The sequence below is a fragment of the Falco rusticolus genome, chromosome 10 (assembly GCF_015220075.1).
Source record: "Falco rusticolus isolate bFalRus1 chromosome 10, bFalRus1.pri, whole genome shotgun sequence".
Classification (NCBI taxonomy): domain Eukaryota; kingdom Metazoa; phylum Chordata; class Aves; order Falconiformes; family Falconidae; genus Falco; species Falco rusticolus.
In genome coordinates this window covers 3,134,446-3,700,546 of record NC_051196.1, presented here as the reverse complement: position 1 = coordinate 3,700,546, position 566,101 = coordinate 3,134,446, and the positions used below count along the sequence as shown (strand labels likewise).

Genomic DNA, 566,101 nt, shown 5'->3' with positions numbered 1-566,101 from the left:
TGTGCGGCTGTCGGCGCCCGGGTGGCCCGGGCAGGACCCCCGCAGGGCCCGAGCCGGGCGGGAGAGGTGCTGGGGGCGGCCGCCCCAGCGAGGGGCCCTGGCGGCACCTGCACCGCCCCCGCCAGCCTCCCGGCCCTCGGCCCTCACCTGTGGCCTCCCTGCCCTGCATGTCACCCTCCCCGTCCCTCGCCTCATCGTCCTGCCCCGTCCTTCCTCCCGGTCTCGGTCTCCCCTTCCCTCGCCTCAGTCTCCTTGTCCCGCGCCACCTCGGCCTCCCCGGCAGCAGTGGAGCGAGGGGCGCGGGGTGCTGCGGGGGTCCTTGCCGGTCCAGAGCGACACACCCGCCCTGTCCCCGGCTGTGGGTGGGCCCTTGCCGAGGAAGGACAGGCGTGGAGGATCCACGTTCCTGTGCAAAGCCACCTGCCCTGCCAAGCTCCGGCGGCGCAGCTGTGGCCATGGGACGGGGGGCACTGCCCTGGTGGGGTCCGGGCTGGGGGCTGCCGGCTGTTCCACCTTCTCCCCTCTCCTGTTGCTCTGAAGCCTGCAGGCTCCTTTGCGATGCTGTCCGGGGGCTTTGGTCTTGTGTGCTGGACCTGAATGGAGTTCTCTTATTTTCTCTTTTTTTTTTTTTTTTTTGCCATGACCCAGGTGCAGATGACACTGCACAGAAAAGTAGTGCAGGTCCCTACAGCAGCTGCGTTAGTGCTGCTTCTCCTTCTCTTCTGAAGGAAAAAACACCAGAGCTTTCCCTCTCCTAAGACTGCAGCGTTTTTCTCTTTGACATCCCGTGCACATGGGATGCACTTCAGTGAACTCGTGTGTCGAGCCTCAAGTCCTTCCTGTAGGACTTCCTGGAAGCAGCCAAGGGGAAAAGAGGCCGGCGATGGCCAGCCTCGGACACAGGGCGATGGCTGTGCTCGGGGAAGTCCTGAGGAGGCAGGATAATCCAAACACCGCTTGCTTGTTTAGACATGACCCACTGAGTCCTTGCTCGTTCCCGTGGCAATGAAGGCTGTTGTGCATCAAGGGGCTCTCAGAAAACCGGTAACTTCCAGCCTTGCCTTAACCAGGTTCAGGAGCAATTGCATCTTATTTTTCATGCTCTTGAGCTATTCCCTACCTATTTCAGAGGACAGCATAAGCAGGTATATACAGATGAATGTATATATACATCTCCTGAGGGCTGTGGAAATTGCTTTTCTAGATCAAAGAGATAATCAGTCTACTCTGTCCTTTCACTGTCCAGTTTGGGGGTTCCAGAGGAGGTTCTGAGGATGCAACGGGCTGGAGTGGAGTAATGCTGTCTTTGCCAGGGCATCCTGTTGCACAGAGACAGATGTGAGGCCCAAGGCATAAAATTTTAGGATCCTTCATAAGGTGGTATAAAATCTCTCCAAAGCGATCTTGCTGGGCAAACAAAATTGTTCTGATTCTCCAGAGCATCGCTCTTCTCTTGGTCTGCCTGCTGTGGCAAGCTAAGCTGGGTAGTATAACCAGTCCAGTTGGAAGGTCTGCTTGGCTGTTTTGTCACCATCAAATAGGAAGATTTGGTGCATGTAACGAATCAAGAGCCTACCATCTACTCACCCGAGAACTGTGTTGCAAAGGAGGACTCCATTTGGGGCTGTCTTTAGAGCATGCAGACAGTGCTGGGGGATGCTGTTACTCATGACTTTGCCAGGCAGCCTCAGAGAATAAAGTAATGGGATGAGGACAGTTGGCAATAACAAAAATCATATGGGCACAGCTCCATGCACAATGTTCTTCATGGTCAGAGAGCTTTGCAGATATTGATCCTTATGTACAATAAACTAGGTTTGGCTTCCATAATATAGCCCACATGTCACTGACTGAATCTTTTGGATTTGACAAGGCTGCTCTGGGGACCAGATCTTCCCACCTCTCCTCACCTGCTCGCAGGAGCTCATCTGGGATTTAAAGACAGTGACTAGAAACTTCAGCTGTAGCACATGTGTCGTCTTCCACCGAGCGGAGCAGCATCTTCCCTGTTCCTGCCAGATGCCTTTGCTTGCTGTCCGTATAAAGTCTGAGGTTGGTTTTCTTTGAATGTCTGAATCTTGAATGATCCATTTTGTTGTCGCATCAAAAGAGCAGAATTGTAACAATTAGTAAGGCTTTCTGTCCTTTGTCAACGTGTATCCTTTGAGGTATGGATAGCCCGGCAGCTTGGAATGGAGATGCTGCTGATGTTCTGATTACCCCTCTTAATATTTTTCTAGCAGTGTTCTCTTTTCCCTGTCCTGCATCGTAAAGCTTTATTTTCTTGGCTGATGCCGAGAAGGATTGCCCTATGCGTGGACCTAATTGCACATTTTACTAAGCAAACCTGACCTCTGCAGCTATGCAAGGAGCACTGGGGTGGATCCACTAAGTATTCGTTGCATGCTTCTGCAGCGGCAAGGAGCGCAACTCCTGATGCTGTGTGTTCAAAAGATTTGCCAGCTCTAAGCTTTTAAAAAATATCAGCCAGCCATTAAAAAAATAATTAAAAAGGTGCCATGGGATGACTAAGTGGGGTTTTTTTTGAAAATTATTTCTTGATTTGCTTTCTCATGCTGATTTCTGATTGTCTTGGAGATTTCTGCATGTCTGTATAAGCTGCCAGCAATGCTTGAATCTCGGTATTTTACTTGACTGTAGGACCTACGGGCTTCAAGTGCAATAACAAATATTGTGAGCTGTGGGATAAAATGATGCCAAACCTCAGGTTAATAGCTGTCGTGAGTTGTGTGTAGATTGTTGTACCGTGAACTTTCAAATCAAGTCTGGAGCCACGGTGGGCTTTCCTGTGCTTCGTTCGGGTTGGGGTAAAGTGACTGGGAAGCCCTGTGGACTTCTTAACCGAGTGTTTTTCTCTTAACCATGTATCACAGAGCACTAAAGCAGGAGCAAATACTGCCTTGTGCTCTTAGAGGCTGTGGCTTTAATCATAGGTTTGCTTTGGAGGAAATGGGGTGTGGTATGACACTCTGGAAGGGTCCAGTGCTCTCATCCAGTTGGCATAATTGGAGGAAAATCTGTCAAGTAATGAGATGGAGAGCGGAGAGGCTTGTGAGATCCCTGCTTTCTATCTGGTGAAGTGTGTGATTGCAGTTAATTCAGCAGAGGTGTCATCTGAAGGAGGAGCTGTTGTTCCTGCTTCTGTAGTTTTAATATCTGTGCTGGTACAAGACCTTGCATTGCTTTTCTGCACCAGTTAATGGCCCCATCTATGCGGAAGGGACTGCCTGGTTCAGAAAGACATTTGAGGATTACATACACCTGAAAGCCTTGCAGGAAAGGTTTGTGTTGTTCTGACGATGGCAGGAGACCTCTAAAAATGTGACTGGGAGCTGTGAACCTCCTGACATCTGCTGCGGTGGTCCAGCGCTGTCTGGGCATGGGGCTGGCCTGAGCTTGTGATGCTGATAAGATCCTGGCAGATGCAAAGATGTCGCTGTTTGCAGCAGATGGTGTATCATGGGCTGAGGCAACCTACATTTCTGAAGATGAGATGAGAGTATGAGTAGGGGGAGAGCTCTTAAGACCTCTTCTACGGTTTTTTGAAAGAATTAGCCTTTAGCACGTGTGCTGGATGAAGGCTAAAGCAATACAGTCAGGGCCTGAAAAATGCCAAGTCCAGTTGTTGTAGCCGTGCAATCAAGGTAATGAGTATCTAGCTGCTTATTGCTTCCAATTTCAAGCTGTTCAGAAGAATAACAAGCAGGATATCTGCAGACCTTCAGACAAGTAGAACTGGTAGCAGTGTGGTGTTAAAAATAAAATTGTGGAATGCCTAAACATGTCATTTAGGCTATGGAAAGCAAATCTTTTGGGAAGAATCCAGCTATGTCTGGGCATAGCTAAGTGAGTCCAGCCTCTGGAAAAGGAGGGTTAGAAGCAGACTGTAAGCCCTTGGCTGGGTGTGGAGGGAGAGGTGCAGGTGCGGGGAGGCAGATCTAATACGTGAAACAGGAAAACGTGGTGGCCCTCACTGTTACAGTAGCTGAACGCCTCTTCATCTCATTCAGCAAAACATGTCTGAGTAAGAGTGGTGCTTTTATCTGCCTCAGTTTTCCCTCTGCAAAATGAAGCGCAGGAAACCGGGCTCATCTCCAGCTGGGAATTTAAGCTGTAGGTGACCTGTTGGTTGACAGCATGAAGGATGTTGGAGTCTTCTCTCTGGACAAATGGTCTGACTCCCTGTAAAATAAAAAGTCCTTGCCCATTGATAAGCCAGTACAAGCGTGGCTGTATTGTGTCTAGGGAAGGTGAGCTGCGTGCCCGTGCTAGCAGCTCAGGTGAAGGTCCGATGAGATATGTTGAGCCGAGTGTTATTTTCCTCAGAAAAGTATTGCTGAGCCTTATTTCCCCCGTAAGTTTGCTTGTGGACTAAATGCCTGCCTGTTTGTGGGGTGGGACAGGCTGGCCAGCAGAGCTGTCCTGCTCTGGTGTGAACTGCTGCAGGCTGAAGCTCCTGGCCTCTGCCCAGCTCCCCTCCTCGGCAGGTGCAGAGCTGCTGAGCTTTGCGCAAGGAGGAAGACGAGCGTCATCATCACTTAGATAAGATAAAGCATGACCAAATCCTTGTTACCTTTGGCAGGTGTGGCTAGATGCTGGCTGGGATTTGTGTAGCTCCAAGGAACAGCCAGGCATTGCAGCTGTGGGGAGGGTTGCAAAGCCTCTTTAAAGTGCGGAGACTCGATGCTGGAGCCCAGAAGGGAAGACAGGTGCACCCCATGGGACAGTGACAGCAAGGGCCTGAGGTATGTGAGTGAAGGAACAGCCGCCCAGCAACCCTGAGGGCAGAAGGACTTCTGCTGTGTGTTCCTGTGCCTGTGACCTGCTGCGGACTCCGGGGTTGGTGTCGCTGCATGAGCCACTCCATCAGCTTGATGTCCTCTGAGCAGGGCTGTGCGGGTGCCCTGGTATCTAGCAGGGCTGAGGACTACTTCAGCAGCAGCACTGCTAGAGCCTCTCTCTTCACCTATTAGGTTTTTGAAGTCCAGAGATGTCTGTTGTCCTGAACTGCGCCCATCTGTCTGAGATCACGGGAAATAGGAAAAAAAATCAGATTTATTGAAGGAAAGAAGGACACATGTGGTCGCCCCCACAAATGTTCATGTTTAATCCCATTGCACCCATTTCTCCTGTGCTTGAAAGCTGCCTTCTCTCTTCCTCTTTGACCTCTAAAGGAGTTTGCAACATCTCTGCTTTAGCTTTCTTTCCTCCCAGAAACATAACCAGAGCAATAATCCTCAGCTCCGGTACAGATGCACAAACCCCTTTGATTTAATGCATTTCCTATGACACAAAAAGAGACTTTTGCTTCCTATGCAAATCTGGTCGCTCAGTCAAAGCTGCTAAATGCAAATGAACCACTTGTAGCTGTTCCTTCTGGGAAGAGTGGTGTGGGTTTTATGTAAAGCATGATGATAAGACCTCAGGAGCTCAGAGAGCAGAGCAAGACACAGATTTGTGCTGAGAGACGTCAGCATGGCTGTAGTTCATTCACAACCTGTTTCCAGGCTCTTGAGGTGGGATACTAGGCAGGGGGCTATTTCAAGCCATCGGTATCAAATAAATGAGCATTTACAGAAATGGATTAACATTTACTAGGTGGGGGGCGGGGGTTGGGGCAGGGAGTTGGTCAGTTATTCTCTCCCCTCTTTCTTACCACCTCCCTGCTGCATCCAAGTGCAGAATCAACAGCGACCGTGATTTGGTGACTCAACCCCTTCTGACGCCTGGATCCCTCTCCTCTGTTCAGGTTGGGCAAACAACATTCAGCCTGTAATCATGCTTGAGAGCTCTTGCCATTGCCCTAGGTGTGGGGAGCTGTAACGATGCTTAGATTGGCTTAATCCATTTCGATCTGAAAATTCACTTCTCTACACAATAAATATTGCACGTAGGGGGTGGTATTCAAGTGTCTTTACTAAATCAAAAACCTTTTTGGCATTGGTGGATGAAGCCTTTTTCTTTTCAACATGTACCACTAAATACACAGGATGTGCAGTATGGTTGAATTAGCATTACTATGGGAACAGTAACTTTTTGTATTTCCTGACCTTTATCCATGTAATGCTAAGGATTCATTAATGTGGCTCCAAAATGCTATTTATTTTTTGGTGTTTGATAAGCTTTTTTGTTCTGGTCAGTACCAAGAGAAGCTTTATAAAGGACCCCGGGAGGAGGTTAGAGACAGAACAGGCTGTGAGGTGGAGAAGAGCGGTTTGCTCCCTTTTTTTGTGCTGTTCTAGCAACATCCCAGCTGAGACCATGGTTCAACGTTAAGCATCTCTGCAGCAACAGTAGACAAAATGGTGAGTAAAGACAGGTACCTCATTTGACGGAGATTTGTTGGGGGTTTTTTTGTCTCAGCTACACTGCTAGAGCCTGCCACAAAGGATGTGTGGTCCTGGGGCTGAGGCAAGGCAGAGCTCTTCTCAGACCAGGACGATCAGCTCTACGCTCCTCACGGGCAGCGCTGAGCCTTCCCAGCTGGTTAGGGGGGAGCTCGCTGGCCCTCTTAAACCTGTATTAAAGACAAATGTGATGATTTGTAGTTGTATTTCCATGCATTTTTTTAGTCGGGGTTTTTGAAATAACAGTCTTATAAGTGGGAGGAACCCACCTTTCCCTTTGCTTTCTGCTGGTCCCACTGTCCCTTGCTACTGGGAGGATGGAGCTGTACGGAGCTCCTCTGTTTGCAGGGTGATGAGATACCAGCTGGAGCGTTCTCAACGGGAATTGGTAGATGAGCGGGTTTTGCTCTCTATGGAGGCTGGGCTTGCCCTGCTCATGACTTGGATGACAAAGCTTGTTTGCTGGGCAAATATTATCCTTGAGGGCTGACACAAAGAGGCATTTGGGGCAGGGTGAGCAAAGGGGAGAAAAACCATACCAGGTGATGCAGAACCAGCCTGCCAGGGGCTCAACATGCTCTTTTTTCCTTTTCTTTGTCACCTTCCAAGAAATCCTCCAGCTTAACTAGTGGGAGCTAACACAGCTGAGGGCAACTTCATGCTGCCTGGAGGCTCTGGAGCTGCGAGTGACAAATCCCCATCAGCATGTCCAGCTGTCAGTGGGTTGGGGGAGCTTTGCTTCCTTTTGGCGATGCTGTGGGATAAAGGGGTGCTTTGGTCAGCGGCAGGATAGAGGGTGGCATCCCAGGCTGCTTTAGGGAGAACATGCTGGGGTGCACACCCCACCCCTGGGGTGTGTTTTATGGTGCTTTGGAAAAACGTTCCTTGCGCTATCATCTTGTGCTTTGCTTTCTTTATTCCTAAGATCTCTGTGCTTCTTTTTGTGAAACAGGTTGCCAGCTATATAAAAATGGAATTAAACTTGAGGCAGGATTCATAGGGATAGTGTCCAGCCCTGCTTATGTTGAAATGGTATGGGAGGTCGGCAGCGAGCTACCTACAGGCACAGGTAGTGTTTCTCAGGGAAGCTAAGGTCGACGTGAGACGAGGGATCATCTGCTCTCTTACCTCTTCTTCCTTTCTTGCCTAAGGCAGCTCAGAGACAAGCCCTTCTCCTTCACAGCTGTGCGTGGGGCAGGATTACAAGGAATTTACCTTGGGAGCAGGTTTTCTTCTGCTGCTTTCTGAACTGATGGCTGCTAGCCTGTGTTGGAAAGGGGATGAGATGCGTAGGGAGCGTTGCAAACCACACCTCCTGGCTTGGACCGGCTCTGATACTCTATTTACAGTGGTGGTGTTCGTTCTCTGCTAGCTTTCTGCTGTGGGATACGCTGCTGGCTGCAGGGAAGGGGAGCATTACTGTCCTGCCTCTCGAGGTATTTGGGGATACCTGCAGAGAGAGAAAACGAGGTTGTGTGATGGGGTGGAGGGGAAGGGAGAAAGTCTCTCTCATTTGGGCAAGGAATTATTTGAGAAGGAAGTCTGAACGAGTTTGCAAGTTGCCGTGTCTCCGCAGAGTTTCTTCCTAGGAACTTTCTGTTCTGACTTCCTGCTTTTGCTTTAAAGCAGCGGAGTAGAACTCGCTGAGTGCCGTGGCGTTGTATATCGCTGCAGAAAATGGTCGTTACTCCCCTGCTGGAGCAAGGCAAATTTATTGATTGGTTTTCAAGAGCTGGAGGTGCTTAATTAACACATGGTTAATGCTTCAGTCTGGATCACCCAAGGTCTTTGCAAATGTTGAGCTGAAGAAGCTTGCTCTCGGTTCTGATGTGGTTCTGCAGGTTGCCTAACTAATGCTAGTGACTCATTGATTTGGGAAACTGCTGATTTGGGAAGCGGTTACATTTTTAAAAGTAAAGGGGGAAAAGTACATGCTTAGAATATGTGGGATTGTGATGTTTTCTGATGAAGTGGATATCTTGAGCTGGTTAGATTAAAACCTAAGGATCTTCTGCTGCATACTTTGAGAAAACTTAGAAATTTTTATTTAAAATTATTTGTCAGGAAATTTTCCACTGAGCATACCTACACCCCCTCCCCCCCCCCCTCCCCTTTTCTATAATCCTACCTCAGTGTTGCTGCTGTGGGCTTGTTTCTCAGTGACAGCTTTTGCCAGAGGGGAGTATTTCCCCTCCCTCCCCAGTCATTTCACCTTAGAATAACTTTGTACAAGTTGAACAAAACCGCCTCTGAGATATCATCTGCTTATGAGTTTGCTTCAAATGCTGTTCCTTGCTGGCACACAGGGGACACGTGCCCTTCCGTTGCATGTTTTATCCCACTATGCAGAGGGGCAGTTCAGGGCTTGTGGGCTTTAGTTTTCTGCCTGTAGAAATCTGAAGCTTTTAGTGTTTTGCTGTGATTGTCCCCCCCCCGAATGAGAAAGGGAGGGGATATTTCTGATATCTTGTATAAGGTCCTGGAGTTATTGGATATTCAGAGTGTTCCTCTCTTCTTTTGGGAGGTGTGGGGGTGTCAACTCCCTGGATCCAAGACTTCACCTGTGCCCCCCTCAATGGTCTGACAGCCAAGAGGTGTCTCTACTCGGGGCATGGATCGCATCCCTCTGCAGTGCACAGGTTGCACTGGCATTTCAGGAAAGGTGTTTTGCATAGCACAGCCAACACCTCCTCAGCTCGCAGGAAGGGGTGAACCTTTACCTTTATACCCACTGTTATCGGGGTAAATCCTTAGCTGATAGGTAACCAAGTGTCATGCACCTGTGCATATGGCCATTTTCATCTCTGCGAAGCTATGAATGGGTTAACTGTCATCTTGGAAATTGGCTTCACCCAGCTGCCTCTGCTCTGTTTGTTGTTTTAATAGCATCTGCAGAAAGGTCAAACTGTCCATGAGTCCCATACATCGCTCCTGGGCAAAACCAATACAGCACCAGCCACAGAGAGGCTTCTCCAGCAGGGAGTTGTGGTGCCTGGAAATCCTCTCTATACTCATTCCTGCTCGTTAATCTTTGCAAACCATGTTTGTCCTCTAAGTGCATCTTGCAGATTCAGAGTAGTGAGGTGAAGCTTCTCCCCCTGGTCCCATTGCTAACATGCAGCCCAGCAAAGATCATGGGAGTGAGATCACTGTGTCCGCTTCTCAAGATATGGGAGATGAATTTCTTGGGATGAGGAAAAGATGCTTGAACTTCATGCATCCCCTCTGCAGTTGCAGCCCTCTGGATAAGGAGCTTTCAAGTGCTGTGGAGAACTTGCCGGCACAGCCGCAGAAGGAGTCACTGTCTGCCACATGTATTCAGTAAGCAGTGTGGGTGGATGCTTTACCGAACAGAAGTTTCTTCTTCGAAAGGGGATTGGGTGGTCTGCTGTTCTGGTTTGATGTTTTATGTGTGTGTGGTGGGGGAACTATTTGAGGACAACATAAGGCTACGTATTTTTGTTTGTATAAGGCTGATTTCAAGCTTAAGGATCTTGATCGACAAAGGTAAGGCTCATGATCTCTTCTTTATATGAGTTTACACCCGTGGTACTCCAGGTGAGATTGGATTGTCCCAGGATTTTTAGCCTTTATGTGAAGAAGGCACTGAAACAGCTGAGGGGAAACTTGCAGCTGGCCAGGAGGGCTTGAGCTCAGGACAGCGGGTGGCTGTTGGGAAATTTAATGAAGAAATGACAGAATAAGATTGGAAGCCAGAGAGATTCAGCTTCTTGTTGGAAAGGAAAATCTTTGTTCTGCTATTACACAGACAGCTAGAATCTGAGGACTCACAGGGAGGTCTGGGGTGAGCTCAGCAGCCAGGTGATGGGTCTGATGGCAGTGATGGTTACGGGGAGAAGCCTGACTTTTGGCTATTGGAGTACCAAGCCCAGTTTATAGGACTGCCCTTGGTGAAAATGAAGCAAATGCTGTCGGCCTTTTGGTAGAAGACTCCATGTGCTTCGAGGGTTGTTCCTGCTGATGGGAAAGCAGCCTCTGTTCATGCTGAGGAGCAGCCAGGCTGAGTCTCCAACAGCAGCTAACGGTAGATACCCTTGTCTTCCCAGCATAAATGTGTAACAGTACTTTCCTAGTACACTCTTCTGTTGTTTGTGGCTCAGAAAGTTTTCATCAGAAACAGAATTTTTGTGTAATAGTCCTTTATGGACAAACTCAGGCAAGAAAAAAACAGCCACTTCTGCAGCCCGTGATTGCCTGTGATATCCTCAGCATCCCATGTCAGCAAGTCCCACACTTTAATGATTTGCAGAGAAGTTCTTCCTCCTGTTTGATGTGCAGCTGCCACCACCCAGTTTTATCTGAGGCTCATGGATTCTTTTTTTAAAGACGACGGTGACTGGGGACAATTCTTCACCATCTCTGCCATTCAGGAATTGGTTACACAGGCAGCTGCACAAACCCCAAAATTTTGCGTTTGAAGCTTTGTTCCATTAGAACCTTTTATCCAGTTATTCAACAAAAGGCTGTTTCTGCATAATAGAATTTTGCCCCTGAGGTACTTCAGGGACACTGAAGGAGTGTGTGTAGCTCTCCACCAGCAACCAGCATAGGACTGCATGTGCCTCCTTTCAGCCTGAATTTTCTCTGCAAGACACCAAGTGTGGGTGCATTCCTGAGGGCTGGGGAAAAACCTCGTTTAGCGGTGCCTCTGCTGCTCGCAGGGTGTGAGAGAAATCTCCCCAGCAGCATTTCTGCTGATGTGTCCTTGCTGAGCTGCGGCAGCCAAGGTGGTGCTCATCATGTGTCGAGTTTTCCTGGATAACATCTTAGCTGTTCCGTAACCAGTGGCACGAGCCCAGCAGAAGTGCACTGCCTTCTGGTTGTCGTCTCTGGTACAACCTGCTCTGCATGCAAGTCCTCCCTTTGCTAAAGGGGCAGGTAAGGCAGGAAGAAATTGCCAGTGATGTTCAATTAAACAAGCTGAGGAGTTGCCCTGCATTTATGCAATTTCCTGTAAAGGCTCTTTGTAGAGCTTTAAATACCAGCTTAGATCTGGAGCTTGTCTGCCGTATGGGGTGTCCTTGCATGCCACACCAACCCTTGGAAAAAAGTAGAAGACAGCAGGGATCTCCTTTGCCTGGGCTCCCAGTGCTCATTTTTTACTTGGAATCAAAAATGATCCAGCGTGTCTGATATCAAGCGCCAAGTCCTCTTTCTTCTCTCCTCTTTTTCCACATCCGGGCCGGCAAAGAAGGTTTGTTTGCCTCCTGCCTACCTACCTGGCCCATAGGTATCACCAGCAGAGCAGAACGCTTACTCTGTGGTCAACATGCTTGGTGTTAAGCAGGTGTAATCTCCCTACCGGTTGCTGAACTCAAAGCAGCATCTAGCTCCGACTCCACAACATTGTTAGCAGTGTTCAGCTAACACAAATAAGGGCTGTAGGATCTCTTCACAGCTAAAATACCCTGTCTCTCTCAATTATGTTCTTGAGTTGATTGTCTCTGTCCTCTCACAACCACATATCTGTGGTAGAACATTAACAGCAGTGGCATCAGGGGGAAGCTTAATGTTGCTTTTCTACTTGACTAAGTGAACAATGTTTACTTACTGCTGGCTAACGATGTCCTTTGTGGATGTGCAGCATGATCTCCAGCCTATGAAAATACAGTGAATTCTTCTTCCTGAAGCCAAAAGGTACAATACTGCTGGGTTTTGCATTCCTCTGCCAGTGTGGTATATAAGATGAATCTTTATGTTGCGTTGTATGAGATGTTGCAGTGTTCTGTTCTGTCTCTTTTAAGGAAAAAAGAAAAAAAGGTTTCAGGAAAGCTGTAAACCTTTACAAAGAGAAGGAATTTGTAAAAATTAGTTGTTTTGAAACTAGCTGTTGCTATTTATCATATCTTATGGCAGGCATGTTCTTTGTTTTCTGAAAAATCAGCTGTGTGCTAGTTATATTGACAGATCCAAGGCCATTAGCTGTTTATGGAAAAAATGTGGATTGGATTTTGGTTTTAATTGCTGAGAATTAACTCTTGGCCCAAATATTATTAGAGGAAAAACTGATGCTTTCTCTCCTCGCTCCCCAAGCAAAACAACCCATCAAAGCCAAAACCCCAATTAGTAGGAGTGGTTCCAGTGCAAACACACACACTCGGTGTTTGCCGTGCCAATGCTGTGACACTGTGCCAGTGTCCGAGAGCTGCGGAGTGTCACTGCCTTGCGATGGGCACAGCTGGGGAGCGGCGTGGGGCTGTGCCAGAGGATTTGTGGCAATTTCTGGGGGAAAGAATATCAGTGTGGTATGTTGCGGATACCCATCTGTGTTGAAGTTATTGTATTGATGGTTCTTGGCACACGTCGGTGCTTTCTGTTGTGCTGTTGAATTGGGAAGTATCGGTGAGTGCCGTTGTTCACCTCTTGAAATAAAAAAAAAGAGAACTGTTAGCAGTCTCCGATTGCTTGCAGATAAGAGCGTAGTAGAGTCTGCATCGAACAAGTTTCTGGGTGGCAAGTTTTTTTAACAAAGATCAAGAAGCTGGTGTGATAAGTCATAAAGAAGCATTCCCCTTTGATGAACTCGGGCGAGGGAAACGGTGAATTGTTTTTAAAGATGCTCTTCAGAGTGATGGAGCCTTGAAGCTGTCTGTGGCTCAGGGCTATACCTCCGTGTTGTCCTGGCATATCCCAGGATGAAGTCATCCATCCATAGTGCAGCAGGGGTTAGCTCAGGGCTATCAAGCCGGGCTAATCTCCTGCTGAGTAAACACCACAAAAGTTCCTGGATTCGTTCCTGTTTCCTTAAAGGGATACAATCAAGTGCAAGCAATTAAAAGAGAGAGAGAGAGTGAATGAAGTGTAGCTCTAAAATATTACACCTGATTTCAGGCTTTCTGCCCAGGGTGTGTATGGGTTTCTTTGGGTTTTTTAAAGAACCCCCCCTTACAAAACAATTGATGTTTTCCTAATTTTTCAGTGTATTTCTTTTCCTGCTGTTCCCTTTGGGAAGGGAGAACCCAACAACCACCCAAACAAATTCCAAACAATGGAAACATTTCCTTGAGAAGGGAAAGAGCAAAATTAATTTTGCACAAAGTATATCAAGAAATAATTCTTTTCTTTCTGCTCTTCTCCCAGCCTTTTCAGGCACCATGGCAGAGCCTTTTAAAACCATTTCTACCAAATGGGTGCCCAGGTCCTTTGAGCAGCTTTTGGAAATTCAGCCTGTGTGGAAGCCAGTTTGACACGGGGGTCAGTGTCGTTCCTCTGCTCTACCTTCACCTGGTCAGATTTGTATGGCTATAATTTTGTCCTTGCATTTAGAGTATATGCTTTTTGCATGCAACTAGGATAATAATTGTAAATGTGTATTTGATCACTGAATCTCACAGTACTATAAAATCTGGGATGTGTAGATGTGACTGTGTCCTACAATGAACGCTTGTTATAGTCATTATTTGCTTTCAAAACATTGGGGAGGGAAAGGAAGGTAGAACAAACAGAGCAAGTGGCATATGTTTGATATAAAATGGTAGAAGGAGCTGTGAAGCTTTTATTGTCCTTTTTTTCTTAAGTGTACCAGTTCCTCAGCTGTTCCCCTGTGACGCTCCCATTCCATGAGCAAGTAACAAATGCTTTGTACTACTGCGCCTTGGCGTGCTTTTGCTGTGCATTTGTAATTTGCTGAAGCGACAGGCTTCTGCTGCAGGACTCCCTTGCCCCTTCATCTCTTTGTGTAGTATCTTCTCACGCATGAGATCAAACCCATCTCATCCAACGTATGCACTGAGAATGTGGTCACTGCATACCTGAACGCCTTGTGAATTCCTTCATTTAAAGTTGTAGGACACTTTTTCTGCACTGGGACTAGAAAGGGTGGGTGTTTTTCTGATGTGTTTAAATAAACGGCTTAAATACTTAGTTTTAGTAGGAGGGTGGTTTTGTTGCTTCTTATAATATTGTCTTAGGCAGAGGTACAGGAGGATGTCTTTTGGGAAAATGCCCAGCAAGTATCTGTGCACCACAGTTTGTGGTACACCTTGGACACCCGCTATGTACCTATAACGATTCTTCTTTAATATTCCCTTCAACCACCACCTCACCAAGAATTCAGCAGTCCAGGAAAGCAAAAACCTGCTTTCCCCTGTAGTTCCACAGGACCAAGCGCTGGACTTGCTTTGAGATCCTGGGTAAGCCACTTAGCCAGTTGTGCTTAGTTTTTTCCTTTTTCATTAACTGTTGATTCCTGTCTTGCACTGGGGCTGGACCCCTCGAATCCTGTGTTCAGTTTTGGGTCCCTCACTTCGATGTAGATGCAGAGGTGCTGGTGGGTGTCCAGATAAGGGCAGTGGAGCTGGGGAAGGGGCTGGAGCACAAGAGCACAAGTCTTATGAGGAGCAGCTGAGGAAACCGGGCGTGTTTAGGGGGCTGAGGGGAGACATTCTCGCTCTCTGTAACTACCTGACAGGAGGTTGTAGGCAGGTGTGGGTTGGTCTCTTCTCCCATGTAACAAGCAACAGGACAAGAGGAAGCAGCAGCCTCTTGCACCAGGGCAGGTTTAGGTTGGATATTAGGAAAAATTTCGTCACTGAGAGGGTGGTCAAGCCCTGGAACAGGCTGCCCAGGGAGGTGGTAAAGTCACTGTCCCTGGAGGTATTTAACAACATGCAGACATAGCAGGTAGGGACATGGTTTAGTGGTGGGCTTGGTAGTGTTGGACTCTATGACCTTAAAGGTCTTTTCCAACCAAAACGGTTTTATGATTCTGTGACTGCTAGGCATGCTCTGTATTCAGTGCGTGTGCAATGCCCTGTGGTGACTGGGGTCATCTGAGGACCAGCTGTGGAAAATTTGGCTGCACTCCTCACTTTCCTCCATGTCATTGGGCTGTGGAAAAAGAAAAACAACCAAAGCTGTCATGTGCACATGCTGGTCACGGTCACATATAGATAAGGGCTTGGCTGTTGATAGCATTTCAGCCATGACTTTTCTTTACCTCTTTAATACTGCTTACTGCTACAACAAGAAGTTTCTGAGACAATAAATTGGAAATCATGACCTTGCGACGCTGCCTTGAAAGTAGTATCTCCCCTCTCCAGGGAAAGTGTGTCGGATCTGTTCTTTTGTTTGTTGAAACTTGCAGTTTCTTCAAGTTCTGTGTCCAACTTTTTCATTCTTCAGCTTCGAGGCTTTGTAACTGTTTTGATGCTTGAGTTTCACATGTAATTATCAGTCTCCAGGAACTGAGTCTTAAAATAAAATGCCAGCTGTCACAAGCATCAGAACCAAATTGGAGGAGCTGACAATCTATAAGCATAGGCAGGTGACGTGACTTACCCAGGGCCATATGGCAAGCAGAGTCAGGATTAAAAATCAGGTCTTATGATTTCCCCAAAGAATGCCATGCCCATGGGATCCAGCTGACTTTCTGGCACAGCTTTGCACAGGACAAACGAGAGTTTATGCCTCAGGTGGATAAACTGCACTTGTAAGACTGGTCTGAGTTACCTCTGTGTAGAAACACAAGACCTGGTGTTAGCTGTCTTTACTGGCCGTTGAATTTCCCATTCTGTGCTGTGTCTGAGAAGATCTGTGTTTGCTTTCCAGGCTCGGGGAAAGTTGTCTTGCAGGAGCAGGTGAATTTTTGCTTGCTGGGCCCCAGCATGCTCTGTGACAGGAGATACCTGGTATAATCCGTGGGTCCTGAAGACTGGCTTTCTCTCAAGCTCTATATTGGGTTGTTCAGACGCTGGACACTGCCCAAATCTGGACTGTGTGATATCGGAGCTGACCTCGAGCACCGGCAGCCAAACCCCTGGGGCTGGGGAAGAGGGGGCTGCAGAAGAACATTACACACTGAAGCTGTCCAGGGCAATTGGAGCCCGTTGGTGCCTCCGTGTCCCTGGCACTTCCATCTTCCTTGTAGATCTCCTGGGCCCTGGGAGAAGAATTTTTGGTCTCTGCCATGGTTCTCAGATGTGAAGTTGGCAGGAAAAACTTGTTTGAACTGAAGCTGAGACTCCATGGAGCGGGTGCTGGTCAAACCATGTACCCAGAAAACTGGAATAGTGCTGTGAGGCTTTGTCAGCACCCAGTGATTGCAGCAGGCACCCCGTTTCTATCAACATGATCGTGTGAACAGTGAATGTTTTCATACGGATTCAAAGGGAGACTGGACGAGTGTCTTGGAAGACAAGGGAGGAATCAAGTGTCTCAGGAATTGCCCCAGGCTGACAGTGGCTAGAAGCTGGCAAACCTTTTCAGGGAAGCCTTGGCTGTGCTTGCCCTGCTGTTACTCTTCCCTCACCAGCCATTCATGGCCACTGTTGAGGGCAAGATGCTGGGCTAGATGAACCCTGCAGTGACCCGTTGCGGATGTTCTTATGATCATATGAAATCAGCAGCCCAAGATACAGAGATTGTCCTGACTCTAGGCTAGGTCTGGAAATTAATTCTTAATTGATACTGACTCAAATGACTACCTTGTCCTGCCAGAAGAGATCTGGAAAATTTAATCCTGTTAGGAAGTTTTGGTAGCAACCCCAGGCTTTGTCACTGGAGGTGGCCTGGCTGTGTCTCCTTGGGGGAGCCTGGCAGGTTTGCCTGACCAAAAGCATTAGCTGCTCTTACCTGTCTTCTCTGCCTTCTCCACTTGCATCAGGCAAGCATGGCTTTTCCCAGGCTGATCTTTCTGTCGCTGAGAGTGATCTGGCTCTGCCGGCCTCACTGTTGGGTACCAGTTGCAGTACTCTAGTGACCTCAGCCTCTTTCAAAGTTGTCCTTCAGTGATGTACCATGTCTTGCTGATAAAGCTGCTTCCCCAGAAGTTTGCAGTCATGATCTGTGAGCAGGGAAGGTATGACAGCACTTGTTAGACTGAGATCTATTTTGTGTTTCATCTGCGTTTATACTATGCAATGCCCTTACCAACAGGGATGGAGATGAAGAGCTTCTCAGTCAGAGAAGCTTCTAGGAGAGAAGTCCATCAGAGCTGCAGTGTATTTTGCTTTCTGGGGCTCTCTCTTATTTGCCACTCTGGTCCTCTACGAGTCTGCATTGCCACTGAAAGAGCCACACCTGGCTTGAAGCCACTTGAAGCAGCTCGAACAAGAGACTCTGCGCTCCAAGCATTGAATAAATGGGCTTGGTCTTTTACATGTGACTGAAATCCTTTCAGAATCTTGTCTGTGTCAGGCTCCCAGCTCTTCTAATTCAGAGACTTTTAGCTTAGCCAGTGTTCGGGAGCTACAGTACAGCTGGGCTTTTGGTAAAATGAGGAGATGCTAGAGGTAGGGATGTAATGGGTCTGACTTCAGCTTGCAAATATCTTGGAGAACAGAACATCCTCCTTGTACAACCTTGTTTGCTGCAGCAGAGCTGGGGAGACGGCGTCTGCGTGGATTGCTCTGGCTTTTGAAATAGAAATGATGAATCTGATAATAAGAAAGTAAGATCATCTTCTGGGGACCTCAGTGTCTCTTAGGCAGCTAGAGGGATGTTGCAGAGAACGTGTTTCTTATTTGTGCTTTTTCTCATTCTGGCTGTTCTCTGCAATCCTGTTGTGGCTCTTGCTTTGAACTCCCATTTCGTTTCCTCCCCTGCTGCCGCCTGCGCTCACCATCTGGTACAGGGTGCTGCTTGTGCTGGGGACTGTCTTTGCAGAAGGAATGGGTCTGGCAAAAAGCTTCAGCCAACAGCTATCATTCTTCAGTGTGGCTATGTGATTCCTTACCGTAATCACCTGTAAAATCTATGCAGCGTAAGATATTTGGGTAATTTTATTCTTTTTTTTTCTTTCAAGACCAGCTGTGCAACTTTTACTTGAATGTGAAAAGTAAGCTGGGGTCTTTCCAGCTTCTTTACTACTAATTCATACAGAGTTGCCATCAGAAGCAATCTGACTGTCCAGCTAATGGATAGAATCAATCTTTAGTATCCAAATTTTGCTGTGTTGGCTCCATAAGAAAAAAAAAAAAAAAAAAAGCTTGGTAGGAGAGTTTGTTTCAAAAAGAGAGAGAAAGACATTCCCTGCCTTCCTGCTTGTCATGCTTTCTTACCTTTTTTTCCTCTGCAATATTCCCCAAATCTTGGGTGCAGTTATGTGTCCATTGGTTGGCAGGGATGTCTATTTGATAAAAACATAGAATAGTACCCATTTATAGGTAGTTTTCTGCAGAGTTTCAAATAAGTATCTTCAAGTGACATGAAACAGAGGTGCCTTGAAAAAACATGGATTTGAAAGGGGGAGTGAGGCGTTCTGCTTGTTCTTTGAAGCAGAACCACCCTCTGGCTCACGAACCAGCAGTAATAAATGGAGTCAAATAGCGTGGTACACAATAGCCTTCTCCTTTTGTGTCAGCTTCATATAGTTCTCGCACGTGACATTCTTCCTGGCCATCATGCTCTTTATCCTCCCATTGTACTAAGAGTGCAAACAGAATTAACTTGTTTGTTATCACAGCATCTATACGTGGCTTTAATTTCTTGGAGATTAAAAAAAACCCCAGCAAACCAACCCTCAAGCCTCTTGTCTTAGCACTGTTTAAATCTGCTCTCAGCCTGCTTGCACAGCTCAGTTCTGCTTGGCAATGCAGAACAGATCTGTAGAAGCGAGAGTCTAAAGCAATCAGTGCAACAAGGCTTAAAAAATGTGGTGGTGTTGCTGAAGAAAAAGCTCTCTGGAGGGTGTTGCGTGGCCTCAGTAAGTCGGAAGATGGGTTGGGGTAGGGAGGTGTTGTGTGCATCTTTACAGTGCTTAAAGGGGTGCTTTCATTCCTAGCCTTTTTGGTTTAGGTACTTGCAAGTAACATGAATTATTTTCTTTGGCCTCCGAAATGTCTCCATAGTCATGTGGTTTCCTTCCTATAAAGGTGAACATTTCAGATTAAAATTCTGTTTGGCAGCTTATGAGGTCTCAAAACAGAGGCTGAGCAGAAAGAAGGCAGAACGGAAGGCAAGGGGGGCAGGAGTGCCCAGCTTAATACGTTTTTCCCAGTGTAGGAATTGTCTGACCTTTCTTTGTGCCATAATAATGTGAAAGGAGATGGAGTTACTATTTGGGAAGCGTTAACAAGAAAAAGAGGTGGAGGTCCAGCTGGGGAACCTGCGCGGGAGAGGGCTGGGAGGGACACGTTCCTTCTTCTCTTTGTCCCTTGCACAGATCTTCCTCCTATCTGCCTTCATCCTGCTCTGGGCTCTTGCAGTTGTGATGCTGGTTTGGTGTTCGAGGATGGCAAAGAAAAGCAACAGGAGAAGGAAAAGCACATGTTATTAGTGAAGGAGCCAAGACCAGAGAGAAGCATCCTGGTCAGGACACGCAGGGAGCTGCACGAGAGCTGGGAGCTGGTCCTGCTCTCCTGGTCAAGCCCCCTGTCTCAGCTAACGTGGGGCTATCGCCGCGCTCCCATGCAGATTTAATTGCGTGCTTTAATATTCCCTTCCCATCCTCTTGTCTGCTGAAAGCTCCCTTTGTCACCTGGCTTTCACCAACGGAGAGTTCTGACTGCCCCACAGGTCTTCTCCTCTGGCTCAGAGGTGGCAAAAGAGCATCTTTGGTGGGTGCAGGGACTGGAGCCCATCACAGTGTGGAGAGTTACGGCTGTGTGGTAGGCTTGGTTACACCCATGTTGTGTACACTGTGTACCTCTGACAGAAACTCCCTCCCTTCCCCCCTCAGTAAGAGATCATGGAATATTTTGGGTTAGGAGGGATCTTTAAGGGTCATGTAGTCCAGATACGGATGCTGAATATTTTTCTTTCAAACTAACAAGGCATGTAACTAGGTGATGTGTGGGGTGGAAATGTAGGGCCGTGTTTGACTGGGGTTTCTCTGTTTCCTGCCCCACAGCTCTTCCATTTGCTCCTGCCCTGGGGGAAAAGACTTTGAGAAGATGGAGAACCAGAGGGGAGCACTCTTGGGATCCGTCCGCTGGGAAGGAGAAGAGGAAGGGGATGAAGAGGATGGGGTAGCTTCTGGTGTTTCTCCTTCCAGCCAAATGAGCAAACTGAAAGATGTGCAAGTGGAGATGCTCGAGAAGGCAAGGGAACTCTTCCAGCTGTGTGACAAGGATGAGAAGGGTTTTATCACCAAGGTGGATATGCAGGTGAGGGAAAAAAATCCTCCCCTATCCTGGGAGGAGTTGTAAAGGCATGCGTGGCAGAAGGGGGGAGAATGTGTTACGCCTTTACTTTTGACAGGGGTGTGTGTGTGTGTGAGCATTATCTCATTCAGATTTCTGGGACTCAAACACTGACACAGCCGGTTGCTAGGAACTGAAAATCCCAGGAGGGCCTTGGACCTCCAGAGAATTCCAGGGACAAGTGGGACTGCAATTCAAAATTTTTAAGGAATGCATAAGATGAAATAAATTTGCAACAGTTCCTACAAACATTAAGCGTGCAGTGGATGGGAAATCTGGGGAAAAAAAAAATCTTTGGTCTAATTTAAAAAAAACAACTAACGAACACCCCCCTCCCAATCAACAACAACCAAAAAATCCACCAACCTCTTAACAAAAAAAAGCTGTATAATCTTTTTGTCTCAGTCATAGCTAAAGCCTGATCTCAAAAACTCCTATTAGGCCTGAACTAAAACTTTGCTCTAGAATAATGTGTTGTGTTGCTTTCTGTTAAAAACAGTATTTGTTAAGAGAATCTCTATAGTTTTTTGTGAGTGTTGTTTTAATGGTTTATCAGAGATGGTTACATGTGGATTGTTTTTTTCCTGTCCCATCTCTCCCTCCATCTGTAATTAGCACTTGGCAAGTCCATGCTGGTCTAATTATTGACTCACTTTGTTTTGGGTTGTATGATGTCTAATTTTGTGTAGTTACATTAGTAAGTCTTTATTAAACTTTTATGTAAAGCTGCAGGTTTAATGGAAAGTAATGAGATTTTAACCTACGCGTTTTGTTATTTGGAAGCTCCTTTGGGTGCCTCTCCGCACTAAGTGCTCTGTACGTGTATTATGAAGGGAAATCTCTGCTCCTTGTCTCTGTTGTGGGAACAATGATATGGTCCTCTTGTGGTTTAACCCCAACCAGCAACTAAGCACCACGCAGCCGCTCACTCGCTTTCCCCTGGTGGGATGGAGGAGGGAATTGAAAGAGTAAAAGTGAGAAAACTCATGGGCTGAGATAAAGACAGTTCAACAGGTAAAGCCAAAGCCACGTGCGCAAGCAAAGCTAAACAAGGGGTTCATTCATCGCTTCCCATCGGCAGGCAGCAGCCACCCCCAGGAAAGCAGGGCTCTGTCACGCCTAACAGTTACTTGGGAAGACAAACACCATCACTCCGAATGTCCCCCTCTTTCTTCTTCCTCCCCCAGCTTTAGATGCTGAGCACAGTGCCATACGGTATGGAATATCCCTTGGGTCAGCTGGGGCCAGCCGTTCCCGCTGTGTCCCCTCTTGACTCCTTGTGCCCCCCAGCCTGCTCGCTGGTGGGGTGGGGTGAGGAGCAGAAAAGGCTTTGGCTCTGAGCAAGCGCTGCTCAGCAATAACGAAAACATCCCTGTATTATCAACACTGTTTTCGGCACAAATCCAAAACACAGCCCCATACTAGCTGCTAGGTAGAAAATTAACTCTATACCAGCCAAAACCAGAAGGCAGAAGATGACAGAAGAAAGCTAACTCTCTGTGAAGGACCGAACATTTTGTTTCTGATCTGCAAGATTTTCTGCAAGGGCTGGGAACTGAATCCAGACACCTACAAGTCTGTCCTCCCTCTCTGGCCAGAGAGATGGAGCTGGTGCCTGATGTGCCTGTGGAGAGCTCTTGGGAGCAGCAGTGGTCACAGGAGGCTGGCAGTGCCCCAGCCACCTTTGGGCAGGGCTGGAGGCAGGCAGGCAGTGGTTCTGAAGTGGGGAAGGAAAAGGGTTCTGAGCTCCCTCCAAACAAAATAACCCAAAGTTCCCTCTCTGCAGTCCTGGTTAAATCATCCAGTAATGGAGAGTGTCGCTGTATCAGCGGGTCCAAACAGGTATTTGTGTCATCACTCGGAGGCACAGGCAGACTGTTGCATCCTGGCCAGGATGCAGTGCTGGAAGGGCACATCGCTGTGGGCTGAGGGTGGCAGGGACAGTAGCTAGTCACAGGGAAGACTTGAGTCCTGCCTTAATTTTGTTTGTTCTTTTCTCTTTGCAGCGGCTCCAGAGTGAACTGCCCCTAACCCTGGAACAGCTGGAGACTGTTTTCAACAGCTTGGAGCAGAACAATAAGGGATACCTGACGCCTGTGGAGTTCAGTTTGGGACTAGGTAAGGACTGCACAGAGGCAGAGGAAGGAAAAAGCCCGCCTGAGACATGATGTTTTATGTTGGTAAGAAAGAAAGCGCAGTGGTTCTGCTGGAGCTGTGCCAGCTGCGCAGAGCAATGCCCCACACTTATGGTAAATGTCGTTGGGAAAAAGGTGTGTGCAATACTGCTGTCCCCCGTCCTGAGGCTTTGTTTTGCCACCTTCTACAACTGTTACCTGCCGACCTGGTAGAGCCAGCTTCTGAACATCTACTGGAGGTGGTACGTACTGCAGCCTGTATTTGGCTATGTGATCCATTCATCTGGATAAGGACCCTCGTTGGATGAGGGGACAGAAATATGCCTCTTGGCAACTGTCTCCAGCTGGTGCTGTTCAAGGTTACTAGTAGGAGCCCTGTTAGTAGGTTAGCACATTGGCAAATGAGCTTGTGTTTTCCTCTTACCGCTGTCTTTTCCAAACACGAGGAGAATGCTAATCCTATACCAGAGTCGTCATCCAGCAGCAGAAGCAGTGCAGGAGATGTTAAGGCAGAGGAAGGACTATAGCGCTAATAACCTTTGCAATAGGTCCTTAGTTGCCTTAGCTGGTCGTAAGGTCTCAGAAAATCTGCACCTTCCTTGGACGTGTAGAGCTGTTAACTGGATCAGGTCAAAGCAAGTGGATACAAGTGGTCTACGGTTTTCCGAAGCGATTGAGGAGGCTCCTGAATTGCAGTGTCCTGATATCTCAGCTTGTGGCTGCTTATGGCTTTCTCACAGCTTGGAGAAGGGTGGCCTTTTTGGTGCTCCAATTTGGACTGGCCAGAAACAGCCACCCCTGGAAGGTGAAGCTGTAGAGATTTCCTTGGAATAAACATGGAAAGCTGTGTCTTGGGCCAGCCTGTTCAGGGAATGTGTTAACCCACTGAGTGCCTGCTGACGATGCCTGTTTTTTCCTTACTTCCTTGCCTGCGGGGTGAAGCCTTGGTGACTGGTTCTGCTGCCTTTGCCAGAAACAAGAGACTTCCCAGGAGTGTAGGCTTTCCTGCCTGGCACTCTGTAGAAGGTGAACAGGCACCATTTGGGCACCTTGGCATCCACAGTGCCCTCCGTGTTATTTGGTTATTCCTAAATCTCGCTGTTCGAGGCATTTGTCCCAGCCATAGGCGTAGATGGACATCATGAGGGTACCTGTCTCAGTGCTGTTTGCATCAGCCTGGCTCAGTGGGATTTGCTCTAGTCCAGGCAAAACACTTAATTTCTGCATTTCTTTTCTTTATGCCCATTCTTTGTGTCTGGCTTCACTGAAATCCTTTTCAGACTTTGCCCCAAACTCAAGTTTGGCCCAGCATGTTGCTGTCTTCCCTCTGGAGTGTGCAGGGGGAAAATCAAGGGCAGTGGTTCAAACTGCAATCAGGTCTGCTTCTTGAGAGGGCTCCTTGCGTGGCCTCTGAGAGGCTACAGGGTGCATCTGCACAACTGACAAAAGAGCACACATTTAAATTGTTCAATGTAAAGCAATCGGAGATCCTTCTAGGATGTCAAAACAATCTTCAGACCATCCTCTACTTCAATTTTCCCAACTGTAAAAAAGAGATAATGAGACATAATGACTCTTTCTTTAAAGCAGACATCCAAAGTGCCTAATCTAAGCCCATCTCCTTAATTAACTGTCTGAGCCTCAGGCTTTAAGCTGAGTAGGGCCTGTATCTCCACACCGCTAGTTTTTTTACAGCACGTTTTAAGAGTGGGAGAGAAGCGGCTAGATTCTGGACATGCAAAACTAAGAAGTGGTGGAGTTAAGTCACTCGAGGCACACAAATAGTGGATCTGTTTCCCCTTAGAGCAGCTTCGTGTTCTTATCTGTGCTCTGAACATGTAGCTGAGATGTCATTTCTGCCTTTTGAACCAAGCAGGTATATTTTGGAAAGGAAGAGCAAGCTGCTGATGGAGGTCTGACCTCTGTGTACAGGATGAGGGCTTGTGTTTTTGGGTAGGATTGTTTGATTTGTTTCTTTGAGAAGAATTTGTTCCCAGCACCAGTATTTGTCACATTCTTTGCATAGCATGAAATTCTCATGGCGTTAGTATCTCAGTGTGAAACAGGATCCAGATAGCTGGAAGCCGTCCGTATGTGGGATGGGGCAGAAGGCGGTTCATTTTGTTCAGACGCTCTACACAATCCTAGCGAGAGGCAGTCCTTGTCCTGCAGCCCTTGAACTGGATCAGTTGTAGCACATGAGAAGGGAGGGGTAATGATCTCCTCTTTGCTCTTTTTAAGCTGGGGAGCTGAGGCACAGTACTATTCAGTGCCGGGCTTGGGGTCCCAGGAGGAGCTTGTGGGATCATGGGCAGCTGAACCCACAGCCGCTGCTCCGTGGGAGTGAGGTGACCTAATGCTGCGCGCTTTATACGCCGAGAATCCAAGGCCGTGGGTGGTAGATCATCTTCACGCAGATGTGAGCAGAGCCCTAACAGCCTGTTGTTGGGCTGGGAGCCAGCATCGGTCCCAGCATCGCAAACTGGACACTGACATCACTCAGGATGTCAGGACGGAGGCTCTTTACTGACCAGGAGCTGTATTCTACACCAACAGTGTGCAGGCAGCTTCTCGTGGAGCTCTGTTGGGCTCCCATTTATATAGCAGCTTACTAAATGATATCCAATTTTACTTTATTCTCCTTCTTCCCTTCTCGTTCCACCAGGAAAATTACTAGGGATTGAATTGTGTCAGGGGGCTGGGAGAATGGATCACTCCAGGCACGAGGAGACCTTTGAGTCAGGCTGGTCAGATGAGTTAGACGCTGCAGACGATGAAGAGAGACGATTCTGTTCCATGATGGAGCAGCTTGGAGCAGCTCAGATGTTTGAAGAGTAAGTAGGGGAGTTGCATGGCATTACTTCTACCCTGTTTTGATCTTGCAATATACCAAAACTTCAAAGGACCAGCAAAGACCAAAGAGGTGAACGGAGCTGCTTGCTTTCTGAAGCGCTGCTTGGGCTTTCTGGTACTGCTGTCTGGGGGTTTCATATGCTTGGTAACCAATGCAGTGAATTCTGGATTGTTTCATCAGTTATCTATTACTTTTAGCGCAGTGCTTTTTGTAGAGAGTTTCCCAAACTAGAATTCATACCGCAGCTGTAAAATGTAACAGTTGGTGGCGTGGAAGCCCATTTACGCACACCAAATGAAGTGTGGAGGGTTAGACTGGGTGAGGAGGATGAGTGTGCTGTCTGTTCCAGAACGGTGTGTGACTGTTCAAGTACATTCAGATAATCTTAGTTCTAAGAGTCTCTGAAAGACCTGCGCTCAACAGGCTGCTTGGGACTGGGCTGATCTTGAAGAGAGCAAAAGGCTAAACTGGGCAAGGGATGCTCACCTGAGCCTTGAAATTTGGTGTTAACGCCCTTGCATGTGGCCCCAGTAGAGTCTGCTGGCACCAGTGTCGTCCAGCCTTTTTTTAGGGTCTTCCCAAGTGAAGCATGATGCATAACTGGTTCTTACTGATGCACGTCTGCTGCGGCTGGGGTGCCCAACTGCATCTGCGGCAGCGGTTTTTTTCTGGCATCGTAGTCCAACAGTGTTGCTGCTTTCCAGGGAGCAGCCCAGATAGGGGCAGGAGGCAGACAGGATTGAAGACAGAAGCTGAGAGTGAAGGAGCTTGCTGCTTTCAGAGCTGCATCTGTCATGAAACAGATTTTTTTTTTTTTTTTTGTCTCATTTGCATTGTAATGCAAAGCACCTGCATGCTTCTTTTAATGCTAAACAACTTCTCCTGTCCTGAAAAATTCTGGAAAGCTGTTATGCCTCAACTAATGGGATGATGCTGTGACAGGCCATATTGCTGTTCTGGAAAAACAGTCTCGGGTGTTTAAAACTCTGCTTTCAGAAGCATCAGGTCTTAAAGTGGAACTATCCTGTTTTTATTTTGACCGCTTACTCGCAGTTTTAGGCAATGAGTTTAGTAGCTACTTCATGTCATGCCTTTGTGCCAAGCCAGCTGTTGTAAAGAAGTAATACAAAACAGAAGCTAATTGGGGTTGGAGCAGGAATCTGAACTATCTTCACTGTTTTTGCTAGAAATAAATGGTTTTGTTTGTTAAGGGGACTCAATATGTTCTTTTATCTAAAACACAAAGTTTTAATGAAGTGCTAGTAACTTTTTCAACTTGAGACAGAAAAAGGAGGCTATCATGCAACAGTGTCAGGGGGAATCAAGAGCTTTTTGGTTGTCTTTTTGTTTGTTTTTTCACAAAGAATATTAAGGGAGACAAATACATAGACAAAGAAAAACAGACATTTGGTAATGTCTGTATGTATAATTATTCTGTATATTCCTCCAAAGTACATCATGGATTTAAAAAAAAAAATTATTAATAATAAGTTCTTCCCTAAGAAGAAGCGTGAAGTAATGTCTGCATGCTTATAAGACTTTTTGGGAAAGAGTAAGTTTATAGGTGCTGTGTTCAAGCTGCGATAAATTAAATGCCAAAACAGTGTAATCGTTAGTGCAGGTTTAGAAAAAGATTTTGGGGTTTTTGGGCTTCCTCCGTTATTATCCTGATATGACACCTGGGCAAATTTGCTTCCTTTTTTTGTGTGCCTCAGTTTCCAAACCTGTAAAATAAATAAGTAAGGAGGGCTGTAGCAGCTACCACTACAGTCCCGGTGTGTGAAAAACACCTGTGTGATGTGTGCTAAAATCCCTGGGCTATAACAGTTTGCTGCTTGACCATAGCGACAGCAAATTTGCTGAATGTTCATCTCTTCAGGTCTTGGTTTAGACACCAAATGTGTTACTGCTGAATACTTGGAATAGTGATCATTCCAGGTTTGCTTCCTAGATGGCTTTCCTTTCCCTCTTTCGGATGGCTTCCTTTATTTTAACCTCACAGTAGATCTCACCCCACATGCACGCTCCGTCACTGTCCAACTTCGCCCTTTGCTATGCTGGTATAATGGAGGTTGTCACAGGAGAAGGGCGGTTCGTCTGTCCCGAGTGCATGTTGGAATTGGAATAACAGTCCATAAGATGACACAGAAGCTCATTTGCTTTCCCTCTCTTTTGTATGCTTGCTCCAGTCCACGTGAGATTCGGGAGCTCTGGGCTCGGCTACGAAAGGAGCGTCCTGAGCTCTTATCCAATTTTGAAGAGTTTCTGCTGCGTGTTTCATCATACATAAGGGAGGTGAATCACGAGAAGGAGTCCATGGAACAAGCATTGAAGCGGTAAGGAGAGCATCACGGCCATTTGCGGTCAGGAACCAGCTGATGCTTGGATGCTGCCTCAAATGCAAGGAAAGGCTGGGTTACAGGATGCAGAGATTTTTCTTGCTGTAATAAAGTGATTCTCTATCTTGATCTGATCCCCATGGGTTTGTTTTGGATCAGTGCCCACCATAACATTTGGTCTGGTTAGAATTCCACTCAGTCTTACACTGGTATTAGTAGGGATCTGTTTCCATCCTCCTCTCCTGTTTTCTATCTATTTTCTTTCTCTGTCCCGACCTGTGTGCACCCTGCTTTTTGTAGGAAGGAGACAGACCATGACCGGGAAGTCAGGTGCCTTTACGAAGAAATGGAACAACAGATCAAAGCAGAAAGGGAGAGGCTGATCTGCCAGGTACCTCATCTCTCTTGGCCGAAATCAAACTTCCTCTGGCCTGAAGCAGAGGTGGTGGCTCATCTGTCCAAGGAACAGCTCTTACTGTGCTGGGTGTTGTATGCACAGCGTATGTACTCTGCGATACAATATGTATATCTTTACCTCTCTAGGAAGCACTGAGACATGACAGGAGTAACCTGCTCCAGAAGGAACTGCGCAGCAAAGAGCAGGAGCTGGAGAAAATCCTTTACCACCAGAAGAAGGTAACAGGACCTAAATCCTTTCTAAAGAAGTACATCCCTTTCTACCGTCTTTCTGCTAAGGCCTTTTCTGGCTGAGAATGGGTTTTGTGTGCGGAGGGTTGGTACTAATCTGGTATTACCTAGTCTAGTTCCCTCCTACCTCTGAAGGTGTTAAAGTGATTGGTTTGTCTCCTGTGAATGTTCTGTCCAAGCATTTTCTTATCAGGTTTGTTTTCTCGTCACAGTCTATCGGTTGTACAACAACTATTTGGCAAGAAAGAGGGTAAAAATCTGGAAGTTGTGAGTTTGGAGCCTTTTGAGGTGTGTAAGAAAGCTGTGTGCGGATACACAAGAGCCAGATTTCTCTAGTTTGTTTTCTGGCTGCTCCAAAATAACCCAGAGTGAACAGTTCCATGACACTTAGAACTGTACGTACTGTATATTTGCATTTTAGCACCTAATGACGTACTGATTAATCAGTCACAGAAAAGATGAAGGCAGAAACTTTCCTTTAGCCTGTGGTCCCTGGTACAGACATTTGTATGGGATAGTCCATTCTGGATGTCTTTTTCCTTTCTGTCTGAAGAACTGAGACATGACCCCCACAGAAACAAGTCATGGGAGGTACCTGTAAGAGGCTGGTGACTGGGAGTATCCAGGTTGGATACCTAGCTGTGATGTGGATGAAACAGCTGAAATCACCAGCTCATTGTGCAGCAGCTGGAAAAGTTAGCAAAACGTAGGTGCCATCAGGAAGGGTATTGAGAATAAGATAGAGGATGTAATTTTCCTGCTGCCCACACCCTTGATGTGCCTCAGTTGGCATGTGCAGTTCTTGGTTTCTCTAACTCCACCGTGTCCTTCTGAGTATGAAGGTGCAGAAAACGAATGCGATTCAGGAAGTGGAGCATCTGCCTTAGGAAGAGAAACCAGGAAAGTTTAGACTTGATTTTGGAGAGGAGGAGACTGAGGCAAGATCTAGGTGAGCTTCATATGGACTCAGGAAGGCGGTGGATAAAGGCCCACATACAACTGTTACTCCCTAAATCCTGCAACAGCAGAGGTGAGGGACTCGCTGGAATGGTGGTTTCTGGCTGTACTAAGCTACGTGGATAATCGGGTCCCTCTTGTGGCGTAAAACCAGTATTCTAGGGTATTGCTTCCCAGCGCAGGCAATGTAAACGGGAGAGCTGTGTGTGACGGAGGGGTCTTCGGGAGAGGCAGATTTGCTTTACTTAAAGCCTGTCCTCTGGCTCATTGAAAGGTCTGCGGAAGACCTTTCTGATCACCTGAAAGAACAGGCTGTGCGCAGGGGTTGCTGGCTCTTGGTCTCAACTCCACTGCTCAGCATATGTGGTCATGCTCAAATTTGCCCTGATGTCCAAAGGACTGGAAGTCTCCCGACAAAGCCGGGTGTGACTTGTGCTTGTAGCCTCAGAGGTGGGAGATGTAGGGCTTGTGTTTCAAGGAACCTAGGAGCGGTCCGCTCTGTTCACTCCTGCTCATGACTCTTGTACGTGTGTGCTGGTAGAGAGCAGGGTAGCAAGAAAAGAGTGCCACGGTGTGCTGCTTTACTTTGCCTTTGAGAGAGTCAGGAGGTAGACTGAGAGAGATGACAAGCTGAAGGTGTAAATGCAGAGGCTGACTGCTACCTACTACGCTGGTCAGAACTGGTTCCTGGTGCTCCTTTCTGCTTGCAAGCACAGATTGTATAATTCTATTTTGGGGCTGTAAGTTGTCAGGTGGATACTGCAGTTTCTGCAATAGCACCAGCTTCAGCAGAGGGCCCTGGTTAGCTGGTATCGCTGGCTAGATACTGAAGTGTCAGTATGATCCTTCTTGCAATGCCCCGCTTGTCATCTGAGATGGGTGGGTTTGACGGCTGCATCTGTCTTTTGACTCTTCCCCATCTACGCCAGCCGTTTGTGAGGAATCGCATCACTGGTTGAGTACGTGCCTGATTTTGGGAAGTTCAAAGCCTGCTGTCTTGTTAGTTGTGTGGGGGTCTCGTGCTACCTCGAGTTCAGCTGTGCCCCAGTGGCATTTAAACAGCATCTCTAGCCTGAGGTCCTGTCTCCAACAGTTGTAAAGGCCACCTAATCGCTGGACTTCCCAGGTGTAGCGTGAGACACCCCTAGCACCTCGATATATCCCCCTTTCAGCTGCCGTGGGCTCAGGAAGCTCCCAGACTGGAGCATGCATTTCAACAACTGTGCTTGATAAGTCCCGACAGACACACCCTTGCTTCTGCCCAAATTTTTCCAGTCCTCCTTTGACCCTCACTTGCACTCTGATTTCTACTATGCCTGCCTGACAGCAGCAGGTTCCTCACGCTGCCCGAAGCGCTTCCTCAGCTATGCCTCACTAATTGCATCACTTGCTCCCCGGTGCTGGCACGGATGGTGAGAAATAATTGCTTCCAATTCACCTTCTCGATGCCACTGGTGGTCAAGTGGTGTTTATCTCCCTTCTGCTTCGTTGCTTACGTCTGCTTTTCCAGCCTGTTTTTACAGGCATGTTTGTAGCACAAACCCTTCCTCTCTGTGTTTTAACCTCTCCTTTTCCTTGCCCATTGCAGCTGGAACATCAGCTGCAGTCGCTGAACTCGGAGCAGCTGGAGACCCGTGTGCAGAATGAAAGGCTCCGGCACCTGAATGAAAACCTGCTGGAAGAGGTGGAGAAAAGCAAATGGGAGCTGGAGGCGGTGAAGGGGCAGTTACAGAAGCTCCAGAAAGAGGCTCAGCTTGAGCAAGAGCAGAAGGACAGGTGGGAATGGGCAGGGAAGGGGGTGTCAAGGCAGGAACCTAGGCAGAGAAGGCAGAGTGGGCAAGTAATTAAAGGATAAGGATAATTAGAAGCCTTGGTTTCATCAGAGGATCGCCTGTCCCTTCTTGAGGAAAAGTATTAACATCCCAGTGATCTTACAGGCCTAAACAGGGAGTGATAATGCTGCCTCCAGCCTGCCTTTAGCGGGAAATGAATGTGTTAATGGATATCTGTTTAGAAAAGCAGTGTAAAACTACCAATGTTCCTCAGTCTAAAGGAGGCTTCTCCATTTATTTTCCAGTTCACCATCACCTCTATAAGGTTCCTACAGAGCCTCTTCTAATCACTTGTTTTCCTGTTTCTGGGCTTCATCTAATAATATGTAGCTAAAACACTGGGATGTTTCAGACCCAGATGGCGGTGAGCATCCTTCCCATCTCTAGCAGCTGAGGAAAGTGGAGTGTGAAAGGAGAAAATGGGTTGCCTGTCTTCATACTGGAGGAGAGCAGGAGAGCTGGGGTACAACCCAGCCATCCCAGCTCCTGCGGCAGTGCTGCTTCCCCTGAATCCTCCCAGCTTAGGGCAGGCCCTTATCTTGGAGAAGACTCTGGGTGTCCCTGAGAAAGGGATCCTTGTATTTCCTCTCCTGTTAACTTATTTCCCCTTTTAAAATCGCCTTTGCCCAGGGATGTGTTTAGAGTCTCCAAGAACATGCAGAAAGAGAAACAAAGCCTTCTTCGGCAGCTGGAACTCCTCAGGTAAGAACTGGCTGTGGGGAGATGCTGAGCAGGGCTGGGGGAAATGCCGAGCTCTTGTGCACATAAAGGGCTGAGGTTGCAGCACTCCCACAGAAAGCTACGGGACTGTATTCGAGCAGTGCTCAGACACTGCTTGTTTCTCCAGGTCCAGAGAGAGCTGTGCCACCTGGCCAGCTCTGCCAGAGAACAGGCTGCGGTGTTTCACCGAGTATTCCCACCACTGGAGGAATTTAGTCTTCCCTGCTGGTTAAGGGGACCATGCGGACCCCATTACGTGAGCTGGGATACTTGGAAATCCCAACATGTCCAGCAATAACTAACATCTTTATCTGTGTCCCAAGCTCCCTTTCTGTTCTAGCTTTCAAATGTTGGGCTTTACTCCATTTTTGATGAGTGCTTTATTGTGTCTCTCCTGTGTCTTCCTTTGGAGCAGAGAGATGAACAAGAAACTTCGAGATGAGCGAGATGCTTTTGAAGCCAAGAAGCTGGTTAGTCTCAGAAAGAAAATCCTAACTCCCAAACACCCTCCTTTCATCTGCTGCTGTTGCTGTCACCACTTGGGGGCCTGTCACTTCCACGGGGGACAATGACCTGAGCTCACCAGGCCTGGTGTGGTGCTTAATACAGACTTCACAGCACCTCTCTGCCCGTGCTGGAGACAAGCTCTGCTGGTTGCAGTTGCCAGTCCCTGGGTTTAAGCCTTGTGACTGTTGCGCAGCCCCGTGCAGGGCTGCGGTGGGTGCTGCCTGCTGCACGTGTGGGGTCTGCGCGGTGTGACAGGCACTGGGCACACGCCAGGAAGGGAGTGAAGCTGGATACATCCCTGGAGCTGGGTGGGGAGGAAGACGATGGATTCCCAGATGTGCTGCCAGCTGACTGGGGGTGGAGAGGCACAGGAAGGTTTTGGAGTTTCTCTGACCCCTTGAGTTTGTAGCAGATGTTTTCAGATGTTCCTCTGGGGCAGCTCCCCATTCCTGTGAACTCTGCTGGGGTGGAGGTGCAGCAGTGAGCCTTGTGTCAGAGGGCTAGGAGGAGGCAAGGGGAACCCTCTGGAGCAATCAACTCCATCTCTGACCTTTCCCAGTCTCCAAGATAAGTATGAATATGTGATCTATTTTTAATTCTTATTATTTATTAATGAAAAAGTCTTTGTATTCCCAAATGTCATTGTCAAGGCTGCTCTGTGCTCTTCTTGGACCCATCCCTGCCATCATGTGTCTGTCTTTGCCTGCTCTGCCACCATGCCCCATTTGAAGATCTGGAAGTGGCTGCCTTGCAGTGAAGACAGGCAGTGGTAGGCTGCAAGAGACTGTCTGGCTGGTGTGTAAGGGAACGTGGAATGAAGCACAGGGCTCATGCCCAGATAGGGGACAAGATCTCCTGCTGCGGGAGAGGCTGCAGTTCTTCTCCAAGTGGAGCAGCAGCTGTATAAAATAACTTCAGTAACTTTTGGATGGAGGCAAGGTGTGTTTGTGTGTGCCTTTTTGTGTGTGTGTGTGTGTTTCTGAAATCTGAAAGATCTTGCTTTTATTCCCCCCTTCACTCCATTTTCAAAGCTGCAAGGTATGTGTATGTGCACCAGAGCGTCCTGCTCCCTCTTGGAGAAGTAATCAGCACTGTCACTCTGTAGCAGAGTCCAGTGCAAGCAGGCAAAGAAAATGGTTCATTTTCCTCTTTCCATGCGTAGTGCTTCATCAGCTTCTGGGTTCCTGTGGGTGGGGTGGGTGGCCCATGGAGACCGCGGTTCAGGTATGTACCTCTGCGTGTGTAAAGCTTGTCTGCTTCTGTTCTCCTCTCCTTTTCCCTTGCTAGGACCTGCTCAGGGCTTCTCTGAAACATGACAGTTGCAGGTGGATGTAAGAGAGAGCCTAGCAGAGACGGTCCCTAGTACAGAGGAGCCGCTTTCTCCTTTCTCCCAGTGCTGGCAGTAGGGATGGGGCAGCAGGGTGAACTCCTACCACCATTGCTCATCTGGTAGGGCTGTGTCATGCCAGGCAGATGAAGCCTGTGCTGAAGTAAGGGTTTTTTGCTTTGTCAGCCAGGACATCTTGTTGGCCACTCTTGTTTCAGTCCTCAGGAAAGCAGGGCTCCAACGGATTGCAGGGATGCTGCTGTCATCACACACCTGCAGATCTGCTGTCCAGCCTGTCCCACTGTAAGGGGCAGAGAAAACAGCTATACTTCCCTGCAGCAGCAAAAAGGAGAATCCAGCCTTCTGATGAGGATCCCTAATCACTCTTACCAGAGACTACCAATGTTTTTACAGCCTAAAAAGAAACCCAAGGCCTTAATACCATCTGTTAGTGCTGGGGAGAGCTGTGTTATTTCTGTGAAATGAAGGTGTGGTGAACAGCGGTTCTCTGTTAGCAAAGATCTTGAAGTGGTTGGGAGGAGGAGCTGGGCTGTACGTGGCTGACAGCAGCCCAGTGCTGTTCCTTTGCACTTCTCAGTGCTCAGCTTAATACCTTGCTCTTCATAAGAGTTTCTGGCCTTGCCAGGGTGCACCGACCCTGGCCCCACGGTGCTGTGGGGCACTGTTTTGCCCCGGTGGTTAGATCACAGTCACAGATAGCCACCGCTGCTGGGTGCTTTAAAGACCTATGGGCTGTGGGTTCAGTATCACAGCCATGACTTACCTGGCTATAGAGTTATGCTTGCATGCTGCGTATTGACAGCAAATTTCATGTCTGCTGATCATGAAGAGCGTTCTGGGACTTTGACTACATTGGACATGTGTTTGTATTTCACCGATAAATCAGAATCTTTTTTCTGTCCCTCTGATGAACCAGAATCTTTTCCATCCAAAATGCTTGTACGTGTGCTGTTGTTGCTGTGGAATCCTTGCCATCGTGTGTTGTATAGCTGTGATGTCACATCTGTCCCTTTACCATCCTGGTGAAAAGCCAAATGTCACACAAACCTGGCAGGCCAATAAAGCACGACAGAACCGATGGCAAAGCATCCCGTTGTTTCTCCTTTCTTACCCAGGTAGGTGCTCTGCAGGCTGTTTCCTCTCCAGGTAGGGGATGCCATAGCAGATTGCCTGGGAGGCCCTTTGCTTCACAGGTGACGTGAAGGTTGTGGTTCGGCTCCGGTGGGCTGTAACATGATTTCCTTGTTTCTGTGTGTCTAGAAGAGTGCCCTTGAGCGAACCTGCTCAAACCCTGAAAACATCCTCCTGCATCCCTGCTGGAGAACCACTGGCTGGCTGAACCACAGCCCAATATCGGTGTTGACTGAAGGGTCACTATGTGCCTGGGGGTCCTTTGCCTTGGAAGATATGTGCTCCACAGTTGTGAGCCTCTCCCTGCTGGGTTGTTTCTGTGCCTGGAGCTTCTCTTGAACACCAGGTTTATATGTAAAAAAAGTTCTTGGGGTGTTTTTTTCCCCTTCGAAGTTCCTAGTTGGGTGAGGCCCCTGCAGAGCCCAGAGTGTCTCCGTTAGTCGGACTGCACGGCGGCAAAGGTGTTCTGGGAATTCTGGCCAACAGAGCAGTTTCTTATTTTTTGCCTTTTAAAATAAGCCAGGGGTTACTGAGGAAATTGTCTTTGTAGCCCTCCCCTGGGCTGCGGGCAGCATGAAGGCAGGCCTGTCCAGAGCTGCCTGCAGGTGTGTGGTCAGGTCACAACTGCTGCCGGAGGTGGATCTGGCAAGCTGGGAATTCTTCTTTCCCCACCTTCACCCCCAGAAGTAACTTGTGAGGGCGCGTCGGAAATCTCCGGCCTTAGAGAGCAAGTACCTCTCCCTTTCCCCCGGCGCTGGGGCGGTGGGCACCTTGCCACGCCGTCTCTCCCTCTGTCTGTTTTGTGCCTGTAGCCAGAGCAGCCAGCCGGTCCGTTTGGGGGTGCGGGGGGGGGGGGGCTAGGCTGTAGCATGGCCCTTGGAGGAGCTGGCAGGGCAATCCTCTCTGCCGCAGGCTCTCCTGTGCGATCTCAGGCACGTTGTTCATCTTCGACTCTGTGGGGAATGACAAAGCTGCCGTACGGGGGAAAGAGGGTTGCGAGAGGAGTTGTCCTGCTTCCTCCTTCTCTTCCTACCGGCTGTAGGAAGGGTGTAGTGTGAGGTAAGTAGGAGGAAAGCATGGAGAGGGACGTTTGTGTAAGGCAGAGCACACACACTACCCTTTGCAGAGCGGTCTCCTGCCTTTCTTGTGGTGCGTGTGCAGCCGTGGGTGAGTACTGGTGGAGGGGTGCTAGCGCCTTCTGAGGAAGGGGCAATGGGTCTGTCCCACAGAACATCAGCCTAATAAAAAGGCAGGTGGGGAAAGAGAGATTCAGCTGTGAGACCATGTGAAGAACAAGCCACAGAAATAAAAGCTCTGGCTGGCTAGAGGAAGAGTTCAGTTTGGGGCACCACCATTACTGATGGATTTTGTTGCAAAGGGGAAAGCAGCAGCAGCGATGCCTTCTTGCCTGAGTTAAATGAACGGTGAGAAGCTGACCCCTGTGAGCCTGTGCTCACCTCCATCCAAGCCTGCCGGCAGGGTGCTACGCTGCAAGGTGCAGGGGTGCAAGGGGACCAGCCTTGCCTCCCTGAAGCGGTCTGCAGGGGTGGCGAGTGGTTGAACTGGGGCTGGTCAGGTTCCTGGGTGCTAATGACATTCTTCACCCCTTTTCTTTTCAACTTCCAGGCACCTGAGAACAAAAAACCCCTGTTGAAGAAAGGGTCAGTGCTAGGCAGTTACCTGCTGGATGACAAGCCGGTCAAACGGTTAGATGGGCGTCTGTGTTGTGTTTGTGGTGTCGGTCCGTGCCCGCTGGAGTACCCTGTCAGTCCAGCTGCGTCCCGTGTCTAGTTCTCCCACCTTGGTGCTGGCTGGTTTGGGGAGCGTGGCAGGGGGGTGACCGTGGCTCTAGCTGCCTCTCGGCGTCAGGTGGTGCTGGCTCAGCATGAAGCTGAGGATGCTGTTAGCTGATTCCCACAGGCTGTGCCCCCCTCTGGGCTGCTCCTACGTGCGGGGAGCAAACCTAAACGCCATCAGAAGCTGTGAGAGTGTTCGTGGGACAGGAGTCACGAAGGCTGCCTCTGACCGAGTCAGGCAGCTCCGTTAGAATGACTGGATCATATCCCAAGTGTGCCAGCTCCTCCTCAGGCAGAAACCCTGTCCGCTGGCAACTCATGCCAGAGCTCATATCCCTGGGACATGGGAGAGGGCAGGAGTTGCACAAGGCTGGTGTTCTCTCTGGCAGCTGAAAGCCCCAAGGAGAGGGCCCAGCTCCAGGTGGGTTCGGGGTTTATCCTGCCCATCTCTCCGCAGCTATGCAGATGCTCACCTGGCACACCGGCCTCCCCTTCAGCCAGGGCAGGTGAAAACATCTGTAAATGTCTGTGTGGTTAAGACCTTATGTTTTTTTCTGCTCCCCCCACCCCTGACATGCAGACTGTACAGTGGCTTCCATACCCACAGGTGCCTGCTTGCCTGACCAGTGCTGGCATGAAGCACCAACCCTTGTGAACTGGTTGTGTGACCAGCACACCAGTTCTGGCCAAAAGCCTGGTTCCTCTGGGAGGCATGGGAGGCCAGCCTAGAGCTGGATCTCTCTTGCAGCTGCTGGCCCCAAACAACTTTTAAAGGTGGCGTGCTTCCCTGTTTCCTACCAGGTCTCTGCAGAAGGTTCCACTGTTTCCCAGTTACTCCTGGTGCCAACCAGAGACATGTGTCTAGGCTCAGAGTTTCTTCCAGCTTAGACTCACCAGTAATGCTTGCAATTCTGGTAGTGGCATTTAAGAATTGAGCTTCAGACTCCTGGGCTCATGGACTGATGGAAAATGGGGTGAACTGTGGAGCAGGGCTGATTCTTCAGCCCAGGCTGAGGTTGCTTGAATAGGTCTGAGGCAGGGGCGTTTTGTGGCTGTGTGACTGGTAGATGTACCATGGGATCAGACAACCGAGTTCTCCCATCCTCCTCCCCAGCTATTTCTTGCAAAGATCCTGCTGGCTGCTGCTGGCGTAAACCCACCAGAACACAGGTGGAGAAGTCTGGCAGCGAGGGTGATGTGAGAAGGGGAGAAGTATTTGTTGGTCCTGTCTCTGTCCCAGTGCTGTGTCACACCTCAGTGCTTGAGAAACATGAATAAAATCCATTACATCTGGAGTCACTGTCAGAAAGTTTTGTGTTTGTCCCTTTTTTCCCCCCACTGAAGAGGCCTTTGAGACTCAGCCCCTCGTTGCTGTGACTGCTGGCTGTGGCAGATGGGGGCTGAGCCTGGAAGGATGTGTCTGGTTCCAATGGGGAGAGGTTCCAGCTGGCCTGACTCTGGGCTGGCGTTTGGGGCAGATGCAGGGAGGCCAGCCAGAAATGTGAGGTCCCTTCTACGGAAAAAGTGTAGGCATGGCAGCAGGTGAATTTTGCAGCCCTGACAAAGTGTACTTGCAGATGTGAGAGGGGAGAGTTGTTGCTTTGATTCCCACACTAGTAGCAAGAGAAGAACATTGCAGAGAGAATTGTGAAGTGCTGCCTCTGAAGAGAGTGAAGCAAGCCTCTGGTCGCTCTAATTTGCTTCCAAAAGCGATCTGTTGGAGGGCAGTGGAGATACCTGAGGTGGATAAAGCCCTTCAGCTGAGTTCTAATCCTTCTCACTCCATTTGTCTAGTTCTTTAACCACAGAAAGCCAAGGCAGAGCTATGACGCTGCCTTGCTCCTCAGCAAGGGTTCCAGTACTTTACATCGGTTATTCTAGCTGTTCTTTTGGAGATTGTTCCTCCACTTGCCGTACCAGTCTACTCCCAGTGAACAAAGTGCATCGGCCTGTTCTTGTACAGGTGCCGTCAGTGCAACGCCCGTTCCCCACTGCCACGGCTTGGGCAGAGGTCCTGGGGATTTTTTTGCTGTTGAGAGCGCAGCGTGGCTGGTTGGAGGCTTTAAAAAATAAACCCCTTACAGGTCCTGGCTCCCTTACCTTGGGCCAGGCATGATGCACACCAGAGCAGAGCCAACACCAGCCAAAGCAACCCTGGTGTGAGCATTTTCTTGGCAGTTTGCCCACCTGTGGCAGGTTGCTGCTGCCTGAGCTCAGTAAGACTCTGCTCCAGCAGCGGTTGGAAGTGAGGGGGACGGGTTTCCTGGACCGCAGCTTGTGCCCTCAACAGAGCACAGCGAGACATGTGTGTACTGCATGCAGCCCTTTGTGTGCTTTGCCTCGTTTTTCAGCGCTGGGGGAAGTGGGTGGCAAAGAATCCTTGAAAAATCTGGAAGGTGGGATTTTTAATTAAAATTAGTGAAATATATGTCAGCACATGTGAGTACAGCATAGCTCAGGTGAGCTGTCTGTTTCCCTAGGGATGCTACTGATGCCTTAGTCACAGGGCGTATGGGGAGTGAATGTATAGAGTGCCTGCAAGTGCTGCATATGCACTAATTGGATCGCATTGGTTGTTTTGGGAATCTGCAACCTTCTCCTTTTCCCCTCACCCCCTACCCTCCCACCCTATTTGTGGTGCCTGTGGGCTTTAATACAGACAGCTGGCCTCTGCGGACCTTCCCTTCACCTTCCCGGAGGATGTGGCAGTGGAAGAACCCAACAAAAAGAACTGTAGATACATCCCAGGCAACAGGACGTGCCTGAAGACAGGAGAAGGAGGCAGCACAAACTTCAGAGAGAATAGTGGAGACACGGAGAGGTGGTCATTGGTAGCAGATGCTGAGTGGTTGAAGATGACTTTGAAGGGTGATGCTGACTGTAGAAAAAATGCAGATGGATTAGATGATGCTCCGTTGCCTCCTAGAGGACAGCCTGTTGGCACCGAAACCAGGGTGAGTCTAATTACTTGGGGGTTCTTCCTCAAACAGCTGCTACCAGGGACTTGAAGGTTTCTGATTCTGTTCCCATCTAACTCCAGCTGCCTAGGTTTATAGTGCAGGGGTCCAATGCCTAAATCAAAGCACGGTCTGCAGCTGGGCTGTTCAAAACTGCGTCCCTTTTTTCCGTTGTAGCTCCAGGCACTGGAACCAGCTGGCTGTTCCCCAGACCGCATCTTTAAAGTGGTGTTTGTAGGAAACTCTGGTGTTGGGAAGAGTTCCTTCATCCACCGCTTCTGCTATGACAGGTTCTTGGCTGAGCTCAATGCAACCATTGGTAAGTAGTAGGGTTCCTGACTTATCTGGCTATGAAGGGTGGGAGCTTTTTGCCCATATTTTAGCCCAACTAAAGGTAAAGATGGTCCCTTTTGCAATTTTGAATCGATCTTGCAATTTCCCTGAATTAAATAGTGTTGATCTTGGCCATTGCAATGGCAAGCTGCACTCTCTCCATTCTATCTTATGATCATTGTTACCTTCCTGACAGGTATCGATTACCAAGTGAAGAGTCTGATGGTGGATAACACCCAGGTTGCCTTACAGCTGTGGGATACAGCTGGACAAGAAAGGTAAGCAATGTATGTCAGGATGTCCTACTGCCAGGCTCAGTTTAGGAAGCAGGAGGAAAGTGCGCACGCCTGGTTTCTGGCTTTGGACCAAAGAGGTTGCAGCAGCTATCCCAGAGTTGCATCTGCAGCAGAGGTCTGTGTCAGAATTTCTAGAAGCTGTGGCTGTGAAGCAGAGCCCAGGGAGATAACTCTGAGGACTGGGGAAAAGTAGTTATCCGTATGTCTGACCTGCATGCTTGTGGCTTCAGGTAGTCTACCCATAAATCACTGTATGGTGCGGCACGCCAGGCTCCTCTAGCCCTCAAGGCTCTCCTGCATCAACCTGCTGCTGGGAAAAGCTGCAGGGCAGGGCTGCAGGGCAGGACAGAGATGAAGGCTCTGGGTAGACATCCTGTTCTCAGACTCGGTTGCATGACTGCTGTCCCCAGCTGCTCACCGCCACTTGCTATTCAGAGGGTAGAAGGAAGTGTGGGAACTTTTCCAGGTCTGACTTAGACAAAGCCAGGTGAATTGGCTCAACCTGTGGGGAAGGGGCTTTGAATACCCTGCTGGGCTCTGTTGGTAAGGTTACTGGTCCCCTCCACTGTCCCTTCTGCTCGTAGACTCGTGGAGGTGATAATCCATGGTAGAGGGATGGTGTGGCTTTTTGTGACAGTGAGTACAGGTTCCCCATTTGAATGGCTCCAGTTTCAAAAGCACAGGCTTTATCACTAAATATGACCAGCACTGTTGGTGAGGATCAAGGTAGTAAAGGACATACTTGACACTCATCTGCTACTAGAGAAGAAGGCCCACCACCACCGTCATGTAAATTACATTTTATTTAGGATACACTTTGAAGCTAAAGATGGAAAGCTATTTCAAGGGGGCCGTTAACCTCAAGAGCTTGGCAAAAATAAGTACTGGGTGTTTGGGGCTAAATATGTTATGGGGGCAGGCCTTCAGAAAGCAGCCGAGGTCGTGGGAATGTTATAATCCTAAACTGTGCCAGCAGAGCCGTGATGCTTTCTACCTCAGTCAGCTAGACCACGCAGACTTGGTGGAAATATACTAAGTAGGAGTATCTATGGAAAAGCAAAGTATTTCTTCCAAAATCAAGCCTCATGCTGAAGAAATAATGATTTTTGAGGGGACTCCTGTGGTTATTTTGGTGCTGAAGCTGAGCAGTAAGGGGAATTGTTATGACATGCTATGTGACATTTTGCTGAGGCCAGGTTCAAGATCTAGTCTCTTCTAGTCCTTCTGCAAAGGACCTTTAGGGTAGCCCCCTGCGGCATAAGCAGGTCTTAGGTGTGTACTTGCAAGAGGGAACTTGGCTTAATGCTGATGCTGAAGAGACACCTGGGAAGAAACAAAAGCTTTCCTTACTTCTAGAGAAATATTAATTATTTCTAACTGGAGGTGTCCAACTGTGAGCATCCAATGGAAGAGACAGAGGAACCCCTTGGAGCATGCAAGGAGAACTCCTTGGTGACCTCCCTGAGACCAGTGCATGCTACATTTGATGGTCCATCTAGAGCACTTAGCCAGTCCCGTTGTTCCAGAGGTGTATTGTGACCACCAAAGATACAGTCTGCGCTTTCTCCGTTGGGTAGTTGCCAGAATGTCACGCCCTTGTCGTAGTGAGAAAGACCAGGCTTCAGGCAATCATCTGAAGGGTTCAGGAGGGTCACTACTTGCTGTAGGGTTTTTTGGCCCTTAATAGAATAGGAGAGCTTGTTATCCTGCGCAGGGCTGCAATGCGGAGCTCTCCAGTGAGATCTCAGGACTTGTGTTGCATTTAATTCCATCAGTTTGCAATTGGTGTGGTTATATCGTGGCCCTGACACAAACTGCTTACAGATTTTAAGGTTTTGATTTGGCCTTGGTTTTTTGGTGTTGTAATTTACTCCCAAAATACAAGTCTGTTGTTCTAACTGATACCCAGAGGACAAAGTAGATGTCTGGTGGGAGTTTCTCCTGGAAATTGTGTCTAACTGCTGATTTTATAGATGATGGCATTGCTTTATAGATTCAAAACTGGGAACAGGCTGTAGTGATGCAGAGGTCTTAACTGCTGCTTTGGCAGCACTGGGGCAGACATTATGCATGCTTAGTTTATACTGTGGCACAGCTTAGTCTGCAGATTCTTCCAGACTCTAGAGAAAGGTTGTGGGTTTTTCCATCCAGTTCCCTTTTTAGAGGCAATTACCTTTTCCTGTCCCACCTAAACAGATTCCTCTGTTCCTTCCCTCCTGACCTGCAGAGGTTTTCCTTCCTGCTTTCTCAGCACCATGGGTTTGCAAAGACCCCTGCTCGCCCACGGCTGGATTCAGAGGAGCAGGGATCTGATGTGTCCTTACACAGCAGCCCCAGGGGACACATCCCAGCCCAGGGGACACGTCCCACACCCGTAGGACGATCCTATTCTGTTTCTTGGCGTTACGCACCTGCGGTTCTGAGAGTGCTTTTGGTTTCGTTTGGGCTCAGGTTCCGCAGCATTACCAAGCAGTATTTCCGGAAGGCGGACGGGATTCTGGTGATGTACGACATCACGGCCGAGTGCTCCTTCAGGGCGGTGCGGAACTGGATGAGCAGTGTCCAGGTGAGAGCTGGGGTCAGTGGTGGTACCGCTGCCGTGCTGCAGACCAGCTCCAGCGGTCCGGGGGTGATGTTATCCGACGGCCCAGGAGGTCCCGTTGAGCTTAGGAAGATGCATTATCAAGGCAGATGCTACAGGTACTGCCTGTGGCAGTCACTCAGGGACCAGGGGCTTCTTGTTGAAGGTAGCCCATGGAGGGAGGGAGGGCTGTTTCTGTGGCAGGTGCTGGGACCTGCCCAAACGGTCGCGTGTGCCTGTGAGTAGCCTGTGTGCACTGGCAGCATCTCCTAAACACGGTCACATCACACCTCTGCTCAGGCAAGATCTCCTGGTGTCCAGCCCACGCACAGGGAAGGGAGGTGGTGCGGGTGTGCTTAGGCTCAGCTTTGCAGCGTGCATGCCCAGCACTGCGCGCAATCACATCCTGACTCTGCTTTGAGATTTCTAGAGGAGACTGAAATCCTAGTAATAGCTTTTTTCCCCCGCATCCTTTGCTTCAACTTTAACTGTTGGTTTGTTTTTTCTTTTCCATTACATTTGGTGACGGTGCATTAATAGTGTAGTCTGGCCCCCTGCTTTTTATTTCCAAACTCTCACTAGAAGCACTCATCTGTGGCTTGTATCTGCTTGGGGAGACAGAAATACCTGTCTGTATAATTTAACTAAGTTGTGTGTAGGTGACTCAGAGCCAAAAGGAAATTATCAAGGGTGGTTTTGTTTTGATTGTGCTGAGTCTCAACAACCAAGATCTAAGCGAAATGAATAAGCACAGTTTGGAGGCTTCTAATATTATTAACTTCCACACGCCTGTTGCGGGCAAAAAGACCCAAAACACGTGGCTGTTTCTTTGGACTCAAAAAGATCAAAGGTTAAGATTTTCAAAATTAATCAGCCTCTGAAAATCAGGCTTCTTTCAGGAAGGTTAAACTGAACACACAGAAAATCAAAGCACCCGAAATCTGTAACTTTTAATAATCTGTCGTCTTTTCCTTTTTGCTGTCATAGTATTTATTTTGCTTTGAAGCTGTTCAGGTACTGTAAGTCATCCAGGGCAGTCAAGTTTGGAAATAACTTTGAACACAGTTCTGCAATCCTTACTCTGGTGATGTCCTAGTAAGCCAGCGGATCTAGCGGGAGTTTTACCATAGGTGATGGGCTCTGGGAATTGTCTGGGAATAATGGCTCCTACAGAGACCTTACGCAAGAGTTGAAAGTTGCTTGGCTTGCTTGGCCAGTGGATTTTCAGCAAGGGATCGTTGAGTTTAGGACAGCACATCAGACAAACAGTACGGCACATACACACAATGACTGAACTTAACAAGAAGCCCTGCCTGAACTTAAATTCCCAACAGCCTATGGAGCAAACCGGTTTTCTTTAGGCTTCTTGTTTCCCAGAGAGGAACTTATGTTCTGTCTCCCGCCTCTCAGCATCCCAGCTGTACATACCAAACATTTGAAATGCACTCCCATAGTCTGAGCTTCCTTCCACAAATCCCTGGGGCTATTTGAGGAATGGCCCTTTAATGAGCTAAAGGGCCTGATCCTGCTGCCACTGAAGGTCTTGTTTGCATGAGCTGGAACAGGATCTGCTCCAAGGTATTTCCCTCCCTCAACTGAGTCTCTAGGGTGCTTTAATCTGTTTCTTTTGCAGGAAGGTATCGAGGATGGGGCTGTGGTCTTTCTGCTTGGAAATAAAATGGATGCTGCGCAGAGGGAGACCCGGAATGTGCCCAAGGTGGAAGGAGAAAGGCTGGCAAAGGTGTGACTCTGTGCTCTGTTGCTCAGCTTGCCCTGCAGCCTCCCTCCAGCTGTGAGCAGGGCAGCCTGGCTGGCAGGAAGCCCTTCTTGGAGCCATTTCCCAGTATGGTACCTTCCCTCTCCCCTCCCACCCCCTGTTTCTCCAATGTAAACATGTACCAAGGCCCTTCTGGTACAGAGAGGATGAGGTGGCGATGGGCATGGCCCTTGAGGCACGCTCATGTATTTCTCTGGAGGCTTGATGCCTCCTTACAGTGGTGCTCAGTCTTTCTGAGGGGAGCATGCATGGCTGTCTTCCCATTTGAGGACTCCTCCAATGCATGCTCTGCAAAATCGTCCTGCCTCCTTCCTCACTCCCTCCCTCTGCGTGCCCACCGGTACTTTGGCCCCTGGGTCGGGGGAGGCAGGGCTTCTGAGGTGTTCCCCATCTTCCGGACTCCGCAAGACAAAGGTAAGGGAATCCAAGCACCCTGGGCAGATACCCTCTCTTCCCAGATAACAACCCGGGTGTTCCCTTGTGGACACTGGCTGGGCCCCCGGTGCTGAACAAGCATCTCCCTTCACGGGGTTGGTGAGCAGGGTGTGCGCCCCAGCGGGGTGGCAACAGCCACCCTTCTGGCCCCAGCTGCTTATGGCAAAGTTCCCGGTGGTGAGGGTGGGCCAGCTCCCAGGGTGTGGGTGAATGGTGAGGGAGAGCTGGCAGCCAACGTGGGTGCTTGCTGTGCTCTCTGGCAGGAGTACAAGGCTGTCTTCTACGAGTGCAGCGCGATGACTGGCTATAACATCATGGAGCCCATGCTGCACATGGCCAGGTCAGTGGACAAGAGCCGTTGCTCCGGGGTATTTCCCCAGCTGTGGGTAGCTGGTGTGGGCTCTTCTGGGGAATGGGCAGGAAGAGGGGGTTGTCAGAGGCTGACTTTCTGCCATGTCACGAAAAAGACCTGGAGCAATACGCTCTTCCCCCGAGTCTAGGTCCTTGTCTTCTGTGCCTGGAGAGCACCAAGTGTAGACTGGGTGTTATTGCGTGCAAAGCTTCACCTGGCAGAGCTGCCTGTTGCAAGATTAGGAGTTTAATTCAAATATTTCATCACAAACACCTTGTGCACTATCCCTGATTTTAAGTTGGAATTTTCACTTTGAAGTCTGCGTGCATCTCTACGGTTTTTTTTTTTTTCTTCCTTATCTTATTAAGCATTATAGAGAATGTGATATTTTGGTGGTAGTATTTTTAAAGGGCGATAAGACACTTTGTAAGGATTAAGGACATTTGCTCTAAGATTTTTAGTTTTTAAAAAAGCAAGTGGTTTTAAAAAATGTCTTTGAAATCTTGCAAGAAAAAGTATCCTTTTGTTTTCTTCTATCCCTTCACTTCCTGCTGCAACATCTCTGTTAAATTCACAGCAGGACCTAGCTGTTCATTAACTGAGATGATTTACTTACAGCTAGGTAAATCACAACTTCCATAGCATATGCCTTCAGCGTGCTTTATCACCATGCTGCTGCCTGAGATGGCCGAGACAGGTGAAGCAAACAGCCCGGGATTCTGCCATCGGTGTGGGACTTTGAGAATAAGGCACAGACCACTCGCACCCCGGTCTGGTGCTCTGACTACCAAGCCATGCTGTCCCCGCTTGTATCTGTCCAGTCTCGTTCCCTGTTCCCTGGAAATTCATGCTCGTTTTCTGTGTGTGGTTTATCTAGTTACAGACCTGTCTCTTCCAGAGAAGCCTGGTCTTTGGGCTGGATGTTTTTTACAATTCTAAATGTCCCCGGCTGATGGGGAGCAAAGGGCAGAGCCAAATGCCTCAGCAGGAAGATCTCAGTAACAGGATTGTGTTCTTGTTCTGTGCTGCTTGTTCCAGGTTGCTGACAGCACAAGAAGACAGGCAGAGGGAGAATGCCCTGCAGCTGGAAGATATCAGCAGGAGGAAAGGGTGCTGCACCTAAGGCACATCAACGTGTCAACAAGAGACGTGTACCAACACTATTCCGTGAAGCTGGGGTTCCTTTCAAGCAAGCCAAACCTGATGGTGTCAGCTCGGCAGAGACTTGGGGAAGCTGAAGCTTTTCCCCATCTGGGAATTTCAAGCCACTAAATCAGGCCAAATTGTGCATATGATCTGCCCTGTTCCATTTCCAGCTTGGCACACAGCCCTGGTCTCTGAAGGCCTCTGCTTCCTGGGGGAAATTTGGCTGGTCTTGGCTAATTGCACGAACCGAGCCTTCCGTCCGGAGAGTTTGCTGCCCTGTGAAAGGATGAAGTCTTGTTCCTTCTTTTTCTGGCAAAGAAGTGGCCAAGCAGCAGAGAGCAGAGGATGCAGTGGGTGCTGTGTTAAATATAATTGTAGTGTAACAGGTAAAGAAATTATTTTAAATTGGGGCTAGCTCTAGGTAGCGATCCATCCATCTCAAAGTGCAGCATCTCTTGGTTCCGTAAGAGCAGAGCCCCGCGGAAAGCCTGCTCTTGTGGTAAGCAGGAAAACCTCCAGCGGTTCCTGTAAGATCTGGATCAGGCCCTGTATTTACTGTGAAATTAAGATCTGGATCAGGCCCTGTATTTACTGTGAAATTTGTTTTGACTTACCAAAATTGTAGTTTACTCATTCCCTATGTGGATAATAATTTGTATGGATAAAATGAGTCATCCTGACGGTTTTTTCCCTTTGTTACCCTAATGGACCTTGTCACTGTCCCTCTCTTACTGTTTACAGAACACAGAGCAGTTGCCCAGGGACTCGCGGGCGCTGGCATGTGCTGCTGATTCATGACCCCTTGCAGGAGCTGTGCTGTACGTACTAGGGGGTTGTATTATAGCCTGTTTTAAGGCTGAACACTGCCTGTTTCCTCCCATTCTCTTCTTTCCTGAAAAATCTCCAGCAACTAGGAGGAAGCACCTGCAGTACTGGAAGATCCCACCCCGCTAGCCCGACCACAGTGCTTTCCAGTGGGCTGGAAGCACAGGGCAGCTGCGGGTGCGAAAGGTGTGGAGCAAGGTGTTCTCTCTTGCGGTGACCTTGTGCAGTAACCTCGCTGTGCCAAGGAAGGGCCTGAGGAAGAGCAGGACTGAACCTGTTCCCATCGGGAAGGGGCCTCCTTGGCACTGAGTGGGGGGGCATGGCAGGGCAAGGAGAGGCGTGGGCTGCGGTGGAACTGATGCCTGAAGCTGCCTCTCAGCACAGCTGCTGCCGTGCCTGCGCACCATGCACTCTCTGCGCTGGCATGCTTGCTGTGTTGTAGCTCGGTTGCTCTTAAAGCCTTGTGGGACTAAGTGAGCTTTTTTTGTGATGCCCTGTTCCCTTTTGTCGTTGAGCCTGTTTCTGTATGTGACTTTGACGTTCTAGGCGCGTGACGTGATGCTGCAGCCGTGTCGCAGCCCCCCTCAGCAGGAGAGGGAAGGTCTGTGTTTATCCACTGTCTTTCCTCTCTTGGGATAAGGCGGTTACTCTCAATAGCTGCTTACTCCACCAACGTCTCTGGGAATCTCGCATGCAGGAAAACTGCTCTGAGTCACCTACAGCCCATCAGTGTTACACAAAATTTCCATGGTTCCTCCCAGTGCCTGTAACTTCCTCTTTCCTATCAGGAGTATTCCTCTGGAAGAGCAGGATTCCTGACTAAAAGGAATAGCTAAAAGCGGCAAGCCCTGCTCGGTCCTTACTGCTGGCTGGCTGTGGTTCACGCTGTGTTTAACTGCAGTAACGCCTTCCAGAGACTGGGAATCAGAAAGTTAAAGAGGTCCAGAAGGAAGCGGGGCAGCTGGTGTGGAGCCAGCAGTAACCCCAGCAGCGCTGCCAGTGGAACTGCCTGTGCTCGCAAGAGTGATGTTTGGCAAGGGAAATCCTCTCTCTTTTCAGAAAACACCTGTAACCTGAACACAGATGTGGCTTTCTGCCTTTCTAGCCAGGGTGGGTGTGAAGGAGCACAGGCGCTGACCCCTGCTGCACAGGGCAAGCCCACCACCTGAGCTGGGGGAGCTGCTGTCAGTGGTTCCTCTGCATCATGCTCCAGCGGCACGTTAATACGGAGTGGTGCTGACCAAGAACTGGCATCTTTGGTTGGGGCACATCAGAAATGCTCATGGTTACGTACCTGCAGCAGCAGGACTTGGGAAGTTGCTGCAGAAGGAAGAGAGCAGTAGCCACTCTGCTGTGGTGGTCTGAACGTGCACCTCCCATGACGTGTACAGAGACAAAGGTGTAAAATACAGCTGACACAAATTTGGGCCGGTCTATGTATTGCCTTTATCAGCGCTGTCATATTGCAACAGCAAGAACTACCACGTGTTGTTTTTTTTATGTACAGCCTTAAGCATGTTTTCTTAGTGTGCAAGCAGAGTACAGGCAATAAAGAAACACTGTCTTACAAATGGCTGCGTTGAGAGATTTTGTTTTTTTTTCAGGCACTGCAGAAGATTCAGCCTTCTTTTTTCAGTCGCCGATTGTAGCACAACCTCCCCTTCTCGCTGCTCAGGAGGTGCCGAGAAGCCTGTCTCTCATGGTGGTACACATGGGAGGTTTGTAAGCTGGGAGAGAGTTGTTTGGGAACCCATGTCTTAGAGGCAGCACAGGAGCAAAATTCCTCTCCAGTCTTATTTTTTTTACCTCTTTCAAGCAGCCAGAATCCAGGTGATCAGGGAAGGAAGAGCAGGGAGGCGAAAAAGGGGAGATGCTTCTCCAGTCTGGGGGGAGTGCAGTGCTTTCAGAGAGGGCAAGTTCTCACCTTGTACCTGTATTTGTAGAACCAAACATTTGTTTTAATAATTTGCCATGCATATTTTTCACTAGAGTTAAGAGTTTGGTCGCTTTTAATCCTTGTGCCCTGGCATGGCTCCAGCTGCATGTTTGTGCATTACTGAACTAATCTCTCTGCAGCTTTGACAAAAGGAATTATTACTCATTTCCCCTGCTATAAGTTGATACCGCACAAGTAGCTCATTGTAACGTCTTTTTTTAGCAGGAACAGGGTGGACTTTTGTTTCAGCCATGACAAAGCGGCATGGCGTTTGAGCAGGTTGCGCTTGGACAACAGTCAGCACCAGGGCAGGTTTTATTACTGGATGTTCTTTTGTTGTCTCTCTGCACAATATTTAAATGTCCTGTTGGAAGACGCAGACACATACAGTCTAGAGGGGCACGTTGTTAGTTTTTAAACGTGTCTGATACCAGATCCAAGTTAGACCAAAAATCCTAATTGTACTACATCCCCCCCGTTTTTGTCAGAATCTCTCCTGCCTCTAAATGAATGGAAGCCCTGGGAGCAGCCACTCTTCACAAGTGACTGCTGGAAACCACGGTGTAAATAAACAAGCAAACAACGGGGATGTCCTGAGGTGGCATGAGATGAGGGAGGAGGCAAAATAGACTCTGCCTGGGGGCTTATTCCTGCCCTGTATTGGCTGCAGTCTCTGAGGGGACAGGTGACTTTTTGTACATTACCTGTGTAAGAGATTTTGGAATTGTTATCACAAGAAGGCACTTTTCTTATAGCTTGAGAAGCCTTATCCTGGCACATGCAGGGGTGCAGCTGTGTATAAAATCAGATCTAGAGGCAAAGGTGAAAAAAACAGCTGCTGTGATAAGCAGCCATGGTCCCACCAAGCTCTGCAGGCAGGCAAAGGGACTCTGCACTGCCTTGCCTTGCCTTCGACTTGGTCTCTTTCATGTTGATATGCCAGGGATAAGCACAACAGGATTACCCTGACAGCCTCTCATTGAAAAGCCAAAACAGAGCTAAAGAGAGCACATTAAGCCACAGTGTTAAGTTCAAAGCTTTCCCACAGAACAAATGCAGGGATCGCAATGGTTTGGAATGCTGTTTTCCTCTACCTTTTTGACCCCAGCAGCCTGAATTCCAAGGGACGGTTTCGGTTTATACACATTTAATCAGTTCCTGTTATGGTGATTATGGAGTCTCACACACATTATTTTCTGCCCTGACACCTTCTGTTTGTGTCTCTTTATGTTCGTTTCACTTGTTCATTGCTTAGTCCGTATATATTGGCCAAATACTTAAGCTCCAAGTATAACAGTATCTCATAGCTCATGCTATATACCTTTAAATGCTCATGGTGGAAATCTCCTGCCCCGTGCCAACAGATGCACAGCCCTGCAGCTCAGAGCTTCGTTAGCTCCTTGAGCCGCCGTCAGTCATCAGTCTGCTGTTACCTAGCTGGCTGTTTATGAGTCACACAGCAATTTCAGTTGGCGCAGCTACAACAATCCAGCTCCGAACCCTTCAGGCCTGCGAGGCATGTTTCACACGCCTATCAAACCATGCGGTGTAATAAGGGCCCGATCCCACAAACACAAGCAGAGCTGTGCGCTGCTGCCCAAATGACTAGTCTGCAGGAGACCTGACCAGGGGAAAATTAGGGTTTTTTTCAAGGTAAACATGTATCTCCAGTAAACATACGTTACTCCAGTAACAAGCTGAGGGGTGGGATGCTGGGTGTCCTGTGTGTCTCTCCTTTACCTGCAGGCCTTGCCAAGCACAGGCAGTACTTGTGCCTAATTGTGCCCGTTTGCTGGCCTCGCTGTTCTCTGAACTCCTGAATTACCAAGCTGATTATAGTGCTTAGCTATACGTTAAATAAATATACGTTAAACAAATCTGTGCACAAGGCGTAGGGCAAACTGACTCTTGTAAAGTGACGAATGAAGCCCCAGGAGGATGGGGAACAAAGAACGGATGGGGAAAAGAACGCCATTATCTAAATTGTGCAGAAGGAAGTCTCCAAGTGAGGAAGCTCTGGCTGCAAGAGATGAGCTGGCAAAATGCTGCGACTTGCAGAGAATTCGTTGAAAGAAGGACAAAGGTAATTGTGGCAGTGGGACATCGCGGCCTCCGACTCAGATAGCCCCTGAGAGCGGGCAAACCCCGCTGGGGAGTGTGCGGAGTTAGTAGAAGCTTCAGTGGTGCTGTCTGAGGGTGCGTGCTGGCTTGCATTGGAAGCGAGCGACGTGCAACCAGTCCTGTGCGCGACTGAAAACGAGTGTAACGTGCTACGATGTGCAAGTAACGCGCACCCCGAGCAGCTCGGCGCCATGCCCGCACCCAGCGCTGCTGCTCGACGCTCTGCTGCTGCGGCGCGGCCTGTGAGGCGCTTCCCCAGCCGTGCCGGGACCCCGCTGCGTCCTGCTCTGCCACCCGCTCTGCGAGCGGTGCGACGGCTGTAACGGCGCCGTGCGGCCCCGCTGAGCGCTGGGCCCTGCGGGGCTCGGCTCGGGCTGGCCCCACGGGCTGCCGTGCCCGCTGCAGGCCGGCGCGGGGGCGGAGGGGGCGGCTGGGCCGAGCGCTGAGGCGGAGGAAACGCGGGTCCCGCCGCGGCCTGGTCCCTGCGCGCCCCGCGGCCGGGCTGAGGTAACGGCAGGCCGGGCCCTGCGCCCGTCGGGGGTCCTACCGTACCGGGCGGAAAGCTCCGGCGCCTCCATTACGGAGAGCAGCACCCCCAGCTCGGGCCCGCTGCGGCACTGGGGAGGCCGGCGCGGTGCCCGCAGCCCCGTGGCGGCCCGTGGCGAGCGGCGGCCCCAGGTGCCGTGCCGTGCCGTGCCGTGCCTCAGGGCCCGGGGAACGCGGGGAGGCCCCGCCCCGCCCCGCCCCGCCGCGGCCCGGCCCGGCCCGGCCCTGCCCTGCCCCCCACAGCGTGAGGCGCGCCGCGCGCTCCGGTCCGCCGCGGCTCTGCGGAGGGTGAGGCGGGAGCGGCGCAGCCCGGCATGGCGGCGGCCGGGGGGGAAGGGGCCGCGGGCGGCCGGGCGGGGAGGGCGGGGGGCGGCGGGGGCTGCGGGCGGCAGCCCCGGGGGAGAACAGGCGCTGCCGCGGGGCCGGGCTCCGGGCTCAGCCGCCGGACTCTCAGGCGGCGGGAGCGGCCGCCCCCTCGGCGTTGCGGCTCCTCAGCGGCCCCGGGCGGCGTCACCGCGCTTGGCTTCGGCGGTTTGTTTTGTTAAATCAGTGTTTTAACCTGTTGCGGGTGCGTGTGTGTGCATATGTGTGTGTGTGTGTCTATGTGTGCGTGTGTGTGTGTGTCAGCAGCCCTGCCCGGCCCGCGCCGTGGGACGCTGCTCCCCGCGCTGCCCTGATCTCCTGTCACGGTGTTTATCTCCCTCTGCCTTTGGTCCTGGCCCGTCTCCCCGGTGTAGGAGGAAGGCCTGGCCTCCCAGGTGGGCTTGTAGGGCCCGCGGAGGCGGGGGAGGGGAAGGGCCAGCCCTCCTTCGCCACAGAATCCCACCAGACCCAGGCGGTGTGCCGCTTCCTTCATTTTCTGGAAGCCGGATCAGGTGGGAAGGTGATGGCCATGGGTTATTGTGCGGCAGCGCTGCTTGCCATCATGAGCCTGTCCCGCTGGCCTTTGCTCTGTGTCATCCTGTGAAGGACATAAATGCTGTAAATTTAAAAAGCCCCAACTCTTCCGGAGGGCTTTTGTAACCAACCTGGTGCAGTATCCTGTTGAATTTTAGCAATGACGCACCTTTATTTCAGGCTGCTCTGTAGCATCCCTTAAACTAGGTGCTTTGTTTCCTTTGTCCCCCTGCAGTGCTTGCTGGCTTGCTCTGAGATTTCACGTAGTGTCCGCTCAAACAAGCTTTTATTAAAATGGCATCACCCATCAGAGGTCATGCCCAGCGGTGGCCTTTTGTTGGAACAGTTTTGAAACAAGTCCCTGTTGCCAAAACGCGTTTCCTTCACCATCTGCGAGGCCACTGCCTGGGTTCTTAGGGAAGCTTTTGGTGTGAGGGGATATCTACCTCCTGGTGGTGCTGAGGCTGAAGAGCCCTGGGCATGTCACCAGTCAGGCAATGGTCCATCGCAGTCCTCCTGTGCAAGTTGCTGCTACCAAAGGTGACAGCCTGTGGTGGAGGGAGCAGAGCACCTGCCTCTTCTGAGCTGTTGTTGAGCTCAGCAGAAATTAGAAAAGCTGATGCAGAAGTATCTGGCGTATTCAGATTCTCTGAAGGGCTTTGTGTGCCTGGGACAGGCAGTTCCCAATCTGCAAATTGTTGGAAGCTGGGTAATGTCTGGGGCAGCGTCACTTACGCTTTACTTGAGGCATCTGGTGACAGGTCCCCACCAAAATCGTGGTGCTGGTTTGCAAAGGTGGGTCTAGGCTCTGGTTTGCTACGGTTGCTCTTAGGTGCCGGTACTTGGGAGTTGGATGTCCTGGCTGAAAGCTTCGGTCATGCGTCAGAGGAGTCGGCCGCTTTTGAGCTCCTCCATGTAACTATCCTGAAGTCATGTCGTTGTTCTGTAGTTTCCTGATGATGTCCTTGGGTTCCTGACCTGCATGCCTTTCTGTCCATATGCTGTGTTTCTGCAAAAAGCATGGTTTATTCCACACTGGTGCATATATTGATTGGCCTGTGGCTCTCTCTCAGTAATGGCTTGCCTTCTTGGTGGAGTTCTTCTGCAGTGGAGGAGAAAGACTTCCCCAGTTGCCTGGTAAAAGTCTGGGCAGTCCCTGCTGTATGTTGACTCCAGTAAACAATAAGAGCACACCTTTTCTATGTGCTTGAGATAATGTCACTCTTGCGACATCTCATTTTACTCTGGAGTCCAAGGTGGTTAGTCTGTCCTGCAGTATGTTTTGTGGGAGCTTAACAGTCACGTTTTCTTTGTCCTGTCTCAAGGCAGGCGTGTTAAAGGGGGTTTGTTCTTAGTGCAGAGAGCAGAGCACCAAGTACGAGGAACTTTGACAGCCCAGCTGGGGCTGTGGCTCTCCTCTTGGATCTAAGACAAAAACTGTCTTCTGAGTAAGCAGGGAATACCCACCCAAGAAGATTTTTCCCCAGTGCTTTAGCTTCCCAGCCTGCTTGTGCAGAAGGGAAGTCTTATGCCAGTTTGGAAGTGGGCAGGACTCTGAGGCTTCTCTTCAAGTACTGTGAGGCACATACAGCCAAAATCTTGGCTCTGTGAAGGGTATTTTTGGTGCAGCTTCCTAAAGTTTATGTTGATGGGTGTGAGATTCTTCGGCAAGGGGTTGGAAGCAAGCTGCTTGTATTCCCTTATCAAGCAAAAATGCTAGGTGGGAGTGGCTGATGGAGTGCTATCTATCCCTGTTCGGAAGTTTCCAGCAGGCGTATTAGATTATTCCCAGCTAATAAAAGTTGTAGCACAGCTCTAGCTGTTCCCATTGCACATACACAGACCAGGCAACAACTCTCTTGCTCGTGAGACAGCCCTGCAGCAGCTGACTGATGAGCTATGTCTCCTCTAGTTGAGTCATCGCACAGGTAAATTTACTCATTGCTTCTACAGAGTTTGGCTTCTGCTCTAAGGAGTGTGTTGGGCTACTTGTTATGCATAGGAGGAGAATATGTGTTTACATGTATTTTACATGTAACATCTCTGTCGCTGTAAATGCTTGTATGTGGCAGACCGTCCTGCCTGATGTTTCCAGCTGGTTTGGTCACCTATAAAGCAATCATGCTGTCACTTTCCTTGTGCCTTGTTTTTCTTGTTTTCTTGTTTTTCTTGTGCCTCCTGTTTAAGACAGAAGCTTAGAAAAATAAAGGTAAGTACACTGACTCTGAAAAACAAAAAGGGGGAGCTTTGCTTTTTGATGTCCCAGTCTACTGCTGCTATCCCCAGTGGCCTCATCAGTCTTGCTCTTGAAACCTCCTGAGAAGATGCTCTCCTGCTCCCCACCTCTCCTCTCTCCAGGGCTCGGCACTGGGCTATCTCCAGCTCTCCCTGTGGGTGCGCACCGACTGCTGAGGTCATGGAAAGCCTGAGGGAGGGTGACTCCTGGAAGTCACAGCTCATCTCAGCTTCCCTGGCTGTGAGGAACAGAAACCTTAAGTCTCTGTGGTTGTTTGAAAACCTTCAAGGTACTGAAGGTGAAGACCAGGTCTCAGTCCATCTCGCTTGCTCATCCTGCCTTTCAGACCCTGAACATGATTTTCCTTTGGCCACAGCAAAGCCAAAATGGGATGAACAGTGGCACTGTTTGTAAAATCGTCCCATTTTCCCCTTCATTTTTGCACATGCATTTTGGCAGAGCTTTCCTCCAGGGTGGTGACCATCTTCCCAACCTGTGAGAAACGTGCTTTTCCCTGCTACCTCATGCCTGCAGCCAGGGTGTGGAGGGAGAAATGAGGAACTGAGGAACGGCAGGGCTGGGGCATGGGGAGGAGGTGTTTTGTCAGTTCTGCGGAGAGCACCTCATACCATCCTTCCCCATGGCACAGGTCCTGTTCGCTGCTAGCCCCTCCTGGCAAGGATTAGCACTGTAAGAGCAGCGTTGCTGCTGAGCATCTCTCTCACCCTGCCTGCCGTGTGATCTCAGCAGCCTGGCATCCCAGGGAATGAATTCAGTCAGTCCTGTTGGTCCTGCATCCTGGCTGCTGCACAGTAATAAGACTCTTGGCAGAATGAGCAGGAGGATAGTTACCATTTTGCACTCCTGGCATTGCATGGCAAAGAAAGAGGTGTGTTCGGCAGCCTGGGCTGCGTTTGTGTGTAATCAGCTTGGTCCGTGTTTCTAACCCGAGTTCCCTTTGCTGGTCGGGGGGTTACGGCTCTCCAGTCCGAGCTGGGAAATGCTGTGCAGCTCGGCAAGTCCATTTCTGGCAGAAGTGCAGTAGGCTCAGCGCGGGACTGAAAGCGTAGTCAGCTCCTCTGTGGAGGGGTACAATCATGAGTAGCTGCTAGTGGTGGCAGGATACTGGTCTAGTGGGAGAAGCAGGGGCAGTCAGGAATTGTGCTCTGTGGGGGTCAGTGGAGGCATCCTTGGCAGCTCTGTAATACAAGTGTATGACTTACCAGCGTAGCTGGAGTATGATCAGTGGATTCTTTGACTTCTTCACTAATGAGATCCAGTTAAAAAGGGGACCAAATGTGGTCTGAGGTAGGAATTTCTGGGGAAGAGGTTTTTGTTTTGTGTGAAGTGGATCATGTTCTGAGCCTTGCTAACCTGTTATCTGCCAGAGCAACAGCCACGATGCCTGTGTGGTTGTTTTCAGGGAGTGCTCTGATCCTCAGTGACCACCACACTGCAACAAATACAATAAAGAAAATAAGGGGGAAGGACTGTTTTGGTCAAATTTATAGAGTGAGCCAGTTGGCAGATGCCATTTCTGGCACGTCAGCCAGTGAGTGGGACTTCTGGTGTGCTGGACAGGGCAGGAGTGAGTCATGGCTTGTGAATGTCAGTTTTTCTTCCTAGCTTTAGTGGAATCCAGAAGGGAGGAATTCATATCCCACATTTCCCCCACGCAGTGCCCTGGAAACAGAGGTGACTTGTTGTTTTTCTTCATGGTCGCTGTGAGCTGCCTGCAGAGCTCCCAGGGAGGCGGTGGGCAGCTGCGTGTGCAGTCACGGCAGTGTACAGCGAGCGGGCAAGCCGGGCACGGGGACACGTGTGTGGCAAGCACTGCCTTGGAGCGGCCAGCGCTGGAGCAAGGAGGGGTCTCAGCTGTGTGTGGCGAGTGCTGGGATCAAGGGCCGTGCCCATGGGAAAGTGTTGGGCTTCGTGCTTGGGGGTTCGGCTGTTGTAGCATAGAAGGGATGGGTCCAGTCCCGTGTGGAACTACAGCTGGCTGACTAGTTGAGCTGCCTGCGAGCTCCTGTTGGCAGCGGCAGGTCCCCCCGGCTGTAAGGGGTGGCCCTCTTCCATCGTCACTGCGAGTCTGGGCTTAGGTGGGGTCTGCCAGAGGTGAGGTGGGGGGTTTGATGTGGGCTCCGATTTACCTTGCCCAGTCAGAGTGGTTTTGGAGGGATAAATTTCCCATTATTGGGAGGACCTGTGTCTATATTTGGGGAGTGGGAAGTGGCGGGCTGGTTTCTGTGCCTCTGAGTCCCAGTTTGCTGGTTTTTTCCTCATCTTGAGTGGGGAAATAGTACAGGCTTTGCGCCGAGCTCCTGTGCTGTACATGGGGAATGAGGCTGTGCTCAGCCTCGCAGATGGGCTCTGCAGACTAACAAAAGCTGCTCTGTCCATTGTGCGCTGCCCAGGGCTTACCTCCAGTGTGTGCAGTGTGGCCCCAGACTGGAGGGAAGGGAACTGAAACCATTGTGCTTACAGCAGGAGAAAAATCCCGGTGGCTGACTTCACCAGACCATTTATTTACCCTCAGAGCTGGTCAGGCACTGGGGAAGCGTGGATCCTGGCTCCCCGGTGTGCTGCCAGAAAGCTGGGAGCAGGAAAAGCAGACACAGTTGCAGGGGAAAAAACTCGGCTTTCACTGATTTAACGAGCTTTGCTTTGGCTGCATCTGTCTCTATGTGGAAGAAAACCCCTTGCAGAAAAAAGGGAGTTTATTGTTTGCTACTTCATCCAGAATTTTAACAAGTTCTCAGAAAAAAAAGAAGGGAGGAGCAAGCCAATTTAGAGAGCAGTGAAATATCCAAATTAAATCAGTGCAGCTGTATCAATGTAATTCTTATCAGTGGTATATTTACAGCGTGTAAGTGGGAACCTGGTTTGCCTGTGTATGAAGGGCATAACTGCTGCACATCAGCAGTATCCTCCCAGTTTTTGACATTGATAATCATGTCGGGCCAGTTCAGGTGCCCTCTCCCTCTGTCACCCTGACCAAATAGTCTTTTTTTGTTCTCCTGTGTCTGTACACGTGGTTAGTGGTTATCAAGTCAGGTGCTGCTGCCTGCACATGCACCACTGCAGTGAGGAACTTCTGAGAGGCAGGAGGGTGGTCAGTGCTGAAACACCCTTTCACCTGAGGTCAGTAATAGGAGGATTATTTTCTGTCTCAGAATTGCCCTGATTATTTCCAGAATGGATTTTAGAGTTTTATCTAAATTCTTCAGAAGCAAGAAGCGGGTTTTGGTTTCCAGGTTCCCTTGATATCCTAGAGGGCCCTCATTTTCACAGCGGGTATTTAAGTACTGACTGAAACTTGGGCCAAAATGAAGGTAGTTCCTCGATTTCTTCAGAAACTTTTGGCTGTGGTGTTCCTGGATTCTCTCTGAATATTTTTTTGCTTTTAATGTTTAAGGACTTACTGAGTGTCTTAACCTACAAGGGAACAGTGCTGTGGACTGCTTTTCTCCTGCTGCTCACTAATGGCATGGGGCACACAGAGAGACAGATGATAAGCCTGCCCAACGCTGGATGTTTGCTGTGTTCCTGTCTCTTAATGTGCAGGGGCAAATGTGCTGCTGCTTTCTGCTGAGCTCAGCGAAGTGGTCTGAATTCTGAGTATGTGCTAGTAGCATTTGGAGAGGCTCCCAAGGGACAAAGTATGTGGTTTCTCCCATCTCTTAAAGTCTTCCTGAGGCTTCCTGGTATTTGAGGGTTAATCTAGGGTATCCCAGAGTTGCAGAGACTCCTTTTAGCCTTTAAAATTTTAACCTTTAAAATAACAGGAGATCAGATGAGATTATATACTCCCTCTTGACTTGAAAATTGACCTACAAGGTGGGGGGATGGGGAGGATTAAGTTTCAAACTCCTTTTAGGCTTTCATTTCATGAAGTTTGTTCATACAGGGCAGGGGTAACCTGGGGGTGGGGTGGTGGAGAAATCCCAGGTAGGATTTCCCAGCTTCGTTTGAAGTCCAGCTGTTTTGTGCTGGCAGCTGTTAGAGGAACCCTTTCCCAGTTACTTATTCCTGCCAGCTCTAAATGAAACGGATGATACGCTGAGACAGACTGGCCCGAGTTTTGCAGTGGTGATAGCTCTGTACCCTTGGTGGAGAGCTGCCCTTTGCCTGTGCCTGTATTTGAAGTGGCGGAGAGGTCCTGAGCAAGCCCAACTCCTGGTGCCTCTGCCTGCAGGTCTGCGTACGGGCTGGTGGAGCGAGGTGTTTCAGGGAAGTGGTTGATCAGGGCTTGCGGCTGGGAGGTTTCTTTAGAACTGGTTGGCATGTGCTCTGGGGTCAGGGACTTCTTTTTATCTTTTTCCCCTGCCCCTAGCCTTGGCGAAGGGCCAGCAAGTAATTTCCTGGAGGACAGCCCTTGCCTCCCAGTTATTTATTCTCCTGCTGGTGCCTCCCTGTCAAGTTTGCAGGCTGGTCTAAAAACAGCTGCGTAAATGGGTTTGGTGGAGTCATTAAAACCTGCTACACAAGAGCAAGGCGGAAGGGGGAGGAATGTTTTATTTTTGGCTGGGGGTTGTTTAATTTACTGGAAGAATGGTCCTTTTCAAGGCAGCCTTAAGCAGCGTGGATTGAGCATTGTTTCCTGCATCGCTCCTATAGCAACAGGAGAGAGGCAGCTCCTATGGACTTGGACTTACAGCTCTGGGAAATGAAATGTCATTTAATTTGCCCTTGACTGTGCTTGATATTTGATCTGACTCTAGTAAAATGTTTTTAGCTCTGGAGAGGAATGTAAGTCCTCAAAGCATTCAATGATCGCTCCAAAACAGCCTTGGCGACGCAGACATCATGGATATATAAGGACCTATGGGCAGAAGAGACTTCTTGGCCATTCCTGGTGCTGCTGCTAGCAAAGTGGGTAATTAGAGGTGCGAGCGTGTTCCCGCATGAGGTGGCTGCCCTAGGTAGGGAGGGAGGCTCCTAAAGATGTCACAGGTATCTCTCCAGCTGCCATGCTGAGGTGAGAGCTGCTGTCGCCCCGTTCTGTGGCTGCATGATGCTCCCTTTTCTGTTGATGCGCTGGGACGCTGCAGGAGTGGGTTGCCCTGTTCCTAGGACCGCAGGTACCTGCTCCGTCGCTGACATGTTGAGAGGTTTTCTCTGGCATGCCTGGCACCGGTCCTGAGCTAATCAGCAACATGGGTGAAGCAGTAAGACCGTTAACTGTAGTTTCCACTGTCAGATCCCTTCTCAGTTACTACGATCTTTGTGGAGTTGAAACAGATGAGCTGCCTGGGAGATATCCATGAGCTGACTCCAGAGGTTTTTGTTTTGTTTGTTTACACTGCTGAAACTTCGAACAGGAAGAGCCTACTCAAAGCAAAACAGGTTTTGTGCAAAAGCTAAAGCTGCTGCCAGCTTTTTATGTGCTTCTTGCTTTGTGCTGTCTGCAGTCATGTGTCTCAGGCACAGGCAGGGCAGTGCTAACAAGTAGCTTGAAAACTTTGCGTTTTACAGCTTCATGTTCTGCAGTGCTTTTCCAGAGGATGGAATAGCTCAGCAGATGGAGGATGGATGCTGAGATGCAAGGAGAGCGAATCCACCCCTTCTCTCTGCTGGGAGAGTCGCTTGATCTGTCTGTGCTTCTATTACAACGTGTTACATCTTTTTTTCTTTGTTGGGGTGCTTTGAGGAGGGAAAGGGTCTTCCAGGCAGTAAGATTATAAAACATTGTGTCATTGAGAAGCTGGAAATGTACCCTATGGTGGCAAACTGGCTGCCTGCCCTCTCTTCCAAAAACTGCTTCATGTATTTTTGACAGTGGGATTTAAAGTCCCACAATTCGTTCATGAGCTCGGTGAGGTGAAGATGATGACCTGCCATGGGATACGTACCTGCTGCTGTGGGTAGGTGGAAAATCTACTGGCTTTTAGCTAGTCACCTTCTCACTGCAGAGTTGGTGGGGAATTAAAACTGAAAGTACCTCTGCAGTGAGACCGCAGCCAAATTTTGAGTGACTCTGTGCTAGCTACAACGTAGCACGTGTTCTTAGGTTAGTCTTTGCCCTAAGCTCAAACCACAGTGTAAAATCCCAGCGATTTGTAGGGAGTGAACAAATAGTTGTCATCGCTGCATTGTTTGGAGAGCACTTTGAATTCATGTACAGAATTGCCTGAATAGACTTTGTGGGGGCTGGGAGGATTTTTATCCTCCCAGGATTTTTAGTGCTTGTTGGCTTGGTCCTAGTGCTGGCATGGCTACAGGGCAGGGAGGTTTTGTGAGTGCTCCCTGAAAACGCTGAGGACCCAGTGGCTTTGCCTCTGAAAGCTGAGCAGAAAATGAATGTAATGAATAGGAAGGTAATGAATGGGAAGGGATCAGGCGGAAAGCTGATTCTGCACAAATTGTTTTGTTGAGAAATGTGGTTTAATGCTACTGGTAAGTTCTCCAGTGCAGACAAAGCCCTGCTTTAAAAAACACCCCCCCCACCCACCCCCACCCCCCAAAAAAAAAAACCCCACCACAACTCTATTCACGGGCACTGTGGGGTTTTTTTTGTTTGGGGTGGGTTGAGTTGGGAAAATAGAATTTAAAATACTGATAGGCTGCAGTGAAGAGTTTGTCGTGTCTGTTGGCTAAGCCTGACCGATCTGAACTGTTGTTCCTGGTTGTGGCAAACCCTCGCTGCTATGAGCTCTCTGCAAACACATGCCAGGCACTGATTTCTGCGCTTTGAGTGAGAGAAAAGAGGCGGTTATTGTTCCTCTCCTCAGTTCAACGACTAGTGAAGTGGTTCCTGTGTATAAATAGCGTAAAGTGCTTCAGGATCCTTTGGGATAAAGGAGGCCTTATGAGATACAAGAGGATGCTGTTTGACGCAGAAGGAGTTCCTGCTGGTCGTGCAGTGCGTGCCGGTCTCTGGCCGGCCCTCCAGCTCGCGGTGGGGACAGGGTGCTTGGAGGGGCAGTTTGTTTCCCTGGTTATCCACTTCTGGGAGCAGCAGACAGGGGCTTTCTGCTCGCAGGAGGTGGTTGTGTATGTTTTGTTAGGACCAGAGCACCCTGTGAAGGATTTTTTGTTTGCTTTGTCCTAAAAGAGTGCTAGAGCACAGACGCACAGAGTCCCAAACATGCTCAATCACTCTTTCATTCTCTCTCACGCTTTATTTTTCTTAATGGTTGTGAAATTGATTTCACGCTGAGTTTCCTTTTATCTTCAAGGATCCCAAAGCCAGCCGCCACCTTGCCCAGGTTTGATTAACCCGCTCATAAACCCCTTAATTCACAAGTATGTGTGTGGTGCTGAACGTGTAAATCCTTGCTGAGTTTGAAATTTATGCTTGCTGTTATTTAGGCTTCAGTGAGTCCCTCACCTGGGGAGTAAACAGTCTTGAAAAAATGGGTGGAAGGGCTAAGTGCTCTTCTCCTGAGAGACAGCTCTTGTCTCAAAGAGCAGACAGCTCCTCAGGTGTATTAGGCACACAATTCCTTGCTGGATACCTGACTGTCATCAAAATTAGCAGGAGTTAAGGGTCTACATCTCTCTTGTGGGATCTATTCAAATGCAGCAGCTCGAGCCAGGGTAGAAGAAAGGAGGCATTTGGCAAGCATCCCAAGGGATGACCGCAGGACCATGATGTGCCCGTGGAGATGATGTCTGGACCCAGAAGGCGCTGAGGTGAGATCCTCCCAAACTCCCAGGATGGGATCTTGCTTATTTCTTCAGAAAGGTGCTCTCCCAGTGAAGAGGTAGGGCCAAGAGGGGTCTGCCAGGTGATCTTCTTGTGGAATGTAGGTGGCTTTCCAAGTTGTCTCCACCTCTCCCAGAACCACTGTGCCCATTCCTGGTAGGAGCCCGTGATGTGCTGGGAAACATTGCTCTGTATTCCTCACCTCTCAGCAGCGCCTAAAAGGCTCGGGGCGCAATCCTTTTGTGCTGGGTGCTGTACAGTTGAGGAAGATGACTGTGCCCTCAGGAGCACGTCATCAGTTTAGACAACAGGCAGAAGAAGATGAAGGCAGTTTCCAGGCTGTGGTCTGGGGAATGTCATTCAGCAGGGCCAGATGAGTTCAGCTTCCATGGGAAGGGTCAGGGAGGAGGGGTTTGGACCAAAATCTGTTCTGTGTGCCTGCCCCGCCCCCCCCCCCAAGTATAAATGACAATTCCTGAGAAGGAGCCTCTTTGCCTCACTGGATGTCTGGCTCGTGTTTTGCGTTCTCCCTAGCCCTAGAACCACAAGTACATTGACTTCCCAGCACGTTCCAACATGCTGAGATGGAAAGCAAAGCATTCCGCTTTGCATCCTGGGTCAGCGCTCAGCTTTGCCTCTTGGCTCCGCTTCCTCTTCCGAAGGGGCAGGAGGGTGGGAGCAGTGTGCAGCAGATGGATAAATGGCAGGGCACAAGGGCTGCTCAGCCTCGGGACTGAGGGTGCTTCAGAACTATTGCTTGCTTTGCAGGTGACTGTGCTGCTGTGCCTTCCCTCCTCTCCCCAGTTCCTCAGAAGGCTCCCTTGTCTGGTCTTTGATGTTTCCAGGGGGTTTTTTGGCCTGCTTCTCGGTGGCTCAGGTGCTGGGTTTTCCACTGTTTCAAGAGATGTTTCTGTGGTCTAGAGGCTACATAGTAATGTGAATCAACAAGTTTCTAGCTCTTACCAGAGCATTCCTTTTCATAGGGAATGGAAGCAAGGGTAAGCAAGCTAATTACAAATGAAGGTGTGTCACCCATACTATGCTAGGTAAAGGGCTGCAGGAACCTCTCCTTGAAGATAATAGTAACTTAAAATGGTCATGAATTGTGTTAAATTCGATCTGCTAATAAAAACTAACTTCTTTCCCTTGCTGGGTGGTTTGCAAACACCCCATTATCCCACCCAGGCAAGTCAGGAAATATTACTGCTTCCATATCCCGGTACGGGCAGTAAATACGAGTTTAAGCCTTAGGCTGTGAAGTCAGTTAGTGTCAGGGTGTAGATCAAAGGATCGTTAATTCAGTACCCAAACAGACAGGTTAGGGAGAAAGAATTGCTATTCTCCATCCTGCTGCCTGCCATGCCGATGGAAACGGATTGCAGGGAGAATTGAACCTGCTCGCTGTGGGCTGAGGGTGAGGTGGCTGGGCATGTGGCAGTACAAACGACTGCAAAAGGTTTGGGACCCTTTATATTAGAAAAGCAGGGGACAGAAGGGGTGCTGGACACCATTTTCCGTTACAGCAGCCTTATTCAGCCTAGCTACCTTCACAGACATGACAAGCCATGGGATGACATGCCAAGGTTAGAGGGACAGGCTGCTAGGAAGGGCCCTTAGCCTGCTGCTCTGCAGTGTTCTGGGTACACTGGAGCATGCCTCAGATCTTACGGAGAGGAGCCAGGGGCTTCTGAGGTAATAGGAGCCAAGAGGGAAATACCAGTGAAGTACCTCAAAGGAATTAAGGTGTGTTCCTCTAAAAAGGTGACGTAGCCAACAGCCCAGCTGAAGTGCTTCTGCACCAGTGCACACGGCATGAGCAACAAGCTGCTAGGATAATAAGGAGGGCTTCTGTAGGTATGTCAGCCAGAAAAGCAAGGCCAAAGAACATGTACCTCACCAGTGAACATGACTGGCAACTGGTCACAATGAGTGAGGAGAAGGTTGAGGTACTCAACAGCACACGTCTCGAGTGGATGGACCTCAAGGCAGGGACAGGGGGAGTAAAGTCCCTCCAACTGTAAGAGAAGATCAGGTTTGAGACCACCTGAGGAGCTTGAACATACAGAATGGGACATGATGAGACGCAGGATCTTGAGGGAACTGGTTGATGTATCTCCACGATATTCAAAAAGTCATGGCAGTCAGGTGAAGGCCCTGGTGACTGGGGAAAGGGAAACATCGCACCCATTTTTTAAAAGGGCAGAAAGGGACCGCTGGAACTCTGACCTGTCAGCCTCTGGGCCTGGGAAGATCACGGAACAAGATCCTGAAGCTGTGTTAAAGCATACGGAGGACAGAGAGGTGATTCAAGACAACCGGCACAGCTTCATCAAGGGCAAGTCTTGCCTGACCAGCCTAGTGGCCTCTCTGTGGCGGAGTGACTACATCAGTGGACAAGGGAGGAGCTGCAGATGTCACCTCTCTGGATTCTGTAAGGCCTTGGGCACAGTCCCCCACACAACCTTCTCTCTAAACTGGAGAGATACAGCTTTGATGGGCGGACTGCTTGGTGGGTAAGGAATTGGCTGGATGATCACATCTAGAAGGTAGTGGTCAACAGCTCAAAATCCAGATGGAGATCAGTGACCAGTGGTGTCCCTCAGGGGTCCATACTGGGACCAGTACTGTTAGATATCTTCACCAGTGACACGGACAGTGGGACCGAGCGCGCCCCCAGCAAGTCTGCAGGTGACACCAAGCTGAGTGGCGCAGTGACGACCCTGAGGGAAGGGATGCCGTTCAGAGGGACCTGGACAAGCCCCAGCAGTGGGCCCACCTGCACCTCCTGAGGCTCAGCCAGGCCAAGTGCCAGGTCCTGCACCGGGGTCGGGGCAGCCCCCAGTATGGATACGGGGTGAAGGATGGAGAGCAGCCCTGCGGAGAGGGACTTGGGGGTGCTGGTGGGTGGAAACTGGGCGTGAGCCAGCAACGTGCGCTCGCAGCCCAGAAAGCCACCCGCGCCCTGGGCTGCGTCACCAGCAGCGTGGGCAGCAGGGCAAGGGGGGGATGCTGCCCCTCCTCTCCGCTCTGGTGAGACCCCCCTGCAGCGCTGCGTCCAGCTCTGGGGTCCTCAGCACAGGAGAGACACGGGCCTGTTGGAGCGGGGCCAGAGGGGCCACAGAGATGGGCAGAGGCTGGAGCCCCGCTCGGTGAGGGCAGCTGGGAGAGCTGGGGCTGTTCAGCCTGGAGCAGAGAAGGCTCCGGGGAGACCTGACAGCCGCCTTCCATACTTGAAGGGGGCTCACGGGAAAGGTGGGGACAGACTTTTTAGTAGGGCCAGTAGTGATAGGACAAGGGATAATGGTTTTAAACTTAAAGAGGGCAGACTGAGACTAGATAGAAGAAATTTTTTATGATGAGGGTGGTGAAACACTGGCAGAGGTTGCCCAGAGGGATGGTAGATGTCCCATCCCTGGCAGTGTTCAAGGCCAGGCTGGATGGGGCTCAGCAACCTGGTGTGGTTGAAGATGTCCCTGCTCAATGCAGGGGGGTTGGACTACGTGACCTTTAAAGGTCCCTCCCAACCCAAACCGTGCTATGATTTTATGATAAATGTAGTAAGGTTGTGGAGAAACAACCTCTTGACAGCACCTTCCTGTGGCTCTGTGCCGGTCTGAGGGACACCCTGCAGTGGCAGGGGAGTTCAGGGCAGCAGTTTTCCAGCAGAACCTGGTGGTGCTTAGGACCCGTGTCTTGATTATGCTTCAGCAGTGGTAGAGGCTGAAGAAAATGGTGACTTCCTAGTGTGTGTGTTCTCTGCATGTGCCCTGCTCTGGTTTGTGCTCTGTATCCTGGGGCTTGTAAGCCCTGGGAGCAGAGGATGGATGTACACAATGAGTTCTGCCCACCACTTCCCTCTTCCCAGGCAGTTCCTGTGGGAGGGTTAGGAGAAATGATCATTTTGAGGCACTAACACCACCTGGGGCTTCACCCTGCTCAGAAGGGTCTTCTTCCTGAGCTTCTCATGGGGTTACTTTCAGGCCTTTTGCACTAGAATGAGTTGTCGTGGTGTCTGCACAGCCTTGATGGAAACAATAGCAGCATTTACAAAAGGATGCAGCAGGGAATATAAACCTGCTCTGACAGCTTCCTACCGTCCGAAGGTCTTCACGCTGTCACAGTTAGGCTCTCTCCCATTATCCAGTGCACCTTTTGCAGTTTAATCAAATGTGTGTGTAAGCTGTATTCTGAAATCAGGCACTCTTTATTAAAAGGAAGACGTGATGCCGAAGAATGTTATCAAATACCGATTCCCGGAATAATCTTTGACATGGTTTGTGATTCTCTGTATCTCTCTTCTTTTTCAGCTTTCTGCTTTCCTGAATCCAGTGGAGGACCAGAGCCAGCAAGGAGAGAGGGGTTGGAAGAGAGCACTTGAAGAGGACTGCACATTTGCGCTGGTGCTGTGAGCTGCTTTGGTGGTGAAAGGTCAGCGTCAAGGCTGTTGACTGTTGGTTTGGGGTGGATAATGGTACTCGGTAGTTGTGTAAATCAGGGCTCTTCACCTGCAAGCTTTAGAGTTCCCCTCCTGGGAAGGCTTTACTTCATGACTTCTGGCTGCTTTCTGGGCTGTGCGAGATGGGCTGGCAAGTTGATAAGCGGCTGGAGGCTTTTTCTGAGGATGTTCAGTGGGGTAGGTAAAGTGGCGGTGGTAATATTTTCATCTTACAGAGAGGGAGCTTGGAGAGGTCATGCTTTCAAAGGCTGGAGTTTAGCCTTGCTGGAGAACGAGGTCTTCAGTCAGTTTGCTGAAGGTAATAGGTTATTGGCCCACACCTGCACTGTGCATACCAGGGAGGGGACGGTCGTCTTTGTTTGCCCAGAGCTGCCTCCAGGCCAGGGTTACCGGCCCAGCTCACACAGATAAACTGCAGCATGGTGGCAGCGTGCCCGCTGCGTGTGCGAGGTGGCTGTATTGGCAGAGGGCTGACAGCGTTGGACTTGCAGCCCTTTGCGGGCTCCATTTTCATAGCAGGATAGGTGCGGAGGGGTGTCCTGCAGCGAGTCTTTCTTGTGCATGTTGGCAAAGGTGTTAGAAGTTACCTAACTGCTGGCATACAAGTTATTATGAAATAGACATTACGGATGTGTTGGATATCAATTTTCTTGCTATCATTCAAAAATCAATACTTAAAAATAATGACGCTTTTAATGGCCTGGGAGCTATTTCATTTGCTTTGGCATGGCTTCTTCCCCATCTGTCAGACACTGCTTTAGGGCAGGTTGTGCAGAAAAAGCCTGCGGGCCTGGCTTTCTTTGCTGTTTAATTAAGTCCTGTTACTGTGCAAGTTGAGGCAAATGTACCAAGTGATGTCGGTGATGACTAAATGAAAGTCTCGCCAGCAGGAGTGTGTGTGTGTGCGTGCATGCCACGTGCTTTCTGAGCTGGCATGTGGGTGCACGCCTGTGTGGGCCTTTGGGCCTGCAAATAAAAATACAGTGGTCTGGCGTGGGATAAGCAGAGCAAGTCCTGCCATTGAGGTTTTAGGTGGCTTGATGCCACAAAACAGCGGTTTGGCTCCAGTTCCAGGTGCTGAGCACCTGGGAACACAAGCACTGCACAAACTGCTCAACTTCTGGTGGATTCCTGTTACCCGGTTTGTCCTAAGGTTCAGTCTCAGTAGGATGAGAGCCCAAGAAAATCAGACCATGGAATGGCTTCACTTTTGAGGTGACCACTGCTTTGCCTGGCAGTCATGCACTGTGTATGCTTACCCAGCTGGTGGGTTGTGGCTTGCAGTCAGGCAGGGCAAGATGAGCTCACTCTCTTTTTCTTTTTACTTTTTTTGAGGTATTTGTATATGTGGGTCATCCTTTTCCTTCTTGCTTTTTGTGTAGGTGCTTCATTATTACTCCATTCTCTCATACTTCATTACTAGCATCTTGCAATCTTTGATGTATTTGAGCCAGCACGTCTTGTAAACGGTTGGCAAAATCACTTTACCAGACGTTTTCTCTCATTATAAGTATGGATTTTACTAACCCCCAAAGAGGTGGTTCCAGTTCACTGGCCAAAGTAGCCCATACTGGCAAAACCACTTTTGAGGCAGTGAAATGGTGTTGCTGTAGGGCTTTTGCCAAAACACCTGTCACCTGGAGCCTGTCCTGCCTGCATTCCTCTGTCAGCAGGGGTTCTCAGTGTAGATCCTTACAACATCACTGGGCTTAGGGGAGGATGAGGATCCTGCACTGGAGAGGAGGAGCAGAGGCAGGGGACAGACTAAGGGACTTGCCCAAGGCCATGCACAAAGTCTGTGTCAGAGTGGAGAACTGGGTTCGAGCTGTTCAACTCCCAGTTTCTTGAATTAATCTTCAAACTGTTAACCCTCCCTTTCAGGCGCAGTTCTGTTGCACTGAGTTTGTCCTTGTTTTTTCCTCCCGTCTTCATGTATTTTGTTTTAGTTAGAGCATTTTTTCTCCTGGTCACTTACATCACAGTGTGTGTGGGCATAGTAGGAACCTGTTCTTGATTTCTGGTGAATTAGATAAAAATACCTGTATTCATTGTATTAAACATCACAGCCTGTATCCCATGATTGCTTGCTTAAATTTAACTTGCTGATGAAGCTCCTGTCTATGGAACTGGACCAAGTGAACTTCATTATGGGAGTGCTTTTGGTCTTCTAACCACTTTTTCAATTAGCAAAGTGCTTCCCATTATGAAGCTCATGTCTAATTAATATGTTTTAATGCATTGGTAAATACACCACTGTGGCATAGCTTGCCATTTTCTGTCCACTGGAGAGCTCATTCGCAATTACCGATGTGATTCAGAATAGACCTTTGCCTCAGCATTTTAAAATAGGATGCAACTGTGTGTGTTAGCTGATGTTGCTGCTGCTTGTCTGGTTTCAAGAGTGATTTGTGTTCACTTCTGAGGGTCTGTTATAAAGATGACTGAAGCCAAGAGACCCTGGTCACGTCAGGGAATTCAGGATGGGGCCCCCCATGTTCATCCCAGCGCTGTGGTGCAGCACCGGAGGCTCAGAGCCCTAGGTCACACTTAGCCTGCGAGACGGATTGTGGCTCTCCTTCCTGCTGCCTGGGCTCTTTGGGAAAGGCGTTTCTCTGGCGTCTCCTGCCCTTACTTGCTCTGAAGACCAGCACAGCTCCGTACAGCCTAACCCTGTCTTTGCAGGCGACAGGAGGTGCCAGGTCACCCTGTGTGAGGCAAGGAGCACAAACACTTCCAAAAAGAGGGTCTGGAGAGAGCTGCCTTTCCCTGAATAGCTCGCTGGGTGAGTCATTAAGCATGCAGAGACAGCCAGTGCCATAAGCTCTGCTCCTGGCTAGGAGGGATAGATCAAACAGGAGACAGCCCTGATTGCTTTCTGATTCATGACCTGCCATCCCTGCGTGAATCACCCTGCTTTATAAACCTGCAGCTGTTCCCTGCCAGCTTTCTGGAAACAGGCAGATCCTCTCCTCCCAGCAGCGAAGTCGAGCCGCCTGAAAGACTTGTACGTGGTGCTTGGTGGAGCAGGACCTGCTCTCGGGGGGAGTTTCAGACTGTCATCTGAGTGCAAGTACAGTCTCAGTGGTGTGTCTGCCCAGTCCTCAACCAGAACAAGATGCCGCTTGGTCTGGGGTTTCTGAGCTCTCAGATTGGAAGGAGGGACAAGTTAGCATCCCTTGCTAGGGCCCAGCACCTGCTGTATGGTCATACATGGAAATACCTGCAGTGGCCTATTTTTGATGGGGGACATACCTTGAGGGGAAGGGGAAAAGGTTCCTGAAATCCTCTGGAGCAAGCGGGGAACTAGGCCAAGGAGCCAGCCCAAGGACAGGAAGCATCATTACCTTCCCCAGGCTATCAGTGATAGGAACCAGGGTCAGTTTCAGCAAACTTGGGGTGCATTTTCCTCTACAGACAGCGCTGATGTTAGAAGGGGATGGCAAAAAGCCAAGCACAGCCCTTAGATCTGTTACTGGAGGGCATCTCTCTGGTCTGGGCTGAGGTACCTGTTTTGGGTTGTGCCAGGGTGTGTGGCTGTGGGAACCTGCCTCGCTGCTGCCGTCTGTTCTGTGGCTAAATGAAGCCTCTGGGAACCGTAAATCTGTCACCTTCCTGAACGTTGCATTCACAGGGCGTTTTCTCATTGAGAATTTACAAGTCTGTTCAGTGCCTACGGTACCAGCAGCAGCCATTTCTCCTTGATGCCCCAGGCCTGTTTCTGCTGCAACAGGGTAATTAATCTGAGCATCGCTGGAGGTTCTGATCGCTTCTGAAGATAGCTCTGAAGAGTTATTCTCCTTGATATACGCCACCATCTCGGAGCTGTTCCCTTTGCCTGTGAAACAGCCTTCTGCTGCCAACTGTTGTTGCCAGATGTTATTCTAGAGAGAGATGTTTTCTTGTGAGATGGTGAGGGGAAACGGGCACGGGTGGGACTGCTGGCATCTTCTCACCCTCGCCTTCCCTGTTAGCTTAATTTATTAGTTTCTAAAGCACAGGCCTGGCTGGGGTTTTCAAGTGGGCTGGCGTGACGTGAAAGGAAACAGTTCCCTGCAAATAAAATAAAATTACGCCGCAGAATGGGCAGCTGCTGTTCCCAGCCTTGGTACATCTGCCTGTAAAGCCAGGTATTAGCAGTGTAGTGGCAAAGATGCTACTGACTGACCCAGCCTGAGAGGCGATCGATGTGCAGCCTGGCCGTGTGTACCCTTTGCTCACTTTCTTTTACTGTCAGGTGTTTGGCAGTGGGCTTGCCAAGGTAGATGAGCGTCTGTATGGGTTGCGTGGCTGGGTTGCAGCTGCAGTGGGTCCCCGGAGGAAGCTCACATCACTTGTGGGAAGAAGCTTTGTCATCTAAGCGAACATGAAGCCTATATCTCTGGAAAAAGGGAGAGACTGCTCGCCTGCCTGCTTCCAGGGAAACTGCTGCTTTAATAAAGCATTTTGCTCTGGTATGGGTGCAAGATGTTTGCATCGTTCGCTGCTGGCTGGTAGGGGAGGAAAGGGGAGATTTTTTAACTGAATGCAGGAGAGATGGTGTGGATTTGGTTGCACTTTTGCAAACTACCTCACACAGATGATACTGGCAGTGATGCTCTGGGCAATGCTTTTGTCCGGTCTGCCTGGCCAGGCAGTGGTGAGAGTATTTTTTTTGTTTTTGAGAGGTTCAGGTCTTCTGGCATCAACAGGCGACAGTGAAGTGACATGGAGCTGCACTTGCTGCAGAGCTACTTCAGGGAAACCTGCTCAGGAGTGTTGCAGATCTGTAACACTGCACTGGGGCTGACCCACAGCGGACTCCCATTTGTTACGTATCTGCAGCGGCGTTTTATGCTGTCAGATCATCTGAAGCCGATGGTTATGTTTCTGCCTCTTAATAGCTGGGACAGCTGCCCTAGGAGACAGTTGGCCCCTGGGAAGGGCCATGAGAAATAAGCAGAGTGAAGAAGAAAATTCATTATTCCAGTGTATTGCTGGGGTTCAAAAAGGATAGGGCATTTGAGTGGATAACAAGCATGTTCCCAGTTACAGTTGCAAAGATTAAAAATAGCTCAAACTTAAGAGAGGGATCTATTTAAGGCAGTTGTAACTAATGCCAGTGAGGAAAGAATATTCTTTGGAGACAGATTATTCCGTAAATGTCAAAGACAGAGGTTTCTGTCACTGCCTTCCGAAGCAGCAGTTACAGGCTGCAGGCAGGAGCCAGATAAACGAAGCCCCAGACTGGTTATCCAGAAAAATCTTGGTTATTTCAGCTGAAATAGGAAGAAGTGAGCATGAACTGTGCTGAAGTTTCCTCACCGTAATGTTGATCACAATTCATGGTTTTGGCTTGACCTTTTGCACAACGGTGGGTCTGATCCCTCCACTGCAAGTAGTGATCTGAAGGAAAACGAGTCTCCCGAAGTGACAGCAGGATGGAGAGAGAGGAGGAGGATGAAGGCAGTACAGGAAGGCCACTGGCTGGTACCATCTGCCTCCCTTTTGCACTGCGCAAGGTCTTGTGCCGTGTAGGTCACCCAGATGGATACAGGAGCTCTTTATTTATCAAGCAGTGTCTGATGCACTTCAGCATCCCTGAAGTCAGTTGAACGGCTTGCTCACTGCCTTACCTCAGCAACAGGTTGGAAGTGTGAGCTCTTGCAGGAGGAGAGCAGTAATGCTGGCCTTTTGGGAGAGGGGGTGTGATGACTGACTGACTCAAGCTTTTCTGATTATTTTTTTTTTCCCCAGGAACTCACTGAGCCAGAAAGATGCGTGAGTATACCGAAAAGAAGGAAACATGTGGGACCATCTGTCTCAAGTACCTGCTCTTCATCTTCAACTTCTTTTTCTGGGTAAGAAACTTCAGTCTGTTTCAGAGGAACTGACAGGGCACTGCAGTTTTGGTGTCAGGAGTACAGAGATCTTGGGCTTGATGAAGTCTTTGGCAGAAAGCACTGACATCAGCGGTACACAGATTTCATGCTGTGGGCTGCAGTCCCATCCCTTGGGCTCGCCTGCCCAGGCTGCAGAAGTTACGGTTTGATGCTGTAGTCTCTGGCTGTTTCTAGGTCATGTTACCAAGTATAGAAAATAACAGGGAGCCGGAAAACAGGCTTTGTTTTTCACCTGGCGTGCTTTTTCAGAGAGCCTGAGGACTCCATTGTCTTGCCATTTCTCTCCTCAAAATGGCAGAGGGAGTCCTGGCAGTGGAGTGAGACAGCTAGAGCAAGGATAACAAAACACCTTCTTGCAGCTGGGTCCGCACTAGAGCTTCCCAAAGTCATGCTTTCCACCAGAAAGTTAGTGATGCCAAAGCATTGTCTTTTCCTTTGCTGCCTGGGACAGCATTGGAGTGTCCGTGTCAGACCTTTAAGGAAAACTGTCTGAGCTTACTAGAAGCTGCAAAGAACCCTCCAGAGACACAAGGCTTGCAAAGAGAGAAGGGACTGCTAGGAGTCTGGTTGGCTTCTCCGTGCTCATTTGCTGCAAGGGTTAGAGTTTAACCAGCCAGGCTGTTTAGCTCCTTGACTGCTTTCTCCCCAGATGTATTGTCTAGGAAGGAGATACTGGGCATGGTTGTCATTTATGGGTAGTATTGCTCCCTGACAAACAGTGGAAAGCTTGCTGATGTAAAGCTGTTTTCTTCCCCTCTGCTGCTGGGTAGCACCCCGGTAGACATTGTTTCCTATTTGCCCGGTGTGGCTACATTTGGGAAGGCTCAGGCCCGAGTATGAATTGCTGTACACAGGTAGATGCTTCAGATAGCATCCCAGGCAGCCCAAGATGCAAGCTAAATGGGCTGCCTTGAAGCTCGGCTCCTCCAGCGGACTGGGGCCTGCTCCTGGTCCCAGTGAGACCTCTGGGAGTCCTTCCTTTAGTGTAGATCATGAGCTTAGCTTCCAGAGCTGAGGCACATCCTGGTATCCCAGCACAGTTGCTCTGGGAGATGAGGAAATTCATACATCAGATGCCCTTCACCTGCTTGCTTCTCCCCTCCCCAGCTGGCTGGCGGGGCCGTGATGGCGGTGGGCACCTGGACCCTAGCTGAGAAGAGTGACTACATCAGCCTGCTCTCCTCCAGCACGTATTCGGCAACTGCTTATATTCTGGTGGTGGCTGGGGTGGTCGTCATGGTTACTGGCATCCTTGGTTGCTGTGCCACTTTCAAAGAGCGTCGGAATTTGCTAAGAGTGGTAAGTTTTGCTCGGTGGTTTTGTTTGGGGGAGCATTCACCCCGTTGCCTCTTGAACCATGCTGGGAGGGAGGGAAACATCTTGGCTATGTTCGGCATCAACATTGTTTGTTTGTCCTAGAGCAAATGCCCCCCAGGCCTCCTGCTCCTAACAGCACACTGTCCTTGTCCTAGGGGGCAGGTTCTGCTGCAAAGCATTTCCTTTCATCCACCCAAAGAATGTGCTTATCACTGCATGGTGCAAAAGTACCAAGTACAGTCGTAATACTTTGTGTAAGGATGTCTGCTTGAAACCATTCAAGGCAAAATCTCCTGGCTTTTGTCTCTTCTTTCTTCCCTGCCCATGCTATATTCTCTTTTGGAAAATGGGAAGAGAGAGGAAAATATAAGACACCTGCAACAAATCTGGCTTTTAATAACAGTAGGTTCATGCCAAGTGAACACCTTTTTTCAGTTGGTTGTCAAAAATCAAAACATTTCCAATGAATATTTTCCTTAATTGCAAAGAAACAATTTCAGTTTTGCTTCCACAAAAAAAAAGCCAGGCCAATCTGATAATCTGTTCCTTCTTTTACGCTGTTCCCTGTGTTACTTCCTGAGCTCCCTGCTCAGCCACCTACGCGGAAGTTTTTGACCAGCCCTAGGGTTTCTAGTCTGCTTCCTCCCTCTCAGATCTCCGTTTCGGTCTGGAGCGTGGCGCCAGTCCTTTTTAGTATCTGGGCTACAGCGGTGAGTGCAGTGACTGAAATAACAATCAGTGGTTCTTTGCTTTCACAGTTACAGAAAAGGATACTTCAGCAACTCTTCACCAGCTCCCTCCTTTGCAAATCCTCGTTCACCTGACTGTCCCATTTCCCCCTCTTTCATTTGGCTAGAGGAGCAGAAAATGGGAGTTGTGAGCAAGCCTGATGCTTGTACCACTGCTTTGAAGGCTTCGTAATCCCCATGAGAGGCAGAGTAGGGTCGGGAAGGGAGGATAAAACACAGAGGAGTGCATTGCTGGTGCTTGTTCATTAGGCTCCTGGTCTGTAGCAGTCTGGTTTGGCCTTGCTTCACTTAGTCTCCACGCCAAAGAGATCCCCCTTTGTCTTTTTTTGCCTCAGCCAGAAGCCACAGATCCAAATCCGGTGGGTTTTTCTTTGTTATTCTGCTACAGAAAACTAATAATTGTCTCTTGGGAACAAAAGGTCACTCTGTCTCCTTACACCACGCGTCCTTTTGGAGTGGCTGGTTGTGACAGGCCTATTGTCTCTTCTCGCTTGTGCTCTGCTTTGGTTGCCGGTGAGTAATCTGCACAAGAGAGAGGGCTGTGCTTGCCAGGGCTGGGTGAGCCTGGCGGGGGGCCTTTGCCAGCTCTGAGCTCAGACAGTAATTCTTACAGCTTTGCAGTCAGTGCCCTGGGGTCTGTGCCAGCCCGTCCCAATTTCTCTCTGTACCAGACGCCCGCATAAGTATGGGAGGGAGTGCTGTAAGCAGCAATCTCCGCTCTCCCCAGGGCTTCCTTGGTGGTTTTAGAAGTCAGTTAGGGCCAGCTTTGTTTGTTGTTTGTAAAAGGTATATCAGGGTTTTTTAGGTTTTTTTTCTGCTGAAGGCTCAGGAAGCTGTGAATTTTTTTGCTGCTTTTCTGGGCCCACTTCAAGGCTTTTCATGGTATTTCATTGCTTATCGGTCTCAGCCGTGGTACTTTTTTAATGTCATTGCTTATTTGCCTTCCTCATGTCCCTCCTTCAGACCACATCCGGTGATGTCCTGAGGTTTGAGCAGTAGATGTGGAGTTTCTCTGGCTCCATGAGGAGGCACGGCAGTGGGTCCGCAGCCTGGCTGGCCGTGATGCTGCAGTCCAGCTCTTCGCAAGCACACAGACCACTACTATCTTATACTTCAGTCAAGATGCATGTACACAAAAATACGCAAGCAGGAGTCACAGAAAAGGACCCATCAAATACAAGACTTGCATGTGAAGAAAGAGGGTGGCTTTCTTCAGGCTTGGCTCCTCACGCTGCCACTTCTAGTTAGCTACCTTGGATAGGGAGAAGGGAACACACGTTGGTTATGATTTCTGTTCTTGCCACACTTCAGCCTGGAGCACTCCCTCTGAAGTGAGATTGCTGATTTAGGAGTACGGTTGCTGTATATTTCTTCTTCAGGTAGTAGAAAGTTCTTGAGTGATTTGGATTGTAGGCGGGTTGAACCATTCTTCGGGTTGTTCAGAGATAACGCACTAAATCTTGGTGCTTCACTCTAACCCTTGAGGCTGGATGGAAGAAATCTGGACCCTGTAGATCTTGAGGAGACACCAGATAGCCCTGACTCTGGCTTGGAGCCAGAGTAAGAGTAAACTTTGCCTAGAGCCCACCCAGGTCCAGGCACGTGTCTACCACAGGCTTTTGGGTGATCCCACATTTCTGTCTTGTTCTTCAGCCCCTCAGGAAGTGAGTAGGGCATGTCCCTGCAGCTCGGTGCCAGAGCTGGCGTACTCTTCCCAGGGCAGAGCTCTGTAAGAAAGCCCTGCAACTCCTGGTGAAGAGCAAGGAGAGCAGCCCTGTACGCTGTGTGTGTCCAGAGTGTGAGCTGCTGCTCCACCATGTCAGCCCGATACTTGGAAGCAGCCCTGAGGCAACGATGAGACTGAGATAAAGATAATGATGCAGCGTATCAGTAGAGACAGGTTGGATTCGTGGGTGGCAGATGCACTAACTTCCCTTAACGAGGTTTTACAGGGCCCTTGTGACTCAAATTTTTTAAGGTCTGCTGGGTGTCTCTTTCTGCCCACCGTGAGCCAGCACGATGAGCTGAGCTGTGATGACACATCTCAACTCTACCTGAATGCCTCTAACATGACAACACAGAGCAGGGAAAAATAAAGATTTCCAGTTCATTGGTTGTTCTCAGCATCCTGACCCCTCCTTGTCAGAGAGATGATGTCAGGGCAGTTAGGGCATAACTAGATCCCAACAAAAGAAAGCCAGCCTTTGTGTCAAGGCATGCCAATCCTTTCTTGCCCCCTTTCAAACTCCTCTGAGTGTTGGGACCAGCCTTCAGCTCTCCCGCACTCCACTGGGTGACTCATGCTCCTGGTATGAATGGGTACCTTGTACAGGGTCTGCAGAGACCGGCAGCGTGGGGCTGGGGGGGGACCTCTGAGATAGGGTGCTCACATTAAAGCCTGGTCTGCAGATAAAACACAGCTGTCCGTCCTTCGTCCTTCGCAGCTGCTGAATCCCAGCAGGGGCAAAAGAGGAGGCCTGAGCCTTTGTGTCTGTCTTGCTTTACTCCTGCAAGGGGCTTGGCAATACCTAGCGGAGGAGGGTGCGCAGTGGGAGTGCCACAAAAGGCAGGGCGTGCTGCGTAGCTCAGCTTGCTGCCTCCAGGTCTTCACTGTCCTGCTTTGTGCCAGGAAGAGATGGTTTGATGTCCGGTTACGTTTGTAGGGAGCAGTTTGCTCCGTCCCTTGGGAACAGCCGTTTCTTAAGGTTGGGATAAAACAGAAAATGGGAGCTACTTTGTTTGTTCTGCCCTGGGGAGGCCAGCTCTTACAAGGACTTGTTACGGCTGGAACTGGTGTCCCCTCAGATTTATCTACAGAAAGATAAATTTAATAACGAGGGTAGAACAGCCTGGATCTGTAAGGAAACTGTTCGTTGCTGCCCAGGAGCAAGGCAGGGGCTGTGTGTCAGAGCAGGGGTTCTCCCTGGAAAGCTCTCTTTGGCCCTATGGAGAAAGTGGCCACGTCACCCTCTGTCTTCAGGCCTGCCCAGGCCTTTTAACCTAGTACCCACGTTCCTCCTTGTAGACTTGGCTTCCCTTCCTGTTTGTGGGTAGGAACGGTGCTCCCAAACAGTCTTCTGTACTGTCCGTTGGATTCTCCTTGTAGTAAGCAGGGCACATCCTTCTCCATTTCACTGCCATTAAGCCCTTGTAAGAAACAGTCATGTTCTCTTCTTGGTCTTCTGAGAGCTCTTCTCACTTTGAGTTTGAGATACTGACCTTTTTCCTCTAGATCCTAATTCAGAAGAACATAATAGCCACAGTCCTGAGTGTGAATCAGTTGCTTTGTTGAATCATCATTATAACATACTCCTTCGTAACTTGGTGAAGTGCCCTGAACAATATCAAAACAAGCAAAAGTTTCAGATTTTTTTCGTATTGATGACAGAATCAGATGTTTTCTGTGATAACGAGTGGTCATCGGGTTATCCAGCAACCGCTTTCCTTTTATCCTGTGATCTCATCTCAGTTGCCTGCACTTCTCCATTCTCAGCATCCCTCTGGCTTTGTAAGTTAAACTCACACTTGCTGCTGCTTGTCTTCAGTTATCCTCTGACTTGGTTTGTTTTTTTGTTTTGTTTATTTTTTTTAATCAGTGGGGTTGTTCCTTTCCTACCCTGCTGAGGTCTTAATCCCAGCCCCTGCCTTTGGACACTGCTGCAGAAAGAGCATCAATGAAGAGTGTGTTGTGCATTTTACCAGCGAATGAAAAGCTGGTTCCCAGCATCTCCTTACGTTCTGTTCTAATGTCTTGCTTTCCGCATTATTTTACAGTACTTCATATTGTTGCTGTGCATCTTTCTCCTGGAGATCATTGCTGGAATCCTGGCCTATATCTACTACCAGCAGGTGAGTGGACATTAGTCCTTAGAGACTCAAACCAGGGAGGGAAAACAGCTGGTTGTCATCCTGTTCCTCCAGCCAGAATTGGGCTTGGAGGCTTGGGACATGGGGTCTGGTTGTGGCTCGCCTTTCCACATGTCTGTACTCACTCCCCTCCCTGTACAGAAGACCTTGAATTATTTACTGGTTTTGACAAAGCGCTGGTGGTTACTCTAGGAAGGCTGCTCAGCCTTGCTACTCAGCTCCTCCATGTTGTTCACCCCTGTGTGCTGGTTTTCTGCAGAGCCTTGTAGAAGACCATTTTTGAGGCTGCATAGATATAGGAGCTTTCTTAATGCCCTCCAAGGCGTAGTGCAAGCAGCTCAAATCATGTTAGCGCCACTTACTGTGTTCAGGACATAGGAACGGTTCCTGCTGCGTCCAACAAGCTAGCACCATACTTCTGACCTGGCAAAGATAACGAATGGTCGAGCTGAGAGGTTCTTTCAGGTCAAGAAGTTTTTGAGAGCTTTACTGAACTGGCCCAGCTGAGGGGCTGGAGAAGAGCGTAGCCTCCCCACAGCTGCAGTTCTAGCCTGGCACTTTTTGCAGTTGCAGAGAGAAGAAGCTGAAGTCATCGCTTTGGTTTCAAAGGGAGTTTAACCACCAAGGCACAGACAGCCTGCAAAGTTGCTCTCATGTCTGGAAATCGATTGGAAATGGCAAATTAGGGTTGTTGTCAACTGGCTGTCTGAAAAGCAGCTGGACGTCCCATCGTGTTGGCTTCGCTGCCAGGATTCTTTGCCGTTCCTTTTTCTCTTGGGCCTTCTGTGTTTTGCCTGGCTAAGATGGGCGCTGGCGGTTTGCAAGGAGCCAAAGAGCCGTGCTGGCTCCTGCCAGGAGGGGCAGTGGTGCCAGTGTGCGTTTGTACCAGGGGAAGATCCACCTGGCAGGCATGGCAGGGAGCCAGGGTCCGTCCGTCCGTCCATCCGTCCATAGGCACGAGGTTCATACATGATAACGGATGAAGAGCTGATCCTTGGGTTGAAATAAGGGACAGCATATTCAGAGCTGGACCTCCAGTGCCTGAGATTGCTTGTGGGCATCTCTGGTCAACAGCTGCCCTTCCCTTGCCCTCTGGCTGACAAAGACCCCTCTTTCCTGGTTGCAGGCTGCTTGCTCTGTTTGCCGCTGGTTTTATTTCAGCCCTTGCTTTGGTATCCAAGGCTTGTGTGTGTGTGCGCTAAACTGTTTCTTCTGTTATCTCTGTTCCATGCTGCAGTTCTTCCCCGTGAGCCCGCAGGTAACTGCTTTTCTCCCAAGTAATAATTCTGCTAATGGACTCTCCTCTTTATTTGCCTCTGATGCCTTCCAGCTGCTGAACCTTTTCCTTTCTTTGTATTACACTAAGTCCTTTGCACTTCTGTAGAGCTTCCCAGCCCAAGATCTCAAAGCATTTTGCAAATGTTAATGAATGAAGCCTCATATCGTCTCTGTGAGGTAGGTGTTGTCCTCACTTGACGCATGGGGTTGGAAAAAAGTGTTTCAAAGGGAGAATAAACTTCAGACTGTATTTTGCAGTTTGGCATAACCAGATGTTTGACCTCTCATTTACTACTTAATGTGTAGAGTAAAAGGTGTACAGAGAGGCTGCCCACTTGTTTCGTTCATTGACCCAATCTAAAATGCATGTTGACATTGTTTATTGGTATAGGAAACTTAGCATTTCATATTTCATAGGTGTTGACTAAAGCAGTGTTGCTGTATGAACCAGGATGGCAAAAAAAAAAAAAAAGGATGCAGCTCTTTGGCTGTCACCTGGATGTTTGAGAAGAATTCATGTAGATTTAAAAGAGCCTCCACAGGATTAAATGTTTGAATCCAGTCACCTGAACATGCCGGTGGTTTATGATGATGCTTTCAGAAATTCTGTACTTGCGGAATCAGGCTTTGTCTCTCTGTCACTGTTACCAAAAAAGGCCTTGCAGTACTTTTGCAATCGCACGCGTAATTCCCTCCTGTGGCATCCTTTTTGATGCCAGTACAAGAGCTATTCAGACCGTGGCTTCAGGCCAGCATGCCCAGGACTCTTGATTTCTTCCTGCTCCTGGACAGAGTGATTTGTCACAATATTTTGTCACGGGCTTCAGAGGGAGAGGAGCACACATGGTCTTGTAGGCTTACTCATATTTTAGCAGGCACAGTTTTGTATTCTGTTTTGATGCAGGCATGTCTTGGCAATCTTACATATTCAAGGGGAGGACCCATACGGTGACGTGTAACACAGGCTGAAATTTGGTCCAGGAGCACATTCTTCCAGTTACTAAAATGGAGGCATGATCTGTGATCAGTTGGAAATAAGCCTGTCCAGTCCAACCTCGGAGGATGATCCTGAAGGAAGCTGTAAGCTTCCACTAGGTGCTCTGCTTTCCTCTTGGAGCATGCAGGGCTCTGGGTCACTCTGAGGGGTGACTTTGCTTTGTGATTTTATCCCACGTGTCTCTTCCATTCAGCTGAGCATGGAGCTGAAGCAAAATTTGAAGAACACCATGACCCAGAAGTACCGTAAGGAGGGAGAAGAGAGTGTTACCAGTGCAGTGGACAAATTGCAGCAGGAGGTGAGTGTCTGCAGAGGCAGGGAGAATTAATGCAGGGCTTAAAATCATGCACAAAAGGCATTGTGGGCTCCTGACACCCAGGATACAGATGTTTCTTCTGTGTGCGGAGTGTATGTTCTGCTGCTCCTGGTTCAAGGCAACGCTGGGTGAGGTGCAGGGCCAGGGCCATGCAACCGGCAGAACTGCACGGCGGCGCGATCCCTGGCGCCCAGCAGCGCTGGGGAGACTACATGTGAATTGCTCCCAGAGTGAACCGGAACAGCCAAGTCACTCTGACAGCTGTTTCTACTTACCACTTCAAAGCTTTGGAGGAGTTGCTGACATTTTTCATTAAGCTCCTCGGTGCCCTGGAGAGCAAGAGGTAATGAAAGAAGAGCCTTCTGTTGTGGTGGTGGCTGTGCCGGGCTCGGGGGTTGTTCAGGTGAGGGCTGCTGCAGTTCTGACAGGCTGTCCCACAGAAAGGACAGGCACTTCCAAAGCTTGGGGCCTGCTGTATGCATACTGCCATTGTAACCGGTAATTAAACTTACCCTGTTGTCACCACTAACGCTCTCCAGTCCGGCGGTTAATTGCTGAGGCAGCTGCAGGTGTGCTCTGGTTACAGTTCCTCCCAGCAGTAACCAAACGCCGCAGCTGCCGAAAGATGGATGAAGCTGGTATTTAGTGACGGTCTGGGGGGGCGTATAACACGAAAGCGACTAATAATTACAGGAGCCTAAAAAACCCCAAACAAACCTGTGGTATAGCTGGAGTCTCTCTGCAAAGGCTGGTGAAGCGCAGGGGCAGAAGGAGGTTGCGGTGCTTGCAGGCTCAGCCTTTGCTCTGTGTGTTGCAGTTCAAGTGCTGCGGCAGCAACAACTACACAGACTGGGCTGACTGCGGGTGGATCAAGTCCCCGGAGGCCAATGGACGGAAGGTCCCAGACAGCTGCTGTAAGACGATAACCGACCTGTGTGGCCGAAGGGACCATCCTTCCAACATCTACAAGGAGGTAAAGAGCCAAAGAGCTTCAGAGCCGCCTGTCACAAAGTGTGTAAAGGAGGCGGGCAGGGAGCGAGGGTGTTGGGTTATTGCTGCAAGCTGTCGGTAGGCTTCAAGGTCAGTGGGATTCCTTAGAAAGCAGAACTCATTTCTCTAGCTCAGCGTCCAGCCGTCTAGGCTATTATTTTATATGTAAATATTGATAAAAATAATAAATTACATTTCTTACTAGAGTATGCTAGCGATAGGGGGAAGTTGGGGAGAGGTTGTTGGTTCTGGCAAGAGACTTGGATGTGAGCCCTACCGTTGCCGCAGCTTCCTGCCGTTGGAATTACTCGGTGAGGTGCAAATGGGAACACTTCTGGTCCTTGATCGAGATGGTGGGATTGGACCTACAGCACGAAGAAACAGCATGTGGGGAAGAAAGAGGGCCCTGTAGCAGATAAATCAGGCCAGCTCGGGTGGGCTGCAGTTTGGGCTGAGCAGGTGGCTGGAGTTGAGATGGAGGGGCTGGGCTGTTTTCTGGAAGCAAACTGAATCCCAGACTTGAGTAAGCGAACAGGTAGCGCTCACACCATTTATTCATCCAGTTTGCATGAGGCTGGTAGAAGTTCGTGCGTTTATTTTGGCACCTTCCAGTCCTGCCAGCTGGCTTTAACTTGCTGACCGTGATGCTTTCTATGGGGTAGCATAGTCCTTTTTTTCCAATCAGTGGGACCAGCCCCTTGGCTGGCTGTATGAGCCTGGGGAGCAGCAGCCAGAGCTTTTTCCTTGGTCCTGTCCCCCTGACAGTTAGGGAGGGCTGTGGATGAAGAGGTGGCCCCTTGAGAGCAGGTATTTCTTCTCACAGTCTGTGCTTTGAGCAGCACTCGGAAGAGGAGTAGGAATTAACATCCGCATTAAGACAAACAAACAGCTAAAAGAACCAACCATATGTCTTTGTGGAACGAACAGGGAGATGAAGGCCAGTCTTTCTGATCTACCAAAGCCCCTCTCACTTATGGCTGCTTGGCTTGGGCTTGCTCTTCAGGAAGAAGACTCTCCCGTAAGAGTCTCCTTCTCTGGAGACATTCAAAACCAGTGAGTGTGCAGCCTGCGCTAGGTGACCCTGCCTTAGGGGGCTGCGCTAGCTGATCTCCAGAGGTCCCTTCCCACCCTGACCAGTCTGATAAGGTTTTTGCCTTCCAGGCGAGACCCGTTAGTGCAGAATAGAGTCCAAGGGCTAATGAGGTGTTTCTGAGAGCGCAAACCCACAGCCGCTGGAGCTGGAGGGGCAGGGCGGGCAGTTCCCATCCTCTCCGTGCTGTGTGAAGCTGGAGGTATCTGCCCCAGCTGCACTAAGAGAGGCCCTGGTGGGTGCCAGATGCGTTGGGCTAGCTCTAGGGGAGTAAAAGCTGTAAGGGGAGATTTGGATCCACAGTCAGATGCTGCGTATCATGATAGGAGGTCTCAGTCAGTGTTCAGAAGGGATTTTAGTGGCGTTGGGGAAGAAAAACCTAGAAAAGGGTCAGGTCAGGGAACAGGACTAACTGCTTCGTATCAGGGCAGCTGGGGCTGATGCTAAAACCTACTGCTGGCGTGGGAAAAGCGAGGCCTTTGCCATCCCTCCCTGGAGGGCTGTGTGCTCGCTCCTCCCCTCTGCCCGTGTGCATCTCGGTGTCCGTGTTCACCGTAAACTCCTGGGACCCCCAGCACCCTTGGGGCTCTGCTGTAGCCTACGCAATAAATCCCCCTGACGTTACCATGGAAAACCTGCCTCGATAGATTAAACAGTTTATTTAAAGGGAACTCTTCCATAAAAACCCAGAAAGTACTCTTACTGATTTATTTTTGCCTTATGACAACAAAAACTTGGGCTTGAAACAGGGAGGGAAAGGCCACGCTGCCAGCCAAGGCGGCAGTTGCAAGGCAGAGGCAGGGAGAGCCTGGCTTTCCAGGTTCACTCTGAAAGTAATCGCTGTCCTAGAGAGCGGTGGGAGGAATTTGCTCTTAAAAGGCTCCTGTCGTTAGAGTTCTTGGTACTGAATCCACTCAGGAGCATTTCCTTGGCCATTTGGTCTGATGGGGGTAAATAGCCTCTCCAGGCATGTGCTAGGCAGCGAGTGTGGGAACCTTTTTCCACGTATCTCTGAGAAAAATGACACGTTCCCGCCGTATGATGTGGCTGGTTCTGCTGCATTTCTCCCACCCTGCTCGCAGCTGCCTTGGGTTTGTTCGGTGGTTCCTGAGCCAGTAGGTCCAGAGCAATACAAACCAGCAGTTTACATCGTCAGTGTAGTTTTTCCAGTGGTGTCGGAGGAAGAGATTGCTCACAGATGCTGCTTTTTATAGCGTTGCTTTCAAGGGTCACAACCATTGGGTTAACGTGAACATGAGGTTAAAATGAAGCTGATTTTCCATGTCCCTCTCTTCACCCTGCAGAGTGGTTGCATTACCAAGCTGGAAAACTTCATTCAAGAGCATTTGAAAATCATCGGGGCAGTGGGGATCAGCATTGCTTGTGTGCAGGTAAAAGGGCTGAGTGGAGTTTTGGGGCTGCTGGGTAGAAGTTAAAGGAACCCCAGAGCTGAGGGAAGGAAAAAAAAAATCAAATGTTTTAGATTTTTCCCTGCCTGGCAAGGAGAAGTTGCCAGGTACTTCGGGGACCCAAGCATTCACTAGCTCCAAAGCCTTTTCTGGAGGTCTGTAACATTTACTCCTGGTGAAGGAGAGCTGCCAGCCGGGCAAGGGGGAGAGTCTGCTCCTGCTCCGAGCTGTGGGAAGGGCGGTGCAGGCCGCAGCAGGAGCTTTGGCAGCCTGAGAGAGACCTCTGGTGGGGTTGTGCCGTGGCAGCCCGCGCAGCTGAAGAGCCAGGCTGGAGGAGTTTCCTACCCTGCTCATTAGGATTGTTGTAAGTCATGCAGAATTTCTCCCTCGGCTGTGTCATACTGAAGAACGGCGCTGTGGGTCTGCGAAGGATTTGGGAGAAGGTGATGAATAAAGGGGTAGGATGTGGAGGCCCCCCCCTCCCGTTTTAGAGGGGAGGGCAGAGGATATTCTTTTCTTCCAGATGCAGATGTGTCTGGGAATTCCTCATCTTTCCCTTTGTTCTGGAAGGCAGCCAAATTACACCCCAGAGAAGCTGCTGGTGATGAATTACAAGGATTAGCACAGATTATGTTCTCTCTTGCTGCTTACTGTAAGCTGGAGTGTGGTGTCCCCCGGCAGGAGCTAGCTGCTACTTCAGTCTGGGTCCAGGCTGTTACTTTGCAGGCTGCTGCCTCCACTGCATCCGTTCTGTTTTGTCATGCATTTCTCTCTTCTCTTTACCCCCTGTAGATCTTTGGGATGATTTTCACCTGCTGCTTGTATAAGAGTTTAAAACCAGAACCCTATTAATAGCTGTGGGAACTCTCGTCGCTCCCCCTCTGCCACCTCCCGTAGCGCCTGCCACCCTGACCGCTCTCCACCACCACCACAGAAGTGTCTGTAACCTGAGGACTTGGCTCTGTAATTAAATGCCTCTCGAACCACGCGCGCCTTACCTGCCTCCCCTGCGGGGGAAAGTCACCCTCCTTGTTGTGTGCAAGGCAGCCAGGAGTTCAGCGGGGTCCTCGTCATTGTCAAGAAACCAAAGAGCTGTGGATCTTCTGCCAGAAGCTTTAGCGAAACAGTCCCTTGATACAACTCCGAAGCAAGATTTATCCAGGGCCATTTCTCTTGAGGCATTTCCTGAGCTAACAGGAAGGTTTCAGGATGCTATACAAGAGCATGGCTCGCTCCCTGAGAAGTGGCTTAGCAGCACCAGGCACTGACTGTGAGGAGGGGTGATGCTCCTGTGCTGAGCTGGAGCCAGATCCGAGTCTCCCGTACCTTGAAGATTTATCTCCCTCCTCCCAAGTGCGTGCCAGTGTCCTAACACAGCCGTTCTCTGCCCGAGGGGTGCCTGCCCGGTGGCTCGGGGCAGGAGCTACTCTCCCTGCTGATCAGGAGCACAACTCGGTGCAGTTGAAATCTTGCCATGACTCTGACGTTGCCATGATGTGGGTGCCTTAGGATTTCTCGGCAATCCTTCCTCCTCTTCCTCGAAGCTTCCCCCAGCACAGTGCCATTAGTGCCACGAGAGGCCTTTTATCTCCTAGCGATTCTGGAGCAGCGATGACGGACCGCTTTCCAGTTCTTTGGGGTCCAGTCCGTATTTATCAAGAGGCTTCCAGCGTGGGTGAGAGAACTTTGTTTCCTCCTACCTATCCCCTGCTTGAGGTTTCGTGAAGAGCTGGTCTGTTTGTGGAGCTGGCACATCTTGCTACCCTTTGGCCTGTTCGGTTTGTGGAAATGCCTTCCCCCATCTCTTACCTGCTGAAAGGTGCCCTTGGCTTGATTTTTCTAATTAAAATCTCCAGGCTTGTCTCTCTTGGGCAGGAAATTAATACATACAAATGTCTTATCAGCCTCCAAAGAGCTCATTAAGCAGCTGAGGGTTTTCTGGCTTTAATGAGATCTAGAAGGCCACTTTACTGGTTACTGCTGAGAAGGTCCCCCAGTGTACTTGGTAACTTGGTACTGCTGGGTTAGCCGTCTGTTTGCTGCAGAGGAGCAAGTTTTAATTAAATACTCTCTCTGCATTGGGATCCTGGGTACATACAGGATGTAGACGTCGCCACTGCCATGGCCTTAGTGCCACCATGATGCTAACAGGGTCTTAGCCTGAACCGATAGGATCTTGTGTGCCTCTTGGCTTGTTCCCACCTTCCTGGTAGGCCTGTTCCACCCACGAGAGGAAGGGCTGTGGGGTTTTGGTGTTTCAAAGCAGTGGAGACAAGCCCGTCTATAAACACACACGCCTCTTCCCTCTCCTGGCCTTTTAGTGGTGCCAGCTGAGCCCTGTCCCCTCGGCAGCAGAAAGTTAACAGGAGCAAAATCATCCAGGCCCCTAAAGGGTCTTGGCAGCATCGTGGAGTTTTTAGTTCACAGAGCAGAAATCTTGGACTGGTGCTAAAGGGTGACAAGTTAAAATTCAGAGCAGGTCAATCTGAAACTCCCCCATCAACGTCAGCCCCGTGAAATAATCCTTAACTAATGCAGAAAGAGAGGTGGGGAAACTGAGGTGTATCCTTGGTTCCACAGCAGTAGGAGAGAGGGGAAAGAAATCTAAATTATTGTGTAATGATCTAAAGGAGAAACCTCTAAATTACTTCTTGTTTTATAATCAAGTTCCTGACAAGTATTGACTACTAACTAAGAGGAAAATATTGAGCATGTTGCTTGAAGCAATATTTCTAGTTTCTTAAGCATATCTTCATAGCTGCCCTCACCCATTCCCTTCAAGTGTGTTGTACGGGGTTGGGAGGGGCCAGGAGGAGTGAGATATAAACACTGAGTTGGCTTGTGTCCATTGAGTTGTTTTATACTTTTTCTCTGTGTAATAATATTTGTTGCTTTTTTTTTTTTTTTTTTTTTTAACCCAGTTTTAAGTTGCTGGCCAATAGAAAAAATAAAGCTTAAGATTCTGTACTTGCTCTGTGTGGCGAAATGGAAGGGGTACCGTGAGCCGGATGGGTTATGTGGATTCCTCGGATCCTGCTGCCGAGGAGGCAATTCCTCGGGAAGAAGCTGGTCTGAGGGACCAGGCTGAGAAGCAAACTGGGGAAGAATCTGCTTTGCATCACTGATCTTGCCAGCCTGGTTCTGACCTGCTGCTCCGTGTGGCACCCTGAGAGCTGGCGTCCCGGACCTCAGGGTGCCAGCTGCTGCCCAGCGGCCGTGGGCTGTGCGCGGAGGGTCTGTGTGGCACCTCACCGCGCTCGCTGGGACACTTGGTGACCTCTCTTGGCCTTGTCACAGGCTGTGCTTTCTCGTCACGTGCAGCGTGCCGAGGCGGACGGAACGCGCCCTTTGCCATCACGTAACTTACGTTCGTCCTGCGGGCCAGACCGGCTGGGGGTACGGGCTGGCTCAGGGTTCAGCTGTGCTCTCTACACCCTGTTTCCACTTACCCCAAAGACAGTGGAGATCCTTCCCCTTTCCATCTGGACTGGAGGAACGTAGGTGGGCGGCTGCAGCGGGGCTGCCCCTTCCTACGCCGCGCGATAAGCCTGTGTGTGCTGGTGCACGGTACACACTACATGTGTAGAGTAGCTTGTAGCCACCTTGCTTCGCAGGCACGTCAAAAAGAGGGAGCAGGTGTGTGCCCTTTGGAGTTTAAGGCTGAAAATTACACATTCCGAGTTTCCGTACGCCTGTATTTGGCCAGATGGAAGCGCCTGCCTGCAGCTGAGGAGCGCAGCCGCTCGGTGGCTCTGGGGGCTCAGCACAGCACGCTGTGAATTCCGCCTCTGGAGTTCAAGTGCGTCTGATTCAAGCCGCTTGGCTCTGTGGGCAGCGGGGCCGTGGTGTCACCCAGCCCCTGGGAAGCTAGGGCAGGTCACGCTGGTGGTCCCTCGCCTGGAAGGGGAGGTTGCTGCTTCCAGCCCCGACAGCACACCTGGGTTTCCCGTTGCAGCAAGGCACAGTCGTGCAAGGCTGAGGCCGAGGGCTTGACCTCGCCTGCCCTCGGCTCAGAGCAGGTGCTTCTGCTGGAAGAGCCCACGAATGTGTTGGCACATGCTGAGGAGAGAGACCCGGGTGGCTCGGAGCGGCAGGGCGAGCCAGCGCCCCTGCTGCGGCCCCGCCGTGGGAAGGCGGATCACTCCTGAGGTGCCTCGGGTGAGGCGGGCGGGCGGGCCTGGCCCTGTACGAGACACTGTCCAGGGCCTGCGCGGTGCCTTCAGAAATGGCAGATTCCTTGTGGGGAGGGGCACGGTGCTCGGGGTGAGCTATAATCCTGCACAGCGGGGATGCTGGTGCCCACCAAATTCATGTCGGTGACTCGCTAGCACAGCGGATCGCCAGGCACACTGGGGGTTTGAAGTCCTTTTACTCTCTGCAGAGGAGATGGCTGCTGCTGTGTTCTCCGCTGCCTGTGCTAGCAGAGCGGGGCTGCACGCGCTGAGGCCGTCAGGCTCAGCACCTTTCTCTCCTCTGATTACAGCTCCTGCCTGCTGAGCAGGAGCTGCTGAGCATCGGGCATTTCCAGGCTTCGCTTTTTCGAGTAGCAAACTCTTGCTGACAAGGGAAGAGCAGTTTCTGCCTACGCAGAGTGTAGAGAGTGTCCAGCGCCCCAGCTGGGTCTGATCCTGCCAGCGGCTGCTGTGTCCCCCGCTGGGACGGCAAAGCCCAGTGCTCCCACCCTTGGCATCCCAGAAGCAGCTTCGATGGCTGCAGCGTGTGTCTCTGGCAGCTCTGTGGGGAGCGTGAGGGTCACACTGAGCCCTTGCACCCCTTGGTGGGTAGAGGCCAGCCCAGACCAGGCATCGACCCTGGGGTGCCGGCTGTGTGCTTTAGCTATACGTGTGTACCTATAGCTGTATCTGCGTATCTCCTGCCTTGCTGGAGGGTTTGTACTGCCTGCCCAAACTCCTACGTGCTGGAACCCCTTTACCCCAGTAACCTGCCACCGTAGAAACGTGCTCAGTCTTTCCGGAGCCACGGTCCCCCCTTTCCCTTCCCAGGGGAGGGACGTCCTCTCTCCGGTGGGTCAGGGATGCTCCTGACCTGCCAGCAGCCACAGCCTCAGCCTTCCCTCTTCCAAAGGGCTCCCAGCCCCGGGTTAGCGAGGTGGCAAGGTGAACTGTCGTACCGCACAGCGAACGGCGTTCTCATTAACCCGGCGGTGCCCCGTTAATGGTCGGCTGCATGTCTCCCGCCTGCCGCTGGCTGTAAATAAATCGGCATCTGCCTGACAGCACCTTGCGGGTGGCAGGCGGCAGGTGCCTGCATCGGTGCGCAGCCATCGTCCTCAGGGGGAACGCAGGGCCAGAACCAAAAGCTTAAGCCCCTTGCCGTGTTTTACAGGAGCAACGGAGGCGTTTCATCCGTGCTGATCCAGCAGGTACGTGGTGGATGCTCGGGGACACGTGGAGGTGTTGGGCAGAGCTGCCTGTGCTGCTCAGTAGCACGCCGTACTCGTAGCACGTATTTTAAGTATTGTCAAAGCTGCCTTTTTCCTGGGACACTGCCTGTTTAATCGCCTTTTAACCCTCCCGAGCAGTCTTTACTGACTAGTTGTTTTCCCAGGTTGTTCTTCACGCTTTGATTTCTTGCCACCTATTCTGCAATGCAGCGTTAAGCTGTGATGGCCTGAGATGTGAGGCACCAGGCTCAGGTTTTGGGATTGCAACTTCAGCCGCTACCTCCACTCCTGGAGGATGCCAGCTCAGTTCCCCCCAGGCTGAAGTAACAGCCAATATCACTAAAAAACGACATCTGAAGGCACATCCTTCCACGCTCCGCTCTTACAGCTCCCCTCTTGCATGTTACTCCTCTGTTATATGCTGAGCATTGTCAGGTACTATTTTATATTTATCTAAATTAAATCTTGTCCCATTTAAATGTGCCTGTCTCTCTAAGATATCCCAGGCTAATTCAGATTTTGTCCTTCCTTGCGTTTTCCATCCCTCCACCTCCATCGATCCGCAAACGTGATCAATGTTATAATTTATTTCCTTTCCCTCCTTTCTCCCTCTCCCCCTGCTCTCTTCTAGGACTTTAATGAAAGTTTTTAATAGCACTCAAGCTGGAGGCTGACCTGCTCTTTCCTTTGCCGAACACCTCGTGCTCTGCAGATGGGCTCATGAATGATTCAGTTGTTTGGGCTCTAGCTGACAGCTGTGGCAGAATTACTCAAATGAAACATAGCTGAGGTTTGTCCGCACTTCCATGTGGAACAATCCTGAACCCCAGAACAGGGAGCGGAGCCCTAAATCACAGGACAGCAAAGAAAGCTGCATATGTATTAAATATGTTTTTCAACAACAAAAAGAACCCCACCCAAATTTTATTCAAACATATTTTACAGTTTACTTACCATAGTTAAAGGTACTGGCTGGGGCTATTAAAATCACAGTCCCAACAAAAGTGGGTTCTTGGTGCCCTTTTCACCCAAAACCCAGCGCTGCCTTCTGGAAGTGAACTGAATCCAAACAGAAGTGGGTGAGAAGAGGTGGCACTTCACAAGCAGTGGGTCGCTGGGGACGCGGTTAAGGTGCTGAGTGGGAATACAGGAGCTTGGTGGTGCATCCGCGGTTCGCTGGGAAGTTTAAGGACACCTCTTCCATCGGGGTTTTTTGGCAGAGCTCAACAACCCCTTTAGCAAAGTGCCCAGATACTCAGATGTTACTGGTGCTGGATGGGAGCGGATGAGCGCACAGCATCGCAGGAGTCTGTCCTGCACCTGCCTAGGTGGGAGCAGACAAATTAATTCCTATCAGTCTTTTTTTTTTTTTTTTCCTCCCCTCTAATAATATTTCCTTTTCCTTGTCCCCTTAAATTGAAAGCTTCCTTTTAGCATCTGTACAAGCTGTGCCGAGCGCCACGCGGCCCTGGTTGCAGCTGCACGGCTTAAGTTCTGCCTGTAATCTAAATAACAATAAAAATACTGCTCCAAAGGAGTTACGACCCCACGAAACCACTGCATGCTGGTGGCACTCTCCTTCTGAACCCAACAACGGGAACGCGGGGCGGTGGTGAACTGCAGCCTCTGCGTTAGCATCAGCAGTTTTGTCTAGTTTTTTGCATACCCTGGAGCTTCGAATAGACTTGATTCTGCTTTTGCAGGCAGAGGTTTCTGGAACGTGAATGCAAATAACATCTCTCCATGCACTGCTGGAGGGATGCACTTGTTTCACTGCTTTAGGATTCCGAGTCCTTCCCGGAGACGGGGTCCAAGGATGCTTGTCGTCTCCCAGGGGGACCGCATGCTGCCAGCCTGTCAGTTAACTAGGAGCAGGAGCTGGGCTGGAGCAGGGAGGGGGTTTAAGGTTTGGGGAGAGGGGGGCAGTTCCCGCTTCACCTGCTTGGAGTCCGGTCACTTTTCCCCAGGAAAGGGTCCTGGAGGGAGGAGGCAGCGAGCCACAGCCCCTCGGCACTTCCACCTGCCCCCTGCACAGCACAGACCCTCCAGGCAGGGGCAGCCCCTGCTGCCACCACCTCCTGGGCAGGGGGCAGAAACAACAGGCTATAATTAAGGCCATTATGCCTTTAATTAGGCATAATTGAGCTAATGGCTTTTTTCCCAGTCTACATCACCACTCCTGGATAACCTATGAGCTCTGACTTCCCTTTCAGGGCTTGTAGGATGCAAATGCTCACCTCATTTCCTCCAGCTAATTAATGCTGCCCCCAGCCCTGCTAGAGGTGGCAGGAGATGCCCCCAGCTGCTCTTAACGAAGGCAGCTGGTGCATGAGGGTTATGCGAAGGCCTGAAGGGGCTCCCAGGCAGCTCTTTGCAGGGCTGGCTCTTCCCCTCCGTGCCTCCAGCCCCGGAGAGGGGCTCCTCTCTGCAGATGCGTGGGGGCCGAGGCTGGTGGCACTGCCCTGGGTGGCAGAGCTGTGGGCAGGGGAGATGTGCTTCAAGCCAAGAGCAGCCCAGCTGGAGCGTGGGGCGCAGGGCTGCGTGCTGAAGGAGAGGCTGCGGGATGGGAGAAGCGTGGCAGTGGTTTGTTTTTGTTGTAGCCCATCCCACGCTGCAGAAGCTCTAGCAGAAAGCCCACGACGCGTCTCTGGTGCGCCACCACCATCAGCCAGCTCACCCAGCCAAGGGCAGGAGCAACCTCCTCCTCCCTGGTGCCCCGCCCCAGTGAGATGCATGGCCCTGCCTGGCACACCCAAACCATCGCAGCATCCCTGTCCCTGCCTAGGGGGAAAGCAGCAGCTGCCACAGCCCCTTCTGGGGGGGATTTAGGTTTTGGGGGCTGCAACACTGCAGGTGCTCTGAGCTCTCACCTCCTGCAGCGGAGGGTAAGGAGCAGAAATGGGATTGGCCGCACCACCGGCTTTAGCTCCAGCAGCCCTGCAACGAGCTCTTTCCTACGCAGGAGCTGTGGGATGAGGCAGGGATGAGCAATGCATCCTGTGTGCTGGGAGCAAGGGTTAAACAAATGCTGCAGCGAACAAAACAAATGTCACCTCCTCTGAGCTGTGGCTTGCTCCAGTTTTTACTTCCAAGAGCAAACACAGCCCCGCTGTTACAGCCCTGCCGTTACACATGTAATTTGGGCATCCCTGACACCAGAGTGAAGGGAGAAAGAGACGGTCCCACGGCCAGAGTAACCTCTGCCCCCACTGGGCAAGCGATGCAGAAAGCAAAGGGGAGGAAATCTGGAGATGGCTTTTGCTTCAGCCATTTCACGGGGCTGCACCTGTCTGTGGTGGCTTTTTGCAGCCAGGCTGAGCGTCCACTTGAACTTGCTGTTGAGTGTTTTCCTACGTGACTCGCTCTTACCACCACACTTGGAGAGAAAATCTCCGATGTCCCCTTGAAAGGAGATGACATCTCCATGTGTCCTCACACGGTGAGGGATGCTGCTTCAACCAGGTTTGAGGAAAGTGGATTGGAAAAGGACAAATGGAAAAAAGTTGTTGCAAAGGGGGTAGCTGTGCTGGGGCAGGAGTGGGGTCCCCTCCTGAAGGGGAGCACGGGTGCCCCCTCCCTGTGTTTCCCCCCTGGCATTGCTGGGGTACCTTGGGGGCCGCTTGCTCTGCATCCCGGGCTGTAGTGGCCCAAGTGCGGGTAGGAGTAAGCCAGCAGTAATAGGTAGTATCTAGGCAGCAGGAGTGTGAGCGAGGCTTAAGGTGCAAATGGGTCCTGGTAGTGCCCTTCGGCAGAGCGGGGTACGAAGCTGGGTGGCACGCTCCGTATCCCTGACCCCTTCAAGGCCAGGAGACCTCCCCAAGGCCAGGCGTGCAGTTGGGTGCAGACAGACACCTCTGCGTTCCGAGCCAGCCCCCCGAGATCATCTCACCCCTGGCTCTGGAGACATCGCCCAGCCTCCTGACGCCGGGAGGGTGCCTTCTGCCTCGCTGTGCTGCTTTCATCCGTGCATACGCCCCGTAACTCGCACCTGCTGCCAACCGCATCCCCGCGCCGGGCCGGGCATCAGCCCTTGCTGCCGGCTGCCTCGGCACGCGGTGGGAGATGGGCAGCCGCCCCCCTCCCCAGCCGCGGGGGTCCTGCCGATGGCGCCGGGCTGAGGCTGGGGTCCGCGCTGGGTGGGGGCGGGGAGCCCCGCCGGCAGGTTTATTTGGGGCTGCACAGGAACGGCCTGCAGGCGAGGTCAGCCTTCGGCACGGGGCTGCCAACGCGGTGGCGCCGAGCCTGGTGCTGGCTTCTTCCCACGGCAGCCGGCCGTGGCTGCCCTCTCGCACACCCGTTCGCACCAGTTGCGGCGGCAGGGAGGCTCCTGCCCAGATGATATCACCAGATAAACCTGCTGAGCGGCAGAGCCAGGATGAGGCCCGTGGCACCTGGTCCAGCACCCCGTTCCTGTGCTGTCCCTGTTTGTTGCGGAGGAGCACTGTGGCTGCGCTCTCCTGCGCTTGCAGGCAGCTCTCAAAAGCATCTTGGCGCTTTCTAGGCATCCAGCCCCAGTCATGGGGTGGGATTAAATCCAGCCTGTACCACATCTGCCTAGAAGTTTCCTGGGGACCTGGGGCTCAGCTGCTCCCTGAAGTAGCATCTCACATCGCCTCCGTAACTCAGATGCCAACACGACTTTAATACAACTTTTTAGAGTATGCATTTGTATCTAGTAAGCCCTTGAGTACAGCAGAGTCCCTTTTATATTGAAATTCAGGCTCCTCAATAACATTTTATTATGAGGCTTGCTATTTTTGGAATTGCTGTTACTCTGTTATGAGCAAGGCACCTAACATCCTTCGATATGAAATCATTAAGGGCACAGCAGAGTTCATTACAGGGGCATTTCTCTGGATTAAGAACAAATCAATACCACATACTAATATCACAGCCTGGTACCCGGCTTCGGTTGCAAATATCACATCCAGAGGCAGATACTCTTCTTCTGGCCTCTTGTGCTCTTCTTCCAATACCTTATTTACTGTTTTCCCCCAAGCTGTTGTGATGGATTTATGAGCAGACAAAATCCAAAGGTTGTTTTTCCTTGAGCTACCTGAATATTGTAGCTTTTAAAATAATGAAGAAAGAAATAACCAGCTTAAGTTTGTGATATTGCCGTGGCCTCACATGCAATATGACTTCCCCGCTTCTGCCGGCAGAGCCCCCTGAAGTGGGCGAGCAGAAGGGAGCAAAGGTCTGAAGCTCGCTCTGGTTAGTGTAGCCGATCACCTCCAGAGTTTAAATTAAGTTTTGGATGTTCTGAGTTGGGAACACACCTGGGGGAGGTGGGTTGGGAGTGAAAAAGGGTGAGGATAATTTGTAAGAAACCTCCAATAGAAGGAAGAGCTCTGCTGCCCAAGGGACCCCTGGAGGAGTCACCTGGTGTGAAAATCTGCCTTGGGTTGAGATGTGGAAGCAGCTGGCGTTTGTTGGCTGCCCGGGCATGCTGCACTGGCAGGGGGTGGGGGTAAGCACCAGTGCCTTGGGGGGGCAAGGGCAGCATGGCCACAGCCTCCACGACAGACCCTCACTCGGGCAGCGCATGACCACCCTGACCCCGGGTGGAGGCTCCAGCTTCGCTCCGGCCAGCGCAGATCTCTGTTCCGGACCTGGCCCCAGGCAGGATTCTCCATCTGTGGTTTGAGACCAGGATAAAGGCACAAGGCAGTGGGGCGGCCAGGGGACACCGGGCTGTCAGGAGCCACTGGCTTGCTCTGGCTGTTGCTCAACCATCCAAAGCCATGTCTGTCTCCAGACGCCTCCCACTGCAGCCGAAACGGAGCTTCCCCACGCGGCTGCTCCCAGCCGTCACAGGACACAATGTTCCTTTGGTTCGGTGGCAGCTTGGCTAGCTGACGTGAAAGCTGCCGAGGCCAATGGCATTTGTTTCTCTTTATTTATTAGAAGTAATTATTCATCAGTGGACTTTAATTATTATTTTTTTGCCTTTTAAAAACGTTGCTTAATGGAGGGAAGTAGCCATTTGTCTAGGCTGCATTTAATGCTGAGTGGATCCAAAGGGGGTTTTCTTCAAGCTGTTTTGACAATAATAATAATAAAAAAAAATCAGGTTGGTGAAGTGTGGAGCTGTAGGCTGTCTCTGTAATCATCTGAAGCACTCAAGCCCTTATTAACTTAATGCTTTCATTTACTAGCTCATTCCTGGAGGAAGACCTCCTAGTCAAACTACTATTGCTCCTTTACAAAAAATGAAGTTAGTAATTGCTTCAGCTGCACATCTCATTACAAACAAAGGCCTACAGCAGAGAGCAGCACTCATCTTGGTTTTGTTTTTAAATATTTTTTTTGGGGGGTAGAATTTCAGCAAACCCTGTCATTATACCTCCAGCCTAAGTGTTAGCTATTCCATTACTGCGTATAAATTTATAAACTCAATTATAAAAGTTCTGCATTTCCACTTTCTTTGGAAATGGGAGGCTTGGGGGCTTGGCTGTATTGCAAACCATTACCCTATTGATGAAGAGCTGGGCAGAGCCTGTCAGCTGCTGGGTAGCGGCTGATAAACGGTGGTAGGAGCACATCCTATTTCATCAGTGCAGCCTTTAACCGGGAGCAGTGACACTGCTCCGAGTGCCACTTACCCCAGTGTTCCACTAAGTGGACATTTTCTCCCTTCCCTCTTCTAGTGCTGTCTAGGAAGGAGCACGCTTCACACGTGCTACCAGGGGGAAGACTTAGTTGAAAAAAAAAAAAAAAAAAGGGGAGGGGAAGGACTTTAAAGCAGCTTTGAGTAAATAGCTGGAGATAATTGGGCTTTAGCTGTGTTCTTGCACCTGCTGGATTGCCAGGGCCAGTGACGCTGCCAATCTCTGAATTGCTGCACAGGCTCAGGGCAGGAGCTTTCCATCAGCAGTTCCTGCACTGGGCTGTGCTGACAGTCAAAAAGCATTTTTTTAACCTGTTTAAAGGTATTCTATTAGGATTAGTGGACAGTATATGATAGGGGCCCTTGATAAAAGGGAGGCAAGAAGATACCAGTGGTTGGGTGAGATTAGGCTTCTCCTCATTGCCCACCTCTGATGGTTTCTGAAGAGCGGGGTGAGTGCCATCTCAGATACAGGCAGGGAAACTGAGGCACGGCACAAGTTTGCCCAAGGCTTGTGTAATGCCTTTTTTTTCCCTTTTTTTTTTTTTTTTTTTGACATTGAAATTGGTTCTTGTCAAAGCCTGTCCCTAAATATACACCTTCAGGGGAAGTATTTTTCAGACTTTGAAAGACACAAAAAATGATGTTATGTGGACACAGGCTAAGGGAGCCTCCGCTGCTGACATGACCAGCCTGAAGAAAGCAAACAGAGCGTGGAATGGGATGGACCCCAGGTACACCAGTGCTGGAGGAAAGATCCTGTTGAGCTTCATGCACTCGGATCGGATCTCTGCAGAGGTGTTGGTAAGGACGGTGACATTTATGTTAATCCCTGAAGTAGTTCCAAGCTTGTAGATACCACTGTGGTGAACCCCAAGCAAATGTGGAAAGTAGCAGCTCAATAAAGGTCAGCACCTGAAGGTGGATGCTGAGCGCAGCTTTCCTACTGCTGCACTCATTTATTTCATTTTTTTTTTTAAAAAAGCAGTTAATTTCTTAGAGTGCTCCAGGTAGACCTGCTTTTAAAAGAAGGAGGTCTGATTCCCAAAGTGCGGGTATTCAGTATCCATTCTTCCTAGCTCCAAATCCAGCCCACGGGGTGGGGTGTGGGTTAATTCCAAATCCTCAGTGCTACAGAAAGTCCTGACCACAGCCTTTGCAGATCGCTTTGAAGTTTGCTGTTAACTGCCAGTTTCTTGTGCTCCCCAAAGCGTTCAGGCTTTTAGCTTTTTGTCCGCTGTGCTGTGCCTTCCTTTGATCACTATTTATTCAGCTCCTGAAAGCAGGAAATAATGAACCCATTTTATTAAAATACTTGCTTCATATTTGGGAGGGATAAATCAAGGACTTTCCTGCATGAACTTTGTAGCTTGGCTGTTATAAGACACAGTGTTCCATATGGGAGCAGATGCATCCGGAAGGAAATTGTGCGGAGATTTGTGTGGTGCTTTGGAGCTCCACGTCTTCACCCCAGCTGTGTGTGACCTACGAGGACAGGACAAGGTGCAGGTGACCAAAACAGGTGACTGACAAAGTCCGGAACATGTGCATTTGTGGAGAAGGAGAAATAAGATCGGTGGTGAGAGCCTTAATGCTCTCTGCATGTCTTGGCTCTACATCCCCTATAGATTTCTGTAAGGGAGTGTCGAGGAGAAAGAGTTTAAATGAGACCTGCTCCCACGTAAATATTGTGCTGCTGCCAAGCTCTAGCCCGATGTGAAGACGGTTGCCTTGCAGCTCCCCCTGGGTGGCTGGAGACGCTGAAGCTAGAGATAATTTCTTACCTTTTTTTTTTTTTTTTTTTTTTTTTATGGCCTTATGTGCTGGAGACACACATGGCTGAGGTCTGCAGCAAGATCTGAAAGCTCTTTGAGTATCTAAGGCTTGGGCATCTCAAACAGCTTTTCTTAGCAGAACTTAACAAAACGAATTAATCCTGGACACTCGAGTCGCGTAAGGCACCACATGCTACCAGGCCATTTTAAGTCACGTTGAACTTAATGAAAAGGCTCCCACAGACTTCAGTGGGCGACACATCAAACCGGGCAGCACGGCAAAGCCCAAGTCTCGGCCACGTGCCTCCTGTCCTGGGTTTTCAAACACCTCTATTGTGCTGTCCCTATTGAACAATTAAAAATGCTTTCTCACTGGCTGGAGGAATTGAATCAAAATTGGATCTGAAAACAAAGCCACGCTGTATATCATGGTGCAAATGTGCTGAAAGGGAAATCAAAGCTGTGTGCATCATCTGGGTGGTCAGAGGCAGGTGGAAACATTATTTTGGAGATGTCTCAACCAAGAAGTTCCAAGAGTCAGAAAATCTTGCTGGCTAACTAAGCTCAATTGGATGTACATGTGTCTGCTCAGAGAGGCGACGAAGTAGAAATAATGTTTTCTTACTAGGATCAGTACTGAGTTAGAAATCGTTTGGAATTAAACTGCGTTTAGAGGCAAACAGGTTATTTGGATTTGGTTGGAGTTGTTTGGTTTGGTTTGGGGGGGGGGGGGGGCATGCTGGGGGTGTTCGTGGGAATTGTTTTTTCCTGTAGAACTATTTGCGGGGAAAGAGGTAGCTCATGTGCTGGGTCGTCGTAGTTTATTACCAGTGAAATGCAGATTTGTAGCCACAGAGCTAGTTAGGCATCTCTATGGCAACGTGCAGCTATGGAGTTTTTGCACTGGTTGTAATTGGGGTTTTCAGAGTTTGTGTTTTTCTTCACACAGACAAGAAAGTATAGACAAGAAGTCAGACTTCAGTATCCAAATCCAGGCTGCATTTGGGGAAAGGTCATGGGAAGAACAAAACCACAGCACACATCTCAGTACATCACCCTCTGGGTGGTTTTTCAGAGTAAAACTCCTTTTGAAATACAAGGCTGGAGGCTCGTTACCGATAGGCAGGAAAGCACTCCACTTCCTTCCTGCAGATGGACTCAGAATCGTGATCAAGAGGGGGTTTTTTTGCTTAAAACTGTCATTTCAAGAAACGTAATGCTTTCCAACACACACATACCTTGGTGCTGATGCTCCAGGCAGAAGCAGGATGCTGGATTCAAGCTGATTCCTCTGTACTTCCGTGCCCTCCGCTCCCACCCTGTGCTCCTCGGGCACCAGGTCGTTATTTTGATACGAGTGATGTGTGAAGTCCTGGCCGAGGCTGCCCTGCCCCGGGAGGCTGCAGCCTGGGTGACGGGGTGGGGGGGTTACACTTCTAATGGTACTTGCTTGCTTTTCCAATACCAGGTTAGCATGATCCCTGCACCAGTCTTTCAAAACAGGCTTGAAAAATTTCCAAAATACTTTATACATCAAGTGAATAAATGATGGCAGAGGAGTGGTGGAATTTTTGTTTTTTTCAGCAATCTCCCAACTGACAGATTTCTGCATGTAATTAGGGGCTGCATATTCAGTACAATTTCTCTTTTTTGCCACTTCTGCCTATCTGTTGGTTTTATTAAGATTCAGGGAAAAGTGAGGGGGTTTTCCTTTTTTGACCTGTGTATATGCATGTGTCTCTTCTATTTGCTTTAAAAAGTACAGTTGTTGTGAGCATATTTAATGGATCTTCTCAAAGAGATCTGGCAGGTTAGAAAGCAGATCCGATAAGCTGGTGTTATTAACAGCTGCAGCAGCAAGCACAGGAGAAATTACAGCCAAAAGGGAATTACTTTCCTACTTACCGATGAGCAGGGGTGAAAGCTGGGATTTTTGGAAATTCATTGAAAAATTCACTGACTCTTTATGGAACAGGATTTAAGCTCTGTTTCTGCTCCGAACCCTCCCAGGGACAAAACTCCTGAGACAACCTTTCATACGAACATGATAAACAGTTTGCTTCGCCGCATAACAGAAATGGCTTTTCTGGTCAATGCTGTGTTTGCAAACTCCGGACGAAAAGCTGCGATGCAGACAGGTTGTCATGAGCTGCACGAGCTAATATTAATGCCTGCTGTGACTTAGTCTTGCTACTCAGGTTTTTTTGCTGCTCCTTGTGTAATATCTGTCTGACAGAGCGATACCAGCCTGTCACTAGCTTCCACTGCACCCTGTTTTCTGTCTGAGGAACGGTAACAAGAGCAACCAGAGAGGTTTTTATTTTCCTTTGAATTTTTGAATGAGGCCTGCTGTGTTTTTGCAAATTGCATCTTCATTATAAGTATTTAAGAGCCCTAGCTTTTCATATCAGACAACTTGGCATCAGCTGTGAAAAGAAACATGTTATTCTAAAGCAGAAAACTAGATTAGAAAATTGCTTTTGCAGATAGAAACAAAGTCCTGTCGGCTCATGTAATCCAGTTCTTTGGCACTGATGCAGGACAGCTTTCCACACGGCATAATGCACGGCTGCCTCTGCCAGACGTACCAGCCTGGGCTGCTGCACTTTCTCAGTACAGCTCACGGAATGCGCGCTGGGCACGGCGTTTTGATCTGTCTGTGAACAAGCTGGCACGTAGCTTCCGTGTAACGCTCCACTGTAACGTGGAAAAGTGTCCTGCACGACTTCAGCTTGGAAAGGTCATCCTCTATTTCATAACGTCCCTTTGAAAAAATAGCCTCAGAGACAAGTGAAGGTTGCTTTGTGGTTTTTTAAAGATGCATTTAGCTAGCTAATACAGCAGGCGTGCAGAACGTAAGCTATCCAACCAACTATGAAACAAATGCTAGAATTAATTGCTTAATTCTCTTGCATTAGGAGAAAGCGTATAGTTTTAAAATGTCGTCAGTGAAGAACTGCTGAACATGGGAAACATCTCCTGTTGCTGTGTACTAAATTGAAAAGCAAGTTCAAGTGTAAAGATTGGTGGGGTGATAGCCAAACACACTGTCCTGCAACTTACTTTGTGAGACAATCGAGTTTTAAGGTTTGTGCGTACGAGTTTGACCCAGTAAACACGTAAAATAATTACCATCTCTGGAACCCAGGTTTTGTTCAAAGCAACTTCTTTGTAGTTCTTCAACTACGGAAAAGAATCCACAGAGACACCTCTCACCCAGCAGCCCACGCGCGAGTGCCAAAGGCTTAACTGTACTAAGGAGTAAGAAACCACAAACCCAGGGAGTATTGTCTGTTCCAGCGCGTTTTCTACAAGGCTGCTGTAACGATGGTTTGTCCTACATTTACATATGGACCGATGCTGCACTTAAAACAGAATCCTGAGCGTGCACAGATGTAGAAATTTGCCTCTATTTTCAGGTGAGGTGGGTGTGTCTGCCTGGGCATACGCCACCCGGAACGATGCGTTTTCTGGCTGTCAGAGAACAGCCTGAAACACGGTCCAGCTTTCAAGCCAATATACAGCAGGAAGGGGAGATCTTTCGGCAGGATCAGTGCCGCTCCCTCAGTGCAGGTAACCTTCACAAGCCTTGCATGTACAGCTGACCTCTCAGTGTTTCATGCCACCACAAGAGTGCAGAGCATTCCATCTGGCCAGGCAGTACCACACCACACGCGCAGCACAACACGAAGCCAACGAAATGACTAACAAGTGGAAAGCTCGCATGTGTACCAGCTACAGCGCGGTGCAGGTGCTTGGCAAGATCAAGACTTTGATCCTGTTCACACCAGCGTGCGTAAATTCTCACATCCAGTGCTTTCCATGGGAACACTCATACATGTTTTACCTAAATGAAGGGTACTGCACCATCTGATTCACTGTTTTTTATAATACAGCAGCCCCAGTGTTATATAAGAATTGGGGTAGAGACCACAAGTTAACTGCAGTGGAAGTAACTCTGCTAGCTCCAGCAGCTCCAAGGAGTCATGCCTCGTTCCGACCAAACTCACCCACTTCCCTGCCGCTGGAACCCTGAGCTTCTGTCCCATGTTTCTAACCCTCTTCCCTGACTAGCACAAAACAGTGAACTGATTACTTGGTAGTACGCCTAACCTCAAAGTAACCAGCACCAGCAAATGGCAAGATCCAAGCACATACTTAGCACTAACCGGAAACAGCAGGAAGGCTACAGGGAAAGACCTCCTTTATTTCAACATTTTTATGGAATATAATAAATTTTCTACATGAAAAGCATTTATTTTTGCTGGCAGAAGCATCTAAAAGTTCACAAAGCTCCAAACAAATTTAAAAAGAAGCATCCAAACTTTTAATTTAATCTTCAAATCTTGGTTAAGCAGACTTCATCCTTCCTTTGTTTCCTTGAAAGAGGTTAGTGGCTGGGAGCAGTATTTTCTCCAGAAGGCAAACATCTCTCAGCGGTTGCACTACAGGTGGCTTTCATCCTTTACTGCCTGAAGACCAGTTTCAAGTAGAATTAGAGATACGTTCCACATGGCTTGCAGCATGGTACTTTTAAAATCTTATTTCTCCAGGGGTGCATAATTCAAAAGCTTCTCAATCAGATCCACATGGGCTAGAAGCATTCTGCGGCAGCAGTATCTCTTCAAACCAAGGGCATCCAGGGCATCTCTATTAACGAACAAGAACAATAATGAAAAAAAAAAAAAAAAAAAAAAAGGATGAAGTGAGTCAGAACCACTAAGCAACACACTGATTACTTCGAGCTTAATCAGAGACAAAAACTTGCTTGCAGTTCAAACGAAGAAACCAAAATTTAGCATGTGCTGTTAATGTTCTTTTCTGTTTACTGCTGTTGACAGTGTGTTTGCCTGTTCTCTGGCCTGCAGGAGCACAAGATCTTCTGCTGAAGGTGGTGCCCAGCTGACACAACTACCAAACTTTCTGAGGTAAGTCTGCAGAAGTCCCACCCATAGGAACAGAACCATAACAGACTAACTCTTATGAATTTCCTCTTCCAAACTACGTGACTCGTGAGGGTAGTTCCTTTCATTTGGTCATGAAACAGCAAGGTTAAATGAGATGCAAGCCTTTTGGTTTTGGAAATAAATTTTTTGTCTTCCCAGCTGGAGAGACTTGAAATATGGTACATTTCTAACCTCACTTACTTAGTTACAGTAACTGTCTTCCTTTTACAAACACCAGTCTGTAGAAAAGAAAGGAGCTGAGCTGATTTGGTTAAAGATAGATCTGATCAATCAAGAGTAGCAACAGGAACACAGTTCTGAAACATGGGAAGTAATTTCCACTCTTAAAATCCTGGACAGTCCGTAATTACTGGTGCTGGCTACAGTTCCTGTTAGTTGTATGGTAGAAGACAGCACGAAGGCACTAGACAGTCTCTTGACTCAGGAATAAGGAATAACATCTCTAAGCACCATTATAACATGCTTCTGTAAACTGAGGGTGATACCTGCCTACTTCACAAGATAAATGTGTGATCTAACCGATGATAAAAGGGTGAGAGATATACAGAAACTAAAATAACTACCCCACATACGGACGGGATGCTAACTCTGAGGAAGGCTAAAATCCTTTCCAGCTCCAATGTAAGGCAGCATTCAGTTATACAACCTGTTCCCCACAAATACACAAATAAGGATCTGCAGACTGCTCAACAAGAAATTTGTAGTTTACAGTCTTTCCACTTAATTCCTTCTGAGTGACTACTCGAGATTCTTATGGTTGGGTAGAGAACGTATGAGTCACCCTCGCCTAAACCACTGTATCCATCTCCTATGGCTATCACTATCAGAGCTCTCACAGGTAAGTGACACTATCCAAGCTCTTCAGCACCAACCTATTAGCCATAGAGCCAGTCTGACACTCCTTCAAAATTTGACATTCATGAAATACGACTGATCTCAGGTCTCTAGATCTATATGATGCCATACAACAACCCAGCATTTGCTTAAAACACAAGTAATTTCCTGAAACCTGTAATTCTGCTGTAGGAAGAAGCTGACAGATACTTTTCTAAAGTGCAAATGACTGAAAGGAAGCCTCTGCAAAGCTGGACTTGTTTGGTGTCAAGTAGTGCAGTCTGACTGCATGGAGTCAAACTCCAGCAGCTTCTCTGGTGATGTCAGTTAGTCCTTGTACCTATCAACAGTTCTTCAAGGGCTTAAATAGCAGGGCTATTTATTTTAGGGCTAGCACTTGCAAAAGTTAAAAGTATATGAATGTGTATTTTTTAAAAAAGAATGTTTATAAATAATATCACATGGTATCTAAACTTTCCAAAACACTTGAGAACAAAAGCATCTAATGTCTGTGGATAGTATAAGTTTTAAGGGCTATCTGAAAAGTTCTGAACTTTCAAATGCAGTTATCAGAGATGCAAAATACTAACATTAATCACAACTTTAGAATTCATACTATACATTTCTGCTAAAACAACTTCAATTGTATTTCCTTTTTCCTCCAGCTTCCAAGGACTTGTGGAAAGAGAGCAATTTTAAGGGACAAACATAAAGGTGTGGGTCTTTTTAACCACAAATTGTTTAGACGAGTTTCTCCCATTTTGTCCACCCATTTCTTAAGCCACCATTAACAGTGATTCTGACACTAGCCTGTAAGATTTTTAACTGTTCCATATCTGTAAACTCTGCTTTTGATCTTATCTTACAATACCATAACTGCATTACTTTGATCAGGCATCCCAGAATCACAACAGTGACCACAGCAATTGTTTTCAAGTGAGCATTTGTCAATAACAATGTACATCTTCCTGTTACATTCAAAAGCAGGGGAATAATGAAGACAGGAAAAATACTGAAATGTAATACTTGGAAAGTAAGTCAGAAGTGCTACCAGAATACCTCTGATGAAATTTCAGTATTAGTGATAAATGATTAGCAACCCGTATTATTTTAAAGATTTTAACCTCACAAATGAAAGAAAAATTATTTGTTTTTTTGTCGGAACTTTCCAAATACCTTTAGCTTAGCAGCTGCGGTATTCTACTCAACTATGTTTTACAGGTTCTGGCATGTAAATGCACTCTAAAACGGCTACTCACAGAAATAATGAGATTTAGGAGAAGTACTGAATGATTTTCACTGGACAGTTTTTAAAGAAACTGATAACATGGTGGCGGGACAGGGCATCTTTCCCCTGCAAACTCCACACCAACAGTGAGAAGCACAGAGAGTAATCCCAACTGCCTACAAGTTTAGATGAACCTCAAAACCCAAAGCCTTCCTTTTCTGTTTGTTCTGTGCTCCACTGTTCAACATTTGACAAAACAGTATCCTAAACCATAAGAATGTTTTCAGATTTACTCTAGATAAAAAAGCAGTGAAATCTGTGTTGTTAATGTACATTCTTCTGATAGGTTTTTAAATGGACTTATATCTATGAACTATTAGTAACCCTAACCATTTGAATGCAAAGCAAATACTCTTTTCTTTCTACTTAATAGTTTCAGCATCACTTTGGGAAGTCTCAGACTTCTAACATTTCTTCAAGTGGCAAAGATCTGTGGGTTGTTTTTCCCTTCCATACTTAAATTGGATGACAACGTAAATATTTCTCAAAAGTCACCTTCTCAAACCCTTCTGAAGTAGTCCCACCACAGCCAGAACCTCCTTGAACTATTAAAAGACAATTCTGGCTACGCAAAGCATGCATAACCCGCTTAAAATAGACTTGTTAGGACTACCAGTCAGTTATCTAGAGCCATTAAACTTCCCCTTCCCCCCAGCAAAGCAGTGCTTTCAAATAAGGTTAGCAATTCTGGGCAGCGAACATGAAATGCTTTTCGGAAAACCTAAAAGGGGTATACATTGTTAACAACGGCAGTTACTTTTTACACTTGTAACTTTTTCTTTCTCTACCCTTTGAAAAACCCACATTAGCATAAAAGTTGACAGTACTGTTTGTTTCTTTCCTTCCCGTCCCATACAGAGTTAAATATTTGAGACTGTTTTGGGTATAAAGGTTATGACTTGGCAACTTCCATACTCCTACCCAGAAAGATTCAGTAGGGAATCACGCAGTATTTCCTTATCCATTATAATTTCTAATCTCTGGTTACATAGTTCGCCTCAGAATGTACCTGTGGTTTTTAGCCTGGGCACAGCTAGTTCCTAGAGCTGTGATGCTGCACTTAATTATCTTACACGCTGTACAATTCCATCTAAAACCTGAGTGAAAGGACACACAAGTAATACCCACCCTTCTGTGTATTCTGCTTGCAGAAGGCCCAGGTAGGCTTCCCACTTGTTCCCAACTATTTTGCCGCACGTGAAACATCTGACTGGGATGATCATTTCTGCACTGTAACATTAAAAACCAACAGTATCACACAAGGCAAAGTGAACAAACACCGCGCTCACGGAGCGCCACGAGAAGCCCGGCCCCCCCTCGGGCCGCACGGCAGCGAGGGACGGGCCCCCGGCTGGGCCGCGGCCCGGGTGGCGCCTTCCCCCGGGGCCGGGGCAGCGGGGCCCAGCGGAACCACAGGCCGGGCACTGTGCGCCCGGGCGGGCCCGCGGGGGGTCACACTGCCCGCGGCCTGCAAACGGACGGGCCTGGTGGCCGCGGGGCCGGGGAGCCCGCGGCAGGGGCCGGGGCCGAGGCCGAGGCCTCGCTCACGGGCCAGGCCTCCCCGGAGGAAGGCGGCCCCGGCCCTCCTGCCGGCTCCTCGCCGCCGTGCCGGGGCAGCTCCCGCGGGGCCGCGGCCCCTCAGGCGATTCCTACCGTAACGGCTCCTCCGCGCTGCCGTGACGGCCACCGGGTCGCTACCAGTGGGGGAGGCGGGGGGGAAAGGCGCCCCAGTCCCCCCCCCGCTCCTACGCAGGCGGCGGGGTGGTAGCGGCCAGGCGTACGGCGTCCCGCGCGGCTCAAGAGAGCGCGGGCGGGGCGGGCTGGGTTCGCGTTTCGCGTGCGGCGCGCTGAGTGGCAGCTGGGGCGCCGGGAGCGCGGAGCGGCGGCACCGGCGGCGGGAGCGACCGAGCGCGGCGCCCGCCCCTGCTCCTCCTTCTCCTCCCTCGTTCCCCGGCGGGTGGGCACTTGTTGCACTGTGAGAGGGGCTTCTGCAGCGACGAGACTCCTCACCCCACCCTGAGGTACCGCAGCCGTCCGGGGCGGGAAGCGCAACTGGTGGTTGCAGCCCAGCAGCCGCCGAGCGCTGCCCGGCGGGGAGCGCTGCGAGACGGAGCCGGGGCGCCCCGCAGCAGCCCGCCCGCCAGCCCGCTCCCTCAGGGGAGCCGGTGCAGGTGGCGCCCGCGGTCGGGGAGCCGGTGCCCGCGGCGGGCAGAGTCCCGCGCCGCGCCTGAGGGGTGGCTGGGCGGACGTGAGGCGGGGATGGGGACCCCCCCCGGGGCTGGGGGACGCCGGCGGGCGGCTCGCTCCGCGGTTCCCGTCCTCACAGCTCTGAGGGATCGACGCGCCCGCGCCCGGGGCTTCTGTCCGCGCTCGGCGGCGGGAGCGGCTGCCGCCCGCCCTGAGGGGTGGTTATTATCGTTCTTATTAATTATTTATTTATCTATTTATTTTACCCCCTCCCACGTCGTTCCGCACAGCCCGGACAGCGTTTATTCCTTTAGAATGCGAACTCGAATCCCAGCCGAGTTGTGGGCGCTCTCTTGGCTGCCGAGAGTTTTGGGTTTTTTTTTTTTTATTATTTATTAAAAATAAAAACCACAACTCTGGGGTTAGGTTGGATTTGAAGCTGTGCTACTTAATTTCTAACCTTGCTCTTGCCTTGCCGTGACCCCTGCACGGCTGCCGTGACACTGGAGCGGTTGAACGGTCCGTGTCCCGCCCCGGCCGCTCCCCGCTGCCCCCGGGGTGCTGCCCGCCCCAGCAGCATCGATCTCCCCGGTACCTGAGGGACGGGGGATGCTCCCCTGGCTCGGGAGGCGATCAACCGATTATATGGGGTGCCCCTGAGCCAGGGAGGTTTGGGAGCAGAGGATAACACATCTTGAAACTATAGGCTTGTATCCCGTTAACCTGAGGCCGGGGGAAGCGTTAGGCATAGGCTGTGTGCATCCAGCAAAGGGAATCGTGCTGTGATGGCTATGAACTTCAGGGACAGATGCTGCTTTTCTGGAGGCTCTGGGGTGAAGCATTAGTCTGAACACTGTCAGTCCCTACTGTTCTCTTGTTATGACGCTAGGATTATGCTAATTGTCCTTGGGCAGAGCAGAAATTCTCCAAGTGTTTTATTTTCCTGCTAAAGTATCTGTGAGTTGATACAGTGCACAGTGCAGAGCCATTACTGTCAGACATATAAATAATTGTGTCTTAATGCACAGCTTATGTTAATATGTCTTTCGTGACTATTTTTTGAACGACTGGATTATTGACCCTCTGCACAGAAATGCCAGACTTCGCTTGAACTGTAAAAGAGCAAATAGTTTTGTTTCAACAAATAAGGTTTGAGGCTGTTTGAAAGCATTTTTACAATTCTGATCGCTAGTGAAAAGACAGTAATTTTTGCAGTCCCAGGAACAATTATACACAGTTGTGAGGGGAGCAAATTGACTTGGCTTGGAGGGTAGATGAACCTCCTGCGATCTCTAGATTATCATCATTATTGTTATTGTAGGCCAGTGGGAGCCAAACTGTGCATTTTCTTTTTCTCCTTTGATTTCTTTTTTTGGGGGGGGTGGGGTGGGGTTTTGAGAATGTGGAGACTGTGATTTGATGCATTTTCAGCACCAGGGCTCCAAAGTAATTTTCTTACTGAATTGTGCGGTGAAAAGCATTTGTGTTTAGAGATGGAAGTTTGCAATTGGAAGTGAGAAAGAGGGGCTGTCACAGGGGCTTCATGGCAGAGACACATCATTAGATGTAGGTTAGCATCACAGAGCTGTCTTGTGGAAATGTGCTTGCTTATTTCTTGAAAACAAACCTAAATTTTAACTTTCAGACCTAGTCCTCTTATCTGACTTTGCTTAGCATCTTTTTTTCAAAGAAAAGTTTACTTCGCTTGTCCTCACAATATTACTTTAACTTTGTTATGTCTCTTCTGGATAACCTGCTTTGGCTGGGTGATGGGCTTAATGAACTAATAGGTCTTTTATGGCTGTAGCTTCTTTGATCCTAGAAAATGTAAGGATTTTTATGATCTGTGACCTGGAGAGACTGCTACATACTAAGAACATTCCCTGCTCAACTTCATGTATCCCTTGCTTAATCTGTCCCTTTGCCAAGCTACAGAAGTCTGTTTAAAAGAGTTGGGGGCTGTGTGTGTGGGGATATGCGCACATGTGACTGTTAAGAATCAGTGAGTGTTTTATGGGCTGTAGCTTGTGTTGGTTAGGGTGAGCCTGCAGAGTGGGCCACTTGTGGCATGCCACTTTTCAGCTCTTTCAGGTGAGCTGGGTACTGCTGACACTCAGCTGTTGCAGTTTAGTAATTAGTCAGATTTGGTCTCCTCAACTCCTCTTCTGAAGAGGACTGGAAGAATTGGAGAATTAGATCTGTTTCTTGCAATTCCTCTTCAAAGGATGCTTAATCGGTCCTATCTCCTAGAACTGCATGGGTTTTTCTCGCGGTAGGTTCTTGTACCATTTCTGGCCTCTTGCCACTTTCAGCAAGCAGCAGTCCCCAAACTGCTGATCCTTTGGGCCTGTGGGCAGCCTGGTGGTCAGCAAACGCATCAGAGTGCTCCTCAGCTTTGAGCAGAAGAGGGTTCCCTAGAACTAATCACATTTGAAGTAAGTTTGAGAATTGTGGACTGCTTTTCTGGTGTGCTTCTGGAGCAGCTTGTGTCATGTAAGCTTTTGCTGTGGGGCATTGCAGATAATATATCCCACTTCCCGGTTAATGTGGTGCAGGGCTGCTTCCTGTGATCTGAACAACTTTGGAAAGCTGACAGTGTTCTGTCCCACCGTCGCTGTTGGGTTGAGGCTTGTTCTTGGCATTTTTTTGTGTGGATTTAGACCACATGCAGCTAGGTGTGACTGTTCTATGGCATTGTTAGTGATGACTGCTGAAATCCTAGATTAGTGACTAAGGAGTAGATCCAGCTTCCTATTCTCCCATCCACAAAATGTAATGGAAAATATTGCTGCTTGTTTAAAAAAAAAACAACCAACAAAAACCACCAGAAAAAGTCAGTTAACTGACCTGACTGACTGAACTACTCTTAAAATACTTTTATAGCTTGAGTGGCTGTATGACCTCCTGCAGCTCATGTTGGCAGATTGTGTCTTTTGTGACCTTGTCCCTGTAATTAGGGCTGTAGAAAGGAGCCGTGGGATCTCTGCATTTGTACTGGTAGCGTGAGAAACCAGTGGCTGAGGTTGGTTTTTTTTTTTTTTTTTTTTTACTTTGTGGGTTACAGCAGGTCAAGTTTAGGTGTGCACCCTCACGAGTCTGGGGTCTTCACCTTTCACTACTTTTTATCTGCTGTTGTCGTTTGCCTTCTTCGGACTGCAAACATGGAGAATAGCCAGAACTGAAGACTTGGGTATTCTAAAATCTGATTTGCCAGTTGCGTTCAAGGATTGTGAATTGTTATTTAAATTCAGGACTTCTTAGGAGAGCTTTTCAGTGAAGGATTGTTTCAGTACTAGTGATTGTGACTTGCAGCTTTCTACAAACCTGTGGGTAGCCCTGTTGGCTCTGTGTGGAGTTAAAAGTTGTTTCCTATTGCTTCCTGTGGTCGTTTAGAGAAAGAATGTTACCAGTTTTCAAGCCATCTCTGACTAACACCTCACAATCCTGTGCATGATTGGAAAAGTTCATGGTACTGTAGTCAGTGTTGTACTCCTTGGATCTCAACAGAGCTAGAGAGAGAAGAACCCTAAGAGAGAAAGGCTTGCATGAATCTCAAAATGAGTGATTAAACAGGACATTAGCCAGGAACTGAAATGTGACATGGAAACATTAAGAAATAAATATGTAGCAGTAGAGAGCCAGAGTGAGAGGGGAAGATAAAACAACCACCATGCCCCACACTCCATGTGCAAGACAAATCTTGGCTATTGTTTTCTCAGGCACATTTGCCACTCCAGGTTTATTAAATCCTGCAGATTTACTGTTGGGCTTTCTCTAGTCCTGCCTGGTTAACTACTCAGAAGTGTGTCATTATCCCGTTCCACACAAGGGAAAGAAAAGTGGCTTTCTAGTTAGCTAGCATGACTTTGGAAGGACTTCCCTCCTTTCCCTCTAAAGCTTGTAGGAGCAAAGACTAAGCTGGAACCTTGTTTCCTTTCCTCTTGATTTTTTTTTTTTTTTTTTTGTGGGGGTGGCTTTCTGCCCCATTATGTGCCTCCCCCCCCCCCCCCCCCAACTGGATGTAGCTTTACATGTGATGGTAGGGAGGTGGAGAAAGCCAAGAAAGAGAGGCAAGGACAATGGAAGGAGGAAAGACTTGTCTAATTCTGTAGAGCTCTGTGTTGTTTAGTTGCCCTGCATGCTATTTAATAGCTGCTCAGGCCGCTGGATTTAGCGAAACAAATACAGAAGCTGCTAAACCAGTAGAAATGAAGAGAAACCTCTCTAAGCTGGGGATGTGACTGCAGCTTCACTGTAATACCAGACAAGCCTGATGCTGCTGATTTCATTAAAAGCAACATTTGGGGCCTCAAAGCAGGGTTTAATACTTGCTATATATTTTTTTAAATATGCTGACCTTATCTGGTAAGCCTGTAATATTTGTTGCAATGAAGAGCAGCTGCTGCATAAATACATATAATATCAGTTGCCAATTCTGAAAGCTGTGCTGAGACTGTGACTTGTTTGAAGTGGGGTTGCTATTAAAAGGCAGGTGGCAGGATGTTTATTTTACACCTTGTTAATTGCTTGTTTTTCCTGCTGTAATTGGCTTCCTAATGGGGGCAGAATGCACTTGGTTTTGCACACAAAGCTTCATTAGTGACAACCGATGGAAAGGATTCAGAGGGTGGGATTTATATGAAATTATATATATATTGAGTAACAGATGTCTCTGCTAAATAGAGTGTTCGAGGAAGTCCCATAGATGTGTCTAAAAATGCAAGTGTTTTCCCATAAAGCTATTTAAGGTGTCTTTGTGTTAGATGTAAAGATCGCTGCCTATTACTTGAAAAGAGGGCAGAGGCTTTATCTTGCTATTTCTGTGGGGCAGAGACTTTGTTCTGTTTCTCTGGACAGCAGTTAGGATGCTGGGTAGTGTGTATATGTATTTATAAAGATAGTTCTGATCTCTGTGGCATATCTAGCGGTTGCCTGTGCTAACAAACTGGGAGTGGATGGTGAGCTGTGGTGGTGTTTTTTTTTTTTTTTTTTAAAGATTTATGGAGCCTTCCCTGCTGCTTGTGTATGTTAGTGCTATTTCAGGTGTCCTCCCACTTGCACTGGGTAGGACATAGCTACAGAGAAGTATAGCTGGACCATCTGTAGTTTCAGAGTGATCCTAGTTGCGCTTAGAAGTGAGAGGTGAGGTGTTCTGGCTTCGGGGGGTGGGTGCTCCACAAAGGCAGTTCTTATTTTAATAATGACTTTTGGTTTTATGTGGTGTAAGAGACTGGTTGAAGAATTGTCCATTGATGGTCATCACGATGATAATCAGACACCACTGTATCTGATGCAGTGAACAGAGTTTTGCACTGTTCAGTTTGATGTGCTGTTGTTCCTGTAGAGGTAGCTGTAGGTGGCAGGTGAGCGTAGTTTTGTGTGTGTGTGTAAATGTATATGAAATTAACAATGAAAAGATAGCCTTTTGTGGAGATGGCTTGTCATCCTTGCATCTTTTAACTTCCCTACACCTCCTCTCCCCTCTTCTTTTTAGCACTGAGATGGGATTGAAAAAAAACACTGGTCTACTCCCTCACTTCTCTGCTTCTTTACATGTCAGCATTTAACTAGTTTAGGACTGGTTTTATCTGTCATGTTTGTTTTCAGTAAGATCACTTCAAGGCAAAAGTATAATGTTTGCCAGTCTTGGGTTGACATATTTTATAAGAAAAAACCTTTATTGCATGCATATATCATGGCCTAATTGACTGTTTAATTTATTTTTTTTTTTGGGGGGGTGGTGGTGGTGGTGGCAGAAGTGGTATCCTGAGGCAGCATTTTAATTGGAAAGATCACAGGATCTGCCCATCAGTTCTGCTCTTCCATGGAAATGTCCTCAGATGACAGAATAATCCCCTTTCTTGGGATAATACTTCTCATTTCAGCAGAAATTTTCCTTCCAGAGTAAAGGATGGACTGTGAAGCTGAAGTGAGACAAGGACTTGTCAGTTGTTAATGCTTGAATGGAAGAGCCCCAAGTTGTTGTTCTTCCGTGGTGAAACCACTATGTGCATTCCCATTGCGCTCATGGCAGTGCTTTTGTCTCTGGTGTACTTCCTGTCTTTGGCTGAGAATTTTTTTTCTCTGGGTGTATGAGCAGGTCATCTTCTGTCAAGATTTATCTCTATTTAAAGAGACTGCAGCAAGCCAGTCCTCTTGTAGTAGTTTGCCCTGGCATCTATGAGTCTCTGAACTCCAGGGAAAAGGAATGGGGGATTTTCTAACTTAGTTTTGAAATCTTATCTCTGAAGATCTTACAAGTGATGATGGATGCATTAGGAACAAAGAACTAAAGAGCAGGCTCTGCTGAAGGCTATCCTTTGGGCCTTTTGGGGATGTGTATGTCTGTGTTTGAGCTTGGTGCCTGGGCTTTTCCTTCCATCTGTCTTCTGGCTGGTTTTGTGTCTTGCAAGCTTTCATGGGAGTGGGAATAAAAGGTGGTTGTTTTAAGCAGGAGCAAAGATCCATCTTGCTGAGTAGTTAGTCTCTGACAGTGGCCAGGAGTGGCTATTTAAGGAAAGCAGGTAAGCCTGAAGCAAGACTGTGGTAGTAATACAGTGGGATGCCTGCAGTTTCTTTCATGGAAGTCTGTAATTGTAGCCTTGTTCCAGAACTGACCAGGTAGGGAAGAAAATGTAGTTTTTCCTGATAAAACCCATTTATCTAGCTTAGGCATGTCAGCCTGTTGTGTCCATATTCAGGTGCTGTGTGGAAGCTGGATGTCCTAAACCAGCTCTGAAGCTGCCCCTGCTGTGTGCTACATCCTGGTGAAAAACAGCTGTTTCTGGAAAATTCCCAGTGTTTGGGGCCTCCAGCTTGGATGTGGGGAGGAGGAAGAGTCAATGCACAGAATATCATGTTATCGCTCAGATGAGTGGGCTGCAATGCACCTATCGTTGTGCCATCCACAGGGAATGTTCCACTGCTTTGTTTATTGAGCTGCTGTTTTTAAAATTAAAAACAGCCAAATGTTTCATAAAATATTAAGAGGCACTGCTTTAGCGTGTCTCATCAGATTAAGTATGTCACATTGTCTGTCCTTAGGGTGATGAAGCCAATCAGCTTGGCTGTTCTCTCACCTTAAGGATGCATTAAGGTGACATGCTTCATCTCACAAGGGATGCTGAAGCTATCACACTGCAGAACTGGTAACTGTAGGGGTCCTGCACTTTAACTGTGGGTACTCAAATGAAATTCTGCAGAAGCAATAGTTTGCTTTGTTACGAGTGAATTCGTTTTTTGTTAGAGAAGTGCTTTTTGAAAAAAAAAATCGAGGTAATACAGTGGTAGACACATGCACAGTGTCTGCTCTGCAGGAAAGAAAGGAATTATGGCATGTTTTGTATGAAAGACCCAGAACTTTTACATTTCAGTGGGTAAAGGGGAAGAAGCCTCTAAATTCCTCGAACATTCTTTGTGGGTATGGATTTTAAAGCAGTATTGCTTGCAGGTGAATTTTTTTCATTCAAGAGCCAGTTCTGGCTTTTTAAACATGACACAGTGTCACTGGAGTAGCAGAGGGCTGGGAAACTGGGGGTGTGGTAGCCCCAGGACTGGAAAGCTGAGGGAGGCTCTCCAGCTTGCTGCAGAGAAGCCCGAAGGCCTGCACGCTGGTGAAACATTGTATGTTGGAGCTGGGACTGAGCTGTGGAGAGCTAGGTTTCACTGGGATTTCTGCCATCTCTTGCCTCCACCTGGCAGTTCTAGCACTCTTCAGCATGTGTACAGTACTTGGGAATGCTGCAACATACCAGGTTAAATAGTCACAAAGTTTTAATAAACTCAAGATACAAGACTGGATTGGCTTCTGAATGTCCTGGTTGTTCTTGCTTGTGTTGCCTCTTTAAACTCAGTAAGTAATGGCACAGGTGGCATATTACTTACTCTTGTGTTCCCACTGCACACAGCTAAATCACACACACGTGCGCACCAGGGAGCAGTTTTTCAGGAGTCTGTTCTGAAGGGCAGCAGTTCCTTTGTGTGATCTGATATGCTGCTGCTGCTGCTTTGCTTGGTGATGGTGTGAGGGAATAATAAAGTAAAGCCTTCAATCATATGACCTGATCTGGGTGGGTTGTCTGTAGTGATTGATACGTCCACTCAGAACAATAAGCTGCTTGAGCTGTGCCCAGGGACTGGTGAGTTTGGTTGGGGTTTTGCATTTGTTTTTGGCCTAAGTAAAAAGAACAGTGAGATCAAGGTTGCAGTTTTGTTTGCAGCTTGCCTTCAGATCCCTGCCTGATCTAAAATGGTACTTCACTGTATATACCTCTGCTCTCCCCAAAGCTATCTGGAGGGCATTTTTCCCATCTCCTCTAGGATATGCTGAGTATTTTGAGAACCCCCACGTTATTTTGATTCCTTAAATTAGCTCTTCCAAGTGGGCATGAAACAAATACATCTTTCCACCTTTTCATCCTTGCACCCCACTGGCCTGACGAGCAGCATGCTGAGCAAACAGACATGGGTTCTCTTCCCTAGGATGTCCCCCCAGCCAGGGATTTTTCCCACAGGCCTCTTGTATGACCTTGTCAAGCCGCTTCACTTCTTTTCTTGATTTATGACGTTTGCCATACTCAGTAGAGAAGCTAGAAAGCCGAATATTAAGAACACGCTTGTAGTCTGTGAAAGACAGCTTTTTCTGTTTGCGTGAAGAAACCTCTGAAGATGAATGTGTGTGTGTGGCTGCTTCTTAGCTCTGTAAATAACTGAATTGTGCAGTGGTTTATCTGTAACGTGGATGAATGTTAGCCATGAGCCGTGTTACACAAAGGATGCCACCTGTCTGCATCTGGGCCAGAGGTGTATTTGGATGTATCTGCACTTCTGCAAAGGAGATGTGTTTTTCTGCTTCTCTGTGGAGATACGTCCCCAGCGTGGGGTCTCAGTTTAAAGCAGAGATGCTCCATCTTCTCAAAATGCATGGTGAACAAATACACTTTTCCCTTTTGTCCTGCAGAACAAAATGGTATGTGGGTAAAGGAATGGCTTTCCCCCGAGCATATGTGCAGGTGCTTTATGGATTGAGGAAGGGTTTGTGGAGCATGGAAGAGCTATTGCTGCTGTAGAGAAGTGCCAGTTTGATGCTGTTTTTCAAGCATTCCTAGCTTCAGCCACAGTGGTAGTAGGCTAGGGTTGTGCTGCAGTGGCCCTGACGGTACTGCTACTGCCGCTTAGATGTTCTGCCTTTGTTAAAGTGAATCAGAACATCTGGAGGAAAGGGACTGTGGGATGACTAGGACTTTTCTGTCACATACACAAGAAGATTTCTTACTTGGAGAATGGATAATAGAATCCCTTTACATCAGAAAGCAAGAACTGCCCAGGAGATCCTGCTCCCCTGCTAGAGGTGAGGACACAGAGAGCCACACTCGCATGAAGAGGAGATTTCTTCATCTAGATGCAGTAGTAGGCTTGAGAAGCATTTGTTTCTGAAAGTTGTCTGGGATCTCTTACTGTTCTAGTGGGGTTTTTATGTTCCTTTGCTCTCTATCAGTAAATGACCATTCCATTTTGGCAGTGCCCTGCTGTTTAAATTATGGTTAGGACCAGTTTATTGTGGACCTGTTTAGCATCAGTTTTATTGCTTGCCTGCATTCCTGCTCTGCTGCGGGATCGTCATTGCAGTGCCTTTTGGGTATCCTCTTTGCTGTCAACTGGCTCGACTCCTAGGGCTTGAAAAGCTGTTTTGGGGATCCCTCTGGGAGCCGAAGGGAGTTATTGGAAAGAAGTCAAATTCTCATAAGTTCCTGAGAAAGCTGTCACAAGCCTTGTGGCTGCTGGGTTATTGCCAAGTCCTTTATTCATGGGACCCATTATGAGCCATTGCTAGACAATAATGGTTTTGGGTTCCTTTGTACTGTATTATGAAAGGAGAACCAGTTCTGGGCCATTGTTTTCACCAGTGTAAGAACCCACAAGATCCTCTATCAAAGCATTTACAGCTTAATCAGCCTTGTTTTCTGGCACCTTTTTTTAATTTTGTTTTTTACCCTAGGGTTCTTTTTTCCATGCACCTGGTTGCCCTGTTGCAGGTTCAGTCCTAGCAATGATTAATCCAGACTGCTTTTGCATCCTGTGGCCTTTGGCAACTGAAAGTCCCGTTTACCATGCGCAGTACTGATTCTAAGGGCAAGTGCTGCTGCGGATGAGCCAACTGTCCTCTACTGCTGCCTAAGCTACTTGTGGCTGTGAGGAAAATGGTTTTGATGACCCCTCGTTATGGTATTTCCCTAGTGCACCAACTCTATAGGTGCATACGCACGCACAGAGTGTACATGTTAACCCTGCCTTTGCCTGCTGGTGACTAGTTCTGTTGGGCAGGCTCTTGTATAAGTTGCAGAGTTGGTCTGCCCCTGCATATTCAACCCACATCCTCAAGACATTTGGCATTTTCTTTCCCCTTATATGCCTCTGCAGTGAAAAGGGTGAAAGTTGGAACTAGTTTATTTGCCTCATGAGTTTCCTTTATTTGCTGCTGGCTCGAGGCTTTGTCCTGCTTCATGGTGGACATGGTACAACCGAATTTTGAATAGCTATTGACGAAGTTTTAATTTCCCATGGGGAGGTTGGTACTCCACCCAAACAGCTTTCATTCTGTGAATGTCTGTCTTAGTGCAATTTTCTGTTTTTAGTTTAGTCCGATTGCCCTACACTCTAACCACTTAGTAAGAAAATGGGTTGATTAAAAAGTTATCCAGAATAGTATTGAAATGTCAAGAATGCACATTCAAGGTAATTTCAAATACTTAAATTTAAAATGAAATGTGTTGGTGCATTGAAATTGTTTGATACATCTCTCTGTTCAGGACTAAGCTGGGATGGAATCCAAACTAAACCATGCGAGATCCCTGGAGGGAAAAGTGCAATGCAAATTTGGAGGCAGAAAAGTCAGTCTGAGCTTTGGTTTGGCTTTGCCTTTGCAGTCTCTGAATGTGTGCCAGCTATGGATGAACAGCAGTAGGACAAATATTTAGGTGCTGCTGTACAGCCTATGGAAGCTTTTATTCAGTAGTATGCATTATAGGTTTCATACTAGATCTGAAAAATTGTGTTTCTGTCAGAACCCACACCACTTAATTTCAGCACAGTGTTCTGCCAGCCTTGAAACGTGCCTGCATTTGCTTGCAGAGAGCTTGCTTGGATGCAGGGTTTGGTTCCGTCTATTTCTTTTTTTCTTGGCTTGCCCTCTGCAGATACAATAATAATAAAAAGCCCCAGAGAAATCCTCTCCAAAATGTTGCTATTGGAGCTGATATATTGATGATTTCAGCAGTCGTTTAAGTTATTGGTGTTTGGGTTCTTTTGTTGTTGTTTATGTTTTTTAATTTGGCATTTCTCATTTTGATTTGAAGTATTTGAAGATTTACATATGATAGCACTACAATAGAGCTAAGCATTTGGTCAGCTGCACGGATATTGGCAAACAAGTCTGGGGACACGTTTCTGAGCCACAGTTTGGAAGAGCTGGGGTGTAAGGGACTGACTGAAAGCTGGAAGTATTTGGAAAAAAGAAGCTTTGCTGAAATCTGATACGCCAAGCTGCCTTAGTGTTTATAAAGTCTGAAAGGTCAGAGTGGACACAAGAAATTTGAGGGACTAGGGAGGAAGGAAGTCACAGGAGACGCAAAAAGCCGGGCTGGTATTCAGCACCTGTTGAGTGTTAAGTGCACGTGTGTGTGTGTGTGTGTGTGTGCAGATGATGAAAGCAGAGTGCAACTGTTAGTAGTTTCTAGATTTACTGTGGAACGGTTTGCATCACCCCAGACACACAGAGTTGCTGCTTGCTAGTCTGGACGTGAATAGTAATAGCTGCCTATGAGCTGTAATGTCAACAAGGATCACTGGAGTGCAATGAATCTGGTACTGTGCACCCAGCGCTCAGCCTGCAGCTTGTGCTGAGTGGCATGGATTGGACTGGGTGTAACAAGGAGGACATGATGTCAACAGGGTGGGAAGATCTGCTTGTGACTTTGTAAGGCAGACTGCTATGGAAATAGGAGGGAATGGGGAGCTGATAGTCATGAAGCCAAACCGGTTTTATTTTGACATAGCAGTACATGAATGATGGAGAACGAAGGCTGAAAATTCTGACTGTGGATGCTTCAGTTTATCATCAGAAGTCAAAGGTCTCTCTTGAAAGATTTCCTTCTAAGAAAGGACGCGTGTAATATGGATACTGTGTTATGTACATGTGTAAAAACTGCCTTTCACAGTGTCCTGCTGCTGCAGAGTGGATCAGACTGGCTCTCTTTCTCTGCTTATGCCAACGAAAATAAATTGTCCCATCGTAACTTGTGAGGAAAGCAGCGTTCTGTAATCCTGTGTACAAGGCCACCAGCCAACGGTGTCAAAACAAAGCCAGCCCTTCCTGCGGTGTTGGATGCTGCTTCTAGGCAGGGCAGGGAGGCAGCAAAGCTGTCACTTTTGCAACTTTCTTACTCGTGGCTACTGAAAGGGGCTCTTCTCTGAACTGTGAACAATGTGTTTTTCTTGGTGTGGCCCCCCCCCCCCCCCGTTACTTAAGACAGCCCTGTTGCTTCTGTCAGGGAAGGTGCTGTTTTCTTTTGCAGCATTTAGAACAGGAGAAGAGGCATTGCACATATGGTATTTTGTTCCAGACACTTTCTACAGCCCTCCCATTTTATTTCTGATCTGTTTTCTCTTCTTAAGAGCTTCACAGAGCAAAAGATGAGGCTCTAATGACGCAGGAGGAGGGAGAAGGAACCTTCCCTCCTAATTTTTTGCTGCTTATATGTGTCACTGGCAAAGTAGAACATGGGGTAAGCATCAGTGTCTCTGTATGCACAGCGTTGTGGAGCAAGTGCCTCAAATTTGAGTCATATCAGGGATAGATGAAAGGGGATTGCATGGACAGGGCTGAAGGAGGGGCAAATACTGGAAGCTGGAGCTCTGAGCAGCTGAGAGAAGAGGGCTGCAGCTGACCTAGCTCCGTCCCCTACCTGTTTCTTTTCTTGTGATAATTTTTTTGCCAATTCTGATAGCAGAGCACAAGAGCAGATGCAGAGTGTGATGTAAGGGGGCTAGCAGGATCCTGAAAGCTGCCTTCTGCTTGTGAGAAGACCTTGAGCCTTCCAAGCCTGTTTGTGCTCTCTCATTTCACACTTCCCATGTGCTGTTCTCAGTGATCAGCCTTGCCTCCTCTGTTTTCTCAGGTTTATACAGCTGCTGTGTCTGAGTTTTCCTGCAATACTTGGGATGTTTTCCTCACTTCCTCTCAGTATTCAGCGTGTGTATTAGGGTTGGGGGTGTCCTAACGTGAAATCTCCTTGTACTGTTCTCTTTGTCATCAGCCAGAGCGTGTATTCTGAGAACACCTACTGGTTATCAATAACGTTCACCTGTAGGTCAAACTTCTGCTAGAAGAGGGTTTATTTTATGGGATGTGAGAAGTGAGGTGCCCAGCAAGTCAGTGGAAGGAGCTATGGCTCAAATCCAGGTTGTGTTGACATATTGCATCCACTTGGCTAGCCGGTGTCCTGCTTTCATGCCTTTGTTGTTTCTCCACTGCATCTCAGTTGATACTTGGTTGAACACAAGTGAATTACTGTGGTGTTTCAGGGTTACTGGTGCTGCTGCATTTCTGAGCTTTCTGTCAGGAAATGAAACTATTCTGAAGTCTCTTACAGTAGAATGATCACAGTAAGGTCACCCATTCACACACTTGACCTATTACTTTTCCCTGATGTTTTTCCCTTGCTACATTATAGTTGCTCTTTCCAAAAAGTGCTGTTTCCATAGAAAAATGACAATTCAATTCTAAAAAATACGTAGTTGTCTTTGCTGGAACTTGGCTGAAGATGGCATTTGTCTTTGTACATGTGGTATGGGTTGTAAAGAGTTTGCCCTGCTATTTTCCAGAAGGAGCCACAAAGAAGCTTAGAATATGCATTTCTGTGTCTCTCCAGAGATTACTGTGTTTTCACCATTTACTTTTATCTGAATTGAGCATTGCTGCTCAGATTTAACAATAGTGCAGGCCAAGTGAGGGGAGCACAACATTAATTCTGTTTAGTTGGCCCTGTGTACACCAGCTGTCCCTAATACACTTTGTCTTGGATTCATGCCACTTAATTGACGGGTCTAAAACAAGAAGTGGAAAAATGCTTGTGTTTAGATGATGACTTCCACCCTCTGGTGGGAAGAGGTGTCCATCTCTCTCCGTTGACCTTAGAGGAAGCTGCCTATCATAATCCACTTAACTTGGATATTTCTTGAGTGCCTAAAGCTGCGTTGGATGGAGTCAAGCCTAGTGTTGGAGAGCTGATGCAAAATGCATGTGAGACCCATTGTGCATGCCACCTTTTACAGCTTGCTGCTACTTGGGTTAAAGGAAAGTCTACTTAAGCTTTTGTAGAGCTGCTAAAAGCTTGTTTCAAGTTAGATCTATTTTCCTTCGCTCTTTCTAGTATCGAGCCTGGTCCTATGCTACTAGTAACGTGAAGGGTGATGCCTTACTCTTGTTTTGTGCATGTATCTTGACTAGTTGTTGTGGGTCATTAAGTCTCCTTTAAGCCAGGGAGTGTAGGTGCTGCTGGCAAGGGTAGCAGCTCAACAAGGAGCATTTGGCTGCCATTTGACCTTCAGTGTGACATTCCACTTGCCCCTACCTCAGACTGCAGGGAATGGTTACCCCAACCCAGCCAGAGACCTCAAATAAGGCAGAATCTTGCCTGCAGGGACTTCCTCAGGAATTGCAGAGCACAGGAACAGCCAGAAGATGTCTGTAAAATCTACAGACACAGGTAAGGCTTGGTGTGAAAACTTGCAGATTCCTCCTTCTTTGAACTTTCTTGCTGTTTATCACTCATTCAGAATCTGGTCTCTCTCCTAGACCTCCCTATCCATTTCCACTCCAGTCAGAGCTGGAGGTGGGCAAAGTATCGTGTCAATCTGAGACAGTACTAAGTAAATGAACTGGGAGCATGCTGGGCCTCACCTTCCCACTAATTACAGGTGCTTGTGCTGTACAGTTCAAGCACTGGGTGCCTTTGGGCAATGCACAGCTCCAGGTAACCTCTCATCCCTAGAAAGCTGGTGCACTGCTTATGCTTGTTTTGGACTGTAGTTTGTGGCTGCAGTTTTGTTCTTGTTTTGAAGGGCATTGTGTTCCTTTCTAGGTTGGCCACTCGGAATGTGGCTTCCCTGCTCCTGAAAATGGAGTGGGGTAGCACTGTGGGCTGCAAGCAGGACCTGCCTTGTCCTGTTCAAAGGGCAGCAAATTCCCCAGCCTGATTTTGCTTTATTGCTCTTTCTGAACACCATACCTCTTTCATTGCACTGAGCTGTGCAGAAGGACTAAACGAAGAGAACATTAACACAGGAGGTTTGCTACCTTTCCCTAACTGATTGGCTTTTTTCTTTTTTCCTTAGCTTTGACAAGCTTACTCTTGCATGCACGCTCAAGTAGATAATTAATCTGTCTCTCAACAGGGCTCTGTTAGCCACAGTATTTTCTTCAATTCCATGGAAAGAGTTACTTTTTCATTATGATGTTGGAAGGGTAAAAGGCAGCCTATTCTCTATTTTAAAAATATCGTGATAGAAGGTAAAGCTTTCATTAAACATGCCTGGCTGAATTTATACACTGAAGTATTTGAACTGTAGCTAATATCTTTTGAAAGGGAAGGAAAAGAACACAGCTGTAATAGCCAGCATTTTGTGTTTGGATGATTGATCAGTAGTATTTTCAGTAGTATAGAAAAATAATTAATTCCTTCATAGATACAGGCCAGGAAAAAAACCAAAATATGAATGTCTGTCGCTGTAGGGCAGTTCTCCCCTTCTTTCTATATTACAATCATTTAGGAGTGTGGACATCTCAGTGGTTTGCAGGTGATGGTATCCATGTTGCAGCTTTCTTTGCTGTTTTTAACTTACCTGATAGAAGATTTGCAGTGTAATAGCTGGTGAAACAGCTGACTCGTACCAGGAGCTCTTTCCTGCTGACTTGGCTTTGAGTGGGTAACTGGTTAATGCTGAATGGTGTTTTGTCATTAAATAGGTAAAATAGCCAGCAGCTGGACACATTGTTTGGTCCCATCACTTGCTGCTGTGCTGTCTTAGACTTCAGCACACCTTTGTGGTGCATAAATGGTGAGGTAAGATTTTGCTGGACTCGGGCTGGGATTTGAGTCTACCTCAGGTAGCATTGGTAAGTTTTGGGGGCGGTCAGGACATTACTCACTCTGTGCTTTGCTGAGGGACATCTGGTGGAACAAGCCCTGGACCTGGGATTAACTGATTTTTAATAGATTTGTGGCAGTGATTGTAGTAAAATGAGTGAAGGTGGCTCTGCCATACTCAAGACTAAATAATAATTTAACTTTTTTCCTGAATTAGTTTGATGGCAGCGCTCAACTGCTGCAACAGATAGGAAAAACCCCCATACTGTGAATCAGCTGCTAGGTAATAACTTGCTAGAGCAGCATGCTTTACAATTGTATGGGAGCTGTAAGTTGTCTCGCTGTACAGACATAAAATAGTTCAGGTTAGCTGCTTGGTGGCTTGTGTACGGGGCTTAGGCTTGCAGCAACATAAACTGGAGCTCTGTTCATAAATGAAGCACGTAGCTGTGGTGTGTGGACAAGTGTCATGTTCATAGCTGGTCCTGCCAAAGATTCATTACAAAGTGTTACAAGTTGATAGGTAGAGACAGCCATAGTGTTTGGCATGGACAAATACCCCTGTTCTGGATACATGGGAGCGGTGGCTCTCTGCTTCCCTGACCATTTGGATATAGCATGGAGGTTCGCAGTCTGTGGCAGAAGACCAGCATCTGGGAATCATTACAATGCTGTCATTTCCATACTCTAGGATCCAAAAAGCATATCTGACCAAGTAAGATGGGGAACCCTGGACTTTCGGAGCAGTTGGGGTTGAAAACCACGATGTTTTTAAATGTGCCCCTTGTCTTGTCTTGGAGACTTCAACACTTGCCTGATGTTGAAAGGACAGGGTTAGAAGTTAAAGTGAGCAATCATGCAAGTCTGTGGGGTGTACCTAACCTTGAAAAACATCATCATGGAAAGGCTGTAAAATCCTGCTTTGGAGTTACTGACTTGGATACATGTGCGTGAATTTGGAACAGTGCTCAGGGAAGAGTGAACCCTAGCTAACCTTAGGTAATTGTAATATTAAAATACACACCCCTTTGTGAATAATGAGTATGCTAATTAGGGGACCTTCCTAAATGTTTTAAACTCAAAGCTAAATGCATAAATGTGAAAATGTGTAATTATGGGTGGTAAAAGAAATTGTTATTCACCAGCCAGTTGTATCTTGCTACTATAAATATCAAGATGAATCGGAACGAGGGTGTGCTGGCTGCGTTAGATGCCTGGCACCCAAATCTGCAGAACTGAAATAAAACAAATGTTCTGACTCTGTGTTGATTGGCTTATTGCACACTGGGTGAAGAATCTTTATTTTGGGAGAACACAACTGCATGCAGGCACTAATATGAGTTACAAGACCTGACATTGGTTTCTGTTTACTCCTCCTCCATTTTCACCCTACAGAGGTTATTTAACTTCTGTGGAGGTAGAAGCTTACATTTTACTGGCACCAACCCATGTGGCTGTCTGCAGCCGTAATTGGGAAGGTAGGGTTATGCTGCTTAGTGGTCTTGTCACCATTGTCTCAAAGGACTGATTTGGCTGTTGGAAGACGCAATATAAACTTTTTTTGTTTAGGCAGTTGAAAATACCACAACAACAAAACACTCCTTGTATCACCTGTTAAATCCATGGTAACTGTATAGGAGCTGAACTAAACAGGTCCACATGGATGTAACATGGATAAATAGCCACTGCTGAGGGGGTGAAAGACAGGGGAACTGTGAAGGAATTTTCAAGGTATAGAAAATAAAGATACTGTATCTTTTACTCTCCTGTAATCTGGATCCCTGTTTGCCAAAGTACTGGCAGACCCTTCTTCAGCTAAGTATTCAGAGATGTGTTTCCAAAGGGTTTCAAACCTATGAAGGCATATGGAGGGCACTTCAAAGGGCCATCAAAATGTATGTGTTATGGGTGCTCTGTACCTACAAAGTCTGTGGAGAATTTCCTCTTAGGTCATTGCTAGTCTTTTTCCTTGAACACCTAGGCTCTGAGACCTGTCTTGCATTGGTTTGGCTCAGCCAAGGCAGAGCAGCGCGTGTCGAAGTATTTCCCTGAATTGAGGCATTTATGATATAAAAGATCAAAAAAAGAATGATTGGAAACGGTGACCAGAGCAGGGTTGTCAGTAGGCCCAAATGACTGTAAGCAGGCAAATAAATGACGATGCTGTGCCAGTGACCCAAGCCCACTGCTGTCAGATGACAAGATTGCCTGCGTGTTCAGCAGCTCAGGAGTTTGCACCAGGCTGGTGGAGGCAGACCCCTGAGGCTGCTTTACTTTGTGCAGATGTTCTGTGTGAAATACACTGCAGAGATTTGAAGGTGTTACAGTGATTAGCTAAATGGGAACTTGAATGACAAAATGATCCTGTTACGCTGCTTAGGCTTGGCAGAAGGAGAGGGTGTCAGGGTGCTGCTGCAGTGCCTTTCAGAGCTGTGGGAGTTTGTGTCAGAGCAGAGCAGGTGTGAACACTCCAGATCATGACTAAGTGATGTCTCGGCTGATGAAGAGTGCTATTTTATTCATTTCACTTCAATGTTTTCTTCCAAATCTAATTTGCCTCAATCATGTATTTTTCTCTCTTACTTACAGTTACTGATGGCTTGCAGTTTTGTGTCAACCTGTTCTTGTTGTAGGCATGAAGAGGAGGGGAATTAGTTTTTACTTCTCTGGTTATTGGTGACCCTGTAGCATTATGGCACTGCACAAGGAAGGAAAGAGAGCTCCTGTCCTTGGGAACACGTCCTCTGAATAGAGGAATATGGGGAGGGAGTATCTCTGGCATACCTGGAGCTGGGAATGGAGCCTGGGTCTCCTGAGCACTTAGTCCAGCCTCCCAGCTACTGATGGGTACACAGGCTTGTGTGGCACTCTGCTGGCCTGCTGATTTTTTGATCTTTGGTGTGTTACATATTTTAGTTACCACAACAGCTAGTTCCAGAAAGCAGTTATTGAGCTGAAGAATTTTTGAACTTGAGTGTGCAAAGAAATGGAATGAAAATAAGTAAGAACCCAGGTACCTAGTAGAAGCATTCTACTACATAGTGTGGGAGGCATTGTCTTCCTGATGCTTGTGGCTGCCTCTGGATTAACATGAAGTCTGGAGGGGAAAGGTTTACAAATGTCTTGTTTAGGTTTCCAAAATTGCTCTGAACTGCAGATTTGACTGTTCTTCAAAAATGTATTTCAGTACTGAATTCCAATACAGAGGGGCTGTTAATTCAGCTGACATAAATTTTCCTTATGCCATTTAATATTTAGGGAAAACCAGGAGAGAGTTGGGTGAGGAAGACCTCATAAAGGATTCTGCTTGCTGTTTTACTTTACAATCACTTCTTTTGAAAAGTACCAACATATCATTTCTTAATCTATGTAGGTTTACTGACCACTTCTCAAGACATTTGAAACGGCTAGCTCAAGTCATTAAGAATAGATGCTCCTTTGTCATGCTTACAGTTGGGATTTCCCACTGCCTCTCAAAGGTATGTGTGTATGCATAGGCAGGAGATAAGCTTGACTTCTGAATGAACAGGACTATACTTATTAAATGAGGCTTTTCAATCATCCTTATTTTCCTCATCTAAAAATACTTACAGAAAACCCACCACTTGCTTTTTTGAGTGTATTGGGTTTGCGCAGCAAGCAGGGGTGGCTTCTGTGAGAAGCTGCTGGGAGCTTCCCCATGTCCGAGGCAGCCAAGGCCAGGCCCATCAGCGATGGTGGTAACATATAAGAAGGGGGGGGGGGGGGGGGGGGAAAGACAGCGCAACAAATTACAGCTGAAGAGAAGAATGAGACTATGTGAGTGCAACAGCCCTGCAGACACCCGGGTCAGTGCAGGAGGAGCTCCAGGCACCGGAGCGGAGATTCCCGGGAAGCCCGTGGTGAGGCAGGCTGTCCCCCTCGGCCCGTGGAAGTTCGCTGTGGAGCAGAATTTCCTGTAAAGAACCCAAGCGACACAACTGGTTGGAGGACAGGACATTGTATATTAGCATATACCTCTTCATGCTTGCCAAAGTGTTGCCTAATGCTGCAAGTACAGCACTGGACTGCTGGCCAAAGATTTGTCTTTGTTTAGCCTGACTTCCACTTAATGCAGTTGCTTATTTCTAACCTGGTTGTGTCCCTTTATTTAAAAAACCAACTACTTCTGTGTCTTAACAATGGAAATAGTTCAGATGCTGCTGAGGTAGAACATTTAAAATACACTATTTGGAATTTCTTTCAGTTGCTTTTAAACAAGCATTTGGGAAAAGAGATACCAAGCCTTGTGGGTTTTTCCTTGGGTTCAGGTTGGCTCAGGTGGCTTTCTGCAGGGCATCTCACATCTTCCAAGTGTGTAGTACTGGCCCTTTGCAACAAGTACAGTGTAAATTAGACCACAGGCTGCTGTGTGTGTCCACAGACGCCGGACAGTTGATTTGCATTAGGAATGAATTTTTAAGCTAATTTTCCTGGTTGTCCCACCTTACTGCACTTACTTGAATAACAGACTAGCTCCAGAGTGTGTATTTGATTCCTTTTTGGATAAAACTAAACTAGAAGCTGTGTTCCGGGGGCGCATACAATGCTCATAGTCTAATTCAGAGTACCCCATCCCAAAATGCTAATGATATGTATGATGGGGGCCCTTGGGAATAGCTTATTTGCTTTACAGGTTTGTCCCTATTGGGCTGTATTTAGACAGCTTACATCTACTGGTTGGTGGGAGTAACGAGGGTAGTGGTGCTCATCTGGGCTGTGTGTGTGAGGGGAAAGGAAGCGCTGGGAACAAGTAGCACGTAGAGGAAAAGTGGGAGGTATTCTGCTTACGTACATTCGTAAAAACAAGTAAGGTTGGGGATATGAAGGTGGGATACAGCCTTGACCACAGTGACCATGAGATGGAGCTCAGGATCCTGGGTGGAGGAAACAAGACAAAAAGCAGGATCGAAATTCTGAACTGAAAATAAAGTGCCAGGAAACCTTTCTGGAGCTAAGCATGGGTTTTGTTACATATATTTAGTGCCCAGAGAACACTAGACTAAATACTACACTGGCAAAACCTTTAATCTACTGGAATATATTCCTTCTTTTTAATATGCTTGTATTTGTGTGTAGTTCATAATTTTCTTGGAAATGCTGTTCTTTTACTACTTTCTGCCAAAAAAACCTGTTAGGGTTTGGGACAAAAGATGTACTTATCGGGGTCAGATGCATGTGAAAGAGGGTACAGACTCTGGCTGTTGCTAGGTTACACTTATGTGCTCATGTAGAAAAAGAGATCTTTATATGTTGGGAGTGTCATATGATAGGCCAAAATATTTCTCCTGCTGCATTATGTCAGTCACTGCTATTGTGTAATGAATAGACCCTATGGTTAATTTTTCATGTGATTGGCATTAGTTGAACTCACCTCTGAGTCAGTCTAATATATGCAAATTTTCTTGATTCACACACTGGAGGCGAATAATGCATTTTTCTTCTGGGAATTTGCATTTCTTACGAACTACAATAGGAATAGCAGCAATTCTGAATAAAGCAGATCTATTTTTATTGAAAGAAATGTAAATTGGATGTCTTGTTCAAAACTTTTTTGAAATGTGCTATATAGAACATGTGTCATTTCTCTTTCCTAGCCTCAATGATTCAGCATAGGAATCCTGATTTTAAGTGTATGCCTGTATTACTGCTATTTGTGTCTTTATTCAGGAGTTCAGACTAAGGCGAGGACCAGTGTGCATCCTTTACCCCTGGTGAGAAGATGCAACAGTGCACAGAAGGCAAAAAGTCTTACACAGTCTTGTCTCTGAATATTTTTTTCATCATATGCTATTGTCCTTCAAAGTCTGCTCTACATAATCACTGGAAGACTTGCTAGAGGTTAATCTAGCAAGGGATACTGAGGAGTAACTGAGCATCTTGCTTCCCCAATTAAAATGAGCTGCTATTATCTCAGTGCAAGTCTCTTGCTTGCACTATGTGAGGATACCCGAATGTCTTCCAAACATAACTCTTCATTGTCCATGTGTCTGTCCAGGGTGATGGCCTTGGATAAGCCTGTGATTTCTCTGTGCAGTCTTATAGTTTTTTTTGCTTTTGGTTTCAGCTGTGCGATGATGGTTTTGTGCCAGTTATTGCATGTTTAAGCTAAAAGCCATATTAGGAAATATCTATAGGATATGCCACTGATAAGAGTAGGTTTTACCTCCTCTGAGACTGCTGGACTTTTGTTTTGTTTCTGGGCTCGATGTCTGTCTGGGATAGTTTGTGTTGCTGGGAGAACAGTAGTGCAGCGGGCACAAAACCATGAAGTAACAGGGTTTTGTCTTACACAGGGGTGTTTTAACTTTACCATAGGCTGCACATCTTTTAACTTTACTGCTTCTTTTAAATCAGGTGGTGTTTTCTTGCTCTCATAATATCATTTGGCTTTGAAATTCACCTGCTGCAAGGCTGAAGCTGTAAGTGAATCTCTTCAGAAACTATAGTGTCTCTCATTCTTGCTTAATGCACCTAGTGAAATAGGAAATAAAACTCTGTCTAGGGAGCTGTGTGTGCTGGGACTCTTGAGCATCAAACTTCTGCTTTTGCTTGTTGGATTCAGCTGAGCTTTGAGGACACATCTAGAAGGTACTCCTTAAAGCCTTTCAGTCCTGCTGTGTTTGCCAATGAAGGCTCTTAGGGAGGTAAAGAAGGACTGTTACATGCCTTAAGTACTCTGTGGCAAGATAGCAATGCTTCACGTGCTTATAGAACACTTGTAACCTAGAAGATCAAGTCTTAGCTGCCCCTGCATTTTTGAGGACATTGAGCAGGGAACCTCTTAGAAGTTCAACATTGCGATAGAAAAAATGCCAGTCATTTCCCAGTCTCTTTTGAAGGTGACTGTTTTGGGTTTTTGCTTTTAGAAAAAGCTAGCAAGAACACAGTAAGGATGTGATCTCTAAACTGTAGGTATTCTTGGTAAGTAAGAGTTTTATCTTTAATTCAGTTTTGTCTGAGTGCCACCTTTTGGTCTGGATAGAGGGAGAGTAAATTGACAGCTGTAGGAACTTGGATAGAAGTGAAATTTTGAGTAAATTTAGCATGTGAGGACAGCTAACAGCTTTATCCTCATGCATTGCTTGAGAGATAATGGGACTGTCACAACGTTAATATCTAGTGCCATTTGTTTTCATTGTTTAATGTGCATGGTCACTGGAGCTCATAATTAGAAAATAAGTTCCTTTTAGGAATATGCTCTATAAAGCAGAACTCAAAATTAGTATTCATTATGAATGCCACACTGTAGATGATTCAAACAAATATGAGCACCTAGCCATTGTTTGCTTTTTTCCTTTGCAATCTTTGTATTATTCCCCTTGTGGCCCTTAAATGTTGGCCTGATTTTGACTTCTATAGATAATTGTCTAATACAATTCTTCGGGAAGGGAAGCTAACCGCCAAGTTGATTTTGCACTCTGAAGTGTTCTGCTTCTTTGGCAGATCTATCTTTAAAGGCTTGGGTTTGTGCTGTAATGACTAAACCACTGGGGAGTATTGCACGCACAGAAGTGAAAACGGTCGCTCACTCTGATTAACCTCCTGTGTAACGATGGATTTCAGAATGCAGCTTTTTGTGGCTTTCATCCATTCCCCTTTGTTTAGCTTGTTACAGTACTGATTTGTGCTTTGGTTAGCATTTGTGTGGGCCGGACCACTTGGTAGTCTGATCTCTGTGTGTCTATGTCTGTATGTCAGCTTACTGGTTTTGTGTGTGTGGATTTTGACTGCTGGAAATTCTCTTGGTACACACATTCAAATCTACTGTCTTTCTTGCAATTACTATGTTGGCTCTTTTGATGAGAACCAAAGGTGTCCTGTGGGAAAAGTGTTGGCTGAGGAGAACTTTGGATGCCTGCAGCAGGGCTGTTTGTAGCCTGATTCCATTTGATGGCACAGTACCAGGCTTCTTCTAAGACCTTGCTGGTCAATTAATTTGTTCTTTTCTGTTCCTGAATTGGAAACTAATTGAGTACATGTGAAGGGTGCCAGACTAAACTGTTTTTGCTTGGAGTGCCAGTGAAAATGCCTTTCCCTCCTATGTTTCCTTAGGAAACTGCACTTGAAAAAATGAGCTTGTGTGATCACGCTATGTGTGAAGTTGTCAGGCCCATGCAGACAGTTACTCCATGCTGATAATGTTTGATTGTCAGCCAATTTTAATTAAATTTGTCAAAAGGTGGAGGTCCCACCTTCTCACCCAAGTATCCTTCTTGTGTCCTTTAGTTTTGTGAAAGAACTGACTTCAGTGCAGTAGTGCTAGCACAGGAAACATAATAGGTTTGAGCGTCCTTGTCTGTTTGGATGGGAGAGACTCAATGTTTGGCCCATCCTTCAGACAAATCCAACTTGTGTTCTGTGAATGTGTGGTGTGACTTCTTCCTCCTTCCTCTTCTTCCCCTTTTCAAAATGCAGTCCTGGCTCTGAGAAGAAGTCTGAGGCTGCAGTTACTTGAAGCTCTCAAGCAACATTTTTGTCAGCATTTTAACTTTATTTTCTTTCTGCTGTGGTAAATATGAGTAATTTTAGACTCTGGTCTGGCATAAAAGGGGGGAAAAAATTTCTTATTCAAAACTCACACCAGGATCAGATTGTGTGCCTTAATCGATGAAGACTGTAAGCTATTTTGATAAGTGACAATGACTGTCTTGAACTGCCTTGAATAAAGTTCTCCCTCGTTGCTTGAGATAAGAATGTTCTCTGATTTTCATGGATGTTAACCACCAATTTCTTTTCTTCCAGACTACTGGCTGATATGGCCATGGAACAACAGGCAACATGTGTAGTCCAGCACTGAGGCCAGAGCAGCAAGGCCAAACAGTTGAGTAATTGCAGGATCGTAATGTAGATGAGTCTGCTCCCTTGCAAGCTTCATGGGACACACAAGAGCACAGACTCTTAAGATGGGAAGCTCTGTTATTCTTTGCTTTGGCAAAGTGTGGGATTTTGGTTTGATTTTGGTGTTTTGAGATGTGAAAAGCCTAATAAACTGCAAGGAATTTTATTGTGGAGTTGGGATACAGTCCTGCTGGAAAAGGAAATGAAATCTTTCAAGGAGGTGGTAGAACGTCATAATGTCATAGCATGCCCCCACTACACCTCCCCCCCCCCCATGCATCACAGAGGGGAATGGTTAGGAAGGGAGGCAAGGAAGATGGTTAGGCTTTCAGAATCTGATAGGCTTACAAATAAAAATCATGCACTCCATTAAATATGCAATAATTTTTCTTCTTCACGGTATGTGACATCCCATTTCTTGCCCTCCCCCCACCCCACTACTTGCATACTTTAATCTTTTTGCTAGGAAGTCCAAGCTGTTGGGGTTTTTCTGTTGTGGGTTGTTTGTTTTGTTTTTTGGTTTTTGGTTTTTTTTTTCAATTTAATGTAAAACAGTTTCCTTACGTAGGTATTTTATTGCTATTACTTTATGAAATGTTTGAAAAATGTCTGAAGTTCCTGTTTGCCTGGGATTAAATGAACAAGCTGGAATAAAGAGGGTAAGTGCTGTCTTCCTTTGCTGAAGAACACTGTTATATTTTGGTACCTTGTCATTCCATCATGAATAAATGAATTCTGCATCAGTTGTCCAAAGAAACCCTTTGAAATTTGTTTGCACTAATATGTTCCTTCAATTTCTGGACTCCTCTTCCTTTCCCTTGTGAGAAAACAAGAGCCTTTGTACAATTTTGTAATGGGAAAATGTAGGGGAACCTGAGAACTACGGGAAGAGGCAGATGTTTGTTAGCTTTGGGGATATCTGTGCATTGCTGCTGACTTGTGGTCTTGCAGTTAGGCTTTAGAAAGTTCTCCACGGGACAGATGTGTTCCCCCTGCCCTGCTCAGCTTGTCCCATGCTAATGGCTGACTATTTCTTTAACAAGGGCCTTATTTTGTGGAGTTTTGTTCAGAGGAAGAGGCTAATTTTAACAAAACAGAACACACAAACAGCCATGCAAGGGAGTTGTTCTGGGAGCAGAGGTGAGGTGCGGTAAAGGAAGGAAGGGTCTCGGCTTTGGGTAGCAGTGCTGGCTTGCACTGGTACCCGGAACCTGCCACAGCCATGTCCGGGTGGGATGCGTTTCTCATGAGGAGTTGGTAAAAGGGATCCAGGCTGCAGTAGCAGCTGCCTAGTGCTAGCTATGGTCCCTTTCCTGTAGGCTTGACTACGGGGAGCTCCAAGGGAGGGTGCGTCTTGCTTCTCTGGAGCTTTGATATTGTTTATTTCTTTGACACCCACAGGCAAAGGTAATGCTTGCTTTTTTCTTTTTAAAGAAGGAAAGCAAGAAGCAGAAACTACTGTGGAGGTATTGCAATATGACTTTGAGAAAGGAGCCAGGGGAGTTTGTAGTGTATCACTCCCCCTGCCACCCCCTTTTCTGTTTCAGAGGTGATGTTTCTTGGCCTGCCAGCTGGGTAGCTGGTATGGGATGGAGCAAGAGTAGAATAGAGCAGGTTCTGTCGAGTACTGACAGCTGACATCAAACACGGCAAGCGGGCAATGATGTGGGAACAACCTTTCTGTCTTACTATGCATTTCTCTTGCATTCCCAAATGCTGCAATGCTAATACTATTTGTTCCCAATTCATGTGGTCTTCTGTCAGGCAATAAGAGACATGACAAATGGTGCAGTAGGAATTTCCTTGAGCAGTGTTTATTTTACTGACTAACATGCCCTTATAAACTCTTTAAATTCTTGCAGATCTTGCTCTCTAACTGCGCTGGGTAAGCCTGTGGTCATACAAAGCTGTGGGCTATATTAATTTAAATGAGCAACCCTCAGTGAAGTGCGTAGGACTGTCACAGTGTAACTGAGGAGAGCTTGGTCTTGTCTTACCTGACGGTAGGTCTGCGTTTGGGCAGCCATGGCTGTATTGAGGACAGAGAGCAGCAGCACACTGGCTGTTTTTTACCCAAGTGTTGTACTGCTAGTTTTCGGGTTATCCCTGAGGCAGACAGGATGTTGTGTGCGCTCTCTGACCGCTCGTTCTTCAGAGGCAACTGGCCCAGTATCAATTGTTAATAGCTGTGGTAAAAGTTTAGAGGAAGAAGAATCTGATAGTAGCAGGTATGAAAAGTTGCCCTGGGAAGGTAGAACTGAACTCCCAAGTTAAGCATACACGCCCTATGCCTGACTTATCACTAATACAACAGGCATAATAATGAAACTGTAAAAATATTTCAGTGGAGTAGTTAGGATATGAAGTAAGAGTTGATGAACTCTAATAAATAAGGCATTTTGATCCATTAGAGCCTTTGCCTTCATTGGAAATATTCACATTCTTAAGTTCTTTGTTGGATTAGGGTAATATCCTCTAAATAACCTGGCTGATAGAACAAAGGAAAGGAACTTTAGGAAAGTATAAGCAATCAGCAGAAATCAGATTTTTTTTTTTTTTTTTCAGTTTGCTTCTGAGGTTAAAATAACAGGAACCAGATGTAAAATAGCAGATATGTTCACGATTTGAATTCACTTTGAATTACCGTGTCATGGCTCAGAGAGAGAGGGAGGCAGAAAGAGTACTGTGCTCTGCCAAATAGGCAGAAATTTTAAATTCTCTTCTGTTTCTCACTTCTGAGAAACTGAATCAAAAATACCTGTTGCTTGCATAAGTATCTCTGGCTCATCTACTTGAAGATACTTTCCCAAAGGAAGAGTAGTGTTCATAGTAATCTTCATTAGATAGTGTGCATTGTTTTTTATGTACCAGTAAGGGAAATTCTATAAACATCAAGCAGGACAACTTTAGAACATAATAGGCAGAGCTCCCTTATTTTCAACAGAAGCCTTAAATAAAAGCTGTATAAACTTCTAGGCTACTATCATTTTAATGATACTACAATTCATTTGTTATTTCCTGCTTCTTTTGTAGAAGTTGGAAGCTCAGCCAAAATATGTTTGAAACATGAACACAAGGGTTTGATTTGCTGAGAAACATAACCTCTTTTGGGGCAAAGAGTGAACCATCACTCTGGTTTGTTTTTTTTTTTTTCTCCTGAAAAACACTTCATTCTCATTGCTATAGGTATCACCCAAACTACTTTCCTGCCTCTTTCTGTCTTGCTAGAGTCTGAGTTTGAAAATCCTGACCCTAATATATTACAGTGGGGTGGAAAGGAGGAACACTAATGGAATTGTGTCTGTCAGCTGGATGTTGTGAAATTGCCTCTTCTAGGGCTGTTTATCTGAATTTTTAAAGGGTGTTCCATGAAAAGGATGATAAGCATTCCTTACACGGAGACCTTTTTGCATTAAAAATCTGTGATGCCTGTCATAGTGTGTACCCCACAGCAAGCTAGAGGTCCGAAAGGTACTGACAGTGTAAGTATGGTGTTTTGGTTTGGTTTTAGATCGGCTCTCTTTCTTGGGGATCTCTGAGTTCTGATCAAGTCCTGCACAAACTGCAGTTGCTAGCAGGTGGAAATGAGAAAGGCACAGACACGTGTGTGTGTGTGTGTGGCGGTTAATGGCACACTGATATGTGGAACAGTAAGCGCTGCCTCATTGCTTGCAGCCTAGTCATTACCACTCCATCTTCTTAAGCGGATGAAGTAGGAGAGATATCTTTCATTCCCTTGCTCCTGAATCGGTGTGCTGCAGGAGCATGACGTTGTGTCATCCTGCAGCAGCTTAGACTGGCCAATTAAGAAAAATCAGTGAGGGAGCTGAAATTGTGAGATGAGGCATGCCCTTGGAAAGGGGAATTTGATGAGATATATGAGTGAGCAAAGGATGCCTTTGCTTTTGGGAGTGTTGGGTGTCATCTGTATGGCAAAGGAAGGAGGGGAGGGGACTTCCCGTGGGCTGCATCTCTGGGCTGACTACACTGCAGTGTTTCTCTAGAGCAGCTAGCTCTCCAGTTGACTGAAAAACATGCACGGCTTTGTTCTTGTCTTCCTTGGGCTTCCAGCAACCCAACTAGGAAAAAATATGAAGCAGAGTCTTGCTGAGGAACAAAAAGCTGCTAGTGAAATGATGTAAGTACATGTGTTACAGTTAGGCTGCACTGGGGTGTAAGGGAGGAGTGCAGCAAGGGTCAGTTCCGAAAGAGAAGTGTGTGCTCTAGGCTTGGAGATGACATGAGAGCTGAAGCCCCTTCCTAAAGGAAAGAAACGGTGTCTTTCTGAATCCTGTTAGCTGAAAGGATACTGTTTTGGAGAGACTCCCTGCGTTGAGTGAAGTTTGTGCTCTGTCTCTTCAACTGCACAGCTACAGACACATCCCTTCCAATCTCGTGTGTGCGTGTGTGAGATGGCTCTCTGGGGACCTTAATGTTGCAGTTACCATGGGAGCCAATTCAAAGTGGATTTTCATGCCATCAGAACTAGAAGGTATGTGCAAATTCTGTTGTAGCATTTTGCAGAGGTTTGACATTTTGAATATTTCTTGCAAGAAAAGTATTTCTATTATTTACATGGGGATATAACTGTTATGTGTTAAGTGTCTCTGAAATCAAACTGGCTCTGTGATAGAGAGGACAGCATGGCAAAACAAGTCAGCCAGCCTGAAGTGGGTACAGGTACAAGAATTTTAACTTGGGATACAAGTTTCTTTTGAGAATTGTCTGTTGGTTGTCTCATTTTTGAGTTACCTTAATCCCATTCATATAGTGCACTTACCAAAATCCAAGAAGAATCTCTTTTCCTTACATAATTGTATCTCCATCCTTTCCGTTGCCCTGCTTGTGCTGGCTAACTCTTCCACCTGCTGCAATACTAGAGAATCAACTCCTCAGCTGAGACTTAGAGGTACTTTTTCTAGAGAAGACCACTGTGCTAAAAGCAAGATGCTGTGCCCCGTGGACTTGTTTTTTCTTTCATCCATGAAAATCGGACCATTATTTGTGCTGGACCCCTACAGTTTAAAACATCTGCTTGTCACCAGAACTTGTTCAGTGACTTTGGACTTAACAGCTTGGGGGTTCAGTGACTTTGGACTTAACAGCTTGGGGGTTGAGCTCTAGACCTCAGAATCTCTAGGTTCCTGTGATGACAGTGCTTCTAGCACTCACAGCATCTCAGTCCACCAGCACAGCGGAGATGGCAGATGTGCTTCTTTGGAAACTTTTTTGTGTGAAGTTAAATCAAATCTTTAAATTTTAATTGCTAATTTCTCTTAGAAAGAACAGTTTGTCTCTGACCTACATATGGGACTCAAATGTGACTTTCTGGCTTAGAAGACTTTTTATTGTTGGAAATCTGAAATAGTATTAAGACTATAGGGATGCTGTTGTCTCTTTTTCTTGTAACTCCCCTCCCCCCCCCCCCCCCCCCCGCTTTCTGCTGGTAGTGTGGACTCTAATTCTTCATGGAGAAGAAAGCCACATCAACAGGTGGAGAGTTAGGAACTGTTTTATCAGCTGCTTTTTGTAGGCCCACTGGGGAATTATAGCAAAGCTCTTTTTGAGCAGAACTGATTAGTTTTGTCTTTTGCCCTCTCTGTAGGAATCTTTTTTAATTGTTCTTGGTTTTTTGTCTTTTTCTCAATACAGAAAAAATTCTGGTCTGTGAACGAGATTTTTTTTGTATTGAAACCTGTAGATTTTGATGATCCGTCAGAAATAAATAACAAAACCCTCAAACACCTCTGGAAATCATTCTTGTCCTATGCAAAAGTTTTGCATTAGAAAAATCTAATTCTTTGTTTCAGTGTTATTGGAATTGTTTAATCTGTTTTGTTCATTTCTAAGGAGGAAGTGTTTTCTGTCCATCAGGTGCACAAGCTATTAAAAAAACCTTAACTGTATAATTCCCTAGAGACATGGCATTTTCATAATCATAGAATAACAACATTACTATTGGGCAATTTCATTCAGATTTTATCAAATATTGTAGGCAGGCTTGTTTGAGGAACTGGATCTAAAGGATAAAGATGAGGAAGCCAAATTTAGAGTGAGGAGTAGAGTATTGCCAAAGAATTGGAAAAGAGTTGTTCTGGTTCAAGAAGAGCATAGGCATTTGGTGCAAAAATGGGAGTCTGCAAAACAGAGGAGACAAAGGCTGGTATACTGTATCAGCTAATAAACTGATAGACCCTCTAATTCAGGGATTCCAAAATATTTTACAAGCATTGATGAATGTTGTACAGTCATGGTTACTTCAGCACTAGTGGGTGTCATAAAAACTTCCATGGATGTTTTATGGTAGGACAGTGGTTGATGATTTGGATTTTGGTTCAGTAGAACGTTATTCTAAAAGGATAAAGCCATTCTTTGCGGAAGAGGCTATTTTAATGGAAGGGAGAAGAGGATATTTGCCCTAGTCTGTGAAATGAACTTTTATTGCACATGATGTACCTGTGCCCTGAATAAAAGGTGCTCATGCTTTCAGCTTCAAAAAGAAGCTGTTTGTACCTGTTTAAAACCTATCCTCTCTCAAAACAGTTCATACTGCAGTGCATATGATTCTCCCTCTGGGAAGAGAGAATAAACTGAACATCAGATATTAGCTGCAGCACTTAGTGCACTGCTGGGAGGCACTTGGATACGACAGTGATATAAGCAGTGTCAGAAGCCATGCAGCACAGAAGAGAAAGTGTCTGTGCCAGCAGATTGTGTTTGATGTTCACTACAGTATTTCTCTCTAGGACACCTATGTTTAAGCACCTAAGCCAAAAGCATTTGTGTTCCACAGCCCCCAACTACTCTGTAAATACAGCTAGAGCACCTTATGGCTCCAGCCAGTGCAAGAAAGTAGGGAGGTGACACTCTTTATGATTGAAGCAAGCCACCTCTGCCATGAAAACTCACCTCTGCACAGCTGGCAGCTTCCTACCATCCTCCCTGTGCCGTCTGCTGATCAAAGAAAGCATGAATCCATGAACTAATACAATGCAATGTCTTGATTTATTTTTACAGACAGGATTTTTCCAAAACTTTCTTTGGGATTTAGGAATCTGCTTGTCACTGACTTTCCTTGGGGCATAAGCGTTGACTCTCTGAGGCTATCTGGAGAGTGTCTGGGTGCTGTCACAGCATCCTTCTGAAAATGCTGGCCATGCTGTGTAAGCAATAAATGAGGGCTTATAGGCAAGGGAGAGAAATGATTTGCTTATGCATCAACTGTGTATCTATGGGGTGGAACAGGCTGTCTCCACAGAAGCATGTGGATATACAAGAGGTGCTGGTGTCAAGAGTACATGCCTTATATACCAGATTCTTGCTCACTTTTTATGTAAAAGGCACATGCTTGCTTTGAAATCAACTGTAGTTATCTAGGTTTTTGGACAGCAGGAAAGATGTTAAAAGACTATGGCTTTTCTATATCCCCTCCCCGCCCCCACCTCTCAAGCTGCTCCATTCAATCTGGGCTTTTGATTTTTTTTAATTCGTTTCTGAAAGGGTTTCCTGATAGAGAACTTTATATTTCTAGCCATGAAAGACTGAGCTTTAGAAGCACTGTTTTAATTTAAGAAACTTGATCTTTAAAAATGTGATGTCTGCATGGGCACTGTATGTTAGCACTTTGGGCACGTTCCTGTACTGATTTCTTGTCAAAGATAGACTTCTCCCTACATCTTGTTCAAAGAGACTTTTACTTCTTTTTGAGGCCTGAAGCCAGTACTGTCATAAAATATGATAATGTCTTCAAACTGAAAATTACCTGGAGATATTTTTTTTTTTCTTAAATAAATTCCCGTGCTTTTATTTTAAGGTCCTGTGTGCAGAAACAAGGCAGCAGTATAATTCTTACCTGCTTTCTGTTTTGTTTGACCCTGTTTTATGGAAACTGTTCTTCAAGGGTCACAGTCATGCATTTGAATTGGGACACTGTACGATCTTCTCAGCTGTGCTGGAAGGACAACATAAAAATGACAGGAGCAACGAGACAAAGTGCAGTGTGAACAAGCTCCAGTAGCTTAATTTTGAAAAGCTTTGTTCAAGGCATCACATAAATATGACAGAAGATAGTTTTATGGTTTAAAAAATGAAGAGAGAATTATGTAGGTGATATTTGCAACCTAGTAAAAATACCACAGCACACGGAAATTGAAGTGTTACAGCTTCCTATGATCTAAATTGGGATCTAATCTTAGTCAGTAGGTGAATCAACACTCGAGGATGATGTTTATAGTGATTGCTCTTTTTTATCACTTAAGAACAAAGTGGTGTTTTGAAAACCTTCATTATGTGAATCAGGCAAATAAGGCAATTCAGGTAATAAGTAAAATCTCTGAAGATCAAGGAAACTCCATGCTTTACATCACATTTATAATTTGTCCAGACCTTTATTTTAATGTTCTGAACCTAAGTCTGAAAACTTCATCAAGAGGAGAAGTAGTCTGGTTATGAAGAGCAAAATCTCTTTCTGTTTAGAGCCTAAAACTCTGTTTTTCATATTATCTAGGCTTTTTTCAAATCAGTAAGTTGCTTTTTCTGCAAAGGAGATGGTTGGCTGCTACAGGCACTGCTCCAGCTGTGAAGCAATTTTTTTCTGGTCAAGAGGAAAACCTTCAATTTACACTAATTCTGCGTAACCAAAGCTGTCTAAGAATTAAACATCTAATCAATCATTTAAGGCTTCCTTCTGCAGATGACAGGGAAAAAGAGGGAACTTGGAGGGGGAGATTCATTCCAGCTCTAATAGGGCTTTCCTCAAGATGGGCTATATTGGAGTTGCTGTTTCTTTCCTTTGGCTGTAAAGGGAGCCAAGGTGTCCTTCTGAGACTGCATCTGGCAGTTAAATGGCTCACATTGTATATACGTGTTTGTGTGCGCGACTTGAATCCCAAGCATAGTCCTTAGAGCAAAATCTGACTTTTTTACAGGGTGTGTACCTTGAGATCATGCAGCGTTTGCAACCAGCGACACTTTACTTTGGAGGCTGATGCTCAGATTGCAGGGTTTTCATGCCAGCAGCTTACACGTATGTAGTTGAGTGTGATGGTAATTGTGTGAAGGAAACCCAGCTTCAGAACCTGCTTCTCCTGTTGGGCAGGCAGGGTCTATTTGCAAAGATTTCACAATCTGCTTGGAAGAAGCTGTTTGGACAGTTAGTTACTTACTGTAGTAACGATGAAGGAGGATGGATTTTGTCAGCATGGTACTATAAAATTTTCATAAGAAACAGAGGGAACATACCCTAAATGAAAAAAGGGCTTAATGTGAAATCAAAAGTTTTGGAGCTGAGAGTCACCTTCTTGGGTTTGGGAGTGTGTTTTCCTTCCCTGAATTCACTGAGCAATTCCACCATTGTCCAAGTTTTACAGACCTTTTAGGGTCCAACAGGCATTCCTCCTGGTAGCTTGTCATTCATTTTGAGGATCAGTTATGGGAGTGAGTGGTTACCTAGCCATTCTACCATTTTTTTTGTCAATGTGGGGTATATTCTTGCTTGAAGTCTTGTGGCCTGGAGCTCATTAAAGAGTACATGAGTGGCCCTGCTGTAAAGACTCCTTTAAAGTTGGTTTTTTTTTTTTTTTTTAACCTCTGTGTGGGCTTTTTCTGCTTCCATAACAGTGTGGTTTTTCTTTCTTCTCATCCAACTTTTTTTCTTCAAATGAATTTAAAAATGCTAAAGCTGGTAGATAAATAAAAGTAAAACTCTGTCTCATGCAGTTCAGTACTGAGCTGAGCTGCAGACTCGCTGTTTAGCTTTAAGCCAGCTTGTCTGTCAGATCATTTATCTGTCTGTGAAGTGAAGACAGGTACTTCAGAGGGGCTTCTGAACGTGTGTACAGCAGGATTTTGAGTTTGTGTACCGAGTGCCCATAGGAGGATGGAGAAGGGGAAAGTATTGCATGTTCCTGCATAACCAGAATATCTAGTGAAAAGTCGCGTGCAGCCTGTTTCGCTTTCTTTTCTCCTCTCCCACCTCAGTGTTGTAGCTTGAAAGTTCAGAAAACATTTCGCTGACAAATTATAACTTTGACTAGAGATGAGACTTCATTTTGCTTTTTCTGTTGAATTTCAAAGAGCATCACAGCATTGTAGGCTGCTAAGCTGACAAAAGAAAGATCAGTAGGAGAGTGCGTTTCTCCAGGCAAATTTCCTGACGGCAAAGAACTGTCAGGGTAAGTTTTTTGTCACAAGAATAAAGAAGAAAACTGGACACCTATCAATTGATCTTCACAAATGAGTTGCTCTGAAGAAACATAGCTTATACCAGCTGGAACCTGGGGTCCTGTGCTAGGCCTGGAGTAACAGTGGGGAAAGGATTGCTTTCAGGGACTGTCATACCATCCTTGCTGTGCCAGGTGCTGGCAGTGTAAAATGGCTTGATGGCAGGCAGAGAAACATGATCTTCATGCTGAAATGACCCAACAAATGTGATCTCTTTTCTAAGAGAAGAGTGTCTTTCTCTTCTCCTGAGTTTTTGATGGATGAACTGAATTTCTACAGAGCCTTTCCACCCTGGCCTGTGACTGTCCAGGCCAATCATTTGCTCTTTCATGTTGCTACAGAGATAATCCTGGTTCAGTGATGGATAAGGAATTCTGCTGAACCTGTGCTGGATTACCAGCTGTTTACCACAAGGGAGCACTTATTAATTTGCTCTAATTTTTAAGCCTATTATAACTCCTTCACTTTGGTTAATCTCATTGTGGAGCTTTTTACTCTTCTAACCTGTGTAAGATGTGACTGTAGAAGTGCTTCCATTGTTTCCCTCCCAGCTGAGGGAGGAGGCAAAAGGGCCACTGATTTTTAATATAAAAATGAGTTTAATGAGACTTGGAGGTTGAGCTTGATCCAAGGTTTACTGGAGTCAGTGGTGATCAGTCATTAGATTTCAGACTCTGGTATCTGACTTGCTGCCATGGTGTTCAGCTGTCTGTGTAGTTGGATTTTGCAGGTCTCCATCAATTATTCAAAAGCAGCACAAAATGTGGGGATGGGGCAGGGGGAAGCATGCTGGTCAGATACTTAACAGCTGCTGCTTTTAGTCCTGTGATGCTTTTGTCTCATCTTTCCTCGCGTTTTAATCATGAGTGTGTGGTCATGGTGCATGCGATAGTGGTTCATAATGAAGCACGCAACTCTAGATAATACAGCAGAGCTTTAGCAACAAGCTTTCAGAGAAAGAAGATTAATACTTTTAATTCTGAGTTGTATTTGGTAGGTGTTAATACATAGATTTTTCAAAAATGAATATTGTAATGTGAAGCCCAGGGAGTCAGATAGAGATTGGAAAGCTGTAGCAAACATGGGTGTGAACTGGTAATGTTAATTCACAGGTTCAGCTGTGTCAGCAGCTGGGCCAGATCTGGCCTGCTGGCCAGTCCTGTTCTGTTTTTCCTTGTGCACATGTTTATGTCTTGCCTAGGAGCTGCTGCCTGTTCCTTTAAGAAGGAAGGATTTCTGCGACATGGGACAGAGGATGGCCCACTGCACTGCCCCATTTGTGGCAGGCATCCCCAAAACACAGGACCATCTTCTCAGCCATAATGACTGATCTCTCTGCAAATGACTGCTGCAGCTCAAGCTTCATTTCTCACTCTCTCCCTCTGCTTTTTCTTTACTGACTTTTGATTGACTGGTACTCTAGGTCAACCATTTGCCATCAATTTGTCCTGATAGAAGTGTGTGAACAGCGCATCACTCTTACCACCTCAAACCCTAGGAGCTTGTTCAGAAAGCCAGAAGCAGGTTTTTTCTACACTTTGTTCCTGCAGATGTCATTTTTTAGGCTTCTTCACTATACAATGTTAGGTAATGTATTTTCAGCTGGAACAGGTTGGTGTGGCTGTCCATTAAAGTTAAGAATAAATGTATTGTATCACCACAAGATGCCATTCATAGAAATGGGGAGAGGAGAAAGTTATTCATGCATCTGCTTTTGAAGGAATACAGCTATTTCTGAGGTCTTTGTAAAGACAGATTTAATCTGTACAGCTAAAATGTAGTAAAAATAAAGAAAACAGCCAAATGGAATATCGCTTCTTGGAGCTTACTCTTTTCTGTCAAGCACAAGGAAGGAAGACAGGGTTGGTTTTTTTTTGTGTGCGAGAGAGGGATCATGAAGTATTGTTTATCTGCTGTGTTTACTGTTAGCAATGGAACTGTACAAATGAAAGGAACAGTTCATGTACCTTGTGAATGCTAAATGGAAGTAGAATCTATACAAGAGCTATTGTAAAATTGCTGTATTACCTTTGCTTAATAAGTTGCTGGTTGTCCCTCAGATATATGCTCATTATCACTAAACCGAATGATGTATTTAAACTAATAACTTAGGACAGAGCTAGTACTTTGTCCTTGACTCTGTCTTATTTGTTGCTGTAATACCCATTAAGTTCCCTGGGCTCTTCTCCCTGTTGTCATCAGGTGTCACGTGCAGTGCCTCAATGGACAAAGGAGCCGGCAGTTCTCCCTGAGACACTGCCTTTCTGAAGAGGCTGTTGTTACTCTACCTCGGTTTTGTTCAGCCTGAAGTGTTACACGGCTGCCCAGAAATGCACTGGCTGTTGTGCTCATTATGGACCTGTTGAATCTGTTCAGGCAGCCTGATGGCTTGTGCAGGCAGGCTTGTGTTTGGATGAAATGACAACATGAAGAGAACTCCTTTTCTGTTGAGAATAAATTTACTGGGGTGGGAATTTCAAAATCTTGCACCTGAACTTTTCAGTTTTGTCACATAGGACTGCAATGTGGTGCTCTGTGCCTGATAACTTTGTCTCGCTGTGTTTTGTTCCTAGCTTACAGGTCAAACTGGAGGAGAGGAGCCGAGACAGTGATCTGCCAAGGCCTGCATGTGAGATAAACTTCACACACAGCTTGTGAAAGTGAGATGGGCAAGGCAGCTTTAAACTTTTTGCTCAGTCCAGAGGGTGCAGAATTGATTTGCTTGTCATCTTGTGACTTGCTTTCGTGATGCATTTTTGTGTAGAGACTGTATTATACCCTACCCCCTCTCCTCTGAAGGAAAAGAAGGCAAAAAGATTGTAGAACTGAAGAACAGAGAAAGGGGAGGGGGAGAATGTTAACTCCGTGGTGTTGTTTTTTTGGGTTTTTTTTTGGGTTTTTTTTTTTACTTTGAGGAGAAGACCCTGACTGGGAGACATAGAGGGCACCTGTGGGCACAGAGGTTTTGTACGCATGCCTGGGGATGTGCGCAGTGGGTTAACATGCTAAAGGCCAACAGCCAGCATGTGTAGAAATAGTTGTATGCTGGTCATTTGTATGAGGGATGATTCTCCATAGAACTGTGAGTGCTGTTGTTGAGACTCTATATATTATTCCGTGAGCGTAAAGCGCAGCAAACCTGGACATGCACTTGATTTGCTCTGTTTGCTGAGCCTTCATTGGGAGCTCAAGCTGCAGTTGTTCTGTGAGCGAGAGGAGACTGTAAATGCAGTTGTGGTGTTGAATTGGGGAGGGGAGGACAGAGGTCTGGATGGTTCCCAGTCTGCTCTTAGGTTGCACACTCTCTGAGGGTCGGCAGCTGGGTGTGATCTGCAGGAGGACCTGCTTTCCCATGCTGGTGCTGTTGTGGTGCAGTGCTGAAAGCCTTCGAGGAGTGGGACCTGTGGCTCCTGCTCCTGCTCGAACCCGCAGAAAGTTGTTACAAGTAACTGGCTGCTTGGTGGGTGCTGGTGAAGATCACTTCACTTCCAGAGTTTTTATGGGGAAGCTGTCGGACAGTGGGTTCATCTCACTTCTGGAATTTCCCTGCTTCCCTATACCTTACTCCTGACTTGCTCCCCTCCACCCCCCAGCACAAAACCAGTGGTAGAGGTTTGTTTGTGCTCAATTTTGTTTGTGTACAGTGGTGCTCTTTGTCCTGTGGTGGCCTTGAATTGCAGGGACTACGGAAAGTAGGAGGTGCTGTTGGGGAAAAATGACTTGCTGCCTTTTTGGCCTGTAGGAAGGAGGACAGATGGGGGTTTGCCAACTGGCTACTGCATGGCTGAGTTCCTGATGGCTTTCTTCAGGCAGAGGGGTTATGGCAAAGATCTGTGGGGCACGGGGTGTCTTCTGCCCTCCTGAATGAGAGCTTAAACTCAGCTGCCTATACCCACCTCTGTGGTGTTCTAGAAGTGTTTTCTTTTGAAGGTGGTGAGGGTCTTCTGTGCCTGGTCTCAACAGCATGGCTCACCGAGCAGTGCCTGTGAACTCGGAAGTACAAAGTATTATATTTAAAAGGCTCTCTACTATTAAGTTTATGGTTTTTTCCTTTCTTGGAAGGACCAGACTGTTGTAGGGAGGGGGTACAAGGACTAAGTATATACCAGAGTTGTGAATTAATTTATATCTTGATCCAGATGAGTGCTGGTGGTGTTGCAAGGTATTTACAGTGCCAGTGACCTGATCTACTTGCAGAATCACCATGCTGCATAGTAGTGTTTTTTTCTCAGTATGTGCTGGATGTCCTACTGAGAGAGTCCAGCCATACCATCCCAACTGCCACTGCAAAGCTCTTACAGCACCTGCTGGGAGCACTGGTGTCTGTGCTTTACTGTGTATTTGGATCAGAGGTGCTGTGTGGGTGGTGGAAAAATGTCACAAGGAGAGGCTTTTTGAAAGGCAGAGATGCATCTGGGCTTTTCTACAACTCGCACGTTTAATAACTGTGTAATTAATGCTGACCTCCCAATTTTTATCTTTTTATGGATTTATTTATTAAATCCATTTGTGCTTAGGTGGCAAGATGCCTCTGACCCTTCATGCTTTTGATACCTTTTTACACAGTCAATGGAGGTAGAGATAAACTGACATCTGGAGACATGGGAGGTGACAGCACAGAAGAACTGAAACCCTTTCTTAATGGACTTGTGCTCTTTCTACAATCGAAGTTGGCACACATGACAGTACTGCTGCTGTGCTTTCTTTTGGCCTAGTTTTCTAAGTGCCCTTGCCCATACAAATTTCTGAAAACTGATTCTTCCTAGGCTTCTACAAGCTGTGCTGCGAGCTGTCACACAGTGTTTTGCTCATTTGTTTCAGGTGACTTTACCAGGGTCAAGGTGAGTCAATGGCTGAGCCAGGAGTTGAACTGACTATCAGATTCCTGCTTCTTTGACTACAGACACATGTGCGCTGCTTTGATAGATTGCTTTTTTAGGTAGTGGGTCACTATTACTTTGGATACATTGAGAAAACTGCCACCTGTGGCTTGCAGTACTAGCAAGTGGATTTTTATTTTTAGTATGAGAAAGATGGGTGGGAGGAGTACATATGATTGCAGTGGGTGAGATTTTTTTGGAGTTATTTTCGTTTCGTCCCCCCCCGCAAGTATTATTCACCATATGAATAGCCCGCGTTTTTAAGAACAATATTATGCTTTCAAAGACTTATAGTCTAGACATACGTTAAACTATACAATGCTAGAAAATTTCCTTCCTTCCTCTGCAACCATTCACCACATACATCTGTTTCCTTGCCATTGAAGCCTCGGCATGGAATGCTGTGGTGCGTATCAAGACTATGATTATAATCTATTTGAAATGAATGGAATTGAGAAGATGAACTACATAACTGTGTAGTGTATTTTCTAGATTATCCTTAATTTGAACACAAAATGCATGCTTTGTTAGTTTTTTCTCTTGTTCTGTGCTCAGATATTAACCAGATGAGAATATTAATGATGCCATACAAAAGTTGTTCTAGTTTAGATTTTTCAAAAAATTCATTTAAGTAACATTGCTAAATATCAGATGCTGCTTCACAGTTAAGTTTGCAGTGGAAGTTAAAAGCTTGGAAACCATACTATAGCAGGCACAACATCAGGCTATGAGCTTAACAAGATGCTGTCAAAATTAAAGGTGGTGTATTGAGAGGCGGCCCCTAGTGACTTGTATCTTTTGAAGCATTTGAACTAATTAGTGATTAAAGGCTATCTTTGTTATTTGAAAACCTTTTTAGAACTATTCTGTTGTTTACTTCTGTATTCTTCTCTCTTCAGACAATTAAACCATGTTTTGCCCCATAATATTCTGTGCTCCCTCTGTTCCCTGCATGTCCCCCTTTTTTTCCCCCCACATCATTATTTCATAGCTTTCTGCACTTCCCAAAGCTATTTGCTTTTCCAGTAATGGTGTAACTCTTAAAACATTAAAAAAAATCTCCCACTCAAAAGCCTCCCCTGTTAAATACAAGAATTGATTTCATTTGTGTATAGAAAGAAGGGTGATTAAATGTGTGTGGTTAAAGGGAGAACTGAATGTCTTCTACTGATTTGAAGCTTAATTGGAGTACTGTGCTAGCTATTGAGTTTTACTGATGTCTTGAGTATGTGATAAAGGAGAAAAGGTTGCTTTACATATTAAGGATGGATGTATTTGAAGAAAATGAAGGCATTGGATGAAATGGTAGCTCTGTGGAAGTTTGTGTTTCTGGGATTTCTCCGATATTTGTACATTAAAATAATTGCATTATTGTTTGGTATTTATTCCTTGTCAGTAGAGTGTCTGGGCACCCCAGCATGTTAAGTGACATGATTTAACATGCAGCTTGGTGCAGTTTGTTCCCTTTTTCCTCTGTGTGGTTTTAGTTAACAAACAAGCAAATTGATCTTATGCCAAATGCCGGTGGCTGGCAATACTTCTTATATCAAATTGTCTTCTTGCAACTTATTGGGAAGAATTTGCTACTACTGAAGTAGGGTTCTCAGGGGAGTAATAGTAGGATTCCCAATGAGAAGCAGAAATATAGGAATGTATCTTACAAACGTCTTGGGTCATGTAGATAAATAGGACACATCAGAGATAATATTGTTTTCTCTTCTGTGTCTAAGACTAATGTGGCGTTATTCCAGCTGACACATGTAAGAGATTTTTTTGACCCAAGAAGGAAACGGGGGTCAGGTGCTTAGGTGGTGTAAACACCCAGAGCTCCCGAGAAGACAAAGACGCTCTTGTTTTAGCCAAGTAGGTGACTATGAATTCTGTGTTAAGTGTTTATATTGCTCTACTGCCTCAAATGAGTGTGCCTCTTGTTTTTTTTGGGTTTTTTTGGTTGGTTTTTTTTTTTTTTTTTTAGTTTGTGTGAGGATCTGGCACTGCAGAATAAATTTAAATTCTAATGAGAGCATTACTAAAGCTGTGTAAATGACATCTGTCTCCGAATTAGAGTGGTCATCTATGGCTAAGACTGCAACGTGGATTCTTACCTTGCAAATGAATATCCTGATGGCTGGCCATGTGCTCACATTCTTTCTCTCCTGTTTCCTCTGGCCACCAAATATAGAGTTGTTTATGCCAAATAGCACAATTTCTCTGGGAGCGATTGTGAGGCTTGCTCCGGGCTGCCCAGTTGTTAATGTGCTCTCCTAAATTATATGAGACTGGCTCAAATCCTGGCTCTGTGTTGATGTGGGAAGGATTTGACCTAGATGTTAAGACTGTCCTGGCTGTGGGGAAAAGCATCAGCTTAAGCTCAGTCTTTAGGATGCTTGAGAATTGCACTACAAGGCACGACAGGGATGGAGAGGGGGCTCTGTTGCCCAGGACTTGTTTTTTCTAAGCCAACAAAGCCTGGCAAATTTCACCTAAATGCATTAATAGTTTTGGGTTAGTCAGATGTTTTTTAAAACCTTATTTTGGTGGATACATTGCCTAAAACTTCAGAGATTATGCTGTGGATGTACTTTTCTGGAGAGAGTTTCCAAGAAGACGAGCACAAGTGGAATTAGTAGGAATAACAAGGATTCTCAACCTTGTTTTCTGATGAGGATCCTCTGAGATAATTTTCTTTCTTCTGGAGAGAAAAGCCTGAAGTTAACTTTTCCAGGCAAGTAAAGAGATTGATAAATGTGCACAGGGATGTGAAAGGTAATGCAAATGTAAATTTCAGAATCTATATATTGGATTTTATTACTGATACATATGTGTTAGAAATTACTAGGGGAGGATTTCTATTTCTTCACAAGTACTCTTATTTTTAATTATATAATAATAAACCTTCGTAAAGTTATATGACACGCAGCCCTATCTAATGAACTAATCCAATTTATCCAACTAATCCAGCCTTTAGTTAAAGGAGACTATATTTTTTCCTCCTGTAAACTGTGGGAAATATCTGTACTTTCAAGAGTCTGTGGATGATAATGAAGTTAGGTAGTTTGGTCAGCTATCCTGACCCATAGCTGAAGAATTCCGGCTGTACAGAGCACAGACTATGTGCATCCTTTTTCTCTTTCTACCTGATCTGATCCACTAGAATGATGAATCATCTTCCACTCCTTGCAAATCACAAGGTATTCACGAAGATTTATACGTGTACATGTGGTATGTTGGGGGATATGCAGATTATTTCTGATATCCCCTGCTCCCCCATTTGCAAAGAATCTGTCATATGCCAAAAAACTCTCCGATAGATCACACCAGACTGAAAAGAGTATTGCAGCATTTGAGGAAGGGCAGGTCTTGCGGAACAAATTTTGAAATTTGTCTCATGTTGTCTCCTTTGGAACTGTTGTCTCCTGTTGAGAACAGGAGCAGATGTTGGTGTCTTGGCTACATATAGTTCGAGGAATTGCAGTGAATTGCTTCACCATGCTGAGGGTTCTAATTAAATGTGTGGAGCTAGTGGGAGGATGGAAGTGTTTGCAGCAACATGGGAAATGTCCCCCCCTGTCCCATGTCCCCCCTCCCCCCCAATTTATATACTACGGTCTGTCCTACACTGGTGGAATGCATAGAGGGTGGTATGCCTCCAGGAGATCACGTAGTTCCTCTTTGCAGAAAAAGAGTTTTTAATTGCTTTAATTGGTCTGGACAGTAGATATCTGATTCTACTAGTATGTCTGCTGCTAATGAAATCCGTGGTAGGGAATCATTATTTTTAAGTAGTCTATTTTTAACAGTGCTGCTGTAACAATTTAAATGCTCTAAGCCCTGTGTATGGAGCATAGACCTGATGGGCTTTTTGTGTGTGCTTATTAAAGGGGAACAGCTGAGTATCTGAGGAATATGATTTGTTACCAGAGTTTATCTAGGTGGTAAAAGGCTGTGGCAGTTCCCCCTGAATCCTCTGAAGTTTGTTACGAAACCAGACCCTGTTTTGTGTTATTCATAAGAAAATCTGAAGAGGGGAACATTGTTCTCCTGGCTCACTAGCCATGTTGGCCATTGCTTCTCTGCAGGTTGACCTGGCATTGTGAGTTGGAAAGGCTACCCTGAAGCAGATGGCTGCTTGCTGTTCAGTCTCTATTTGTAGGTTATCGGTCAGGTTTGTCCAGAGGAAGGAACTTTAAAACATTGTTTCCTGAAGAATGATGAGTCTCTGCTGTGCTAGTTGTCCTTTGCACAGGGCTGTTACTTCCCTTTCACTCCATTTCTGTGAACAATGTGTTTAAATTGCAAGGCTGAAAAGCAGTGTTTGTAGATTCACTTCTTGTCCTGGTGTCAGTGCAAAGCACTGTCTCCTTGTGTCATTTTGCAGATGTGTTGATAGCAAATGCATCATAATTAGTGCTGTGTAACAAAGCTTGACTAAAAATTATAGCTGTCTTGTGTTAATTTGTAGCATGTGATTTATGGGACATGGGGGAAGTGGCAGTGTCTTCTAACCTTTTCAGCTGGGAACTGTGTAACCAGTCCTTACTACCATGAGAGCTGTTTCTGCTGCTCCCTGTGCCTGGTTGAGGCACACGCCACCACAGGGCTCCTTTCCCAGCCATTCTTTCTTCTCTTATTCCTGTGAACTTGCATGAAGAAGAGCCCCCTGTTCAGAGCGCGTGACAGCCCTGGGGCCTAAATAGGCACGTACAGGGTAGGGTACCCTGATGCAGTTGGGATGCTTGTGTTACCCATTGCCTTGAATTCAAGAGAGCCATAAGCGCTCTCATACTTTGCCCTGTTTGTATTTTGTTGCATGCTTGCAGCAAGCACCCAGAAACATAATGGCTGAAACTACTTTGGCCTTTGACAGGATTGTGGCTGTATTATTACTATAGGATTTCTTTTGCTGGGTTTTGTGCTAACCCACATCAGCATAAAGGTGCTGACTGAAAGGCTATCATTGCTATCCAGAGACCTGTATAGGCTAAATTGCAAATGGTTATTGTTACACACAAGTTTTGGAATGGTAACAGCAGAAGCCCAGAAGCACTAAACTGCTCCCAACATTTTTTTTTTTTTTTAATTAAAAAAACCCCACCACAACAAACATGTCTAAGAGAATTGAGAAAGAAAACGTGCAATGCAGCTGGCTTTCTCCATCTTGCTCCAAGACTTATCTGATCATCGTGTCCTCAGAGTTCTTTTAAAAATGCTTCCTGTTATTTAAGGATGTTTTTAAAGTCCTTGATTTAGAGAATTTGGATAAGTGTAGAATTTAGTTTAATTAACCTTCAGCAGTCTTTCTTTCTGCATGAAAAGGTGACCTTTGTAAAATGCCAGTTACATACCCAAGAGCCTGCTGCTTGCATTCTTCTGTTGTCTATACATACTAAAAAAAAAAAAGTGTATGTATATAAAAAAAGGCCATCAAAACATGTTTAAACATGTTTTAGGTATTAAAGGACCCTTTAATTTGAACAGTGGTGTTATATACAGGCACACATGGAAAAACTGTAGCCAGTGTTAGGCTCAGGCTGTTCTAAGCGTTACGTAGTTAAACAGATTCTCATCAGAAAATGGGTCTATAGCTGGGGAGGTTTTAGGGCCGCTATCTTGAAATCAGGTTGTGTGTATCTGAGTTACAGCAGTGCTTAGAGGCATTGATAGATGTCACGATGGCTATGGACTAGCCCCTATATGGATATATAGTAAGAGAGATTCTCTGACCCAAAAAGCACGTAAACTCACTAGGCTGAAAAACCTTGGGAAGACTGCAGCTCGGAGTGGGAAAATGTCTGTCCAGGTCACATTGCATGACTGCATTTCTTCTGAACCCCTGCTGAGCATGCTGTCCCCTGTATTGACCTGTCTTTTCTTGTTCTTAGATTCATCACTCATTCATGTGCACAGTTTCTCCTGTTTTCTCATGCCAAGCAGTCTAGAAGAAAGACATCTAAAAAGCTTTCCACAACTCGGACAAGTGTGAATAAACACAACTTTTGGAGAATATGAGGTCTAGTATGCTTGTTAAGTTCCCCAGATTGAATTTGCCTTTAATATGCTCTTGGGGTTGGATTTCAAATGTATTTAAGTTTCTAAAGATGCGAACAGATGCTTAGTAAAATTTTCAAAGGCTTTTAACTTGCTTAGGTGCTTTTGAAAATCCCTTTAGGTGTCTGTGTGCCTTTAATCTGCTCAATAAATTTGCAAATCCTTACAGCTTGTTGTTCAGCATTCAGGACTTCAACAAGGTCTGGAGTCTCTGTTTCTGTCCATATTTCTGTAGGTGTATTAATTGCAGCAGGGAGACTTGCATGCTGACTGTAACTGTAAATGCAAATGGGTCCCAGTTTTCAATCTGACCCTCAATAGTGCAGGTGTATGATGATCTCAGAATAATTTTCAGAGACAGAGGGCTTGTAGATTTTGCAGTCTGTATCCATCCTGTTGCAAAGAGGGGATTCTGCTCTCATTCTTTGAGAAAATTCCTTCTTGAAACAAAGTTTGTATAAAAGAGGTTACTTGAATATTAAAATACACTTTACACTGATTTATAGCATCATACAGGTTGCACACAATTACAACCTTGCTTTCTCCTGCCAGTGGAAACATGATTGTAAACAGATGTGTATTTTAGTGGGAGGGATTCACCTTAGCATTTGTATCTCTCTGTTCCTTGCCTGCGAACTGAATAACTTACAGTGGAGATGGATGGCAGAGGTAGTGCAAAAAAACTGCACTGCTTTATCCTCCAAGTCCAGCATGCACACTGAGGTTACTCAGAAATGTTCCTCCATGATTCAGAGCTGAAATAAGTCCTGTTGTGATGATAGCTCAGTAGTAGAGGGAAAGAGCTCTTAAGTTTCAGGCAGAACAAAAAATTGATGGAGTTCTTTCTCACAATGTGTTTGGTTTGAATGACTTGTGTTTGGGTTGCTCCTTTTAGGACTTGACTCCATTTTAGAACCTGATTTTTGAAGACTATAAGCTCCGTTAAGCTTTGGAAGAGATTGCTGGAATAAATATGCAAGAAATACTGCATGCCAAGCAAGCAAGTGTAATGAGGTTTGGTGTGTTAGCTGGGAACTGGTCCGTTGCTTTAAGGAAGCTGCAACTCATGTTAGAAGCTGTCTCCAGTGCTTCTTATTGCCAATTTTTTTTTTTTTTTTGTCTTTTGATAAATGAGTATGAGGATTATGTCACTTAAGATCATGGACGAAATTTTATCAAACTTATGGATTTAGTAAATAGGGCAAAGGATCTCCACTTGTAGTCTGCAGTGTGAATTTTCATTTTGAAGTGGAAATGCTAAGGACTTCAGTGTCAAATGCAAACAGTGTGTGGATAAATCTCCTTAAGAAACGTAAACTGCCAATTAAGTTTTGTTTTAAGAACCAGTTAGGCTGTTGGATTATGCCAATGATTATTCTTTTCTTTTTGCATTTTGCAGGGCTCTGTTTATTAAATAAAAATAGAACATTAACTTAAATCATTCCATGTTTTAAGATTTTATTGCATTAGGTTGGAAAAGACCTTTAAGATCATAAAGTCCAATTGTTAACCCAGGACTGCTAAGCCCACCACTAAACCATGTCCCTAAGCACTGCATCTACATGTTTTTTGAACACCTCCAGGGATGGTGACTCCACTGTCTCCCTGGGCAGCCTGTTTCAATGCTTGACCACCCTTTCAGTGAAAAAATTTTGCTCAATATCTAATCTAAACCTCCCTGCTGTTAACTTGAGGCTGTTTCCTCTTGCCCTGTCACTTGTTACATGTGAGAAGAGACCAACCGCCACCTGCCTACAGCCTCCTATCAGGTAGCTGTAGAGAGCAATAAGGTTCCCCCTGAGCCACCTTTTCTGCAGGCTGAACTACCCCAATTCCCTCAGCTGCCCCTCATAAGTCTTGTGCTCCAGCCCCTTCCCCCCCTTCCCCAGCTCTGTTCCCCTTTTCTGGACACGCTTCAGCACCGCTCCATCCCTCCTGTAGTCAGGGGCCAAAACTGGACACAGGATTTGAGGTGTGGCCTCACCAGTGCCCAGTACAGGGGTACAATCGCTGCCCTGGTCCTGCTGGCCACGCTGTTTCGGAGACAACCAAGATGCTGTTGGCCTCCTTGGCCACCTGGGCACACTGCTGGCTCATGCTCAGCCGGCTCTCAGCCAGCACCCCCAGGTCCTTTTCCTCCAGGCAGCTTCCCAGTCGCTCTGCCCCAAGCCTGTAGTGTTGTGTGGGGTGGTTGTGAGCGGGCCTGGCACTTCTCCTGGTTGAACCCCATACAACTGGCCTCAGCCCATCGGCCCAGCCTGCCCAGACCCCTCTGCAGCGCCTGCCTGCCTCCAGCAGATCAACACCCCCTTCCAACTTGGTGTCACCGGCCAGCATACTGAGGGTGCACTCGATCTCCTTGTCCAGATCATTGATAAAGATATTGAATAGGCCTGGCCCAGTACTGAGCCCTGGGGAACACCACCTGTACCCGGTGCCAGCTGGATGTGACTGCACTCACCACCACTCTCCAGGCTCAGCCATCCAGCCAGCTTTTAACCCAGCATAGAATATACCCGTCCAAGCCATGAGCAGCCAGCCAGCTTCTCCAGGAGAATGCTGTGGGAGACAGTATCTTGCAAATGATGACATGATTGCTGTGAAATAGTCTCTGAAATTTTTATCATGCCATTTTTTTTTTCCTGACGTTTGCCCCATCACATCTTATGGATGCTCCTTACAGAAAATGAAATTACATTCAGACAGCTAGCAGTAAAAAGTGTATGTTCCTTGTCTAGAGTATGCACTAGATCATTGAAAGAGGGACCTTTAGAGGCTGAATGTAGTGAGGCTGTAGCCTATTTTACTTTTGAAGTTCTGGGTCTCTCTCTGAGATAATGTGGTATATTCATTTCATTTCTCCATTTCTCCATTTCCATTATTGCATAATGGTTCTTATCTCTAGTACGTGACACTGGGACTTGTTGAATGTTGGTGACAGTTTATTTTGACAGCTTTAAAAAAGAAAGGTGGAAGTGCCTGAACCAACTAGAAGTTTCCATTGACCCCTGCCTGTGCTGAGCTTTGTATTATGACCTGGAAGGGGCCTCTATGGGACCACCGACTGCACTTGTTCCTAAATCGTTGTGCAAGATGGGATTAAATCCTGGCACTGAAAGGAACTCTGTGCCACCTAGACTCGCTCTGTCTCAGCTGGGTCTTGGGAGCTGTGTTACCCTTATCTCTGAAGGCAAGCGATGATTCTGCAGTGTGGTGAGGAACGAGGCTGGAAAGATGTCTGCTTGCAAGGTGCCGTAAATGTAGGTCGGTGGAGGGAGGGGAAGAGGCTATGGGAATGTTGAGCCAGCTCCGTCAGATCTGGTGATTTTGAGTGGGTGTTTGTACCTTAAGGGTGATCGGGTATTTCAATAAAATCTCCCTTGATTTCTGCATGACGTCACGTTGCTTGTAGTTACTGCTGTTCCTGAGACATAGATAAGCATGTTGCTCTGGCGCATGTGCAAAGCTATTACTTTCTCTGGGAGCTCACTGCTATGTAGAGGAGAGCTGTTCAGATCCTTCTGCCCAGTGGTTCCCACATTTCTGGTAGCCTTTCCTGGAAAGAGGGTGACTTTTAATTTTATTTATTTTTTTTTTTCCTTTCTTCCCCCTCACCTTGGTGGAATTCGCTTCCTTCTACCTTGAACTGTTCTGTGGAGATGCTTTGACTTCAAACCCTGGTGCCAGGAGCACAGCTCTGGGGTGCTGCAGGCTGTCTCTAGTACCTCCCCTGTACTGTAGCAGCACCTTGCTGAAGAGGCTGGTCTTGCTGGTTGGGAGCTGCTGTTGTAGCTCATCTGCCTGCCAGTGCAGTGTCCCTCCATCTAGGGTCTCTTGGCTGCCTGCAGCAGTAGCTTGAGATCTGCCTGCCATCTGGATGACATTTCTCACAATATAACATTGCATTGACTTTTATGTTGGCTTATTGTGTAATGCCGTAAATACATATGGCTGTGTATATCTTTTGCGTAACTGCAGCTGTAGCAGTGAGAATGGTGGTTTGCAGGGCCAAGGAGACTGAGCTCTGCTGCTAAGGTTGTTAGATGTGTAGGATGCTTGCTCTCTTTGAATGTGAGGTTTTTTTTAAGGCCTGACTTAAACTCTTAAATCAGTGTAGTTGTTTGTTGTTTGGTTTTTTTTTTTTAAGTCTCTAAATACATTTTGACAATGGGGTCCTCCGATAGTGTTCTTCTGCTGCATGTCTTCTTGGTGATAAGTCTTTAGATGCAGCTGCATAGTATGTTCAGAGTATGCTCAGAAATCCTGCTTGTCTCCTGCAACACTAGAGAGATTTGTTTATCTTAATCCAGCTGCAGATCAGGCCTCCAGCTGTAAAGATGGGAATGTTTCATCCCAACTGAGGTGATGGATTTACCGTTGGCCATGCTATCAGTCACATTCATGGCAGAGGCTCTCCAAAGCTGGCAGAGAGCATGGGTCACTGCATGTTTTACTGCAAGACACACATAAAAGCTATCATGCTCGTATTGCCATTTATTAAGCTGTCTGTGTAGCGCTCTTGTTTTCCTGTTGTGCTAGGTTACATCCCAGAGCACTTGGGGAACATGTGGTGCTCATTAAGTATTTCTCAATAGATCAACAGAAATCCTGAACGGTGGAGGTCTGTGGTAACAGCCGTTGCCAAGTCACTGCTGCCTGACAAAGCCAAAGTGCTTGCAGGACGAGAGCCAGTTCACCCATCGTAGTCCTCTGTATTGCCAGTCTTGGAGACTTGGGGGTGACGCTTCCATTTGTTTGTTGGATTTGTTTCCTCATCTCTTCGTGTCCAGCTTGGGAATGCTGTCAGATGTGAGCAGCAGCGGGGAAGTCACAGGGCAGCAGAGGTCCCTTTGTGCCTAGTTATGCAACCATGGGACGAGTGTGTGATTTTAAAAAGATACTGTTCTGATCCTTCAAGGACCCTTGCTTGTCCTTTGTTTAACGTGAAACATATGGCTGTAGCGTGGAGCTGAGGATAATGAGTCAAGCCAGGGGCATGGATCCCTGATGGCAACTGTGGTCGGTGCTGGCAAATAGAAAACTTCAGCAACCCCTTAAAGTCCTGTGTTGTATGCTTTTTTCAGTTAACTTTGTCATTGGTTTCTATAGCCAAATTGATTACTGAGATTTGAATACGTTTGAGTAGAGACCACGATGACACCCCTCTACAGTACTTTAATTTTAGTTGAATTTATTCATCCCCATGTCCCTCACCTTTCATATTTTGAATGCAGGTTAAGAAAAGGGGGCTGGAAGGAAGATTAATTTATCATAATATGTCTTGAAATAACATTAACTAAACTTTTTAAACAGAGCCATTACTAGGTGGTTGTTTCTGGTCACTGGGAGCTTGACTTAAGAAAAATATTTTGACACTAAAAGATGCAGCTAGGCACTAATTGAAAGAAAAGACAGGTCCTATGACATTTAGGCTTCTAGAACAAGTAGATTTCTGACTTTTCCACCTTGTTTATAGCTGTAGAGTGTGAAAGAGAAACAAACAGCCCTGATTTTTCAACCCTCTATTTTTCAAGCAAAGTATTGACATTAGGGGAAAATGCAAATAGGAGCATTCACTCTTTGGTGCTTACTGAAAGCAGTACTTGACACTGTGCTACATTTATAAAGCTTGAGTTAACCTCAAAAGTCAAAGCTGTATCATGTGTTCAACTTTACAAAGAACCTTCTAACACTGAAATATGGGGTGGACGTTGTTCTCTGGAGTGCTTGAAAGGTTATTTGAATGTCCTAAGTAGAATATGGAAGAATTAGGCTATACCATAATTGTTTTTAAAAAAATTCTCTTCAATTTAAAACTAGGTTTGCATTCTAAAAATAAGAATGAAGTAAAGATGTTTCATGTTGCTTTAAGGAACCAAACTAACGGCTTTTTACTGGTCTTAAAATGAAAACCTTGTTTGTGTTTCGGTACGGGCTTGGAGGAGAAGGAATAACAAACGCCTCTGTCATGGCTTGACTCCAACGAGATATATGAAATCCACATTAAAAGCCAGTGCATCAGTGCCTGTCACTGGCACGCTGTTCTGCTGTTGTATGGCCATGCAGGGAAGATGAATTAGCTGAGTGGGGAATTGGGTTTCTAGGATATTTTTCTGCAGTCAGCAAAGTTAAGTGAGATGACAGCGCTCAACTTGTTTTGGTGTATTTAGAGTTTTAAGGTACCTAGAGCTTGAAATGCTCAACACCCAAATAAGCTTGGGAGAAGCAGATTTGTATTTTTCAGGCCCTATGAAGGTGTCTAGGGGAAAATCAAAATCACACCAAGTAAAAGGCCCTCAGCAGGGACAAGTATTTCTTCGTAATATGGTTAAAGCACTTCACGCACAGCAGCTGTAGCAGAATGTAATCTGCAAAAATATTTTGTACTGCTCCAGTTCTGTGTGTTTCTTAAAAAATTGTTTGCTTGGATCACAAAATCTTGCCCTTAACATGCCAGTGGTTTGGTTTGGGATTTTCTGTAATTCTGAGCTCTCTGAGGTGTTGGACCTGGTTACAGAAAAACCTCCATTGGAAGGATCTCATTTGCTCCTTTGCATAACTGATGTCTGCTTAGTAAAAATTATTTCTCCTTTTTTTCCCCTGCATATATTAACTGGAGATTCTGAACCTGCCTTTTGGCATTAGCAATGCATAACAATAAAAAGGAGGACTGAGGGAGGCTTTGGAAAAAGAACAGGCCTTTCCTCTGGTACCAGCACAGAAAGAAGGAGAATTTATTTTTAAGACTTACTATCCAGATTTTGTTTGAAAGAAAATTGCATTCACCAGCTGCATAAAATTGTACCAAATGAATTTAATTTGTTGCTTTCAATTATCAGTCTTTGATCCAGTGTGTCAAAAAATCTAGCCTTTTCACGCCTTTTCTCAGAAATGTTCCTTTATTATAGAAGCGGTGATAGGCAGAGCTGCAGAAAGACTGACCTTCTGCCTCAGGCAGACGCAGCTAGCACAGAGTGCAGCAAGATCCAGATCTACCTGCAAGGTGCTGTGTGCCCTCAGCTGCTCTCGTAGTAAGCAGTTTCCCTTGGCATGGAATGATATGTTAAGGTTAACAGTATGCAACCTTCCCTTACTAGTAAGTCACTTACTATTTTCAACCTGAGATATGAGATGCGGGAATCGGCTGGAGTAGCCAACCTGAAGGAGTGTGCTCTTGCCAGAAGGACTGGTTGGGTGCTGAATAGGCCGTGATCCTGCTGTGCTTGTTCTGGAGTTACTGATGTTTTGGATTTAATGGATAAATTACCCCTTCCAGGAGCACTTGTGAGCTCCAGCAACCTACTCCACAGTTTGAGACACTTACAGCTCATAAACTGTGCATTATTTGCCATTCGTTCATTTTCTAATGGCTTTTAAGTTCTTGTCATCTGACTTGCAGGAGCGCTTAGCAGGTCTGAACTGCCATATGTAGGAGAGCCAGTCCCTTCCCCAAGACAATGTACAGTTTAGGTAGAGAAAAGGTGTGGAAAAGGAGGCACAATTTATCCACAGTACATACATGAAATGCAAAGAAGGGAACTAAGGAATTAGTGGTGTGACTTGCAAAGGCCTGGGTTGGTGGGCACGGCTTTGCAGCACCAGAGGGAGTTAGACAGCAGAGAGTATAATTTCCATGTGTACCGATTTCGGTCTTCCTTCTGGCAGCTCGTGTGTGGGAACCTGGTAGGCACACAGTGGTCTTGTGCACTGCATATGATACTTAAATTATTAATGGAAATACAGACCACACGAGTTGAACCCAGGTTGCATATCTTAGAGCTTTCTAAGGGCTTCCTCATTCTCTGGATGATATGCATTTTCTCCCATTTCACTTCAGCTTTCTTTGTTTGTCGTTGTCTAATGTGGCATGGTATTTTAAGGCTTAGGCAAAACAACATTTTCATTCCCTTTTTACCTGCCATAAAGTCCCATTTTCTTACAGTTCAAAGATAAGATTTAGTGTAGGAAAAGTCAGTAATATTTCAAGATTATACTCGTCAATTGGTATATTTAATATTGGGTTGCAAAGATAAATTTTTTAGCTGAATTAATGACCAGTGGCACTATTAATGCTAAATGAGTCCATCAAGATCATGTTGTTATCATAAATGTCAGGAATGATTAGGCCATTATTTTCCAGTTGCTACTGTGTCTAATAGTTATTGATGTTGATTAAAAGGGATGCTGGTAGGGCTGGCAGGTGAAAAGCTTGACTCTCGTCTCAGATTTTTGTTAATCTGTTCAAAAATGTTTGACAAATTCCTGAAGACAGAGTTTGAGTGCACACATGAATTTTTTTTGAAATCTCAAGTAGTGGCAATGACAAAACCAAAATACTTCAAAGCTGGTGCTAGACTAATGCTTTGACTTACAGTTCAGATAATAAGTTTATTGTTGTCCTGGCTTTGGGCTGGGCTGGGTTAGTTTTCTCCCTGGCTGGCGCAGTGCTGTGGATTTGGGGTGAGGGTAATGTTGCTGACACCCTGATGGTTTTTGTTGTCGCTGAGCAGCGCTTACCCTAAGTCAAGGGCTTTTCAGCTTCTCACGCTGCCCCGCCAGTGAGGCGGCTGGGGGCACAAGGAGCTGGGAGGGGACACGGCCAGGACAGCTGACCCCAGCTGGCCCAAGGGATTTTCCGTGCCGTATGCCATCGTGCTGAACAAAAAAACTGGGGTGAGTTGGCTGAGGGGGTGGCTGGGCATCAGTCAGTGGTTGGTGAGCAGTTGCATCGTGCATCACTTCTGTGTATTCTTTTATCATTATTATTATTTTCCTTTCCTTTTCTGTCCTGTTAAACAGTTTTTATCTTAACCTGTGAGTTTTACCTTTTCTTTCCCCCGATTCTCTCCCCCATCCCGCGTGGGGGTGGGGGATGGCGGTGGAGGTGAGTTAACAACTGTGTGGTGTTTAGCTGCCTGCTGGGTTAAACCAGAACAGTTGTCTTGCCATTGTAGAAGTACTTAGTGATGTTTGTGTGCTTGGGTTGTAACATTCATATATTGGGGATTGTGATTATTTTTCTTTATTATATAAGGTGTAGGTGTGTTAACCTAGGCATAGGAGCCTTATTTGAAGTTTCGTGTACGCTCTATCTAGGGCTTATTGTGTGATGCTTGAAAATGAGCTTGGATTGTAGCTCCAGGGACTGCTTTTTGTAATGAACTTGAAATGCTTTTGTAATGTACCTCTAGAGTACTGCAGAAAGGGGTGGTTCTGACTTCCTCTTGCCTGTGGCTGTGTTTTTCTCAGTTTTCCTTATGCCAGATTGGTTTATTTGCAGTTACCAGTTTCACAGCTGATTCTCAATGCTACTGTCAGTATGAGAGAGGAGATGGGTTAGGGGCAGATGGGTGAAGGGGAGTGTGAGCCAGGTTACCTTTCAGCGGCATTCTACACATCAATTAAAGTGACTATGGAACTGCTTCAGGCCTAGGCTCTCCTGGCTGTGTCTGTATGCTCTTAGCTGTACCCAAGTACAGCTGAGCTTGTCGGAGTATGTGGTTGAGACTGGTTAGATGATCGAGTTTGAACCAGCAGGCTAGTTTTGCAAACCAGCATCGGAGGCAATGTAAGCAATTGGTGGGTGGGCTACTCTGAGGCTGAACCTTGAGCCAATGTGAATATATGAATATATTTGTGTTTTCCGGTCTTCACAGGGATGAGAACCCATATCTCGCAGATGAGAAAATGTGCTGTAAAGACCAAAATGTACAAAAATCTATAGCTTGTGGCTGAGACATGTATAAACTAACCCAGGCATATTAAAGGTGCACAGGTATGGTGCCTTGTTTGAAGGATTCATGTTCTTTCCTGATACTGATTTACTATTTAGTACCTGTAATAAAGAGGAGATTGTAACACTGTGTGTATACAGGTATACAGTATACATATGATAGTATGTGCACTGTCAATTCACGCTTCCACACTGTTGTGCCTGATTTCTTCACTGCTACATGAAGTAACTGAAGTATTGTAGGCTGAGGACTGGTCTGTGTTAGAAGCTGGTCTCATTGGAGCATGTTGCACCCCACATACAGAACAGATATATCCTGTTATCCAGTGAGTGTCTTTAATTGCTGGACTTCTAGAACTTTGCTTCTCCTGAGGTGAAAGCTGATGAGTCGAGAACCTCTCTGGTATTCCTAAGCAGGGCTAGCTCTGCTGGGAAGAAGATGCTGATGACTAACAGCTTGGAAAATGTGCTGTGATGTATCTAAAGCGGGGTGCAAAGTGGAACCCGCATGGATATTGTCAGTCAGCCTGGCCACCTTTTGAGCTGATCTGAAGTCGTCTTAGCTTTGATAGGTGTCAGAGGATAGATGTGCTTGTGCTTGGCATGTGCTCCTGTAATCTATGTGTATTCAATAGAAAAATGTCTCTTGGTGGCTATGCTGTATAATGTGTGCCTGATGCTGTCTGCAGGGCTTGCAGATATATTTATAATGCAAGAGGAATCAGAGGAGCCACCCACAGAACCAAAATGTTTTCAGGAGATAAAGGCTATTAAACTGCTTGAAAAGACCAGTTAGGTCTCTAGAGGGCGAAAAGCCAATTTTGACCTTACGGAAACTTTACTTGCTGATCTTACAAAGGAAGCGTTAGCAGAACAGAGAGATAAATCTATAATGGAATTACTTTCTGCCTTACAGAATGTGCCCAACAGCAAGACCCACAAAAGTTGCTTGCTCCTTAAAAAGGAAATGGGAACCAGAGGGTAAAGCATGCTTTCTTCTCTTCCCCAGTGGCCACTCCTTTTGTGGAATCCAGCTCTTCACATCCAAGCTGTTTAGCGTTCCCTTAACTGGCAGTGGGAGTATCCCACAACATGTGATGGTGATTACCTCTGTGATTGAGGACGAATACTTTACTGAATAATTATAATACTTACTATCCCTGTTAGAGTATTATGAATGTGCTACTCTAACTTACTGTTGTAGGAGTACAAACTATACCAGTATCAAGCATTCTTATTCTGGGATAATAACCCTGGTGGCCCTGAACTGGAAAGCTTTTTCAGTAAAATATTATTTTTCAATAGTTGGACCAGTTCCATCAGTGCAAAATGACTACCTTGATTAAATATTGCTTGTTTCTTAGCTGAAGGGAAGTACTGCAGTCTATTTGCTTTTGTTAAGCTAGTGTCCTTATTTTAATATATTGATGCTTTTCTGAAAGGGCTATTTCTCACACCCATTGCAACCCTTTTGTTTCATTCCTGTGACTCTCCTAATTGAAGAGACTCTTTGTAGCACAGTGGTTAGATGGGTGTAACTAATAGGGTGAGGGAAGTGCTCGTTCAGAAAATACCCTTGTTACTTGATAAACTGGCCAAAACAATGCTTGTTTTTGTATCAATTCCCAACAAATGCTGCCAACCAATGTAAATGTAGTTCCTTTTAGCAAGCCAGAGGTGAGAGGAACTTGACGTATTTGTTTTTGATGTTCTCTCTCTGTCTGTGGCTCTGGCTTTTAAACCGGAGCTGTTAACATAAAGGTAGCACTGAGGCATGTGAAGTGTCTCCAGTTGGTGACTTGGGTGTGCATGTGGACTGTTACTCTGACAAAGCCTCTAAAAAAGGGGAAAACTGAAGAAGCACACTAAGTTTTTTTGCATCACGCAGTAGATGCTAACTGGGAGGTTATGGAAATTGTCCTTGTTTGATAATTTGCTAACTTCATTCCCATTCCAAAAGTGCCTGTCGTGTTATCAGTAGAAGTTTATATGCAATCATGGCCAAGCTAGAGTCTGAGAGGCTCCTGAGTAGGGAGATGAAGAATGTGCTATGCTGCCTGGCCAGTTTAGAATGCAAAGTGGGGTGGCTTTTGTGTACTATGGCAAAGGCACGGCCAGTAAATCAGATTCCTTGAACCTGGCAGCTGCAGAAGCGGAGGGATCAGAGCTGTAATCAGAATTACCTCTTCTTCCTTGTAGCACGTTGCCTTGCAACCATAGCTTTATGGCACAGGATTTATGCCTTTAGAGTATCTGTTGCTGCAACGGTGAAGATAAGGGTGTGGAGGCACAAACCATTGCACTAGTCTTGTGTTTTTGTGCTGCGAGAGTACAAGATGGGAAGAGTTGTCTTGAGCTTTCAAGACCAGCCTCCTGCTGCGTTCCATTAACGTTATAACAAAGTGACAGTAGGCTTCAGTCTCCTGTTCTTTTCTTGCTTGTGTGATTCTTCTACTCAAAGCGCTGGGCCCCCTTAAATTGTGTTCCATGAGGGGATAAATGAAGGGCTTTCTCAGCTTGTTTTCTTGTATGCTTTTCCCACTCGCCCATGCCCCCTCCCCAGCTGGTTGTTTTTTTTCTTCTCCCCAGAACCCCTAGACTGGTAGTTTAGTTTATTTTGCAGACAAAACTAAAGGAGCTTCCAAGAGGAATGGGTCTGCAGGAATTACTTTTGCTAGTCCTCTTTCTAATATGTGCCTAAGCTTTCATGTATTGATACACATTCAATCCATTAATTTGCAAAGCAAAGAATCAGGCAATTGAGTCCAGGACTCCACTGGAGTTTCTGTGAGGGAGTTTCTTACCATACTCCAGAGAACTGTTACCATCAGTATGAACAGGACGTAGCTCATTTGTTGCAGATAGAGCTGTAACTGTTTATACATGTGGCATTTACTTGTGCATTCAAGTCGTGAAGTCCAGGAAAACTTGATCACTCCTCCTCAGGTGGGGGAGAATGAGAGAAAAATGTATGTCTGCAGCTGAAGTCCTTCCTGATCTCTCATGGTAAGAGATGACTGGACACACTGCTCTTGGAAGGAAAGATGTTATTGGAGTCATACTAATGAATGGAGATACGTTCAGTTCTTATTTGTCATAAACTTCTTGGTGTGATCATGAGCAAGATCCTTAGTCTTCTGAAAATCTATATGAGGTAAATTGTTTTCCTTTTCTCCCAGCTGTATCAGTTTAAATTGTGATGCTTGTGAGGCAGGGGCAGTACACGTTGCACAGATGTGCAGAAGGTGAAAGGGCCCAAGCTGTCCTGCCCTGTCTGCTCCCTTGTGCCAGCTGCTTTGTGGTAAGTACAGGAGCAAGGGTTGGGAGTGGCTGGAAGAAGCTGGGAGCTGGAGTGACACTCTGAGGACTGTAAAGAAGCATTGATGTAGAGGGGCATAAAAGAGTATCTTTAAATATTTGGAATTTGAGAGATTTCAGGAAGTGTAGGAAAGCTTTTTTTGTCTTGTTTCCTTGTGAATTCACCTGTGTTCATGTGCCTTTTAAAAGTGAGAAAAGTGCAACACGATAAAAGCAGAAAGGAGAACTGGAGTGGTTCATGGAGGAGGGAAGAAGGATGTCAGGCTTTACTTTGGGGGTGATGAGGGGAATAGAGTGTTTTTTAGTTTAATTTTACTGAAAGCAGAACATGTGAATTGATGTTTCGAAAACCTTTACACTGTGTACATTGCTGCTTTGTAAATGCTAGCAAGTAACACTGTTATAGACTGCTGTACTCTGTACAGGGTGCTGCTCTATAGGTGTTTTTTTCCTGGTAAAGGACACCTCTAATGCTAGCTGTATGAGTTGAAAATTTTAAAAAAACTACACGCATCAGCTGTCATAATTTACTGTAATATCCTGTTCTTTAGGATAACTAGTGAGTACATCAGTTCTTTGGGTATGTTGAACCAGATCATTACTCTGTATAAACTGGCCTTCCGTCGTGGAACTGGGGGCAGTTTCATGCATTTCCCCCCACCTGAGAAACCCGTGTGCTAATGAGCATGGCAGGTCTGAAGGGCTGAGGGGCAGCTCGAGGTAGCTTTGTTAATGTGCTGGACTGACGTGTGCTGTCTTTGCTAGGAAGGAGGATCTCTTCCAAGTTCTTCTGAGACTCATCCTCCTCTTTTCCCACACTTTGCCTCCTCACCTTCCGCAGGGGTTGGATTTTGCTCCAGATGGAGAGGTGCAGGGGGGACACAGCTATTATGTATGTTTGTGTGTCAGGATATATTCCCTGTATCAGGAACTGTCATGTAATTGTAGGGGTCTTTAATCATATTTGCAGGGAAGTGGAAGGAAGTGGGAAAGGTAGTAATTGATACAAGTCACCAACACTGAGAGATTAAGGTATAGAAAGGAAACGGAGTAGAACTGCTGTCTGGATTTGCATTGACTGGAGATGAAATCATGCACCTGGCTTAGTGTTGGGAATATTATAGCATTCATATCGTGGAAATCATGGGCCGGGTACAAGAAACAATTTCTAAATTTGGGTGTTGTTTCTTAAGCCTCTCTCCTGCTCTGTAGAACATTAGCAACTTTTGTCAACCTGTACGTCACAGCCTACCCATAATGAGGAATTACTTTCTTCCAGCCTGTTCCAGGCTTTGCTTGACTTGCTGTAGCTGACTTTCGGCTCTTCTTCCCATCCAGCTGTGAGGTACTGTTGCTCTGCCTTATCCTCCCTTGGACTGCCTAATATTAAAGCACACCAGGAGTGAGAAGATGTTATCTTCATAGCAGGAGTTTATTTATAAGCGATGCAAAGTTTTGATACAGCCATGGCATATTTCTTAAGTATAGTCTCACTGTAGGTAGCAACAGCAGCATTTCTTAGTTGAAAATTAAATATGTGTTTTGGTTGGCCATCAGCTCAGGGCAGGGACCAGCTAACTCCTGGGCTTTGGACAGTCCTGGTGCATCAGTGACGATTACAGTGCTGTATGAGCAGACATTTCTGTAAGGGGCTTGCTTGCTTTTGGGTTCTGAATTGAGAGGCGTTTTGTCTTCATTAGAGCAGTGCATGCTAGTTGTCACGTATGGGCATCAGCCACTAGCTGTACAAAGTAAATATTGCAGATGAAGTATAAACTACAGAGCAGTTTTAGACTGTGCCAGGCTGAAGGTGAGACAGAAGAGCAAAGGCAGATGGCAGAAACTGCCGAGGAGAGGTAAAGAAAGACATTACAGTCGTTATTGTCTTGCGGGCCTGGTGTGGTTCTAACAAGAAATACGCTGGTTAGCTATAATGCTGTTAGAATACCAGTGGCCAGTGAACAGCTGTTATCCCTGCAAATTTAATCTCCACCTGTAGCATTTAATCTGCTGGACCAACTCTTGTGTGATTGTAGCAAACCACAAGACAGAAGGACAATCAAAGTGAAATGCTTTAAATTTGGATGTTCCTGGGGATGGATACTTTGTGTCATTATAAATTTCTGAAGCTCCAAGATGGGCTCCCTATCTTGTTACAAACCTGTATGGAGCTTTGATTTTTTTTTTTCCCCATATTTTTATATATATACATACAAAGATATATATGATATATGTATAATTTTACCTGTTTTCCCTCGTTTTTGTTAGGTGTAAGCAGGTAATTATTTGTATGCTGTACTGCCCAGTCTGCCCCAAACAAAAGCAGAAACTTCCTGAACTAGACATAGTGAATAAGTATTGTGATAGATGACTTCTGCTATCAAAGGGCAGATTTTGGTCTCAAGATGGACAAGTTAGTTGGAGTGTTGTCTCTATTGAGTGTGAGAACTGAGGGGCAGAGAAGTGAAGACTCCAGTCCCTTTGATAACAGCTTTGCCTGTATAACAGGGATCTAGAGCGTAGGTAAGGAACTGCATCTGCTGTCAAGCTGCTCTAATTAATACGGTGCGATGTGGCATTACTGTAACTGACTTGGCACAAAACTTTCAGAAACCTCCAAATAACTTAAAGATATTGATTTAAAGCCATTGAGGGTCTCTTGACTTCAGTGTAAAATATTGCAAAATATTTGCAGTGGTTGAAGCCAACCTTTATTTCTACAGCAGGACTTAAACACAGTATGCAGTGTTGGCTCTTCGTGAGCTGCGTTTATTTTTCCCGAGGCTTAGTGGTGCTAACAATCCATCAAATAAAGGAGTTTAAGCCCTTCTCCAGAGGGAAAGGTGTTGGAGGTACCAGCAATTAGTATGGTTGTTTAGGTATCTATACTAAAGATACTAGTACCTAGGTACTGGTTTAGATGCTTTCTCAACTTTGCAAATGAGTATGAGTTGGAAACTGTTACTGATGCTGCCTGAAAGGTGATAACTTGACTCTTGTATAGATCACAAATAAATTTTCGATGTATTCTGTGCAGTTGTCCTGTAACGAGCCTCTCGTCTTGTCACTGGGGCTATGTGTTTGAGAGTGTTACCTAAGGCATCCAAATTTTTGCAGCACGTGAGAAGGGTAGGGCAGCAGGTGGGAAGTCCTGGGGATGCTCTGTGACAAGAGGGGGGGGCGTAGGTGGTGTCTAAAGGGGTTTGGCTGGAAGCAAACTGAATGTGAGTGGTCATCCCTGACATGGGCCTGCCAGTCGGTGGGGAAATCCAGCAGTTAAGACTGTCAGAAATTTGCTTAGAGCAACGCTTGTCAAAGTGAAGTGCTCTTTGGACAATGTGAATGCTGCTGTCCCGGCCCAGCTAGATCCGAGTTGTGCTTTGCTTCACCCACTGACTAGGTCACATCCAGTGGTCCGATGCTGCCAAACACCAGTGCTCTTAAATTACTGCACAGAGGCTTGTCATGTGCCACAAAGTGCCTGCCATAGCTTCAGCGATTCTGGCGCAGGAAGCGAATGTTGTTTTGTGATAGCTGGCTGAGATGCTTAGCAGCTGATACGGGGCTGCTCTGCCAGCATGGGGGCCTGTGGCCAGGTCCAGTTACTCTGTGGCCAGATGGAAGATCAGGGAGGAAGTGGGAGCTGCTACAACCTGGTGGAAAACTTACTTGGTTTGTGGTTTTTGCATGGCTGGTTTGCGAGAGCAAATGATCTAGACGTGCCTCAAAATTGAGAATATGTTGTTTTAATTCTGTGCAGTTACCACAAAGGGCAAAGGTAGGATAGGTGTATCTTCTGCCCGGAAATACCGTGGTAAAAATTGTGTGTTATAGTTTGCTGCCTCAGAGATTTTCTGGGAGCAAAACAGGTGTCTTGGTGTATCCACAGCAACAAAACTAACATAACAGTCATTTTAAGTCACTGGCTTAAAAGGAAAAGCTGAAAAGCTTTCAAAGAAAAAAACCCCCACAAAACAAATAAAAAGATGAGTGCTTTGCAGAAATTACAGCACGTGAAAACTTAGTGCTGTGTCCTTAAGTGCTTCATTTGATTGATCGAGGTAGGAAATTAAATGTCATGTAAACTGTTGTTACCACCAAGATGTCCTTTGCCTACACTGGCTGATTCTCCTGTCTTGCTTCTCCACAGGTGTTTCTGAACACTTGCTCAGGGATGACATTTACCAGGGCAGCTTGGAGTGTTGCTGTGACTCACTGTCATACCACAGTATTAGCCGGGTCTCTGTCACAGTGTGGTGTGACCCTGGATCTAGCTAGTAAACCATCAGCTAGCTCGGGCAGTGCTGCATTAGCCTTGCTCAGGGGGAGCTTGGAGAGTGGGGAGGATCCTGCTGTTGCTGGAGTTGCCTGCCTTAACAGTGTTTCAGGTCCATGCCCGTCGCAGCATGGGAATAATAGTCCTTCTTGCGCTTATAACGATGACACAGGAACAAATGCATGCAATATTGTGATAAGAGATGTATCAGCTCTTTGGGAATTGGAGTCACTCCTTTAGAAAATACCTACAATCTCTACTTAAAGGCTTACAGTGAGGGATAGTTGGCTATGTCCACTGAGGATGTATTTCAGGAGCTAAGTACCTGTTGTATTTTAAAACCTCCCTGTGTTTCCAAAAGCCCTGCAACAGTTTTAAGAATCACTGGGCAAGTATCGTATGTCTATATTTGTGTGTGTGTGTGTGTAATTATATATACGAAATGAAGTGTGTTCTCTGGAAAGAAACCTCTTCAGTGGTGAATTTGAAATAATGATAAAATGGGTTAGGATTTAAACTTTCCCATACCATTTAATACTACTTAAATTAAAAAGTATTTACCAGTGCAGGTTTTGCTAGGGCTTTAAAGGAAAATGAAAGTGTTTGAACCACAGGAAATCGATGGCTTAATTGTCTGGAAAAAGAGTTCTGCAGTGTCAGGATAACCTGTGAGAGCAGTAGCCTGTTCTGCAGGTGTAGGGAGAATATTTGTTATTTAAGTTTTACAGCTCTATCAGTTCCGTGATGGGTATGGGGTAACTTGTGAAGGTGTGAGGCTGGGAGTTGAGAATACCTTATAGCTTGGACCGGGGAGGACTGAGGAAAGACTAAATGAAAGATGGTGAGATACTCTATTCTGGTAGAACCAGTCACGTTTCCTTTCTTTCACTGTAGACAATCCTATTTTAAAAACAATTTCAAATGTAAAGTTTGTTAAACCCACTTCCTTCTATTAGGGAGCTATCAAGTTTGGGGCAGTTTAGATAGTAAATAAATGCTGTTTCTGCAGATTTTAATTGGGTTTTAATTTTCTTCTGAGGACAGCTTGACATTAAAAGTTAAACAAATGAACAAAAAACCACAGCAAAACAAAAGAAGAAACAAACAACCCCCTCCCACACCCCCCACCTTGACTTTAGGAAAAAAGAAATCCATCATTCATCCATTTAAAAATGGTAAAAATTGAAACTTGGGTAAATGTATAATTTATTGCGTCACTGCTTAGTTCGATGAGTGGTGATGTATTTTCCTTAACAAATTTGCATGCTGAACTTCAGTGTATGGGATATTTTAATCTAAACACCTATATGTTTTCATAGTTATTAAGCAGGGGGAATCAGCCCTTTTTCAGGCATAACACCTAAAAATGGAAGCCAAGTTTAAAGCTGCTGACCTTAATCAAAGTTTCATATTTCAGACTTCCACTCGCTTCATCTTAATGCTGAACATTAAAACTATTAAATTATTAGAGCAGGTCATAATAGTGCCTGAATTATGAATGAACAGTCAGCACCAGGCAGCCTCTCCCTTCTGGCAGGTGCAGAGGGGTGTTGCGGGAGCTGCTGCCGTGCTCTCTGGTGAGAGGTAGCATGTCCCACGGAGGAAGAACCTCTCTGCTTGCTGCTGTGGTAGCTGAGATGGGGTGGCTCTGTGCCCCAAGTGACTGTTTGAGTTGGTGCTGTTATTTCTGGTTGTACGTCCAGTGCTGGGTGTTCGCAGAACTCCTCAGCCCGACTCTCACAAGCCGCAGTAAGAGTGGTCATGGCTGGAAACCTAAATAAATTGCCTAGTGCAACACTCTGGATTTCACATCATTATTAAAACTCCTCTATTTCTGGTCTCAAAGTAACCTATTTTATTTAACAAGTTAGCACGGATCTTGGGACCTAGTTACATTAGAGACAGAGGCAGACATTGAGAGTTAGATGACGATGATGGAAAGCAACGGCTGATGCAGAGAGGCTTCTAGGAATCTGCTGTGTTTCAGCTTCCCTTTTAGGTTTACCTGCTTTGAGGAGTAGCTGCCTTCTCAGGCTGCATTGGGACAGTCTCATCCTACCCAGAGGATGGGTTGTTCGTGTTGCTGATTCCATCTAGAATCCCCAGGGTATGTAAGAGCTTAAAGCCTCATCTTTGTGCTCTGGGAATAAAATTGAGAAAAGTCAAAGCTCCTCTACAGGAGAAGAGGGAACCTCCTCACAGGTCAGGCTGAGACTTGGGAGCAGCCAAAGGAGGATCACAGATCTTGCAGCTTTCAGTGCTAAGTGCTGAGTGTAGATGCCTTTTTGAGCAGAAGCACAGGATGCAAATATTTAACAATACCCTGTCAAGCTCACGCAAGGGATGCAGAGTGCAAGTGGATGTTTTGGGCAGAGGCTTTGAGTTGTGATCTGCTGTTGCATGAACTCTGATCGAAGTTACATGTGCTCATCAGTTTAAGAGGTGATACGCATGTGTGCTGTTCTGGACTTTGTAAAGAATAACTCCAAAGAGTAAAATCAGTCCAGTGGTTTTCAGAGACAGGGGTGAAGTACGTGTTGCAGGAATATGGCTGTCAGGTTTAATGCTGATGTAAGGAAGATAAGAATAGCATATAGTTCAGAAAATCATAATAAAATAGGAGTGGGAAGGGAGTAACTATTTATATATTCCTCTATGTTTTTTTTACATATATATAATATATATATTTATATATAATACATTTTTTATATATATAAATAACTTGCATGGGGAATCCAAGAGGGTCATTCAGGTATTGAGTATTGTGCAGGTGTCAGCTGGATAGTTTATCTGGCAGATTTGCTGAGTTTTGCATACATGGTGACGGGTATGGGCATGGCAGGAGAGTTGTAGCCTTTTCTGAGGGTGAGGAGACTTACATCAAGGAACAGGAGTTGAAGGAGGTGACTTAAAATATGATTGCAAGTTGTCAAATGGAGTTCTGTTTGAGGGGAGAGCATGTGGACAATAAATACAATGTTACCTTAATTAAAAATAAATTAAATGAAAAAGTGGGGGTGGGTGGGAAACTGGTGGGTGGTGGTGCAAAGATGAAACTTGCTGACTTTTCTTTTTGGTATTTTTCTCTTAAAAACAAGAGCAAGCAGTGTTCAGATCTGCTTTAAAATGTACTTTCCACAGCCTCTTGTGTTTAGTAGGATTTCACAAAATAGCATTTTGTTGTTGTTGTTACAGGTACTGTCTGCTAATGCAAGAGTACAGGCAGTCAGTAAATTTCCTGTTATAGTTGCATTAGTTGAAAGCTGAGCAGAGATTGAAAAATGTCCCTTGCCACCAGTGGAGGTGGCGATGCCTGATCTGTGTGGCTCCAGGAATTTCTGTGTGTTCCCTTCAAGACAGGGAAGTTGAGTAGTTCTACACATACACATCCTGTGTGCCGTGGCGATAGAAATCAGGGCAATTCCCTGCTACCTGCTATAGGTCCCTTGTCGTATTTAGCCCTGGGTATTTACAAGAGCACTGGCAGAAAGACGTCACCTTGTAACGCCTCGTGGGAAGACACATGCAGCAAAGCCTTTCCTCCTATTTGGCATCCCCATTGAACGCCGCTGATGAGATCTCTGTTGATAATGGTTCTGTTTCTTTGGGATTGCTGCCCAAACAGGTGCAGCTTGGTGTTTGTCACATTATGGATGTTGTCTCAAAAGAAGGAGGGGGAAGGTATTTTCTGGTTGAAGGGGAAAGAAAAAAATATAAAATTGTTGATTTGGCTTAGAAGTGTGAAAACTCAGGCAATATTAGCACAGCATGTTACTAAGTGTCTCCTAACTGCCAAGTTCACTCTTTGCCTTTAACGGTACAGTAAGTCTTCCCTCTGTGCCTGGCAAGATTATGGGGCAGATCCTCCTGAAAACTGTGCTAAGGCGCATGGAAAACAGAGAAGTGATCGGTGACAGCCAACATGGCTTCACTAAAGGCGAATGCAGGAGTGGGGAGAGCAAGTCCAGGTGTTTCAAAGCAAGAAAATCAGAGAATGGGACTCATGCCTTCCAAGTTCCTGTAAAGCTGAGTTGTCTGACAGGTCTTTATTTGGTGTGAATTTAGGCATTAGGACTCAGTTCATCCTCTCTTGCTAAGCTGTAGTTTCCCCCTTAAGAACCTGTGAAGTTAGCCTGAAAACAATCTCCTAAATGGTTGGGAGTTGTCAGAGATTTCTTGTTGAGATGGACTCTAGGTTGTGTGGGGCATGCCAGAGTCAGGAAGCGTTTGACACAAGCCAGGGCAGAAAGAGTAAACACATGCCTCTGGTCTCTGGAGCGAGATGTCTGGTGTAGATGGGTTTGAGGTGAGCCTTGTAGCACTAATTGCAGTTACACTCCAGCTGACATTCCTGTTGATATTAAAGTTGATGCTTAGAGGCCCTGTTGTGCGCAGCAACACATGATAAATAGACATAAACATCTTGTAAAAGATGATCCCTGGTCAAAAGAGCAGACAAAAAAAAAAAAAAAAAAAATCAACCTGAGAACGAAAGTGACACAAGTAGACAAAATGTTTTGCCTGGGTTATACAGCAGGTCGTGTGTGGGGAGGGAAGTGGGGCCCTGGCCTCCTTGCTGGGGTGCCAGCACCTCCTTTGCTGGAAGTGTGGTTGCCTGGGCTCATGTGTTGGGCAGGTCAAAGGAAATTTCTGCCGTGACTAAGATACTCAGAGGAAGATTTTGGATGTCTTCTAGATTCAAAGAGTAGATTTTGATGCAGCCCACCGAGATCCCATCCTCTCATTAGTGTAATGCTGCCTCTTCCGATGGCAGTGACAAGCCCTGCTTCAGGAGGCAGGATTGCAGCCTGAGTAGCTGTACGTGACCTAGGTTTCGTTACCGTTAACAGGCGTGATGAAGGTATGACGGTACTGGGTTATACATGACTACACAGGCTCACTGGAGGTCGTGTGTGCTTCTGTATCTCCTCTGCCTTATCTCTTGAGCTGGTTGTCAACTGTGTTGAAAGCATGTGTGACTGCAGTGTAGATACAGCTTCAAGTACAGACTTCCTCCTGCATTCCTATAGAAAAGATAAGGCAAGAAATGCGTTCCTGTGCATCTGTGCTTGTGTTTACTGTACTCTCTAGGCATGCAAATGGACTGTAGGACTGGGTCAGGCCAGTAGTCTGTCTAGCTTGTTCGCAGTAGCCAAGAGCACCTGCTGAACCAGTTAATACCAGCCCACAAAATTCTTGGGTAAAGGATTAGTTTGCGTTGTTAAAACCAAGGCTTCTAGCTTCTCGCTTCATGGTGGAATTTGTTTTTCTAGGAAGAACCTTTGCTGTTATGAGTCACTCTGGCTTAAAAGAAGGATTTAGCTTTCAGCTGCCTTTTGCCTTAAAAGGTGATGTTGCTTCTGGTATTTGTCAAGTTCAGGGGGAAAAAAAACAAACTAAAAATCATGAGGCAGCTCTCTCTTCTCAAGAAACACTCAATATCTACTTTCTTAGTTCTTTGGTTTAGAAAAACCAAAATAAAGCAATGTTTAGGGAATGCATTGCTGATCCTCCTTTGGGGACTGCTTGATTTATGTGGCAGCGAAATGTCAGACAGAACACTCCTGCACGTAACAGGGATGTAGCCTGCTTTCTGTTGTGCTAGATTTCTAGACCATCTGGAAATTAGTGTCATTAAGCACCTGAAATAGCAAGATTAAAAAACCCACCCAACCAACCACAACAAAAACCAGGAGTCACACTATGGGAAATCAGGCATGGTTGATCTATAGACAAAATGTCTTTCAAATGGGTAAATAAACTGCAGTCTCGGTCTGTGGTCAGTAAGGATGTCATAGTTCTTTTGCAGGCCTTGGCTTTTTAATCCTAAGCAATTTCCAGTGGGCCTAATTACATTGTACTTAACTAAAATATATCTGCAATTCCAAACAATGCTAATGAGATGTATGCACTAGCAAAAAATCTTGTGGCACAAAACAGTGTTGTGATTTCTCATCCACTGTAATGACAAAGCTGCCATGGAAAAGGGAAGGGGTTGTTTTTGGGTTTTTTTTTTTTTTTTTTTTGTTGTTTGGAAAAGTTTGTCTACACGACAGACCTTACCGTTGCTTCTTTAGGTAGAACTAAACTCTTGGTCGATCATATGTTTGAATGTTGCTATGCATTTGAGTACAGCTATAACCTTACTTTTCCCTGTGCAGCATCACTTCGTGTAATTTGACCACTCCCAGCAGAAGGTGCTTTTCATTTGTGGGTATTTGTTGCATAAAATGCTTCCACCAGCTGAGATTGCTTTGTTGGCATTTGTCAGTCTCAGAAACTTGAATGATTAGAAATATTTATCAGTTTTACTCTCCCTGGCCATGGCCTTCTCCCTGCATAGGAAACATAAGTTTGTGCTCTCTTCTGAATGTTTTCTGTGTGTGTTGTTCCCTGGTAGCAATAAAGCTTGTTTCTTGAGGTGCTGATGGACCATAAATTACAGGGTGCTGTCCCATAGGCACTCTTTACCTGGACTTTCCTCTGCAAGCCCAGCATGCCTTAATCTATTGCCATTGCATGTTCACCCTTACTTTGTTAGTTTGTGCGTGGATTCAATGAGAAAAAGTCACCTATTTAAAATGATTTTTAAAAATTCTGTTTTGAAAATATGCCAGAAGGTATTTTCTCCAATAAGTCCATCTTTATTTGGTGACCTGAGTTTTATTTTGGTAACAAACTTCACTGAGGTTGAAGAGTGTGTGGGAATGTACAGAGGGGAGGGGAAGGGGGCTGTGAAATTGAACTGTAATACTGGATTGAAAAGTCTGTTCCTGAAGTGACTCCTGATCACTACCTGCTTGTTTTGCTCATGAATCTGTTGGTTTGTGTCTTGCAGTGGCATCGCTGAAGGGCTAGCTGTTCTTGCTGTGGTAGATCAAAAGCCACTTCCAACGGCATCTTGTGTGTCATCTGCAACACCACCAGTCACAGTGAGTTTTTCCTACATGCCCTCTGTTTTCCCCAGCGAGGGTTTGTTAGCTGTAACCTGTGGTAACAATATTTTTCTTTTTTATACTTTGTCAGTTCACTTTCTGCTGTAAAAATATTTGATTTACCAATCCCAAGCCAAATAGATACATACCTTCCCCCTTGTGCCCCCAAAAGCTCATACTGGGAGCTCAGTATTGCAAACCCTTCTGGCCGCTTGCAGACCTTGTGACGGTGGGATGACAGATGGCTATGTGCTTTGAGTGTGTGTTCTGGTTATTTATCCTATAATAGCCAAGATGAGAATTGGACAAAATATTTTGTTTCTGAGCACAACTTCAGAAGGAAAAACTTATTTAAATAAAAAGAGGAAAGAGAATTACTGCTTGGGTGAGGAAGATTAAACTTCCTTAGTCGTTCAGAGTGCCAGAAGCGAACACATCGTACATGTGTGGCATCTGGTCATAGGCAGTGGCAGGTGAAAGGAGAGGGTGTCTCAGTGCTGGAGTGCTCCCGAGTCTGTTCCTAGGTATAATCTTAAAAAGAGAGGATGGCATTTTCTCAGCAGTGTAAGTCAGCTAGCTAATTCAGTGCTATTTGGATACTAAATGAAAACTCTTGAAAAACCCCATTCCCTCAAACTCTTAATTTCTACCTAAAAGAAACACAGTGAAGAAAATGCTTCCCTACTCCTACCAGCTACCTGTGAATTTCCATGTAACTTGCCTGTGATTCTTTTGTCAATAATTCTCTTTTGCCAATGACTCAGAAAACTGCATTTGGTGGATATTGGTATTTTGCACCCTTTGAAACAAGCAAAATTGTCTCTGGTTTTCAGACAACTATCTACCTGTCTTGTGCTCTGTGGGAGAGCTTAATATGTCAGTCATGTATCTCCTGTGTGGAATCCGTCTGCAAGACTAGGAGGGCAGGAGCAAATCTATGCATGTGCAAGTGTTTGTTTTGAGGAAAACTTGAGGACTTAATGAATAATAATAAAAAAAAAAAAGTTGTGTGCTTAAGGGAGTATAGGACACTTGTTAACATTCAATGCCATTTAACTGTATGTGGTGTCAATTTTGGTTTTTGGGGTTTCCCCTAAGGGAGGTAGTTTTGCTCAGGTAACTAATTCTCCTGAGAACTAATGGCAATAGCAGGAGGAAGCAATACTTCAAAAGGAAAAGGCCCCAAAATCTGTTGAAAGGGTATATAAAAGAAAATTGGACACAATTTATATTTCTAGTCTTTGTTGATATTACGGCTGTATAAATTATATATGACTTGTAAAATAAGAAAGGTTGCTTCTAGTGAGCTGTTGTCGTTTTGCCTGGAAGGAGAGAGCCAGCTTGCAACATATGTAGAGAGAAATACCTGTCAGAAATTGGATATTGAGTGAAAGTAATTGTTTTAATCAAAAGTAGTTAAAGTGAGGCTGGGTTGAAGTTAAAAACAACTGTTCAGCTGGAAGACCGCTTCCAGTGCTGCAGACATGCCCTGAGACGTGTATTTTATATATTAGGAATATTGACCAAGGCCATAATTGTACCTTACATTACCACTGTGGCTCCTGATCGTTGTGACCAAGATTTCTCAACTTTTATTTGCTTCTGCGTGACCAAGTGTAAATCACTTGGTGCTGGTGTGATAGAGAACTAAGCATTGTATTGAGGTGGTTAGCTTGGCCCTTATTTCCTTCTGATTTAGTATTGTGCGGAAATGACCGTTTCAGTTACTAAAAAGCTAAAAAGCCAGGAGCTCGGTCTCTGTACTCTCCTATGAGGTCCTCTAGTAATTCTGCAAGTGAGCTTTGCCTCTGCTGAAGGCAGCACGATTGTGTCTGAAGGTAGCATGATCGTGTCACAGAGGTGTCCTCCCCCCCCCCCCCCCGCCCTGTTATTCACTTAGATCCTTGATCTTGCCTGCTGGCATTTTCCCTGATGGATGGATCTTACTGTGGGTCATGAATTTTGGCTGGGTAAAATGCAGGAAGGAGAAGGGGTTTAAATGAGATGTGTCCTGTGTCAGCTGGCAGGAGAACACTGCTCAAAGGCGAAGCTTCTTGGTGCATGGACAGATATTTGGCTGAATCCACTGGCTGTGGCAAAGAAATGGTTGTTTATATCAATTATCATTCCTGACAAATCATTTGTAGTGATTGTGGGTGTTTTGTTAAGAGAGTCATTGTGAAGGGGTGTCACTGGGAACAGTGACTGCATGCACAATCTGAGCTACACTGACCTGAGTGCTATAAAGGAGCCCGAGACTTTGTGTTTCTCCAAAGAAACAGCTTAGGCTGCCTTTTGAGGTTTTTGGCTTTCGGATCAAATGCAGGATAGCTTCCACAGACTTCAGCCAGTTTTCTATTTCTCTTGAGTCAATGTCCCTTCCCTTCTGATTCTTTACAGCGCCCTGAGAAAGGTGAATCCATGGAAGCCGCTTCCGCTTGCGTCTGTTAAAACTAGCTGGCAGCGAAGGGTGAGGTTGCAGATGAGTGATGGCAAGGGCCTCTTCTGCGCTGTAACATTTGGTTACTGCACCCTTGAGAAGGCAGGAGCCTGCAGTTGTACTGCCTGAGCAAGGCTCCCCGGGGAGCAGGTCAGCCCTGGAGTGATTCTGGATGCGTGGTAGATGCTGGACATGCAGCCGTGCTGGTGCAGTTTAACCTTGACTTTCTGCTCTGACTTCCTTGTTCTTTTGTTTAGCCACCAGACTTTCAGAGTAAGCTGTACAAGCGCATTCTAGCTGCTATGCTTGTTGAAAGGAGAATGATCTGGCGGCTAATTTTAGAGCTCTGCAAGTCCAGTTTCAGCTCCCTGGACTGCTTGCAGATTCCCTTTGAGGATTCAGTAGCATGACTTGGTCTCTGTGCCAGTTTCCTTTTCTGTTAAAAGGACGCTTTCCATATTGGATGGGAACTGAGGGTAAACACACAGCCAGTGAATGCTGCAGTGGCTGAAGCAGTAACATGAGTATTAACCGCAATGTCTTTCTCTAATATTTCTGCACAGCTCAAATAGTATCCTTGAAGTCTTTTCAGCAGCCCAAATGAGACAGAGCATGTGTGTGTGTGTGTGTGTGTGAAATGCAGGGTTATGTGCCATGCCTGTGATACTGCGGTGTGAGCATCCACTGTCCCACACTGAATATGTCTCACCTCTCTGGGTGAAAGTGCTTGCTTGGACCTGGGACACCAGAGGTTGCAAACAGTTTGGGTTTCATGTCCCTCACCTGGGCTTCCAGTAGCAGGTGCTGCTTTGCTCCTCTCGAGGCTTTGCCTTACATAGTCACATCTGCTGGCCTGCCTGTTGCATGCTGGCTTTCAGCGTTTACCTTAGGGTCGCAGGAAAGCCTTTTACCTTGCTTTCCAAATGTCACTGGGTGAAGTTCTTTTCAGAGCCTGGCTATTTCATCGCTGCACAGCCTACCTCCAAATAGTTGTTGTCCCTGGTGTGTCAGTGAATAGGATCTTGATAGGATTGACAGCTATAAAACATTCCCTCTGAACTCGGAGATGAAAGTGAGGCATTTCCTTTCTCCTTCCAGAGGGCTCGTCTGCTGTAAGAGGAGTGAGGTGATTTTCGTTTTTAAAATGTAACTTGTATTAGGCATCATAGCAGTGTCTACAGCACTCCATGGCAGCACGCTGTGATGCCTCATCCTACGGGAGACTGGGAATATGGGAATGGGAGGCAACTCTGCCAAGAGGCTTCTGTCTGTGTTGATGGGGTAGTACTCATGACTTACGGCAGTACCTGAATCTTGCTGGCCATACAGTGGAAAAAGAGTAGGGTAAAATCAAGTTAGGGTTCAAATATTCAGATTGCAAGGATACTCCCTGGGGCTTGATTTGCTTGCTTGCTAATGGTGTAGCATAGGGAACAGAATAAATTAAAGAAGTTTGTTTGGCTCTGCACTGCAAGTACGTAAGCCAACCTTCCTTTGGCTCCCAGCCCAGGGTGAAAAGGATGGCTGATCACCCTGCTCTTTCAGTGTTGACAGCTATTGCTGTCAGGGACAGATGTGACTTGGGTTTAAGATAGGGATAATAGCTTGAGTGCTTTTTAGTGGGAAGGTAGGTTTTAGGAGATAATGCAATTTGTCTGTCTAAAGGGAAACAACAGAAATGTTTCTGTGTTCTCTTGGTGCGTTTTTCTTGACTCTTTTTTTTCATATTGGTTCCTTGGATGCAAGGATATTGCTCAAATATTCTGGTACTTAACAATCTTGGATTATACCTCTGGTTCATCCAGTCTCATAACCTGTTCCTCCCTTTGGCAAAGCCGGTTAACTTACCTGCAAGGAAGCAGGTTCTGGGATACCACTGGCTCTGCAGAAATAAGTCTGTGTGTTTTTATCCTTATGAAAATGTTTTGAAGAACTGAACAAGAAAGCAGTGTAGGAATTTGGTGGGCACATTAATTGCATTCCTATTTCAGGCTGTTTATTCATAGCTTTAACTTTTTTACGGCAAAAAGGAGGGTATTTTTAGCTTGCTTTTTTTTCCTCCCTATTAACCCAAACAAATTTTCCTCTCCGAGGAGAGGGTGGGGTTGGGAGGAAGGAAGGGTGGAATTGAAACTGCTTCATTAAATCAGTTTCAAGATCATCAACACACAATTTTGTTTTCACATTACAGTTTTGAGCACACATGAGAATTTTTACACTTTCCAGAGAGGGGAAGCTTTGTGTACAGAGGAGGGAGAGTGAGGGCCTTTGACACAATCAAGTGGTTATGGAAACTTACTACTTGAGGTTCCTGAATATTTTTTCTGGTTACTTCCATTGGGGTTAGCCTGTTATTTCAAGGAATGGTACAGCTTGGTGATAGTTTACTCTCACAGCTTCCAACTCCCAGCAAATGCCTTGTATTGCAAGATGGAGGGAAGGATTCTGCTATAACCAGGAAGGTTATTCAGATATTGCTAAGCCACTAATGGTAGATGTTCTCCTTGAGATCCCTGTGTGTATCTGGTAAGAGATGGAACCTGACCTAAAGAGGTGGGACTATAAGGGTAGGTGATGAACCATCAGAAAGGTAACCAAGCTCTCCTGAGTCCCAGTATACCCGTTTTGATGGTTTTATGGTAAGCTGCTGCTGAAGGAGAGAGAGCAAGAACTCCAGCAGCTTCCTTACTAGGTTGATGTGACTTTGCCTTTAACTTCCTATGTTTACTGGCTTTGGTTTGCTGCAGACAGGGTTGCTGAATCCGGGGCCTGTGGATATGGTCTGTAGAAAGAAGGATACATGCTCTGATTGATAACCCAGCAGCCGGTGCTGCCTGGCCACTGCAGAGCACTGCTGCTTTTTTTTAATTTCTCTTAATCTCTCTGGCTTTAATGTTGATTCTTCAGTACCTGTTAGCTTCCCTTCCCTGTGTAGATAATGATGTTAAAGGATCTTTACAATGAAACATCTGTCTACCTCTGGTGCAGGAGTAGAGAGTCGCTTATGTTGCCCTGCACAGGCTACTCAAGGTTGGATCCCAAACAGGATCCTTCTTGCCGTGTGTTGCTCCTGCTGTGTGTTCTCCTGTTGGAGAACTGATGAAAAACAGAGGTTATGTTTGTGTCCAAAGAAAAACTTTTCTGTTTTAGAAATAAACAGCAAAAATCCCCAGCAAACAAACTAAGTAAATCCTTCTCTTCCAGTAATCACTGGTTACCAAGTTATTGAGCTCTATGTATGAACTCAGAGCTGGGAAGGACAACTTGATTTTCCAAGCCTCAGTCCCAGGGAAGGCTCCCTGCTGCTGAGGGATCAATGTGGGGCAGGAGCCCTTTGTGTGGACTCTCAGGTTCTCTCTGTATCTGCTTTCTTCTCCTCTTTCACTTTTCCCGCTTGGCGGCTGCTCCATGTCTCCACTGTTCCATACTCGGATTTTTCTGACCTCTAGCCCAGAAGCGTTCATGGCTGGTTTGTCTCATTTCTGCACCGAGACAAATCTATGGTTTAAATGGTTCTTCTCATTTCTTGCTGCTCTCCTCCTTAAGTGTATTTGCAGGCAGCGAACCTCTCCCTTATCAGGCCGTGTTTTGTCAGCTTAAACAAGCCAAGCTTTCCTGAGACAGGCCTCTTATTCTGCGCACTTCTGTGCACCTATTCTCAAGTCTGTTAATAATCTTTGATTTTTGGAGTGACTCACAGCAAGAGTGTCTGGGAAGGGGCTGCTTTCATGAACACTAATTTCAGCATCTAACCATGTGGCTTAACTAACTGTGGCTTAAGCTAGATCATATATTTCAGAAGGATCCTCAGGTCTTGCCTTTGAAGACATGAAGTAAGGGTGACTTTTTCTGCTCTAGGGGAGTTTTGTTAATGGTTGGTTACTTTAAATAGGTACCTTAATTTGAATAGGCTGCCTTTAGCCACTTTGTCTTGAAATGCCTTTCTTAGTTTACAGAGGCTTCTCTTATCAGAAATCTGTTTTTTTAGAAGTGCTTTTATACTTGTAGACTATGTAAAGTGATCAGTAAATTACAAGAGTTTGAATTTTAGAAACCAAGCACGCCTATTACAAGAAAAAGTCCCTTTTAAGGTATCTTTGCATATCCAAAAATGGCTTGCTATCAGCTTCCATCTCTGGATGACACTGGGCAGTGCACCAGCAAGACTATATGCAAAGAATGAAAATAAAGTCCATTATTTATGACCCTGTCTCTGAGCTTCCCTGGCTTGTGTGAGGAAAGTGGAACTACTTGGAAATACTTTGCCTCCCTCTGGATTTCTGGCTTCTTTGAAGGTTGTCTTGATCTTTGTGAATAATCTTTGGTTTATACGTTTGATTTCATGCCAGCAAACTAAATCTTTCTATAATGCGCATTCCTTCAGGCTTAGTTTATCATGAAGATTTGAAGGATTTCTCCCACCGTTTGGTGTAGTGCCGTTTTCGTTCTACTGGCACTGAAGAGTAGCGGGATGTGGTTGGGAGCAAGGCGCAGCCCGCTGTGCGCAAAGTCAGAGTTTGTTCCTTGGCTGTGCTGCAGGTGTTCTGCCTGTCCGTGACTGAACTGCACAATTGCTCCCTGTATCTGCCTTTAAACTGGGGGCAGTTACACTTTGCCTGGCCCAGCTGAGCTCTTGTGCTCTGCTAAACCCTTCTGATGACAATTTTCTGACTGCTTAGCCGTTGGGCTTACAGTGATGGTAGCACGGGGCTGCTAGTGAAGATCAGCTCGTGGTCCCCAACCCCCCCTGGAAGGATGTTCTTGGCTGAGCTTAACACTCTGTTGGGAGTGCTTACATTAGGATGCTGGTGAGGCTGACTGCAGTTTTCTTTTTCATTCCTTGTGCTCTCCCAGTCTCTGGATTTTGTTCCACACTGTCTCTTGTAATATACTCTGATTCAGTGGCTTCTAACCTTTTTGGAACGATGGATTGTTGCCAGACACAAAGTTTCTGGTAGACTGAGTTCCTCATTTATCATACATCACTGTTCTCGCATTTGAGATGCACTTAATTTTGCTTATTGGAGAGGCTACAAACATTTATTGTGGACCTGTGAGCTGCTGCTGGGGAACCATTGTGTTACTCTTAGCATAAGGACTGTTTTTCTTCTGCTTCACAGTGCCTTACACTAAAGTCTTGATTAAAGGTGTAGTAATACAGATACATTTGTCTTAAAATCGATTGAGTAAATGCCCCATACTTATTTGAAAAAAAACCAAATACAAATGGATATAAGCTGCCTTCCGGATTTTAGGTGTAATCCTACCATATGAAAATGAATTGCTCTTTCCTTTCGCTTCACTTGGAGTTCTAGTCTAGAGCTAAATGATTTTGCCAAAATCCTTTCAGGCATTTAACTTCCATGATCATAATTTTATTTATAATAATTAATAAATCCTTTCACAATGACAAGCTTTTACCTTTAGAAAATGCCTGTGAGCCCCTCCTGCTAGATTACACTGCCAGTATATGTATATAACTTATCAGATATTTATGTTACGAAAGCACGTATTTTTTAGTGCATTAATCTCTCTGAGATAGCAGCCATCCTTGTGCTCTGGGTGTCCTTTACATCATTTAAAGTATATCATAAACTCAGTGATTAAAATAACTTGCCATACATCCCATTGTCCTTGAATGATTTTTCACATGTGCAATTATGGTGCCTTCTACCTTATCTTTTCAAGTGCTGGGTTTTTTTTGTTTTTTTTTGTTTTTTTTTTTTTTAAAGTGCTCTTGTGCTTTTAAAAGTTATTCTTTTCCTGCTCTGTCACATGTAGTCTTAGTTCATTGTGCAGATATCTTCTAGTCACTTGTCCTTTAAAAGTACAATTACATAATTTATATAAATTTAGAAAGGGAAAGATCTCTGTGCCAGTTTTTTTTTTTTTTTTTCTTAAATCCTCTGTGAAAGCTAGGAAGAATTCAGGTGAGCATTCTAGAAAGTAATTAGCATTTGAAATGGAGGTTAAGATTGGACAGTTTCTCATGTGTGCTGAAGGAGATGTTTCTGGAGTCTCCTTGCCTTTCATTGGTAGGTGTAATCTCTCAGTTTTAATAAATGACTGTTTCCGAGTCCTGAAGCAGCTTCCCCATAGCTATTTGTCCTTGCCGAAGGAGAAGGTAAGTGTCTGCTTTACTTTGAATTGAGAAGTTAGCCCAGCTCTCTGTATTTAATCTTGAACGTGGGCAACTGAACAATCTCTGCTTTGGAATTTGGTCTGAATAAGGCTGATTTTATTTTTGTATCACAGCAGTGTTCACGAGCCCCAGCTGGCAACTCATGCTACGTAAGTGCTGTACAACTGCAGGACAAGAAAATGGTCCCTAATCAGAGAGGTTTCAGCCCACGTGGAATAAATGATCACTACATTAGTAAATGCTCCTGTCTGAATAGAGACTTCATCCTGTGCCCAACCCTTCCAGATGGAGGGAACACGCAGTTTGTACTGCACTACAGGCTGGTGAAAGCTCTACTTCCTGCATCCACAGCACAGCTGGTTGGTCTATAGTAGTTGTCTAATATTTCCCAGATGTGAACATGCATACAGGATGCTTCTCTTCCCGCGTAGCACGTGGAGAAAGATGGTGGCCAGCAGTGGGCTGCGGGCATCCTGGTGAAGGTGACACAGTCCTGCCTGTGGTTTACCTAGAGAACCCATCGCAAGTGAACAGGGAGAGGAGCTGTGGCTGTGTGGATTGTTCTTGTGACCTGCTCACGGGACAAAACAGCTCTCCTGGCAGGAGAGGAGTAAGGGACCATCTTAGGGTTCCCCTTCTGTCAGGGGCCGGTCAGTTAGGGCTAGATGAGCTCTTCTGCCAGGTCATGGGTTTGGACACTTGCAGTCTATACCGTGAAGTTCTATTTTTAGAACTCATTTGCCTTATTCACTAATTTAAAAAAAAAAAATGTTTTAACAGAAATCTGAGGCTTATTGTCTTCCCCTCTGCTCCTGGAAGCTGCCTTTAAATCCAGGATTAGGAGCTGAGGGACAGTTCTGTTGACATGAATCTAGGGGAGAATGATTTTCGAAAAGCAAAACTGTCAGTCTTGCAGATTTTCCTCTGATGGCTCTGTTCATGCTCTTGAGCTCACTGAAGTCCTCTTTGTATCAACCAGCAGGCTCAGGAATACAGTGTTGTTCCCACGTGCATTCTGCTTGCATTTAAAAGGCTATCTCTGCAACTATAAGGGCTGCATCTTGATTCATTTTAATTGGTAACATAGATTGTATAGAGGCTTGGGAGTTGTATTTGCATTCTCCAAAGTAAGATTTCCAGCTGTAGTGAGAAGAAAGTGGATTCAGTTTTGCAAACCCTGTGTTTCTACTTGAGTCTCGAGTGAGGTGCTGCAATCATTTTGATGCTTGGTGAAATAAGTCCACCATTCGTTTCAGATGCCTACAAACTAGCTGCCTGCATCTGCCTGAGGTATGTGGACTGTACTTCCAGTTAGGAAAGAGAAATAGATATTTTAGGACACAGTTCATCTGACCCTGGTTTAGACAACTGCTTTAGAAACAGATGAATCCTGCCCTGCAGGTGCCTATTTCTCTCCATCAACTGTAGCAGCTATGTGGGTAACTAGCACAGACACTGATGTCAACATTTGCTCAAATGAATCCCATATGAAGTATTTCCAGTTTTAAATTTAACTGATTAGACATTTTCAGTAAAGCATAGTCCCCAACCAACAAACATGTCCTAGTACCCAGGGAGCCAGTTGTACGTTGTAGCTTTTTCTACTTTTATTTTCCAGCTCTTTATCTAGAGAATGAAAATTATTCCATCATGACAGGAACACTGGCCTTTAGAAAGCTCCTTTTATCTACACAAATATGTTCTGCGGTATTTTTCCACTTTTGCTTATCCATCTTAGAGCTGGATTAATTTCAGAAAAGCCTTGTACGGAACTCTGAGGCACATTTATTTCTTTGACCAGTAAATCAGTATTATAGTTTCCTGGGGACTGGGAAAGAGGGTTTTATTATGGAGTTAGACTTCTAAGTCCACTTTCCTGAATGCCTAATTTCCAAGGAAAAGATATAAATCTCCTTTGTGGAGAAGCAGCTATATGAAAGAGACTTTAGGGGCCTTATTCTCTTTGTGTTTATGCTTGCTTGCCTCTATTTTCTACCTTCCTCGCTTTCCTCAGGTGCTATGGGACGTTACTTAATCTCCTTTCAGGTAAGTATAGCTTCTTTGTCACTGTATGGAGCGCATCGGTATTCAGAAGAACTTTTTTCTGTGTCAGACCTAATATTTTGTTTCTTTGTAAGACTGACCTTCTTGGAACTCTCTAGCTAATATTTTTCTTTTCCTCTGTCTTTATTGACTGTGGTACATTAAGTATTTCTTCCCTCCTCAGTAATTTTTTGGATTTTATTCATGACTAATACATCTATTTTATGAAGCAATGAAACCTGTTTACAAAGGAAAATGAAGCTCATTGCAGGGGCTTCCTGGAAGTGACAATAAGGAAGCACACACTTTTGAGTCATGTTTGTTATATTGATGAGGTCTAGCATGCAGCGGAGAGGCACAAATTCTGTGGTTCTCCCAGATCCTTTTGGCTGTGGTCAGAACTTCTTTTCCACAGCCGTCTGGGAAGGGTTGTGCTGAAGCTGGCTGGAAAGGGTTTAGTTGAGCAGAGGTGGCTACAGACTGTGCTCCTGTTCTCCTTGCCGGTGCTAGAGGAGGGGAAATCCCAGCTGTTTTGTCACCTCTGTGTCTCTCTTCCCCCACCATTCTTTGTCTGCTTGCACTGCAAACTATTGCAAGAAGAACCTTTATTCCTGCAATGCCAGTACAGAAGAAAGTGCATGGAAACTCGCATCCTGATTCCCCCTTTCTCCCCACTCCACTCCCTTTTTCCCCTTCCATCTCTGTTTCACAGTCATTTTAGCAGATGTTGACTTTTGAGATCATCAAGTCGAGCCGATGACCCAGGACTGCCAAGGCCATCTCTAAAACATGTCCCTAAGCACCACATCTACGCATTTTTAAAATATCTCCAGAGATGGTGATTCCACCCCCTCCCTGGGCAGCCTGTTCCAATGCTTCACCACCCGTTCAGTGATAATTTTTTTTTCCTGATATCCAGTCTAAACCTCCCTGGTGCAACTTGAGGCTGTTTCCTCTTGTCCTATCACTTGTTACATGGGAGAAGAGACTGACCCCCACCTGCCTATAACCTCCTTTCAGGTAGCTGTAGAAAGCAATAAGATTCCCCCCAGCTCTCCTCCAGGCTAAACAGCCCCAGTTCCCTCAGTGGTTCCTCATAAGACTTGCTCTGCAGACCCTTCACCAGCTTATTGTATGCACGTTTTGGAAGGCTAGGAATCCATGCGGCATGCAGGGGAGGACGGGTGACTTCCCTGCATTCCAAGTATTTATCAGTGTGTTCGCATGTGGAAGCTCTTGTTTAATTTCTGCCAGGATCTTCTTGTTCACGGCAGATTCCTGGACCACAGAACTGGCGTTTATGGGGTGTAATAGGCTGTGCAGGAGGAGCATGTGGGTAGTTTGCTGGGGTGGAGAAGGGGATCTTACCCCTTCCTCTTTGGCTCTGGTCTGTACCCCCTGAAGTGCTGGGGAGGTAATACACTGGGTTGCCTAGGTATTATGGCAGTGAGGGATTAAGAAAAGTAGACAGCTGATAGTGGTTGTCAGAAGGAAACATTAACTTTTGTTTGTCTAGGTATATTATTTCAGAGCCCCCTTGCTGTTGTCATAGATTAAATATGATTGGAACTTCTCTGGGTTTCATCTCGTGCACAGGGCTCGAATGGAATGTTGACCTCTGATTCAGGGTTGACGACCCGTGTTGTAAGTGTGTGTTCTGGCTTCTTGTTAGCCGAGTAGTCTTGTTCACAGCTGGTCTCTTAAAGGGCACAGCTAACTTGTCACATCCAGGCTACCGAGTCACTGGTTCAGGAGCTTGGCTCAGTGCTGTTATTTGCAGTGAAGTGCAAAACACACTTTCAAATAACATTTATTTTTCAGTAATCCACACTTGTATAACTTGCAGCCTTGCTTTTAATTTGTTGATAATCCAGTCTCAGTTTTGCACCTCCCCAGTTGGGCTCTCTCAGCCTTAGAACGCTGTCCAACCAAAACTGGAAACGGTCACTCTTTGTGACCAGCGAGCTGTTCAGAAAGCTTTGATTCTCTGGTTTGAAAGTGCTGGAAACCTAGAACATAGATGGCAAATCTGGCCACCTAAGCCAACAAACAAACCCATTCAATGCACCAGAATTTTTCAAGATGAAGTAAAGCTCTGACAGGAAGAGAGCAGTAGGAGACAGTTGTTGGTGGGGAAATCTGACAAGTTAGTTTATTTTTGATGTTTTAATTGGATAGGTTGAGAGACAGGGAAAGAAAAGATGATTCTGGAGACAAGAGTCCTGGGAAAGAGAGAGGGGAAAGTAGTTGTGAACATGACCAGCAAAATAATCTACTTCATGTGGAAAGTTCATTTAAATGTAAATTACCCAAAGTGATATTTTTTTTAGTGGAATTTTTAGCAGCACGGTGTATAAAGAAGTATTTTTCCTCTTGTTTAAATATGTGATGCAGACAGCTGTAGAGAGCTATAAACATCCCCCATCTCTCTACCTCCTCACACCCACTTCTTTCCTCTAGGCTCCTTGGAGCTGTTCCCTGCAGCAATGCTTCCAGGTAGTGACAGTTAGGATATTCAATTCAGTCACCAGAGCCCTGTCAGGGCCAATTAGTATCCTAATGACTGGCATGTACCATCTTGATAACATTCAGTCTGTGCTAAGTACCAGGGGACCCAGCCTCTTAAGAACCCATCTTGTCTCATCTGGCCCATACCAGTTGTATAAACCTGGTTTAAAAAAAAAAAAAAAAAAAGAAAAAAAGAAAAAAAGAAGAAAATTTCCATTTCATCTTGTCTTCTGGGTCCCAGGGGCTTCAGCACAGAACAAATATACTGTCCTTTCCTTTAGCTAGAAATGATGAATCTTGGCTTAGGGGGAGGGGACTTAAACTGCTGCTCTTGGAGATACTGAGTACTTGGGGACAAAGCTTCAACTCAGGCTAAGCAATGCAGTACTCATTCTTCAGAGCTGTGTTGAATAAGAGCAATCAAAGACCCAGCCACATAGTCTTTAAATATTCAGTATCTGGCTAGCATGAGGACTAGAGTGGTACTTTTTTGTGAAATTACTGCTACCTGTTGTTGTTTGGTGGTCTGCTGCAAGATCCACTTCATGGTAGACTGGCATCTGCAGTCAAAACTGTGCTCTTATCATTCAATCAAACCAGGGCTGAATGCTGTGCAGAGACCTTTTCTGTAGCACAGACCAGGGCATGCAGGTGAGGAGATTTAGGGGAGGGGTTGCAGAGCTGCTCAGCAAGGTCGGAGCATGGTGGAGTGCCCAGGGTGTAAACCTGCCACTCGAGCATCCTTTGTCAGCGTGGAGATCCACGAGGCTTTGTACTGTGCTGTGTCAGGCTGGACGGGGAACGTATCCTCTGGCAGTGGCAGAGTTAAATGCTGCAGTATGAAATCACCCTGTTTCTGTGCTGCATTTTATTGTTTAGTGGCAACATACTTTTGTGAGGAACTTGTGCATCTATGCTGATTTTCAGCCCGAAAAGTCAGTGTTCCTTCTTGTTGCTGTCTAATCTTGCCATGTCCTAGCTCTTCAAATGGCCTTAATGAAGTGCTGTGATGCCAGGGCCAGCTGGTTGGCATGTTGTGTTATAGCTGGCACAGCCACACTGGGTCATCTGGAGGGAGAGGTCAAGAGTTTAATGGTCCTTAGGAGAAGCCAGATCACCCGTGATGCTAAATAAATCAGGCCAAAGAGTGGCTGAAGGGCAGTGTGTTACGGTGGTTGGACTGAAGCTGCAGTAGGGAGGGTTTCGGTTTATGGGGCTGTGGAGGTGGCACCATAGCATAACAACCTTAACATTGTATTATTTGAAATGGCATTACTAAGATTCTGGGGACAAAAAAAGCTTTCTTCCCCATTAGAGACCGCAAATCCCAACTGTGAACTCTGGAGAGCGAGTGAGCAAGAATTATTATTTTTAAGGTCAGAACTATTCTTAAAACACATGGTGAAAAATACACCTGCCATCCCCCAACCCAGCCTGTGAGACTGAAAGGCAGCACATTAACATATCCACATGGTGCAGAAGTTATTTTTAATGTTGCCGTGAGAATTTTGTCTTTTCCTGAATTTTTTGAATGGCATTTGCATTTACTATCAGAATGCTGTCATATTGCTATCATGACTATTTAAATTCTAATCTTAATGTTTTGATGTGATCTTCTGCAATGTCACAAGAACTTGATGGCTAGGAAGGCTGCAGGTACACAGACAGGAGCACTGACATTTGTTCAAGTATTTGTGTGTACCTCTTGTCTCTTCTGGACGTGTCACCAGAAGACCTAAGCCTTTGTCCTGGAGCCCCTTTTCAGAAGCGCTGCTTGGAACGTCATGGTATCTGTTACAGTCTGGTTTGTATGCACCGAGCTGCTCTCATTGTGCACGAGGAGTAGTAAACCAGCAAGGCTGACTTACTGCATGCACACAAAGTGCCCGAGACCAGAAGCCCTCCTAAAGTGGCCCAATGATTTGAACTCTGCCTCTTGTGTTCTCTTATGTGCATGACTTTGTGGGTACCTCTGAGGCTGAATGAAGCCCTATGTCCCACTGTTTCATCCCTGAGCATCCCCAAATCTGACATTATAGGCCTGACAAGATCACAATGTGCTGCTTTCTCCAGGTCATCATGCATTAAATTCTACTCAAGGTTACAGTTTTTCTTTACAAACATAAAGGCCAAAAACTTAACCCTAAAACATAACCTCCAATAAAAGGTTGATTATTGTATAATGATCTCTCTTGAGAAGCTTAAGTGCTTAGTCAAGTGTCAAATATAGATAAAATGGAGAGAGCTGGCAGAGCTGATGTAACAGATGGATGATAACAGGGCAGTTTTTCCCCACATTACTCTGCCTACGTGCCTAATGCTGACCTAGAGCTGTTCTACCTCCCCCATCAGAGAGAGGAGGTAGCTAGGTTTCTGTGGCCTCTTTAAGAAGTGGATAGTGCCCTTCAGCTTTCCAAAATGCGTATGAAAACAGAGCATGCAAGCTCCCAGGCAAGGGTTCAGGGGCTCCGATAAAGATTTTGGCAACTGTGCATGTACATCACCTGAAAGCCAGGGACTGGTTAGTTTGTCCGTGCTGCAGAGAGGGGCAGAGCCATAGCGTGAGCTGGTCCTTCTGTACTGGTGGAGCTTCCTGGTGTAGCTGTACTGATGGCCTTCAGAGCCATCTGGTTTCTTAAGATTGAAGCTGGAGGCTGAGAGTTAGGGGTTTAGGGCTGAGGCATGAGTGCGATCTCTAACTGCCCAGGAAAACATAAATATTGTTGGTGTGACTGCGGATGTATCTTTTATGGCCAAATCAGCAAAAATCATTTAGGTCGCTAACTCCCACTGATCTCAAGAGGATTAGGTGTCTACACGACTTTGTATATCAAAACCCTCCCTGCTTCAGTTCTCTTGTGGTAAAATCAATAAAATACTACCTCCTCTTTTCGCCTCCCAGCCTGGCCATGTGAAGGTGCCAGAGATTTATCCTCAGGATTTGTTTTTAAACCAATGGGGGCATGCTCTCAGCTGGGGCTCTCATCACCAGATAATTATTGCCTTATGTCAGAATACAGAGCTGTCGCTCAAAGTTTTCTGCTCAAGCACATAGTCAAAAATCAGAGACTGCGGCTCAAAATAATATGTGGTCAAATCAATAATCTGAACACACTGTGGTTTTCTGTAGCGTAGGACAATTCCCAGAGATTAATGTAAATGTAAAAGCCTTTCTAGTGGAAGCAAGCCACAGGACTGCGTGATTGCATTAGACACTTCCAGTGGCTGTGTAAAGACTTGGCAACCACTTATTTTTGTAACACATTTATTCTTGGTGCAGCTCAGACCCTAGCTCAGTGATGAATTACCGTAAACTTGAAAATGAACTCCTTGTCCTGGTGTCAGGATGGATTGTAATCTTAAAGGTGATTTGTAAGAGAAAACAAATATTTATTTAGCTCGTGACTTTTCTCATCATATAATGAGTAAAGAGAGCACAAAAAGCAGATACTTCTTGAAAGTGTCAGTGATGGCTGAAGGACTACTAACATCATGACTCCTAGCGTTTCAGAATATCAGATCTGTGCAGTCCTTTGAGACTTGTAAAATTTTCTTCTGAGTCAAGTGCTGTTTCTTTTGTGTCTGCTTCAATTACACATTCTGGAAAAAAAACCCTTTATTTGTTTCAGTGTCCTTTCCACATAAGGTGTAGAAACTTGCAATGTCTATTCCCAGGACACTTGTGGAGGGGACTTGCAGTTGGCTTTGCCAGTTACTAATGCTGGCTGCTGAAGACGTAGGAAACAGAGAGCTCAGGGCTAAATTTAAAATTTCTCCAGTTTCTTGGAACGAGAGAGCTGCCATCACCTCGCTGCTCACAAAACTCATCCTTTTCAATTGCAAAGGCTGGTTTTAATCCCAGTTGTCATCCATATTCTTTGTTCTGTACAGCTTGGTTTTTACCCAGTGACCAATAAGGTCTTGCCCCTGATTCATTACTGTAAATTAAACTTAGAAACCGCATGGTCTGATGCGATGGCTGATTTTTGTCCTGAAGCAAAATATCCATCCTAGCATTTATATTTTTGAGGTTTTGCTTATTTCCCTCTCCACTCCCATGCTTATTGCTTTTCTTCACTCATTCTCTATGTATATTTTGAAATACTTGAGGGATTTTCACAAGTCTTTGTGGAGTTAACTGTGTACCTTGTGCTTATTAGGATAAATGTTTCATCATCAATGATCTTGAATATCAATAGTCAGTTAATAACTTATGCTCATGTCTTGTATTGAATTTGCAGTCCACATCGTTCCTGGTGTGACATCGTTGCATGGTATTTAGAAGAAAAACCTTTTCAGGAGTGAAATGCAGACTGTCTGACTTCGACCTTGGGCACGTTGTGGGCAGAGCTGGTCTGCTCAGCTGTAGGAGACCGTAGCTACATAGCTTCATTCTCCTGTGGCTGCAGCAGCTTGAGAGGACATATGTGTGCAACAGCTGTCAGGTACTGTGGCTCGCCTAGCACACTGTAACCTGATTGATTTGCTGTCATTTGCTGGTGGATCTGACACCCTGACACACATCCCTTGGCCAGTCACATCTGTATTGTGTTGCAGGCTCTGGAACTGGTGTGGGAACTACAATTCTGCAGTGGTTTTGCATGAAGTGGAAAACAGAACTGCATTTGGTTAGGTATGGAGTGAGCAACAAGTTCCAGTGGGTAGAATTGCTTTTCTTATACAATATATTCATACTCTGGTTGGAGTATTTTCAGTTGGCTGCAGATTTGTTGTGAAACAGTACGATGTACTTGTGGCCAGCAAGGAGAGGGTGTCTGAGCTTGGTGTTGCGATCAGTGTGTAAGTTGGAGGTCTCTGTGCCAGGTTCTGGAATAGGATTGATAGCAGGACTGCTATGCAACCTGTGGGCTGCTGATCTCTGGATGAAGAGCTGCCAAAATATGGTAGTCCTGTTGCTAATGAACAGCAGGCAAGACTGTACTTTTTTCTGCTGTTTTTATGCTTCTTGAGCTGTGTCTCATCCTGAACAAGGACGCTGGAGTTTAGTGTCAGATGGATGAGTTCATAAGCCTTGCTGTGTGCAGCCCTGGGTGGCTCAGGGAAGGAGCTGAGGGGGTGTATGGGGGAATAGTGGCCAGGACGTGAGCTTTGAGGACCATACTCTATTGTTGCAAATTAGATGAAAGTAGGTTGGTTTCTTTTCTGTCTTTGGGAAGGACAACGAAGAGTTTAAATGCTGTCACGGGCTGCCTGGAACACAGCTATGCTCTTCTGGTCCATTGTGGCTGGCTGGCTGGCTGCAAGCTCAGACATAACTTAAAATGTTATCCTCCTAGGTTTTCCAAAGTTAAGGCTCCAGGGCACAGTTCTAGAACAGTGATCTGCAAAATTTCTAGCTGTGCAGTTCATTCTAGTCTGTGTGGCTCCCGAGACAGTTCATTGTCTGTGAGAACTTCGTGTTTTTTCCCTGTTCCAAGAATGCGGTTACAAATACTGTATTTCTGGCTTATTGCATTGAACATTTTTTTTTTTTTTCCTGTCACCTCACTGGGCTTCCTTTCCCACCACCCAAATGCAAAACACTCGTCTTCATTGTCAGCTCTTCATATCCCACCCCTGCCCTGCATATCTTGTTCAGTGCAGCACTGAGACATCACCCCCCTTCTGCTGTCAGTCTTGAGTGCTCGTTTGTCATGCTTTTCCACAAAGACTCCTTCATGTTTTCTCCCATGTCACATCTTGGCATCCAAGAGTAGTCCTGGCTAAAGGTCAACAAAGCTGACAACTTTTCTTTCCTTAGTGCTCTCCTGTGCCACCGTCAAGCTAGGAGATGATGAGACAGCTGCTGCACAGCCAGCTCCAGGCATGGCCCGGGAAGCAGTTGCTGGAGGGGGAAGCTGCGGGGGGTGACAGAAGCTGTCCATGTGCCCCTTTCTTTGCCATGGCAGTACCCTGTGGCTGCCCAGGCGGGAGTGGGTGTGGAGGGTGGGAGAGCACTGCCAGCCGGGGCTGGCACAATCCCTGCTCCTTCAGCAGCAGCAAGGCTGCCTCTGCTCAGCTCTCCTCAGGGTTTGGTAAGGGCTGCCTTGCTAAGAACTTTGAGCTGGCAAGTGATAGCATCGTGACAGTCTCCTTCATAAGTCTCCTTCACAGCTGTCTGAATCTGTTCCTCTCTTGGGGACTTGGGTGATGTCCCCATTATTGTGTGCCTGCTGCACTTGGTAAGGTGCTTAGCAAAATACGCAGGAACTGTGAGGTGCTGCTGTGGTTTAAAAGCTCAGCAGTTTCTTCAGGACTTCCACTGCTGATCACTATATGCTTGATTCAGGTCCGTCCTCTTCTCTTGCCTGCAAAAAGCACGGTGAAATTTAAATTTTGCATGACAGGGAAGTGCGTGTTTCCTCATCAATGAGAGAAATAGTGCCAGTTGTGGTTTCAGTATTAACAGCAATCAAAGCCTCCCTAAAACATTTTTTTTTTTCTCCCTTCCTCTCCCTTGGCAGGCAATTTTATGGACTTATTTTTATCTCATTATGTTTTATATGCCTCAGTTGTTTGTATACTTTATAAAGCCTCTAAAGCAGAATTATTGAATAAACACCCTAATGTTGGACCCATGTGTTCTCATGGCTGGCTTCACATGTTTGTGTTTTTTTTTTTAAATATCTGTTTACAGGACACAGTGTATTATATCCCCTCCCAACGCTTGCACTCCCCCAGAAAAGCCACAGTTGTCTTCAAATGCTTTTTTGTTTAGCTGGTTGTAGTTCTGTTCTAACCTGGGAATGATTTCCTTTTCGTGTGGCAAAATGATATATCCAGCTCTGTTATTGATATACGTGATTCATAGCTGAGGGTCTGATTAAGAATCTGCATGAGACTGTGAATCTTTCCATTGATTTTCAATAGATTTTGACTGTACCTCTAATTGCCTGTCGTTCTCTGAGGATAGGTGCTGCTCTGTTTACTTTGCTTGATGAGGTAAGGATCATTCTGTTCCTTGGTGAGATGCATTCCCAGGAGTCTTCTTTTTTTTTCCACATGTACAATGATCACTTTATATTTTAGCAACCTGAAGTTAATAAGTGCTGCAGCGTTAGCTGTGCCTTGGAGACAACGCTGCTGTAGTGCAGAACCTTTGTGCCCATGGGTCTTGCATGTTCCTCTCGGCTGGGGTGCAAGCCGGTGACTGCGGCTGCCCTCAATCTACATCAAAACTCCCACAACATTACTTTTGTGAAGGGATGGCGTGCCACTCTGTCCTTTGCTTATCTTGCCCATCTTTTATGGTCGGTCCTTGTCAATTTATAGTTACTATTGTGGTTTTTTTTTTTTTTTCTGCGCTCCTCTTTACCTTATGTCTCATTGATGTATTTGCAACTTCTTTTTTGTATGTTTGGCTTTTCTGTCCCCATTTTTTTTACCCCAGTGGTTTTTACTCTCAGCTGTGTGGATGTCACTTTCTATATTGCTCCTTGGAGTTTTATGGCTTGTTTTTATCTCCTGTAGCACTGGACAGGCAGCTGGCCCTCCTCTGAGGAGCTGAGTAGGTGCTTTGGGTGAACATCCAGCTAGACAAAGATGGTCAGCTTAGTCTTCCCTGACAGCCAGGAGCAGGATTTGCATCAAGATGGTTCACTGATGTAGTCACAGATCAGGCACGGGTTTAGGTGAGCATTCAGAGGAACCTGGTGAGCTTGAGGACCAGCAGCGAGACCAAAACCAATGACGCAGAACCAAGGTCCAGTGACACGCTTTGTGGCCTTGTTGCAATGTCCTTGCTCCTTTTTCAAACACCCAGCACTCACTCATGTAACCCATTATTTCCAGTTACCAGGCAAGGTTGCAAAATTGTGGAAACAAGTAGTTACGTGCTGGTCTGGGCTGTGTGACTGCTTGCTGGAGCTCTGCAAATTTTCTGTTCTGATCCTGAAACAAATGCCTCTACCTGAACAAACAAACCATCTTCAGACACCCTGGTGTGCTGCTCACGGTGGAAGGGCAGTGGCGGTGGTCATTATATCTTCCAAATCTGCCTTTGTGGTTCTCCTGTGCTGACAAGTCTGCCCATCAACGCCTGAGTGACTGCCCCCATCACAAAGCTTGCCTTAGTGATACCTCATCCTTATTATCTCCACTGAGACTTTGTAGTGACATTGTTAACTTCTGGAAGGGCTGAACACGTGCCTGTTTTCTGTGGGTTTTTGTTTAGGGGAACAACACTGCGTTGTTTGCTGCTTGGAGTCATGTCTGGAAAATATTTATGGGCACCTCGGAGAGCAGCTAGGAAGTCTTTATTTCTTGAGAAAGTTGAGCTTCTGCAGAATCTGAATCTTATCTGTAGCCCACATTAATTTATTGCATTTATGCCTTGAGCAGGCTGCATTTAGTATGTCAATTGAATGGAGAGATGATTTAAAAACATGAAGTGTTCTGGAGAGAGATTAAACTGTTTTCTTGTTCAGTATTTTGTGTATCTCTGCCTGCCCTGAAAATTGAAACTGCAAATATTAATAAATTGACATATTTGCTAGTCTCATTGTAATGATACAGCCAATCCACAAGCAGTCAAATGATGAGTTGTACCTTCAAAAGCAGGAGATATTAAATCATGAAGTTATTTCAGCATTGGGATTTGTTTTTAATTTGTCTTGTGCTTTCTGAACATTTAGGGTTAGTATTGCCAGGCTTTCTTCTGCAATCAGGAGGAGCAGAAACTTGGTACTTTTTTTTTTTAAACCGGGCACCGCTTAGGAGACTTGTAGTAAAAGTTGACAGATCTACAACTTTCTCTCTATCCTTTCAGTTGTGATTTAAAGAAACAGCATCCTGTGACAAGCAATGAATAATGATAATTGAGGATTCTTGAAACAGATCTATACTTGGCACTTTTTCTCCTGTCTGTCTTCTGTTTTCTTTTTTTCCCCCTCTTTTACCAAATTCAGAGGTTGTCTTATTAATACCAGCCACCACTTTCTCAGTGTCTGTGCACCAGGACCACAGTGCTTTGGACAGAAAACCTGGGCAGGGATATTCCAAAAACTTCCTCAAAGGCTGTGTGGCAATTTCTTGTTCTTGTTTGATTCTGGATATTTTGTGGGAGAATTATTTTCCTAATAGTTTGGTGGCGTGTTAGAGCTGTAGTACTGTACTAGAGCCTGATACTGATAAAACATTACTGATACTGATAAAAAAAAAGGTGTTAAAATAATCAGGGTAGCCAGATTTAGAAGCAGTTTGAAGTGTTGCAGAGGGTCTCTCAGTGCTGAGTGACCAGGTGATAACATGACAGGCAAAATGCATCATCAGTGAATGCAAAGTTTTGCATATAAAAATAAAATAACCTTCTTCGCTTCCGTACCAAAACCCCACAAAGTATTTGAGGGTAGCGATGATGAGTCATACCTCAACTAATGCTGCTTGGGGAAAGTTGCTCCTAGTAAGTCTTTGGAAGCATTAGCTCCATGTTCAGAGATGATTAAAGAGGCAAATAAAGTGAAAGATATTTTTCTACTGTGCGTGAATTCATCAATTTCTAGACTTGTCAGCCTGGAAAAGAGGTAAATGAGAGGTTGCGGGTGAAGGCTAATGAAATCATGAAGAAGGCAGAGAAGATAAATTAGGGAATGATTGTTCACCTTCTCATAAATCAGACATTAGAAACCATCCAGTGAAATAAGTAGTAGTTTTAAAGTAAATGAAAATATATTTTCCTGCAATGTGGCATGGAGCTGTGGAACTCATTGCTACATCATGTTGTTGGGGCTAAAAGCGTACACAGACTAGAGAAATTCATGGAGGAGAAATTAATGGAGGAAAGATTCATGGGCTATTAAACAGAACAGTTCAATCCCAGCCTCTAGCTCGGGAGCCATAAGCTTCTAATAGCTGGAAGACTTTAAGGAAAGGGATGCGCCAGGAGGAAGGTCGTGCTACCTTCTGGCTCCTTCCATCTTTACTCCCACCTAATCATTATTTGGGAGTGGATGGTGAGCTGCTTACACAGGATGGCAGCTTCTGTTTCTAGTTACTTGGTTTGTGTATCTGAGCAGCTTTACCGGGTTGATAAGAAAGAGCTTAGAGTCATGTGAGCACATTCCCCATGTCTTCCCATATGCATACACTTTTTTTTTTTTTTTTTTTTTTTCTGGAAAGCTTTCCTGTGTAACTGGATTGCATCGGTTTTATTTCAATGCGATAGGATCTCGATGCAGGTCACATCCTACGAAGCCCATGGAGCTGCACTGAGGAAAACCTCCACTAGTTGTCACCCAATCCCTATTTGAAAGCTGACTTCAACACCCAGTCGAGCTCTTTTTAGCTTCCGTAAAAATGATGTCCTGGGACCCAGATAACAAACACCTGTGACAAATTTGGCCACGGAGTCCTTCTGAAACATTGTGATAGGAATCGGTTTAAATCCAAGAGACGGCAGCCTCTGCAAGCGATGTTCTGTGGGTTTTGGCTTTCTGAGTAATTATTCCGAACAGCAAGTTGTCTGACGTCCAAACTATGCTGGGGCCGGCGTGTCAGCCGCTGTACGCGTGCTGTGTGGTAACTGCTCTCTGGAGGGGTGGTGATCTCAATGGACATGTTCCCTCCTGGAGGAGAAGCTGCAGAAGAAAGGGCTATGGCAGCACCTAGCTCAGCTTGGGTTTAGTTTTTGATGGATGTTTTGTCGGGGGGAAATCTGCGGGACTGAAAATCAGGAGTGTGGTGCAAGGGTGCTAGAGTGATGAGGAGGATGGAGCTCTGCAGAGGTATTGCGCAGCTCATTCCCAGGATGGCTTCCTTTCTCTGATTTCTTTCGGTCAAAAATCCAGATGCTTGGAATGTAAACTGTTTTACAGGCGTGTGTTTTGCCTGCTTTATTTCTTTGGTGCTTGTATTCAAAGCCAGCGTGAATCTGAGAAAAATAATAAATTCCATAAACTTGATAAGCATCTTATTTCTTTTGTCATGTTTAGTTCTGCCGTCACAGGTTCACATGTAGAGCACATGTTTTATTGTGTTAGAGGTAGTGTTGTGTTGAATAAATGTTCTGTACCAGTTGGTGCTTGACTCTGTGAGGTTAGGAAGGGAGAGATGCTGATTGTCCTAAAGAGGTTGCAGTCTGAGTGAATCGCAGGAAAATGCAAACACGTCACAATTCAGGCTTCTAATTTCTCATTAATTTAGCAAAATTATTTTGTCCTTCTTTGTTTTGATGGCTGGCCAGCTTGTCTTGCATTTTTTTCTCTTCTACCAGACTTGTGCTTGGCCTGCCCCAGACCTTCAATAGAGCACAAGGGGTTGCCTGCTTGGCAGGCTCATAAGGAAAAAGCATTCTGTTCTTTACATGCTTTGGTTTCACTGAACGTATATTACTTGGGGTAGTAATCAATGATGGAGTCCATGAGCAAGAGCAGTTACAATGTCCTCTACCCTCCTCTCACCTGCTCACTTGTCTGTAAGTACTGTTATGCCTCTACCTCACAGACTCTGGGAGAGAGGATGGAATACAGAGCAAAGCAGCCTGTGCTGTGTGGCTGGAAAGGTCTGGCGTATACTTGTTCCTACGAATCAATTGCTGTTTTGAGTCACTCAGTGCTTTAGTAGTAAGCGAAAGCATGCTTAAAATGTGTGTGTGTGTGGGGAAAACAAACCCCAAAATTCCCAAACAAAAAGCTCCACCACAAAACCCCAACTGAACCCAAAACAAAACAAAATACAACCAAAACAGACAAGGAAGAATACCCCCAAAACCCATCCACAAAACCAAATCAAACCCCTCTCATTTTTTAGAATTTAAAGAAAAGGATTTTATTTTCATCAAAATGCCCTTTCTAATGTAATGAAACTGAAAGAATTTGTTTGTCAATGACTTGTTCATTTTAACAGTAAAGGTGTTGTGCTGAGTTAGTGCTATAAAATTTAATAGAAAGTATTATTCAATCCTTTTTCTTTTCTCCTTTTGAAAAGGAGCTAAGAAAATCAGCTCAAACATAATTGCTCTCAAGGTGTTTCTTCGAGGTTGGAGAATGTTTCCTGCTCCAGCTACCCATTTCCTTTGAAATAATTATGTTTTGGAAATGCCGTGGGCCCAGGCCATCCAAGTGAGTGTCAAGGGAACGAGGGACTGTTGGAAACCAACGGGCAGGATGTTTCTGCACTTTTATCCCAGGACTTGGTATGTTTCACTTGTATACTGAGATAAGTGAGATGAGAAATGTGCTTTTTAAATCTCTTATTATATCAGTTCCTAACTTGATTGTTTTGTTGAAACTTTTATTACACATCTTTGTCTAGTATTTTCTTCATTAATTTTCTAAAAGCCATTTGAAAACCGTTGAGATTGGGCAATCCCCTCTTCCATATATCTTACATTTTAAATGTTGGAGAAAATGATCAGAAACTTCTTATTGCTCTTGATTGCCTTTTAATTAATTTCTACTTTAATTAAGTCTCACTGTTCCTCCTTAAGGGTATTGTTCGGGAAGTGTTTTAGTAATTCTGCACGAGCAGCATCTGTGGAAGTTTTTGGTTACTTTGGCAAGGAGGATTTTCACTAATGGGAGCAAATAGCACATGATGAGGTTTGCTGCTCTGGTGTCACCTGGGCCAGCTTCGGGGAAGCTGTGGGGCAAAAGTACAACCCCAGAACTATACAATGCCTAGGAAACACGTTACTGAGGCTGGAGCAGCCTTGCCTGGTGGTAATCATTGCACTCATAAAGGGACCATTTCCATGGTTTATGCTGCACTGCTCAGAACATTATTAGCCAATTTGATGGCTTCCTTGATCCAAGCCATTTTGTAATAAAATCAGAGGTGCCAGACAGTGACGACTTAGGTGCTTACATCATGTCTTCTGTGGTGGCAAAAAGTCTGAGGCAGGGATCAACGCGTTATAACGCGTGAGAGAGCTTACTCCAGCCTGCCTGCCTGCATGTGAGAGGGTGCTGCTGCCAAGACCAGAACTTCAGGGGCTGAGTTAGTACTCTGTGACACAGGTAAAATTTGACCAGGAGAGGGTCCTTCAGTTGCTGACTCTGCATTTTAACAGTTGCGCAACAAAATTTGGTTCTACCACAACCAGACCTTGAGCTCACGTGAAAAATTCGTGTGTCATTGTAACATGTAAAGTATGTGCTAAACTGAACAGCTACAGCTGAGAGTAAGTCTGAAGTGAAGCTGATTAACTGAATTTAAATCTTAAGGATCACTTTGAGGAGAAGTTTAAAGAGCAGTTAAGTTTTCCAGACAAATTCCGTGCAGAGACAGTGTCTCGATAACTTGGTAGCAAGGTGAGAGAAGCCTGGGAAGGCTCTGCCAGCGTGTCCGGTACACTGGATGTTTATTCAGTTTGGTCGGGCCCCACTGCAGGATTAGTGAAATGAAAGTGCATCTTCATATACAGTAGTTAAACTCTCAGTAGAGAGAACCTATATCTCCTTGATCGACACACCTAAAGCATTCTGCTTCCGCAAAGGTTAGCATTAGCCAGAAGACCCACATAAATAACTTAGCTCAAGGCATTGCCATGAGCATGATATAATATGGTTGAGTACCTCATGGTGATCAATCTCATATGGGGTCACTCTTGCACAGAGAAGCAGAGATGATCTCCTGTCTTGGTATGCATGTCTGCAAAAAAGACAAGTTTGGGGTTGAAGTTGTGTACAAGGCTGTCTCAACCCTAGCTGGCATTTTGGGTATTCAGCTGTGAACAAATGAGAGTCTGCCGTATCAGTTCATCAGGGAATCTAGCAAATGAAGAACTGCAGTAATTAACATCTTGCTGGTGTAAAATCCTGCTGAAAATACTTAGCATCTGCCATCCAGCAATCTTAAAATACTTAACAAGCTTTCGACTTGCTTATGAGGAGGTAAACATCAGTATCTCCCATTTTACAGAGACTGGTATACAGAACCGCCAAATGATTTTCCCTAGTCATATGCAGTGAACTAAAGCAGAGTTCTTTGATCAGGATTTTAACGTTAATGTTGGAGGTCTTTCCATACATGCAATCACAGTTATTACAACTGATAGAGCAAAGTCTTACCTGCTGTAGGTGGAATATGCTTTGAAGGAACTTGTCAATCAAAGAGACATCAAGTACCTTTCTGTGGAAAAACTGAAGAGTCTTATGCTGCTGTGAAAGAGAAAGAGCTATGGCTGTAAATTAGTTTCTTGCACAGATTTTTTTTTTTTTTTCATCAGTAAAAGAGCAGAACTGATTGAGGAAAATTTTCTTTCCTTAAGAATTAACAATCAAGAGTATAAGGGCACTCTTAAGGGTTAGAGCCTTACTTAGCTCATAAACCATATCAACATGCTGTATGAAATGGGTTATTGCAGAAGCAAGATACTTGACAGCAGTCAGATCAGCAGTGAAGTGTAGTTTGACCAAGATCTGGTTGAAAAGAATTGAATAATTACTGCACATTGTAAAGTATTTCAAGTGCAACATAAAAGACTCCTTCACCTTCATGGAAATGTAATTGCACTTCACATAAACCCCTGGAAACTTGTAGCCAGATCTTGCTTTAAGCTTAGGTGGGATGCTGAGGGAGACATTAGAAAGGTATTTGGGGGTTGTATAGCCCAGGTCTACATATTGATATAAACTCTGAAAAACTATAGGCAAACTTTGATGAGATTGAAGAGAGAAGAAAAAAAGATGAAAGAACTGAAAGGAATTTAAATTTAGTGTTAAAAGAAGTCCCTGCTAGTTCAGTGTATCCTGGTATGCTTTTTTGGCATCTTGCTTACAAAGCTGTACCTGGAAAACCTAATCATGCTTAGAGAAGTAACCTGGAGTTCTGCTGCGATGACTGTATCTCTGAGTCTGCCTAAAATATCTAGTCAAAGCAGGTGACAAATACACGTATGATTTTCCTTATTCTGAGCTCTGGATCTGCAGTACTCCATTGCAACACCATTACAAGATTCATAGCATTACCATAGTTTAAACATAAAGTTGGCTTTTTTTCCCACAAGAAAGTTCCTCATGAAGTCACTGAAATGTAGTTTATTTTTAAGATGGTATGTTTTACGTGCCCAGTCCTGCAGATGAAATCACTGATCACATACTGCAAGTGTTAAACACTGAAACTAAATATAAGCCAATAAAATTTGCTTATCTTCCTGGTGAAATGTAGTTGAGGAGGGGGGCTGTGACAACCGTTTTGGATGATACAAGTTTGAAGGGTGGGAGGAGGAAGTGATAAGACCCTTCTGTGAAACTTCAGGAAGACAGTGAGCGCAATGGTTTTAGTGCCATGTCAAGGAATTTGACCAAGATACTTGCATGAAGGCCCATATAAGATGTTTGTTACTATTTATAGACTTCTATTTAAAGATTTCTAGGTGGCTGAGTTCCAAGACTTCTGTTATCCTCAGTTTGGTCTGGCAGTCAGAAAGCGTGTGGTGATGATTCATCAGGTGTAGTGAGCACAAATACATTTTTGACAGTTGCAATTAAGCTGTGTGTCTTAGCAACATTTTTCTTAGCCACAGGTCAGTGTACTCTCCATTTATTCAGGGCTTTCTTTTAAGTGACAAATGGTGCAAGACAGCTGTTTCAGAAATAGGACTCATTTCAGTGTCAGAGGTGAGAAAACACTTTTCGTTGTGTGTAATGGAAAGGCCAACACCAGGGTCCCCGCAGACAGAGCTTCAGAAAGCACTGCAGCTTTATACTATGTGGGAGGACTTTTTGTCTATGAAAGCAAGGGGTAGGGAGCACTCCTTTCTACTACAGACTCTGGATATTGTATCTGCCTAGTACCCTGCTAGCACTCATGCAAATGCAGCAGTCTGACTGTTCCACATCACCTGTGGACATAGCGCCAATGTCACGTCGCTCCTAACCTCTCTGCTCTGGGACAGTATATACCTTTTATTCTAGCATGTGACCTGCTTTGATACCTGGCAGCTCCTGGCACTGACTTCTCCCCCGTTGTCCTCCTGTTGCCATACCAGCTTTCTGCTTGCTGGGTGAGCCACCACTCTTATGCCGGAGTATATCTCGGGGCTGAAATCCACAGTATAGCCCTAGCCCTGCAAAGCCCCAGTCCCATTTGAAATGTGGAACTGTTTTAATTTTATTTTTTTTAACAGCCTGTTGGATACCAGACTGTTCCTCAGCACTTTTGTTGGTTGCCTTTCTTGATTTTCACCTTGAACAGTGCAAAAAACCCCAGTGGATTAGCCCAAATCAGAGGCTGAGGTCTGCTTGAAACACTGGACTGGAAATGTGTAGAAAGATATATGCTAGTTTCTCTTGGTGATCAACGGTAGGAGTTCCCAGACATATAGGAAACCTTTTCTCGGCAGGGGAACAAATTTAGCCTTCTTCCCTTAGTCCTTGATCTCTGGTAATAGAGAATAAAATAAATCAAGCATTCTTACAGCATGTGATCCCTTTATTAGGAGTTTGTTTCCTGACAAGGAATAGGAATTAGAAGGCTCTTGTTGCTTAGACTGTATGCATGCTGCCCACTGAGAGCTGTATAAAGCAGATGACTTCATATTTCATGAGAGCTTTCCGGCAGTCTTCTGTGCTCTATACAGTCCTGTAGACCAGCGTAAGTGTGCAGGAGATGGTAAGGAACAGAGGAAGGGATGTCCTCTCTGAGCCTCTGTGTCACAATAGACATGGTTAGGGGTTAGCGATTGATGGATTGTCTCTAGTAATTACATTTGCAGCCATCTAAAGGCACAAAACATGATGTACTGTTGACAGTTGGAGTTACTTTAATTAACTGCTTAAAATGCCAAGTCTGTGGAACTGTTAAGAGAGAAAAATGCCAGATGTTTCAGGTATGGTAGATATTGAGAAGGGTTTAATTAATAATTTGTATAAATATGTATTTTCTATGAATAAAGCTCGTATTCTGCAAAAAAATTATTAGTTCCATGTACTAAGGGTTAGTGAGGAGAAGCTGTTGAAAAAGTGATTAATGCGTTTTCACTGCACTTTTTATGAATCGCATAAGCGCAGTGAATTCCAGCTTTCAGGGTCTCATGTTAAGTGATTCCACAATGCATTTCCTGTACTCTTTAGGTATTTATCTATCTATCTGTATGTATTTATATGTGTATATATAAAAAGTACAATAGAACAGCTTCATAGATGTGGATTTCACAGAGCCACAGACGGGTCGGGGTGGGAAGGGACCTCTGGGGATCCTCTAGTCCACCCCCCTCCCAAGGCAGGGTCACCTAGAGCAGGGTGCGCAGCGTCGCGTCCAGGTGGGGTTTGAATGTCTCCAGGGAAGGAGACCCCACAGCCTCTCTGGGCAGCCTGGCCCAGCGCTCTGTCACCCTCAAGGTGAAGAAGTGCTTCCTCACATTCAGAAGGAACCTCCTGTGTTGCAGTCTGTGCCCGTTGCCCCTTGTCCTGTCGCTGGGCACCGCTGCAAAGAGCCTGGCCCGTCCTGTCGGCACTCGCCCTGGAGAGATGTGTGTGCATCGATGAGATCCCCTCTCAGCCTTCCCTTCCCCAGGCTGGGCAGGCCCAGCTCTCCCAGCCTGTCCCCATACGGGAGATGCTCCAGTCCACTAACCATCATCACAGCCCTCCGCTGGCTGCCCTTCAGCTAAAGGGCTCAGCACCCACGTTGGTGTCTGGCTCGGGGATGTTTGCTTTGGGCCGGCTCTGGCTGTGGCTCTGCTGACTGCCAGCACGACGTGCTATCTCATACTGTCTGCTGAGATCACTTGTCCATCTGTGTGGCTATAATCCCTGTCTGAATGGGAGCAGTGACTGTGTAGGTGCGGTGTTTTCAGACAGGCAGCTTGTGGTAACCCTGTTGTGTTTCTCTATGGACGTTTATACAATGTGTATCTGGACAAAACAGCAGCTGCTGAGATGCTCGTTACTAGTTGCAGTCCTAATTACTCAACAGCTGATGCAAACCGTTATCTCTGAGACAGATCAATTGCAACGTAACACAAAACTTTAAATTTAGTTGGTTAACTTTACTCTTCTGTGGTGGTTTTTTTTTTTTTTAATTATTTGAACTTTTCTTCTTGAATATGAAGCATTCTTATTTCACAGTTGCCCGCTTGCTTTATTTTGTTAAATGTGACATTTCCCCATGGAGCTTTCATGGGCTGCTCAACTCAAGGAAACTGCACACTGTCTTCTGAGCCTTGGATGCTGCTCTTTCTAGAAGTTTGAAGTGTCTTTCTAGAGTTGCTGTGTGAAGTCAGTTATACTATTAGTTAAAAAAATAAAATCACCTTTAAAATTTGCATTTCTGGATTTTTTTTTCTTTGTTACCTTCAGAAAATGGCCCACCTTTCTTTCTCTTGAACTTAATTTAAAATCAGTGGATGCAAAGGGATGTGGAAACAGCCATGTGGAGGTTGGAAAGCCAGTTTCTTCTGGCTTTTCAAAATTTGTTAAGAATTCTGCTTCCTACTGACTTAAAAATGTTGGAAGACTTCACAAAGGAAAAGTCCGTAGCCTCACCTGTGTGTATAGGGAGATATTTGACTTAGAGTCTGTATTTTTTTTATTTCAGTTTTCAAAACTGAAATATTTCATTTAGATTCTGACATCAGAAGTGTAAATGTAATATGCAGAGAAAAAGTATGGATACTTGATAAATTAATGGATAAAATAATGAATAAAATAATTGAAAGTAATTTACAAATGAAAAGTGAGCAAACACCTCTTTCTTCTGGAAACATTGTGGGGTGAAATGACTTGTATCCGGTATTTATATTATTTTAATATTGTCAACATTGTTTTGATTTTATGAAACCCTAAGATTTCAGCAGAAACGCTTGTTTTGATGAGTTGTGGGTTTCTGAGATACTGTGCTTTTCTGTTGTTGCTGCAACTGCATTATTGTGATGTGCAGAGGCAGAATTCAGATTAGATTTTCAGAGTATTAACTGGAATCCTTACAATGAAGAGCATCCCAATAAGGTTAGTGCATTTCAACACATAACAAAGCTAATTCTGACCCTGTTGATATAATTGACAAAACCACAGTGAACTTTGCCCGGTTGAGGATTTCATTTGAATGATTCAAGGTTTTGCTTTCTCTGGTAAGCTGAAGCCCTTTATTTTTGAGGCCCTTGGTGAAGTGATTTTATCAGCGTTTGGTTAGGCTTTGCTTTGAAATGCTAGTTTCTCAATTCTGTTACATATCTTCTTTCTCTTCCCTATTCTGCTGGGCTTTGTGCCTTCACTTTGGAGTCCAAATGCAATATGTCATTAAGTTGGGAGGAGGCCGGAATGACATCTGTTTTAGAAATAAATGAAAGTGAACCCCCCACGGAAGTCCACCAGTTTCATTCCCTTCCTCAGCATCGTGGCAGATTTAAGAGCCCGAAGCCCCTACAAAGAGGCTGTCCTCTGCAATGGCAGTTTTCAGGCCCACTAGACTATAGTTAAAAAAATAAATTTCCTTTGAGTATTATTTCTGTGTAGTCAGACACTCTGGAACTTTCTGGGTTCACACAAGGTTAACCATTTCAATGCCTTTAGTGGCCAAATGCGGAGTAATCAATCAATCTATTGTTTCTTATAGTCTGTGTTTTTCTGGACTTAACTCATTTTAGCCTTGTGGTACCAGCTGAAGCTCTCTAGAAGAGAGGAGGCTCTCTTCTGTCCCAGAGTTATTTTTCACATAGATTTTGCCAGTAAAGGGGATCTCTGTTTTATGTTTGAGTTCGTTTTCCTCTTCCAAGGTGTTCATTGTGTTCAAGGAAACGACAGAGCTAATGTGTAACTTCATTAAGGTCAAGCCATGAGTTCTACATCCAAAATTGGCACAAAACTAAGCTGGCGCTGGCTGAAGGTAGTGCAGGGTTTGGAGGTCACATCACAGTATCGTTGTGGCTGTGTCTTCACTGACATGGCTTAATGTGCCCCGCAGCGGTTACGAGATGCCCGATTATAGTGATGCCTTGCACGTTACCCGTGCTTGCTCTCTGCAAATGCCAGTTCCTTCTTGCAAAGCGCCGTAGTATTTCATAGCACTCATATGCGGTCTTAATGGGGGTGCAGGCGAGGCTGTCTTAATGCAGTGCTTATAATTAATCCTCAGACGTTTGGGCAAACACCTGGACTGCACAAATACGCTATAAACTGTAATTATGCACCCGTGTAGTTGTGAGAACTGGGTGATTCTACTGTCACTTTGCTTTTGAAGCCATGATCATCCTTGCCATGACCCAGCTTGATAGCCTCATTCTTGGTGGGGATTTCATTTCACTGTGTTTCGTACAAACATGCTGTAAGTGATGTTGAAGAATTTAGCATCTAGATGGGCAAGAGAGAAAGGAAATATCATTATAAGTCCTTTCAGAAATAGGACTGAAAAAATGGTAGGCTTGGGTCAGGTCGATGGGAGAGTGGCAGCTGGACCCAGGTCGAAGACTTGGGCAAAGGGCTGAGGGTCAAGGCTGCCCAGCCTTTGCACAGCGCTCCTGGCTGTTCCCACATAGGCATTTGCCTGATGTGTGTTTCAGTGGTTATTTGCTTTTTCATCTTGTTACATAGCATCAAAAAGTACTCAGCCAGATGGGCTGTTTGATTTGTTGGATGTTTCACTCTTTTATGTTTAGTTAAGTCAATATATGTCAATTTTTCATCTGTAAAGCAGAGCTAAAACTTTTCTGCTTAATACTGTGCTGTGAGGATAAATTGAGAGGTTCATTTCTTTTTTGCAGTGTCAGGAAGAGACTTAATATGGTTTAAAGATGAAAAATAAATGTTTTGGATCCCATCTCTCCCAATATTACATGTATACTGTGTATCTGAAGTTTTTGCTCACACCTACCCATATACGATTTAAGTAACACACATTTTAAATGTGTTATCCCTTTTGGAAAGCGGAGGGTAACACCTGCTTATTCCAACTTTCATTGACCTTGTTTCATAAGCTTAAGAAGGGATGTTGCTCTTTGGAGGCAGCTCGTTCATACTGCTTCTTAAATGTTGGGAGGATGTGTTAAGCATGATGTTGGGTGACTTGAGATCAGGAGTCAGGCTGTCGATCCCAAAGGGAGAAAACATAATCTCATGGCTAAGATGAAAGGCTGCGGATCTTGCATTAAGTCCTTCTCTTTGCACATCCTTCAGTATCCCAAAGTCATGAAGTGAGGGAGCTTAGATTTCCCTGTCTAGTCTAGGTGTTGTAAGAATAAATTAATTGGTGTAGATGAGTCACTCGAATGCTCTGGGACTATGGGTTATTTAAAAACCTAAATTTATCACTGAGGCCAGACTTTTCTAAAGGGCTCAGCTTGGCTTTTAAGCTCATGCCAGTAGTTGTCTTACCACTGTCATTTAGGATTTGTATCACAGCTGTGCCTAGAAGCCCGCATGGACATCAATAATGTATTACACAAAGGCTTATTATCCAGGAGGCCTTGCCCTAAAGAGCTTGCAGTCAAGTCAGAGGCAATAAATGGATATGAAGAACACAGGAGAATGGGGAGGACATGGCAACGGAGAGAATCATAGGAGTTATTGTGATTGTAGCTTTAAGTTGGGCAGGAATCTCTACAGCAGCATTTTCAACAAATGTAAGTAGCACAAGATTGCATTTATCAAAAAGGAAGGGAAGAGTTTTCAGTAGCAAATTTCCTAGCAAGATTATTGCCAGATTAGTGTGCAGAGGCCAGTCCGTCTGTGCACTGCGAGGTATATTTCCACCCTAAATTGAATTATTTTAGCTGTCAGCAAATGCTTGATAATATAGTGATCTGTGCTTGGGAGATTTGCTCTTTATATTAGTGTTGTATTGCGTTCAGTGTTGAGGCTAGACAGAGCTACTCATCTTTACGTCATGGTCCCACGTGGACTCTCTTAACTTAGTCATGAGTGGGCAATTAAATAAGAAGAGAGACCTTGTCAGCTCCAGGCATTAATATAAATCTTGGTGCTTGTAATACATTTACATGGCTCCCCCAAGTCTATCTGGGCTTATAACTGTCTCTCTCATTCACAAATCTTCTGGGATATTGACTGCTCACTTCTGCTTTGTCATTTTCCAAATCCAAATTTGGCCCAGGAGATAACCAGCAGTAAGTTTTTTCTGACAGGCAGTCCGTAAGCACAGGCATTTACCCGCTTTGGTGTGCGTCGGCGTGGCCTCAAGTAACACCCAACACTCTGCTGGGGAAACAGGGGCTTGTGCTTAGCAGCTTCTGCTCTCAAATTTCTCTTGTTCAGATGCATTTGCCTTTAAATGGCGTAGAGTTTTCAGTTCCCAGTGGCTGATACAAGGCCTTTGTGAACAGATTCGGTGATCTTTTTATTTAGAAAGAACATGTGTCTGCATCGTAGGGCCCTGAATGAATGGTCGCTATGTCTAGTTTTCACAGGGATTTCAGTAAGATGCTCTTCCTAATTTCTTTACCTTAATGACCTGAAAATGTGTTAAGGATATAAGTATAGTAGTACTCTGGTCCTAAAGCAGGCATGATCCAGTAGTTAAGATGACTCGTTATGCATAAGCCTTTATTGATGATCCTGTGGAAGGTCCATGAGCTGAACGGAGCTTGAAGTTTGATTTACCCTGGAGAAACAAACATCTTACAGAAGGAAAGACAAGATGTAGACATGTTGAAACAGAATAGCAAAGAGATGCTGTTTGTGCTCTGTTTTTTGCTCTCCAAGTTAGAAGTCTTCCATTAATGCCTGCTTCAGGACTCCCATAATCCTACAAATAAATGCTGGGGCATAATTTTATAAGTAGTCTGCGCTGGGAGGTGGGGACTTAAGCCTTCATTCTTCCAAGTAGATGCACATTTCACTGGGTTTTGTCAGAAAGATTTTCTGACTGCTTCAGAGCCTTAAAGCAAGTGTTGTTTCTGGGACTTCTTCCCTTCCTCCCATCCCTCCACAGAAAGCAGCATGGTAGCATCCACCAGGACGGCTGATAACGTTGCTAGGTATTTGCATTTCTAGTGTAGATGTGTTGTGAAATCCAAAATAAGCTTAAGAGATAATGTTAGCAGAATCAAATATTGTCTGAGGCTGATGTCTCTGTGGCTATATAAAGGATATTTGGGTTGTCAGTGTGTCTTTTGACATCAAGAGATAGGGATGCTGTGATAAAGCCTTGTTAAGGTGACTGTTATACAAAATGATTGGTGTGCGTTTCTGCGCTGCAGCTGATGAATGTTGCTGCAGAGGCAGAAGCTGCCCGCTCTGTATCTTCATTGATCTTCTGTTTTCAGATGTGTTTTGATAACCATCTCACGGCAAGGTGCAGCCAGTTACAGAACAGCTGATCATGACAGTAGGGGACTGGATGGATGACAGCACCTAGGTCTGGGTGGCCGATGTGTTTTTCAAATGTAGCTTTCAGCACTGTGTAGCTGGGCATTTTCTTCCAGTGACTGGCACAGCCATTCTGTATCACTTTGGACTCAATTTTGTCCTCATGTGCATGTGAACCGTTCACAGTGAAGTTGAGTTGTGCATGTATGACTGTGAAGGCAGAATTTAGTTCAGTCTTGTGCAAAAGTTGGGTGGCAGCAGCTGGTGAGAGAGTCAAATGGTCTGTGAGCTTGCTGTGCCCCTTGCTGTCTTTCCCTCGCCACCTTCCCCTTCTGTCCATCCCAGGTGGGTGCTAATACAAGTGCTGCACAATCTGCTGGAGCTTTGGGGTAGGTCAGAGAGAGAGATGATCTGCAGTGTTAATTCAAGACATGACATTGAAAGCTGGAAACATTCCCAAGTGATGAAAGATTTATGTGTGTGCGTGTTTGTGTGTATATGTATATAGTCTGACTGATTGATGTTTGGTTTTTTTTAAATTCAATTAGGACAATGAACACAAAACATTTTCTGCTACTGCAGAGACAATATTTACAGCTGAAACTTTTATGGTGACAGTCCCTCCGTAGCATACGTTTCAGAGTATTGCTGTGCTGCTGACTACGGCCTTTCAAGTCTTTGTGGTAACAACCACAGTAACATTTTCCCTTTCTTTACTTAGGTCCACTATGCTTGAGGTGTCAGCTACAACCTTGTCAGCAGGTCAGAAATACTTTGCCTTTCTTGTACTGTTAAATGGAAGGGAGGCTCCTGGCATGGTGCGAATAGTCTGCCATCAGTAAATGGATACAAATTAATTAAACCTCTGCACTTTTCTTGCTCACACTTTATTTTGTCATTTCCTAAAGGAACGTTTATTGTCTACATGCTTAATCATCGGGCTCAGAGTTGCTTTTCAAGCCCTGTTTTGTTACTGAGCCATTCTGAATCCCAGCCGAGCAGTTCCGCAGACGTGTGTGCGGTGCAGCCCTGACGCTATAGCAGGGGTCAGCGGAAGGTGCTGACCCACAGCTCCTCGCTCCATTTCGGGACGCGAAGTTGTGGCGGCTGACTGCCCCTGGAGAGGGAAGTTCCAACACTTGCACTGTAGGTGTGAGTCTGTATGAGATTCAAGAGTAAACTTCCGTATTTGTTTTATCTTGCAGTTGCTTGGCCCTGGCTCCCCAGAACTGATCCTTCCCCCCCCCCCCCCCCCCCCCTCAGCTAAGCTTTAATATGGCCCATGCTCGTGGGTCTGGCTTCCTCCCATGAGCAGCCCTGTTAATGGCCATGGAGGGCCTCGGCGTTAAGCAAGCACGTGAATGTGTGGAGGGCAGGGGCTGAAGCCCCAGCGTTAACATGCCACACCTTTTCGTAAGGGGTGATCTCAAGTGAAGCAGCTATCACGCCATTGCTGGGTAAATGGGATTTTTGTGCCTGACCAAGTTGTCCCCTAATTCAACAGAGATGCAAATGAATGACGTTAAGTTATAGCGAAAACGTGCAGGAAATATTTAATGTAATTAATGAATGTGTAATTTAATATGAAGAGTTAAAGATAGTTTGCTGCCTTCATACTCCTTCTGAAGATTTACAGCAAAGGAGGCTGGGTTACCTGCTGTCCTCTGAGTATTGGGCTTTGAATATTCATCCAGCCAATCTTCCTGATTGACTAATGATCCCAGGTGGCTGCGTATGCACTAACACCAATTCCTGCAGCAGGTTTCCTAGAAGCTGATACTGCCTGCCTTTACCTGCAGCTGAGTTAGCCACTTGTCTTCTGGTGGAGATGGAGGCCCATATGAGTGACTTCGCATCCACAGAAGTGTAAGACACAAATTCTGTAACTTGTTCATCATTATATAACTGAGTGCTCTTTTTGGGATGCTTTGCCAGCAGGTTGCACAGGAGTTTGATAGCAGCGAGGCAGTAAGACTCACCCCGCTCAGGAGGTGGATATTTACTGGAGCGCAGGATTTGTGCATATGCCTGTTTTCCCAAGAGCAACGTCTTTTGCCTCTTTTTCTAGGTTGTTCTTGTTCCAAGCCTGCCTTTTTGCAGTGTGGCCCTACAGACAGTGTCAGGCCCCTTTTCCTATAGCTCTGCCTCAGTCCCTGTGCCCTTGATCTCTTAGCAACTTTTGTGTACCTTCAACCTAAAGTTTCTCTCCTGACCCCATCAAACACAGTATTTTCTTATCAGTTTCCCTGCCTTTGCCCAGCCAGTTGCAATTTCCTGCTCCCTCCCTTTATTCTTAAATTTTAGTTTGCTTTTCCCGCAACCCTTTCTGCTCTGTACAAGCTTTTTAAAAATGCTTTTGTCTTCATTCACCTGCCTGTCTCTCTCCGTGGCTGGTGGTTGATTCCTTTCCCTGGTTCACGTGCTGCTTCCTCTGCCTCAGTGACAGCAGGGATTGCTTGGAGCTCTCCCACATGCTTCTCTCACCTTTACAGTGTTGATATCCAGGTGTGGCTCAACCTGGAGCTGCTGTTGCAGGGCATCCTGCCCAGTTCCCCAGCCTGGTGTGAGCAAACTGCAGCTGGAGTCTTTGTAGGCGCGAGATATCCTGAAGCCTAATTAATGTTTGCAGAGCCTGTGCAGACTGCAGCATGCAATTGCAGATGCGAAGCTGCAGTATAGCAGCTGGATTATTCCAGAGTGTGTAAATTAGTCTTATTTGGGTGGTTTCTGGCTGCACACTGTTCCTTTTCAAAAAGGAAAAAAAGCTGAGATGCTACACGTATATAAGATGTGCTGCTGCCTTCTCAGGTAACGCAGGGCTCTGCTGCGTGCGTTAGCCCATTGTCTCGTTAACACTGAAGTTCGTTCTCTCCCCCTGACATTTGAAGACAGAGGGCCTGAGATACAGTAAATTGGTGCTGAAAATCATCTTTTCCTCCTTTGTTAAATGATATGATGACATGATAGCAGTTCTTTGAACAAGAAGGAAGATAATGTAAGGCTGAGTAGTGAAACTGGCTGATATTAGTCCAGTGGACAGAGCTTTGAGAACTATCCTAAAAGGAGGAAAAGTCAGAAACCAAGAAGAGGCTATTCCCAAGGAAAAAATATAGGGAATTGTCCTTATCTGTGGCAACAGAGAGGAGGGTCCTGTGACCCCTTGTTAGCCTGTACAAAGAAAGATGAATGTTTAGAGATTCCAGGTTGAGATTTGCTAATGGTTAATATATGCCTTGGGGATGACAGGTCAGACACTGTCAACAAGTTGCTGTCGGTGTCTGTGAGCATGTCTAAGTTAAGGATCTTGCTAGCACACTTTGTTTTGGAGTGAGATGCAAATGATTGAGGAGAAATTTGTAACTGAAGGGCAGTTGCAACCAGCGTGCACCCTGTCTCAGTGGTTGTGAGCTGCAGTCAGGAGTGCTGTTGCCATGGGAAGTATCCCAGAAGAGCATCAAGCATTGACAGGCACCTTAGGGATTGGAGGGCTTTCTCAGACAGTCAGTTTCTTGTTATTATAATCAAAAGTACTTTCTCCCCCCAGTACTTCCTCATCTGAGTGAATCAACAGTGACCCTTGGTGGTTAGAAAGACTCAGTGCCTGCTGGTCCATCATGCACAGTCTTCCCTTACTCAACCCGTGTATCTGTCTGCTGAGATCGTGAATCATGTGGCCACTGGCTAAGGCGTTGGGCATCTTATTTCACAACTGATCAGACTGATGTTTTAAGACAAAAATCTCCTCTAGCCAGTCCAGTTTGTGCATGGGAATCCTATTTTTTAGATGGAGGGTTTTGGCAGGTCACTTAAATCTCATCTTGAATATTTGGGTCATCACTTTGACACAAATTCCCCCACTGCTGATCTTACCATAGATCCATAGCATTGTCCTGTTAGAAGAAAAGCACAGGCACCGACTCGCCATCCCTCACTCCATACGAAGAGTTTTGGAAAGAGATATCCTTTAAGGCCCATTTGAATTCACAGAGATCAGCTCGGTGAAATTTAGCATCAGGCCACAACCTGTCGTTGTCTGTGACTTTCATTATAGACATCTGTCTGCTGCAACAGACTTCCTCATATCACCGTGTCTCGGTGTAACTATAAGGCGAAGACTCACAGTGAGTTGTTATTCTGATGGGTATAACTGATGCTGATGCTGATGCTATGTTTTTACAGTTCAGCAATCATTTCTATTCATTCTTGAACCTGGGCTATGCTTCAAAACAGAATTTAAGTAGAGTCACCACCTGTTCATTTTTCAGCCAGACAATCTGCTTTTTTTAATCTTTTAATAAAAAACCCACCTCTTCAGCAGAAGTCAATTTGTTTCCCTGACTGGCTTCTGATTCCTGGCTCATTTTCCAGCCAAGTGGCACCTCCTGTTCCTCCTCTTTACATCTTTGCTTCCGACTGCTCAGTGTAACGCTTAACACGTGATGTGGCATCGCTGGAAGCTGTTTAAGCTATTTGAATCCAACCATAGCAGAGTGAGAATGCAGATATGGACTCATGAGAAAACTAGATGCATAGGGTGAAGGCATTTCTATGAAACTTTCAACTTGTTCCTGCTTTTCAAAAGCAAGTTATTGTGAATATATATAAAACATCTGTATGGTGCTAGAGATTATACTAAACTTATACATCAAAGGCACAGATGTAGTGACTGTGTATAATGGTGCTTTCTGGGGACACAATTTCTGCTGCCCAATTTCAGACACTTAGAAGGAGCTACAAAGTGTTCCAGGACAGGCATTTGCTGTTGCTGGTACTAGTTGAGGATACAGTTTGAGTACATGATCTCTTCCATGTACCTGTGTTTATATCGCTGGGGAGCTGGACAGGAAAACTCTTGAGACCTTTTCAGCCCTCACCTTCAGTTGCGCTTTGGGTGTGCACACACACAGTGGTATAAAAACCATGGAGAGGTTTGAATAAAACTCCGTCTCGTCTCCTGACTTGCTTGAAAGCTACTGCTAGCTGATTCGGGATGTAATGCAACTTGGGCAATCATGGAGCTGGCCTGCATGTATCCACTCTTACTAAACTGCATTTAGAGAGGGCTTTGAGGCAGGCCAACAGTTTAAAAAAGAGCAACCCTGCCTTGCAAACCGTCAGCCGTGTGAGTAATTTGGGAAAGCTCCCAAAGAGGCTTGAAGAACAAGAGCCTTACCGCTTCGTACTTTGGTGTGAGTTCCCATTATTTCTTTTGCTACAGTTTTTTGCATTTCAGTCTGAACTCTCTCTGCTGGACCTGGCAAACAGTGGTTGGATAATGTAAGAAAATTAAGAGTTTGGGGGCTTTGCTGTCTGAGATTTGTATTGGAAGCTGCTGTTTGTGTTGCTCCATAAAATATGTGTGTATTTGCTGTGGCTCCAATGCAGGGGTCTACAGAGACCTGTGAGGGTGTCCTGTATTCTGAACTGTGATTTCCAGCTGGGTCATTTGGAATTTACGATTTTGTTGGGTTTATTTTTTCCATGATTTATGCTGTTGTGTGGTAGGGAGCCACTTAACTTTCAAATCTATTACATCTTAGAAATAGCACTTAGATTGCAACTAAAATTAAATAGTGAATGAATATGGGAGGAGTGCTTTCACTGGAAATTAAAGAAGATAAAATTTTAAAACCCTACAGTGATGTAAAAATAATTGTCCAGGTGCACTCTTTAGACTTTTAGTGGTGTGAAGTGCTTTTAAAGGACAGTGCATATGTTAATTATAGAGTGAATCCTTCATATTTATGTAATTCCTCTTGTCCAAGGCTGTAAAAACACTTAACAAAAGGTGATCAAGTCTTTTTTGCTGTACTTTTACAGAGAGATGTCTTGCCCTAGATCATGGAGCATGTCAGCCAGGGTGGCTCTTTCCTTGTGACTCATCCCCACTGCAGTTTATAACCCTAGGTAAAATCTCTCAGGGCATTATCTCCCTGCTGTGCTAAGGACAGATGACATGTGCCGGCACCACTCCTGGCACCCCAACACGCTGGAACAGGAGTCACACACTGCAGCTGCGCAGTAGCTCTCCACGGCGATTTCTAGCAGCTAAAAAGCATGAGAACTGCCTAATCTACAGCAGCACTCTGCACTATGTGGGCATTAGTGAAAAATCTTAAAAGTTTTTTTGGGAGAATAATCTCAACAACTTGTGAAGCATAAAGGTAGTCAGTTTGGGAGCTCATGTGAAATGTGAGTTGATGTGACATCTGTCAAATGTCACTTTCAGCCATTTGAAATGACCCTGTGAATCCTGGTTTTCAAAGAAGCGGGTAAATGATGAGACACACTGTAGCCTTGCAAATCCTCTTACTGGGAGGAGAACTCATCATTTGGCCTCACATGGGCAAACTGACCTGTAGGCTTTCACAAAATCGATAGGCTGTCCTTGTAAGCCTATTGTCCTTGAGGGAGTTCCTGCAGTTTCTCACCATCTTCAAACAGAACTTAACTGGAAGAAATGTCGATTAAACTGAAGCCCCTCCAGGGCAAGCTTTTGTTTATTACAAAGCACTGATGTATGAAATAACAGTGCTATAATCATCTGTAAATGAACCACGAACTAGAACATCCACAAGCATTTTATAATGAGATGTGTTCTCTAAAGTTTCACTTGGCCAAAATAAATCAATAGTCCATGGAGTGCGCTTTTATTTTAGTCCTAAATGTGCAAAAGGCAGTTTTAAGTGGTTCTGCTTTTGAGAGCACAGACTTTAAAACTTCCTGACTCTAGCCATTTTCAATGCCTTAAGTTGTGCACTAAGTAAGTAGTAATAAATTTCCTGAAAATGTAGTAGGTCTTTCATCTTTATCTGCTGTGAGTTATTCAAAGGAGGAAAATAATTATGGCTCCTTGTTCCAAGGAGCATTGTTCAGTCTACCAATGTTTAATGACTTTTCGTTTAAATAGATCTCATCACTTTTGAGCCATTTGTTGTTTGTCCAATGTGCTTAAGAAGGCAAAAAGACAAGAACAAGAGAAAATAGAGGTTGCTCTGAAGTGTATGTTGATGTTTCAACACAATGATTGGACAGTAGAGGAATGACTAGTTTTGTTGCTTTAGACATCTGTAGATCAGTTGTCGTATCATCAAGACTATAGAAGCAAAGAATCACCTTGTGGATAGTATTCACTTACCAGTTTGCTGTCTCTGCAAGGGTGAGTATCTTCTTGCAAGCCTTCACACTTTGCTGCTTATGAGCTTCAACTGCTCCTTTCCCCTAGCCTGTTCCTTCACACCACAAATTCTTCCCGTAGCTGCCTTGGTCTCTGATTCTATCTATCCCTTTCCCTATCTCACTTCTAATACAGTCCTTTCATTTTTCACCTCTTCATTGCAAGCCACCTTTGTCTACGTCTGGTGAGTCCTTTCCTTTTGACTGAAAACGTGTAATAGGCTCAGAATACCCCACCGCGCTCCACCCCAAATTCATTCCTTCTCCCATGCCCTATGATTTCTTTTTGGGTCAGTAGCCTTGCCCGCTGCTAAACACAACTCTCTCTCTTCATGGGTCAGATCCTTTCCCACAGCCTTCTTTTTGGTAAAGAACTTCACCATGGTCTCCCGAGAGTAACAGCAAGAGAGGATGATGTATACAGCACATCTGCATGGTGCTTTCCTAGGACTGGGGTACTGTGGTCCTACATAAGCCTGCAAACCCTTGGTGGCCATAGCTGAATTCACTGCCTACAACTTTTCTACTACAGAGTATCTTGAGAGGGCAGAGAAATGCTCTGCTTCAGATGTCTGGAATGTTCAGTAGCGTTGTATGCATTAGATTTAAATTGGTTAAGGAGGCTGTACCCCTTCCTGTTATTTGAACTAGGTCAGATGGACTTGTCTGCATCCATGTTACATCCTGCCAAGGTCTCCTTTTTTGTGTCATGCAGAGGAAGCTCCTGTTCTTCCTGAGCGGTGCCAGAGGCTGTCCCAACTTGCCCTGTGCTGACAGGGCATCTAGTGCGTGAAAGGCAGTGCTGGAGTGGTGGTGGGTAACTGCACTGCTTTGATGTCTCCGAAGCTTGGAACAGGCTTTGTGCAGGACTGATGCGTGTGCTTAACACTGACAAGGGTGCAGAAATGTACTTTGCACTTAAGCGTAGAAAGCTGACAGGCTGCAGCAGGTTTTAGTTGTAGCCCTGGTATTGCTGCATACCAGGATATTAAATGTTTTCAATTCTAATGAACACTGTTTCATTAAAGTGTTGCTTTGCTGTTTTTAATGAAACTGTACGGAGCTCTTTTCATCTGCCTACCTAGGATCTGCCTGTAACGCGTGGTGGTTCTCTCTTGATCGCTGAGGCCTTCTAGTCGTTTTAAGTTTAAAGGAGTATGGTGTTTGTGGTAGAGGTGGTGGCAAGTTGCTTCTCATCTAAACAAGTGAACTCCCCCTGATTTGTTACTGCTGGATCCTTGCTGGGAGAATGTAAGTCATAGCAAGGTTGCCGATGTCAAATAAATAAATTCATGACAGAGGAATTTATGGTCCATCACAGAAAAAAAAATGGGAGCTGTGATTTATATATTTATTTGCTTTAATAAATATGAAAAATTAGTGTGACTTTATTCATAGGAGCCCTGGCAGTGAGCGATGATGGTGCAGTCTGTACATACCTGCCCAGTAGATGAGTCTTTCCTGGGAAAAAACTTGTGGACAAGGAGCAGCATTTTAAATATACAGGTGTATGTGTGTGGGATGGTGTTTGTATGACAATATACCTTGACAATAAATGTAAGTACCTATGAGTAGGAGACAGATCACCTGTTTCTCTTGGACTTTTTAGGTAGTCCTGCTTTTTTGTTGCTTGGCCTTTGGTGCAAGCCAGTGTGCTGTTCCCAGTCCATGCTGGTTCTGTTCTTCCTGTGACACAATCTCATCATTGGTACAGCATACCTGGAGATTTACACATTGATCAGAAGGCAGAGGAGGGGAATTCTGCTCCCCCCTCCCGCCCCCGCCAACTTGCCATAAGAAAATCAAGTTGCTCCAATGTCTAGAACATCACATGGGAAACATGCCAGCTCATGGACACAGAGCACATCTGGATTGTAGGAAGGCTGGCATCCTTTGGGGGCTGGTGTGTGCACTCTGTGATGTGTTGTCATTGCAAGAGATTCTGGGGCAAAGCACTGCTCTTTGGGGAGAACGGCAGAATTGCTTTCCACATCCTTGGTTCCTGTTCCAGGACATAGGCAGCATACCTGACTTGAAGAGCGAGGGTTTTGGGGTGGAAAGGGGATAGGAAAAGGGGGCTACCTTATGCTAGAGGCCTGTCAACCTCAAACATACAGTCTGCTGCCTAGCTTTGCATTTTTGTGCTGTTGCTGAATTACAAATGGAGAAATATCTGTGATGTTGTACCATATAAAGAATGGAAGATACGGATTCACATCTTCAGCTGCATGCTACACTTGATTTAAGTTCTCATACCTGGGTTTCTTGGTAAAATTACATAGTATATTTAACTTTTCTGAAATCTGAGAGAATTTGGTATTTTTTGGCTCATCTATGTTTACGTCCACATAACCTGGGATGGAAGAGAAGGTTGAGAAAGTTGTAAGGGTATGGAAAGTGGAGATCACAGAAAAATTGTATGCTAGGAGTCACTCTACAAATGTTACACAAAAGCTACGGCTTATTTCCTTTATGCTTAACTGGGATAAAGCGGTTTAGATTCACTGATGCCAGCTGCAGTAGTAGCTGGTAATGATTTGGTCTCTTATTTGGGAGGGGGGGAAGAGGAAAGAGAACAACCACCTTCACTGAAAGCTGTGGTGGGTTTTTTTTGGGTTTTTTTGGTTGGTTTTTTTTTGTTGTTGTTCAAAAGGAATCATCTCAAAGGATAAGGAACATTTCAGGTGATGTCTTCATGGTTTTTTGGGGTGCCTTCACTAGCTGTTTTCAGGTAGTCATCGCAGCAAATTCTCTCTGAGCTGATTCTGCGGTTTCTTGAGCGCTGCCCATCACAGATTTCTTCTTAGAGTGTCTTTAGCAGAGAGGTTAAACAGGGTAACACACGTTGAGACTTTTCAATCCTCTAGATGCTAATGCTCTGCTAGTATGGTTCAGCAGAAGGACTGATGTATTACCTCTCCTCGTCTTTCACTTGAGATGGGTAACTACTGAAATGCCTTTATTAAATAGCAAACAAAAGGCGGGGACTGGTACTTGGAGAGGAAATCGGGCCATGGGACCAATACCTTCCAGCTGTGACAGGCTCTCAGCACTGCCTGCTGCAGCAGCCAGAGCTTTATCGTGCATGTGAGACCAATGCATCTAGATCCTACCCATGTATTTTTCCTGTGATGCCTTTTGGTATTTGGCTTTATACCCAGCACCATTTACTACCCTGCTGTCTCCTGGGTTTAGGGAGAGAAAACGTGTTCTGGCCCTCTGGCATGAAACGGGACGTTTAACAGGGATGGTTTCTAGCGCTGATGCATAGTTTTATCATCAGCAGTGCAGACTGAAGTTACGGAGGGTGAGTGCCGGTTTTAATTCCTGATTTGCAGTCATTTTGAAGGCTTATGGCTTATATGGTATGACAGATGTAACATGGGATTCTTTTTTATAAAAATAGTGAGGATATATCCTCCTAGCGAGGTGCTCCTTCTGTGTCCAGGTTTGGGCTGACTAAATATGCTCTTTCATGGAGCACTTACTTCCTGGGGGGTAATTTCTGTTATTGTCATTGTTAATAAGAAACTGCTAATTAGGGATCAGTCCCGACTCTTTCCAAGAAGTGCCCTGTGTGAACTGCATGTGGAAAATATGGATGTAAGCTTGGAATTTTGAAAGGCCACTTCTGAGGTGCCCCAAAAGATCTGATAATCTCAGTTTTGGGGCATAGCAAATGGCTGAAAGACCTACAAGGTCTCTTAGACACTAAAAATCAACACAAGTCTTATTTATACATTTTGGTTTGTGAAATCTAATCTTATGCACACTAGAGCATACATTACACTTGACTCGTTTGAGATGTCCCTGGACAATGCCAGTAAGGACTGCAATGGGTGAACTGGTGGATAGGCAAGCTGGGGCTCATGTTTTACATACTGTGCTTTATGGAGGGATGCTCCCCTGCTAGCTATGCCACATCTTTAAAACATTGGAGTGGACTCACCTGGCTTCTACCTTCTGTACTAATTGGAAAGAGGCCGTTTCTGAATTGTATTACCTTTTGCGATAGCATTTGTAAAGTACTTAAACGACACATTTACAATCGCTCTCTTTTTTAAATTTAAATCTTCCCTGTTCAGATAGTCACAGCTCAAAAGTCCTGCTCAAGGCAAAAGCACACCATAAAACCCTAATGCAAGATAAATGGGCCTCCTGGCTGCTGAGCAGTGAGGACTGGATCTATTTGAATAGTTCACACAGACTGCATTTTTCATTGCCTTTAGGCATCTCTTATAGATCTTTCATTCTCTTTTTTATGTTGTTCCTTCTCATGGTTATTATAGTCCAAAAAAAGTTAACCAACACTTATCTAAGGTGCAGAAACTACTGTAGATAAGGATTTGTTGAGTTTCCCTACCAGCTTTGACCAGGGTTATTGTACACCTACGGGCATGGTTTAGAAGCCGGTTTTGAGTTGACACCAGTTAGATTAACCTAGCTCCTCAGTGCAGGAGATAACTAGCAATACAAAGATAGGTGTTGCAAGTGTACCTCTCTTTATAGTGAGAGTAACCTTGGAGGTGGTCAATGCCAGTAGGCTGACTGTCCAAGTTCACGTAACTCCTCAAATCTCCTGAGATGGGAAAGTGAAGAAAGTTAGTGTTGGGAGGAGCCGGCTAATCAGTGCTTTTCAGGTAGTGGAGGATTCTGCATTTACGCTTAATCTCTTTCTCACTTTTAAATCTCATTTCATGCCAATACTATGGGGGAAAGATTTTTGGAATTCAACATGAGTTGCTTCTTTGTGCTTCTTTAAAATCTCTGAAGTTTCTAATTGCTCATCACTAGTGAAAAAACATGACTAGTATTTTAAAATCCTAATAGTTGTGCTTTTCCCAGACTCCTGTGTTCACAAAATAATCTGTTACAAAACCTGATGCGGTACCCTTAACAGTTATTTTTCATGCAGTTTTGTTTTATGTATATATATGTGGCCTTTCATACTCCTAGTGGACATGCAGGTGCTTTTGATGAAGTGGGCAGCTGTCTTTGAACTATTTGAAATCACTGAACAGATGCATGACTGCCACACATCAGCTCGGTGCAAGGCATCCCTCCTGTGCAGCATAAATCAGGAGCCTTCAGAAGCAAATATACAGTGCTAGACTTCTCGTTTTCTCATTTATCTTTGCCACATTGTACCCCCCTGGGGGGGATAATATTTTGATGGGTGAATAAAGTACCATTAACTTTAACATTACCATCAATCATTATGACAAAGGAGGACAAGTAGTCTTTGTACCTGGTCTTGCCACTTGTTTAGTCATCAAAACCTTTGCAAAAGGAGTGTTAAACTCTACTTTATTAAGGCATGGGTCTGTGATACAGTTTTTTGGACAGCAATACCTGTTCTAGCTACTGCTGCTGCTACCTTGCACCCTTAAGGCATAGCAGCATCTCCATCCATTGTTCTGTGCAACTGCACATACTGCCACCCTGCTCAGGGCACCAACTTGGCTCACCTTTTTAGAGAAAAAAACAATAGAGAACACATTTTGGGGGGGAGGTGGTGAGAAGCTAGTTTTTCTAAAGCTGCCTCAGTTTCCTGGTCCTCTTCACTGCCTGGCTTTGTGAAGAGCTGACCTGGCAGCCACTGAGAGGAGCGGGCTGGGCAGAGGGCAGGCATACCTGTGGGGTGGGAGAAGAAGGGGAATGGTTTTAAGCCAGCATTTTCAAAAAGCAGTGAATTGTACCAGGAAATTAAACCTAATTTGGTAACCTGTGTAAATGTTGGTAACGCTTCAGTACCAAGGATGTAGAGTAGCCAGGATCCTTTGTTGACAGCTTTCGTAATAGCCCTTTTGTTTTATCCTTGTTGAGATGACTTCTTGAGGGGAGAGCGATCCTCATGAGAAGGGGGGGTGTTGCAGTGCAGCAGGCACGCTGGGCTGTGGGCCAGCACTGTCAGGGAGTCGGGATGTTCACGGGCTTGCTGCAGGTCTGCTGCTCAGCTGAGAACGGGGGCAGCACCAGCTAATTTCTATCAAAGGTCTTTTTCAACAGTAGCCTTTCACGATGACGTAGTACAAAGAATTCTTCAAATACCTTTCCTCTTCCTTTTGCTTTCAGAAAGTCACTGCAGATGTGGCAGATTATGGCTGTGCTTTTCAAAGGGATTACTGTACCTCACAGATGGAGAGATTATTCACTATCTATTGGCTGTGGGTTATAATTTTACTGGTTTTTTTCATTTGAGCTGTCCCTTAAGCATAGCTTTTCCCTCCAAGAAAGTGGGGCAAATGATGAGTGGATTCTACTGCACTGGCATTTACTAAGTTGCTGCTTAGGGGCAATTTTCTTGCTTGCTCCTTGGGTGAATGTGGTACAATAATAGTCTTTAATCTGGTAGAAAAACAAAATATCATGCTTCCCCAGAGTTCTTCCTGGGTAGCATTCTCAATATGCACAAACACTTATGAGCCCATGCACGGAAAAGTTTTCCAAAATAATGCCCCTTTATAGTATGTTAGGAGTTGAGGTCAGGATGTGGCAACCCATTTCCAGGAAGCCCCAGTGAAGAAGCGCTCTTTACCTAGCCATATAATTGGCTTGTGTTGCTCACAAAGCTCACTCTCCTGCTAAAAAGGCACCCATGGAAAGAAATCCTTCTGTGGTAGGTTTGGAAATTTTATGTACTGTTCTAAGAGGACAAATCAGAAGGGGTCTGGACAAAGCAGAAGACAGTAATTAACAGTAGGAAGAAGGTAAATAGGATGAATGTAGGCACCTGATCGCCTGACTCAAGAGGATGGTCAGTAAAAGTAAGAAACTACAAGACAATGTATAGAAATTCAAAGTCCTGCAAAGCAGCTGGCCTCTGAAACTCTTTGCCACCACCAGACAAGGAAACCAAATAGCCAGGACTCAGAAAGGCACTAAACTGTGCTGGAAAACTGTAGAGGAATGAAGCTGGGTTAATTAGCATTGATAATATACAGCTGTGGTCGGCTTCAGGGGCGGCGCGTTGGCCGATGTAGCTAAGGTGCAGCTGTGGCTGGTTCTGTGAAGGGGTCGAGAGCCAATGAAGGGAGAGCAGCCGAGGAAGAAGAGAGAGAGGAAGAAGCAAGAGGAGAGAGAATGCACGCCCGAGATGAGGAGAAGGCAGCCGAGGGACTGGCATGAAGAGTGTGCTGGGATGAGGTGGTAACAGACCTTGTTGCAGCTCGATAGTTTGGAGAGTGCTGCGACAAAAAACAGGCTTGTCAGATACAGTGGGGAATACTATAGCTCACCGAGACTGTAGGAAGGGATACAGTCTCCTAGGTTTCGGAGTCTGGGCTAAAGTCTTGCTGCTGTGGATTCAGAGGACCCTCCCTGGGAGCAGGTTATGCCCTATTCGAAGAGCTGAGATCTGCTTGTGGTAGCTGCTGGTGGGAGGCAGTGTGCTTCCCAGGACAGAGGGCTCCCCGGGATCGCTTGTCAGCAAGCAGCAGGGTAAGGATGAAAAAGCCTGGGACCCTCTACTTCCTTCACCACTGGCTCAGACACAGTCAAGGAAAATGAGTTCTTCCTTAACTGGGGATAAGTCGCGGATGGAGAAGCTTGGTGACAAAACCATTAAGGTGACCTGACTTAGCTGGATCTGCTCTGAGCAAGGGGCTGAAATGCGTAACCTCCAGAGGTCCCTTCCAACCTAAATAATTCCACGTATCTGAGCATGTGAGTTACCACACAACCCTGGAAATGCTATAGCTGCAACTGTTTGCTTGTGACTACGTTTAGGCGATGGTTTTTTGTTTTGTTTCTTTGTTATTCTCTTGAGGCATACCCAGCGTGGGTTTCTTGGCTTAGCCAGGGACGTCAGCCGCCACATCTCCGTCATCTCCCTTTGCTGTTGGGGGGGGAAGGGATCCTCAGTTCAGTGTGAGGTGTTCAGGCTCCTGCAGCTCCTTTCTTTGCATTGATGATTGAGGGTGTCTGAGGAAGGCAGACAGCTAGCTGAGAGGCCTGGACCTTCCTTTCCCCCTTCCTCTCCCTGACTTTCTTTGCTTTTGATGCATGTTTTTCTGAATTTCTTATCTGGAACAGGAGCATTTATTAGCTGATCTGTCAGACTTCCCATACTCTTACTTTCTCCACACTTTTTCTTTCTCTGCCCTTTTTTCTTCTCTGTCCCTTGTAACCATGCTAATCAACTAAGGTAATATTAATTCTTTAATAGTGAGTGTTGAAATCTGTGGAATTGCCTTGTGCCGCTTTGCGTGGCTGGATGGTGCATTACAACAGCTGACCAGGTTTTGAAATCTTGAGCGCTGCGAGTTGAGTAGAGCAACCTGGTTCAAGGGAGCTGTGTTAGTCTGCCGAGGATGAGCACAGGTTGTAACCTGATGACTTTGAACAGCATTTTCCATGTTGGCTGATAAATTTTTCGAGACTTTACCCCAAAGAGAGGAATGGATCCATGCCATGTCTAAAAAAAAATATTAATAATAATCAAGAGAGAATTTGCATGCCCAAATGTAGATGTTTTAAGCACTTGAATTTCCATGTTGAAGCTCATTGTTTCCAATTCAGCCCGCAGAAGACCCCATAGCCAGTTTCTATCTGACCATTGAATCCATCCTTTGAAGCAAATCATGCAGCACAAGATCCATCATGCGCTCTCAGCATATGGCACGACAGAGCATTTTGCTGTTGCAAACCAGCCCTGCCATACCCTGCCTCCTTCCTGCATAGTACAGTTTAATACACAGCAGAGAGGAGTTAGCTTCCCAGTGAAGATCTGGAAGAAAAACATTGGCCTGGCTGGAGGTACATGGGCAGCGATCACGAATGTGCTCGAGCCGGGATATTTCTCTGGTCCTTTCTGCATGTGCACCAGGGGAAGGCTTGGCAAGCGTTTGTCTGCATTGAGATTCTGAACCAGACTCACAGCCATCACAAATAGATGATCCCAGTCTCTGGCTGAGCTGGCAATGATGGATTGAAACCCTTGAGATACAAGACTGAGCAGATGTGAGTGACCTTAACTGACTCAGAAATGAAACCTTATCTGCATCGAAGAGGGGGTTCAGCTCATCACTTGCTATTTTGAACAGCAGGAAAGGAGAAAGGTACAGAAACTAGCCCCAGGTAAAGCTTACCAACAGAAGGCAGCTAGGAAGGAACTTGGCCAACTTTTAATTTTTTCTTTATTTATTTATTTTTAAATCCAACCACCAGAATGCTAACAAATATTTAAAATGTCATGTGGGTTTTTTTGGTTGTTTTATTTATTTATTTATTTGTTATTAAACTATTCTTCCTTCAAGTATGTATTCCCAAGGCTGTGCCTGTTCAGGTTTTGTGTGTTTTCCATTTTCTCTTCTCTTTGCCCTAATGTGTTTAGGGCCGAGTTCTGCACACAGGTGGAGCAGGGGGTTGTTATCCAGGTTAGTGTGTTGTGTTGGTCAGTCAGCACTGGGCACTGCAGGCTATCCTTTATTTACAGGTAAGAAAATCTTTCATGGTTTTCCATCACCAACATGCTTAGACCTTACCTCACAGAAACTAGAGGGATTCTCACAAATTTCCAGGTACCGAAATTGTCTCTTACTGAGTGTGCCTGTATTGTGCCTAGCAGAACAGGATGTTGAACTTGATTGGGGGTGCTGAGTGTAATCAAGGTAGAAAATACTAAGTATCACTTTTCAGGCCAGAAATACATTTGGGTCATGCAAGTGAGCTTCTACATGTTGATGGAAGCTGTTCTGAAGTTTGCAGAGGGTGAGGTATAGAGACCAGCAGGCAAGCCCAGTCTGTGTCTTGTTTTCTCTGCATGCATGTGAAAGAAGCAGCCTTGTAGGTATCCCTGCAACACCAAACCTGGAATGCACATGGCGGTAGCTTTAGATTTCTGGGTAGTCTCATTACTTTACAGAATCTCCCCATGGGCATAAAATTTGGCAGAGACAGGGATTTGCAGGAATGTTCTTCTATTTAACGTGTACAGTGGAAACTGTGGTTTGATTCGTTTGTGTGGCTGTTGGATACTGGCTCCTGGATAGCTGTGGCACAAGCAGTGCTTTCCTGTGTTTCCTTGGACGATTGGATTGCTGGCAAAGGCTGCCTGGGATAGCAGGTCAACGTGAAAGAAGGACTCTCTTTACTCTCATCAGAAAAGGCTGTACCTAGATGCTTGCTTCCAACAGGAGGAGAAGGAAGGCAGGGGATAGAAATGAAACAGGAACAAGACTGTGTTCCAAGTGGAAAATGTTAAAGGACAGGAGTGTCAGGAAAGCACCATTTCACTTGATGATTGATTGCTCTTCAGTATGCGGTCATGCAAGAGCATCTCTCCTGTAACTGTAGCACTTTGTATGTTCTAGCACCCTGAAGAGCTCAAAGAGCACAGTGACCTTAGAGGAGTTAAATCTGCGGCAATTCCGAGACAGAGGTGCAATCACCTCTGTTCTGCAGGTGAAACTGAGGAAGAAAAGTTGAGGTGCTTACCCAGAATCAGTGAGTCATTGACAAAGGTAGGAACGGAATGGGAACTGACTCCCAGTCAAGTATGCAGACAGAAATTAGCCACAATGAAACTACTAGGCTGGGCTCCACCCTTGCTTATGTAGTTGAACAAATAAAACTGGTGGTGGTTTTGTTTGTGTGTGTGGGTTGTTTTTTTTTTTTTAAAGCATTGAGCACCCACTAGCTCCTGTGGAAACCTGCTGGAGTTCTGCAAACCAAACTCTTGAAAAGCAAGAGATGTTGTACAATTGGTTGTATTAGACCTATTGATCCTTCGGAAAATAAATGTTGCATTATGTGGATAAGAAACAGCCTCAAGAGGGTAGAGTATTGGCGAGCTTTCTGGGGCCATTTGGAGTGCATAGAGTAGCACAGGATCAAAATTGAGCAAGAGATAGGAGATAAGGAAATGAGAGAGCACTGAGGAAGCGGGTGGATGGCTCTTGTGATAGGTGAGCCAGCCAAGTCATTTGGTTTTACAGGTGACTTGGGTAACATACCTGGGCCTCATAATGACAAAGAGTGTGCCCATGTCCCTCACCATGGCTTGGATGTTTGCTCTCTTAGCTTCTGCAGTGTTATCAGGAGCTTGGGCAGCCTTTGTGAGGAGGAGATCAGGCAGCTAATGGAGATACTGCAGGAAAGCAGAGCGTCTCACCGCTGCAACATCAAGGCATATATAGAAAATGTGGATTTCCTGTGGCTAGGATCTCTGGCTGTGCTGCAGATCTGTTGTGCCATCTTGGGCAGATCTTTTTATCCCCCTGGATGTTTCTTCTTTCTCTTGTTTGTTCCTGTCTTGCTGCCAGGAGGGGCCTGCATTGTGCCATCTGTACAGCACCAGGTTGTACGAGCAGCTGGGATCTCCCAGCACATCAGTCATGCTAATAGTGATGGGAATGAGGGCACCCATCAGAAATTTCTCCTTACCTTTTAGTTTTTAATACGTTTCCCCATCTCTCTCTCCTTTTTTTCTTCCCCTTTTTTTCCTTGCTTGAAGGAGAAAAATAAGCCAGCTATCTTTTATCCCTTCTAAAAGAAATGAGTCTTGACAGGTCTGGAAACGTGTTTCCTGCAGTTACTCTGTGTATATAGGGGCCGTGCTGGCTCATTTATACACCCACATACCGCAGCTCAGACGTTTCATTAGCTTGGCATATATCTTTTGTTTGCAGCGATAGGCACATGAAAGTACGGCAGGAACAGGGCTGGAGAAGAGGGAAGGGGACACACACTGGTGCCTGAAAATCGCTGTTTCAATATTTTATTCCTTGTCTATGCAGGACAATGTTCTTTTTATTCTTCTTACTGCTTACTAGCAGTGCTTTCTGTGTACAAGAGCTGGCATGGACTCAGATGAATCCACTGTGGCCTGCGTGGCTGCTTGTGCCACTCAAACAAGGTTGATTTGTGATCTTGGCTAGCAGAGGAAGGGAGAAGGGTATGTAGGGGATTCTCCTGTTGGTCAGGAGTCAGAGTGTACCCTGGAGAAAGCATGAGGCAAATACTTGGCCAGTTCTGTCCTCAGCCTCATCTCTGGTCGCTCTTGCTTCTGGGCATCTCCTCCACCAGAAGCTGATGTGTGCTGGCTGTGTGTGGGGACTGATGGCTGCAGGGTGGCGGGCAGGAGGGGACGGTGGGGGCCGTGCTGCTGTCTGATTTCCGTGCCCACAGCAGGGGTTGTCCTTGGCCAAGCGCATCCAGGGTGTTTGTGTGAGAACTGAAATGCAGTCGAGGCTGGTTAGATCACTGTGAGGCTGATTTTAAATCCCAGATATGCTGTCAGTCTTGTGCTGCATAGCTCTGGCCATCCTGCTCCCTTTCATCTTGCTGCAGCTTCGTCTTTCCCTTTCAGAGTTGTCCCCTGTTGCTCAGTGCAATTCCTGGGCGACTGGTTTTTGTGTCTAAGCCCATTTCTGCGCTTGCAACTAGTGTCCTGGAAATGTTTGCCCTTGTCAGATGCGTCCCTCTTATTCAGCCAGCTACAGTGTCTGGCAGATCTAGGCCTTCTGCCAATGCTTCTGTGGTGCTGTGGTCTCTCAAGCAAAAAGCCACTCTTTTCTGTAGGTAGCACAGGCTGACAGATGTTTTGACTTCTGCTTCTCTCCCTGCCTGGCTGTCTTGGAGATGAAAAAAGGCACATTGAATCCAGTGCAGATGGGAGAGATGTCTGCTGGGATCTACCAAAGGTCACACAAAAACTGTGGAAGAAAGACATTAGTGCTATCTTTATTTTATTCCTACTTCCATCCCCAGCTTGAGATGCTGTGGAGGAGGAGCCACCCTTGTTACGTCAGATCTTCATAACATAATCTAGCTTTGTTCCGTCCTGGCTCTTCTTTCTCTTGAAGGCTCTGTCAGCACTCTTGTAGACTGTGTCATGTTCTCCATGCTTACGTTTAAACTGAAATCTTTGGGTTTCAGGGTTAGCAAGTTGCTCTGAGTAGCTGTGGCTGTTTGTGCTTCTCACTGCCTGGGAAATGACTGTCCACTTGTCTGACATGAGCTTGAACTCTAGTGCTTAGTGAGAGCCTCTGGTTTGAGTTAAGAAGGCTGTGTTTTGCGGATAATTTTTGCTGGGGGAAGCAAACCGAACTGCAGACATCCACAAACTGAAAGAGCTGTAATGAGCTTGTGTCTCCTGTGAATGCAAGGGGCCCTAGAACGCGCTCTGAAGAGCAGGGGTTCAGTGGTACTCCAGAATCATTGCCACAGCTCATGCAGGTTAAACAATTTAAAGACAATTTGCTACCCAAACCCTTTGGTTTGCTGATTACAGGTGAGGTGTGGGCACTCTTTCCCTGATGCCATGGATAGGATCTGCCATGGTGAGCTACTCCTATGCTGTTGTTTGACCAAAGAATTACTGACCATAAAGTCAACTTTATGGCGTTGTTTTGGCTTTTTGTTTGGTAGGGTTTTTATTTGTTGTTGTGGGATTTTTTGTGTGGGGTGTGGTTTTGTTTTTTTTTTTTTTTTTAGGCTTGCATCGTAGTAAGAAAATTGATAGTGGCATTCTATGTGCATTGCCACGGATTATTTAAGGTGTTACTGCCTATTCAAAGCTGTTGGTTAACTGAGCATCACAGAGTTACAGGCCTGGTCTGCCAAATGCAAACACGGTAATAGTTTTTGTTTATTTCACAGTTTTAAATTCAGATCTTCGGTCATGTTTTTTGAGAGAATATCTTGTGGCTCAGGGTTTTTGACATTTCACAGTAAATCCTTGGCACTGTGCTGAGAAAGAGAGGGATGGATAAGATTCTTCAAATACTTTTCTGTTGTGTCCTCATCATCCTTCTGCACTGACGGCATTTGCTTGTTCACCAAATTGCTGTCATCCTTGCACAAAAAGTGCGTTTTCAGCAGATGTCAAGGCAGTGCTAAATTGTAGCAGGCCCATTGCTCTTTGGTTACTGTTTCTTCTTTAAAGCCCTAGACAAAGGGTGCTTAAGCCTTTGAATCAGGGAATGGTTTTCAGAAGTGCTTAAATGATTTAAGAGTGTGGTTCCCTTTGGCTTCTAGGTAGACTTTGTGCTCTTTAATCTTTTTAGGTGCTTAAAAGACATGCTTTCTTTCTCTCCCTGAAGGGTTTGCTGAATCTGTCTCTCCTAAGTACTAACATGGCCCCTTAAACTGTAACGTCTGAGTGCTGCCCAGCCTCCAGTATGTTATCGCCACAGCCTAGTCTGGGAGAAGGGATCAGTGTCTCCATCTTACAGGTGGGGAGTTAAGACATGAGGGAGACGGAGTGACTTGCCTGTAGCCAGGCAGGGTTTTTGAAGCACAGGTACCCAAGTCCTACACTAAATCCCTGAGCAGATTGCTCAGCTTCTTTACAGGGAGGTGCCAGGCATTCTCTGCCATGCTTTGCTGAGTCGGGGCCTTGGGCTCTCCCTGACATGGTCTATTTGTCTACACATACAAGTACTTGCCAAAACTGCTGAGGTTCTGCTATAAACTAAAATGTTGTCATCGGAACCTCTCAGGGTTGCACTCTGCTGAATTACTGTGTCTGCTCAGAAAAGGAGGATAAGGAGCAGGCAAAGGCATTTAAATACAATATTCTGCATGTAGCATTTGTTTCACTCATGATGCCTGACCGTGGAAGAGCATACAAAGTACAAACTCAGTGGTGTTGGGCTCTTTCATTAATGACAGCCCTTCCATTAATGGTGGATCTTGTCATAAGAGCATGTTGGGTGAGCTTTGGGCCACCCCTGCAGAACTCACCTGTACAGCTTGGGACCTTGGAACATGGGTAGGGGGTATAGGGAATTTAAGCAAGCAAAGATGGAATGAGCTGGAAAAGAAAATCTTACTTTGAATTTTCTTAAGATGCTGTTTCTTCGGGATGCAGTGATAGCTTGTAGTTTGGAACAGCTGTGGCCTTGCTGTTCAGAGAGAAGTGGGGCTTTGAGGTGGAATGTCCTTTTGGAGGCAGGAGAAGCCGCAGCGCTGGCCTAGGTTTTGTGCCGGGTGTTTTCTCTCTATCAGGGCTGCCTGGAGAGGTGGCTGATATGGCCCCTGCCCTCGACAGGCTTCCCATGGCGAGAAGGACTGGGTGCAGCGTAGGAATATTTTTTCAAATGAGAACTTAATTAAAAATGTTTAGAAAAAAATAATTGAGCGTTAAGTATTTCTTGACAGTTTTAAACAATAAATGACAATGGTTCAGCATTTTGGCTTTTGTATGCTTTTTACCTTTTTTCTCCTTTTAAGCTTTTGGTTGCTGCTGCTGCTGTTTCTTTCTCTTTGTGTTGACGGGTCCTTGGTTAGCCATGGTGTTTTGTGTTGGCTTGACAATGCTGTGTGTCCCAGGGACCATGTGTTTCAGTTATCTGGTCTGGGCCAATTGAACAGCTGTAGTCCTCTGGCAGGATGTGTTCCTGAAATGAAAAATATGGTTCTAATTTATTTTTGTTTATTTTAAATCTTGTTTGGCAGTCAACATCTTATACGTACCACATTCTGATTGCAAACAGTGGCAAAAATAATTTGCTTGAAGTTTAAAAAACCTGATGTATGGCACTTATTTTTTTTTTTTAAGGAAAATAGTCTAACTGTTTTGAATTTTTTTAGAATGCGTTTTTGTTGACTTTTTTATGTCACTTTGAGGTGATCAATTTTACTCCCCAGAGATGTTCAGGATAGCACTTGCACACCAAAACTGAGCCCATCGCTAAGTTGGTGGTTCCTCTGTTAAAACATATTTAAGAAAGGGCAAAAAAATACCACAGAGGCAGGGGAGAAGGGGAAAAAAAAAGAGTGTGAGAAACAACGGAGGGAGCACTAAGGTCAGGGAATTAAGAGGAGGAAGAGGAGGTTCTCAATGGTGGAGCAGGTATTACTTGCAGCCTGTGGAATATTCCTAAAGATTATTATAGTATTATATATGATATAGTATAATATTATATAATAAAGATGGATATTCCTAAAGAAACTGCTGCCTATGGAGAGCCCATGCTGGAGCAGAGGAAAAGTATGAGAAGAAAGGAGCAGCAGAGAGGAACGTGATGTGCTGACCATGTATCTTCACCAGTGACACGGACAGTGGGACCGAGTGGGCCCCCAGCAAGTCTGCAGGTGACACCAAGCTGAGTGGCGCAGTGACGACCCTGAGGGAAGGGATGCCGTTCAGAGGGACCTGGACTAGCCCCAGCAGTGGGCCCACCTGCACCTCCTGAGGCTCAGCCAGGCCAAGTGCCAGGTCCTGCACCGGGGTCGGGGCAGCCCCCAGTATGGATACGGGGTGAAGGATGGAGAGCAGCCCTGCGGAGAGGGACTTGGGGGTGCTGGTGGGTGGAAACTGGGCGTGAGCCAGCAACGTGCGCTCGCAGCCCAGAAAGCCACCCGCGTCCTGGGCTGCGTCACCAGCAGCGTGGGCAGCAGGGCGAGGGGGGGATGCTGCCCCTCCTCTCCGCTCTGGTGAGACCCCCCTGCAGCGCTGCGTCCAGCTCTGGGGTCCTCAGCACAGGCGAGACACGGGCCTGTTGGAGCGGGGCCAGAGGGGCCACAGAGATGGGCAGAGGCTGGAGCCCCGCTCTGTGAGGGCAGCTGGGAGAGCTGGGGCTGTTCAGCCTGGAGCAGAGAAGGCTCCGGGGAGACCTGACAGCCGCCTTCCAGCACCTAAAGGGGCCGACAGGAAAGCCGGAGAGGGGCTTTTTACAAGGGCAGGTAGCGATGGGACAAGGGATAATGGTTTTAAAGTTAAAGAGGGCAGACTGAGACTAGATAGAAGAAATTTTTTATGATGAGGGTGATGAAACACTGGCAGAGGTTGCCCAGAGAGGTTGCAGGTGCCCCATTCCTGGAAACATCCAAGGCCAGGCTGGATGGGGCTCTGAGCAACCTGATGTGGTTGAAGATGTTGCTGCTCAATGCAGGGGGGTTGGAGTAGATGACCTTTAAAGATGCCTCCCAACCCAACCCATGCTATGATTCTGTGACCATACCCTCATCCCCCTGTACTGCTTGAGGTGGGGAGTAGAGTCTGGAGAAAAGGAGCGAAGTCGAGCCTGTGAGAGGGGAGAGGCAAGGTGGTATTTTAATGTTTTCCTTTTTGTTTCTCACTACTTAAATCTGTTTTACTTGGCAGTAAGTTAAGTAACTTTCTTCAAGTCATGTCTGTTTTGCCTGCAGCAGTAATTGATAAGCTGTTTCCCTGTCTTTTCCTTGACCAACAAACTTTCTCATTCCTATTCTTTTGATTTTCTCCATGTCCTGCTGAAAAGGAGAGAGTGAGCGAGCGCCTGGGTGGGCATGTGGCTCTTGGCCAAGGTAACTCACCACAGCTGGCAAGAGGTTTAAAATCAAACTAAGTGGGTCTCGCACTCGTACAGTTCTGCACTGCAGCTGTGAACCACAGCTGTAGCCAAGCTGGCTTATTTAAACCAGCAAATACAGCAAGGTGAGGCTTAGGGCTGGCTTCATGACTTCACTTGGTTGGGCTGTCCAGTATCTTAAGAGGGTTTTTAGTGAAAGCAGCCTGCCCCTTCACCCTTCTTCCCCTCCTCACAGCTAACACAAAATACTGACAACGTCTGTATCTACTGAGCTTTCCTAATGGTATTCTACCATGTATGCGCAAACATTGTATTTCTTGCATAGGTCTTATGCTGGATGGAAATAAGAGACTTGCAGTTTTTGCACTTGCAAATAGGAGAGAGGAGCTTGCCGGATTAGTTGCAGTCAGGAAGGATGCATCTCTCAGCCAGATAGTTTGGATATTTAGGATGCCCTCTTTTAATATAAAGGAAGGTAGAAGGTGTCCTTGACTACTCAGACACGGGAATTTGGCTCCATATGATACTGATGATCTCAAGAGATCAAATCAAACTAAAGCATGAGTTTCTTAAAATAATAATTTCTTAAAAGACCAAGCAAATCTACTGTGATTTTAATTTCTTTTTTGACTTTTACACTGTGTTTGCAGGAGGAGGAGGAGGAGGTCAACAGTGTGGTTGTAAGTGCACATAAAAATGTATTCGCCTTCATAGACTTCCCTGTTGCTGAGACTGTGACTCCTCCTTTGTCTTTCTTCACCACTAAAGTAAGCGCCACCCACCTTCTTTATGATCTTCATTTTTTCCTTTTCTGCCTTTGAACTTTTTCTTCTATATAGCCCTTTGGTATGTGGAATAAAAAGCGATGCTGGAGGAAAACTAAGAGCAGTACAGAAGGTGCAGAACAAGAAATGACAGAGCTTGAATGTGGTGGGCACAGTGTGTCTTAAGGTGGAGGAAAAGATCTTTTAGTTCCTCATGGAGAAAAAAAAATCCTCAAATCGGATAGTTGAGTAGTATGTTGCTTCAGGGCCCTACACAGAACTCTGCTTGAATTAGCAGGCCTAAAAATAATAGAGCTGGAGGAGCTACTTGCTTCACATCAAGGACTCTTGCAATGTCCTGCAAGTGCTAAACGCTGTGCTCTATGATTTATTTGTGAGAGCTGGCAATGCTGTTACGTGATTGTATCAGTCATGGTCTCATACTTCCTACCACGCCTTCCAGCTGTGACCCTGCGGTCAGGAGAAAGTAGCTGTGTACATGATCCCCATTCAAATACAGCGGGGGTTTTTTTTCTGGTGAATTTCATTGATTTTGCAAATATGCACTCAGTTAGCAAACCTGCTATTTCTAAAAATATGTGTGTTTAGCTGTGTCCTTGTTGCTAATGCATATGGTATGACATTGTGCTAGGAGTTGAGTGACCTTTGGTTTTGTAGGGCCATTGTTCCTTATTTTCTGTATGTTGAGGCAGCTCTATTGCCCTGATAATAATGATTTATTTAGCAGGATTTGCTTCTTTTAGCAGACGTAGACTATCTCTGTCATTTAATAAATACAAGCAGGCTAAGAGATCCTCAGGAGGAAGTGTTATGGTGACCTAGGCTTCCTGGTTAACTTGGGCTCAAGACCCTCATTCAGCAGTTCTTGTGTCTAGCCCTTAAATTTTTACTTCTGCTGGAGCATATTGTCAGAAACCATACTGCTTTCTTTGAGGGTTTGAAGTGACAAAGTACTGTGTGGTTTATTAAATTGTGGCAGTGGTTAATTACTTTTTGTAATAAATTATTCAGCTGTACTTCAGTTTGCGTTTTGCCCAGCTATAGTTTGAATGGTTCTCATTGTGCTCTTTCTGCTATTTTAACAGTTCCTTTCCATTCCTGGAAATTATATTCATATATAGGTGATTATACATGGTAAATTAGGCAGATTAAAATTTCCAATATTAAGGTTCTTGTACAGGAGAATGTGTTCTGTAGGCTTCGAGTAGGACTAATGGTCATCAGATTTTTTTTTTTTTACTTTTATTTGAAAGGTATTTTGAAATAGCTTTCACGTTGGAGAACACGTTTTTGAATTTCCTTCTAGCAGTTTTCCATGCCACTCACCCTCTTGGAATGGTCCATGACTACAAGACTTAGGAAGATGTGAATGGCTTAAAACCATCTTGGCAGCCAAACACTACAGATATATTTTATTTTTTGTGAGACAAAAATGAAATTAAATTACATCTATGAAAATAGATGGTACGTGAAGGGAAGAAAGTAAATATCTTTGAGTTCCACATCCTCCTTTGTTCACCTACCTTTGTTCTTCAAGGACATAAGTGTCAGGCAGCTTGTTATATAATGTAGGCTTAATGTGCATATATATAAAAATATAAATTATTGTGCCTTTTAACACTTTATAAGCATTTTCTTTCCTGGAGGCCAAGTGAATGGTGTTTGTTTCCTTGATGTTCTCTGTTAGTGGCCACTGCTTTGTGATCCAGTAGAGTGTTAACGGTCTGTTGCAGAAGCAGTATCAAGGCCTGTCGGTTTAACACCTTTACTTTCCTTTTATAACAAAAATCAAACAAGTGGAAATGTGTGTGTATTTATTTTGTCAAACTACTCCAAAAGAGGCTGATCAAGGATGTAGGTGGCCTTAACGTGTGCCTGGAGCAGAAACTGCTGTGACGAGACTGCTGGCAGGCAGCCACTCCATGCTGTACAGTCAGTACAGCTGGGGGCAGCTGAGGGGACCAGAGGGTCCCTCCACACCCTGCAGATGGACAAGGGAACTTACAAGCAAGAAGACTTTTGATTAGACATCAAGTCTCAGTGTAACACATCAAGCTGTGGTGTAAGGTAGAGCAACTACAGGGCAGCTGGATGTCTATGCTGCTGAGGTCCTTACACACTTGGCAACATTATCTCTTGTTCTTTGCTAAGTCCCTCCTTGCAGGTAGGTACCTGGTGTTCTCTCGTGCAAAGTGTCCAGCTCTTCCCAGACCCGGTTGTTGTGACCTCCCCCTAAACAGCAACTCCATGACAGACTCTTGAATAGCTGCTAAATTTGCACCACAGGCTTGGGTGCCCATGGCTGGCAGCTTTGCGTGTCTGGTTGTTCCATAGCTGTCAGGGGTTTGATAGGTGCTGAACTCTGACCATGGCGCTTGAGGTGCACAGGCAATTGCAAACACCCCAAGTGTTTGAAAAGTCATTTGCCAAGTATTGCAGGTGCTTTTGTAAGCTTTAAGCACCTTGCACATTTATTTGCTTTCTGTGAATACTGAGGATAAAAAAAAAAAAATCTAAGATTTGGAGCTGATTAAAAGAGAGAAGGAACATAACGGTTTGGATAAACAGGTGTACTCTGCAAACTCGTTTACTGGGGTTAATTTTGCCCATAGCCATGTTTGTGCTATTGGCAAAGCGACAGTCCTATTGCAGGAAACGGTTTCTACTGAATTCTCCCCTGGGCACGGGAGCCCAGAGTTCCCAGCTGTACGGGAGCAGAAGGGCAGGAGACAGTCCTCAAACCCAGCATTTACAACGGTTAGGTGTTCCCGTACTCTTCTGGGGTGCCTGCTGTGCTTCGTAATGCTGCAGAAGTGGTACATTATAAAGAACATTGCGGTCATTTGGGTGTTTCTGGTTCTTTGTTTGGAATTGTAAAATTCTTTATACTTTCAAAATATAGACAGCTGTGCAAGTTGTTGAGTTGCAGTGAAATTGATTATCATAATATATTTGGAAACAGTTTGGAGAAGGAAACCTAAAGTCTCTCGGTGGATGTAGATACTTTGCTGCAGCCCCGAGTGCTGAATCCCATCATGGCAAGGCTCAGTTCATCAAAGTGGAATTAGTCTCATCTGTCCCTAGCTGTCTGAACTTAAAGCATCTAGGCCTGACAGTGCTTCAGCCCTGCTATTTCGGGTGCCTGTTTTAGGGTGGGTAGGTCACGCTCAGATGATGTCTGTCTCCACCGGCTGCAGGGTGCACGGAGAGCTGCTTCGGATGCTGTGCCTGCATATTATGACAGCTCAATAGCCCTGGGGCAGCCCCACAGTTCGGAAGAGTTTGCAGTCTCATGGTGTCATTTAAGGCAGCATTTGTGTGCTCTTGGTCGAAACAGTTCCCGCTCAGAACAGCACTTGAGCACCTCCTTCTCCTCCCCCTGGGCAGGCATGTTTTCCTGGAATGAGGCCTCCGGCTCTTACCAGATGTCCCCTTCTGGCTCCAGCTGTGTCAGCCAAGATGTCACTACTTGTCGCTGCTTCTCAGGGCTGGTGACGATCCCAGGGAAGCTGAATCTATCGGTTTATTGTAAACAATTTGCCGTGCTTGGTTTGATCTGTCCTGATGGATTTTACCCAAAGCGGATCCAGCAGCGCTTGCACGAATGCTTCCACCAGCACCAGGCACTACAGTGTGTAAAGGGCATGTATTTCTGCAGTTTGAACGAAGGAGATGGGGGGGTGCGGGGTGTCTCTCAGCCTTCTCTCTGTCCACTGGACTGTGCTTTATCTAGCTCATGTCTCATCTTAAGCCTCCAGCGATGTTAAAACACTTTGACTCTCAGCTGTGGATGCATAACAGTGTTGACCTTTCTTGTTTTACCAAGCCGAGCAAGACAGAACCATCAGGGGATGTGGTGTGCTTTGGGGGCAGGTGTAATAGGTACCAAGGGGGACTTCAGACAGTATAGCACCTCCCTCAAATGAGTGAGCACATATAGATAACAAAAAGTTGGTTGTACCAGGGGAATTTGTGAGAACAAACCACAAGTTTGCTGTGGACGTTAGCAGATGATTTCTGTGCTTGCACATATTCACGCAGAGTCATCTAGTTTTGTCAGGCTTTACAGTCACAGATGTGGTGAGGCTATAATCTCTCTCCTCCTTAATTCAGAATTTGGATTCCTTCCTGCTCCATTGAATCCCACATTTAACTTTATTTTTAAGATTTTTGGCCATAGGAACAGTGTTGGGGACAAAAATGGTACATTTAGTTCTGCTGAATGGATATGGTATTGGATTGACAGTCCCTGTCAGTGTGTAATTGCAGATTAATGGGATGTAGTATGTCATTATGACAGCTCAATAGCACATTTCAGAGCTGTGCACAAGTCCAGGCTTTCATTTCTCGTTAGAAGGGGCTACTCTGACCTGCCTTGCACGATTTTCTCCCTGATCTCTTGTGGCAGAGAATAAGGATGTTTACACTTCAGGTACTTAATGACCCCAGGAATATGATGCAAGACCAACAGTGTAATTTAAAGGACGTGAAGAGATAGGGAAGTACTGATACAACATGGGAATGACAGAACCCAACAATATGCTATAAGGAATGAGCGTATGAAAAGCTTTATGTTGTGAAATGATCAGCCTTCTGCACAACATCTACCAGCGGATGCAAAAGTATTATTTGTGCACAAAATGCATAGAGTTGCTGAGCTTTACTAACGAGACTGTGAATTCAAGGGAGGGACCATATTCATGGACTGGAAAACGAGGGCATTCGAATGGGTTATTGGAGCAACTTTCCCAGATATTGCCAAGTTGAGCCTCTATCAGCCAGTACTTTAATACTTCATGTCTTGGTAGCAGGTGCCAGCTGAGCTGGTTGGTTTGAGGGTGTTCTCACTGAGGACCACCTTGAAACATTTACCTGCCTAAAAAGTACTTTACACAATGAGCAGCTCTCCTTATGTCTGCAGATGAAAATAATGCTGTTTGGGAATTGAACAGATTGTAGTTTAGCCCTAGAGCAGAGCTGAGTAAGGGACCAAACAGATGTTAGAAAGGGCTTCATCACTTTAAGATGTAATAGACCTCCTTCAATTTGTCTTTCCTTGCAAGACAGCCTGTCAGTGTTGCTGTGCATGTTCCAGGTACCTCCTCGAGAGCCACTTGTTCTTGGACTCCACAACTGAAAGTCCTGCTTGTGCAGACAGTGCGGTGTGGATTGCTGTAAGATGGAATAGATTTTCTTTTTAATTTGATGGGGTAGGGAAAATGTTCTTGTGTGGGAGTGGGCAGAGTAGGTATTTATCCTTCCCTGTCTGATAAAGTCTCACGGAAATGGCTTGGAAATCTCTGTGGCAAGCACAGAATTGCTTCCTCCTTGACAGATTTTGAGGCAGCAGTTGTAGTGCTGGTTAAAGGATGATGAGAAGAAGAGACACCCCACCGCTGGGGAGTTTCAGATGTATGTGACAGATCCTCTTGGAATTTTTCCTCATGCTATAAAAAGTATGGCTTCCACCACGTTTGCTTGTGATTTATCATTTGTTTATGCTTCTGACACTAGGATAAGTATTTTATGTGTCCAGTTTGTTCTGTGCTGTTGTAGAAGTGGAAAATGGCAGGGCTTAGCAAGTCTTTACTCAGAGGGTACCAAGTCTGTTGAAACTGCTGACCCAGGGGGGCAGGGATGCTTTTAGGCAGAAGCATATCTCAATAATCTGATGTAGTATGACCTTTACTGTGCTTCTGTGTGAGAGTGTTAGGGACTTGTGAAGAGCTCCATTACTCCTGCACAAAGAACAAATAGACTAGTACCATGCCCAGACCTCCATGTCAGAATAGCAGCCCAGGGAGAGCATCGATGGAGCTGCTATTGCTTCCTATTCCCTACAAGTAGGTGAGGATGGAGCAGCAAAGTGTGGGGAGTGGGGTAACTCCCCCTCCCTCTTGGCCTGTGTGTCTGAGTCACACCTGGGGAAGGGGTTGTAGCAACCCATCAGGGCCAGATGTAACGCCTCCTATCTGAGAGCAGGGGTGCGGACTGTGATTCCTCCAGGGCCCAGGTGTGTTCCTTTGGACCTACCGGTGTTGGGAAGGAGGTGACTGTCCACAGCCCCCTGTCAAAGGTTACTGCCTCCCTGGTATGGGGACAGAGCAGGGTGTGAGAGTACTCCCTGATCCGCTCCAGGCACAGTCGGGTTGTCTAGCTCAGGTCAACAATTTGTACTGTTCTGTACTAGCACTGATATTTTATTTTTCCTAAATATAAGCAAGCAATTCTTACAAAATAGCTTTTCAGGCAGCACTGTGTGTAACAGCATCCAGGAAGGAGTTGCAGTGAGTAGCTGGAAGGTGTGAAACTCTATTCTAAGTGTACACGGGGGTCTAGGAAAGAAGTCTGTGATGGCCTCAGATTCATAACTCTCTGCCCTTTGCTCAGGGCTTGTTTGACAGCAACGGGGGAACTAAATATTTGTGCATTTACAGTTTGCAGAAAAAAAAAAAGTAAATTCTTATTTACTTTTAATATGTGGATAATACCACAGAACCACCAACCTAGTTCAGAAAAGTGGTAAGATCCTAATAATGCCTTTGTTTAAAAGGACCGATGGACTAATTCACCCCTAGAAGTGAGGAAGGTATTTATCACTGGTACTACACTGTCAGATTTAGTAGTAAGAAAATAATGCAAACAGTCATCTGTAATGCAAATGTTGACATCTGATTAATAGAGAAAATAACGTGAGCAATTAATCCACAAGGGAATAGATCATTATAAATGTAAATTAGATCATCAAAGGATAAGCCACACAGAAATAAAACTACCCCAAATCATGATTAATTATTAAAATCCCAGTAAAAAAGGCATCTTTAACAATAGACTCCTTGGAAGACGTGTCATGTGATTCATCAAAATTCTGGACAGGGTTATTTTACAATCACAAAATTGATTAGCTTCATTATAAATATAATAGGGACATTTATTCCACCCAAGATAGTATGCTGTTTCTGGGACAGAGCACAGCCTTAGGACTACACTGTCTCGGTTTGGATTTATGCACACCCAGTTTTTGATATAAATATATATATATATATAGTTTGCTTGGGTAAGTCAGGAGATACCTGCTTGCATTTTTTTCAGGGAGGGATGTAGCTTTTACATTAATATGTATTTCTACCTGCACATGATCTTAATCACCCCAAGATACAGTGTTGGAGGAAAGATTGTCTTCCTGGTCAGGGCATAAAGTTTTGTCAAAAATTAGTTTCTCTTCTTACCTCTCACAAATTTTCAGGTGACCTTGGGCAGATCACTTTGTCTCTCTGTGCTTTGTTCTCTACCTTGAATTTGAATACTTCAGCTTAATGATGTATAACATGAAATTATTTAAAAGATCTTCATTTCAAGTAATGCTAGGAACCTGCCCTTGTAAAATCCTGGTCAGTTTTTAAAAGCTCAATTAAAGATGTTATTCTTTTCTAACAAAGCAGGGTTTACTGCTCTTCAAGTGTTGTTAAATACTCGAGTGGCTTCATACTTTGAAGATACACAGTATTTTAACACTGGTTTTAACATTAAAGGCCACAATTATAATATGCATCTTTCCTGAGGCTTAATTTTATGTCTTGCTATTATTAAAGACCTACTTAGGAACTTGGCAGTTTTCCCCCTTTCAATTAAAACTAGACTCAGTGTGCTTTACTCTAGTAGTTTAGTTGCATTTTGTATGGCATCATGTTGGCGTATGGCTCATGTTGGCGTACTGCAGACTTTGCAGAACTGGCCTTATGCAACACCTTGCTGCGTGTTCAAGGCCAGCTGGGAGTCCGACATCCGTTGCTGAAATGAGTATTTGAAAGTGTCTGAGGGAGAAAAAATAGGAGAAGCGTCTCTGAAGCTGGTACGGGCAAGGCTTGTGGGCAGTCAGGGTAGCAAGGGTCTAGAAAAAACTGACAACAAACTTTTGTGTACAGGACAGGTTGACAAGAATGTGGAAACAGAAAGAATGAAAACATCTGTCTCTTGCTGTTTCGCTTCTTTGAGGAAACAAGATTTTCTAAGTGTTATTTTCTGAATAAATATTACCCAGGAAATGCTGTATCTGTCCTTTCGCTTCTTCATAGAAACAAGTTGCATGACCCCAGTGTAGATTAGCCTCTGGGCTAGAAAGTGTCTCAGAACAAGGTTTACATACTGCTTTACTCTAGATTGATATGCTGCTGCTTCTGCCCACCGATGTACAGGACACCTAGCAGAGAGTCCCAAGCCCTGGTTATGTTAGGAAGTCATGTGGTCACCTCTCTTGAGCTTCAGTTTTCTTTTCGCTTGGCACCTTACTTTTCAAATCCGTTTTGCTACCTTTTTCCCCCTGTTTTGAAGGACAGCAAGGCTGAAATCTCTGTAACAGGTGGGTCTCCTCAGAGCCTCTTGGCTGTTAACAAACACTGAGCAATGACTGGTGCCATACAGGAACCGGCATCTCAACTGTGGCTTGAAGCTGTTCCCCAAAAAGTTTGCCTTCACTGTGAGCCACAGTCAGTAGTTTTTATTGCTCCTGAATATTATTTTCAGCCCTGGCAGGCTTGCCTTTTCCAAATAGCACTAGAGTGCTGCTGCTTGTGGTGCAAATTTCTGCAACTGTGAGAAGGCCACCTGATGGTAAATGTTTCTGCTTCTTCATTCAGTTAAATGGCTTTGAGGCATTTCTTACAGGAATTTAGTTGGAACATTGTATTAGGTACCTTTGTGCTTTTGAGGCTCCAACAGCTAGATTTAAATGCTCTAGAACATATACAAAACCCCTAGGAAATCAGAAACAAATACCTGCCAAGAAAAAACACTTTATATTGTAATTATTTCTTAAAAAGCAACACTTCTGGCCTGATTCTTGTGTAGAGCATTCCTGTATAGGAAAAACTTGGCTTTGACTAACGTTTCATTTTGTGCTCCTGAGCCTTTGGTGATACCAGCAAGTCACTTCTATTACTGTAAGCATCCAAGTTTAAATAGCAGCCTTTTTTAGCCTGTAATGGAGAGTGTCCTACTGGGTCGTCTTCAGCCTGAGAAAGGATGAGTGCCGTGCCTTATCTAAAGGACCTGGGAACATAAGCAGAAATGGTAGAATATGTATTTTCCTGAGTTCCCTTAGGGCTGTAGAGAGAGCCCTGGAGGGAAAAAGGCAGCTGGGAAGAAACGAATGTTGGTAAGTGGTATTAAAAACTAGCAGGCAGGGAGAGAGATATGAATGCAAGATACATAGGGCTGTTAAGTGAGGGAGCAGACTGTGAACCCAATTTATGCCAGTGGCATGAGGAATGAAACAAGAAAGGTGGCACTCAGTAGGTTCCCTTGGCTTTTCATAAATTTCAGTGTCTGCCTTTCCTTTTTTAGTATGCTGAAAAATGCAACCCTGGGACTGTTAGAAGATGTGCTGGCGAAGGTGATAGGAGATGAGAGAAGGAATTTCCCCATTCTGGCCTTCATTTCCCAGATCTTCAATGATTTGTTAATCAATTAACAGGAGGTCAGATATGTCTGTAATTTGTTAGTGTGTTGCAGACCAGTGGAGTATGTTATTCAACTTAACTTGCCTGCATGTTCAGAACCACACTTGCTCTGACAATATTTTGGATTCACAGTGATGAAGAAAAGGATTTTAATTTTTCAGCACCCTCTGTGCAGAATGACACTTATACTTTGTGTATTTCTGTATTTTTAGCAGGAACATAAAAGAAATTGCTGTTTAAAACAAACACTTGTAAGCCAGCTAATTCCTAGAAATCATTTTAGTTAAGGGGAAGAGGAGAAAAGGATGGAGAGGCCTCCTTCTGGTGTTCCTACTGTGGATTAGCTGGTTTAAGTCTGGAGGACCAGTGACTGGAACTTCTGATTTTTCTCATCAGGATCCTTGTCCTCTCCCTTATTTAATGCTTCCTTAGCCTGGGGACTCCACCAGTGTTGTCATATCATCAGGCCACAGAACCTTGGCAGCTGAGATGACTTCTTTTTTTTTTTTTTCAGCTGTGCTCAGCACATGTACAATACAAAATAACCATGTGCTCCCAGAGAGTGAACACTGAGTGCTTGTGAGAACTTACCAGTAAGGTGCGAGGAGTTGCTTTGCAAAGCAAATAGTAGGAAATATTTTTTAAACTTTGGCAGTCCCTATCCACTTTGTCCTCTACTGACATGCAGTCCTTTAAAAAACCTGAAGCTTGGGTTCATTTGTCGTTGATTTCTCAAGTCATGCAGGAGGCCCGTTGCAGCTCCGTGTGTTGCAGGCTGTGTTCCATCCTGTAGCAGGGTGGTAGGAGCACCAGCATCGCGTGCTGGTTTGTTCTGCTTAAACAGGTGAAAATTGTGTCTTGTGATCTGGTTATAAATACTCTGGAGGTCAGCAGAGGAATTTGATAAACCTCTTGGCCTTTCCGTGGAGATCTTCACATGGCCAATAACTCATTTGAAATAGATATTTTTTTTGACCAATTCTACATGATCCCCAAGAGTGGCCGTCCTGTTTCCTGGCAATCTGAATTCCAGCCAGGTAAGGCCTCAGCTTTTCATAGTCCTCTCTGTCCCTCATATGAGGTAGCTATGTTTTAAGAGGGTGTTTTCAAACTGTGTCTGTCTACACAAACCTCCCAGGCATGGTTTTGTACACAGGATAGGAGAAATCTCTTTTTACAAGGCATTAATGAAAGCAACTCCCTAACAAAATTCATTTAATTCAGTGAACTGTCCACAGTGTCGGTATAGATAAGACCTCTTTCCCCTCAGGATTGCTCAGTAAGTGATTCCCAGGCCAACGTTAGCTAGACTTCCCCTTTGAGTGACCTGCTGGAGCGGTTATTTATGGATTACCGATGCCTGTGGCTCTTCCGTGCCTGCTGGAGACCTCCCGTTCCCAGGCGCTCTGTTTCTGGTTGCCCTGAGGCAGTGAACTCCGCCAGCCTTGCTGGAGCCTTTGGTGCTGTACAGGCCGTGTACCCCTGTTCTCCTCCCTGCCCCCTGACACGCAGGGGTGTTGTAGCCCCCTTCATGGGAAGCAGTATGACAGTTGTGTCACTGGTCTCATGTCCGGAGGCTGGAGGCTCTCTGGGCCTCCAGGCCTGGGGCTCAGGCTTCCTCCCTGGCTGGCAGCACGCCATCTCCGCGCTCCATCGTCTTACAGACAGCGGCGCCTCCGGCTGAGCGCTCCCGAAATGGTGCCGCTCCTCCCCAGCGGTGCCTGGTGACTGATCCCTGCCGTCCCAGCGCCCTGGGTCGGTCAGGAGAAGCTCAGTGGGGTGATGTGTGGGTAAGGGATCGCCTGCCATCGGCCAGATGGTTTTGTGAGGAAGGTGGGAGCTGAGGCCCGGAGTCAGGCGGCAGCACACGCCTGAAGGAGTCACTCAGGCCCACACTGGTGCTATGGAGCTTTAGGCAAATATCTGAAGTGCCTGAAGTTCAAAGCTTAGGTTGAGAGAGGCACTTCGGCTAGCCTTTGTCCTCCTGTCTTCTGTGTACTCTGTCTAGTTGTGTACTTGTTAGAGAAAGCGCTCGCTCTGAGTGAGTGTGCGTGAGGACAGCCAGCTCTCAGCCCGTGGGGGTCTCGTCCTGTCCAGTGCTATGCCCCAGATTACTGGTACTGATCGTGTTAATGCTGGTGGGGGAGGTGGGAAATATTTCATTGATTCTGAAAACAGTTAAACTGATTTGAAGTAAGGGCAGCTGTAGGTGTCGGTCCTCTCTGTTTCGTTGCACTGGCACCGCAGCGCTCTGAGAACGCCAGCCTTGTACTGTCTAGGGAGTTTTCTGCAGAACTTTTAATAGCTTTGTTATGGGGTGCTGTGCAGTTCCGCAGGTAATTGGCCTGTGTGTAACCCTAAATGTTTCTACAGGAGTATGTAGGTGAAGAGCAATTTGTGCTAATTAATCATTGTTCCATTAAGCTGAATGTAATTAATGCAAATTAGAGAAAGCTAAGTTGGTTATTTAACTGTTGTGGATTTGGGACAGAATTCTCAGTGATTTACTTTGTGGCAAAGAAGAAAGCATCGGGAAATATTGCTACAGAACAACTCAAATGAAGAGGGATCACCTTGCTGGAGGTATGGCTGCGTATTAGACTGGTGCTGAAAGCTTTTTGTACTTCTGCAAGGCTGTACGGCAGATTATAGTTAGAGCTGAGAGGCAGTATGGGGGTCTTTGTCTCAAGAAGCTTTTAAGGCTTAGAAAACTTGAATGTACTTAACAAGGTAGCTGCCCCAGCAGCCTGCAGCCTCTCCTCTGCTCCCTTGAAGGGTTTTAACTGCCTGGGGTCAAGGCTGGCTCTGATCCGGGGCAGGGTCAGGGCCGGGTTCCATGGTGCTTGGTTCCAAGCTTGAGTGTGGGCTGCTTTGCCAAGGGGAGGGGAGCTGGGAGCTGAGGATGATGGCAAGGCAGTCAGGGCAGTAGCCTCATCACCAGTTTGGCAAGTGGCGCCGCGCCTGAGCAAGAGGAGCAGGCAAGTCCCCTGACAGTAAGCAAGGCCGGCCAAGAGCAAAGTCACTCAGTGTGCAGAGATGAGGCAGGTCCAGGTTCAAGCTAGGGCGTTGCAGTCGGGATCGGGAAGGTAAGAGCGGCAGGCACAAACAAGCTTGTGTGAACTGAGGCAAGGGCTTGAACTGAAGTGCATCTCCAGGGCCAAGGGGTGAGGGCCCTGCGGGAAGTGTCTTACAGAAGGTTCTCACGCTTAGCTGTTTCACAGCAGTCTGGTTTCAGCTTATGGTTATGTTGTTCTAGCGCTGGACTTGAGCGTGGGCAGCCAGACCCTGAGGAGAGAGGTTGCAGAGCCTCTTCTATGCTCAATTCAATTAAAATAAACCCCCCCCAACTTCTAACATTTTCACACACAGAATAAGCTGCAGCCTTTTCACGCAGCGTGGCCGGTGGCAGGCTGGCTAGGGCATCTGTGGGACTGGAGTAACCATATTCAAGACTGCTTGTCCTCCTCACAGATCTCAGCTTAAGCCTATCTTCTACTCCTAGAACGAGTATCTTCCTGTTCCTGAGATGAATATCCCGCTTACCAGGGCTTTCATTCTTGGCAGGGATTGTTTTTTTTTTCCTATTCCTTTTTTCAGATCCAGGCCAAAATTTCAGGTATAAAAAAATCTTGATGAAACCCAGGCAAATGACAAACCCCTCTTAATTTTAATTTACCTCAATGTTTGTGAGTGTTGTGTATCATCATAGGAAAGAATGTGCTCATCTCTGGTGTGGTACTATAATGCCAGTGAAAAAAGTGCATTCAACCATAGGTTGCAATTTTCTGTGTTTTCAATACTCATGTCTAGTCCCAAAGCAAAGACAGCCCCACTGAAGCAGGATGACTGGGGCAGGGTGAAATCTTTATCCCTGATCTTGCTGAGCAGAGGCCACCCAGAAGGCTGTCCCCCAGGCACAGGCAGAAAGCATCACAACTCATTTTCACTATGCCTTGTGTCTGAGAAATTCCCTGAAAATTCCTGTTGCCAGCAGCGGTGCTGGGTATTGTGCGACTGATGCTCAGTGAATTCCTGGTAATTTTGTCTTTGCTGCTGTTGGGGATGAATCGTAATAGTTCAGTTGTCAGTGGAAGCTGCAGAGGAGGGCAGGTGTGGTCCTACACTAATTTCCTCCTTGTTCTCATCTGTGTATCTGTCCCTGCTCTCAGAGGTCTGAAGTCATGTGCAGGAGCGCAGGACTTACCTGCCTTATCTTGTTGTTTTAAATGTCTTCCAAGTATCAGCTAAGATCAAAAACTCTCAAGTGTTCTTAAGATAAATGGCTTGCTGTTTGCAAGTGAAAGCAAAAGATTGAATTGTCTTGACATTTTATAATCTTTCTGTTTTCGCATGTTGGAGCTAAAATGCGTTGTGAAAGGCCCCTGACATTTTCCTGGAGCCTGCTGGGTCTCCGCGGACAGGGGTAATACCCTCACTCCCCTGCAGTCTCCATTCTGCATCTGGTCCTGTGACCTTCAGGAGCCTGATCCAAGGTTTTGTTTTCCTCAGGGCCGTGCTGGCTTCTGGACAGGTTAGGCATACCTGTTACTAAACTAAATCTGATAAGGAAATATGAAAAGATCAAATATGGCTTTATTCTCTGGAATGCCTCAGCTGCGTTGAGTTGCTTGAGGGTGGAGCTGGGTGACTTCTTGTCGCTCAGTACTGTCCTATTCACCGTGGTACTGCATCTCTGTTTGAGCTGCTGGAATTTATTGTTGGTGTAGTGAGTTTTCCAGCCTCAGCTCTGATTTTATTTACTTGTGAATCTGTATTGCTGATTTCTATGCCAAGCTAATACACAGGGCAAGGGAAAACATATTTAGAGAGCTGTGTTGAATTTGGGAACCTGTGAAGCTCGTAATTCCTGCCTTTTCTTATCAAAGAGTAGACTGCAGCATTCTGGTACGATGCAGCCCATCAGGAGTAGATGTATTTCTGTCAAGGGAAAGAAAGAAAATTCAGTCCCTTTTCTCTTTCTGCTCTGGTGCTCCAGGAGATGTGGAGAAGAGAAATGGGATCCCTGAGGATCTCCACAGATAGTGAGAAAAGAATATATAGAGAAGGCAAAAATCAGCTACAGGATGCCATACCTTGAGGAATTCCAGATTCAATTGGCTTTTGATACCTCAGGCTTTAAGCTGTCTTTTGGTAGTAGGCACTGCAGATGATGCTGTCTTCAGACAGCACCATTGCAGGCTCTGCCAGAATGTGGCGGGTGTGTGTGTGTGTGTCTTGTGATGTCAATGAGGAGTCAAGTTCTGATATCAAAATGACTTTTTTGATCGTCACTTATTCCACAGAAATGTCAGAATTGATGACTCTTTATTGACAGTAGAAGAATTTTGTCAATTGTTCCTCCCCTTGAAATGAAAACAATTCAGTTTATAATGTTGAAAGGAAATGTTTCACAAAGGATTGGAAAATGTGTTTTGAATCCTGGTGAAAAACAGTCTCTTCAGTATGCCAGTATTTTTTTTTTTTTTTAATTGTTTTCTGACAAGCCTTCTCATGGTAAGGAGTCTTGCACATCGGGGGAGACGAGGAGGTAATGACTACTTGACCGTTGCGTTAGATGTGTCTGTGTAGGAGACTGGTGGTGGTGCTACGTAATCCATGTTGCTTAAAAAATGTACTGCCAGGTAGGAGCTACCTGCAAAATGCTGCTAGTGAGAGCTGCTCTCCAGCTGCAAGTGCAAGGACTCTGGTTCACGTTGGCGGTGTTTAGATATTTCATAATCCAGATTTGGAGCATTCCTCACTCCTTTCAGTTGCCTGGTTGTCCCCGTCAGCTGGCTCAGACCTGCTCTTAATCCTGGATTTTGGCCAAGGCTGAACCTTGGGTACCAGGGCAGGGAGGCCTTGAGCTAGAGATGTCTTCCCTCCCAGGAGACACAGCGCCCTGTTAGTTGCCTTTAGGGCATGATGGAAATATCATTCATTTAATCTGATCTGTTTAACCTTGGCCATACTGCCACTGCCCTTCACATTTCTGGTTTGCATTTGTGATATTTTTCTTCCCCCTGGGAACAGAGCTTGCTTCATCAGTTGGAGTGGCTGCTGAAGAGCAATGAATTCTGCCTTTGTACCAGGCTTTTAAAGAAATTATTTATGATTCTAAGATGATTGGATATGTTTTAGTGTCGGCACTGGGTATGCATTTTTAAGAATGCTATTGAGACTCATACAAAAAATCAGCTAAGCATATTCCTAGAATTTTTTTATAGTATTAAAGAAAGTATTGAGTGCAGTGGTATTAAATACAATTTTTCAATTAATTTATCAAAACCTTTTCAGTGCTTTCTTCCTTCCAGGATAGGCAGAATTTAAAAAAACACCAAGCAAAAGAAGGGGACAGAAACATTTTTTTGACCCTACATCTTATGTCTCTTTTGCTTTAACTGGGACTGGTTAGGCTGAATACATAAGCATAAGCTCAGAGGCTTAATTTTCGTTGAAGGGAAATTCTGTAGCAGGAGTTTGAAAAGTCACATGTGATTGATGTCAAGTAAGCCTGAAGTTACATAGGCTTTGAGCTTGTTATCTGCAATAATGTGAGTTAACCTCCGTGAACGATCAACAGCCATAGTAATGGGCTAACAGAGCATCCAGATTTAAAAAAACCATGGATGATCACAACAAAGAGATCTTGGGGTTTTTACCCTTTGAAAATTAAATGATAAAGTTTAAAGAACAGCTTTGTGGTTAATATTTTGATGGGACCAGTATGGTTTTAAAAGTTTTCAACAAAATGGATGCTGACATTTCTTATTAGTCTGGTTCTCTGGCAGACATGAAAAAATAAGTTCATAAAACAAAAAGATTAAAAACCGTGAAAAGGGAAGAAGCCATTCTAGTAATGTTGCCTATAGATACATTTCATTAGGTGGGCAGTAGAGCTGCTCCTCTGCATCAGGCAAAAGTCCAGAATTTGTTTCTGGGCTATGTGCCTGGTCAGTTTTATCTTTATATGTAGATCTCTGGGCTAAAATGTGAAAGGATTTACACTGGAGTAGTTGAAGTTGTGGTGATCTCTAGGAATCTAACTCAAGCAAATTTTGTCTCTAAGAATGTAAGTCAAGCTAGATTAAGTGATACATAAGACACAAGCACTTTCTTGGATTGGAAACAAGGCGGAAACTTTGGATGGGTACATTGTAGAAACAAGTCCTCCAAGTTTAATTTTTCCCAAAAATTTTTGTTGGTTTTGCTGCTTTTCCTGTTTCAAACTGGAACAAGCATGGAATTCTGTTTGTTCTAATAAGCTGGAAATGAGAGAGAGAGAGAGAGAGAAAAAAAAAAAGACACATTTGTCCCAGCGAAATCCTTCTTAATATGTGGAGTTCTCCCAAGATGTTTTCCTGTTCATGCCTCACTTTTATAAAATCCTCTCTTGAGAGCTGCTGGAAAATAGTTCAGATGCATTTTTTCAGTTGTGAATAATCTGTTCCTGTACCATGGATGCACTTCGGTGCATCCCCCTACATTACGGGGGAAAGCAGATTTTGTACCTTGCGTGGCACTTTCAACACCAGGCCTGATGCAGTAGTGCTGTTCTAAGCGGCAGAAGAGTTCAAAAGTGGGTAAAGACTCATCAGTGCAATCAGTGGTTCATAGTTTCCATTCTCTTATAGGATTACTTCTTCCTTGAAAGATTTTCTAATGCTGTACTTGAATTGTTTAATTTATGCAATGGATATTTTTTTTTTGCCTTCTCAGTACTTCTCCTGAACTGAGTGTGTACTTAAATGGGAAGGAATAGCCCTAGTTCTCCTGTCTGTCTAATCTAATTAATCTATCTCATTTATTCAGGAATTAGAACATACAGATTTAAATTTTAATTTTTTATTTATTTAACTCAAGAAGTAGAAGATGTGAGTGCTGAACATCTGTGTGTTCTTGCAGAGTCTGTCTGGTTGAATAAAAGACATTCTCTGGTGCCATCCTCTTCGCTTGAAACAGATGTTTGCAAGTTCACCTTTTTGGATGACTTTGATCTGAAGGCATGGAAAGCCTATTGGGAAAACAAGGGTCAGAGGCCTCTCAGGCCTTTTGAAAGAGTTAAATCACTCTCTGATCTCACTGGTTTCAGTTAGGCTATTCGGTCTTTAAGCAGCTTGTCTTTGAGGATTAGTCTGAACTCTTAATTGTCCATTCCAGCTGGTTTCTACCACTTCAAGTGCACTAATCCTACCTGAAACAATAAGTACAGCAGTCATTGCATTGGCTTCAAAACTTCTGTTATTCTGCTTATAGCATGCTCCACTTAAAAGCTTTTCTTTCCAAGCCTTTCAGCTGGTCCATGACTGGGGTGGTGGGGGGTGAGACTGTGGGCAAAGTTGAGCAGAGCCATAGGACTTGATAAATCGCTTGTTTTCAGGGCCCTTGGAAGAAGGGCCCTGTCACCAAGCCATTTTTTTACTAAAATCTGCCGGCAGCAAGTTGGCAGTGTGTTGATTCCCAGGCAGTTTGCATTAGAACAGGATCAAAGACCTGCATCTGCCAAGTGCCCTGTGGGCTTTGGGAAGACTTCTCGTGTAGTTGTGAAGAAGCATGAGTCTTATCATGAGAGTCAAGTTGATGAAGGGACCAGAGTATCTCTCATTGAGGAAAGGCTGAGAGAGCTGGGAATATTCAGCTCTGAAAAGAGAAGGCACAGGGGGGATCTTATCAATGTATATAAATACCTGAAGGGAGGATGCAAAGATTGGAGCCAGGCTCTTTTCAGTGGTGCCCAGTGACAGGACCAGAGGCGACTGGCACAAACAGAAACATGGGAGGTTCTGTCTGAACATCAGGAAACATTTTTTTTTTTTTGCTGTGAGGGTGACTGAGCACTGCCACAGGTTGCCCAGACAGGCTGCGGAGTCTCAATTCTTGAAGATCTTTTAAAAGCTGTCTGGACACGATCCTGGTCAGCTGCTTTAGGTGGCCCTGCTTAAACAGGGTGGTTGGGCCAGATGACCTCCAGAGGTCCCTTTCAACCTCAACTAGTCTGTGATTCTGTGAAGCTAAGTTTTAATTCAGAGCATCATGTGGACAATGACGTGACTTGGGATGGAGGTTTAATTTTCCTGCTGTCTTGTCTCCTCCAGTGCAGTCATCTCATTCTTTTGTACAGTATCATCCCACTGCTGACACTTTCTGCTGTTCGATGGATGATTTTTAAAATATTATTTATTTATTTCATTTTTAGTTTATGAAAAGCCCTCCAATTTCTGAATTTTGAATGCATGAGATTTTGGGTAGATCTCAGCTTTCATTTAAAAAACATAATTAAAAATTAATCTTTGTGGCTATGGAGAAGAAAGATCAAAAGCATAAATATCTAAAGAGTCAAAATATTGGGTAATAAAGAGATTCTAATGCTCAGTGTTTTATGAAAACATTTATTTTGATTTGGGTAGCTGATATTTGATTTTTCTTTAGATTAACTTGGCAGTAATAGTTTCTTCTATTTTCTGTTCTTCAACAAACCATGCCTCTCCCCTGCCCCCCCCAAAAAAAAACCCCAAAAAAACCCCAAAGGCATTTATACATTACATATTCTGGATGTGTAGAATTTATGTGGGCATCTCTTTTGAGTCTGAAGTCCATGAAGTGCTCATCTCTGATCCAGTGTTTAACGTGATTCAGATTATGCAGACAATCTGATAACGCTACCCTTTCTAACAAAATGCTTGAAACTTGGACCTAAGTGGAAACATGCTGTGTGGGATGTTCGGATTTGCCTATGGGAGAGAGGAGCTTAAGTTCCCATTGAGAGTGAAGAGCTTGACCCCACCACGCTGAGAACGTGGTGTCTCCCCCATGCTCTGCTCCCACTGCTGTTGGTGGGTGTTGTCATTCTGATGACAATGTCAGCCAAGCTACAGGTTCCATGCACCACCCCTTTACGGTTACACTAATGAGAACTCCTGTACAATGCCAAGTTTCCCTCTGTTAGTTTTCAACCCAGGGATTTTAGTTCAGTTAATGAGAAGGGTCTCTTTTGTCCTTCCTGAAAGATGTTTAGAGACTGTTCTTTTCCTTGTATTTTGCAAAAGACACGTGGCTTCTGACACACAGGCTCCTGTTTTGCAGGTCTGTGGTTTGCTGGTTGTGGAGAGGCCACCTTGTCAACTGGGATCACGTCAGGTGCTCTGAGCTCCTGTTCCTGCATCAGGTATGTGAATGGCTGTGATCAATTTATCGATCTAGAATAAAGTTCCGCGTGGATGATTGCATTTGAACTTCAGGCCTCAGTGAATGGCTTTTTAAAGGGTAGAAAAGACAGTCTGCAGAAACTGTTATAATTAATATGATGGATCAGGCTGGTGGCAGAGCTGTTGCTTACTGCCGATGTGGATTGTGTTTCTCTGTTTCTCTTGGAGTGGGATGGCCTGGAAAGACATTGTGCTGAACCCTTTGGGTGAAGGGACTGAAGTGGGCATTGAATTATCCCAGGATCGTGGGTTTGTTTTTGTTTTTTTTTTAGTATTACTGGCAAACTAATATAGCTTCAAGTGACGAGACTACTGTTTCCCTGAATGCTGAAAGCAACTCTGTTCTTTCCAAGCCAGATAATTTTTTTCCATTTATGATGAAGGTTGATATATTATGAGGCTTCAATGTTTAAGAAAAATAATAATAATAATAAAAAAATCCTGTCTGCTGAAGTTATGCGTGAAATATATCTTCATTCTTTTCTCCCTGAAACTCCGTCTTTTGTGCACAGCCTGTGTATTTTGAATAGTGAAAATAAAACCAGCCAAGTGCTTCCAATCATGTTATAAAAACAACGGAGGTGTTGAAGAACGTGCTGTGGTAATGGAAGGACAGATAAACAGATCAAAAAAGAGGTGCTGCAGCATCTGGCACAGTTGCTGCAAGTATATCGTTGATCCACCCAGCAACAAATGATTAAGGCACCGAGGTATATTTAGTATAAATTCGCAGAGTGCAGCTCCTGAAGTAGGGCAAAAAGAAGATGGCGATACATTGGAGTTTATGTTCTGTCCCCTCTTGGGAAAAATATTTCTGAATCTTCTGGAAGAATAAAGCTACAAGTAAAGCACTGTAATAACTTCCACGTGAGTGGATGTGAAGCAGTGAAGCATTTAAACGGAGGCTTAGTCTTCCCCCTTTATTTATCTTAAGTACTTCCTATTTTGGTCTCCTTTAAACAGTTATAGTGACCAGCCCCAACCTCCAGCTGAAAGTTGGATTTTGTCAGAAATCTGGAAGGAAATATAATTTCCAGTTTGCAGTTGAACCAAAAATCCACATGACAGCAAATGGTGAGCACTCGCTGCTGGCAAGCTACTGGAGACACTCAGAAAAGCCATCACCCCTGCGTGGTGTGCCTTTTAATGGGGGGCTGCGGGTGATAATTACTAATCCGTGTAGGACTGTGGACTTCTGCAGCACATGCAAACTGGGGGGTTGACCAAGGTCTGTGGGGTGAAGCAGAATTGAAGTTGGGCATCTGATGTTAATCGATATTAACTTTTGACTCTGCTATTCTCAAACTCTCAAAAGCTGGTGTCTATCAGGAATTTTTCTGTTGCCTGACTTTCAGTGACCCTTTTCCTCTAGCTCCTAGCTCTCTGGTTCTTTGTGGGAAAATGTGTTTTCTTTGCTTCTCTTTGTATCGACTTCCATGTTAGTTACAACTGGAATTAAGATCTTTGCTATATCGTTAATGTTACCCTGGGATAATTGAAATGAGTCAATTGAAGATCAGTGATTCATACTAGGAAATAACTCTTTTTGTCACTTTTTCACCATTTCTGCTGTCTGTGAAGACTAAAACATCTGCTGTTATTACAGGCCCTTCAGAAGGGCTGTTCTGTCCATGTAGGTTTTCCAGTTAAACGTAGCAGGTTAATTTGGTAGAGTGGCCATAATTTACCACCTAATAGAGTCTGTAATTGGGCTAGGGGCTTGGTTTGTTTTCTGAATTACTGTGTCAAAATGTAAGCAACTTTGCTTTCAGTTCTCAGACTGAATTACAGGCTTAGGCCAGGGAGATTCAACAAACACAGGCTTTCAGCAGCCAGACTGACCCAATTTTCTGCATTGCCAGTGATGATTTTGTTAGTTTTGTGTGATTGTATATTTAACTCAAGCACAGCTTCCAATAGGCGAGGATCAGAGAAGAGTAGGAGTCGTCTTTATTTGCTTTGTTACTGTAAATATTCACACATCATCGCTATATAGAGGATACAGCTCTTAGGGCCATGTTTAATCCCTCATCCTTATGACATTGTGCAAAACACTGCTGTATAAACTGCAGGAAAAAATCCGAGCAAAATCTGTTTCTCTGCAGAATTTTTTTATATTGAGTCTTTAAGATGTTCTTTACAGGCTAAGGATGACCCCTTTTTTCCCCTTGTGTAAGGGCTAGTGAAACATGGGGAATGAGTGCTGGGAGTGTCTGTTTGGACTGACAGTGAACGTATTTGATTATAGATACAGCGTTTGTACTTTAACTTTATGAAAGAAGTGTGAGTTTCCCAAGTAGTACTTCACCATTGAAATCAAGCAATATGAGTTGTCACCTCAATAGCAGTGTCACTGGGAGGTGAGATTTAGCCAAAATAGTTGCCTCTGCTGTGCAGAGAAGGAAATGGAGTGATGGAAAAATGGCATGTCGTCACCTTCCTTTCCCTGGCAGAAAGGGAGGGGAATGTCTGCCTGTGCAGTACTTACACACAGACAAGGAGTATATTCCAGAAGCTCTCAGGTTGCAGACTCTGAGAGATTTAAAACTATCTTAGTGCCATGAAAAGATTTTCTGCCCACGTGCCTGACGATAGGAGTGGAGTCATTGTGGAGACAAGTAATGCTTTGCTTTCCCCACCAGTTTTTGGTTTTCTTTAGCTCTTCCTGCTTCTTGCCTCACTACTGACAGAGACTGGTTTGACATGCTAAACACCTTGGGGCTGACAGGATGGAGAAAACCTACAGGCTCCTTTAACAGTTGTAATCAATAAAAAGTGAAAAATCTCACTTTGAGAAGCCCTTTCCCTGAGTATAAATGGCAACAAAAATAATGAAGGTGAAACCTCAATTTTAGACCAAACTGTGAAAGCAGAGGGCCAGAAACCTGAGCCCAGGGAAAAGATATGCAAAACAAGAGTTTCTCTCTGCTCCTCTGTGTGCGCCTGAGTCAAAGAAAGAGCCACACTGTGCCAGACAGTCCTCAAAAATTCCTTCCTCAGACAGCTCATAAGCTGGAGCTTTGCTTAGCACATCCCGGTGCTCTTAGGGCAGAAACAGGGCTTTGCTGCAAGAGCTTTCATTATCATATTGCAACCTTCTCTGAAAGCCCTGGTCACCTTCCGAGAGGTGCTGAAATTCTCCAGCTCTTCTGAGAGTCACTGGGAGATGAGGAAACTTCATTAATAACATCTAGGCAGAAGGAGGGATCAGAATTAGCTTTTTAACCTCGCAAGTCTAATTCATTTTTAAAAACAAGTAAATGATTTCTATGGAAGAAAAAAACAAGTTGTTTCCTTCCAAGTAGATTTAATTGCTAGTAAGCCACGTTGAAAATGGGAATAACAACTTTTAATTATGACTAGGGATAGACAGAAATTCCCAGAGCACCTGGCTGATCAAAAATAGAGGCTGAGGAGTGCAGTATTTTTAATGCTGTATTATGATGACAACGACAAGTCATTCGGAAAGCATAATAGGAAAAGTAATGTCTAACTGATATGTTCTTGGTTTGTGATGTTGAGTAACTATTAGTATGGGCTGTTACTGTCATTTTTGTTTTGCAGGAAGCAATGCAAAAGAATAAATATGGCTGTATCCCATATTGTCGGTTTACTCACAACTTAGGTGTTTGGTTAATATGGATTTTTTAATTCCCTTTCTGTTATGGGTGCAGCCAGGGAATTTGGTGGTAATAAAAATACAGAGCTCTTGCAATGAGCTTTGTGCTGATAGATCTCAGTGTTTTGTCAAATATGATTAACCTCACTGTGGATATATGTAACAGAGAAATAAGTTTGCCCCCGTGGTCACTTGGCTGGCAGAAGAACTGGGATGAGGATCCCTGCCCTGGAGCCTCAGCACAGGGCTCCCTCTGTCTGGCTGTGCAGCCTCTGCTTTAGTTTAATAGAACTGTCAGTGGTGTCATTCCTCCTGAGGATGTGGGGAAGGTTTTAGGTTCCCCGGATATTAATCAGGTATCTTTTTGTCAGCACTAGATTAACTTTAAAGAAGAGATGCAAAAATAGCACACATCCTTTTGTATTAGCCATTACACATCCTCTGGAAGCATCTTTGCCAAATGTATAAAAGAATGCAGTTAATGGCTACCCAAGAGATTTATTCTATTATCTTGACTAGCTTATTTCTAAAGTAGTTTGACATTTTATTTGTCTGACTTATCTGTTGTTGTAGGGAGGTTTTGTTTTATTACCCTTGAGAAGGCTGAAATGTTAAATGGGAAATACAGGAGCTCCTTTCATTACTTTTTTCCAATGAAATGTGAACTCGCAGACTGGAGTGTCAGCTCTACAGTAAAGGAGAAATCTAGGCTCAGGTGAAATGGTGCTCAGGAGATTTAGATTTGATTAGAAACAGTATTCCAGACCCTCCGTGGTAAGCTGCTTATACTTCAATCCCACAAAGCAGTTTTAAGCCCTGCACACCCTACCTCTTAACTGTGAAATTCAGGTTGAGCTTTGTCTTCCTCTAGCACTGCCAGCATCTGCAGGAGCGTGGTCGGGCACCGCAGGGAAGGAGCGCACTGGAGCGAACTTGGGTTCCTGCTCCCAGAGCAGACTTAGCTGTGAAGAGTAGGACAGATGTAATTTAAAGTACTCACTGGTGTTGCTGCTGAATGTGTACTGTTGGTAATAAGAACTATCATGGTAATATTAATATATTAATGTTAATACAATAGAACAAAGACTCCATTTACCTGGTGGAATAAGAGCCATTTTTAGAATCATACAATCATGGAATTGTTAGGTTGGAAAAGACCTTTTAGGATTATAATTTAGGTTTATTATTTTATTAGGATTATCATTATTAGGTTTAACTGTTCACCTAGCACTGCCCAGTCCACCATTAAACTGTGTCCTTAAGTGCCACATCTACACAACTTTTAAATACCTCCAGGGGTGGTGACTCCACCACTTCCCTGGGCAGCCTGTTCCAATGCTTGACCAGCCTTTCAGTGAAATTTTTTCCTAATACCCCATTTAAACCTCCTGGGACAATCTGAGGCTGTTTCCTCTTGCCCCATCACTTGTTACATGGGAAGAGACCGACCCCCACCTGCCTACAAACCCCCCTGTCAGGCAGCTGTAGGGAGCGATAAGGTCCCCCCCGAGCCTCCTGTTCTCCAGGCTAAACACCCCCCAGTTCCCTCAGCTGCTGCTCGTAAGTCTTGTGCTCCAGCTGCTTCCCCAGCTCCGTTGCCATTCTCTGGGCATGGTCCACCACCTCTACGTCCCTCTTCTAGTGAGGGGCTCAAAACTGGACACAGGATTTGAGGTGCGGCCTCACCAGTGCCCAGAACAGGGGCACGATCACTGCCCTGGTCCTGCTGGCCACGCTATTACTGTTACAAGCCAGGATACTGTTGCCCACCATGGCCACCTGGGCACACTGCTGGCTCATGTTCAGCTGGCTGTTGACCAATATCCCCAGACCCTTTTTCTCCAAGCAGTTTCCCAACCACACTGCCCCAAGCCTGTAGTGCTGTGTGGGGTTGCTGTGACCCAAGAGCAGGACCCAGCACTTCTCCTGGTTGAACCCCATACTATTGGCCCTCAGCCCTTCGGCCCAGCCTGCCCAGACCCCCCTGCAGAGCCTGCCTGCCTCCAGCAGATCAACACCCCCTAGCTTGGTGTCATCTACAAACATACTGAGGGTGCACTTGATTCCCTTGTCCAGATGGTCAATAAAGACATTAAACAGGGCTGGCCCCGGTACTGAGCCCTGGGGACACTGCTGGTGCCTGGCACCAGTGGGGTGTAACTACATTCCCCACTGCGCTTTGGGCTCAGTATCCAGCAGATTTATTTTTTTATCCAGCGAATAGCAAGCTCACCAAGCCATGAGCAGCCAGTTTCTCCAGAGGAATGCTGTGGGAAACTATCAAAGGCTTTAGTAAAGTCTGGGTAGACAACATCCACGGCGTATTTCGTTGTCTTTTAAACTGAACTTTTTTCTTCTTCAGCCAGTCCAGACATGTTTGACATCAGCTGAAATCTCTTAATGGCTTTGGGATGGTTTTGTAATGGTATTCTGCTGTCCAGTTCTCTCTGCGGTAGTTCATGATGTCCGGATTCCACCTTCACGCATGCACAGACACTCTCCATTTGGGAACACAGATGAAATATTTGATTTGATTGTGGTCTTTGGGAGGCACTATAAGTAGGAATGATTTTTGAGTGGCTAGGAGAAAGCTCAGAGAGTCAAATCAGAAGCAGAGAAAATGGACTGAGGGTGGGTGTGCAGTTTTCTGTGTGTAAGCATGCTATTTTGCTTTGTATTGACATTTTGAGTCAAAGAGGAACAGCATCTGATTAATAGAAGCCTGAATGAAGAGATGTACTATTATAGGGGTTTTGGAGTCCTGTAGATCTTGGGCTTGGCACCCCAAAAACCTGTCCCTTTGAGGGAGTTTTCTTTGTATTGGAGAAAACTGTAAGGTAAATAAAACAAGCAAGTAGAGCAGGCATATATTATTAAGCACGTTTTTGTGTGAGTAAATGAATATCCACAGTTCTAAAAGGGGTCTAAAACAGCTCTGCAGAAATAATTTGCTTTATCTTAATAACGTACAACATCCAACAAAGCCTCTGCTTTTTGAGGAAAAAATATTGGAAACTTTAGACTTTCTTGAAGCAAACGTGATTACACTCTTGCTTATTTTAATTACATTATCTTAAGTAGGTCACTCACAGCCTTAAAACTGTAGAAAATGTAGGGAAGCTTAGGAATGTGGCATAAGCACAGAGCCAGGGGACCTTGGTTCCCATCTTCTTTTAATGATCAGTCCCAGCATTTTAGCATTGTCTACCTGTAGTCAGTGTTCACTTGTATTTGGTTTTTAATCCAGACAGGTGTTAGCACTTTTTTTTTCTGGGTCAACTGATTTAATTACAAGCGTGTTCATTGCAGTCAAGCTGTCTTGTAGCAGCAGTGATAAAAAGATAAAATCAGGCTTCTGAAAGCAAAGGTGACAAGATTGTCTCAGACTGGATAAAAAGAGTGAAAACAGGAGCAATTTTATATGGTCAGAGATGTTACTGAGTATTTGCTTTCTGCTGCTCACATACTTGGTCAGCTTTTGGGAGGCTGGGTGAATTGCACAACCTCTGATCAGTGTTCTTACTGGTATATTTTTTCCCTTCACTGTGAAGCCCAGCCTGCACGACTTCTTAAAAGCAAATGGCAGTTATTGGCAGCTTGAACTTCTCAACGGTGTTCAAAGCAATAGGGTTTTATAAACACAAGGCAGGACGTTTTCCTTCTGTTACGATAGCAGGTTAGCTTCCCCCCGCGCCCCCCCCCCCCCCCCCCCCCCCCACACACACACACACACACTTCGGTCAGGACTTCACCAGGCAGAGAGGAGGGAGCAAGGTGGTAAAGAGGCAGACCCTCTGTTTTTAATTCTTGGCTGCTGGGTTTTTGTTAACTCACAGCGAGGGATAAGAGCCACACTGAAGTCCACAGTCCTTTGCATTCAAAGATTCTCATCTATCCCAAGGGATCTGAAACAAGCTCCAGGCCTTCAATCCAGCTCGTAATAGTGTTGACTGGCCAACTTGGGGGAAAAAGAGATATTAAAATAATAATATCCTGGAGCATGCCCCTTCAGCAATACATACCCTGTCTTCTGTCTGCCTGGCATTTAGCAGCACCAAGTTAAAGCTATGTTCGTTAGCTCCTTGCCTGGTGTAATGAAAGATCTTCCTCTGGTTTCAGCCCACAAACTATTATGACTGCTTACTGGAGGGCGAAATGCTGTATTCTCGTTACAGCCCTGCTTATTCCTATTCCTATCCCTATTTCTCCACAATGCAGCAGATACTTTTCATTCTCTGGTTTCTTCTGTAAGATGGCAGGTTGTAGGGGAGGGGACCTAAGTACACAGTAAGGACTTGAAATGAAGCTGAAACAAAATAAGAAAAGCTGTAGGGAAAGTGTATTTGATTGGAAAGTTTTCTCTGGGTGATGAGCCAAATCCCTAGATCTGCCTACTCCTGGATTTTTCCTGGGAGAAACTTTTTTAGGTTAATGATATAGATATAATCCCCTATGAGGACATTTGTCTGGAGTAAGAGTGTCTATTTAGAAACTCTTGAAACCACTTGAAAGTACTTATTCTGCAGTAGCTACTTCGATTAATTTCTCAGGATACCAGGACCTACAGTGATTACAGTTGGCATTGCTTCTGTACCACACTGCTTACCTAAAGTAGCTCAGAGAGTGTCCCCAGTATTGAGTCACATTCAGAATTGTGCCCTCTCATTTTATTTAAACTAGCAGAAGCAAACAATCTTCTTGACACTTTATCTAAAAATGTGTACCACAGATTGAAACACCGCACTGCCTATCTGTGCCGACTCCATGGAACTCCCACCCTTTGCCTCTATCACTTTCATAACTGCAGGGTTTAAATGTGGAAACATCTCTTAAGTCAGACAAGGCTATTTGGCTCAGAAAATGAGAGGAGGGAGGAGGTCAGTGCGTCACATGAAGCAAGACGTTAGGGGATGAGATGTGTCTAATGGAAAAGACTGGAGAAAGGAAAGGGAAGAGTACTGAGGGAGGGAAGAACAGAACTAAAGGGAGTGGAAACAGAAGAGAGAATGCAAGGAGAAGCTGGAAGATCCTGATGAAGTTGAAACGAGTAGTTGTTAGTACACAGTGACTTTGGAAAGAGCGGGCTGCCTGCTCGAGCTCTGCTGGCTTCCCTGCCACGCTGCCCCAGGTTGCTTCGGGAGAGGACTTGGCCTTCATCCTGCAGCGGCTGCTGTCTGGCCCAGCCACCCGCCGGCCTGTGCATTATTAGTGCTTGTCTAAAGGCACTGACTGCTGAGTGTGTGAGCTTTGCTGTTGCTCCAGGATTGATGCTGTAGCTCAGCTGGGGGCCAAAGTAGGGTCTTAAGCCAAAAAAAGCCCCAGATCAGCTCCCGTAGCTCTCCCCGTGTCCCCAGAGGAATGGGGCAGCGCCCAGCTGTGCTGCGGCCAAGGCCATGGACAGAGTAGCAGTGTTTAAAGCTGAAATAAGTAAGTGCTGTTCGTCTGTGTGGTATCATTCATCTAAGGACCTTACAGTTCTATTATTGTCTGGATGGAGCTTCACAGAAACTTGGTGAGGTGGCTCAGCTCTTTCCAGTAGGAATGGGAAAAGATACCAAAGGCAACTATCTACTGAGTGAACAGAGCTGAGGATAACCCTCAGCTTGCCTGAGCTCGTGGCCCCTGCGCTTTCCCCTGGGCAGCGTGTGCAGTTGTTCCTTCATTATAAAAGTATTTTCTCTGCATGGAGCTCGTGAGCAGCCTTGTGTTCTTTGGTGTGGTGGACCACCACATGCTTTTAGTTTGCTGCCTGCAGTTCTGGTGAACCCGCATCTTTTACTTGGCCGAGAGCTGACCTGGCTTGGCTGCTTGCAGATGCCTGGGGTCAGTTCCCAGAGGATCTGCTTTGACTCCAAGCGAAAAATGGAGCACTTAATCTCTCACTGCAGGTATTGGCTTCAGCTCAGCCACAAAAGCTTGGTACTGCTCCCTTTTCTGGGGTGAGCAACAGTTAGTTAATCCTTATTTGGTCCTGATTGCTTCAAAAGGTCTCCCTTGTCCAGGACTGTTTGGCTGGACAGGAGGTGCTTAAAACTAACTGCCTGCAAACAGATGCGAGTTCACCCTCACCTTTCATTTATACTCGGGAGGAAATATGATACATACGTTAGACTATAGCACTGACCAAAAATAACTCCAGCACTTTGTACCCGGTGAGGAGCTGGCGAACGTGGTGCTTTGTTTAGACGTCGCAGTCTCCCTGCAGTCGCTGTTTAGACCCAAATGACAGAAACACAAAGAAATTCCTGGAATCAAGTAGTTAGAGTTCATGAACAGCACAGGGTCAGATTTTAAACTGGTGGCAGTTACCATAGCTTCATTAAAGTTTCACGTATTGATGTGTGCATGATTTTAGCTGCCTGATTTCCCAGCTCTAATTTAGAGCGTGGCAATGCACGTAACTGAATCAGCTGAAGTAAGGTGGTAGCAGAGTCTTCTGTGAGCAGAGCAGATGTGTTGTGGGGGGAGGGTTAGCCCTGTTCAATCAGGTGTGCTGTCACTAAATATAATTATGTGGAAGCACAGCCTTAATAGAGTGATGCAATTTTATACCAGCTCCTGATGTGACTGGTAAGTTGTAGCTAAACTTTAATTTACCCACCACCCCCTGCTCTTCATGCTGAGTATCGTAATCATGAAAGCTCCTCTCATCTGAGAATGGTCTTAAGAGTTACTGGTATGAGGGCACTAAAGGTAGGCCAAGAGCAAGTCGTGTACTCCATGTCATGAATTCACAAGCTAGTTATCGCCTGTCAGTGGAATTATAAAAGGACGTTAGCATTCTGGAAGTCCTTTCCATAGTGCAAGCGCACATTGTAGTTCTATTAATTTAGTATTTTAAGTCTAACCTTTAAAAATTGAAGCCTAACTTTTTGAAAGCACGGTCATACTGATTGTAATGGTATTGGAGGATACAAGGTTTGTTTACCCGCTCAGTCTTAAAATGTCTTTCTGTTGTTATAGAGCTGTTCCAAATTTAGTTTGAGGTTAAATCTTTGCAATTCCTTCATCTCAACTGAATAATGCTTCCAGTGTCTCTGAGCTATAGAATTTTGGTGGTGGTTTGGTTTTGGTTTTTTTTTTAATTTTGTCAAATTTTATCTATTGCTTTATAGTTAAACAGAAACTTTCTGAAGGAAGGACTGAAAAGAGTTTAAGGTAACTATTTTTTAAAGTTATTATTTGATAACGTGCAAGTGAAAGATACTTTATCTGAGATGAAGGGTTGTCCTGGTTTTTTGTGTTTAGTCAGCCTTTAGTTATGATTTCTGGGCATGTATGTGGCAAAGGTTTAGATCATCTTTGCCATTTTGAATTTCTTTAAGTTTCTTTTGACTTCAGCAGGTACTAAATCTAATAAGGGCAAGCATGTCACTATAAAATTGAGGCAGAGACAGGAAATAGACATTTGTCATATGGATTAATTTCAACAAGCTTGATTTCATACTGCTTTTTGAAAAGCAGCCTGGTATGATAAATGACAGCAAATGAAATTATTTTTAATGGCTTCTGACCTTTTTTTTTTTTATTTTTTTTTTTTATTTCCCCTTGCCCCAGTATTCCTGGAGAAGATGCCAATAGTCAAACATAAATACAGAAAATAGAGTGCACGTTATGAAGCTTTCCATGTGTATAAAGAGTGTTCTCCAAAGCACTTTGAGTAATGAGTCTTGCTAAGTATGCGTAATTTTGCCAATATATAGTTCTGTTACAGGTGTGGGGGGATAGAAAAGCGGGTATTCTCATGACAGATGGTAGCCATGTCCCTTGATGTACATCTGGAAAATTCTTGGACTTAAATTGAAATGTCCTCACAGACATTAACATATGTTGGTTGGTCACTGATTGTCTGCCCCTGGCCGTGCTTTGAGCCCAGCCAGCAACTAAGTACCATGCAGATGCTCGCTCCCTCCTCTCCCCGCTCCCCGGTGGGTTGGGGAGGAAAAAGGTTAAAACCCATGGGTTGAGATAAGGACAGTTTAATAATTGAAATAAAATAAAAATAATAATATTAGTAATACCAACAACAATAATAATTGTAATGAAAAGGAGCACAGTGGTCCTTCATACCCCTTATGGTTTCTGGGTGTATTATTTCTTTTCCCCCCCTCATACTCTTTTGGGCCTCTAAGGAAGACGAGCAAAGGCTAACTTCAGCAGCAGCCACTTTCCTTTTGAGAACTTCTATTCTTTGCTGCGTGTCAGATGGTGTTATGGGATAGTTTCTAAACTAGATTAATTGAGTTCAAAGAAAGTTCCTAAGCTTTGCAAAAGCTGCCAATTTACATTTTTTTCCCTTTTTGACACAATCTAGTGTCAAAAAGAGTTCAAACTCCAATATGACAGCATGATGGGAAGGTGTTGTGCCTTCTTTCCAATTTAGAAGAATTGCTTTCCAAGTGGGAAGATCTCCAGCATCTCCTAGTGCTGTGAAGAACGCAGCAAGTACAAGAAAGCTTTGCAGTAAATGTCTCCAGGAGGCCTGGCAAAGCCTGAATGAGCCAGTTGAGATGCTCCGCGATATGAAATGCCTCTTGTGCTGGGACTACAAAGACCAAGTTATCTGCTGTAATATCTAATTTACTAACAAGAAAATTATGTTTGCTAATAGTTAACAACTTGTTGCATTATGTTTCCTTGCAAATGCTCGTCTCCTGTCCAGTATTTCCTCTTTGGCAAGCTCTGAATATGAAGGGAAATATAGTTCCGTGCAGCACATTCTGGCTGGTTAGTTCTTTCCCTTAGATCCAGCTGCAGAGCTTCTCTCTCTGTGTGTAGTACTTATTCCTACCTCTTACTTGGAGTGGGGTTTAGATCCCTCCCAGGACATATCTCATGTTCATCCCTGTCCACCTACAGTTGTTGGTGCGATGAGGCATTTGGGCATAGTTAGGCTCACTGAAGGAGAAAATAAATCTTCCTACAGGTTTTGTCAGTGTCTCGTGTACTTTCCGCAAGCTAACTGCTCACTTGAGTTACTGTTGCTCAGTCTCTAGACAATTTTGGAATCCCTGTAGACTCAGGTCTGGGTTTCAGGGAAGCTGTACATGCAATTTCTTAACCTTGAACTGTTATTTAAACTTGTACTTCCCGAACAGAGCACAAAACCAGGCGCTTAACTCTGTGAACATGCTTGTTGGCTTAAGTGCCTATCAGATCAGACTGCGTGTTGTGTCAGTGTTAGGAAGAAATGAAGGACAGATTTTTACTTACACACCCCCCGCCCCCATCAGCATCTTGAAAGTATAAGATTATATGGCTTCTTACTAGACTTGAGGAAAAGTCATCTTTTTCTAAGAGTTTGTGTTTCTGAGAGAATAATGGTGGCGTATGGGGGGAAGTTTTGGGGTTGGGGGGTGGTTGCTTTTGCTTTTTAACTTCGATCTTCCACTGCAGGCTTTAGACTGTAATGACAGAATCCATCAGGCATAATGAAGTACCAGCAGGTCCCAGCTCTTCCATTTGCCTCATGTCTTGTTGTGCTCCGTATTCTGGATGATGCAGAAACTGCCATATAAATCCTTGGCTTGGCAATGGAAATGCCATCCAGTTATCTCACTGACCGGTCTCTGTTTTGCTTCATCTAGTTTTCTGATCTCATTTCTGATTTGCTACCACCTGGTCTGCATGTGGTAATGGCAGCCATAGGTATTTATAGACGTATAGCCATATGTGTGTGTTTAAATGTACGTATCTATACATACTAAATGTGTCCACAATTCAATTGCATTATGAGTTCCCATCATCTCTGGGAGTGGGCTACCAGTGTTTTCTTTCATTGTATTGATTTAGGTGCTCTCAATGAGTGAATGAAAATGCATCAACTCAGAAGGTGCACGTTCCAGAGATTGTTCAGAAGTGAACCGGTTGACTTGACAAGTTCAATTTTGAAAGCAATCTTTTCCAGTGCACTGAAAGATAACAAGTGAGAAATCCTGCCCAGGAAACAAGAGAGACTCAATTTACCAACTGTCAGACACGTGGCATTAACTTTGAACAAAATGAACGCCAGATTCTCTGAGGCATGAGGCTTCAGTGGAGCTCAAAAGTCAGGTACACATATTCGAACGATGCAGAGGAGTGGCCTTTGTGTGGCAAGGTTGTTTTTGTCTCCTAAAGTGAAATAATGGCATCTATAAAGGTGACTTTGCAACAGGGAGGACTTATGACCCAGGTTTTGAAATGAGTATAAAATGTGGAGAGTAATGAGTTCTAACCGATCGCGTTCCTCTTTTTTTCCCTGTGAAAACCTCCTACATTTCATAGCACGTTGCAGTTCAAATGCTGATCCTATCCAGGGGTGTTTCCAATTTGGTTTGAGGGGTGGGGGGAAAAGCAGTGAGTGTTGAGAAAGATATAATGTGTTGAGGTATGATATTCTCTCTCATAGTCTTCACATAGTACTTTGAGTAGTAGAATTAAAAACCCACAACTTTGGAACTGTTCATTAACTTGTTTGAGCCAGAACAGGAAGAAGCAGTGGTCAAAGTTTACAAACATGATATCACGTTTGGGTTTTTTTGTTGGTTGAGTTTGTTTTGTTGGTTCTTATTTTGAGGGAGGGTTTTGGGTTTTTTGTTTGTGGTTTGCTGGATTTTGTTGTTTTGTTTTGTAAAACCTCAGCAATCTGGCTGCTGGGTTGGATCTATGTCAAAAGCTTTTTGGGTTAGCCGACACATTTACACCTCCTAGCTTGGAAGCCGGGCCTGTACTGTTTCCATCAGGAGATTTTGAAGAAACTGCCAGGCGGGTACTTTGCAGAGATACAGAAGCTGATGGGGCTGCAGGGGACAGCACACTGCAAGTTAAGAACAGACGTGGAACGGCCCTTACGTCTCTCCTGCCCGCTGTGCCCGGCAGACACGCTGCTCTTGCTTTGCCCCGACAGTGCTGCTCCTGGCGTGTGCCAGGCCTTGGCACGAGCTATGTGTTAAGCCAAAATCTGAGCAGGAGCTGAGTGAACAGTCACCATCAGCCTCAAAAAAATCATGCAAGCCTGCTAATTCTTCACTAAAATAATGCACTTTGCATTATTTGAAGGATTGACTTCTGTGCTGAAACGAGAGGTTTACCTACAAAAAGTCAGACTGGCCACCATATACCTGCACCGAGGGCAACGATTGCATGCCAGCGTGTGCTTCCTGGGGGTCTTGTCCCCACTGATATCCCTGCGTGTAAGGAAGGAGTAATTACTTGCAGTGCAGGTGGTTCCATTTCAAATTCTGATGATGCTTTAAATGACATTTCACAATATTTTAATTAGAAAGCCAAACCAAAACAAATACAAAGAGAGAGAAATGGGAAGGGGAAAAAAACGGTGTTCAGCAGAAGTTTAGATTACACTTTGTTTTTGATACATTCTTCTGTTTTCACCAGGAAAAACACTCCTACTCACTATGGGGGAAGGTGTTTTTCAAACCCTGTCTTGCAAGTTGGAAATGTAAAAGCAGCATCATTGTCAGCACAGGTGACACTGAAAAAGTGAAACGGGACTTAAAATATGGGTATAAAAGATCTGTCATGAAGCAGATTTAGGTAAAAAGTAAAGCTCCGATACTTTATGCTGCTGCTTTGCTGCTCTTTCTGATGGAGATTACACCCCAGCAAATTCAATGTCAGGATGAGATTATAATCCATGGGTTTGAATTTGCTTTGCTGTTCCGGGTGTCATTCAGCTTGTTCCCATTTAGATGTGGATATAGGAGGCTGAAAGCGGGTTTGTTGTTAACAGGCTAACGGTACAGGACGAGAGAAAGAGGGAAAGAGCAATTCATTTGTGAAACCTGGGAGTGTGCTTGAAGGAGGATTACGTGAGGTGGTGGTTTAAAAAGTGGTTGTGCATTCTTCTGCTGGTTTCCTGTGGCGGTTGGTAAATGTTTACAATGAAAGCAGGTGGAGAGATCTGTCAGAATTAGACTGAAATGTGAAAACACCTCCATGCTGTGGAAACCCAAGCTTATTGATATGTGGAAGAGTCTAATAGAGATGATGTCAGGTGGGAGCTGGAGAGTCATTTCACCATTATCATGATTTGCTTGCTCTGGGGAAAAGAAAGATTTCCTTAACAGGTCATCAGTTTTATTTAGTAATTTGTTTTAAAGGAAAAAAAAAAACCCAAAACAAACAAACCCAGAAAAAAGAGACCGAAAATTAGAGGGGAAATAAGGTTTTTCAGGATTATTCAGGTGTTTCTTGGTATGGGTGTGTGTTTGGGGTTTTTTTTTTTTTTGTTTTTGTTTGCTTGGTTTTGTGTGTGTGGTTTTTTTTTTGTTTTGTAGAGGTGAATAAGCATAAAGGAGTGGAGAGATACATGTGGCTCAGGTTCAGCTTTTTGTTTAGGGACCAGAGAATCTTCACTTTTTTTTATTAAATGAATGTGGTTAGTGTGTGACAACTATGGCATTGTTTTGTGAAATATAGCCCTTAGACTTCTTTTTGAAGGGAGTAAAAAAAAAAAAAATCCTGCTTGATTTATGGAGAAAAAAGCCTTAAGCTGTAGGTGACATTAGCAATGAAAATGTCAGGCTCTGTAGTGTGTAATACATGACTGTGCTGTGATTTCACTGTATTTAATGTTACGGGACAATAACCAGGAGTTTCTGCCCTTCTGATTACTCATTTTGAATGCAGCTTTTCTAGAGAGAGTGATAGTTTCATATTCCCAGGGAACAAAGTGCAGCTATCTTAACTACTGTAAACTTTGGCCTTCCTCCACAGAAGTCAGCGGGATTTACTCATCTCCTATGGGAGAACGATAAAACCTTAACAATATGTGTAAAGAGGGAATTTTCAGAGAAAACTTATTTACATCAGCTTAGTTACTGAGCTGTCTGCTGGAAAGCTTTTCTCTGTTCTTGATTACAAGGATGTCTTTCATTTTCATCCAAAATCTGTTTGTCCTGCACAAATATTTTGCCTTTCCACTTCTACTCTTTTAAAATAAATAAATAAATAAAAAATTATATATATGGATTGAAAGCTTTAAACACAAGGGCAACAGCAAGAATACTTTGCACTGAGGAAGGATGTCTGTGGCTCTCATAAGTGCTCTGCATGTGTGACTTTTTTGCATTGCATGTTTTCACTTTTCAGCCCCTTCCTACATTATGGCTGATAGATATGCTGCTGGATATCTTTGTTCTTATTCACCCATACATCAACAAATTATGAGAAAAACAAAATTTGTTTTCCCTGGGAAGAACTACTCCCTGTTCTTCAGCAAGGAGTGAGGCGGCTGGTTTAGATCAAGTCATTACAGGACCTGGCATTAGGTTAACGGAAGATCATGGAAATGGCTTAACACTTCAGTAGTTTTGTTACTGGAATTGCAGAGCTGAATGTTCAACAGCTAGGTGAGGTCATCTCAGTCTTATGTTCTGCCTCAGCATCCGTGCAGAGGTGACAGCATCAGCCAGAATAGGGGACGCTGCAGATGGATGTGCCAGAATTTCATCATAGCCAAGACATGGTTCTTACAAAGGAAGAGGCAAGTAACAAAAATATCTCCAGTAAGCAATACTGGAGTGACTTTTTGGAATCATTTCTGACTCTCACCTGCTGACTTCATGGAGATTAAACCTGTGTAATGGATGGTAAGTTACATTCAGCTGACTCTGCTCTACTGTCTGGCCCTGCTGCTTTAATTTTTGGCTTTCCTCAATGTCTTACATAGCTATATAACTAAAGTAGGAAGTCTGGTCCAGTCGATTTAATACTTTCATATAAGGTAGTGCACAGAGTTACCATTAAATCTGTTTTTATTCCTGTTTTTTATTTTGGTATTAAAATACTGAAATGCTGGCTCAGTTCTGCTTGTTCGTTAAACCTTGTATGATGCAGGAGCTGAGTTCTAATGAGCAGTTTGGCTGATACATTTGCAGGCACATTTATGGGAGGAAAAATGTGAGTTGGAAATAAAATTTCAGTCTCAGGCTGCCATGGGCCAGTCATTTTAAAGACAGATTAAAAATAATGAAAATATTCTTACTGGATAAAAGTTTTGAATTACCTGTGTGAATTATAAGTTTTAATGCTGGGTTTCCAAAGTCACTTTGGATCAGTTTTATGAAGATACTGCAATATCTAAAGTTGCAGGTAGACATTTTGTGGAATTAACAAATTCAAATGTCATTGAGGGCCTCGAAGATACATATATATTTTTTTTTTTTTAATAAAAACCTAGGTATTTTGGTGCTTGGCCTGAATCTTTTTAATGAGACCTGATTTTCTAAGGGGAAAGGAAGTAGCACTTTTGAAAGCTGAACTCTGTAAACTGTTTGAAACTGTATATGAAGAATAGAAGGACATACTACTGCTGTACTAGTTTCTGAAAAGTGTACATTTAAAGTATTTCTGAAAAAGGAGAAGCAAAAATTGTATCCGGTTAGAACAGTAGCAGCAAGTGTAAGACAATGGGAAAACTCCCTTTGATGTAATGAGGAGTAACGATATGATCTGTGAAACTGGGGTGTGGATGAGAATTTCCTTATTACTTTGCCTATAACAAATGTTAGGATTTCTTCTTTTTTCATTGGTTGAGCTGAAAAAATTGAGACTTCTCTTTTTGCATCTCAACTCAAACTATGTAGCACAGACTCTGAATAGAAAGTAGAAGAATATAAATGAAAGCTACAAATAAAATTAATTTCCAGCTAGCTCTATATAAGCTCTAAAAACAGAAATAGAGAAGCTTTCATAGTTTCTCTGTAGCATCCAGCAATGAAAATCAATCAGTTTGAACCAAGTTCATAATATTAAAACAAACCATCAACTCATAGGAGGAAGTAAAACAGGAGGTGCAATATTCACAGTAAGGAAAACAGATGGAACAAGTGAGCAGATTAATGGGAATATTTTTAAAAACATTTGTGTGTTTGTGTCCATGATCTTTTATTACAAGAGAAAATCCAGTCAATTAAATTTTATATTGTTCATTGAAGTCCAATTACAGATACTGCATAGTGGGAGCATGTGGTGGATTGACCCTGGCCAGCAACTAAACACCCACCAGCGATTGCTCACTGCCCGCTGCCCCCCCAGCGGGATGGGGGCGGGAACTGGAAGAGCAAAAATGAGAAAAAGATCTGTTTAATAACTGAAGCAAAGCTCTGTGTGCAAGCAAAGCAGAGTAAAGAATTTATTCGCTACTTGCCATCAGCAGGCAGATGTTTAGCCACGTTCTGCAGGCAGGCAGGCAGGCCTCAGCCAGCGTCATGCTTACGTGGGAAGATGAAACGTGTAAGAGCAAATGACCCTCCTTCATTCTCCTTTCCCTCAGCTTTTATTGCTGAGCATGTCAACATGGGATATCCCATGGGACAGCCCTTTGGTCACTTGGAGTCAGCTGTCCTGGCTGTGTCCCCTCCCAACTTCTTGCCCAACACTCGGTGTCCCACGCTGCCGTTCGAGCCTGCTGTTCCTTGGTTTTACTCCAGAGTGTCTGTTGCTGCTGGAGGAACGGTGCCTGGTGGTGGCCATTCGTGCTGGTCAGAAGAAGGTGCTGCTTGTGACTGCAGCTGCTGGAGGTTTCTGCTAGACCTTGTCATTCTCAAGACATCCAGGGGTTTCACTTGGCCATTTTGCCAGGCTTCAGTTTCACCATTTTCTTGGATCAACTGAATTCCATAATAAATCCATCAAGACATGTGTATCTCTGGTCACGGCTAGAGATACCTTGTCTTTTTTACTGCTGGAGAGGCTTGATTTTTGTTGCTAAGTTATTTTTACCAGCTGAAGTTTTGGAGTTTTGTTAGAAATTAGTTCCCAGTGTGTACGTGGCTAGTATGAGATAGCATGTTCATCCCTTCAGCTATCAACAGAGGCTGTCTGGCTGGACTTGAATCTAACTTGAAGTTAGTTTAACCCATTTTGATTGCAACAAAGGCTCTTTAAGTCCTCAGCATCGTTGTTGCCTTCGTTTGGACATACTGAATTCCACATTCGTCTGAATCTCATGGTTTGGAATAGCTTAATTTTGGGAGTCAAAGATGCCCTGTCTTTCAGATGGTGCTTGCTGGACATTCAGTGCGGCTGGGTACTTTTGTTTCCAATGTGGCTGTGTTCAAAGTGCAGGAGTTAGTGCTTTCGGTCAGTGTTGGAAATGCACAAGAGCTCTGCAAGTTACACATTGACATTGCATTTAAATGAGGCATTTGCTAAGTTTTCCGCTACTGCTGAAAGAGCCCAACTCTAATGGTAGCTTTGGTTTTAAGTGTTTAGATTGTTTTGCCTTGTAATTACACACTTCTGTTAGATATATGTATTTTAACTTGAGTGAGCATCTATGCTTACCTTTCAGTTATTTCTTCCTGGAATTTCTTGTTTTAGAATGATAAAACTGTGTAGCGAACTGAGATTATTCATAACTGGTACAGAACATCTCTCAGAATACCAGAAATATGGAGGCCTTGAGAGTTAAGAACTGTCTTTCTGCCATGACCTTATTAATATCTTACCACTGCCCACTATTTTAATGGAGAAGATCTACTGTTAAAATTTTATAGATGTGTTTGAAGTTGCTATTTCAGTATACGTTTTCATATTTTCCTTTGCCTGAAGCAGCTGATGTCCCCCTGAATCCTGAGCAGGATATTTATCTGTGATATTGAAGAAACCTTATAGCTCTGCCTGTGTGAACACAATTCCAGTTGCTTCTGAATGCCCTAGCAGTGTTTCAGAGTTAGGTAAATAAACTAACTACATTAATTGCTCCTACATCCCTTGAGTGCTTCCACTTTGTGGGTTTTACAGTGATGTTAATGTATTGTAATCCATTATTATCTGCAAAATTAAAATTTTCTTTCTTTGCCTGCATCTGCCACTGTTAATTCAGAAACTCTAATAAATGCATTAAAAGAGGGAAGTAATAAGCAAAAGAAGGTCCCTCTGGGAATGTATAATTTCACCCTTCATACTGGGTTGGAAGAAAATAAACAGTGTAAACATGCAAAGTTAGCATGCTGCTAAAGTGAGACTACAAAGCAAAGTCATAAAAGCCTTCTGTAGCTGATGAACTTGCATTCATTATAGAAATGGGAAGAATGAGACTAAGTGCAGTGATGCACTGAAAACAGGTCTCAGACTTGCATCGAAGGGTTGGGGCTCATGTGGAAGCCATGAGCAGTGTCACACACTGGAATGAGAAACTACCCAGTGGGGCACATTGGGTCAGTCATTTTTGTCAGGGAAAATGATAGGCCATCAGAAATCTGGGATTTGTCAAGGAAAGGAGGGAAATCCCAGAGACACCCATGTGTGGACACAGCATATTGGTATGAAAAAGGGAGACTGATGGGCAGATGAAACTTTATCAGACCTTTTAACACAGTTGGCTCACCACCATTTGGGAGCTGGCCGATTACTAAAGGTGCATTTCTCCTACTATTTTTAAGTGCTGGAGGACATTAGGAGATGCTGGGCAGATACTTAGTTTAGCCATTGTCTGACCTCAAAGGAGTAGGTGAGTATGAGGCCGTCTATGACATGTTGAACAACTGGGATAAGTCAGAGAGAGATCCAGGCAGACTAAAGGAAGAAATCAGGGTGGGAGCAAGGTGGTGAAAAAGAAGGAAAGTAAGTGGAGGGGGAGTGGATGTTTTGGGAAACCTTTATATTTAAAAGGTGAGGATTTTTGCAAAGTTGAGCTCAAGCAGAATTAGGAGAAGCTGAATTGGCTGGAGCAGAAGAAACATTTGCAAGCAGCAAGGCTCCCCAGGAGGTGCCAGGCAGATAGCTACATATAGGGAATGCAGAGGAAGCAAATGTGCCTAATTTCATTTGCCAGTGTTGTACTGTATCCTGCTGGGGCTTCAGTTGGTCTTCTGTGGGGTTTCAGAGGAGACGCTGGTTCCACACCTTACTGTGGATGACATACCTGACAATTGCAACCTACTCAACAGCCTGTCACAGCACCGTGGCCTCACCGGGGTTCTTCTGGTCCTCTGCTGAGGAAGCAGATGCAGGGATGCTTGCAGGCAGCAGTGCCAGGGCACAAGCTTGTGTAGGACAGGTAAACAGCAGCCCAGGGATAGGAAGCAGGCCTTTCCCAGTGGGTAGGATATGACAAATGTCCTGTTGTTTCAATGAGGTAGTCTTCTGCCATTAGTCTAATCGCTGTAATTAGTCATGCTGTGCTCACTGGTGATGTCCCCTGGGATGTGTTTCAAATGTTTCCTCATGTTATGTGCCTGGAGGGTGCTGGATTTGGGAATGAAGAACAACAGCACTCTTACTGTTATCCACCGTAACAGGAGAGATTGAGCAAAGGAGGCAGTTGCAGAGGATGACTTCCAGCAGTCACAATAAAAAGATACGCATGGGAGAGCGAGGGTGAAATTTAGGAAAGGAATAAGATTGCTGTGCTGGCTGGGATGTATATATACAGGGGCAGGTTAGTCCCTCTTGGGTTACTTATCTCAGGGGGTTCCTGCCTTTGGCGTATGTTCAGGAGGAAAAGTGTCAGTCTACAGCTGCTAGGGTACTTACAAAGTCAGGAACAGGCATGTGAAGTTCAGTGTGATGTCGGTTTTATGCAGACATAAAGCAATGGCAGTGAAATAAATGGGGTTCTTTAATTTCGTGAGGCTTAAAAAATGGGTATGGCCCACAAGGCTGTACAAATCCCTCTTGATTTTCTAATGTGCAACAGCATTGGGTTTTTCAGAATAAATGGAGCTAATCATTTCTAGGAGCTTGTCTGATCCATTGCTTGAGAAGCCAAGAGTTAGGCCTTGTTTCTTTGAGTCAGTTGGAACTCCTTTCTTCTGTCTTAAAATGTTAATGTACAGAGCAGTGGAACTTCATGGGTGTTTGTAAAGCTTTGGAATTGCTGCATTGAAAGATTGTCCTCTGTGCAGTATGCAGTGTTATTCCTAGATTCTTGTGGGGTAAAGTACTCGCCTTTTGTGTGTGTCAGACTTGAGGGCTGACTAGTAATTGTTGAAGCCTTGAATATTTACAGTGAATCGTGGAAGAAGAATGGACGGATAGATAAACGTTTCATTAACGTAGATAAAGAAACAGGCATTTAGTGAACACAAACGTGTATTTGCCAGTATTTCAAGAACATAAAAATTGCTATAAAGTAGAACAAAGCAACTTTACATTAAGTAGAGCTTCTGTGTTATGAACGAGATAAATATCAGACAATAATTAACTGCAAAGGCTTTCAGGAAAGCAATGCTGTAGAAACACACACACGCTTTTGCCACATGTGTCCCACATTCATTAAAGCGCATCAAACACTGTGAATGAGCTGTCAGCAACATCTGCTTGCTGAGTTCTCATTAGGAGATGCTGATCTACGTTTAGTTATATTATTGACTCACTTCCAGAAACCTCAGCTTTCTGCTCCTTTGAAGCGCGTGGCAGCAACGTGTTTGGTTTCGGAGCAGTACTTCATTGTTCTGTCGTTCCCCTGCCCCTCACACTGCCTCGGCCGTACAATGCAAAATGTTTCTTGCAAGTTCAACAACTGTGCTGGGTTATGTGCAGGCTGGAGATTTCCGTACGGCGAGGAAGTGCTTGTAAAGAAGAGCTTGGAGTTTTAAAAATAGCTGAAAAAATGACAGCAAGATGGTCTGTATTTATTGTCTTCTAGTGATTTCTTAGTTTAGTCAGGAAAAAAGATATTCTCAACCTTTTAGTATGTTATAAAAGTTTTATCCTAACGTAATTCTAATGAAATTGGTAACAATACAGGGCTGTAAAATAAGCATAATGTAATGGAAACAAGCAATAGTGGTCCTACTCACCAACTCAGAGCTAAACTTTTAGTGTGAGCATTAAGTTTGGTATTTTTGGTCCATCAATGACAACATTTTGTATTTAAAACTTTTCATGTTAAAGTACTATAAACCCACTGTGACTTCTTTTCATACCCTTGGCATTGTAGAGCTCTAATGCTGCTGTCTAGCTGATGAATTAGACGCTTCTACATCATCATTACGTATATACCATCACTGGTGCTGTGTCTGTAGGAGTAATTCTGAAAATAAGCTTTACGTGAGATCATCGTTCTTCCAGGTAGTCTGAGGAGAAGCCAAAGGATGATGTCATGTCTAAGCAGTCCTTGAATCCTAGATGTATCTTTTAATGTCCTGATTTACATGCGTTTCTGCAATAGTGTGAAGTCTACACTGAAGCTATATGGGTTTTTTCCTTGGGCTGTCGATTTTTCAACTTCAGCTATAGAAATAAATACTTATCAAGAAAATCTATTTTTTTAGATTTAGACCTCTACGTATCTGCATATATGTATATAGATCATACACATGTATCTTTGGTTTAGCTTTTATAATTTAGCTGGTGTTTTCATACCCATGTCCCAGTTCTAGAAAAAGCTTTGACAAGATTATGTCAAAAAGATTTTTTTGGATTGAGTGAGTTTTGTTGTGATTTGTTTGTTTGCTTATTTATTAGAACTTTTCTATACTAATAGCAGCCATAACACGGTTGCATTTCTATTGCCAGAAATGCTTTTGCTGAAATAATTGCTTGACTTTTTTTTAAAATTCTACACACTAACATAAATTTAACTGACAAAAGACAGTGTCATTGCTATAGGCTGTGCCTATAGTAGAATCAGCTGCTTCAGTCGTGCCGAGATGGGTTGTACTTGCACAATGATGCCAGCAAACCATTTCTGAAGCAGACCTTGCCTGAGGCACATACCTTAAGTTTACATACCGCAAATAATTTCACTGATTTCAGAAATTATTTTAAAGACAATATCTTGGCCCCCACATTCCACAGACTTCAGTGGAGCTAGAAGCCACCCACAGGGTATAAACCATTTTCAGACTCTGGACTAGAGCTAATAGAATCCCTGAGGCTACAACAGAGGTAGAAATTATCTTTTGATATTGAAGAAGTGGTGAGAGAGACTCGTGGGTAAACTGTGGAAAACTTAGCAACAATACATAACTTATTATTGATGTGAAAGAGAGAAGGGAATGGGCAGAGGCTTCCATAGAAAGTAATAACATTGCCAAAGGGATGGTCTAGGAAAATGGCCTTTAAAGCAGCATTTTGGATAAATAGCTGTGGAACAAGATTGTGTTTGTCAAGAGAGTTTTATCTCTGCAGATGAGAGCATGTTATGGATGGCTTGTTAGAGACGCTATATGGAAACTCTCTGCCAGGCTGAGGTATAGCTTAGATGCAAGACACAAGAATCAAGAGCGAGCTCCAAGATGAAGATGTTATCCAAGTTATGGGCTGGTGCGACATGAAGATGTTACTGTTCACAAGGCATGATGAAAGAAGGTAATAGGCAGAAGAGTCTCAGGAAGAGAAGTAAGGTATCTCCTTTAACCATGATGAGTTTGTGGTAATTGCTAAACACACACGTAAAAATATAAGAAGACAAGCTGAGATTCCCATTTGAACAGGAGGTGTGTCATCTTGTAACTTATCAGGATAGCTGAATTTGTGTTTGCAAATGAGAAGAAATATGGAAGGGAAAGAGAAGGAACAAAAAGGACAGAGGCCACTGGAACTACAGAAGAAAATGGAAAGATGTGGAGCATGAGGAGAGTTCCAGAGAGGACACGCTGACAGAGCACTCAGAGAACTGGGAGAAGGATTCAGGGAACAGTATCTCCAAAGCCATGAAAAGAAAAGCAGGAGCATGGCCAAAGTTACTGATGGGCCTAAGAAGTTGTAAAGGTGTTGTTAGAGGTCATTCCCATTGACACTAAGAGCAAGGACAAGATCTTTCTAGACTGGATTTGTTTGAAAGCAATACAAGGTAATTATTGTAGTGATCTCAGAGTGGCTTATATGTTTCAGCATGGGTTTTTCAGGATGGGAGAGACTAAAGCATGTTTGATGTTTATTTGTATTATGAAGGGAAGAGCTAGAAGGAGAGAAGGTTGATTGCAGGGGAGGTCTGAGGACAAGAAGAGATCACCCTTGTAATCAGAGCTGCTTAGAGGATGAGACCCTTTCCATGCAATCATCAAGGAATTATCCCTTGAATAAGAAAATTAATGACTCGAGCTGTAAACGAGACAGTCGCATTGGGCTAGTCATGTAACCTTATGGCTACAACATACATTTAGTGTGAACTTGGACGTATACGTTTGACTACTTTTTGTGATCTGTTTGAGTGAATGTATGTCTAACTCTGGATGCATTTAAAAGATGTTTATTTTTGCATTTGAAAGGCATGATGGACACGTACATGAGATCCTGAGGGCTAAAGCAGGGTGAGAGCAGTCTTCCTGATGTCATGCATCAAATATTGCATGGGACAGGCTGAGCTGCTGCAAATACCACATCAAGCTTTTAACCACCCAGGAATTATTCCATGCCTTTCTGATATCTTAAGCATGCGTTCATGCCTTAGCTGAGAATGCCTGTCCTGTGCCCCAGGAGACACGTGCTCTTGGTTCTTCTCGGCCAGTTGTGTACTCCCTTGGGCAGTATCACTGGCACAAGTTAGATTACTGATTTTGCTGCTTTTGTCCTTTTCAGAGTATGTTTTGCAGAGATTTAACCAAAATTTTCATCACCTCTTAATATAGTCAGCTTGCTGTGTTCAGATGGGCCACATGAGGCATTAAGTTAATACTGGTACGGATGGGGACTTGTTGAATGATGGTATAATGTGAATGGTTTCAGCTAATTAGCACCTGAGTTTCTGTTCCATTTTATTTTCTCCAAGTGACTGCAGTAACAGACTGTCCCTGAAGCTATTGGAAGACAAGTAGATAGCAAGTGTTTCCTGTCCATAAACACCACTGTGAAAATGCAGTGACTCTGTTCTGCTCTTGTGGAGCGTGCTCAGCGCCTGTTAGCGTGAACAGGGCTTACACATGTGCGCCGCGGGCCAGGTACCCCATAGCCACTGGGTAGCAGAAACCCTTATCTTGCATTTCCATATTGCTGCACGGAACAAAAGCCATTGTAAAAACAAATCCACCCCATCCCTCTGTGGGTATTTTGTCTTGCTTCTGTCTCTTCATGAGAGCTAATTTCCAATGAGACAACTCAAAGCTGACAAAAAGAGAGCTTTGTTACTTTCTGCTAGCTTAAAGAGAGACAAGAGACTTCCTGACACGCTGCCATCACTGTCCAGACCTTTTCCAAGCTTTATCTTCTCCAGCTGCAGAGTTTGGGAGGTGAAAATCACCTCTCCTGAAAATGCCATGCAGTTTCCACGGGATGAAATCACTGTCTGCAGGTCAGATTGTAGCTCCTGGTTTACAAAAGTGTTGCTGTATCCAGGTGGCTTCAGAGAACTCTGAATCCTAAAAGTGCTGATGAATACTGGTATCGTCAAAGAAACCTAAGCACTTTCCCTGCCCTACACAGCTGCCCTACCAGCTGTGTCTGTGCGACTGTAAATGGGGCTGCACCGTGCAACTAGAACATCAAAGTGATGGAGAGTCAGAAACACGGCAGAAAGGGGAAGGGGTCTTTTGGTCTTTAGGTGACCTGGTTCATTGCATTTGTGTGTGCATAGTTAAGGTGCTAAGCTGCAGCATAGGGAAGTTAATGAAGAGCAGGGATTTAGGACAGCCTCATAGTGCCCTTAGACAAACTGCAGAACAATTGAGGGATGAATTCCCTGTAGTGCTACTTAATTCTTTTTGGGAGTTTCTGCCAGCATCCTTAGCCTTGTGAACCACCTAATCCAGGAGTCAGTGCATTGCAGGTACTGAAGCATGCATTTAAATCCCTGCACCTTGCTTGTCGTCTTGCTTGAAACACAAACTATTTTTCTAACTCTGTGAGGTGTAAGTGTCACTAAATGCTATCTGTTACAAAAAACCCTAAACAAACCAAAAAAACACTAAAAAAAATAATCCCAAACCACCCTAAAGAATCCTCTGTGGCAAAAATTCTGTCCTTTGTAGGTGAGGCTGCAGAAGTTGCCAACGTCTGTATAACTCCTTGGAGGGAATTCCTTTGGAGAAAGTTTATTTTCTTTTATATAGGGAAGTCAATCCCCCAGTAATTGTGCACTTGGTGTGGCTGCGATGCCTCCTTTTTATTGTGTGTGCTGATGCGCTCTTGGGACTGAAATGTGCTTGTGCACCCTTTTAGTATCCAGATGTGCATCACTGCTCGTTTTCAGAACGAAGAGAGAGACAAAGGGGCAAAGGAAATGTTTTCCTTGTAGGTGTCCCTGTGGGAAGAGCTGTTATGAATGTCTTTGGTCTTCCCTGGTACTTCCCACAGGTACCTTGGTTACACGGTATTTCTCCAAACATTTCTAGGTCAAATCAATCTTTTTTGTAACAGCTTTGACCTTACTCTTATTTATCTATCTGACCAGCTGTTCTCCAGGTAAGTGATACAAAAGAGGTAAGGAAAGGAGAGAAAGAGCAAAGGGAGGGAGCAAGTACTTTTCTGTCTCATCCACCACTGAGAAAGGAGAGAAAAAAGGGAGAGGAAGAGGAGGAGGACATGGCTGCATTGTTTTCCTCCTCTCCTTACTCCATCGTGCAGCAAATGACCTGAAGGACTGTTTGTACTTCCCCCACTAACTAAGCCACTGCTGGAGCTGATGATAGCTGCCAGGAACAGTCAGTCATGACCGCAGCTAGCAGTATTTCTCCCCTGCCTGTTGCAGGGGGCGGAATGCTCTGTAGCTGTGCAGGGTCCTGCAGATGCTGTTGCGGGGGAAGGAGGGCAGGCAGGTGATAAATACCCTCGCCAGTCATGATATTCTTGCAGCTGTACGGGAATGGGATTATCTAGATGCTTTTCAAATATTCCTCTTATGATAGTCTCATCAGACGTGCGCGTCATGCTTCCCGTTTAAGAAAGGTGCTTGTAGTATGTGGTCTCTAATCCATATTGCAGAACCATGTTCCTCCTCCATCTTGTATCCTTGGAGAATGTACCTTTGAAGAAAGGTCCACGGTTTCATCCTACAGAAGCTTCATACAAGTTTGGTAAGGATAGTAATATATACGCTGATGATTCTTCAGATAAGAGCCATGCATTTGTGACAATCATCTTAGCAGGTGAGGAGCATGGGCATCACTAGGAGTCCATAAAAGCGCAGGCAGCTTCAAAAAATGTCACTTACTCTTTGTGGATCATGAAATTAACCTCCAATGTGCTGCCCAAGATAATTTCTGGTACCCAGGCTATCCTACCCTATTCCCAAAGTGTAAGAAAAAGAAATAGGATTATCTTGGCTTTACTGAGGGGATTGGAAACAGAGTAAGTGTCAGTTGTGTCAGAGCCAGGGTTTGAATAGTAATCATCTGAATGTCAGGCTGGTGCTTTAGCCCCCAAAGCAGGCTGCTGTGCTGGAGAAGAAAAGCCTGCACTCGGTCACGTTTACAGCTCTGGGGAGGTGACTGGCCAGAAAAACGAGCGTTAGCCAAATGTTTTTCATTTTTGTGTTTGTGTGAGAGAAGCTGTGCGTGCTCTAATTTGGTAAAAATTCAACTTCATCTCTTAATTAGAAGTTGTTATCTAAAAACTCTGCAGCACTCCCACATTTCTCCTGACAGCTTGGGCTGTGTGGCACAGACAAGCTAGGATGGCTTTAAATGTCAAAATATGCTTTTCATTCTTGTGTGTATATATATATCAATGCATTATCAAATAAAATAAAACTCTGCAGTGTGACAGATGATGTTTCTTTAATTGTCATCACTCTTTAAATGAATTTATGGCTGTCAAGAGAAATTTGCACTTCTAGAACTCTTGGAAACCTCATATAAGCTGAAAAGGCCAGGCCTTGCACTGCATCCTCTTGCTGCATAATTGTTGGAGGTTGCTGAGCTGATTTGAATACATTTGGTTTTGAATGCTTGCTCTCACTTTGCTGATTACTTACCAGGCTGTATTTCCTGCAGAACTCTGACCGTTTTCTTCAGCGATTTTTATTGTTTGTGGGAATAAGGAAGTGGGAAGCTTGTCTCCTGAGAAAGCTGATTCTTCACGTTTTCCTGCTGAGTGGCCCCTGCTGCTGTGGTGTTGGTGGAGCAAGAAACCTGTGTGCCACGGGGAGTTAGGGAACTTTGTGTTCCCTGTTCAGAGGTGGACATGAGATAGCAGTAGGCTGGTGCTGGGAATCTATTAACCAAATTGTGCTTAACCTGGACCCACTCAGCAGGAAGGTGTGCTGGCTTCTGGAGGCCACCCCCAGGTCCTTTTCCACCAGCTATAGCTGTTCCCAGCTGTAGGACATGGCACAGGACATCACTGTAATCATTCTCAAACGGAGCTGGAAATGCAGTATTTGATATTCACATTCAAACTGGGGACTGGGTCAAAGTGGCTGTAACTTTTAAGTACTTTTCACATCAGTGTAGATATTCAGGTGAACAAAACTTAAACATATATTCAGACCTGTCTGAGTTTTTCTTATGTGGCATATTGTTTATTTTTGGTGTCTTAAAGTTCTTTTTATTTCCCCTGTCCTTTTACAGAGGCTTGCACAGAATGTATTGCAAGGCATAAGTATGCAGCAGGAGCAGAGGTGAATATTTTCGCTTCCCTTTGACAACGTATGCCTTTCCAGCTCTGTCTTGATTTTGATATTTTCTTTTCCTCATTGTTAATTGCTTGGGATAATGCATAGTTACCAGAAACCTCTCTCCTGTGGTAAGCCAGGATGACAGAAAGGCATCTCCTTGAAAACATTTGCAAAGGTGCAGCCCAGCATCTGAAAATCGATGCTTCCCATATAGTGAGAGCTGCAGGTTACGTGAAGTCTTCAGACCAAAGCATGCCTGTGTTAACTAGGTATTTGTAAATATTTCAGATTAATTTCTGGGAAAGGCTTGGATTTCTATGAATTGTAGTTTGAAAACAAAAAAAAAAAAAAAGGAGGAAAAAAGTTGTATGGATCAGCTGTTGCCAATTGCCAATTTTGAGAATGTACTGGGATAACCATGGTCATATGCCTGCTAATGTCTCTGGCTATAGAATGAAGAGCGTATTTTAAGGCTTAATACTGTGTTGTGGAGGTTCTTTGCTAGGTAGGCATCTTAAAACTGGTTGTATTATTAGGCTTTGTGGTATTGCATTACGTGTGTTTTAGGCTAAAGAGATGTATGCACATCAGCTATGGATATATTATTATGAAGTTGCTACTAGGAGCCTCTGAAGAATGTGAGAAGGGGAACAAGGGAATAAACAGAGGCAAATTGAAGCAAAGATGACTCATCTGATGCCTTAAACATGAATGTCACTGATAATTTTTAACTATGCAGAAATCAACAACTGCTGTTGCAATTAGCTTTCCTCCTTCCTTTTAAAATATTTAATTTTGAGTTTTGTTTACTATGCCAAGCATCCTTTTGTGTGCTGCATAGATCTAAAGTCATATGTTGTTATTTAAGGGGTCCCCAGCAGGGATACTGGAGGTGCCAACCTTGACACTAATTTTTTTACTGTGATTAACAAAGCTCAGACTCTACAAACCTTAAAACTATGTGGCTTGCTTGTCAGCTGCATCTCTGGGTTGAGAGATACTGTTCAAATGGCAGCTGGAGGAAGGAAATTACAGTCAGGCAGCAACAGGGGCTCCAGCATCACCTTGAGCTCCACTTAAATGCCTGGGCTTTTTTGCAGCAGATATGTCACATTAGTCAGGGTTTGTTATATTTTCTGCCTTTTGGTTTTCCCAGATTCATTTACCTGGTTAGATACTCTGTTGTCTTGAGAGAAAAATCTGTGAATTAAATGCCACAGCTAGAATTGCCTTTTTCTTGTGCTGCTCTTCTGGATGCAGATGGGTGTCCTCTGCCCGCTCGCAGCAGCAGCGGCCGGCCAAACTGGTAGGTCACAACACTTCTGCCTAAGATGGAGAAGGAGAAGTTCTGATTAAAATGCAGCCAGAGCCTCTAATACAGTATTATTAATAACGATGCTAGCCTTGACAAAAATAGCTGTTAAATGGGGAGTAAAAAGCTTTCCATGTTTGCCAAAGTTGTAATGAAAATGGTGGAGCTGTCACAAATACGATGTTCTTAGCTAAAATGATTATGGCTTAACAATTTTCCAATGCATTGCATTGGGTTATTTCCAGCACATTCAGATCTTAGTATTGTAAAGGTTTAATGGAAAATCTTGACAGTGAGTCTTTATCTGTGCCAGAGGAAAAGGTAGTCCATGTTTATGAAATCCACTCACATTCTTTATTCACCACTTTGATGTTGCTCCCATGCTCATTTGTTGTCATCTTTATATGCGTCTAACTCTCTCAAGAAACACTTGATGCAGTGTAGGGCTGTGGATCGCTGAAGTTTGGTTGCTGGTGTGATGACACCACCTTTAAATAGACAGGCTGACTGCTCAGCAGGGATAAATCCATGGCATTCCGCGGAAGGGGCTGGAGCTGTGCCAGTCTGCGGTGCTTGAAGACGGAGCCCAGTGATGCATCTTGGATGCAAACTACTACTTTGAGGAAAAACTAGTATTTACATGGAATCAGGCATGCATGGGTTAATGCTGAACTGTGAAGCAGGGCCAGAAGTTAGGTTTGACAGATCTTTGTTAGATGCCAAGGAACTCAGGGAAAATTTAAATACCAGCCTCTGTGGTAATGATAGAACAACAGTAGCTGAGAAAATGCGTGAAGTATTTTATTCCAAATGGCAAAATGACTAATGCTGTTCACTTATGATCCACACAGTGGGAAAGTGCGTTCGCCTCTGTGTATGTCTGATTTCAGCCTGTAGCAGAAACTTGGCTCAGTAGCAGAAACTTTAACATTGGATGACTCCAGCTCTCATTAATTGTCGATTTTGTTTTTTATTTCTCCAGAACAGGGGCTGAATGTTCCTTGGCGTATTTTCACTGATCCCTAATGGGTTTTGTAAGTGAGGGAGAAATATGCATGTTTGGAAGTTCTGCTGGCCCGCAGGAATATTACTTTCTTCTCTTTTTTGTGTATTCTGAATTAAAAGGAGAATAATAATTAATTTCCCCTGAGGCCAAGAGCTGCAGAGAACCTAAGGTAGCATTATGGTCTTTGTAACTGTAGAGGGCATGTTGCTGAGTGTGCAGGACAACCCAGAAATAGTGGATGGCTAATACTTGATATAGGTTGCTTGTTTATCTCATACTAAAGAGAGCAATTTGGTCTTGAGGAGCATTCCCATTTGCAGTTAGCGTACGAGGAAATAGCCTGCTTTTTCTCTTTGGGTGTCTCAGTTGAGGGAAAAATGCAGCGCTGCCTTGCTAGCCTCATCAGAAAGCAATAGAGCCCCCCGATTCTCGCCTCTTGTTTCGCAGGGTTGTGTAGGAGATGGGGCTGTTCAGTGGCTCAGTTAAGTATGTGCTGAAGTGCCTTTCTGAATCCATAGCTTTCTGTGTAGATTACTTTTATGAAGAAATAATAACAATAGCCACAATAAAGTATTTTTTGCACTTCTGTGAAAATTAGGTATTTTTTTTCAGAGAAGGTATATGAGTGTACAAGCTAAAGAAATTGGATGTGTGCTTTATTGCCTGTTAGTGGCTTTGCAAAGCTTATAAGTAAGATAGGTACATAATGCCTTTGGAATCCCTATGTTAGTAATAGTGTTTACTACTAACACCTTAGTAATTGTGTTTTGGTAGCTTGGGCGGTCTAAAGACATCTGTGAGGGAAGTTTTACAGGGAGAGGTGTTATGCTTTAGTAAATCAGCTGATATACCTAGAGAGAACAGACAAATTCTGAGAACCAGTAAACTTTAGGGAAAAAAATATTGGTGGACAGTAAGTGTGATATGAGCACTTTCAGCCATTGCCTCCTAAGCACACTTTGATGCAGGTGGTAAACACCTGGAAGACAAGAGCATGTACATACATATATGTCAAAATAAATAGCTTTTAAGCTGTTGTTTTGCTGGTAGCTACAGAGTGTGTCTAGGTAAGGCTGTCATGCCCTGGATGTCAAGCCCTCTCCCGCTAGCTGCCCTTTTCCAGGGACCTGGTGACTTCAGGTAGCAGCTGCCCATCTGATAACCTGAACTGGCTGCTATTGAACCTGTCTTGATCCCACCTCCGGGTGATCAGACCTTTGCAGCGGCCTGCTGAGTGTTGGCTGTGTGTCTGAGATTTCTTTCTCGGGTAGCAAGTGTCACTTCATGTGCTGCTGAGAAACTGGTGGAATCTAACCTGTGCCTATGGGGAGATGCCTTTTCCAGATTTGATCCATCAGATAAAAGATGCCCCGCTGTGATTAATCAAGGCTCAGCTGTCTCCTTTGATCACTGCTTCAGTTATTGATCCCTATGTCTACGCTCTACATAAACGATTTAGCTTTCACAGATAAGAGCATCTTGCCCCAGCTACCGTTCTGGTACCCTTTGGTCAGACCTGAGGGTGTTAGCTGACCTGTTTTAGAAGCATAGCTGATATACCACAAACAAAGGAGCAGCTTTAAGCTAACACAGTAGGAGCTGACCTCAGCCTTCTAGCCTGCTCTGAAAAATACTGGGCTAACAGCATGCTACTGTATTTACTGCACATGCTGGATATGGTTAGGGCTCCCAGATGCGTGGCAGCCCTGAGTAAACATGAAATATTCCACCGGATTTACCTGGGGAACAGTTAAGTATGGAGATGTTACGCTGATTCAATGACTGATTCTCACAAATACAAAAAAAGTATTGCTTTCCTAGTCTTCCTCTCTGGAAAGCCTGGAAGTACTGAAAAACGGGTTAGCAAAGCTACTGCTACTTATAAAAGGAGCCTTGATGGTAAGGAAGGCACCTGCTACAAGTCACAGAAGCTAAATAGCAGTTTTTACATACACTGTTCAAAATTGAATTACCTGAGGAAAGAGTAATTTTTTAATTTGTTTTCTGTTGAATGTTGCATGTGATTCCATTTAGAAAAGTTAAAATGCTGAACATTTGTGTTACGGTCTTGTTCTGGTTATGTTTGGTCCTCCCAGTTTGTGTTCTAAGGAACCAGACTAGGACCAGTTACATGAATTTAGGAACACAGGAGATTATTATTTTTTTCGGTAGCTGCTATGACATTCCTTATTTGTCTACATATTTTTACAGAGTTTGCTGACATTTGAGCTCTTAGTGTAGGAAAGCGAAATAAAGAGAGTGGATAAGGGAAAAAATGAAGAGGGAAAAGCCAAGCTGTGACCTAAGAAAGAATATAGGGAGAGTATCTACAAGATTTTCTGAAAGAAACCTCAGATTTGATGCAGTTTGCATTATCTAACAAGTAACATATAACAATAAAAAAAGCCAAAATTAAAGGTAAACACTTGGGAGGTGGGATTCAGTACTGAGTTTAAAATGTTGGTATTTTCTACTGCTGATGTGATGCTTTATTGTTGCAGGGAATTTGGTGTTTCTGTTGCAAGTAGAATTAAACTTTCCTGCTAACATATGCCAGAGCACCACATGCGTGCCCTTGGATTTCCTTGATGGACAATTCTTTTGTACACAAAAATGAATGCTTGTAATATTACAGGCACATTTTGGTTTCAATGGTTGCATCTCTCTTTGACAAAACAATCAGAGAATGTATATATTAAATAGCTGTGTTGCAAGGTCTGAGTTCATGGCGGCAGGCAGTTCTGAGTCAGAGCAACATTAGCACAGTATCCGTTTTCAACAGTAGCTCAGAGCAAAGGCTTTAGAAAATGGTAAAAAAGACACATAGTGATAATCCGTGACTATCCTGACAGTTTGTAGAAGCCACTGAGCGATGTGTCTGCATCAGTGCGAGCCCTAAGCAGAGGCTGAGAGGTACTGCTTCCAGTTCTCCTCTTTGAAACAGGAGTAAGTGCACACGCCACGGCTTGAGCTTTTCCTTGTTTGCAGTCTGGATTTGCATCAGTGCAGGTGGATACTTGGCCTCTGCCTCCTGAGCGGAGTTAATTCTGTAAATACCTCCCCCCCGTGAGGCGGGTAAGACTTCTTATGGCGCTGAACATGAACCAAATGACACGAACAAAAATGAAGCCTGCAGTTAGCAGCTGTCCCGCTCTGCGATCGCAAACCTGGCTTTTGGTAGCTGCACAGGTGTTTGTGTCTCTCATGTACCTGCATTTTGGATGGATAGTGATAACTACTTACGATCACTAGCACTTGAGGCTGCTGAAGAAGAAAGAAGTGCATGTTTGTGGGCATCCTTCCACGTTTGGTTTCTGTCTGCATGTGGGCATCTTTCCACATTTGGTTTCTGTCTGCATGCAAGTGCAGGAGGTTTATGAGGCAGTTAGCTTGGGGTCTAAGCTCCTTTTTAGGAATCTTTTCCTTTGCCCTCCTTCCTGTGCCATCCCTTCAAAGTGGTGCTGGAAAGCGGCAGCCATTGGATCAGGTGTTGGGTCACTGGCAGGATCCACAGCCTGGCTGTAGCTCCTGAGGAGTAGCGGAAAGACCTGGAGATGCGCCCGAGTTTCTGCATTGTAACAGCTATTGATAATAATTTCATCTTCTCCCTGAGAATTAAAACTACAAAATTGATGAATTGATTTCAGATTTTTTTTTTTCTGTTGGCCTTCAGTTGCATGGACTGTTTAATACCAATGGTCGATAGTTTCATTATAGCTTTTCTCCTGTAAGCATATAAGATCTTTATGGAAAAGTGATTTGGGATTTCTTCATTATGCCTGAAAGTGTCTTTAAAGATGCCTTGCATGGTGCTAATTTGCAAAAGTGAGATGAGTGAGTGTGGATTTTCTGGGAGAACAAAAACTTTAAAACTTGGAATTTGACACCCTAAATTGTTACTTTTTTCCTTTGTTTCCTCTCCTTCCTCTTTTCTTATATATTAAAGCCTTTTTGGTAGTTGTAACAGTGACTGCTACGTTACTTATTGTGATTTCTTCTTTTGATACCTAAAACCTGTTTTTGTGCTTTGTGTAGGGTTTTTTTGTTGTGGTTGTGTTTTTTGACCATTGATCCCAAGCGATTTCCATATGGCATAAAATCCAGGACAGAGGGGAAAAGATTGGCTTTTAAAGCAAGTGTGTCAATAAATATTTTAAACTCCTGATTTAGAAACAAGTCGGTAAATGCTGAGGCCCTCACAGATGGCCTGATATTGCTGCTCCCAGTTTTAGACACTCCTATGACCATCCCTCAATATCGCTATATGAACTGGTGGGTTCAGCTGGGAGAATGGTGAATAATTTCCTACCCGGTGTTGGCAGTCTCCAAGGGAGCCTGGTTAAAAATTCATGGGGGTTATCTTAGCTCTTCACGTTCTGGTTTTCGAAAAGTTTGAAGCTTGCTGAATAAGGTATTAAAAGCAGAAGGTATTATCAGGCAGCCTCAGGTTTGCATTAGTGCAGGGGTTTTTTCCCCCCCTTTGAATTCTTTTTGGTAGCATGCAAGGAGAACATTAAATATTCTGCTGGAAAGGGATGGAGTTTATGCCAGTCTCTTACACTTGCTGATCTGTGAGAGCCAATGATTTGAGGCACTGTGTGTTCTTGAACTGTTAATAATTTAGCAGGTAGGAAATATTCCTAATTTTTAGGCGAAAAGTGATAGAAATTGTGAAACTAGTTGGATAGAGTTTTTGTTAGCTAGACGGCTTCTCTCTTGGCTGTTGGGGTTTCTGGTGTCTCCCTACAAATGAAAGGGACTTCTGGAGAGTCAGCTCATTGCAGAAATAGCAGGAGGCTGTTCATTGAGAATAATCTCTCACAGAGACATGATTTCACAGCAACAGCATTTCTTCTGCTTTATTTCCCACAGCACTAAGCTAAAGTGCTTCAGCCTTCCGGACATTACAAGCTTGTGTTGCTCCTTTATTTGTTTAACACTTTTTCTGAGCTTTAGGTCATGGATGTCATATCTAGCCCACTTAAGGTATGTTTCATGTTCTTCTACACACTCTAATTGTAGCGTTTTTATTCCCTGAGGGGACCCCTTCGTTGCTGTTTTCCTCACGCTCCCCTTACACTTCCTTGGTAAGAACATCTTTTGTACCCACTTATATACACACTTTGTGGGTATGAAACAGCGAAGGACAGATTTCTGGCATAAGGCCTTTCTTAAAAGGGCCAAATCCTTCCGAGCTGAAGAATAGGTCTGCGTGATGCTAGAGGTATTCAGTTGTGAACGATCTGAGAAATATTCCTATAATTATTCCATTCCTTTTTCATAACTGGAGTATCTCCAGAATGCCAATTGCCACAGCTTTGTATATATCTGGTCAAGAATTTCTCTTTAAGTCACACGTAGCATTAAGGACACTCCAGGTATACGTGTGTACGGTAGTTTCTGTTGCAGCTGCTCTTTGAATGGACCTTGTAGGGGTCGCTGCCCTTGAAACTCAGCAGGAAGCTCCCAAGAGCTTGTGACATCTGCTGCTTAACGGCCATCGTGCCTTCCCAAAATCCCAGCCATCTCACCCTTTGCACGCTGTTTCTTTCATCACCCTGAAAACTCTAGATAGCAAGGACCATTTTTAATATCAGATGTGATACTGTTGACCTGTTAATTCTTATCGAGGCCTCCACATGCTTCCCCAGGTTAAGAAGTAATGAGCGATGGTTGTTGGTAGTTCTGTCAGTTGTGTGTCGGGCCTCTGGTGTTTTAATCACATCTTTCTGAGAGATGCCGACAGTTATTTTTTATTGTCTAAAGCAAAGTATGAGCAAGTTAAGTCCGTGGCTCTTGGTTCTTTGCTTTTTGGGCCACTTATGAATGTCCACCTATACGCTTGCTTGTGGACCGTTCTCTGCCAAAGCGCTTGTATATTGTGTTGGTTATAGTTGATTATGCAAAAATTGATTAATTCTTTTTTTATTCTTATTTTTTCCTCTACAATACAGCTAGATGGCTTTTTTTTGTTCTGAAATCCACTTGTAGAATTCTCTAGGTTCAAGACAGCATTAACTATAAGAGTTTCTAGCGGTCAGTGTCCTCTGCATAATCTAGAAAAGTCAGTTCAGGTGTCTAGCTCTGATTTGTTGCTGCTTATTTATATATATTTTTTTTTATATATATATAATATATTACAATTCCATATTTCTGGGTGTTCTCAATAAAAAAAAGCATTGTTGTCTGTTTTGGGGGTTGCTGTGGCCTTGTGGTTTTTCTTAAAACGTGTAGTAATTTTGTTTGACATGTAGTGATTTTTATTTGTGCCTGCAGTCTGTCAGTCAGCTGGAGATGTTACTATATATTTGTTCAATGCAGGCTGGGGTTGGTGTACACAACAAACCATATAGACAGTTACTGCTCTGAGCTAATCTTATCTCCTGGAGCAAAGCATTTCTGAGGAATTTCTAATTTTGACAACTGGGATCAAATGTCTGACTTCTGAGGGCTCACAATAATGCCAGGGGCTGAGCTGCTTTGTCCTGTTGATAGCAACTGCACAGTTTAAAAACCACACTAAATGCCAGGGAACCATGCATCTGAGCTGGTTAGGTGCAGGGGGGCGTGTTTAGGGTAAGGCATTAGCTTTAGAAGTCTTTATGGGGCAGAAACGCTGCGGCTGCTCAGGGGTAAAAATAGTTCTGGGTTTTCAATGGCTGCATTCCGTGGCTGGAGCCTGAAATCATGAATCAGGGCTCAGCTCTCAGTCTGTGCAGGACCAACTGTGAGAGCTCTGCAGGCAGACGTGGGAGGGGAGCAGCTCTCAGAGATGAGCCTGAGCCCAGCACCGCTGATACTCTGGGAGGGACCCGTGTTGCTTGTACACTCTCAGCAAGGTATCGTACCTTAATATTTGGATTTCCAGTAGGAGTGTACTTACTTGAGTGTGAGTAATTAAAAGTCTACTGAACCATGCAAAATTTCCCACTAAAGCAAAGATGGCTTTTAAAAAGTGTCTGTTCTGTGCGAATTCAGCTTCACACAGACTTGTAGCTTCACACCTTACCAGCTTCCAGAGACCTGGGGTGATAATTGTGATCGGAAGGGCACGCTGCTCTTTCCCACCTGAACATTCTGTTGTGCAAGTGTTTGCCCTTGATTTTTGCATGGCAAGTTTTTTCCAGAAATTTTCTAGCCTGGAAATTCCTAGGAATTTAGATACATAAATAGTTAGGAGACTTTTGAAACCTTCCTGCAATAGTGCTTTTAAAAAATATTACCTAAACCATGGATGCTTAAATGAAAGATCTCTCTAAAGCTTCGAACCCTGTCAGTGTTGCGGCATGAGATCGATGCGGGTTTAAACCCCATTTTGACAGAGTTCAGATGGTTATTCTCAGTGGTTTAACACATGGCAGAATTTCATGAAAGGGTGAATTTTGAACTTTGAGTCAGGACTTTTTGTTGAAAGTGTTGCTAGGATGCTGCCAAAGTTTTTGTGACCAACATTACCTTTGAAAGCAGTAAACAGAAACCTTTTTGTTTCTTTTTCGTTGTTTGTTTGGTTGTTTTTTTGTCCTTAAGACATTTTAAATATGTATCTTCCAGGCCATAGCTAGTAGGGAGGACCTTGAGGAACTGATGTTCCTGCAGTTTTTGGCACATCCTGTGAGTTGAATAACGGTATGATTCTCCCTGCAGAGTGAGCTGCTAGATTTCGTGTTGCTGGAAGTACCCATGCCGGCCCCGTGCACGGATTGTCTGTTCCGTCAGTGCCCAGGGCAAAACGATGCCAATGCACACACGGGGGCCTCGCAGCCAGGCACAGCGCTCAAGTGCATTCATCTGCTTGCTTTCTAGGCCCTGGGATGCAGCCCTGCATGCCCATCCGACACTCTCCGCGTAGCTGCTTGTGCTGATGCTCTGCTCTACCCCTGCGTGCCTGGCACAGCTGCGGGCACCTGCCTTTCGTTTTGCTGGCACTTTTACACGTAACTTGGGCACCTACAGCTGTGCTGTCCCCGGGTACTGCTGGATGGGCTCGTGTTAGACTTGGCACGGCACCGTGTACTGGTGATCTTGCTTTAGCAAACCGACTGCCGAAGCTGTTTGTGCCTCATTTTTTTTCTCTTCTAATGTACTGGCACAGCTTCCTTCCCTGAATGTTGCTGATAAGCAGAGTAGAGGATACTGTTGTCTCACGCAGCTCCCACATTGTGAGGCTGATCTGTAACAGATCAACGAAGTGAATTTGGGAAATCTCACGTGGAAAACCAACTTTGTAAAGTGGGAAGCATATTGCTTTAAGACAAGGAGTAAAACTGTAGAATTCAAAGTAGTTGCATGCCGTAAGCTAAGTGAGGTGTTAGGTATAGTTATAGAATGATTAGCAAACATCGGGAAATCTTAAATCTATATTGTTCTATTTTACTTGAGACATCTTAGCATGTAAGGCAGCAGGCTTGGTGCAGGAGCTGGCTTCTCTTTCAGCCTTGCTGGTGTGGAATTGAGTTACCTAATTTTCTTGCTTTTAGGTTCCCAATCTGTATAATGAGGATGAATTTACAACAGACCTGTCATGGGAATAAAATCTATTTATCATGAATGTAAGTGCTTTACTCCTTCAGAGCTGCCAAATTAACTCCCAATGCACCACTCCTGGGGGGCTCATCCAACTTCTGAGACAGGAGTTTTGTGTCCTCACAAATGCCATTTTACAGAGGGTGAATATGAACTGCGGATAGTTTAAAGGATATTCCAAGAGTCGTACAAAGTCCGAGGACAAGAACACGTGCTGTAATCCTGCCTACCAGTGTCCTGTGTGCTGGCCTCGCCGTATGTTCCCCTTTTGGGAGGTTCAGTAAGAGTTAGAAGTATGTTGCAAGGCATTTGGTTAGTCACCAGCACTGCACAAAAATACTTGAAGGGGTATTTTAAAGAAGTGACATTGCAAAAACTGTTGGTGTATTTGTACCAACATCAGAGCTGCCTAAAATAAGACCATGAAAAAGTCCCTTCTAATGTCAGCACTTTATCTAATGCCATTTTCGCCTACTGTGGAGAGAGCAATGAGAAGTATCTCAAATATTCAGTCAGTGGTCCCAGATATTATGCACCCTTTGTGCTAGGAATTATAACACTTCAAACTATCTGCCAGAGTTGTCAGCTAAGGTGGATAACTGAAGATTTGGATGTTTGCCCAAGCTGTCCGGATTTAATTATCCTGTGAAACCTCATTAGAGATGAGCTGCACCTGTGATACTCAGAGGGAACTATTTTGAAGGTAGTTCAGACTCTGATTCATAGCTCAATTTAAAAAATACTCTTCTAGAATCTGAAAGTTTTTGCATCCCTTTTTTGCATCCCCATGTACTCTGTTACAATTAGTGTTCAGTCCTGATCTGATATTCTGAGGCGGTGGAAAATAGAGAAGCCAAAATGATGTTGACAAATTGGAGATACAGTCTCCAAAAAATGGATAAATGCAATATATTTCACTTGAGAAATAATCAATTGCCTAAGTACTGGTAGGCCTATAAGAGAAGATCTGAGGGTTATTGTGGTTCACAAAGTGAATTTAAGTCAGGAATGCTGTGTTTCTTCAAAAGGCAAAGTCATCTTGCAATGCAAAACCAGAACGTATCGCCTGTGAGACTTGGGAAATGATCCATCCCTTGGGCACTTATTCCAGTCTCAGCTGGGATATAGTTCAGGTTTTGGGAGCTGCAGTTGAAAAATGTGGATCAACTGGACAATTTGATATAAGTGCAGTGAGAATGATCAAGGTAAAAAAAAAAAAAAATATCTAAAGGGAATCTTGCATCAGTTGGAGTTGTTTGGTAAAGAAGAGATTGCTAAGGATATTTAACAGCATTTTGCAAACTTGTAAATGGCTGCTGGAAAGAGGAAGGAAAGAGCTCTTCTTTGTAGGCAGAGGGTAAGAAGCAACAGGCTTCAGTCACAGAACAGAAGATTCGGGTTTGTTAACACAAAGTAAATGTCTGTCTGGGGTGATGTGGACATGACCTGTTCTGCTGCCGTCCCTGCGGTCTTTTCAAGTCTCTCCCGATTCTATGATTCTGCAATTCTGCACGATTATATGCTTGGAGTTGGAGACTAACGCCCCTAATCCTCTGCAGCAGCCAACGCCGATGTGCTCAGCGTCTCCCAGAGACCCTGGTCCTGCAGCTGGGGCTGATGCTGCTGTGGAGAACCGGAGCTGGGCCAAGGGAAGGGCTCGGGGGGCTCTGTAACCTTCTGGCCATCGTGACCAAAGGTGGAGCCCTGCGTCGGGAACCATTGGTCATTCTCAGTTTCTTGTGGTACCAGAGCTGTAGGACAATGGAATTGTCAGGTGGTAAATGCAAAACAGGGGAAGGACTTTTTCTCACCATTGGTCGTTAACCTGAGGAATGTACTGCTCTTAGATGTGCTGGGTGCCAAAAGCTATTCGACGATATTATGCTAGCAGATCTGTCAAAAGCATTTAAACATAAATATACCAGTTGCAGCTCAGGAATTTCCCCAGACACACGTTGCTGGAGGCTGGGATGGTGTAGCGGGGAGGCTATTGCTGTGTTTGTGCCCTGTTCTTATACTCTTGGCACTGGCTAGTGGTGTCTGTCAGAGGCTGAAGGGAGAGCTGCATCCAAAATTTATTGAAGGAGAGTTTTCTCTTTCTCCAGTCTGCCGTGCACAGCCTGTGGAGGCATCCACATGCCTCATAATCAGCACATTTAAAATAGCCTTTTGCCTGTCAGGATCTGAGCAGAGCCCTGACAGGGATGACTTCTGTCCGCATCTGAGGAGCATTCTGTCCGCACTCCCGCTTCAGCCCAAGGAGCGCAGTGGAACAGCTGGGGTGGACTGGGAAGAGGCAGCAAATTCAGTCCTAGGCACTGGACACTCTCATGTCTTCGCTGGGAATTTCAGGGCATGTGTTTCCCAGATTATTTCCAGCCAGAACTGTGCTGTGAAGTATCAAGTCTTTGCTGTTAAGGATAACTTAGGAAGCCCCATCATGAGAGACATTTCTGAGCACAAAGCTTGGCATGGCTTATAGGAGGAATTGCAAATAGCCAAGAGGTATGTGAGCCAGGTCAGATAAAAACTGCATAAATGCTATGAGTCAATTCTTTTCTATCAAAAAATTGTCCTGTCTTTGGCAGGATGATATTATGAACGATCCTAAAATAATTTCTGTAGCTGACATGCTGCCATTCTGTTAGGATTATGTGTTGTGAGGCCATGACAATGAGGGATTGATATGCCAGGAGATGGCATGCAAGCAGCAGACTCTGGGTGCCTTTCTGCCTATAAGCTTTCCTCTGCCAACTCTAAAACCACTGTGTTGACAAGAGTAAGCTATGAATTTTACCTGTGGGGCAAACAATTCACAGCGTTGACAGAAGAGGATTGAGTAGAGTGGCAGAGGCTGCCTGGTATAAGAACATAAGGCCAGGAGAAGAGTTAAGCACCTCTGGTCATGTTCATCTTGTTACAGAATAGGGTCTGATGGGTCAGTCTGCCGGAGCATATTACTAGAGGGAATATTCCTTACAGACAGCGTGCAGTTTGATAACAAAATGGAAATCGGGTAGAATAATGTCCGCCTGAGAAGTCCTTACACTAACAATGTACAAGCCATTTTGTACGCAATAGGGCGTACACTGATGTGGAAGAGTGTCTTCTAGTTCTACAGCACAATGCCTTGATCAGTGAGCAAAAAAGACTGGTGTTTAGATTTGGAAAGGTATTGTGGTACCTAGCTCTTTCATTAGGAAGCTAAAAATACCTTTACAAGCCTGGGACAGAGCTATAAGAGGGAAGAGTCCTTTGAGCGTTGGCAGCATTGTGGGGCAGTTGTACTTGGCCTAGGAAAATGGTTGGAATTCATTATTCGAAGCTGAAAAAATAAGTACTTGTGAAATCCTCCTCAGAACTTTGTTAATGCCTTTCTAGGTGTTGTCTCAAGATCCTCAGCTCTGTTTTTCTGACATCAAACCTTTTAAGACAAAGCAAAAGCATCCCATAGTCAACAGATCCTGGAAAAAAGATTCCTCAAATTTAAATTGAAAAAAGGAAGCATCACTTCAACATTTCTTCAGCAGATTTCACTACAGGTGATTTCCAACTCATTTTATAAATCTCTTGAATTAAAAAGCAGCAACACTCTCAAAGGGGGCTGTACTTTGAGGGATGTCCAAAAATTACTGCAGTAAGTCAAAGCGCTGACCCAGCTAGTCTGGATTTTGGCCAGTACTGCATAGCTTAGAAAGCCCCTCATTTAGTGGTTGATTTCTTTCATCTTTTAGAAACAAATGTGAAGTCCTATTTGATGTAAGCTCAAGTGTTCTAACGAGCCATATGGGAGTCCATCCTAGTGCACACCCTGCGGAGCTCTCGGGCAGGGGGGCCGGTGGCTCTGAGCGGGTGGTGTAACCATAGACAGAGCTGGTGCTGCACGGGAGGAATTTTTATCCTTTGCAGAACTTAAAGCAGCCTGCCACCTAATTTAAATTAATGATTTCTGAATTAGTACCTGTAATGGGATCTTATCAAAGACTACTTGACTCGGCACACCTGAACAGCCTACCCTCCTGCAGCTGGCCTGGCTCTCTGTGCCCACCCCTGCCCTTAGCAGCCCCTATATCCATTTTGAACCATCTAAACCAGAATGATGCTGTCTGTGACAGAATGTGCCTGATGCTGGAAAATCCCCCTCTTGTTTTGATAGCAGCTTTGCAGTTGCTTTTTGTGTTCTGAACAGCCAAAGCAGTCAGATGAGGAAGTGAATAACTGACCTTCTATGTTGCTGTCATGTGCCCACCTTAAAAAAAATTTCACCCTAAAGGTTAATAAAATAAAAATACAAAATAAATAACAAAAAAAGCGCATTTTTATGCTCCTTTGACAGTACTTGTGACAAATATGCCCTCTGGGTTTGCAATGTATATTGGGTGTTGCATATACCTTACAATGAATATTCTAGTGGCTATTCTACTGTAGTTATTTCTGCAGTCCCAACTGGAACGGGAGATTTTCCTGCAGGATATTGTACGTGGTGCAGACTAATTCATTCTGAACTTTTGATCTGCTTTGCTGAAATGGAATTTCCCTGCAGAAGAATTTGCCTTCCTGATATTGAACTAATAATATGAATGTGTATGTGTTTCCATTTGAAAGGGTTGATAGCCACAGAGCACAACTCAGTTGTAATAATACTCAAATTATTATTGCAAAATACATGTCAGGTTGTTTGTTTTCTCATTTCCTGGAGCTGTATTTAATGATGTTTTAAATGCAGCAAATTTCCCCTCCAAACGAAGAACAGCTTCTCTCAGTGAAACATAAGGAAATCCTTCCTTATATTCTCTGTTTCGTTATTAGGATTTCTGCAAAGTTTATTTTGAGTTCGTTGGCCCCCCAAGCTATTTTATTGATGCCTATGCCAAAGCAAAAATCATTGGTCAGATGAGAGGGGAAGTACATATTGGTACAGTGACATATCTGCAGTGATATCATCTGCTTTATGGAGAAATGCCTTTTAGTTCATCTTGTACATCTGTATCCTTAGCAGCAGGTGCCACTGCCAGACAATTCATCAAAGTTAATGTGATTGTCGAGAAATGCTAAAGCCTTTCTTTTTTATTGCTGTGGGAGGTGGTGTAAAGAACTGTGTACTCTGTGGGAGGGGGAAAAGGCTGTACTGACAAGCAAGCTCCAGAGGCGGACTTCCCAACTCTACTTGGTTGAGGATTAAACATAAAAAACCAGGAGTGCCCTCCCCAACGTGGGACACCTTGTCTCAGCAGGAGATGGGCACAAGTTCCGTGCGGGGGGGCCATCTGGTAGGTGGGGTGGAATACACTTGCAGGAAGGACAGGGATGAGAAGTGAATAGGAATTTTTTCCAGCTGAAATGCTGCCGACTTAGTCATGCCATCAGCAGAGGCTGGACATTTCACTCTCCCTCTGGCAGGTGGCTTTAAAAGCAGCACATGCTGCTTCACAGATTTTACTGGGCAGGTACCAGCCTGCCCCAGCAAGTTTTTGGCTTTACTACCTGTAGCTGTTGATGCCTACTAACCGGTGAGCGGCAGGATTTGCTGAGATTTTATGTCTTTCTGAACTTTTGCCCCACATTGAGAAGACCAGGCTGGAGATCAGTGGAAATCATGTGAGTTTGCATATGTGCAGCTGGGTAAGAAGTAGCCAGGTTTGGGAGGAGGGAGCCTGTAGCAAATGAACCTCAGGAGCACCTGTGCTAGTGCTAAAGTGACAAATGGCTAAGAAAGGATGCTCTGTGGCACAGGGTGGTGGAAACATTAGCAGAGAGCTAGTTACAGGGGAAGAAAATGGTGCAAAGCAGACTGATAGAATTAACAGCACCACATTGCTAGCAATGGATGTTAGCAGCAGCAGGCAGGGCAACGAGGGTGGAGCGTGCAGGTACGAACGGAGCCGTGCACATACACAGCCAGCCCCTTGGGTTGGAAGTATGCAATGCTCAAAACCAGGAGAGATCCTAATGCTAACGTGGGCACGAGTTCAGTAGCTGGGAGGCTGTGTCCTTCCCTCCCAACACAGAGCCACATACATAAGAAGCATCTGCGTTATGGGAAGGACAGCTAAGGTGCCTTTTCCTTACATCAACACTTCTGCAGAAACAACTGAGAAGTTGAGCATGAGCTAAACATACTTGGTGGCAGAATAGTGATGCTGGGTAGTTCAGAGAATGCCAAGCAGGGAACAACTTGAGCTGAACAGTAGGACACAAGTGACCATGAAATGTTCAGGTCTCAAGTATTTCATTGGACAAAAAGCTCAAGCATGTACACAGTAATACAATCAAGAGCTCAGGACCTGCAGTATGACGATATTAGTAAACCAGGCGATGATTAGATTGGCCTTCACAGAAAACCACCTTGTGATTCTGCCACAGCGTCTGTGCAAGGCTGTAGCTGAATTAGGAATCAACTTAGTCTCAGGACACCAGATTTAAACCCTATAACCCAGTTTAATTGCAGTTCATAGCCAAACTTTTTCTAAATTCTCCAGTGATGCCAGCGCAGTGTTCTTTTCCGTGTCCTTTGTATAACCTTTCCTTGGTCCTATTGTAACTGGGAAGTCTGGGTAATATCTATGGAAATTGTTTGGTTTATTGATTTATTTTTTTTTTCATGCCCTAAAGTGAAAGGGCTATCAGCACAATAACTTGGATTTATGAAACAAAGATTTGAATTCTAATTTGTTCAGTATTTTAGAGAAGTAGTATTTTCATTTTCGTGGCCAAGCTCTGACTATGTTTGAAGCACAGGGTTGATCCCCCATAGAATAAACTTGACTTGCTCATTTCTTTGTGCTTTTAGGTAGTTTGAGGTGGTTTGATGCTTACCTAAGTGATAATAGTCTTTGTTGTTTTTTTCAGGAGGAAGTTTTGTTTCTTGAAATGGCCTGTAGCTGGGATTTTGGACCCAGGAGTCCCATCTTAAAATGTTGCTTTCCGTAAAGGACATGAGTGAGAGAGTGCCGCCTTTTGGCAGAGGAGCAAGAAGTGACTAATCACCATTTGCTGGAAGTGGAGCATTATTTATGAAGGCTGATTAGAGCTTTGAAAATGTTGGTCTTGTGTTGAGTAGCATTTGCTTGTGCTGGTCTATCCCAGTCTTCCCCCAAGTTCTGTTAATAACTAGGTTGAACTTGAAAAGGATCAACATCTTAATGTCTTTTCACTGAGTAGCAAATATTGGGGGTGTCTCATTAAGGCAAGTAACAGCATTCTTAATTGTTCATGCACAAGATAGGAAAGGACAGGTCTTATCCATCCACTGGTGGAGTCCGACCTTTACAGAAGTTCATCTTTTCAAGTGCAGTATGTGTTACGATTTCTTCTTGAGATTCTTGCTGGGTTTCAGTTTTTTCCTACCTTAGATTGCATGTAAATACTGACAGAGTTTGGGGAGCTTTCTTTTCCTTCTAAATAGAGTCTTAGGCCAAATAAAGTAACCTAAACCATTTGAAATGCAGGAAGAAAAGTAGGGTTTGGAGATGTAAATTCAGTTGCCTGGTGTAATTTAAATAACAAGTGAACAAACAAAGTCCCATAATCTAGCCCACATGAGCAGATGTTTGGCAGGCTTCAGTGTGGTGGGTTTGCATCTCTGCTTACCACAGGACCAGGGCTGCATGCATCACTACCACATGCTTCTCTTTTCCCTTCATCTCAGGGAAACTAATCTTGTCAAGAAAAGAATGTGAGAGGAGGAAATGTATCATTCCAGCACAAGCTGGATGCAATTCCTGCGCTCAGTGTTAGCAGAGGCTGGGCAGGAGAGGCCTTACATCTTTCAGACAGCCTATTGCAGATACAAATTCCAATGTCTGCTCTTACTTCTAGTGAAGGGATTTTTTTTCCTTTTTTAACATGTATGAATTATAAAGCTATTTTCTTCAACAGACTCAGATGCTAAAATATTTGGCACCGTAGCATCTCTCCTTTGTGTGGCATATACAAGTGGCTCGTTGACTGTCCAACTGTAATTTCTATTTTATACTAAATGAAGAGCAGGAGAGACATGTTGGCACCAGAATCTCCCTTTAAAATGGAAAATTTAAGATGCCTAAAAGTACCTTTAGATTTGGAAGCATTTCCCTTTTCCCCTAAGTGGAGAAAATATTCCATTAAAGTTTCAACCATGGTAGTAATACGGTGAGTGTTAGTATCAATAGTTTGTCAGTTATACAGTTAACAATCCTGTTAACCTCCTCAGACTAAATGTTCAGTCCTTACTACCTGAGCTGTAAAAAGCAGGAATTCACATGAAGTGCTGCAGTAGCTTTTGATGGAGAAGTTTCCCACTCAGGGTAACCTACCGAGAGTGTGTGGCCTGAGCAGCTCTGAGAATGGTGAGGTGCTGTGAATGCAGGGTGAACCAGCAGAGCAGTTTTAATTTATGAAGGAAACTTAAAGGGGCTCATTTTCTGCTGCCATTAGGAGCCGAGTATCGCAGAAATCGTGGGTGTATAGGGAAATCAGCATAACAGAATTCAGTGGGAGATCTTATGGGAAAGGAAAGTAGTATTTATTTTTAAAATCTTTAAATAAGTTGATTTTCCCTGCTGACACTCATTTTGTCATAGATTTCATTCATCTGCATTCTTGCACCTGCATACCCACAAGCACCAGGAGGTGTACGTCCAGTGCCCTGGCAAGGATCGCTTGTGCGTGCCGTGGAGGCCAGGGGATGCCAGCTGTCAGGTCCCTGCGGTCCTTCCCGAGGTGACAGCCGTGGCTTTGAACACATCTTTTTTCGGTGGCCGCAGGGTGTTGCTTTGCTGCAGAGCCTTGCTTGCTCCATCCTCCATAATCTTAGGCTAGGTTGCCACCCGCTGCCTGTTTTCCCCCTGGGCTAAGGAGGATAGGAGTGGTGGATGTGACACTGCCACAAGCTTGGTTACAACTTAGCGCTACAGACCCTTCTTCTAACCCTCTGTCCTTCTGCTGCTTCTGGTGCTTGCACCTACACGTTTCTGTTCAGCCCGCATTATGCCATGTGATGCTAGATGTCTCTAACAAACCTCTTTGGGTGGGATTTTTAAGCGCACCCGTTGTTGTCCAAACTCTTTTTGCACTGAAGTTAGCAGTAAAGTTCTTGTGGGTGTCAAAGAGAGCGAGTGAGTTGTGTCACTGCTTGGTACTTTGGAAAATTAATTAATTCCTTAGAAATGCAATTGTATACCATCTCTCCCCAAATAGGGGAGACATCTCCAGCTCCAGCGTCAAGTTTGGACTAGACAGAATAATTTATGACCCTGCTGCAGTTCTAGAACCGTAGCGTTGCATGAGTGCAGAGAAGCAGTTAGGTTTTTGCAAGAAACTGAAAATAGGTTTTTGTGTGACAGTGTTTCCACGTGGCATGTTTTCAGGTTTTTGTCATGTGACAGCGACTTTATCTCTTCATGCTTAGCAGAAAGATTCAGACCTACAGAAAAGTGACCTTAGCCCTGCTGGTGTTACTGTGCTGTCAGGGCTCAGCACCAGATTGCTTATCCAACCAAGTTGTTCTGCATGGTTGCTACCACTTGGTCACCTTTAGCTTCTGTACCCCTTGGCGAAGTGCAGGAGATGACCTCAGTCATCTGACGATCCAGAGAATAACTGGAAGACGGAGCACTTTGGTGCAGGACAGCAACACCAAGAAGAGCTGCTCACGTAGCTTGAGAAGAAGGTTGTGGTTCCATGAATCAGTTCAGTGAGTCTCAGCTCATGCATATGGAAGAGAGGTACCGACCTTGGGCTTCTGGGAAGTTTTCTGTACCACCCCCCTCTTCCTCCCCAATTTAGGGTCTCTTTAGGGCATTAGAGTTATTAATACTAAGTTTATCTGCACAGTATAGTTTGTAGTCTTCTGTTGGAGAGTCCCTGGTGATTGTGTTGCATTAGTACTTCAGTTTCTGCACAGCATATGTGAGTTTCATGCGCCGGTGGCTTCTGTCACAAGAGTACTTGGTTACTGAAGCTGCCGAATGAGCCTACCTGCAGTGATTTGAATGCTTGATTAAAACTTGATTTGATTCCTCTGTCTGAACTGAATATTTCAAATAGTCCAAAACACTCCAGTGGACTGAAGCGATGGAAAATGGGAAGGGAGAAGTGGGGAATGAGAGTAGGGGCAGAAAACAGCTGCTAAAACATTCTGCAACAGCTTAGAACGACAGTTTAAATTCAGTAGCATTTCCAAGCTAAAACCAGTCTACTGCAAAATTCTCAACTTCGGCTACGTGTTGTGGGTGGCTATGAAGAATATTGCCTTTTAAAGAGTTGGCAGTAGGGTTTGGCAGAGGGGAGGATATAGAAAGCAAGTTGTTTTTGCATGCAAACCCAGTGTCGATGAGGTCTCTGTAACGCAGCTACTGTGGAGAGGATTAAATAAGTATTTGAGATGCTAACTTGGAGGTGGGGTGGTGCCCTAGGCTACCTGATTTGGGAGAATGTGTTTATGGTTCACTTTTCTGCACAAGCTGAAGAAGAAGCCACAGGCTGTGGAAAAAGAGTGGGAAAGGAACTAAAAATGCTATGAGTGATGGAAACTTTTGGCTCTTTAACACAATATCCTTGAATACATAACCCAGTCCGGAAAGAAATGTAGTTGGTACTCAGGTGTCAGCTGGGAAGCAGCAAGTTGCCGAAGTCCTGAGGAACAGGTTGGCCCTTAGCCTGTGGGAGGATGGGTGTGAGGACTCTGGCAAGCTCTAGCGAGACGTTTAACGCCAGCATGGAAAATCCCAAGGCCCACAGAGAGGATATCGGGGAGCTCCTGTGTGAAATTTCACTCGTGGTTTATGTCGGGCTCGTAGCTGGCTGGCTGTTTCCAACTACTGCGCGCGCTCCGGTTGTTTTCCTGAGACTCACAGTGCAGCACCAAAGAAAAACACCACTAGAAGATCACTCAGCTTCATTTGAATAAACCACTCCTGGGGGGTGGTGGACAGCAACGAACTCTTACGACACGGTTGGTAGCGAGCCTGGATTGTCATGGCCAAGCCACCGCGCTGTAAGCTCTCAGCGTTCCTGGGAGCAATCCTGGTAATTGGTTGTGCTTTGTCAGGTCTTTTCCAGAGTCTGATCTAACTTGGGCTGCCCTTTTTGCATGAGCTGGAAAATCTCAGTCAGCAGTACCAAGGAGCTCCGGTTTCCTTGGGAACTTGGCGCTGAGTCTTATTTACAATGTGGGATGGATGCTTCGAGCAGCAGGGCAGGGAGAGCATGTTATCAGACCGCCCGGCGCCACAGATCTTGAAGTTGCCAGCACATGGGAGTGCATCGCTGAGCGCTGATGGCAGGGACAAGCCAAAAGGCTATTTTCTTAACTCCTGCTGTTCCCCTCCTGCATACCCCTCCACGTCCATCATGTGGGGAAGTTAGCAGATGGGCTGCCCCCAGGTGACACACGCTTACCTGCAGGGAAGAGGAGCTCTGGTACCAGGTCCCCGGTGAAAGTGCTGCTGCTGGCAGGTGGGCAGCTCTGTCGCTTGGCAGCAGGCCTCAGAGAGAAGATTACTTTGTCCTTCTTCTTCGTCCTGTTTGCCAGGTTCCCTTCTGGTTGCCAGGCTGGTAATGCATGGGGGAGATAACCCTGGTTCAGTGAGCAGCAACTCAGTCTGTCATCAAACAGGAAATACTTGAGCAGAATTAACAAAGCCATGTGCTAAGCTAATTTGGTGTCAGGCGCGTGGATATGGTTCTTTGGTACAAGTATTTTTCAGCGTGTCTTTCTGCAGAGAGGACTGAAATCTTCCATCAGAATCTCCCCCTGTCCTGTACAGGCCTCCTCACCCCTTTCACGGTCCCCTCCATGCTCTTTACTTCCAAACTGAGGTGCCGCCTCTCCAGTCTCTCCAACATACTTCCCAGCAGCAGCGGTTTTGTTCCCTTTTCCCCAGCACTCCCATCACCAGCTCTGCAGAACTGTTTGTGCTCTCGTTTTCCGTGGCTTGCTGAGCTTCCCAGATGCTTCAGGTAGTCCTGTCAGTCCAGTCCCGTCCCTTCCCAACCCCTGGCCTCCTCCAAAAGAAAGATTTAAATCATCACTTCAAAGTGATGTTCCTTTGTGAAATTTGGCTGCTTTCTCTTGTAAAAAAACAAGATGCGTCTTTCCTATTTTGCTTTTTGTCATCTCATTTTTACCACCTTCCTAGCTGTTGCTAATGGCTTCGGCTGTGGCTGAGTGTGACTCCCCATCCCAGAGGGCTTAACTGGGTGAGATCCAGGTTGTGAATAACACTTGTGGTCACAGCATCTTGTCTAAATAACCTTCAGTGCAGGTTCCTGCCATGTCGCTTAGGATGAAAGAAAGTGTATTGCTGTGTCCTGTGCAGGCATCTGGGAATCAACTGTGGGCTGGATTCACTCAGTAACACCCCCCCAAAGGATCTCTTCACCCACCCTACCACGCAGGGATTCCCCCACATACTTGCAAGCGTTGCATACCACCATTTTTTTTTATTTTTCTATGACAGAGAAGACCTCGTGTCTCTGTTACTTCTTGAATTACTTTCTTGTCTGTCTTCTCTAGCAAAGGTAACAGGTGATGCACACACATGCGGGAATACCTACGTTTTGCCCTCCATTTGTACTCTCTGGCCAGAGTATCTAGCTATGAAATCACTGGATTCATTATTTGGTGCAAGGGCCATGGGAGAATTTACCATGATACTAATGTGTTTGGGATTTAGTAAGCAGTAAGTGCAGAAGAAAACATACCTTTTTGTTTATTGGCCATCTTCAGCGAGCTTCCAAAAGCCATGTTTTCTCCAGTGTTTCAATTTAAAATATGAGTTAGCTGGTTTGATGTTACAAAGAAGTCACTCTTCCCTCACTTCTGCTGTAGGTGTAAAGCAGCAAATGAAGGGATAAAACTGGACATGGAGGAATGTGAAGTGGTTATGATGGCGTGATAGACAGCAGCAGGGTTCAAGGAGAGAGGTTTATAGCATCACAGCTGCTGGCCGCATCTTTCCAATGCCCAGACCTGGGTGGAAATCTCTCCGTGCCCTCTAAAATCTTGCTGTTGCTGAACTTCAGGAAGGCATCATGTTCACAAACGCTTTATTTATATGCACATGCCAGGCATACAGAGGAGATAAAATTGCTAATTGAGTGTGACTATGTCAAAGCAGATCTTGCTCCTCTGCTTCTTCATGCTTTGGCAGCCTAATAGTGGGGTTTGGTTTGTTGCTGTTGTGTTTTTCTGTAGCCATTTGTTGCTGAGTCGTGATTTCCACGTGTCTGTCACAGCAGAAACCTCGGATGCATGAGGGCCAGGATTTTCCCCCAAAAATGTCCCATAGGAGACAGTAACCCAAGCACAGAGCAAGGGTCCTCTGTCTGCTCTCTCCTTTGCTCTGGCCAATAACTTTCTATTTTGGTGCAAACACAAATGCAGAAAACCAGCCAGATTTTTTTTATAAGGCATTGGCTCAATTTGGCATGTTTTAATACGTAGCAATATTGGTGACCACTCAGAGCTGTGCCGGCTGGCCTCTGCGGTGTGATACTCTATTCCACTGCAGCAGGCACCGAGGTAGTTTTAATGCTGCCCATTTGGTTACTGTCTGCCTAAACCATCCCAGACCATTTGGGTTCTTAGTGTAAAGAAACAGACATTTTCACCTTCGTGAAAAACAGTTTGCTTTCTCCTTTAGTAACTTGCTGCTGTCTGCTCTGCCATGCAGCTACTGCTTGCTTGCTGTCACTGTTCAGCTCATCTAGAGTGACATTGTCCTGTTGTTTTGACAATGACCTAAATCTGTTTGTGCAGTTTAAAGTAAAGGCAGTGTGGCCAGAGATGGAAATGCATGGGCTTAGGCAGCTTATAATGAAATACAGTGTCTTTTCCTTCAGCTGCTTTGAAGCCACTGCAAATCAGTTGTTGGATTTGACATGTCTTCAGTGATGTGAAATGAATTTAGTGGCTTCTAGCTATTGTAGTGAATTGGGTGTTCACCTCGTGAAATGCTCCAATATAATCAGGCTTTGTGGGTGGCAGGCTTAGCAGGTATGCCCGTGCCTATATCAAACTGAATGTAGCTTAGTCTACCGACAGGGATTTTGATAAACCGAGTTGGAGGCGATTTAACAGACAGATCATTGAGCAGGAACTTCCTGATGTGGTTGCCTGTACTTGTGCGGATCGTAGACACAGACAATAGTAGCACTTTAAGTAAATGGCACTGCAGAGCTGAGGTAGGTGGTAGGATCAATAATTTCCTGTTAGCTGGTGTCCCTTAGTGCTGCTGGGGTGGGGGAACTGCCTCGGTACATTAGCACTGGGAAAAATCAAAGTCTGGACTATCAGTCCGGTGCCTTTCAATAGCAATAGATTCAAAGCAGCTGCACAGAAGAGCAGAGAGCAAGTTACCCAAGAGAAAGCAAACTGTTCCTGATTAATTTGAAAACGCTTGATTTGTCCTTGCTAAGAAATGGGAACATGTTGTCTGGTGAAGAGCCTCCCCAGAAAAGTTGATCCCCCTGGGAGCACTGGTGGGGTGGGAGATGGCTACAAACCCTCCCTTCATGCTACATACCGTCCCAAAGGTCTGCTGCAAGGGCGAGAGCAGAGCAAGGCACGTGGCTTACGTTACATGGACTTTTAGATCCGTGGTGGCTCCAAAAGGCAGCCAGTTGCATTGTACTTTGGAACGTGCTTTTGTGGAGATCCTAGCACTCTGTCTGGCTTCTTAAGTGGAAGTAGCTGTGCATCGAGTATTAACACCCACAAACTCTTGCCACAGGCAGCAGTGCATGGTGTTTTGCCCTTGCCTGGCAAAATTGCTTCCTTTATGCTACAAGCTAGAAACAGCAGCACATTCCTTTCTTTTTACCTTTTTGGGCTTGAATTCTCCGGACGCTGTGAAGTCCTACTAACAACCAGTTCAGCATCTATTTCCAGAAGTCACACATTTCCCTTGATTTGCATTGTTTAATCAGTGAGGATGCAGGGGGATGCACATACTATGAACAAGACAATCTTTATTGCAATCACTTTCCTGACTGCAAGCCTCAGCTTTCAAGGCAATTAAAAGATAAGCTCACAGGCATGCAAACCTGCCTGCTGCTCCTTACAGCAGTAGTGTTTACTTAAGTTATTTTCTATTATTTGTTGCCATCAAAGCATTTCCTGCTAGTAATTCTGCTAGTCACCAGAAACATAAATACCTCTCCTTCTCCTTCCGTTGATGGGAGTCTAAGCCAAATCAAGAGGGATGTTCAGGTTCTGTCTGAGGATTAATGAGAGTTGAGCGTTCTGGAGTGGAAGTGGTTCCTGTGTTGCAGAAAAAATACTAAAAAGGAGGAGTTGTTTATCTACTATGGAGCTTTTCAATATCAGTGTAGCAGTAGAGGGAAGAGCCTGGTCATATGGGAGATATCATCAGTGTGATGGATGAAATATAAATGCAACTCTAACAAGCTGGAAAGGTAAGCTGCTGTTGAACTGTCTTCAGTCTGGTTTCTTTGTGGATCTAGACTAATGACGAAGCGATGAACAATAAAATGTGTGTGGACCTAATGAATAAGAAATGCTGCTGAGATACAGGGGATGGACTTCATTCCTGTCTCTCTCACTGCTCTGCTGAGTAATCTTTCCTTGGTTGTGCTTCAGTGCCTTTATCTGTCAGATGGCAATAATGATAAAAATCTCTGGTTTAAAGCTTGTTGGGCTATACCAGTGAAGAGCATACATAGGATCTGGACACAAACATTTTTTTATTTTCTTCACCACAGGCCAGGAGTGAGAGAAGGGAAGACATAGCTGCCACCTGAAAGATGAGTGTCAGGGACTTTGAATGCCTTCTGAGGTATTTTAGAGCTGCCCTGTTCAGGGCATTTTTTCAAGGTCAGACAATATATCAATTTGTGTTGTGCTGCTGTGATATTTCCCCAGATTTCATTGCTTTGTAAGCAACTGTCATTGTGATTTTAGGCTGCCAGTCAGTTGCATCTGATGGCCTTTTCTTGTGTTTTGAATCACTTTATTCTCGTCAAGTGGAAGAGGAGGGTTTGTGAGGAAACGTTCTCTCTCTTCCATTCCTTGTGGTCACCGTGTCTGGTCTTTTACAGACGCTTCAGGAGTGGAAATGACTGAAAAATCCTGTGTTGTTTGTATGTGCTTCTCCTCTACAGCTCTCTCTGATTATGGTGACATTACTTCTCTGCTATTTATAGGTCATACTCTTGCAGAGCTATCAGTGCACAGTACCTCTAACTTTGTCAGTTTGTGCTTTATATACATCTCAAGTCAACCAAAGTACATCCATTTATAATGTGATTAATAGCCCTTTGGGCCTGGCCCCTCATCCTGCGTTCTGGATGTTCAGCTTTTCCACCATATATCTACTTTTTTAACGTAACTGTGTAAGTAGCCTGTGCCTGCGTAGCCATACTTAAACTCTCTATGTCCCTTCTGTGACAAGCCACTTACAATTTGTAACCACATTTCTATTAATTTTGGTAAAAAAACTCTGTATACTTTTCCTGCACTGCTTAGGTCTGCCAAAGTATCTCTTGTTGTCTGTCAGGTGACTTACTCTCAGTAAAAATATATTCCTTGTGGAATATTTGGGATGCACAAGTTTTTGTTATCACTACAGAACAAAAGGAACTAGAGGAGTGAGCTATATTTTGGTATAACTTGTGGTGCATTTCTGTGTTTATTTCCTAAATTCTAATCTGCTATTTCTGTGCAAGTCCCTTGACATCTGTTAGCAAGAAGGAAAGAACCCAGCTGGAGTTGTGGGACTCCCACAGTGAATATACAGGATTTAGGGAGTAAGGTATTCTTTCTTGCAAATTGAGGCTATTTGATTTGAAATTCCCTGAACAGAGCCAGCTTTTGGGTGAAAGGGCTTTAAGCAAACGTTTTCTGAAGGGTTTGGTCTGAACTCTTCTTTTCAAATGACTTTTCAGTGCTCCAGTTCTTGGTTCAGTGTTTTTTCTAGGGGCTCGTCCTGTGTTGTTTGCAGAGATGTAAAGCTTGGAAAGCTCCAGGTACCACCACCACGCTGGGAGGAAGACTTGACAGTGCAGCAGCTTTGCTCTGAGTAGAAGACACTATTTTGCAGGCTTTCTTAGAGGATGTTGTCATTCTGCTTTACCACTGGTGTGTTTACTGAACTGGAATGTATTTTCTAAGCATCAAAACGAAGGCATGCTGCTGTTCTTATGTTGAAGTGCCAGCTCTTCCTCTCCTGCTATTCCTTATATCCTGACATTTTCCGTGTCAAAACCTAAATGTCTTTCTAGTGTCATGCTAATGATTATGGGTCCCACTTGACCAGAATGAGAAGGTCAAGTTGACTTCCCCTCTGGAAGCAAGGTACTCTGCAGGTTTCTAGATCAAACAGCATTATTTCCCTACCCCATCCAAAAAGCACAGAAATGTAAATATGGCAAAGGATGACAAAATTAAAATCTGTCATCCGGACAGATGCCAAAGTAGTGCAAAATCAGAAAGGTAACCCAGTAGTTGCTGTCTCTATTCCACACAAGTAACAAGCGGTGCTAGGCTTAAACAGCCTTTCAAGGTTGGCTTGGGCTTTTTCTATATTTTTTTTTAAACAGCCTTCTCCACCGTACAGATTGCTTGTAAAACAGAAATCACAGTCTGCAAAGATGCGGTTGGTTCCTGGTCCTGAGGCAGTGGCAGGCTGAGGTTTGTCATCAGGGGAGTCAGTCACGTCATGCTGCATTACACGAGCGGGGGTTTTATGGCTGTATCCGTGTCGCTAAACATGCAACCCACCTTTACTGTTAGAACCCTCTTTTCTGGGCTAACTTCAGCTGACTTCTGTGTGCACTAAAACCCCAACCATGTTTAGCAGAACTGCGGTGTTGAGAAATAATGGAAATAAATTTGCCAGCCTTGAGACAGCTGTAAAAAAAAAATAAAAAATAAAAAAAAAAAAGCATATTAACAGCCCTGTTCCACTAAGGGCTGTGTCCGTAACGGATAGCGCCAAACTACTGTATTCCATCACCCACCTCCACAGGTGGAGTTATTAAAAGCCTTGTTTAGTCGTGCAATCATAGTAAGAACAATCTGTTCTAATGAATATGTATTTTGGTTAATCAGATAGGATTTAACAGCTTTGGTCTTCTGATTGATAAGGCATTTTTATAGGTTCATCAAAGATTTCTTAAACGTAATAAATGTTGTCCTAAATAAGCTTGACTTCAGAGGTACAATGCCAAGAGAGGCACCTCTTTTCCTGCCTAAGCACTTAGATGGCAGAAATGTCGTTGTTGAAGTTTGCTGCTGGGTGGGAGAGCACTGGAGGTCTGTCTGCCTGCAGAGCAGAGGAGGTCAGGTGAAGCTAATAGGCAAAGACCAATTAAAACTGATTCCTGCCTGAAGGCAAAAGTGTAGCCCTAGCAAGGCGTCGGCCTGAAGTCCCATGGTGTTTCAGCGAAGGGAGCACAGAGGAGCACACTGCCAACAAGAGGACCCTGAACCACAGGGTGGAGGCACTTACTCTTCATCCACAACCAGACCGGTGCCATGTCCGCCCTCTTCAGCTCGTGGTGCAATGGCCAGCTCTTCGTGGTGCAGATTTTGACATTTTTAGCTAGTGGTGTTCTATTACGTGGTCTCTTTTTGTGCCCACCCCGAGAGGCAGGAGTGTTCCCTCTCTTTTCCCAGCAGCACTTGTTAACAAATGTGCTTGACATGCTTTGATCCCTCAGAATGCTTCATGGAAAATCGGTGCTTCGTCAGGCTGCGTCTTCAACAGCTGTCCCTGTGAGTGAGCCCTGCCGGGCAGGCGCGTGCTCATCTCCTTCCAGGAGTCAGCGATCGCTCCAGGATGGGCATTCCCAATCTGTGTTAGTAATTGTTGGGCTCTTCTAATACAACAGCTTAGTTGTTAACAAGGAATTGAAACATAACTTTAAAATCTCATCAGACACGATGTCCTCATGTAACAGAAAGGTAATAGTAAAGGAACAGTATTTCACAGCCAAAATATCAGGAAACTGTAACCTGGCTTTCTTTTCTACCAGTTACTAAAGACTTTTTCGCATTCCTAGCGAATGGTTGAGGGGGATGTTGGCAATAAGGTGGTCATTCCACCATGCTTGGAAATTCACTAGATCCAGGTTATTTGGGGCAAAATAACTCAAAAAAATGCCTAGCACTTTGTTCACGCTGTTGCGGCTGTAGCCCTGTCCTGCACCCAGTGCTGGGGGGCTGGTGCAGGTGTGGGGGGGCCGCCTCTGCTGCTGTGGCTGTGACTGTGCAGTAGCTGCAGTGCTCACGGTGCTGGGGGTCAAAATCCAGCCAAGCAGCCTGGTCCTGGATCCCGCAGCAGGAGGATGCAGGTCCTGTTGTGGCCCCAGAACTCGGTGGGAAGGGAGAACAGCTTCACCGTAGCTTCCTGAAAAGCAACTGGTCAAAATAACGAGCGTGACGATCCCTAGTAGTTAGTGGTTTTGAAAAATTTTTCGGATACACTTTCCAACTAAAAGACAATCTACCCGTGATGCGTACAAGGAGAACGGCAGCACCCGAGTTTCTGTGTGCTTGGTTGAAAGCAGACAAACTTGGGCATTAAAGCAAAGCTGGAAAAGGGTAAATGTAAATTAAACCCAGGATATCTTCAAATGATAAACCTTCAGAATTAAGTTTTCTGAAAGGGCAGTTGGGAACGGGGTGAAATTCCCAGCAAATACTGGCAAGTGCCAGCAGAGGGCATTTGGAAATTGGCTTTTCTGCTCGTTCTCTTTCTACAGATTCGAGCCCCTGTGCAGTTCCTGTGTCAGGCTGGTGTGCTGGTGGTGAAGGCAAAACTTAGGGTGTGCTATTTGCTGCTGGTGGTGGTTTGGTTTTGTTTGTTTTGTTTTGCTTTGGTGTTTTTTTTGTTTGTTTTGTTTTGGGGTTTTTTGTGGTTGTTTTTTTTTTCTTTTGGTTTTTTTTTTAGTTAACGTACAGAATACCATCAATAAAATATGTATTTCTGAGTCATTTCCAAGTTAGCAGAAGTATTTAGCCAGAAAGCTCCAGCTTCTATCAGGAGAGAGTAACTGGGTGTGAAGCGCACAGAAGGCCAGAAGGAAGGGAGTGAAGAAACAGTGTATTCCCTCTGTTTTTTCCAGTATTATGTGTAAATTAGCAATCTAAAGTGGAACCTGATTGCTTGATACGAATTACCCTATTTAGGTATCAGTTACACCTCCACCACCTGTCGCCGGCACAAGGCTCTTACCAGTGACCAGCTTAGCCCAGTACTCTGTCTTCAGTACCGAGAAAATGGCACATGTAGGCACAGTAAATAAAGATCAAATAGCAACTCTTTGTATTCGTGACCAAAAATCCTGTTGCATTTCTGTTGATTGGGGCTTTGGTAATTTGTAGCGCGGTAGTTACCACAATGCAGTACAGAACAGGTCTCCCACCAGCACTGCCCTTGGAGAGAGCTGTTGTTAAAGCCCAGATCACTGAGTAAATGTGCAAAAGCATCAAAGTGTAACTGCTTTTGTGTGTCTTGGGGCTTTGGGACATGCGATTCCTATCCATCGCCTTGATTCGGGCTCTGGCAGCATCTTTCTTGAAGACACTTTTGATGGATTTCTTAGAAGACAGTCTGAAGGCATCTAGTAATGGAGGACAGGATTGAACCTCGAGACTGCTTTGGCCCTTTCTGTTCCAGTTCTGCAGATTGAGGTCTGAAGAGATGGAAACAGACCTAGCTTAGGTCTTACACCAATACACACGTAGGAAAATTTCACTGCATTTTGCAGAAAGCTTGTAGGAAAGCATGCAGCAGAAGTGGCAGTAGGGCTCAGATCTCCAAACTCTACGTGCTCTGCTTTGTTTCACATTCAGAAATTAGCCTTTGTTAGTTTTCTTTGAAAATCAGAGTAGAGTTCTAAATGTGGGCTGTGCTTGTGAAACCAACTGACGTGCATTTCTCACCTTTGCAATATTGTATTTAGTTCCAGCACTGTGAGGCTGTTAAGACCTTCAGCTTTTCTAGCAATTTGGAAAAAAGTTAATGAAAAATAGGGGAAGATATTTTTTTAAGCTGTGTAAAGATGCATAAAGTGGACCTGTTTGTAGTTTCTTGGTTTGCTATTATGCATGCTAAAATATTACAAATATGAACTTTAATAGAAGGGGTGGCTTTATTGCATATGCTAAGCAACTACATTTGGAGATTAGTTCCTCTAAATCACATTTGTGGTAAGATATGATTTATGCTGCCAAATATGATTTATTAAGTATATCTTGATAACGTGGATGCAACATGGTATTTCTGGGAGCCAAAAAGTTATTGATTTATAATATAAGTGTCAGCAGCAAAGACAGAGTAAAAAAAAAGAGGAGCTGAAGGCTACATTTATTGATATATATTTCATGTATACTTGCTATAACATCTGTTAACAAAATCGGCCTGACACATCCTTATATTTTGTTGCATCCCTGTGGCAGAACTTTCTGTTGGCCTTTGAAAACACTAGCTTGTTAGTGAATGTTAGTTTGTACTGCACAACCTACCTACATTGCATTGTGCTTCCACATGTCCACGTTACAGAAGAATTCATTGGCTTCATCTGAAATAACGTGCAGAGCCCCTAAACTTGATTATTAACATTTGGGTGGTGGATTTCAAAGGTGTTTGCCTGCACATTTGCAGCACAGATACCTGTCAGGTATAAAAAGTGAACTTTTCCTTTGTGGTGACTTGTCATTGTGGTTGAAAAACAACTTGCTCCTTCTTGCAAACCTGCTTGGGTAAGTTTAGAGAGGGGGGAGAGCAGTGGGGTGGGCTCTCTGCTGGGAAAGGAGCACGGAAGACGATAGCAATTTACTCAGGTCTTGGAAAAGTGGGTCCAATGCTGTACTTTTGCAGTGGCATGATGGGACTGCAGTGGTTACTCCTATGGAAAAGCTGTATGTTTAGGAAACTCGGAGCCGTTCAGCACCATATGCCCAAATCCAACATAATTCTTGGCTCCAACTGTGTGGCTAGCAGCTCCTTTTGGTACGAAATACGTGATTTCTTTAAGCAAAGCTAAAATGCTCCCTATGTGATGACAGTGTGTCTCACTCCTTTTCACCATCACCACCTGTCCATACTGTATTTCCTCATTTCTGTGTTGTCCTCCCTCGCAGGGACTGAAGCACGGGGACTGAATGACCTACCCAGCCCTGGAGCTCTGCGTCAGAGGTGGAATGGGAACTTAGTTTCTGGCTTCAGTCTGAAAGCCTACTTAATTTTTAGGGACAAAGGCTTAGTCCTTCTTGTTGTTTCATTGCAAAGTAGACTGACTCCCATCTTTCTATCCCTCCTCCTAGCAAAAGGCCAGACCTGACCCTCTCGTTCAGCACATCGGGAGGCACATCCAGTTTTCAGCTCTGCTGGCTCGGTGAGGAAGGGCAGCTGCCAGTAAAGTAGCTGCAGATGCCTGATATTTAGTATTCCACATGTACAGGGAGACAGCTTTAAATTATTCTCTAAATGACAAAGTTTCTCAAAAGTTTGCCCTGCTCGTCAGGCTCATCGGTAGACCTCCCACTGACTTCAGTGGGTGCTGGATTGGCTCACATGGGGAGAAGGAAAAGAACATTTGAATTTTGGAATAAACATTAGCTGAGCTGATAAATCCCGACAGCTTTCTCATCGCCATGGCTGCGTGGGTCCCTGCCCCATGGAGCCATTCTACCTCCTCGTCTCCTCTCGTCTGCTTTAGGGAAACGTGCAGGCAGCATTGCGCTGTGCCTCTGGCCTGGGCAGCCTTCAGTCAGGCCATGCATCTTCCAAAAACATTTTGAAAAACATAAAACAGGGCTATGATGAACAGCCTGATACAGAATAAACTATGTCACTCAGCAGCAATGGGAGGCTATAACAAAACATACTCGGCAGCAGTGTCCTGCTACCCCTTTGCCTGGAAGGAAAAATAAATCTAAACACCAGAATCTCAAATGAAGCTGGCTTGGGTACATGGATTGGCAGGTAGCAAATAACAGTGTGAAGTGACTTCTGGCCCTTCCTGGCTGCTTGCCTTGAGAGAGAAAGGTGCCAGCCGTGCTCCCAGATGGAGGAGCAAGAGGGAGTCTAACGCTGCGACGTGTGAGGTTCCTCCGTGGATGCTGAGGCCCAGCTGGCAGCTGATCCTCCAGCAAGGCTGGTGACAGCTCGAGGGAAGGGCATCTCACCTGTGCCATGGCAGCATCAGCTATGCCAGTCGGGCCTTGGCACGCGTAGCTCAACCGAATCGGGAAAACTAGAGCCTCTACTCAAAGAAAGGGGGAAACGCAGGCGAATCCCAGAGTGCAGTTCTGAAACGCTGCGGCAGATAGTTTCCACAGCAGCCACAGGAATGAGAAAGGCAGCATATATGTGGGGGAGAAATACTTCAGCGGTGGGGCTTGCCTGAGTGGAAGCCTCTGCAATTTTAAGACGCTTGGCTGGGTTCTCAGTTGGTGTAAACCCATCCAGTGCCTTTGATTTCCTTGCAGTTAACTTGTTTTGCAGCGGATCTCGCTTATACATCCAAAACACAACTGAGGAGCGTGAGTCCCGGAGGGACTTGTATCAAAACCTGATGGCTAATTAGCATATGGTGTTAAAAGCAGATCTAGTTTAAGTGAACAGCACTTCAATGCAACTATCCAGATGAGATTTGATCCTTGATTCTAAAGAGGAAAGATGAGCTGTCCGGTCACAGCTCAACCCTGACGAAGTCCAACCCAAAAATACAAAGTTTTGAAATAAACATAAAAATATGAAATTATCCATTTCTCAGGGGTACCAGTGAAGTTCTTAAGATTCTGATTTTCTGTGAAAGTGTATACACTTGAACACATGCTTATTAATACATATATTCATCATAAGGGTACATACCAGAACCAATGTGAAACCTTTCAATCCAGTCAGGGAAGAGAAACTGCTGACTAATTAGGCAATCGTATCAGAGAAGAATAGCAAATTGCGAAGCAAATCATGGAAACAACATTTTTTGTGACTGAAAGATGTTTGCAACAGACTTGCAGAAAGACAGAAGATTTTCACATGTATAGAAGGGAAACAGGCACCCAGCTTCCACTGAGACCCATCTCCCTTATTTAATACAAGCCCTGATCCTTCTTCCTAAAAAACAATCTACCAGTAGAACCCAGTCGTCTCATGGGTGATCTGTAAATGGTAACACGAGACTTTTAGTCACCGCTGCATACGCAGTAATTGGCTGCATGGAAATTCTGCCTGGTAAATGCGAGGTCATTATTTATTTGTGGTGTAATGAATTGTTTCTTCTCCCGTGATGCCAAAAGCTGTTGCCATGAACACTACAAAGCATGGATTTACTTGCTGTCGGGCCACCCTGGTTATTTACTACCCTGAAATCCTTGCCTCTTCATCCCTTCCCTTTGCATACAAAGGCAGAAAACTGCCCCGGCGAGAGCGTTGCTCTCTCACCTGGAGGTGAGGGCTGTGCGTGGACCACTGGTCCCCAGCCGCTGTGAGGGAGATCTGCCTGAGCGGCAAAAGTCCCCCCGGTGCCGGGCGGGGGGCACCCCAGCCTCCAGGGGTGCCTGCAGTGGGTGTGCGGGGGGGTTTGGAGGCAGTGCCTTTTTGGATCTAGCGGGTGCCCAGGGTGCTGGGCGAGCTGTCCCAGCGTGCGGGGACTGGCTGTATTTGCAGCCTGCCCGCGACCTCTGTCCGACGTGGTGGGACAGAGAGCCCCAGTGGGGGCAGCTGGCCGGCCTGGCTTCCCTTGCTGCTTCGTGGGGGCCAACTTTATTCTGGAGAAGACCCAAGTCCTTCTCTGTTCCAGCCTTCTGGGAAGGGGGAGCATCCTGGTGATGCAGGTGCAGTTAAACAGGTCCTTTTCCCACGGGATCTTCCCTTCCCTTTGCAGTCGTGGTTGTGAAGCCCGCAGGGCTGCCTCGTTGGTGCTACGCTTTCGTGACAGCTCAGACTGTTGTGACAGCAGCACTCTGTTCTAGAGTCTCCCCCTTGAAAGATCCTTATTTTAAATCCTAGCCATCCAGCAGTCTAGTTAGCTAATTGTCAGAGTTTGTCATGCTAGGTAATTAATTTTTGGACAGCGTTCAGATGTCTCTTGAAGAGTGTGTAAGGGTGTGTGGAACTGCATCTCTTCTGTCCCGTTACTGCAAGAATTGACACACGCTCGCTGCCGGCTCAAACAGAGCTGTGGGCATCATCATGGTGGGTTTAGTGGAGGATTTAAGATCAGGAGCTTCTGTAACCTGATCCCAGAGGAAAATCCCAGCTAACCTTGCTGCTAGTGCAGGGATCTGTTCACAACCGGCTGGGGATGACCAAGAGGATTCTTCTAGTCCCATCAACCTTATGCTTATTATAGCCTAGTAACTGGCCTGGAAGCACTGAGGTGAGACAAGCAGCCCTCAAGTTAAGGTCTCTGTCCTGGACAGGGATGATAAAGCTTCTGCATGCTGGATTTGAGAGTGCCATGCTGCTCCCTGCTGCTGATGCACACGCAGTTTGGATAAACAAACTCCTTGTGCCCAGGTGGTCATGCGCTGCAAGGGTCACCTCTCCCTGTTGCTGGCTGAGGGAGGTGGGAACAAGCCCCAGAGCTTCATTGATCTTGCAAAAAATAAAAAAGCGTCTGTGTGTGTACACACACACCTATATATTTATTTTTTTGCCGGGAAAAATGCCAACATGCTGCTTGTAATTTTGAGGTATTGCCATCCTGGGTGCAGTCTATTGAATTCTGGGGTGGTTTTGTTTTTAAAGCCGTGTTACAGAAATTAATGTCAACATGGAAAGTGTTTTTTTGTTTAAAATGTAATAACAAAAAAACATCTTTCAGGTCCCCTAAATGCTCGAACATTATTGCAGCAGAATGTTTTGCTTTAAAACTCTGTGTGCAGCACCTGTGCTGTCCTGATTCATCCCAAGATTTTCAATAGCATCCTTCTGGAGGCAGAATAAAGCATGGCTCTCACTGGAACCTCTCTTCTGTCAAGAGCTCAGCATGGTCAAAAAATAAACTTAAATCACAGCGAAGTTGTTAAAGCCAATTCCTTTGAGTTGCTCTCAAACTGGGAGGAAATAGTCCTATAACACACACAAAAAAACCTTCATCTGCTTTTATGGTGCTTCAAGAAGTGTAGACAAGCAGGGATCCATGACTCGAATGGTTCTGTTAGAGGAATGCAGGCTGTCAACAGAGTCCTTAAGTGGATGAATAAAACAAGGTTAAAACACACCAGAACTAAACTAGTAAAGCCTTGTAGTGGCTTCTGAACCGAGCCCTGTCTGTTTGTCGTGCGTGTCTCCTACGCACTGAATGCTGGCTCTTGTGCCCATAGCTGTGTGCTTTTCTCTGCAGTCCCTTTCAGAGCTCGGGGTGCCCAGGTGAGATGGCTGCAGAGTATCGACTGTGCTCCTTGCTTCTGGTGATGAGAGCTGCTTGTCCTGAAATTTTGTTGTCCTTATCTGCAGGAGACCTCCTTTCTCTTGATTGCTCTCCAGCAACCTCTGACTAACCACATTTCAGACATGCCCGGTCACTGTTGGTTTCCTTTTTCGCTTTTGATTTGTTTGAAGAGAGCACCTAGAGGTGCAGTTTGTCTTCCTAGGTAGTGAGTAAAAAGGGTGATGGAAGCAAGCTGTGCCCGGAGAAGTGCAAAATGTGGCTGTGAAAGGCAGAGGGAAAAAAATAAAATATCGTTTCTCTGTGCTAAGAGCTGAGGCCACAGAGATTTACAGCCCTGCCTGTTGCAGGAGCAGCCTGACGGAGGGCTGGCTGTGCTTTTGCAGTAGCTGCCACTGACAGGAGGCGCCTGGTCCAGCAGCCTGTTCTTGTTCCTGATGGGCAACGTCTTTCCCCTGTGCCCCCCTGCTTTAGTGGCTTTCAGTGGCTCCAGACCCACGTAGGTCACGTCCCAGACAGCTTTCCCTCCTGTTTGTGCTTCTCCACCACTTCTCAGGAGCTTGAGACATTATGGCCTCACACACTAGTTTAGCTGACTGTTTAGAAGGAACCTTAACATTTTGCAAACTTGGGTGCAAATAGCACAGTCTCCGTGTGCTGATCTCGTAGGTGGGGCCGGATGATCTTGACGGAATCTCCTGGAGAAGGTGGGTAAATCCCACCAGCTGTTTGGCAGAAGCAGAGGGAAACCTGCGAGCTGGTATTTCCCTGCTGGGGAAAGCAGCCGAAAGGGAACAGCACCAGGTTGAGCTCAAACCAGTTATCTTATTACTGAGAACCTCTGGGGCTCCGGGAAGCAAAGAGGATGCTTTTGAAGTCAAGTCTGTCTGTTTATAAGCTTCAATAAGCAGCTGAGACCAGACTGTCCCAAGGGCCAGGGAAAAGGGAACCTCTTGTGTGATGCCTCTGATCTGCAGGTTTTGTTAGGTGGATTTTGTGATCTGTAGTTTAGGATTAAAAAGACCAAAGACCTTTTTAAGTATGGATTTCATTCTGCTGATTGTGTCATTGTCCACAGATGTGGAGCCAGCCAGCGTGCATTAGACCCTTCATCAACTAATTAACTCAAGTTGTCAAGCTGCAATCAGTGAGCTGCTCTCATACTAAAATAATAATGATAAATTTCTCTCATCTGAAGCTGTCAGCTTCCAGCTGCACGAGGCAGGAGTTTGCAGGATCCCTAACTTACTCCATGAAGGAAAATAAGATTTGCACCTCTGTCTTGCCAAAGCCAGCTTTGGCTTGGTTCCTTTTCTAGCAGGGGTTGCTGCTGGAGGAGCACAGGGCCAGGGCAGGATGATGCCAGCGCTCCCAGCGGGGCGGATAGCCACCGTTGGACACAGCGTGCTGCAGCGGTGCGGGTCCCATCGCTTCACCGGGAGCACGGGAGCGGAGAGGGTGCCCTCGCTGCGCCGAGCCGGGGCAGCTTCACCCTGCTAGAGCTCGTGGGTTTCTGGTTTCAGTTGCTTGTTTATAGGCTGAAGTTTGTTGGTTTCTTTTGGGTTGCGTTTGTAAAAATTTGCCTGTAAGGGGTACGTGTCTGTAGAAATTCTTCCCCTAGTTATTTTGTGAGGCAGGAAGAGCGCTGCACATCTCACTGTAGGACAGGGTCTGACACCTGGCTGAAGGGACAGACATCCAGGGTGCCTTTGGGACCACTTGTGTGACCCACAGCGCTGGCAGGCCAGCAGCAGCCCTCACAGGCGCTGGTGGGGGTGCCAGCCCTTCTCCCCTCCCAGTTCTTGGAGATTTAATGCTCCGTTACATCTGTCCTGTCACACTTATCATTCCTATCCTGTCTTAAACAGATCGATAAAGAAATCCCTTTCCACAGTGGTGAAGGGAGTCCTGGATTCAACCCTCCTGCTTCTGTGTTTTGCATAAAAGAATTTCATGCCATCTCGTCCAAGTATGACAAATTTATGGCAGTCCCGCTCACTGCAATATCCAGGCATCACCGAGGGCAGAAGCTTGCTCCAAGGTTTGCCTGGACCGAGAGCAGCCAGGCTTTTGAGGTGCTGAGGTTGGAAGAGCACCTCGCAATGATTTCAGTGTTTTGGATCACGCTCCAAACACAGTATGCTGTTTGAGCCAGGCAGTATCATTATCTTCCGGGTATTTTCACTTTCTGCTCTTGCACATACATTCAGCGTCTTCGTTCTTGGCGTGCAGAGAGCACCAGAGGTACAGTTTTGGCTTGGCAGTGTGTGACCCCTATAGGAATTGGTAGAGTTGTGGTACAGTTTGTTTTAGCTTTTCCATTTCCAAGCAAAATGGAAGCACACTAAAATGATTATTTGTTTTATCCGGACAGACTTTGACCAAGGAATTTGTGTAGTCTTCTAAGAAATAATAACTAGCTTTTACTGCGATGAATCTCTTTGCACAGTGTAAACATAACAGATAGAAATTGAAAGTACAGTTTACCCTACAGCATAGGATTGGGTAACACTTATAAAAGGCTATAAAGCATCTTAATTAAAGTTTTATAGGCTCATAATTATGCATTATTTGAGAGAAATATCATTAGCAATACCAGAGCTATGCAGAAACTTAATGTGGTCTTCAGATACCTGGAAATATGTGTGAAACAAAGATGTTTCTAAGGAGGTTCCTTTTCCCCATCAAATAAGAAATCCTGTCTAAAGGCAGAAACGCAGAATACAGAAAGGGGGGGGGGAAAGGCTGGTTCTTCTTTCTGCATTCCCTGCCAGTTCTGAAAATCATCATGGAATAGATATCTTTTTTTTTTTTTTTTTTTTTTTTTTTTTGTGTGGAAATACTCCTAATCACTTTTCAGTTGGCTTCTCAGTGATTGGATGCAGAAATCTTTTTTTAGTGTATAAATCTGCCTGTATAAAACTCCCCATAAATATCATACAGTAAACAAACTGCTTGGAGGTCAGACCACAGAAGAGGTTGACCTTGCATTTTTAGCAGTTTAATGTATGCTAGGGCTTAGATTTAGCAGGATTAAATTTTGCAAATGTTCTGTGCCCAGTGTTTCTCAGAGTAGGAATATCTGAAAGCCTAGTGCAAACCAGTAGGAAACACTGAGCACAAACACTCCAGTGGAATTTAGGTACAGATTTGGTTTTGATTAAATCCAGAATCTCAGGCAGTGTGCAAAACGGGTGATGACTTTAAAGACTAAACAGATAGTTTGAAAGTACCTTTTCTAGGGGAGAATCTAAATTCAGGCGCTGATTATCTTTCATTCTTTATCATTACAGCTTTAAGTTATGTCCCTATTTCTGCCCAAACAAAGTCCCATGATTAAAGTTAAATAGCATGAAGCGCCTTAATATTTAGGGATGAGTTTCTCCTGTATTTTTAAACAACTGGAATTTGCTGAATTAGAGCCTCTGTATTATCTTGGGTAACTGAGTTTAGGTATGTTTTGCACAAAGGGTATCGTAATGTAGCCGTGCTGCCTTAAAATGCAGGTGCCTCTTCCCTCTGTGTGGATGGACCCTCCCGTAGGGAAATGAGCTCGTTTACAGCTTTTCACAGGGAAATGTAAAAAAAAGCCAGATTGTGGTGATCTGTACAAGTAAATAGAGATATATGGTTTCCAGTGCAGGTTATAATTTTTCTTCCCAAAAAGCATTTTCATTTCAAGTATTATCGCTATTATAGTCGCTAATATGTCTTTTAGGAGTGTAAATCCAAGGCTGTTGTTTTAAGTTGTTTACTTGTATGTGTTATCTGTTAAAAAAAATACATTTGAAAGTATGTCTGCTGGTAGCACTCCTGACGTTATTTCTGAAATTATTTTTGACTGTTGACTGTTATGAATGCTTAGAGTGGCAAAGCAGAAAGTCAAAAGCTTGTGCTCATACCCAGATTTTATTTTTTTTTAACAGCAGAAGCTTCTCTCTTTTTGCTTGAATGTTTTTGCTTCAATGGTTTCAGAGATGTCAGGGGTATGAGATCCACTGTTGTTTACTTTTACTATGTGGGATGACGTAAGTCCTGTCATTCCTTACAACAGCAAGAAAAGGAATAATAGCTGAACACGTAATATATGAAAACAGATATGGCCAGTTAAATTTTCTTTGTACAAATCCATTGTATTTTAATATCAATATTTAATCATCACCTAGTTTTTTGTTTATTATTCCCTTTCAAATGCTCTTCTAATTTGCTGCAGGCTCTTTAATACTTCAGTTTTATTTTTAAGCTCTTTCCAGCACAGCTTGCATTGTTAAGAAATACATTGAGTTGGTGTGGCAGAACTTCCATGTTGTAAAAAATAACGTCCATTTGCTTATTCCAAGAAGTTGTTACCTTTCAAGGTGAAAAGGATGTCTGTTGGGTTTTTTTTTTTTCAGTCCTTTTTTAGAAAGTCTATTTATCTTTAAGCTAGGATTTTGGAAGGAGCCTAAGGGAGCTGGGAGCACACGGGGGTCTCGTGGCTCTGAAGACAGGGGCGTGGAGCCAGCGATGCAGCGGCAGTGCTGACCCCCCCCCAGCCTGCCCCAGGCTGTTGGGGTGCTGGCTCATGTCTCTCGGCTGAGCTGCTAGTAGATTTGCTCCTCACCCTGTTTCAAACCACCCGAACTAAGTGGACTTGGTGTGGCTGGAGGCACCTCCTGGTCAGCTCTGCAGGTGGATCTGCCCAGCAGGAGCCCCAGAGATGCACATGGCTGGTGACTCCTTCCACCGCGGATGGTGACTCCTTCCACCGCGGATGGTGACTCCTTCCACCGCGGATGGTGACTCCTTCCACCGCCAGTGGTGACTCCTTCCACCGCGGATGGTGACTCCTTCCACCGCCAGTGGTGACTCCTTCCACCGCGGATGGTGACTCCTTCCACCACCAGTGGTGACTCCTTCCACCGCGGATGGCGACTCCTTCCACCGCGGATGGCGACTCCTTCCACCGCGGATGGTGACTCCTTCCACCGCGGATGGTGACTCCTTCCACGGCGGATGGTGACTCCTTCCACCGCGGATGGTGACTCCTTCCACCGCGGATGGTGACTCCTTCCACCGCGGATGGTGACTCCTTCCACGGCGGATGGTGACTCCTTCCACCGCGGATGGTGACTCCTTCCACCGCGGATGGTGACTCCTTCCACCGCGGATGGTGACTCCTTCCACCGCGGATGGTGACTCCTTCCACCGCGGATGGTGACTCCTTCCACCGCGGATGGTGACTCCTTCCACCGCGGATGGTGACTCCTTCCACCGCCAGTGGTGACTCCTTCCACCGCGGATGGCGACTCCTTCCACCGCGGATGGTGACTCCTTCCACGGCGGATGGTGACTCCTTCCACCGCGGATGGTGACTCCTTCCACCGCGGATGGCGACTCCTTCCACCGCGGATGGTGACTCCTTCCACCGCGGATGGTGACTCCTTCCACCGCGGATGGTGACTCCTTCCACCGCCAGTGGTGACTCCTTCCACCGCCAGTGGTGACTCCTTCCACCGCGGATGGCGACTCCTTCCACCGCGGATGGTGACTCCTTCCACCGCGGATGGTGACTCCTTCCACCGCGGATGGTGACTCCTTCCACCGCGGATGGTGACTCCTTCCACCGCGGATGGTGACTCCTTCCACCGCGGATGGTGACTCCTTCCACCGCGGATGGTGACTCCTTCCACCGCGGATGGTGACTCCTTCCACCGCGGATGGTGACTCCTTCCACCGCGGATGGTGACTCCTTCCACGGCGGATGGTGACTCCTTCCACCGCGGATGGTGACTCCTTCCACCGCGGATGGTGACTCCTTCCACCGCGGATGGTGACTCCTTCCACCGCGGATGGTGACTCCTTCCACCGCGGATGGTGACTCCTTCCACCGCGGATGGTGACTCCTTCCACCGTGGATGGTGACTCCTTCCACCACCAGTGGTGACTCCTTCCACCGCGGATGGTGACTCCTTCCACCGCGGATGGTGACTCCTTCCACCGCGGATGGTGACTCCTTCCACCGCCGCAGCTGCGGACGCGTCCGGCTGCGGCTGCGGCCTTGCAAACGCTGCGTTTCTCATGCTTATGTACAGTCCCGCTCACGAAAGCATTTAAACGTGTGCTTCCTCTTTGAGTACATGACTATCTCTACACAGTGCAAACTGGGGGTGAGTACTTGGCTGAAATGGGCTTTCCGTGACCTGATTCTCAGAAGTGCTGAGCACTGGGATCCCTGCGAGGGCAGTGAACGCGGCAGGGCCTTCATTGCTTTGGAAATGGAGCTGAAATGTGGTTACGTGAACCTTGCTTCATGCTCATGTGCTTGCAGAACCCTAGCCCCGTTTTTAAGGATGCGAGACAAGAAGAGAATCCATTTTGAATCTTCAAGGAAAAAAATCCATGAAGGTGTTAAAAAGACAGACATTAGTTAAGCAACATTAATGAATCTGCGTTTTTCAAAGTAAATTTTTGTTTTGTTTGCTTCTGCTTTAAAACACCTACTTCCACAAAGCACCAGAACTGTGTAGTTTAAAGGTTTTTGTGTCTGATTGCTGTATATTTGACAGGAAGATCCTGAGTACCACGTGTTTCATGTGCTGTTTCTTTGAACATCAGCTGATCTATCAGGTTAGAGAAAGTAACCTGATTTTAAGAAAACTAGCACATAAATTGCATTCGTGCTGCTAAAACCTGCTGACACTGCAAAGATAGGTCTTGACAAAAATTTTCTTTGGGCCACAACTCATCTTGTATGGGGTGTCAGATGGATTTTTTATTTCTTTTCTTTCGTTCTTTGTTACTGAGGGCATTGGCAGAGGAACAGGGCTTCTGCTTCTCCAGGAGATCAGTGACTGGCACTGCTTGTCTTTCATCTGCAGCAATATTCCTCTCTGTCCAGGACTTTAATATGCAGAATTTGCTGGAGGAGCAGGGAATCTCCCTACTTAAAATTTTTATTATTGGACAAAAGAAATCGTTAGTGAAGAACAGGATGACAAAAGCCCAGAGGGCACAAATGGTAAGGGAGGTCTGTGGTGCACAGGGTTTTAGGGCCCAATCCCAAGTCACTTTTTAAAGAGATTTTTTTTTTTTTAGTCTGACTAGGCACCAGCTCTTCTGCATGCATGTGTGCTGTTGTCACTGTGTGACCGTGTAGGTGCTCAAATATGGGCGAATGAAATGCCATCGGTGTGAGCAGTGCGCAGATCAATACCAGCGTGTCAGAATGCACAAGCAGAGGTGATGAAGACAGTTATGCAGATGAGAGCACGTAAAAAGCAGTGAGGTGTCTGCAAAAGTAACTTGTGCACAGGCTTAAATAAAGAACATTGCAAATCATACCCAAAATATTTTCTCTGTGTCTATGATTATGTTATTTCCATAGCAACTAATTATGCCATAAACCAAAGATCATGACTTCAGGTGGCATGTGAGCAGAAGGAGATGAGCTATTAAGTATTGAAGACCTTTTTTTTTTCATGCAAATTTCCTTATTTATAAAGAAAAAAAACCAGAGACAATGAAAAAAACCCCACAAACCCTGAAGTCTGCTATATAAGTGAAATTGCTTCTGACTGGGATATTTTTTTCAAAGTTTTGTTGGAGGCATCAGTAAATCTTTAAAGGAGTTGTGGGTACAATTGTGAATATCAAAAGATCTTTGTATTAGCTGAGGAATTCTCTAGAACATTTGACTTTCTCCTCTTGCTCATGCAATCCAGGGATCAAGCGCTTGCCAGCAAACAGCCTTTTTCAGTTATTGAAATTGCTAATAGACAAGCAAGAACCCTGGAAATAAAAGGGAAGGTGTGGGATCTTCTTACGTATGCAATAAGTTTGAGGTTTCAGTGAAACATACTCTCTTCTGCTTGAGTTGCTAAAAAATATATTTTTCTTTCTACAATAAAAGAAAGGGTCTTGAGAGATCCTCAGCTTACGTGGTAATACCCCTTGAGCTGGAGGACCTGCTGGGTGGTTGATTTACATGTTTCTCCGGGGGCTGCACTGATGTGTCTGCCTTTTGGTTCAGGAACTGGCTTTATGGCTCCAAGTTTGACCCACTCACGTGTCTCTTAAAGCCTTTGGCAACATGAGACAGCACAGACTCTTTGCACCATGAAGATTTTTAGGAGAGAGCAGGATCTAGGATTGCTGCTTCTTTGCTCTGTATGGGCTGTTAGAAAGGGGACTGACACGCAGGGACACTGCCATCATATTCTCCATTGCTTAGCCTGTGGAGGGAGATGCAGAGAGGCAATCGTACAGCACTGGCTCAGTGCCTAGGTCCCCCAGTCATGTTTGTAGAATCGTAGCATGGGTTGGGTTGGAAGGGACCTTTAAAGGTCACTAGTCCATCTGCACTGCGTTGAGCACGGACATCTTCAACCACATCAGGTTGCTCAGAGCCCCAACCAGCCTGGCCTTGGATGTTTCCAGGAATGGGGCACCTACAACCTCTCTGGGCAACCTCTGCCAGTGTTTCACCACCCTCATCATAAAAAATTTCTTCTATCTAGTCTCAGTCTGCCCTCTTTAAGTTTAAAACCATTATCCCTTGTCCTATCACTACTGGCCCTACTAAAAAGTCTGTCCCCACCTTTCCCGTGAGCCCCCTTCAAGTATGGAAGGCGGCTGTCAGGTCTCCCCGGAGCCTTCTCTGCTCCAGGCTGAACAGCCCCAGCTCTCCCAGCTGCCCTCACCGAGCGGGGCTCCAGCCTCTGCCCATCTCTGTGGCCCCTCTGGCCCCGCTCCAACAGGCCCGTGTCTCTCCTGTGCTGAGGACCCCAGAGCTGGACGCAGCGCTGCAGGGGGGTCTCACCAGAGCGGAGAGGAGGGGCAGCATCCCCCCCTCGCCCTGCTGCCCACGCTGCTGGTGACGCAGCCCAGGACGCGGGTGGCTTTCTGGGCTGCGAGCGCACGTTGCTGGCTCACGCCCAGTTTCCACCCACCAGCACCCCCAAGTCCCTCTCCGCAGGGCTGCTCTCCATCCTTCACCCCGTATCCATACTGGGGGCTGCCCCGACCCCGGTGCAGGACCTGGCACTTGGCCTGGCTGAGCCTCAGGAGGTGCAGGTGGGCCCACTGCTGGGGCTTGTCCAGGTCCCTCTGAACGGCATCCCTTCCCTCAGGGTCGTCACTGCGCCACTCAGCTTGGTGTCACCTGCAGACTTGCTGGGGGCGCGCTCGGTCCCACTGTCCGTGTCACTGGTGAAGATATCTAACAGTACCAGGCGGGACTGAGCAGAGGCTGCAGACCTATGCACGAGGTTGTCATGTTAAAAATCTTGCCACTCTCTTTTGCCTTGTGCTTTTAGTCATTCATATTCATGCAAAATGAATATACAAAACCAAACGAATCAAAGACTCCATCACAAGGGTGTTTTTCTACTAGCCAAAACAGCCAGCCTGGCCCTGAAGGTTGGTTTACCCTCCAGGCAGAAGAGGTAATGTTTCTCTTAGTCTTTGGACCAGGTATGTTTCTAACAGAGCCTGCATCACTGAATCCAGCATAACTAAACGGTAGCTGCAAAGAGTGCACTGAGGGGAGGGAAGGGATTGCTTGCTAGCGACGTTGCTGAAGAAGGGGACAGGCAGTGCCAAACAGTTTCAATTAATGCTCTTACGTGGTGATCTCTGTGTATGTGAAAATAAAAAAATAAACATTTGGAGTTTATTTATCAGTTTATCGCCCTTAGCTGATTGTAATGCTGTGGTGTGGAGCAAAGTTAGTAACATACAAAAAGCTCCCACTCTTATATTAATTCTTGATCTTAGACATTTTGTTCACTGAAGCTACTGGCAAAGACTATCATGTCTCATGTGTGCGCCTTTGCACACCCCCCTGCTGCAAAACAGGAGCAGTTGTCACAATCATACCCTGTACTTATATAGCATAGTTCAGTAATAGCTTCCAGCAGGATTTTTTAAAAATTTATTTTATTTCATGGAACACTTAACATTTTTTTATGAGATGCTCACTAACAGGCTAGTGAGGTTAATGCAAAGTGGGTTTTTTTCTTTAGGAGGATGCAGCAGGTATGTAGTTTTCAACACAGTGACGAGAGGCATTAGTAGAAGGAAAGGCAATGTCACTATTAAAGGACTAATGAGACTAAATTAATGAGGAGGTGAGTTAGTGGCTACATTTTGTGTGACCTGAAGGGGCTGATGTTTTGTGATCATGAGAGTTAAATCATGGAGCAAGAAGAGAAAGCAGCATTCAAAATGGATAAAAGGAAGGCTTGATCTAAAGCGGTATCGAAATACCCGTTGGTTTCAGCTGATGGTTCCTTCAGGTCCAGAGGCGTCACACGCAGCAAGGTGTGAGGAGGGGAAGCCCTGGACATGGAACAGGGAAAGGAGCAGCTGGGTCTGGAAAAGCACAGTGCCCCAGAAGAGGAGCCAAGGGCGATCAGGGGGCCGGAGAGGCCCTGGAATCAGCTCTCACCCAGACCACGGGCACAGGCAGGTTCTTTCGGGATCCTCAGTAGGACATTTTGACGCTCTAACCATTGCTTGAGCTCAGAGCATGTGCACAAGGCTCGCTGCAGCCTGGGCAGCGGCGGTGGTGCCCTGGGGAGCAGGGCTCAGCAGCACTGCCCGGCCTCGGCCGCACTGGGGGCTCGCTGCTGCCTGTGCCATAGGCAGCACACTGCGGGCCTCATCCTGCTCGGCCCGGGCACCTGCGACACCTTCAAAGGAGGAGCGGTGCTGTGCCCAGCCTGCCCATGGGTACTGGCCGCCCGCCCCGCAAGGCGGCGTGGGGTGGGCAGGCAGCTGGAGCAGCAGCCACGGCAGCAAGGGCAGGGATCGGGAGCAGGTGTGGCGAAGGTGGTTGGAGCGTGGTGCGGGGCCTGCGGTGGCCGCAAGCACAGGGCAAGGTGGCAGGTGGGAAGTGCGGGCTGAACAAGTAGGTGCACGTCTGCAGGTGACAGCTGAAGCCATGGATGAGGTTGTTCTGAGAAAGGGTGTGATGGGTAACGCAGCTGATGCACTGCTGATGCCCAAAGTGGTTACGGTTTATAGCCTGGAGCTCATCTGACATCGTTAGCGCTGCCTCCCCTCTTCCAGGGCCGGCGTGTTGGCTGCGGACACTGCACGGTTACCAGCCCTTGCTCAGAGCGGCAGGGACAGAGTTGTTACAACGTAAATGGTACCGTGCCACCAGAATCAATACAAATTGAACCTCTGCTGGCGAGCCGGCACGGTGCTTGCTTTCTTGCGTAGGGGAATCGATATGAATTGGCCACAGGATAGGAATATGCAGCTGGGGAGAGAAAAAGTAGATGGAAAGCTGAGGTGAACAGAGGTCGCTAGGTTCAGGCTGTGATTTTAGGCTCAATCGTTAACAAAAAGTTTTGTGAAAGCTGTAATTCATCTGCCCCTTGAGTCATCCTCATGGCGACAACGGCCCAGCGACACAGGGCTTCCGAGGTTTGTTCTTGGTTCACGTAGGTATTACTTTATTATAATGGCTTAAATGTTGATACGGGTCCCAGGCATGTGCCTGCCCCTTTCATCATCCACTTTCCGCCAGGGATGGGCAAAAGCAGAGTACATCAGCTCTTTGCCTTTTATTGCTTTTCACCGGTTCCCGTGCTCACTCCATCATACAAGCACACCATCCCAGCCACGGCTGACCTGCCGGGGCAGTCTTGCTTATCTCAAGGATTCCCCTTTTAGGCGAGCCACTCTGACTGGGTTTCCTAGCGTGGAAGATTTAATGAAAGAATGATTCTGGAGCTGTATAATATCTGTATCCCAAATGACTCTGTTTCTAATTAGCTGTTGATGTTGGTGTGAGAAGGAAGAACAGTGACGACTTGAGAGCTGAATTTTACACTGAAGTGCCTTTGAAATGTGGTGTCAATGAGCGGTGCTGAGGGATGCTGGTGAAAGGAGGCTGGGGTGAAAGTACCCTTTATTGTAAGGGTCCCGTGGGACCGCCACCTTCCTCACGCGTTTTTCTGCAGTCAGTCTGAAATATGCCTACTGGGTGTCGATGTTTAGTATTTGGTATTTAAAAGCAGCATTTAGAAACTCTCCCTGCTACCTCAAATCTTGGTTTTATAATTTATTCCACCCGTATCAAGGACTGAATTCTTTTGGGGACTGATGATTTCTTCCCTTAAGGAAAGGTGAAATCAAGTGATTTCTACCCCCTTTCTTACCCAGATTGCAGTAAGTGAGCTGCTTCTGAGCCTTCAGATGTCTAGTTTACAGTAAATATGCCAAATTGGCTTCTGTAACTGCTTGTAGTACAGTGGGCACCCTTGTTAAATAACGATTATCCGACTTGACAATATTTCAACGTAATCTGTGTACAGAGCTGTACCCAGTTTTTCTTTTTACCGTTTAATACGGAGCTTCGTGCAGAGGAATTTCTGCGTACTGACAGGAGACATAGAAAATAATTGAACCACTTCGGCGTTTCCATTGCCAAACTGGTCTAGTTGCCATACAGACAAGCAGGAAGATTGGAGGCAGAACTGTTTGGTGCCACAGGAAAAATAAACGGCGTATTGGAAACTCAGACCAAGAACAGATCTGCTTGCCTGGGACCGTCTGGATGTCCTAGGAAAGGAGGACTCCTTCCTGGGGACAGTCTGTACCGCGCCGGAAAGGGAGGGAGGGCAAACGGAAGAGCGAGCTGCATTGGGGCTAGGAAGTAGCTCTGTTCTTAGGGGTAGGGAAATTAAAAAGTGGAAGAGTTGTTAAGTCACCCAAAGTTGTTGAAACAGATGGCGCAGGAGTTATTAGCCTTGTGTTTTGTGCTCAAGTTCTTCCTCTCTAAAGCTTGCACCAGGTATGCCCAGTGTATTTATAGTTTGCAGAGGAAATGAAGGGAAATAATTAGACTCTAGCTTTGCAGTTGTAAATTAACAGAATTAGAGGGCGGTTTGCAAGGGTGAACTGCTCAGGCTATGTGCAAACCCAGCCCATTTTACTTTTGCTAATTTGTTTGTTAATTAATTGGCACCTGTGTCTCTTGATTTGTGCCCTGACTGGCAAGATGCTTCGTGCAAGAAACCCATTTTCATCTTGATTAATTCTCTGCTGGGGCAAACCTTTTAAAAAATCCTAGCCAGCCGGCTCCTCGCCTAGCTGCAGGAGCTTGCAGCCAGCATCCTGCGCCGGAGGGATGAGGGAAGGAGCCCCCATCCCGCGGGTGGGACGCGGCGCCTATGGAGGGAAGTGAGTGACTGGCCCGGGAAGCGGAGCGCGAAGGCGGTGAAGGCGCCTGGGCTCTCCCGAGGGTCCCGCCGCGGGTAGCGCGGCCTCGGGCGGCTTTTCCTTGCAGGAAAACTTGCGCGGGGCGGATTTGCTACTCTGCTGCCCGTGGGGGTGGCCCCGCCGTCGGGAAGCGGCCCCCGCCGCGGGGAGCCCGGGGCCAGCGGGGCGATACCTGGGGGGGCGGCCGGCCCGGGGGGGGGGGGGGGGGACAGCCGGGCGGGGGGGGGGGGGGGGGGGGAGCCGGGCCGGGGAGCAGCGGGCGAGCTGGGCCGTACGTTTTGCTGAGCGGTGATTCCGCGGGACCGAGCGCGTCAGGCAAACCCGGGGATGGAGCCGCGGCGGAGCGGGCGAGGCGGCCGGTGCTGACCCCGGGCATCCCACCGCGTACGCGTGAGGAATCCTGACACCGGTTCCCTGCGTGAGGAATCCTGACACCGGTTCCCTGCGTGAGGAATCCTGACACCGGTTCCCTGCGTGAGGAATCCTGACACCGGTTCCCTACGTGAGGAATCCTGACACCGGTTCCTCCCGCCCGTGCCGCCGGCAGCCCGCGCCCCCCGCCGCGCCGCACGAGTTTCGGAGCGGGGAGGGGGCCCCGGGCCGGCCCCCGGCGGCGGTGGGGGGGTCCTGCCGCCGCCTCCCGGGCCGGGGTGGGGGGTCGGATCGCGGGGGCGGCGGGCGGGGAACGCCATTGGCGCGGCGCTCGGAGGAGTGGCGGCGGCGGGGGCAGGGCGGGGGGTGCGGGAGGGGCCGGCGGAGCGGCGGGGGCAGCCGGTGCGCGGGGCGGGGGCAGCCGGTGCGCGGCGATGCGCCGGGCAGGGCCGGGCGGCGGGGGCTGCGCGGCGCGGCGGTAAGCGCTGCCCTCGGCCGCGGGGCTGGTGCGGCGGCGCCCGCCGGGTGCGTGCGGGGCGGGGGGTTACATGGCTTGTGCCGTCCGGGCCAGGTCACGCTGCCGCTCTGTGGAACGCGCTCGGCGGGGGGCAGCGGACCGCGCTCTCCTCCTTCCCTTCGCCGGGAGCGGGGTGGGCCGGGAGGGGCGGCTGTGCCGCCGGCGGGGCCGGGTGCCCGCACAGAAGGCTCTCTCCGGTGGAAGCACGCTGCGCCCCAACTCCCGGCTACGCAGCCTTCAGTTCGCCAACTTCGCCGCCGTGCAGCACGTGTAACTCCTTGGCAGGATGGCAGACAAAAGAACAGCTGGTGCAAAGCGATAGGGGATTCGGAGCGAGGAGGAGGAAAGCCAACCGCAAACCTTTCGCCCGCACCGTCGACACCCGCCGATTGCCGGAGCAGCGGCTGCGCCGGGGCGCGCGGGGCCACCATGCGCAGGTCTAGCACCGATGAGTCGACCTACCACCGGAGCCCTTCCCTGGACAGCAAGGATTACAGTTTCCCAAATGGCGCCTTCCGTCGCTACAGCAGCATGTATGGTGGCCAGTTTGGGGCTGCCAGCAACTCTTTTTTCGGATTCCACACCAACCCAGGCCCTAAGGCCACCAAGGCTAAGTACACGTCCCCGAAGGGAAACAAGTACGTTGTCTTTTACCTGGATCTCTCATTTATTTTTCTCCTAGAACTGAAGAGGTGCAGCATGGCTCATAACTGCCTGCAGTGTATCAAGTACCTAATGTTTGTCTTCAACCTTCTCTTCTGGGTGAGTACGTGTTTGAAACTGCGAGGCGGTTGCATTCATGTCTGTTTGCTGAGGTGGAAGATGAACTTGTTGCTGCTTTTGAACTTAGAAGTTTAAACTTGGAAGTTGAACAAAGTGGTGCCTAGGCGCCCTGTTCTGTGGCCTCGGTCACGTGTGGGGACAGCCTGCTGAGGGCTTCCTTCACCGTCTCCTTTCCTGGCCTTCAGCCGTGTTTCAAAACGCACAAAGCAAAAGAGCGTGTTTATAGAGGCCAGTTGCATGAATGCCTTCATCACTTTGTTCCAGTTCCTTTGGTTGCCCTCATCTTCCATTCTCCCGTGTGCTTGCCTCTAAAGTCATGCATAGTCTTAGAGAAATCACTGAGGGCGTTCATGACTTTAAAGTCGAGCACATGCTCACATCCATTGCAGTATCGTGTATGGCGCGCTTGGTACGTCACGATGTAAAAGCCTGTATCAGGAATCTTCAAGTGATTGTTCTCTGTCCCCGTCAGTGATGGGTCCTGGCATTGCTGTTGCCTCCTGAAGACATGGCTCCGAAGGGTGGAGGGAGACCGGAGCCCTCCTCACTTCTGGGGCTGCTATGCTGTGGTGAGAGCTTATCAAATCACTGCGAGGCAGGCGTGTGTCAGCAGGATGCCGTGATGGGATGTATGGAACCGCATCTCCCCATCACCTTTGTAATAAATGAGGTGGCTGTCAACAGCAGGGTGGTGGGGCATTTCACTGCCACGAAATGGAGCACAGAGACTAAAGAAGCTCTGTGGGGGTTACAAGTGCTGTTTGTCCTGTAAAAAAAAGGGAGTAGCATGATTACTAGGGGTTGGGAGGAGTAATTTCCAGTTTAAAGTCTCCCGTCCAAATTTGTGTGTGGGAGGGTCTATTGCCAGGTCCTCAGGAGGTGCCTTTAAATGCCACGTTCTTCTGGAGCGGTTTGTTAACATGCTGAGGGAAATAAGGGGTATTGTGAAGAGACACCACTTCTGTCCTGGCACTTAAGGAGGGGGTACATGGTTGCAATTGGATGTTACCGTGCCCATATTACGGGTTGTCTGTGCTCTCATGAATTATCAGAGGTACGCGGAGGGCTGTGAGTGAGATGGAAAGAGCCGTTCTCTAGTGTGCACTGCTGTACAGCTATTTAAAACCAGGCATGCTGCAGTGCTGGTGCACTGGTGCATCGGGAAACACAAAGTGCAGACAGATTGTGCTGACCTGAGTCATACCAAGGAGTCCTGATGTGATAAACTAGTGCACATCCCCTGAACCGGCATGGTACTAACCAGAGCTATGAAACACAAGGAGGGTGCTCTCTTTACACCCTAAATAAACTGGTAGAAAGAGTGCTTGTAAGACTGCAGTCTGTCTTTCAACTCTGACTCTGGTTGCTTCTGCATGCCTAAATATTGTCGAATATTTATTGCAGCTTACTTCAGACTTTTCTGAAAAAAACAAACACTACCTTTCTTGCTCTTTTAAGGCTCATGTCTTTACTGGCTGTCCCTGATTGAGGTTGTAGCCCGGACAGCTAGTTGAAGTGTGTGCTGGAGAAATGCAATAGGATGCTGGAATGAATAGCTCTTTTCAGGACTATGCATGGTATTGCCACGAAGGATACTGGCTGCATTCTGATTCCTTTTACAATATTCATCTTTCACTGAAACATATGCACATGATAAGACAAGGTACTGCTGCGAGTAATGCCTGTGTGTTTACAAAGGCAAGATGACACATAATAATCTTTGGCATACTTTCCACCAGGAAAGCCTTAATCCTTTGAGAGAGGTTTTTGCCTTTCCCCTGAAACCATTAAAGCTATTCTCAAATGCTTGGAGGGAGAGAACACACAGGGGTCCCAAAACGAGAGAAAAACTACATGCCAACTGGGTCCTTGTGAACCACAGCATACGAGCAAGGGAGTGGGTGGTGTCAAATACTGCAGCACAATTTCTGTTTTGTTTCCCTTTCACATGCTACCTGCACAGCAGGAGTGATTTATGATGATCATGTCCAAATGAGGTTTGCACAGCATGTAGTTATAATAGATGCAAGCTCTTCACCTTCTCACAGTGAAGAAAGTAACTAAAAAGAGATGATTTTTAAAAGTACTGGCTTAAGCTGACCTGTCTTTACTAAACCCCCCAAAAATATTTCCATTTCTAGCGATCAAAGATCTTGGAATGATTGCAGGCTGATGATGTAACTGTTTCGCTTTTCAAGTTGTTGTCAGTTATCTGTCATGTTTTACTTTGTGAAATTAAAGGAGAGGCACCTCTGCAAGAAGACCGTATTTCTCTTTGCATATGTGCTTGTGGAAGTTTTGCTGTCTCCACCTTTCCCCTCCACCCTTCTCTAGGCAATTTGTTAGTGACCAACAATAGTAAGTTGGAAGAGGAATTGTTTTTTTCGTGTTTTGAACTCCAAATAAAACCTGCAGTTGTTTCCCTGTATAGAGAGTAGTCATTTCATTAAATGAATTAAATGCCTCTTATAGGTTGTTCCTGCTTTTTATTCTGGTTTGAGCAAATGCTTTGATTTCCTTCAGAAATCATATTTTCGTTTCCTTCTTCCTCTGCCTATTCATTAACTCCAGTCCATTTTGTGCATCTCTACAGCCTGTTTCCCAGTACCTTCAGCTGTCCTTCCCAAGTGTGGCAGAAAAATAATCCTCAGCTCTGTGCAACTCTGGTGGGATCGGTGCTGCATTTCTGAGGAAAAGACCCTTTTCCAAAAAGTCTGGTGAACTTATAGGAAACAAAATCTCAGAGACCTTGATTTTAAATGTTCCTGGCAAGCTTTATTGGATTAGGTGCTGTGCTCATGCTGTAAATTTTTTAAAAGCTGTCATATAACTGTGAAAACAACAAATTTCTCCTCCCCTTTCTGATGGTTTGAAGGGAACGCAAAGCTCCTTCATGAATGTGAGAGGTTGAGGTGCCTTGTCACTGTTGGTGCTGAATCAATTAATTAGTCCAGCTGACCCGCAGCTATTAATGTAAAGAAAAAATCTGATAGTCTAGAATAGCTCTTTTCTCCATGAAGGGTCCTGCACAAATTGCTCTCGGTGCATTTGCAGCTGCTCAGGGGTATTAAGATACTGAAACTCAGGCAAAACGTTATTAGACAGCAGCGCTCCCGCTCTAATGGGAATTGCCATTCAGAGGCTGTTCCCTGGAATATGGCCAGATGCAGAGGAGTCGTCATTGTATCACTGCACTGGTTTGTAAGCTCCCGAAATAACTTTTGTCACCTGATACATAATACTTGCCTGGCTTCATTCAGTTTTATGGACTTCGATTTTCTTTTGTTGAATTGCTGAACCTTTGAGACTGAAGATCACCCCAGATGACCGCAAAGCAGAATATTTTTATTTCATAATGAAATATTTGTATTACACTGTGAAATACCCAAGGAAGAACATTTGTTTTCCCCATTCTGTCCTCCAAACATCCAGGGTTTCTTTATGACAGTCAGTAAAATGAACTATTTTCTTTCTGTGCTTGTAATCCAAGGCTCTGCTTGCCTTCTCTTTTTTCATTAAAAAAAAAGTAGGATATATCCTAAAGGCTGAGAGAGTGCTATAGAAAGAAAAACATCATCTCCTTAAGCCCTCTTGGCTTATGCCAGCATTCCCACTTTCTTTGACTTCTAACTCCCAAACCTCCAAGACTCAAAAGAGGGAACGCACAGAACCGTACTTGTGTTTCCAGTGGCTCTTGCTTTCCTTAAGATTCTTTTTTCCTGTGCTAGAGAAAACTAGCTAGGTCATTAGCAATTTGCCCATCAAAGAACTGAATACCTATATCTGACTCTTCAGGTAACACTTTAACCAATAGAGAAGTCCAGTAAAGAACAAAATTTGCAAAATGTCGTTGTTAGTAGACTAGTTAGAGAGGAGACAGCAACAAAAAGGAAGGGGACCAAGCAGGTTGCTGTTAGCAAACTTGCCATTAATCATTTCTATGTTTGTGTCTCCTTTCTATTGTTAAAACATCCTAAGGTTGTATGCACTGTAAGGAAGTCGGAGTCTTCGGAATGGTATGTGAAGACTGATCCAGTGGGTTGGCTCCCAGAGAGCTAGGGGAATATTCTCTTGTAGTTTGAAAACTTGGGAGTTGCTGTCTGCCGGCTGGGATGAGCAGCTGGAGCTCTGGTTTCCACCTTCCTGCCTAGAGAGATGAAGCAAAGCGCTTGGCTTTGATTTGTCATTTGGTCCATATAAAATTCCCAGCCGCAAGGGCTCTGAGGACGGTGCATCTTGGCTTCTGAGACACAACGCGCAAATCTGAGACGTGTGGGAACACGGAGCCAAGGAAGTGGCAGGTAGCACTGGTGGATGCACTAGGATCTCTGTGGAAAAAACCAAGACCTTCTTTTATCTGATTCCAGGGACCAGCTGTGGGTCTCTTCCTTTGGCTTTGATGCTGTTGATGGTTCGTGGACCACGGTTTGGGAAGTACTGCTGGCCTGGTGTGCTAGCAATATTGCCAGCAGACAATCTCTATTAACTTGGTTGTGATTGGAAAGAAGGAGAGGAAGTAATGAAAATGAGAAATCCCTCATTACTGGCATAGTTTTCTATCCTTACACTTCAACTTCAGTGGCACAGGTATGTCTTGTAAGAACTACGCAAATGTTTCTAATATCTGGAAGGCTGAGCGTGCAGGGCAGCTGGAGAAAGGAACAGCTTGATCTGAAAATGCACCATGGGGCGTTGGATGATCTGTGAGTGACCCTGGCCAAATTCGACCAGAGGGTGGAGGCAGAGGGGTGTCTCTTCATTTCTTTGTACCTCATTGGGAAGCCATCTGACATTATTAGTTTTGAGGAGAGCTGTTAGCTGAGCCTGTTCCCAAAGCTGGGGGATTTTGTAAGAGAAGCAGCTGATTTTGCTGCATCAGGTTCCTTGTCCTTCATCTGCATCCTCCATCAGTCAGCTGAATGAGAGTGATGGCTAAAACAGCCAGAAACTCTACAGATTGTTAGTGACTGAGGACAGCAATCATTTTGCAGTTATACTTGGCTGCAGTCTTAAGTTGGTGGAAAAAAAATTACCAGTAGAGCAGTAAGCCATTTTAAGAGCAGGCCCACCATCTCATCATCATTATTTGTGCACGTTCTCCTCCGATGGGCAGCGGCTGCCACTCATCCCATGGAGCTGAGCTCTTCAGCTAGAGCTGCTGTGTGCTGTTCCGCAGGGAAGGCCGTCACGTGCACCAGTTGGGTGGTGCTCTGGGAAGACAGTTTGATTAGAAATAAGACAGGCTGTGTATTTTCACATGTAGAACAGGTGGATAATCTGTGACAAACAAAAACTTGATTAAACAGCAACACAGACTTTGCTTCTGTGTAATTAAAGCATGGGAAGTCTACCCCAGAATGTCATTTTCTCTAACTGCCTCGGAGTCTTTGATTTTTTTTTTGTTACTTATCTCCTCCAGCAACTGCTTGGTCTGATTGACATGTTATCTCTGCCTCTGACTTTGTGAGGGCTCTCTGAGGATGTATTTTTAAGGAGCATTGCTTTTAAAGAAAGGAGAGTCATTTGATATGGGAATTACAGACTTCAAAAAATGGCATTTCTGTGAGCAGAACTATTTAGGGCTGATACGAAGTGTGAGAGAGAGATGATTGTATTACCTGATGTCTGATTTATACGAGCACCAATTAGAGCTTCTCTCATGGCGGTACTGTTCATACAGTCTCCTTGCTGTGCGGGTTCTGATGTCTAATAGCGGTTGGGGGTGATGCTGGAGTCATATCTCCCGGTGAAGGCATTGCTAAGGGCTACATTTGCTACCTAAATGCGTATCTTCTGAAAACTTTCAGGAAGTTAATGACTTTGAAAGGGTGCATATCTGTCTAATCAGGCTAACAGTGACAAATGGACTCAGGAGTTATTCGTGGGACACTCATCCAGCATAGTTCAATTTCATAATCTTCTTTTCCTTAGGAAACCAGGCTCAGAGGACTTCTAATACAGGAGAAAAAAATTGCCTTAAAATTGGCTATATAATAGATACCATCTTCAAATTGCTCGCTGTGGGCCAGTTTCTGCTTCCGTTACTCATGACAAAGAGTCGTATCATTGCTTTAGGTAGATTTGCTAACATACTGATAAGCTTTTTGGCTGTAAGTATTGGCAAGGACTAAGCACCTTGCCTTAGTTTTGCTGTCAAGTATATCCACTGCACCTAATTCACACTTCCTGGTAGCTCAAAGAACTGAGGAAACCCATCAGTGGATAAACCCACAGGACTCTCCTGGGGCGTGTTGCAGTTGTGGAGAAACTGGCCTTTTTAAAGCAATGAGTGAAGTGGCTGTAAATGTTATTCCCTCTTCTGGACAATGACAGATGCTAAATCTATCACAGCCGGTACTTTGAACTGTACAGAGGAAGACAAAAGGCGGGTGAGATCATTTCCATCATTCATTGTTCCTCTTCCTTCTCCATATCTTGGCTTGAAGATTTCTGAAGGCTAGCCAGCGCTGCCTTCTTAGGCGGGATTTCTCATCATGGGGGCTATGATCAAGGCCAGAGTAACTGCCACAGCCTAGGCTGGTACCTCACAGTTCCCTCTGCCTGCGTATTAGATCTTTTTCAACCCCTTTGGGCCTCTATTTTAGAGTATGATCCTTTTGGTCAGGCAATTGTTGCAACTTTGTACCCACAGAGTATCTAGAAGAATAAAATCCCAGTCTGGGTTTGTCTCCAGACACTACTGTGTCAAATGTGATAGCTATTCGGACTGCTGTGTGATTTATTTATTTAGAATATAACTTTTGGCTAGTCCATCACTATATGAATAATACACTGTATCCGTATAAAACATGTAAAGACACTTCTGTCTGGTATTTATAGTGTAAAGTGAGCACTGCTAGGTCAAAAATGAAATGTGGTGTTCGATGGAACGACTTCTGCATACTTATGCAGATCAGAGTCAGTAAATTGTATTTCTTAGTATTGTCCTGTAATTGTTTCTCCAGGAAATGTTAAACCATCACAAGATGCAACAGAAGTAAATAAAATTGAAATTGCAGTCTGTAATTAGACTGTCATACTGTAACGCATCTTAAATCTGTCTTCAACAGAAAAACTAACACCCTCCAAAAAACATGCCCAACCTGCTTCAAGTGTGAATGCATGCAGAGCCTTATAATTTAACATGATGCAGCTGAGGCTTGCTCTAAAGATGCTGTAATTTGAAATAGTAGTTTGGATGAGACAGAAAGTTGATGTGCAAGGACAAAGGACCAAAATGACTCAGTCTTGTAAGTTATTTGTATACAGACTTTCAAGACTTTTGGGTGTCTGTTTTGCTGGGGTTTTTGTTTGTTTGTTTGTTTTCTGTTTGCTCTGCCAGGTTGCTCATATAGCCCTTTTTATTCTTTCCTTGGCCGTGATATCTTTGTTCTCAAGTACTTCCAAAATAGTGGTGCAGCAGCTATTGCTCTATGTCATCTCATTCTTGGAGTCCCTCTGAGCTGTATGCTTTAAGGGTGGCTCTAAATGCAGATCAGCTTGATCCATACTGGCTTACTTTATTATTACTTTGTCTACTCTTCTTTCTGCTCTGCACGTTGTGCCATACCTAATTACCTGCTCTTCTCACAAGCATCTTCATGTTTTCACCTCAGGCCATCCTTTACAGGAAAATCCTGGTTACTAAAGCTTCCCTTTCCCCTCCAGCTGTATTTTGGAAACTCCTTTTTGAGAAATCATCCCCTGTGATGCCTGTAAACACTACATCTGATGACTGTGAAATGATAGTGATTTACTAGTGCTGATTTTGTTTATTGCACATGTTCGTTGCACATACCAATTAATCTGTGGTGCTGGCTCTTACTTAATTCCTTTCCTCCTTCAGCATCCCATGCTTACACATTTCTTTATATGAGGTGTTCAGGGGGGAACTTTTTTCCTCTTCTGGCTTATCAATGGGAACTTTGATAATGTAGAGGCTTCTGGATATAACTTTCAGTGGGAATGTGCTTTCTTGGCTTCTGCTTGCAGTCATTGCTAGATGCTTTGTTGGTAAAAACAACCAAGTGTCGCAGTCCATTCAGACAGACAGCCGTCTTCTCCTGCGCCTAACAGGACTTCATTTGAGACTTGGAGAACATGGAGAGCTGTGTTGTGGGGAAGGGAAACCCAGCTAACCACCTGCCCTTCGTGCCGATGTCAGTTTGCACTTTATTTTTCCATGTGAAGTTCACTTTCTTTTCCCCTACGTGGCTTTCCTTTGTCACAGTGACCAACTTTAATGATCAGCCAGCAACCGGGTGCAATACTTGGAATTAAGCAACATAAGACTCTTATTTAAAACAGCCTTAGCACTTAGGAGCAAAAATCTCATTGACTTAACAAATGACTATAGGGCAGGCCTACGGTGGGATTACAAAGCCTTTGTGTAAACTGCAGTTACGCCAGCAAAATTGTGCTCGAGCCAAGAAAGCTTGTTTTGTTCAGAAGACTGGTGTAGGCTGCAGTGGCAAAAAGTGCTTTTGCTAGTATTAGTTGTTCCTCCAGTAGGGGCTTTGCTGGTATGACATGCTGACAATTTTTTTTTCATTTTTTTTAGCCCACAAGGTTTAAGAACAGCGATGTTCTCTCTGTGCTGCCACCAGACAGCACTGGAACTGGGTAAAGGGAAGGTGAATGTTGGCTGGAGGAAAGGAGATGTTGTTGCTGGTCAGCGGCTGTAGGCTTTAAGCTGTGCAACAGCAAGAGGAGGCCATGCCATCTGAGCTGTGAGCAAGGTGCTTCCCCCAGGAGCAGAAAAGGGGGGTGACAGCTTAGAGAAGGAAAGGTAGCAGCCAGCAGCTGCTGTGGCAACATAGGTAGTGGCTGCATCTTGTTTTCTACCTCCTCCTTCCTTATTTAAATGCCAGTTGTTTTGCGCTTGCTGTCTACACAATGTTTAGAAGGGAGAGCACATAGAAGGAGCTAGATTCTCGGTATGTCCATTTGCTTCTCTGTGAGCACCGGGACCAGGTACCTCTTTGTGCGGCTGTGCTTGGAAAGGCTTGTCTGATGTCATCCTCTATAGGGGACAATCTCGTGGGTTTCAAACGTTCTAAGGCGTTTTTTTTCCTGCGATGCTGTGGTCTCCCAGTAGTGGTACCTACAGTTTCTGGTCTTGTCATGGTTCCTGTGACAACTTGAGAGTCACCTGTAGTAGCAGCAAGGGTGCAAGTCTCCTTGGGAAACACCATACGTGACTGTGTTTTGTTCTGTTGAGCATCTGGATTTTTTTTCCAGGTCATCTTACTGTAGAGCATTTCTGTGGCATTGCTGATGTTCTTTATTCTCTGAGTATTCACCACTGGCTATTATGAAGGTAGATAATGGGTGAGATGGACTTACAGCTCTTTTACAAAACATAAAATAGAGCTCCAGTTTGTTGCGAGCCACTAACCCCACCCCCCCCACCCCCACCCCCCCCACCCCCATCTTGGTTATCTTTCAATAACAATTTTTTAACATCCCCTCCCCCACTGGTAGAAACTATACGTTTAAATGTTATTCATGCTCATTTTATTACATTACCTTTTTCTAAAATCCCTCTACAAATTGACCTTAAGTTACATCCTGTCTACCACATTGCTCCTGTCAAGTTTGTAAACGTTTGTAAATGGTCTGTCTTCATATTGGCCAAGTGAACACTTGTACTCTTGGTTTGTAAGTGACATTTATCCGGGGTTGTAGCATAAACTGTTTACTTATGTCTGAATAAATCTTTTCACTAATCCGTTTGCGGCAGCATGGGAAGGAGCTGAGGTGACACGTGTGAAACCATTTTCATCAACAAAACAACTGGAACTCTGGACGTGAATTGAGTTCCGCTGCCACTTGCAATCTGTTACGAGCTGCCAGCCTTGAAGGCCAGAGTTCTTAACGCATCCACCATCTGTTTTGTACTTACTATATCCATGCAGAATACTTGGTTGTTTTGGATGACTTTTCCAACTAAGATAAAGAACTCTGAAATAGTTGAATGCATCCTATATACACATGCTGCCACTACCAAAGGGTACACTGAAACATCTTCGGGCATGGTACCTTCCTGTAAGATTCCACTTGCTGTACTCAAAAGTTGCAGTGAGTTATTATTTTGAGGCTGAAACTTGGAAATACTTTGTGCTTTGTTGCTGTAGTTGAAAATTCTCTCCAAAATAATATCCAACCCGTTCAATTCCCAGCTTAGTATTTTTAGACAAGCTGCTTGCAGCTATATGTCACCTTCTCTATAACAGCAGCGTGGATTTCCCTGTGCATGTGTTAGCAGTGCTCCCTTTTGCAACCTAATCCATTTTAGTGACTTGGTAATTCTGATGTGAAATTGTGAAAACAGCACAAAGCCCTTCATTTTAACTCTCACACCTGCTAGCTGCAAGAGTGGATACCTATAGCTATATAGTACTTTGTTGTCCCCCATGCTGGGCACTTGTATCCCGTTTTCCATGGACTCCACATGGAACTGGCCAACTAAGAAATGTGAAGTTCTATGGCACGTTCTTCTTCAGACTGGCTGTAGTTTTTCATATCGCTCTATTTCTTTCAAAAAGAACATGGTTTTCCTGTTTATTTCATGAGGTTTTTACAACTTCTGCAAACATTTCGCAGTCCCTATGGGATTTGCCTTTGGCCCAGGGTTCATTTGGATTATGAAATTACTCGGGACACCAAAAGCACAGGCTCGCGTCGTTTTCTCCCTGGCATGCTTTTGTGCAGGAAATATGCGTGTGAGGGTGGGCATATTTCAGTGATGATACTGCAACTGCCTGGCATGTATGTAGGATGAAAGAGAAGGAGAAGAAAGAAAATGAAAGTTGAAAGCAATAAAGGCTGTCATAGCGCATACCATTTGGTGCAGCACATGCACTTGCCCTCCGTCACGTGGCTGAGCAGCTGCACTAATGCTCCATCCTGCTGGTGAGATCTGAGCCAGACCTTGATGCTTTAGAGTCACATTTGATCCCATCAGTACCTGGGTTTGGATTGCTTCCCTTTGCTTACTGCTTGCAAGTTAATCCTCTTTATGCATCATCTCGTTTTGTCCTGTCAGTGCTCTGTTATTTTTTTTTATTCCAGCCATATGTTAGGGTTTGGGGTTTTTTACCCCTTTTTTATCACGTCTGTAAAAGTGAAAATGCTCTATGGCCACACGGTATCTGTGGGCTGGGGACTCTGTAGGATTCGCAGTCTTGGCACACGCTTTGTTGTCTGCTGGTATAATAGGAGCTGTTAGGTTGCGCAGCAAGTTATAGGCTTCAGTCCCCGTTATACTCAGTAAAACAGCGATCTTTTTCTCATCACAGATATCTTTAGCTATTATGTACGGTTTCAGTCGCTCAATAGAGGTGTCAGATCTTCCACTGAATTACCAAACAGGTCCATGTTCCCCAAACATCAGGCCAGTTTAACCCTCTTTCTGACTGCAGGGGAGGTGGCTCATGGATCCAGTGCTGCACACAGCAGGTTTAGTTTGATTTTGGTTTTGCTTCTTTAGCTACACCCTGCTTTGTTCTGTTCCCAAATTAGGTTTTTGCCCCTATTGCCAAACGCTTCGCCCGTTCTTTCTAAACTCATAAAGTGGGGAAGCTGCAGGGGCACAGTTGGTTTCCCGGCAGCTGTGGCGTGTTAATGACATGCAAAGCTTTAAGCATCAGCTACCCATGGACTCTGCTGCAAAGTTTATGTGGCTTCTGCTGCAGAAGACGGGGCAGACAATGCCAGAGGGCTCAGATGGTGCTTAAAAGCCTGTCACTGTGTCACTGTGCTGCACTGGGTTGTCCGGCCTGTAGCTCTTGAGCCATAGGCACCAGGTGCCTTATAGCTTCTACTGCAGGGGTTGTCATGGGGCAGCAGGGATGCCAGCATTGCTGCAGTGCCTCTGGGACCCCTGCGTACCCTCAGTTCAGCCCCAGCCTCTGAGGAAGCAGCGGGACCAGGTGGAACCCCATGCTGCTGCTGTGGGAGGCGGTGTATGTGTTGTGTCTTTCAGGCTGGTGCCGCATCCTTCTGCCGGTCGATCCTGGTACCTCCGCGCAGGCAATGGCAAGAAGGGAAGGAAACAGAACCTCCCTGCGGTGTTGCAAGTACTGTGCCAAGTACAACCTCGCTCATCTTGGCACCGGTGTTGCCGTTGGCGTGTGCACCGAGAGGTTTTAGTAGGCACGTAGTGGTGTGTACTGGTGTAAGCGAGTATCGTGGAATTAAGCTGTTTTCCAGTATACAGGGAAGTACGATCCATAACGTAAAGCTGGGCTTTGTAAAAGGCAAAGTAAGAAGCTTCTACAAGATTATCAAAGTATTGGATGCATGTTCTGAGATCTCCAGAGCCTTCTGAAAGGTTTACAGAAACTTTGTTGTGACAGTTCAGTGCTGCCGCTGACTTTGTCCTGAGCTGAAAAACCAAATGTAAAAAAAAAATAAAAATAAAAATGAAGAGCTATAGGGAACAGTAGCTGGATGTTCACCCCAGACATACTCGTTTTGTGTGGAATGTAGAATCATTTGTTTTATCTGAGTGGTTTCATCACTGCGTGCATATGTGTGTGTGCATGTGTATGAGAGGGTGAGAAAGCCGAGTTTTTGTGAGTGGGTGCTCAATTTTGTCTAACAAGATCCTATTTCACTTGGAATTTGGTATAACAAGTGACAGCTGTGGGACTTACAGATCTATCAGTTTTGGAAGTTTAACGATTACACCAGAACAGTAGGTATGTATATTGAACAGGCATATTTTGTTCTAGGAGGAAAAATATACATCAAGTTCTATGAATATTTAGGGATAATAAGGGAAAATCATACACATTTCTTTGAAATAAATAGTACAAGATAAGAGATGGGGGTTGCAAGAGACACTGTATATATGAGGGATACAGTACAAAGTAATTACCTTGCCAAGATCCATAGATCATGAAATAGAAAGTCTCTGTAGACTTTTTTGGCAAGTTACCTGTTAGGGAAGGAATTTACAAACCAGGCTACTTACTTACTGTGGAACTATATTTTACACTCTTGTTGATAAAATAGATTATCCCTAGCATTACGGGGGAAGTCTCAAAAGTTTTGAAATAAACAATTTTCCTCTACTAGCCCATTAAAAACAATACCGGCATCATGGAAATACATACTTTTGTTCTCAGAAAGCCACCTGAGCAATATCATCAAAGAAAATCCTTGTTTCTATATAGTTGCTTTAAAATCAATACGATGAGCTGAACCTAGGCCTCCGCACAGCCAGCATCACCGCACTTGCTTGTGCTGCAGGACCCGACGCTTGTCTCCCTCACTGGAGAGGCATTTAGTGTGTGTCACAGCTTAACTGCATGTCATTAGGTGTGCAACGGTAGAATTGTGCTGCCTAATACAGGCATGGCTTTTCAAAAAGTTGAAGGAGGATTAGATAAAAATGAAACACAGTGATATTTTAGACTGCCTTTACTCTTAGGATTTTCTTAATTTACTTTCCTGCTTGAAGATGTGATTTTTTAAAAAATGTCCTGTATACAGAATGTGAAAATATTCAGCAGAGCAGGAGGTTTAGTCTTTTGGAGAACAGTATCTCCTTACAAACTCAGTTTTCTAGTAGCAGCTGTTCCAGGCTGTTAGGTGGTTAACAGGTGTGCAGAAGAGAACGAAAACCCTTGTCAGATGTTATAGCTGGAAGGGAAGGGATTCCAGAGGAGTTCTGCTTTGGGTCTATGACATTTAGAGTGCATAGTTACATACATATGGAAGGTGGAAGGAAAAAAGAGGATGCCTGAAGAGCCTGTGTGTCTCTTAACTTCAAGAGGTTTCCACTACTTGGTCATTAATTACTATATAATTTGTATGGTTAGGAGTGACTGAGTCACCCGTACTAGAGGAGATTTTATGATAGTGACCATTTTCAGCCTGGTGTGTTCAGAAGGACTAATGTGGCTTAAATATCCATGTCCTGTTGAATTTCCATTACAGCTGAACATCTTTTAGGTCATTTGAAGTTTTACTCCAAGTCTTTCTCTTCAGACACTTCTGTCAGTTACAACTTCTTCCAGTCTGTGCCCCCTGCTCCCCTACTGTGGAAGACGGGAGGAGCTTTGTCCTTGAAAAAGGCACCTGTCACATGGATCTGAGAAAGTTGCTCCTCACCTCTCACACTCCAGACTCGTGTGATTCTCTTAGAAAATTTCAAGACAGAGAGAAGCATTAACTGTGTCATATGGTGTCGTATAATCCAGGATTTACGTGGAAGGCAGAAGGCTTGCGGTAATTTCAGTAGTCTTAGGTGCTCTGCCTCTAGTTGTCTGATCAAGTCCCTTTTTCCAAGTGAGCAAAGCCTTGAGAATGGCACAGGGAGACAGAATTTTCTTGTAACACTGCCATGACCTTTTAGCAGATTGCATTTAGGTTTCAGGTCTTACCTTTGTGCCTGCTGTTGTGCCTCATTGGGATTATTTTCTTGAAAACTAGAAAATAGGCTTTGTTTAAAAAACGGTTGCAGGGGGTTTGCGTTTCTTGTGTCTTGAATAATTTGAGTAATTTATAATCTGAGAATAGATCTGCAATTTTACACAAGGGCCTACAATGGAGAAATACCACTTTTGCACTGCTGCTGTGGGTGTGACTGGGCTGGCAGGCACCCAGGTACATGTCCCTGCTTTGGGACTTTCCCTTTCTAGCCTCAGTTTTTGCTCTTCTGCCTGTGTTGGCAATTTCCTCTGGTCTCTCAAGTTACCCATGCAGGTACATACTGGTGGGTTCATCTCTGAGATGAATGTTGCGATTGTGTAGATAGTGTTGACTGGGGTTTTGTGGTTTTCTTTTTCCTTTCTTCATTCCTATTGACTGTGCTTTCCTGACGCTTCAGAAGCACCCAGGGCCATTGAACCAGAGAACCTGTGTATCCCAAAGAGGGGTTTATCACCGAGGAAATGTTATTAATGAGCTGTCTCTTAAGTCTTCCACTCTGCCCTGGTTGGTTGTCTGTGTAATTGGTATGTGCACTCCTCTAGGAAGCCCTAAACTTGCTGTCTGCTGCTTTTGAAAATGTTACTAATTAAGCAGGAAGTTGTATTATTGTCTTAACTGCATAGTTGCCCTTGACACTCCAGAGGGTCTGTGTGGTGATGTAGATACTGTTTATACACGGCAGTCTTTTTTAATTACCTTTGACCCTAAGTTTTTAACAGTTCCTTCTAATCTACTACCTGTAAGAGTGACAAGAGGGATCATGTAAGTGGCAGAGTTTAATTTTGGTATCAAGCAGAGCTGAATAATCTATTAAGCATGCTTACGTATGAGTTATTTGATGAATTCATAAAATGTTAAAGCAACTTCACAAAAACAATGTAAAAATGTAACATAAACGTGGAAACCTCTGCCCTTGCTTTCCCCACTCCAAACTGAGTGTCAGAGGAGCGTGTGCCTGTTAGGTAGCATACCAGCTACACCAAATAAATAGCAGCACTGTCATATTTGGTACAAGTCTCTAACAAATGCTCAATTTTGATCTTTTGGCAGCATTTGACGTTAATAGACGGCAAGGTGCTCCCCCCCCCCCCCCCCCCAAGTCAAAGTGGTTGCTGATGTCCTGGGGGCTATTTCTATCCCCCTCTCCTGTGTGATTTGTATAATTTTTAGAAGCTATGGGTCACTCGGTTGTGAAAAGCATCTGTCTTGTCTTCAAAGGGTTAAACATGCCAGTGGCTGTGGGGCATTCTTCCTGCATATTTTCATGATTTCACGTCTGGGTGGAGGGGCCGCAGAGGGAGGACTGTGGTACCAAACCATGCTCTGCTCTTTTGGTTGCACATATGATGCGACTGATTACTGAGAAATTATGTCACTAGGTAGGGCTGTGGGAGCCAGACCTTTACTGTGGGTAGCAGGAAGATCTCATGCATGTACCAGCGTAAGTGTTGAGGCAGTGGGAGAGGACAAGAGTGCTGACCTGTGTGGGAATTTGCATCTGTCATTCACAATCATAAAGTGGAGCTTTCATTTGTATGTCTTACAAAGCACCATTCTTATTTATCTTTTCCAAATCTTTCATCAACAGTACTTGTCACTGCATTTTCCCTGTTGACTTCAGCCTCTCCTGATCTTCTTTAGGGAAAAGATCCTAAGGAAGGTTTGCTACTGACTCTGGCTTTCCCAAAGCCGGTGCCCATCTGAATGTCTCCCTTCTCTTTGTCTGCAGGAGTTGATTTAAAGTTTCCTTTGGATGGTTTTATTGCAACTGATTTTTATTATTGCTGTTATGCTTATTCTGAATCCACATCAGCTGTATCCTCAGCCTTTTTATTTATTTGGCATTTGCTTTTCATCACACAAGTATTATTGCAGTTGATCAGACAAGCATTGTCTAATGTGAAGCCTGCGCCTCAGGAGAAGGCACGGAAAACCTAAAATGAGCAATTATTCCAGATCATTTACAGTTGTCTTATCTGGGGATGTTAAGACCATGTATGTAAAGCCCAGAATGGTGTTTCTGTTGTGTTGAAACCAGTATGTGAAGTTCTGCAGATGCCAGGGTTTTGTTGGCCATCTGTGCCAGCTCTGGAGGTTTAGATAGTGTTCTAGAAGGCACATACTCCAGCTTGGAGACTTTGTAGCTCTATAGTTTTGAAGATACAGTTCCCCCTGTTCAGTGAATAATATTATCTTGTAAGGTTACAGGGATCTTTCAGTAGGATAACCTTCCCAGTTATGATCTAATCTGTCCTTCCTGAAGCATAGGATGCCTGAATGGCATCCCATTGATTCTTGTCACTCTGCCATGCTCAGGAAGTGCCTCCTTCCTCAAAGCTCTCTTTTACTGGCAGGTAATCAGACTCGTCTGTTTTAGCGCTTGAGCTTCTCATTGAAGCTTCTACTTGAGTAGAAGAAAAGGCCCTCATTGCTTCTACTTCTGGGCTTGTGCCTCTTTGCTCACCCACCTCCCCTTAAAAAGAATAAAAATAATAAAAATAATTTTAAAAAAAGTTCAAGACCCTTAATACCCTGAAAGTATCCAAAGTTTACCTCTTTCTTTTGGTCTGTTTTTCCTGTAGTTCACTCGTGGGTGTTCCATCCTTGTCTGCAGTTATCTCTTGATTATTGGCTCAGAATTTTGGAAGTTTTTTCTTTAACCTTGTGCAATAGGGAATGTTTTGGCAAACAGGATGCTCTGCCCATAAACCCATTCCAATATCTTACCAACTTGTCCTTAAAAGTGAGCACTCGCCTTGCTAAGAGGAGTTTTATCAATCCCTTACAAAATGCATGCTTTGCTGGTTTACGCAGGAACTAGTGACGGAGTTATCTGGCAGAAACATCCTTCGGTTGGTGCAATCAGTTGCTGCACTCTTCACCTTCAGACTAATCAGACCTGCTTTGGCATAAGCCCCATGTTCCTGGAGTCTAAATCCAGGATGCACGTGACAGTCGGATCAGGGAGGATTGTCCATCATGGTTAGTGCATGCTCTTGAGCTTAGTCAGCACTCCTGGTTTTGTGACAGGGGTCATGACGGATATATTGTAGTTCCCCACATGTAAGAGAGCTGGTCCATGCAGGCTTTTATTGTCAGACTTTCCCTGCTATCATCAGATACAGTTTCACTAAATGTGCTCAGTTATAGTGAAAGATGCTGAGTATGATAATGCATTTAAGCAATGGTTATGTCTGACCCTGCAAAATCCAGAGACAGTTCCTTAAGTTTGTTTCTTCCTTTCCCACACCTCCACCTTCATTAAGTATCACTGATACACATCTATTCAGGAAATAGCAATTAGGCACAATCATCTGGTAAGGCAACGAGCTCTCGATCAAGTGAAATGCTGCACGTCTGTGAAATTCCAGGTCACGCAAGGACTGCCAGTGCCGCCGCAGCAGCCCCTGTCGTCATGATGCTCCCGTGGTGCTGTTTACTGCCTGGTCGCAGCGGGGGCCACAAGGGCCGCTTTCCTATGGCAGCTGCCAGTCCTCATCACGTCAGTCTGTAATGAAACTGCGTGTCAGAGTGCACAGGAGTGTTGCAATGGGTCTCCAGAATTTCACAGTACAGACAACCCTAGGTGGCAGAGCTGCCTGTAGCCACAACAGGATGAATAGAGGGGAAGCCCCCAAATCCTTCTTTCTTGCTGCTCTTCCACAAAAGTAATTCCAGCTTCTAAGAAACCCTGGTGTTGTCTTCAGCTGTTCCTTATACCTGTGTTCCCATTACAGCCAGGCTCTGTGTCACTCAACAAACTAAAATACTGTAGTCTTACAATTGGATATAGCTGGAGAAAAAATTAACAAGCCTTTTTCTTCATACAGCTCCTTAATGAAGAAATTGCATAGCCAAAAATTAATATGTGGGGCTTTTTTTTTTTTTTTTTGGGCGGGGGGGCAAAAACTTTATTAATGATTCTTTAATAAACGCTGATACTTTTTCTTACATTCTTGCCCCAGTTATGTCCTTAGACTATCACAACTGTGTTACCCATTTTGTTTCTCTGCAGCATATTTTTCCTAAACTGAAGTCCCTGGGGTCTACCCCAGGTTTGCCAGAAACATGTGTGGTAGCATCCTGGAGAACAACTCCTTTCATTTTCCCTAGATTACTGCCTGATGATGATGTAAGAAAAACCTTGCAGATGCTTTTTGCATTAAATAAAGAGCTTTCCCTATGAATTTAAATCTCCTATAGCTTACTTTTTATGATTCAGTGATGAGTTATATTTGGTTTATATTTTGTAATTAGAGGGCAGAACAGATGGCAAGCCCTCTGTTTAAAGTGAAGCGTACTGAGTAACCCACAGTGCCTAGTGCTTTGTATCTGGCTAACCATAACTTGGAGAAAAGTTGCACTCACTTTTCTCAGCCTTGCTCCCAGAACTTTAGGTGGAAACAGTGTTAGCAGAAACATTCACCAAGTCTCACTTAACAGCAGCACTGTTTTTGCTGCTGCTTAGGCCAGCAAACTAAATCTAGTTTAGAGTAGCTGGGGGCGGATGTCAGGAGATATCAAATACTGTGAGCAGAGGCATCCTTATGAGACAGACACTACAAAGCATCCAGTTCAGCGTCTGGGAAACAAATGTGTCATTAAAAGTAAAGGCTTTGGCCAAAACATAAGACCAGCCTAGAACGCTAAAAAGATTCTTAAGTGACGTTCTTTCAGTAAAAGAATGATCTTGATCCTTGATGAATTTCAGTATGCAATACAGCTTGACCACTTCAGTATCCTACCTTTCAGTGACATACAGAATTTTTCATTCCTTTTGTGTTGCTGTGTTGGTTTGTTCCATGGAATTGGTGCAGGCAGGACTCCATTTCAGCTGTAGGTAAGCTTAACCTTTTCCCTGCTTTAGCAAATTGTTAGGAAGCTTCTATTAATGAAACATTTGCTTTTGCTGTAATATTTGCTTTTACTTCAGTGACAGAAAGTGTAACAGAACTGGTAGGGTATCAGATGCTGCAATACTTTGCTTTTTGGAAGAGGTGCCAGAGGGACACTCATTCCAGAGATGTACTTATTCCCTTTCAGAGTAAACAGGAACAAAGAAGTGGGAGAAGGCAGTGGAAAACATGTGACGTAGAGTTCCTTGGTGTTGACTTCCAGAGATTCCTTTCCCTTGTCACCTATTTAGACGAGAGTCTATCTGTTGTAGGCTATAGGTCTAGAGGAGTATAGGCACTAGCTGGCAGGTAGGAACTGTCACCAGAGATGCTTCTGCATTCAGAGTTTACCTATGGGATAAAATAAAGGCTGGTTCAAAGCTCTCCTTTCTTTGCCTCTTTCAATTATTTTTTTTTTTTTAATTCTTTTTTTTTCTGTCCTGACATTACTCTGGCCATTTCCCCATCATCCATCTATTCCCCTGTCTATGCTCTGTATCTTTTTAGTAGCAGTTGTGGTCTGTGAAGTATGCATAGTATCACGATGAGAATTCAGAATGACCCAGCACTATTCCGTACTCTTCCCCACCCCTCCATCCTGCTGCTGTTTCTTCATTAATTTCTTATTCCTTTTCTTCTTTCCTCTGCTAGTCTTTATTTTGCATCCTATTTCCCATTTTGCATCTAATCTGCTCCTGCTTTGAGCAGGGAGTTGGACCTGTTGACAATCTGTATCATTCTGTTCACTGAAAAGCATGCTTTAAATTGCAGAGTCCGCCACCAGCGTTGCTAATCATAATTCTTTTATGTGGAAACGCTCACATTTTCATGGCATTGTATGGTGGTCCTATTAAAACACAAAACCCTCCAAACTTGGAATTTGTCTTGTACCTAGGTCGCATCTTGGATTAACAACAGTGTTAGTTTCATGCTGTGCATCAGTTTTTATATTGCAGCCTTTCTTGTATGTCTGGTAAAAATTTAGGCTTTTGGTGCATGATTGAATTATGTCAGCTGAGTCCTGATGATCATCTACAGATACACTTACAATCCATGATATATTTGAGGTAACTTTGCTTAGCTTCACTCATAATGAAAAAAACTTATTTGTTAAAGTTACTGTTGCCAAAAGCACACAGCCAGTGTCACACCAGGTGAATTGACAAGTAGCAACTATTTAAACCAAGGTAGTTTTATTATGGATTGAGATCTTAGTTCAAAGGTACTGGGTTATGTATTCTGAATCAAGCAGGGTCAGGCTTTCAGTGACAAAATTTCTGTAGTTAGGTATTATTTTTCATACCGGCATTGAGTACTGCTGTGTTCAGTTGGTGGCCCTATTGATTTTTTTGATATTGTTTCTAGTCTGATTTAATCTATGTGAAAAGGCATCAGGATCTGGTCTGATAAACGGAAGACAGCAGTAAAGGCTTCCCTGCTCCCTGCCCTTGAGTTCAAGACAGACAGCACTTTCATAAAATGTTAGCTGTGTTTAAGGTTGCAGTTCTTCCAGAGACGCCTCACTCAAACTACTTAGTCTTGTTGCCTTAAAGCCCTAAGCCACTTACTTAATTCACATTCTTAATGAAAAATCTGCCTCTGAACACATTTAGCCTTGGACAGAAAGCTTCAAGAAACTCATGACGATAAGTAGACATGGCTTAGAAGCTAGGTGACATACTCTGCCATCCCATCCCTTACAGACCTTCAGTAAAACCATCCCAGTTATGTTATTGTGTTCACAAATTGCACTGCTACTGCCAGGCAAATATTTTCCCCAGCAACCTTGTGCTTATTATCCTTCTTTCCCTTTTTTTTTCTTTTCTTTTGTTCCCCCCCCCCCCCCTCTTTTCTTTTTCTTTTGAGGGGGAGGGGCAGCAAGGGGAAAAGGTTGTAGCAGCATTTCAGTCTGACATTCGCGCAGCTGTAAGAACTGTGTTTTGTCAGCTGCTCTCTGAGCTCTTTTTACATAACGGATTCTCAGGTTAAGAGAAGCCGGGGGAACAGAAGAGTGTTTCAATGATTAATACCACTGCTGTGCACCAGGATGTCAGATTGCTGGTGCAGAAGAAATTAAAAAAAAGAGAGAGAGAGATATTGAGGCCAATTTTCTGCTGGATGCCCAAAGGAGAGAAAGCCAGGTTTTTAAAGGTGTTGGGGAACCAAAATATAAAGTAGGTACCTTTATGTGTATCTTTAGGTGTATAATCATTATCAGAGAAGCAACCCTTTTTTGCTCTTGAAAGATGCTTATTATCCTGTAGTGATTACAGAGTTAAGTAATGCTTTTGACTTCAAAGAAATCTGTTCCTTTTTTATGGTGAGGAATCAGCAAGAAAAAATCCTTGTTATTGTAGAAGCAGGCAAAAAATCCTCAGATCTGGACAGAGAGTATGAGGAACAGAAATCCTAGCAATATGCACAGCTGTGGTGGTCTTTAACCCAGTGTTCTGGTCTGAATTACTTGTGAAGGCTCTTGCAGGCAGCGCAAAGGAAACGAAGCGGTCCACTTCAAACGGCATCTTGCAGGGGTGTGCCACCTGCGTGTTCAGTGTTTATCTGTGAGAGTACAGGTGACCAAAAGATGGAAATGGGCTTGCATGCTCAAACCTTCTTCCTATAACAGCACATTTTCTGCAGCACAAAGTGCTTAAAGAAGTTGGAAGTGACTTTTATTGACATCATCTATTTTTAGCAAGTAATCAGAACCAATTTATTCTCCTTGATAGGGCAGTGTATAAGAAAGCAGAGGAGAGGCAGCCTGGGGGGATGTGAAGTATCTTACTAAGGATGTTTCCCCTGATAGCCCAAATGTAATTTATTTAACTGTTTGTTGTGGTGTTTCTGTTTCCCTTCCTTCATTTTGTTAAAGCCATGCTATTAAATTGTTGCTGATGTGGGTGCTGTTAGGATCAAAAGCGTTGTAGGCTACAAGAATGTGATTATGACCGTAGCCCGTAAGAGTTTTCTGTGACACTGTTCTCTACAGACTGCTGTTCCTGGGAAGCTGATCTAACTTCCAGGACAGGAAATCTTCTATAAAGGTGACAGACTCTCAAATGACTCTTCAAGGTGTTTGTGTAGGGGTATGATGCCTTCCAATTACCTAATTAGCCAGTGAACACCTGTAGACACCCTGGTGTTTTCTGCCAGTTGGAAACTATTCATGGATGGGAGAAAGAAAATTGCTTGTACTGCAGTTTTGCATGGACCTGGAAGGTGTGGGGCTGCTCAGCTCTCTAGAGGACAGGCACTGTTCTCTGCTTCGTTACATTCATTAAACTTCATTACAGTCCTTAAGTGTCTGCAGCAGTACTAGGGAATCAATACTACTCTGTGTTTCCTCTGCAAGAGTTGTTTTCTGAGCTCTAGTGCACTCTACGGTACCACTGACCTAATCCAAAAAGGGTAAGAGATACTTAATTCAGCAGCTGCTTTATTTTTGTTGTTCCCCACTAATAATGAAGGCCGAGTTCACTCTCAGGTTAAAGATCAAGCTTAAGGAGAATTTCTCTGGGAATCCAGCCATTGCGAAGAATTGATTTCACCTGCCCTTCCAGAAAGCTGGGCTTCTGGGCGCAGGCATCCTTCAACCCAAGCAGAAGTCCCCCTCCTCCCCAGCCTCACCTCTCATTGCAAAGCTTAGTTTCTATGATAAATAACACTGCCCACATGCTCAGGTTTTCCCTGTCCGTCTAATAAGCGATCACTTAGTGCTGATGACAGGAAACTGCCTACAGAAATCGATAGCCGACGTGCGGCAGCCCTCTTCGGGTGAAGGCAGCAGTGTGAATACAGATGAGGAGAGCAAGTCCCTTGACACGAAGAGGATTTACAAGCTACGTTCATGTGGCTAGAAAAGAAAGGGCTGAGGAAGGGGTGCTAATTGGAGTGAAGAGGTGGGCTTGGGGATTTCAGTGTCGGTAGGTGTAAGGGCTAAACAAATAAGGCAGAAATGAAAGGAATTTAAGAGGCACTTTCTTCCTTAGCACAGCTGGCGTGGCGTCTGGGGATGCGAACCTTGGAGAGTACAACACTCCTGGAGTTACACGTGGGATCAGGATCTGGGCGGTTATAATGACCCATTCTGACCTTTAAAAAGGAGTCTCTGCACGCTCACTGAAATAACTGTTTAAGATACTGGTCAGCCCTAGTGTAGAAGAGGAGGGGAGCTGGAAAGCAGTGTTTCCCCTTTGATAGACTTGTTTCTATCGATACTTTGATACCATCGGATTACTTCCATCTGGGCGAATGCTTGTTATTGTTGTGGAGGAAAAAATAAATCAGACTCCACACAGATGTATTCAAGCCTGCTGCTTATTTAGCTCACACACTAATTCCCTTATTTCTCCAAGTAGACCCCATCATGTTTGACATTGTTGGATTTTCTTTTCCCAGTACTTTTTCTCTCTCCTCTCTAAGCCATTTTCTCTCTACTTATCCTGCTGTAAAACTTTATTGTTCCCTTAGGTTGTGACTGACTCTTTTGCAGCAAGGTGATTTAAAACACTTTGCAATGAGCATGTTATATGAAAATTAATTGTATTCTGTTCTACAGTCTGGGTTTGGGTGGTGTTTGTTTTTTGGTTTACTTCCAACCTTCCATTCTTCCTTCACCTTTGAACCCACTCTATTGTACAAAAATAAATACTAGTATGAGTGTGTATTATCTGCTCCAGATAAGATCTTGTGGACTCTAGCAAACTATTTCTTTGTTCTGTGCAGTGTGGATTGATTTGCCTCCTAGATTTTTTTTTTCCTTGACTTAGGGATCAATCTAATCTTCTCTAACTTTTCTAGTACTGTGTTCAGTTTTTCTCCAGTTCTCTGATTAGATCTGACTGGGACATTGTTCTACAGCGACACACTGTAATTTCATACTCCTCTTTTTTTTACTTTTTCCCCTCTCGAGGTACAGTGTAATTTCCTGTGCGGTCTTCACAAGTGGTTGCCATGCTGTGAGCCAATAATTCAGCTGAAAATAAGAATGCCCCAGGGCTTCTTCAACGCATATTAATACATATTTTAACCAACACAAGGTGTCATGACATATCAAGAACTTCACTAAAATTTCATCTGCTGTATCTTAGATTTTGATTTCTTCTTATTGGTTAGAGAGATTGGCATGTAAATAGTTTCAAGTCTCTTGAAAGCACTTTTCCTCTGTGATGTAACCAAAGAATGTACTTTGTATTACCTTGCAGTAACTGGTAGCAGTTGGGACTGATCTGTCAGGTCACACAGGCTCTTTAAAGACTGTACTGTGTAGTTTAAGTGCACGGGGTCTCATCCTTTATCTGGCTGTGCAATTTCAGGGAATGAGGAAGATCACAATGACTGTATTTTACTTTATGCCCTGAATCATTAATTGCAGAACTTCTTTGAGCAGTTCTTCGATAGCATAAGGCAGCTAGAGCAGAAAATGGTTTCTTCTTCCTTTGGCCACACCTGGCTTTCACGTGGCAAAAGAGCACAGTGCAGACGTCTGTAAATTATCCTCCTATCATTTGCCTTTTTTAATTTTATACAAGACTCTGTCAAGAATGTTTGGGATTTTTTTTGCGTTGTGCTTAAAGTGGGCGGTTCATTCTTGGTTGGTCCTCAAGCACTATTGTAACAATCCTGATTATTAGGAAACCTAAAATCTAAAATCTAAGCCTCATCAAAAGCCAGTTAGAGCAATTGGAAAGAAGCTGACTTAATTAGCTTTACAGCAGGCCCTTCTCCAAGTCTGCCTATCCTACTAAGTAAAAAGTAGGGAAAAGCACTTAAGAGATTATTTTGTTCTTTTAGCTCTTCTTTTTTGTTTTGCCCACCATTTGCAAGTGCCTACTTGTCCCAACTGTGTGTTTTCTCATTCCCACCTCTTTTCAGTAGAATTTACACACCACACACAAACTTGCGAGAGGTATTTTGCTTTTCTTTCCCCCCCATTGAAACCCTGCAAGTAAAGGCAACGTAAACCACTATATTCTCCTTACTTTACATGGCCCTTCCCAAATGCTCAGTATATACTTCAGTGATAGTTGTTTTACTTCATTTAATTGATTTTTTCATATATTCTAGAACTGCTGGAACAAATACATTGAGGTTTTGATCCTTCAAGTCAATACAATTGTGTGCTTGCACACTTCCATAGCACCCAGAACTGTGAGGGGCCGGTGAGACAGCATCTCTGCCAGCAGGAAGGAAGGATTCTATTTCTTGCGCCGAAGTCTCAAGGAAGGTATTTCGGCACCTAGCATTGCACCACTGATTTCAAGGATCTTTTTTCAAATGCTTCAGTGGATGCACAATTACACATAGCCTTTCGATTCCATTTCCCTGCACTTTGGAAATTACTTACACCGTTTAGTGCCTCCCATTATGGCAGTACAGTTCTCTCAAATGGTGAAAAAGGGCATTAGTGCACAATTGGGGATCTTTACCCACTCTTGAAGACCTTATGACCTCATTTAAAATGAGGTAGATTACATTTTAATACCAGGTGCCTTTCTGGAGTAGGATTGTTACAGGAGCAGCCTCATTTGGTGGAGATATTTTGGTGATTCCAGTGGGGTGGCTTTTTTGTCTGCTGTGACAATTTTGCTTACAAAACTTTATTCCTAATGTCCTTGTAGTCAGAATTCAGATAAGGAGTTTTCAGAAATCTGTAAGGCATAAAGTTGCTCTGAGATCCAGTTGCTCTGAGAGTGCTATATTTAGCCGTGCATTAATGCATATAATTAATAAAGAGTTGTTTGCATCTGTGAAGTAAGCAGCTATGCTTTGAAAATGTGCATGGAGCAAGTATATGGAATTGCTTGTCAAGAATTAAGTCCTGTTATTTTCAGTGAGGCTTACACAATAAATCACCTGTCGTGTAAAGCAGACACAAAACCAGAGACTGACAAGTTTCTTTTGTTGATAACAAATTGACTATACTCATCAATATTTTGCCTTTATCAGAGGAAAAAACAGGTTTCCGATATTTCATGTGCTGACCTTGTAGTGGATATATATGCAATCTCTGTGTGTTTTTTGAATTGTCATCACTGACTGGATCCTTAGAAAAAAGGATATGAGAAAGAGCATCAACATCAGTAAGAGTGAGTGTACTTTACACTCCTACAGTGCTGTCTCTTGCTGTGTCTTTGGCTGCATGAAATAGCTATCATGCTATAATACCATGTAAGAAGAGTTTTCTACTTGCAGTGCTCTCTGTTTCCAACACTCGAAATTACTCAGGCTGGGTAAAACACTGTTGCAGATGATTTGGAAAACAGCTGAATGAAACCAGAACTCTCAAGATATCTATTGATATCTATTGATATCTAGGTTACCCAAGATCTCCTTCACTTTAGTGACTGCCGAGAGAGCACCCCCAAAAGAAATGGGAAAATAAGCCTTTTAAGGTTTGGAATAGCGGGTTCAAAAGCATTGACTTGTAGGAGGTGATGGTGATATGCAACCCTGGAAGGCACGAAGCAAGGAGGTTGTGCCAGGGCAGTGTGGACCACTGTCTCGTACTTCAGCAGAAGGAGGTAGGATGGCAAAGGCTGTTTTCACATGAAGAGAGCAAGCCTCATCTAACTGCTCTGAGACAAGAAATTATGTTACTTTCAGTGACTTATTGGTGGAATATAATTGAACTACTGCAGAAAAGGAACTAAAAAATTCCCCTTAAGTCGATTTGTTTGCTGGCAGTTTGATAGGAAATCAGGGGACTAGGAACAGATGATTAGCAGCTTTTTTTTTTTTTTTTTTTTTTTTTTTGTGTGTGTTTAGTTTTAAGAGATTAGGAACTACAAAATGCATGATACAGACTTCTGGCATCATTAGCAATTCCTCCAGCTTTATTTTCCCTGTCACTCTGTAATGAGAAATGAACTAAGCTGGTATTAAGGCAAGCTTAACAAGCTATTGCTTTTTAAATGGCAAGTCTCCCAATATGTCCCTCTCCTTATTATTAATTTTAAATAACTCTCATCTTTGTGGCTGCCTTTCTGTTCCTTATGAATTTTGCATAACGTTTGCATTCGCATACCTTCAGTCCTCCCTGCAAAGATGTGGTGATTAGGTGCACTCTGTTACCAGATTCCAGGACATAAGAACAAAGGGTGTTCCTAGGCAATGAAAGGTCAGGAAAACTATGATCAAAGTCAGAAATCTCCTTTAGAGGCAAGATAGTCTGGGAAATGCCCTACTGCATTGAAGTTGCTGAAATTTCTGAAAGGTGCTCAAGATTTCATGTCTATTAACAGCATGTGTAATTGAGCTGTTGAAAATAGTGGTGAGAGTAAGCCTGAAGTTCCTCTACCTTGAAAACTGTCTCTGGCCTCTTGGCTGAAAGAATTTTGGACTGAATCACTGGTCCGGTTCAACTGGCATTGCCATCCAGCTCAAAAAGGGTTTTATTGGTGAACAATGCAGATTATTGAGGTCAAAAGATGTGTTGGTATATGAAGAACTTAACATAGTTTGATCAAAGAAGGCGTGCTAAGTGTAGGACAGAAGGATGAATGCAATCTCATGTGCTCCTATTTTACATTTCCTGTAAAATAAGAACAGGTGATGTCCAGCGAAGGTGCAAGATCACTGTTTCAGTGATAAAGGAAAATACTTGGAAATTCACTTACTTGAACTTATCTTAATGAAGGTAGAAAAAAACACTTCTAAATGTGATACTTGGGATCCTGTGTTCCTCTTTTTTTTCCAAAGACTTTGGCATTGAGGATACTTGGGTTTCCTGAGTCTCTTCAAATCCTGGGTTTCCTGCACATAACAAAAATTTAAATCTTAATGTGCTAAGAATTAAAACACGTAATGGGGTATGGAAGCTGGTTTCTATATGCAATATATAGAGCACTGTGTGCTCTAGAATTTACTTTGTCTTTGCTAAAGTGTCTGCCCCTGTCAGAGATAAGTCATAAGAACAGGTGAATTGATGGTCTAATTTGAAATTTCCCTATCTAAAGAGACTAATGCTAGCAGTGTGGAAAAAGTTACTTTCCATAAATACAAATGAATTCAAGGCTAAGACTTTAAAAAAAGGGATTTTTGGATGCTTCTCTTGTGCTTAACCTGTGAGCCTCCTTTGAAAGGGCATTGGTGTCTCAAAAATAAGACACTTGCATCTTGAATGTTGTGTAAAGTTCTGTGCCTCTCATCTCAAAAAGCCTAAAACAATGGTAAAACATGCAGAGAAGGGAGATGGGAGGATCAGAGTGAGGGAATGGCTTCTAGATGAGGGGTAGTAAATAGAGTAGATCTCTTCAGTCTAGGAAACCAGTGGCTGAGGATGGGCTTGACAGATTTTGTAAGCATAAAATTAGGGGTTATGTGAAAAAGGTGGTTTTGTGAAGAATATGTGGCTGAGCCTGTGGATGTCATTGCCACAGGACATACGGCGGGTAGCATGAGTTAAAAAATGAGAAAATTGGGAATAAAACCTGTTAAAGGCTGTGAAATATGAAGATGCTCCAGAGTCAGGACGTGCCCAAGAGCTGGAGCCTGAGGCAGGGCCCTGAGAAATCATTCCTGCATGCTGTCTGGGTCCTTGCACTTTTTCTTTCCTTTGGTTGTAGGATGTGGTTAGAGATTCACTGCTGTTCTGGATGGAAGCTTGTTCTGACTTGATGCAACCATTTCTGAGTGAAATATTGGGCTCTCACCTCCTGAGAATGAGGCGGTGTAAAAACATCTCCGTTTAGGCATAAAAAAATAGATGGTTTCAAATCCCTCTTTGCACTTCAGGCCATAAAGTGCCAGATTTCAGAGCATTAATTGTAAAGAATGTAAAAAATATCACCTTGCTCTGTGCCTGACCCCAGGAATATGGGGTAGCTTGTAGATTAAGGTATTATTTGCTGCAGGCACAGGGATTGGAGTTTAGCCATTATTTGAGCAAAAGAGAATACTTTATGCCAAGTGACAGTGTTAGGTGAGTGATGCCATCTTATTCCTTGATACGAGTGTAAGTATAATTCCATCTAAATATGGTTCAATGTGATAGAGCTTAACAATTTCAGAGAGGAGTCATTACAGATGATCAAGTAAATAGAATGTATTTAGAAAGGAAAAAGCCCATGAGCTTGAATAGTTATTTACCCAATGGCTTAGTGCGTGTAGGCAGAGGAGTGGTTATCCTGTCAAGCTTCCTATGTACCTGTCAGAGTGTTTTCTGCTCCACAGTATACATATTTATACAATCAGATTGAAGACTTAAATGTGAAGGAGCTATTGCCAGCTGTGATATGTATGTGCTGTCCAATGACAGGAATATCTTTTGAAATAGAAAAGCAATTCCTTTAAAATATGCATGGCACAAACTTGTTTTGTCTTCACACCTTTAGGCAAACATGAAAAAGGAGAGGTGGGAAGAGGAGAGGGAGGGTTATTCTAGTTCTTCTTGGGAGAGTTCCCAGCTCTGCTCAGCCTGGTTTGCCCTTGGGCTAACAGAGCTTTCCTTGTGTGGCATCCAGCAGCTTAAATGCTCAGGAGACACAGTCTGCCAGCAGTACCTGCTCAGGAGATGGACCCTTGGACTGACGACTTGTTCAAGGTTCTTCCAAATTTCACTTTTCAAGAAGGACAGGGTAGCAGAAAATGTTTCAGATATTCCTGAGCATTTTGTCTTGGGGTTCACTTGTTGGCCTTTCACTCCGCGGGAGGGCTATGCTCATGCAGTGCGGTACCTGCTTGTGTTAGAAGCAGGCTCCGTGCATGGAGCAGATCAGTTTAGAGTTGCTTTTTTTGTGCATTGCAGCATCACTGAGGCATCTCAGCAGAAACTGGGCAGTGTTGTGAAAGGTACAGCACAAACACTTAGGAATGGAATTTCTGCCCAGAAAAATGTGAAAAGGCGAGGAAAGTTAAGAAGAGTGATTCCCTCGCAGGGGACTGAGCCCTGTGAGGTTCAGTAACTTGCCTAAGTATCAAACAGGGAGCATGTTCCAAAGACAGCTTTAATACAAGATTTGAGTGCGATGAAAAGGCAAGTGCTTGTTTCATGTTTGCTGTTGGGTGTAAACACAGTAACCTCACTGCAGCTGAATCGCTTGCAGTAGAGATCTAAGCACCAGCATTAATCCCAGAGGCTCGAAGGAGTGCTTGGCCTGACACCTCTCCTTGCATCATTTTTCTGCACTTTCCGTAGGTCATTTGATGCGTTGATATGACTCACAGTCTTTGCTCAGGAGAACCTGAAGTGGTAGGAAGAGTTGTGAGTCTGCACTGGGGGTTGTCAGCAGGGTTGTATTTAAAGCCCTGCACAAGCACTTCTCTACGTTCTGCCTGGGTACAGCCACTCTGTGTGGCTCAGACTTTGGCAGACCAACTTCAATTCATTCCCATAAAGAAAAATACACGAAGAAGAAGGAAGTAGCTACATATCCATAAATAAAGTCAATGGGGATGATTACATATAACAGTTTAGCTTTGAAGGTGCTGTGACACTGGCAGAGGCAACCTCTGAGCCTCCAGCCTGGCTCAGAGCGGATTCAAAGGCACGGGGCTGTGCTGCGGGGTGGCAGTGACAGCATCTGTTGTGTCGCTGCCTGGGCAGCAGCTCTGGAGAAGCAGCCTTAGAGGCAGACACGCTGGGTCCAAACTGGCTTCTGCTGGTTTTCCCACCTGCCACTGTCTTCTGTTATTGCAGGGTTGTGTTGATATTTGTGTTTATTGAATTTCTGACCAGGTATTTAGATATTGGTACAGTCGCCCTTCGTGCTGCTCTTGCTGATGAGTTTCGTGCTATATTTCAAAGATTTTTAAAGCCAGAGAATTTTATTTTAAAGTGTGGTTTTGATGAGGGAAGTGACTAAGTAAAATAACTGCATCCTTATTCTAGAATGGTTCCCTAGTGTATTTTCAAGACATTTGATTATTTTGACAAATACAAGTCTTTATGCTGCTTTTCCCTGCAGACCTTGTAAAACTATGGAAGAGTGGCCTGCAGTCTTTTCTGCCTGGAGCATTTGCTACTTAACTCACAGGCAGAGTCCTGAATATACAATTCAGAGTCTTTATTATCTGTGCTGCTGTTAGAGACGGGAGAAATGTAGCATGGTTTTTCCAATCTCTGAATGAGAATTGTGAACTGTCAGGGGAGAAAAAGCCCATCACAGAGTTGTAAACTGAGCAATAACAGAATGAATGCAGGCTCTCTGCTGTCACTTTGTTATGAACTGATTGCTCTGGTGGTGGGCCTGTTGCTGCTCACAGCGTTCAGCATAGGCCCACATCAGAAGATAAGGGTAAGACTGCTCTGTCTTATCAGTGTGGAACAGTGCATAAAATATGCATCTGTGGTGAACAATTTGCTTCTTCCTCCATGTGTTATCTCCTCACCTCTGTCACAGAGGCGGGTATTTCTGTGCCTTACAAAGTCTTGTGCTTCTGGAGAATGAGCATCCATGTCTGTGGTTATACTGACAGTAAGCAGAGCAGGAGACTATACTGTGCTCTTTCTTCACTCCTACCGCATACTGCTAAGGCTTAGCTGCTGCATTGCTGATTTGAGATGGAACTGAAATGTAAAATCTCAATTTCAGCCTGGATTTCAGCCCCAGGAATTTGAGACTCCCTTAATGAAGGGTTTTGTTTCAGTTTCTTTCGCAGATGTGATACAGCTGTAATGTCCAAATGCCTTCTGGGTCTGAGTATTGGTGTGACCCTTCTGCCTGTCTGTGAGCAGGGAGGCAGTTCTCTCCTCTGGCAGCAAACTGGGATCCAAAACTTCCTGAAACTAATAACAAGTGCTCATTTAATGTGTTTCTGATAACAGACGGTCGGTTGGGGTTTTTTTGGGTTTTTTCCCTCTCTACTGGTTTAGCAAGCTGCTTCTGAAAATATTGCAGGGGCTGGGGGAAAGGCAGGGCTGTGAATCCTACTGAACACTGTAACTGAAAGTGCAAACTAGGGCAGAATGCTGTGAAGTGGATATGGAGAGGAGTGGTTTGTTTTAATTTTACCTACTGTGTTACCCCTAGACTCTGAACTCTGAAGCTGGTTGGCAGCTTGTTGATCAGCATTTGGAGATAATACAGAGGATCCATGTGTCTTGCACCATCTGAACTCCCTCTTAAGAAGTGTTTGCTAGAGCTGGTCGGAAACAGGCTTTTGTTCTCATGAACAGTTTCAATATAGATCACACAGGTTTTCATTTACATTTTCTTTCCTATGGCTTTCTTTTGGAAAAGGTGTGGGTAAAGGTTATTTTGATAAAAAAAGAAACTTTTGGGGTTTGTTTAGACTGGCTTAGTGCTTTGATGTGTGAAGATACAAAATAGCAATGAAATCTCCTATATAATTTTGCTATCTTTCTCCTATAGATGGACACTACTCTCCTGATACTTTTGCATCTATACGATTGTGAACATCAATGCACTTCAGACAAGTACAGGAACAGAAGTTCCATCAAGCTGAGATGGATGCTCATTATTTAACAGATATTTAGTCCCTAAAGGACTCTTGACTGCATCCTGATGCAGGGATTTGGAAATCTTTTGTGAGAGGAGGTTTCCAGAGATCAGCATTCGGATGACACTTAATCCCCATTAGTCATTAGTGCTACCTCAGAGAAATGACCTTACTAATTTAAGCTGTATTCAAGGAACAAGCTTATGAAAGGAGAAAAACCAAAACAAAAGCCAGTATTTTCTAAAGAAGCCTCTGATTTGTGGTGTTTATTTTTCCATGATCATTAGCATGTATACACCTGCTGCTCACAGGTTCTTTGGTTGTTAGGAAGTGTCGGATCTTCAGAGAAATCAAACAGAAGAGACAGTTTCACTCGTATCACTCAGTAAATATTTAAAAGCAAGGGGAGAGAAAGAGTTAAAGGGAAGTGACATTACAGATTTGATTCTGTCTCCGCTATTACCTGGTACGTTTTTACTGGTAGCTATAGAGAGTCCTTTTCAGTTTAGTAATGTTTGGTTTAAGGTGAAAGTTAATTTAATGACAAAACAAAAATAACCTGAGATATGTTTGATGCCAACTAATTTGTGTTTTGACAGTTTCTGAAAACCCCAGTCAGAGACCAAGACCTCCTCAGACCAGGCTTGCTACAGCTTTAACAGAATATCAGTCCTTAACTCCAAAGAGTTTGCAAAGTGTCAGAGGAGAGACAACCAACAGAAATGACAGACAGATGGGAGGGTGTGCAAAGAAACAGCAAGCCAATTAAGATTAGCATAATAAGCAATGCAGTGAGGTTATTGTAATGCTCAGTAATTACACCCAAGTAAGAAACTGATGGGTGGTGAATTTCTTTTTTTCTGCTTGAAAGTGACTGAGCTGTTTCCCGCTGTTCTCTGCTGTCTGTGTGCAGGAGTGTGTGTATTTTCAAAGCCCCTTCTGACTCTTTGGGTGTGGGAACTTCAATGCTTGGGCATGCCTCCTTGGGCTGCCAGACACCCGTTTGATGGAAGCTGTATGCAGAACCGTGGGTGCTCTCAGCTTGCAGAAAGCACTTCCCAGGATGATTTCAGACATTCTTTTGAGGCTTATGTTTCAATCTCTGCGTATTATGCCTACTTACAAGTCAGTGTTAGTGAACATATGAAGAGTCTGTTACCGTTGGGAGAGGAGTGAAATACCTAGAGTAATCTAGAGATAAGTGCTACCTACTCTGAATGCAGCCCTCGTTTCCTGGTCACAGTTGGTGGTGTGATCTGCCAGAGTGATACTTTGCTCAGAAAGCAGCAGGTCCAAGAAGGGAAGTCTGTCCAGTAAATGAGGCCAGGCATGTAAGCGCCTGCAATCAAAACGTGCTCTTTACTCTACAGACAGCAGGACAGATGGCAGTAGAGTTTATGAAATCAGGTAATAAGCTCTGGTGGAGAGAAGCATGTTAAATGTGTCAATCAACCACAACTTGGAAGGCCCCCATTTGAATAATCAGAGCAGGTTCTCTCAGTGCTGACAAGTTGAAGGTCTGTCATCATTTTCTCCAAGGAGTATAAAATATGTAGTAGTAACAAACTAAGAGAGCATGGTTTTAGGAAGAAGATGAAAGTACGTTGATAGTCTCTTCGGTGTGTATGGCTGTGGGATGAGTTCCCTTATGTCTATATGCTCTGCTGCAGACCCAGCAAAGCCTGACCCCAGAAATCCTGAGTTCCTGTATTCAGATTTGAAGTTGGCCTTAGTTCCTTCGAAGTAAGTGACCAGCACTGGGTTAGAGTTTCTGAAGATCTGCTCCCCGGCTTCCTTGGCTATGCAAAACGTGGAGCTTGTAGCTGTGCGCTGAAAGAGCATTTTTTGAAAGAGGGAAGGCTGCTATCCTCTCTACGTTTAGTTGTGGTTTTGTACAGCTGGCTAATGAGTCCCAGCTTGTGCAGTTATTATAACAGAGACCTGCACAGTTGGAACCTCTGTCAGCTGCTAAGCTACTGCTCTTCACAAAAAGGAATGTTTTCTGAAGTTCAGCAAAGTTTTAGAGACGAGTTCTCTAAGGAAGCTCCATTGTCTCCAAGGCCTGACTAGTTTTTCTTTTCTCCGGCACTAGACTTTCTTGGCTTCAGGTAGCTGACTGCCTCCCTACCAACTCCCTGCAAGCCAGAGAGGAGGGAGCATTACAGGGAAGGAGCATCACAGAGACTTTATAGGAAAAGAGTCATTGGAGAATTTCCTTCTCAAAAATCACATCTGAAGCATACTAGAGGTTTTCTTTCTCACCTTCTGCCATGTGAATGTCTGTTTTATCCAGGTTTTTTTTAGCACGTCTTGGCCTGTTTTGTTCATGTAATAGATAAATTCAGGATATATCATCTCTGACATGAGTGTTGGGGTGCAATTAAAGCCGGCTGTGCTCCTTAAGAGATGAGGGTCTAGCACCTGAGTACAACAACACGGCAGGCAGGGCAGGGGTCTGGCTGGCCAGGGTGCATCTCCACTTCACCCCAGGGAGGCAAGCAGGGCCAGGCTGGGGACGGCGGCCAGGGTCAGCTGGTCCAGGTCAAGACATCCACAGTAATGAGGCTGATCCAAAGTCAAGCTGAAAACACAAGTCAGGGTCAGGACCACATCCAGTGACACCAATCAGGTCCATAGTGGTGAGGCAGGTCTGAGGTCAAGCTGGGAAGTTAGTATGCAGAGCAGGGTCCAGATCAACAAGGTCCATTAGCAGGCATGACAGGGCTGGAGCTGGGCACAGGTACATCCCTACAACAGCTGAGGCAGAGACCAAAGGCTCAGGGAGCTCAGAACGAGCCCCTTGGGCAGAGGAGGTGGGGGGAGGCCCTTGGGGAGTCAGGGTGACTCAGATCTTGGCCTTGAACTTGTGTTGCAGCATTTTGTGTTAGAGAAGCTGAGTTTCATGTTCTCTTTGCATCACGGTCAGGGAAAGAAGAAAGGTTCAAAGCAAATTTTGGGTCCTTTGCAGTTGGTACAAACTCCATAGTGGTGTAGGTGAGAGGCAAATGCTACTCTTAGGTTGGGGAGGGGATCATTCCCTTACATCGACTATGGGCTGGCCACATCAGGGAATGGGAAGTGTTCAGCTGGCTGAGGTGGACCTCACATTATCAACTGGAAATTGATATAAACAAGCTGCTGTTTCTTTCATAGGGCAACCACCAAAACAAACAACAAGCCACCTTCCAGTCTTTTCTCTTGCTATAGTTGGGATAGTGAGACTGACAGAGCCCTTGTCCAGCCGGCTGGGGTTTGAGCGTAGCTTTGGCGTGGCTTCACGTGCTGCCGCAGCAGGAGTTTTAGAGTTGTTCCTCCATTTCCATTCATCCTTCCCTCAATGCAGGAGGAGTTCAGGCTCCGTGCTGGCAGCCAAAGCAGCATTTCTGTGGTTTGCTCCAGGGGAAGTAGGTAAGCTGAATGGAAGCGTGTGTGTGTGCTGCCTGGTTTGGGGTTCTCCAGTAGTTTCATGCTGCTTTAGATGCTGATGACTATTTTGGCTGGCTCTGAAGGCTGATGGCTTTAGCTTGAATTTTTTTTAGAGCCATTTGATATCCTTATCCTGTTCAATCTCTCAAGAAAGGGAAAACATGCACTCCAGATAAGTGGTGTGTGGCAGAGATAAATCAGCTATAAATTGCTTGATTTCCTTTCAAAGAGAAGCTGCCTTTGCATAATTTTTTTAAAGAATCTTGGAGGGGCATGAGGAGGCAGGGACTATACCACACTGTTTCTGTAGTACAGAGACATATTGCCCTTTTTCAAGACTGAAATGCCGACTTGCATTTTGTTGTGCGTTGCTCAGGAGCTGTCTGCTTAGGTTTTACAAGCCTCAAATGAAGGGAAGCACTGACTACAGTCAGATGACCTTGAAAGAGTCAGTCTCCTTCATCTGTGCCTGGACTACATTCACTACTCATAATTCTTAAAAAAGTCACTCTTCCAGGGTTCCCCAACAAATGTCATTTGCCTTCAGTGTTTTTTTGGATGTGATTCAAGGGGCACTGGGCAAATAGAGGAGCTATGGGGAAAGTGGTAGCCCGTTACCTGTGAGCGTCTGCTTATCAGTGCCTTTGCTGAACCTGTCCTCAGGGTTACTAAAGCGAACAATTTGGGGGGTTTTTTGGGTTTTTTGTTTGTTTGGTTGGTTTTGGGTTTGGTTTTTTTTTTTTGTGGATGTAGAGACTTGTCAGCTAGAAATGTGACCTGAACCAATAGTTCATTTCACACAATAGGTACTGCACAGCAGCTGGTATGCTAACTGTGTGAGCTTAGTGGCAGAATCCAAAAACAGAGAATACCCCCCCCCCATCTGCCAAGAATTCAAGAAGGGGGAAGGGAACCCAAAGACAAGCATCTGCTAACATCTGATGCAGAGATGGAGAAGGAAGCTGGGAGGGATCCGTGAGTGGATCTGAAAGATGTTTTCTTGTGTCTTACAGATGTGGTTTTTTTTTTAAAAGTAAGTGTGCAATGTAGTCTACCTTGTGTTAGCTCTAACCTGACAATGAATAATGTTTGGCAGTGCAGTCATGTTACAGGTACAGTCACAGGTCAGGTTGCATTAGCCATACAAATTTCTATTCCAAGTCTAATTTAGCTATTCGTTAGGAATAAAGAGCTAAAAACCCTTCCCTTCCATAGCTACAATTCAAAATAAAATGTCTGTTGAAGAGGGATGATATTGAGTAAGAACTGTACTTGCACCATCCCTTATTCCTGCAGGATCTTGAAATCATTCTGGTTTAACTGAATAATTCTGCTGTGGTCCGGGGCTTTTATCATCGGTTAGTGCTTTTAAATGGTTAACCATTGCATGACTGTTGGGCTTAAATTGCCAAATTCAGGGTGGCAGGCAAGCTCTGTGTCTTTGCATACCACCATGGGAACAGTCCCTCTCTGTGAACCAAAGTAGAATCAGCACTTTTCTTGATTACCTCAAAAGAAAATCCCAAGGGGAGTACCTTTTACTTTACCTAGTCAGTAAGGCAGTAAAAGTCTTTGGGATATGACTGGGTATCCTAAAATGCAAAGGGTTAGACAGTAATGTTCTTTCAGTTTTTAAAACATGAGGTTATGTTAAAATTATTTGCACCAATCATGGCTTGAATGGTTTCAGAAGGAGGTGCTACTTGGTTTTGCAAAGTGCAAGACACCCTGTACTGGTGGAAAGCTGCAGTGGTACAGAATCTAATAGGCAGGTCTCTGGTTTTTTTGGAAGGAAGGCTAGAGCTTATCAGCAGAAATACAGTATCTTTTGGGAGAGGTTCTTTAATGCTTCAGCGGCATCCCAAACCACATTTTAGATACCAGCTGCTCTGTGGCTTCTCCTGCTTTATAGCATGTGTCATTTGAATTGGATGCTGAATCTTTGGCTAGATGTATGGGAATGTTTTTCTGCCTTTTACACAGCAGCACTATTGCTATCCCTTGGGAAGATAACATTCCCTTCAATTATTTGCTCCTGAGAAGGATGCTTGAGGCAGTTAACACCTCATATCTGGGAATCTGCTGCTGGAGCTCTGTTATTTACTTTGGAGTGTTCAACCACTTTATAAAAGTAAATGAAAAAGCTATAGCTGTGACTAATTCTAGTTGCAAAGTCTGAGGGGTAAAAGCTATGTGCTTCTGTTGATGGTATGCCAGAGGGAAGAGCTTCAGTCCAGAGGCATCTTGAGAAGCCTGAAGATGGACCAAGGGAGACTGCTTAACAAGAAGTACAAAATTCTGCTCTTGCAGCGGAACACCCCTGTGTATCTGTACAGGTAAGGAACCAAGTGGCTGAGTAGCAGCAAACCTGCTGCGAGGGCCCTGCAAGTTCTGAGCCGTGTCAAGCTGAATACTGGCCAGCAGCGCACTCTGCACGTGGATAAGGTGAAGTACATGCTGGGCTACATTCAGAGGACTGTGGCTAGCAGATTGAAGGAAATTATGATCCTTCTTTATTTGAGACTGGCAAGGCTTTGCCTCGTATGCTGGATCTAATTTTGGGTCTCCTACTTCACGAAGGATGTCAAGAACCTGAAGCAGGATCCACAAAGACCTGCTGGGATGGCTAGGGGCTGGGCACGGGAATTACAGGCAGAGTTTGAGAGAAATGGGTTTGTGTCATGTGGTGAGAGGAAGCAAAGGGGCCTTCAAATAACAACCTACAACTACCTGAAGAGAGTAACAAAAATAACAGACCCAAACCCTTCCCAGCAGTTGCAGGTGGTATGTCAAGGGCGCTATGGCCAGAAGTTGCAGCTTGAAAGCTTCAAACTAATGAAATATAATTTTTCATTTGTTGGCGCTGTTAATAAGGTACCTGGAGATGATGTGTCTCCATCTTTGGACATTTTCAAGACTAAGACTGAACTATGGCTGAGCTGTTGGCTCAGTAGTGCTTCTTAGAGAATGACACTGGGCTGGAGACCTGTGGAGTGCTCACCAATGCTTCCGCAGGTCTGCATAAACCCTAATTCCTGGCCAGCCCCCTAATCTGAAGAACTATGGTGAAGTGGGGAGCAGCATCACTGGAGTTGTGCTCAACTTGGTCGCGGTGCACTGAACCGTTCAAGGTGGGTTGCTGACTCAGTAACAGGGTGAAAGTGTGTGTTTCTTTCTTGGCATTTCCCCCCAGTTTATTTGACACAAGCCATGGTTGTTGCTGCTTCTGGATGAGACATTATTAAAACCCACCCAACTAAAAATAGATTGTAGTGAACCAAACTCTCTTGGTTCATTTGACAGTGTGCCCTGCTTTCACCTCTTGCCATCAGCTGTCTTTTTATTTTAATTAGATCTGGGGTTTTATGTGTTTGGTTTTTAACATTTTTTTCCCCTCTTCTCCTCCCTTCCCTTCCCATGGATTTCATTTCTGTACCACAGGGCTGAGTTTCTTCTGGGCTTTTAAAAGTATGGAGTTACTAGCTGACACATAGCAATTTCCACTGGTTATGAAAAACTCTGATTTCTATGATTCAGTCTCTAAAGTTTCCTGGGTTTTTAGCACTTCTTGAAACTTCCAAGAGGTGTATAGTTCAAGGATAGAGTTAACGGAATGCCTTGCCTTGCCTTAGTATGGTCTTGCTCATGTATTTAAGGGTGCTTGTGACCAGCAATTTCAGCTGAAGCAAAATGTGTAGTTGTCAGTTGGTTAGACTACTAATGTACTGTAAGAAAAAGTGTATCTTTAACAAAAATAGATAGGACCATATTCTCAGCTTGGTTAAACCGCCGTAGCTTGGTCGATTCAATGAGGTTATGATGGTAAAAATCGTGTCTTTCTTTTAGGTCTTTTTAACTCTCACGGGTTGAGTGGCACTGGGGGGTGGGGAGGGGAACAACCAGATAAATGTATGTTTATTGGACTGGAACAGTTGGTAGAGTACTTCAAACAAGACAGCTTGCTATATGGTTAGTAGTTGGATTAAAAATTGTTGAGAGAAATGTAGGTAAGTGTTAATAAGCAGAAGCTTGGCATGACTTCCATGAAGTGTTCCTATTTTCTTAATAAATAATTTATTTAATATCAGGAAGAGTATTACTTGGAAGTTCCATTAACTCTTTAGAAGAAGTGATAAGGAAGATAGAAGTTGTGAGGTCTCTGGAATAGTAAAGAAGATGAAGAAATGTTTTAAACAAACTTGGAAAGCTGAATAGGGGTAAGACTGAGAATAAAATGGACCATGGTAGAAGTCAACCAAATATGCCTGGTAAAATAATTTGCACTGATTTTTGAAGGAAAAAAGTAATTTCAGAAGTGGTAAACAGAATGTGTCAGGCTGTATATGTCTCCAGCATGGTACAGCAATAGAAAGCACAAGCAGGAGTGCAGGCTGGTTTTGTTGAATAAATTATGTCCCATAACAAAGAGGTGACAACTTCTCCTTTACCTGTCTTTCAAATAAGGTCTATCAAATCTGGTACTGAATCCTCTGACACCATTGAGAGTTCAGATAGTGTATTAAAATTACAGGAGAGGAATAGGTAAGAAAAAGCACGGTGCTAATTGTGAACGGCATGGTCTAAGAGTCTGGCAGAATAGAGTGGACAAAAACAAGTACGATAACGTAGAGAGTAAAAGTAGAGAAGAAGTAAAGGAATTCTTTAACAGTAAATGGATGAGTTTTAGAAGGGACAAGCTACTGGGGAAAACCCTCCTTTTCATTTGTGGAAGTCTTGATGGTGCCACGGTGGTAACACAAAGCTGGATGTCTAGGAGGTGAAGTGTACTTAACAATTCTGCAGTGGCTGAGAATTCATTTATGATGAGTTAAATAGCTTGTGCAGAATGAGTTCAATAGTAAAGTTCAAAATGAAAGCAGTAGTCAAGCCTCAGAGAAGAATAAACAAATCCAAGATGTGTACCTTGCTATCTACACACAAGAATTAGTTCTGAATTGAGTCCATGTTTCTGACTTTGACTTGAGGGCACTGGGTCTTGCCTTTCCATGAAGAGGCAAAAATAATTGCAGATCATTTTCCACCCTGGAAAGCTGTGACCTACCTTCTATAGATCTGGTAACTTAAAATAACTTCCAGCTCATTATGTGCATTTTAGTGCTGTCCTGGTCTGAGAACACTTCTTGGTCTCCACAAACTCCAAAGAGGTACTTCCTGCTATGTTAAAAACATCGCGTTGGCACTTTCATTTATCCTGAGTTCTGATGAATTTTCATGCACTGAAAAATGTCTAGAAGATGTCACTCTACAAAAATTACTAAAACTTTTTATTAAAAAAAACTAAAAGATGTGTTATAGCTTTGCTTCAGATAAACTCTACCTCCACATTCTTTAGTTAGTGTTATTCAGAATAAATGTGAAAGGAGCTAAGAGAATTTACCACCTATTCTTTATGGTTTCTGCATTCACATTTTCAGTTCATAATATTCAGCCTAAGTTTTTCTTCACAGATAGAAGGTTCAGGATCTTACATTTTTTGCTTTGTTAGGCAGAAAGTATGTGTAAGAAGTCTGAAGTTCATGGTTTTAATTCAGGCACTGTATATGAAATTCTTTCATTTTGCATGTTGGGCTTCATTCTCTCTCATACTTACAAGATCTTCAGACTTTTATATTACTGGTTTTGATTTATCCACCCAGTTTTTGACAATGGTTTTGTTATATTCTGTACCAGCAGATTTTGTAGCCTTTCCTGTTCAGGGAACCAGATCTGTATCCAGCTGAATTCTATGTGAGGCGTTGAATGACTCTAGTAAAATCTGACTTAAAGAATGGAGGCAACCTCAGGGTCTCCATCGACACAAATGACAGCTGCATTCCACTGCCAAAGTAGTTGCACTGCTACTCTGAAGCTGATTGCTTGAGGAAGAAGTGCTCTCAGCTGCCTTGGACTGTAGAAGAGCAATGTAAGTAATCCGTTGCAGAATCAGAATAATTTGAGTTCAGAAGGGTTCTATCTCTAGTGATGATATAGTCCAGCTGAAAGCAGGTGTGACTAGATGAGGTTGTTCATGTGCTTGTCCAGTTTTGAGTATCTTCAAGGATGGAGACTCCTCAGTCTCTTTGTGGACCTCTTCCAGTGGTTGACCACTCTCAAACACATTAATTTCTCTTTCTGTTCAGTAAATACGTGACTGCAGAAAGAGTGATGCAATGACAAACCTCAGTCTCAGACATCTGAAAATCTAATGAGAACAGAATGACTTTTCTTGCTCTCATCATTCCCTGTTACAAACAAGTAGTAACAAGCTGGCTACGAGGTAGTGGGAAATGTCACAGTATCTTCACTAATTCCTTGCTGCAAAATGTCCTTTTTCTTCCATCACCATTTAATTGGATGGAAGAGTTGAGAAAAGGCCTTTGATGACTTTTACAGTCAATATATTCTTTTCCCATCCACTCCACAGAATCACGTATGTGGTTAAAACAGGGGGAGAAGGCTCTTGCAGCTTGTACCACTGAGGCAGCATCATCAGCAGAATATTCTCTTTTTCACACAACGAGAACCTTCCCCATGATTATGGGCAAATCACTTAACTTTTGATGTCTTAGCTTTTTCATGGATGTCATGCTTCTTGTAGTTCCTTTGAAGTAATTGTTGATGGCTTCATATCTACTGAAGTAAATAACGAAGAGTGGATCATCTCATCTGATCTCCTGTATGTCCCACGCTGAAGAATTTCAGGTAGTCTGGCTTTGAACTTGTGTTTCTGCAATTTAATCAGCTGTGGAGTGCCTCAGGCACGCGGGGGGAGGCCTTCTAGGTGTCTTGTGTTTTCAGTTCCTCGGTGGCCTACAGGAACACGGGGTGCCTGGTCTAATCTTCTCAGTCACTCTTTTTATATTTTTCTAGTTTAGCCATTTCAACAACTCACTTTCCTCTTCCTTTGGAGAATGTTGGGCAAATCCTGAAGTCTCTGACTTTCCCTTACATCTCTGCTTGACATAAAATGATCTTACTTTTCACAGGACTTAAAATAGATCTGCTTGCAAACCTATTTAATTATGTTACCTGCTAAGCCTGATTAACAGTATCTTTAGCCTGTGGAATTACCAGGTTTTTGGTCTCATGTACAGTGACTTTATGAGCATGCAGCTTTTTGTCTGAGCTGAGAATAAGCCTGCGTTGTAACAGAAGGATCCTATGTTGATTTTAGGTGTGATCCTACACAGAATAGTCAGTGTTCCCAGTAAGATGGACACTAGAAACCCAGAGTCAGAACCGAGAGGTGGAAAAACTGATGATGAACCTTATCACTACTGAAAAATAACATTTAGAGGTCAGGTTTCTTGCTGGCTGATGGGCTAGGGGGAAATGAATTACGTGAAGAGAAAAAAGGAAAAATTTTTAATTAAAGCCAATAGCAAAAACAAACAAGCAAAGATCCTTGAGCTATTATCCCTGATTTCTATATATGCTTTCTCATATGCTTTCTCTTTATTTGGTTTCTAGGATTTCCTTACTATCTTTACTCTTTTGCAAGATTATTTTTTTTTGCTTCTGAGATTTGCATTTACGATTAAATTTTTCTTCCTTCTCCCATGTGCATGCAGGAAAGAAAACATTTTTATTGCTATAGCTGGTAATATCTGCTCCTCAGTAGGATGTGAAAGGCCTTGTGTATTTGGTTTGCTTTTTTTTTTTTCCCCTTGGTGCCTTTTCTCTGCAAATGTCAGACTTCCAGATGCAGCAGGTGGTGGAAGAGAGGCTGCTTGAGGGAGTTGTGACGTGGAGTAGGGTTGAATTCTGCATGCTAAAAACTGACTATCCTGCAACCCTGTGAACTGAAACCCCAGGTGACTTCCAGTTCTGGAGTCCCTTCCCTTCTCTACTGCCAAGAGTAGTACTGGAGGAGGTGGCATAGCTGATAAAATCAAATGTGTTCTTCAACTCATACAGGGTTATGAAATTGTATTTTTGTTCTGAAAAAATAGCTGTGTAAAAGGTGCATGGCTGCACCTCTTGGGCTGTATTGCTTGTTGCATCAGAATTTGAGGTGCTGAATACAGTGAGATGTATGGGACATTCTTCTTTTTCTCTCTCCCCCCCGCCTTGTTATTCTTACAAGACCGATGTAGTGAAATGACAGTGTTGTCCTCATGGAATTTTCTTGTGGTCCTTACTATATTTGCTATTTTTCCTAAAATCCCAACTTTTATATCCATGATAATACTTCAGAATATTAGTATTCATTTTTCTGTGAGCACATTTGTAACTTCATTTTTCTGTGGGAAAAGGTGTCACTCAAATGTCACACTTTCCAGTTATTCAAGTGTTCTGGAAGATTCAGACTCCCAGCATTTAACAAAAGAAATGCATCCTGCATTTTAATCCAGCTTCACAGTTTTAGGAGTTTGATTTCTGATTTCTGTACGCATAAGATTAGCAGTATTGAACTGAGCTGGATTTTATTCCTTTTGTATCCTACAACACACTGTTTTAAGAAATACAGAGCTGACTCAACCTCAGCCAACCATAAATCAGAAGAAACCATGGGAGGTATTGGGGCTGCCCAAAGATCATATTGGGCATAACAGGAAGTTTTCAGGTCTCTGTTTTTATTACTTTGGGTCAGCTACATGACTGAATGTGAAGGATAAGTGGACGGTGCTAACCTTTGAGGAAAAAATGTCCTGTGTTCTGGAATAAATCATAAACTGTTCTCACAGTTAAGACAAGTTGAGACAAATGAGGAGGAGATTGTGTCAGTTTTGCAATGCAGTATTTCACGACACACTAAAAGACAAATAAATCCCTGTAGTCAGAGTTGGGTGATAGGTTCCTTCTTCAGCTATAACCTTTCTCAGACATGGTGGTCGTTGGAGTCAGGAGACAACTTCAAGGAAGCCCTTAATTGACACTGAACTTAGGCATACCTAAGTGTTTTAAGTAGAGGACTGCGTTGCACCTGGGTCTGAAGTCAAGTGTTCAAATGCTTTGCTGGGTGGTACTTCTCACCTGGTTTTATCTTCCTCTAGTCACCTCACATAATGTAGTAGTTCTTGGCCTGCTTCTTCCATCACATGATCCCTAGCTTGGGCTAAACTGTTTCAGTGATGTGTTTGATCTCCACTACAATGGTTAGGATCCCTGAAAGTCATTATGACAAATTAATCTCTTGGATTACCCATGTGCCTTGTTGCTTTTGTCCTGCCTTGACTAACAAGTTTTGACAAGTAAATTATCAGGTCAATAGCCCTTGTCGGATGAGGCTGATTGAGAAAATGGGAAGCAGCTTCAAAGCACAAATGGTTTACTGTAGCAAGAAACATAGTGGATCTTCAGGGATGTTGAACCCAATTATCCATATCCTCCTTGGATAACGCCAAGCTGTTTCGAAGCTAATTATCCAGAGTTTAGACCAATCTGGATATGAATTTCAGCTGGTTCTAATGAACTTTTATTCTTCAGCTTTGCTCATCTCAACTGCAGTGAATTTCACTTTTGAGTTAATGTTGGTTTTGTTTTAATTACATTGCAGCAGACTAATTGGATGGCTCGGGACTAGATGCTTAATAACTTGATACTGCATATTATTAGTGCTGTCATTTAATATTAGGGGATGAAAGAAAGTTATTACTAAGTACAGAGGTTTTGGAGCTTATTCTTCCAGGAGAAGCAGCCTGGATTTTGCTACTTCTTGGTTGTCTCCTTTGACTTAGTGACTGATAGAGCTCTTAGTAAGGTCTATAAAAAGATTCCCATTGATTTGAACGAAGCTTTTATAGATGCTCATTTAGATCTTAATTTAGAAAAGTACTTTAGCAGGTAAATAAATGTTTCCCTATCAACAGAATTTAAGCACATGTTCGAAAAAAATACTGAGGCATGAATCAAGACTTAAAAAGGGTAATTTATTCAGAAATGCTTGCCCTTCCAACTTACCAGAAGAAAATACTAAATCATTTGAAAGGATGGCTAGCCTTCTAGTATTCACCTTTTTCTTTTAATTTTGACCTTATAGTCATGACTGATTTATCTTTCCCATTTTTGCTTTGGCTAATTAGGAAAAAACCTCAAAAGCTCATTTCCAGTTTTCCTGCTACCTCATTCACCAATAACTTGGTTTTTTCACGTCTGCTTCTGTTTCTTCCTTACTTTTTTTGCTTCAGTTGAGTGGCAGTTGATCTATCTAAACAGAATGGGAGTATTACTGCTTTATTCACAGGGGCTGAGATTTGTACCTGCTAACTTAAGGGAGATGGCTTGTGTTACACAGTTTGCTGTGAGATCAGGATCAGGACTTTGGGGTCCTGTGCCTCCATTTGAGCACTCAGTCTTGCATTCAGCAAAGCACTGGCAGTGAAGTGTACCATTAAGTAACACTAAGTCAGTCATAGGGACTGTTCACCTCCATAAAATTTAACATGCAAAACTGTTTTTGAAGATGATACAGTCTTATATAGAATGATACTATATTCAGTGCCTGATTTTTTGCATCTCCCAGATCATTTCATGTCTTCTCATGAGTTTACTGCCTATGGTAAGGCACGTAATTACGTACATAACATTCGACTTGACAGTCTGTGGCAAGTGCAAATGGTCCCAGGGAAGGAAGCAAGTGAGAAAAGTAGCAGCTGCACTTGTTTCTTTTCTTGTCTTTGTTTCTTTAAATTTTAGGTGGAATTTTTATGGAAGTGTGGAACTTTTATATTAAAGCCTATTTATTATAGGTATTATATTAAACCATATTTAGGTTTTAGAATGACTGCATTACTAGCAGTCATTAAGATATAGTTGGAAAACAGAATAAAAAAAAATAATTGCTGCTTTGCTTTCTGCACCTTTCTTAATGTAAGATAATAAAACCTAGTGGGTCAGTTATGGGTTTTGTGTCTCACTAGATAGTCACAGTGCAATTTTTTTTGAGTTCTGGAAATAGAAAGACTGTTTTGAAAGAAACTCTATTCTCATCTAGAGGAAAAAAAATTAATGTTCCTATGTGTATGAACTTTAATAACATTTCTCTTAAGTTCCAATCTGCAGCTTAAATGTGTGTTGAGATCCGAAGATACAGCAAGTGGAACTTTAGGTCTTTTTATACTCCTCTGCTTGATGGAATTTACATTTTGACAAGGCTGGTCACAAGCTTACATTGCAATTTCTTTAACTTAGAGTGATGAGCAAAGGCTCAGTTTGTTTGGGGGTGTGTGTGTCAAATGTTCTAGTCTCTACCTAGAAAATTATGAGACTTTTAAACAGAGATCTGAATGTTTTCATTCCCATCTTACTTTATGTCTTAAAAATCTCTTTATTTTCTAGCTATTGTTTGAAACCATGAGTAATTTTTGTTGTTAGCTGAGACTCTGCTGTTATACAGGGTGCCAGGAACTAGAACTCTAAGGAAAACAGTAAATAGACAGCAGATGTTAATAACGCTGATAAGCTGCAAGTACTTGTTTTATAAGTTACAAGAATTGGAGGGAAATTGTATTATTGCACAGAAAGTGCTATGCCAGCCCTATATCGTCTGTGAAGTCCTTTATGTTGGAGTGACTTGATTATAACTGACTCTGTTGGTGTTACACTGTTTTCTGCTAGCAGTGTCATCTGTACCTAAGAGAGAATCTGAATCTGTTTTTGTAGACCTAATTGAAATTACTGTTATTTGGATGCAGTAACATAATGGGGAAAGTCTGTTCAGACCTCTGCCTTTCCATGTTCAGGTGATGTTAGAAAGATTTGCATGTCATGCCCCAGAGCTGTGACTGAATGGCAGAGATAGCTATGTAACCGCCCTCTTAATAAATAAATAAATAAAAATCTCACAGGCATAAGCAAACTAGTGTAAATGAGATAAAATTCTGCACTGAAGAGTTATTTCAAATGAAAGATCGAAATGTAATAACACATCATCAGAATGTTCTCTCTTAGGGATTCTTGGCAGGTAATGCAGTGAATAGAGCTCAAATAAATCAGTTTTAAATAGTAATAGATTATTGTGTTGGTGTAGAACAACTCCTATTTGGAACACACATGGTGATTCTACACTACGTACCTGTTACTCTTTAGAAAACCTTCTGCAAATGCCTACTTCTGTGGGAAACCACAAGAGTTCTGCATGCAAGTGCACATCACACCCACCATACAGCAAGACATCCAGTCGTTTGGTAAATGAGGGCTTTTATCAGTCTCAGCTGTAGCTAATATTGGAAAATCCTTGCTTTTAGAAATGGTCCCAGTTACTTAACATTTATCCCAATACTTTTATGATAGCGGTGTTGGAGATGTGAGTTCAAAGGGGTTAAAAGCTGTGAACTGCTGTAGAAACTCTTGTGCCAAACAGGTTGCCAGACAGTGCCCACGTACCAGTGGGTTTTCGGGAAGGCTGTGCCCGTGCCGTTGGACCTGAGTGAGCCAGTGCCGAGAACATGCAGTTGGCGGAAATGTGGGCAAATGTGAGCACATTGCCCTACGTTTTGATTTTGTAGGTGAGGTCCTCTGTGGAGATGAGGAAAGAGTGTAATACAAGAGATAGTTTGGTTAGCATTCATATATATATTTAAACTATATGGCTGCTTGGTAAGGATGAAAGAGAAATTAGGTAACAGATAATTAATTAAAGTGATGGGTGAAATTCTGTATCCAACAAAGCACAGGAAATCCATAATAGTCAAATACTGAGCCCTAGTTTTAATTTTCTGAGTCCCCTGGCTAGTTCTCTAACCACAAAAAATTCTTAATGTCACCGCAGCTAGCTCTATAGCAGACAGACAATATTAGAAATTATTCTTGTGTAGCACATTATATCATGAGTAAGAATAAAGCCTCTAAGACTTTTTTTCTTTAATGTGCCTTTCAAAGCATAATGAGAGCAAGAATAATTTTCCAAGCAAGTGTAAATTCATTGCTGTTACTTTACATGCCTTTCAACTCTTATTACTACTGAATTAGGGGGAAAGGGAATCAAATCTTTTCTTTACTTTTTTTTCTTTTTACTGTACGAAGCAACAGTAGCTATAAAATGTGTGTGCTAGCAGGAAAAAAACACCCCAATGTTTTAAACAGCCGGCAAGGAATCGTAAACTGGACTGGAAGTTTTGTATTTCTGAGAAAGCAGTTATTGTAAATTAAGTCAGGTTTATTTATGAGACTTATTAATGTGAAATATAGAATCAGTGTTCTATGGTTTTCACAGACGGCTACTCTTAAGAGACAGAGTAATTATGGTCATAAATATTGTGTGTAATCCTGATGGGTAGAAGGGATGGAAAGAAAGGGCTGTGACCGGGTTTTGAGGGGCCGTGCTGTTGCCAGCAGGGTTTAGCAGTCTGGCTGGAAACCTGATTAGAAGTATGATAGCAAAAAATGTGCACCACTAGCAATTATTACAGATTTCTTCTTACTAAGTATTTGGAGGAGAAAAAAAGTGTTCAAAATGGGTCTGCTTCCAATGAAGGCAAGGTAAAAATTATTTTCTTCATGAGTGCACTTGACAAGCCTGATGCCCAGTGAAGGCTTGCGGAGCCCTTCTCGGAGATTGCCTGCCTGGAGACTGAGGTGCCGTGTGGGTTCCTTGCAGGGTGGCACAGCCAGTGGTGGCCAAGGCCTGGTGCCCTGCAAAGGTAAGACTATTTTCAGAAAAGCAGATAAGTTTGTTCTGACATAGCTGAAGACAGTAAGCAGAATTACTGAGTCGCTAATCCAGTTACTTCAATTTTAGCCCTGCTGCTGCACTTGTTGCCTGCTCTGAACAGAAAGCTAAAAATCATAACACATCTCTCCTTCTGTGCAAAACATGGAGGGAACCATTTAAAATAACTCCATCACATGCTGTATGTGCATTTTGAGACCACAGCTGCTACACCCATGCACAAGGCATTTGAGAGGGCACTGCTGCCTGGGGCCATCCCACAGAGAGACCGGTGTCCAGCCTGGGACCCAGCTGACTGACTGGTTTTTGTATCTGGAAACTGGTTTTCCTTTATGGACACTGCTGGTAGCAGTCCTCCGGTCCTAGCTTCAGCATAGCCTGATGGGGTGCCATCTTCAGCCCATCTCCTGCAGGTCCTGACTGGACTCCCTGGGCCTGACTCCAAGCTTCTTTCATCACCCCCACATTGGGGGTGGCCAATGGCACCTGCTGGTGTCCCCAGGCCACTCTGCCCACCCCAGTGGGATGCGGTGGGATGGTGCTGAGGGCAATGTCAGGCACCAGTCGGGTTCCCCAGGTCTCCTGGCCAGTGCCCATTCCTGTTGTGCAGCACCCTCCTGCAGTGGGTGCACCACAGACTGCCTTCATTGTGCTCAGTAGATGTCCTACTCAAGAAACCGGTGAGAATAGAGTTTGGTAGAGGTTCCAGTCCATGGGTGGTGTGTATGTATATTTGCACCAAGGCTCTGCCCTTTCAATGACCTTCAAATACGGGAAAAGCTGTTGTGTTCACATGTTGCCTCAGGTGTCAGTAACTGGTGTCACTGTTGCAGCATCAGAAGTGCTTATTGCTGAAAGCCTGCCTTCATGGCTGCCGTGTCATTTAACTGTACTGCCCGCTATACAATAAAGGCATGGCTGCTTTCAGAAGACACATTTTTCCACACATTTGCCAGAAAAGTCTGGTGACTATGTAGGGGTTACAAATACATCAGAGTAAAGCTATACAGGAGAAAGGGTGTTGTAAAATAGAAGTATTTCATTGAGAAAGTAGCCAAAGAGGAGCTGCTGTAAGTCAGACTTGTAAAAAGAAAAAAAAGGTATTTTTAGTGGCCCTAAAAGTTTCCTACAGTTACTCCACCTTCCTTGTTCTGCTGGTGAGATAGCTTTGGTACAGCTGGACCTTGATAACATGGTGGTCTCATGTGCTTTATCCTTGTATTAGTGCTGCTTTTGGACAGGCATTTAGTTGGTAGTAAATAAATGCTCCATACAGTATGACTTATTTTTAGCAAGTTTCTTGCAAATTACCAAATAACCTTCAGGGGGTAACGGAGACTTTCTGCTGCTTTAGACTCGGGATTTGGTTTGAATCAGAACCCAAAGGTGAGTGGCTCCTGTTTTTATCAGCCTGATTCATATCTTTCCCTCAGGCTTTTCAAAAAGGTAGGGAAAGAGTAAAAGCCACTGTTGGCTCTCACTAATTGACTGCCTCCAATTTCAGTTCATTGCTTCTCCAGTCCTCTCATGGCTCATGTGATACTATTTTGCGTTGGATGTTTTTTTGCGAAAGGTAAATGTGGTCAGTGCAGCACAGCTAGGTTATAATATATGAGTAAATGTTGCTAGGGGAGCAGTATTCTTTCTTGTGGTGTGTCTTGACCACGGTCTGTCAGCAGTGGTCAATGTGCAATGAGGACCCTGCCACACAGCCATTAAAATCCTAAAAGGGAAACTTCCTTCAGCCACAAGAAATATTTTCCTTAAGTTGTGTGTGTGACAGGCTATTATTAATGGCACTGTCCCCTGATGATGCAAACATGTATAAAAGTGCAAACCTTAGCACAATAAATAATTCTGAGCATAATCTGATTAACAGCTAGGATTAAGCTGAACTTTCCACACAGGTTAGTGTTACATAGGGTGTTCAACATAAGGTAATGCAGGGATAAGAATGCAAGAATAAGGATGACTGGAGCTTGTATACCCAGTAGACAGAGGAAGAAGGCTGAGTTGGTTGTTGTGGTGATCACGATGGGGTGGTGTTGGTATTTTGTGTATTATTAAAGATGTTTAGCAAGGGACTTCTTGGAAAGAGAGGATGGGTAGCAGGCAAGGCCTGATTTGTTAGTCTCATCTTGCCTTCTGTTCTGCTTAATATGCAAAACAAATTGTTAATTCTATTCAACTTGCCAAATTTACCTATACATTACATAGGTAGCAAACTGAACGAGCCTAGAGTGCCCCTGTGGTGGTATTTGTGGAACGGGCCATGATGCCAACAGTTATCTTTCATCCTTTTCATATCCCTTTTCTGTACCTACTGAGGGTGGGTTAAAATGCCATATGATCTCCAAAGCCACCCTGGGTAGCAATTTCAAGAAAGTCACAACTTTCTGAGGATATAAAGCTTTATAGAACACGGGACTAAGCACTGCACAACTGAAAGTTTTAGTTTTTCTCTGTGATAGGGAAATTACAAGTTTGTATTTTAGTCACTGTGACATCGAAATTACCACCTTTAAACACTTGTGAGAACTAAATGGGGATCAAGAAGGTTTAACGTAATGTTTAGGAGCATCATCATGAGTAAGAGAAACTAGCAGAAGCTCTCTGATTACATGTAAGAGTAATCATAGACTTCCTCTGGGCATGGTGGAAGTCTGGTTAGCTCTTAGGGACCTCTAATGCTGAAAGATCTTGTGCTATTAGTAGTGTGGGGAATAGAAAAGATGTGTTGTTGGCTTGGGCAGCTGGCATCTCTCTCTGCTTGCCCGTGAGAAATATGTTGTGTTATTTTCTTCCCTGAAATCAGCACTTGAATGTTTTGTTAGGAACACCCCAGCTTGTCACACACGTGGTAGCTGCCTACAGCTGCTGCTGGCTCCCTAGCTGCACAAACTTGACTGAGTGTCGCTGTTGCAGGTTTGTAGAGATGAGGTCAGTCAGTACCTGAGAGAGACTTATGTATGGGCATGGGACAAGAAGGAAGGACTACCTAATGCACACAGAAAAGCATGACTTAATGAGTGGTGGTGGACGGACAGTTGAGGAGGATTTGAATGTCATAGTTCCACTGAAATTTGTCTTGCTTCTTCAGGGGAACTATGATCATAATTTTTCCATGTAAGTGTTAGTATTTGTTTACATGGATCAGTGTTGATATGAGTCATTGATGTGGCTTAATCTTCTGCAGATGACCTGCTGACTTCTGGCTGAGCTCAGTGCCTTGATGTGTCCATATATGTTTGATTAACATCTAAATAGCAGCTCTCCAAACTTCATTGGAGGCATTCACATTTCAGGAAACTGAGGCTTTTTTAAAGAAAAAAAATCCACAGGAAAAGGGCAAATTACTCTCCTTACACATGACTTCAGGTTTGCCTTTGAAATTAAAGAAGGGAATTAACTGTGATTATAGCTGGGCAAATTTAGAAGTTTCCGTCACAGTGGGAATGCCTGCATTTTAATATTTGAGTTTGTTCCAAGTTGGTACTAAAATATGAAATAGGACATTTGAACGTAGTGGGAATTCTGAAACACTCCATTTGACTTTTCTTTAATCAAAATGAAATATTTTAACACTTTCCAGGTTGAAAATGCTTAATTTCTATTATCGATTGGCTGTGTAGTATTTCATTTTGAGCCTGTTTAGTGTTTACCCTAAATACAAGATAGTAAGCGCAGTTAAGACACATGATGTGTTTTCCATTCTCCCTTTTGGGTTGTCCTGTTTTTATGGACTACGTCTCCAGGGATTATTTATAATTATGTGGTTTCTGTAATATATCATACAGATGACTCAGAGGAAGATTTACATTGCATTATAGGAAATGTAGTCTTCTGGGCCGTTCAGTTTATGTTAGAAAATGTGGGCCCATACTTCAATTTAGAAGAATCAACATACTTTTAGGAAAATGCAGGTTAGTAATTTCTTAATCCAAGTTCAAGGAAACGTTTTGGGTTAGTTCATACTTTAAAAACCCTGCAAACACTTTTAGGGGCAAAGAACTCTGTAATAAGATATTTCAGCTAAATTTTTCTTAGATGGGGATGGTAATACTATAATATTTTCTAGCAAATCAGTTTTCCAGTGGAAAGTGCTGGTTTTGTGACGTTGCATATTTGATTAGCAAGCTCAAATATTCCTAAAATCTGATTTTCTACAGGTTTTATTCAGTGGCCGAGGTCTTCCCTCTGCTGATGACTGTACAATATACCAGTCAGACCCTAGGAAATTTTGCTGTGGAGCTTCTGTTAAGCTGTCCAGTTTCCCATTGCCTTTGGAGATTCACAGGTCACCAATATTCAGTAATGGCTTGTTTTACAATTGTCAAATCAAGAAAGAAGAAATCTAAAAACCTGCTGAACAGGGTGCTGCAGTAGTGAGGGTAGTACTAACCCCGCATCCCTGCACTGGGCAGGGTTTTAAAGTAGTAAGTGCCCAGATCAGATTGGTTAGGGAAAAGGTTGGAGAATGCAGCTACCACCTGATTAGGGATCTGGTATTATCTAGATCATGTTAGCCTTGTTAAGCAGCTTAGTTTAGGTATTAGTATAGTCAATCCTATGAATGTTTCATGGGAAGTATTTCAGGATTTCTTTAAAACTTTTGTACTTCTTTTATAGATGCTGCTTCTGAGTTCTGTCTTTAAACAAGGCACTGGCCAACACTCAGGCAGGGGATGTTGGATAAAAAACATCCTAATAGCTTTTCAGAGTGCCATAAATAATTGGAAAGAGATTTCCCTTAGCTAGCTGCAGTCCAGTATTTTCTGTTTGAAGTTGTATTTCAGTGTTGTGCTGACACTGGTTTTCAGATGAGATTAAAAGGGGGCTTTAATTTGAAATGAAATGTGGTTGTCACTGCCTGTGTTGGCAGAGGATTTCCTTCTTGTTCAGTTTTTTCTGTCTTCTAAAAGCCCGTCTGAAGAATTTCTTTCCATCACCGGTATGTCACAGGTATGCTTGTACTTGGTTACTTTTACTTGCTCGTTACTTTTTCTGAAGGTTGTCCAAGGTCCCTTCTCTCACGAGGCAAACAAAAACTTGCTGTTTCCCTCTTTACATCTTGGGGAGGTTGAGGGATGCTTTGCAAGCTTCCTTATGTTAGGAACATAACAGGAAACAATACTCTGTTAATGCAGACTTTGCCATATTGAATTAGCTCATTACCTCCTGTGGTGTATCAGCACACCGCCTGTAACAGCGTTGGAGCCCTATCAAGGTGACCTGCAGCTCCTTTCAGTAATTTATCTAATCAACTGTGCGGTAATTTACTTAAGGTTGAAAAGGCAGAGGAGTTACTTCATGACCTTTGTATCTGTCAGTTCATACTCCAAAGTGTAATTTTTTTACTACCCATTTTATGTGAGGCTGCATAATGATAACACTAGATCCTTCTTAAAATTCATTACCTGCACCTGTCTTTAATAAATTCTAGTAATTATGTATTCCATGAACTCCCTCTGTGTTGCCTTAAGAAGTCTGCCTTTGTATTGATTTTTAATTCACTGCCCTTTAGCTTTATTGATGAACCTAAATATTTCAAAATATAGAAATGCAGATTGTACCACCCAAGCATACATAAGCCTTATGGCAGTGCCTGAGAGCACTCGTGTCAAATTTATTCAGACACAATAAACAAGTGTAACTCTCAGTGACTACAAAGGCTGGGCCTGACAATTGCATTAAAGTCATTTTAATGCATGGAAATGTGCAGGCCTGAAAAAAAAAGACCTATTTAATTCTTCATCTTAGAATTATCAAAATAATAATTTTCCAGACTTCATTAAGATCCCACATGCCACCAGTTGTACAAGTGTCATTAATCAGTAAGCTACTGTATCTACTTGGACAAATTTTCAAGGCTCAGTTTATTAAATTAGGGGCAGTTCACAAAGGGAATAAAAGGGTGTAATGATGAAATGTATATTAGAAATACAGCAATATTTTATACTTCATAGCCTACTTCATAGCTTACACTTAGCAAAATCTATAGTTTAGCACATCTCAAGCTGCATCTGGCAGGTGCTCTGGGAACACACCCATCAGAGAAGTCTATCCCACCCGCTGCTGGTAGTGCCTCTGCAGCCCTTTTCACCCAAGGGCTCAGTGGCCACAGCTGCTGCGCAGGGTGCCAAGTTCAGTTCTCCTCCAAATCTCAAGGGCTTTGGATGTGCCAGTTCCTGTGCATGCTTGTCTTTGTAAGAAAGGGCTGTTAGAAACTCATCTTTAGAATACTAGAATGCTAGCTGCATTACTGCAATTCAAAGTCTTTTATTCCTAATGAGAAACAATGTTTCAGCTGCACTTAACATTTCTCACTGATCAGGTTGTGTCCTTTTGACTTGGCATCTGGTCTCATTGTGAGGTGGTCAGGTGTCATGGCAAGTAGGTGAGCAAAAAGTGGTGTTGTGAACTCTGCCAGCAAATACATATCCCTAAGAACCAGTGTCCCTTAGGACTGTGGTAGGTAGTGGGATATGCCACATATACACGCTTGAGAAAACTTATTCCTCACGGTGTAAAGTATTAACCCTGTATGTTTATGTACTCTATCCCACCAAGTACGAAAACTTGGTGATGAGACAAAATATATCTCATATTGATATAACAGATAGTCCCTTAAAAGTAGTTATGGGTATCATCCAAGTACAGTGTACCATCTGAGTAAAGAAAGACTGGGCTCCTGGCAATAGAGTGTCGTCTTGTAAGGAGTCATATGCACGTGCTGGAGAGGGCAAAGAAAAACTGCACAGATTCAGAGATCTTGTATTCCCTCAGGAGCACAACTGTTACAAGGTATTGTTCAAAGTTCTTTAGAAGTGCAGAGGGGCTTGGTCTGGTGCAGATCTGTCAGGTCAGATCGTCTGTTACCTGGCAGACAGGACACAAGTAGGGTCTCACCCCCTTAATCAGTTCAGTGTAATAAAAATGATATGCTAGTCTAAACAGAAATAAAAGTTACCCAGTGAAGAATAATCACTGCCTAAGCTTTTATAAAACAGCCATTTTACTTATTTGGAATGTTTTAAGAGTGTTATTGTGCTTCTTGAATCTCTTCTTACACCTTCCTGTCCAAAGGGGAGTGGCTGTGGACCTGTGTGTAAATACAGGTGATGGGGCACTTACAAACAAGTGGTGGGAGAGAGGAGAATATACATCTTGGTTCTGTATTACTGAAAATGTCCAAGCCATTTGAGGCTTGGGAAGTGCTGTGTTAACTGCAGCTCCTAGTCTTTTCATTAGCTTTGTTCCCTCCAATTAGAATCTATTAAGCAAAAATGAGAAATGAAATTCTTAAGAGAATGCCTTTCTTACAAAGTGCATCTTTGTCTTCTGACTGTACTTCCCACAACATTGCCACACAGTTGTCTCATTAGTATGAAAGCTTTTGCTTTACAATGTTTGAGAGGGTGCAGGTAGCTGCCATAACCACAAAGAGCCATGCATGGGCACTTGTGCCACATTTCTACTTCTGAGTTGTTCAGAGGCACTGGGCAATCTCTGACATTGATGTAGTGTGGTACAGCCTTTAACGCCTTCATTTTCACTTCAGACACGCTCCCACTGTCCCATTATGGCTGGCTTCAGCGGTTTTTGTTATGATCAGCATTAGCACCTCATTTCCTCCTGTCCTTTCAACCTCCCTTGAAAGCTCCATAAAATCCATCTCATCTCTGGTATCTGACAAATATTTTTGGACACCTTGAAGCACTGTCTTGTGAGGAGGGAAGCAAGGCTCAGGTGTGGCTGCCTCCGTAAGCCAGCTAAGGGCAGCGTTAACTCAATATAAAACCTGTGACTGGTATTCATCTCTCCCTCCCTCCTGTTCTCCCTTTGTCTTCTTCATTCAGTCCTTCTCTTCCTCTTATTGTTGATGGGTTTTTTATTTGCTTATAGAGCCTAAGATGCAAAGTGAGCTGGGCCTCTGTGCTTTCACAGAAGCTAAGCAGCTCCTCTGTAATCTGCTTGGATTTGATTTGTCTCTGACAGTGATGGGGACTGATGTCCTTAGCAGTACGGAAGCTGTTAGTTGGATGTGACTATCACTGCTGTCATGAAGAGGAACTGCTCAGGCTATTTCAAGGTCTGAACATATGTTCCTGTTAGATTTTATGCACTGTCTCTTGCAAATGTTTGTGAATTAAAGGATTTCTGCCTGTGTATGTAGGTAGTGGTTAAAATAGTAATGAAAGCAATATTTACAGGTCTGTAGAAGGCAGGAAAACTTTACTTTAACTGAACTTGCACTTACTCTCTTTCTGACTGCATTTGCCTCCTAACAGGTTTCTCTGTTAGACAGTCAGCAGGTGGCTGAGTCTTTCTGCAGAACTTTCTAGCACTCTTCCTGTGCATCTATCTCAGCTTACTCCCTCCCTGCTGTTCCAAAACCGGCTGTATTATTACTGTAATTACTTATTTTTATGGCGTTAGTGGCTGGAGATCTGCAGATAGTGTCACATCAGGCTATGAATGTTAGGCAGACGTGGCTTTGTAGAGTAAGTGTGTTTCTACCCATAGAGGCTTGCAAACTGAAACATTTTAAGACACATTTTATAATACCTTAGCCTATGAAGTTGCTTTGTACTTAGGATGTGCTTCCTTCTGCTCACTTAAGACCCATCAGGAGCAATAAGGATCGTATATTTATGGTTGCCTTCGTTTGTCTCTCCATCATTTTACAAGTGTTTGATAGCAACTAAAATTCTTGTCAGTTGTTTCATCATCTTGTGTCACATACTATTGATAGAGTTAATTTTCTGCTGAGAGAAAGTACAGACGGTCTGGAGATGGGACAGGCTTGAAAGCAAAGAGGTGGGAATGTTCATGGAGCCTATGCCTTATTATTTTAATGGCGTGCTTCCTATGTATGTGAGAGGAGGCAGCTGATGAGGAACGGAAAAGAGAGAAAGAAGTAAGGAAGCTGATATAAAGATTAAATTATACAAGAAAATGATGTCTAGACTTTTACTTGTAACATTAGCCTGTTGAGTTGCCTAGTGTTAAGGGTAGTGACAGACAGCTCATACACCGCTCAGCACCTGCTCTAGGGTAATTCTGCAGGAACTTTGGCTGTTCTGCAGAAAGCGCAATTTCCATTACTCTTAGGGGGCAAGAAAGGCTGCTGCAGACCCAGCCTCCAGTGAAAGTTGCCCTAACAGACATCTCTCTCTACTGAAGTCTGACATGAGGGGAAAGGAGGTATTTCTTCCTCCAGTTACTTTTCATTTGAATGCACAGTAAACTCTTCAAATCCATTTAGCTGTTCAGATGCAAAATGGTTGTTATCCCTTTTGCTGAACTGTTTTAGAAAGCAGATTTACATTTTCCGTTCCAGTTGCAGATGAAGAAGTGGAATTCTCTGTATACAAAGTGGGTCTGTGTTAAATCTTTGATTGAACAAGTTGTTATGTACAGGTATCCTCTGGATTTAGTACTGGGAGAAGGATAAAGAGATTCTGTGATTCTAAATTAGATCTGAAAATGTGTAAACACTGTTTAAAGTAGGATAAGACAACCTGGCTCCTTCAATACTCTGGATCACTCAAGGCAAAGAGCCTCCAGCAGCCAATTTAGAATAGTAAGTCAAAGTATGTTTGAAGGTTTGAAATGTGCAGTTGTCTGCTGTGATGTATGTCTGGGAAAGAGTAAAGCCTGTACGTGGTCAAGAAATATGGTTTAGTGTACTGATAAGTGAGAATATTTCCACCCTTCAGTTATCTTATATCTTAGATATCTTGCATCTGAAGAAATATGGCTTTCTCCTATGCAGTTGTTTTAAATCCAGCCATGTCAACTAATCTCAAGAAAATAAAAAGTGTGCATCTCCCACAAAACATCAGTAACATTTGAATGCTTCATTCCCTTCATCCACTTTGGAAATCTCAGCCAAATGCAAAGGCATTTTGCCAAGTCTTCTACGCTATGCTTTGAAGGGTGTTTCAGCAATTAATGCCTCTTTGTGGATTTTGGTTGGTGACTTTATTCCTTGGGGTTCAGCCAATTTTGCATTGTGAGAGCTACATTTGCTGTAAACTGAACTTCAGAATAAGGATAGCTTATAGGGTAGCAGATCAGGTGCATGCTCTTCTTTGCATGATGTTTAAAAAAAAAACAAAACCCCAAGCACCCAACCCACCTTCCTAGTGCCACACAGAAATTACGAAAAATATATTTTTTCACTGTTTTAATGCTGAAAACCCATTTGTCTTTTGTGTCCTTAACCAGACCTACAGAAAAAGATACAACTTAAGCAATTTACTTTGCAGAATGAGGCATTAGCAATTTACTTGATTAACGACATGTACTAGCTTTTGCTCTGAATTTGAAATACCACAAAAATCATTTGACCTCTTTTTACGGTTAGCTCTGTAGTGACAAAGGAAGCCAAATCAGAAAAATGTGTGTGGCGTTCCTGGGAGTGCCAAGGGCTGCAAGGAAGCTTCCTGTTCCTGCCCAAGATAGCTGATGTGTCCTGTTGAGATGGGCATATTTCTGCTCAGTGGTTGCCTTTCATATTGCATTTTCTTTTAAGTTCACAATTATCTTAGCCATTTAAAAATCAAAATTTAGGTGTTGTTTGGATTTGTCTTCATTAATTAGGTCTGTGACAAAGAAGTGCCTGAAAGACTGCTATTTTATCTGTTACTAAGCTCATGTTTGAGCATGCTGGTTTGTGCTAGAAACTTCATAATCTAATTAGTTGAATACAAACACAGCAAAATTATTATTTTAAATTAATTTACAGGAGAATGAAAATAAATACAAATGAAAAATACTCCAGGATGTTCCAGAAGAGCAAAGTTTTGCTCTGTAAAGATTTTCAAGGATCCTTGATTAATTTGGACCAGCAGTTTGGCCAGTGGGCCGACAGGCAATACAGGCCTGGCTGTATCATGCTGGGTACTTGTGCTATTTCCTTCAGTTAAGGAATATGCACGTCCTGAATTGAAGGAGGCTGCTCTAAAAGAAAATAGCATGATTTTATGGAAACTGAGATCATGAAGAGAAATATGCTGTCTCTGTTTTCCAGAGAGAACTTTGTTAGAGCAATTGTATGAGCCAGAGAGGAAGATCTATGAGGCCCTGTGCTTCTGGCTAGTGAAATGACTTTCCAGATCTTTCTGCTTTTTCTTCCTCAAATTGTGACTTACTTGTCTGTATCAGCTTTAGGGCTACCTCTGATTTTTTCCTAACATGCGTGTTTTCCCTCTACGTATTTGTTTATTTCAGCATATGGCCTCTAACTTAAGCAATTCAATTAATGGGGTTATATTTCCTATTCATTATCCCATACTTAATTGGGGCAGGTCACAAATGAAGATACTAGAAGACCAGTTTTATAACTTTTATTTGGTTTAGTTGTCTTTCAAGTGCTAGAGTACCTTCCAGCTTGGAAGTTCACATGGGCCTTGTGCTCTGCTTATGTTTACTGTATCAATAAAAGCAAAATTGCTAAGGAAAGAATTTTAAAAGTAATAGTCAATAAGGGAGAAGTTTTAATACCAGGTAACCACTATCCCCTGAAACTTCAACTATGGCTGAGGCTTGCAGGGGTGGATTTTTTTGTGTCATTCATTTTAATGACAAAATGTCCTTTCAGTAAAGTATGAAGAACTAAGTGCCTCCACTTGGACAATCAATAGCAAATCTCGAATCCCATCAGCAAGTGCACAAGAGGCTGCTGTTGCTCAAATCCCTTTTATTTTCACCTTTAATGAGGTAGAAAGTAATTCAATTGATGTATTGTGCCCTGGCCTTTTCCCAGTAATTGACCTAGACTACTGGGCCCTGTCTTAATAAATCTGTTGTTTGCAGGGAGGGAGGGAAGAGGAGAGGACCAATGAGTTTGGTCTAGGCTTGCCTTATAGCTCTAGGTTTCCTCATTAGTAATTTCAAGAATCATTCTTGTCTGAACAAGTTTTCTATCATAGGATAAAACTGACCAAAGTAAAATGATTTAATGTCTAGAATATAGTCTTGCTTTTACCAGAATTGCTGTATTTGCAGGGCAGCAGTTAAGGTCTTCTTCATGATACAGTGAAGACCCTTGTCCTTTCTGATGATGGCTGTTTATGGCAAAGGACTGTTGCCTGTCTTCTCTTTAAATTCACTTTATATATAGGGGAGGGGGGCTTTTGCCTCACAAGGCTTTTGCCATGCTTACAGATACCCACATTTCGGGGTGGAGGGCTGTTTGCAGGAAAGGTGGGGTTTGTCCATACATTTTCAACCAACCACCTAACTGGATTGGCAGTGGACACGCTGCTTTACAGCCTTCCTCGCTGGAGCTCAGGTGTCTCGATGGTTCCAGTTGTGATCACAAGCTCTCTGGATCAAACCATAATTGGTTCAGATTCCAAATTTGTCCTGGTTATCGTTGTTCACTGGGGGACACCAAAACCCAGGAGAATCTCTCCTGGCCTTCAACAGCAAGTAATGTTTCTTCTCAGAAACTTGGCTGTTAGGCAACTGTAGGTGTCTTTCCATAGTAAATGAACTGCTGTAAAATCAGAGCTTTTGGTGTGAGCTTTTGGAAGATGATTATTTGAAAACCAAGTCAGCTGTATTTATATACCAATGCAGAGACTACAAGAACGTAACTTAAGCACACCTTAAGGGTGTTTTCAAAAAGCGTGTTTGTAACTGAACCCCTTTAATAATATATATTCCTTTGAATATTATGTGCTCTGTTTTTAAGATCTTTGTTAAAGCCTGCTTGTTTGAACACATAAGGTAAGAACATTTGATCCGTCGTCTCTCTTTGAAAATAAGCAATGTCTACATGATAAAATATTACTCAGTAGCTGCATAGATACATTTAAGCACTGAATCATCTGCATCCTTGTTCATATACACATGTGGAACCATAAAATTACTTAGAACTGCAAAGGCTTGCCACAAGATTGGAAGCATTTTATAGGGGACTTGCACTTCCAAGTCTCTAAAAGTTAGGGAATTGATTATAGATTTTTTTTTAAGCTAATGCATAAACGGCAATTCTGGAATGTGACAATGTTATTGTTTCACACCTTCTGCTCTTAAAGCCTTCAGCAGCTGCATCTTTCACATTAGCTCTAGGCGTAAAAACTGTAAATGCTTGGGTACGTGTGGCTGGCACACTTGAGGAATTGGGTGCCAGACACCCAGCAGATGAGCTGGAGATAAGTCAGAGGTAGCCAGTTTTCCCATTTTGTAAATACTTGAGGAAGAATGCTAAGATCTTCTGGGTCCCATAGTTTTGGTTTGACTGCTGTATGTTTCAGTCTTTTAGTTGGTTCATTTCCTGCCCTTTGCATTGGAATGACACAATTATTTTGTGCATGTTCCCTGTCTCAGAATAAAGACAAACAGGATGCTTTCATTATTGTCATAAAACTGTGCGTAAATACCAACACTCTCCATGTGTATATATGTGTGAAAAAAAAAATCCCTAAAGAATCTTAATAAAACTGCAAATCCCTTAAAATTAGGAGACACCAGAATTGAAGTAACCTGTGTAGCGCTAGTTTGGCATTTCTGTGTTAAATGACCGATGGTAAAGATTTAATATTTTGTCCTGGCTTTGCCTAAGGAGAGAGGTAGTTTTCTTCTTAGTAGCTGGTACAGGGCTGTGTTTTGGATGTAGTGTGAGAGTAACGTTGATAACACTGATGGTTTAGTTGCTGCTGAGCAGCGCTTACTCTAAGTGAAGGACTCCTCCATTCCCCGCGCTGTGCCATGAGGAGGTGCACAAGGAGCCGGGAGGGAGCAGAGCCAGGACACTGACCCGAACTGGCCAAGGGGCTATTCCGTACCACAGAGCATCACGCTCGGTACATACACTGGGGGTGGGGCTGGCTGGGGGCTGCCGGTCACTGCTGGGGGGCTGGCTGGGTGTCAGTCAGCGGGGGTGAGCAACTGTGTTGTGTGTCGCTTGTGGGTTTCATTCCTCTCTCTCCCTCTTCTCTTCGTTACAATTGTTATTGGGTTTTTGCTGTTGGTTTTGTTAGTTTTTGTAAAACTTTATTTCAATTATTAAACTGTTCTTATCTCAACCTATGGGTTTTACCTTTTTTCCGATTCTCCTCCCCATCCCACTGGGGCGGTGTGAGTGAGTGGCTGTGTGGTATTTAGTTGCTGGCTGGTGTTAAGCCACAACATACTTACAGCCTATAATAATGGCAACCTTGTCATGTATTAGTGAGGAAGAAGAATCACATTCACCTGTCAGTTTTCTACCGATTTTGTTAATGGAGTTAACTGAAATAATAGTAGATTGGGGTTTTTAATGGGGATAGGAATAAGATACATTTATAAATATGCTACGTGGCTATTTACTAATAGGAAGGGTATTTCTGAAATGTTGAGATTTAAATTTCACATTCTATTCTAGGCTTTGGAGGTTCCAGGGCTTTTTTTAGCATATAAAAATGTTTCCTTATCTTCATAAATTTGGAAGCTTCTCTGCTTTCCACACTGACCATTGTTTACACCTTATGGGTTTTTTCTCCACCCTGCCACAGCCTGAGGAGAAAGAAGAAACTTGTTTATGTGCTTTTGATGCTGAGCCTGAGAGGAATCTGCATTTGTAGAAAAACCTTGGCTGGCCTCCTGCAGCCCTGGCTGCAGCCTGCTCAGGGTGAATGGAGTCTTCAGCGAAGTCAGCTGCAACAAACTTGAGTATCTTTGCTAAGGAGGACTTGGCTCCAGTTTTTCTAACGGCTTGTGAGTTGTTATTCTTGGAAAGCTATTTCCTTGCCAAGTTGCACTTCCACACTGCAAATCTAGAGCTTCTTAAAGAAAATATTTTTTTCTTTTGCTTTTAAACATGAGCAAAACAATGGGTTTTTTCTCTAACCTCCTTCTGGGAAATGTCTGAACTGTTGAAACTGAAATTTTCTAAACCAGCATAGCTAGAGGCATGCTCCTAGTACATTAAATTCTCTGGGATTTGAATGTTTTCTGCTTTGGTGCTAGAAATGGTCCTGTCTTGTGCCTTTTAAAACCTCTCAGCATCAGTTCCTTTGAGTTTGCTGCTGCTGACATCATCTGTCAGAAGTCAACTCATAGGGCTGACATGGTTTAATAAAGCAAATTTTGTTTAGTTAAAGTTGTTACTCATGCTACTGTATACCTTTCTAAATAGGTAGGGCTAAATATCACATTGGACTTTTACAGAAAACTATCATTTTAGCCTTTATTTATTCTCTGTTCCCAAAGACAGTTGTTGTTTGTCTGACAGACCAGTGGTTTTTGCAGAGGGTGTAAGCAGTCAGTCTGGAATTAAAAAGTAACTTCCTGACCAGAGCATGCAATTCACAGTGGAATCAACAGATAAAAAAGCTCTAAGTTTGAGAAAGGACAGTCACATCTATTTGGAAATAATTTTATGTTTTCATCATCCTTACCTGCATTTGTTCTATTTACTTTTTTCGGATTACATTGTGTTTATTTCATAGACATTTTCTTCTGTGCCTTTTCTGCTTGAATTCTTCAGCTTTACCATTTACTTGAAGTCTGAAAATTCTTCTGGCTTCCAGAGTGACAATGCTTATTTTTAGTTTAGGATTTTTAGGGTTGGGTTGTTTCTAATCGTATCGGTACTGATTCTCATATATGAGCTACAATTTTTTTTTTTTTTTTTTTATAAAATACTCTAAGGCTTTCCTTTGAAAGGAACTACTGGACTGTGAGGAGTTGTGCTTGTGGGAGCATTCAGAACAGGAAAGCTTTAATGATGAGTATACTCTAGGAACACAGTCCACTTTCATTCCTGTCTTTACAACAGAATCCTGTATACCCTGTGGCATTACTACCTGAGAGCAGAGTGACTAATATTAAAGTTTTCTTCTGCCCATCTTTGATTATAGAGTTGTATTTTTAACATTTTGTGGAATGCATCAAAAAAGTGAAATAACAATATAGGTGTCACCCTGTCAGTCTTTATCTAGTCAGTGAAACAAATTGTAATGTAAATAAATCAGTTTCAATAGAAACTCCATTAAGTTTAGCTGAGTAAAATATACAGTAATACAGATCTGCCTCCAACTTTATCTGTTCCGAGTACATAGGAAAAGAATTTGTATGAACAGCTGTAAATATAGTTAATTTGTTCCATAAATACATTAGGAAATGCATTACTCTGAAGTTTCACTGGTGCACATTCAAGTAAAATAAAATTTGTGTTGCAGAGAGAGGAATGGATTCATAGGACAGATTGCCCATAAGTAGTGGCTGTTGTGGTGGCCTTAGTGTTTACTCTGCTACATTTTTCTCAGCTCTGTCTTCCTGAGGTAAGGCATTAATTCTGTGCAAGACTAGTTTTTTCTCTTTTCAGGAGAGGGTTTTGTCCTTGGTCAGCAGGTACAGACAGGTGCTGAAAAGTGATGTGTGAATGTGCGTAGTGATGGCAACAAAAACTTCTGTGCATTAAAAGGTGAAGCAGATTAATAAATTGGGAGTAACTTACTGTATTTTTTTTATGTGTAAGAAGCCCAAGTTGGATATTAGAACATGTTGATAGGTATTAGATCATTTTTGATCCAGTGTTCTCTAGTGCTGGTGTGCCAATGTGGTAATTCTTGGTAAAGTGTTACAGTAGTTATCCCTCATGAAATCTGGAGTTAGAAGAGCTCTTACAAAGATCACTAAAATTTAAAATTGTCATGATTTTTCTGAATTCAACATGATGAGGCTAATTGGCACCCTTAGGTGGAAGGCCAAACAAAGGTCTGTGTTTGTCTTGCCTGCTCAAAAACCATTATAATTTGGGACTTCGGTGGCTTGTAAATCTTGTGGTGATTCTTCTGAATTCATTAAAACTGAATTGTTAATGTTGTAGAGAAACAGAAAGGGTGTGGTAAATAAACATGTATGTGGGTAGATGTCCTGTATTCCGGGTTTATTCTGCCTGTTACCATCGGTTTCTGGTTGTTGGAATTGGTATTGTGAGAAACGCTAATATATTTTCTTAAATGTAAATGACCACCTACTTCAGGTCTTCAGATATATTCCACCTAACAGCAGGAAGCCCCTAAATCTCTGTTATCAGTTTAATCCATACTCAAGGATCATTTTATAACCTTTTTTTTAACATGAGGATTACTCTATGGTTTTATTACTTCCTTGCTTAACTTTTCTACCTAAAAATTGAGGATAATAAAAGACAGGGGACTGGGTTCTCAGCGTGTCATGTGCATCCAGCCAGCTGGAAAAACGTCTGTTTGCTGAATAATGGGACAAAGACTGTTTTGTTGTGATGAAGAGTTTTATGTTACAAACTCATATGAAGGCTGTTTCCCTGTATATCATCTACATATTCAGAGTTGGGCTATGGCCATTTTAAAGTCAGCAAGATGTGAATATTTTCATAAAAATTAATGTATTTGGGGTGAGAGATAGTGTGGTGGGTTAACTTTGACTAACAGCCAAGCTACTGCCCTGCCACTGTTACACCTCCTCCTCAGTGGGAGAGGGCCAGAAAACAGGAAAATAGGAGCCAGAAATTCCTCGTATCTTGGGGTTTGAGGTAAAATTGGGGAGATTGCTTATCAGTCACTCCTGTGGGTGAACCAGTCTTGACTTGTGGAAAATTAATTTATTGCCAATTCAAATAGATTCAGGTACTAATAAGAAAAAAAGACAAACATTAAAACACCTTTCCTACCTGCTCGCTGAGGTTCAGCTTCACTCCAGACTCCAACCCCTCCTGCCAGGGAGCACTGGGGGATGATGGGGAGAGTGTAGTCAGTACATGGTGGTTTCTCTCTGCCACTTCATCCTTCTCATGCCTTTTCCTCTGCCGCAGCATGGGCTTTCCACAGGCTGCAGATCCTGTCAGGAAAATCTGCCCCAGCACAGGTCCTCCACAGGCTTCTGGGAATGTCTGTGCCACCATGGAGCCCCTCTTTCTCCTCCTTGGTGCTCCCTCTGCTGTTTCCTGCTCTTTTTGTTCCCGCCTCTTGTGCCCAAGTGCCATTTTCTGCCCTTTAAGTGTGTTTTCCTGGAGGTGCCACTACCTTGGCTGATGGGCTCAGCTGCACCCTGAGGTGAGGCCACTGGGGAGCTGTCTGGAACTGTCTGGAACCAGCTGGCTGGAACTGGCTGTGTCTGGCACAGAGCAGCCCCAGCCTCTGCTCACCGTGGCTGCTCTGCACCCCAGCCGTAGGCAGCAGCACCCTGCCATAGGCAGCTCCTCAGCCATGGGCGGTGCTCCGCCATAGGCAGCTCCTCAGCCGTGGGCAGCCCCTCAGCCGTGGTGAGCACCCCACCATGGGCAGCTCCTCAGCCATGGGTAGTGCTCTGCCACAGGCAGCTCCTCAGCTGTGGGCAGCCCCTCAGGCGTTCGCAGCACCCCACCAAGGGCAGCCCCTCAGGCGTGGGCAGCCCCTCAGCTGTGGGCAGCACTCCACCATAGGCAGCTCCTCAGCCGTGGGCAGCAGCCCCTCAGCTGTGGGCCGCAGCCTGCCATAGGCAGCCTTTCAGCTGCTGGCAGCCCCTCAGCCGTGGGCAGCACCCCGCCATAGGCAGCCCCTCAGCCATGGACGGCACCCTACCATAGGCAGCCCCTCAGCCGTAGGCAGCACCCCGCCATAGGCAGCTCCTCATCCGTGGGCAGCAGCCCACCGTGGGCAGCAGGCAGCAGCCCCTCAGCCATTGGCAGCAGCCCGCTGTGGGCAGCAGCCCCTCAGCCACAGGCAGCCCCTCAGCTACAGGCAGCCCCTCAGCCACGGGCAGCCCCTCAGCCGCAGGCAGCCCCTCAGCCACGGGCAGCCCCTCAGCCGCAGGCAGCCCCTCAGCCGCAGGCAGCCCCTCAGCTACAGGCAGCCCCTCAGCCACGGGCAGCCCCTCAGCTGCAGGCAGCCCCTCAGCCGCAGGCAGCCCCTCAGCCACGGGCAGCCCCTCAGCTGCAGGCAGCCCCTCAGCTGCAGGCAGCCCCTCAGCCACGGGCAGCCCCTCAGCTACGGGCAGCCCCTCAGCTACGGGCAGCCCCTCAGCTACGGGCAGCAGTTCAGCTACAGGCAGCCCCTCGGGCAGCCCCTCAGCTACGGGCAGCAGCTCAGCTACAGGCAGCCCCTCGGGCAGCCCCTCAGCTACGGGCAGCAGCTCAGCTACAGGCAGCCCCTCGGGCAGCAGCTCAGCTACGGGCAGCCCCTCAGCTACAGGCAGCCCCTCAGCTACAGGCAGCCCCTCAGCTACAGGCAGCAGCTCAGCTACAGGCAGCCCCTCAGCCACGGGCAGCCCCTCAGCTACAGGCAGCCCCTCAGCTACAGGCAGCCCCTCAGCCACGGGCAGCCCCTCAGCTACAGGCAGCAGCTCAGCTACGGGCATTACCTCAGCTACAGGCAGTACCTCAGCTACGGGCAGCACCTCAGCTACAGGCAGCACCTCAGCTACGGGCAGCAGCTCAGCCACAGGCAGCAGCTCAGCCACAGGCAGCACCTCAGCTACGGGCAGCAGCTCAGCCACAGGCAGCAGCTCAGCTACAGGCAGCACCTCAGCCATGGGCAGCACCTCACCAGGGGCGCCCAGTACACATGCAGGTGACTTTGCGAAATGGATCTAAAAGCTTAAAATGTTCAGGACCCCAGTCATTTATGCTTACAACTAATAGTTGATGGTTTATATGATTTCTGAGCATTAGTGATTTAGCAATTAGTGATCTTATAGATGCTAAGTAAATCTCCATACAGGGCTGGTGCCGTTGAGGTGGTGGGCTGTGTGTGGGAGAGCTGGACTGGAGGGCAGCAGAAGGCTCTGCCCTGTCCCAGAAGGCCAAATCTGATAAAATTCAGAGCTAAATGCATGTGGTTTGGCTGTCCAGTGTGCCCATGATATACACATACTGGCTGGGTGCTGCCAAAAAGATTAATGGCCGTTTTTTCCTTCCTTTCCTTCAGTGCCACCACAGGGGTGACTTTCTCTCCTCTTCACAGCTGTTGGGTATTTACAAAAATTACAGGAACTTTATTGTCTCAGAAACATCTACACTTGCTGTCTGAACTTGACAGAAAGCTCAGAAAGGGAATAATTTAGAAATTGCTGGGGAGGAGGAACAAAGAGGTACACGGATGCACAGGTAGATAGTACAGTCACTGCATAAGCCTCTTCTTCTTAGGAAACTGTCTGAAGTGTGGTAATTTAATTACAAACTGTTTTGTAAATCAGATGTTTTTCATCTCCTGACCTGAAGGAGTCTCACCTGGCAGTTTTGATTTATTTTAAATGTACGTAATATATATATTATTCTGGGCCATAGATTACATTGTGCTGTTGTGTCAGGCCTCCTCTTGAATATCTACCCGTTTATGCTAAAACAATACATTCATTTTGCTTTCATATAGAAAATCTTACAACCCACTTTCTACTGGTGTGTTTTAAACCACAAAGGTCTGCTTTAACTTCTTGAGCTTCTTTCAGATATTCTTTGTCTTTATTTTAGTATGGAACTTGGTTATTATATATGAAGTATTTAAAGATGACTACCTCAGTGTATCCGGTTTACTTTACCTTAATGACACTTTCTAGAAGCAATTTACTTGTTTAGATTAACTGCCATGTTTATTTCATTAATAAAACACCTTTTATTTGCAAATGTTACATCCAAAGATAACAAGTATACCATTAAAGATAACTATGATGTTGACAGTTGCATTTGGCTTTGGTGTCACCTCTCAAGGTGATGAATAAACATTGTCTTTGGAAGTAGAAACAGTGGAATTACCTATATCAAGTCATTCATGCTTCAAATGGAGTTTTAGACTTTAGAAAAGCTGATCAGGTTTACAACGAGCCATTCTTCACCCACACCGTGTTGTCACAACAGGGCATATAATGTCCTTCCGGGATACCTTTCCTAATGTGCAATTCATAGTATCTGTGAAGCTATATGAAGGTCCTCTTGTAAGAGCCATGTTTGTAGTTTAGCATCTTGTGTCTGCCTCTGGATCCCTACTAGTGGTTAAAACTGTTTTAGGTTATATGATAAGAAACTTCTGTTCTCAAATCTATGCAACTTTTGTGACAGCAGGGAGAGGAATGGATGGGCCAATGTGTGTCACACCAGTTAGAGTCAACGGTGGTACTTGCTGTCTTCCCCAAACCACCAAGTTCCTTCCTGACACATCTGGGGAACCGCTTATTTCTAGACCTGTAGGACCTACAAGCTAACACACGCCACCAAATTAAAGCCAAAGAAAATTATTACTATCCTAGAGCACAGTTACTTTAACATTTGTCCCTTCTTTCCTTCGTCTGCTAGGATACGTTTTCTCCTGTTTCTGTCCCCCTTCCTCTTTGTCAGGAAGTACATCATCATTTCTGAATCACCATAATCTTGTCTGAACTGCTTAATATTTTCTTCTCCTTGGGATGCTCCAGTCTAACATTTACAAAGGGAAGAAACCCAGGATGCTTCTATGGTAAGAAAATCTTGCTCTAATGGGGCTGCATCAGCACTTCTAGTGCATTAATATTTTTATTGGACTGCATAGTGAAGTACTAGGAGGTAAGTGCAGTAGTGTGGATCAGCATTTCTGAGCTGTGGTTGTGTTTTATAGAGGTTATCAACAAGACAGTGCATTTGAAAGCTTTGTTGATCTGGATCAGCAATTCAGTGCATTAGTGATTCATGCAAATGCTTAGGCCCTGGGACCAAGGGAGAACAGGGACGTGTTGCTGTGTGTCACTAATCCAACTATTATTATTAGCCTTTGGCTTGAAGCTGAAGTTCAGAATTTGATGGATATTGATTATCAGATGAAAACTTTAATTTATTTCATAGTGAAAACAGGGGAACGTACATGGCAGCAAGTGATTATTTTTGCCTTTGGAATTTAATTTATTAAACAGGGAATCTTTTTGGAGGAAGGTAAAATTCAATTCTAATAGCAGCTATAAAATTCCACTCATCTTTTAATGAGTGTTTATGGCATGCTATCAAATAGAAGCAGAACCAAAAATTCAAGACTAAATGTTTCCATCACATTGAAACAGCAGTATAGACCTGATGTAACCTGGGCTTCCATGTCTTGTCCCTCTCCCCACTTTGTAGCTCTTCTGGTTGTCCTTCTGAAAGTGTTTGAGGCAGCTCAGTCCTTTGCTTCTAGTCGCTTGCTTTCTTATGCCTTGGCTTCTCCTGACCTGATGTTTTTTCCAAATCTCCCTGGTCATTGCTCCCTTTGGGTTGTAATTACAGTGGAGCTAGAAGAGGGATAAGCATCAGGAATGGAGACCAGGGAAAGCTGAGCTTTGGTCTTGAAAAGGGAAGAAAAGTGATAAAGCAGCATAGGTAAACTGATGGGAAGAGATATGTGAATTAGGTAAGACAGGTAATTGTTAAGGTCTGAAATTCAGGGACAGGTACACTAGGTCTTGAGTCTCATTTGTTTAGGGTTAAAGAGAAGATGCAGAAAGGAGCAATATCTCAGTAAACAACAGAGTACAGGGGAGGAGACAGAGGTGAATCCTACCCAAAGAGTGATTTTAATTCACACGTACAATGTGACTGTTTACATCCAGTAATAAATATATTGTAAAATTATAATTCTTTTGTTTCAGCTGTTACAAAGAAATGTGCTCGTACAGGAATGGGTACTTGAAACCAAGAGAAACTCAAGTAATTTCTGTTTTCTGATGTAAGAGATGCAGTGCACTGTTAAGAATTCAGGGATGCATAGCAATTAGTTCTGTCCCCAGGTATGGACATGAAGGTCCCGTTAAAAGGGATATTTTTGTTCATATCCAAAAATTGTTTACGGAATTTTAAGAAGGGCAGTATTATTTTCTGCTTTTGCTAATGGCTTTGACATACTCAGTCACAGGAGCATCACACTGGCAGAATGTGATGTGCAAAAGAATCAAGTCCTCTGAGGGTGAGTGCTAAAGATCCTTCACTCTTTGCCTACCCAAATGAGAGAGGATGCACTTGCAATTTCAGTACAGATTTTCAACACAGAAGAAAAATAGAGTTAATAATCTCCATTTCATTTTTTCCCTCCCTTTTCAGTCAGCTTTAAAGGTAACATTGCTGTATTCTGTGATTTCTTCAGAATTGCAATACAGTTTCACCTACACCCCATTTCAGCTTGTGTTAAAGTCCCAGTAGTGTCACAGGACTTCGAGATGAGTTCTAGTTTAAACATGCTCACAGTGTTTGCTCTGGTTCCCTTCATCAACTCTCTGCCTTAATAGTTGCCTGTTATATTTTTTCCATCCTTCATTTCAACACCCAGGCAAAAAACCCAAGAGTATGTTGACTTGTACTTTGTCCATATTCTGATACAGGTGCACACGCTTTATGTTCTTTTAAAACTTTGAAGTTCTTGTGACACAGGGGAAATGAAAATGTGTAGGCTCACTAGAGAAGACAACTGGGCAATCAGGTAGGCTGCATCTTGAAATGGTTGCATTAGCGCTGCTAATTGCGAGATACAGATTAACTTTGTGGGTCATGACCTGAAGAGGCACCTAAGAATTGACACGTTACTAGCTGAGGTTTTGGAAAGTGCTTTCTCAGGTGCCCATTCTGAGGCACAGAGATTTAAATGTATTGCTGCTTTGTGGAAAGCAGAGAGCTGATCTGACGGTGCTGGCTCTAAAGCAGCTGTCATCTGTGTGCGCTGTTTCTTTCTGTGTCGCCACTCAGAGTAAGCAGCAGCGATGGCAGCAGCAGTAACACTGTCACTCACTCTGTTTCTTTCTCTTGAGCCCCTTTCACTATGCTTTTGGGTTCTCATTTTCAGGTACATATTGGATATTCAGAGAAAGATTATACTGCTGCTGGCATGCTGTTCAAAAAGGCAGAATCAACCAATGCACTTGCTTTCATGTGTCTGTATCAGCATGTTGCCTGCCTCTGTGTTGTCAAGCCCTGAACAAAACAAGGAGCTTTGTTCTCTGGTTCTTCTTTGCAGCCATATGGAAGTGTCTGGTTGTGATGCTTATCATTTTAATGTGCTAGCAAATTGCTTCTGCAGACTGAGAGGCTCTCTGTAACTTTCCCTCTAGTGGGTCACTTCTGTTTGGGCATCTCTGACTGTGTAGAGAGACTGTGCAAGCAGCATATATGCAATTTAAGAGCACACAGTGGTAATTTATTGAGTAATGCATATAGTAGTCAGCTAGGACATAAGTGCTACCAGGTTAGAAGAACATCCATTGCAGACAGAGAGACCTAATGGGTGGTGGGTTAATTATCAGTTAGTCATCAGTCATGTGGGAAAGGGCTAGCCTTTACTGCTCCTTCAGTCAAGCTGATCCTTGACCATTGCTGTCTCTGATTCTCTGTGGTTTTTTTCTTAGGACTTTTTAGCTTCTCGTGTCAGTACCAGTCAGTGACTCAAGAGAAAAACACTATCTGGACAGTTTCATTTTTGTTAGCATTTTGGTCTTGCTTGGCTTCAGCTTATGGACTGTTTCACAACTCAGTAACCATTTTTTTTACAATGAAGCTGAGCCAGATTCTTGTGGCTGTCCTGCAGCACGCTACATATTGGGTCTCAGAGAGCTGAACCCCAGAGAACGCGGTTGGTCTGGGGAAATGCTGATAATCATCTGTGATGGTGCTCTTTTCCTCTGGAAAGGGGAGGCCAAATGGGCCAGAAAAAGTTTTCTCCCTAACCTAATTTTAACGTTTTGGTAGAATGCAGATGAAACTCTTTTCTGAAACCAGAACTGCAGGTGAACTGACCTATAGGTGTTGTGCCCACCTGTACAAAACACAGCTGCTGCTCTGCAACTTTACTAACAAAACTGATACTTGCTACTGTATTTTATAGCATTGAAATTTTAAAAATGCTCTTTTTTCTGTTTGGGTTTTGTTGGGTTTTTTTCATGTTTGGCAGTACTGGGGGGCTAAGAGTATTCTTCTGTCTACTGAAATGATTTCCTGGTAACTGTGTCCTTGTTCTCATTCTAAGTGAACCACATCATCAAACCTTTTCTGGTTGCGAAGAACTGGACTGAGTCTCCACTATGAGCAAACAGGTGGAGGTATAAATAGCATAAATATCAATAATAGGAATGAAGGAGTGAACTTTAGCAGCTCATGGGCAGACATGAAAAGGATTGCTTTAAAGTGTGCATAGAGCAGTGGGACTGGAGAGAGACTTTGAGCATCACAGATAGCAAGCATCCCTTGAAAGTGCTCAAAGACTTGGAAAAGGAAGAATACTTAGGGTCCTGTGCTTGTGCGAGGGAGGCTGTCCTGGGTGAAAAGTCTGAGTGAAGGCCTCCAAATACAGAAATCAGAATCAAACCGTAGTTGTATCTCCTGGGTTTTGCTTCTCATATCTACTGTTGTACTTTAAGAATGAAAAAATACTATGTCTTTGTGGCTGGAGGTGACCCTGAATATTTAAGCTCTTAAGCATTCTAGTTCATCTTTGCCATCACCCACGCCTTTTGTTTTTTCTCCCAGAATCACTTTTTATTGAAGCAGGATTTGAATCTTCAGAGCCAGAATTCTCTGAGAAGCTGTCTTTTCTTTTTGGTCCCTATACTGTGCCAGTGATGAGTGCAGCCTGCTCTGCCACACTGTGGAAATGTCAGCTTTGCAACAGCAGCTCTCTGGGGTCTCTGCAGGTGAGAGCATTCCTGATGCTGCTGCACTTTTTAGGGGAAACATTGCCAGTCAGTCACAAGGGAAATCATGACAGAATAATCTCCTGATAAGAACTCATATCAGAAAAGCTTGGCAGCTCCAGAAAATGTGTGTGAGAGACACTGAGTTCCTGAATGAAAAATAAAAATTGAATACTTAATTTGTACTGCCTGGTTTTGACTGCACTCAACCTGTCTGTGGTAGCTGTGAGCTTATCGTTTGGCTTAGTGTGAACTATAATGGTGTAGCCAAAAGTCTGAAGCTCACGCACCTACATGTAGGCAGTGGCACAAATATAATGTGTGCATAAACATGCACTAATTAATCTGGGGTGATTTTATGTGGGCAGACTGGAGTTAGTCATGGTGGATATACATGATTACCAGACTAAACTTCAGCACTTCACTGCATAAAGCCAGGAGTGTTTCAGTCTGTAGACCGTGAGCATGACTTGCAAGGAAAAAGGGATTGTCAGCCCACAGAAACAGATACACCTTCCCAACTTGTGTGATTGGTACATCAGATCTGAGTAACTACTCCTTACTCTTCTTACAGACTTTGTTAATACAGAGAACAAATAAAATACGCAAAAGGAGGTGGATAAATTGAATTGTGAAACAGTGATTCTACTCAGCCCAATCTGTTGTCTGGTTTTCATGCTGTCTGTATAGTAAATTGAGTTTTATTTACGTGCTCAAGAGCACTAAAGGAAAAGAGACAATAAATATTATGGTAAATAATTTTGTATTCCAGTGCTTAGCCAGGGTTCCCTATATTAAGCCCAAGACCAGGTGGTCTTAGGAGTTGCTTTTCTCAGGACATTAAACTATGCTCCTGGCAGAGAGCAGCAGAGACGAGAAACATATTAATTGAAATATGTCTACATGATTCTAGCAGGCAAGCTATGCACTGTGCAAGGGAGATAGGAAAAAAAAATAATCCCCTGATGCCTTCAGAAAATTCTTTTTCAATTTCACATAAAGTGATCTGTCTGCCCTTGAGTATCCAAGTAACACTCACCAGCCAGCCCTCAACAAAAAGGGCTCTTGTGTAGCACAGCAGTAGCCTTCCATCCAGTGCCCACAGCTCTAGCTGCAGCTGCTCTGATGCCTCAGAGAAGGAAGAAATATTCAGACAAGGGAAGGCCACATTGTGCCTGGTCAAGCATGCATCAGTGGAAAAATCCTTCCTGGTTTTTGCCACAGAGCACCCAAGGCTGTGCAGTGAGGTTTGACTTTACCCATGCTGTAATACAGAACTATAAGATGAGGACAGTGGAAGTCAACTCGGTCCACTTTTCAGAGAGTATTTATAAAGGTCAAGGTCAGGAGGGTTCTCCTGGGACCTTCAGGCCAATTTCCTTCTCTTCATTCCCAGCTGTCTAGGCTGTAAAATTTCTCCTAGAAGCAGCATTAAGCTATATATTTTAAAGTCTCCAGATCCAGGCAAGACTATCACCAATCCTGGTAACCAGTTCTAATACTTAATTATACTTTCCCTAAGAAATCGTGCCTTATTTCAAGGTTAAATCTGTCTCACTTTAGCTTCCAGTCAGTGGATCTTCCTATGTTATTATCAGTAGGATTAGAAAGGCTGCACTATCTCATCTCTTTTCTATGAAAACAGTGTTTCATGGTGTTCACATCACTTCTAGGTTTATTCTTAAATATCCTAAATACATCAAAATTTTCTCACGCCTTACATTGTCAGGATGAATTTTTCATTTCCTAGGACACTTCATGACCCCCAACTTTGCGCTTGCTGTAAGGTGCCCGTGGCCACCGTGGTACGCATGGACCAGAACTCACACACCAGTCTAATAATGATCTTTCTAGTGCTACATACACAGAGCTGGGAAATGCTTCCCTGGATCTTACCCTCTTTGGGGCTGAAGTTGCCCTTTTTGTAAGTTTGCTTTTCTCACAGGTCGTTCTTGAATAATTATCTGTCAGACCCATGGGGTTCTTTGCTTAGTTGCTATTTCTGCAGACAGTCTCTCGTGATACAGTTGTAGGTGTTGTTCCCATATGCACAGTCTTCTTGGAGGGCATTCGCTTTAGTCATGTTGAATAGTGACCATTTATTTAGGTTAGGGCCAGCTCAAGGCTTTCAGCAGACTGGGCAAAATCATTACTCCAAGAAGGCGGCCTGTGCTGAGCTTGACAGTAAAGGGAAGCATGGAGAAATCGAGCCAGAAAACCTCACGAGGAGTGAGGCTGGGAGAGATGTCTGCTTTCCTCTATGCCTACAGCAGGGCTCCCCAGCAGCTGGCGTAGGTGAGGCTTGAACTGCTTGTTCTGTGTTTCTTCCATGATGAATGTAGGGAATAAAGTATAGAAGGATAGAAATGCAAAGCAACACACGTTCCAAGTTCCTCAGTCCATAAAGAAAAACTGTGCTTGCATGATGCTTGGTAAGGCTATCTTCCAGAAAATATGTGTAACTTACTAAAAAAATAGGTGAAATAAAGGGGGAAACAGCTGGGATTAAAAGTCATACCCATTTACAACTCAAATATTGAAAGGTTTAACAGATAGGAAAACTAATCACTGCTCAAATTGACTTACCCAAAACTTTAAGCGTCATTTATGCAATGATAACACATGGTTGGAATCAGCGATGAAGCAGAGACATAGTTTGCCAGATTTAAACAAACATTGGGCAAAAAATTTTTGTTCTAAGAATTTTTTTATCTCTTCATTATGTGATAGTGGGAAGAATGGTCACAGGTCTGGAATAAAACACTGGCTGGCTGAATTAGTTCCTACTGATCTCTGAATTTTTAAATAGGGAACACGAGGCACTGCGTGGTTTATTGCTAAACCCACACATCCTCCCATTTACCATGCACTCCAATGTTTGTAAGTTTCTAAAGAATTGTAGGAAGCTGTTGCATAGTGCTTTTGTAAATCTAGTGAGGATATTTAATTTACTTAAATTAATACCTAGGAAAGTATGTTAATTTTGCTTCTTTCAAAAGTGGCAATCATTTAAGAAGTTAATAGGTGAAGACCTCCTGTGTAGTAGGCACAAGAATTCTGGTTCATTGTCTTTGCAGTCTTAACTCACCCTCTTTATGCCCATACACTATGATACAGTCTTTAATTAGTGCTCACATACTTTTTTTGTTCGCAGAGTGCCTTCCTCACACAGGACACACAGGAAAGCTGCAAGGTCTCTCAGGGAATGAGTCTGATCTTTGTGGAGCCCTTGTCTTGTTTGCAAACTATGCAGTGAGTACGGCCAGGGATTGCTGACAGGCAATGGATAAGCCTATGCAGTGCCAAAATACTCTGAGCCGCAGTGTGCCCATGCCATTAATTATGCAGGTACTTGGTAGGTTGTATGTTAGGCTAGATTTGCATAAATGCTGAGCGCTCCCAGCTGCAAGCATGACCACTTGGATCTGTGCTCTGCGTGTATGGAGTGCCATAAAAATGGTAACTGCTTTGGAAAAGCACACTCTGGAGATCTCAAGTTTGTTCCTTAAATGTAGAGTTTTAGCTGCTTCAGCTTTACTCACAGCTAGCTTTAGTTCTGCATCTGCCGAAAAAAGATTGTAATAATGCCAATGTTGTAGGAATATCGAGGCAAAGTGAGAAATTTTCTGATGCTAGTGTAACAAAGAAAGGCCTGGAAGTGTGATGCAATCAGTATAGGGTTTATGGGTGTATAGAAATAAGGTGTGGTGCAATGCACAGTATGTGGAGGTTGAGAAGAAAGACCAAGTAACTAGAGTCACTAAATGAGCCATGATTCTGATGGAAACGTGGGTTTTGGTAGTGCGTCCCTACATGTGTGCACTTGAGAGAGACCTGAAGTGCGACAAGCAACCTGTTACTATCTGGCTTTGCAGTCCTCACTTTCATGTGCTGGAGGGTTTTCTGGTTTGTTTTAATTTAATAAATATATGTCACTACACTTCACTAGCTATTTGTTTGACAGGAAATAAAGACATCTGAGCCATTAATGCCTGAGGCAGGCCAGGTGCAGCTATGTAAGGAGGTCATATTTCTCTGTGAGCCTAATGAGTCATTCAGGGAGATTACTGTATACAGTGTCATTCAACATCACCGCTGACGCCTGATGGAATTAATAATACTATTTATATCAATAAGATTTGCAGCAGATAGGTTCAATGTTATTAATAGTATAATTAGCAACTATGAATTTGTATTGATGTTGTGTAGTACCTTGTACATTAGCGTGTCATAAAAGCTATCACTGTTAGGAAGTAGATGGCAGGTGCCGAGTCAATGAAACACCTGCTTACAGATAATTGTAATTTAAGCAGCCACATTTAGTTTGGTGAATATAATTTTTTTCTTTTCTTGCTAGGGCATACCCTAATGTCATGGATAACAAAAGTAGCACCAGATAAGGCACCGTAGAAACATTTAGTCGAGCTCCAAGGATCTTGCAGGTCTGCTTAGTGCATCTTTCCCACTAGTATCTGATTTTACCTATTCTTGAATATTTACAGTATTGGTTGCTAGCCAGCTTCCCTGGAGATGCTATTCACTTACCAGTTATTCTTTTCCTTAACTTATACTGCCAACTTACCTACCAACTTCTGAGACCAAGCAATTCCCATCTTTAATTTATACATTTGTGCTATTGCCTTGAAGATATTTATAGACTGCTTGTGTTCCCTGTGAGTCATCTCTTTTCTGAACTATTAGTTCCTTTAGCATTTCCATGTGTGTGACCTGTTTGTCTAATTTTATGAGTCACTGATGAAGAAGGGGAGCTGCCTGTAGTACCTAAATAGAGTATGAGTCAGAGGAGAAGCGACTCTATCACAATTATTGTAAGTGTGAGATACTTGAACTTCCTATCTCAAACCCTTTTTTTTTTACTCCCTGCTGAAACTGTTGTAAATTCAACTTGGTAACTGCTGGTTCACACTCTTCATTCTCAATGTAACAAAGTTAAACGTTAGATGAATCTCAGTCATTTCAGTTCATCTGTATTGAAATAGGTGTCCACAGCCATAGTGAATTCAGTGAAGTGGTGTCCTGGAAAAAAAATAATAATTCACCTGCTCAGGACTCTTGAATTAAGAGTTGACTTTGAACATATGCCTGTTGTGCTAAGGTTGTGTTTACATTACAGAAACTATGTAGTATAGCTGGTAAGTTCCTGAACAAGCTTCTTATAAGTTAGCTTGGGTGCCTGCTGCAATGGATCTCAGCATGATTGAATTATTCTGGAGTGAAAGCACACTACATGTTCATATGTGTATTATGTACACACACACTATACTGTAACTAACCTGCTGTTAGGACAGAGTGTTTTGCTGAAAATAAATGCTAGTTATCTTATGTAAATAAAATGTACAGAGGGAGAGGGCAAGATCTATTAGCTTTGTAAAGATCAAGTTTTAAGGGCACAGGATATACTAATTTACTCTGGCATCCCTTCAGTCTGTCTTCACTGTATGCATTCACTACATTCCAAATAAGATCAAAGCAAAGCAAAACTTTATTATCCTTCAGTTAAATAAATATTTAATTTCATAAAGAATAGGATAAACAGTGCATTAAGCATGTCATTCAGTCTGAATCTGATGACCTGACCTAGTTTGTTGTTTGCACAAAGTTCTAGTTATGGAGCATCCCAAATTACAAATATTCTTTACTTTGGAAAACTCTTCAGTGGCAGTATCATGTCAAGTACAGTAAAATAATATGATCGCTCATATGAGATGATACTGTCTTCAATAGGACTTGTAGAACAACGTCTGCCGTAACATTGATGTATTTTATGCACTGCCTGCTCTTTGTTTAGTTCCAATCTGCTCTTGCAACAGCCGGCTGGAAGATCAAGTGGTTGTGTACCAGCCAAGTCAGTCACAACCTCTGTTCATAGATGGCTCTGTCAACATGGCTGCTTCAGCTCGTGCAACTTTATCTTAGAAGATTCTCCAAGTAATATTTTCTTCATATTTATAGCAGAATATAAAGTAACTTTTCCAGCTGTGGCTGTATAAAACATTTCATGCATGGTAAAAAAGCTGTCTCACTTGTGCAATAATCTGCATTGGGCATTACAGAGTGTCATAATCCTGGTGCTTGTGGTGTCCCTCAGGCAGAAACAGCCATTGCTGTCAAAACCATTCTGAATCTACAATATGTACATAGAAAACTAAATGTCTGGTAACTGCCCCAATAAATTTTATGGTGATTGACTTTATGGTTGCAATTTAACATAAAGGCAAAACCTCAAAATACTGGAATCAACAGTTTTGCATTTTGTCAGTTACTTATTCTAACACTTGATAGATCTTCAACGCTTTTTCTAGACAAGCTCTTCTGTCAGTCTGGTATCCTGCTGAAGCTGGACCTAGCCTGGATTCTGGCTTGCATATCAGCTTTACAATTGGCATTTTGTAATCACTCATGGAGGAGAGAGAAGAAAGTCCTGTGAGGGCAAGTCCATGTAGGAATGCTGTTTGTGGTTCATTGAGGGGACCTTTGGGGATTATCAGTACAGAATAGAGAGAAGTGCTGAGTGAAACAGTAGTGTAACTAGAGAAACTTTCATGTCATTAATCAGTGTACTAGCACTCTCCACTTCCAGGCAATTAAGATACCAAAATATGGGTCCAAGAAAATCAATCTGCATCACCAGAACACTTTCATAAATAAAATGTTGCAAAGAGCAACGGCTTTTAGACTCTTCTGACAAATCTTGTAGTAGAGTTTATAGAATGCTTTTGACTGAAGCATTGGCCTTAATTTCTTTAGGGGTGAATTGTCACAGCCTAAAAGTATAAGCATGTATGCCATTATTGTCATCAGTGTGTGTAAGTATAATGAGAGATGCAAAACATACATAAAAAACAAATGCTTTGTGCATCCTTCAGATCTTATCTGTGGCATATGAACTTCTTTTGCCCATTAATGCTGTTTGTGTCCCGATTATGAGTGCAACCTCATAGTGATTGTTACATAGGTTAGGATCGGTGAGTGAGAAGACTCCAAAGAAAAACTCCTCACAACTCCACACAAAATGGTAACAAGCTTCCCCTGCCCTCAGAGCAAGAGTAACGTCATAAAGCGTAGCCTGCTTCTGGGGATGTTATTCATAGGTAAGTACCACAGCTCTTCACACTGTGTTGTTTTCTGTGTATGAAAACATACCTATTTTAATTTAGATTCTCTCCTCCCTTTTCCATGAAAGGACAACCAGATTTTTTGAGAGCCTTTTCTTTTTACCTGCTTATTGTAATACGTTAGCAAATTTTAACACTGTTATAAACAAACACATTTTAGTCTGTCTTCCCCTGATAAGGATTAACACATGCCAGGCATTCTTTGTCTGTTCCTAGCTGTCTAAGAAAATCATCTTGCTGGCAAACATGCTGAACGGGGATTCAGGCTGTAGCGTGCTGTATCTCCCACTGCGGTATCTGGGAGCCTAGCGTGTAAACCCATTCCTGCTTTTGCAGAACTATAGCAGGGGAGAATCATCTTTAAAGTTGTCATGAACAGGGCAGATGTATCAGCAGCCCAAGTCAACAGAAGAATTATTGAACAGATTAATTCAAGCAGAGCACAATTATCTGGAAAGAAGCAGAGATCCAGGGACATGAAGGAATAATGGAGACCCTGCAGAAACATTAACAGGTGGTTTCCCTCTGAATGAGATGAAATTGTTGAATGGCCTTCATGTGCAGCACATTGCAATTATTGCAGTCAATCATTGACCTTGTCAGTGCTGCAAATGGTAACAAGGACACTACAGCAAGGGGTGACAAGGCTACTGAGCATTTGGCAATATCTGAGCATCCCAGGAAACACTACCTGTTCATTAAAATGAGACTAAGGGACTTAAGCATTTTGCATGAACTAAGCCTTGATGTGAGTCACCCGATGTAACATTTCATTTCCATATTGTGGTGCAAGTTTCGGCATCCCTCAGTGCCAGCAGAGAGGTGATGCATTGGAGGAGTCCAGAGACGCTGTGGGCATCCTCTGTTGAGGTAGAAAACAGTAAGGTGAGCCAAATCATCTTTGTAACATCAGTGATATAGCAGATTGGCCACTCCAGGGAGCCACAGCTCCTCTATCCCTGTTGTTATGCTCATTCTGGAAAACAATCCTGCTCAGAAAGATGGAAAAGAGGAAGGCAAGGAAATAGCTGGGAAGTTTTACCAAGTGCAGTTTGTACTGTGCTGTTTGATACTAACAGGGTAAATGACCTAGAACTCTCACTCAGGTGTTGACTGTGTGAGCAACAGAACTGTGCACTGCATGTGTATGCTGGCAGAGGCATTAATGGATCCCTGCATTTTAAATACCAACCATAATTTAATGAATAAGGTCACTAAAGACTTTCTCTGAAGTGCCTTTATGGTGCTTTTCGGTATTTTGAAGTCTCTTACAGGCTCTTTAAGCCAAATATTCTAGAGATACATTAGTGAAGGTACAAAACCAGTAAAAAAAGGTTGGAAAAGTTGGTTGTAATTACAAATTGTAGTGAGAATGTTACAGGCTTATAATACTTTCTGAACATCGTTGCTTTTATATTGAGCTGACAAGGGCCTCTTAGGATGAGGATGCTCCAGAAACTATTTGATTGTGCAGGACAAACTGAAGCAAAGGTTTCTTTACTGTTTTACACTTTCAAGAAGTGTGTGATAAGTTGATGGTTTGGGAAGAGAGTGCAATTACCAGCACCAAACTCTCAAAACCTAGTTTGTCCCTTCAGACCATTTCTGAATGGTTTTTTTTTTGGGTGTAGCAGAGGGCTCCTTCTATTCAGTGTCTGCTCTGGGGGAAGTTGCAAAGGGGCTAGCACTAGCCAAAAGAGCCTAAAAGCTTCATGCTCAGACTGAGGAACAAGGAGCATGGAGGCCACCCAAAGGAAGTATCACTAGCAGTATTCGGCAGCGTGGCTCCTATGAATACAAGGAGGATTCCTTTCACACTGTGATGGCAGCTCACAGCAGAAGGCGTAAATGGAGGCATGAAAGTCTCTTTGTTCACTGAGCAGATGGAAATGTTTGGCTACTTTGCAGATTTCTTCTTGCCGTCTGGACTGGAATTGCCCTTGTTTTCATACCATCCAGCATTAATGTTTCCCAGAGTTACCCCTTAAACAGAGCAAAAATACTCTACAGCATATTAACAACACAAGCATATCATAGTAAATGGCTTTATACATAATACAACATGGTCGTTAGCCAGCTGTGCATATAAAGCACCAAGCGGAGGCAGCAGGATGTAAAGCAGGTTCTTCAGCTCTGAAGACATTAGCCTCTGCACGAAGGGCTAACGGAGCTCTCCTGGCCTGTGTGTTGCAGTGGAGAGTGCTTTTCCAGCAGCAGTAGTTGTCCTTCTCTAGGGTGTTTTAGACCATTCCAAAATGCCTGTAAGCTATGGGCTAGCTTGGTGAGAACACACCAATTAACCAGCAGGCAACAACTCCTGTGTGATAATCAGAGATCTGTTGACCATGATAATTTTTAAACCGTCGTAACTTACTGCCCGTCAGATTTGGACATGTTTATATCTTGTGATTTACCACAGTTAGAAGTACCTCATACTGGCCTAATATCTGTATCTACCTATTCATCATATTACTGTATTTCTAGATAATTAGAGAAAGAACAAATATTTGATGATATGGCATAGAAGATTTTTATTAGCAGAAGTTTATGGCCACAAGTTTTATTTGCTAAAGTTTTACATCCACACCAAGTTACGTACGTCATCCTTAACAAGTGCCAATAAAACTTTTATATTGTAGCACACACACTATCATGTATGCAGAACATATCTCAGAACCACCATTTCTGTTTAACTATTTGCATTGCGTCTTCAACAGTGGAAACCCAAGAAATGGGTCTGGTGGTCCTGAAAGCTTCCCATGTGGACTTTCCTGCAGAGCTGACACACCTCTGCTGGTGAAAGCCAGAGGCAATCACTGGTGTGGGTGCCCCATTCTCTTTGCCACCTACACGCTTGAAAGTCTCGGAAGTAAATGGTAAGGACTGGTATATTCCATGTAAGGGTGAAGTTGAACACTGAAGATGTGGCTGGCTCGTTTCTGAAAAGTGTATTTCATGTTACCCAGTAGTAGTAGGATGGAACTAGGCAAGTGGAAAAGACACACATTATATTTGATAGATTTTTCAGCAATGTTTTGGCTTGGTTAGTTATTACTGACAGAATCGAATTGTGGAGAGTCAAGGAGAGATTTTTTCAAAAGCTCAGTGTAAATTCAGTGAGTAGGTAAATAGCAGAAGCAGATAAACACGTTTAAGGGGACAAAACCATTTCCTGATAAATAGCTGTAAGCAATGAGGGTGGACCTGTTTTCTGTATGGCCTAGCCTTAACTACTGTAAAGGAAATGAAGCAAAGGCTTTTGTGGTTGTTTCATTTAAAGAAGACAAGTGATTTGCTGCTCTCACTTCACGGTATCAGAGCTCATGTAGTGCAAATTAAGAGAGGAGGCACCATCAGATTCAGATTTCTGGAGCATTGGAAGCCTAGACTTTGCTCTAGTCTCAAAGAATGGTAGTTTCATAACCCTCTGATACAGGTATGCTTGCTTTCACACCTGAACTGTAGTGGAGTTAAGTTGGATGGAGTATTTAAGTACATCTCAAGCAAAGACCTCTCTTGTCTTGGGGGGGGAAAACCCTTGGAACTGCAGTTCCATGCTACAGTTTCTGAGATTCTGAGTTTCTGAGATGCTGTATGAGCTCATTGTAAAAGGGAGAAGAAAACAAAACAGGAGCTGGCTCAGGGAGACGTTCACCGAACAACAGTAAGCTGCCAAGTGATCATTTTAATGCTGCAGTTGTTTGCAACATTTCAAGGACACCCATCAAAAAAGCTTGCTTGGGAAAATTGTTTTTAAAAGAGGTGTTCTGTGGTGGCAGTTTCAGTTTGGAAGAACTATGTTTTGAGACAATGCAGTGTTTCTTTAATAGGAGGAAAAAAATGCAGATTCTACAATAAGCAATTCCTGTATTTAGTCTGCTACAATTGCATCACCTTTTTATAAAGCACTCCCATTTAGGGTTATCTCATACCAGTATGTGCCTAGTAGCTCTATAGAAGCCTGAGATAGTTCACTGTGGTTTTGTATCAGTTCTGTCTTCCCTTGAAAAGGTGCAGGCAACAATGAGCAGCTTTACAGTAGGAAAGCTGTTGTGCTTTCTCATTGTACTGACAACAGAGGAAAAGCAATCAGGAAGAGTAAAACAAAATGCCTTTTATTTAAAGGATAGTGAATACATTCCCCTTTATCAGTGGTAACAGGCATTGCTCAGAGAGGTTTTCTGAAGGACATGAGTGCGACTAAGTTGTTATCAAGTGTTCCCTGAAAACTCCTTTCAGCCCACGGGGTCTGTATTGTTCTTGCTGTTTTGTCCTATAATACCTCCCCTTTTCCCCAAATTGACGGACTGTCATGTTCCTATGTACCAAGACTCCCTCAAAGCCTAAAATCATCTGCTCAAGCAAATTGTTGCAGAACTATTTCATTTTAAAAAAATTTATACTCAGTGTCATAATTCAGCCCTGGTTCATTTGTGCTTTGGCTGAGGCAAGGACTTTTCTCAAAACACAAATGAATTTGGCTTCCCTCAGTCCTGCTCTTTTCAGGTATTTGTTCTGATGCCGTCACCTCTGCGTTAGTTAGTGACTGCTGAAATAGAGCAGAACTAATGTGGTGCTCTGCTGTGGCAACTTTACGTATGAATAACTCACAACTGGAGAGGTTGTTACCTGACATACATTTGGTTGTATGGTAAGTACACGCTCTTGGAAAGGTTTCCACAGCAATCCTGATGGGAAAGAGTGGGGGGGGCAGTATTGTTTTGGTTTGATTTGGCTTTCTTGTAGCTGTGGAATTTACACCATAGGACAGAGTAGTTCTTTAGATACCAGGACTACATATTCTTAGTTTTGATTGTGTTTGTGGGAAGGGAATTGCAGATTCTGGGGCCAAGGACTACAAAAGATTTGGTTTGTGTTGTGAAGAGCATGGTCTTTACTGTTGATCTTGGCGCAGTGTCCTTGTTGGCAAGCTATGAGAATGTAAAAACCCTGCTCTCTTAAATAATGTTAGCTCTGCTTAGTGCCATTGGATTAAAATTCACGATCAGTTGTTTTGTAAACCCGTCATTGCAAAGTGCAGGCATTGGCTTGCTACTGCTAAACTGTTTAATCATAGAAGAGTAAGAGTCTGGGTAAGTCAGCTTCCACAGGACACTGCCATCCTATTTTGTACAGCTACGGACTTCTCCTCCTGATGCTGGAGAAGGAGCAAAGACTTCTTGCAGAGCACCAGGAGAATCAGCTGCTTTACCTATAAATTCTAGGACTTTCGCCATTCAGACCATGTCTGTGCCACATCACAGTACACTCCTTTTTCTGTATCACAAGGCTTGGTTTTGCCTGGGCAGCTACCGGCATGCAGGAGCTGTCTCCATTCAATTGTGTTACCAGTCAGCGTAACCAAACTTCTCCTCATACCTAAATCTGCCTTTTAGGGGTCAGGAGCCGCTGCTTAAATATCCTTACATCCCACTACTAACAGTATAGCCTGAGTTTTTTGTATACCAAGCTTGCTGAGACACCAAAAGTGGAGATGATGGGGTACCATGTGGCAGTGACAGCAGAAGTGGCTGCAAATAGCTTTTGACTCCGTATCAGCCCATGTACAGGGCAGATAGCTAGTTGTTCAGGCAGTACCCAGTCTTCCCAAGAGCAGTTGGTCATCCTGATTCCTGTTTGTGTACCATAGTTTGGGAACCACTTGGTTTGGCAGTGGCAGGAGTTTGCAAAAGGAATATTACAATTTGTCTCTGAAAATCTTTCCTTGGTAGGTCAGTGATAATGGTCTATTACATTTTACAGAACTTTCCCTTGCTGCTATAACACTGTAATATTGAAAATATCCCGGAACAGCTATATTTTATGTCTTTGCACCCCCCCCTCTCAGTTCCAGTTTGGTGTAGGTATAGACTGCTAATTCATTAAGATTGTTGCCAAATCTGTGCAGGCCGAGTCATCAGCGATGAGGGTGTGAAACAAAGCAGTAAGGCAATCTCAATTTCCATTTTAGGGAAGGAATAAAGTGAAGCATGGGTTTTTTCCTTCCTTCATTACAGTATTTACATAAAACTTGAATTATTCCCTTTGCTTTTTTGCCACATCAAGTTCAGTAATGTAGTAGAAATGAGTACCAGGCCCAGTATGTCATACTGAAAGGGATGGGGTTATTAGCAAAATAAATTAACTGAAGTTTGTGGTTATCGGAACAACTGATATTATAACCAAACCAAAAGCTCTGAAATAACATCTTTTTAAGTAATAGAAAACAATCCTGAAGTGCTCAAACACATCCTGTGCCTGAGATGAAGTTCTTCATACTTGATGGAAGATTGAATGGAGTTGGACAGTGCTGGTATCTCATTTCTTTTGCTTGCTTTAAGAGTAAACTTTAATCTCATTTATTCAGACCATTTATAGTTTGCTCAGGAGTGAGCTTGGCTGACCCCTGGCAGTCCCTTGTTTTGAAGCAGAGCTTATTAAATCGAGTGTGGTTCTACTAGAAGCAGAATATTTAGACAAAATAGCCCTTGTCGTTAATGTGCCTGTTTGTATGGAGCATACTTATTAATTTTGGTTGAATGAGTAAACATTCATTTTTTAAAATTACGATCATTAGTATTTTTCTCTATTCTTCTTCAAGTATGGGGCTAGTGAGGAAAGAAAGGAGATTATTTTCAGTGCTTGTAGAAGAAAAGTATTTTTGTAGATGCACAGAAAACCATGCACCCTTACTGTTTTTAACTTGACCTATTGGAAATGAGAGGCATTATCCATATACTTTCAGAGGTTCACAAAACACGTGGCTCCTTTTCCTCAACAATGAATTAAACATCGGTAATATCTGTCTCAAGAGCAGATTTTCACCTGCAGGTAAGACCTTAAAGAGCAGTTAATACCAAATGCACCTTCAAATCTCATTATGCAAGACTGAGAAAGGTAGAAAAATAGAACCTGAGAGCCAAAAGAGATATTCAGATCTCTCTGAAGTCTTCTTGCTAGTAGCGGTTTCTCTCAATTTGAAATACTTGTTCTAAATACTTGTTTTTCTGATGTTAGTGGTTTTATTATCTAATCTTTACAAATAACTTACAAATTATCTGATACTAACAATAGAAATCGAGAAGAATTATTTTTTATATAGTTGAAGAGGTGAAATATATGAAACACGCTGCTAGATTTTTTTGTTTTGTATTTTGTATGTGGACAGACAGTTCAGTAAAATAATTCCATGTATTGCATTGCATGGGCTGTTTCCTTCCCACTGCGTATCATCACGTGACGGTCTTCTAATATCATGAGACAGGCTTCAGTGAGCTTCAGATTGGGCCACAGATTGACCAGACCTGATGGAAAAGAAATGAGCAACAAAATGCTTAAGACACATCAAGATAAAATGAAAATTAAAAAATTCAGACATACAAGACTGAACTCTTTGGGTTGAAATAACTTCTGGATAGCTAATATCTAGTAGCAGGTCCTATGCAAAGGAGAAGATCCAAATTACAGTTTTTAGCTGATGCCCTGTTGCAGTCATTTTCTGTTTGCTTCCAGTGTGTTCCCAGTGTGATGTGGGGAAAATGGATTTTGGAAAAAAAAAAAAAAAAAGCTGAAGAGGTGGGTGCTTTTTTCATATTTCGAGATACATCTCTTGTCTAGTTCAAGTTGATGTAATTTACTCAATGCAGTACAGTGATAGCTGTTACTGTCAGGCTGAGAATAGGTAATTCTATCCCTAAGGAAAATACTTTTCTCTCTATAGCAAGGCACTAGAGATGAGATGCGGGACAATGTTGGCATCTCCAGCTCTCAGCAGAAGATGCAGACTTGACAAAATAAGTCTTGTTGAGGATCAGGGAATATCGTTGCAGAGTATTATTTGGATGTGATAAGCAGAAGGGGGAGATGGTATTAAAATGATGTTGTTTGACAAGACACTTCAGGGAAAGGGATAACAGACTACTGTATTCCACTTGGCTCTAGGAGAGTGGATAAGGCGTTTCATAGTTTGTGTGCTGTTGTGTTAATAGCGTGAACGTTGTTCCTTTGAATAATGTTTAATGTTGCAAGCAGCAGCATATGCTGTCATTGCAGCACGCAGGCAAACGTTTACATGCAAAAGTACTATTTTTGTAAAGGAATTGCCTAGAAAGCCCAAGGTTGTCCTTGTAGGTTTACTGGGATGCATGGTTGATGAGCACTGCATGAATATTTAAAATTACTTATATGGAATCCTTTACAAGCTTCACTGAACCTGCAGATGGGGAGAAAAGTGGTTTTGGATTATATATGCTAACCTACTCGGAGTATTACATACTGCTCTACCACTGAGAAAATATCATACCTAAAGTCAACAGATTTTCTCACCTGGTCAGGCAATAGGGTTTCCTTGTATCATCGAGCCTAGCACTATGCTTGATAGCCCTCCTTTTCCTCCCCTGGCAATTCAGAATTAAGATACTGCTGTGATTTAAGCATTCTCACCTGTTTCTCTTACCACTTCTGTGCAGACCCTTGCCCCTGCTTAAGTGCTTTCTTGTATCAAAGGTGCCATGTAGCTTGCAAAACCAATCACAATGAAGTAACATCATCATTTCCACAGAAAAGGCTTCTCTACTTTCTTTATTGCCCCATGTAGAGCTTCTTGCATGCTGAGGCACACAAGAAAGGCAACTTACTCCTCTGCTCCTTGGCCTCATGAGAAGAGGAAGGTTTCAATGTGAGGTTGCATTTTGAGTCCCATGAAGTCACACCTGGCTGCTGGCTACAGCTGTCACATTCTGTGCAGTGGCTTCCATGTGCTGGATGTAGCTATTCAGCAGAGCCTATCAGCAACACTGGTGCAGGATACCTGGTAGTAGGGCACAGCACTGGGCTCCTGATTTCTAGGCACCAAATAATGGAGCCATAGAAAAAGTGAGACTTTCCAAGCCTGAAAGAAACTTGTGCATCGCAAACAGGCCCGCAGTACTGCTAGGGGGGCTCAAAAATGCAGTCTGTCGTTGCTTCGGTCTTTTAAAACTGTGGCTGTAATTTCCTTGTATCCATACATGCTCTGCAGATAATAGTTACGAGTTTCCACATTGGTTGCCAGCAGCACGATCTATTACTGCCATAAATTGCAGAGCTATTAAACCAATGGAGAAGGTCATGGTGATGAGGTCCAGGCAGCGCTCACTGGGGAAATAAAAGTTGTCATAGGCTATACCACATCATTAAAAACAAAGACATTGGATGGCAACATATTCAGATCCCACGGGTTGCATTTATTTGGATTTTTGTTGTATTTCTATTTGCAAAAAAAGACCCCTGAATGCTGACGGCTGCACAGTACACTCTTGACAGTTTGAAAGAAGCAGTCAAGACTTCCTATTAATTTCCCAGGATAACAGCCTGGCGAACATGCTTTGTGACAGGCTGTGTGTTGACCTGTTCAGTCTCAAGTATTTTGCCTGTGTTCTTGTAAGTGGCTTGGTTGAGTCAGGGCAACCCCTCAGGCAAGGGAGGGAAATCACACCTTGCCTGGACACCAGCTGAGAAGGAGCAAGGGAGGGGACTTTCAGAGACATTACATGTGGGAGGTGGGAGTGTCACCACATGGAGCTGAGAGCAGCCACTCAGGGGACAGAGAAAACTTAAGAACCATGTTCCTTAAGGACTTCTTAAGGTGTGGGCATAGTTTGCTGCAGAAAGTGACTGATGACAGGAATAAAGCTTGGGGGCAAGGACCCATTTGTAAGGAGACCACGGGTGATGGGAGTATCGGTTATAACCCGTTTTCATTTCTCTTCTCTCTGCAATAGTTTGTTTTGGGGTTTTTAGGTTCTTGAATTTAAATGTTCTATTCTATACTTTAGCAAAACCTGCCTTTTTTTCATTTAGAAGCCTTTTGGTCTTTTTGCAGAACTGTCTATAAAGAGAAGGCTTTGGATCTTTTCACACATTAAATACAAGTTAATCCTCATCTGCATCCCTGCCTTCTGCCACATGGAAGTACGAAAGGGCAAGGTGGAAAGGGATAAAGGCACTTATGCTGGAAAAAGCGAAACAGCTTTGACCTTATGCTCAGTAATTCCCCTGAGCACATGGACTGCAACTCAAAACACAAAAGTCAGCAAAGCTATTTGGAGTGCGCAGGGTTAAGTGTCAAGCAGACCAAGTGAGGACAGAGAAATTCAAAATGGTGTGCAGTGCTCCAGGACCAGTTAGGTCCCAGCAGTGCCTATGCTACTGGAAGGGGTGCTGCCCAGTTGTGCCCTGCAGTGGGCATTGTGGGAGGGCTGCTTGATGGCCAGGGCTCTCGGAACTTGAGTGCCATCCTGTTTGCATCACGGCAACTCAGCACCCTACACACAGCACCGGTACAGACTAGATTGCATATGGATGTATATAAAACTGCCAATACATTATATGTTAAAGACATTCAATTAGTTTTGGCAGTTATTTGGAAATGTTAAGAGTTTAACAAAAGGCAAGATCAGTATTACCAAAGCACTGCTTTTTCCTTTTCTGTTATCATTGTCACCTTAAAAAGCTGCAGGCCCCATGTTTCTGTGTTCTGTTAGATCTCAGAAGGGTGTAAATGTTTACAAGCGATCTCTAGAGACAGGGCAAAGCACTAAGGTTGTAAAATTGTGCCGTTTTAATTTAAGGAGGCAGAAAGCCAAGTTAGATAGACGGTTTAAGTACCAACAAAATAATAAACTAAATGCAGATTCTGTGTCCAAGCCTTTTCTGCTTTCAGTTCCCACTGGGACACTCTGTTCCAGTGCCCTTGTTCCATCTGACTTTCTTGCAGAGGAATTGGAGAGTATCCAACTTTTAAAATTACCTCAGCTTTAATTTATTCTGCTTTTGATGTTCATGGCACCATATATCAAATGGTCCCCAAATCTTTTCCTTAGACTCTGAGGCTGTAATTTACCTGCCCAATGTCTCAAAGGCAGATAGCACTTACTTTACAAGTTACGTATAATTTTAATATCCATATGTTTATATAATATATGAAGTTTGTGGGGTGAGTGAGGAAGGGGGAATGATTTATACTTATGAATATTTCCAGCCATTTAAAAGACAAATGAATTTCAGTTTTCCAGAGGCATCTTAGCAGAAACCTGCACAGGTCCAGCATATTTAATGTAACTTACACTTGGCAAAAAGAAATGAACAAGCTAGTCTCCCTTAGGACTTAGTACCAACCTCGGAGAACTCAGCATGATCTGGGTGAATGTATTCTTTTTCTATGACAGGGTTTTGTAAAGAAAAACACTGAGACTGGGGCATATGGGAAAAAGGCACACGAATTAAGAAGCACTGAATTTTATAAGTCAGGATTTAGAAACAGAGAACTCAATTCAAGTTTCCACTGAGGCACCTTTATGTAAACCTGGAAATGCAAAGGAAAATCAGGGGGGAAAAAAATGTAGTGCTTGCTAAGGCCCTTTTTCAGAATAGGTTAAATTTAGATAAAACTCAGATCCAAAGCCTTGTTTCCCATGTGATTGCAGGGCTGTAGGAATGGGACCTATATATATAAGTAGAAGAGAATTATGTTGAGAATTAAATTCTGAAGACTGGCCACGTAAGGGCACAGAATGGCTCAGGAAAGCAAATATGAGCAAGGTGTCCTGTGATTGCATCACAGCTGGTGAAAGTGAGCTCCGGTCCAAGGTGAGCACTGGCTCCGGAGCCCTGCGGACACTCACCTGCTGAATGACACGTTGCCTCTCACGGCTCCCCGTGGCTGGCCAGGGCAGGGTGTGGGTATTGATTTCCTCCTGCATCTAAGCCTAGTATGATCTCTGTGCACACTTGCTGCTCCCCTGGCATTACGGAGATCAGACACAGTAGAAAAGGAGGTCATCCAATTCCCCGCAAAGCAAGTTAATACATCTGTCGGGCATCTACTAGTTTCAAATGTATCATCTCCTTTTATTTTCACCTGCACATATATGCTCAGGCAAAGCCAAATTCTCACATGGTGCATGTTGATATAACTTTCTTAAAGCCTGGTGGAGGCCAGTAGAACTATGGAGATCTGGAACCTTATCTGACCTTATGAATTCTGATTTGAATAGAGGTGCAATGAGTGTAACTTAGCATCCATTAGCAGTAGAGATGTAACACCTCTGAAGAATCAGACAAGTATCTCTATTTCAGTCTATGCTTGAAACAACTTACCAGGCTTGCAACACAGGTAACTTTTTTTACTGTTTCTTGACTTTTTTTAAGGAAAAGAGGGGGCACAAAGACACTGCTTTCGTCATACCTACACTGCCCAATAGGTCATCCTAAACAACATGAAATGTTGTCTTGCATCTTTCTAACAAGCTGTTTCTTCCTTTTTTGTGCTCCTTTTCTTTTTTCTTCCATAGGTGATGCAATAGATTGGCTCCAGCTCTCCCCTCCTGGCATGCCATATGTGCTGTGTGATGCCCTTCTTTGCTAGACTGTTCCAGCCTTTCGGGAGGTGGGAATTTATTCCTGGAATCACACCAGTGTCCAGATCACTTTCATTGTCTTTATTAGAATGGACTGCAGCCCATCACCATTGAGGAGAACAGTTGGTAGGGAGTATATGATATAATTGCCTAAAATGAACTCTACCTCCACAGGGCACAAAATCACTCGGTGGCATTGCAGCTTTCTTATTCTGGCTTAAGTCACCTTCCTTCCTCTGGGCAGTAGCTGGTTCTTATGTATGTTATGGGGACCATATGCTCAGCCTAGAGCCAGTCCCAGACTTAGACAGTCTGTCTGTAAAGCAATATACATTCTCACCTGCAGACGTTTCTAGGTGGCATCCCCATCTTTCAAGTGCAGGATGGCTGGCAGCAAAAGAAATCAACTTTTCATGCTCACTAACTGAGCAAAGCTCCATGGGTCCAAAGGATCAGGCTCTTCCTATCTGCTCATTCCCAAGCCTGTGTGGTCAGGCCAGCCTCTCCAACATTGCTGCACCTCATGCAAGGGTATATGACTTTCATAGAATCATAGAATTATTTAGGTTAGAAAAAGCCCTTAAGATCATTAAGTCCAACCATTAACCTAACACTGCCAAGTCCACCACTAAGCCATCTCCCTACATACCACATCTGCACATCTTTTAGATACCTCCAGGGATGGTGACTCAACCACTTCCCTGGGCAGCCTGTTCCAGTGCTTGACAACCTTTTTGGTGAAGAAATTTTTCTAATATTAGATCTAAACCTCCCCTGGTTCAACTTGAGGCTATTTTCTCTTATTGTTGGTTACTTGGGAAAAGTGACCGACACCCACCTTGCTACAACTTCCTTTCAGGTAGTTGTAGAGAGTAATTAAGGTCTCCACTGAATCTCCTTTTACTCCAGGCTAAATAACCCCAGTTCCCTCAACTACTCCTCATAACACGTGCTCTAGACCGTTCTTGTCAGCTTAAAACAGAGTACTGCACTATTTCATGTGGGCTTTAGGCTGGTGATGGGTTATAACTGTGTAAGTATGGTCCAAGTCTCTGAAGGTTTCCTTTCTCGTATTTGTAATAAGATGAACCAAATCCCAGTGTTGTTTTCTCTGCTGGGCTTATTGAGTATAGAGAGCGTGGTGAACCATAAATGGTCAAGGATGGGCTTTGCTAGCCCCCCAGCTGGAACCAGTTAGCTGATGAGAACTAGGGCTGCAAACTGCCAAAGAGGAGGAACATGCCAGGAGAAAGCTGGAGGTGTGGTTTCTGGAGCTACAGACTGAGGGGAACTGTGCAAGGAAAAATGTAAGAAGGGGAGGAGTAAAAGCAATTAGGAAAATTACAAGAGGTGAGTAGGACCATTGGTGCTTAGTACATGGTTTCTGGGCTTCCCATTCCTTGTGGAAGGGGGACAAGAAGCCCTGGATGGAAATAAACCACAGAAAAAGGGAAAGTCCAGTGCTCGTTTGTATGGTATGAGATTTAGCTGTTTGGAAAAGGAAGAGAGGTTGCTGAAGCCAGGCAGAAAGGTCATGTCTGCCTAGTATGATGCTTAGATTTCTTCAAGCCTGAGACATGGGGAGTAGCATGGTTGTGGTAGTAACATACTTCTTCTGGGTAACTTTGTTTCCTAAAAAACTGGCTATGTTAGCCTGATTGAAATGCTGTAGCAGTGTGTAGCAGACTTCCTGTGCCTGCATTGTTGCACTGGAAGTTAGTTTTGCTGAATTGCACAATGTAACTGCATACAGGGTACTGAGGGGGATATACTGTATTAACAGGCACAGTGGGCACTTTGTACCGTCTATCTGGTGGTGACTTCTGCCACATCACTGTTTTTGAAATCTCTTTGTCAAGTGGAGTTTTGACTGGAGGTTCTTTCTTGGTTATGTATGTTATATGTATATTATCAGTATGGTTTGAGCAAGATAAAAAGCAAAAATTCACTCCTCTCAGAAGTAGCACAACCCCACAGCTGTTCTCTGCCTTGAAGCAGCTGTGTCTCATCATGGCTCGTTACAGCAGTTGGAGGTCTTGCTGTTCATTAGGCTCCTGTCTGCCCTCTCCTACTTGAATTTGTTGCATTGCTGTGGAGGGGAGAAGGCAGTAAGCTCTTGCATTCAGTGCACTTCTGGATATCAAACTAAACTGCAACTATGGCCTGAATTAGAAGTATCAGGACAAAACCAAAACTTTACAAACCAGTGAACTCTTTTACAGCCTGCTGTAAGTATATATATATTTTTTTTACAGTTCTAAAGGGAAATAGCCATGCATCTCTTTGCCACTTCAGTGAGCAGGAAGCTTTATTATAAAATGTTTCCTTGTGTTTGCGTCCTGCTTGGTTTGTTTGGTTCTTATTAGTTGGTAATTGTTTCACTACTGTAGAAATAGATGTCATGTTACTTTTTCATCTTGGTGTTGGGTTTTTTTCCCCACCCTGTTGTTGTGTGAACATTTCTTACAGTTATTTGCTGCAGGAAAAATGTGAAGAGGACTGTTTAACAACAGGCAGAAACTGAGAAACTGCCTTAGCTTTGGAAGAGCCTTGCTTCTTGTCTTCAGCTGGCATCAACAAACCTGTCCCTATTAGGTGTAAGCCAAAATGACCTAGCTTTACAATTACAAAGGAAGGGGTGGGGGCAGGTTGAACCAGGGCAGATTAAGAGACTGGAGAAGAGTCATTGGGAGGTGTGTGCAGCTGAAAGCGCGCCAGTTTTGAGTCATTATTCATTGAATCAGGGAGGAATGGAAGCCCTGGTGTGATTTATGCAGTCCTTCACTCTGTGTACACCTTTACTCTCTCAATTGCTAGTGGTTTCTGATCCATGGATCTCCAGCAGGAGTTGTCTTTGACTGTTGGTCTTGCCTCTGCAACAGGGTGGCATGTGAAGGCAGTGTCAATGGGTGTATGTGAGCCTCATGTTTACAGAGTGGTGTCGGCGCTACTAGCTTTTAGCAGCTGAAAGAGACTGGTATTAGCAGCTGGTCTGTCTGCCTGCGTACCTGAGGCCATAGATCCCAGCCAGGAATGCCTTTCTGCCAGCAGCCCGAACTGCAGTGCTGGTAAGATGTGTGCAGTATCATTTATGGTGAATAATAGAATGCTAAATAGTTTAACGTATTACATGCTGATCCTGGAGCGATGGAAATTTAAGGGCATGGGGTAGGGGTGAAATAGGGCTTAGCATAGCTGTCCCATCCATGTCATCCCACAGCCTCAAATTTTCTGCAGCAACTGGGAGGAGACAGAATATTTAGGGATTTTGGGGGAAATGCGTTTGAAGGGGAGATGTGGAAGAGGTGTTAGATGAAGAATGGGAGGAAGCTCCAGGCTTTTGCTGTTGAAGGGAATGGGAGGGCTGTTTGCGTGTGAGGGTGGGCATGAAGATCATGTGCTGTTTGGCTTGAGTAGAACAGGCAAGTTAGAAGGAGGCAGTCAGAAATTGTCAGTTGGCTGCATGGGTGGTTAGCAAGTGTCCAAAAGCAATCTGAGACTACCAAAGGCTAAAAATAGTTAAAAGTTCATGGGGGTCTTTACGTGCACAGTACTGTCATGCAGTACCTCTGCATGACAACATTTTTCTGCTGGAGCCTTTGGAAAAACACAGAGCATGCTGCCAGGAGTGCATTGCTCTCTCCTTTGCCCTGTGTATCTTGACAGCAAAAGCTTTCAGGCTTAGGGCTTTTATGAAGGATTGTTTTTTAACAGTATCAAGTGCCAGGCAGTACGGCCACAGCTGTATTTCCTATGGCAGAGCTCAGTCTTACATCCCTGTGACCTTCTCTGGCTCTGTCTCATCCTGGACCTTGCGGTTGTAGGGATATTGCTGATGCTTATGTTTTTATGGTGAATTAAAGAAGCCAAGAGACACTTTAAAATTCAGGTGTCTCTTAATATTTCAAGCAGGGGCTGGACAGACGCTTTTTTTCCCACAGATAACTTTAGTGCAGAGGAAAGAGCTGCAGAGGAGAGCTTTGCACATTAAGGAACCTGATGAATTATGCATGAAGCACAGCAGTCTGGTATTGGCAGTGGCTGCTTTATGAGAGGAAGGGAGTGATAGTAACAATTTACACCATACCGTAGCTGTAGTTTTTCATACTGAAGCAGTAATGCAGACTGCTGGGCTGAGAACAAATAACGTGGCTCCCCCTTTGAGCCCTAGGGGGCTGAGAAAGGGTATTTGGGGGTGGGGAACAGAAGACCCGTTTTGAGCAAAGCACAGAGAAAGGAGGGAGGACACATCAGGCCCGCAGGCTGCTTGGCAGAGCTGTGCTGAAGAGCAGTGGAGTCACTGCCAGGTTGACAGACCCAGCGTGTGCACATTAAACTCTGCCATGTAATGGGACAGTAAGACTGACGCTGAAAGCATCGTATCAGGCGATCTGTGCTGCCTGTGCTCGCTGTCCTGCGGAGCAAAGGTGGAAAGAGAAAAAGGAAGCGGTGGTTAAAAAAAATAATCTCATTAAGGGTAAAGGTTGACTGCAGAAAAATAAAAGGATAATACTCTGCACTGCTTTAATGTGAAGTCCGTTGCTGTGCATGACAGTAGACTTGCAGAGTTACTGTGTGTTAGAAGCTGTGATGGCAATACTCTGTAGGTAACTGGTTCAATCTGCCAGGAAATGAAGTGCCCTATAAGTTCGTCAAGCCTTTGTGATTCAGCAGCAAAAGAAATTTCTACACTTGTTGGCGAGTTGCCACTGCATATTAATGAGGCAGCTACTTCTTTGGTAGTGGCAGTAGTAGGAACTTGGATTTCCTTGTAACTCTTTGTGGTTCTTTTTCAACCAGATCTGTGTCTTCCATTGCTCTCTTTAGGTTTCTTTTTTGGCCATTCATTATTTTGAATATTCATTCCTTTTAGGAAGAGGCAGTCCCTAGAGGTGTTGGAAGTGGGCTGTACTGCTGTGAGGCATGTAGGTAGCAGTAATGATTTTGGTTTTTTAATATAGTGTTGATTATTCTGCCCTTTCAAAAGCTTTGCAAACAGCAAGGTAGCTGTATGCTACTCTTCTTGTGGTGGGAGAATATTTTCATACTCAGTTTGCAGAGACTGACACTCAGAGAAGTACAGTTCAGCATTTTCAGAAGTGTCTTGCATTAGGAGGCAGACATTTCCCAAGACTTTAAGAGATGCTGATCACGTGGAACCTCTCCTGGGCATCAGCTAAAGTGCCTGGCATTTACAAAACTGGAAAGCATTTGATACTTGACAGAATCTGAGGCTACTCTGAAAAACATTGGCTTATGAGACTTCCTTGGACTAAAGGTCTCAGTAGGAATCCTGGACATTGCTGCGATACCCGTTTCTCTGCTGCTCTACCATACATTGTTCTTTATACCTTTTATTCTTTAAATGGTGACTGTGTTTGCCTTGGCTTTGTCTTCCCAGTCTCTGTCAGGATCCTTTATGTGATGAAGTTGTGTATTTAAGTCTTGTATTTTGGGGTTATTGTTCTGACTAACCTCAGCCATGAGCAGCACAAACAGATTTTGCTTTACTTCAGCCTCTCTCATAGGACACTCAGATGCGGAAGAGAGGAGAAACTGCAGCACACTCGGAGTTCTTTCCCCTTGTCTGGGCTCGTGCAGAATTTAAATCCATAGGTATGCTCAGTGGTAAAAATGTTGATTTAACAGTTTTACAAAATGGTTAAAAAGGACTGAACAAATTAGAGCTTTCTTGCCAGAACTGGCAAAGCTTTGATTCTGACTATCTAATGTCTCTGGTACACACATGACGTTGCAGTATCTCATTACTGTATTTCCAAGCAGGGTTCATTGAATTGTTCTATTTTGTGTTTAGTGGTATGAATAAGCATGAAAAATGAAACCACTCTTAACTGTAAGCAGTAAAATATGTATTGTGCTTTAATTGTTTTCATTTTTGGCAGAGCTACTTTATAATACAATTATGTTTGTGCCCAGGGGCATGTGGGATTGAATTACTGGGTATCCAACTTCCAGCACTCTCTTTCAGGCACCCCATACTTAAATTATACGAATCCTTTGGGAACAAGGCAATTGTATGTGGTGGTTAGCAAAAATCATCTGAAGTGGCATACAAACATACTTCTCTGAAGCCATTTTATAGGTAACCTTTCTTTTTGTTAATCTAAGTGCTTAGAATATAAGCTTTAGATTTCTGCTGAAGCAACTTCTTATGAAGATGTTTTCTGCATGCTAGGACAAGAGACATCTGGGGAAAATGTGAATCACCTACTCTGGCCAAGCATGAAAAAAGGAAAAGGGAAAAAGAAGTCTTTTGGGAAAAATAAGTCTATTAGCTGAAGTGCAAGCTCTGGTAATCCTCATTCAGACAAGGCTTCTTTGTTTGCCTGTGCTTTTTTTGTGTTTTCTTTTAATTTTTTCAACACTTTATGGAAGATGAGGTGTGTGACTTTTTTTGCGAAGATGCTTAGGCAGGAATTATTTGTTGCTGGCAAAGAACTTAAGGCCAGTATCGTATGCAACTTGGTCAGTTTGGCTAAGACTTTTCTTTCTTTCTTTTTTTTTTTTTTAAGTATTCATAATCGAGCAGAACCAGATTTTGCATCGCTGTTGTTATCTTGACTTGTACTTATTTCTCAGATGATCCGAAGTGCTGTAGACTGCTTAAGTTGAAGTCAGTGCATGCCTAAAGGTGTTTACAGGAAGTTAGAGTAACTTGGAGCCAGCTTTAGTATGAATTTACTCTATAAATTAACAGTAGTAACTTGCAAATGGGGGCAATACAAAAAGGTTTGATGAAAGTACTGTCATCCCTATAACCCTAGCTAGGTTGACTGATGGAGGCATTTTACCATGTAAAGACTTGATTTGAAATCTGCTGCAAACCATGGTGGCATGTTCCACTTCCTTCACTGTTGTAAAAGGTTGCAGAATGTGCAAGGGAGCAGTCAATGCATACCCAAATTTCTGCAAGGGAGATATAAGTACATGTGTGTGTATATATGTGTGTAAGTCCCTTTTCCTCTAACCAGAGACATGAACACAGCTTCTACACTGGACCTTCAGATTCAATTTGTCTGTGTAGCAGGTTAGTCCTTCATTGTTTGTTATCAGCTTTCAAAGGTTTTAGTCCCTCTGTCTTAAATGTAAAACACCCTTTCTCCATGTATGTTTAGAGTATGCTCTCCTAGTTACTAAAAAGTCCCTATTTCTTAATAAGCCAGGCTGATGATTAAATCTCAAGGTTTGTTTGTGTCTTGGGTGGAATTTTTCCCTCCTAGGGCTGGTCCAAGCCAAGTTTCTATAGCTGGATCGTTGCTTATACACAGAGGTGTGCTTGCAATTGCTGAAATTACACACGGGTATTTACCAAAGGATAATAATATACACTGTGTAACCTCTTTCCTTGGCTTTTATTTAAATATGAAGAGGAGACAAATGATCTGCCTAGAGGTTTCCTTTGTGTTCCCCCTCTCACCCTCCTTTCTGTTTCAGAGGGGAAAACTCCCCACCCAACTGCCATGTTCTCTAGCTAAAACCCATTCAAACAAAAGAAGTCCTAAATCCATATTAATCACTGCTACCTTTAATTTTTCAATCACTGCTTGATTAAATTGCTGCCTAGATTCGCCCTTTCAGTGATAGGGCCTGGTGAGCCCTCTGCAGTGAACTCAAACAGAGAAGTAATAAAGTGCTTTCTGTCGTAGGCACTCCCCAAAGCACCAGACACAACACAAGTTATTAAAAAAATATCAAAGAGTGAGCTCCTATAAACTGTGCAGAAGAGAAAAATGTGATTGTCCAGGGAAGGGGAAGAAGATTTTAATTTTGCATCTGCAATTATGAAGGCAAATACATCTGTATAGAGGGTATTTCAAAGTCAAAAAGAAATGAGCAAATTCAGATGTTTGGGCCTGTGTCAAGAGCTAGGTTTGTAAAGGTTTAACTGCTGTCAAAGGGCAAGTGCCTGGTTTTTTTCTTTTTCAATACAATTGTCAGCACAGAGCATGTCTATCAGTTAATAAACTCACACTGATCCACAACCATCTGCCTTTAAATCTTCCCATGAGGAATGCGGATGTTCTGGCTCCAGACATGCCCTGATTCCAGTGAAGGTGGGGTTCTGCTTAAGCCAGTTTATATTGGTGCGCAGTCCTCTCCTGGTGCTCCACAACTCTTATGAAATCGGTTTATGCTGCTGTAGGACTCAAAGGTAGACCTGCGGTTCTTGAGCCACCTTCCACTAGTGAACAGTCAAGGTGCTGTTCCCGTGCTGGGGTGGTTTGGAGCCTAGTGTTGGCACCGAGGTTCCTGTGTAGCCTGACATGAGCCAACAGCTCTTTCCTGGCGGCTGTCCTAACTCTGGAAGTGAGTTGTAAAGTTGGCTTTGGTGTTATGTTATGATATAACTGGACTTCTGTGTGTTACAGGGTGGCTGCTGTTCAAAGCAGTCATTGCATATTAAGTCAGCGTAAGCGTCTCCTGGTGGTTGAGCACTTGGAAACAAAGTGAAGGTATTTGAAGAAGCACCTGTCCTTCATCTGAGTGTGATAGCTGCCAGCACAAGCACTGATTATCTAGCATATACAGAATAAAATGGACCAACTGAAGCAAACAGCTGTGAGTGCACACATTTGGCATCCCTGCCTCAGCTGAGAAGTAACTTCAAGATGAAATGGGTTATTTTCTTTAAAATACAGTCTGAGTCTTTTGCAATTACGTGAGCATTCCCGTGGCTTTACATCTTGTCTTTGACAAATCCCTAAACCTTGATGTTGATAAAAACATATATTGGACAACTTTGTTCTTGTTAAGACGTTTCACAGGACATGTTGCTGTTTTCTGACTCAAAGAACACTTTTTCTTTTTTCTTTTTTTTTTTCCTACTGTGGCCACAACCTGAGTAAATAAAGAGTCAACATGAACTAAATCATTATAAGTCAATTTTAACCAATTCAGAAATGTCCATACTGGGGTTTGTGTGGACAACAATTTAGTGAAATCAATTGAAAAATCAATGTTAGGCATCATCTCTGTCAGTTTAACTAGCTTCTTTCCCATTCATCTCCCAGCCAGCTAATAGCAGGCTGAAAACTGCAACACAGTGTTATCTTAGGCTTGCACAATCTTCATTGGCAAAAGGATTTTAGGGCTTGAACTTACTCCCTTAAGTTTGTGTTGTGCACAACTTTACCCAGCTAAGGGAGTGATGGAGACAGCCATTTCGTGCTGAAGCAGCCTGTAGCTACAGCTATTTGAGAGCAGAACAGCCTTGTATATGAGATATCAGGGCAGGAATCAAGAGAGCTGAGTTCTCATTTCTACACCTTCTATTTTATCTTTCTATCTTTTCCCTTCCCCAGATGACTGCAATAATACAAATCTTGCATGTGGTGTATGGGCCTTATTTTCATTCATTTGTTCTTGGGAAGCTTTTTAAAGGCTGGTCAATACAAAGGTAATAAAAACACACTGATGATTGTAGTCACTGGACATCTGGAGTAGTGCTGTCATGTTTGTGATATTCTGCCGTTATGCCTGCTTGTATCGTCATGCTGTGATGAAAACCTGGGGCTGCTGTTGCAGTGATCAGGCTGGTCTCCTGAAGAAATCTGTCATCACACAAAGCTTCATCTAATTATTTAGCAAGTGCCTCTGAAACTTCAGAACTAAGCATGGATCCCTTCTGGTTAATAAGGAATATGTGTGGAAAATGCATTTCTACCCTTAGTTTTCTTGTACTTTAGAGGAATCCTGCTATTGCAGTTCTTTTGGTGCAAGGCTGACCGACTTAGAAGCAACATTGCCTCCATGAGAGCTGTGAACTTGAAGTAGGGTTCAACAACACTAAAATTCCTGCTTTCTGTTGCTTATCTGTTGAAAGATTCAGGAGCGAGGTGTATTTCTATCCTGTGGTACCCTTACACATCATCGGTTGCCCTACATCAGGCTTCATGGCCCTCAGCTAAGTTACTGCCAGTGTCTGTAGTGCAGAGCCAGGGAGCCGGGGTCGGTAACTGCTGTGATACCGTACTGCATGGCAGTGTGTGCACCCTGTGCCTCTCCTGAATAAACACATCTTGTACTGCTCTGCAGGAAAATGCAGTCATCCCGCAATGAGCAATAACAATTCAAAAACATTTCATAAACATTCTGTTTAAAACCAAAAAACCACAAACCAAACAACCCACAAGACAACAGCGGTATTTCATTTTCACAAAATGACTTGGAGAGCTCTTTGTGGACTGTAGTAGAAATATTATTGGAGCAGTGGGTCTGAGACTTTCCTTTCCTGCGATCTTTCCATTTAGCATCAAGATACATCTGGGCTTCCTTCTCTGCTGTAATACTGTTATTGGCAAATCTGTGTTTTCTTGTTTACACTCTGAAACCCTTACCGAGACAGCTTGTGCTGTTACCTGCTTGCTTGAGAAAAGGATCCAGAATTGAACCCTTCCAAAACCCAATAGGTTGGATGTTGAAAATGTCAGCCAGGGATATCCATGTTCTTACCTCTGTTTTTCACAAGCACGATCACAGTTTTTAATTTCTCCAAGTCCCTGAGGGAATCCTACTAGAAAAAGCTGATAAGGGAAATTGCTTCTAATTCTGCAGCATTCTCTATCCTTTTACTCGTTTAGTTATTATTGTATTCTGCCAACAGTCTTGATGACACATGTTTGTTGCTGCCTTGTCCCATCACGCGCTGCAATTACTTCAGACATTTTATTAGAATGACACAACTGGAGTCGTTGTTTACTGGAGATGTAATGTCTTGGGATACTGAGGTCTTCAAGTAGGCATGGGGTTAACCTTTGCATCCACTGTAATTATGTCAGCTAGTGGAAATAATTGCAAGACCTGAGACACAAGCTTCAGAACAGACAAGCACCTGTGGCCAGCATTTTTTAACCTCTTTGGCTTATCCCAAGCAACCAGGTGTCTTACAGCCAAGTGGCAGATGCCTACTTTGTCAGTGAGCAGTTAGTTTAGCAGGGAGATGGTGTTATAACACACATAATTTCTTTACTGTATAAGCAGAGTAACTTGAATTTAGCCAGGTGAACGATTAATAGAAAAGGAGCTTTGATAGAAGTAAGGTAATTTGTTTTCAATTATAAAAGCTAGAGTTACAGCGTAAGTCAAGAAGGGTGCAGCGCGCGGGAAGGTGTGGATGTGTTGATCCTTCACGCTTAGATTGATTTACCTCTTTGCTTTCCTGACCTTCACGTTGAACAGTTTTCTACCAGATAAATTTAGACAGATTGAAACTGTTAGAAGTAGAGAAACTTGCAGAGCAAGAAAAGAGGGATCTGAGGATTTTTATCACAAGCACACTCACCCATCAAGTGCCAAACCAGCAGGTTATATAGCATGGCCAGACTGTCGGCAGAACATCTCTGTTGAGTTATGCAGCTATCTGCGAACAGCCTTTTGGGCAGAGCAAGGGGCTCTGTAGAGAAGTGCTTTATCACAATGTAGCACTGGCCAGCTGCTGTGGGCTGATGACTCTCAGTTCCCAGAAATGCCTGGTTTAGGGTTAGCATTCCCTTACATCATATGTGAATCATTATGAAGAGCAGCAGTTTCACCTTTTGCATTTGCTTGACAACCTTTTGGCTTTCCAGTTTGGTTTGTAACAAATGCTGCCGTTTTTTAGAACATATGCCGTCAGCTTTGATTGGCTTCCTTTGTAATTTTGACAGGCAATGTTCTGTAAATGTGTGACACAGAGGATTCTGGTGAAGATTGTCATGTACAGGACAAAGGGATTTTAAGAATAATGACAAGTAAACGTCCATCTTTGGTGGACTTCTGTTAAAATCATTGGTGAAGATAATTCATACGAAGGGTGTGATCAGAGTTTTAGGAATTGCTGATGTCCAGAAAGAGGAAGGGTGAATATGATTTTTTTTTTTTTTTAATTAAGGCAAATAGATATGATTTGAAAGTTTGAATGGGTTTTGTGCCCCCCCTCCCCTTTTTGTTTTTTACTCCTTTCTGAACAGAGGAGGGGGGGTGAGCAGTGCTGTAAGGAAGATGCAGGTAGGATGAAAGGATCAGACAGGATGGGATGCAGAACACCCAAGAGGCAATGGTTTTATTTGCAGAGGGCAGGGAAACAGTCAAGGAGATGACAGGGAAAGCTTGATTGTACAGTTAAGTTTGTATGATGTTAAGTGTTGAAGGATATCACAGTTATTTCAGGCTTGCTGGTTTCTGTAATATACCATCAGTGAGGCTTTTGGGAGTGTGGCATTTACTGAATGGCAGAGAGCTTTTCCAAAGCTGTGAAAGGACCTTGAATGTTACACCTTTCTCCACATAAAGCCACATATGTTGGAGTTCACAGCTCAGTGACACTGGTGTCTGTCTTTAGAAACATTAGGTTGCAAAACTTGGGTGTGCAGAGAAAAGCCGCACCTCGGCTCTAATTTCAGTGAATTCTTTTGCTGTTTGGTTTTTGTGTAATATTCTGTGAGCTGCCAATTTTAGGAGGGTTTTTTTATATTATTACTTTTTTTAAATGCCATTGTTGTGGCAACAAAACGAAGAGCCTTTCTGCCCTTTCTTACTGAATAAACCCACATAATTGTTTCCTTCTCTCTCTCTCTCTCTCAACAAAATAAGGTGAACCAAGGCTGTACGGTCTCTGCCCTGCTGTGGGAAGGCATGGCAGTCTTCTGAGCCCGTCTTCTTTTATAGCAAGCAGTAAATAGTCATAAAGCATTTGAACACAGCATATTTATGTGCAAGTAGGTTCTGTATTAAAAAAATGACAAGCATTTGTATGATGGAGGGAGTACTCATCATAAAAAATATTCAGTTCAGTTATCTGGAGACATTTCTATAGCTGAAAACCAGCCCTGCCAGCTGAAAATGTCTGCAATGGCAGGAGGAAGAAAGGCAGGCCTTCAAGCAGTTTTCTTCAGAACTGAAGGAATTTCTTCAGAATTAAGGAATTTGTCTTCAGTCTTACCCTTTTATTTTTAAAAAAGATTGCTTTAAGAATACTATGTAGTGGTACTAGGACCATAAAGCATTACTAAGGGTAAATGACTGGTAACCTGAACCAGAACTCTTTGAAATTGGAGGAAGTTTGGGAATGGCTCGTGGCTGTAAAGACGGCAAGGAGATGGAGAGGGCAAGGAGTATGGCATTGGCTAAGAAGGACACACACACGTGCACAAAAAAGTGTGCTTTTAGCATCCTTCTTTAAAAGCCATGTGTTTAATCTCAGTAACAAAATTTTAGTCAGAATTTCTGTGTGTTCACTGTTGGCATGCCAGTAAAAGCTAAGGCCTCTGCTACAAGGTTTTGCAGCATGATACAAAAGAGACCTGAAAGCGGCAATGTTGCCTTTTCCTCCCTTACTCTCTTTGTGATTCAGTAATTCAGTTAGAGGCACAACTGGTGAAAAGCAGCAAAAAGGTTTGTTTGTACTCGCTCTCCCTGGCTGGCTCAGATACGCTATTTGTACGTGTGTCAGTTTCTCACACCTGCTTTGAAACAGCAAGGGAGGATAACGAGAACAGCCTTATTTGTTCCTTTTATACAAATGGTCAGGCTAATCCAAGCAGGAGTTTTTCAAAAGCCAAAACTTTATCAAGAGCCAGTCTCACTGTTGCATTTACGCTTGGCATTATAAATTGGGCCTCTGTTTTGGATTGATATTCTTCATGAACAAACTCGAAAAGTGGAATTTAAAAACAAAAAAAGGGATTCAATTATTTGAGCTTCATTACGCTTCATGCTGCTGCTCCTCCCCCTGGAGAGCACTGGAGAGACTCCCTTGCCATTTCAGACTCTTCTCATTTACAGAGTGTGATTGTATGAGTTGACCAAATTTTCCAAACCACTGATCTTGCTGCAAATGCTTTGCTGACTTGTTTCTGGCTTACGTGCAGAAAGTTAGTGAGTTGTATGGAATTACCAATAGTTCTTTCAAGTCAAGGGGTCTGTATTCTGCTTTTCTTTGTTACTGGCTGCTATGTTCCTTACACATCAGGTGGAAGGGGGAGATATAACCATATGGGAAAAGGTTCCACGTATTTGCATAGCTGCTTAGAAGTTGGTGGGTCTGTGCTGTTTTGCACGAGCTGGATTTGGCTGTGTCGTGTGACCTGTGCTTTTAGGCAGCTGAAATACTTCAAATTACATCAGAGATTTGGCAAGGGAATACCCCATTTAGGAGTATGCATTATATATTATGTGCATGCGAATAAGCATGTATGAGGGCACCCAGCTTGTTCTTTTGTTGTTGTAGCAATTCTTTTCCCTTTCCCTTAAAGCCACATGTGATACAACAGGACTTACCTGATGTGCTCTGCAGTCTAGACAGACTTAAACTAGTTTTATTTCTTTCTTTCTCATCTGCTCTACCTGACTGCAGGTTTACTCTGTTATAACACAGACAGCAGAGACCATTGGTAGCAGATTAGGATTGGATGAACTTCCCTGGGCTTGTTTAGATCCTATCAAATACCTATTATAAAGCAGCTGCAGACCCAGGGAAGAGGCATTTCATTGATCAAAGTATACCCAGCGAGCTCTAAACCTTGTGGTCTGTATATGTATTAATACCACCACACTGGCAGCTTTTTGCTAAATCTAAGCAGAGAACAGTGTGTGTGAATACAAAAAGTCTTTCCTAGACTACTCATCTGCAGTGGGCCCAGAGGACATCATGGGGGCAGAAGGCATGAGCAACACCTGTGTGGAATTTAGATGTGAATAACATGCTTGTAAAAAAAAACCAAACTCTGAATTCAGAAAAATAGATGGCTTGTATTGGTGCAGAGCATTACGTGTGAGTGGTTCTTCCCTCTCACTGTGCCTATCCGGCATCACACAGAAATCGCCTCCTCAGAGATGAACCTGTTGAGGTGTTTCAGATGGGCCAGCTGAGGCTGGAACTGCTGCAGACTCCCTCTATCTGCTGTCTGGCTGATATTTCTCTCCCAGTCTATGCCAGAAGGACTTTGGCTGCCCTTGCACCAATCTGTTTGCTGTGGGACAGGTGGTGGTAAGCCATTGTGGCCCCCAAGCATGAGCTTTCCTATAGCCAGTGCAATCAGGAACAGACTGTAGTGAACATTTGTGGAGGTACAATTTAACGGTTGGGGCTGGAGATTGCACAGGGTGCAGTGGAACAGTCTTGTAACGTCCCCAAAGCACTTTTGGGATAATAACCTTGAGGCCTGGGGACAGGCACCAAGCAGTCCTTGGTCGGCATTCCAGCTGCAGAGCTGGGAGAGCCTCCTGCTTCTCTGTGGCCATTGCTTTGCAAAAGGGGATGCCTGGGGTTTGCAAAAGGATTTGGCACCTGTTTAATCCCACATCCAAATGCTTCTGCCTTAGCTTCTGTGCAGAGCTGTTGTGTATTTCGATACTTTGAGAGGCACCTGGAGGGAGAAAATGCTGGACACTTCCTGCTAGAGCTTCAGAGGGTCCATTTTCCAGAGAGCAGGGGTGGGGGCTGATGTAAAGAGAGGAGAACCATTTCTCATTGGCAATGTTGAGCATTTCTCCTTTTCATACAAATATTGCCACTATTTAGTTCTGCAGTTCGTGTTGGCAACAGCAATAAAGTCAGCAAGCAGATGCTTTACAGAGAGAAATTATTTCTCTGCTGTTGGTTTTCTTGCCCTATAGCAAAGTTTTATTGTGAGTCGATTGTGTCTGTAATAAGCCTGGCTTTCTGAGAGCTGCTCTTGGGTAGAAGACACAAAAGTTTCACTGTGAGCCTTTTGTCCCTTTTGTCAGAGTTAATTTCCCATTTCTAGCTGGCTTTAAGGTAATGATATGCTTGTTTAGTCAATTTAATAGTGGGGGAAGCCAAAAGTTTTACTTGTCAAAAGCCCTTTTAGGGGAAGGCCCTGGAGTGTGTTCAGTATGCTAAGTGCCAAGTGCTGTTGTGCCACCAGCATCACCAGGTCTGGGATGTTCTAGCCACTTGTAGCCACTGCAGGCTCACTGTGTGTTTTGCCCTGGCTTGCATTGGTTTAAAGAGAAAGGACTTGACTTTGAACCTGTTTAGAGCAAAACAAAGCAGCAGGATTCCTGCCTGAGCAAGGGGTTTTTCTCTTGATTCTGAAAGATGCTATTTGCCTGGAAGCCTTTGCTGAACTTCTGAGTGAAAGCAAGCATGACCCAACCAGACCTCTACCAAACAAGAACTTCTTGCAATGGGAGCAATGGCTGGGAAGAAGAGGGTGTGACTACAGGGCAAGCTGTTTCTGCTTTCTCTCCAAGATCTCTTTGACTCTGCCTCTTTTAATGTATGAGATTGTGCAAGCATGTTGAATGCATAATTGTACTTACAAAGCTGTTGGGGTGAGCTTGACTCTGCTTTCCTTGGGCTTGTTGAGAGCAGGACAGTGTTTTGCATAGAAAACCTGAAGAGAACTGGCTTTGCAGCATTGAGCTCACTGAAAAAGGTGTCATATTTTGATCACAGCTCCTTAAAGGTCCTGACAGAAGTATTTATTTAGGCATTTCAGAAACTAGCTCTAGCTGCTTGCACCAGCCATAGCTATTAAAGATTACAACTGAGGATAATTATTCTTTGTAAGAACTAGTTTTTATTAGAGGGGACTAATAGGCAGCCCTGGTAGTGCCATGCACGTGTTGGTGGTGCTTTAGCACTTCTTCATAATCATTCACAGTAATGCTGCCCAACTAAGCAAATCCCATGGCCATTTCATCCAGATAAAATGGAGAAAATGGATGAGCTTTTCACTGTCCCTGGAAGGCTGACAGCAAATCTCAGATTCATCAGACCAAGGAGGAAGCAATTACCCAGACAGCAGCTTGCCAACAGCAACTTTCTCCCTTTATATGAAGGGGCACAATGACATCATATTTTCATCAGCTCTCCCTGTGCTGCTGCAGTGAAGGAAAGGCAGCGTCTGGGTCTGAGAAAGCTGCCTTTTCCTCTAGTGCTTTCCTCTGACTTTTTTTTCTTCTAAACCTCTGTTTTCTTTGTTACTGCATGTCCTTCTGCCCTGAACATGCTTTGTTGCCTGCCACCTTGTATCAGAACAACAGAAGGACAGACATTCTCTTAAATTTCATGCTGCTTTGGGCAAATTCATCTGCACTGGCAATTACACTTAGTTTCCTGCTCCATCATATGCTGAGATCCAGTATGGAACAGCCCAGACAGAGTATACAGATGATGCAAGTGGTATCTGAGGGAATTGTTTTATGATGGGAAGAGGTACTTGATGAAAAGTGAGGCTGTGCATCCCACATGTGGTCACTTAGAGTTAAAATACCTGAACCCAAAGAGAGAGTAGCAGCATGTCAACAACTGTGTAGAGAGTGTATTTTCACCAGCAGTTGTGATGGGGACAAGATAGATAAGAAGATCATTAGCCAGGTCTTTTTGTCTTGGAGACTGTGCAAGTGGAAGGATGAATTCCATATCTCTTCATAGTGTATTGTTGGACATGTAGTGTCTAATAGCTTGGATGGCAAAAGCCCACAGAGTGTAGGTGGGAGATGCCTTCTAGTCTCACGTTGCTTGAAATCGTGTGGAAGCTTTGGAGCTTTCTGGTTTGGGGAGAGGGAGGTACCTTTCTGTCAGTTTTCTCTACCAAGTGCATGCAAATGATTTCTTGGAGTGTAGAATAGAATAGACTATTTCAGTTGGAAGGGACCTGCAATGATCATCTAGTCCAAGTGCCTGACCAGTTCAGGGCTGACCAAAAGTTAAAGTATATCGTTAAGGGTGTTGTCGAAGGGTATTTACCTCTTAAACACTGACAGGCATGGGGCATCCACCACCTCTCTGGGAAGCCTGTTCTGGGGTTTGACCACCCTGTTGGTAAAGAAATGCTTCCTCATGTCCAGTCCAAACCTCCCGTGCCACAGCTTTGAACCATTTCTGTCACTGGATCCCAGGGAGAAGAGCTCAGTGCCCCCCTCTCCACCGCCCCTCCTCAGGAAGTTGGAGGGAGCAATGAGGTGGCTCCTCAGCCTCCTTTTCTCCAGACGAGGCAAACACCACGTCCTTAGCCGCTTCTCAGAGGACATTCCTTCCAGCCCTGTCACTGGCTTTGTTGCCCTCCTCTGGGTGCATTCAGGGACCTTAACCTGCGGGGCCCAGAACTGCACGCTGTCCTCGGGGTGAGGCCGCACCGACGCTGGATGCAGCAGGATGCCCACCTCTTCGGACCGGCTGGTTCTACCGTGTTTGACGCACCACGGGGTTCGGTTTGCCCCCCTGGCTACCAGGGCTCACTGCTGGCTCATCGTGAGCCTGCTGCTGACCAGCATCCCTAGATCCCTTTCTGCAGGGCTGCTATCCAGCTACTCCTTTCCCAGTTCATACTTGTGCCTGGCGTTACTCTGTTCCAAGTGCAGGATCCAGCATTTGGACTTGTTAAATTTCATCCCATTAATCATAGCCCAACACTAATCTAGATCCTTCTGCAAGGCCTCCAGTCCCTCAAGAGAGTCAACAGCACCTCCCGGTTTGGGATCACCAGCAAGCTTGCTAATGGTGCATTCAGCTCCCTGCACCCGAATCGTTAACAGATGCGTTGAATAGCACTGGCCCTAGAATTGAACCCTGAGGAACGCCGCTGGTGACTGTTCACCAGCCAGATGTAGCCCCATTCACTGCAACCCTTTCAGCTCTGCCCTTCAGCCAGCCCTTCACCCAGCACACTATGAACCCACTCATCCCACAGCTGGACAAATTGTACAGAAGAATGCTGCAAGGGACAGTATCAAAAGCCTTACTAAAATAAAAAAATATTATATCTACTGCCTTCCTTCATCCACTGGGCGAGTGACCTCATCATAGGAGGATACCAAATCAGTTAAGCAGGATCTTCGCTTTGGGAACCCATGTTGACTGTGCCTGATGATTGCATTATTCTTGAAATGCCCTTCAGCAGCATCCAGTATAATCTTCATAGTTTTTCCAGTAATTGAGGTTAGACTAACAGATCTGTAGTTCCCTCAGTCTTCCCTCACAACCTTTTTTGTAGACTGGAATAACATTGGCTAGCTTCTAGTCAGCAGGAACCTCTCCAGGCTCCCAGACTTTTGGTGGTAAATGCCTGAGAAGAGTCCTGCCATAACATCTGCTAGCTCCTTTAGAACTCTTGGATGAATCCCAGCAGGTTCCACAGACTTGTGAGCATTCAGCTGATACAGCAGGTCCCTTAGAATTTCAGGGGCCACAAATGGAAAGTCATCATTCCCACGCTTGTGGTCCTCCACCTTGGTGGACTGGGCAGCTCAAGGTCCGTCAGTATTATTAGAGACGGAGACAAAAATAAATTGAATGCCTTTGCTTTTTCTTCATCCCTATTAGTCCGATGACTGCCTTCAACAAGTATTGGTCCAATGTTTTCTTTAGACCTCCTGTTGCTATTAACATACTTAAAAGAGCTCTCCTTATTATCTGACACAACACTGGCCAGTTTCAACTCCTTTCATGTCTTCTCCCTGCATGCCTGAACCGCAGCTCTGTACTCTTGCTGTGAAGCCAGACTTCACTTCCAGAGCTCATGCAGTTTCTGTTTCCTTGAGTTCCAGAAGTTCCCTGGTCAGCCAAGCTGGCCTTCTGTCCCACTTGCCTGACTTTCAACACAGTGGAATTGCCTGCTCCTGTGCTTCTCAAAGACTGACCAACATCTGTGGACTCCTGAGCCCGCAAAATCGGATTCCCAGGGTGCTCTGCTAGGTAGCTCCCCAAATAAAGTTTGCTCTCCTGAAGTCCAGAGTAGCAACTCTGCTGTCCTTTTTTCCCTCATTACGCTGAAAATTTTCAGTGCAACTGTTTCATGGTCACTGTGGCCAAGACAGTCACCTACCATTGCATCCTACACGAGTCCGTTATTCACAAGCAGCAAGTCCAGGAGAGCATCTTTCCAAGCTGGCTCACTGAGTATCTGTGACAAGAACTTATCTCCTACAAACTTCAAGAATTTTCAAGACCTGTTCGTCACAGCAGTATGATATTCCCAGTGGATGTCTGGGAAGTTGAAATTTCTCATAAGGACTAGGGATACCGATCCAGAAATTTCTCCTAATCGCTTGGAGAGTAACTCATTGGTGCTTACATCCTGGCTGCACAATAAGTAATAGGCACCCACTTCTCCTTTGTTTTGCCTTCCCCTGATCCTCACCAGAGGCTCTCAACCACATCATCACTAACTGTAAGGGCTGTGCAATTGAGTCTCTCCCTTACACAGAGTGTGACGTCTCCACCTCGCCTGCCTTGCCTGTCAGGCCCTGAACAGCCTGTAGCCCTCCATCCCTGCACTCCGCTCATGGGACTTGTTCCACCAAGTCTCACTAATACCAATGATACCGTAACTCTGGGAGCTAACCAACAATTCCAGTTCACCCTGTTTGTCTCTCATCCTGCGTGCGTTGGTTTACAAGTATTTCAGATACACTCTTGAGCCCTCTGTGCTCCAAGGAACAGTGCAAGTGTTCCCACTAAGATTGCCACCCTCTGGCAGTACCATGCCAACCCTTGACTTACCTAATGCAATCCTGTTGGTGTCCCCTTACCCCACCAATTCTTTTATTCACACACGCACACCCCCAAGCAAATCAGAGACCACAGTCACTGAGCAGAAAGGAGTTTTGGTTCAGTGAACACAGAAAGTCTTGAAATTAGGAGTGAATGTAGAGCTCCTCTGGAATAACAAAAATTGCTGAGATAGCATATCTCAGGATGAAAGTCAAGGATGGAGAGGGAACGTTTATCCAGATCACTGAGTCTGGAGGGAGCTAGTTAAGGAGAGTAGGCTATTTACTCAAGGGATTTTCCTTCATGTTTCTCTGCTTTATCTTTCCACTTTCATTTACCCTGCTATGCTTTCCTCCCTTGCGATATTTCAGCCATGTACTTTTGATACCTGTCCTGTGAGAGAGGGTCATCTTAATGGCCAGTCACACCTGGAGACATGGGAAAGAGAGGAGGTACACTGAAAATTGGATTTGATACTTTTCTTTTGTTATTTTTGTCCTGGCAAAAGCCAGTTGCATTAGAATAGTCTTTGAGATGCGCCACGTGCCAGGTAAGATCTCATCAATCTGGACTAAGCACCGAGCATTGCTGTTGCTTGATAGGCAAAGCTCACTCACCCTTGGGAGAGCGAGAGACCATACTGGGACTGAAATGCCAGAAAAAATACTGAAGTGAATGCCTCTTGGAGATTCATTTCGTTGTGTGAAGATGAGCTGTTAAAGGCAGGCTCTGAGGACTACAGCTTTTTGTCCCTTGGGTTGTGTTTTCCCTGTTAAATTGTTCATGGAACAGGAACGGAGTCTGCTGAAATTGTCATGAGATGTTTTCTTGTTACTGAGCTTCTAGTTTAAAGTTTGAAATCAGTCATTTAATTTTAAGTAGCTACAGGTCATTAATTATGAGTAGGTTCTCTACAGTAGAGCTGCAGACTGTAAGTGGCCTCGTGATGTGTTACTATTTAAGACTTTCCTCTTGATTCACAAATACAAATTTCAGTCTGAACTTAACTGAGAGATTTCAGACTGAGAGTCCCTTCTCTGCCTTCCACCTTCATATCCAGAGAAGCTAATTTTGTAGTTAATCCAAGATTATGGTTCACTATCCAAAATACCCTCTTGGTCTGTTTGGATAAAGTTGTGTTTCTCCAGGTTTGACTTCCTTTCCTGTCCCACTGCCACGTATGTGTCTGATTTTATTGTCTAGTCAGACCTGTCCCACTCAGCACAGACATATTGCAACAGTCTCTGCCCTGAAGCTCATTTATTCTCTTGCCTATTAAATTTGTATAAAATTCCAGTGTTTTGTTTTGGGGATATCTCCATTAATACACGGCCTGATGTCATGAGACTGTTCTCTAGATTTCCTCTCCTTGCTGAAGGCTGTAACATTTATATTTGAAAGCTTTTTATTTTTCCACCTGTGGCATTTAAATTGCAGTATACCCTGTGGACATTTCAGCTTTGTCAGATTGACTGTTATTAAGCTGTAATCATTTATCATCATTGGCAATGATTTTATTTCTGGGTGGGTTTTTTTAGCAGGTATTGCAGAACATTTATTAGTAAACTACTGTGAGCATGCAAAGACTTAAGATATATAATTTATAAAGCTGTATTTATGTGGCAGTGCTTTATGATGGAAGGTTGTGCTGAGAAAGCGTTTGAGATGACGGTTTATTTTTAGATGAGCCAGAAGTCTTTGTTTCCATCTCATTTCAGGCCCCAGCACAGAATGATTGAGGATCTGCAGAAACCCAAAAGCTTTTTCCCCTCTAATGGCAAGAGAGAGTGTGTAAATAAAACTGACAAACATAAAAATTCAATAAACTACAACTGTTTCATGAATTTATAACGTGAGGGCACAAAGTAATAAAAAAGCTATAAATTCATGTCACTCATACTCCTTTATTAAGAGCTACTAAGCAATGCACGTAATGGGCAGTGCAAGCGTGTAAGTGTAGCTGAATGTTTTCTGTGAGCATTGACTGGAAGGGACTTGCTAAATTGAGATAATTTGATTCTTCATGCTTGCTTTGTGTGTTTGCACACACATGGGGTTTTAGTATCTATGCAGTGGCATGTTTTTATGATAAGGAAGAAAAAAACAGTATGTAATTTTAATTAATAAGGGTAGATGAGTTAATTTCCAAATTATCTCAGGGAGGATTGTGAAATTTCATAACCTGATACTTGGAGAGAGAATCACCTTTTCTGTCTTTTAGGTAACAGAGCAAGGGAGGGAATTTATGTTTAAGTCTACTCTGCTTGCTCTGGCTACCCTACAATCACTACATAGAGTAGGTTTCCCAAAGGATGATTTGTCAAAGATGCATATTCTGGGGTAGGCTGGGGTGACTTTTGGAGACGCCTGTTTCTTTCCAGTGACAAAAGAAACTGGGCAGATGGATTTGAGCTGGGATCCAGGTTGCCCTAACTCTAGGCATTGGGCTACTGTTGCAGTCAGGGGAATTCTGGTCAATGCCATTAGTGGTGTCTAGGGAGCTATTCAGCTGATCAAAGGCAGGCTTAAACCATGATGAGCCACATTGATTTCTAGACACCGCTAATGGCATTGACATCTAGAGTTAGGTGACCTGGATCCCACCCTAGATATCTAACAGCTAATTGTATAGACCTGAAGTTAGAAGAAATATTTGCCATCTTTCTGTGTTGTATCCTGTAGCATTTGACAAAAGAAAATGGGAGTTTAGTGCCGAAATCTTCTGCAGTTTAGAAGTTTTAACAGTGCTTATATGACCAGAGGTAGGTAGCCCTTAGTGTAATCTCATTGTTTGGACAGTCCCGGTGGGAATGTTGTACTTATTTTTACTTCATAGTTTTTGCACTCATTTCCACAGATCTGTGAAACAGAAAAGGCAAAATAAAATGTGAAAGCAAGGGATTCTGTGGGCTGTCCTATCTGTACGTTGCAATGAAGCTGCTGATTACAGATCTGTTGAACTAAATGTGTTTTTTCTGAAGCATCTGAAATGCTTCCATAGCAGATATTTGCTTGGTGATAAGAAAGGACTGTAGCGTTTCCTTTGAGGATAACTAGCACAGAAAAAGATTATTTGAGGTGGCATTCATTACTGATGGCATACTGCCCATGCTTGGAAGTGGCTTGGGATACAGGCAATTGCATATAAATAGAACCAGTAAGAGTGCAGAAAAGCCTCAATGTGCTATTATATAGCAAATCCTGATATAAATAATCATCAAAAATTGCTTACATAAAACAAGGGAATAATCTTTGCTTTCTCTTGTACTCCCACCCCATTAGAATAGGTTTTTTGACAAGGCATTTGAACTATTGAAGTGAGAGATGTTATTCCAGTCACAACACTGGTTTTGTTCCAAGGGACTGCTTACATGGCATTGTTAGGCAATTGCGATTGCAGTAAATATTTTGTTTGCCTGTACAAATATTATTAACAATCCATTAAGAAGAACCCATAAAAGATTCAGAAAGCATTTTTCTCAGCTTTCTGATTGTGTTCAGTGAAAGAAGATGAGCTTTTGTGATGTGAGGCTGCTTGTTATTAGGGGGTGAGTATTGCTCACAATTTCGTTATTGATCAGGGGATCAATACCGAACATAGTAGAAATCCTTCCTATGACCATGTGAGGCGCTTATTGATGGGACTGTTTAAAAAAAAGAGTTCTTACTAAAAGCCAGTTGTGGAGTACAAGTTTGGTCATTCCTCCCCATCTCTGTGGAAAGCTAAACCTCAGAAAAGGAAAGTCTTGCTGAGTATTAATGTATTTCACATTTCATCATTAGTATTGCTATTGCTGGTATGATTACCTGTTCTCCATGGTGCTATGTTTGTATTTGCATGTTGGATACATGTTGGTTTTGGTGATTGTTGGTTTGTTTTAATACAGGAAAGAATACTAGGACAGTGAGTGGTCATTTTTCATGTGAGCTGTTACGGCAGTCAAGGGGTTAAATTGCATCCCAGAGAGTAATTGGTTTTCATTGTGAAATGTGGCAGAGGCTGGTGGTGGGGAGGGAAAAATAAAAATAAAAGGAGAAGGTGGGAAATTATGTTGCAGTGATCTGAACCAGTCTTTCATTGTACAGTTTGATTCATGAGGCCTCAGCACCCCCATCTTGGACTTCAGCTGTTTTCTTGTTTGTTTTAAACCCAACACTAACCTCACACTTTTTGTTACTTCCATTAATTGATGCCATAGTGTTGTTCTGATACGGACTAGGATGTGTGTCTAGCTTTACTGGAAGCACGAATATTGAGAAGCCTCTCCAATAGCAATTAGATTTTTTACGCCTGTGATTCATTCAGATAGAAGGGTTACACTGGAGTCATGTCCCACAGCTTTTTTTTTTTTTTTTTTTTTTTTTTCATCACAGGAGCTGAGATACAGTGTAAAAGTCCTCCTACTGCTGCCCCAAACTTCCCTGTCCCTGCTGGGGATGGGCTTGACTCCTGAGCAGGGCTTGAGCTCCTCAAGGAAGAGCGTTAGGCATGCCAGGGATTAGCCCAAGAGTCCTGTGCTTTTTGGGGAGGGACCTGGAGAGCGGTGGGAAATAAAAAAAATATATATATTTGTATTTCCCCAGGTGTTGCCAGCACCTGGTCAGGGAGAGCAGCCCGCAGGCACAGTATCTGTGATGGGACCGAGGGAAGGGAGTCCTGTGTTGCTGGTGTTCCCACCGACCTCAGCACCAGCCCTCTGCCGTCAGCTGGTGGGCTTAAAAGCAGTATTTGATGGTGACCCTATATATCCTTGTTGACACTGTTACTGCCTGCTGGGTGAGCTTCAGGAAGGTGAACGGGAGGGAAGAATGTGGCATAGTTGCATTGCTACTGGTGGAACTGGAGAAGACCTGTTCTGTCATGTAGACCGTATGTTTGCAAAGACAGCCCATTTCCCTGTCTTTGAAAAGGTCTCAGTCAGGAAAATTAACCATAGTTACAGTGGAATACATCAGCACAATTTGAGACCTGGGGAAGGATGCTCTTAAAATTAGCCTTGAAATATAAAGAGCCAGACCCGTTAGGAAAAGCTACGTGCCCCCCATACCAGGACTGAAACCAGAGACTCTTTTTGTGATCTTACTCAGCTTCCAGAATGAAGTCCAACTTCTGCCAGGGTGCATTGCAGGAGATTCTTTGTTCAGACTATTTAATCAAATATTGGTTTATATAGTCAAGACTCTTTAATTTTTGAAAGGTTTTATGAGGGAGGGTATCAGCTTTAGCTGTCGTCATTTTTTTCCATAGTATCAGCAATTTTCTTCTTTTAGATACACAACTAATTTTGAATTTCAACTATAGTATCTGTATTCACTATGGTTGTTCCTATAGCAACCAGCCTTGTGCAATCTACATACCTCTATGGATGGATTAAACATGCGATATAAAAATGTTTTTAATTTTATTTTTCTGCCAACTGTGTCTGTTAGCACATTTTTAAAGAAGTTTGAGTAATATGACATAGGAAAACCACCTCTCTCATCTTCTCCTTAAGAAACCTGTTTGCTTATCTTTGCTTTTTATATAACCCCTATCATTTTATTATTTCACTACCTCTTACTCTAAACCTATCTAATGCCTCTAGGGGAGAGAAAATCACTAAAGACACCAAATCTGGGTTTTATCCAATGCAAGGGATCTGTGGTCAACCAAGGAACTGAGCTGTGGCCTCTGGAGTCATTATTTGAAGGTCATTATCCTCAGTTTCACTCAGCATCTCACCAAATGGCTTAGGTAAAATTCTCTGTCAATAATCTTCTTTACAGAAATCACAGCCTTTATACTGTATAAAAGACCAAACTTTACCATTTTATTTACTTCTATTGCTTTCAGTACATAGTGCTATGTATGTGACAACAGGTGGCTAAAATTCAGTCTGGGGCCCCAGATCTGGTCTTTTGCTGGTTTATGCTACAAAGTAATTTAAAAGGTTGTATGTTATTTTAGGGATGGGACAGAACAGGGACTCCAGAGCATACCCAGTTTTCTTCCATTTCTGCTTCTTTTTTAAAAGATTTAACTTCACTTGATGGATTCTGATCCCAGACCTCATGCATGTATTCCTCTTTACAGCCGTATTGATTTCATTACAGTAATCCCAGGTGGATTTAGAAATTACATTTGAACAGCAGATGAAAAAGCTTTAACACTTTCATTTTGGCAGCAGTTAAAGCTAGAACCTGAAAAGAGACATACTCTTTTTGTTGTTGAGTATTCATCCATTTCCCTCTTCTGACTCACGCATCTGCTCTGCATTTCAGTGGGTTGTCATTAATTCAGTACTTTACTCATAATCCTTAATTTGAATTAGAGTTTAGGCAAATTTCCAAATTGGATTCTTGTGACACTGATAATCACCAATTTGTGATATTCTGTGATCATGTTTAATCTTTTATCAGCCACACTGCCTTAATAGGTCATCCTCATCTGTTCTATTTCTGAAAGGTTTTCCATCCTTGGTGATATGACTTTGTTGTATGGGGCAATTAAGTGCACTGCAGAAGTGGCTAATTAAAGTCAGTGGCATTTAAGGACATGCTTTAAATGCTTTGCTTGGGTAAGGATGTGTTTGAGCACACATTTAAGCGTTTCAGTGAATTTTGAGCCCATGAAAGGAAAGCATCACTTTTAGATTGGGTGTATTAACTCATAAATGTTGTAGTTTGGTTCTTCTGCAACTGTAGTTGATAGATAACTATGATTTAGAGGAACAAGTGTGCAGGGGAATGCTACTCATAAAACAGCAGGGATTAACTGAATGACTTTTTATTCACTTTTCCGTTAGTGGGATGTCAGCATGATATTCTGTCTTTCGACGTCTTCAATTGTCGCCAAATTTACTTTGGTTGTATGAGACTGCAATTTAGTGCTGGAGCTCAACTGGGGAAGAATAATAAATTTCTTAAGCTTTTGAGGCTCAATCCCCACAAGGATAACTGAAAAAGCAGCATTTTACATTTCCATTATTGACAGTATGAAAATGAATGCCCTTCTTGTGAGGTTCCTTTGCCCACATAGAGCTCCAAAGTTCTGTTTGTAGACTTTCTAGGTTTGATAGAAATGCTCTTGGTATTTGTCAGGTGCACGCACTTGATGGAATATCCTAAACCAAAGCCTATTTATAGGAGTGAAGTGTCTAAAAGGAACATGAAGTGTGTTTCTTTGACCCTGTGACAAGACTACAGAGCAGTTAGAGGGCAGCGAGGGTGTGAATGCCACGATGTTGTGCTGGCAGGCAGAAGATGGGTTAGGACTGTAGACCTCAGCTACATGTACGCGTGTAATGGTTGCTTCCCTGTCGCGCAGGGTATCAAGTTCAGGCCCAAGGAAGATGGCGCGTCATGTCTTCTTTGAAATCATGTTGAGCGCTGTACGTTGTGTTGTACCACTGACAAGACAGTGGCTTGTAAAGAGGAGGCAGACAGCATGTTAATCAGCTCCTAAGGAAAAGTCTAGTATGACATCCTGGCCAGATCCTTGGCTGTTCTTGATCAGGGTGCTGCCTGATCAGTCATGCTGGTTGACACCAGCGGGGAACACCAGCCTGCAACTCTTGGAGGCGTTTGGTTGTTGCTTGTGTACATAAAAGCCCATATTGCAAAATGAGATTTTTGTATTTGAAACTAATTTTTAAGGAAAATGAAAAGAATGTGGGATGGCAGGGCTAAACAAGGAGTTTCACAGAGCTCTTAATTTTTAGCTGCTTACGTGCAGAGCTGAAGATACTGCTATTTGAAATGCTTTGTGCTTCACTCAGTTGCACTTTTTTAAAGCATCTCCCTGTAAGTCATAGAGTAAGTGAAAGAGTTAAAAAATGAATTTAAATTACACCAGAACAAAATAGAATTTTGGCTTGAGAGGACATACCGCGGTGAGTAGATGTTGTTGTAAAAGAAAGTATTGAGGCCTGGAATAGAGCAGCATCTATTTGTGATGTGTCATTTCTGTGGGATAATGTCTGTCTGCTGGGTAGAGCTAGCACTTGTTAGGAGCTGAGACCAGACGTGCCTGTCTGAGCAGCAATGCAACTGAGAGCCCATTTGAATTAGATAAGGACAGGTTTTCCTGACTTGTTCCTTTTTACAGAGGGGCTTTGCAGAACAGAGGCCTGGAGGGCTCTTTTTTCTTTTTTTTTTTTTTTTTTTTTCCTGTACAAACCTCATGATGTGCCCTACTGTTGAAATCCCAAGCCCCAATGGACTTTTGAGGTCTATTCCAAGGCTTGATAAACTGGAATATTTTCTGCCCTTATTTATGGTTCTCTGAAAAGACTTCTACAGGGGACTGCACTGACTCAGCCAGCCTGACAATCGAAGGGCTGAAGAGATGTGGATGGAATATGGGGTGGAAAGGACATGCTTTGCGTTCAGCCAAGCTTTAAAAGGTGACTTAGTCCCTAGAGTGGGAAATCAGGGAGTTTTTTACATGGATCTAGAGGATCCATAAACCTAGTTCTCATTGATTTTTTTTTTTTTATGTGAATTATGAGACAGCTCAAGTACTCTGGAGTGATGACAGCTGAAAATTTGCTGGCAGCTGCCCAGGTTCCATAAACAATACTGGAAAACGGGGGCCATGGCTGCAAGAACAGAAGGCAGCACTATAGAGAAGGAAGTACATGTGTGTGAAGAGCTGAAGTGGAGGTATCCTTATTCTGCGTTAGAAATACAGTTAGATAATTTCATCCTTAATTTAATCCTTTTATTTTTTGTTAATGTACTAGAGCATAACCACTGTGGCTTTTCTAGTTTGGCTATTGATTGCACCAACACAAGAGTCTGTTAGGTGTGGCATAAGTTGTAGAATTCCCTGCAACTATTCTATATCAAACTGCAAAAAATCTAGTGGACTGCCTGCGTAGAGATTAGCAGGTCTTGTTCCATGTTTGCTAAGGCTGATAGAGACTGGATAGGATCCATACATCCGCTGGAAAAGAGATACAGCTTTTATAGGTCAAACGGATCTGAGGGAGAGAAAGAGTTTTTGAGGTTGTTTTTAAATTTGATGAATATGATGAATGAACAGACTTCTAAATTTGAGTTTGAAATAAGCTATGCTTTCATTGATACAAAACCTAGAGTATGATATGTAGGTAAGGTGAAGCAAGAACTTAACTCTTTGATTGTTGTTTGTATCTATAACCCTGTCTCTGAACCTAGGCTGATACCAAGCAAAGCAAGCAAGCAAAACAAAAATCAAATTCAAACTGTAAGTGAACATTAAAACTAGGGAGGGGAAGAGGGTGAAGTAAGGAGAACATACTAATGCCCATGATTTTGGAAAGGTTCATCTAGCTGAGTACCCTATTTTTGGTCATGGGATGCTTAGAGAGTATATGAAAAAGGAGAGATAACAGGACATTTTTATCAGCTGCTCCAATTAACAGTTTAAGGTCTTCCCCTGCAAGGGCTGCCTGCAAAATGTCATTTTTAATAAATGCTAGGATACCTTGCCCTCCTTTGTGTAATCCATTTTTGAACCTGCTTATATTTTGACATTCACAAAACCACGGTGATGAATTCCAGAATTTAATTAAATGTTTTGTGAAGAAGTACTTGCTTTTATTGGGTTTCAATCTGCAGACCAAATAACCCCTAGATTTTTTTTTTCTTAAGAAGAATGAATAATGGTCCTCTCTTCACCTTTCCCATCCCACATTGGTGTTTATGGACTGCTGCTGTTCCACTCTGTTCACTGTCAGGAACATGGTCTGATCTTTTTTCAAGTATTTTTTCCCTAGTTCTTTTTAAGTTGTTGCTAAAAGGACACATCTCAAATCATGGCCATTTTGCGTGAGGTTTGCACGTGTCCTTCAGTTCTACGCTGCTGAGCTCTAGAGCTTCAATACGCTAAGGGTAGAAATGTTCCTCGTTCCCCTTTTACAACTCCATTTAACTTTCTAAAATCAGAGGCAGAAAGGGATTAGACTTTATACCATCCTTTATTTGTTAAATTTCTGTATGCTATCCCATATTTGTTAAAATCCAGACCTCTGGCTAGCAACAGAAATGCAGCTTATGCTACACTACCAGTATATGTCACACAAGCTGTGCTAGTGTCCACCCACCTGGTGGGACACCATCTACACATTCAGTCATCCTGCACCGGGGTAGTTGGTAGCGGTGGTGTGCTGCAGACGGTTGTCTGTGGGGCTTCAGAAGTCTAATGGCCATGAAGTGCCAGCTTGAAGGTGTTTTGCAGAAGTGGCCACTCCTTCCTCCGAGACAGGCAGCAGCTACACCCACAGGCTGTTTCGCATGTCCATGTTAGAGCGCTGTGGTCTCTGCATTAGTGCGCACACTTCTGCTTTTTCCATGTAGGATTCTGGATTCGTTTGATCCTGGTAATGTATACATGTATTCCATTTCCACCTCCTCTGTGTGCCTTGTGAAAGGAACAGTAATTTAAGTATGCCTTACATTATAGAGAACATTTGCTGGATGGTCTTCACATTGCTACTATTAATACTTTGAGGCTGATTTTTCCATCATATACTTGTACTCCATAGTTAGAGGGGGAAGCTCATTCACACAGGAGTAACTGGATAGCAAGTGGGATTGAGAAAGCCCTTCTAGTTTAAATGTATGGAGACTGGGGGAGAAAATTCCTTCAATTGAGTTAGTTTAACTGCAAAACAGCTGGGCATACCTTCTACTTGGATTCTGTTATCAGTGTATTCTTTAACACACAAGATTTTTATTTTTTTTAATCTAAAGGAGGAAGTATGATGGGTAGATCCTAATCAGATACAATATAAGAAGCCTCAATTAGATGCATTTTCCGTGTAATAAACCCAATGAAAAAAAAACACTTAAGGACCCGAACACCATTATCATGAACAATGAGGCAATTTCTCCTGCAGTGTTTTAAGTGTGTAGCTGTAACTTCAGAATAATTTTCTCCAACAACATGCATATATCCAGGGCTGTTTGGGATTACTTTGTTTACTATACTGTAAGATCAATTCTAAATGTATGCACTGAAGTCTGAATAATTTATTTTCTAGCCCATTAGAACAATTTGGAGGATCTAATTCTGTAGGCAGCTTTTCTGTCAAGACAGTGAGTGCATACCTGTCTGTGTATCTCTTGGGGAAGGAGAGACAGACCAAATCTATGCTTTTAGAGTAAGCCACCTGCTTTACTGCTTGATTCCGCTGTATAAATGCCGATGAGCAATTTGACTTGAGCAGAATAAACTGCTCCTCCTACAGCCAATTCCAAAGTCTGGGGCTTGCAAAGAACCCGCTACTCTTATCTTTCTGCTCACAATTTTGCAACTCGGGCACAGACATACTAAACAGCCTATTCAACAATTATGCTGATGTCTGCCCTGAAACAGACACTTAACTCAAATCTCCTAAGACTTAGGGATGTGACACTATCCTTTCTGGTGCCCCACTGTTTTGGCCTTAGAATAAAAGATTTGACCAAGAAAATGCAACACTTATTGGGAAAAAAATTGTTGGAGGAAGCTGAATTTTTTTCCCCAGATTTTTCCATGAGCTGCCTTGCTTGCGAGAGACTGTATTGTCATGAACAATTAGGCAAATAATGTGTTAAATATTTCACAAGAAAATTTACAAAAATGCTGTTGTCAGTAGCCTGGCATCTTTGAGGGGGATTTGGGATTTTTCTTGTTTTTAAAAGTCAACCCTGCACTCATCACATGTAGTCAATACAGACTCTTCTTTGGCTGCCAATAAGATCAGGTTCAAGCCGTAGATTACTTGCTAATCTTTTTGTTTTAATGTTTTATCTTTTAACCATGACAGCTTCACCATTTGCATGGAAGCCCCTGAACTGTCAAGAGTAGCCCTGTTAATGGCTTTGGTTTTGTTTAATTTCACATCTTGGCAAGCCCTGAAAGCTGTCAAGACTTACCATGTATGTCATCACTCTGCTTCTGACTGTTCGACAAAAACGGGGATGGGGGGTTGGAGATGGGGTATGGAGAGTAAAAGTGGAGGAAAGGGAACACCATAAACGACTTGGTAAAATGATCTGTAACTTAACAGCTCCTTAGATACCAAGACAAAGGAATCAAAACAGACAGACAGCATAGAACTAACTCTAACAGTTTTCTTTTCACTCTGATCCAGAATAAACAAACGTGATCCCTCTGATCCCTGAATGTTAGACTGGGAATTATGCTGCTATTCAGTTCAGAATGGGAGGGGGGGTGAGCTTTTTTAGAGTTTGGGAGTAGAAAATACTCGCCTGTCATTGGAAAGGCTCCTGTGATGTCTTGGGACCGTTAACTGGGTGCTGGAGTGTATAAAGGTAATTGGACAGAGACTTCCAGGCGTGTGTCTCTGGCTGGCGGAGCAAGGGCTTCAAAGAGCAGTTTAAAACTAGAGTTAAGGGCAGCCTTTGGCTCCCAGGGCCCGGTGTGGCAGCTTAGCGATGTTATTCAAGGACCAAGAGGGAACATTCTGGTGTGGGAAAAGGAACAGGGCTAAATGAAGGTGGAGTAGCCCTCAGTACTGTGTGCTGACATTTCCTAACCAGTACTTTGTGAAATCCAGTTTGAACCAGATGGTTTAATGCTTAAAGGATCTCTTTGTGCATTTCAGAGTTCGGTTAATCGATCTAAGAAAAAGCTGTGCATTATCTCATAGAAAATAGGAAGCTAATGAGCTGCTAGAGAGCCTGGTGTGTATTAGTGTTATCTCAGAATCAAGGGCAATGTAGTGAGATGCTCCTGCTGACCAACTGACCTGAATATTCAGCCCTGATCTAAATGGGTACAGCCTCAGTCACGGCATTTTGCTTGAACTGTCTCCTGGTTTTGTGATGTTTTGAGCCACTGATGAGCTCCCAGTTTCTGCAGGCAAGAATGACTTTGGAGGGAGATGATGCTGGAATTAAATGTCCCAAGGACAACGATGTCTCAAGCATTAAGTTCTTTATGATGCCTAATGGGTGATGGAGGAACAGGCAAGCCGGTCTCTCTTGCCTTTATTAGACACAGTAGTGTCCTTGGTGAGTCCAAATTCCCATAATGCAAACTATAGTTGTGGGTGTCAGTATCACTCAGAGTGGCGTAGCAACATGGGGAGCACAAAAGGTGATGAAATAAGCTGCCTCTTATTGGTGCTGTTGAATTGCTTCGGAACAAAGAGCTGAAGATAATGGCTAAACATATTGCAAGGTGATGCTTCTGCTGCTGCTGCCCGTCTGCCTTCGTTAGGCTTAATTAGACCATTTGTGTCCTCACTGTGCCTGTAGCTCCCAGGCTGATTTGGAGGCAGAACATCCACCAGGCTGTGGAGGCAGAAGCACAGTTCTTCCCATCCCATTCCTCGGCCAGTTCAGTGCTATTCCTGACTATTTCAGTGCTCTGCCCATTTGGTTTTAACTTGGCTGTCTGCCACCTCTCCTTTATGCTGTTCTGTAGTCCAGTAGACCTTCAGAGTTTTATCATCATTTTAGGGAATTTATTCCTTTTTTTTTTTTTTCCAATTTTTGTTTTCCTTGTGCCATGTTGATAGCTTTTGTTTATACCCCCTTGGTTATCCTAAATTATTTTCTATGGGTTACCTTCTTTAAATGTTCTTCCCACTCCTCTCCCCTGGTTATTCTTTAGTGATTTTAGACCACGTTAAAGATCACTGTCCATAAGTGGGCATAGAGGGGAGGTATTCCTGGTGTATATGGTGTATATGGTCAAGGCATGGACTGTCTCTCTGTGGTGCTTGTAGAGGGCACTTTGCAAAAGGGCAAATGTGGTGATACGGGATGCCTGTATGTGAAAAGGCTGCTGAACAAGGTGATTTGAGTCCCTGTGTCCTGGAGTCTGCCTCCTTTCAGTGGAGACACACAGGCTGATGCCTCAATGAGGCATAGTTTGGAATGAAATAGCCTGATTTAGAACTGGGGTGAGGAGTCCTGCCTTTGAGACACAGCCACTTTTATTGTCCCTTATTGAGGGGGAACCTTACCAATTAGTATAAGAAATTGCTTTGGCTTTTGTGTTTCTCTTCTGTGTTTCATTTCTGAGGCTTAGCTCGGCCCCAGGATTATCTCTATCTTTTTCCTCCCCTGGTTCATGAGCTGCCTTATGTTCATCCACTTTATGCAGACATTTAATTGATATGCTTCTATGTCTGGCTTACTACTCTGAACACAATTTCTTTCCTAGCCTTTAATTGATTTGGATAATAAAGTGCAATTATAAAACTCAATAAAAATTCGTTATTTTAAAGGGAGAGCAGGAAATAAAGAAACCTAAGTGATGCTCTGCTGTGTGACTGTATATTAATGCAAAATCCCCTTTGGTTTAATTCTATTTAATTGCTCAGCTTTACTTAGATTGTTACAATTCTGCAGGCTTTCTTGCAATTATAAGCAGCACGCTTAAAACCGTTTGCGTTTTTTAAAAGTTCCTTGTGTATATAATAATTGTAAATTTTATGGTTTTGTGGTGGCTGCTGCCTGCACTGGCATCCTCCCTTCTCCTCGCTCACATGCTGGGGAGCCTGTACTACTGCTCCCCTCTCAAACTTTTCCTAAACCAGCCAAACCCTCTTTTGAGGACTGAATTACCAAACCAGTGGCCATATTAGCAGTAAACATCTCTTTGTGGGGTTTTATTTCTTTTAATGTTATGGGAGGATTCTCCCTCCTTCTCTGGCCCCTTTTACACTCTAAATGCTCTCTTGCTTCCAAGGGAGGCTAGACTTTGGACAGGAATGAACTAAGAAGAGGTGTGAAGTTTCGTACCAGGGGATGCTCTGACAAGACTTGTTCATGGCATGTGCTAGGGATGGGTGATGGTGCATTGGGATGGGCTGGACAGCACTTCAGCCGTTATGGGCAGCTGTCTGAGGTAGCTAAATAGGATATGGATTTTTTTCAATCCCTTTGAGAACTGAATCTTTCAGAATTTCTTCTGTACTCAGTGTCTGCTTTTTCACTAGGGAAGAGGAGAGCTGATATTTGAAGTTGTGTCTTGGATTTAGGAAATTGTGTCTTTTTCTGGAGCGTTACGTCTCACTGATGAGTTCCCCTTCTATATTTTTTTCCCCTTTGTTCTCCTTCCAGAAAGTGCCATAGGGAGAGATCATTTTTTATTAGGTGTGACTGCTGGGTTTACATCAGCAGAGCCATACCACCACTGTCATATTGATATGGTTTAGTATGTGGGGTTGCTTGGATACAATAACTGAGTTTCCTTGTTTCTCTTTATTTTCCTAGTTGGGAGGCTGTGGAATCCTTGGAGTAGGCATCTGGCTGGCTGTTACCCAAGGGAACTTTGCCACCCTCTCCTCTTCTTTCCCATCCCTGTCAGCTGCCAACCTACTGATCGTCACAGGGACATTTGTCATGATCATTGGCTTCGTGGGCTGCATAGGCGCCATCAAAGAAAACAAGTGCCTCCTGCTGAGTGTGAGTATTAACCTGCTATGCTGTTGCAGTGTTTGCTGTCTTAAGGTGCTGGTACTATTCCAACGCATGTTACTGTCCTGTATTTCAACAGAAGTTGCCCACTTGACATGGATAACAGTCATATTTGAATCAGTATTTGATAGCTCTAAGGAGCTTCTAGATCATTCCTGACCATGCTTTAAACCTGTCCTTGGAGGACAAGACCTCTAAGAAGGGAATGGATAGCAGTGGTGTGGCTTTCCTTCAACTCTGCAGAGAAGAGGGAGGGGTTTGTGAAGACATCTTTTGCAGTGTACCCTTGAATTATTTTTCTACTCAGCTTTGGTAGTTATCTACTCCAAATGTCTACCCTGGCAGGACTGATGATCTGAATTCCTGGGCAGAAAGTTCAGTGTAGGCAGGAAACATTGTGAAGAGGTTGATTTTGGTTTAAATTGAAAATGAAGTCCTTCAGATTTGGCAGTGCTAGTTCTGCCAATCATTAACTCTCAAAAGGCTGAGATGTCAGGAAGCAAAGGTGCCAGCACAAGGAGACTGCTGTGAAATCAAAGATTAATAAGGTGCCAGATGCCCATGTTTTAACAGGGGCTTGAGCCACATCCCTGGTGTATTTTATCAATATTTAGCTTGATGTCACTCCAAGCTGGACTTGTGAGTAGTGAGTGCCTGCTGTAGTTGGTGTTACTGTGCATTTTAGGTCCTGTTTAGCTGAAGACCAGAAAGTGAGGTGATTTTGCTGCTCAAGTCCAGGACTTCATCATGAGGTTCAGCAAACCTCAGAGTAAAGTGAAGCTGGGGTTTAATTTGGTGAGCTGGTGACTCCTTTGTAAAAGACTGCTCCTCACTGCGCTTCACATATTCATTTTGCTTCCCTGGGAACTACAGAATGAGTCAACAAGGCACACAGCCCCCAAGAAAAACTCACCCTGTAAAAATCTTCAAGTGACTGTGAGATTACAAGCCTCAATAGAGGACTCTTTCCAGACCCTAGACTTAATCAGTTGTTCCTGCTGATTTTTAACCAGTAAAAGTCAGGACTAGTCAGTCTAAGCTAGTAAGGGCTATTTATGTGCTAGGTAGGTGGTTTGAAACTAAAATGAGCAACATAAATTGCAATTAAGGCAATTTGGTGAGTGGAAATTTATACTGGGAAGGCTGAAGTCAGAATCTGAGGCTGGAAGTCCTTGACAGTTTTAACAGTCTTATAAATACCCACTTTGTGGAGGAAGTGTCTGGCCAGCCAGATGTAATTACTGGATTACAGCTTCAATGCCAATGCAGCAGGAGTCAACAGGGTGCCAAGTCTAATGGAATAGCTTATATGTGCAAAATTAATCACCTCTTTTGTGCTTTTTTGACTGAAGTCCTAGCTCAGGTGTAACCGGCAATAAGTGGTGTCATCTTATGTGTCAGGATCAGGTCAGGATGTGGCAGTCAGTCCTCAGTACTGGAAGAGGTTCAGCCTTTTATCTCGCATGGCCCTTGTTTCTCCTTTTGACAAGGGCAAAGTCACCCTTGATCAGCTGTCGCTGCTGCAGCTAGTGAATGTTCTCAGCCAGCCATAGGTGGACATCCTTTTAGAGAGATGCAGATGTTTCTGGGTAGTGCTTCCACTACCACACGCTGCATGGTGCTTGGGATCTAATGCCTTCAGTGCACCTTGTAAGGACTAATCTAATGCCCTTCGGGGCATGATGTAAGGACTCTACTTGATGGATCAAATTAAGTAATGCAAAGGAATCCAAATTCATTTATGAACTCTTTGCGTGGAAGAATTGGGAAACTTGATCTGATTTGGTACCAGCATTTCACTCTGCCTGTCCTTAGCTTTGTCTACCATAGCTGTTCAGCATGGCCTCTAATTTTACTCAATTTTCTTCAAAATTGAATTATGTTAGAGCTAATTACAGCTACTTTAATTCTGAATAAGCCCAGCTATAGAGGGTAGAAATACAGTTTCATTAGTCTGTGTTGAATTCACTTTTTCTTTAGTCTAGAGTAACTTTCCAAAATGTGCATCGGTACATACTTACCTTCATTGAATACCAGTGAGATTTTTGAGTTCTTGTTGGCTCTTCTGTTGAGTCTATCCGTTTGGAAGGGAAACAGATGGTGGTAGGAGCTTCTCTTTCTGGAAGCAAAGCCTTAATATGTAGGTTTGTTCTTAGTCTTCCCAGATTGCTGGTTCTGTTTGACTAGTGTTTGAAATAGTGTTTTTAAGTTCAGGGCCGGGGCATTTGGTTTTGGCCAGCTCCCATTTTTTTAGGTAATGTAGGTAGCAAAATAAATGCTTGCATGAAAGCACTTGCTGGGTATCGAACCTGGCTGTTCTTTGGGGGCATGGTTGCTGGTTGCTAAATCTCTTCACCTTTTTCCAGTTTCACAGATGTTCCCAACACTGTGATCTGCCAAAACGGAAAGAATATCTTCCCAAAATATCTGGGTTTTGTTAAACATCCCTGAGAATGCCCCTTCTTCTTAGGAGTACTGTTTTGGTGCAGCTGGGCTATGATAGGATTTGCTGTCTAAGTTGTAAAGGGAAAGCTACCAAGTACTGGCAACCTTGTGTGTGTGTGACACGCTGTGTTTAACAGTCACTGCAGGATCAAGTCCTCACACTTTTCTGTATCTCCTAGGCCACCACTTAACATCTGGCTTTGTTCTTGGTAGCAGCTAAGATTGCTTTTTGAACTGAATTCCTGTAATTTATGTCTCCAGAAGGTATTACCACAAATGTGACAGCAACTCATGGAGTAAGTTGTCTTGCTCATGTGTGATGTCACTACTATATCTTCTTGTGCAGCATTTGGTTTAGCTAACTTGTGCTTCCATTTGGAAACAGGAGCTTTGATAGTACACAGACAGAGAAATGAAGTCTGGCTGCACAGGTGCTTGCTATGGGCTGATGGAGGCTATTTTATTGTATGGGTAGTATATTCTGTTGCACTATTCACTGGATAATGTATTTGATTCTCTTAATTTGCCCTCACCTCCTGATACTAGGCCAGCCCTAGCACTAGACAAAGACACATGTGCTAAACAAACTTGGGGAACTGGAATGGAGAGGAGTTAGACAAGGTCTGCAGGCAGTTGAAACAGGTTTGTGGTGGGCTTAAAAGCAATGAAAAACTATTAACTAAGTACTAAAATGAAAGCAAGAAGTAAAAGCCAAGATGTTGTGTCTCTTGCATGTTTTAGTAGTCTGATTAAGTGGGGCTTGGAATGGACAAAAAGAAAAGGAATAAACCAAGCTGGAGGAATTCCCAGGGATCCTGTCATGGTAGGATGGCAGATACTCAAGTTATAACTTATATATATAAGATCAAACATTGCTCCATTGAGCAGAACATCACTGTGTATCTCTGAGCGAGCTACAAGTTTCACTGACCTCCCCCTTTCCTCTGCCTGATACAGTGTGAAAGTAAGTCTGGGATGTTAAGTATGACCATGGGCAATAATAAGGGTGATGTGAATGTCATCTGGTTCTCCAGATACTCTGCCTATACTGTATACCTGTTGTCTCCTGCTCTGAAATCATGCCCTTAAGAACTCCTCGAAGACACGTATGGCAGCAGAAGCATACAGACCACATGGATATGTCTGGTTTTAACCAGGAACAATTTGGACCTCCACTTGCTGTTATCTCCTGTAGTACACCCCAGGTGTCGTCTTTAGGCCTGCGAGGACTGGAAAGACAAATTTCCCATGCAACAGGAGCACCTCTTGACCTGCTTCCTAAAAGAAGAGGAAAGGGTGTGGCAGTTACAAGCTGGGGAAGAATGTAGTTGGGAGGATGTGCTGCTGTGATTGGTGTGGGTGGTTTGAAGGAAAACATTGGAGATATTGCAGGAGGCATGAAGCACCCCTGGCATCCTAAAATGGACTGGGAGGGAGCAGATCAAGAAGAACTACTAGCTCAGCCCACCTGCATTGGAGGAGCAGAATTTTACGTGTGTTAGGCAGAGCAGGATGTTTGTGTATGGTCTTGCCTTCCGAACAGTGCTACTGTTTGATGATGTGGTGAGGAATGAGATTTCCTTAGGAGCCTGCTGGAGTGGATGAGAAATTAGCAGTATGCAAGAGATATATCAGTGTATTTGTATTTCATACACTTGCTTGCACAGCAGATGAGACTCTGATCTTGTATCTTTGTGTTCTCCACGTATGACATTTGTATTGGGTTGTCAGAGCAAACCTGTAAGCTCTTTGGTGTTAGGCTGCTGTGATGATGTTGGGTGTAAATGATAATAATTGCTTACCTCTGGTGTTCGCCAACAGCTTTTTAAAGAAAGGAAGGCAGACAAAGTATTTTAAGTAACAGAGGACGGATGGAGCAGAAGTAATATTTAATCTGTAAATGCAACTTTTGCATAGATGTGTGCAATAGTCAGGGATGATCCGCGTTAACTCTCTGAATAGTGTTTATATAGTCTCGAGCTTCACAGTTTTATTGGCTTGAAAGGACTTACCTGGTGTCCACTAAGGAGCTGGCAGATACTCTTTACTCAGTGGCAATGTATAGTCAGGACAATGCCTCATTAATCTTATAACAGGCCCATTCCTATTCCTCTGCATTCAGAGGATTAGAATAATACGAAAACCTAAAATAGTGTGAAAAAAATATCAAGGAAACATCAACTATCTTATGTGTTCTGCAAAAATACGCAGATGGGGCAAGTCGTGCAGCTGTCATTCTAAGATCTCAGTGAACAAAGAATGGATATTTGCAACGATTCTTATTTGCTCCAGCTACAGTGTGAAAGAAGATAAACTCTTCCATCACTAGATTTCCCTAGGGAAATCAGAGCAACTAGCATTTCTTGAAAATATAACAACCTGGTGTATATAGTCTTGCATTTGAATGTAGATGGAAATTGATGAGTGAAGCAGGGGAACAATACTTCATTGCTTCAGTAAGATTCCTTTGACATTTCTGCTTGCTCAAGACTGTGTAAATAGAGATCCCTCTGCTACAGGCTCAGCTGTAATTAGAAAATGGCAGCCCTGTTCTGGTGGGCTGGGTCACTGTCCTGAACAGGTGACAGAGGTAACAAGCTAAGAGTCTTGACTTGAGAACGTTAGTTTATGGAATTTTTTTTTATTTTTTTTTTAAAAAAAAAGGTGTTTGATCCCGTGTTGCCGGATCATCTAGCTGTACTGCAAATCTCTATAGGCTATCTTGAAACAAAAGTAGGAATCTGGCTTTGCTCCCGTCCCCTTTGCAAATATGTTCTAATCTCTATCAGAGCTTTTAGTCGTATCCAACATCTTTGTGAATTTTAGCAAAACATTTAGCTTGAGTGCTGTTAACCCCCTTGCAGTGGATGTGCTTGTCAGGTGAGGTGGGTTCTTGCAGAAGATGAGGCACCAGCTTGCTTTACCACCTAGCAGAAGCAGTTATGATGACTTGGTCATAGAACTGACTGGTCAGGTGCTGTATGTACCTGTGCATGTGCCATTGCTCTCTGATTAAGAAATTTGTGCCTGATAAAGTACATTTTTCTCTTTCATGTTCAAATGTTGACCTAGCTGATCCTTAATTGCCTGTGTAAACATTGTCTTTTAGGTTAACTGCTCTGTTTGAGGAGCTAAATTGCATGAATTCTCTTCCTTTCATACATGTGTAGTAGATCTATATTTGTATGCTTGCACTTAAAAAAGGTTGTTATTCCATGGATAGTCCAGGTGAAAAATCTCAGCTTTACATGTTAAATCATGGCAGATGATGTTATTTATTATCTGTATTACGGTATCTCCTGCAGGCAGCCCATGAGATCAGAATGCTCATTCTGTATAAAACTCCTGGTAAGAGGAGGTCCCTGACCAGTAAAGCTTACCAGTTAAATAGATAAGACAAATAGGAAGTATTATTATCCTCATTAGACAGATGGGGAGCCGCAACAAAGCGAAACTAAGTGCCTTGAGTAGGTTGCACTGGGAGATAGTGAGAGAGCTATGAAGCAAACCCAAATTCTCAGCTCAGTGCCTTTTTCATCTTCCTCTGGTCACAGCAGAACATGTCTAGTTGTCCTGTGTGGTACAGTGCCCTTTAAGAAGTATTTAGTCCATGTTTCCATAATAGTAATGACAATTTTGATTTCTTTCATCATATGTATTATGTCCAAATGATAAATAAATATCCCAAAGCAAAGTTAGTTCTCAAATTCAATTTTGTTGTAAGTGCCTAATTGGCACAATTAGCTCGTTTCCATGAGCTCCACTGCAGGACATCCCAGCTGAGCCAATCAGCCTAATTGCAATGTTCAATTCAGTTGAATCAATTCAGTTAAATGGGAAACAGGCCATTTAGAGAAGCTGTCAGAAAGGGCATGTGAACATGGTCTAATGTAAATTTTTTGCAAAAGGAACTTCTGGTCCAGGAAATTATAGTCACTGGAAAAAATAAGTGACCCTTTGTGAAGGAAAAATTTTTTGTGTCTATTTGGTTATTACAGCACACATGTATAGATACCTTGTTTCTATACACTTGCAACTGAAATAATAACCCATGTCCTAGAAGGAAACAAGATCCTTAGGCAGTTCGTTATTTCACCATTTGATTTTGTGACACTTTTTTTCTCCAGTCATTTGGCACAAAACCCACGTTCTTCTGCTTCTGGATGGGTTGTGCAACTTGGTCAACAGTCCAATCAGAAGAGGTAGAAGATGAGTCTTGCTTGTGTAGACCTTAAGTTGACAAAGGAGATTGTTCAGTACATATTGCCCATTCAGGAATTACTAGAAAGGGGAAAGGGCTTGAAGCAGACAAAATGTTGATCCTTCTCTGATTACCCAACGCCGGCTGGCTTCTTATAAAGCACCAAGGTTAGGTATGTTCATCAGATCAAGGATTAGATAAGTAAGAAGATGGCTTACATACACCCTCTTTCCCCTTATACCTGATTTGTGGATAGCCTGATTATTTATTTGGGTTTTTTTAGAAAAGCTGAAACAATGATTAATAAGGAGGGGAAAGAAAATAATCATTAACAGACAGATCTGTGTGTTCAGCTTAATTTAAATGAGGACCTCGTGTTAATAAGCGAGGAGTTCATCACAGTTGCTGGAATGAATAAGATCAGAATTAAACCTTGATACTAGGTCAGGACCAGCTGTGGAAAGAGCTGATATTCTATACATATCTGAATGACTATGCAGACATCAAAAGGCATTTATTTATGGAACAGTCCAAGGGGAAAATGAGTGCCCGTGATGTTTTGTACTGTGCTGTTGAGAGTTTTCTGAATTTCAGCCAGCTCATCTGTAAGTGAAATAGCAATAAAGAAAATGAGGAAAAAGTTAATGAGTGGATAGAAAAGGAGAATAAAAAACCCTACTGTTTTAAATAGTGTCACTGGATCCAACCAGAGAGCTGACAGCTGAAACTCCACTGGTGACAGGAGATTTATTTCAAAGCAACTAAATGGGAAAGAAATAGCCCGTGAATGACTTCATCTCGGTAATTTAATGCTACAGACCAAACAGCAGATTCTCATTCCAGTTTAGCACAGGAGCTTGTGTTCTTCAAGCAATCTGAGTAGAAAAAAACAGGGAAATCATGGCTGCAGCCATAGCAGCAAGGAAGTGATGGAAAGACCAGGAAGATGCATGCACACAGCCTGTGTGAGCGTTATACATCATGGGTAACACTTCTCTGTGTAGTACATAGATACATGTAAAGCGTATGAAGCCCTAACTTGCTACTTGTTTGGACCCTTAAGTACTGAACACCAAGGTCCCCTAGTTTTGTTGCCTCTCATTTATCATTAAGAACCTGCTCCTCGCTGCCTTTCAGTTTTTAGCTCCTTCTGCTTGGCTGTGACTGAAACTCAGGAGTGGATGGGACCCGTCTGAGCCCTACCCTTCCTCTCTTCTTTTCTTCAGCTCTGGTAGCAATTAATCAAAGGACCTGGGAACAGAGGAAAGAATAAAGCTGTTTTCCTTCCCTCTTGTTTTTAGTCTTGAGCCTAGGCTCAATGTGTAGGAAGGACTTGCTTCATGGGGGGGGGCGGGGTGTGTGTGTGTATTCATTTTTGTAATATAGACTGATGCAATACCACTAGTGCCTGATATGCTTTGAGTCACAGAATCATAGAATATCTCAAGTTGGAAAGGACTTACAAGGATGATCGAGTCCAACTCCCTGCTCCTCACAGGACTACCTAAAACTAAACCATATAGCTAAGAGCGTCATCCAGGTGCTCCTTGACCACAGCTTGGTGCCGTAACCACTTCCCTGGGGAACCTGTTCCAGTGACTGGCCACCTTCTCAGTGAAGAACCTTTTCCTGATGTCCCCATTCCTTTTTGTATTGTCAAGATGCTGCTTTATGGCAGTCAGCATGACAGCGCCATGTGCAGGAGTCAGTTGGAGCTATGCTAATTTGTTATCAGTTGAAGGCTTAATCTGTTTAAATGACTCTCAGTGTTTCCAGCCGCCTAACTCCTGGTTGATTAATCTACTAACTAGTAGCTGTTAGCTGTGTAGTAGCAACTTCAGCTTCTCTGACAGTTCATGCAGGCTCAAGATCCTCTGTCGCTCAGAAAGCCTCCCTCACCCCGTCTTTTGTCTCAACATTCAACCAACTCTTATGTGCCAAGATTTTCTTGAAAAGAAACCTGGCTCTGAGACATTTCAAAAGGGGACCCAGAAACCAAGCCTCATCTTGCCCTACTACTGTCTGGAGATAACTCATGCGCATCCAGGACAGTTAAGTAATACAATGAACCTCCTGGTGGAAGAGCAGAGCATAAGACTGGAAAAGACTGGTGGTCAGGAAAACACTTTCAAGAAAGCCTGCTTTCTGCCAGAGCTTGCAGTCTCTGGACAGATGTGTTCAAGGTCTGATCTATTAGACTGACTTCTGCTGATTTGGATGGGCTTTTGCTCCAAACCTAGGGTCACCTGCAAGATCTGGTAGGCAACAGAACTGCTCCCATTTCAAAAGTAAAGGACAAGTAACTTGTGTGCTCCTTACCAGCCCAGACATGTCACTTTTGAGCATAACATTTGATCTTTTTTTTTTTTCTTAACAATAAAATTACCTCCTCAGATTTGTAAGCCCATGGCTTTCTAAGAAGCATGTGTGCTTATATTCCCAATCATTCATTTGCTGTTTTAGCCACCTTAACACTGCTGCTTAAATTTGTGCAACACAAGCTTTTTTCTTCAAGGATTAGAGTTACCTGAAGCTCAGAAGTATCTGCCTCTGCAGATAAAGAAATGGAGGCTAGCTGGTGTAAATCAGTGATGATTATACAAGGTGTAGCCAGAGCTGTTCTGATGCTGTAGACATTTCAGTTCCCCAGTGGCTGAAAGGAAGTTAAGGAAGAGTTAAGTTAAAGAGTTAAGGCAGTCAAACCGACTGCTGTTCGTTTTTTAAGCTGACCCCTGTGCATCTGATGCAGCAGCCTCTGTGCAGGACATTTGAGAACAGCAAACTGGGGAGAAAACCAGCAGTGGAATTTAAATACAGATAAAATACTCTACCTTGTCCTTTTTTTTCTTCTTGACCATCTGCTTTTCACCATTTCCTTCACATACACATACAGTGCAGTTTCTAGATACTGTTTTGAGACTCCTAGATAAGAGAAATTTTCTGTTGTTATAATTAGCAGGTGACGTCCCATTGCAAACTTAGCTCAGGGTTGGCAAATACGTGTAAAGGCAAAACTGCTGAATTTTAGACTTAATTTTTTCCCCCTTCAGCTCATCATAAGTCAGCTGAGCAGCATGGTCATGTCATTTGCTCTTGTCATCTTGGGGGAACTTCTGTCAGTTTGCCCAGCACTTGGGGTCCAGCCAGATGTTAGGTGTGAACATGAATGTGAAGCTAGCCCTGCCGACTCGCTCGCTCCCCAAGCCAGGTGTGTGGGGACCACTTGCTGCTCTCCTCTTCCTCTTGAGGCACCAAACTGTCTGATTGTCAAGCTGCCTGGTGCTGGAGCTCCAGATGACAAGAAACATATCCCGGGAATGATAGATTCAGGGAAGAAGCTCAGTTTACTACATACAGAGGTGATGGCAAAGTCCGCGCAGAAGATGTAAGTTTAGAAAGTAATTAACTTTGCATGTCTTTGCCACAGATGGAGAATACTGGATCAACCCCAAGCCAGAGCCTCTTAGTTGTATTTGGTATTTCCATAAGCAACTGCTTTGTTATTAATGATGTGGCACAGGGACGTGTAAGAGCTAGCCAAATGTTTTAGTTCTTCAGCTGCATCACCCTTCAGAAGTAGGATGAGTTTGTCTTGACTAGGATAAAGATTGACACCAGACCACATCACACCTGTGCACTACGTTTGCAGAAAAGATGAAGCAACCCTTCAAGAGAGTCAGAGGCCAGCGAGACCTTTATCTGTGCTCAGGAATAATAATCTGCAATCTGTTAAATAGGCCTCCACCCACCTACTGTTGATGTGAGTGATACCTGGCTAATATTTGATGACATTTCATTGATTTTGAGTCAGTTTTTGGAGAAGATGGAAAATGACTAGAAACACCACAAAATGCCGGTTAAAATCCTATGACACAGTACAGGAATGTCAAGTCTCTCAACTCTCACTAATGCAGTAAGGCTGAAGGATTCCAACTGAAAGCAGTAACAAGACTAGAATGAAACACTATTCATGTGTTAAAACAGCACATGTTGTATATCTTCCCAGAAATAATTACTGCAGATTTCTTTGAGCTTTCTTGATCAGCAGGAGTTTTTGCACATTCATAAAAAATATACTCCAACCATAAACAGAGCTGTACTATATATACCCAGCAGGCATAAAGCATGCACAACTTTGTCACAATCACAATGAATTAACCATTAAGGTTGTTAGAGAATAATAGCTGATGAACCAAGTTTAGATACATGCTGTTTCCATAAAGGAGTTTCTGTTCATAAGTTTGCTCATATACATTACTGCCTTTTTAAGTTTATGAGCAAACGTATCATTTTTATGCTGGAAAAAAAAAAAATAAGGAGACTAAAGAGATTTACTTCCAAGGAAGTATTAAAAGAGCGAAATATGCACAGCATGGCAGAGAAGGGGCTCAGATGGGACATAAGTCTACAAATATTAAAGAAGTCTAAATTCTGTGGGCAGAAAGGAAGCATGCATGGTGCTAAAGAGGGTGCTAAGTAGGAGCAATGGTATGGAACTAACAAAAGGAGAATTCAAACCGAGTGTCAGCAAAAACTTTGGTACTGGGATGAGGAATCGGAATCCACTGTGATGGAACCTGATGGAGGCACGCTGCCCTTCCCCTGTTGTTGTGAAGTTTGCGTGGTAGGTCAATAGACTGGGATTTTATTGACTGTAATTCCAGTTACTGTTACTGCCTGGGCATTCTCCTGTCATTTCTTTCATTGCTCTTTCTCTTTCTGTATGCGTCTTCCAGGCTGCAGAAGACGTTATTTCTAAGATGCGAGTACAATTCCCATTTCACTTTTTCTTCTGCTCTCTTCTCATTGCTCACTTCTTTGGAAAAGAAAATCAAAGAAAATTTTAAAAATCGAAGCGAGCCTTTTATAATGTTCCTACTCCCTATTAATATATCAGATCAAAATGCTGCCTTTTGGGAATTATTTTAAACCAAACTTCTTGTGAGAGCTAGCGATACATTAAACACTTTTGCTTTCAAAGGTGGAAGAAAGTTGGGGTTTTTTGGTCCCCGTCCCCCCCTCCTCTTCTTTTGAGTGCTGATAAAATATGTACCATATGAGTTTTTATTCTGTGGAAGTCATGTACCAGTATGTAATAAAAAAAGCTATTCTAGGAACCCTTTTAAGATGCTTGGGGATGGTCTTTGTATTGCTCTGCCTAGAAAGCCGGAGCCAACGTTGGCATGCATTGGTACCTGAAAGGAGGTACAGGATCCCTATAAAGAGCAGGTGGTTCTCTGGTACGTGGAGTTCTGGTTTCCAGCACTTCAGTGGGAATTCTTGCACGGATTTTGACTTTTCATACTGGCTTGATTTTTTTTCAAAGTGTGGAACATGCAGTAAATTTGGCAATAGCTTATAGCCTTCAGGACTTCTGTCAATTACCCATTTTCGTGCTCAGCTTTAGGCATCTCAGTTTGTTGATGCATCTGTTTTAATGTGGTTAATCATTGGGGTTCCTGCACTTCTGCAGGGAAGATACAAGATTTTGACAATGCCAACCGTAGTAATGAGGCATCTCCACTCAGTCTACTAGATATTATTTTAATATAAATAATATAATTGATGATAACTGAGCGGGAAAATTACAGAGCATATTCAATTCAAGGAAAGTTCTTTGCTTTCAGGCAGCTTGGTAAAGTGTGGCTACTATAATATCCATTAAGTTCTTTTGACTTCAGTGGAGCACTGTGAATTTGTAAGTAAAGGTTTGACTTCATTTATTCAAAAAAGAGAGATACTGTTTATACCTTCATTATTAAAGATAAGATGCTGTCCTGCAGAGAAGGTTATGTGCAGAATATGCTGTGATTTTTTTTTAATGATATTTCTGTTCATATCAAATTATAATCTAAAAATCAATTAAAAATCTTTTTGGCAGATAGTTTAGGCCTAAAGCACAGTAACATAATTTGATAATCCTTTTAACTCAAAAATAAAGGACTTTCTCCTTTTGATCAGAACAAGCAGAGGTGTTTCAGATGTGTGGAGAGCCTGTACTTTAATATGTGCCTTTGTCTTAAATCAGAATTGGGAACTTGTAGGCCATACCAAACCCCACATTCCCTTACATTTTTTGACACTCAGAAAGAGTAACACATTCTCCCACAATAAGGCAAGGCTACATCTGGAGTGCTTAGCCCATTTTGGGGCTCCTCAGTAGAAGAGACACGTACATACCAGAGGGGAAGGAATCCAACAGAGGGCCACCATGATGATTATGGGGCATGTGATGTGCAAGGACAGACTGAGGGAGCTGGGTTTGTTCTGTCTTAAAAAGTTAAAGCAAGGAGGAGATTTTATTCCTATATTCAGCTACCTTACAGTAGTGTCTAAAGAAAATACAGGTTTTTGAAGGGTTCACAGGGATCAGATGAGGTAACAGACATGTTACAACATAGGAAATTCCAGTTAGAGACATGGAATATTTTTGTTATCATGAAGATAGTAAAGTACTAGAAAAAGCTGTCCATGGAGGTTGCAGATGACTGTCCATCTTCATCCTTGAAGATGCTCAGAAGGTAGCTGGGCACAGCTCTGCACAGCTTCATCTGCTTGACTGTGCTTTTAGCAAGGTGTTGGACCAGACGATCGCCAGAGGTCTTTGCCAGTCTGCATGTTTCTGTGATTCCAAGAGACTCTGTATTCTAGCAGCCAGAGCTGGACTAATCTTTGATACGGATCAGAGTTATGTAAGTTATGTATTAGGACCAGGCAGAGAAATTAAGATCCCTCCCAGGCTATGAAGTTAGAGTTCTCTTGGAAGACCAGCGATTTTAGCCCAACAAATTCTCTGTCATTTCTTCTGCCTGAGGTTCTTATTAATTAGGAAGTGAAACGTAATATCAAAATTAAGGCTGATCAGTGAGGACTTGGTAATCTAGCTTAAATAAAAGGCAAAATGCTCGTATGAAATTGAGGAAAGTTTGCCTGTAAATCTTCTTCTTTTTTTTTTTTTTTTTCTTTTGTCTTCATCCTGGCAGCTGCTGCAGGCCCAAAGTACTTAGCTTGCTGGAACTCTTTCACAGGAGTAACCCACCTACTCATGTGTTTTTATTTCATATTGTCTCTGTCAGAAAATACGCTGTCCTTCTTGCAGACAGATCGACAGTGTAGGCACTACATGATGGAACACAGCACAGGCTGACTGTTGAAGTTATTTGTGCAGTTTCTTAGGTCAATTATGCTAACTTCTAGACTGTTTGGTCTAAACAAATTATTTGCTAAGCCATGAATTTAAAAACTGTTTTGAAATGTATAACTGTTCCAAAGATACTGCTGACTTTTGGGTCTTCCTACTACTTTCTTGCTGTGTGTTGCAGAGGATTTTAATAATACTTTGCAAGAAACTTCTGTCTCCTGTTATTAGCTAAGTTGAGAAGAGGGTCTGGCATACTGAGATCTTACTGTCTCCCTCTGAGGCAGACTCCCATCAAACTAAAAGCATTACTTCAGGAGTCAGTCTAAACACAGAATTCTCAAGTTTCCCATCAGTTATATCATGTTCAGTCTCATAGCAAAATGTTAGGAGACTAACAAGATGATCACAGATTGGTTTTCATTGGATTTGGTCACTTGGTTTTGGGAGACTGAGAAGATCAGCTACTCCTGACATGGAGAGATGGGCAGTTTGAGCAGCGCGATAGAGCTATTGAGAAGATTTGGGGAGGAGAGACAATGAGGAAGCAAAAGGCCCAATTGTGTGTATTAGTATGTGATGCTCAGTCATCATGCAGAGAGGCAAGTGTCTATAACGTCAGAGAAACCGGAGAATCTTGTTTGTTTGTGAAGAAAATATAAGACCTGTTGCTCTGTGCCATTGTAAGCTGTGATAGAAATGTGTGTTAAGTGATGTACACAGGGAACAGTTCTTGATTCTCCCACTGATACTAAGAGGGCAGATGAAGGGATGAATTGGAACCAGTGGGTCAAAAGCCCAGTGCAGCTCCAGTGGGGATGGAGTTGCAAGTTGACATGTCTTCAAATAGATTTTTTTTCTCTCTTTCTGACATCATGAGGGTGATGCCTAACTATGAGGAAGGCTTGCTAGCAATTGCATACTTTTCTTTTTTCCTTTACTCCTTTAATTGGGACCTGTGGGAAAGTCATGGACTTTGTGGAATATGAAGAGAACTGCTGAGAAACTAGCCTTAGTTTTCTTAAGGGTTGGAAATCAGCAGTGGTAGCTAGACAGAAAGGCATCACCTTACCTCCCTTCTCATCAAAACTTCTGTGGGTTTATTTCAAGTGTAATTTATGAAAAGCTGTGCAGTAGGAACCTCTCCAGTGAACCTCTACTAGGTTGCATCCCACTGTTTGACAAGTAGTGTGGTAAAGCATCTCTCTGTACAAGGTCAGATTAATCTTTTTTTAATGGAGTTTTACATGAATGGTTTGCTTTGGGATTGTTGTTTCTCCATGCATAAATCTTTATTATACCAGCAGCCTGCAGCCCCAGTGAACCAAAGCAAAACTCATTTTTATTCTTTGTATTTATCACCACAGTGAGATAATTCATTTGAAAAGGAGCTGTGAGATATTCCAGCAGGTGTGGTGGGGTTTAGGTGCTGCGAGCCTTCTGTGGGCTTGTGTTTCTCCATTTTAAATTTGAATGGGATATGCCCAGCTGGTTCTGGCTCCTGATTGAGCATCATTCCCTTTGGGGTGATACTGAGGATGGAACTGAAAGTGAACTTTGTGCTGCGGGAACAGAGGAGCAGGTTGTGCATGTGTCCATACATTCACTTTAGTGGGATGGATCAGATGCTGAAGTGTGCAGGCTGTGCTTTGCAGCCAGCTCACTCTGAAGCCTCAGTTTTTACTTTCTGACACATTGGGTTGGGTTCCGGTAGGGTTCTTCTTTAGAGGGGCATAATAAATGTGCTAACATGTAAGTACTTGTAGCTTTTACCAGGTGGTGAATTTGAACCCTCCACCTTAAAGTTGACATCACCTGATTTATCTTTGCAATAAAAGATACAGCGTGTGTCTCTGCCTGCACACTGTGGGATTACTAATGTGTGCTAGTTACCTGTGATATAGCAGTGTACTTTTTGTTAATGAGTGCAAATAGTAAGGTAGATAAAACTGGAGCTTTTATTTAAAAACAAAAATATTTTTCTACAGAGAAAAGGCATGATCATACTTATCTAGGCTTTGACTTTCTGAACAACATGCATTAATTTTGGTTCACTGTATGACTTCCAAAAACAGAAGTGTGTGAAACCAAATTCCACCGGTAATAGCTCGGAGGAACCTCTGAGCCCGTGTAGGGAAAGACTTAGACATGGTACGTAACCATCACTGAGAAGACTTATATTCTAAGATATCCTAAATTTTGAGTGCTTGGCTTTACAGCTTGCCATATCTGTTTCTCTGGTATGAACTGAAGAAGGCAGGAGCACTATCATGGTCTCACCAGAAGATCCTCCCCACAGCCTTCTGCTGCTGGACACAGTGGCACAGCTGGCAACAGCTACCTGCTCCAGTCCTAAGGTCAGGGCGTTTAGCAGAGCAGGTGTTGCGGGGAAAATACTCTTGAGTCATGAAATTTCACTTAATTTATTGCCAAGTAAGCTAAACTTATTATTTGCCAAGTAAGCTAAACTTATTATTACTGATCCTACTATTGAGAAGTAATGCCACACACTTGAGAAAACACCCCAGCTTCCCTCCAGACACCTTTCCTCCCCACGCCAGTCTCCAGTCCACTCCCCGCACATGGTACTCAGTCATGGGGGTCAGTGTAGGGTGTTTTCCTTTTTCTGCCACTTTTTGTTTCTTACTCTTTTTTTTTTTTTTTTCCGTGGCTTCAGCACGGGATCCTCCACAGGCTGTCATCCTCTCGAAGGGGAAGGTCCTCCTTGGTGTCCACATGCACAGGCATTCCCTGCTGCTGCGCACGCCTTGCCTCTGCCTCCTGCCCTCATCGGCTGCTCCCTATAGGTCCAGTTTCTCTAAAACTGGTAGCCAGGTCATATCCTAACGCAAACCATTCCCCATCTGCTGGTAAAAACGTTCTTCCTCAGGCCCCCCCTTTCTCCTGCAAAGTCACTCCCTGGCTTCATCTGTACATCTATGCTGCTGAGTGCAAAGAAGGGAGGAAAAGCTTTCCTGAGAGCATAGGAAAAATAAGTCCCTGAATTTTACTCCCGTTCCTGGCCATACCCACTGTTTCAAGTCTTGTCTTGTGAGGTGGGACTGGAGGCCGTCAGCTCCGAGAGGATGGCAGAAAGGCATTGCAGGCATGTGTGGGCACCACAGGAGCAGGGAAGGTGCTCTGTTGGATGGTTTGTGAGTTTTCTGGGCATGCGTGAGCTGTGGGAAGGATGTGAGCAGGCTTTTTGTGGTTGTAGACTTTGAAGATTTTAGCTGCTGAGTGCTCTCGTTTCTACTGGATGTGTGAAATGCAGTTTTCTGAAAGCTAGTAACTTCCCCACAAAAATCCACACATAGTTGGGTAAGACAAAAGGCACATACCTGAGATGGAGCTGTACTCTGTTTTGGGTCCCTGCTCTAAACACCAGAGTGTGAGAGGATTTCATATTAAGCCATCAGAAATTTAGCCATGGCAGAATAACATACCATGCCCTGCTTCATTCTTAGGAGTAATTGAAGTGCTATTTTTGGAGTTCTTCCAAAAGCTTTTATCCTTTAGACTCAAGCAAGCTCACAATATATAAGCATGGACAAACGAGGTCTGGCAAAATTATAAGCTGACAAAATCGGGGTCCTATGGTAGGAAATGCCAATCACTATTTATAATGGGTACGAGTCCTTTGTTCCAGAAAATGCCTAATGTATTCCAGGCTATGCCAGTGAATTTCACAAGGAGACAGTGGTGTTCACATGCACGTTTTGGAAAAAACATGCTTTATGGATGAGCAAAAAAGTACCCCACAGCCAATTAAAATATAGCAAAGTGTCTGTGGATCTTTGCAAAGAGTGATATGCTTTGTCCTGTTTCAGTCAATGCTGTGCGGCAGGCTAAAATCATAAATGTAAAAAATAAGCAAGCTGTGCCAAGGCTGGTTTGCAAAGCCATACAGAAGGCCAGTATCGCATGGTAATTATATGGAAATCAACTTGGATCACGAGTGTGAATGAGTTTGGTGATTCAAAACTGGGCAGTAATAGGATCCCATATTAGGGTCAGGCAGCTGTGAAGATACTTGTGATGAAGATTTGAAAATAAACTTTAATTTAAGACCTGCAGGGCAAAATGCAATGAGTTTGCTAGACAGTGTAATTGAACTAGTGGAGAAAGGTATTTTCCTCTTCTTGACCTCTTGCCCTCCATTCAAACACAGAAATCCATAGGTTCAAAGGTTTGGGTTTGACTTACCAAGCAGTGAAGAAGCTCTGATAAGGCTTTGTAGCTATTAAACTTTCATAGGTTTGCAGCCTTGTGTTAAAGCTAAAGAGATGGTAACGTTTTTTTTCTCTTGGGGATAGGATTTCAATTAAGTCAGCGTTGCTCAGTATTAGAATTCCAGCCTTGCAGGCTGCTAAGCATATGGAGTTTGTGTAACAGAGAGCAAGACCTTTGTCTGAGCCTAGAAAGTTTCCACAATTACTCTCTCTTCCTTACCTATCATTGTAAAACTCAGTTTCATTTAATGCTCTGATAATGCTTGTTCTAAAGTCAGTGCAACCACCGTGTTGACACTGCTGCAGACCTGTCCAGCGTCTTAACAAAAAGCAGTGAATATGGGTTTGGGGAAGTGTATGGCATTGCCAGCAGCACCTCTCACTGAAGTTGGTCAGAGCCGAGGGCTTTAGAGAATCTACATGAAATCCCAGCGTTAGAAGTTTTTTATCCACTCCTTTGAGCTTTTGACTACTGGGTTTTAGATAGTTCCGTGTCTTACGAGGAAAAAAAAGACATGGAGCAACTTCACTTTGATGTCTTCAGTACAAATCAGCCCCTTTCAGTAGAAACCCCTGGGTCATCTGAGTAGCTACCCAAAACTGCTGGGAAAGCGAACTCGGTGTACAAGTTTTTTGGTGTGCCTGTGACTCCTCCCACCATTCTGCTAGAAAAGATCTATGATCTTATGGTTTATGGGCCGTGCTACCTCCTCTTGCAATGTGAAGTCTAAGCTGTGGATTTCATTGATAGCTTGTTAATTGGAAACATCTGATGGGGAAAACAATAAAGAAAACCTAGGTGGGGAGGGGTCCTGAAGGGTTCCTGTCAGACAGAGCACTGGCCTGCTGGGGGGGGGGCTGATCTTTGTGGAGTTTTATGTGGTTCTACTGAAATCAGTGATAGAATGAGCCATAAGTAGGCCCAGATACTGTTGTGTTTCCTGACTAGTCCTTTACCTGTTTTTTCGGTTCCTGCATGTTGCATGCCTTCTGTTCTGCTGTAACACAGCAGCTTTGTACCCTGCTGCCTGTATGACTCTCACTCCCCGTTCTGCATGATCTGTTGAATGTACTTTTGTGTATCCAGAAAAAGCTGAAAATAACGTTGATGGTTTTTGCTTTTTGTTTTGTCCCCTGTCCCTTCTTCTCTTGACAGTTTTTTATCATGCTGTTAATTATATTTCTGTTGGAGCTTACTGTTGTGATTCTGTTCTTCGTCTACACTGACAAGGTAAGTCAGATTCTTCATTTTTCTTTTCCCTTCAGCAAATTTTTATGCCCCTTTTCCCTATAAATAAATCATGAAGCACTTGGCTTGGTATGCACATCATGCTCCTGTCTTCCTTGAGACACCCCTCTCAGAAGGAGCTCTCTCAGAATGCATAAACAGCCTTGCAGGACTGGGCTCTCTTGCTTGCTCGTGTGTACAACTCAAGGTCACAGATATTGCCAAGTGCATCAGCCATTAAAAAAAACAAACAAAACCAAACAACAAACACACACCAAAAGCCCCCACAAAAAAAAGCAAAGAAGCCAAGGAGCCTTACTAGGAACAAGTAGGAAGAGGCATCCATCAGAATGAATGGGATTTTAAAAAAATAAGTTTACAATTTAAGAGCCACTTTAATGTTGTTATAAAAGAGGTGTCCTTAGCACAGGCAAAGGCACACAATTCATTATCTTTCCAAGTTGCGCCTTGAAGCACATGTGTACTTAGATTCTAGTGGTAAGCCAAGGTAAATGTTTAAAAGTTTATTAAACAAAGCTTTTGTTCGCAGTTTGAAATTTTATGTATGTTTGACCTTTGTTCCTGTGCTTACCTGGTATTTCTATTGTAAGGGCAACACTGGCTATTTGAATTCTCTTTGCTCTTAAAATAATGTTTCTAAAAAACAAACAAAAAAAATCTTACATGAATAGACACAAACCAAGGGCATAATTCTGTGTAACCTGCCTACTCAATCAAAATTGTCGGTGTCTCTTACAACTGAAGACTAAGGGAGCTTGAAAATCACAAGGTAGGTGGCAAAATTTTGCTGTGAATTAACAGTCATCAGGTACATGACCAATCAACAGCTTCTTCTGAAATGGAAAGGTAAAATAGCAAAAAGTAAATAAAAATAAACATAAATACACAAAATATCAAAATACAATGGAGATTAACCGTAGACCTCGTTATATGCAGTATATTTAGCAATAACCTGGATAAGGAGTGGATGAGATGTCAACATTACTTTCTAGAAAGGCTCTGAATGAATTAGTGAGCACTCTGAGTGATTGTCAGGTGCACTTCTGAAGGACTGAAAAGTGCTAGGCTGCCGGATGGCATGCTGTAGCTGGTACATGGTATTAACTTGCAAGGTAATTAAAGTAGAAGGGGCAACTTAAAATTACTTGTATGCATTATTGGATTCTGAAATACTTGTAAGCTCATGGGAGAAAGATTTACGTGTCATACATGACAGCTTAATAAAGGCATCTACTTAATATGCAGTGGGCCTCCAAAACCCAAATACAACACTCGGTTATATTTAGAAAGGGAATCAGTTAGAAAATATTATCATGTCATTGTATAAATTGACGGACTCGCCTCACTGTGAATTTAATACTGAGTTGTGGTTACAGAAACGATTAGAAACACTACAAAGGTGGGAGAGAGCAGTCATGAAGAGGGAGGCTACCCTGATTCAGTTTGGGAAAGGGAAAAGATCCTCTCCTTAAGAGATCTTAGAAGAGAAGTGATAGCAGTTTCTAAAATAATGACATACTAAAGACCTCTTCTGAACACAGAAGAAATACTTGAAAATATTAAGGAGTAGTTTTAAAAGAGAAATGTTTCTTATGCTCCACGTCATCATCTTGAATTCTCTGTTGGTGGATGTTGTTGAGGCTGATAGCTTGATAGATGTGTGGGTATGGAGGAAATGAAAAAAAACAGTGAAACATTTTTATTCGTAAAGCAATCAGTGCTGTTATGTTGACAAGCGTGTCACAGGGAGTGTTGGTCCTCACTCTTCAGAAGTAAAAATAGTGGAAAAAGTGTCAGGAATTATTCCCTCCTTCCTTCAGCGTGTTGGTTTGCAGTGGGTTTTATTTGCTCTTTGTGAGGAGATCAGGAAATTTAACTTTCTCTGAGTCACACGCTGTGGGTTGGTGCAGGAGGTACAGGACAGTTGTCTGTAAGATCAAACCAGTCTCAAACATGGGCTCCAGTTTAAGGGCAGTTTTACTGAGTTAAGAAATTGCTATAGTCTGTGCATTGCGGATGATCAAATTTGAGGCTCTTAATATTCCTGTATGACTTTAAATCCATAGTCTTATACTGAGGAAATCAATAGCTTGTCTCTGTGTTACATTTACACTTCTGCCTACAGAACAAATAAAACAACAGCAGCCTAAAACTAATATTTTCATGCAATATGCTTAGAGTTTGTGTTCTGGCATTCCTGATGTGAAAAAACAGTATTCCACACGTACTGGTATGGGAAAGTAGCTATTCCAGACAAGTGCACCACAGTAATTCAGTTAATGCAGTTCCTTGGAAAATCAGTGAAGGAATGATCTTCACTAACACTTGCATGTCAAAGGAAAGTAACATTAATTCTGTGTGCAAAAGCAGAAAAGAACTCTGCAGGTTAAGGCTTTGAGGGCTCCTATATAATTTGTGTGTGTATATATATAAACATAAAAAAAAAGCTCAGCAGGTTTTTTGAGTACCCGTTAGCCTTCTATTAATTAAGAGTGTATGAACATGTAAAATTCTTCCCAGAATAAAATGGATGCCAATTGTTATTTTCCGTTTCTGCCTTGAGAAGAGGTTGAATAATGGATTCCCCTGCAGTTTTCATTTACTTCTACTTTGTCAAGTGGAGGAACTCTGAAGTGGATACTTCATCCCTTGCTACGAAGTTTAATCAATGCTCTCCTCTTCCCATAAAGCAGGGCAGTGTTACTACCTGTCTTGGGTTTGCGCAGCAAGGTTTGGGTGACAGGGGGGCTACAGGGGTGGCTTCTGTGAGAAGCTTCTGGGAGCTTCCCCATGTCCGAGGCAGCCAAGGCCAGGCCCATCAGCGATGGTGGGAACAGATATAAGAAGGGGGAGGGGGGAGAAACAGCGCAACAAATTACAGCTGAAGAGAAGAATGAGACTATGTGAGTGCAACAGCCCTGCAGACACCCGGGTCAGTGCAGGAGGAGCTCCAGGCACCGGAGCGGAGATTCCCGGGAAGCCCGTGGTGAGGCAGGCTGTCCCCCTCGGCCCGTGGAAGTTCGCGGTGGAGCCAGCATCCACCTGCAGTCTGAGCAGGACCCTCTGTTGGAGCAGAGGGATGCCCAAAGGAGGCTGTCACACTGGGAAGCCCATGATGGCGCAGGCTGCGCGGGAGAGGAGCCCAGGCTGGGGCAGGGTTGCTGGCAGGGCTTGTGACCCCGTGGGGGACCCACGCTGGAGCGGGCTGTTCCTGAAGGACTGCACCCCATGGGAGGGACCCACACGGGAACAGTTTGTGAAGAACTGTAGCACATGGCAAGGACTCCTGTTGGAGAAGTTCATGGAGAACTGTCTCCCGTGGGAGGGACCCCGCAGGAGGATGTGTGAGGAGTCCTGGCTCTGAGGAGGAGGGAGTGGCAGAGACCACGTGTGATGAACTGGCCGCAGCCCCCGTTCCTGTGCTGCAGAATGTCGTCTTCCCATGTCTTTGTGAAGACACGTTTATCTTGATCTCACGAGATAAACGCTGCCCTGGACTTTGCAACTCTTTCTCTGAACTGGCTGTGCAGTCTAGTGGTGTAAAGAGATGGGGCTTGGAGAAAGCTCAGAAATACAGAATAGAGGAAGGGAAGGGGTAACGCCTTGCTGCTTGGAGCGGCACTGGGTCTCCCCGGCAGGGCCAGTGCTCCAGCGTTTGCTGTTCCTCCAGACTTCCTGGCTGGGTTACATTGCAAAATATGAATCCCTGGACTTCTGCAGAAGTGAAATGTGGGCTGTGTGGGAATAGGATGAGGAAATGCATTCCTACAGGATGGTTTTCAGGAAAAATATATTATTTTAATAAAATAGAAATACTGTTTTTATTTCATCCTGGCTGTTCCCAAAGCAGTGGAGTGACTGGTTCTTAGGCTGTCTTCAGCTCAGAGTGGGCACCTGAGGGACTTGGGAGCTCCTACTGGTGTTTGTGCATGTTCATCTGCAAGTTCCCAAAGTGTAATTTTTTTTTTTTTTTTGAGGGCAGAAATATCAGCCCAGGAGATTGTGAATATGATAACTAAGGCAGGTTTTTATCACTCTGGGAGCACTATTTTTTCAGACTAAATTTTCACCCCCATTTGAAGCAGGTCAAACTCCAGTGACATTGCTAGTCATGTGAATGGTTACATGAATGGCCACCCATCTATTGCTTGAATAGTCTCTTTAATATGTTTTATTTTGATTCCATTAATACAAAGCAGCATTTTACACTTTTATAAGTTGATAATTTCTGTGTGAGGCTCTATATGAATTTATAGAGATCCATGGAGTACTGATAGGGTTAACAATTCTATTGTGATAAAGAGAAGGCAGCAGGGCCCTATGCTATCAGAAGCTGGATACTCCTTATATTTCTCAACACCAGATTGGACCCTGCTAGAATATAAATTATGCTAATAAAATGCATGGTCTTGCACTAGTTTTAACTTGTATAATCCTTCTGGTTTTAGCATCTGTATTTATTTTTACTGTGATGATTTTCCTGGAGGCACAGGGAAAAAAAATAATCCATATTTACTTTTTTGCAGCTGTAATAAAAGATTTTTTTCAGTAGGTTTGTTTGTTCAGATGTCTGCATTTTTTCTGATTTATGGGCAGAGCTATGGTGCTGCTATTTAATGCCCACAAATGGAAGAACATAAATAAACCACCATGATGTGTTGGGTTTTTTTTTTCCTTTTCTTTCTAAAATGTCAAACTGAGTAACATAAACCAGTTTAAGAAACAAAAGCACTGAAGGATCATTGACTATGATATTTGATTATGGGAGCAGTTACTGTTATTGGCAACTCAAGACCAGAATTTTCAATAAAGATTAGGCCATTAACTCACTTGGTATCCCTGTGAAAATTACAGCCTAAATTCCATGCCTGCTTAGCTGTGTTGAAAATGGCCCACAGAATGGTAGAGGACTGAAAAATAATGGCTACTTCTGTTTTTCATGAGATGTGTGAAAATGCTTTCCTTTTCATGTTGCAGTAAATTGTAATGAGTTTCTCTATAGCTTTTACTGCTAGCTTATAAAAAATATAGTCTGTAGATTGATGCATCTCTTGTTTTGTCTTTCAAAATGTTTTGCAAATTACTGTAATTCCCGATTAATATTTTGCCTGGTCCAATACAGATTAGAGACAGCAGACGTGAATGTAGTGGGTATGATTTCAGGTACGGCTCGGTACTCACAACCTCTTTCACATTTGGCTTTAAAGACAAAGTGGAAAAACTGAATCTCTTCCACCTTTTGCACTTGTGAGCAGCTGCTCACAGAAATGCTCTGGTGCTGCTGAGCCGCTCGGCAATGTGAGGAAGGGGTTCACAATCAAACGGAAGAAATTATTCATACAGAAAGTTTAGCTCAAACATAACTGCAGAAGCTGTTCTCATCATGCTTCTGTCCAGAGAGCTTAAAAGTTTTCCACGTTTGTTTTTGGCAGAGCTTCAGTGGAGCAGGGTGTCTGCTGAGGTAACAAAATGCCTCGTGTCCCCAGTCAGCCTAGCACGCAGGGCTGCCCAGGGTGCACAGGCAGGTGGTGTTAATCTCTTTGAAGATGGAGAAATCGAGGCGAAAGTGGAAGAGACAAGGTCATCCAAATTGTATGCGGTTTATGGGTGGTCTTAAGTTACAGGAGAACAACAGGCTTTGGAAAGACCTGCAGAACCGGTGGGGTGGTCGCTGCGCTGCAGTGAGATGGCCTGCCTGTGCTACCAGTGTTTCTTCATCAGCATTTCACTTTGCCAACACTGTCCCACTGTCGCATGTTTTAAAACTTCTTACTGGTGAATCTTTTGAGTGCTGGTACAACTATTGGGTCCCTGCATCTCCTTTCCCACAGTGAACATAGCTGTTCCTGCTGCTGTGCAAGGCAGGGGGCATTTCAGAACAGCATGTGGGTACTGTCAGCGTGCAGAAGGCTCCCAGGGGACAAGGCCGTTTTTAATTCTCTGTGGTATTTCTGCATAATGTGCTACGTTAACATGCTTCAGAGCGTGCAGGTCCTGGTATGTGTACGCAGTGGTTTCTGAGCAGCCTGTGTGTTACCGCTTTATTTTTCAGTTAGTGTTCCATTTGTTCCATTTCTAAAAGAGCTCTCCATGCACTGAGCAGTTGCTGGCATGTGGCATCTCTCTGGCAGTGCTCCGGGCTGAGGGGTTTGCATAAGTGCTGACATAGCTAAAAGCGATTTCTCGTCTAACAGGAGCAGCACTGCAGGCGGATGTGGAGGGATCTATAGACCCTCTCCTGGATTGTGATGCGCTGCAATTACTGCTCTGTGAGGCTGATGTGTTAGCCCTGGTCGAGTATTTTATTTCTCTAATGCAAAATAATGTTATATAAATGGTGTTAGAAAATCAGAAAAGACAGAAGTGTCCCTGTGGTTTATTTTACTTGGTAATAAGCTTATTTTTAACTAGTTTATTAGCATTTCAGTACTGATGTCACACAATAGGGAGCTACAGACATTTCATCAGAAGAATTTAATTATAACCAATTCGTTTTGGCTTCTTTTCAGCAAAGCATTCAGGCATAGGTTTAAATCTGTCCCTATTCAGCAGATAACTTGAGTACATGCTTAAATCCACGTGACTGACTCTGATCATATACTGAAGTCTTGTCAAAGTTGATGTGTACCTTTTGTGTCTTTCCTTTACAAAAAATATTGCTAGGGAAATGCTAATGACAATGCAAAATTCTGGAGACTGTAAAGATGCATCACATCTTTCGCTCCGTTGGGAATTTAGTGAAAAATAATGAGTGTTTGCTTTAAAGCATTATTGGTTATCTTTTCTATTTGTTCTGAACAGTTTTCCGTCTAGTATCTTGAACTCCAACACATCACTTTAACCTTTTTTTAGGCAGGAGGAGGTGAAGGGGATGGAATTTATTTGCCTGTGTGACTGAAAAAAAGCAAACACACCAAAGGAAATCCCAGCAGTTTTACTAATTCATTTGTCAAAGGAGGATTTGATTGAACATGCACCTCCAAAATGCTAACAGGATTGTTGAAGGATAGCATTGATGGAAAGAATTAAGTGCATGCTCAGAAATAGGTGTTATTTAGGAACGATAACTGCAGATAAAATGCATTAGGCCTCCCCATTGGGAACTCTCGATCGATGGTTGATCAAGGCCTAATTGATTCCTTGAATAAAGTGTTAGCCAGGGAATGGGTGCAGGGAAAGGAAAATCAAACTTTCCTAAATTAAGCTCCATGCCTAACACAAATGCTGTTTGTAAAGATTAGATAATGCAGTAGCCTGGCAGCTCTTTATGCCGTGTATCTTCCTAGTTTGGTTGAGTTCACAAATGGAGATGAATGTGCGTGTCTCATCCTAGGCAGTATGGATTTTTATTCATATTGCAATGAGTACAGTATTTTTCATATTGTCCTGCTGCACAATTTGGAATAGTGTTTTTTCTCGGGAGAAATCCAGTTCTGACCTCCAACCTGGCTGACTGGGAGATTAATTCCCAGATCTGTGTAGATGAATCGATCACAGCTGCTGCTGCCATTATGCCTGGCATAAAGCCAACCAGATCTATCTTCTACTTCCTGACATTACTAAATTCATCTGAGGGTCTCCCAATAAATATTTGGCAATGTATCAGTTAGCCTACGACAGAAAGAGATTTATCTGGGCTTCCTTCTTGCTGGTTTTTAATCCCTAATTAGAGGTTAACTCATAATCCCAGGAGCACATCAGAGTATATCTTTGTTGTGGGAGCATTTTTACGATGATTTGTTTCCCATGCCTGTGTCTCAAGATTCGGGTTTCATAGACAAAATATGAGTAGTGCAGGTCCTTCGGCCAGCCTCTCTGAAGGAAAACTCTAGAATACAGTAATGGTGGTTATTAAATACATTGCACAACTGCATGTTTCTTGTCCAGGCATCTTAAAGCATGTTGCAAGTGGTAAGTAGTTCAGCTCCCTTTTTGCTGACTGGGAGAAGTGATGTTGAAGGCTAAATCCTGAAGGTGCGGTGTCTCCTGGGAAACACCTGGTGCTTTCGTGTCTGAAGGAATGCAATGGGACCTTACTATTCCAGAGGACAAGGTTTTTTGTGACTCGTCTGTGGTCAAATAAGCCATTTCAATACCCAGGTGGATCAGGGACTGAATGCATGTTGCTATTCCGTGCTGATAGAACTCAAGCGAACACCACCGGTTTACATACATCTGATCAGCACAAGTGTTCCTGGTGGCTGGCCCCCAGGTTTGCATCTGTTCTAGCTGCTGGTAGGCATTTTATACAATTTTATTTGAAAAAGGGAAGAATAGCAAAAAGAGAAAAAAAGTATTTTAGAAAGGCGATAAATAATTAAGGCATTTAAATACAGGCAACATCAAATGCAGAAGAATGACTGAGATGCTGTATTGAAACAGACAGCACATTTTTTATTCATTCTATGAAGATTTTTGATGTGTCACAATGTATTTCAGACAACATCAGAAAATGACAGTAAACTAAATGTTGAACATTTTTACTTATACAAAAAGAGAGGGGAAGATGTTTTTTTGTGTCATCAGACTGTAAGCAGGCCAGCAGTGTACAATCCTTGTCTTGGATTTGTCAGCTGCAGTTGAAGAACAGTGTGGTGGGTAGACCACTTCATTAGGTGTAATTTGCAGCTAAAGTTCTTTCAGCTCCTTCCTTTTATTTAATTCAGCGGCAGTCTGCACAGAATGACTCCTAGTTGAAAGGAGGAAAGATGGATCCGTTGGTCAGCAGCTCTAAACCATTACTAACTCTGAGTTCTCTTAGAGTGTAGTATGTTGACTTGAAGGCTACAAATCATGTTCAGGTGCTTTATGTTACCCAGACTCCATGATAAGTACAAGGCATCCACTGGATACTGTAGCTTTGCGTTGGAAATCCTGCTGCACTGCAAGGCGGTGGTGTCTTTCCAGCTGCTAATGGTGGGCTGAGTCCTTGCTGTGAAGTTCAGCTGTAGGAAGGAGGTGCAGCAAGCGTTCTAGGTACCAGCCGTTGTACCTCTTGTAATGTATTCACAGACTTAACCCAACATAATCAATGGTGATTACCAATCAATGGTAATCAATATCTGATTGCTCTTTTACTGTCTGTGCCAGTAGAACAGCAATCAGGTATATCAGCAATAATCTTTAATATGAACTAACTATGTTTAATCATTTGGGATCTTCGACTCCCTGAATCTTTTTACAAATAAGCACCAAAATCAGTGATTGACCTGACAATAGGAAATGGCTGAGCTGGAAGAGACAGAAGTAGGTTTTGTGGAAAGGGATAGATCTGAACAGGAACCAGAGAGAGAAATGTATTTTACCATTTCTGAGTGCACACATTTCCTGCTTGATGCTTTCAGTGCCTCTGATAACTTGGATGATGGTAGTGTAACACAATTTTGCTAGTATCCTGGCATTAGCAGTGAATGAGGCATGTACAAAGATTGTTTTAACCTTGGTGCAATCGTAATTCACTTTGTTGCACTGCAGTTATTTTGTGTGCCCTCTTCTATGCCTTTAAATTGCAAGGGACGCATCCTTGAGAACAGAGAATTCTCTTATAGTTTCAGTTCTTTCTTGCTGAAACTCATTCATCTACTTACACTCCCCCTCCTACTAGTTGTCTTTGATACAATTTCTTAATGAGTTTGTTTGTGATAGATTATTGAATTAATGCACAACAATATGTTTTGATTTTCTTGTTTACTCCATTTTGCACTTGACTGCCATAAGCCAAGGGTGTTCTTGCTCCGCCAGACATTTTTGCCATCTGCACCTTGCCACCCTGAACCACAGGAAAGCAGAACAACACGTCATCATCTTCAGCTGTGCTGATGCTGCCTCTGTTGACAAAGCCCTAACCTCAGCATTTAGGAAACCTTTTCAGAGGTCACCTTGAAGGGCATATTGAAGTGCAAACAATTCCCTGTTAAAAACTGGTGAATTATGTAAATGAAGCAAAAAGGAAAAAAATTCAAAAGATCTGTTGAAGATATTTAAGAAAACAACTGTCTTTAGAGAATGTTGAAAGTGGAAATTCAGAAAGCACGTAAGAGAAAAAGATTCTGATTCAAAACCAGATGTTGTTAGATTTATCACAGAAGACATTTAGTTTCAAAAATTCAGTACCAAAAAAGTTGCAATAAGATTTTAATTAATCAAAATTGTTGAAAGGATATTTAAAAAAATGTGATGAGACTCAACAGTACTGTCTATACAACATACATGCACAAGAAAACATCCTGCAGATTTCTTTCAGGTCTGCCTTTTTTTTAATGAATAGGGAATGCATTGTAGTTTGCAGAAAAGCAGCTTGAATACATTCAAACAAAGGGAAGCAATGTTTTTTTCAAGGTCAGGTAGCTTGGGAAAAAAAAAAAAAGTTCTTTTGGGTACTGTGAAGAAAGAAGGAGGAGAATGTGTTGCATACCTTGAAATGTGTTGAGATCAGGCTGGCATTTAAGTAAATGTCAGTGGAGTGCCCTTGCTGGTGCCATTCAGTGGCCAGGTGTGGCTTCCCACAGCTGGGTGTTCTCAATGGAAACCTGGCTGTGCTGTCTTTGACTCTGATTTCAGGCAGCTCTTTCATAGTAACTGCTGTCATCACAGAAGAGCACTGAACGATGAGCATTGCTTTTCTGATTGCCTATCATAAGTTTTCTCTCTTCCAACTCTGTTCATGTAAGAGCATCAGTGAGAGACAGGTGAGTAAGACTAGGACTCTGGAGTGGCGCTCTGCTGCTGCATAGCACAGTTTTGCCATATCCATTTTAAGCCATTTAGGGGTTTAGTTGCATGATATAATATCAGGTGTCAGCACAGAATGAATACATGAGTTACCACTTTCTATAGGGTAAAATCCTGGCCCCAGTGAAGCTGGCAGGAGCTGTGTGTAGCCTTCCATGGAGTCAAGCTATTATCCTTAATTTTAGGATTTTTGAAACCTCCTTCCCACATGGTGATCCAAGTAATGCTCACTTGAGCGTGAGATGGTGTATTACAGTGCTATAGGAGATTTCACCACATGGCAACTGCAATAATCAGGGAGTTTGGTTCCCTAGCATCATGTCTTAATCTTGCAGTACAGAATGCGGGGGGTGCTGCTGTCTGCAAAGAAATTGGTTGAACTTTGGCTGCAGAAAAATTATGCATTTCCAAGAGAAATTAAATTAATGAAATCTAGAGTCCTGTGGGTATTTTTTGCTCTAATCTCTGGAGTAGTAGCTTGGCTTCGCCATCAGTGTTCTCAATGAATGTGCAGCACCTTTGCCTACAGTACAGAATTGCAGAATTGTTTAGGTTAGAAGGAACCTCTTGAGATCGGATAGTCCAACCCCTTCTTTGAGCAGGAACATCTAGAGCAGGCTGCCCAGGACTCTGTCCAGTGGGGTTGAGAGTATCTTCACAGATAGAGACTCTACAACCTCTCTGGGCAACCTTTTGGAGATTTGACCACCCTCACAGTAAAAAGGGGTTTTTCTTGTGTTCAGATTGAACGTCCTGCTTTTCAGTTTGTGCCTGTTGCCTCCTGTGATCTCGGTGACCTCTCCTCTCTGCTGAGAAGAGTCTGACTCTCTCTTCTTCATTCCTTCCTATCAGTTGCTTATACACATTGCTAAGAACCTCTCTGAATCTTCTTTTCTCCAAAGCAGAGCAGACCTGTCTCTCTTGGTCTCTCCTTGTATGAGAAGAGGCTGCAGTCACATCACCTCTGTAGCTCTGTGCAGGACTTACCCCAGTAAATCCTTTTCTTTCTTGTACTGGGGAGCTCAGAACTGGACACACGTGTGGCCTCACCAGTGCTGAGTAGAGGAGGAAGGATCACCTCCTGTGACATGGTGGCAGTGCTTCTCCTGATGCAGTCCAGGATGCTGTTGGCCACCTTTGCTACAAGAGTGTGCTTCTGGCTCATGGTCAACTTAATGTCCACCAAGACCCCAAGGTATTCCTCTGCAGAGCCACAGGTGTCCAAAGCTGTACTAAAGGCAAGGTGAAGAACAGAACATCCACTGCTCTCCCCTCATCCACAGAGTTAGTTACCGTATTGTGGAAAGCTATCCTGTTAATTAAGGATGATTTCCCCTTTAAAAATCCATTCTGATTACTTGCAGTCATCATTTTGTTCTTTATGTGGTTTTGAAATGGTTTCCAGGATTAGTTGCTCCATCATCTTCCCGGGGATTGAGGTGAGAATGACAGGCCTGTAGCTCCTGGATCTTCCCATGTTGAAGATGGGAGTGGTGGTTGCTCTTTTCCAGTGCTGATGAACTTTCCACTGCTCTCTAGTGGGACAGGGTCCTCTCTTGTCTTGCATGCTATTGCCATTTCTTGCCCGGTACTTCCAGTCACTGCGCTGGCAGAACAGCAGCCCATGTGCTGGTCGGCAGGGCTCTCTCTATATGTTCAGGAGCAGATGAAATGTGTGCCTGTTACACTCCCGCTTCAGCCTTTTTTTTCTCATTCTGGGTATTAATTTTGGCTATCTCCTGCAGCCAGTCACCCATTGTCACAGAAATTATGGGAACTGACTGTATCTGAAATCCGTGTGTCTACCACCCATTTTACTTCATATTTTTTGCTTTGTAATTAGTTGTTGAATGCATATAATGGCAAGAACTTAGCAATGATAAATGCTCCCACTGCTACATGCCATAGGCTTGCAGTGATTAAGCAAAAGGAGAATATTGGAGTTAAAGGTGAATATGCAAGTTAAAGCTTTTTCTCAGTGATACTTACTGGAATTAGGGCTTTTACAATTAGCCTTTCACTGTCATTTAGTTGAAATGACATTTTTTGAGTACTCACTTTGAATTCCTGGAATGTACTTGCTATCAAACTGCTAAGGGGGCAGCAGGAAGAGACCTAATTCCACATTGAGCTGGATTTTTTTTAGGATTTAATATGTCCCTTTTCCACATGCTCATTTTTAGATTTTGTGATGAGATATGGTTATGTTTTTATATTCATCCCACAAGGAACAGCTAGTGCTATGCATGGTAAAATGGATATTGTGGCTTTTTACTTCCATACCTTTGGTGGGCTGTGCAGATTCCATAGGAGTCAGATTCTGGATTCCTTGGGCTTCTGTCTTCTGATCCAGGGGCAGCTCCTAGAACACCACAGAACTGTCAGCGTTACTTTGAGGAGCTCACATCGGGCTCTGAGATGCAAAACCTCCTGCTTGACCTGGGAAATACGAAGGCACTTCTCTGATGTAAAGGCTTTCCTCCGCCCATTCTAGACATGTTTTGAGCAATGTTCCACTGGAGCAGCTGGCCATTTGGAATGGACCTGTTAGCTGCGTGCCTGGGAGAGCAAGCCTTCCCCGTGAGGCTGGTGTGACACTGTGGAGAGGCTCGTGGCATGTTCTGGTGTGAAATTGCCTGGATGTAGTCCTGGCTATGTCCTGTTTATCAGGTAGGTGCTAACAGCCAGGTTTAAAGGTGGACGAACAAACCCTTTCTGTGTGTCCTTATGAAACAATTTTAATGCAAATTTATAGAGAAATTATATAGAATTACAGATAATTATATATAATTATAAAGAAATTTTAGATAAATTTAATTTATTAGAGAAGGGTTAAGGAGTCCTGTTCTATATAGATTTTTGTGAAAAGTGGCATGTTTGGGGTCTGGGGAACAAAGCTGATGAGAGCATAAAATGCACTACTTGAAGCATGTTTCTTCAGTCACACAATTATTCTCTTTCACTTCACTTATTTCACTTGCCTCATTCAGCTTAACATTACGAATCCTCCATTTAAAGAGCATGAATTAAGAGGATCAAGTTTCTGATCTCTGAAAGCTTGTGGTACCCCCTGGTTATTCTAACCTTCCAAGGGAAGAGGACGTTGAGATGTCCCCATGTCAGTTCTGACTTGCTGATCACTTCATCTTCTGTCCTTGAAACAATTATCCAGTGGGAATTTTAGGTTGCATGCAGACAACTTGTGTTCTGATTGAACGGCGATAAGTGGAGTGAAGTAGGCAAGAATTTGACACTTGTTACAGAGGTTTTTCTTATGCAACTTTTAGGTGCTCTTTGAAGTGGTGGTTGTGGAATCTGGTGAAGACAAAAATTAATGCTAAAGGAAAATGAGATTTAACAGTTAACTACATCCTGCATAATAAAAATGTGTGTTTAAGCCGAGAATGATTTGGGTGTGTCCCTTGTTGACCCACTTTGAGATAATTCAGAGAGGCTTGAATTTTGACACTTCATGAATATTAGACCTGTTGGGATGTGAAGTGGGGTGCCCCGAATGCCCTCTTATGTCTGCAAGTCATCTCTGAGGCAGAATGACACTGAACAGCAGTATGGCGGTACAGCAGTGCACCGCCTACCACAGCAACAAGCTTTACAAGGGAAGGATTCCTGAAGAATCTTAACATTCCCTTTTTTGTGTCCTGTGGCCACAGTGCTGAGCCTTTGGCTCATATCCCTTTGGGATGTGGTTGTGCATGGCAGGTAAAAATGTATTTGTGTTAATAAGCATATGGGTTTGGATGACTTTCTTTTGTTCATCAGGAGCTAGCAGTTCACCTGGTCCTCCATGTCAAGCTGAAATGGAAGAATATATTAAACAAGTCTTTTATCCCAGCAGATTTTTATAGAAGTGGGGAATGGAATGTGAATTGCATTTTATAACATAGGAAATTAAATCAGCTTTCCACCCACCTTCTAATTCAAAAATCCAGGAAAAGTCCGGAAATGTTCCTTGCTTTCTGAATGTGTCAGTACCCCTCCCCAGGTCTGGGCTGTCTGGGAATATACAGGAAGGGCTTTGGGATTTGTGAAGGGTGGCTGGATGGGTCTTTTCCTGAAGATAAAGCGGTTTCTCCTAAGAAGTATGTGTGGCATCTGGAAGTGAATTTGTCAATTTGCAACAAGAGAAGAAACCCCAAACCAATCCCACAGTGCTCTGTGGCTTCACCTCACCCACAGGGTCTTCCTTTACAGCCCTTATGGGGGGGACGGGGGGACACACACGAGTTCCCTTGCCTGACATCTACAGTCAGGGACTCAGGGCAGCAGGGTTAGGTGGGGGGAAGGCGAAGGTTTTATGCTGCTGCTTTTTCTCAGGGAGCACAGGCCGCTTCATCTTCCCCCATCTTGCCAAATCAAGGAACGGAGTTGTTGATGAAGGAATTGAGTGAGGGGCTGTACTCTTTGCCAGAGATGAGTATGAATATGGTTGGTGCCCAAGCTGGGAGTAATGTTTATTTCTAAACATTACGCAAATTGTGGCAGAAATGGCTGTTTTGGGATTCTCCTGGCAGCATTTGTTCTCTGGTCCCTCTATCCTCAGGAATGCAGTCAGACAGCCCAAGTAATTTAAGGCGATTAAAAACTAGCCCCCAGTGAAAGGAGTGATGAGGGAGATTCTTTACTTATTCCCCATTAGTCCTGAGCAGGCTTGCTTATGAATGCTGTAACCTTGGCAGCAAGAGAACCTCCTTTTGCTTTGCTATCTGCAAGGAAATTAATTACACAAGCATAGAAATTCATGAACGTGGAATACTGCAATTAATTTTGTTAAAGTCTCTCTATATATTTAGTATGGGAAGAGGAAGGAAGGAGAAGCTTATCACCAGCTATGAGTCTGAACCCACAAATCTTGCACAGCTTTCACTTTGAGATAAAAATGAATCTATAAGGAATCCAGAAACCCTTTGTTTATTTTATAGATTGTAAGAATGAGAAATGATGAAGGCAGTAACGTAAAGTAGTGTTAACATCACGATCCCCATATTGAATTGATTAACATGGAGAAAACATGTTAATAGCTTTTTTTATTACTAGTCTGAAAACTTTATAATGGCATTTATTGGTACAGAACTGAAATGTAAATGGCAGAACTTTATAAATCTCAGCTGGTACGTGGTGGCCTAAACACTGTCTGAAAATGTGGTTGTTTTTTTTATAAAAGAAGAGTACAGACTTTGAATTTTGCCAGTTTTTCCCATTTAATCTTTCATTTGTACATATTAAGCAGACAATCATATTGCAGAGGAGAAGTTGTAAACTGAATGCATTGGATGTGCAAATTTTCTCTCTTTATGGCCAAAACAGGTGCATGTAAATGTTTCATCAGCACACCCATGAAGTTCCCAGTGGTAAATTTAGCCACAAGCATTCAGGAGGTGCTTACTTTGCATTTAATTTAGATCTAAAAAAAGATGTAGCAGGTTTATTTAAAATGCATTACATTCAGCTTATTTAATATTCTTATTCTCATATATTCTCACTTGTTATGTTTATATAAAAAATAAATGAGAAAGTCACAGGAATACCCACACAGCTCAAAGTGATGAGGGTGGTTCTTCTAAAATGGGTAAAATCTGGCTAAGCAACCCGTCAGTCATTTCATGAATTCTGTTTGAGTGAACTTAGAAATAACCTCACTGAAGTCAGAGAGCTTCTCCCAGGCAGAGCAACCCCTTTTTCCTCTCTTTTTGAGTTGCACCAAACATTCCTAATTTTTCGTGCTGCTGCATAGTGCTCACGCTGTAGGCAGTTGTAGTTCTTTTTCATCCTTCTTTTTCTTATTCTTTTTTTGTGGGCAGTGCCAATCATCTTGCAAGTTGCAGCATGCTCACAGTGGAGGTTTCTTTGCCAGGTACTTACAGACTTTACAGGGTTAACTCTTGCTGTGGTACAGTCTCACTCTGCCACGGGTAAGATGATGCAGGGACTTGTGCTTGTGCATCACCCGCCTGTCCTTGACAACAGTGCTTTGCACTGCATTAGGAGATGGGGTTTCTTTGGGAGTTGCATTGAAGTCACTTAATATGGGAAATGTGGTTTTTTGACCACATCTATTCGAAATGGGTGGCCAGAAATCGTAATTGCTGGACAAGGGGAATGATGTTACGATAAATAAAGTACAGTAAATAAAGCTGCTATTTGGAATATAACAAGAATATATTTCTGACTGTCTGGCAAATTGTACTGAAGGGAGGTGGCTACAAAGCATGAAGGAGGTTTGTCTTGGTAGGATGAGGTATGTACAGACCTGTACGTATAACAGGCCTCTGAGAAGTGTGCTTGAATACTGTGTGAAAACTGTCCGTTGGTAATGTTTGGACTAACTGGGTGCTAAAGCCTTAATAAGATTGAAATACAATCATCATCTTTCTACTGTTTCAATGTGTCCTCAGCCAGAATCATGGGCTTCAGCATGATGAGGTATGAAGTTGATAACAAATATCTGGGTTTCTCTGTTGTATTTTACTGCTTTGGCATGCTATTGTTTATTCTCTTTCAGGGGATGGAGTTTTACTGCACTCCATCCTTACAGTATCTCTGTAAATAAGAAGAAAACAGAAAACTCATTACTTACACTTATTCTTGAGTTTAGCTTGTATCTTACCCGAGTTTTAGAAGACAATTTTAACAACTTCAAAAACTCTTCTTAAATTGCCTATTATGGGGCAGGGGGGAGAAAGCCTGGGGGTTTTTTTCTCTGATTTTTTTGTTGTTGTTGTTTTCCCCCTGACAAAATGGTCTTTTGTAGTAGAAGGGAACACATTTTTCCACCTTTGTCCCTTCCTATCTTGTTTCATCACAAGTCACACTCCATTAGATTCCTAATTTTTCTTCTATCAATAAATGATGGATTTACCAATGGCGATTTAAGTTGAAAATTACTTGCAAAAACTTAATGAAGCCTGCAAATCATGAATTATATTTCAAATAAATTGCCTCTGACAGTTAAAAACTACAGGACCAAAGTAATTTCAAGGGTGGCATTTTTTCCCCCCTCTATAAATTATGTATCAGGTCAGAACAGGGGTGGTTTCGTAGGAATTACTATTAATTTTTAAAGCAAATTGCAGTTTGTTTCTTGCAGCAGTAGCTTTCTCTTATTAGTCTGTGTTGGGGTTGGTGACATGCTCCTGCAAAAAAAATAATCTGTTTCTGCTGCAACTAGCTGCTGTGAGTGCCAGTCTGCTTCCGAGCTATATTTTCCATCTGTTTGAACAACGGTTTCTATTGCTGCTTCCCTGTCTTGTGCCCTTGTTACTAGACTGCTATGGGCAAAAATGATACCCGTGAGGTCTCAGCCCGTGCGTTTCTGAACAGGGTTATATTTTTATAACCCAAGTGTTCTTTGCAGGTTTAAACTGTCCCTTTTGGGACACTTTGCCTGTGCAGGAGAGGATGCCTCATGCTGGTTTGTGGTTTCAGGAGGAAGAGAATCCCTTTACCCAAAAGGGCATGTGGGGAATTTGCTGTTGCTTGGAGCATATTCATTTAGTTAATTAGATTTGTGAAAGATAATGAGAAATTTCCTGTCCTGAAATCAGAGTATTTAATGCAATTCGGGAACAGTTGTAAATCTATCTAAAATAAGCAGAACAGTAGTTATCCTACTCATTCTTTCCTGTCTGTCTTTTCCCTCAAATCCAAGGAGGTAAGAGTAGTTTCAAACCCTTCCCTCCAAAAAAAGCTGGAGTGTGTGTGTGTGTGTGTGGCCAGTACTTACAATGGTTTAATAATTGTGCCTATAGACTTTATTTAGATGTGATGATATTCTCTGAGCTGCGTGGTAACAGGGTGGTAGTCAGCATGTTTCTGAATGCTGTTGGTCTCCCATTTGGTGATAGGAGCTACAATTTTACAGACTTAAACTAAAAAGCTTTCTAATACAGCTAAGAAAAAAAAAACACAGGAGTGATAGGCATTGTTTAGATGTGGCATAAATAGATAATACAAATTCTTCTCCTCTCTTAATTTTGTTCCAATTGCAAATTGAACCCTGTAGATGAACCCTTTTTTGATCAAACTTTTGGTGCATCTTTTCGATTATTAAGATTTCCATTGGCTGTTTCAGAAACTGTGGGGTTTTTTAAGCCCTCACTTAGTTTTGGCGAAAGGCCTCCACTGAATACGCAGCGTTCAATTTTCCATTATTTTTTTCTGACTTGTTACATGGTCTATTTTTTTCCACCAGTCTGCATAAGCTGTCTTGGTGGAAGTAAATTCAGCCATGGCTGATTAGTCTAAACATTTCTGTTGTCCTGTTTATGTTGCAGAAAGAGGTGAGTGCAATAGGTTTAGTAATTGAAACTTGTTTCAGTCCTCTCAGTTAAGGATGCCAGGACTGATTTACTCCATGTATGCCGGGTGTCATTTTTCATCTGCAAAGCTGCTTTGTGCACAACATGGATATCTGTTGCTTTTGATTTGCATGGTTTCAGCTCTGTTTCCACGATTAGATTGTCTGTGGCCCATTTATCTATCAACAAATTGTTTGTCTACATGATGAGACGTTCCCTTTTGCAAGACGGATACCGTCCTTTGTAGCTCAACCTCCAGCTTAGAGCATTTGTGATTCTTGACTGAATGCTTCCCTTCCAGATTTCCGTGTAGATCTGGCTGTAAGGTCGGTTGTTATCACTAATGTGAGGTTAGCAAAGAAATCATCACTGCTCAGTAATTCTGTTCACGTGGCTGTGGCCTTTGCAGTTTCAGAACAATTGGAATCCAGTCCTTGTCTCAAGGCTTTCTGCAGTGCTGTTGTGGTCCTTGCTATTTCAGCTGTGCAAATCTCTTAGTGGTGCTAATGGGCCTTGTTTGTGTTGACAGTAGAGAGCACTGCCACGTTTCTCCTTCAGTGGAGCATTTTGCACTTGCATGTTTGCATGTGGTGGTCACATAGCCAGTTTCTCAAAGCCTTTTGTCCTTCAAGTGCACTCTGACTCCTATGATATTTTGTCCTGGTTTCAGCTGGGACAGAGTTAATTTTCTTCTTAGTAGCTGGTGCAGTGCTGTGTTTTGGATGTGGTGTGAGAACAATGTCGATAGCACACTGATGGTTTTAGTTGTTGCTGGGTCATGTTTATACTAAATCAAGGACTTTTTGGTTTCTTGGGCCCTGCCAGCCAGAGGGCTGGAGTGGCATGGAAATTGGGAGGGGGACACAGCCAGGACAGCTGACCCAGACTAGCCAAAGGGATATTCCACACCATATGACATCATGCTGAGTATATAAACTGGGGGAGAAGGAGGAAGTGGGGGGGACATTTGGCATTATGGCGTTTGCCTTCCCGAGTAACCGTTACGCATGGAGCCCTGCTGCCCTGGGGATGGCCGGGCATCTGCCTGCCCGTGGGAGGTAGGAAACGAATTCCTTACTTTGCTTTGCTTGTGTGTGCGGGTTTTGCTTTACCTATTAAATTGTTCTTATCTCAACCCTTGAGTTTTACATTCCTTTCCAATTCTTCTCCCCATCCCTCTGGTTGTGGGGAGTGAGCAAGCAGCTGCGCAGTGCTTGGTTGCTGGCTGGGGTTAAACCACGACATATTTACACCCCAGATCCTGTATTGGTGATTTCTGAGTTTTCCCTCCTGTCAGAGTTGTTACCACCTTGCTTTTTTGACACAACACAGTTTGAGAGTTGTGGCCTTTTTTCACCATTATTAATATGCTGCAGTACTTCCAGTGACTCTGTCTTTCACTGTTGTTAGCTCTTCTGATGACTTTCAAATCTTCCAAGATCTGGAGATATGGATCCTGACCATTGACCTGAGTAGCACTCAGAAAAGTATTTCATGTAATTATGTCCCAAAGCAATACTAGATTGGATAGGGTCTTTTGATTACATAGTCAACATGTTTTCTGTGTTAATTAGAAAGGGAAGTGGAGCCACAGGCTTTTCTTTTTGCTGTATTTGTCTTCACAGCTGTGATGGCAAAACTTTCAGCAACACTATGTCAAGAAGTTCAGTAGTAGGAAAAAAACCGCTGATACTGTAACATTCTTGTCTGATTTGGATAAGATATCTACAGATAAAGAAACTGTATCACAGATAAAGAAACTTTAATAATATTTTTTTTATTATTGCATTTTCCAGCAGTGAAACTCTAGAAAGGTGAAAGCTGGCATAGCAAAGGCTTCCCCAAATGTTGTCAGACTGTGTTGTGTAGTCAAGCAGTTCTTGTGACCACTGGAGAGCTGGCTTCTGCTGGCCACAGGGGTACACAGCTGAGATGGGGTCGCTGCCTCTTTTGAAAGTGGTCATGCTTTGTAGAAAAATGAGATACAAATAGGATCTGATGGGGGGGGGGGGGGGGGGGGCAGTCACAGGTGTATCATGAGAAGGAAATGGTCTTAGTAATTATTATAAGTGCCTTTTGATGCTCAGGTGAAGATACTGTATAGCCAATAGTGGTAATTTTGTTAGATTCTGAACTAGTATAAATAGCTACAGCATCTGCTAAATGGTCATATCATCGGCCCGTGGAGCTGTGCCAGAGCTTTACCAGAGCTGAGAAGCTGCCAGCATTCACTGTATGAAATCATGCAAGATAACATTGGTAGTGGGGCAGAATGACAAATACAACTCTTTCTTCTTACTAAGTTGGGGGAGTGGAGGGTTGGCTTTTGCTTTTTAATGTTTTCAGACTTTTAGCATAAACCATGAGGCCTCAAGATTTCATAATAAACCCTTTTTTAATAAAAACCAAAAACTGTAGCTGCTGGATTCAGTAGCTGAAACATTATACAAATCACCATGCAAGTACTATGTGATTTCTCAAAACATCCCAAAAGCTGGTGATATTGTAGAAGTACAAGGTTGCTGCTTTGGGTTAGTGGCTCATGCAGACTGATCCCAGCCTGCGATTTCTTTAATACTGCTACTTTAGTTTGGGTTTTTTGGTTTTGGGGTTTTTTTTGTTTGTTTCTTTGGGGTTTTTTTAACTTATGTGTTTGTCAAAAAGCATACTCTTTGACTCTTTGCTATTTAATATTTAGGTGGTTTAGTTTGTCATCCTGGCCAAATAGGATGTTTTGAATTTCCCTGACAGAATGAAGAAAACTAAAGAAAAATTATCAGTGGAGAATAATGAGTGAACAGCAGAACAAGTCTCAGATTTTCATTCCTGCTACATCTGCCTTGTCCAGCACTTATAAACATTGTTATGAACTCCTCACAGGCTTTCAGTATCTAAAAAAGACCTCACAAGACACAAAAAACTGCGCTTTGCATTTCTGTGTGTATGCATTTTATTTTCGCTATAGCAACATCTGGGGGCCCCTGCTGTTGCTTTTAGGCCTATAGGATCGTGTAAGGAAAATTGTGATTGCAGCTCCAAAGTCTTCGAATCCCATAGGAGATTTAATGCTGTTGATCCAGGTCTATATAAAGTTTTGAAATAAGTATGGAAGGATGTCACAGTCACAGCTGAGTGAATGTGAGCTTTTACTGTGCCTTGGGTTGTGAATGGCAGGTGGTGTCACTGCACCTCATCACAGTGTAATGTTTTCTGAAATAGTTACAGTTTAGATGATGGAAGTTTTTCAAATAAAAAGTTAATGGGATTCTGAATAGCAGGGCAGCACACAGGGTCTTTCTCTAGAAGGAAGATACTGCAAAACTAGAGCAGTGATAGTGAGTGACGGCAGCAAACGGTGCAGCGTGCCTGTGACTGGCCTTCGCTGCTGCACTGCGCTCAGCACAGCCCTGCCTGTGCAGGCTGGGGGTCCGGCCAGATGCCCTGACTTTGTGAGTATTGCTTGGGTATAGCCTGGAGATGTGCTTGGGTATAGCCTGGAGATGGACCTGGTGATGCTGCACCCTGCCAAGCCAGTGTTGCGGTCTCAGGGAAGTGTCTGAGAGGACAGGTAAGGGACAGAAGCAGTGCTGCTACTACAAAATCAAAGGAACCAAAAGGACTCAACTGTCTGGACTGGCAATCATGTGGCATTGATTACTGAAAATTAGTTTGAAGGCAATTTTTGCAGTTTATCTAGGAGTCCTGACTTTATGTCAGAGGGAATAAAACGTGCTTGCCTGCACCAAGGGAGTTAAGGCAGCACAGCTGAGAGCCGCTCGCCTGTGACCCCTTAGCTCAGCTTTGGGTGCAGCGCAGTGCGGGGGGTTGCCTGTGTGCGGGCTCTCACCCTGCTGCACCCCTGGAGCCAGGTAAAGCGACATCTAAAATGAATGATCTGAATGCGCCGCAGGGCAAATGATTCTGCCCGCAGCTGTGGAGCAGCTGGCCTTGGTAACTTGGATGACACGTTTGCCAAAGCACCCGTGCTCTGTCACACCAGGAGCAGCACCCCATGCAATACTGAGACCAGTGCTTCTGAGCGTTAACGTGGCGAGGAGATGTGGATTTGGCGGATAGGGAGCTTATTCGGAGAACTTGGACTGTGATCTAGGAGAATTTGTGCCCCCAAATCACCAGTGCCAGTTTGAAAGGAGCAATGCCCGAGTCTCCCAAGGCAAGATGGGCTAAATAGACTGATATGGTTTATGTCAACTTTTCTTTCAGGATGGATTTGAAGCAAAGGTCAAGGTGCAGGGCATAGGTGACGCAATCTGGCATGAATAACAAAGTCCCTATCATTGGAAAACCTTGTAGCCTTCTGGAAAGATTTTTAAATTTTGAGACCAGATGAAACAGTTACGGTCATCCATGGGCCATAGGATTTCAGTCTGTATTCTTGTCGTCAAACTATTTACATCTGAGTTATAACTTCACAAAATTTTTTAAAATTTTGTTTTAAAGACACTGACTGCACCTCATTCCTCAGTAATTTGTTCTAAGAATTTTTTTCTTCACATTTAAAATGATGCCTTGTTTATGTCTTGTGTTTGTCTAGCTTAAGCTTCTAACCATTAACTCTCATTATGTCTTTTTTCTGATAGATTAAAGCGCTGTCTACGGTTGAGAATCTAGGTACCTGAAGACTGCAGTTAGGCTGCTTTTTAACCTGGTCACTCTAGTTCATCCAATAGTGTTAGTCATGTGAAGTAAAGCATGCTACTCAGTGATCGGCTTTTTCTTGTGGGTCTTCCCTAAAATCTTTTCAAATTTTTGATAGATTTCTGAAAACATGGATATCAGTTCTGCAATGTAGAGATACTGATACAACTCAGCCTTTATACAGCTTATGTTGAATACACCCATGACTCCTCTGTGAGTTGGAAGTGTTGCCCTCAGAGCATGTCCTTGTCCATTTCCTCGGTCTTTCCACAGATTTCCTGCTTTTCTGAATGTGGTTTCTAGTCTTGTAGTGTGACCTCTCGTCTTTGTTCTTAAACGTTTATTCTGGTATTTGGCTGGATAAGCTACAAGGCTCTGTAAACAAGTGGTCCAAGTGATATCAGAATATTTAATGCACAGCAGGTTTTGTGTGTTATCTACAAAATTTCATTAGCAGTGATTTTTGTGCTTCCTTCCCTAGCAATGAGAAAAATACCAAATAACATTGGGTCAAGAATCCACTAAAAACCTCACTGAATGAACCCCCTTTTTTTAATAAAGTTCCTCACATGTAAATTTTAAAAATATATTCAAGGTGACTGCACTGAATTTTCTTTGTCTTACCCTCCCTCCCCACTCTCCCCCTTGAACCTGATAGCAAATTTCAGTCAAATTTGAGTTCTTTAGAAGTGTCAAAAGCAGTAAGTTTCGATAGGTGCATAGACCCAGGTGAATGCCCCATGGAGAAAAAGGTCTTGGAGGTCACTCAACCAGTATTATTAGACACCAGAAAATCCAAGGGAGATGAGAGGAAGAAGACAGTTTCCAGCTTTAAGAAGAGACTTGGGATCAATGCTTCTTTTTTGGCAAAAAGCCAATCTCCTAATTAGGAAGAGGGGCTCATTTTGAAAGGTAGAAGCACGAGCAACAAAAAATACGAAACAAGCCAGAGACAGCTGAGGAGCATCTTCAGAGGTGTTCTTGAGACCATTGTCATATGTGGCAGATTTAACCTTTCACTTCAGTTTCTGCTGCTCTCTGAGGGTTAACTCACCCTTCAGTTCCTGAATAAACTCGATCATCACTGACAGTTGCTCAGCCTGCCTGGGTTGCTTCCAGGGCTGTGATGCCATTTCTAGAAGAGACACACAATTGTATACAGAAGAAGCTTGTTTCAGATCCTTACCTCAAACACCACCTTCTGAAACAACAGCACCTCTTCTAGAAGGCTTGTATGTTGGCTGAAGGTAATTGCATAGAAGCAGAGTAGGTGTAAACTATGACTAGAATTAAAAAAAAAAAGAAAACAAAACAAAACAAAAACCCCAAACCAAAAAACCATCACCACCAAAAATGCAGCAGTATTTTTGTTCCAGACAGAAAGCTTGTAAGACTTCAAGTTTTTTCAAGTTTTGTGGAAGAGAAAGGAGGTGCATTGGGATGGGTTAGCCTAGCAGGCTGGTAACGGGATCCAGCCGGTACTGTAGATTTGTACTGACTGTGGTGGGGTGAGTTGAGCTGTAGTTGATTGACAAGAAGCTTTAGATGATTTGCACATTTTTAAAGGCAATTCTGGACACTAGGTACATGTTTGAACCAAGCTAATATTACTGTAGTTTGATCTCAGAGGCAAACCAGAGGTGTTTGGAGATCGTTCAAACTAACCTTTATGAATGTGTCAGTGACCTCTAGGTGACTGGCAGTCGATTAAGCCAAGGTGAAATTTTCCAGTAGAGATAAGCCCTTTAAGGATCCTGATTAAGATGCAGCTTGTGCTTAGAACTGAATAAAAGTGATTGCCATCTGAAGGAGATGGTGGTTTGGCCAGCAGTTATTTGATTAAATCCGGATTATTGTAGACAGCTCCCTATATACTTCTAGATGTGACCTTGTGTGGTTCTTTTGAGGGAGACAAGACTGAGAGGGGCCAATTCTGTGGATTTCCTTCCCTTTCCCTAAACCATGGCTCCTTTGGATTTGGAATAGGACTCATCTCTGTCATGACATGGGCATCCACTTTCACTGGGGAGTCTGCTTACCTCTACTCCAGCTACATGTGGCACGTGATCTTCAAATGCTTGCTAATATGTTGGTTTTTATAGGTTTAGGTGAGGGCAGCTCAAATTATAATTGCTCTTGGGTCCCTTGCTGCTCACGTGAACAGTATGTGCATTTTTTATGCTGGTTTTTTTTACTTTTCCAGTTGGCACCTCTGAGTTTCATTTCCCTTCGGTCAGGACCACCAGGCAGTTGAGGAACCTGAGGCTCCCTGGTCTCTCCCAACTCCACTAACTGTCCAAGGCTGTAGATGGTCACCGATAGCTAGATATACAGAGTGTGTGTCATCATTTACATGATGATGCAATTACAAAAGAAGTTGGCTTGTACCCTGTGTGGTTTGAAAGACTGCATCTGCCCCAGAGCAGTGGTGCTGATGCTGTCCTCCGCTGCTCACCCCAGAGGGTCTGGGAAGGGAGCCAAAGCTGCTGGTTTGCAGCTGGTTTTGGCAGCTGGGATGTGCACGTGTGGCGTTCTGCGATATAGGAGGGCTCCCCAAGCAGCAGCAGTTTGAGGTGAACCTTTCTTCAAGATTTCTGGTCTCTCCTTTCATCCAACTTTGCTGCCATTTAGCAGGGTGTCTGCTGTTCGTTGGTGAATGCCACTTTTTATGCGAAAAAACAGCATATATAATTCTGTTTTGTTTGGAAGTATTGCAGTCTCCAGCACCTTGCTCAGTGAAGGTACTGTCACTTACCTCTGTTAACATATGGGGAGCAGTGATGTTTCCTTCTCCATTCAACCCGTGTGACTTCCAGTGAGAAATGTGGCTTTTTTCTGACATTATTAGTAGAGAAGGTGTCGGAAACTTGCATTTTGTGCCATGTAAGTGTGACTGGCAGATTGTTTATTTGCTTGTTTTCTGTCATTGTGGAAAGCAATCTCTATGTAGTTTATTCATTTGCAGTGACCGAGTCCCACATCATTCCATTCAGGATGAAATCTGTTTTTGATGAAGTGTGGTGAAGAGCTGCAATTGTTTGTTTCATTAAAGCAAGGGGGAGGCATTTAATAGCAGTTACTTCTGTTGCTTTTGTTATGTACGAGCTTTACGAGACATTTTATTTACCAGTTTATAATATGTCCACTGATAGCTTACCTGAGGACTGACAACAGTAATTCCAGTTGCTGAAGGTCAGAACTCCTGTGGTGTCAGAGATGTTGTTTTGAAGAGGGAATGGTTTATAAGCTTGGATGTTACCCTAATAGAAATATGGGTTTGAGGCACTGGAGACACTATTTGATGATGCCAAGTACTAGAAATGTGGGTAACTCCATTGATTTTAGCAGTCAGGCAGATTTCTACTAGCTGAGGAGCTGGCATACAGCATAACCTGTGGTTCTTACAAGTACATGTTTATGTGATTGGAAGAACATAACATATTTTCAAGGAAGAAACTACTATAGGTAAGGAGATAATTAACTTTTCTGGTGTTTAGTCAGGAGGATATTGAGATCCTGTTCCTTTGTGGTTTTTTGGGGGGGGGTTGTGTTGATTTTTTCAAAATAAAGCCAGGCAACTCTTCCAATGGTCTTGCAGAGTTTTTGCGAAGTAGCCAGATGCTCCTGCAAAGCCCTCTGCCTCTTCCCTGGCTCGGTGCTTTATGCTGCCTCTCTCTCTGGGGGGCATTCTGCGTGCTCCCACTTTCAGGCTGAGCAGAGATCACCCCGCAGGAGGCACGGCGCTTGCTGTAGTGAGCCTGGCTTCGCCTGCTGGGCTGTTCCCTCCAAGGGCAGTGGTAGTTCTCTTCACAGCATTATTTATTTTAAATGAGTTAATTTCAGAGAGAGCATATCTTACGAATAATAAAGCAGGCTGTGTGCAAATCTCGCTTTCCCCTAAGGATTAACGTTCCCTGCATCTAGGAAGACACAGTTTCTTCAATCTGTTTCCACAGAATCGCTTTTTCCAGACAAGTTTCTCCTGGCAGAGTAACAGATTTTAACCCTTCAGTGGGTTGCCTTGGTTTGGTTTTTAATGGGTCTTTTAGTTCCAGCAGAGGGAAAGGTTTGTTCCCCCTGTCCCAAGGAACACTCCTTCCCCCGAGGATGTAACCAGCTCTCTTCCCCGCTGGCTGTACAGCTCGCCCTGGAAGCAGAGCAGCTCTGCCACCGAGGGGTGGCCATGCCAGTGCCTGGGCTTGACCATGGGGAGCTTGGCTGCCTTTCCCGTGGTCCCCAGCAAGGTTCAGCTGCCACCAGTGGCCTGATCTAGTTAAGGTGTAATTGCTTTGACTTTTGCAGAGATGTATTTACTTTATGGGACAAATTCTGTATTTTGGCTTGTATTTCCCTGCCAGAGTTAGAAATTTAAGAGGAAATGAAGTGACTCGGATAAATAGATCTGCAGATAAGCCCACGTGGTTTGTGGGACTTGTCCATCTTCTCTTACCGTAGTGACAGGGTAGGGTATGGTTTGCCTTTGCTGTCCCTCCTCCCCTGATATTTTAGTAGTGCACTCTTAGTTGAAAGCTTTCTCATTCACCTTTAAACTAAGTAAATGAGCGTTGTAAATAATTGAAGCAAAGGTTGATCCCACGGGACGGCTGCAGCAAATGGCTTAGTGGGCAAATGGCCAAGTCCTTCATCTCTGTGAGTAAACTGCTGGCTTCCCCTTGCCCAGCTCACAGCATCTGCAAGGGAGTCTGTGTCCAATGTCACTGTTCCGCCTAATATATAATCACACAACGGTCATTAGTTCCTACAAGGGAAGTGGCTTGTCTCCCTGCTTTGATTTGCCTCAGCACGTCCTGAAACCTTTGTGGCAGCTAATTGGATCTCAAGCTCTATTGACATGTGCATCCCTAGGTGGCTGGGGGTTTTTTGCGCTTTTTTTTTTGGTCTGTATAGATGGAGATAACAGGTTGTTAGCACTTGAAACACAAATGCAACCCACCTTTCATGTCTCTTGGAAAACAAAGGCTCAACAGCATATATCATGTTAATTAGCATCCTTCTCAATTTACTTATCTGAGGTTATACTGATGTTTCTTGAGGACAAATGAAAGTGATTATCTTTTTTTAAAAAACAAAAAAGGGGGGGGGTGGTCGGGGCAGGGGCACACCACAAAGAGGCTGAATACAGATATACTGGGAATATTCTCAGCATAAGCATAGGTTTTGAAAAAAATAGGCATTTCCCTTTTCTACTGGCCTGGATTCAGTGTACATGGGATTTTAATACATGAGCCTGGGTCGGAGGGGTCTTTGCACCCTGGAACAGGTGTGGCCCTGTAGCCACTAGACATCAAGGCAAAACTGTTTACTGGGACATGCAGGAAAGGAATGACTCCTACAGGACCATGTCTGGGGAAAGACGATTCGAATGAGTAGAGGCGGTGGTACAGAAAGGAGATAATGGCTTTGGGGATAGGTTATGAGATCTGCGGGACACGAGGCTGGTGTGTGAAGACAGAGGAGCATTGCTGAGGGCAGCAGTTGGTGGGATATGTAACTGGAGAAAGGGGATAGAAGCTTTCATGTGTTGGTCATCTTTGGAGCGAGTGTATGGAGAAAACCTGCTATAAAGGGAGTTTAATTTTGAAAATGACATGGTAGTATTAGGTCGCAATGGCACCCAGCTTTGCTGGTGTCACTGCTATTGAGAATGTTAGTGTTGGTTTTTCCCAACCAGCTCAATAATCCGAAGACGACCTTACTGATATGTAAACAAAAGGTTCCTTCTCTGGAATCAGCATAAGGTATATCCTGAGTGCTGTACAAATAATTAGATATGTCACAAAAACCATGCACCTCAGTGTTCACTCACCTGAAATTCCTCCAACGTGCTCGTGAGGCTTTTGTCACTCAAAATGCATAATGCCCAAGAAGAAATGACTTAATATCCTGGTAATTAATTTGCAGTGCCACTCTTTTGTGTATGTAATTTATTTGATTTACCTGCCTAGTTTTGCCCAACCCTTTCCCCATGTTTGCTGCAGCTTTCAAACTCCTTTGAAACAAGAAGCAGCAAGCCAAGAATTCATGTTTAAAGTTTTTATTCCTAGGTTCACTAAAAAGAAACAAGATTTGCGGAGGGTTTTTTGAGGAGGTCTAGAACTATGTCGTTGGAAAGTGCCCGTGCACAAGGTGCCATACAGGAGAGAGAGCTGGATGTACGCATCCTCTTAAGTAAGGATTCAGCTGTACTATAAGCTTCATTCTCTATGCAAGCAAAGAACATGCATAAAGGCACCTTAACGTTTTGAGCCCGTATCTCTGAGCTAGTTATGATGTACTTTATTTAAACAAGTTTGGGGACTTGATGCACCATTTATTCAGCTGTTGCTGTGCATAGGAGCAGATCAGATGGCAGAGGCCTCTCTGGCTACAGAAAAGCATGTTTTCCCCTTACACCGTCAATGACAGGAACATTCACTTTGTATGGAACAATGATAAAATGCCTGTCTCTCCCTTGGACTTGAAAGGAAGCATTTGGACAGAATCAAGTGCAGTTTGCTGAAAATATTTGAATTTGCTCTTGCATAAAATTTTTTGAGTTGCAGAGCCTGGTGAATTGTCATACTTGTGATTACTTTTTAAAAACAAAGTGGCACTGAAGCTGCTGTTGGTGTTCATTGGCATTTTAATAGTATGAATAGTACGGGAACGTTTTGGTGGCTCCTTTCTTGCAGCCCTAGCTGCCTGCCATGTCAGGTGCCTTGACGCCTGCTTTTGAGCATGAAGACAGTGACTGAAACTGCAATTGTATGTACAAACCATGGACCCAGGAAAAACTGATTTGAAAAACCCAAGTTCTTGGCTTTCTCACTAGCTTTTTGTTAATAAAAACCATTGCAACTTCTTAGTTCTTGTCAGAGCGTGTGGCAGCAGACCCTTTCTCTTACAGTTCCATCAGCTGCCTGCTCCAGGCCAATGCAAGATGTACTTGTCCTTCCTTTTGGTTCCTGATGAACGTCAGTTTTACCTTCTCAGGTAAATGCCAGGAGCGTTACTGACCTCTCAGGTTAGTAACTCCATTCCTTGTCTCAGATTCTGTGCAGGGCTTCATGTGTCAGGTTGGTTTTGGTATTCACACACCTCCTCCAAATTATATTCCTAATTTTACAGCATGAGTGGAGTCAGGTTGTTCCTGGTTTACAAATGGAGAACTGAAACACAAGAGAAACAGTGGCTTTTCAAGGCTGTGTAGGAAGGCTGTGTCACAGCACAAGGGTCTCACCTCAGGTGACCCAAGGCAGCATGTTTCAGAAATGTTTGTTCTTCCTCCCACACCCAAACCATTTCCTATGATCTTCTGTTGCTGCATTCTCTGCTTTTGCTCTGAAGTTACACAGCCAATGCCAGTGCATCTCTCTTGGTAGCAAACACTGCTAGAGTGAATAAGCATTTCACCTAACTTACTGATCCTTGGAAGGTCCATAAAAACCGTTTGACTACTTCTGACACAGGCTTTTGCAGTCAAGCTAGGGAGAGAGAATTCACTAAGCAAGTATTTTGCTGTGTTTAAAGAAGCAATTACAAAAAAAAAAAAAAAGTTAAGTTGTAGAGTTGTTTCACTTTTGGGGAGGAAGTGAGGAAGAGAGAATCTCACAGAGCTGGGCAAAGAGTCCTGGAGATGCTGTGTGACACTGATGACGCTGACAAGAAACGAGTATATTGTCCAAAACAATAAACTGCCAAACAGCAGCAAAACTCATGCAATGTCTCTTCCTTAGTAAAATCTTACCAGATTTCTGGTTATAGGCAGATAGCATAAGGAGGATGTCAGTGGCGAGGAGAGCATGTCCTGCTCTCAGCTTCTTACAGACAGGCTTGAGGACATCTCGTTTAAAACACGCCTTACCTGTTGGTACTATCAATCTCATCTCTTCTTAGCAGGCAAGAGGGCTCCCACAAATGACCTTATAGATTAGACATTTTCTGTTTGCATTTGATTTCCCACTCCCTGCTATTTGAAGAGAGTGATTATCAAGGCATTAAATTAAAAGTTTTGCCCGGTGGGAAACTATTGGATATTTTGTCATTTCCTTACAGCCTCCCCTGTTCTGAGAGAGGCAGAGGGGTAGGGGAAGCAATCACCAGAAAGGTCAGGGATATTTACTTACCTATATTGAAATGCTGTTGAGAGGCTTTGTCCAGTTTAGGGGGCTTCTTGGATGGCATTTTCGTTCATGACATGGTAGGGAAGCATTGAGGCTCGAAACGAAATGTCTCCATTTACCTGCAGGTTAGAAAGCTGGGGGTGCTGCTGGCACCATCTGGCCTTTGCCTAAAGGCTGTGCCAGAATCTAAGTGACGTCTCACGCTGACAGCAAGTTGAAAAGGAGTTAAGAGCCTTCTTTTGGCCTTTCTTCCAGAGAGGATTGCAGACAAACACCTCCCCTCTCAGTGTGCTGCGACAGTGGAAGGACTTTGTCTCTTCAGTATTGGCATAGCTTCAGTTTAGTCAAACTCTTGCATCACATTCGCTGTAAATATTGATAACACCTATATTCTATGCAGTTACAACTTGCTTGTTTGCCCAAGAAGTTTTGCTCCAAAGCACTATATTCTCCTTATCAGCAGCAAAATGACAGGACTGGGCTACTGAGGAAGCAGTACTTGTCTTCTGTTTCATGCCTTAACAGTAAGTACACAAACTCCAAAGCTGTTCATTTAGACAGAGTGTGAAAGATCTGTCAAACAGTCCGCAGGAACTGAGAAGGCTACTGCAATCCTGTAGTAAGTCTGGAGTACATCTGTAATACAGAATGGAAATAATTATGAGCCTCGCTGGGTTTTTGCAGAGCAGAATGTTTATGTAGTGCTTTCAGTGTGCTGTGTCTGTGCTAAGCAGGGTTTTGTTGTTGCTGCTGTTAACAGTTTTTATCTCGGCCTCAGTTATTCTTGGGTTGTCTTGTTCAAGGAGGCAAGGTGGACCCTGACAGCTCTTGGTCCTCTTGAAGGATGCTGGCTTCTGCAGCGAGGAGTGTCAGCCAGCCAGCCACAATCCTGCCTGGAGGCTCCAGATTTCCAAAGCAATGAAGGGACAAAGCTGACAGTAAAACAAATCTTACGTGGAAATTGCTGCAGCTTAAGTAGCTGTCTCAAGGGAATACAGTTTAAGAAGGAACCACTTTTTAATTTGGCCTGAATTTATACACAGGCTTAAGTAAGATTTTTTTAAGGGATGTTGTGTCACAGCCGTAGTGTAGATGAGGCTCAGCTATATCCCTGGCCATTCATCACTCACTGCATTCATTCATTCTCACTGCATCAGCTGCTTCCAGCCACTTTTCCTGACCTCTGTGGCAGTTTCTCTCTAGTCCGGGTGCATTCCTTGTAGCTTTCTCTTCTCTAGTTCAAATACGGTGTTTCCTTCCTCACCTGAAACTCTCTGCCCATGACTTGTCTGCCTTAGAGTACTGGGGTTTTTAGAAAGTCTTTGTAATAGGGCAATGAGAGATTTTAAGAGCCAAATTAGGGCCTAATGGAATGGAAGTCAGTGAGAAAGCATTTGTGTTCCTTGGAGTGGGAACAGAATCTTACCTTAGATAAAGTGCTAGTGATGTGCATGTCCCACGCTAAGGAGTGGTTCTCTTGCTGTCATGGATTGTAGTAGATAACCACACTAAGCAACAGGACAGTGTAACATACTGTCAGTAGGAACACCACTGAAACCTGATGGTGCTGATAAGCATGAGCAAGCCTCGCACGTGTCTGAAGTCAGAAGTCATAGGAATTGACATCGATGGGGTGCCACCGTGAAGCTTACACCTCTCATCTGCTGACCAGTGAATCCCAAGGAGGAAAATAATTTTTCTCTGCTTCAGTTCCAGATTGATAGAAGGTTCTTACTGCTTAACCTTTCAGAAACTTTTTCTTCTAAGGAAATCTCTGGTATTCCACATGACTAAAAATAGGAATCTCAATTAGAATAACAGTTTGCCTGCTGAGAGTTTTTATTCTGCTCCATTGTGCTCCTTCACCAGATAGACTTGTGCTTTGTGAAGGGCCTGGCTTGCGTATGGGAGAAGTTCAGATTCAAACTGCGGAATATTTAATATGGTACTTGCAGTCCCTGTTTTACAATAGACATTTTTGCCTGGCTGAGGACTGGTAGCACAGAGACAAACAAGAGAAGCTGACAGATTGGTGAATGCTGGGTGGGATCGTTTTTCAGGAGACGTGATGAATCACTGCTGCAGCATTTCATTTTCAGAAAGATCATTTTCTGAAAAACTCAAATTGAAGGCAGAAGAGACAGCTGGGGGTGTTTTGTGAGTTTTCATTTAAATCAAATATACAATTAGAATAAAGGCATATTGCAAAGTCCCTGCTATTCTAAAAATATTTTGAGGAAGAAACAAGCATGAGGTTAGCAGGAAACAGAATAACCTGGAGAAACGTTCGCCAGCTAGGCTTCACAAATAGCTGTTGAGTTTTACTTGCCCCTCTCTGTTCAAAGCCAGTGGGAATGATACGTCTAGAGCTTTCAGCAGTGCTTCTATTAGGGGAAAAACATCCATCCTATAACCTTGTATACAGGTTATTCAAGCAGAGGTCAGTGTGCTTTTAATAGCACTGAACTCGTCACAGCCTGAATGAGAGCAGTGGTCTTGTTTAATATCATCTCTGCATCTCCAAGGCTGCTTGAGCGTCAAGACTGATTAATTTGTGCAAGGTAACATGTTAATAAAAACGGCTCTGCATAACTGGCTGGAAGCAGGGGAGATGCAAATGGTGGGGGACGTCATGCTGGTACCTCAGCTGTAGACACAGTGACAGGAGCCCGAAGGGCAATGCCTGCTTCCCCTTTCTGCTGGTGCCAAAAGGCCACAAACGCTGTTGTGCTGTACAAGGGTATTTCTAGGTGATGGTGAAGACCTCTTTGGCCCTAGCATAAGCAAATCGGAGAGTGGGAATGCTTTAAGGAGTAGCTCTATAAAAGAGACATTGAAATTCAGCTGCCTTTCAGAGAATAGCGCTGGTGCATTTACAGCACACTTGGTCGGAAGATCAGTTAGAAACTTTGTAAAGGAGAACTATGTAAAATCCTACGTTTACAATCACTCAAATAAATGTAAGGCTCTCTGTGTCTATAAAACCATGTGAGATTTCCAGGTAACTTCCTATGGCAGTGGACATGAAATAGAAAAGGAAAGCAAACCGGAGATCCTGTGTCACAGCTGTGTGTGCCTCTCTCACAGTTGCAGGCTGCATAGAGATGAGGGAGGTGAGGAAGCGAGACACACATGTGGCATGGCATTCTGAAAAGCTTATAGCCTTTTCCAAGCAAGATTCAAACAGGCACTTTCTTTTCAAAATATTTAAATATTTAAATGAAAAAAACCTAAAAACAAATAATAATGGATCACACAGTGTGCATGACTTGATGTTGAGGCCTTTTGAAACAGCAGTGAGAGAACTGGTCACATAGTACCCGCTTCCTTGAGTAATGCTCAGTTTCTGAAATAGGCAAATCTTTTCCCAGTTGTGTTCCCAGTGTCAAGGACTTGCTCTCTTTGTGCGGGGCAAGGTGGTTAATTTTATGAGGAAGAGACGACTTGCTTTCATGTTGCCTCAGCAAGGTGCTTGCTAGTGTGTCTTCCCCAGGTAAAAGGACGAGCAGGAACGCTTGGTGAGGCAATCTCTTGGAGCCACGTTAAAGCACATGTGGACCAACAAAACCTTGTTCCCTATCTTGAAGTACTTTATAAATGTTGTTCTTAAGTTACTAAATTATCATTATGGTGATGTTGTTATTATCGATCTCAAACAGGACATGACGATTGCACTAAGGGCAGCCCTAGTAAAAGGGATTATCATGCTGAGCCACTGCATTGGTTGGCAAAGCAAAATCTGAGTGAAGAAATGCAAACTTTGCATCTTGCATCCTTTTGGTAGCACGGTGTTTACCCTTCAGATAAGGATTACTGTTTCATTTGACCTTATCTCCCTTGTTCCATATTAGTGGTGATACGTACAGTAGGCTGATGCGTAGCGCTCTCACTTTACAGGGCAGATTTTTTCAGGTGTGATAATTACAGTTCCAAATAGACCTTTCTTTTTTTGTCTTCGAGGCCACAGATCTACTACCTAGATTTCTGTCTCCACCCGCCCTCGGCTATGCTGTTCCTCTTCACCTCTGTCCCTTTCTGAAAAAGATTTGGTTTTTCAACAATTCGTTTACCTCACTACCTCTGTAGGACACTCACTAAATCTCAAAGCCTCTCTCAGGCCAGCAGCACAACCGTGCCCTTCCATCCCAACTGGTGGCTCTGCTGGAGACCGCAGCAGGTCTAGTTGAGACACAGGGAGCTGAGGGTAAGTGAGGAGCTGAAACCCAGTTCAGTCTCATTCTTAAATGAGCTCTAGGAATCCCACACAGCTATGTTTATATTTTTTTTGCCTGTAATTTTCTCAAGTAATTCCAAATTTAGTGATAGCTTTCAGCTTTGGTTTTCTCTTCTAATTAAGGTACCAGTGACTATGTATAATCTCTGCGTAAAGTCAAAAGCAGCTTACATGGTAATCACAGTGGGAGCACAGCACCTACTGTTCTCGATAGCCATCCATGAGAAGTGCTTGCATGATGGGTAAGGTGCTGAGTATGTCTGTCTTGTATTTTTTGTTATTTTATTGGTGGCTCAGCTTGATGATGGTGGTAAACTTTCAGGAAGGAAACAAAAGAATTGTAGAGACCAAGCACAACCCTCTGCACATAGAGCAGAGACTTCTTGGACATTATGAAGTTTTGAGGTAGTAGTTTTTTGTGGAGTCATAGTGTTAAGTAACTTTACATTTACCCCATAATAATTATGATGTAGTTGGTTGAAAATCCCTCTTTTACACTGTGGACAATGCTTTGCATCCACTTTTTTTTTCAGGAGCAAGTGAAAACAATTCTGACTGAAGAAAGCAGAAGGAAAATCAAAGTGTATGCTAGAAGCAGAATACATTTGTTCCCTCTGTTAACTCAGAATTAGCCTTGGTTACTTCATTTGAGACCCCCCTCAATGAGGACCACTGGAATGACTAGTGTCAGAGGGGCAGTCGCTAGAGAACACACCGTGTCCGTCTGTTGTCCCATATGGAAAAGAGCATGTGTTAACTTAGACTGTCCTGAGGGGGCAAGCTGTGAATTGAGTTTTGGTTTTCTTTTTGACTCTTGCAGCAGCAGGAAGATCTGAGTGGCACTGTATTTTGCAGTCAGATTTATATCAGATTGATAGAGAAGGAAATGGGACAGGTCTGCTCACCCTTCTTGCTATACCTCTGATGTCGAACAGCCCGCTAACACCGACAAGCACCCAGGGGAGGGGGGAACGTGCAGGCGAGTTTGAGCAGCAACAGAAAAATCAGGTTAAACCATGAATACCCATTTATTATTTGCTTCCTTTTTTGTGTTTGCTTGATTCTGTAGGAATGTGTATGTATGGTTAGACTGGAAGAGAGGCACTTGCAGTCATTTTGGGTACTACCTGATGGTGACCAGTGGATGCACAATAGGCTGCCTTACCAGCAGAGACTCTCAACAAGCACCACCTTCAATTGCAAAAGCCTCTAAAGCAGAACGTTGTGCTCTCACTAAGTTAACAAAAATGCGTTTATTTAAGAGCAGCTCCATTTAGTAACTAAATTCTTAAATCCTGTCTGTCGTGAATTTTGTATAGCTCATTCCCTTCTGCTTCAATATAGCTACATACATTCTGTTGTAAGAAGAGGGGTACCCTGGCTGATATAATGAACACAATTCAGAGCATCAGTACAATGTTAATGCCGCTGTTGATCTCTCAGGAAGCATATGGAAGATGCTGAGGGGTACTTGGCCACAATTAAAGATAATAAGCTAAAAGGAAATGCTGTGTGTAGATGAATGTTTTAATATATATGCCTCATTTGCAAAAAATGAATGATTAAACTGAATCCAGTCTCTCTAGAGTACTTTGGTGGTTAAGTGAGAGAGGGAAAAGATATTCTGGAGGTCTGTGATGGAAAACATGAACATTTAACTCTGAACAGGAACTCCTCATGTTCTTTACAAAATGCAGATGCCTTCTGTCTCTGCTGGAGAAAGGCTTTAGGAAATGTTGGTTAACTTGTTACTCATTTCAGTACAGGACTGTTGTTCAGCATCTCCCTGCTCCGTGTGCTTTGATTCTGAAATGTGGTACTCGGCACATTTTGAGTTTGGTGTCTTTTGTTGTTGGTTTTAGATTGACAGGTATGCTCAGCGGGATCTGAAGAAAGGGCTTCATTTGTATGGGACAGATGGAAATATTGGCCTAACTAATGCATGGAGCATCATTCAAACAGATGTAAGTCTGAACTTTTTTTTTTTTCCTTCCTCTTTACCCTCTGGGTTCTGTAACAGCATGTTTTGGTGTGAACCTAATTAAACCTTCAGAGCCCAAACCAATCTCTTCCTCCCACCCAGTCAACACATTAGCAGCTAAACTCTCTGCTTTTTGTAACATGGTAATTTTTATTTATTTCCCCTTTGACCAGGATAGCTTATTTCTTTTAAAAATCTATATTGTGTTGATGCCTAAATATCATATAGGCCCGTGCTGGGTGGAGAGTGAAGGAGATGGTCAGGAAACAAGCAGTACCTTCTCTTTAAAGTCAAAGGGACAGCTTATATTGGAAGAAAGAGCAATAGCGTAATAACAAAGAACCACTTCAATCCATTTTCATTTCTGTCCCGCCTCCTTTCATTGCTATTGTTGTTTCTGCTAGTGAAGTCAAAATGGAAACTGGCCATGGTGTTTCAGCCTCCTACAGTCAATGCATTTTTTCAGCAGAATTCATCCTTCACCGCAGATGGGCTGGGAATGTGCTTTTGCTGTGTTGCCACTGCTAGCTGCACCCTTCTGCTTCTCTGACAGCGCTCTGCCAGTGTTTGTCTCGCAAGGACTGGTGAACACTACACCTGACTTCCTCCTTTTGTCCCTGTGTGGCTTGCTGAGGAAACACCGTCACCGACAGTTCACTTTCATTAGCTCTGTCCTTCTCATAATCAGTTCAATCAGTTCTCTTGGGGATGATCTTTCTGATTTGAATTTCTCTGCTTCTTGAATGAGGAAAACAACTTTTCTTCTGCTTTAGGAAGAAGCACTTGTACTGCCGTGGATTCACTCAGAAAACCATACACAGCTTTCTCAAATTCTCTTCCAGAAGTGCTAGCATGGTACAGGCAGGCAGGGCTTTAGTCTTGCCTCTGATGTCTTAAATCAGCCCAAGATGATAAACTCTCCCAATGCTTCCAAGGTTATATGGACTGTTCAGGATGATGGGTAGGCTACCTACCGCATTCCAGTATGATAAACCTGCTTAATTACCCTTTACTAAACATCTTTCCATCTGGTAGTGTCAAGATTCACAGTCACTCCTCTGTACCATACAAGGTAACAGGAACAGCAGGCTGCTAAGAAAAGGTCTGAGAAATTAAAACTTTGGTATCACTAACAACCGAAGAACTGGTGGCCAAACTCCATGTGCATCGCTGGGGCCGCGGGAGCTGTCTGCTGAGGGCAGTAGGTTGACAGCAACAGTACTTTGTGTGAAAGACAAACAGCTCAGGGCCAGCAAAGGGGCGAACAAGCTTTCCACCAGTCCTTCATGCCAACCACTGCCCGTGGAAGGCTCTTTCAGTTACCTTTAAAGGGCTTCAGCATCCTGCAATACTCTTAGTATTTTTCTCCTCCAATACTATAATCAAACACGAGAAACCATCAGTTACTAACAAGAGAAATGCATTTTGTGGTGCTACCCAAGAGTAAGTCACGTGAAATACAGATAAAAATTTTATTATTATTGCTTATATCACACAGTATTAGAAATTTTTCTCTTTTACACTAACTGAACTCTGCTTAGTAAAAACGTAGTAAAAAATTGCTAATATTAAGATGTTAGCAGTAAATTTTAATCTGGTTTCAGTGACACCCCAAGAACTATTAAAAGCATATAGCAAAGGTGGGGGAAAAGCATTATTTGGAGGACTTAGGAGATATAAACCCTTTGTTTCTGCTCCCCTTTCTGTAAAATAGGTGTGAGAATATATACTATGTCTAGTTGACCTAGACACATTTTTCAAGATGTTCACAAGTTCAATTGGATTCAGAAAACATGTAAAAGAATAATAAGAATTTTGGAAATCTGCATTATGGTGAGAAATTTTGAAAACTTTCTATAACTAGGAAAAGATGAAATAGTGATGTGACTGTAGTCCTTAAAGAGAGAGCAGGAAGGGGAAAGGTTTTTGAAAGAAAAGGGCTCTGTGATTGATCCAAGAGCTAAAAACTTAAGGTACAGATATCTGATGGTAGGATGCAGCTGTACAGCAGGATGGTGGATTCTTTTTCTCTGAAGTGGACAGGTTGGGGTGGGGGGTGGTGGGGGGGGGGGGGTGTGCCTAAAAGAAATGGTCTTGTTCGGTGCCAAGCTTGGATTTTGAGGCAGGAGCTGACAGCCTGTGGTCTCTGTAGCACTACAGATCATGCTCAATTGTCTTAGTGATTCCTTTTGGCTTTGAAACCTGTTATGGTTTAAAGAGTATCTTGCAAGTTTTAGGTGAAACTAACGTTAGCCAGGGCTTCGGTGCCCAGAAGATAATGGGGAAGTGCCATCTCGCAAGCCTTGTACAGTCATGTTACATCACTCTCTTTTCTAACGTGGCAGCTATGAAATTACCACGCAGTGTCTTGATGGAACCATAGTGTTAAAGCCTCCGTGCTCCCTGTGCAAGGCACTGAAGAGAAAAGCAACGAGCTCCCACAGACCCATATTTACTGCTCTGCATAATCGTTTTTCACAGGTTATCTTTCAAAACTCTTTAGGAATAGACTATTGCAGTGGTGCAGTGAAGGCAATCCCAGCATGGTTAATTATGTAAAGCACTTGGCAGTTGAACAGCAATATGTAAATGCCAAGTATTTTTTTGTTGTTGTTGTTCAGTAATAACCGTTATCCTTTACATCCCTAATCAGCAGAGTGCAATCACTGGTAGGAGGATTAGGCCAATACAGGGGACTTTCTGGAAGGCAAGTCCCAGCCCAGGCTTGCTGTTTGCATTCTGGCTCCTAAGAGACAGCTCTCCAACCCCCCCATCAGAGCCAGCCCACTAGGTAGGACAGGGTCTCAGCATGGACTTTTCTCATGGGGCCAGTGGGCGTCAGGTGGCTGAGCTACAGGCCGTGTCTGTATGCGGGTGGAAAACAGCAACCTCAGGAAAAAGCATGACATGTGAAAAACATGACAGTAACAAATCATGATGAGTCCCTCTCCCTTGTCCTCTGTGCATCTCTCTGCATTCGCACTCATTTCTTTGCAAAAATATTTTTCAGAGCTTGAGCAGGATGGCGCTGTGGTTATAGCAGTAGGCTCAGACATCAGGGATCTATGTTATGGCATCGTTCTTAATTTCTCTTACTACTGGCTTAAAGAAAGACCATCCTCGCCCTGAGTTCATGAAGTACAGCTCTGTATGGAAACTTTTGCTTAAAGCAGGCGGGGGTGGGTGGGTGAAGTTTCTCCATGGCATTTAAGTGGCATTTGATTTCTGCGGGACTGGCCGATCACAAATCGGGAGAGTTTTGTTTGGGAGTGTGGATACCCAGTGCACACAGTGACTTGGGAGGGGTGACCACTGTATTTCTTATTCAGGTGCGAGAGGCCTGAGCAAGCTTTTTTTGGGGTAGCTTTCTTCTCTGAAGCCTTTGTGCCTTGGGAAACCGTTTTCCTCTTTTTAACAGAAGCATATGATTCCCGAGTAAGTGGGAACAAGGGAAGACCCGGGTCCACCAGGCCCGTCTTTACGGAGGAAGTTGCAGTTTTGGTCCATGACTGATCTGTTCAGATTCTGACAAATGAGCTGGGTTGAGCTGCATACATGTACCGCCTGTTAGAGGAGAAGCACCAGATTCATTTTGCAGGCGTATTAAGCCTCTAGGTCAGGGAGCTGTTTTAAATTAGAACACTTTATTGATTTCTTTTTAATACCATCAGCTAACCAACCTCACAGCCTTTCCCAATAGCGTTTCAAACCTTAAAAGGATCAGAAGCACAGGCAGGTGACTTTTGTGTGTCATGACTGAAGAGTACGAAAGCTTACAAAGTGATTTTGAACATGACTAAAATTCTAATAGTTTAGGATCCAAGTTACCTTGAACTGCATCACACTCCGTACCGACCAGGACTGGCTAAAGTTACAGGTAGAGATCATTAGGAAATGAGAAATGGGCATTAATTTTTAAAATGTTGCTTCATCCCCAGCATCTTTGTGATCAATATTTGAACACTTCTCCTTTTAACTAACCAGGCAGTAATTTGAGAGGCATGCAGAAAGCTTATTAGCTTCACTAAAGTGAGCAAATTCCGCTCACTTTTACTACTGTGTAATGCCTTTCATGTCTGTTTAGACCACTGTAACAGAGAACAAAATTTGACCCATCTTCTTCAACCCCAGTCATTGATTGTTAGATTAAACCATACGTTGGGATTACTGCTAAGAATCCAAACCGCCTATTAAACGTGATTTTAGAATAAAACTGTCTTTAGAATAAAACTTTTTACGGTGATGGAGGAAAATAGCATATAAAAGCCACCCTACCCCTACCCTGTCCCTGGTTGTTCATCACATTCACAAAACTGTAAGACCAGGAATTGCAAAAAGCTGCCTGCAACAAGGATTGGGTGTCTTTTTGTTTTCATGAACCCTACCCCAGCCTGGTTGATGTTGCAGGAATTTGACAAAGAAAACAAGGCATACCTAGCTGTCAGTACTGGCATTGCTGTAAAATACATACAAGAATCTAGCTTCTCTACATCTCTATTGCACTAAGGTAGAAACTTTGTTTAACATTAATTACCAGCCCTAGATACCCTGTGCTAGAGCAGCAATTACTTGTTAACACATAAATCAAGTGATTTGCAAGCAGCGTTGCTTTCCGTGAGCAGAGCACAGAGCTCTCCGTGCTGCTGGGTGCCGCCTGGCCAGGGTGAGCACTTTTCAGCAGCAGGACCTTCCACTGCGTCATTGCACTGAGCTGCCCCTGCGTGTCCTGAGCTCTTGGGAACCAAGGAGCCACTTCAGGACCCCATGGGTAATCAGTAGAGGAGGGATTTATATCTCTCTGACAAAGGAGGGAAAAAATGTGCTTTGACATCTCGGGAGACAGAGCCTCCCACGTGAAACAAACAGCAGCACATTGTCAGTATTCCTGGAAATGTTCAGCAGCAGGAGCTTAGACACTCCAAGGCATTTGACAAGGTTTTGCTTGTTTGAGCAAGTCTGCCAAACAGTGTACAAGTGTCCCCGGAGCCACTACGCGATTGTCACCTTATGCTGTAAGTACCTGCATTTGCTCATGTGGGCAGGCACAGTTGCACCTAATCATGCATGCTCCTTCACAGCTGCAAGCTCTACAATCAAGTGACCTTAGGCGTCCAAGTCAAGGTGTCTTAAAGTTACTGCTATTCAAGACAGTATCTGACATTTTTAACTGATTACCCCCCTTTAAAGTGTCTGGGTACCCCAGTATTAGTTGTAATTGTTTCTAAAAACCAATTTCTAAAAAAAGTTTATTGTTTGCTGTTGAAACTAGGAACAGGACTAATCGGTTAGGCAACCTTCTCTAATTTTATCATTTAACTAGTGAAGGGACCAAGACAAAACTGTAAATGCAACCAAAAATTTAATGTGGTTGTAGCAAGAATTGAGTGTGGAATTGCTTTGTGACAGGCAGCGTAACTTTCTGGCATTGGTGGAACATCTGTCTTTGTGGAAAAACATGAAAGACGAAGTCTGGTATAACTGGCTGCAACAAACTGCTGGTGGCAGAAGGTATTCTTCATGTGACCTGAGCGTTCTCTACCCTCCAAGCACAGGACTGTGACACTCTCCTTGCTCAGATACCTTGTACATTTCAAAAAGAGACCATTGCTCTCAAATCTAAGAGAACTCTAAAAAACCCTCTTGTTTGGCTCTGGTCCTCAATGTTCCCCTTTCTTCTAATAGTCCTCATCTCCCTCAACGATTTGGCTACTTACCGTCCAGCTTCATGCACACAGGATAAACCAGTTGCTTGCCACATGATCCACAAACCACTCCTGCATTCCCTCCTCTCTACTTGGGCGTCCATAATGAAGTCTCTGAAGTTACTGACCTCTCAGTTTATCTTTCTGGCTTCCAGCCGGACCCCTTTGCTGAATCTATACCGGTGAGCCATTCAGTCCCACTGCTGCTTGTTTCCTTGTTCTTGCCTCTTTGACCTACTGCCATGGGGCAGTGTATCTGCTTCCTGAGAGATGCTATTCACCAGACTTGGTTTCCATGGGACACTGCTCACTCACTTGCTCTGGTCTCTGTGGTGTTAGCACTCCTCTGTGTTTGTCACCTGCTCTCCGTTAGGATTGTGCATCATCTGCTGCTTAATTCCATCGAGCATCCTTTCTTTGTCTTCCAAAGACATGAGGTCTCGTCCAGTTAGAGTTCCAGACAAATTTCTTCTGTTCCCAAGAGAATTGATCCTCATGCTACTTTCATTCTTTTTTATCCTTGATCTTTTCTTAGCCATTTCTCCCGTGGCTGGGACTGCTTTGTCTGCCAGCAGTGGTCAGCAAGTATCGATATTAAATCCTTTGCTCTTTCTTGTACAATACACAGAGGATCCGCGTGGGCAGGCAGTGTGTGTCCAGCTGCAGCTCGCCTTTGTGATCCTGCATCCCCCTTCTGGCTTACCAGGAAGTTTTACTCCTTGGAGCCCCAGCCCTAGATCCTGGCCTAGCCCCGTTCTGCTTCACAGGCTCCACAGGAGCAGCTGTCCCCAAGCTCTTAGTGAGCTCTTAGCTACAAACCCTGTACTTCATCTCCTTAGTCTGTTAGGCTTTGACACCCTCAGCCATGCAGGATTATGGGGAGGACAGGTCTAGTCCCTATTTCAAACTTGTGTCACTTGTGTTTGGCCAGAACATCACTCATACGTCTCATCCCTTACTGCTGCACACCCTACATCACAGATGAGCCACATTTTCAGGGCTTGCTATTTACAAGCTGTCACTTCTCACTGTCTATCAAAGAGCTGCCTCCTGACTCTAATGATGACAGCCTGCAAGACCTTCTTGCTAGATTTCCAGATAAACCAGCTTTCCTCAAATGCATGCCATGTGTTCCATGCCGCTGCTATCTGCCTTTGGGACCTGCTACGCACGGAGCTCCTGTCTTGTGTGCAAGAAAATAGAGGAAAAAAAGAAAGTCACAAACTTTTTTTACTTTCAAGGCAGTTTGTAGAAAATTAAGCCTGTAAGCTCACAAATCAAACTGTTGCGAGCCAAGGATTGATTCCTGCCACAGACCAAATCAGAATTCCGAGCAGAACCTTGCGGGGATAGATGTTAGTCTGGGAAAGATTTCTGACTTTTGCTTGGCAGAAGAAAACCAGCGCTGTGAGCACGAAAACATCTCTATTGTGGAGTGCTTGAAGCATCCTATGATGCGTAAGGCAATGCGCAACACCCCTGCCCTCTGTTGGTCTCGAATGGCAGATCCTGTGTGTGCAGCCAGACCAGAACACTCAGCCCTCTGCCCATAGACTCTGCAACTAATAGATATATATATATCTGTATCTCGAAACATATATAAATAGGGAATATTCTCCCTTAGGCCAATGTCAACATCAGGCTCTGAATTAGGTCCTTGGTCCTGGTGATGCAGATGTCTGCGTGATTACGAGTCTATCACAAACACGAGGAATGTTCTCTATAGAGATGTGAAAAATACTGTACAGGCTTCTATACAATCACATTTAAAAAATAAAATCTTGGCAAGTCATTCTGGGGCTAAGTAGGTGGCTGGCACAGCCTTGAGAAAGCGTGAAGTGCTGCCAATAGCAGGGAATGGTTCTGCAGCCCAGTGTTGTCTTGTTTTACTCATTAGTGCTGAAGTGTTTAAATACTGACAAAGTCCTGCTTTTGAGTTAGCACAAGAGTGACAGATGATGTATACATCTATATGCTAAAGAGTCTTAGCTTATTTTATATCACAGGAATATACCAGTTCCTAGGGGGGGAAGACGGTCACAGAGCCATTCCCTCGAGTGTTACGCACATTTCCTAAACCTTCCGTCCCTTCTGATTTAGCGCTAACGTATTGTACACGGTGTCACCGTGTGCAGACGCTCAAAGCACCACTATTTAGCAGCATCAGATGATGACATTAAGGAACTGCACCAAAGACAGAAGAGAAAGAAATACATCTTTCACTGACTGACAAAGACTTTCAAAGGTGATCAGTAATTAACAGCTTAGAGAGAAATTTGCCTCATTAACTTTAATCATGATTTCAGAAGTACTGTGCCATAGAGATCCCAGTATCTTCATCTCCTGGGTGCTGTATCTGTATCTTAAAGAATCTTTTTTTCCTGACAACAAGCTGCAAATGATTGTTATAATCCTGCTCAGTCACATCACTCCTAACCTCGGTACTTGGCTGGGGTTGTCCTGTTTCAGCTCCTGCAGTGTCCTGCCCCTGCAAATCGGGGCCTTGGCTTCTTGTGTCAACATCACCTACATCCAAGACCATATTTGAGCATAATAAAAGAAGGGGGGGGGAAAGGGCTATTTGGGTAAAGCTGAGGAAACACTGTATTTCTTTAAAATTTCAAACCTCTGCTGGTATAATCAAAACGCACTGAATGTGTAGCTTCCGGGAGCCAGCGACAGATTGTACTTATGGTGTCGTCTCGGGTTTTATTTTTCCAGTTCAGATGCTGTGGAGTCTCCAACTACACTGATTGGTTTGAAGTGTACAATACAACCCGGGTGCCGGACTCCTGCTGCTTAGAGTTCAGTGAGAACTGTGGCCTCCATTCCCCAGGGACCTGGTGGAAAGCGGTGAGTATCCCCAGTAGCAGCTGCCCCGCGACCCCACCGAGGGGCAGGCAGCTGGGTGATCGCAGGGCTATGCAGGTGACAGGGTATGTTGTATCCTTACTCATCTTTAATCATCAGGTGATTTCAGAAGGCTCACGGTGAGCTGTGCCTTTTGACTTCCAAACCCACCAATTTAATTAATTTTATGAGCTGAAGGCTTTCCTTTCAGTAGGTTCCAAGCTGTCGTTTCACAGTGCAGACAAGCACCTCCCAGCACTGGCCTGGAGCCGCCTAGCCAGCTCGAGCTAGGAAATGACAGCATTGTCCTTTTTAATGTCGCACCTGTTGGAGGCAGGTGGAGATAAAGGCAAAGGGCTTGTCCACAGGCCTAGCACAGCCCCTGGAGCAGCAGCCACAGCTGATCATGGCCCAGCGGTGCTGAGGCAGGAGGACGAGGTGAGCCTGGGGCGCTCTGCTCGGGCCAGGGGCTCCCGCTGCGCCAGAGGGGCGTGGGACATGCGAGGGGCGCGGGATGCACGAGGAACATGGGGACGTGCAGGGACGTGTGAGGAGAGCGGGACGTGTTCGCTGCACGGCCAGCAGCGTTTATTTTTGTGCAGCGAGTTTGTGCCCTTGCCTGTAATCAAAGTCAAAACTCCACGGGATAATTTCCCTACAATGTCCTCAGCAAGATCTTTCCAGAAGAGATAGTCAGAGCCTAAATTCTTCTGTGAAATTAGCTCAGCAATTCTTTGTGTTAATTACAGGTAGAGCAATTACCCAGGAGGGGTGTGGAGTAAGGCCATCTGATGAAGTGGCATTATATAAGGAAGTTTTGCTGGTTCTAGCGGTTTCTGAAGACAATGAGTAAAGCTTCCCTGGCCACTTCCTAGCGAGATTTCATACACATGGACGGGCACTGGCAGAGGCCGAGTTCCAGCCAAACATGGCTCCCTTCCACCTCTCAAGTAGCTCCAAGTCAAATTTTGAATTTAAGGAATTAAGAGAAGTTCTTCTGTTTCATTTAGGGTACCAGGAAGATCAGTGCAGGTTAACGCCATGTGGGCACTGATAGTTCTTCCTTTATACATATGCCAAAGCCACTACCTGAAGGCTGCTGTGATTCTTGGCCGTGCACATTTACAAGACAGAGGGCACAACTTTTGCATAAGGTTGTCTTACAGACATTTTTTATTATTTACACATTATTTAAACGAAGGTTTTGCTTGGGCCAATTCCACACTCCCAAAAACGGGGCCAGTAACATGAGGTTACTGCTACTGCAGAATTTAGAACAGGAAGAAAGCAATGGAGGAGCACCCATACTGCAGTTTGAAATGATGGAAAATAGTACAGAACGGACCCACGTGCAGCAGGAGCGGCTACTGAGCAACTCTCGCTGGAATTTGGGGCGGGGGGTTGATATACATAAATATACACTATAAGAAATATTTGTTTTCCTGAAATGTGGAGATAAATGAAAGGCCCATTCTGAAGTTATAACTGCTTCTGGTTGTTTTTTTAGAGAGCAAAGAGGACCCAAAGGCACTGCTTGTTTATTTTCAGTCAGTGGTTTATATGGAGCAGTGCGCATGCAGCATTCTGTGTGTCCTTAGAATTAGTACTCCATGTTCAGGTGTCAGCCCTGGAATACACAGTAGCTGCTCCAAGGCTGAAATGATAATCCAGGCTGCCTAGCAGCTCTGCCTGAGCAGGTTCCTTTCTGGCCGTATGTTCCCAGGGCAGTCGCTGTGTGTTTATGGCTAATGCAATATTCTGGGGTTTTTTCCAGCCTTGCTATGAAACGGTGAAAATATGGCTCCAAGAAAACCTACTAGCAGTGGGAATCTTTGGATTGTGCACAGCGATGGTGCAGGTACTGTTTAATATCAATTTTCAAATTTTAATTAAACCTAAGTAAGTAACCATAGATTGAGATACTAAAACAGGCTTGGGCTGAGTATAATTGCAAGTTCTGTGTGATGTTAGAGTAAAACTCTACAAGATTTAACGCATTTACGTTTTAGTTAAAATACCATGCAAAGGTGCAGAACTTGTAACACTGCACACATCTCTGGTTTGCTGCATTCTGGGACCGCGAGGAGCAGGCACTTTACCAGGTGGTTTCTCTAAGGCTTAGACTAGACTCAGTGGAGAGGTAGTCCCCATCCTCCAAAGACAGAAGCCTTCGTCAGGGTGAGCTGCCTCTTAGGGTACCTGTAGTTGTCCAGTAGCTCTCCAGAGAGGATCATCTGCCTCGGCTAAATATCTAACTTCGAGACAGCCTAACGGTAGCTTAAGTTTTCAACTTCACCCTCAATCCTAGTGTAAGTTACAAGTTAGGATGTTGTTACCATTACTCAATCTTGCCAATAAAACCATGCTCCTCTTCTACTAACCACAGGGCAATTAGGGAAGATTGGCAGAGAGGAATCAGTCATCGGTGTAGTGCCTCGTCCCTCATTCTTACCTACCCGTGTCTTTAATCCAGCATGCCCTGGTTATGGCCGTAGTGTAGCCCCAATGGCACAAACTTTAGGCTGAGGATGGGCAAGCGAAGGCTGTGCTGGAGCTCCGGCTGTGGCAGCCCCTCCATTTATGGCCCAAAGTCCCATTCCCAAATGTAGCGAAGATAGAGCTTTAGTTTCAAGCTGCACCTCTCTCACACTCAACATATATGCAGAAAGGATGGCATTGCTAAGCTAATACCATCTAACTCCAAATGGTGGGGGTTTAATTGTGTAGTTATACCACTAGCAGCAGCAAGAGAGAGCCTGGGATCAGAATCCCACTCATATTCCTACTGAGGATTGTTGTCAGATTAGGCAGAATGGCAGCACGTGTCTTCCTCGCATGTCACGTACTGGCTGCAACTTATTAATGCAAATGCTTGACTCCTCCCAGGCCCAAATTCAGTGGAGTTTGGGGTTTTGTTCTCCAGTAGAGTAAGCAGATATACTTAGGAGAAAAGATAAACTCAGGAAGATCACATTGCAGAGAGACAATGTAAGACTGTTTTTAATATATTACCATATTTTTAAAAACAGCTTTTGAGCATCTACTATTTAGTATTTAGGGAGTCTTTAAAAGATACATTAAACCCCAGCAGCCTCTGTCAGGCTGTCTCATAGATCTTGATTATATTTAGGGTATTTAACACATTAACTAGTTCGCATGGGAGAAAACACTTCAGAATTAAAAAATGCTGATTAATATTCCTAGTAAATGCTGCAAAATACAAAGAAAACACCTCAGAACACAAAAGATTTCTAGCTGTGCTACATGATTGAATCTAATTGACAAAAGTTTTGATGCACTGTCACCTGAAATGAATGGGACTCCCCCTGTTGTTGCTGTTACCATGTTGTTCTGGCCCTAAGCATGTGATAGCTTTTGTTTTTCATGTTAACGATCTTATAGTTAGAACCATACAGTGACACCACTTGAAGGACACAAAGCACATGTGGCAGGCAAATCTTCAGTCATGCATGCTTGAAATTATAAAATAAATTCAGTCACAAAATTTTATTATGCAGCTGTCCCTGAAGGTGTTCCTTTGCTGGGAAGCAGAAGGCAGCGGTCAGGGGATACTTCCAAAAAGGCACGTGCTCACTGTAAAACAGCACACCAAAGCATAACAATCTTATTTCACTGTGGAGGAATGGGAAAGGAAGAAGATAACAGCTTTATAACCGCTTATTTTTCTTTATAAATAAAGTAGTATGTGAGTTACATAGTTTTTCAAAATATTCATTAATAGGAACTACTTAGTTATGTAAAGACTAAATTTGAATTGGTCAAATTAAGTGCTTAAAATAGAATTCATGCAAAAAAATTGCTCCCTGGCAAATCTTTTTTTCCATGACAATTTTTACAGTGTGGTGTTGCAAAGGAATAGTAAAAACCATTTAGTACATTCATACAAGTACTTCAACTGGAAGGAAAATAAGACTTTCTTCCTCATCCCCTTTCCTAATGAAGTAATCAGAGGTGGCACAGCAGGTCAGTAGTTGGGCTGGGAGAACCACCGCCGCCTTCCTGCTGCTTCTCTTTAATAGGCTGAGTAGACAAGACACATGCATTGTTGATGAGGCATTGATGGTTATGATTAATGCATGGACAGTCTCCAGTGATTCCCCCACAGGGACCTGTGCACACACAGACCTGGAACAGCACCGTACCGTACCCCACCACCTTCTCCGGGTCAGGGATGAACCTGCTTGAAACATATTCAAGCAAAAGACAGCCAAACATTTTTTTTCGCTATACCTCTTCCCAGTATCTGGTGGCAGCTTTTCGTGGAGAAATCAACTCTCCCGTGCTCTCATTGTTCACTCTGTAAAACAGCAATACAGATAAGGACAAAAGGCAGACGCAAACTAGGAACAGAACGAGGACATGAACCAGCAGGAAAAGCAGCATGTGATGTGTCTTCCTGTGTGTGAACAAAACACGGTTGTTTGTTTTTTTAAAGTAAGCATGCTTTTCCCTCTCTTTTTTTTTTTTTTTTTTTAGATTCAATAAATAGGGGTGATTTTATTTTTTTTAACTTGCTGAAAAACATTTGTCTGTTTGTTTGTTTTTTCCTCTTAGATTCTCGGACTCACCTTTGCAATGACCATGTATTGTCAGGTAGTCAAGGCAGACACCTACTGTGCATAGATACCATTCCCAATCTTTCTGCTCCTCCTCCAAAGGACACAGGAGAAATCTCCTTCATGCTCATTCATCTGACCTTTTTTTTTCCCCCCTTTGTACTATAAACTGTGTATAATGCTATCTTTCTGAAGATTTTGTGAATCACCCCACTTCACTGAAGGAGGAAGAAAAGAAAAAGTCAGTACTTGAACTGGCACAGGTAAGAAGCAGCCTTGTCTTCACACAGAAGAAACCCTCCAAAGAGCAATGGCTCCTCTTCCACGGCCTGGGGCAAGGCAAAGGGGGCTGCGTACGAGGGGCTAACCTGCAAACCGATGTTAGGAAAAGCTCGCACTGAGGCAACCTCTGCGAAACCGGCCAGGCTGCCTTCCCACGCTTCACGGTCTGGAAGAGAGGGCATACGCAATGAGTAGTTCTTCAGCGTGGAAAGAAGGTACAGAGTAGCTAGCACTGAATGCAATTGTAATTTCACGACAGTTTGCACACAGCTAAAATGTCAAGATCAAGCAGCCCTGCCTCCAAGTGTGTCTCACAATGATTTTGTAGCCAGAAGAAGATCATCTTCAGAAATATGTTCTTTCAAAGGAGTATTTTTAATCTTATGCGTTGCAAAGTCAGGCTTTTAATCAGAATCTGTACAGTGAGATCTGGCTGTTAAGGGAAAACAATATTGGACATTGTCTCACTTATTAATTGCCAGTGGCATATAGATGGTTGACTGTATATGTAATATATATTACGTTCGTCTACACATACTGTTCTGAAAGGAGGTGAAAATACCCAGCATCTGACCTCAGAAAGAGGGAACCTTTCTATCCCATTTTACATTCCAACTGAAGTAACCGAATATTATTTCTTGTAGGAGGCACCATCACTTGTACCTCTGGGAAACAAGTAATTACTTTCAGCTGTATCTTCATTTCAGTAAACAACTTGTGAGTGGGCTCTCTCTGTCATTCTACTATGACTTTATTTTTTATCATGCCCGTTTCAAGTTAGTCTGCCAAAAAATATCATTCATTTCCACACTTGAAGATCTGTACAAAGCTGTCAGCTGTTCCTTCCCTCAATGTCACCATTTCATTAATTTACTTTGGGATATCATCATCTGCAGGTATGATACAGTTTGCCTTGCTGAGGAAAAAAATCTTTTGCACATTGCTCATTTTTCTGAGAGTTATTAAGACTTCAGATGTTTTTATGCTTAGCTTCTTTTTTTTTTTTTTTTCCCCCAGCTGCACACTTACAACAGCCAAGGCACATCAGTCTCTCTTAGAACTGGAGTCACTTCTCATTTCTGTTTTTCAGACCCATCTCCCTCTGTCCGGCCTTTGGCTGGAACATGCCCCACACTTTCTGCAAAAATACGTTCCTCAGCCAGGGAACAGGCGCCAGTTGTCTTATTTCCCCATGCCCTGGTAACTGCAGCAGCATACGTAGTGTCCTTTGGTGCACACCTTCTAGCCCTGAGGTCAAGAACCACGTTTCCCAGTGTTAAACAAGCAGTTCCCCACCAGCGAGTGGCCCCAGGAGCGCCCGTGTGACAGGGAGAAGCTGGAGCACCCCATGGAACGGGCACAGCAGTGCAGCGGGCCCGCTCCCCCAGCCTTCGGGGCCCTTGGCCACCAGCAGCGGAGCAGAGGGACACCCCACGGCCCTGTTTTCCAGAAAGCTCCGTGCAGCTCTTCCTGCTGTGCCGGGCTGGCCTGGAGTTCCCCTCCGCCCGCAGCGCTTACAACAGCAGGCCCTGCTAAGTGCCATCCTGCTCCTGCTCACTTTGATTTAAAGGCGATTCCCAGCGGTAAGGCTGGACGTGCTCCCCCCAGCCTCTAGGACAAGCTCCTTCACACCGTAGGTTACACCGTGAGTTACCCTTCTCTGGCCCTGCTACACTGACAAATACTATTCTCGCTGCTTAGGTTTGGGGGGGGGTTCCCCCTCTTTGCTGATTTCCTGCAGTCTTCTCACCCTCAGGCCCAAACTACTCCATGTTTTGTGGGGAAGTGCTTAGGACAGGCCGGTGTGTGAAAGAGCGAGCATCTTACAGAACCTTCCCCCCACCTTTATGCGCCAAGCGCTGCAGCTCGGGGCACTCAGCTGTGCAGGCCCAGGTGAAGGTGCTGCGTTACCTGTGAGCATTTTATGTGGCTTCCCACCCACTGCCACCGCAACCTCACTACCACTAGAGGATTTTCCTGCCTTACTAGTGAGCCTTGACAAATGCTAACAGACCTCAAGACAAAGGTTAAACTGAGTGAGTGGCCCACACACAGGTGCTCTGTAAACCCCAAACAAGAGACTTACTCTTGGTGTTACAGCCACACAGCCTCAGTGCTCACTCCTCCTTCCTGAGCCCAGGCAGACCGGTCAACAGTCCTGCTCTTCAGCTCTCCACTCTGTTTCTTTTTTACCTGCATAAAACGTGACTCCAGGATAGATGTTCCGCTAGTTCTTGCCCTGGTTTATAGTTTGTACACATAGGTGCTCCTTCTGACAGCTTAGAGTTTCCAACACTGAAAAGCAGCATAACAGTGATGAATACATTAATAAAACATTGATTTTTAAGAAAGATAAAAGGTAGACAAGTCTATTTGTAGTGATCCCTACCATTAAAAATTAACACAGAGACAGCAGGCTGATGATGGCTCAGTTGATAAGAGCAAACCGTTGTGCAGCAGAGCTCCCGCAGAGGGAAACTCATCAATTTGCCTGATGCTGGTGGAAGGAGGGGAGAGATCACAAACCCTCATCCTGCGAGTCTCCCAATAGTATGTGCTGAGCTCTCAGAGGAGACTCCTACACTTCAGCTAAACCTACAGAAGAAACAAAATGAGAAAGAGACACTGAAAACAAGTCACACGTTGTGGTTCCCTCTAATCACTTTCCACAGTTTAGGTGGAAACCTAAACTTTTTAGGTTTTTTTTAACCTAAATTAACAAGATAAACCGCCTTGGTTTTCAAAAACACATATCTATAGGGAGCATAAGCAATACTCACTTGAAAATCCCAGTCACTGCAACAGAAACAAACAGCACTAACTGCTGGGAAAAAAAAAAAAAAACACAGAAAAAATACAAAAAACCCCTACCACCACACAAAAAAACCCACCCACCCACAAATTGCTGCTGATTCTTTTTTTAGAAGAAAAGTACCCTTACACTGCCAACTGAGATGGCACTACAACTTGTTTATAATTTGAACTGGACTATTTTCTATATTTGATGTTATTAATTCTCTTCAGGCCAAACAGATGTTATGGTGCTTAAAGCATTAACCAATCCAATTTCAAACCTCGGAACACACTGCATGTAACAAGCCTCAGACTTACATTTTCTTTTAAAAAGTGTTGCATCCTCTCTTTGCTGACGAAGTCAGAATATTTTGTGATAGGTAACAGCAATACTTTTTTAAAAAAACAAAAAAAGATAGCTCCATATCATGCATACATGTTGAACTGGGTGATTATAACTAAATACCCTGTAGTACACAATACCCGTTTAGAAGGCTGCTTATATCATATGTATGCAGAGCAACACAGAAGTCATTCCAATTGCTTCCATTAGCGTTTTGTCACTTTTACTAAAGTCTTATATTACTTTCACTTCTTTTTTTACACATGAAGGAGGACTTGATACAGTTACATTAAGACAGAACCAAAGGCAACAAAGACATTGAAGGAGAGCACTCCTCATTTATACTCATTGCTCTTTCTGCTTAAAAACCAGATGTGAAGGCACAGGGTGCATGGCTGGACCTACTGAATTCAGCAACATCAGGATTCACCTTGTCGATTCAGCGTGGCTTTTCATCTTCACAATTATATGTATACACACACACATATATATATTTAATAGAATATGGTTGATTTTTCTGTACTGTAACTGTCAGTAGCAGCCAAATCTTACTGCTTGCGCAACAGAATTATTTAGCGCTACATCTTCTAGTGCACAATCACTGAAATTCACCCCAGTTTCTGTTCTATGAATACTTCTTTGTTCCTCCCCCTCAAATAATATAAGCTTGTAAAGGTTTATTCTTCCACTTAATAATTACCATTTGAATGCAGCATTATATGGTTTATAATATGGAGAGGAAGGAACCGCACGGAAGCTGTAAAAATATTTTATCTTGCATCAGCAATACGGCTGCTACGTGAATCCACCCAAACCCCTCACGTCTCCCAAAATAATTAAGAACTGGTCACATCTTCCAGTGCCCGTGGCTCCCTGCTGCCTCTGCCCCCTTCACAGGTAGGGCAGGAGGCTGGCAGCACACAGACACTCGAAGCCATTCCCTTACCCTTAGCTCCATTGTTGTGCTATAGATGTGGCACCCAAGGTAAGCAACAGAAACCAGCAGCTGATGGTGGCATTTATTTTAAAATCAGACTCTTTATTAACTTCATCTGCAAGGATTCTTGCTAAGTGTGAATGATCCTCATAGATACCGAGTTAGACAATTCACAGTACGGAAACAAGTCAGGACTCACCCTGGGAAGTTTTGTTTGGATTCCATTGTGAATTCTCCTAGGCTGTCACCGGTACCTCACCCCAGTGGGCAGGTCTCCGCCATTCTTTGGATTTTGTTGCTGCAACTACAATGATACATTTTTGTGCATTCATATAAAGAACAGAATTTAAAATATACATTTTATTTTTTAAAAGTTATTAAATAGTCTTTAAAGTTTACAACAGAATGTCTTTTGTATTCTTTATAATCAACTACACAAGCTATAAAGTGAGTATATACATTGCACACACACACAGTGTATGCAATTAAAAGAAATACACAGCATATTTTTTTATCATTTCTCATTACCTATCTTTGATTTGACCTATCCTTCCTTAATAGATTTTGTTAGTAATATTAAAGTGGCTCACCCATTCCCAGGTAAATTTACACCGCTTTCTGTTTCTTCTTAAGAGCAACCTGAAATTATGCGATAAATTGATAACAATTCAGAAAATACTGGGATAGCATGTTTACAGTGTAATAAAATACCGAGACCTGAAATCAATTATTTTCTGTTTAGAATTTGTCTGTTACTGATAATTTTCAAACAAAAGGACTTCTCTTTTTCTGAGGTAGTTGCTTAGATTCAGAAACTACATAGAAAAAACTTAGAAAATTAACATCAGACTGTGTTAAAATGGAACAACTAGCAACTCCCACTATATCAGGGCAGAAAAAGCTCTGGTTAGCCAGGTGTCTTGTCTGAAGTGTCTAACACCGCCTTTTCCGATAGAATTTATTGCACCCTTTGGGTCCAACAGCTTCACAAATGAAATTGCCTCTGAACTGGGTGCGTTCAGAATGCCACCACAGGCACATACCATTGAAAGTGGAAGGGCAGACGCAGGCGGAACGTGGAGACCCAGAGGTTTTAGAGGTTGTTGCAGAAAACCTCAGAAAGGATAACCCAAACCTTTGGTGGAAGTTTCTTACAACTCCCTCAGTTCAGCAGGCATGTTTATATTACCTGAATTTTCTTCATCCCATTAACTGTACCACTAGATGGTCTCGTTAACCACATCTATCTGCAATACCTTTCTAACTTTGTGAAACTTTCCGCTGCGGTCTCACGTTGTAGTAGTGAATATCACAATTTCATCATGCTGTATACATTTAAAAGAGCCCTTCTTATATAAATTGTAACATCTTGCCTTTCAATTTCATTTATTCACCATTGATTCTATATTTCAGGAATGCTAACTTAATGATTCTTACAGAAATATACGGGCACAGAGCAACTGTATTACCTTTACAGCCTAATTTGTCATTCCACTGAAGCTTGAAGCTGGGTAATAAGAGTATGCTATTGATTTTCCGGATCCCATTGTTTCAAAAAACTAAGCCCAGTGTACCTTCCCGCCCCCCCATCCCCCGCAGCTATCCTAGTTCAGTTGTCTCTGCTCTTTGAACTGCATGTTGGCAGAGGTGTTTCTGTTTTAATCAACAACTAACCTAGTACTCCATCTAACATCATGCTATTTTTCTCAAGTGTACTTAGCGCAACCTGGGAGTACCAGGCTTAGCCGATTGTACTAGCCATGTAATACAAAGTACCGTCTTGGCTGCACGGTGATAATTTTCAAAAAGGCTTAAGGGTAGCCTATGAAACTTCATCCAAAGTTTTGCCTTGACACATCAGAAGTGCAAAATACAGCGCCCAGTGTTTCTTACTTTCCCGTACATCAAAAAAAAACCAAACCAGAGGAAGAAAAAAAAATAAATCTATCATTATTGGCTCACCTAGCAAGTGCAATTTGAAAGGCTTCTTTGTTTTGAAATCCCATCAGTTGCCCACGTGGGTGATTTTACCCTAGGTCTTGCTTCTCCCCAGCCCTCCTCCCCCCAGTAAAACTGCTTCCCCATAGAAATACTGTACATTAGTGTGTTCATTAGAAATTGTGGGGTTTATTGACCTAAGAACAGCTTAGTTTACACTCCCTCCCGCAACAGCCAGGAAGCATTCACAACCAAATCTACATCAGTGCATTAGACAGCTACACAGAGGCCCCTAAGTCACCTTGCAATGCTTGGGTTTTTAGTGAAGAAATGGCTGACCAGCTAAACTAGTTTCTCAAACAACTCCTCGGTATCTTTTATGCAGAAATTGTTTAGGCGGAACATTTTGTTACTACAGAATTGCTTAACAGAGACTAACCAGTTCTTGTGAGAGAAATCACGCGAAAGGATGGGATCCCTACCCACTAAACATCCCCTTACATTCCCATGGCACTCCTATTACAGAATATCACAGAATTCAAACCACAGCCAACAAAATATATAACCATATATAATTAAATCTATATAAAACAAATTCCAGCATAAAAAACTACTGTAATGTGCATTGCTTGTGTGCTTATTTTTCTATATGGACAGTGACAAGAGTTTCAGGTGTAAAGCATTTATCCTGAAAATACTAAAAATTACTATAGGAAAAAAAAAAAGAGATTTCAGGAACTGGTTTGTGAAAATCTATTCAGATGCCCCTTGTCATCCCCCTCCCTCACGAACACCCATCCTCAGCTGTAAAGCTCGAGCCCGTCCCTGCTGCAGCCCTTCCACCCCTACCGTACCACCTAAACCTGCCCCCCCCGCGCGCAGGGCCACTTGGCTAAGCGAGGTCCCAGCCTGCCGAACGCCGAGGGGATTCAGTTATTTGCATTTTCTGTCTTTAAGTGCCCAAGGACAGACCTCTTACGAGGCTTTACGAAGTTCAGGTTTGACACTGAGTTCAGAGACCATAGTCCCTACACAGCAGAGACAAGTACTGCACCCAGGCGACTCCTGGCAGGCTGGTTACAGACCCGGCTGGTGTCCACAGCTGGTGACCACGGGTGACCTGCTCTCAGTGCCCCCCTCTCCCCGGCGCACGCCTGCAGATGGCCGGCTGAGCACTGTTCTCGAGCAGAATGCTCTAGTTGTTTGGCATTCTCCAGAAAGACTCATGCCGCAGGGATTATTTTTTTCCTTCTTTTTCTTTTAACCCAATTTACCTGGGAAACTTATTCAATGTTATTGTATCATCCACAGATGCAATTAACTGATTCTGATATTGTACCTCACGCTTGGTTAATAAGCACCCAGAATAGTGAACTAAAAAAATGCCTTAGCCTAGAAATGTTGCCACTACTGTTCTTTTGAAATGCTGACATGCATCCACACGCTGCGGAGGTGATGGGAGCAGCACGTGCATCCCCACATTCCGTACAGTGGCAAGCCAACTGTCCAAGATAACTTCCACAAAATTAAAAAAAAAAAAAAGGGGTCAATTCTCAGTTCTCTCATTTTCAGGCTCTCATTTCTCAAGGAATGTAATAATCCTCCCCCCAAGGGACTCAAAGCCGTTTACAAACTCAATTAAGATGAAGCATTTGCAAGTACTCCAGGAAAAGAGCACTTCTGGTGCTGCTTCAAGTGCTTTCTTGGAAGCCCTCCTCTCACTCTGTGAGCCTCTACCAGATCACTCGTGACAGTCAAAGTCACTAAAAGCTTCTTTATAATCCTCAGGGCACCACGCAGCCCTCCTCCCTCCCCACCTGTACTAATGTCATTTGAAAGTCATGTTGGCATTACTTGAGTAGAGAAAGCATGGAGCTACACGTGAAGCTATTGTGGAAAATTCTTCATGGCGGGAGCTCAGCTGCAGGAACTGGAGACACAAGTATGTTAGAAAAAGAAACAGGAATATTTCCCCCTAGAAGGCAGAGGTGCTTTAGCAATTCCCCTGGTGAGCAGCTAAGTTACGCTTCTTGAGAAGAGAGATGCCAGAGAACCTCATGGTGAAAATACTCCTACTTTTTGGGGGAAGAACAGAAACGGTGAACCGAGACCTGTGCGCAACCGAAGGAATTACGGATTTGCAAATGCAAACACAAGGGAGTACATAGGCTGAATTGATGTGTCATTTAATTACCAACTCACTTTCCCTGAACAAAATAACTCACCAGCTTGGAAGTACAGCTTGTTGTCATGGAACTTGCTTGATATTTGGTGCTAATAAAAATTGAAGTTTTAAATCTCCTTCCTGTGAAGTCCGTGCGTTAAAGTTCTTCCCTATTAAACACCTTCTTATTCCTAACTGTGCATCGCAGGTGGTTACCCTCATTATCAAAAAGTCCTTTGAAATAAGTGCTTGCGGGTTTAAAAGAAGAATTATCACATTAAAAACTAGCAAATTACAAGCCTCCTACAAATCACACTCTTGTTCCTGATGGAAACAAGAGTTGATGTACATTCAAAAATCTACATACATACGTTCTTCTCAGAACTAGAACATTCCAATGCAAACAGTCTTTGCTATGGATGACACAGGAATCCAGTTTATCAAGACTTCTGCACCAGGGAAGGTGAGGAAATAAAAGGGAAACTATGATGGGTAGGAAAAACATAGATGAAAAATATGGGAGAAGGTTGGAAACAGCCAAGAGGCCTGGGCAGACAGCACTTGGCACCGGAGCAGACCCTTGTTCCCACTGTAAGGTACAAAACCAGAGCAGTATCCCGTGAAATACACGGTCAGCTCGTTCACAGCAGACACAGTGTTCTTTTAGAGGCACTCCCAGAACTGAATCAGGGCTGTGGGGTGTAGCAGGTCTCTCTATAAACTGTTCCTCCTAGTCCCTGTGATTTAGCAGATTTGGGGGGTTTGAGTTCTGTGTTGATGGTGGTTCCCCCAGTTCTAGGACTAAAGCAGTCCCTCTCCGCAGCAGCACGCGGTGATACAGATCTGTGTGACAAAAGCTGTAATAACCTGCTGCTACTGCAACCGGGGGCAACCAGCCCATCCCTTCAAGGCGGTCATCATCTTCCCACCGCGGCAGCCATACGGGCAGCCTCCGAGCAGAGGAAGCACTGCAGCCGATGGCTGGCACCTGGAGAAGGGGGGAAGTCACCAACCCCACTAGGGACAGAAGTCAGAGGTATGCACATAAACGTTCAGCGCCATTTTTCCTTGATCCTGCTTTCAGCTTTCATCCTGTTCCGACTGCTTCCCTGCCCTCTTCAGACTGCAGTCCCATCTATTCCCCTCCTAGGTGCTGTGGGACCAAAGCTGCCAAAGGACACAACTCTGATGTTACAAACAGTTACAAGGGGTATAGACACTGATTTTTCTTATATCTTCCAACCTTCAGTACTTCCAGTCTCACAGGAGATCAATCCAGGGAGCAGTAGGGCTCTATTTATTTGTAATTTAAACATTACTGAAAACTGAGATCCATGACATTTTAAAGAACTCAGCATGTCATAGCTGATGTGTCACTGGTCACACAGAGCACAGCGTCCTGCAAGTGAAAAAGCTTTCCTAACTCCTGCGCCGTCACACAGAGGGTGTTCAGCCACCTCGGAGCCAGCACCGAACAACAGAGTGCCCTGGTGCCTTATTTGCACAAGCAGCTCTGGTGAAGTAGAAACAGAAATCTGCGACAGCGCTGCCATGCTCAGGCTGATGATGCAAGCTTATTTCATTTTCATTTTAATTTAGTGAGCTCTCACTGAAAATTAAAGATTCCCTGAGAGCTTTATAGCATGAAGTGGCAAATTAAATTAAAATTGAGTTAATCCCCAGAAATATGTACACAAGTAAAGCAACTCCAAGTCCAGACACCTTTCAGACTAGTAAGTTCTTATGTGAGTAAGAAAAAGCAAATCCTCTACAATGAAAATATTCTGAAGCCTTTCAATTTGTCTGAAGATATCCCAGAACGCATCACATAGTGTCTACACTATCACTGCAGTGAGACTGCTCAGATCTCTGACAGAGAATGAAGTACTATTGAAATGGGTGACATGATCCAGAGACACCACGGAATTTCACAGATGGAAATTTATTTAAAAAAAAAAAAAAAAAAAAAGCAGCCAGCTGAGGCAGTCTTTTTCAAATTTCCTCTGGCTACCTTATCGAGAGCACATATCACAAGCCTCAACATCATTTAATTTTCACTTTGGTATTTTCAAATAGCAACACTTGCTTATTTGAAAGGCTAAGCGAGTCCTACCTCTGTTCAGATAGGAAACTTGTTCAGCTCTGCAACTCTTGTTTTTCAGGTCCGTGTGTAACTGTGGGGACAACAATGTAATACAAAATGAAAACCCACAAGGAATGACACTCGGGGTGTACAGATGTACACAGAAGGAATTTAAGCCCCAGGAATGAAAGCAGATTTGCCAGCAGCCAAGGTTGGGCTGTAGTTTCAGTTATGTCTTCAGTGCAGTTTTTGAAGCAGGGGATATGATGATTCCCCGGGGAAACTGCACAACCACAATGCCTAAGCATATTTAAAGATTATCATTCAGGGCCTTTAAATCCTGCTCTATGTTTCCATTAATCCACTGAGCTGCCAGCCCAATCTCACACTGGCAGCTTCACTCACTCTCTAACAATAGAGAGCTTATTAAATATTAAGGTCTTAATCTTAAGTACTTCTGCTTGACTGAGAAATCCTACACAGTGCACAGAAGATAAACATTTTCTCACTAAATATATATACACATGCGCTGTAGTATTGGATCAAGGCAAATGTCCCCACGCTGGCAGGAGAACCGTGGAATAAAGCCGTTCATTTTAAAGCAGCCCGCATGTCCCCGCTGTCACATTCTCCCCAGCCCCAGGGTTCACAGGACTTACCCCTGAAGGAGAAAAGCTCCCGTCTCTCCTGCCCTGCAGTGCCAGCTTAGCGATGAAAAAGAGGTTCACAGCAGGACTCATGCTACACTGCTAGTGCTGACGGGAAATGCTACACGTAAAGAGACAGACAAATGGCTGGGCAAAGGCAGCAGGACCAGCAGCACATCTAATGCTTGATCTCTGCTACTTTCCATTATATTATTTTTAAAAGCCTGACGGCCAAGAAAGCCCAATTTCGAAGCAAAAGCTAACTGAAATGCATGAGCTGGATATGTATCCAATACAAGTTTTTCTGAAAAATCATTTTCTACCTAACGGGGAAGGGAGGGCAGCAAGTCAGATGGATTACTTTCCTCTTCTGGTTCACTTCAGACCTAGCACCACTCGGCGTGGGGTGGTGGAAACCAGGAAAGCTTTCAGCCGAGACTTTTAGCTCCTCATGCTGTTAAGGCGTTCCGCTGGACCCAACAGTAAGACCGACAGTCACCAGGAAAACCGCCAGCAGCAGAAAGGGTCCTGTTCGGGAGGTCTCCTGCGGCACAGGGCTGGGCAGCACCCACGTGGGTGCTGAAACCCCCCTTGCTTCTTAGAGGGAAGATCCGTAGTGCCAGCAGCCCTGCTGCCCCTGAAGCAGCCCGGTGAGCTCGTGGGAAGTGAGGCCTGCTACGCTGTCTGAGGGACCAAGACGTTCCCAGGGTAGATAAGGCTTTTATCTCCTTTCTCTGCACCCATCCCTCCGACCCAGGTTTCCTTGCAGCCAGGTCTGCTCGGTGCAGCGTCACCACTGCTCTGCGGCTGGCACGCTGAAACCCCTCTGCCACCAGTCAGAGCCACAGCAGCTCCTCTACAAACAGAAATCCAAACCCGATTTCCCTTTCCAGAATCCAGACAGGCTCAGATATCAAACAACGATCAGAGAGGAATTACACCCACAGGGGCAAAACCTGGAGGTTGCCAAAAAATGAAAGAAATAAGGAGCTTAAGAGTGCGGGTGTACGTATGCAAACCTAGAGATGAATCAGAACTGAGGTAAAACACGATGAAGCCAAACAGCGAGCAGCTGCCTGAGGTTATTCCAGCGTGCTGCTGCCAGGGACCTTGCCACAGGCTGGTGGAGACACTGCTCTGTGCTGGAGGACACCACTTCGACATGGGTAGCGTGTGGGCACTGCCATTCCCTTTACGATATTTATATGTGGACCCAAGAAAGCAGTTGCAAAACCAACACACTCACAAATTTTTTCCACGATTTTGTCAAAGCTCAAAATGCAAAGTTATCATTTGGATGTATCTGGCCAGAGGTTCAGCAGAGGCTCAGCTTCATGTTTCCCTAACCCATGTCATCTACATCATCCCCATCAGTACGGGACAAAGTACTTCACTATTCACGTTTGAGGACCACGATTAACATTTCATAAAAACGAGTTCTGCAGGTACTGCAATGAGGTAAGGGGGTACCGAGGGCCAGAAAACACCCAAGGCTTCAAACCCCTTGGAAAGGATAATAGAGCATGCAGAACGATGTAAGTCGTTTTGTACTGCAAGTCAATCCCTTTATTAACAGGGGATTACAACAACCGCAGCGTTCGGTATTCATCCACACACAGCCCGTGTATTAACTCCTTTATATGCAAAACTCAATTCAGTGATGTACTCCTGCCATGTCCCCTTCCTCAAAGCTTTTCAACTCCAAGAACGTCAGTACCTCCAGGTTTACATTTCAGAAGCTGTCCTGAATTACAGCAGAGCATGGCCTTTTACAAGAGCCCAGAGGAATGTGGTTTCTACATTTACCCAGAACTCCAGGAATCTTTGTCCTTCTTCCACTAGTGGCCTGTATGACCATTCCAGGGAAATGGTAAGGTCTGCAAAGTCACTAGGTTAAAACAAACAATATTTAAATGCCTTTGCAAGACCTACAGACCAGTCCTTGAAACCACTGCAGATTTGGTGACAAAATGATCTTCCACTTAACTGTTCCTTTTGTGTGTGCACTAGCTTAGTTTGTTCATGCTTTATTCCATACTTAGAACAATTATTTTTGAAGAACAGTCCTTAGAAATACTCACTATCCATGCTTACAAATGTTTCTTTATGCAGAAGTAACAAAAACCACAGAATCACCTTAACAGACAAAACAAAGCACCAAGTAGTCTGAAGAAAAATAATGTGTTACTTACATAAGCACAGGAAGAAATTATTCTGACAGTGTGTAGAACAATCCACAAAACATTAAATAAAATGAATTCATTTAGAAAGAAGCTGAAACGCTTCTTTTATAATCTCCTCTTGATAGGTAAGCCCAGTTCGCCTTGCCACAACCACTGTTCCCACAGTAACGGCAAAAGGATGAGACATCTATCAGGACACAGATGATTTTGAAACTAAACCAAACATCCTTCTTCAGGATGATGCACATCTGAGGGGTTACTTACGAGACCCTGCCTTTCAGCCAAGCATCACACCTTTTACTGTCTGACAGAAAGCAAAGCTGTACAGTGACAGAAAAGTGCTGGAGAGAGACACCATCAGAGGACTCGGAGGGCTTACCAAGCGCCGCTTGCTCCACGCTGTGCTTACACACCACGCCAATACAATCAGAAATTCAAAAACATTTTCACATGCAGTGAGTCATCCCGTTCCCCTCCTGCTCTGTCAGTGGCCACAGTCAGCCCAGGTGACATCACCCCATCGCCATGAAGAAACTGCCCAAATTTAAGTGCTTGACACCTGCACTGTAGTATGCTTCTCACTAAGCAAAGCTTTCATTATTTTAGATTTGCTCTAAAATTAGAAGTAATTTCTTTCGGATACAGCCATTCACCTCCAGAAAAGCCCCAAGTGAGTTATTTGATGCTGCCAGTGGAAATACCTTAAAACGCAAAAGGGTATTTTTACAAAAGTAGCATTATCAATACAAACTGGCTGAGCTATACAACTTCACAGCAGAGCTCTGTTCTCCTTTCCATCATTCAGAACCCCTATCCAGTCTGCCATTCCAAACAATGGTTTTAAATATTCTGCAGGACAAGGGAAAGGCATTATTACTTCTTCCGATTCCCACTCTCACTAAGTCAACACAACTGCAGGAGATGAAGCAGGATTATGTTTTCATTTGAGATTCATTAGAAGAGCTGCAATCAAAATGCAGCTGCGCTGCTAAATTCTGTTTTAATCATAAACAACAACAAAAATCCCAGAAAACAAACGGGCTCCCAGATACACAAGTCTGTGGCGAAATGGGGCCTGTGGAATCTTTAAGTATCAGTAGTGCCTGAATACCAGCGGTGCTTGAACGCCAGGCCAAAAAAAAAAAAAACCACCACAAAACCTTTCACTTACAACCAGAAATGAAAGCTGAGCAGCAGTTTGACTCAGACATCACACAAACACAGAGGCCACAGAGTCACCATCAAAGGAGAGAACCGGATCACCTGAAGTGCGTACGCAAGCAAGATTAAAAAGCACAAGGTCAGCCATGCAAACATGATCCACTACAGATCCTTTTCTTTTTTTCCAGCTTATCCAGGTAACATGAAAAATGCCAGGAGTACCAAGGTGCTGCAAAAGATGTTCAAATATTGGGGGGTTGGGGTGCAGACAAGACGCCCCATCACTGTGGAGTGGCTGGAAGACAAGGGACATATTACGAGCAATCCAGCCCAAGTAACTTTGTTGTAGGAGCAGGCCGAGCAGGCCGAAGCTGTAACAAGCTGCAGGTGTTGTGAAGGACACGTGCAAGGCCAAGGGAGACAGAGAAACTGGGTATTCGCAGAGAGAAAAGAGAGTTGGACAGAAAGATGAGGACAAACAGGATGCCTGCACAAGGGGCGAGCAGCGTGTGGGCACCACCCCGGGACCCATCCTAGGGCAGGTGGAAGCGTGTGAACGAGTAGTTTTAACTGATCACCTTCTACACAACAAAGCCTGCGTAGCGTGTGCATTTTTAGCTGGGGGTATAAATTGCTGTGGGTCTATTAATAGCACCGGCAGAGTATAAATTGCTGTGTATCCCTTAATAAAGTGGCACTAACTTGATCACGTTGGTTGTATAATTTGTGTCCAAGCCTCCCGCGTCGACACATCACAGCAGTAACAATTTAGCTAATGGCAAGAGGACTAAACCACCATTGATCTCCCTTCAATGTATATAATCGGTGATTTCAGGACTACAAAAACCCATTTTCCCTTACTCTGCAGCGGACAGGGAGCTTGCCCCTTCTCACAGGATCACCCAGAGCAGCAGCAGCATGCTCCGCTCCTTCGGCACAAACACAACCCCAACTTGTTGCCAACAGGTTGTTCTGCAACCAGCGATCCTGAGAAGACCCTCCCAGTGCCAGCGAGGAAGAGACCCCCCTTTGCTCCGGCCTGTCTGGGTTTCTCAGGACCAGCAGCAGGGTCTAGCCTGCGGGGGATGGGAGAGAGATTCGGAAACCTTGGCTCCCCTTTGGCTTTGTGCCAGACTTACTACCCAACACCGCAAAAGTAATTTTCTCTTCTGTTTCCCCTTCGTCCTTTATCTGCCAGGTCTGTTTAAGGTTGTGTGCTCTTTGGAACACCGGTCCCTCTTCTAACGCTTTACTCTGGGAAGCCTACCTTTTTTTTTCAATGCAGTTATTGCCCCTAACAACCAAGGGCTCCTGAGAGGGAGAAGGAAAAGGCTCCTCATACACCTGATAAATGAGTTTAATACTGCACACACTTGAAATTCAAATTATACGCCAATATGCCTGGGAAGGCAATGTCTATTTACAATATTCATGTTGTCATCTGCAAAATTCACTCAGTAACTTAATTCTCTGCCAAAAAGCACTGGGAGAAGCCATCGAAACAGTAACCTTACAGAACCTTTTTACAAATATATATGCCAAGGATACAGCATTGACTCTGCCAAACTATTTCATATTCCTTGGCTCCAAGACAGACAAGGCTCAAAACCACACAGGGGCAATCTTGGGAACGCAGGGGTTTGGGCTTTGTTTACCAAGTCTGGTTCTCTGCTGCTGCTACAAGAGGGAGAAAAGGAGAAAGTGCATTTTCTTCGAAAGCAAGTTGCTTTGTGCCATTCCCTCCCTCTCATCGCCATCAAGCAGCTCCCCGCACTCTGTTTCCCTCTCCTGCCCTGCCCACCACCTTAAGAGACACAGGCAGGTCAGCCCAACAGCGGCTGCGAAGGGGAGAAGTTGAAATCTGAACACAAAACTGGGACCTTCCTCATGCCAAAGGTTTAATCACTCGGTATCAGAGAGAACGGGAAAGTCTTCATTCTGGGAACACTGAAGAGTCTCCCTACCACCTTTTTTTTTTTTTTTTTTAAACTCTCTTATTCAAACATCTGAAAAATCTCGATCAGTAAAACCCCAGACTCTTAAAACTTATTGCCCAATTCCTCTTGTATCTAAGGCAGTAATCCCAAATCCTAAAGCAAATACTAAAGGTATAATTTAACCCTCAGTGCTTAAATAGTCAATAAACTCCTAAACCAGGCTCTCAAGGCACGAGCTCAGCCAATCTCCTGTGTGCAACTGCATCTTCATGTCAGCCACAGTGTCGGGGTTGATGAAGAAATAAGGAATCAGATAGAATTTAAAATAGCGGCCCACTGTTTGGCACAGAAAGTCCATCTAAAACAATTCCAAGCTAACAGCAAAAGCAATTTAATTTTAATAGAAAGTTCCAAGTTAAAAAGCAGGAAGCAGCATGTAAAGGCCCATTTAGTGCTGTGATTCTAAAGGCATCACTGAACAGAAAGCTTTCAAATGTTAATTCCAGCTAATGATATTAGAAAGCTACCTGGTCTCAATAAAAAAATGAAAAAATAATAATAAAAAAAGACTTAAAAAAATTGACTGCTTTGAAGTTGTATCTACAGTTGCAATGCACAGAACGTATTCGTGAAGAGGGGTGCTTGCCACATAGGAAGAAACAATTTGTCTGCTTGCATTAGCAGAACCGGTCTGCGTTAATTATTGCAAACACCTCCACCTGGTTCATCACTAGCTGCAGCTCTAGTGCAAAACAAAGGTACTTCGGCTTCCACTTAGCCAGTTTTTTCCATGAGAGCAAAATGAAGAAGATTTTTAGTACAGAGGTTTTTCACAGAAGGACACGAAATAGCACAGCAAATACGCCACAGCTGCTTGTTTTACACAAAAGCTCCCATCACAGCAGCTGAAGCAACACTCGCGTACAAGGGGGAGATCAGTCCGAGGCAGCTGCTGCGAGCAGGGCTGAGCTTTGCCACCTGCCACAGAACCACTGTGGTAACCACAGGGACTAGGGGTCAGCTTTGCAAGTGATATAAATTACTTTTTCCTTCTCGCTCTCAGTGTGGTCACGGTCACTGACACTCCCAGGCATCTTCCCCCCGACTTCCACAGCACAAGAACGCTGCTGCTGCTGAGCCTTCACCTATTTGTGATATATATACAAGCGTGTCCACTCACAGCATTTGTTTTGTTCAGCCTCCAAAAGGAGCAAAGGAAAACACAAAAGGGTTGCAAAACCGGTCATAATAGTCAAATAGCATGTTGCAACCTAACCTTTCTGCCCCACATGAGCTCACAGAGAAGAAACATTAAAAGTTGGGTGAAAATGGATATACACAGTCTAAATCATTTCCTACAGCGGGCAGTAGCTGTCTGCCGGCTATTTTAGGCACAGCCCCATTCTCCACCACTGCAAGCAAAGAGCACACAGAGCAGGGTATATGCTCTCCACTGGTGTGCTGGAAGAAAACAGGCCTACCTAGACCATTCCCAAATGCAGACTGTAAGGAAGAATAAAAAAAGTAATGAAAACTGGTGATGCGTGTAAGGTTTTTTTGAGCTACTTCAGCATTTGCAAATGTACGCAATAAGCAAAGGAAAACAAAATTCTATCTCACCTTTTTCAGTAGGATGAGTAGCAAAGGTAACCATAACGTGCCAACTTCACATACTGGAGGAAACGGGTGAAACACCATAATCTTCTGACTTCTGTGTCATGCACACTGACCTTTGAGGAAGGTGAGGTCTATCAGTCAGGCAATCCCTGAAGACAGCGGAAGACAACAGAGCTGGAACGTTAGATAGCCCTGCTCCACGAAACTGTGCCTGGATTTGCAGAAAAACACAACAATCCAGTGAGCCTCACAGCAAGTCGCTTATGCAAAGAACACATCACATGCGATTTAGAATCTGAAGGCTCTTCAGCCCTTCTACCACCATGCAGAGCTCTGTTGTGATTAGCAGCTTCTGGAAAACGAAATTAGGAGAGCCAGGAAGGCTCCAGAAGAGTCAATATGCTGCTTATCTACACTGAACGTTTTCACATGAGCTTCACTACCCCTCTTTGAAAGAACAGGTGGGCAGTGTAATGCCCTGTGATTAAGTTCTGCTCCCACCTGGGCAGCCAGCTGAGAATTCATACACAGAGGGGCAACTTTTTAGTTTCTTTTATGTTTTGCCTTCCTAGACAATTACTAAATTTTATCTTATTTAAACTCCACACAATGGATGGATCAAAATACGACAATCTACATGCCGTGTTAAGGCAGCTTAAAAGGGCACCTCTGCTTTGCTCTCAGCAGTTGAGTGGAGAATTGGTTCCAGCATGCTGGAAATCAGAATAAAGAGCTCATTTCATTAAAAGCTTGTAAGAAACATTTTGTTTGTTTTTGTGAAAATACTGCACAGTTTTCTCTACAGTATTTTTTCTAAAATAATTTTTAAGTTACATTGTAACCAACTAAACATTAAAATATATCCAGAAAAGGTAACTGATATAATAGGAATGTAAACCAACTAATTTTTTTCAATTTCAAGTCTTAGATTCCATTCAGCTATGTTTTTTTGCAAAATAACATTTTGATGTAATGTTCTCATTCCAATAGAATACATTTAAAGGCATATTTCAGCTTTTATTCTCAAATGCAAAAAAGGTAAGTGATGTTATTTATATTTGCAACTTTTTGAATAAGCAATGTTACTCAAATGCTATTGCAGTTATTTTCCATATTAAAAAATTTTCTTCTAATAAAAAGATACAGTTTTCCCCAAGACAGATTATCAAAGTGATTGTCTGGTAGACTACAAAACACCAATTCAGGCTTAGTTAATTTGCACTTACTGCATAAAAAAGAGATCACTGAGGGAATGCGATTTTCAGGAAACAGCTACATGCAACCTCTTCAAGCTGCAGAGGCAGAATCCATCTGCTTTGTGCTGCCATTTGTTTAACTGAAGTCAAACAGCTGCACTGTGTATTAATCAAAACAGCAAACTTCAAAAGACATGTCCCCAAATCGGGAGCCACTGTAATTACACAGATCCTATGAACATCCGTTAACTTTGCAATCCCCGCAGAGAAGTATGCACGAAACACCACCCCCACTCTTAAAAATAATTACCACTAGTAGTTCATCACAGAAACAGAAAAGGTATTTTATATTTTCACCCACACCCATAAACAACACTAAACTGCCACAACTCGCTCAACAATTCTCTGGAACTAAGAAGTGCTTAAAGAAGCTGTTTTTCTACTGTCATCCTTTGGTCTACCTTACCTCTTCTCTTTCACTCCCAACTTTCTTACCTGGAAGCTACAATTAATTCTGGAGTTTGACACCCACATATGATAACAAAAAGGAACTATAAAATAAGGTACTGAAGCAATTTTCCTTGAAGAAGTAGCATCTCACAATGAGACAAGGTAAACAACTTATTTTCCACAAGACTCTCTTAAAAATGTTTCTGATTACAAAGACTCTATGGCAGCGCCAGTTTTCAAGACAGATATGCTTACCCGAATAGACACATTTCCTGAGATAAGATGCGATGCTGTTATCCCAGGAGTATGGCCCATGTTATCCTGCAAGTAGTCAGGTATGTCCTCTTTTGTGTCTCGATAAGATACTCCACTTATCAGGTATACAAATACGAAAAAAACGCTTTGCTAACTATTAAAATGATGTGTGTGACAATAACTGACAATAAAAATACTAGGTTCATATCAAAGCCCAACTGCAACAGACTCAGCTACTTTTTTCTTTCTCAGCTTTCTTTTTCCCAGTGAACGCAATAGAAATTGTGCATTAAAATGTATTTATCTTAACCCTGCATAAGTCTAACACAAAAAAATAAAACATGGGGAAACACAAGAGCAAAGCTCAGTTGGAAGAAAGCTCAGTAACTCCAAGATACCTTTACTATATCTTTTTGCTATATAGTTGCTATATATGATACTTTGCTATATTCATAGCACCTGAGATCTTACCCCAATATACAGAGTTCTTTCTTGCAACAGAACTAGATTATAGACTATAGCTTTTTTCCCCCCTTAAATTTATCTTAGAAAACTGAATGATGAAATATTCTGTCGAAATAAACACACTTCCATTTCACCACCCACTACACTAGATGTAAACTGTTTTAATAGGAACATCAGATATTCCTCCCCAGTAGTACCCTCGCTTCTTTACATGCAGTATATTTGGCCTTGCTCTGAAAGTACCTCATTTAAGGGGTTCTGGCCTCCGTGGAAGAAGAAACAGACTTTATTATTATTATTATTATTATTATTATTATTATTATTATTATTATTATTATTATTATTATTATTATTAAATAATAATAATAATAATAATAACAATAAATGTTTCTTTGCCTTGTAAATCAGTACTTTCTGTTCTTTTTGAACTGAAGGAATGAAAGCCACCTGCCATGGTCCTTCCAGCAGTGCCACCCCAGCACTCCCACCCACCTTCTGCCCTTTGCTCAGTTTCCCCCACTTGCCTGAGGCAAAGTCATGAAAACAGACGCTCTGCAGAACCCCCTTTCATACCAGCATCTCTCTCCTATGTCATCTTTGCATACATGCGGTGAGGTGCAAAATTTCAAAAGCAGCTTGTTTTCACAGAGGCTTGCTGATGGCACACTGCTTTGTGAATTCTCTGATATCTAATAAAAGACATTCCCACACACTGAAAAATAAAGCGAATGCCAGACCAATCCGTCAGAAGCCAATCTTCATTCATTCTGGAGCTCACACGCCTTCTGGTGCTCTTTTTTTTTTTTTTTTTTTTTTTTTTTAACAGAGAACTTCACAACAAAGAATTTATACCAACTTCGTTTCTTGTGGAATATTATTTCTAGAACAACAAACATGTTTTGCCTTTAGAGCCAAAAGGCAACAACGTCGGTCTCAAGCACCTCTATACCATGGATGGCTCAAAATCACAATGTACTTCTCACCTGGTATTTACCTTTCATGATAGAGGCAAGGGTTACTCCGATCTTTTTGACGCACAGACATATTAATTCTATCTGTAAGGATGGGAAAGATACTTCTTTCTAACATAGGTGTACTCACAGACAAACAGGAATCCTGAACTTCACAGAAAATCATCACAAAATATAAAAATATTATTAAAAATGTGACAAAATACATATATCTTTTCTAGAGAGGAAACAAGAAGCTAAAATGAAATACCTTTTTCTTTCCCACACCCAGTTTAGAAAGCTACCTTCTAGCTAATATGATCTGAAATGGCATCTATTTTTATAACTGCTTCCATTTCTTACAGATTTTTTTTTCTCAGACATTCTGGTTCAGTAGTACCACTGAAAGTAGAAAAATCAGTGTAAAAGAATTTAATTCTTGTGCTATTCTAGATACCATTGCCAGAGTGACTTTAGATTGCTTTTGAATGAACTACAAAGTTCAAGTTAATAGAACACAAGGATTCATGTAGCAAATTATCTTCCTACTAATGCTATGGAAGAAAGAAGCCTGATTAGTAAACCCTGCTGGATACTTGTGCAATGTGAGAAGTTGGGAGATGCCAGAACTAAATCAGAGAGGTGAAGATCAATAGTTCTTTAATCAATGGTGGATTACACTGGGATTTATTCTGCTGAAAACAGCAGGAGCAGATAAATTCCCCACTGTGATTAATTACTGGGAAGGGTGGATGCAAACAGAAAAGTGCAGTTATCTTTGTGACAACTGTAAGTGACAAGAAGAACACCAGTGGGAGCACAGAGCTATTGCCTGAGTCTCTGCTGGTGACCAATGACACCCTCATCAAATTCCCAGCACCCCTTAGTTTCCTTAGAAGAAACTGCCTTGAAGCCTGTGTATTTCTACAAACATAAATACTGAAAACCAAAAACCAGAGACACAATTTTTTGGCTTTGTTTTTAAACCGATGGGTCGTTACAGTTTTTGGGTTCATAAAAATTCTGCATCGTGGAAACAAAAGCACCAACGCGTACAGCTAACGAACAACAGCATCCTGCACAAGGACACTGACCACCTGCCAGAGCTGCTCTGGAGCTCTCTCTGTTGGGGCTATCCATGAAATCCAGCCTTATCTTTAAAGCTTTTGGTGCTACACATGACAGTTCCCACGAGCTAATCACTGATGCATGCTGCACTAGTGCTAAATACTGTAAACCGAGACACTAAGCAGAATGGAGAAATCACAGAGCATGGCCTGTAACAAAAACTGATTTAGAAACATGTCCTAAATTGAAACTACTATGACTGAACTACTTAAGGAATTTACTAAAAGGAAAAGAAAACCAGAACTAACAGTTTAGCTTGTCAGTGCTGGATTTTCTACCAGCTTGACAGAAGGGTATCTACCCGGTCTCTGCCACAACATTTTATGTTGACTCACCTTATCAGAAGTCAGCAAGATGCAGAGGGTCCAGCAGATACTAAATTTGCTGGACATAATCTGATGGAAT

The 566,101-nt window shown here is 44.2% G+C and overlaps 4 protein-coding genes and 5 long non-coding RNA genes across 20 annotated transcripts; 3 read left to right on the top strand and 6 right to left on the bottom strand.

The window, feature by feature from the left end:
- The first annotated feature begins 6,898 nt into the window (after positions 1-6,898).
- CRACR2B (calcium release activated channel regulator 2B) lies at positions 6,899-47,284 on the top strand. The gene is made up of 19 exons (XM_037402813.1): positions 6,899-7,804; positions 9,535-9,689; positions 20,179-20,434; positions 22,477-22,588; positions 25,271-25,439; positions 27,649-27,795; positions 28,099-28,189; positions 28,342-28,434; positions 30,992-31,179; positions 31,866-31,937; positions 32,371-32,425; positions 36,568-36,647; positions 39,397-39,691; positions 39,872-40,013; positions 40,224-40,305; positions 42,775-42,889; positions 44,538-44,645; positions 45,380-45,456; positions 46,507-47,284. Exons 1-19 carry the CDS (start codon positions 7,649-7,651, stop codon positions 46,589-46,591), a joined length of 2,478 nt encoding a protein of 825 aa, XP_037258710.1. The 5' UTR covers positions 6,899-7,648; the 3' UTR covers positions 46,592-47,284.
- A 1,577-nt stretch (positions 47,285-48,861) lies between these two features.
- LOC119154849 lies at positions 48,862-52,232 on the bottom strand. Its single transcript, XR_005106549.1, has 2 exons — positions 52,049-52,232; positions 48,862-49,739 (listed from the first exon to the last, which is right to left on the bottom strand). It is a non-coding gene; the product is annotated as an uncharacterized LOC119154849 (long non-coding RNA).
- On the top strand, positions 49,890-88,135 carry CD151 (CD151 molecule (Raph blood group)). 7 transcript variants are annotated; one of them, XM_037402807.1, is made up of 10 exons: positions 49,890-51,458; positions 67,131-67,251; positions 69,962-70,061; positions 73,013-73,116; positions 74,266-74,457; positions 78,999-79,073; positions 81,560-81,664; positions 82,500-82,655; positions 85,067-85,153; positions 85,964-86,362. In XM_037402807.1, the coding sequence occupies exons 4-10, from the start codon at positions 73,033-73,035 to the stop codon at positions 86,021-86,023; spliced, it is 759 nt and encodes a 252-aa protein (XP_037258704.1). In that variant the 5' UTR covers positions 49,890-51,458; positions 67,131-67,251; positions 69,962-70,061; positions 73,013-73,032; the 3' UTR covers positions 86,024-86,362. The 7 variants fall into 7 exon arrangements, with proteins under 7 accessions (XP_037258704.1, XP_037258709.1, XP_037258707.1 ...); XM_037402812.1 differs by lacking the exon at positions 69,962-70,061 and having other exon boundaries at positions 49,892-51,458; positions 85,964-88,135; XM_037402810.1 differs by lacking the exons at positions 49,890-51,458; positions 69,962-70,061 and adding an exon at positions 51,980-52,003.
- Positions 88,136-103,147: 15,012 nt separating this feature from the next.
- On the bottom strand, positions 103,148-107,826 carry POLR2L (RNA polymerase II, I and III subunit L). Its single transcript, XM_037401846.1, has 3 exons — positions 107,703-107,826; positions 107,178-107,279; positions 103,148-103,610 (listed from the first exon to the last, which is right to left on the bottom strand). Exons 2-3 carry the CDS (start codon positions 107,270-107,272, stop codon positions 103,502-103,504), a joined length of 204 nt encoding a protein of 67 aa, XP_037257743.1. The 5' UTR covers positions 107,273-107,279; positions 107,703-107,826; the 3' UTR covers positions 103,148-103,501.
- Positions 107,827-107,948: 122 nt separating this feature from the next.
- TSPAN4 (tetraspanin 4) lies at positions 107,949-551,761 on the top strand. Of its 6 annotated transcripts, none has more exons than XM_037401844.1 (11): positions 107,949-108,070; positions 178,555-178,648; positions 216,744-216,848; positions 259,725-259,806; positions 341,888-341,967; positions 472,527-472,718; positions 491,903-491,977; positions 529,920-530,021; positions 538,462-538,593; positions 540,365-540,448; positions 543,166-551,761. In XM_037401844.1, exons 5-11 carry the CDS (start codon positions 341,905-341,907, stop codon positions 543,232-543,234), a joined length of 717 nt encoding a protein of 238 aa, XP_037257741.1. In that variant the 5' UTR covers positions 107,949-108,070; positions 178,555-178,648; positions 216,744-216,848; positions 259,725-259,806; positions 341,888-341,904; the 3' UTR covers positions 543,235-551,761. The 6 variants fall into 6 exon arrangements, with proteins under 6 accessions (XP_037257741.1, XP_037257740.1, XP_037257739.1 ...); XM_037401843.1 differs by having other exon boundaries at positions 216,741-216,848; XM_037401842.1 differs by lacking the exon at positions 216,744-216,848 and adding an exon at positions 133,145-133,222.
- LOC119154403 lies at positions 431,603-448,258 on the bottom strand. Its single transcript, XR_005106451.1, has 3 exons — positions 448,170-448,258; positions 432,912-433,604; positions 431,603-431,773 (listed from the first exon to the last, which is right to left on the bottom strand). It is a non-coding gene; the product is annotated as an uncharacterized LOC119154403 (long non-coding RNA).
- LOC119154401 lies at positions 521,740-524,109 on the bottom strand. The gene is made up of 2 exons (XR_005106449.1): positions 523,827-524,109; positions 521,740-522,869 (listed from the first exon to the last, which is right to left on the bottom strand). It is a non-coding gene; the product is annotated as an uncharacterized LOC119154401 (long non-coding RNA).
- Positions 541,573-543,170, bottom strand: LOC119154402. The gene is made up of 2 exons (XR_005106450.1): positions 542,842-543,170; positions 541,573-542,184 (listed from the first exon to the last, which is right to left on the bottom strand). It is a non-coding gene; the product is annotated as an uncharacterized LOC119154402 (long non-coding RNA).
- LOC119154400 lies at positions 544,444-562,114 on the bottom strand. Its single transcript, XR_005106448.1, has 3 exons — positions 561,256-562,114; positions 548,113-548,161; positions 544,444-547,826 (listed from the first exon to the last, which is right to left on the bottom strand). It is a non-coding gene; the product is annotated as an uncharacterized LOC119154400 (long non-coding RNA).
- Positions 562,115-566,101: the final 3,987 nt, after the last annotated feature.

What these genes read in the sequence shown, in the direction of transcription:
- CD151 (XM_037402812.1), top strand. Translation starts at nt 73,033, where the DNA reads ATGCGTGAGTATACCGAAAAGAAGGAAACATGTGGGACCATCTGTCTC. An exon ending in TCTTCAACTTCTTTTTCTGG is followed by an intron (nt 73,117 to 74,265) that starts GTAAGAAACTTC and finishes TCCCCTCCCCAG; the next exon opens with CTGGCTGGCGGGGCCGTGAT. An exon ending in TCAGCATTGCTTGTGTGCAG is followed by an intron (nt 85,154 to 85,963) that starts GTAAAAGGGCTG and finishes TACCCCCTGTAG; the next exon opens with ATCTTTGGGATGATTTTCAC.
- TSPAN4 (XM_037401840.1), top strand. Translation starts at nt 341,635, where the DNA reads ATGCGCAGGTCTAGCACCGATGAGTCGACCTACCACCGGAGCCCTTCC. An exon ending in ACAAGTGCCTCCTGCTGAGT is followed by an intron (nt 472,719 to 491,902) that starts GTGAGTATTAAC and finishes TTCTCTTGACAG; the next exon opens with TTTTTTATCATGCTGTTAAT. An exon ending in GGAGCATCATTCAAACAGAT is followed by an intron (nt 530,022 to 538,461) that starts GTAAGTCTGAAC and finishes TTATTTTTCCAG; the next exon opens with TTCAGATGCTGTGGAGTCTC.
- POLR2L (XM_037401846.1), bottom strand. Translation starts at nt 107,272, where the DNA reads ATGATCATCCCAGTCAGATGTTTCACGTGCGGCAAAATAGTTGGGAAC. An exon ending in CAAGCAGAATACACAGAAGG is followed by an intron (nt 103,611 to 107,177) that starts GTGGGTATTACT and finishes GTTCGTTAATAG; the next exon opens with AGATGCCCTGGATGCCCTTG.
- CRACR2B (XM_037402813.1), top strand. Translation starts at nt 7,649, where the DNA reads ATGAGATGCGTAGGGAGCGTTGCAAACCACACCTCCTGGCTTGGACCG. An exon ending in ATGGAACAAGCATTGAAGCG is followed by an intron (nt 27,796 to 28,098) that starts GTAAGGAGAGCA and finishes TGCTTTTTGTAG; the next exon opens with GAAGGAGACAGACCATGACC. An exon ending in GAGCAAGAGCAGAAGGACAG is followed by an intron (nt 31,180 to 31,865) that starts GTGGGAATGGGC and finishes GCCTTTGCCCAG; the next exon opens with GGATGTGTTTAGAGTCTCCA.